Source organism: Rhodamnia argentea, chromosome 1 (genome assembly GCF_020921035.1).
Source record: "Rhodamnia argentea isolate NSW1041297 chromosome 1, ASM2092103v1, whole genome shotgun sequence".
NCBI classification, from domain to species: Eukaryota; Viridiplantae; Streptophyta; class Magnoliopsida; order Myrtales; family Myrtaceae; genus Rhodamnia; species Rhodamnia argentea.
The window spans coordinates 16,570,815-17,147,530 of record NC_063150.1 but is presented as its reverse complement, the minus strand read 5'-3'; the positions used below and the strand labels follow the sequence as shown (position 1 = coordinate 17,147,530).

Below are 576,716 nucleotides of genomic sequence, written 5' to 3'. Positions count from 1 at the left end.
TTTCTGGGCTTCTCAGGGCCCTGGATAATGAATTGATTAAGAGAGGGAAGCTCTTTCCTTGGCAGGGCAAGGCGAAGCCATATTCGACACTTCTGGGCTCTAGAGACGTAAGCAAGTTGGGCAATCCGCCGGACTGCAAAAAGAAAGCATCGGTAGAAAAGAAGAACAGTGTTGATAAAACCGTCTTCGAGCAGTTCAAGCTTACTTATAAAGAAAATGGAGAAGATCATCATGTTGCAACCGTGGCCACTAAGGTCGGAGGCTTGGGGGAAGATGAAAGGAGAGAGTCCAGAAAGAGAAGGAACCCTTTCGAAGGTTGGTGCTTTAATATCATTTCTCACCCTTTCACTTGGTACTGTCAATCGTTCTCTCTATGTTTTTGGGTGATTAAATGCAACAAATGAAGCAAAAATTGGTCCATTATCCCAAGATTTGGCTCTTCAAGTAGGAGTCTAGTCTAGCATTAAGGGACTCAAAAGTGTAACTATAGGATTAGCAACTTATAAAATCACCATTTGTAGTTTTTACTATCCATCAGCAGCAATGTAAAATAAGCTCTGCTAATTGAAGGAGGAAGTTTTCTTATCTTCTATTATACTGGCTACACAGACTAGATTGATGGCCACCGACGGGCTTCCTTCCTTGAAGGAAAGTTCCGCTCCGGAATTGACAAGTTACATGCTTCATATGAAGTAACCTATCTTCCCGGGAAAGAGGAAAACATTGCTTACTTTCACTTCCTTTTCGGCTGTCTATTCGATTGTTGTAAGATATGATAGAGCCAATCTCTAAGTAGGGTATGCTTTTTGGAATGCTTACGGATTTCGGAATCTAGCTAGATAAAATGTTCAGAGGGCATTGAAAGATAGTGAATAAGCCAGTCTACGACTGATTAGACAAGAGTAACCTACCTATGTGGCTTTGCAGTAAAACCAAGACTCTTTCTGAGCCCATGTGCTGAAAATGATGGGCGTTTAAGCCCCCATGTTTCCTCAGCTGTTGACAGATGAGCTTCTCTAAACTGGGAAAAGATGCAAACCTTGAATAGTGCATGAAAGCTGCATAATCAGCTTACACAACACATCTTTGTCATGGGGATAGCTAGATCATTCCTGGAAGAGCAACACTGGAACTCCATCCACGATCCCCAATTGTTAGTGGCTTGATTGATCCTATGCTTGCACACGCAAGTGAAATCTGAATTTATGGCAACGAATGTTAGCTCGTTTGGCTAGACATAAGCATCATGCCAATCTACTAAGCTTTTGAAATCTAAAACCTTGCCGATATGGCCACTAAATTTTTCAACCTAACACGGTAAACTTCGCACTTTTTTTCCCTTTCGTTGCCAGGTGTTATTTCTTAAAAAGAAGACATTGCTTGGTGAATGACCCAGATGAATCCTCAAAAGCATGATGCAATGAACTTTGCCAGCAAGCCTTACCTTAGTAGACACGATGGCATCTTAGAATGCCCTGATCCTATTTGTGTATGCTTCCTACTGTTCGAACAATATGCATAACTTGCTCCATGTATTATTTGCAAGGTGGAATTTTCGCTCCTCTGAAGCGTGTCCTAGTTCTGGGACAAGCTCCAAGTCCGGAGCAGGGAAGGAATGCAGAGAGTATTGGCCGGAACGAGAAAAGAAGGCCTCTCTATAACCACTGTAAGTCTTGAAAACTCTTCACATTCAAAGGAAAACTTCATCTCAGATGTTCTAATTTAACTTTTTGGAATTGAATTTTTTTTTCCTGTTGAAACCGGGAAGTTTGGCAATGACTTAACTTGTTCAAGCAAATTTATGCTTCGTTAACTCTGCTGCCAGATGCAAATGGTGGAGGCTTTTGGGACAGTGGCATGGAGGGCTTTGAGAGCGAGGAGGTGGGGCAGAGCGAAGTGTGGGAAGGGGTGGGATCGACCATAATAGGTGGCGTAGATTGGCACTGAACTGAAAACTGTGGATTATGTGTTGATCTCCTTGATCTGCAATGCCTTCAATTCTCTCTCTTTTTTCAGTTTTCGTATTATTATGTATCCTTCTTTGGCATATCAAGCATGGTTGTTAAAGTCCTTGTTTGGTTAAGTTCTTCAGAGGAAATTTTGCTTGTCATTTAATGTTGTCCGTGAATTTTTCTATTTAATTTTAGTTTCTGAACTTTTCGAATTGAATATAATGTCATTCCCCAGTTAAGGTGCAGCATCAAGTCCTGTGCTTTTGGTTTTTCCCTGAGAGATGACTTGACTATAGAGTAGCATCGTGACGTTTCGATTTTTTCTTCTTCCTTTTTTTTGTCCCTCTTTTCTTGGGCATCCATGTCCTCCACCACCCACTCCCCATCGCAAGCCGCAATCTTCCACCACCATCCCCACCATCGTCCCGGCCCACTGTTCACCACCACCACAACCACCACCGCCGCCACCACCATGGAATCGCTCATCCATCCCTCGTTCGCACCCTTTCCTTCTCTGTTGGGATGGCTAGAATCTTTAGCTCTGTCAATTAAGTGCAGTGTTGGGGAGCTTGTGCTTGCCATGCCTTTTGGCGGCAGGGCCTGGTGGCGGCTATGGGTTTGAGCGTTGAGCCAGGTGGGTGCGGCAACGGGCGGTGGTGCTAAAGATGTTGAGGTTTGAATATGGACATCGGGAAGCATTTAGACTGTTTGATTGGACATTGCCAGCTTGAACACCTAGAAGCAGACTATTGAACAAAATTCGAAAAATTTAAGGACTAAATTGAATAAAAAGATTTATAGAATATATTGGACATCAAACATCACGATGATATGACACTAATAACATTTCATGATAGACTTAGTGGGACAGCTTACATCTTCAATTACAGTTTATAGATGGAATCTTTGCTCTTGCTACGATGATATGACATTAATGACATTCCATGATAGACTTACTGGGACAGCTTACATCTTCAATTACAGTTTATAAATGGAATCTTTGCTCTTGCTCCTTCAATTTTTATTTTTTAGGTTTTTCGTTTAAAGACTCAGCGGACTGCGGTGGGGATGATAAGTGCAGAGTAAAAGTGAAATTAGTAAAGAATTCTTGAAATCTTATGATTACTTAACGTCAAGTAGGAGCGATTAGTTTCAAAGTGGGTAGGTTCCAGTACCTTGTTATAATCGGTTCTCAATTTTTCAATCCTAGGACCTATCTTGTTTTTCTAGAATCAGTTCTACGAACTACCATGTTTTTCCAATCCGGTTTTAGGGGCTACTCAAGAATACCTTTTTTTTTTTTTTCTTCTTTTGGTTTCATTTTTAGAGCAAAATAATATGAGAAACAAAACGGTTCAAAGTAAAAGATGATCAATATAAAACCCTTATTTGCCAAACAAATGGTCACGTGCAACTATAAACGATGAAAAGTTCAAACAAGTAGCCACGTACATTATATATAATAAAAAGTTCAAACACGTAACATAGTACATAAATTATAAAACTCCATTCTCCATTCAACAAAACAAATTTTTAAACTCCATTCTCCATTCATCTATACAAATATCGTTCCAAACAATAGAGAAAGACAACAAACAATGGAGAAGAAACAAATTAGATGGTTAGAGCTAGACTCAACTTAGAGAAATTATGTTGTTTTTATTTTAGCTAAGAATCGATTCCAAAATCGATCATGTTCCTATGTGAGTTTTCACTTGGAATCGGGAACCGGACCTGTTCACATGAAACTTGGAACCCGACCGATTTTTTTGGGTAGTATTGTCTGATTCCCGATTCTATCTAATCCGATTGCATACCCCTAATGTCAATTTTCAAGTTCAATAGTTTGTGAAACAGGTTTTTAGTTTGGTCTTAAGTTGAGCAATGAGACTCGGAGAAGGGTAGTCACTTGGTCTCAAAGTTAGCATTCTTAAGACTAAAGAGTAGGGCAAAAAAGGAAGAGAATTCTTTGTTCTCGATTCTTCAATAGTTGTCATTCATGTCATAATAATCTCCCAAGGCATTGCATGACCACCATCTCACCACCAACACGAACTCTCTTCACAATCTCGATTGTCATCATCAATAGCCCCATTGGAACCAAGAACCCAACCACTCTTGCCCGCTACCACCGATAGCACTAGTAGCATGGAGACCACCACCAAATTGGCTCGCCACCACCGTTGCGGCCGCCGCCGCAAGAGTTGACCCCCTTGATGCCTTCTCTCTATAATAAAAATGGTGTGCTTATGGCGGGATGTCTTCATACTATAAGAATTTCAAAAACTTCACTGAACAATGAGTCCAAGTGTAAGGATCAAGCATCCCTTCCTAAGCTCGTGCGAAGCCATTGTAGTGGCGACTGTGGCTTTGATGGCATTCCCTTCCATATGCACAATGCAAGAACGAACTAACACGAATAAAAATGAATGACAATTTCTTGATCGAAACAAAAAAAGGAAAATTTCAAAAAAAGATTTGAAGTGTCTTCATTTTCTTAAATAAGGATATGAAGTTGACATTATATTAATAAGAACCCAAAGTACCCTTATTGTGTCAAAAAAAAGTCTAAAGTGACCATTATTTCAAATAAAGGCATAAAATGACCTTGTTAGTATCAAAGAAAGGGCATGACTCACTTGTTCATAAGGGCATTTTGGTCACTTGGTGTTTTTTATTATTTATTATTTTTTTTTTTTTCAGTTTTTCAAAAATTTTAAAAAATAAAAGTGAAAAAAAATGAAACATTGGATGGAGTAGGCTGCTCTTCCGCTTGTGGCCACCACCCCAACGTCGATGGGGCTGCGACTAAGGCCAATAGGTTCGCTAGCTCTTTGGCGACCATCACCCAGATCTATGAGAGAGCTAGGGCCCTCTCTCGGCTTTGGCAAGGGCCAAGAAGCCCTCACCTACGGTCGGCGAGGTCACTAGCTACCCTGTCGGCCCTAGTAGCAGCTCTACTAGCGTTGGAAAGGTGGCCATAGGTAGGAGGGCAACCCCCACCCGCCCATGTTTTCGCTTTTTTTCCTTTTATTTTTTAATTTTTATTTAATTTAACTAAAAATTAGGTTAAAGTTGTATTTTGACAAAAATACTTCTGATCGACTAGAATATTTGGTCGATCGATCGATCGACCATATCATGCCCTTATTTGAATAATCATGGCCACTTCATGCTCTATTTGAGATAATAATGGCACTCCATGCCATTATTTGAAATAAAGACCACTTCAAATTTTTATTTGAAAAAATGAAAGCACTTAGGCCTTTAATTGAAATTTTTAAGGAAAAAAAAATGAGCTCTAAGGGTGGTGGTAGTGTAATTGAGGAGGCTTGGGTGAGCCATACTCAACCATGTATTGCCACCGTCCACCGTCTTCGCCAAGTTGTCCCACCGTAGGGTCACCATTAAGATATCTCTAATAGAGAGAGTCTTTTTTCTTCTTCCTTTTAGAAGAAGGCCTGTCTTCTTCATCTTCTTGCCTTTAATATGAAGGACAAGAACAATTAATATCCCAAAAACAATGTCCTGTGGGATCTTTGTAATAGTGGATCGGGCATCCTTCCGCATCAAAGGACTAGACGAATTCCTTAGGATCAAGACACTCCATACCGAGAAGGTCAGTTGGATAAGGTGTAAAACACAAGATAGTAGGAAAGGAAGGAAAGACAGAGGAAGTGTGTTTTTTTTCCTTAGTGAATCTAATGGTAATTGTACCATCTTTCTTTTGGAGAACTCGGGGTTTAGAAGACTGAACTAGCCTGGTGTTTTGATGGAGTTTCTCATAGTTGGTTACCCAATTGTCGGGAAGAAGCTTAACAAGTTGGTCTCTAGGAATCTGCCTTGGTACATGAGCACAAGAGGTCCGGTCATGATCAATAGAGATGAATAGGGTATCTTTAGAGCTAGGAAGATTAAGATCTATAGCATGATTTTGAACCCTATAAATCATTTGGTAGTGGAGAGTAGCAGCTATAGTATTAGGAGTTTGTGGTACTCCCGTGATTTGTAGTTGTACTTTAAGAGCCGAAAGGAGACTGGGATCAACAAGGGCTATGTTGAAATTTGGGAAAAAGGTCACGAAGATAGTTCTAGTGTTTAGAGTGGTATGGATAGTGCCAATGCAAGCATTCTGGTAATCAAGGAAACGGGTATCATGCAAAGCAATTCTTGCCGCAACAAGCAAACCTTTACATTCATGAAACGAAAGAGCAAGGCGGATGGCTCCAAAGTGGAGATAGGTATAACCTGGTTGAGCTCATTGAAGAGGGAGCTCTTGAGGGATCTAGAGGGTGATAAACTATTCTTGCTGGGTAGCTAGAATTGGATGCTGATCAAACTTAGAAGACTGGACATATTCCTTGATAGTGCGAGAAGTATGCCTTATGAGATGCTTGATGGACCAAATGGGAGAGAAAGATGTTGGTTTTGAGAAAGCAAAATAAGGATTCATGATAGTAAGATGGGTTTCAGAAATCTTACTCTCTTCTGAATAGGATACCTCATAAAAGTAATCCATCTTAGAAGCAGTAAACTTCCAAAGCTCGGGAGGTGGAGCTAAGGATATCGGAGATTCATGTAGAACATGAACGGACAAAGTTTTCGAGGAGGCTTCCATAAGTTTAAATTTCTTCTCACCATGTACGTCCTAGACAAGAATCATAATCTTAACTTGGTTTTGATGATGAATGGCTCTAATACCAATGAAGGAAGTAGAGACAAACATGAATCTAAAGTAGGTATAATATCCTCAATACTAGGCTCTCTTGGCTAACATTCAGGGGAATGCCTTTTAGCTTCCAGACTCAATTTTGAAGCTCAATCCTCAAGGTGCTAGAAATTTCTATTTCACAAGTTCCACCAAGGTAGCAAGTGAAGAGCATACTAAATCACATCGTACTATCAAATTAACAAAACAACTTTAAGATCTTGGGACCTTGCTTGGATGAAAAGAGAAGAGGAAAATTTAGAAACTCATGGTAGATAAACTTCACACTTCTACTCAAAGGAGGCTCAATCTACCCATTTACACGACTCAAGGGGCCTTATATAGGCGGAGGGAAAACACTACTGGACAAAAATACAATAATTGGAGAGATAGATCCACCAACACAACTGGACAACAACAATGCACAATACATAATAATGACTCGACAAATTTTTTTACCACTAAGGGGTCAATTATTACACACGCACATGTGGCCGATAGGATAAAGTTATGTTGTCGATAGGACTATTTGAGGATTCCACCAAACCCTTCTTCGATGTTGTCTTTCGAGCTTTTAGAGCTTTCTAGACCATATTTTTCTCTTTTATAGGCACGTAAAAGACGTTCTTGTTCATGTTGATTGATTTTATCTTCTAGATCCGGCTGGATATGCCAATAATTGGAAGAAGATGGAATTTCTTGAGAACCGAACGGAATATCCTTGGAGCTTGATGGAATATTTTGGGAGCTCTATACATATAGATCTTTAGAAAGTGGTCCTCCCCAAGGGTTTGGATAGGTATCCATGGAAGATTGACTTGACCGGTTCTGCTAAAAGATTTCTAAGGCTTCTCGAGTCTTGTCATGCATACAAACTTGGTTCCATGAAGCATATGTGACATCGAATGGTCATATCTCTAGAGGGATAGTGCAATTTTCTTGGCATAGGATTCTCTCAAGCTCTTTGTATTCAAAAAGAAGAAATGAGATAGAACTTAGCAAGGTCTTGTACACACGAGCAACTTGTTGATGAACTTGCGATTTGTATATGGTTGTTCCAAGCTTAGCTGCATTTGTTCTCACATATCCAGTAAGGCTGATGAATGTCCATGGTCCCGTGGAAAAGCATGATAGTGTGTCTCTCAAGTTCGGGTCTTCCTACCCGTCTTTGCATATTGAACAATTCTTTCTAAACACTACGTAGGCTGAAACCATAGCAACATATCAATCATGTGTTTTTGGTTGGAGTATCCACCCGCAAGTGCTCTAGATAGCATTCGAACAATTTTGCCAGTGGTGAACTCAATGGATACAATGTACAAGTTGAACATGTACCAAAACATCCATTTTAACTGTTCACGGAATTCAAGATCTAGAGACGACTACAAAAGGTGAAGGAATAGGTATTGAAAATGAAGACCATTGGGTTTCAACATTAAGCTACCATAATCACTAAAAATATGATAATGGTAATGCCAAAGTTGGAACTTCATATTTGGGGTGAGCATATTGACACGAATCATGTCCGGAACTTCAAGAGGGTATTTATGATTGTTCAACTAGTTTTCTCTCATATCAACAGTATGGAATGTATTACACATTAGTTCCTTGCATATATACATGTTGATAGAGGAAACTTGCTGTTTTGACCTAGAGAAGAAATTTGCAAGAACATTCTTATTTCCTACAAGATGTTTAGTATTAAAAGAATATTTAGAGAACCATTATGCCCATCGCAACAATTGTGGATGAGGAATTTGTTTTTACTTGAATTTCAACATCTGGAGGAAAGAGGACATGTCCATTTCTACCAAGAAATGATGTCTAATGAGATGGAACTCAAATTTCTTGATTCCATATTTGATCGCGAGGATCTTCTTGAAAGTGGAATGATAGTGAATTTCTACAGAAGTGAATCGTTCACTTTTGTAAGCACAAGTAGAACACTTACTATTGATTTCTTCAAGAAGAATAGCTATCCAATATTTGTCACTAGCATCGTTTGCAGTATTCTCTTGCTTGTGGATGAGATTTGCAACGGAGGAAGGTATTGCAATGTTTTTTTAAAATAGGCAATTGCTTTAGTTTGCTTTGGCCCCTATGAAGGTGCATTCTTTTTCAACATTTGTTTGAGTAGATGGAGTGCTTTAGAGATTTTTGGGAAAAATCCTCGGAGGTAGTTGATAATCCCAAGAAAGGTTTGCACCTTGTTGACCGTCAGGCTCTTTGAGGGGAATTTCTGCAATTCTTCTACAATATGGGGCCTGGACAATAAGTTCCTTCCTTCAAATGCATTCCAAAGAACTCGATTTTCTACCGAGTGAGGAGTTTATAGTGGGATTCTTCATCAGGGCTATAAAGAATAATATCATCAATATAGATTTGGGCATTTGCCAAAATTAGCTAAAAGATTTTGCACATAGCTTTTTGAAACACAGAAGGAGCAGCTTTGAGTCCAAAAGAAACAACTATCCATTGGAAGTGTTGGTTTGAGATATATAATCTAGTTTTTGGGCGGTCTTTAGAATGAATGCCTAATTGTCAAAATCCCGCTTGAAGATCAAACTTGGAATAAATCTTAGCTCGAGCAAGACTAAGGAAAAGGAAATTTTTCTAGGGCAATGGAAATTTGTCATCCTAGAGAAACCGGTTCAAAGGCTGATAATTAATTACCAACCAAAGCTTGCCACAGTTTTGTTCTACTCGATTATTAACGTAAAAGGCTTCACATGCCCATTAAGAACCAGAGGGGTCAATGAGACCCTGTGGGAGCAACTTAGTACATTTTTGTTGAGCAAGGGCAAGATGTTCTGGATTTATGCCAAAATAACTAGCCTTGGTAGGATTGATGTCTTAATTTTTCTTGAACGGGAGTTTCACAAAAAAGTTTGAATTTTTTTCAAAGGGGTTAAGAACAGACTTGAGAGAATTGAGAATGAGATTATAAGCAACATAATAGAAGGCTTTTAAGTAATGGGATCAAGGATTTCTAGTTGGATGATGAAAAGTCTATGAATGTCCATGAACTCTTGGAATTGGTCTTTAAATTGTAAACCAAGAGGCACAATTGTGAGTTATGGAAGTTAAGCTAAAATATCCCAACCAATGATAAAATCCTTGTCATAGGAATTGCACCCAAGGATTTTCGTAGTGATAGAGCATTAGGGAAAGATCTGGTGTGTTAATGATTTGCTTCGGAATTTGGTTGTAAATGTATCACCAGAAGCTAAGTTAAAATACCTTGTGTAAGGTGTCCAAAGTTCTTCCGGGAACACTTTGACATCCATGAGAGAAGCCACTACTCCAACATCTATATGGGCTATCATTTGGATGGGCTTATCATGCTCAAAGATGAATATTTGAATAGGAACATAGGAAGGTGGAATATTGAAGGTCGGATACGGAAGAGATCAGAAAGTGTGTTTGGGGAAAAAGTGAAAATGACACATGAGCACTAGTCTTCTAAATCAGAAGAATAGGCTTGAATGGCACAAAGGGTTTCTAGTGATGATTCATCATCAATGGAGAATATAGATTCAATATCATCATCATCATTAAGGGAAATCCCTATGCTTTTTGCTATCTTCTAGATCATGTAACTGCCTTGACGCTTTATTGAGGACAAGCTTTAGCAACATGTCCTTTCTTGTTACAAATATAACATCTATCAGATTTGGCTTTCCTTTGAGAAGAATGGGAAGAATGCTTTCTTTTGCGAAGGAATTTTCATTTGTCTTTGCCACGTCGTTTCTTGCCAAATGAGAATTTCTTGAAGTGTCTCTTCTTCTTATGACCCGAACAGGAGGGATCATTACAATCCTTAGAACACTTGCTCTTTAGGTCAGGCCTAGCACAAATTCTATCTAGATTTCGATTCTCTCGAAGATAGATCATGAAAAGTTTTCTTTTGTGGCACACTTCTTCGAGGGGCAACATGAATTGCGTGTTGGAATTCTCCAATCGTGGCATCTGCTAAAGGTCTTCATCTTGATTGCAAAATCTTTTCAATAACTTGATCGATTTCATTTGGGATAAAGACAGAAACACGGACTTGAGGTTTGAATCTGCACTTAGAAGGTAGAAGAGCTTGATCATCTCCTTGAAATGCCAATTAAAGAACTCTTTTTGTATGAGTTCTTTGATGTCATTAAGTTGGCCAACAAATAACATATGAATAAGCTGGTTGGCTTCACCAAAACTCATTGTAATAAACATGATTTGGTTTCGTTCTGGTGCGGTCGTCCACCAAGCTATCCACAAATCTTTTAGAGATCTAATGAGTCTGCTGGCAAACTCAAGAAGGACTTCATAAGTGTTGTATTATGTAAGATGCCTAGTAATCAACCAGGCATGAAACTCTTGAAGTCTCTTAGGCCACTTATGATATGGTAGATCATCAAAAGTGAAGTATGCCTTTGATGATGAGGAAGTAGATATTGCAGTTGGATGAGTTTTTGGCATGTGCATATGAGGGATTTTTGGTTCCGAGGCTGATGCCATCTATTCTTCTTTAACAATGGGACTTGCCATCATTATTTCAAGAGCAAGTTGGGAAGAATCTTCAAACGAGTCAAATGCAGATTCTTCAAAATGAGAAAATTCATCTTGTGTTGGTTTAGTAGGATTGATAGCAGAAATAGAAGGAATTTGGTGCCTAAGGAAACTTTCCAAAGGATTAGACACCATGAATAATTGGGCGGGAGAAGGATGAAGAGGAGATGGAGGTGGTTCAAGAGGAGCTGAAGGAGTTGAAGTTGGGGGAGCTGAAGATGTAGGAGATTTTGCTTTACCACGAGATTTCTTATTTTGTTCCCATTTTCTCAATCGTTCTCCAAGGGCCAAAATATTTGTCTAAGGGGGTGGCATAGCAGTACTAAGAATAGCTACAAAGGAAGAAGTTAAAGTTCCTGGAGAAGGTTTTGTAGGGGGAATTTAGACTAAGAAGGAAATAGAAGAGATTTAGTAGAAAAAAAGAGTCCTTTCATTCTAGAGGATCCGAATCTGACGTTTGAGCTTTTCAATTTCAGGGGTTTGATCTTCCATATAATGGCTAGGAGAAATTTGCGTTGTCTCAAGCAAGTAGAGTCTCTTTTGAAAATCTTCTAACATCTTTTTGGATAATGTTGTGGTCCGATCCACTCACTCTAGGCGGTTAGTAACTTTACTTAGTGCCACATTCTAAGCAAGTGCATTTTCTAATTGCCAATTTAAAATAATCTCGGCAGGGGTGGGTCCTTTACGCCTTCCTTATATATCAATATCGTTGGGAGCAAGAACCTTTGGCAAATGGTAATACCTCTATTGTGGATCAGAAAAATTTTCCAGTGGAGAGAACTGGACAATAGTAGGGCTTGATTCTTGGCTTAAAGATCGTAGCGGAGGAAAGTTTTCAAGTTGGAACATACTTATATTGGGCAAAACCGGAGGTGGTTCTAGCTTTAGGGCACATGCATATGGTTTTTGGAGTTCAATGGGATAGGAGTTCTTCTTAACCTATTTTTGGATAGGCTTGTAAAAAGGAGAAGTGACTAGCTTCTTTGATGACTGGGAAGAAGGAGGTGTATACTTAGGTTCATCTGGATAAGAGGGTGGTAGTAGTGTAATTTGAGGAGGCTAGTTCTTGTGGGAGAACTTTAACATCTATGAGAGAAATGTTGCTCTAGTATCTATGAGGGCTATCACTTAAATAGGCTTATCATGCTTAGAGATAAATATTTGAATAGGAACATAGGAAAGTAGAATACTAAAGGTCGGATACGGAAGAGATCAAAAGGAGTGCTTGGGAAAAAAAGGAAAATGTCACTTGAGGGTTGGTCGTATGAATCGGAAGAATAGGCTTGAATGGTACAAAGGGTTTGTGGTGATAGTTCATCATCAATGGAGAATATTGATTCAATATCATCACTACTAAGGGAAATCCCTGTGCTTTTTGCTATCTTCTAGATCATGTAATCGCCTTGACGCTTTGCTTAAGAATAGATTTTAGTAAAGTGTCCTTTCTTGTTGCAAATATAACATATATCAAATTTGGCTTTCCTTCGGAAAAAATGGGAAGAATGCTTTCTTTTGCGAAGGAATTTGCATTTGCCTTTGCCATGTCATTTCTTGCCAAATGAGAATTTCTTGAAGTGTCTCTTCTTCTTATGACCCAAACAGGAGGGATCATTACAATCCTTAGAACACTTGCTCTTTAGGTCGAGTCTAGCACAAATTCCGTCAAGATCTTGGTTTTCTCGGAAATAGATCTTGAAAAGTTCTCTGTTGTGGCACATTTCTATTGTGGCACATTTCTTGCCAAATGAGAATTTCTTGAAGTGTCTCTTCTTCTTATGACCCGAACATGAGGGATCATTACAATCCTTAGAACACTTGCTCTTTAGGTCAGGTCTAGCACAAATTCTATCAAGATCTTGGTTCTCTCGAAGATAGATCTTGAAAAGTTCTCTGTTATGGCACATTTCTTCGAGGGCAACATGAACTGCTTGTTGGAGTTCCCCAATCGTGGCATCGCTAAAAGGTCCTCATCTTGATTGCAAAATCTTTTCAATAGATTGACTGATTTCATTCAAGATAGAAGACAGAAAGACGGACTTGAGGTTTGAATAAGCACCCAAAAGGTAGAAGAGCTTGATCATCTCCTTGAAATACCGATCAAGGTCTTTCCCGGCCATGGAACAACATCTTCGCTCAAAAAACTCTTTTCATCCGAGTTCTTTTATGTCATTGGGTTGGCCAACAAAGAATAGATGAATAAGCTGGATGGCTTCATCAAAACTCATTGTAAAAAACATAATCTAGTCTCGTTTTGGTGCATCCTTCTACCAATCTTTTAGAGATCCGAGTGAATTTCTGGCAAACTCAAGAAGGACTTCATAAGTGTCGTGTTTCGTAAGATGCCTAGTAATCAACCAGGCATGAAACTCTTGAAGTCTCTCGAGCCACTTATGATATGGAAGGTCATCAAAAGTGAAGTATGCCTTTGATGATGAGGAAGTAGATGTTGCGATTGGATGAGTGTTTGGCACTTGCATACGAGGGATTTCTGGTTCTAAGGCTGTGGCCATCTCTTCTTCTTTAACAATGGAACCTATCATCATTATTTCAAAAGCAGGCTGGGAAGAATCTTCGGACGAGTCAAATGCATATTCTTCAAAATGGGAATATTCATCTTGTGCTCGTTCAAAGGATTTAACAATAGAAATAGAAGGAATTTGGTGCCTAAAGAAACTTTCCAAAGGATTAGACACAATAAATGATTGGCTGGAGGAAGGATGAGGATGAGATGGAGGTGGTTTAGGAGAAGCTGAAGGAGGAGGAGCTTTTGCTTTACCCCAAGATTTCTTATCTTATTCCCATTTTCTCAATTGTTTTCAAAGAGCCAAAATATTTATCCGAGGGGGTCGTGCCGCAGTATTAAGAGCAACTACAAAGGAAGAAGTTGAAGTTCCTAAAGAAGGTTATGTAGGGGGAATTTCGACTAAAGACGGCAATAGAAGAGATTCAATAGAAAAAAGAGGCATTTCATTATGGAGGATCTAAATATGGCGTTTGAGCTTTTCAATTTTAGGGGTTTAGTCTTCTAGATAATGGTTAGGATGAATTTGCATTGCCTCAAGCAAGTAGAGTCTCTTCCGAAAATCTTCTAACATCTTTTTGGACACACTCTAGGCGGGTAGCAACTTTACTCAATGCCACATTCTAAGCAAGCGCATTTTCTATTTGCTAGTTTAAAATAGTCTCAAAAGGGGTAGGTCCTTTACGCCTTCCTTGCATATCAACATCGTTGGGAGCAGGAATCTTTGGCGAATGGTAATACCTCTATCTGGATCAAAAAACTTTTTCGAATGGAGGAACTGGACAATGGTAGGGCTTGATTCTTGGCTTGGAAACCGTAGCGAAGAAAAGTCTTCAAGTTGGAACATGCAGATATTAGGCAAACCGGAGGTGGTTCTAGCTTTGGGGCACATGCATATGATTTTGGGAGCTCAATGGGATAGGAGTTCTTCTTAACCCATTTTTGGATAGGCTTGTTAAAAGGAGAAGTGATTGGCTTCTTTGGTGGTGGGGGAGAAGGAGGTGTAGGCTTATGCTCATTTGGATAAGAGGGTGGTAGCAGTGTAATTTGAGGAGGCCTGGGTGAGCCATACTCAACAATGTATTGCCATCATCCGCCATCTTCGCCAAATGGTCCCACTATAAGGTCAACACTAAGATATCTTTGATAGAGAGAGTCTTTCTTCTTCTTCATTTTGGAAGAAGGCATGTCTTCTTCATGTTCTCGCCTTGAACATGAACGGCAGGAATAATCAATATCCCAAAAATAATGTCCTATGTGATCCTTGTAGTAGTGGACTGGGCATCCTTCTACATCAATGTACCGGACGAATTCCTTAAGATCGGGATACTCCATACTGACAGGGTCGGTTAGACAAGGTGTAAAACGCAGGATAGTGGGGAAGGAAAGAAAGACAAAGGAAGTGTCTTCCTTTTTCCTTAGTGAATTTAATGGTAACTATACCATCTTTCTTTTTAGAGAACTGGGGTTCAGAAGACTGAATTAGCCTGGTGTTCCGATGGAGTTTCTCATAATTGGTTACTCAACTATTAGGAAGAAGCTTAACAAGCTGGTCTCTAGGAATCTGCCTTGGTACATGAGCACACAAGGTCTGGTCATGATCAATAGAAATGAATAGGACATCTTCAGAGCTAGGAAGATTAAGATTTATAGCATGATTTTGAATCTCATAAATCATCCGGTAGTTGAGAGTAGCAGCTATAGTATTAGGAGTCTATGGTACTCTTGTGATCTATAGCTGTACTATAAGGATCGAAAGGAGACTAGGGTCGATAAAGGCTATGTTGAAAATTGGGAAAAAGGTCACAAAGACAGTTCCAGCGTTGCCAATGCAAGCATGCTGGTAATCAAGGAAACGGGTATAAAGCAAAGCAATTCTTACCACAACAGGCAAGCCTTTACGTCTATGAAGCGAAATAGCAAGGTGGATGGCTCCAAAGTAGATATAAGTATAACCCTATTGAGCTTACTAAAGAGGGAACTCTTGAGGGATCCGGAGGGTGATAAATTGCTTTTACCGGGTAGCTAGAATTGGATGCTGATCAAACTTAGAAGACAGGACATATTCCTTGACAGTGCGAGTGAGATGCTTGATGGATCGAATGGGCAAGAAAGAGTTTGGCTTCGAGAAAGCATAATAAGGATTCATGAGAGTAAGATGGGTTTCAGAAATCTTACTCTCTTCCGAACAGGATACCTCATAAAAGTATCCATCTCAGAAGTAGTAGACTTTCGAAACTCAGGAGATAGAGCTAAGGATATTGGAGATTCATGTAGAACAGGAGCAAACAAAGTTTCCGAGAAGGCTTCCATAAGTGTAAATTTCTTCTCACCATGCAAGTCTTAGACAAGAATCATAATCTTAACTTGATTTTGACGATAAATGACTACGATACCAATGAAAAAGGCAGAGATAAGCCACAATATGAAGTAGATATACTATTCCCAATACCGAGTTCTCTTGGGCAACATTCAAGAGGTCGCTTTTTAGGATCCGTATGGTAACACTCCAGAAAAAGTGTTTCTATTCCCAAAGTATTCCCAAAACACTTTGAAAACACTTATGGTAAAAAATTGTTCCAAAAGTGTTTCGAGAACACTTTTGAGAAACAAAAACACTTTTAGAGCAAAAATAAGAAACAAAAAAAAACTTGTTTATAAGTTTTGGAACACTTTTTAGAAACAACTTGAGGGTGAGCTTATGCAAGCCACCAACGCTCACTATCATCGAGGAGTTGAGAGCGCCGCGGCCGGCTTGCCACCGCCGGTCTAGCTTCTTCATTTTGCGCGACTTGGTCATGTAGATCCTTCCTTTTGATGAAAAAAGTGTGTTTTTTTTGTATTTGCACAAACGCATTTCGTTCCAGAAAATTGTAGCTAGGAACAAAAACACAAAAAAATATTTCTATTCCAAATATGTTCCTGAAAATAGAAACGTTACTATAGAGACCCTTAGCTTCCGGTACCGTGCATTTCAACTTTATTGCTAGAATTCGACCAAAACAAAAACTTTTAGTGCCAGAAGTTTGTAGAGCGGCTAAACGATGTCGTTTCGCTTGTTAGGCAAAACCAGAATTGTCTTCCCCAGTCTCCACCTCGCTGCTTCCGTGGACTCGAGCAAAACGAGCTGATCTCCGGCTTCTTGACCTCCTCGTCGCCACCACCATGTGGAGGAGCTCCCTGAGTTTCTCTTCCACGAGAAAACTCCTTTCATCATCATCGTCCTCTTCTTCAGCCCATCGCTCATTCTACAGTGTCGCTGCTCGACCGCTGCAGTCTCTCTCCGAATCATCCTCATCCCGCTCCGTCGCGGCGCCACCGTCGCATCCAAATCCGTCGGTTTCGGCAACATCAGGGGTAGGTCTTATAGGCAGAGCCAATGGAGTCAGGCGTTTTGCCTCCTCTTCTCCCGCTGCTGTCACTGCCATTGCTACTGCCTTTGACGTCTCTTCGCTCGCTTCCTCGAGGGCGAGGGACGCGGTGGACTTGGCTCGTCACTACGGGCGGTGCTATTGGGAGCTGTCGAAGGCTCGCCTTAGGTGAAGCGTCTATTAGCTCTTTTTGGTTTTTTAATTGGGGATTTTGGGATCTGGATTTGCTTTTCTGAGTAATTGTGTAAAGATGTTCTTGGTTTGCTATTTCGATTGTTGGTTTTCAAAATTTTTATGGACGAAAACTGTCGCCCTCATGCTTTCATTTGATGTTTTGAAATTTGTGATCTGTTATGTGGTGAGCCTATGTTACAAGCTACTGCCTCAGAACATTTAAGGATGTATGTAGGCTTGAGTATGCACTGAATTTGATTTACCAATTGTTCTTGGGTGTTGGCTATATCCCAAAAAATAATGAGAAAAGCAGTGAATACTTATCCATACAAGTGAAGTCAACAAAATCATGTCCATTGTTTGCTAGTAATGATAATTCTTGCCTCCAATTTGGTTATGGAGGCCTAAGGAATTTTATTAACGAGGAGGTTGCTAAAATTATGGTGCAATCTATACCAGTTGACATTTCAATCTGCTTCCACAGTTAGTACTCTATCATCTCATAGTCTTCCCATCATTCATTTGGACCTCTTTATTTAAGCTGCAATGCTTGCCTTTAAATTATATACAGATATGATCCTTCGTGATGGCTGGGCTGGTGACCTGACCATTTGCCGTTTGTGGAGTTTTCAGTTTTACCCAGCTACATATCTTGATCTTGTCATTCTATTTGGAGTGCTTCACCAGATATATTTGTGTTTATCCAAGCTACTTAACAAAGCATACGATGTTCATTGAGAAGTGGTTTCACTTAAGTTGTATCAATATCATATCAAACTTTTGTGTTTGCTAATCAACTCATAAAGTAGTGCTTGGATGCTTACTCCCTCTGCACGGTTATCAAAGCATTTGGTTCACACTGATAGAGCAGAACCATTTGCTGCAATTACTCCGGAATCCCTGGTGTTACTGAAAGAACCTTTTTAGTAGTTACATTTGATCGATACCTCCTGGACTAAATGCGGATCATTATTTTAGGGAATAGACAATTGTCATGATAGTCATAGACTTTTCTCATTCATTCAGATATGTTTCTCGATGTATTTGCACAATGTAGAACTGAGAGAGACTTTTCTCATTCAGACATGCTCCTGGATTTATTTTTGCATAGTAGAACTAAAATATAGATCTCTCTCTCTCTCCTAGTTTGTTGGTAGTTGCTACCTCTGGAACTGGTTTCGTTCTTGGGAGTGGAAGTGTGGTCGACATTCCAGGGCTTTGTTGGACATGTGGTGGCACCATGATGGTTGCAGCTGCTGCAAACTCCTTGAATCAGGTAGGTATTTCCGTGTAGTTCTTATTGCCTTGATGATTTGCTGTCTGCTATTTTAGAGAACTTTTGAGTGGAGACTTATTCTGGTTAACTGATGATTTAGTATAGGGCTTTTATCTCACATCTCCTCTTAAACAAGAGCATGTTTGTGAAAGTGAACATTTAGCTTTTCATCAAACCTTCATTCTGTTATAAATACTGAGGTTATATGTGTAGTGTCTGGAGTTAATGAGAGATTCCTGTTCTATTCCACGATTTTTTACGTATAGGTAAACCAAAAGTTATTGGAAAAGGCACAACAAGACTAAAAACCTGTTTAGAAGATAATTCGATCAAACTCCAAAAGCCCTATCAAAGAACCAAGCATGTTGCAGGTATCATCTGACCTATAATTACCCACCACAAGACTTTCCCTTCATTGCTAGTCTGTTCATGCATCACCGTTTGTTGTAGCCGAGTCATTCATGAATGTAGACATTACCCAATTTATTCGGTTCGATCATTAGCAAACAAAGTCCCCTCTCTGTCATTTTTCCAGAAAGACAAACTTCGTAGAAATAAAACCCTCCCTGAGGTAATATATTTAAACCAAAGTTCCCTTGCTGATAAGATCTCTCTAAACCTCAAATAAAATCCTGAACTGACTAACAAATCACTCCTAGCAATGATTTCACAAAGGGCCCCTGGAACCTTATTGTTCTTCCACACCTGTAGCAACATCTTTGAATGATACTTTAAATTTTTTAATTAGGGTCTATTTGGGCTGATTTTTTACTTTTAACTTTTTTATTTAAATTTTTTACTTAGGGTCTATTTGGGCTGCTTTTTTACTTTTAACTTTCTATTGGTTTAAAACTTACGGTTTTAACAATTTTACTTTCAGTTCACTCCGAACACCTAAAATCTTTCAAAACGTTCAAATTGACATGCTGGATCATCAATCAGTTTTTCATACTTTGTAAAAATTTAACCTTTTTTTTTTTTTCAAGTTTTCACTGATTAAAAATTTATCCTTTAGTCAGTGCAAAGTCTTGTCTATGCTTTGGCATTCAGGTCCTTGAATAGGAACACAAGAGCAGTGGGTTTGTACTACGATTGGGAGTTAACTTGGGGATTATAGGGGAACTCACGAGTTTGCACGCATTGGCTTTCTTTGGGCTTTGTTTGAGCTGAATGAACTTTTCAACTGATATGAAGAACTTTAAAAATTGATTCATGAGAGACGCCTGCAGCTTTACTGAGAGTCTAAAGTTTACAAAGGCCGCAAGGTTGCCCATTTAACTTTTTAGATAAGAAGGAAAAAGAAGAAACAGAACTGCATCATGAGGACTATTTGCATCCTTTTGAGTTTCATGGAAGATAGTCTCTCAGAGACAAATCCAGGGGCCTGGAGTATTGCAGGCAAAGATACGTGAATTGTAACTACTAGGCTTTAAAAGTGTAGACTCTAATGAATTGATTTTATGTTCAACACTAATCTTGTCATACCGTACTTCATCCCTTGTCACTTTGCTCTTGATTGGTTGGGACAAATGTTTTTAAAGGGAGATGGGCAAAATGTTTGGATGGTTATGTGAGTATCCTGTCATTTTTAAACATTTGTCACACTCAATTCCAATTTTTTAGCTAATCAACTGAATTGGTTAATCTTGATCGAATTGACTGGTAACCCAATTCAGCATTTCTTTTCCTGATTTCTATTCACATCCTTAGTTAGAATTGCTTCATATTGAACTTAATTGATTTGCTATTTGATTCACACAGTTGGAATCGTGGATTGTATGATTCCAACAACATTGCTTGTAATATCTAGTGATCTTTATTGCCAACCAAGGAGGAAAGTAGTTGTCTTTAAAGAGAAGATGATGCTCAGTTGTCTGTCCCTGATTAATTTCAGTTTATTGGCTACTTTTCACTATAGTTAGTATTAGGTTTTGAATTGTTATGAGCTCAACAAGAGGATGAAGTCAAGGTATAAAATTGAGATAAATAGTTTGGTACTGTTGAGAGCCAGTCCTTTCTTTTAATATGATGTGTAAAATTTCATAAAGCGTCAAAAGAAAGTTTCTAAATCTATATGCCTTGTTAATCAGGTGTTTGAGATAAACAATGATGCTAAAATGAAGAGAACAAGGCAAAGACCTCTACCTTCGGGGAGAATATCTGTACCTCATGCAGTTGCTTGGGCATCTTCTGTTGGCGTGGTTGGGACTACATTATTGGCATATAAGGTGACCAAATTAATTACCTAGTACGTCTGGAATTGTTAGGTTGGACTCAGAATATTATGCTTCTCTTTCACTTTGACATTTCAATATGCTTGGAGGACTAATTTGACTGTCCTGTTGACAAGGTTGTTTCAGACTAATGCATTGGCTGCGGGATTTGCTGCTTCCAATCTTATTCTTTATGCTTTTGTATACACTCCACTGAAGCAGATTCACCCTGTAAATACTTGGGTTGGAGCTATTGTTGGTGCCATTCCACCCCTTCTTGGGTAATCTTATCTTCTCTCTTGTTTTCTCTATGCAATTGAGTTGCTCTGCTTACAGTGTTTCTATTAATAAGTTTAATGTTGATTCTTAATCTTGACATATGAAATACAAAAGATTCTTACCTAAAAGATCTTCATACTGTATGGACCATCGTCATAGTGATGGGAAACTCCTATATGTGATCAGAGCTTGAATCTTGATCTCAGTTGGACTTACACCTGAATCATGACTTTTGGTTGTAATCAATGTTTTTGAGAATCTGATTGGATCCGTCCATCCAACAAGGGCTGGTCTGGATGCATGAACTGTTAGTATTAGAAACCCGGATCAAACTGGGGTTGATCGGACGAAACAGCTTTGGAGGTGTTTCTACCAAGAATGTCACTGTTTAAGCTGCTATGGATGCATTCTTCTGCCATTTGTTTCTTTAACTATGAAAGAAAATAGTTTTAGTTTAATTAATTCTGAACAAAAATAAAGAAGTTCCAAAAAGGGGTCAGAGTGATTTAACTGGTGGAAGTGACCCTCTTTAAGGTGAGGTCATATCCTCTGTCTTTCAGCTTCCACCTCGTTTGGATTTAGTGATCGAGATAAGATATGATAAGAGCATCCATTTCATAAAAACATACAGACTGGTCCACACTGCTGCTTCCGCACCTTGGGATCTTTGAGAAGATCATTATGAGCCCTCTTTTTTTGACTTTGACCTCTATGGGACTGTTTGTCGCAACTTGTGAACTTGTAAAGACGGGTGGTATGGAAAGGACAATAGAAAGGGTGACGGTATAAAAGGTTTTCAAAAAAGATGAAGTCTCTTTGCTAATGAAGGGTGCGAGGGCAGAAGAGAAAAAGGGGAGGGGGAGGGGGATGCTGAGACAGGGCTATTTTACCAACTTTTAGGGCGGTTTGATTAAGATTTAAGTATGTAAGTTGTGCTCCGGATGGTGGTAACTATTAGGCCATTTGACTATCTTGGCTGTGTAGCCGCACTTTTTATTATCTTGGTTGTGTAGCCAAATTGAAACTGTGATTATGATATTAGCCATCAACAGGTTTTGGAGCCTAATTTGACCCATACTAATCTAAGCTTCAAAATTTTTGGTTTTAGATGTTTGGACTTTGGACTGTCCATCATAAGAAGAAAAACTAAACCGTGTTGTTTTTACCAGTACTATTCTAAGCTTCAAAATTTTTGGTTTTAGATGTTTGGACTTTGGACTTCTCAGTGTCCATTTATATGAGAAGAAGAAACCCTAAAACCTGTGTTGTTTTTTACCAGTACTATTCTAAGCTTCAAAATTTTTGGTTTTAGATGTTTGGACTTTGGACTTCTCAGTGTCCATTCATATGAGAAGAAGAAACCCTAAAACCTGTGTTGTTAACTACATAGGGGCATGAAGTTGCAGCTAGATTTATCTCGTGTCTGAAGGAATGGATTATCCATATATATTTGGGCAAAGGGACAAGGGGCAGACTTGAGCCTGAGATGAGTTGGAAGAATCTGGAATGCTGGAATTTCTGGATCGTGCGAGGGCTATATTATATTTGACCCATAATAGTTTACTTTGGCATGAGCAAGTCTGATTATCTGGTCGAGAATCCTTGGTGATTTTTGCTTTGGAGGACAGCGCAACAATTATGGGATGGATTTGATGGTGAGAAAAAAAAAACGTGCTGCTATTGGTGATTGGTTATTGGTTTGACTAATAATAGTTTCCATTCTCGGGTTTTGGTTAGTAAGATGACAAATACCTTTAAACCAACAAATGTTGGTCAGATATTATTGCTGTAATCACCTAATCCATCACCTTCTTATTGAACTCTCCTCTGAAACAAAAATCACGAAGGACTTCATGATCAAGAATTAAACTACTTAAGGTGGATCGTCAGTGTTTCCCCTTAAGTTATTGAGCGTTGGTTAAAGTGAATGCTTAGTGGCCCCTCTTTGGTTGTTTCAATATGATGGAAGTTTTTAATTATCTAAGCATTATCTGCAGCTGTTGTGTATATTGTTATGTTTTTGCATGATATCAAATTATGCAATAAAGCTTTTGATTTTTTTGCATTTCAGTTGGGTTGCAGCTTCTGGTGAAATTTCTCTTAACTCGATGATTCTCCCAGCTGCTCTCTATTTCTGGCAAATACCCCATTTCATGGCTCTGGCACACTTGTGTCGGAATGATTATGCTGCTGGAGGGTATGTCCATGGTATTGATAAATATTTGGGTAAAAATTTTCTGAGTCATTCAACAATCGACATAAATTTTCTCGTCGGCATGATCTTTTCAGTGCTTTAAGATTGTTGGGGTCACATGAACTTGTTTCAAAACTTGTGTTTCTGGCCTTCATAGAAGATACAAGAAAACACCTATCACTTCTGGTCTTCATGGAATTTTCTGCTTCACTGCTAAGTTTTTGGTCTAGGTACCCGGTAATAAAAAGCTAATTTATCTTTGCTGGCTTACTATCTCCTTTTTCCCCTCACATGTTAGGTTCAAAATGCTGTCCCTTGGTGATGCTTTCGGCCAGAGAACTTCTTTAGTAGCTTTACGGAACTGCCTCTATCTGGTTCCTTTGGGATATTTAGCCTATGACTGTAAGTCCCTGAAATCCTAAACCTTTATACTTCTGTATGGACTTTTGCACTCCTCTTAGTTAAATTCTGTCAGTTTGACTAATGTATACACCTTTCTCAAGTAGGCCTTTCCTGCAATTTTTTTTACTTTTTATTGGACCCTTCTTTTCAAAGGAAACAAGTTTTCTCATATCAGTAGGTGGTAAATGGGAGCGGATTTTCTTTTTACACTTGTCCAGCTCAAGCTTATACATATGTGAAAAATAAAGGAAAATCCTGAATGGAATGTGCTCCTATCCCCCTTGCCGCTCCAAAAAGAAGTGGAAAACTTCCTCAGCTTTGTTTTTTTCCGATGCTATTGCTCTCTTGTTGGCAATCTCTGGTTAGGTTTCATGGAACTTTCTTATTACTATTTGCTAGACTAAAGTCATTGTTCTACCTCTTCGTTTAACAGTGATTATGAACTCTGTAGATTGGCTGGACTAAATTACTTTTAAATAGGTACACAACTGTCAGGTATATTTATCGGATGTGTCAATTATAATCTAGATAATATCTCTCTCTTCAATCTCTTTGAAGGTGGTTGTTTTCTTCTTTTTTTTAAGTTTTTTCAGTTTCCTTTTGACACTTGTGTAAGTACCTGGAAGGAAATTTACTAGTCTTACAGCTCTGAGAGCTGGCAACTTAAATTCTTGCTGCAGGGGGTTTGGCATCCGAATGGTTCTGTCTAGAATCGACGCTCCTTACGCTCGCTATAAGTGCTACAGCATTTTCGTTTTATCGGGACCGTACCATGCAGAAGGCAAGAAGAATGTTCCATGCAAGCCTCCTGTATCTTCCTGTATTTATGTCTGGGCTTCTGTTTCACCGTGTCTCGGATGATCATCAAGATCTCTCAGAGAGCAACTCACTGGAATATAACGAGCTCTCATCTTCTCTGGAAACTCCACTAGAAGAAGACAGTTTTTCCAGTAGAAAGGAGATTGCTTCAAGGACACAAGCACGACCGCCGGTTGCATATGCATCTTATGCACCCTTTCCTTTTCTGCCTGCTCCTTCTTATGCTGGCCCTCATTGAATCCGAGTCCTCCATTTTCCATATTTTTGCAGAAATCCTTGCTGCAATTTGTGCAGATTTTTTTTCATGGAAATCCCGAATAGATATGAATAATGTCGGGTTTGGAAGAAGTTCAATTATACATAGATACTGATTATTTTTGTGGTGGGGGGTGCACTTTCTGTTGCCTTTTTGTGGTGAGGGGTGCACTTTCTGTATTATGGACTTGTGACTTCGATTACCAACTGGTTTTCATTTGACGAAGAGGAATGTACATGTCTCACCCTGGAATTTCGGGGAGAGGAGGAGTCCTTTTGGCGTCTTCTGTTAAGTTTGTTTATGCCGTTCATACTTTTTGGGATTTTCCATTGGTATCTTATCTTATGGTTCATTCAAGAAAAAAAGCTGTAGTGAAAGCATTAAAAATGTTAAGAAGACGAGAAAACTTCAGAGGAAAGCAAGAAAAGAAAACAAGAGAAGATGTGATTGACTACGATGGCCCCCAATAGACCATTGATCTTAACCATGCCAATGATCTTGCCCTCCCCATGTGCTGAAGAAGTACCTTTTATATCGGTCGATCAAAACCAGATGCGCTTGTGCGTGTGTCCATGTGCCTCAGACATATTCCCACAGCTGAAACTGGTAAAGCTATTGGATTACCAATTATGGGAAGAGACGCGAACACTCAACCTGTTCGACCTTCGGAGCCGATGTTTACTTGAAAAAGAAAGACGATACAGTTACTACTAAGCTGCTCCCATGTACAAGAAGAAGCTCGTTCTGTTTTTTTGACAATCACGACGATGTAGCCAATTCCTAATCCTGAATAGGATATGTGCTTGATGGAGAAAATCATTCACTCATTTGATCAACAAGCCTCAAGACGCCCTATTATTTCAAGAATCCAGAAACTGAAAATTATTTTTGGGATCCAGATTGCTACTGGGACGACTGTTTTTCATTTCTACAGGATCGTGAAGGTGATTTCTCCTTTAAAAGGAAGCAAAAGAAGAAGTGCTTGTCTGAACATAAGTTTTTCAGATGATATGAAGATGGTCATCCATGAATTGGTGCTCTTAAAGAAGATAGCGGTAAATACCAATGTTTAGCTTCTTATTCTGCTCTAGAGTGGTAGAAGGCACTTAAGTCTTCGGTTTTTCTAATAATCATGACGATGTAGCCAATTCCTAATCCTGAAAAGGATGCGTGCTGAATAGAAAAGATCATTCACTCATTTGATTAACAAGGCTCACGATGCATTATTATTTCAAGAATCCAAAAACTGGAAATTATTTTTGGGATCCATATTGCCAGTGTGACAACAGTTTTCCATTTCTGCACGATCGTGAAGATGATTCCTCCTTCAAAAGGAGGCAAAAGAAGAAGTGCTTGTATGAACATACATTTTTCAGAAGATATGATGATGGACATCCATGAATTGGTGCTCTCAAAGAAGATGACGACAAACACCAATGTTTAGTTTCTTATTCTCCTCCGGAATGGTAGAAGGCACTTACATCTTCGGTTTTTCTTACAATCATCACAATGTAGCCAATTCCTAATCTTGAAGAGGATAGTGCTGAACAGAGAAGATCATTCACTCATTTGATCAACAAGGCTCGCGATGCGCTATTATTTGAATAATCTAGAATTTGGAAACTGTTTCCGGGATCCAGATTGCCACAGTTTTCCTTTTCTAGATGATCCTGAAAATGATTCCTCCTTTAAAAGGAAGAAAGAGAAGAGGTACTTGTGTGAACATGACTTTTTAAAAGATATGAAAATGGTCATCCATGAATTGGTGCTCTCCAAGAAGATGACAGTAAGCATCAATGTTTAGTTTCTTGCTCTCCTCTAGAATGGTAGAAGGCACTTACACGATTGATTTTTCCGACAATCATAATGATGTAGGCAATTCCTAATCCTGAAGATGATATATATTGAATAGAGAAGATCATTCACTCATTAGATTAACAAGGCTCGTGACGCACTATTAATTCAAGTATCCATAAACTAGAAATTATTTTTGGGATCCAAATTACCAGGGTGACGACAATTTTCCATTTATTTGCATCTTCATGAAGATGATTCCTCCTTTAAAAAGAAGTGCTTATCTGAACATTAGTTTTTCAGAAGATGTGAATATGGTCATCCATAAATTAGTGCTCTTAAATAAGATGATGGTAAATATCAATGTTTAGTTTCTTATTCTCCTTTGAAATGGTAGAAGACACTTATATTTTCAGTTTTTCTGACAATCATGACGATGTTGCCAATTCCTAATCCCAAAGAGGATACGTGCTGAACAGAGAAGAACATTCCCTCAATTGCTCAATAAGGCTCACGACGCACTATTATTTCTCGGATGATGGTCCGTATGGGCCAAATCGGATGGCGGCAATTTTATGATTAGATTATCTAGCCGGATTTTCTTATCTAATCATTTATATTTCGCTTGTCACTTTTGATTTGAGTTTTATTTTATATGAAGTATCTCAAAAAGAATTTCGAAACAGGAAAATGTTTTTCGGATCTGAATTGCTAATGGGATGACAGTCTCCATTTCTGTACTATCGTGAAGATGATTCCTCCTTTAAAAGGAAGAAAAAGAAGATGTTTTTTTTCCTAATCATAGGTTTTTCAGAAGATATCTTCCATAAATTGGAGCTCTTAAAGAAGGCGATGGTAAATACCAATGTTTAATTTCTTATTCTCCTTGAGGATGGTAGAAGGCACTCACATCTTCTATTTTTCTGACAATCATAGCAATATAGTGAATTCCTAATCCAAAGAGGATACGCACTGAACAGAGAAGATCATTCACTCATTATATCAACAAGGCTCGCGATGCACTATTATTTCAAGAATCCATGAACTGAAAATTGTGTTTGGGATCCAGTGTGACGACAATTTTCCATTTATATGCATCATTCGTGAAGATGATTCCTCCTTTAAAGGAAGCAAAAGGATAAAGTACATCGGAAGTGCCATAATATGTGTATGGCATTCACTTGAGTGTCGTAACTATTTATTCGCTCACTTGAGTGCCGCAAATTTGAAAAAACGATCACTTAAATGTCATCGCCAATTTGCCTAGCCGAAAATCCCATATGGATGACGGAAAATCTTATGAGGCATTATTGGAGCACTTTTTTTGAATTTTTTTAATATACATGTGAATTTTTATTTTATTTTTTAGTTATTTTGAAAATTTTCTTTTTGTTTTTTTTTTTTTTCTATTTTCCTCTTGCTCAAATTTGGTGAGGGCCTTTGCACCCTCACCCTTGGTCGCAACGGCAAGGCTGCAACGGCTGTCTCCCCCTCGAGGGCTAGGAGGCCCTCGCCCCTAGGCTAGCTGGCAAAGGTCGCAGGTGACCCTCGTCGGCCAAGAGGGAAATTCAATCGCTTTCTTTTCTGTTTTTCCAAAAAATATTAAAAAATTAAAATAAAAATAAAATATCAAAATAAAAAAGGGTAAACAAAACCCCAAACTAGAACATAGACAAATTTCCCAAATTATTTTTTTATCACAAAAAACTCCAAATTGGTATATCGGTGACAAATTTATCCTAAACCGGTACACCTGTGATAAATTTACCCTCTGTTAAATTTCGTTAAATTTAACTATCAAATTATTGATTTGATACACGCGAGATTGTATCAAATGGGGTTTTGACTCTTTCACAAGTTTATCAATTTGGGATTTTTCGTAATATTAAATCAATTTAACATGGGGTAAATTTATCACATGTGTACCATTTTGGGGTATTTCATGGTCAAAAGAATTAGTTTAGGGTAAATTTGTTACAGATATACCAGTTTAGGATTTTTGGTGATCAAAAAAATAGTTTGGGGTAAATTTGTCACAAGTATACCAGGTTGGGGTTTTTCGCGGTCAAAAAAATAGTTTTGGTTAAATTTGTCACATGTATACCATTTTAGGGTTTTTATGGTATTAACCCAAAATAAAAAATAAAAAAAAATCCACGTGGCACTAAAAAATATATTAAAAAATATTAAAAAGTCCATGTAAGATAATTTGTCGAAAATGACACTCAAGTGAACGATTTTACTTTGATATGACACTCAAGTGAACGAAAAAAAAAAGTTATGACACTCAAGTGAACGCCGTACAAAAGTTACAATACTCCTGGTGTACTTATCCCCGAAGCAAAAAAAGAAGTGCTTGTCATAAGTTTTTCAAAAGATATCAAGATAGTCATTCATGAATTGGTGCTCTTAAAGAAGATTACGGTGTACCAACGTTTAGTTTCTTATTCTCCTCCAGCATGATAGAAAGCACTTACATCTTTAAGTTTTCTAACAATCATGACGATGTAGCCAATTAGTAATCCTGAAGAAGATATGTGTTGAACATAGAAGATCATTCACTCATTTGGTCAACAAGGCTCGCGACGCACTATTATTTCTCAATCGATGGTGTGAACGAGCCACATCAGACGGCCATATTGCGTGATTAGATTATCCGGCTGGATTTTCTTATATATTCAGTTACAATTCGGTTGTCAATCTTGATTTGAATTTTATTTGATATGAAGCATCTCAAAAAGAATTCGTAATCCTGAAGAAGATATGTATTGGACATCGAAGATCATTCACTCATTCAATCAACAAGGCAGCGGCGCACTATTAATTGAAGATTTCAAAGCCTGCAAATTGTTTTTGGGATCCAGATCGATATGTGAAGATAGTTTTTCATTACTGCACGATCGTGAAGATAATTCCTCCTTTTGAAGGAAGCAAAAGAAAAAGTATTTGTTTGAACATAAGATGGTCATCCATGAATTGGTTCTGGTAATGAATTTGACGGAAAATACCACTGTTTAGTTTGTTGTTCTCCTCCAGAATATGGTAAAAGGCACTTTTACATCTTCGATTTCTTTGACAATCGTGATCATGTAGCCAATACCTAATCTAGATGTGTATGGGCCCGTGACGCGCTATTATTGTTCAACAAGGCTCAAGACGCACTATTATTTCTCAAACTATAGGTATGTACGGGCCACATAAGATGGCGGCAATTGCGTGATTAGATTATATAGCTGGATTTTCTTATATATTCATTTACAATCCTATTGCGACTTTTGATTTGATTTTTATTTGATATAAAAATCTCAAAAAAGAATTCGAAATTGGAAAAAGTTTTTGGGATCCAGATTGCCAGTGGGATGGCAGTTTTCCATATTTGCTCGATCGTAAAGATGATTCCTCCTTTAAAAGGAAGCAAAAAAAGTCTTGTGTGAACATAGGTTTTTCAGGAGATATGAACGTGGTCATCTACGAATTGGTTCTCTTAAAGAAAATAGATGAAAAATACCAATGTTTAGTTTCTTATTCTCCTCCGGAATGATAGAAGACACTTACATTTCCGCCTTCAGCCTCCCTCCCCGCCCTCACCATCTCTGTCAAGACCAAAGTTTCCTCCGTCTAAGCCGAATCTGCTGTGGGATTCTGTGGAACCATTTTCAGTTTTTAAAAACTCAAGCTGTTAGATGAAAATGCAGTATAATATTTGAATATTCTAGCACTCTCCTACACATTTAATCTAGTAATTCTGTCTAATACTGAGCATGGAAATGTTTTGTTAGGAAGCCATATTGGGACTTGGAAAATTTTGAACTCGGGATCTTCATGCTCTGACACCACGTGAAATTTTGTGAGAGTAATTGCCAACTGTTTAAAAAAGTTAAAGTTGTCGGATGAAAGCGTGGTATAATACTAAATATTCTATTGTTTTCTAACATGTTATTAAAGTTAGTGTTATCCCTTTTGCGATATGTAGTTCCACCTCGCTTAATCAAATTCCACGTGCCGTTCGTAATTCGAGTTGCACGGGAGATGAGGTGCCTTAAAAATATGTCATAAATACCCTTTATGTTCATGTAATCTCCATCTTATCTAATAACCTAAGTTTTCGGATTTGACTTTTTAATCATAAACCCATCCAATGGGTCAACAAAAAATTGGCCCTCTTGAGTTAGTTTCGGCTCAATCCTCTCCAAAAAAGATTGTTCCACCCTCGCCCCATTGCTTTCACCAACTTATATGTTCCACCCAGAAGAGTTCCCACCTCTCAACAATGCGTTCCCTGATGAAAACTAACAAACACAAGCATGTCCCAGTGATCTCCAGTCCCACAGACTTGGATGAATCTGGCAGTCCCAAGAGCGTAACTTCTGCCGAAGCTTTTCCTCAATTTGGCAAACTAAGAGGATGACCCAAAACGGGCATCCGAAGACATTTGACCCAAAAGTTTTGGACAGTTCAAATTCGTCTGGATAACGTTCACTTGAAAATTGACTAGACAAGCAAAGCAACAGAAGGAACGATCCAGATTCTGCAGAAAAAGACTCAAAGAAGTTGAGTCAGGGACAAGGACAATCATGTAATTTACCATGAACTTCGGGAGATCCCCAGGGCTTAAAGAGTCGAGATCTCTAGAGCGTATCGCTATCTCAAGACGTCCCGTCGGTTGAGATTTTCTCAAAGTTGTAATGACGTTACGATTTCATCGGCCTTATTATATAAAATTGTGAGAAACTACCCAAGCTTCGAGGCTTGTGTAGAGATCACACATTGGAACATGGGAACGAAATTGAACATGGGCAAATCATTTTTGCAGTCTTATGAATCAGAAACTTATTAAAATATTTCCGATTTCGTGATCCTCAATTTTCCTAAGTAGAATATTCTTGTCACTTAATTATTCTCCACTTGAGTCTCTTCACCACCCGGCAACGATTCGCGTAACATCTGTCCCACCCAACCGCTCCCCTCAGGTGCTGACGGGCGATCCCCTGCTGGCGATACCACCGTAGCGCCTCCGTGAAGCCTCCCTCCGATTCCCATTTTCCGAGTTCCAGAGCAGCAATCGGCGTCGCTCTCTTCCTTCTTGATTCGCTCAAATTCAGAACCTTTTCCTCATGGGTTTCGTTCCCAGGACAGTGGCTTGGAGTGGGGGACACATGTAGGAGTTGATTTCGGTTCAAGATCTTCCAGACCACGACTTGTCTGTGCGCGTGCGAGGGTGTGTGTGTGTTTTTTTTCCCGTCTTGTTCATGTGGAGTGGACGCCTCCGGTCGCTTCGCTTTCGCTGTACACTAGCTTTAGGAGACGAAGATGTTGTATGTGACGAGATTTGAGGCTCTGGGCTCTTCTCCAGCTTCGTTGATTCGAGGGTGGGTCGCGGAGAGGAGTGTTCAGTGGTTTGTTTTGCTTTGATTGTTGTGCGAGGTCGCCATAGAAGTAACATAGTTAGTCGACATGGTGAGTAGCAATTTGTTCCACCGGAGGAAGCATTCATGGCCACCTGAAGAGTATGTCAGCAGGGCTACTTTGCAGCTGGTGGGTTTCGTATTTTATCTTGCAGTTTTAGTAACATAGGATGTTTTGTTGTTATGATTCCTCGGTTGGAGCCGAATTCTTCCTGCTGTGCTTCATTATATATGCAATTCTTGCTCTCTAGTTTAAGATCGATTTATATGTCGAAGATCTGTTTACTTATATTTTTAAAGTGAAAAATTTGAAACTTTTCTCATCACCAGCTATTGTTGCTAACAAAGTTGTCATTCAGTGGCTTATTTCTTCAAAATATAGCATTGCTAAACTAATGGGCCAGAGAGTGTTGTTTAGGGGTATTGTAATCTTTAAGATAATCATGACCTATATAATATGTAACATGTTTGTAGCTTTGAGTTGGTGTCCTCATTGAAGTAGCTCGTTGGATTGTCAATGTTCATCTTAGACTGATTACCCTGACTTTTATGCAGTTTGATTTTGATAGTGCAGCGCCACCAGAACATGCATGGAGAAGAAGACTAGACAGTCATGCAAATATTCTTAAGGAATTCAGTGTAACATTTAGTGAGGCAATAAAAATGGTATGACTTTTGTTGTGTTCATATGTACCTTCAAGTAAACTTTAAGGGAAAGCCATGCTCATCCTCAACAATTCCTTTTGTCTTCTATTCTTTTGGTGACTATTCTTGTTCTTACAATTTAAAGTTTCAATTTCTAGGTTCGACTTGGTGTTCGCCTCTGGTCTTACATCAGGGAGGAGGCAGCTTATGGGAGGGTATATCTCTCTCTCTCTCTCTCTCTCACACACACACACACACACACACACACACACACGCTAACTTCCCTTAGCATACTACGGGCTGCCTAGACCTTCAAAGCTCAAAAGAACGAAAATATAGATTTTTCTGGATACTTTTAACGTCAAAAGCTTCTGCAACTTTCACAGTATACTTCTGTTGTATATGTAGAAAGCACCAATCGATCCTTTTACTCGAGAAAGTTGCAAACCATCAGCATCTCAAGGTGTTCCTCTTGGAGGGATGGGGTAAGTTTGGGTCAATGGACCTGTTCCCCCTAAAGATTAATGATATGATGCACCTTTTTATGCAAAATGGAGTAAAATCTTGTAAATGCCACAGAAGCGGCAGTATATCAAGAGGATTCAGAGGGGAGTTCAGGCAATGGCAAATTATTCCCGGTATACGCGAAGCCTCACCTGTCATGGCTAATCAATTCTCTGTAAAGCTCTTCCCTCAAAGTTATGGTGTAATTGCTACAGGATTTTGATTTATTACTTGACAGTAGCAAATTTACCCTGTTTATAGTGTTCTTCTAATTGTCAGATTGTTGTCATCTAGACATATCTTTAAATGATACTTCTAGGAACATAGTAAAGGTTGATTGAAAGAGCCTTAGATTGAATGAGATTCATTTGTGTAGAACTTGCAATTTGAATTTTCCAGTATTCTGATGAGTATTTGATCGTACAGATTTTTATATCTCGGGATGGGGGAAACAAAAAATATGCATCAGTTTTGGCTCCAGGCCAACATGAAGGATTAGGGTAAGACCTTAGATTGCCTTCTAATTGTATTTGTGCTGGAAATCATACTTTAGTTTTGTAATTCAGCTGAAAAGTTGGAATAGTGCATTGAGATGGTGAGGCATACTGTAAACAGCTGTGGTTTATGGTTACTTCATCTTGTTAATGATCTTCATATCATAGAAAGTACGGGAGATAAGGAAGTAGTATCTTTGAGGAATTATGAGCATGACTCGTGGGTGGTCTTTGGTTACCTGTTTATGGATTTATATCAAAGTGGTTCTAATAATTGAATGTTATTTGACGCTGGTTGACCAACAGTTATCGGGGTTTTAAATCCATGTAGAGAATAAGACAGATTGGCTGGACAGTCTAGGTAGAATAGGATAAAAGGGGAAGGGGAAAAGACAAGGGCAAAGAGAAGGGGTGGTGGGAAGAATATAATGGTAGATCAATGAGTGAGAAGTCAAAGAGGGAGAAAGGAGCCGTTATAATGAGAGATGTTAGTATTTTTAATTGATATTGGCCATCATCATTACTCGTCAGTGATGTTCACCAACCCTCCCCCCTCCCTCCCTCCCTCTCGGCCTATGACCTATGGCCACCTGTTAGTCGCTAACTAACCACTTGTCAAGTACCAGCGCATAATGACCCTAGGTTTCCTTAAAAGATCTATCATAGTTGTCTATTAGATTCTTCATTTTCTTATTCTTTTTTTCATTTCCCACTTTTGCAACTTGCAAGGGGAGTTGTTTTCCATAACTATACTCCCGCAGTCCTAAAGGTTGCGTAGGCATTTTGGAACTGGCGTCTAGGTTTTATTAATGAGCTTCAATATATTTTCTGCTGTTGTATCTTAGCAAGAACTAGGGAAAAAAAACTTCCTGTCTTTCCAAATAAAAAGCCAAAGCATGCTAGTATATATATATTCAATGGTAGATTCAATTGTTGTGCAAACAGGATGAATGATGTAGGAGTAGCTCCATATTTATTGTAGAACTGAAATTTATCTTGGCTGATTTTATGCAAGCAACCCAAAGATCTGTTAATTTTTGGATCTTCTTGGGAATTTGAACATACATGGGCTTAAGATGTCGTTGATTAAACTATGGTATAGCCTTTCAGTGCTTCCAAGTTTGGAATCGTAATTGGAGGTACTCAAATTGTTATTTTTTCTTTTGTTTTGATCTCGCAGGAAACAAGACGACTATGGAACATCATCTTGGGGTTGGAAACTCAGTGGCCAAAATTCTACATATCATGCTTTATTTCCAAGGGCATGGACAATTTATGATGGTACTTAAGTTTTAGAATCTTCATTTGAATTTCCATAACTTGTTACACTGACAACAGTCAATTGTCAGGCGAACCGGATCCAGATCTGAAGGTGTCTTGTCGTCAGATATCACCTTTCATACCACATAATTACAAAGATAGCAGTCTCCCTACAGCAGTTTTTGTTTACACGGTATTTCTTTTGTGAACTATTACTATCACACATCGGATTTTCTAACAATGTAGTTTTTAGGATATCTAAATCCAACAGCTTAAAGAATTGGGTGGAGAAACACTACACACATGCAATGTCCAGTCAAACTTTATAGACAAGTGATGTGGGATTATCCTTTAACACCTCTTCTCACGTGCAAATTGGACTAAGCACTGGACATGAAATTGATGGATGGGGATTTGGGACAAACAAGGAACTACACGCAAAATAACATATTTAATACAGGTGTGAAGAATGATTCTGATGTAATGATGGCATATCGAACCCAAAAGCTTAAGTAATTGGGTGTAGGGAGACTATTTTTATATTGAATTTCATAGACAAGGCATAGGAGATATTTTAACATCTCTTTGGGTGTGTAAACTAGATTGAGAACAACATGTGAAATTGACGAAGGGTAGCTGCAAAACTTGGGGTTGAACTTGGGTATAGTGTCATTAAGTCCAATTTAAAAGCTTAAGCTATGAGGTAGGGGATGACTACACATAGAAGGGCCAAACAAACTTCATAGAAGAGCGATGTGGGATAACACTTTCACAGTAGACATCCTGCATATATACTCCCTTTAAGCATCTAAGGGTGAGATCATCGATTGCTTGAGTGGACTAGATTGGTGTGCATTTTGAGAATAGCTTCTTTATAGCAGCTCCTAGGTTCGTAGCCACCTCTAAAATGACACTGATTTTGATTTTTGTTGATTAAACAAATGTGTTGTTAGAGGAAGACAAGACTATATCCATATTTTTTGTGACTCATTGTTGCAATTGATTCTCATTTCATCAATAGGAAGTGCTTAGATTGCTTGCAGAGGATCACAAATCTATAGCATCTCTTTGCTTGAACTCTCAAAAGCTGTTAGCCTGTTACCCATACTGCTGTCTCCAAATTGAGAGTTCTTAGTTATACTGCAAATACTGTTATGTAACTTCCACGAGGGAGCTTTTTTCCCTTTTTCTTTTTGGTTGGGCAGAGAATTATTTGGTTCACTTACATTTTCTGTCTACCCTGTTCTATTATATTGTAACAAATTAATCATCCAATCCTATTATGGGAGTTTTTCTATTCTAATTTTCAAACATTTCTCAATTTTAGATTCATTTAGACTTTAATTGGCGCTCTAACCTGTGTCAGTGGGATGAACTTATCTTTGAAATTGGTGGTTCTGTGAACATACTTTTAGTGAATTTGATTCTCAGTCACGATTTTGTTGGTTAGAAAGAGATTTGGTTTTGACAGCTATAGGGAATAATTGCTGCTCGTAGGAAGATTCAAGATATGCTTTACTCATGGTTTGAGTGTGTGCTGGTTCTGCTAACTGTCTGAGCTATTTAAATGTCACTTGGAATTACTGTTTCATTACATTAGCTATTACTTTCATTGTCTGTAGTTGGTGAACACTGGAAAGGAAAGAGCAAAAGTGAGTCTTCTCTTTACATGGGCGGTATGATCATTTTCCTCTATCTCCATCAATTTAACATGTACATGGTGAGTATTCAGAAATTCAGTTAGATCATGATTATTTGCTCATGCAGAATTCAATTGGTGGCATCTCACACTTGTCAGGGGACCATGTAAATGAACCATTCATGTGAGTGAATGTGGCATACTTCTTTCAGTTTTTTACCTGTAAATGGATTTTGAAGTATGTCTGACCTTTTCCTTTGATCTTTTCACATGATAGTGGTGAAGATGGAGTCTCTGGTGTACTACTGCATCACAAGCAAGTGATCAAACCCTGTAGCTTTATGTGACGGTTGGTTTGCAGATTTCTCTTGTTCATTTCATTGTCTTTGAGAGGTCGAACTTGAGGTCTTGAGGTGACTCTTCCGTCATTCCTTCCCTCTTCACCCTCCCTGCACCGACCAAGCATATGCCCACCCACAGTCGAACCCCCAAAAGAAAAATGTAAATTGGCTAATATAAGGAGAAATTTAAAGTGAATTCAGTAAGTATTACTTGCTTAATATTTGAATGAAGTTTGCAAGACATGGATCCATAGGATGCAGTGTGGAGTATGTCAATATGCTACTCCTCTGAGGAGGAAATGCAGACTCACCTCATGTATGAAAAATTTGATGAAGTATAAAAAGATGTTTGACAATTAGTAACATTGCTTCTTGATAACTAATGCTTTTAAAGACTCATGAATACATAACTAACCCCCATGGACCAAGTAAGATGCAAGCCAAAAGCCATGGTGTCTCAAATCTGGGTTGTCTGCACCTGGTGGTGTGGAGAATTGAACCCATGCTGTGTGTTTCATTCACACATGCATTAATTCTTTCGCTGCTAAGTTCTTTCTTTGCTGGTTTAGCTCATTTGTTAAGGAGAGGCCAACAAATTTGACTATTCACTGTCGAATCCCAGTATTAGCTTGCTAATTTGCAGAAACTTCTAATTTAATGCTTCCCCTCATCCATTTCGCAGCTTGGGTTCTTTTTCCTAGGATTTTGCCTTGTCTTCATTTCCAGCTCATCTAATATCTATGAATGGAAAAGTTTGACTGTTTATTTTCAAATCCGCACTAACTCTAATAATCAAACCATTAAACATTTCAAAGCCTTTTGTATCATGCTGTTATAGCTCAGAGTAATCCCCTTTTGCATACAAAGTGTAGCTCTTCTGACCCCCCAAAAAAAAAAAAAAAGAAAAGAAAATTTCCGTTCTCAGCTCCATGGGTTATGTTCCAGTGTAAAATATGCAGCCGACTGAAACTTTAGCCCTCACTGGCAATTTCCTGCCATTGGCTTTCCATGAAATGAAAAGAATATAAATACTTAAAAATCACACGAAATGGTGAAGAGCTTAATTTGGCTAAATTACATGGGAGAGCTTGGGATTTCTGTGACTTTTTCTCTCTGCCCCCATATCTGTTCACGTCCCTCTCTCTCTCTCTCTCTCTCTCTCTCTCTCTAAGATGATGGCAAGAATTCTTGAAAGGGGGAGCACATAAAAGCACAAGTTGTCAGTGCATTGAGCGAAATGAAATATACTCCCTGAAAGCTACTTGAAAGGAAAATGAGCAAAGGCTACTGTCCAAAAATGATCAGAAGCTCATTAAAACTAGGGTGAAGATATCACAATTTGGGATCCTTATGAATCTTGCTGCTTTTAAGACACTTTAGCTGATTTGATGTTTTCCTATGGTAAGATAATTTTTTCTTCTTTTTTACAATCTTCCGTAGCAGCAGTTAATATTGTTGCATATCATCTAGATACTTTTTGTTTTATGTAGCCTATTATTTGTGTCGCGTAATGCATTCGAATATCCAAATGTATATTGTAGAATATGTCTTGAGTCATAGATGCCTTGCTATTGGTCTGTTGTGGGTAGGATATGTGTTTCAGTGCTTCTCCTTGTCTTTGTCAGCCAGATCCACTATTCAAGAAGCATTCTTTTACTCTTCATTACTCATCTTATCCCTAAATTTCCAATGTGCATATGATCCTTTGAAACGTGCAATGATGAAATTTGGGTGCCAGCTGCAAGCATGGTTGTTTTTCAGTTTGCTTCACTAGTCAGTAACAGCAAATTCTAGTGTTTCTGAGATATACTGCATGGGTGCAGGACTGCAAAAGGGAATCCTCCTGTTAATTTTGCAATAGCTGCTTGTGAAACTCAGAATGTAAATGTCACTGTCTTGCCTTCTTTTGGGCTTTCTCAAGGGAGCTGCGTTACGGCAAAGGACATGTGGGGCACCATGGTTCGGGTAATTTGTTTTCCAAAATCTGTAGGATGGTCAAGCTTTGTTTCTCTACTGCATAAGAATCTAATATGGAGGAAGAATAACTCAATATGACTGCTATCACACAATCTAGCTATATGTCAAATTTGAAGATTCCATTGAACGATGTCAGGCACTCTCATGACTTTGTTAATTATTTTCCACGACCTAGGATGGTCAGTTTGATCAGGGGAATTTCAGTAGTGGGCCTACTATGCCTTCCTCGGTAGGAGAAACGCTCTGCGCTGCAGTATCAGCTTCTGCATGGGTGGAACCACATGGGAAATGCACTGTTGCATTTGCTCTTGCATGGTCCTCTCCAAAAGTGAAATTTCTGAAGGGAAGCTTGTACTATAGGTAACCTTGTTACCTTGAAACCTTTCTTGAGATATCTGCACAGATATATTTGTGGGGTCAGTTTGTGCCCAGATTATGTTATAATAGTGAAAGATTTGATGGGACCACAGCCAACTACTCTAAAAGTTTAAGCTATTAGATGAAAGCGTGGTTTAATATTTAATTACTCTAACACTTCCTCTCACGCTTAGTCTGGTCTTTTTGCCTAGTACTAAGCATGGAAATATTTTATTGGGGAGGCAAATAGGGGCCTAGAAAGATTTGAATTCAGGACCTCCTGTTTTGATACCATGAAAGATTTGATGGGACCATAGCCAACTACTCTAAAAGTTTAAGCTATTAGATGAAAGCATGGTTTAATAGTTAATTACTCTAACAAATAGAATGCATGCTTATTTGTTTATCATGTGCAGCTGAGATAAAACTTTTCAACCATATTTATGTTTTCTCTTGCTGTCCGAGGAGAATGGAAAGGAAGCTCTTTAAATTGCACCAATGCTAGGCATCATGGATTTTATTTGAATTGACTAGAACATGCTCTCAGAATGCTTAGCTTGAGATGAACTATTTGAAAATTCATTTATCCTTTGGCCTCCCTACGTGCTGATAATGAAGAATGATGTATTCTGATTTGAGGTTCTTTTTTGTCACTTGCAGGAGGTACACTAAATATTATGGCACTTCTGAAAGAGCAGCTCGTCAGTTGGTTCATGATGCATTGAAAAGTATGATATATTTCACTGTATTTTTTTCAATTCCCTTTTATTATTTGGATTTTCTCATAATACTCCACTTAATTTCTGTTCCATTGGATCTTACCATGAATTTGTCTGATAGGACTTTACTAAAACTGTTTCACTGGTGTGGAAATGACATAACATTGTCCTTTCTAGATCATGACATCGTTACTGGTTCAATACCATACCTGATGTCATTTCATTTTTTGTTAGATTACAAGCAATGGGAAGAGGAAATTGAGAAATGGCAAAATCCTATCCTCCATGATGAAAGGCTTCCAGAGTGGTAATTTTCATTCTGTTCCCCATAATGTTTATGCTTGTCTTTTTTCGGATGTTCTTCATGTCACCTTATTTTGGCTGGCTTGAGTACCTTCCAGAGCATAAGTGATTGTTTAAAGCTCTCGATTTAGAGATTATTGGGCTGGGGCCCTGCACTCTTGTCTTATTTACAGATGAATTTGCCTTACAAATTATGGAAATTCATATTGATCTACTTTTAATTTAAATGGCTAGAGCAAATGCGGGTTTGACAAGCTTGTTGCTAGTATTGTTTGTTCTTCAGCTCTAGAGCAGTTGTTGCGTTAAGAGGAAAAGGTTTTATTGTTGGAATCTCAATTTAAATTTTTTGCAGTATTATATATTGACTTGATCCTACCCATGACAGATGTATGTTTAATGCGGATTCAAGGTTTTTGTAGTTTTGGGTTTCTTCATTTATATATGTATGTGTATAATCTATTCTACTATATGTTTCCTTTTATGTTTCCTCTTTGATCTCTTATTATGTTGGACCTTTGCAGGTATAAGTTCACACTGTTCAATGAGCTCTATTTTTTAGTTGCTGGTGGAACTGTTTGGATAGGTAGTAAACCATGTCTTCGTACTATATATCATATCATATCTCGTTAAAGGGATCCATCACCCTGAATTTTTTTTTTCTTTTCTCACTTGGCATTTGCGTCTTCGTCCGAAGTATATGAATGGATGGATTTATTACACATGCAGACTCTCAGTCACCAGATGATTGCACAGTAAGTCTTCCACATACAACGAGAAAGCTAAAGGAGAAAAATGCGAGAGTAAAAGGAACAAAAGTGGAATACACAGATCGCGTGGAGCATCTTGCTAGTGTTGGATCAAATCAAAGAGATAGAGCAGTACCTGCTAGTTTACCCTGCAAAGACAAGTCATCGACCACTGAAGATGAAGATTCTATGGATTTTTCTCATTCCTTATCATTTTTAGACCGGAAAAACGATGAAGATGATGTTGGCAGATTCTTATATTTGGAAGGAGTAGAATACATTATGTGGTGCACATATGATGTTCACTTTTATGCATCTTTTGCACTTCTTGAGCTTTTTCCCAAAATTGAACTCAGTATTCAGCGTGATTTTGCAAAAGCTGTCTTATCTGAAGATGGAAGGAAAGTAAGATTTCTTGCAGAAGGAAACTGGGGAATTCGTAAGGTTAGAGGAGCTGTGCCTCACGATCTGGGAACACATGACCCATGGAATGAAATGAATGCATATAACATTCATGATACGAGTAAGTGGAAGGATTTGAACCCAAAGTTTGTGCTGCAGGTTTATAGAGATTTCTCTGCCACTGGGGATTTGGCTTTTGGAGTTGATGTTTGGCCATCAGTTCGTGCTGCCATGGAGTATATGGAACAATTTGATAGGGACGATGATGGTCTTATAGAAAATGACGGATTTCCGAGACCAAACATATGATGCTTGGACAGTTCACGGCATCAGCGCCTACTGTGGGTGCTTGTGGCTTGCTGCACTTCAAGCTGCAGCTGCAATGGCCCTTCAGATAGGTGACAGAGATTTTGCTGAATGGTGCAAAGCCACTTTTTTGAAGGCAAAGCCAGTATTTGAAGCGAAATTGTGGAATGGTTCTTATTTCAACTATGATAGTGGTGCAAGTAGTAACAGTAAGTCTATACAAGCAGATCAGCTTGCTGGGCAATGGTATACTGCATCATCAGGCTTGCCTCCTCTTTTTGATGATGGTAAAATAAGAAGTTCCCTTCAGAAGATCTATGATTTCAATGTAATGAAAGTAAGGGGTGGCAGGATGGGTGCCGTAAATGGGATGTATCCTAATGGGAAGGTTGATGAGACCTGCATGCAATCACGTGAAATATGGACAGGGGTGACTTATGCAGTAGCAGCAAATATGATTCTTGCTGGGATGGAAGAACAGGCATTTACCACTGCTGAAGGCATTTTTATTGCTGGGTGGTCAGAAGAAGGATATGGGTAAGTTTCAGAGTGTTTTCATCGTTGAAAGATAAGTTTTTTCTATGTGACCATTTGTTTTATGATTATTTCCATTTTCATTGCCAAAAAGGTAGAATAAGGGGTGAAGTTCCTCCTTTTGTTATTCTTTCTTGCAGTAAACCTGTAGCTAATCCTGTTTGTGCAGATGCATGTTGCTTAGAGTTGTCTCAGCAGTGATTTTTGATGTGATGATGTCTTTCTAGTCTCTGTGAGCAGTAGTAGTTGTCAGAAACACCTGCTTCAATTTGTTTTGCTTCTGAAACTTCCAGTGGCTTCTTCTGATGAAAATGTGGAATATGACTGGCTCTTCTCTTTATGATATGCAGTGCAAGATTAGACTGCTGCTGCTGCTGATGATAATACTCATGACTTAGGGCTTCTTCCATTCTTTCGTTTGGTTTTAGCTTTTGGTTGTCTTTGGTTCATACGAAAATACTTATTAATTTGGTGCATGAAAAATAAGTTTTGGCCTCTCCAAATATATAAGAAGTAAAACAGGCAAAAAGAAAAACAAAGAGGCTGAGTATTATTGTCTTTACGATTTTGAAGTTGCCTGAGTTAAAACTTTGGAATGAGGTATTGTGATTCACAATTCGTTGATTAGAATTCATATCTATCAAGCATGAATTTAAAATTGAAGGCCACTCAAAGGCCACCAAGAATGCTTCCAAAGTCTGTAGAATGGCAGCAATGTGGCTTTGTTAATTTCGTCAATTGTTCCTGACCATTGAAAAGTTTTTATATTTGGCTTTATCGTAATTCTCATGCTAGCTAGGCATTGGCTGGTTCTGTGCTGAAGCATGGATAATGTACCATTGAGATGTGATAAACGCTGCATCCAACTGTTCTGCCTTACATGCAAATTGAGCTTCTCAAATCGTATGATTTTGGAAACTCCTGGGCTTTATTGCATCATTTGGGAAACTCCCAAACTTTATTTCGCTATTTCCCTTTCTTTCCCATGAGAGAACAATAGGATCTATTCTTCGATGTAGATCATCTTAACCTTGGATAACACTTTATGGTATTTCTTTTTTCTGCGTGCAGTTACTGGTTCCAGACACCTGAGGCTTGGACCATTGATGGACACTTTCGCTCTTTAATATACATGAGACCACTCTCAATTTGGGGCATGCAGTGGGCACTGTCCCTACCTAAGGCAATTATGGAGGCCCCTAAGATCAGCATTATGGACAGGATTCGCTTATCACCTATGATTTCCCGGTCCTCTGGCAACGAATCTGCCGTCCGGATAGTTGCTCATAGAGCAGGGTGCTTCGGTAATTCTTCATTCCACTGTACATGTTAATCTGTAAAGAAACGTCATTCTACTTCCTTTGATACTTATTTTGGTGGGAGATAAATGCCGGGGGAGATTTCTAGGGAAAAAAGTCCTGGGGAGGTTTGAAGGAGACTTATTCCTTGTTACCCCAGGAATGAAAGAGTAGGGAATGTGGCACAGCATCTGAACTGAGTAATGAATGCTTGTCCTCACCATCCACTGTATATTCCATCTTTACTTTGGCAAAAACTGACCCTACTCGGTGCTAACAGTCTACTGGGATGTTCAGTATGTATACTTGACAAGATGCTGGAGGCCAGACGTGATGCTGTTAACCTCGCCATTCCAGGATTTACAGGGATGCAAAAAACTTCTCCTATTTTCAGTGGTTGATTGTTGGAAGCAGAACATATATATGCCTCGGAAGAATCTTGTTTTGTCTTCCAACCATTTCTTTGTTGCCTTGGATGGTATTCGGCTTAGTTGCCTGATAACAGTACAAAGCAGCTGATTAGTATAAACATGGAAGTTCACAAGCAAATTATGAATATATTACAGGTCCGTTGTGTATTTTCAGTTCATTCATTTTTCGCAAACCGGATGGTGTGAGTTGAGTTGAGTTTAGCCTTTTTGTGGAAAAAGAAAGGAGAGAAGTAAAATGTTGTTTGGTGGCCGACCCCCCAAAAGAAACAAAGGGCATAAGAAGCGATACGGTCGCTTTCCTGATTTTCCGCAGATTCGATGATCCGTTTCTTGTCCAAGTCCCCAAAGTGGAAGTCAAACATAGCTGGCGTCTTAAGCCGTAAGTCAAGCGTGGCCCCAGGAAAAGGTCACCATCGCATGTAAATCACAGGATTCTCTTGGGATCGTTACGAATAGGCCCGGCAAATGAGTACTGTTCTTTTAGACCAAGAAAAAAAAATTGAGTATGTTCCAAATAGGCCTGTCAAATGAAATATATCGGATAAAATAGCCCGATTCAAATTAATTCATTAATCCGTATTGATCTATTTATATATAGTGCAAATTCATCGGCTCATACTCGATTTTTACCCGACCTGATCAAGATCCTTGATAGTTTTTCTCATTAAATTGTCGCCTTTGAAGAATGTGGAGCTTGTGGCTCCATAGATTGGCTCAATATTTAATTTGGGTTGAGAATAGACTACTGACTGACCCACTGGAATAAATCTCTCCTGGGTTTTAGTTTTTGAAAACTCACTTTTGATCCATATATGACCCATCTAAATTAATGCGGGTTAAGAACTTAAGATATGGGTTTGTGACCCAATTTGACAATTCTAGGTCCAAATAAGATTCTATTTATTTCGTAAAAAATGAATAATTTAAAAAAACATGAATAATGAAGACAATTTCCATTAACTAATTATTTCGAATGATCCTAGTCATTATTTTTAAGAAAATATTTTTTAAATTTTTATTTTTCACTAAATAAATGAAACACAAAATTAAGGAGATTTCACATTCATCAAGTCTCACTGAAATATGCGGTTACTGAATGTCCATGAGTGTCAACATGAATTCTGTCACCTCTTACTGAATTTTCATTAGTGTCAGCATGAATTATGTCTCCTCTTTCTCAATCCAACACCATCAACGCCTTGGTCGCGGTGCGTGCAGTGATCCAGGTCAGAAAATCTTCTTTGGTAGTCTCATTCTTGCAGATTCGTCGCGGCAAACCCTTCTAGATTGATGCTAGCTGCCCAAGCAAAAAAGTCAAATGCATGAAGTCCGCCACGACTAGACAGCGCGGCACAAGCCCTTCGAAGTTGTGTTCCCAACGTGAATCGAAATCGTGATCGGCAACCGACGTTCCACCACTAAGCCAATCACTTCGGTGGTATTTTAGTATGTCGCGACCAACAGGAAAAAATCGGCTAATGGATCGCTAAACCTAAGATGTGGGTTTAGCTCGGGTCCTTCTAGACTCATACCAAATCATGACTAGGGGGAGGGATTTTTAATGTCGGGATCGATCTTTAATATAATCGGGTGACATGTGCAAAGTGTACATGCAAATGAAATTACCACCGATTTTTTTGGAAAGTAGACTAGAAATATCATTGAGCGGTTGGGAGAATCCGTTCAGCTATACGGAACTAGAGATTTGAGTTCGGAGACTTGGTTATGTTGGTATTTCTACCAATGCCCTATCAGTACCTATGTCGAGTGATTTCGAACCTATTTTCATGCATATTCAATTTTAAATTAGGAAAGTCCTAAAATCTAGGATTTCATGTAGATGGGAGTATATAATCCTAACAATCATAATTAATAAGGAAGGTGCACAAATCAAGGAGTCAAGGACGTGCGAATAAAACACATCAAATCATGTTATGGCATCCTAGTGAAGTCCTAAAGGCTTAGAGAAATTGTGAATAAAGTTTGGGAGAGATTTGGAACAAATTATCAAGGACAAAACAACAAAAAAGGGCAAAAGCCGAATGCGGTCATTTCCTATTTTTGAGATTTTTTGAATTTTTTAGATTTTTGTGATTTTCAAAATCAACAAAAATAGGTTGCACAAGCTAAATGTGGTACAATTTTGTTTTTGTGTTCTTCAAAAAAAAAAAAATCATTTTTGATAACCAATAATTTTGATTATGAATTCTTTAGAATTTTTGAAAAAAAATGACCATTTTTGCTAAAAAAAAAGTTTAAAAAATACTTTTGCAAAACAAAAAAACCTTTTCTTTCCTTTCTTTCATTACTATTTTATATTTACATTTTTCAAATTAAAATTTGATCTTATTTATTAACTTAAAAAATTTTAAAGTAATTACAAAATTAATTGATTTAAATAAATAAAGTATTTTTGGGAACATAAATTTTGTACGTTATCAAACGTGTTTCTCTTCATGAACCCGTTATCAAACATTATTCTCTAAAACCATTATAACCATAATCAGAAAAAATTATAACCATAATCCCGAAAACTTGCCTCCTTAAGTTAAGGTCATTTTGGATTTATTGTTTAATATTATCATAATAGGTTGTAGATGTGCATATTGCCTGGCAATAAGTTATAAAGTGTAATTGACGATGAATGAGATGTCTGTGACGCCATTGATAGAGATAGTAAATTAAGGATAGAGTCTCACTCCGGAAAACTTTGAGGAATTCGACCGGCTGGAAATTGTGCGACCATGTAACGGAATGCCTGGTGAAGGCCGACGTATATGGCTACTCCTGTGTACCATGTTTGGGATTCATGTAATGATAAGTGCACGAATGATGTCTTGAAGGAGTCCTTATATGCACTGGCATGAAGATGACAAATGAAAGAGAGGAATGTGGATAGAAATAATGAAATCAAGGTGGATGAGCGTACGGAGCAGAAAGCGAACGATTATTTGACGATACTATATGCCCGACGAGGACTTATATTATCTTGCACGGGCTCGAAATTATCGGTTGGACGAGACGTATCGAGAATTAAGGCGAACGAACGCCGGGTGTGAGATGAGTTAGCAAGCATGGACTTGCAAGCATGTGGCTACATATAAGCTAGATTGAGAACATGAACTAATTGAGTTAAAGGTGCCCTTTCGTACGTGGAAGAGGTCGCATAATAGGAACGGCAAAGATAGAATTAGCGAGCGACGCTAGAATGTGTGCGACGCAACAAATTGTTTGACGACATGGATGATCAATTTTATTGGAATTCCGCTTACGTTGAAATTCAAGACTCACGGATTTAAGGCCCCAAACGTGTGCAATGTCAATAAAAATTTTAGAAGAGGTAAATTCACATTCAAATTAGCTAGGAGGAAGCGGTGGATGAAAGATCAACAGGGGATTACATGGAGAAATCGTCTCTGCCGTGCATGGGGTCTTCTAATGATGATTAAACTCTTACCAAGGCTGGTTACGAACAATGATGAGGAAGAGGAGTCTCTTTCCCTTCCAGCCTTGCTGAATCCGCCTGGAATAAGAAGAGGAGTTCTGGATTTTCTCGGGGGAGCTCTCAACTAGTTTCCTCGTCGCCGCCATTGACCGCCTACCTTCACCGGAGATCAAGCCGCTGTTCCTTTTCACCACCGACAGTCCAGGCGAGCGAATTCTGCCCCTCTCACTCTCATTCGCTTCGTTATATGTTTATCCATGATGGGTTGCTTGAATCGGCCAGAAATGAGATTCACGTCCTTGAGTTCGGATTGACAAAATTTCGGGATGGACCGTTGGGTGTAGACGGCGAAGAGTGGTTGGCTATGCTCGGTGTTCAGTACCTGCGGCTTGAACAAGAAATGGAGTCTTTGAATTGATTTGCATGTCCTATTCTTGAGTTAAATAGTCGCCTTTGAATGATGAGTAGACTGAAAGTGAATTTAATTAGACAAGATCGGCTACGTATAGGGGTGAGTAAATTGGACCACTCGAACCGGGACCACCCGGACCAAACCAGGACCGGTGATCCGGTTCCCGATTCTAGAGTCCGGCAGGATTGGATCGCCCAGACTAGACCGATCGAATTTTTTTTTTTATTTATTAAGAAAACTCCATGCGCATGGAGTTTTCTCGATCTTGCCTTTTTGGTCCCCAAACAAAATCCACATCTCGATCTTGCCTCAGCCCGTTCCTAGGCCGTTTTTGACCCGAAGGGAGATCGTTTTTGCTTGAATCCCATATGCATTTTGGAAACAATCTTGCAAAAAGTACTCAACTTTGCCTTGAAAGATTCGTTTCAAGAAATGAACTTGAAATTTTTTAATGTCCAGCCTCTATATTTTCTGGACCGGAACCGTTCAGGAATGATGCATTTTTTTTTTTTTTTGGCATGTGTCCAATTCAATGGAATTTCCTAGTTCCTTGGACCGGACCGGTGGTCCGGTTCCCAGTTCCGAAAAATTGAGAACCGGGACTACCGGTCCGGTTCTTGGTTCTTGAGGGGAACTGGATCGGATCGAGAACCGATCACTCCTAGCTACGAATCATGCGTGGGTTTGTAATCTAGATTTGGGAAGGGCCTTGCACGGGTGTGATACTAGTTTCGATGGCCTGTATGTCTTTGATGCGGCGTGGATGGTGTTCGTTTAACTCTGGAATTGCTGAATTAGTGGTATAATATACAGAATGTCAACTTATGGACTGGTGACAAGGAAGTGGGTGGCCAAGAGTCCTAGGAGTAAACGTGGGGCTGCTTATGAGAGTAATTAGCTTCGATAGACTCCATGTGAGCCGTACGTCAGTTGGTTGGAAGGAGATTGCTTGGTGTCTAGCTAACGATCGACTATTGGCCATATTCTAATAAGATTTGACGTTGAAGTGAATGCATTGACCAAACAAAATCTCCCAATTGAGAGCACAAGAAATTGTGTGTAATTCTCCGAAAAATTAAGCATAGCTAAGGAGCATATACATATATGCTGGTTGTGTATCTGACACTAAGGAATAAATGCTAGATATGTGTTTTATAATTGAATTGTTGTACTTCCCCAAGCGTGCTTAATACGAGTTCTGGTGTATTAGAAATTGATTGAATTTTTGCACGTTGGCACACTCCGAGAGGCCTATCATTGTATTTACTTGCTTCCTCATGACATAGAGCGAAGGGGGCTACAGAAATAAACGTGATTATTCCCGAGAGAGAGCGGGATGCCCTGGCGGGTGGCACCGGGTTGCTGCGTGAGCGTAACGTGATGCCTTGAAGGGAGATGCCTTTGGCAAGGAGTTGCCATGGGAGCCCGGTGATTTGATTAGGGAAATAATCTTATGAACTTAGTGTGGACTTGCGGGTGGATGCTGCAAGCTATTCACATGGGAGGACCTCAATCATTTCATTTGCATTTTGCATGATTTGTGAGGTGCACCCTTCAAGTGGAATTTGATTGTAATGCTTGACCTATGGCTTGATTATTATGCTAATTCATGTAACTCATGTGACGGATTAGAATGGTATGATGGACTAAGCGGGCGTTAGAACGGTTGAATTTACTCGTTAGGGCTACGCATGATAACTATTGTGTTCCGGGAAACTAATTCTGATTAAAATGACTTTTTTTGATTTTATTCTTGGATGAGTTTTAGAGAATCAGAACACGTTTGATAACTGCACAAAATTTCTGTTTCAAAAAACTGTTTCTCTTCCTAATTTTTTTATTTAAGTCAAATAACTATGTAGTTACTTTGTAAAATTTCATCCTAAATTGAATACTAATTTCCAATGCACACTAAAATAATTTAAAATACATTATTTTTTTTGCATGTCCTAAATGAAACACAAATTTTAATACATTACGTTTGGAGTTCGATTGAAGCACGGGACAACTCCCATATTAAGAATTTGTTTTTTTCTTTAAATGTTGCGTTGTCCAAAATACATACAAACATAGCAGCCGAATAATCAAATTATCCACTAACAAAAAAATATATATATCCTCTTTGATACGAAGTACAAGTCCTTCACTATCATTTTGCAGCTTATATCCTAAATTCAAGTGGGTGTTTAGGTTTAGCTCCACATGCAGATGTTTACATTTTGTGATGCACGGCTACGAGTATATATGTTATCATCCACATATTGGATGCCATCATCTTTTGTGACATTTTTTGCAAAAGAGTAAAATATATGAAATCCAGGAAATTTAGGCCCAAATTTATGAAAATGAGGTCAAACTAGCCTAATATAAGCTTTTCTATTTTTAGGGATTTTCTAAATTTTTTGTGATTTTTTAAAAATTTTCTCTTTTTTTTTTTTAATTTTTTTTAATTTTTTTTATTTTTATTAGGTTGAGGGAAAAGTGACGAGAGAACCGAAAGGGAAAAGTAAGAGATATGAGACTTCATTTTATTTTGTGATTATCAAAAATGATTTTTTTTTCGTAACTAACTTTTTTTTTTTTGAATTTTGCTCTAAAACCGATTCTGGAAACGTAATCAAAATCAAATTTATTTGCATTACCAAACGCGACTCCCATCCTTTTTTGTTCCCAGAATTATAATAAGAGAATGAGAATGGTTACCATGCAGGTCCTTAAGGCCCAATTGAATTGGTCGTTGAAGTTTACTTACTTTTGTAGTGTTCATTTTTTTTAGATTGATAACATGGGTTTGATTCCTATTCCCCCGGGTTCTCGCTACGGTCTCCCTATCGAATTGGTCACTGAAGTTCAAGATTTTGAACTCCCCAGCCATCTTGGGATCATCTTATCTCGAGTGACAACGGTCATCACTGTCACTGTTTAATGTCGGAGTCGGAGAGGCTCACGTGCTCTATCATTTCGTGGCAATCTTTCTCATGATAGATGGGCAATGTGAGGGCCCAATTCCCTACGACATCATGGGTGAGGAGGGCGGGAACGACGTGAATGATTCAGAACGGCGGAACTGCAGATGGGGCGGCCGCGGGGACAATCTAGGTGGATGACAGGATGACAACCAAGACATCTTTTGGAATACCGCAGACTTGGAGATGGTGGCAGCGGCATTTTGCTTAAGGGTGGCTAGGAGATGTATTTTGCTAGTGTTGCGTCGGTTTGTATATAGATGAGGCTAGGTAACGTCTATGAACCCCAGGAAAACATCTTCACCCCGATACAAATCAGAATAGCTAATGTAATCCATGTGAGAACATATGAATGTAAATACTAGTAATGGCGTGGTTGCTTATGTTTTGTGTTGTTTGCTTGTCAATCCAACTTGTTTCGTGAAAGTAATCTTCCGTTGCATGAAAATAAGTACTAGAATAATCATAATCGTTAGACGTGGCGGCCTGGGATGCCACAGCTCTATTAATAGTACCCGAAACGGGGTGCTACAGAAAGGGTCTAGGTCGATCTAAGTTAAACGACATGGTTTTAGGTTTTTAAAAGGGCTACAAAAAACTTCTCCAAAACAACTTAGTTTTAGGATACCTAAGAGTAATTTCAGATTTTCCCCCAAATTTTCAAATTTTAAACCAACGCCTAAGATTGTGCCATATGGCCTATTGCCAACCATCAGATCAAAAACAAATTTTTTTTATTTCAGAAAATGAATTTTGATATTAGAAAATCTATTTTTATTCGAAAATTCTAGGATCCCGATACATGGCCAAACCTAGGCCACATGATCAGATTTTTTATTTTTTAATCACTAAATTTTTTTTTATTTGTGAAAATGATTTTTAATAAAAAAATTCCAGATCGTGACACGCGACACAATATCCACCAGCAAGATCTAGAATTTATTTATATTTTAGAAAAATGATTTTTGTATCAAAAATCTATTTAATTTTCCAAAAATCCCAAATTGTGACACGTGACCAAATCGTGTCTGTCCGATCTAGGTTTTTATTTTTTTTATTTTCAAAAAAATAAATAATAATCGACGGTGCTAACGTGGCTCCGACATGGTACGCCACATAAGCACGTTGACCAGTCAACGGTTGGCGGGGGAAGATGACAGGAGAGGTCGAATTCCGACCAACTCGCCGGAAAACCCGCCGGCGATGCTAAAACATGACCAAAACGTGCCAGAAACACTCCGATTTCAAACCTAATTGCATCTACAACTCAATACGTGTGACATATGTCAGATCTAGAGCCCGAATCCACCTAAAAGTCATCAATATGAGACTTACCTGGTGGTCACATGAGCTTGGTTTTGTGCGGATTGAGCTGATGAACTTGTGACATGTTCGAGAGTTCTCGGTGTTCGTTCATGGTGTTTTAGGCCAAGTCAATGCAAAACAAAAGTATACTCGACCTTAGGGATGGCTCTAGACAAGATTCAACTCATTAAGTCGAAGAAGTATGGCCGGACAAGCAAAACATCATCAAACCCGAGCTCGAGATCCGTTCATGGTGTTTGTCTGTTTTGATAATGCAAACTCGAATGGCTGAGTTCCACGGACTCCTTAGGTCGCCAGGAAACTTGAACTTGTAGGATCGACGGGAAGGTTCGATTTTACGCCGTTCGGTCTGACAAAGTCTCTGATTTTTCGACGAAACTCTTCTTCAATGATAGCTCCAGAAAGCTATCGACCTCTCCTTTCCCTTCAATCTTTCTCTAACTTCTCTCTCTATTCAGTTGAGAGAGATTCCGATAGAAAATGGGACCTCTCCTTGATCGAATGCGCTTGGGTGCGACCCTACTGACGCCACTTGCTTCAATTTCTTCAAATTGGGCCTCAATTTGGCTAAAATTTTTCGAAGTTAATGTCAAAATTGAATTCTAGAACATACAAATCATCTAAAAATGACAAGTTTGAGTCAAACTGGTTTAGTCTTATATAAAACCCCCAACTTCGAAGTTTAACCCGAATAGCAAATCTGACTAATCGAGGCCCTTAATGAACAGTTCGAGCCAAATCGATTATACCAATGAATTTAAAATGTCAAAAAACCTTTGGGTGAGGGTTTAGATTAAAATGAAAATGGCCTAAGAATGACCAATTGCACTTAGTTTGAAAATCAGTGACTAAATTGAAAATTCATTTAGGTCCATTTCCCAATCTGCACAATTTGTGAAAGTAAGTGGACAGAAATGCAATTAATGGTGTAAGAACCACAAAGTGAAAAGAACACTAGAAAAGACTCAATTCTAGATTTTTGCTCGACGAGGGACCAAAATGAAAAACTTTTGGAACTTAGGGTTCTTGGTCGAATTTTCAAGATTTAAAGTGACCAAAATGCAATTGGAATTGAAACAACACTAATGACTATTTTTCCGTATTTTCCATTTCTTTTTTGAGGGTACTTTTATTTAAAAGAAATATAAAAAAATGTCAAGCAATGGCATCAAAAAAACACGATTTATGATGTAACATGCAATAGAAACAGCTTCTACCCGAAAATGAAAAAGGAGTTTTGCTTTCTATTAAAAGTGTTCGGGCCATTTCTTGTAAATAATGATTTTTCCTTTCAACTACTCATTTTTGTTGTGGAGTATAAGGGGATGAAAAATTATGTTGAAAACCATTTTGATCACAAAAGTCTACAAAGATTTGATTTTCAAATTCTCCCTCATTATCAGTTTTGATGCTGAAAATTGAATAACCTTTTTCGTTTTGAGCTTTCTTTGAGAAACTTTCAAAATATGAAAATGCATTATTCTTATGTGCAAGAAAGAAAACCCAAGTAAATCTAATGTAATTGTCTACTATTACCAGACAATACTTTTTTCCTCAAATGCTCTAAGTTCATATAGGTCCGAACACATCTATATGTAAGAGTTGCAAAGCACGGTTAGTGGAAACTTGATTTAATAATTTGTAAGAGTTTCTTACTTGTTTCCCAAGTGTGAAAGTGTCACAAACCTTTGCTTTCTATAATTTAACATATGCAAGTCCTCTCACAAGGCTTTTTGAGGAAAGCTTTAAGGTTTGTTTGAAGTTTATATGTCCCAACTTCTTGTGCTAAAGTTCTGAGTCGTCTTTGACGGATATCAAATATTTCACATCCTCGGATGATGTATACAGAAGATACATATTGCCATCTCTATGTCCTGTGAATGAGCACTTATTGTCTCGGTTGACACCTGAGCATTTATTCTTCACAAAAGATATTTTGTATCCAATATAACATAATTGGCTTATACTTATGAAATTGAAATTCAAACTTTTAACCAAAGAGACATCATTGATGAAGAGATTGCCAATCTTCATAGTTCCTTTGCCAATAATTGTTCATTTATTATTGCCATCAAAGGAAACACTTCATCCATAAAACTTAATGAGATTGATAAATATTTTGGAGTCTCTAGCCATGTGTCTAGAACATCCGCTATCAAAGTACCATTTATTTCTTATTTTCATTGGTACCTAGTGGTACCTGCAAGTATCGAAGGAATTCAAGTTTTCTTTTACATCCAAATTCGTTTGGGTCCCTTTGGATTAGAGAAGTTTTCAAATCTCAAGACATCTAGAGTAGGTCTCTAGATCTTAGGACAGAAACTTCTGGAGTGTTTTGTTTCACCACATTTTGTGGATTTAGAAAAATTTTGTCCCTCGGATCTTATGTATTTTTTATGAAAATAGTTTTTATATGCATGTTTGGAGGGCCTTTTTTTAAGCCTTTGTTTAACTTTAGGAAAATTATTTTTTCAAATCACTTTCCTTTTGAGAGCGAAGTCCAGATTTATTATAGTAAGGAACTTGTATAGAAAGAATGTATTGTAACGTTTTTGAACTAAAGGAAAATTATTTGTTGATATCCGAAGTTTCCTTTTTCAAAGAGACATTTTCCTTTTTCAAAGAAACATTTTTCTTTTTCAAAGATTCATTCCTAATTTTCAAATCCGCATTTTCCTTATAAATCAAATCAAAATTTTCTTTTATCCTTTTGAGAGAGTATCTTTTTGTCTCAAATTAGCTACTTCTTGTTTTGATTCAGAAAGCCTTTTAAGAATAATTTTATAGTCCGAACACACTTAATCTATATATTCAGATACCTTAGGAGGGATTTTAAGATGAGTTACCTCATATTCATCCTTAGAGTCCGAGTTGGCCTTTAAACAAATATTAGCGTATTCCTCATCACTTTCGCATTTTGTGTTACTCTAGGTTCTGCCTTTAAAGCTTTCTTAGATTTTTCATCCCTTCCTTTTTTCTTTAAGAGAGGGCAGTTATGCTTGATGTGGCATCTCTTTTTGCATTCATAACAACTAATGTCTTTGTTTTCGTCTCTTGCCGTCGGATGATCTTCTTTGATCATATTGTTTGAAATCTCTTTTATCTTTGTAGTTTCTACCCTTCTTGGCCATTCTTTTGAATGTCTTGATCATGAGTGCTAGTTCCTCATCATCTTCATCTTCATTTTCAAAATCTAAAGCATCAGAATTATAATTAGATTTCAAAACAATAGATTTCTTACTTTTTGAATGAGTTTTCTCATTGATTCTTTCATGTTCATAGGATTGAAGGGTTCCAATGAGTTCATCCATGCATAAGGGTAATAACCTCTGAGTTTCTCAAATGGAAGTTTTGATATTACCCCATTCCTTTGTGAGTGCCCTCAAAAGTTTGTTTACTCGCATCGGTTTAGACACATGTTGCTCATGATATGTGATGTCATTCACTATTTTAATGAATCTATCAAACATTTCCTTCGCCGTTTCGTTAGGCATCATCTTGCAAGCTTTGTATTGGCCAAGAAGCATGTTAACTTTGGCCTCCTTGACTCTATTTGTCCCTTCATAGGTTACGTAGAACTTGTCTCATATCTCTTTTAAAGAGGAACAATCTACAATACGTTTATATTCAATGTGAAATAATGCACTATAAAAAGAATAAATGATTTTAGGATCCAAAGTATCTTTCTTTGCTAATTCGGTGGCGGTTAGAGCATTTGTGGGAGTAGTATTGTTGTTGTCCCTCGCATTTGAGCCGCTTGAAGTACTTGCGGTTGGATTAATGCCTTTTTGGATAACATCCCAGATTTGCGGGTCTTGACATCCGATATATGTCTTGAATTTATTCTACCAATTACTATACTCCTTTCGTTCGAGGTAAGGTGGTTTGTTGTTGCTTCCACCTTCAATCCATGTGTGAGAAAAGTTACTAGCCATAAAGATTGTTAGTTTAGAAGTAATAACACTTCAATAAAAATATGAGCACCAGGCTACGATACTAATTATTGAGATTAGCCTTATCATCTAAAGGGGGTGAATAAGTGATCTTAGGGAGTTTTACAAAAAAATGAGGAATGTAAACGAGAATGCTTAGAACTTTGATCGGATGATGGTGGTTAGTTCGTACAACGATATTTTGAGATGCAGTGTTTTGCACAATTAAACTATAATAGTAAGCAATCAAACAGAGTTAGAGTAAGAGAATATGCATAGAAGATTTATAGTGGTTCAACTTTATTCAAGCTTACGTCCACTTCTTTACGTTGGTAGCCGATTGACTAGATTCCAATAGTGAATAGTTCAGAGATTACAATACGGTGAGTAGACTTCTCCTCTAACACTTTTACACTTGTATGTTCTCCCCTAAGTATTACAGTGTAGGATCAAAAGTACGTAAAGGATGTGAAGCTCCATTTATCTTGAAATTTTGAACTCTTTTTCCTCGTTCGTTCGTTCTTCAGCCTTGAAGTGTCTTTTTATACTCCTTCATCTCCAACTGACCATCGCAGGATCTCCAAAGGATCGCTTTCCAAAACTTCCCCGTTTGGACGACACTATATACAAACGATTTATTAGCGTTGAGGTCGACAAAGGAAAGAGTACTTCTTTGGATCAAATCGCCCATACATTCGTGCTCTTGAGTTTCCATAGATAGATTAATTCATTAAGTGAGTCATTTTTGTCTCCCTTAATCTGCGTCCTTGATTGATTTTCATGATTGAGAATCTTCAAGTACAAGTTTAGCTTGATCTGCTATCAGTTATGATGATGTAATATGTCAATTAAATCATCTTGAATATGTCTCTTTATAATTTGATCGTTGCTTGTGAAATACTTCTTTCGGAGCTTGAGCATCATTCCAACGTCTGAGCTCCCCGCTCAATGTCTAAGCTCGGTACAACATCCGAGTCCCTTAGAGCAACGTTTGAGCATCTTTTGTCAGATTCAATCATGTGTAATCCACACCTATAGATAATTTGCAAAACAAGTATTTCATTGCATTAAGTCAGATTAAGAGATCATGCATTGTTTTGTCAACGTAAAAATCGGTTAGGGTTTTTTGCAAAAACTTTGCCGGCCCTCGCCTTTGGTCGGTCATCGGGCTGGAGGAAAAAGGTAGGGAAAGAAAAAAAAAGAGAAAGAAGGGAAAAAGTTTGAAAAAATATATTAAATTACTATTAACAATTATCCACGTCGGCCGCGGTAAACGGCCGGTATATAACCAACATCTACATCAGCAATTTCCGATTAAAGTTGGCTGGATATATTGAATTGGCACAAATGCGAATGTTTAATAGTGAATTGACAGAAAAAAGATTTAGGGTTGAATTGCTAGAATTGCAACATATTTATGACTTTTTTAATAAGTTTCCTCATTACTTACCGACGATTATAGAACAGACGGCATGTTGCAGCCCATCCCCATCCCCAGAGGCCCGAATATCAAATAGACTAGCTTGGGCAACATCCTTACGTGGGATAAAAACAAAGCTTTCACTATTTCGACTTGGGGTTCGACCCGAATAGTTTTATGAAAAATTTGAAGATTGGCTCGAGCAGGAAGAATGTCTAGCCAGTCGTGCAAAATTAGAGATGTTGGCTGCTAAGGGTAAGACACCCGCGAGACTTGTCCGCAGTCCCATGCGACCCGACCTTCACGAAAAGAGTTAGCACTCAGATCGAGAGATCACAACTTGTCGAGTGAGTACATTTTGAAATTAAGGGAGGAGTCAAAATAAACTGGTCATTCTCAAAGAGCCAAAAAAAAAAAAAAAAAAAACTTTTGGTTGCGAGAATCGGTAACAAACTGTTTTAGAATTGGATTTGAGTATCGTTCAACGGCTCAAAACACATGCGATTCAAATTGAGCGGTTTATAAATCAAAATAAAGGTGTGCTTAGTTGTGTCCGTAAATTCAACACCTCATTATGGGAGCATGATTTTGTTAAATCGTTTAGTTCTCGAGTTTAATGACGATTCAATCCAAGATCGATATTGCAAATGAGTTCTACGTCTATAATATAAACAACGTAAGTTGATTCTTTTCTTATCGCACTTCGCTTTGCCGCAGGATTAGATCCCATTGCCTCTATTTAAGTACAGTCAACGCACCACAAAAGAGAGGGAGAGAAAAAGAAAAAGATCCTCACGACACCTATATATAAATGTCAAAATGTGTAAACCTGGCTTAATTTCCCGCACACCACCATGTGAAAACGAGAATGGAAACGACCGAAACGACGTCGTATGCTCACATCCACCTTTCAAAGAAGAACCAAAATCAATCTCTCTCTCTCTCCCTCTCTCTCTCTCTCTCATATTCGCTCGGTACAAAAGCCACCTTGGCTTTGAGTCCCCGCCGGTTCATCAACACCACGCCGACGCCATCGTCAGTCGGTCATTTTCTACGCCGCTTCGTGGCCTTTTCCTCAGCATCTTCTCTCTCTCGATCGCAAAACCCTAACGCTTTCTCTCTGCAACAAGCTGCTTCCCCGAGGTAATCCTTCGCGAACTCCATTTCGCGTCTCTTTTTCAGTAAGAAGCGGCTTGACTTTGGGCTCTTTCTTTTCTGGGCGCGCCACTTCATCGTTCGTTCGTTTTTTTTTTTTTTTTGCGGATTTTGAGGTTGCCCATTTCGTTTCTATCGGTTGCTGCTGCTGGTAGTGTGGTTTTTGGCCGCGGACGTAGTGATCTAGACGAGTTTAATGTGACCATTTGTTTTTAGGAGGTTTGGAAATCTTGCTCGAGCTTTTTGCTATTTCAGTCTGTATGCTTCTCTAAAAGATTTTTGTTGGCTTCGTGCCGGTGGTCAGTTTGTGATTATACAGTAAGATATGGCAAGGAAGATGCTTGTTGATGGGGAGCTAGGCAAACCAGATGGAGCCGACGCGCATTACGATTTTGATCTCTTTGTGATCGGTGCGGGGAGTGGCGGTGTCCGTGCTGCCCGGTTTTCTGCTAATTATGGAGCTAAGGTAAGGCTTTGGACTGCCAACGAAAACGAGTTGGTAACAGGGATCTTGAGTTCCTCCATGATGATTTTTATGTGTTCCCAGTTCTGTCTTTGCTTTTGCTTGAGCAGTTGTGTGTGTGTGTGTTTTGTTTTTTTTTTTTTTTATGTGGCATATATAGTGCTATAATCAGGGACTGATGCAGAACCTTTTCCTAGTGGGGAAAACTTAATAAGTCATTAGATGTTCATAAAATTTCAATCGACATAGCTAGTTGACATAATGATTTTTTGATTTAATAATCAGATAGGAAAAAATCGAAGTTTTCTTAATAAAATTTTATTGGAATAGCAATTATACATGGAAACATTGCAATTGACTATTATGGTTCTTTAATGTGGGGGCAAGGTGAAAGGAACAATTGGTAACTTTACTAATTACTCTTATAAGCTAACTCCATCCCTGGATATAATACTTTGAAACTAGTTTCAGTAGTTGTATGCATTCATTCATTCATTCATTCAGTTGTTTTCCCAAATGAGGAGCTCATCCTCTAGTGTCATTCATATAGTTGCTTCTCATTGGGTAATGGACTAATAGATCTGTGTCTTTTGATGGTGAGATGACTGGATACAACCTGTCGCACTTCTTTTTGTCCTTATACACACTTTGTATTTGGAAAATTGATTACCCTGCAGTTTTTTTCCGTGTTGTAATGATTTATTGGTTCTGTGATTCCAGGTTGGAATCTGTGAACTTCCCTTTCATCCAATAAGCTCGGAAGTAATTGGAGGAGTTGGTGGAACGTAAGTCTGCCAAAGTTTGGTTAAACTGGCTTCTTAGAACTTCTTGCATTGACATTTGCTCTCTTCACTAGTTGTATTGTTCCTGGATTGATTTGTGGTTGATGTTATATCTGAGAGTCTTTTAGACTAATTGGTCATATTTCTTTAAGACACATCATTAGTTGTTAGCTCAGTAATTTTTTTTTTCATATTGTAAGTAATCAAAGATGTGGAACCAATAAATGTCAATTAGTGTTGGTAACTCTGAGTCTGAATCAGAAAGATCTCTCTCTGCTTCTTGGCTGATTTGGGAAAAGTAGAGGAAAAAAGCCTTTGAATTAGGAGTCATCTTTTTCTTTAATTATTGACAACCGGTAAAAATATAGCAATTTTGGTATAGTGGAAAATTATGTATGGATGTAAATGCATTGATCGGCATTGTAGACGCTTTGTCTTATAATGAGCTCTTTTGGTGTATGGGTTTCCACCCCTGGGTGCCCTATGTCTCTTTATTTTTAATGAGAAAAAGCCTCCAAATTGAGAAGGGTCTTTTTCATGTTGAAACTGAGACGGCTGATGAACAACTTCTTGATGTTCATTTTTCTTAGAAGAACCAAGTTTTTGAGGTAGTTGTTGTGAGTAGATATGAATCCTTGATGCTGAATTAAAACTGTGGAACTTGCAGAATGGGTGGTCCTTCTGAGTTTTGTAATAACAGTAGCAAGTGGTTGATGGATATACATAATGGCAACATAATGGTTGAATTTTGTGATTCAAATGTTAGACGGGGGCGTGAGGACTATTTTGCTATCGACTTTTTGGTTGCATGTGTACGACTTATTTTTTGATTGATAGAGATCAGACTATGCTTTCAATCTATTTGCTGCCAAGAAAATCTTATGTGTCTCCTCTTTGAATGTGGACCATCTGGTCTGGATGAATATCAGTTCTAAAAGTTTTGGTTTGCAGCTGTGTGATTCGTGGTTGTGTTCCCAAGAAGATATTGGTATATGGAGCAGCTTTTGGGGGTGAATTGGAGGTGAGTTCGTCTTAATCAGATGAGAGATAGTACTCTTACAACTTATTAACATACTTTTTGGCTTAAAAGTTAAAAAATAGGTTAGCTTGCTTAGGATATTCCCTCGAAAGTGTAATAGACTTTGTTGTTAATGAAAAGAAGGTTTAAGGGAAATGCTTATGAAGTTGTACATGTTGCCATCCAAGGTTGTCAGGATCTAGATCCCAAGTGGGATCGTCTGGAGGTCTTTGAGGATCAAATCGAGGATCGTAAGTTCCTAGAAATTTACAAAATTGAGACTTAAAATGTAAAAATTTGATGTTGTTTCATCCAATTAAATGCCTATGTACATTAAAAAGAGAGAATAAAGCTCAAGCAAGGTCAAGTTCTGAGTTTTGCATTCTGTAATCTCCATATTCATGATAGTGTGAAATATGCAATTATATATGTCAAACATTGCATGTCGTTTAGAAAACCAAATAAATTAAGAATGTCATTTAGGAAACCAAATAAATTAAGGCAAGATATTCAAGAAATATCTAATGGCAACTATTACCTTTCTATTCAGCCAGAAGAAAGGGAAAAAAATATCAAAATTGACTCGCCCCTAAATTTCCTCATCTTTGGGCTTATCTCTTCTCATCACATTATACTCTTCTTTACTGAACTCACACCCTCACACCAATTGGACATTATTTAAACACTTGATCAAGCAACAACAAGTAGACTAATTCAGCAAAAAATCACCAGAAAAGGTTTAACAAAAGAAAGCAGAGAAAAAAAAACTTAAGAAAGATTAGGTCCATGCAGCAAATAGAAAAATAAACAACTAAAAATTGAAAGAATGAAGAACGCAGCTTCCACCAGCATGCAAAGGAGAGTTGAAGGTTCAAAATCTGAACGCTTCGACCGGCATGCAAGGGATAAGTTTGAAGGTTCAGAGCAGTCAACTTTTTTATGAGGAAAAAGAATAGAGAGATAACATCAGACAAATGGATTGATTGAAATGCATGTTTAAGTTTGAAGCTTGATGAGCGTGTCAGGAAGGAGAAGAAGACGGTTGGCAGGAATCTTCGTTCCATACAGTGTCTTCACTTCAGACTAGTCCTAGGTTTATTGGCCCTATTTTGCTAATGAGCCAGGTAATATGTTCCCAAGAAAGAGCAGGGCTTGGACTCTTCGGCTAGTACCCAAAATTCTGTTTCCTTCAGCTGAAAGAATGAATTTTCCGTCTTGGCAAGGATCGTGAAAGATCATGGATAGGATTAGGATCCCATGATCCTCGATCGCGATCCAACTGATACCACCTGTATACCATTTTTACTGCGATCCGGATCTATTTCCCAGCGATCGTATGATCTGGATTGTGATCCAAACAACCATGTTGCCAATTTGTTGTATTTGACTTTACAGAATGCTTAAAAAGCTTTTGGCTTTAACCCATTCTAGTAGTTAGTGACTTTCGGTTTATCCAATGGAAATAAAACTCAAAGTGCAAAACTTCATATTTGACGTCAAATGTCAGATAGTTAGTATCTCTTGAACGGAAGCCTGGAAGTTACTGCATTCAACCAGACATTGACTTTTACAGCGTCATTCTTAAAGTACTTTGCATTCCCATGCTTATTGGCTGCATCCTTATCGGTCCTTAGTTGGTGCCTATTTTGTGTAAACTGCTGCATCTTTTTGGGAATGATATCTAATTCCGTTCTCATTGTTAAGATTTGAGACTAATGTTTATGATTGCTTCTGTAGGATGCAAGGAATTATGGATGGGAGTTGAATGAGAAAGTTGACTTTAACTGGAAAAAACTTCTGCACAAGAAGGTAACAATTTATGTCTCCTCTTAAATTATCAATTGTCGCACTTGGACATCGACTTTTTTATAGCAGTTTACTGAGAAGAGATCCGTAGTGATTACGGCAACCAATGATTTGTTCTCTATTAATAGTTTTGTGAGACTAGTGGTACAGGATTACTTACATTAAAAAATGGATTAATTACTTAAAAATTGTGCATCTTAAGGGGTGTTAATTTTGATTCCATCTATATAATTTTTTAGATTGTACTTGTATTCTTTTTTCAAAACTATCCAATTATAAGTTCACCTACAAGCACATAACTATACTTCACATACATGGATGTTTAATTAGATCTGACATCAATGAAGTTGAACAAATATGGGTGATCTTAATTGCTAGTAACCCGATCATGATTTTCCCACCTCCATAGGGAAAGGTCCTTCCTCTGTCCGATTCCACTTGATATTTTTGAATTACTAGAAATGACCTCCAAATAATAGGGGTCAAGGTCGACCACATAAGCATGACCACCACCCCATAGCATGTTGCCACTAGACTCAGGAGAGTCTCTAAGTCCTTGGCATGTAATAATCTCTAAGTTGAACACAGATGCAGCTCATGTCTTTTTAGATGTGGTGTCTCTCAAGCCACACCTTGTCTTTCCTTTTCGTTTATCCCCTTGATTGCCCTCTAAGTTGAACTCAGATGCAGCTCGGGTCTTTTTGAATGTAGTATATCTCTAGCCACACCTCCTCCTTCCTTTTCGTTTATCCCCTTGATTATTGTTGTGGCGTTTCCTTTACCATTTTGATTAGATAATTAAGGTCTCTTCTCTTGAAGAAGTCTGTGTCACATTAGTGTCTCGGTGAACCTTGTTAGTTGTCACATCAGCTGTCATTGTTTTGTGTTTTGTAAATGTGTGAAGGGACTTCATCTAAATAGAATTTCATAAGAAGGCTTAGATAAAATTTCATAAGAAGGCTTAGATATAATTCCATAGGAAGGCTTAACTTCCCGAAAAACTCCTTTCTTGAAGCCTTTTCAATTCTACCTGATCTTTAAGGACTTTCTCCTGAACTTCCATGCTTAAATCTACCTGATAGTTAACACATGCAAGCACCTATATCAAGTTTCCTGTATCTGAACATGTTACTGGTCATTTGGCATTGATGAGCAATCTGGCAGATATTGATGGCTAGTGACCCATAACAAGCCAGTGCTCGTGTCTTTACTGATTTTTTTCCCCTTGATGATGTGCTATTTCTTGCCAATTTGACATTTTACGGTTAAAATTCAATTGATTTGAAAAGTTTCGGGTCACGCTAATGCCTCAATGAACCTTGTGAGTTCCGCATCTGCCAATAGCGGCAAACTTCTGAGCACTTATAGTGGGCAAAAACTGAAATTGACAATGAAGCTAATGGTGGAAAGGAAAGCCTTTAAAGATAGAATTATATAATCCATGAAGCACAGTGGTTTCTTTGTGTAGTTAGACATTAGAATAACTTTTAAGATCAAGCAGTCTGACAGGACCATGTGTGATTGGTGGAAAGTCGTTGACTTTTAAAATCAGTTTTTGCAGTGCAATTGTTTTAGGGTTTATGAGTATTGTCATGGTGTTTCTCAAGAGAGGGCAGATTGAAATAGCTTTTCTCTATCTGCAAGATTAATCCGTGATATTGTAAATTTGACTGCTTGAAGCATGGATTTTTGGTGGAGGAATCTTTTGAATTATGCTTATAATGAAGCCTTTTAGGCTCAATAATTACAAGTATATTATCTTTTTTTTGGGGTCGAAAACAAGTATATTATCTTGTTCACCTCAATATCATATAATATTAGTGATTATTGGTATTTTTGTGGCTGTTACCATGACACTGCAATGGTTTTTTGTTGCTTTTCTTTCTCTATTACTGTTTTTAATTCAAGTTGAATATTCATGTAGAAAAGCTGTGTCCAAACATATTAATCATGCAGTGCCCGATCCGAACACTCTTGAGCTTTATGCATCTAACAATATGATTGATCTAGTTACTAGTTGTTCTTCTTCTCTTTCCATTCCGTAGATCTTCAATGACGCAAGCGAAGAATTTTGTATGTTTTAGGGCCCAATGTGACATGGATTTGTTCTTTGAGATATACAGACAGAGGAAATCACCAGATTAAATGGAATTTACAAGCGATTGTTGTCAAATGCTGGTGTCAAATTATTTGAAGGAGAAGGAAAGCTAGTTGGTCCCAATGAAGTTGAGGTGACACAGCTAGATGGAACGAAGTTGTGCTACTCTGCTAGGCACATACTTATTGCGACTGGAAGCAGAGCTCAACGTCCTAATATCCCAGGGCAGGTAGAAGTTTTGTCTTTCTTCATGTATCTTGTGGTACATATGTCAAACAACTGGTCTTCTGAAGCACTCTGCAAGAAATGGATTATTTGTGCTGAAGAAAATGTCTAGTCTGATACTGAAGGATGATCATGTCATCCACTGCATTTGGCCCAAGCTTGTACATTCATTTGCATACTTTTAGGCTTTTAGAGCTTTTTGTTAGTTGGCAAGGAATGGATAGGAGTATATAGGCTCATCGGCCATAGGAAAGTGATCCAAGCTGGGGCGACCCACTGGATAATCACATTTTATTCATAAATGGGATAGAACGAATGAAACTAACCTTGTTAGACAACAAAAATTCGAATTTGCATGTAGAAATTGTGGTTGTCAGTGTCTATGCCATTGTCGGTTATGTACTCAAACTGAGTCCAAGTATTAGCTGGTGTTCATCACGAATGTATGAATCATACATTTGTATTTATGCTGTTTTCCTGGGTTATATCCTTTTGGCATTTCATGAATCCTGCATGTGTACTATAAGTTGGAAATGACCGAATTGGTTATTCAATGCTGTGAATATACATATATCTGTATGATTGTCTTCACCATTATCATGGAACATTTCTCTTGCATCAATTTTCTTTTTCCAGGAGTTTGGTATAACCTCTGATGAAGCATTGAGTTTGGAGGACTTACCGAAGCGTGCTGTGGTGCTTGGAGGAGGGTCTGTCCTAATATCTCAGATTTCCTGTTACATGATGTTCGATCAATAGTATAAAAATTGTTCAGAGCTGTTCTTTCTCTGGTTATTCAGGTACATTGCAGTAGAATTTGCTTCAATATGGCGTGGGTTTGGTGCCAATGTGGATCTGTTTTTCAGAAAGGAGCTCCCACTGAGGTTCAAATGCTGAGTTTGCTTCTAATAAATTGCAGGCTTTTTTCTTTTCTTATTTTCTGCTGTTTAGCTTTGTCATGGATATGAGGGATTGCACTTTGCAAACCAAATTTGCAGTACTGTTTACTTGGACACCATGAAAAACTCATACTACCAAACTGCCATTTTAGTTATTGTGCCTGCTACATTTTCTAAACATGATGAAAAGGATATTTATCCTTTGCTTGATAGCTACTGTCTTAGGCTAATACTCTCACTTGGCAAATTTTTAGGGGTTTTGACAACGAAATGAGAGCAGTTGTTGCAAGAAATCTTGAAGGCAGGGGAATTAATTTGCATCCGAGGACAAACTTGACAGAGGTACTTCATCCTGCTTGTTAGGTTATGAGGTTGCAGATTGCTTATTTCTCTAGTTGTTGTCCTACTGTAGGTTTTAGTCCTCCCGCCATTGGCGTCTTTGCCTTTCATTAACTGAAATGTTGTACTAATTATGAATCTTCAATTGCAGTTGATTAAAACGGAGGATGGCATAAAAGTAGTCACAGACCACGGGGAAGAGTTGCATGCCGATCTTGTACTCTTTGCCACCGGTAATTAAGATTTAAGATATACTTGACGTTTGATTGTGCTTATTCAAATTGTATTATCGGCTAAAACTATTATCAGCATTTTTTTTCTCACGAGTACAATGATAAACAACTCATTAGAGAGGTAACAATGTTTTTATTTTTATTTTTGAGGATTCTGTTATTTGAAGCATTAAATGCGATTGTCGTTGTATTAGGTGCGTGGGGCTATTAGTCTGAACCACTACTTTTTCTTCCCCATTTCTTTGTACTAGTTTCAAGTGTTGGATATACCAACTTATAATATAGTGGTTAGATGGGCCAACTGTTGTGACCTGTGTCCTTATTATTTCCATTTCTCATATGGGAAGTTCCAGTATTTGTGGTTATTACACTAAATTGCTACATTGATACAACTGCTCATTGCCAAATTAGAACTGGCCAATATACTTAGATTAAATTTCAAAGAGGAGGAAAAATCCCTTCCATTCTAATTCAAACATGATCTGCATCATCATGGTGACTATGTTTCCCAAAATTTAATGTGAAAATTGATTCTCTTCTGTGGCATATAGGTGTCTCCTGCATGTAGGATGTGTTTACATTTTTCGGTTTTTACATCCTGGACTAATCACCAGAGCCTAAGCTGCTGTAAGATAACCCGGATTCCATGTATTGGATAAGCGATGTGCCAAGCATTTTATTGGTGACATAGGTACTAATTCAGGGTTACTTCTTGGTACTGAAATCAGCAAAAGAAGTCAGTTTAGAAATTCGTTAAGATTTGCTCCAGTTGATTAATTACATGCTAATTTAATGATTGTTACCTAGTTACTGGCAATATCCTAATATTTTACTTTCCGTAGTAGTGCAGTCAGCAAAAGTAGTCAGTTTCAAAATTTGTTAGGATTTACTCCAGTTGATTAATTGCATATAGTTTAACTGGTTGGTGACATAGCCACTGATTCAAGGTCTTCACTGTTTTACTTCCTTGGTAGTGAAATCAGCAAAATAAATCAGTTTAGAAATTTTAAGATTTGCCCAGTTGATCAGATACATGCAATTTAACTGGTGGGGTGTGTCGAAGGTAAACTACTTTTGTAGACATCTCACTTCGGTCATAGTTTCATGTTAGCCATTGATCAAGCCAGTTAACTTTGATTTCACTTTTAGATTGTAATTAGGTCTCTTTGTTGGATTTCAGCCAAAGAACCACTTAACTAGTCACTTTACCCTGTCATTTCCTAATGGTTTGTGCCAGAAGTGACTTGATCGGAAGTGAGATTAAATTGAGCTTGAAATATAAAAATTAGAATGTCTTAGGAATTGGTAGTTCTGCCGGAAAGTTGTTCATGGCGGAGAACAATTAATGGCTGTCTTCATTTGGTTATTGCAGGTCGAATTCCCAATACAAAGAGGTTGAATTTGACTTCTGTGGGCGTTGAAACTGATACAGTGGGTGCTGTGAAGGTTGTTAGATATTTTAATGCTTCTTTTCTGCTGTTTTGTTTTCCTATCAAGGTTAAACTTGTTTTGATGAGTATGAACACTGGGCCTATTATAAATATCTAGTTGTTAAATTTCAATGAGCAGGAACACATGAGTTCTCCTCATTCACATCTATCCATGTTCTTAGATAAGCCGTTACTTTGTTAAGTAGGCTTTTGATGTCTTCTCTTTTTGCATACCATTTTATCTTTTTAATACATCAATTCTAGTTTGGTTTCATGCTGTCTTTTGGATTATTAAGGACTTGGGTTGCATGATTAATTACATTGGTATATGCTGGTACTACTCAATGAGTAGTGAAATAGCATATTGGCCTGACCTATCAACTTGTACGACATTTACCATTCGGTAGGGATTTTCTTCTACTTCTAACTTCTAAATGTGACTTTTTCTTCAAAATTTGAAAATCGAAGATGTTTTGGTCTTGAAGTATTGTATACGATTCTACGTGTATTTGTGTCTTTAAAGTTCTAAAATCTCTCATGTTGAATAAAATTCAAATAATAATTGTCGCAACATTTGCAAAGTAGTTGAAAGTTGTACTCAGACAGACTGACTTTCATGCTTATCATAATATTGAGCTTGACCTTATCAGTTGTTGAGTAAAAATCACGTGCTTTAGTTTCTTCTTCCAGGTGGATGAGTACTCACGCACAAATGTTCCTAGCATATGGGCCGTTGGTGATGTTACCAATCGGATTAATCTCACCCCTGTTGCTCTGATGGAGGGAACGTGCTTCGCTGTAAGTTGTAGAACTTCTTGTCCTTTTTTGTACTGTATCTGCATCATATTTGCCAGCTTTATATTGCCCCGTTTTACAGAATCTTTTTCATTTCTACAATCCACTCCTGTTTTCACTTTTGCGTGCTCATTTATTCCCCCATTCTTTCCAGAAAACTGTTTTTGGTGGGGAGCCTACCAAACCAGACTACAGCAATGTACCTTGCGCAGTGTTCAGGTGATAACCTCTTTGGTTTTGGAGCAATGAGATCGACATAGTTCATTGTATCTGAAGTTGTGTTAGTTACTTGTGATAGCTAATTCCAGAAAAAACTGAACAAAATCTCTAAATCGATGATTTTTGCGGCTGTCACCCTTCTAGATACACTGTCTTTGAAGTAGACTTCATGTTGACCTTGCAGTTGGGTTGGGAAGATTGCTAACCAAAAGAATAAAAGAACAGAGACGATACACTGTCTTTATTTCATACAGTTAGATTTAGCAATTATGAGTGGAATTATTACTGGTAGTTCAACCGAACCGAACAGCTATTCTGATGTAGTAGTAGAATTGAAAGACAAAAGATGCAATATCCATAGAGTAGGCTCTCAAGTGATAAGTCATGGTAGCAAGTGAATTGAAAAAAAAAAATTCAATATTGTGGGCAGTTAAATGCGAAACATAAATCCATTGAGAATAAGGCAGTAATTAGCACTAGGTTTCAAATTATTAGATGGAGGGAGACTACATGTATATAAAGACCTATTGAAGTCAGATAAGTAAGGGATGTGGAATGGGAAACAATGTTGTTGAAGCATGTGAAATAGAATGATGAGGGATTATTATTGACATGCGAGATGAGTCATCGGAAGGGTCCCAAGAAATTGGATCAGGCAACAGGATAGACATCCAACCAAAACCTTAAACTATTAGAGGGTGGAAAGTATATATGAGATCCTTTTGAATCCTACAAATCCCAGGATGTGGGACGCTTAACAATTATATCATGTTGGCTCCGATGAGTTAAAGGTATACTGTTAATTGACCTCAAGGTTGGATGTCATTAAAATTACCTAACAAAAATCCTCTGCTTTATTTGTACCAGGGATATACCTGCACTACACTGTGCAGAAAAAGGAATCGATTACTAAATTGAATTGCTATCTATAAAAAATATCTCCTCAGTTGTCATATAGACCATCCAACTGATAATGCCAAGAAAATGTAGCCAAAGATCGAATTTTATGGCTGTCAATTAATGGGACTTTCGGCAAGTTCATTCGCATGTATGTATAAATGAAATTACCAAGTTAAAGTTCTCTAGATAATAAAGATGAAAAAGGTATGTTATTTCTTTTTTTGCTCCCAATAGGAAAAGAGGGTGATTGAGTAGGCAAAGATGTAAACTGTTCAATGTCATGCACACAAGTCACCATATGCTTCCATTTAGCCCTCGGTTTATATTATTGAAAGATTTCACCTCTGCACTAATTTTCCTTCTCTATATTACTATAAGTACCAGATAAAGGATGATATTCTTTTGCTTTGTACGCACCACGAAATTAATACCCCATGGTAGAACTTGGGCTGTAGAATAATTTCTTGGTGTATGCAGAATGACTTCTTCTTGTCAGAATTTAATATCATCAGGAGTCTAAGACTGCAAATTTGATTAGAATGTCCAGTGAAGGTGTTATGGGAATCTAGAAGATGCCACCTAAAATCTCTATCCATAGTATTGCTAATGTGTTAGCTGAACTTTGATGTTAAGCAGTATCGTAAGATAACAGGAAAGGAATAGATTTCTTACTAGGTTTTTATTAAGCGATGAAGCGTGCTTTACTGGTGAAGTACTAACAACCTTTGTCCAATTGTCAGGCACTGTGATTGATAGATAGATTTTGAGCTGTCTCTTTGTTTTTCTTCCTGTTGTAGAGCATAATCTTAGTTTTAGTCGATCCATCTCTCCTCATTGGAGGACTGATACTAATTGTAACCACCCTGGTGGTTGACCTAGTGGTGTAGAGATTCCTTGCAAGTGGTTTGGGGCCCCCTTAGTCATGGCTTTGAAACCCCAAGTTGCTCCTTGGCCTAAGGAAACCTTAATTTGTCTGCGGTGTATGATATCCCCGCCTCTGCTCCCAACACATTTATGATAGGGTGGCAGTGATGGGCTTGCTCAAAATAAGCCCAATCACTCTTGGACTCAAGAAGCCATGATTTGTCTGCAATGTAGGTTCGACCGTGTCATGGTGTGAAATATTTACCGGCTCTACTCTGACTTCCTTGTGGTTGGGTGGCGGTGATGGGCTCACTCAAAATGAGTAGTAGCAAATGGCTCTGACCGAACATTTTGTAGCGAGTGTAGAACTTACGTGGTAGCGCACCTAGGGGGTTTGCCGAAGGTGGTCACCCTTTCCCACCCTTTTTGCCAATAAAATAAGTGATTCTTATCTATAGAATTCTACCACAGTATAAATATGGAATTCAGTAGGAGGATATTTCTAGGGGTATTCATCTTGGTACTATGTATGTGAAGTGAAAGCGCTTTCTGTAAAGACTACAATCATGGCATTTCTTTTCCTGATAACTGCTTGGAAAAACATCTTATCTTTATTGCTTTGCTGTTCCATTGCGCACAGCATACCCCCTCTATCTGTGGTTGGACTGAGTGAAGACGAGGCAATAGAGCAAGCTAATGGAGAAGTTTTGGTTTTCACATCTACATTCAACCCCATGAAGAACACAGTCTCTGGGTATGTTTTGGTATGAGATTTGAGTGTTGAAATTAGTTGATAACAAGTCTAAGGTGTGTATTATCATTATTATGTGGGATACTATGTGTACAATGTGTTTGATGTAGGAAAGTAGTTTTTTTATAGAACACTATAAACATGGATTAAGATGAGAACCTAGCATTTTATGAAGCTGTCATTGAAGCGATTATGTAGTATGAAGCTACCTTACAATGGTGTCTTTATTTGGACATTAACGTTTTATTCTGGATTTTTCTGGTAGAAGTTTATTGGTAATTGAGATATAGCTTTAGCAAGATTGACTGAGGTTCAAGTTTCAATTATGTTAAGCACTGATGGTAAAAGAAAAAACCTTTTTCTATGTTTCAAGATCACAATGTGAATGGGTGTTGCAAAGTTCAACTCAAAAAGCTGGACAAATTACATGACACATGTTATTGCAAAATGGATAATTGCACCATTACTATAGACGAGGCTTTCTTGTTTTTCTTCCAATTTTTGTGTTCTGACATGTGCATAACTTGAACTGTTGGCTCCAGGCGGCAAGAAAAATCAGTCATGAAACTGATTGTTGATGCAGAGACAGATAAAGTTCTTGGCGCTTCCATGAGTGGGCCAGATGCACCTGAAATTATGCAGGTATGTATCTGATTTTGTTCTTTATTAGTTGAGACCTCAATCCTTTGTTTTCATATGTTCATCCCGTATTTTCTATACCAGTGAACTTTTGACTTCTCAGCATTTTGCTTGTCAAAATGACAATGCTTATGGATGAACTGAACATTGTGAAAATCTTTTCTTCCTTTAGCAATGCCTCTTACTGATTCATATAACGAAAAGCTACGTTGTTGGGATTTTTTGTGCTTCCAAGTTTGTGCATGTGAACTAGCTGTTTATGCATGTAATTTCATGCCTCATCTACTTTAGAATATGAGAAATTTGTCAGAGTGGAGAATAAGACTTGAGACAATAAAATTTGATATGATAGAGGGAATCATATAGCCTAGGCCACTTGATAGAGGGAATCATATAGCCTAGGCCACTTATGTAGGTCACCCAACTTAATTGAATAGGGTTTATTTGGTGGTCGTGCAGTCATTTGTCAAAATGAGCTGTACCAAGTAATCTCTGGTTGAATTTTATGAAAGAAATTGGAGTTGCTGGGATGTCAACTGGACTTAGCAATCTTGCTGCTGCGAAACCCAAAGGGGAAAGAAAGTATATACATATATATCTGCGCATGCGCATTTGCTTCTATATCTACACACACACACATATTGCCGTAGATGATCTTTTTGGGATTTTGGGGCATTTATCTATGCACATTAAACTTTTTGTGCACTTCAACTGATGTATACAGGAGCTAATTTCTGCCCATATCAGTAGCATGGGACTCGTGTTCATGAATATCCATGTTGGTCCTGGGAAAAGATAAATTGGAGAATATGAACCTTTTCACTTGTACCTTCTTTTCAACAAAACACTGCATGAACATTAGAGGAAGGTGCTTATTATCTAGTGTGTGGGAGGTGCTATGCAGATATAATAAAAGTTGGCAATTGATAGGGAAAGGGATATAACTGTCTCACAGCACTTTAAAATGAAGAGCATTTTTTTCCTGGCAAATGTCTAAATAATCAATTCTTAACTTCACAGAGCGCAGCGTTTTTTGTTTGCAAAATCTAGGGTGATGTAAACTGTTAGAATGCTTTGTACACAGCTAATTTTATTTCAGTGCTGATGAGCAGCAGGAATCTCGGGTATTTTGAGGCTGCCTATGAGTACCCTCAGTTTCACCTTTATCTACATAATTGAAACTTCTCCCTGTTCTGTTCTTTTGTCCATTTGCATGATGTCTACTTTCATTACAGGGCATTGCGGTCGCTCTGAAGTGTGGTGCAACGAAGGCCCAATTCGACAGCACGGTAAGATTTAGTTTCTCTCTACCTACTTTGGAAACCCAAGTTGCTATGCAACTTTTACCTTCGATTTGAACTTCCCCGTGGTATCATCTACTTGTGCATCTAAATGTTCTGCTACAACACACTCAAAAATGAACATTGAAGTTGCCAATGAGAGAGAGAGAGAGAGAGAGAGAGAGGTTTACAAACAATATGCTTGGTAATGGAACCACTAAGATAGCATGCGCGCACCCACAGCGGTCTGTGAACACATCTTTACTGGTACATGGAGACATGCAGATGTTTTACATGTACCTGGTAGTCTGATGTTTTACTGCTCATGTGGCTCACCTTAATTTTCGTTTCAGGTGGGAATCCATCCTTCTGCTGCGGAGGAATTTGTAACCATGAGGACGGTCACGAGACAGCTTAGTGCCAAGCCTAAGACCAATCTGTAAAGGTGCTCTTACAAAGCAATACCGGTTAAAAATAGTTCGTTGGCACACCAGTCATTGTGTGCACGGTGACTTGTGATGTAGGGATGAGCTCTATATTTTTTTCCATCCAATAAAAGCTTCTCTGGATTTCAGTCTTTCTTTAGGGTCATGAATTATTTATGTACCAACAACGTACGTGTTTGCCAAAAGTTAAGACGACATTTTAAAGTCCGAATGACTGCTTTATTCTTATTTGAGGTATTACATAAGCCATTTCATTTGATTGAACTCTGCGGCCATCAGCCTTTTCTCAAGCATCTGGAGGCGGTTTTTGTTGTATCATGAAAAATTGCAGAATGACTTTTAAACTATTCACTCATCGGTATTCTCTGAGTCTGATCTTAATGCTACAATTAGGTAGATGGGACAAGTGGGTAGGTTTAGGTTGGTCATAAACATGCTTAGATCAATTAGTTCTCGTTAACTCGTATTGATCCATTTCATGCAATCAAACTTTTAGAATCCATGCTCGACTCAACATGCACTTTATCATGGCACAACAAAATAACTAATATATTTGCCTCTGATTATGAAGACAAATCAAATGAAAAGACTTGTATCTGAAAATTATTTTTGTGTCGGCCAATGAAAGAGCCTTTTTTCTCTCCGAGAAAGTTGACAAATTAACGAAGCAGCAAATAAAACGAAATAAGATCTTCGCGAAGGAAAGCAAGATTTCAGGAATGATACAGACTTGGATCATTTGCCAGCATTTTCTGTGGGTAAAGGTTTCTTTTGTAGGTACAGACCGTTGAAGGTGATTGTGGCCAGTGGTGGCAAACCACAGCCGACGTCGCCACCACTGGCATTGACACTCTCTCTCTCTCTCTCTCTCGTGATAGATTTGGTTTGTTACGGCCGCTTTTTAATAACTAGCGGCAAACAACTCCCTAGATGAACCACCAACTCACGGCAATATTGCTTAGAGAACGTGGGAGAGAGACCAAATCACTGTGATTGTTCAAGCTTGCGGTCAACACCCTGTGTTGTGTTTTGAGCTCGAGCTCACTGTGTGTGTGAGGTCGTAAGCTTGTTGTCAACGGGCTGCGGGTGGATTAAGAGGGAGAGATCTGGTGTCGGAGGTCACTAGAGATACAACCCGCTGCTTCGAGTGACATCGCCTGCGAGATCTGCCACCGTGGGCAATGTTTCCAGCAACCAAAATTATAGCTAGAGGTAGATCTCCTCTCTCTTTGAGTCTCTCTGATTGACTCTTTCATCCTAGACAATAATCGCTCCAGTTTTCAAAATGGGTTCAAAATCTATGATGTCCCACACCTATTAACACCTAAATGTAGTTGGCCTTTGGTTTTTCTTTACTCATTTCGACTTGGCTTTAACATTTTGTGTAACTAATAAACCACCTAATCCGGTAATTATGAGTTAAAAAAGTGGGTTATGCTCCGCCACCTCTGGTTTTAGATTATTGGTATCATGATGTCCCACAATTTGTACCTTTCAAAAGAATAAATGACTTTAATTCTCAATCAGTCGAATAACAGTCTCCAAATTTCCATACTTGTTGTTCCAAGTGTTGGTAAATGAATACTTGAAACTTTCAAACGATGGATATATGTACAGATACGTGACATGGCTATCTTCTGCTTTATCCTTGTTTTGTAGGTTATTTTGGATAGTCTGTAGTTTAACTCAGTACACACGGTCTACAAAAAAGGGCTCCAGTTTTATTTTAGGGCTATATATTCCTCCTTACAGGAATAGAGAAAACTAGTTGCAACTAGTCTCTATTGATGGTAAAATTTGTGGATATTACTTGCCCTTAGTACTTATTAAATTCGCATCTAGATAATGAATGCAATTTATAACACATGAATCAGAGGGGTAATGAATGAAAATATAACGCTTTAGTTTATCATAGGAGGAAATTTATGCGATTTCCCATTGGCGACTACATACATAAATAAATGAAGGGAAAAAAATGGGGAAAATTGTCCAAAAAAAGTCTCAAACATCTTCTATGGTGATCAATTTAGTATAAAACCTTTTGAAAATTTGTTAACGTAGTCCTTCCAGCCAATTTTGATTGAAAATCACTAACGACGCAGTCAATTGAATACCGGCTTATTCTACGCGGCATGATTAGTGGTTGGCAACTGATTTGGAGGTTTTTGCGATTTTCTTTTTTTAAAATTTTCTGAATTGATCTTTTTTTTCTTTCTTTTTTACTTTAGTCCTCCGCCAATTGCCCGTGTCCGCGTAAACAATTGTTTGCCAAAATTAGTCAAGATGACCACATTGACAAATCATCAAAATGTTAGAACTAAATAGATTGAGTTAAAGAGTTTAGGGTTGAATTTGCCGCCATAAATTAGGTTTAGGACTTTTGGACAACTATCCTAGAAAAGACGAGTTTCAACCACCGATGATGAATAAAAATGCAAATATGAGCAGTAGACAGTTACAAAGGTTACTTGTGAATCAAGAATTGAATTGAATCGAACCGTCAAATCCGATGAAGTACCTAAAATTAGTATTTACTATCAAAGACACTATTGAGTTTTCAAAAATAATAGTATAATCATGTAAGAAAGATTTATCTCTAAGAAAAAGAAATCCTAATTTCGAGTACTTGTCATGATTCCAATCCACGAGAAGATATAATATTGTCATCGTTTTATTGAGACACGGATAAGATTTAAATACAAATCACAAATACTCATGTCATTCCACTTAGTATTGGAGTGCAAAGCGTAAAATTTGCTTCGAACAATTTTGTAACCGTCAAAATCGATTGCATCAAACTAAGACGGAATATATGGTGTGTAATTTTACTAAGGGCAAAAGTTTGATCGACCTCTTGGTAAATATTGGAGATACAAAGTGTCAATGAGTGAAGGTTTTCGATATAATGAATCCATTATACAAAGAGAAAGGGAAATAGATGGAGATCTCGCCCAAAGTGTACCCGCGGCATGGAAGTAGAGAAGTGCATCTAGGGTTTTGTACGATCATAAAAAATTACTCAAGCTTAAGAGAAAATTTGACAAGACGGATATTAGCGAAAAATGTAAATGTGACTCTCTAATTGGGAATAAGATGAGAGAAGGTCGTCGGAGATGATTTGGCCACTTTGAACAAAGGCTTTCGGATGTCCTAGCGAGGCGATGCGAGCAAGGGTTTGACACATTGGTTAAAAGGAGTATAGAGGAAGGGCAGAAGAACTTGAAATGGGATGGTAAGGAACAATATGGAACATCTAGAGCTCAAAGAGAATCTAACAGAGTATCGAGCGCAATGACGTAGTATGATACATATAGCTTATCCCACTTAGTGAAATAAGGCTTGGTTGTCATTTTTGGTGTGTCGAAATACAACATACAACGTAAACAACACATAATTTGATAGATGAACATATAGAAGATTGAATAGATTCAATTGATAGGAACATATCAAATCGGACATTTACTAGCTAATCTATGCGATTTGACAATCGACTGGTTGTGATAAGCATGTCTTATCCTTCTATGAAAAGGATTCATCCCTTGCTACGAAAAAAAACAAAAGGGTTACTTCAAGATTGCACATTAAGTTGACTTAAGAGTTCGGTTCCAATCTCATCACCATGTGGTTTCCAATCAATTAAAAGGGGTCACTTACTTTCGTAAAAACCCTTGTCAATAGTCCAAGAGTAACGTCGTATTGAGTCGGATACAATGAATGACTCGTTTATTCTACATCAAGTTTAATAGATGTGGCCATGCTGTTGCCTTCGTATTGTAACATCGAATAGTGCGATTGAACATCTCTGAAACATGGGTGTGCTCAGTCCAAGATGAGTCAGGATGTTTATCCAGCGAGTCAGGCTGAGCTAGAGGGTCATCCACTCGGTCGACTCAGTCTCAATGTTGCATCATTTCGGGTCAAGCTTCGATTTATCAGAACGAGAGGCAATGGATTCCCACGAAGCGTACGCGAAATCCCTAAACACAACAACAAGGGATTGGCTTGAACACAATGAGGGAGTTTTGCTCGTGTTCCTGTGATCTTCGGTTCAGACTTTGTGGGGATCAGTCCGGGAGTGAAATTTTGAACGTGCTAGGCTGACATGCGGTTCTACATCCTTAAGATCACTCAAGCAAGTAGGCGGAAAATTATCAAAAAATTCCTAAATTTATTGTACTTGTGTTAATTTAGTCATAAACCTTTCAATTATATCAATTTGGTTCTAAATATTTTTACATTTTGCAATTGAGGCCATCCGGCTAATTTTGGAGGAAAATTGATGTCATCATGAACGCCAACCGTCCTACATGACACAATCGATGTTCGTGAGGATTTTTTTTAATTTTTGAAGAGTTTTCGATGAGGAATTTTTCTGTTGCTGAGGGCCCATGGGGTTGCTGGGCCTCGGCCCGTGCCGGCCCTTGAGAATATAAAAAGAAAAAAATAAATTAAAAAGTCAAAGAAATTTAAAAAAAATTATAAAAAAAAAAATCACAATAGCGTTGGCCATGCCATGTTGGACGATTGACATCCATGTTAGTAATTTCTGGCCAAAAATGGCTGGATGGACGCAATTGGAAAAATACGAAAATGTTTACCACTCAATTGACAAAAATGCAACAGGTTTAGAAGTTTTTGGATGATTTTCCTGAAGTAGACCAGTCGAGACATGTGGAAACTGGTTTGGGCATTACCTGACCTCTAAACAGAAAGAAAATCCCGAAACACCCCATTTTGATATTATCCTAATTAATTAGGTTCTATATACGGATGAGGATGGTCATACGTCGGCATCAGACGTTGGTCCAAATTTGAAAATCGTGCTTATCCATCACTTCCGAAGTCGATTTACTCCTTTGTTCTCTGAAATACATTTCAGGAATGGTAGTTTGGAAATCTATGAAAGCATGTCTTCGTTGAATGGGAAAGGCATTTTTTTTTATACCCTTGACCATTTTTCCTTGGACACTACTATTTTTAACAGCTGGAAAAAAAATAAAATAAATAACCAATAGCAAATGCGGGGAGAAAAATTTGTGACAACATCTTTTTTGTTATTTTCCTTTTTTTTTTTTCCTCTGGAGAGTTTAATAACCAATAGCTCTTGGTTCTCTTTTTTTACCTTGGAGAATCTAACGGGCAAGTGATTCCTCCCATGTAAGTTTTGCTATATCAGGCATTCATTTCATGAAGTTGGAGATTAATGATTATGTTAATGACTGCTTCAAGAAAGAAGCATATGGGAGCTGTTATGATTTTAGGTTGCGTTTGGTTGTCTGAACATGGCTTGGGATTGAATAGGATAAGAAGGGATTATCCTCGGGATTGTTTTTCGAATTGTAAAAAATCTCATCATATGTTTGGTGAATATCCTGATATAATCTGGATATGGAGGCATGTCATGACCCGAACCCCGCAAGCTTGAAAACATCCCCTCTGGCCACACTTATGTACAGTTCTCTAGGATTTAAAGGCCGCAAAATTTAAACATGTGCGGAAGCGAAAACAAATCCCTATACATAAACTAACAACACCACGATAACTTGGGATGGTAAAAACAAACTTATGTACATATATACATAGTTGTTATAAACTCTCAAACCTAGGGCTTCAGAGGCTACTGTACAAGCCCGTGACCACCTATAACAAAAAGATTATGTGGTCGAAGCCCACTACACTTCCAAAATAAAACGCTCTACAAAAGTCAAGAGGCCAACTTCCCTAGGCCCCGTCCTCGCTATCGGGCACTATCTGGTCTATAGTTGCCAACTCGTCCTCATCCAACTCTAGTGGTTGCTCTGCATCAGATGGCTCTACAACTTCCTCATCTTCTCCTGGTACCGTAACCTCGGGGTCGGGCGCCAAAACTTCAGGTCCAGCATTGGGATTCACTACCACGCCATGTGGAGGTGTAGCATTCGCAGGATCCCATTCCCCAACACCATCGTAGGGAATATCGAAACCACTCAGCGGTCCCACTATCAAATCCCCGTGACGATAAGTCCAAGCTACGTATGTTTGGGGCTTCCAGTAGAGTTCTTCGGTGTCCACCCAAGCTGTAGTAGCGTGCCTATAATACACTTTGTCCTTCCCGACCGGATACTCGGTCCCCAATGTATTCATGTCACGAGGAACGCCGAATCTCGAGGGCGTAACACTCATGGTTGAGGCGGAAGGTCCGAAAAGAATGAGCCCACGACGGGGTGAGAATAAATCTCGGTAAGAAAGTCCCTAATCCTAGGTTAGGGCTCTAGTGCCTCCAAACACGTCCTAGGTGAACAATTTCCAACAATTATTCCTTCAATAAAAAATTCCACAAATAAATTCCAGAATATTTCATTCTTTCTCCAAAAATTACCAGTCCTTCACAAATATTCCACGTTACTCCCATATCGGCGTTCCACGTTATTAACATTCCACGTTGCTCCAGAGCCCGTGTTTAACGCCTCGAGCTATTAAATAAATATTCCACGTGGATCCAAAGTCAGCATTTAACGCATCAGATTATCATATAAAATTCCACGTTGGTCCAAAGTCCGTGTTTAATGCATCAGACTATCATATAACTGGACAAACCCGCATAATAACGCCTCAGGCCATTATATAGTCCAGACCCGTATAATAACGCCTCAGGTCACTATCCCGTATTTAACGCCTCAAGATAATATAATAAGCACAACCCCGCGTTTAGCGCCTCGGGGTAAAGTAATAATAACAGAGCCTGCGTCATAACGCCTCGGGCAATTTATGGTCTTATAAAATACGAACCCCGCGTCATAACGCTTCAAGGTAAAATTCCACATTTCCTCTCAATTATTTCACATAAAGACCATATAACAACAATAATTCTTCGATCGCTCGTCCGATACCACACGATCACTTAAATCCTTCCGATCGATCGGTCTTCACCACGTGATCTTGCTAAATTTCCTGATTAACGGATCGAGACCATCCGATCTCACCAATTTTTCTCCAAATAAAGATCGGGACCACACGATCTTTCTAATTTTCCTCAACTGCCCAATCGAGACCACTCAATTTAAATATACTGAATAAATACTCGATCGGGACTACGTGATTCGCTCACGTTGAATAAATAATAAATCGGGACCACCCGATTAGATCACACTCAAGCCGTCGGTCAATCGGGCCACACGATTAATTTATGCTACCACAAAAATTAATCTATATCACACGATATTAATTATGCTAACGTAGCAATTAATAATTCCCGTCCGATCGAAATTTCACTAACGTACATTTAATACGTACCATACAAATAAACCATACTAATGTGGTGATTAATCTGGGCCGTACGATTAAAATATCCCCACATGCAATAAATCTCCACCACCCGATTAATCAACACTAAGCAGGAATTAATCTCGGCCGTCCGATCAATCTTCCTAAGCAAGATTCAATATAAGCCATTGGATTAAAGCATGAAAGACAAGATTAAATCCTAGCCATCCATTATCAATCATGCATATTCACTATTCATGCAAGAACACATTTTTTTCTCTCTCCTCCCCCTCTCATTCGACCAAGGCAAGTTCATGCTCAAATTCAACCAATTTTTCACCAAACCTTCTCAACCTAATGTCCATTAGCAACCTAGATACCTAATCTAAGGTTAGGAACCAACTTACTCAAAGTTTAGCAAATTTTTCGGCGAGAAGTAGTGAGAAATTTTGATTCCAACGGGCGGCTCCGACGGCTCCCCTTGATGGGGGTGCTGTTGCCTCATTGTTTCTTCATTTTTCCAGGTTGCCCCTTCCGTTCCATGGTGCTCCCATATCACCTTTACCAGTGGAATTGTCTTGTTCCTCATAACTTGTTCTTTCCCGTCCGCTATTCGTACCGGCCTCTCCACGTAAGATACCCTTTCATCAACTTCCACAACTTCATGATCCAGCACATGAGTTGGGTTTGGCTCGTACTTCCTCAACATGGACACGTGAAAAACGTTATGGACTTGGGATAAGTTCGGTGGCAAGGCAAGTCAATAAGCTAACGTCTCAATCTGTTCTAGGATTTCAAAGAGACCTACGTACCTCGGACTTAATTTTCCTTTCTTCCCAAAGCAAGATAAGCCTCGCATCGGCGACACCTTCAAGAAAACATGGTCTCCCACTTGGAATTCCAAAGGTCTCCATCGTATATCCGCATAACTCTTTTGACGACTTTGAGCAATCTTTAGCCTTTCTCTGATCACTTTCACCGCCTCAACGGATTGTTGAACCAACTCAAGACCCGTTATACTTCTTTTGCCAACTTCATCCCAACATACCGGAGTTCCGCAAGCTCTGCCGTACAACACCTCAAATGGTGTCATTCCGATACTCTGCTGGAAGCTATTGTTATAGGCGAACTCCACTAGATGCAGCTATTCTTCCCAACTCCGTTTAAAATCTATCACGCATGCCCGCAACATATCCTTAAGTGTCTGAATTGTTCTCTCCGATTGTCCGTCTGTTTGGGGATGATACGCGGTGTCAAACCGCACTTGGGTTCCCATTGCATTCTGAAGATTTTTCCAAAAAGTGGTAGTAAACTTGGGGTCTCTATCCGATGTAATTGTTACTGGCACTCCATGCGGTCAAACTATCCGGCACATATACAATTCGTAGTACTTTTCCATTGCGAAATCCTTTCGCACTTGTCGAAAGTGTGCAGACTTCGTCAATCTGTCGATAACTACCCAAATCGAATCGTGCCCTCTCTGGCTCCTCGGTAACCCCATGATAAAATCTATGGTAACGTGTTCCCATTTCCACTCGGGAATTTCTAGCGGTCGAAGTAAACCTCCAGGCTTGCAATGTTGTGCCTTTACTTGTTGGCACGTCAAACACTTAGCCACGTGCTTAGCTACGTCGACTTTCATTCCATTCTACCAATAATGCTGACGTAGATTCCGATACATTTTGGTGCTACCCGGATGTACACTATAACTACTTCGATGAGCTTCTGACAAAATTTTATCCTTAAGCTCCTCATCATTAGGGACACATAGACGTCTACAAAATTTCAAGATTCCGTCCTCAGCCACTTGAAATTCAGGTTTTCTCTTGGTTGCATCCATTTCTAAAATTTTCTGGATGTCGGGATCCACCGATCGCAACGCCTTAATCCTCACCCGAATCTACGGCTCAATTCTCAGAGTTGCCAACAAACTTGGGAGATTGCAAACTTCCAACTTAAACCCCAAATCCCTCAACTCTTCAAGTAATGTCCACTCTTTCACCATCAAATGCGCAATGCTCGATTTCCAACTAAGAGCATCCGCTACTTTATTAGCTTTCCCTGGGTGATATAAAATATCATAGTCATAGTCCTTCAATAATTCCATCCAACGTCGCTGTCTCATATTCAATTCCTTCTGGGAGAACAAATACTTCAGACTTTGGTTATTCGTATAAATTTGAAACCTTTCTCCCCACAAATAATGACTCCAAATCTTCAGCGCAAAAACAATTGCTGCAAGCTCCGGATCATGTGTTGGATAGTTCTGTTCATGAGGCCTTAATCGTCGCGATGCATACGCGACCACTCTGCCATGTTGCATTAATACGCATCCGAGTTCCTTTAGCGAAGCATCGCTATAAATCTCAAATCCTCCCGGGCCCAATGGTATCGTCGAATTGGTGCTTGTTGTCAACCTATGCTTTAGTTCTTAGAAACTTCTCTTACACTTATCTGTCCATTCAAAGTGAGTTTCCTTCTTCGTTAGTTGCGTCAACGGAATAGCTATCAAAGATAATTTTTCTACAAATCATCGATAGTATCCTGCCAAGCCTAGAAAACTTCGAACCTCCATAACGTACGTCGGTCTTGGCCAATTCACAATAGTTTCAATCTTCGCCGGGTCTACCGAGATTCCATTCCCAGAAATGATGTGTCCAAGAAACGCTACACGATAGAGCCAAAATTCACACTTACTAAATTTGGCATAAAGAGCGTGTTCTCTTAAAGTCCGTAGAATGATGTTCGGATGGTGTTCATGTTCCTCCGGGCTCTTTGAGTACATCAAAATATCATCGATGAACACGATGACAAAGCGATCCAAAAATTCTCCGAATACCCGATGCATCATATCTATAAAAGCAGCAGGGGCATTGGTCAATCCAAAAGGCATGACCGTAAATTCATAATGCTTATATTTGGTACGAAAAATAGTCTTTAGTATGTCCTCCTTCTTAATTCTCAATTGGTGGTAGCCCGTCCTCAAATAGATCTTAGAAAATACTGCAGCCCCTTGCAATTGATCGAACAAGTCATCTATCCTTAGCAATGGATACTTGTTATTAATGGTCACTTGATTCAATTACCGATAGTCAATGCATAATCGCAATGACTAGTCCTTTTTCCTCACAAACAAGATCGGCGCTCCCCAAGGCGATGCACTGGGGCGGATAAATCCTTTATCTAGTAACTCTTGCATTTGAACCTTCAATTCCTTCAATTCTGAGAAGGGCATTCTGTAGGGTGCCTTGGAAATCGGTCTCGTCCCCGGGGCTAACTCAATCACGAACTCCACTTCCCTTTCAAGTGGCAATCCCGGTAATTCTTGAGGAAAGACATCGGGATAATCGCGCACCATGACTATATCCTCTAGCCTCGGTCCTTCAATCGACGAATCCACCACGATAGCTAGATACCCTTGGCATCCTTCGTTTAACAACTTAGTCACTTCCAAGTGACAAAATTAGGGAATCGAGATTCCTCCTCGACTTCCCACAAACTCAAATCTAGGATAACCAATCAGATTAAATTGGATCACTCTCCTACCATAGTCAAAGATAGCTCTTTGCTTTCCCGACCAATCCATTCCAATTATAACGTCATAGTCATGCATAGTCAAAATTGCAAGGTCTATTAATTCTTCTCTACCACCAATGACTATCTTACATCCAGTACACCCTAGTGTAGCCAATACTTTATCCTTCAAGGGTGTAGTTACGTGCAACATTACTTCTAGCGCTTTTAACACAATTCCAACTAATTCCACAAACTGTGCAGACACAAAAGAGTACGATGCCCCGTAATCAAATAAAGCATATGCAACATGATCACATAAGGAGATCGTACTCGTGATTACGCCCGGCGTATTTTCTGCCTCATTGTGCACCATTGCATACACTCTCCCTTGAGCCGGCTGTCGGTTCTGATTATTTTGCGGAGTTGCTCTAATCCGAGGTCTTGCCCGGGGTCATTGGGGCTGAAAACGAGGTCCTGGGGCTTGCTCCGGGCAGTTTCTTATCCGATGATCCAACTTGCCACATCTCGAAGCACCCCCGTCCCCGCTCGGGTAAGGCCTGTTCTCGTGCCTCCTTTCACAAAGTCGACAACTTCGGTTGGACTGGTACACCAGCTTCCCATTATTTCTTCTGACCGGAGGGTCGAAGTGCCGGTTTCCTATCATTGGCCTCTTGCCAACCTGGCGCTTGTCCCCGACGGGCACGAATCGCGATCCAGATGTGGCAGCCCTCTCTTTCATGTCTCGCTCCACCATCGGACCCCGCTCATACAGCTCGTCATAGTCCCTCAGATTCAACATGATCAATCGGCTACGAAGTTCCGATCTCAATCCGTCCTATAATCTTCTTGCTTTGTCTAGGGGATTCTCTACCATCCTCGGTGTATACTTCGACAATCTCGAGAATTCGGTCTCATACTGATCAATTGTCATCTGGTTCTGACGTAGCTGCTGAAATTCTAACATTTTCTGCTCCCGAGCAGTTTTCGAGAAATACTTTTCGTTGAAGACTTCAGTGAAGACAGTCCAATTCAGCGTTGTACCATCCGAGAAAACTTTTCCCGTGGTGGCCTTCCACTAATCACCGGCCGTACCCTGCAACCGATACACCGCTAGAGTTACTTTCTCCTCCTCGGTGCAACCCAAAACCTCGAATGCTTTCTCCAGGTCCTCTATCCAATGAGGTGCAGCTTTTGGGTCACCTTTCCCGGTAAACTTCGCCGGTTTCAATTTCAAAAACTGTTCCACCAACTGGTGCATCTGTCTATTCCCATGATCATTCCCCTGGTTGACGTTCACCCCATGAGCAAGCAAGAAGAACAGTAGCCTCGGCGGCTTGGGCAATAGCGACAGCTCGTTCCCGAATCCGCCTACTCATGAGATTTCCAATCTCCTCCCGAGCCCGAAGGACTCCATCCACTCTCGGATCTTCTCTAACTGTGGTTCTTGAACTAAAGGCTCCCCTAGAACCTCCTCTAGAACTCCCTCTAGAACCTCCTCTGGAACCTCTACCTTGATTGTCCATTTCCATTGACTTTCACAACACCCGAACCAAAATAATTCTACCAAGGAATTAGAGACCTAAGCCACCTACTCGAGTCTAGCGGTCTCACACTGCTTAATATAGTAATTAGCTCAAAGCTAATAATCGTTTCTGGTAGAACGATTTAACAAACAACACTAAACACTCAACACAAAAACAGTCAATCAAGAAAATCACAGGCGCACGTTCAAATGTCCCGCATAACGCGTTTAACTCGCATAAATAGCCAAGGTCTCTCTGCCTAATCATCCCAAAGTCATCGCTCCTTATCACTCCATATCTCTTCCAAACTTGGATTGAGTTGACCTTACTCTGATACCACTCCAAACGGGGATATCACGACCCGAATACTGCGAGCTCGAAAACATCCCCTCCGGCCACGCTTATGTACGGTTCTCCAGGATCCAAAGGCCGCAAAATTTAAACATGTGCGGAAACAGAAACAAATCCCCGTACAGAAACTAACAACACCACTATAACTTGGGATGGTAAAAATAACCTTATGTACTTATATACATAGTTGTTACAAACTCTCAAACCTAGGGTCAGAGAGGCCACTGTACAAGCCCGTGACCACTTATAACAAAAAGATTATGTGGTCGAAGCCTAATACACTTCCAAAATAAAACACTCTACAAAAGTCAAGAGGCCAACTACCCTAGGTCTCGTCCTTGCTATCGGGCACTATCTCGTTTATAGCTGCCAGCTCATCTTCGTCCAACTTTGGTGGTTGCTCCGCATCAGATGGCTCTACAACTTCCCCATCTTCTCCTGGTCCCGTAGACTCGGGCTCGGGCGCCAAAACTTCTGGTCCAACATCGGGATTCACTACCACGCCTTGTGGAGGTGTAGCATTCGCGGAATCCCATTCCCCAACACCATTGTAGGGAATATCGAAACCACTCAGCGATCCCACCGTCAAATCCCCATGACGATAAGTCCAAGCCACGTATGTTTGGGGCTTCTAGTAGGGCTCTCCAGTGTCCACCCAAACCGTAGTAGCATGCCTATAATACACTTCGTCCTCGCCGACCGGATACTCGGTCACCAATGTATTCATGTCCTCGGGAATGCCGAACCTCGGGGGTGGAACACTCATAGTTGAGGCGGAAGGTCCGAAAAGAACGAGCCTACAACATGGTGAGAATAAATCTCACTAAGAAAGTCTCTAATCGTATATTAGGGCTCTAGTGCGTCCCGACACGTCCTAGATGAGCAATTTCCAACAATTATTCATTCAATAAAAAATTCCACAAACAAATTCCAGAATATTCCATTCTTTCTCCAAAAATTACCACACCTTCACAAATATTCCACGTTACTCTCATATCGGCATTCCATGCCTCGGATCATCAATAAAATATTTCACGTTGCTCCGCAGCTCGCGTTTAACGCCTCGGGGTATAAAATAAATATTCCACGTGGATCTAAAACCCGCGTTTAATGCATCAGGCTATAATATAAAATTCCACGTTGGTCCAAAGCCCGTGTTTAACGCATCAGGCTATCATATAACCGGACAGACCCGCGTAATAATGCCTTAGGCCATTATATAGTCCGGATCCATGTAATAACGCCTCAGGTCACTATCCCGCGTTTAACGCCTTAGGATAACATAATAAGCACAACCCCGCGTTTAACACCTCATGGTAAAATAATAATAATAGAGCCCGCATCATAATGCCTCGGGCAATTTATGGTCTTATAAAATACGAACCTCGCGTCATAACGCTTCAGGGTAAAATTCCACATTTCCTCTCAATTATTCCACATAAAGATCATATAACAGCAAAAATTCCTCGATCGCTCATCCGATACCACACAATCACTTAAATCCTTCCGATCGATCGGTCTTCGCCACGTGATCTCGCTAAATTTCCTGATTAGCGGATCGAGACCATCCAGTCTTACCAATTTTTCTCCAAATAAAGATTGGAACCGCACGATCATTCTAATTTTCCTCAATCGCCCAATCGAGACCACTCGATTTAAATATACTGAATAAATACTCGATTGGGACAACGTGATTTGCTCACGTTGAATAAATAATAAATCGGGACCACCCAATTAGATCACACTCAAGCCGTCGGCCAATCGGGCCATACGATTAATTTATACTACCACAAAAATTAATCTATGCAGCACAATATTAATTATGCTAAGGTAGCAATTAATAATTCCCTTCTGATCGAAATTTCACTAACGTACATTTAATACGTACCGTACAAATAAACTATACTAACATGGCGATTAATCCGGGCGTACGATTAAATTATCCCCACATGCAATAAATCTCCACCTCCCGATTAATCTACGAGTAGCGGGAATTAATCTCGGCCATCCGATCAATCTTCCTAAGGAAGATTCAATATAAGCCATTGGATTAAAGCATGAAAGATAAGATTAAATCCTAGCCATCCATTATCAATCATGCATATTCACTATTCATGCAAGAACGCATTTTTTCTCTCTCCTCCCCCTCTCATTCGGCCAAGGCAAGTTCATGCTCAAATTCAACCAATTTTTCACCAAATCTTCTCAACCTAATGTCCATTAGCAACCTAGATACCTAATCTAAGGTTAGGAACCAATTTACTCAAAGTTTAGCAAATTTTCCGGCGAGAAGTCAAGAGAAATTTTGATTCCAACCGGCGGCTCCGGCGACTCCCCTTGATTGGCTTCAACCAAAGTTACTCCGGCAGTTCAAGGCGAGACCGGTGATTGCTTGGAAAATTTTCGGCAATGGAGGATGGGGGAGAGGGAATTTTCGGCCAAGGGGGGAGTGAGGTAGAGAGAGAAAGTTGTCTTGAATTTATGAGGAAGAAGGCAACAAAATTTATTAGAAAAAGGTTAGGATAATATTAGGGCTAGATATTTTTGGGGTCTTCAAAGTCAAGAGAGGCAAAAAGGTAATTTCCTCACCAAAACTAGTCCAAAATTTCGGCCAAGAGGGGTATGGACTGAAATTCCCCTGAGCTAAAGTAAAAACTTGGGTATTCTCCAAGGGTAAATGGGTCTTTTCCCATTTCCAATCCAATTTTTATTTTTCTTGAACCCTTTTGGGTAAACCGCGAAGAAATTGTACACTGGATGAGGAAACGTCCAAAATTTCATTATTGAAACCCCTGAAGGTCCGACGTCAAATTATGAAGCTCGATTCGCGATCAATTGAAATTTCAGCGTATCTCAAACTAACGGGTGACTTTTAGGAGTTACGCGTATCGAACCGTGATTAATATCACGTTTAAGAATTTCTCGAGTCATGGCGACTTTGGGTGTCATTCAATTGCGAGGGTCCATCACTAGTCCCGATGGACACGATCGTTAGAAAATAATTTAGGGACATTCGGAACCCATACGAGGTCAAAAGAAATCACCCGTGATCTAAGCGTAGGGTATTACCCAAATCGTTCCTTAATCATTATAGGATCGGCCTATATTGGTTTAAAATATTCCATCAACAATTTTCATGGCCAAAAAGTCAATCCAGGATCAAGTTTTTAGGTCCACGTACTTGATTTTCCTAACTAGCCATTCCCATTTGGTTAGTCTGCTCGAGAAGGATCAATTCCGAGTGAGATTAGACTGAAATACATCAATGAGACTTTTCATTTATTCAAGGCTTCAAAAACGAGTTGGAATACATGATGTCACAAGGCATGTATCCACCAAGCAAGTAACCTCCTATGGACAACGGTAATGCACCCTAGATTCATTTTGAAGCTTAAAACTCTGTGCTTGGTTTTCTGGATTTCGAGCCATGATAGGATTGGATAGAAAATCCAGGGATTTTGCTATATTCTATCCAAAGTTTGGTGAATCGTAATAATAGAGCCGGATATGTTCATATCATATCATGTTTATTGTTTGATATTCACAACATATTAATGTAAATGAATATGAAAATATACAAATAAAAACTATAAGAATATCTCATAATTCACTTCCAAATTTGGTAAGAGAAAGAAAATATAACCATTCATCTTTGTGACTATGAAAAGTTTTGCCTCTCTCGCTATATTCATTAAACTTCAACATGAAACATAAAGTTACGGAGGAGATGGAGGTTTGACTCTTTTTCTTCTTTTCTTAGACTTTTGATGTGTGCTGAAAAGCAAAGAAGGAAAAGAAGTTTCAATTCTCTCGCTGTTTACGTAGAGTTTGATCATGAACTAAAAATTACAAACCAATCATGAAACTTCCACGTGAACTAAAGATATATAGGGGAAGGAAATGGAGATGCTAGTTTTTTTTTTTTTTTTTTTTTAGAAATTTCATTGCCTCTCATTTTTCGAGAATTAGAAAAGTCATTTTCAAGTTTGAATATATTCACTTAAAATTTAGGTATTTCATTTTTACTTATTTTTTAATTGTAAATCTCTTTTTATCATTATTTTGATTCCCTTCCATCATTTCTTAATAAATTTTTTCATTAAATAATAAACTATACTATTACACTTACAATATGTAATTATATATATATAGAGAGAGAGAGAGAGAGAGAGAGAGAGAGAGAGAGAGAGAGAGAGAGAGAGAGAGAGAGAGAGAGAGAGAGAGAGAGAGAGAGAGAGAGAGAGAGAAACTATGTATTACAAAGAAGAAAGAAATTAAATTAAAAATAATATTTATAATAAATAAAAATGAAATTCATTTTTTATTTGAGTTTTCTTTTTAAAATTAGAATTCAAATATAGTTAAATATAATTATTATTTTAATTTATTATATAAGAAGTTTGTTATTCAAAAAATAGTTTTTATATCATGAACAAAAGAAACCATATACACCTTTATCCCACCTCTCTCCATGAGATAATTGTATCTAGGCTATATCTCTTTTATATCCCATTATATCCTATTTCAAGTAGGAACCAAACACAGGATAAAATAAAATTTAGGGAAAATTTCGAAAAAGGGCCCCAAGTCCTCTCTATTTCTCAAAAAAGGGCCTGAAGTGGAATCTGTTTCAAATAAGGGCCCGAAGTGCCCTATTTGTTTCAAAAAAGGGCCTACTCAGGGATATTTTGGTCTTTTGACATTTTCTAATTTTTTTCCCATTTTCCTTTCCTTTTTCTCCTCTCTCTCTACGCTCTCCCCTCCTTCTTCTTCGCCTTCCTCGTCCACCACCAACCTCGCCTCCTCCTCTCTCGGCAAATCTACGTCAACAAGTAGCTCGCTTGCAACAACACCACCAACAACAACTTCACCGAGGACTTCGCCTACAATGGCCTCCGCAACTCCCGCCGCTCTTATGTCACCTTTCGATCCACCCCTTCTACGCCTCCTTCGTCTCCATCTCCTACCTCCTCAACTCCCAGCCGATTACAACCTCCATGACAAGAATAAGATGGCCTCCCGTTCATCGAGGACATCACAGCTGTCGACGAGGTCTAGAGGCGGGTCCTCATCGAGATCCTTTGCCACAATGCTCGCGTCGTGTACGTACACCGCTATGGCCTCGACGGCCGGACCGATTGGGAGTCCTTCAAGAAGACCATGCCCGTAATCACCTACGAGGACCTCTAGCCGACCGTCGCTCGTATCGCCCGGGCGATAAGTCTCTAATCCTCTACTCTCACCCCATTTCAGAGTTCCTCACCAAGTACAGAACATGGCAATTTTCCCGGTTCTTGATTTTTCCGGCGGGTATGGGCCGCTTTTTCGGGTGAAATGGGCAAAAATGGGTGATTCTTGCTTCTTGTCAAGCGTTTGCCGGGTCTTTGGTAAGTTGGGTGGATTCTTGATTTGGTGCGGTTCGGGGACGTCCAGAGGAGAGAGCAAGCTGATGCTCACCATTGAAGAGAAGCTGAGGCCAGCGATGAGTGAGAGAGGGGAGAGGAAAAAGTAAAGGAATAGGAAAAAGAAAAGAAAAGGAAAACAGAAAAATAAAAAAAAATAAATTTGAAAAAGTAAAAGACCAAAACATCCCCGATTAGGCCCTTTTTTGAAACAAATAGGGCACTTCGGGCCCTTATTTGAAATAGATTCCACTTGAGACCCTTTTTTGAGAAATAGAGAGGACTTTGGGCCCTTTTTTGAAAATTTCCCTAAAATTTACCCTATCCCGATCGACAAACGTAGCTGAAAATAAAATAATAAAAGAACTCAACATCTGTATGGCTAAGCATGATTGAGTTCGATACTCCTAATTAGCATTGAGGTTCAATTAAGTCATAATTCACATGGACGTATCAAGTAAAGGAGGATTAGTTTATTTAGACTCATTGCCATTATAGTACTGATATTTACTAATGATCATCACAAATTCATCATTCTATATTTGCAGTGGAATTAATAACATTTAGGAACTAGTTACTATCGAGGATATTTCTACTTAAAATTTCTCACCTACGGTTCATCCAATTGGGAGAGAATCAATAGATTCCTTTTAACAAACCCCATGTTTTTTTTAATGTCAACAACACCCTATGTCAGAAGTACGATGTTAAAAAAATGATATACACCAAGGTTGCGTTTGATTGTCAAGGTGTAAGTTAAGATATTCTATTATGTATTTGGCAGCTCTTCAGGATGGAATAAAGGAGGGATATAGCCAAGATAAAAACATCCTATGGGAGGGTTGGAATAGATCGGGATAGGATTTCTCAAGAGCACAGATATGAGGAGAACTAGCTTTTTCCTACAACCATCAGCACTCTTCCGCATTGGGTTGCCTCTTCGTAGTGCCAGGCCACCTCTCTAACGAGGGCTGCCTCTTCGGCGGCGACGACCATCAAGTGTGGCTACCTTTTTGGTGATGCCAGGCTGAGGTCTCCAACCACAAAACTGGACATTTGCACGACCTTGTTCTTTAATCGATTGTTTGATGTGATATGAGATCATGTTTATCATTTTTTAACCTCTTGAACCTTTCCAACGTTCGAAAGTCTTGACAAGTTATGAAGACCTCGAGTTTGATTATTAACTTTCAAAAGGGTTCTCGACATTTGAAAGAACTCTCTTGGACATTTTAAAAGGCTCTTTTGAATGACCTACATGAGTGCATCATGCATCTTCAACTTGTGAAAAGAGGCTGAATAATTAGATTGTTTAGCATTTGTTTTCTCACTCGACAAGACGGTTGTTCCTTTTAGCGTGGCTAATATGAATTTCTAAGCAACAAATGCCTCGGATGTAGGTTCAGCTTCTAAAGAGCTATGAGCAAGGCAAGTGAATCATTCTCAAAGAAATCGACCCCAAATATTATGGGGTCTACTCCATTGATGTTGTGCCCTAATTCAAATGGCACGGACCTTTGATCAAGAATAACTTACTCATCAAAACTTGTCATTGAATAATTTCTAAATCAACTTGATGTTTCAACAAAATAGGGTTGATCTCACCTGTTTTTTACCTCTACTTATTCGACTTTAAATCTGTAGTTCACCTAACAATAGTAGGATATGACAAAATTCTTGAATTTTTTTATCCCTATGTTACACTGACACGATACGCAGCACAACATGACAAGACACGACACGCCGACACTTGATTTCTCAAAAATAAAAAATTATTTTTTATATATAAAAATATCAATGGTAGTTTTCTTCTTCTTCTTCTATTAAGGATTTACGGTTAGGTATTTTTGGGCTTCGTTAGGTATATTAATTTTGAGGTAGTTGGACATATGACTTCAAGTAAATATATATATATATATATATATATATATATATATTTTATAGATTTATATGTTGACCTCTAATTTTTTTTAGAATGCTTAAAATTGACCTCGTGCGTGTTGAAATGGTGTATCGGGATGTTGGACTTGTGTGTTGCTAGCGTGTCTATAGCGCCGACCACGTGTTAGTCACATGTTGGAGAGTATCGAAGTGTTGGAGAGTGTTCGACATGACATAACTCGACACGACACGACACGGAAGCCTCCAGAGAGTGTCCGTGTAACATAGGTATATTATGTCAACCCCTTGCCCATTCTCTTCGGCATCATCATTCGTTAGTCGTCACTAACTAGCTTGCCTCCATCCGGTTGAACCGGAAACGAGACCGAATCGATTACAACCTTTTACACGCTGCAGAAACTAAGGGTGCGCATGATAACTTCTGGAGGTGGAATTTTGCTCCAAAAACGCTTATGGAGCAGAAATCGGTTTAGTAAAAAATTTTACTTTTGAAAGAAATTTCCACTTTTGAAGTTGATTTTCCTTAATTTGAGAAGTTAAAAAAAAAAAGCTTCTCTAACTCAAGAAGTACTTCCCGTCTCACCCTCTTTTTATTATGCCCTCATCCTCTTTTTGATTATACCCACTTCCGCTAACCTCCACTGTAACAACCCATCGCCGACCTCCACCAAATGTCCCCCACGACCACCGTAATCACCGACCATTTCTCGCTTTCGCCAATCGTAGACCTCCGTCGGCCGCCACCTGCGACCGTCCGGTAGCCAACCACTGCCGACCTCCACCGGTTGCTGCCCATCGCCACTCGTGACCATCGACCGCCATCGTCGGCAATTGCCACTGCCAACCTTCGCCGGCTGCGATCACCGCCAACCACCGATCTTCACCGGCCGCGACCACTAGCAACCGCCGCTCCTGTTGCCAACCATTGACCACCGCCCTGGCCGCCACCATCAAGTCGCCATCTCCAGCTGCCGGGGTAAAAATAAATAATATTTTAATAATAAAAATTATTTTTAAAGAAACTTAAAAAGTTCAAAAATGAAGTGGAAATTTTTCGGCCGCCGATAATAATTTTTCATAGAATATTTTGGGTAGAAGAATACCTGGAGAGCCAATATTTGTGTATGGTTCATTTTAATGTCAATATTGTTTTTTTGGATCACTTAAGTGCCAATTTTTTTGAAAAACGATTATTTTAGTGACAAGTTCGACGTGGCTTGTCGAAAATCATACGTGGCATGCCAAGAATCCCAATTAGCAATAAAAAAAAAGTCAAAACTTAATAAAAAATTCCACCTAATAAGCTAAAAACTGAAAAAAAAAATGAAAATTATTAATAAAATATGTAAAAAAATAGAACTTTAGTATTTGTAATTGCAAAATTGACTAAATAACAAAAAAAAGTAAAAAGAAAAATCAAGATGAGCTGCAGCGACAAGGGCTTGCATGACCCTCACTGTCGCTAGCGATGGGTGGGGGCTGGGGGTCTACGACCCTCGTCCACTGGACGGCGGGGCGGTATTGCCCCCCCGAGGGATGGCGAGGGCCAGCAGCCCTCGCTCAGATTGGGCTAGGGTCGCGATCTTCGCCCGGGTTGGGCGAGGGTTAGCAGCCCTCCCCTAGGCCCGGCCGCAGGCGACCAATGGGTGCCGACCCCACCGGTGGAGGCCTGCTGCCCGGCTTGGGCGAGGGCCATTGACCTCACCTAGATCCGGGTGTGGGCTACTGGCCCTCGCCGGCCCTCGGTGGGGTGACCCCAGCCCCACCGACTAGCCCCGACCCGTCGCCGACCATTGCCCGTGACGACAAGGCAGCGGTGGGAGGGCCGCCCTTACCCAATTTTTTTTTTTTTAGGTTGTAAAGATTTTTTAAAATTTAATTTAGTTTTTTAAAAATATTTTAGCTTATTTTGTAAAATGATGTTTGACATGGCATCCACGTAGACTGAATTTTTTTTAAAAAATTCCACATAATATTAAAAAATTAATTAAAAATGCCATGTATACTGTTTAGTCAGAATTAACACTTCGGTGATCGTTTTTGGCTGAAATTGACACTTAACCGATCGTTTTTCTCCGATTTTGGCACTTAAGTGATTCAAAACAATATATTGGCACTAAAATGAGTGCTATACACAAATATTTGGTACTGTAGGTGTTAATAATGTTTCGGAAGTAGAAATTTTCAACTGTTACTAAATAAATTTCTCCGATCGTAAATAACTTATGGAGTAAAAGTGGAAAAATCACCTTTTGTTTCAGAGGAGAAATAGAAAATCAATTTCTGGGAACAAGTTAATTTCTGAAGTAGAAGTGCTGCCATGCTGTTGACACTCGATTTTTTTTAAATCAATTTTCCTTTAGTTTTATTCTCTAAAAAATTACCAAAAATTCACAAAAAAATAAAAAAATTATAAAATCAACATTGGAAACCTTGGCCAAGCTTAAGGAACCAATTTTGAACAAAAAATAATTTTTCATATTTTTCACATTTTTTTAAATATTTTCGGAAAATAGGAAAATATTAGAAAATTCATAAAAAATACTTTTCGAGGTAAAAAAATTAAAAAAAAATGTCCAATATTTTTATTTTAATTCCATTTTAATATCAACCTCAAGAAAAATTGAAAATTGAGTTCAATTTTAGGTGTTTCTTCACAATACCTAGAGTTGAATTTGCATAAAAAATACCAATTGAGTCTTTTTATTTGCAATTTTTGCACATTTTGTGTCTTGAAATTCAATTGCAGCCCCTTTGAACATCAATTTGATCAATTGCACTCTCAATTGCACGAATTGCATGAATTAGACAAAATTTCTAAAGAATCTTGCAATTTAGTCCCTCAATTTCTCAATTTTTGAAATTACTTTCAATTGAGGGACTATCATGGTAAAATTGGACTGTCCCCCTATGTTTTCATGCATTTCAAATTGATTGGCATAGGTCTCATAGTCCAATTTAATCAAATTGACACTCAATTGAACATTTCCCCAATTTGGGATTTTAGAAAAATTTGGGGCTTTCATAGAAATTGAAGCGAACTTTTGGGTAAAATTGCATTTCTAGATAATATCCAGGCCCCTAAGTCCAATTTTGAAGTTTAATTGCAAAAATTCCCACTCAATTTCAATTAATTTTGAAAATTCTACGAAATTCATTGTTTGAACCGGTTCATACCGGTCTGACCGCCGGCCGGACCGGTCGAACCGGCTCAAATAATGTCATCTTCTTCCTCGGGCTTGTGCCATTTGCAGATTCAACGATGGACTTTGGCGATCAAATTGACGGCCAATTCGAACCTAATTGAGCTAATTAACATGGGGCTTTTGTTTTGCAGGTGAAGACGCGTCGATTGCCATCACCGGCATGGCCAATGGCCGCCGGAGCGTGGCGGAATCGACGGTCAAAGTCGCCGGCGTCCGGAAGTTAACATTTTCAAGTTTAAGTGCAATACATGCTCGTTTTGGCTCGACGGAAGCTCTAACGGACGTGGACGGAATCCTAATGATTCCATCACCGTCCGGCGACCAATTTGCATGTGATAGGCATGTGAAGACAGCTCGGCCAGCTCACACCCGACGCACGCAAATTTGAAAGTTGGTATAAATAGCTGGGAAGCTTCGCGAATCGGGGGAGGCTCATTCGTGCTCACACACCAACGTAATAAAGAGAGAAAGAGAGAGAGAATAGAGTGAGAAGGCACGGGGATCATCGTCGTCGCTCGTCGGAGCTCGAGCTGTTCATCGCTCGTCCGGCCAATCCAGGCTACCTCGAGCTGCGAAACCACTTCCCGGAGTTCGCCCGAAGACCAAGGAAGCGATCGCCACCCGTCGCGCCGTCCGAGACCGCCCGAATCGGTGAGTTGAACTTCGAAGCTCTCTGCGGCACGATCATGGCATCGCATCATCCCGAGCACGATTCTTTCAATTAGTTTGTGCGTTTCACTCCTGGATCACTTCTGACCACGATCGCATTGTTTTTTCGCATTGATGTTTCCCGATTATGTCGAGTCGAACCTCCAACCGGTCGTTGCCTGGTCGGACTTCGGTCGAGCGAATCTAGCAACCTAGGGTTCGATCCGAACCCGAGGTAAGTATTCTAAACTCACTTTGAACATTTCTGAAGCTTGAATTCGATTATTGTGCTCTGTGTGATGAGATTGTGTTCTGAGATGTCGAACATGTGTGAGCTTGATTCTTAGTGATTCAGTGGATGAAACTGCTTGATTTTCAACTATGTTGATCCGGGGAGTGAGTTGAGTCGATCGGCGGTGGTCTCGTGTCGATCCGGCGAGATCTCACCGTTGGATCTCGCCGGAGAAATCACAGCCGTCTATTCTGTGTCGTCGCAACGAGGAAGACGAAGGTGACGTGGCGGTCAACCGGTCAAAATGCTTAGATGGCGAGAGGAGATTGGTCCAGCTCACGTCCGAGTCGGCTCGGCCGTTGGCGCGAGCGAGCGGACTCGGACTCGATCCGACGGCCGGGATTATTAGATGAGTTTGATTTAGGGCCGTCGGATCCGATTTTCGTATTTTCGAATAATGGTTTATATTAAGCAGAAAATAAAAATGGTGAAAACGGTGTCGTTTTGTTTAGGTTAGGCGTCGTCGTTTTAGCATTAGAATAGATAAACGGTCCAGATTAGGCTTAGGATCAATCGCAACCGTTCATCGTTATAAGTGATTCGGCGTCGTTTTTGGCAGAGATGGGTAGACGGCTCAGATTAGATCTAGAATGAATCGTGGTCGTCCGTTTGTTTAAAAGGTACGACGTCGTTTAAGAGTGAGGGCCGAGCGCGTCGTCGTTTTAGACTTGGGAGGAATGAACGGCCGGGATTAGGTCCAGGTTAGATCGTGGCCGTCCATGCTTTTAATGAATGCGGCATCATTTAGGTTAAGGGTAATTCGACGGTCCGGATTGGTTCCAATTTTTAATTGTGGCCGTCCGTTAAATGCTCAATACGTCGTCGTTTCATTTAGTAAAAGGGTTGACGGCCGAGATCAATCCTGCAGTTGATCTTGGCCGTCCGTTCATTTTCAATATATCCGAATATTCGGAAATTAGTTTAGAAATTCAAAAAAATTAGAAATAAATATAATGCGATGTCATTTCTTTGTAGAGAGGTTCGCGAGCCGGTCTGGACCGGGTTGACCGGTTTGACCCGGTCCGAATTACTAATAAAAAAATAAATAAATATTCCCAAAAAAATTCAAAAAAATTGTAAAAATACTTAGAAAATTCACAAAAATTCCCAGATTTTCCCAAAAAATTTCTAAAAAATTTCTAGAACGATTCAGAACTCCTATAGTTTGGATTGAAAATTTTCGAGACTTCGAGGGGTCAATCTATGTCGATCCGAAAAATTCCCAACTTTTTTTAGAAAATAAATAAAAAATCCAAAAAATAGAAAGAATTAGAAAAATCCAAGAAAAATCACAAAAATGGGAAATGGCCACATTCAACTGGCCCGACCCCGATTTTCTGATTTTCGGGTCCCGAACCCCAAAAAATAATCATTCTACCCCTCTAGGCCTTCCACCCCAAATTTTTGCCGAACCACCCCGAAACCCAAATTTGACATTTCTATGGGCCGATAGGGCCATTTTTAGATATATCGAGCCTTGATTGATTGATTTGATTGCTTGCGATTATATTGATTGCACTTTTAATTTTTTGATTGTGATTGATTAGGATAGTAAAATTCCCATCTGCATGAATACCTTAGATCGTTAGGGCCTACCTCACCCGAAATTTCATCTGTATGAATTCGTAGGTTAGAAAATCACTCAACATCGGTAACCGAAAGGGCGTCAATATAAATCTTGGCGTAACCAAGTCCCCAGACCCAAAAATCTCTAGTTTTCACGGAACCGAACGGTTTCTCCCGACCGCTCGGTAGGGTTTTCCGATCATATCCTCCAATAAATCGATCGGTGGCGACTCCAATTGCATGTACACATTGCACATGCCACCCGACCACACTAAGGTCGATATTCAATGAAATTTTCCCGACATCGTGATTCGAGTAATGGGTCTTGGGAGAGACCCGCGATTCCTAAAAAATCCCGCTGACAACCGGGGTTATATAAAAATTAAGGATCGGCTCGTTAACCCTATTCATCCCCGGATATCTAAAAGAAATTTTCCGGAGGGTCGCGACACATGCACGCATTAAAACCCTCGTGGCGTTTACTGTCCTCTTCGGCTCTACTTCTTCACCTCTGAACTCTACTTCAGGCACTTCATTGGAACAATGGGTTACTGTACTCATCTGCCGGTGCTGAAGTATCGAAGTGGAGGCGATTTCGGAAGATGCTGTGGCTATTGAATTGTCTGCTTGAAGAGATGATATCAGCGATATCCTAGGTCCCTAGAGGCGCTTCGAAGGCGGTCCCCGAGGTGGCGGACCCGCCTTCCTAGGAGGAAATTGAAGAGATTTTGGAGAGTGGAGTTCTGGAAAGAAGGTAAAACGAAGTCGCTTTTTTTTTTTTTTTTTTTTTCAGTGTGTTTGGCCATGTGGTCATTCTGTTTCTAGCCACTTGCATGACTTTTAAAGAAATGGTCTCTCTTTGTATGATTTTAGCGAGCTAGTCAGGTCAAATTCATGAATTGTCTGTTTAGCTCTATGATGTCCTTTAAGGTCGCTTGTTTGTAGCGAAATGAAGTTGAATCAGTGACCAAGAAAAGTGCATTGGAATCGGCGTAGTGGGAATTAGCAAGGAGTGCCCAAGAAAGCTGTTTATGTATATTATATTAGTCAATTAAGATAGAATAAGGGTCTGTCTATTTAGTCATGTCAGAACAGTATACGTTTCCAAGAGCATTGAGGGAAAAACCGCTATGATAGAGTTGATGGAGATTGTCTTTGTATTTTCTTTCCTTCTGATTTGATGCTGCTGTACAATGTATTTTGAGAAGCTTATCAAGAGAGAGAGCTTTGTTTTATTTAGTAAAATGGTCGAGAGAGAATTCTATGATTTCACATATCCTGTTGTTATAGCTCGTGCTTGATTTTAGTGCAGTGGAGATAGTGATGGCGAGGAGGATGATGAAGACATGGACGCCGTTGCTTCAGAAAAGGCTGATGAAGTTTCCACTCGGGAGAAGTTCCAAGGTGACAAAAGTTGGATCTGGTTTTGAGGATATAACTGATGGTTTGAGGGAGCTTGATATGGATAATTACGAAGAAGAAGATGAAGGTATGTTCCTTTATGTGGGTCCTCTGATCTTTTTTTCTTGTTATAAGTTTTTAGTCCATCCAAAGGAAGTTGGACGGCTAATTCCTACTTGGATCCCGAAAAAGTAGCATCAGAATGGATTATATGTGAATGCCCCACCTAATACAAAAGGACTCATTTTAATGGCGTGTCAGTCTTCCTCTTAAAATTACGAACCGGAGCCAGCCAAACTTGCAGAACAAGTAATGGACAATTGGACATATCATGAATCTTCCTAGTATGAGAAATTCAAACTTAGTCTAGATGTACTTTCCGAGCCAACTTTAAGAGCAAAGAAGGAGGAGTTTTCCCTGTCAAAGTCCTTTGGAGCCAATTAAACTCAACATTCTACTCCCCGCTTATAATGCTTAATGAAGCCAATGGACGTCCTGCCAAGGAGGATTCGATATACGAGCTGCTACATCTAATTCTGCCTCCGAGTCACGACCAAGTTTTGCTCTTCATGCACATGATAAAGCTGTCAGCACAATTTCATACAATCCTTCGGCACCTAATGTAACAAACCACGACGTCCTTCACCTTTGTTTTTCCTTGCGCATTCTGAAGTTTATTCGTTAAATTAATTAATGACTATTGCTTCTGCATGTACTTCAGCTTCTCGCGACAGGGTCAATATATAAGATGGTATCCTTTAGTTCCTCATGCATTGTTGTTGGCTTGATCTTTCCTGGTGGATGGTACTTATACATGTATGTTCATTGACCAAATGCAGGTAAAACTGTGGGATCTGTCCAATAACCAGCCTTCATGTGTTGTCTCGAGAAATCCAAAAGCTGCAAGTGACCCTGCGTTGTTCCCATATTGATGTTCTGAAGCACTATGCACATGCAAATTAAATGCTGTAGACAATCGGAATACTGAGCTTTGTCATTGTTCTAGGGTGCTGCTGTCTTTTCTGTTTTCTTCTCGGAGGATAGTCCCTTTTTACTTGCTATTGGAGGTTCAAAGGGGAGACTTGAAGGAAGTGGAAATCTTCCTCATTTCTTCATTCAACATTGTACCTCCTTGCAATTTTCCATTCATGCTTTATTAATGATTCCTATGTGGTCGGGAATCTCTAGGTGTGGGATACATTATCTGATGCAGCAGTATCCCGATGATTTAGAAACCACGGCAAGTCGAAAACAGCAGAACCTGGTTCTTGATGTTGCCGAAAGAGAACATGGTAGAAGTGTCTTAGATCTTCTCAATGCCGGCCTTGCTCAGTCTTAGAGCGCATTGAAACACTGGAAGTCGGGGGTAGCTCTGCGAGTCGAGTCATGTTCTTCTAGCAGCATGTTATTGAGCATTTTAAGTGTCGTCTTGATATGGTGCTTGTAAATGAAGAATGTAGTCTTTTCTAGTGGTAATGTTTCAATCTCTGACATGTTTAGTTTGAGCAATGTGACTTATAAACTGATTGAGAAATGTGGCAGGATTTATACCGTTCGCGGGGAGTGTGGTCGGTTCATCCAAGAGCCAGCTTTTTGTTGGGCAGGAACGGGGAAAATTGTCAAAAAAATCTTATACTTATTATATTTTTGCCAATTCAGTCTTAAATCAGTCCTAAAACTTTTAATTTTGTCAATTCAGTCTTAAACATTTTGTATTTGTACCAATTCAGTATTAAATCTTTTTTTTTTGTGTTGATTCAATCCTAAACCTTTTGCAATTATGCCAATTCAGTCCGTCCGATCATCTTTGGTTGGCCGGTGCTGCCATGAATGTTGGTCGGCACTAACGTGGATGCTCAGACTTATGTGAACAAATTTTAAAAATATTTTAATTTTTTCAATTTTTTATTTTTTTTTTCTTTTCTGTTTCTTTCCTTTTGCTTTTGCTTTCTTCTTCCTCCGTTAGCATTTGCAGTAAAACTCGTGTTCTACAGCTAAGAATAAAATCAAGACCGTGAGGAAGAAGAGGACGCTGCCACTACCATTGCCACCTCCGCCACCGCCACTGCTGCACCTACGACCAACCCGACCCCTTCGATGGCTTCACCGAAGAGATCATCCACCTCACCCTTGACCACCTCAGTGACGACAACCCACCTAACCAAAGAGATCGCTTTTGGTCTTCGAGGTCGCGTCCGTAGGCTCCGTTGCTTTCAACATGTCAATGTTGACCAGGCCGGCGCAATTCGTGGCCAGGCTCGACAACCCCAGGTGTCCTGAAGAACCTGGACCGGAACAGATCCACGAACCTGAGGGTGGAGTTCCTGGACCGAGAGCACGACGTCAGCATCTCGTCGTTGACGCAAGGGTAGCACGAGAGATCGAGTGGCGAAATAAAGGGGTAACGGCGAGGGATCAAAGGGAGGAGGTCGGAAGAGAGGGGCCTGAGGGCCTGCGGTGGCGGGACTCCGCGGAGAGGAAGGACTTGTGAGCAAGAGGGTTGTCGGCGCCAAGGAGTCGGGGAGGCCATCGAAGGAGTAGGGTTAGTCGTGGGATGATGCGGCGGCGGCGGTGTGGTCGTCTTCTTCTTCCTCACTTTCTTGAGTTTCTTCGTTAGTTGCAGAGCACAAGTTTACTGTAAATGCATACGGAGGAAGAAGAAAGCAGAAGTAAAAGCAATTGGAAAGAAACAGAAAAGAAAAAAAAAATAAAAAAATTGAAAATGAAAAAATTAACATATTATTAAGAATTTTCCATGTAAGTGCCGGCATCCACATCGGTGGCGATCAGCATCCACGTCGGCGCTGGCAAGCTAAAGTTGGCCGAACGGAATGAGTTGACACAAATACAAAAAATTTAGAATTGAATTGACACAAATGTAAAAAGTTTATGACTGAATTGGTAGATTTAAGACTTTTTTGACAATTTTTTCGGTAGGCACAATATAATAGCGGTGCGAAAAGCCTATGTAGTCTTTCGAGGTAAAAGGAAAAAAAAAGGAAAAAAAAAAAAAAACCGGACCAGAGGTGATCGAAGCCGATTTAGACAAAGCATACGCGAGAAAGATAAGTATGCAACCATTTACAAGCATATGCTCATGCACACCGATGATGTCCTTTCTAGAGTTGGACGGCAACCAAATTGATTGAGTGCATTGGAGAAATTTCTGATGGGATAGTTCTGATCTTTCTGTATGCTCATCAAAGACGCGATGCAAAATTCTAAACCGAAGTTCTTGGTGTCGCTTTAAGCTTGTCCCTCGGAATCCTTTGCATGGCCATTGATCAAAATTTGTATTCGAGAATCAAGACTAGCAGGTAAGAATATACGTACTGCGAGGCGTGTGCAGAGTAGCTAAGAAGGTGGTAGCTGGGGCCCGGGGGTCATGATGTAACTCCAACAAGGCGCTTCCTCCCTGTTCGAAACAATCAAGGAAAAGCTCGATCTTTGAAAAGTCCTAAAATAAGCTCCCAAAAACGTGAAGCCTTTAGATGCACCGTTTTTAAGGCCTAGAAACCTAACGATTTTCCACAAGGTAGTGACGAAAGGTCTAACTTGTAAAAAAATTTCTACTTTGCAGTTCGAACTTAGGCTTTATAAGAGGAATATATATGCTCACTATCTTGGTCGAATCGATAATCCGATGGTCACATTCAGAAACTATCGAGTTTGTTATCGTTCACGGTAGCTAGTGACATAATGAGTCGTTTATAGGCATTCATTAGGTGGACGCGTATTTTGTGCACCGCCTTTCTTGAAACATCGATTTATAACTAACTAAAATTTAAATCTACATGTCATGAGATCGTATGATGTCAAAAGAGTCCGTTCCGCGCTAGCTAGATTCAAAATTACAAACCACAAACACATGATTTACCCAGGTGGACAAGAATGGAGTCAATAATAGATAGAGATTTGATAAAAAGAGATGGGATTGCTCGCAAAAACTGTGGAACGTCCGTTTCAATTTACGTCCATTTTCTCTTCTTGGGAAGGCCATTTCGTGCTTGTCTCCTAGTCATTTCGAGCATTGCATAGCCTTGGATCGCGCGTTGTTCGCGTAGGACACTCCTCCTTTATCCCCCAACATAATGTGCGACCTCCTCCTCTTTGTTCTTTTAAAGGACTAAACGATTCATTTCCTGTCCCCATAGTTGAGATGATTAGTTTCAAATCTTCTCATTATCGTTATGATCACATTGAGTCGGCTTCGCCGTCCAAAAAGCTTTTGCAGCCATGGATTCTCTGTTACATGATGCCTCCAAGTTCAAACCTAACGGTAAAAACTACCTCTCTCTCTCTCTCTCTCTCTCCCTCTCTCAATACATATTTTCATGGATGCATACGTTGTTTCTTTTTCCGGTCGAACATGGATGCATATTTCAGAAGTAAAGAAAAAACAGGGCAGGAACAGAGGGGGAGTGATAGTCTCAAGTGTCCCACTTCCTATGTCAAGGATCAACAGCAAATTTGGAAATTTTGATGCTTCTATTTTGGACCAGTGATATTTGGGGGTTAATCTTGATGTGTGCCCAAGATTGGCCGCACCCCCACACGCGAAATGTCATGATCGACTTCTTTCAATTCTGCCCAAAACCGTAGGAGCGATCGCCCGCCCCTGTGCCCACACCTCCATGGATGTGATCCTCCACCACCCCCCACGAAAGCAACAAATAGTAAATGCTTTGAAAGCGACGCATTTTAACTCAATTTTCGCAATTTTTTTTTTTTTGTTTTGGCCCTGGGAATCTGAGGAATTTTAGACCCAGTTCGTGAATTTCATCACCGCGGATCATGACGGGGTTGATTCGGTTGTGTATTGCTGGGATGGCAAGTTGGGGACGTTGACAGTTTTTTTTCCCCAAAGAATCGTCGTCTATATTAAGCCCACCCACCAAGCTCTCTCCTTTTTTATACACCAAACCCAAGAAAAAGAAAAGTAAAAGTAAAAGGATGAGATCTGAAGCTTGTTCTGTTCTTCTTCTTCGTCTGCTGTTGGTTCAGGGTCTCTTCTTGCCACTGACAAGCTCAAGAACCACCACCGTGCACAGAGACCAGTTCCCTCCCTCCTTCTTGTTTGGCACCGCCACCTCCTCTTTCCAGGTTCACTCTCTCTCTCTCTCTCTCTCTCCAGATGTTCAGTTTCAGAAGCATTTCTTGCTTGCCTGCTTGCTCATGGGAGAGGGATGCAAGGCTCTTTCTTGGGTTGTCCCACAAATTTCTTTCTTTCTTTTTCCTCTGTTTACTGACCCGAAAAGGATCGGCAGTGCTTTATTGGCCGGACTGTTGTGGCTCATGTCCAATCTCCTTTGCGATTCAAAAGGAAAAGAAGGGGGGGGCCGGGGAAGAGGAAAGAGACAGCTTTTTTGAGACAGAAATATAATCTTTTTTTCCTCTTTGTCTGTTGTCTAATTAACCATGGTGGTCCCGACTCCGTTTGTATTGATAGTTCGAATTTCTGGATTAGTAAATGATAAATTCCTTCCTTTTTTTTAAAAAAATTTTTAAATTTTTTTTACATTGAGGTAATTCTTCTTTTCTTTAACTGAACAGTGGGATAACGAAAGAGAGATAGAGACAGTCACCTGCTCGCAAAGAATTTTCAGTCACAAACCTGGTTTCAGACATTTGACTGGATTAAAAAAAAAAAAGTGAATCTTTTTTTTTTCCTCCTATTTTTATTACTTTCGAATTCCGTTAAAAAAAAGGGGTCCATTATACGAGAAAAAGCTCCACTCGAGTTGGAGGGGGCAGGATTTCGTAATCTGCACAAGACACATAGCGCACATAATGTAACTTGTGTAGTTGAATAGGATAGAATAGAATCAGAAAAAAAAAAAAAAGTTGGATGTCATAAAATGCTTTTGCTTACCCCCCACTTTCTCTCTCCAAAAAGTGCACACAAATCTGGCGGTGTGCTTTCTGCTCGTGACTTCTGTTCTCGAACAATTTTGACATGTGTCACGAATATGTTCCTTTTATAGAACATGTTCCTTAATTTAGCAACTTGCCATGACTAGAATTTTGCTCCAACTTGGCCCCCCCTTTTTTTTTCCCTTCTTAGGAATGTAACCTAGCTGATGCATCTCTGAAAATCTCAGTAGATTGGCTACATTCAATCACATTTTTTTTTTGTATATATGGGATAAAGACATCATACTGATTATTAAAAATCGTAAGATTATTTCTTTTATTCTTGCCCATCATATTCGGTCCACAAACATATTTTTGGCCTAACATTTTTCACGGGCCAAATGCATCAGAAAAGCACAATCTTTCGTCATTGTAATAAATTTGACCCGACTTTTCAAGCGTTAAAAAAAAAAGGACATGTTTCTTATTGTGTGATAAAAGTTACATCTAGTGTATCGTCCATTCTCCTCGTCGTCTTGTCCATGGGTCCGCCCACCTGCCTTTCACTGCATTGATAGCTATTAACATCTAACTTTCATCTCTATTTCGATTTCATGTTGTTTCGTCGACAGTACAATGACATTATTTTCGCTAAACAAGCGTCAAAAGATTCGGAACTTCTAGTTTTGGATGCAACTAAACGATGCTTATTTTAATCGCCGGGCAAAATGTTATGTGTTGTTATTATTATTATTATTATTATTTTATATTTTTGGCGAGTCTGAAAAATAGTGTTATTTGTCATGGTGGTAAAAAATAGTGATCTTTTTCAAGAGTCTTGCATTTTTTTTGTGTCATTTTTTACTCATATAACACGGATTGAGAATCCGTTTTCTCACGAAAAATTTCTTTCGTCGGCTTTGATGACCGATTCCTGTAATTGTACTCAACATTATTGATCATCATCTATTTATAGGGTATTAATTTATCACCCAAGTACTTGAAATTCCGCCATGGGGGCGGTTGGCGATAAGTAATTGTGAACCCGATTGATTTGATGATTCGTCTTTTTTTCCGTCCGAGACATGACTTCCTGGAAAGAGTTGGGACTTCCCACCAACCGCCCCTTCTCCTATACCTGGCTGCTCCTCGCTCACCAGGGTACACACGACATTTAAGACGGTTGATTTTATTTAGCATATCCCATTATAGGATGCTAGCAATTGCGTAAGTCCATGATATATGTCTGGTTTTAGGGGGACCATTGTGAATTGTAGATGGGAACATGGGAAAGAGTGTGCATCATGTGCTATACTTCGCTTTCGCAACACCACTAGTGTTTTCTATCCACAAAAAAGCAATAATGTTTATGAGCGCTTTCTTTCCTTTTCTTTTCTAATTCTGGCCCACTAAATTTAGAGAGCGGCTACCAAATAGTCTGACAAGATACTGTCATTATTTATGACTCCACGATTTTTCAATTAATGAACGTTTTATACAAAATACCCTATAATGGTATGTATATTTACGGTCAGAAATAACTGATAATATTGTTAGATCGTCATGGAAGCATTGCCCCTAAATTTTTTAAGGATGAAAAGCGAAACGAATTTAGTGGGCCAACGAAGGCCATTATAAATTAAGTGTGTACTTTAACAAGACTAATGGAGTTTTGTGTTTATTGAAATCGTAACATGTTCCCAATATGTCGATCCTGTCGGTTATTTTACACTAGGACTAGTTGTTGCATGCATCCATCAAGTGTATTGATCGCATGGATTCGTTCACTTATCGAGGTCGGAATGAGATCGGGTGCTTTCAAGTAAAATAAATATCTTGATATTCAATAAGAAGCGTTAGTCTTCGGCAATATTGCTTGAAGTCTGTTGTTGAAACCCTAGTGCCGTTTCAAAAAAAAAAAAATTACTGAAAATCCCCCTCGTGACTTGGCGAAAGGTCGTCCAGCTAAGAATTTTTATTTTTTTGGGGGGAAGATTTGTATTTTTTCTCCTCGTTTGATGAGCTGATCCCACCGTATCTTTTGGCTCCACGTGAAACCGCTGAAAAATTGCACGTTTGTCCTCTCTCCTTCTTCTTTGTTATCTTCATCTTCAACTGTCTTTTATTTTTTTTGTCTCTTCTTCTTCTTATGCGGCCATGGCTGACCTCTGTAGCAAAGCTGTCGTGGCCATGTCCGAGTTCTGCTACAAAGCTCGCCTCGCATGGCTGGTCATGGGAGATCACGTAATTAAGAAACACACATTGAACATCCCGTGTAAGGGAAGCCAGAAGCGACACGCGGCCGGCCAAACACCCGAAAATAAACCGAGGTAGAACGTGACTTAAATACCATGTAAAGCAATCATACAAAGAGTTTATACCGTGGTGGAAGCGTAAATGTACAAAAAAAAGAAGCATATGGAATTTGTAAATATGCGATACAAACAACTTTTATAAGGGCTCGGACAGTTCATGGCTTACCGCTTGGCAAGCTCGCCACGAATAGAGATAGGGGCGCGAGGTGAGAGGCGGCGAGGCATAGATGGCAAGGTCGGGGCCGCCGCGATGAAATCGGCATTAGGGCGAAAGTTAATGATCTACATGGACGGCAAACATAAATTGATGTCTTGAATCAATCCGATAGAGCCGAGAGCAGAAGCCATGGTCCCAAAATAGGCGTTGAAGGGTGGATAAAAATAGAAGCAGGGGTGGGGCTTGGCCGATTCTCTGGCGATTCTGCTAAGAAAAATGTTAACTGCCTTGTTCATCTACAAGACAGCTCTATATAGTTTATGTCCATCACTGTCTGTCACCTTTTTTTGGCTGCTTTGAAAACCAATCGAAAATGCTTTTTGTTCTTTATAGATTGGTATGGGTAAAAGGACACATCAAGTGTCAATATTTGTGTATAGCGCTCACTTTAGTACTAATATTTTTTTGATCACTCAAGAGCCAATTATTTTTAAACGATTATTGAAGTGTCAACCTTGGTGAGGTCGCCGGAATTTCTTGCTGTTGGCACTAAAGTGATCATTTTTCTCCGATTTGGCACCAAAGTGATTGTTTTTTGGATCATTTAAGTGTCAATTTGTTTGAAAACGATTATTTAAGTACCAATTCCGATAAGGTCATCAGAATTTCTCGTCATTGTCACTATAGTAATCGATTTTTCTTCCGATTTGGCACTTAAATGGTCTAAAAAAAAAAAATATTGACACCAAAGTGAACGCTGTACTCAAATATTGACACTTGAAGTGTCTTCTGCCAATTATTATGGTTTTTTGTGAAATTATATGTGAATTACCTTGGCAAGTTTATACTAAATAATTCCCTATTTTATATGTTCTGCCCAGATTGAAGGTGGGTACCTGGAAGGTAACAAAAGCCTCAGCAATTGGGATGTCTTCTCCCACATACCAGGTCCTCACTCCATTTTCTGCTTGTTTCTTGTTTATTTATTTATCTATTTATTTATTATTTTCTGGGCAAAGCAAGTAGGAATAGACGGTCAAGGCTCTAATGAAAGCAACACAAGAGAATAAAATTATATTTCCCTCTCAGATCAAACAAAGACTTGTAATAAAATTCTTTGGTTTTTCTGGGTCAAAATCGATTGAAAACGAGACTTTACTCCGTCCTGTCAAAACCAAGAAGACGGAAAATTGCTTTCTAATCACTCCTGAAACAGTGATGGGTTTTACCTGCCGTTATACTGGAATCATACGAAACTTACATGTATTTGGAAATTAATAAGTAAGTTTTGGTTGTGAAGTTGTACCAGCAAAAAAAGAAAAAATTAATGCAACAGATTAACTTTGATAATATATGTTTAGACAAAAGAAGAGAAATAGAGACGTCCCATCGATAAGCTTCTCGGGAAAATTATAAAAAAAAAATCCTGAACTTATTGCACTTTTACCAATTTAGTCTTAAGCTTTATCATTTTATCAATTCAGTCATAAACCTCTTGCATTTGTGTCAAGTTAGTCCTAAATTTTTTGTTAGTGTCAATTTAACCATAAACCTTTTGTATATGTATCAATTCAGTCCATCCGGCCAATTTTGGCTGGCTGATATTGACGAGATTGTCTGCCGGTGCCGACGTGGTCAATTTTTAATAATATTATAATATTTTATGAATTAGTTTTTGTTTTTATTTTCTTTTATTTTTCTCTTTCCTTGTTTTCCCTATTTTTCCTCCGGTCGGTCACCAAAGGCTAGGGTTAGTGGGGGCAAGCCTTACTAGTGCTAGGCGAGGTTGTGCCTCGCCATGGTCGGGCGAGGGCGAGCTTCGCCTGATGCCGGTGACCGACTAGGGGAAGAAGAAATGGAAAAAAAAAAGGAAAGATAAAGAAAAGAATAAAAATAATTAGAAAAATATTAAAATATTATTGAAAATTTATCCACGTCGTCTTAAACCAACATTCATATTAGTGTCGGCCAGCCAAAGTTACCCGGATGGATTGAATTAGCACAAATACAAAGGTTTGAGACTAAATTAACACAAAAACAAAAGGTTTAGGACTGAATTGATAGAAGTGCAATAAGTTTAGAGCTTTTTTTTGACAATTTTCCCTACGTTTCTACGATGTGATAAAATTGAAGTCCTAGCATATTCGGTAATTTAATCGAACACCGGGTGTATATCTAATGGTCAATTCAGCATCTACAATAGTTAATTTCATCATATTATATGGTTATAGACAAGCTAACAGGCTAGCTGAAAGAAATATCTAAATAGGCGTTATTTTTTGCTATGAATTTTTCTTTTAAAAAAATTGAATAGGCTATGACTGAAAACAATTCAAGATCAATTTACCTTGACAAATAAACTTACAGAAAGATACAAAGAAGAAGATGTTGTATATTTTTCAAGCTGCTTCATTTACAAGATGACAATGACATGCTACCGGTCACCAGTCTTTTAGGCGGATCAGAAACAAGCGGTACAAACGGAGACTATTATATGTGTAACGAATTTTGCATCTTTGTTTTTTACCTTAATAAAGGAAATTAGAGAAAGATACAAGTAAGCATATGTCATATATTTTTCGAGCTCATCTATGTATAGGATGACAATGACTTGCTACTGGTCACCAATCTTTCAGGCGGGTTAGAAACATGCGGTTCAAATTGGGACTATTATATGTGTAATGGATTTGGCTTTTTTTATGTACTCTGTTTATTATATTTCTTTTATGGTTATTGCTAAAGTCCTCTCCTTATAATTGTCATTGAGCAATCATTGCTTGACCAATAGTTTAATACAAAGAGGTCGTCGGTGGCCAGCTAATTTTTGTTTCATTTCGTATTCGGGAAAGATCGTATGATGTCACGAAATCGGAATATCAAAGTCGGTTTATGAAACCTGTCATGATCCAAACACCGCAAGCTCATCGACATCCCACCAGGCCATGCTTAAGTATAGTTCTTCAGGATCCAAAGGCCAACAAGATACGAACTCGACATATATGACATGTACATGCGGAAACAAAAACCAACCCCATACAGAAACAAATAACAATACTACGATAACTTGGGACGGTGAAAGCAAACTTATATACATATCCACACGTCCTCTACACAAGTCAAACCTAAAGCTTCGGAGGCCACAGTATAAGCCTATGACCACTTATAACAAAAAGTTCTAGTGGTCAAAGCCTAACTTTCCTCTAACAGAAAAACATTCAACAAAAGTCAAGAGGCCAACTACCCTAGGTTCCATCCTCACTATCATCAGTCATAGATCCTACAATTTACTCCTCCTCCTCATCAATTGCAGATGGTTGCTCCACATCGATGGCTCTACGATCTCCACGTCCTCTCCTGGCACCACTATCTCCGGATCGGACTCGGAGTCTTCAGGACCAGCATTAGGACTCACTACTATGTCGTCCGGAGGGGCAGCTTCAAGGGAGTCCCATTCCCCAACTCCATCATAGGGGATATCAAACCCCTCAAAGGTCCCACTAGTATGTCCCCATGGTGATACGTCCACGCCAAGTATGTATGTGGTTTCCAAAAATTCTCTCCGACGTCAACCCGGATTGTCATAGTATGTCTATAATAGACTTTATCTACCCCCACCGGATAATCTGTGATCACCGTTTCCATATCCCGGGGAACCCCAAATCACTAGGGTGGATCGTTCATAGTTGAGGCGGAGGGTCCGAAAAAGGATAACCCATGACGAGGTGAGAATAAATCTCGCTAAGAAAGTCCATAATCCCAAATTAAGGCGCTAGTGCCTCCCGACACGTCCTAGGTGAGCAATTCTCAAGAAATTCTTCTTCAGTCAATAGAACCCACAAAATAAATTCCAAAAATAAACGCCAATCTTTTCTCCCAACTTGCTATGCCTTTAAAAAATTTCACGTTACTCCAAAGCCCGCGTTTAACGCATTAGGCTATCATATAAATGGACAGACCCGCGTAATAACACCTCAGGCCATTATATAGTCCAAACCCATGTAATAACGCCTCAAGTCAATATAACCATCGTAATAACTCCTCGGGTTAGTATCCCGCATTTAACGCCTCGGGATAAAATAATAACCCGAACCCTACATTTAACGCCTAAGGGTAAAAATAATAATAGTAGCCCCACGTTATAACACCTCGGGGTAAAAATATGGTCTTATAAATAGAAACCCCGCATTATAATGCCTAAGGGTAAAAATAATACTCTCGCCAATACCTCATAAAGACCATATAATAATAACACTAATCCATTGATCACTCGACCGATATCCCACGATCACATCAAAACCTCTCGATTGATCAATCCAAACCACACGATCTTGCTAAACTTCTCGATTAGCGGATCGAGACCATACGATCTCACAAATTGTTCTCTTATCCAAGATCGGGACCACATGATCTTTCTAATTTTTCTCAACCGCTCAATCGAGACCACTCGATTTAATTATACCGAAGAAATATTCAATGGGTACCACATGATTCACTCACGTTGAATAAATAATTAATCGGGACCACCCGATTAAATCACACTAATGCAATAATTAATTTACACCTCCCAATCAATTTATACTAAAATAATAATCATTCTACACCATAGATTACAATTATGCTCACGTAGCAATTAATATATACCGTATGATTAAATTACGCTAACATAGCAATTAATATACACCGTACGATTAATCTATACTAACGTACAATTATTACATGCCACACGATCAAATCATGCTAACGAAACAATTAATTGGGACCATACGCTTAAATTACACTAATGTACAATTATTCTCCACCACATGATTAAAGCATCAAAAGCAACAATTAATCCTAGTCGTTCGATCATATTGTCATAAAGTAAGATTCAACCATAGCCATACGATTAATCTAAATAAAGCTACTTTCAATCATGGCCATCCAATTTCAATCATAGGCTACTATTCACCTCAAGAACACAAATTTTCTCTCTCCTCTCTCCTCCATTTTCGGCCATGGCAAGCAAGAGAATAATCCATCCAATTTTTTCACCAAAACTACTCAATTCTAAGTCCTTTAGCATCCTAACTACCTAATCAAGGTTTAAGAACTAATTTACCTCAAAATATAGCAATTTCTTTGGTGAAAAGTTGAGAAAATTCTTGACCCAAGCGGCGGCTCCGGCGGTCCCCTCTCGACAGGGGCGATTCCACGATGATCCGGCGGCTCCGGGTAGCTCACGGTGGCAGCCTAGCTTCGATGGCTCAAGGGGGTGGCCAATGGCGGCTTGGTGAAAATCCGGTGGTGGTGGTGGTGGAAATGGAGAATTCGGCCAAGGTGGGTTAGACAGAGAGAAGTGAGAGAAAGTAAGGCTAATAATGAAGAAGATGGTGGAAATATTCAAGATAATAGGTTAGGAAATTTTTTGGTAGATATTTTTGGTCTTGAATTATTGGTCTTCAAAAGTTGAGAGAGAAATTTGTGGGGTCCACCGATAATTCATCTCAATTTTGCTCTTGAATGCAAGAAGGGCAATTTGGTAATTTTTTTACCAAAGACTAGTGAAATTTTTGGCCAAGGGGGGGTGAATGACCAAAATGCCCTTTGGCCAAAGTGAAGAAATGGATATTTTTCAAGGGTAAATGGCTCTTTTCCCATTTCCAATCCTAATTCCATTTTTCCGAACACTTTGGGACAAACCGTGAAGTAATCATACTCTGGATGAGGTAATGTCCAAAATTTAATTATTGGAACCCCTAAAGGTCCGACATCTAATTTTGAAGTCCGATTTGCGATCAATCTCGATCAATTGAAATTTCAGCGTATCTCAAACTAACGAGAGGCTTTTAAGAGTTACGTGTATCGACCCGTGATTAATATCACGTTTAAGAATTTCTCAAGCCATAGCGACTTTGGTTGTCATTTAATTGCGATGGTCAATCACTAGTCCCAATGGACACAATCGTTAGAAAATAATTTAGGGATGTTCGTAACCCATACGAGGTCAAATGGAATCACCCGTGGTCCAAGCGTAGGTTATTACCCAAATCGTTCCTTAACCATTCTAGGATCGGCCTATATTAGTTCAAAATATTCCCTTGACAATTTTCATGGCCAAAGAGTCGGTCTAGGATCAAGTTCTTAGGTCCACATACTTGATTTTCATAGCTAGCCATTCCCATTTGGTTAGTCTGCTCAAGATGGAAAAATTCTAAATGAGATCTAGCTGAAATATATCAATGAGACATTTCATTCATTCAAAGCTTCGAAAGTAAGTCGGAATACAAAATGTTACAATTCTTCCCTCCTTACAAAAATTTCGTCCTCGAAATTTACAATAAACTTAACTATTCAAATAAATGCGGGTGTTGGTGCCTCATAGCTTCTTCATTTTCCCAAGTTGCCCCTTCCGTTCCATGGTGCTCCTAGATCACTTTCACCAGTGGAATTGTCTTGTTCCTTAGAACTTGTTCTTTTCTATCTTCTATTCGCACCGGCCTCTCTACGTAAGATACCCTTTCATCTACTTCCACAACTTCATGATCCAAGACATGGGTTGGGTCCGATTTGTACTTCCTCAACATGGATACATGGAAGACATTATGTACTTGGGACAAGTTTAGCGGCAAGGCGAGTCGGTAAGCTAAAGTCCCGATCCATTCTAGGATTTTAAATGGGCATACGTACCTTGGACTCAATTTTCCTTTCTTTCCAAATCGCGATAAATCTCGCATTGGCGATACCTTCAGGAAAACATGATCTCCCACCTGGAATTCCAAAGGCCTACGTCGTCTATTCGCATGGCTCTTTTGACAACTTTGAGCAGTCTTAAGTCTTTCTCTGATTACTTTCACTGATTCAACAGATTGCTGAACTAGCTCTGGTCCCGTTATACTTCTCTTGCCAACTTCATCCCAACATACCGGAGTTTTGCAAGCTTTGCCGTACAACGCCTCAAAGAGTGCCATTCTGATATTCTGTTGGAAGCTATTGTTGTAAGCAAACTCGACTAAATGTTGTTGTTCTTCCCAACCCCCTTTAAAATCTATCACGCATGCCCGCAACATCTCCTCAAGTGTCTGTATTGTCCTCTCCAACCGTCCATCTGTCTAGGGATGATATGCGGTGCTATACTGCACTTGGGTTCCCATGACATTCTAAAGACTTTTTCAAAAAGTTGCGGTAAACTTAGGATCTCTATCCGATGTAATCGTTATTGGAACTCCATGAAATCGAACTATCTGGCGCATATACAACTTGATGTACTTTTCCATTACGAAATCCTTTCGTATCGCCGAAAAGTGTGTAGACTTTGTCAATCCGTCGATGACTACTCAAATTGAATCGTGCCCTCCGGCTCCTCGGTAATCCCATAATGAAATCCATGGTAACGTGCTCTTATTTCCACTCTAGAATCTCTAGCGGCCGAAGTAATCCTCTAGGTTTGCAATGTTGTGTCTTTACTTGTTCGCATGTCAAACATTTAGCTACATGTTTAGCTATGTCGACTTTCATTCCATTCCACCAAGAATGCTGATGCAGATTCTGATACATCTTGGTGCTATGTGGATGCACATTGTAGCTATTACGATGAGCTTCTAATAAAATCTGCTCCTTAAGCTCCTCATCGTTGGGGACACATAAACGTCCACGAAACTTCAAGATTCCATCTTCAGCCACTTGGAATTCTAGTTTTCTTTTAGTTGCAACCATCTCTAAAATTTTCTGAATGTCGGGATCCTCCGATCGCAATGCCTTAATTTTTATCTGGATCTCCGGTTCGACCCTCAAGGTTGCTAGTAAACTTGAGAGATGTCAAACTTCAAATTTAAACTCTGAATCCCTCAATTCTTCAAGCAAAGTCCACTCTTTCACCATCAAATGCGCAATGCTCGATTTCCGACTAAGGACATCCGCTACTTTATTAGCTTTCCCAGGATGATATAAAATATCACAATCATAGTCCTTCAATAATTTCATCCAGCATCACTGTCTCATATTCGGTTCTTTATGGGAGGACAAATACTTCAAACTCTGATGGTCCATATAAATCTGAAACTTTTCTCCCCACAAATAATGCCTCCAAACCTTCAACGCAAAAACAATTGCTACAAGTTCCAAATCATGCGTTGGGTAGTTCTGTTCATGAGGCATCAACTGCCGCGACGCATATGTGACAATTTTGCCATGCTGCATCGGGACACATCCTAGTCCTTTTAGCGAAGTATCGCTATATATCTCAAATCCTCCAAGACCCGATGGTATCGTCAGAACTGGTGTTGTCGTCAACCTATGCTTCAGTTCTTGGAAACTCCTCTCGCACTTATCTGTCTATTCAAAGTGAGTTTCCTTCTTCATTAGCTGCGTCAACGGAATAGCTATCGAAGAGAACTTCTCCACAAATCATCGATAATATCCCGTCAAGACTAGAAAACTCCAAACCTCCATGACTAATGTCGGTCTTGGTCAATTCACAACAGTTTCAATCTTCGCCGGGTCTATTGAGATTTCATTCCCAAAGACGGTATGTCCAAGAAATGCTACATGATCGAGCCAAAACTCACACTTGCTAAACTTAGCATAGAGAGAGTGCTCTCTTAAGGTCTATAAAACGATGCTCGGATGGTGTTCATGTTCCTCCGAGCTCTTTGAATACACCAAAATATCATCGATGAACACGATAACAAATTCATCTAGAAATTCTCTAAACATCTAATGCATCATATCCATAAAAGCAGCTGGGGCATTTGTCAATCCAAAAGGTATAACCGTAAACTCGTAATGCCCATATCTCGTACGGAAAATAGTCTTCGGTATGTCTTCCTTGTTAATCCTCGGCTGATGGTAGCCCGTTCTCAAGTCGATCTTAGAAAATACCGCAGCCCCTTGCAGTTGATCGAACAAGTCATCTATCCTTGGCAACGGATACTTGTTCTTGATGGTTACTTGATTCAACTACCGATAGTCAATGCATAGCCACAATGATCCGTCCTTTTTCCTCACAAACAGCACCGGCGCTCCCCACGGTGATGCACTGGGGCGGATAAATCCTTTATCCAACAACTCTTGCATTTTAACATTCAATTCCTTCAACTCTGAGAGGGACATTCCGTAGGGCGCCTTGGAGATCGGTTCTGCCCACGGGGCTAATTTAATTACAAACTCCACTTCCCTTTCAAGTGGCAATCTCGGTAGTTCTTGAGGAAAGACATTGGGATAATCGCGCACCACGGCCATGTCCTCTAGCCTCGGTCCTTCAATCAACAAATCCACCACTGCAACTAGATATCCTTGGCATCCTTCATTTAACAGCTTAGTCACTTCCAAGAATGAGATCAAGGGAATCGAGATTCCTCCTTGACTTCCCACAAATTCAAATCTAGGATGACCAATCGGATTAAATTGGATCACCCCGCTACCACAATGAAAGATAGCCCTTTGCTTTCCCAAGCTAATCCATCCTAATTATGACATCATAGTCATACATAGTCAAAACAACCAAGTCTATTAATTCTTCTCTATCACCAATGACTATTTTACATCCCGAATACCCTAAGGTAACCATTACTTTATCCTTTAAGGGTGTAGTTACATGCAATATCACTTCTAGCAGTTTTGACTCAATTCCAACTAATTCCACAAATTGTGCAGATACAAAAGAGTGTGATGCTCCAGGATAAAATAAAGCGTAAGCGGCATGCTCACATAAGGAGACCGTACCCGTGATCACGCCAGGAGCATTCTCTGCCTCATTGCACGCCGCTACATATACTCTCCCTTGCGCTAGCGTTTTGTTTTGATTATTTCACGGAGCGACCCCTATTTGAGGTCTTGCTTGGGGTCTTTGGGGTTGAAATCGAGGTCCCGGGGCTTGCTCCGGGCAATTTCTTATATGATGATCAAATTTGCTACATTTGAAGCACGCTCCAGTTACGTTCGGGCAAGGCCCATTTCCGTGCCTCCTTCCATAGCATCGGCGGTTCCGGTTTGACTAGTACGCCGGTTTCCCATTATTTCTTCGTACTAGAGGGATGAAGCATCGATTTCCCATCATAGGCCTTTTTCCAAAATGGCGGTTGTCCCTAGGCTAACATGAACCGCGATCCAGATGCGGCAGCTTCTCTCCTTCATATCCCATTCCACCGTCTAACCCCTTTCATATAGCTCATCATAATCTCTTACGTTCAGCAGGATCAATCGACTACGAAGTTCCGGTTTCAATCCATCCCGAAACCTTCTCGCTTTGTCTAGAGGATTCTCCACCATCCTTGGTGCATACTTCGACAATCTTGAGAATTCAGCCTCATACTGATCAATAGTCATCTGATTTTAGTCGAGCTATTGAAATTCTAACATCTTCTGCTCCCGAGCAGTCTTAGGGAAATACTTTCCGTTGAAAACTTCAACGAAGACGGTCTAGTTCAGAGCCGAACCCTCGGGGAAAACTCTTCCCTTGGTGGCCTTCTACCAATCACTGACTACGAAGTTCCGGTCTCAATCCATCCAACCTTCCGCTTGTCTAGAGGATTCTCCACCATCCTGTGCATACTTCGACAATCTTGAGAATTACTCATACGATCAATAGTCATCCGATTTTAGCGCTGAAATTCTAACATCTTCGCTCCGAGCAGAAACTTTCCATTGAAAACTTCAACGAAGACGGTCTAGTTCGTAGCCGTACCCTCGGGGAAAACTCTTCCCTTGGTGGCCTTCTACCAATCACCGGCAGTGTCCCACAACCGATACACTGTCAAGGTCACTTTTTCCTCTTCTGTGCACCCTAGCACTTCAAATGCTTTTTCCAGGTCCTCTACCCAACGAGGTTAAACTTCTGGGTCACCTTTCCTAATGAATTTAGCCTGATTTCAACTTCAAGAATTGTTCTACTAACCGATACATCCGTATATTCCCATTGTCATTCCTATGGTTCACGTTTACTCCATGGGCAGCAGCAACAACAACAACAATAGCATCCTCGGCGGCTTGGGCAATAGTGGCAGCTCGTTCTTGAGTCTGCCTAATCATTAGATTTCCAATTTCTTCTAGAGCCCTAAAGACTCCATCCACTCTTGGATCCTCCCTCACTATTGTCATTGAGCTAGAAGCTCCTATGGAACCTCCTCTAGAACCTCCTCTAGAATCTCTACCTCGGTTGTCCATTTTCATTAATTTTCACAACACCTGAATCAATATAATTCCACGAAGGAATTAGAGACCTAAGCCATCTACTCCGAGTCTAGCGGTTCCATACAGCTTAATACGGCAATAAGTATAAAGCTAACAATCGTTCTACCACAAAAACTCCAGGCATAACTAAGCAAAGCAACAAGAAACACTCAGCATGAAATCAATCAATTATGCCAATCACATGCACATATACGAATGCCATGCATAACGCGCTTAACTCACGTAAACACTTAGGGTCTCTCCGTCTAACCATCCCAAAGTTATCACTCCTTATCACTCTATATCTCCTCCAAACTTGGATCGAGCTAACATTTGCTTTGATACTACTCCAAACGGGGATGTCACGACCTCAACCCCGCGAGCTCGTCGACATCCCACCAGGCCACGCTTAAGTATAGTTCTCCAGAATCCAAAGGCCAATAAGATACGAACTCGACATATATGACATGCACATGCGGAAGTAGAAACCAACCCAAAGATGAAACAAATAACAATACTACGATAACCTGGGATGATGAAAGCAAACTTATATACATATCCATACATTGTCTACAAAAATCAAACCTAAGGCTTTAGAGGCCACTGTACAAGCCTATGGCCACCTATAACAAAAAGATCTAGTGGTCGAAGCCTAACTTTCCTCTAACAGAAAAACACTCAACAAAAGTCGAGAGGCCAACTACCCTAGGCCCCATCCTCACTATCATCAGTCATAGATCCTACAGCTTCCTCCTCCTCCTCATCAGCCGCAGATAGTTGCTCCAAATCAGATGGCTCTATGATCTTCACATCCTCTCCCGGCACTATGACCTCCGGATTGGACTCTGAGTCTTTAGGACCAGCATTAGGACTCACTACTACGCCGTCCGGAGGGGTAGCTTCAATGGGGTCCCATTCTCCAACTCCATCATAGGGGATATCAAAACCTCTCAAAGGTCCCACTAGTATGTCCCCATAGCGATACGTCCACGCCGAATATGTATGTGGTTTTAAAAAATTCTCTCCGACGTCAACCCATATTGTCATAGTATGTCTATAATAGACTTTATCTACTCCCCCCGGATACTCTGTGATCATCGTCTCCATATCCAGGGGAATCCCAAATCTCCGGGGTGGATCGTTCATTGTCAAGGCGGAGGGTCTAAAAAATGATAACCCACGACGAGATGAGAATAAATCTTAGTAAGAAAGTCCATAATCCTAGATCGGGGCACTAGTGCCTCCGGACACATCCTAAGTGAGCAATTCTCAAGAAATTCTTCCTCGGTCAATAGAACCCACAAAATAAATTCCAGAAATAAATGCCGATCTTTTCTCCCAACTTGCTATGCCTTTAAAAAATTCCACGTTACTCCAAAACCCGCGTTTAACGCATCGAGTTATCACATAAATGGACAAACCCGCGCAATAACGCATCAGGCCATTATATAGTCCGGACCCACGTAATAACGCATCCGGTCAATATAACCCGCATAACAACGCCTCAGGCCATTATATAGTTCAGACTCGTGTAATAACGCCTCGAGTCAATATAACCCGCGTAATAATGCATCGAGTTAGTATTCCGCGTTTAACGCCTCGGGATAAAATAATAAACAGAACCCCGCATTTAATGCCTCAAGGTAAAAATAATAACAGAGCCCCACGTCATAACGCCTCGGGATAAAATATGGTCTTATAAATACAAACCCGCGTAATAACGCCTCGGGGTAAAATTCCGCACTCCCACTCAATTATTCCTCATAAAGACCATATAATAATAATCCCTTCGATCGTTCGATCGATACCCTACGATCACATCAAAACCTCCCGATCGATCAATCCAAACCACACGATCTTGCTAAACTTCCCGATTAGCGGATCGAGACCATACGATCTCACAAATTTTCTTTAATCAAAGATCGGGACCACACTATCTTTCTAATTTTTCTAAACCGTTCGATTGAGACCACTCGATTTAATTATACCGAAGAAATATTCAATTGGTACCACGTGATTCACTCACGTTGAATAAATAATTAATCAGGACCACTAGATTAAATCACACTAATACAATACTTAATTTACACCTCCCAATCAATTTATACTAAAATAATAATCATTCTACACCATACGATTACAATTATGCTCATGTAGCAATTAATATATACCGTACGATTAAATTACGCTAACGTAGCAATTAATATACACCGTACAATTAATCTATACTAATGTACAATTATTACGTACCACACGATCAAATCATGTTAACGTAGCAATTAATCGGGACCGTATGATTAAATTACACTAACGTACAATTATTCTCCACCACATGATTAAAGCATCAAAAGCAACAATTAATCTTAGCCATTCGATTACATTGTCATAAAGTAAAATTAAATCATAGCCGTACGATTAATCTAAATAAAGCTACTTTAAATCATGGCCATTCAATTTCAATCATAGACTACTATTCACCTCAAGAACACAAATTTTCTCTCTCCTCTCTCCTCCATTTTCGGCCATGGCAAACAAGAGCATAATCCATCCAATTTTTTCACCAAAACTACTCAATTCTAAGTCCTTTAGCATTCTAACTACCTAATCAAGGTTTAAGAACTAATTTACCTCAAAATCTAGCAATTTCTTTGGTGAAAAGTTGAGAAAATTCTTGACCCAAGTGGCGGCTCCGGCGGTCCCTCTTGGCAGGGGCGATTCCACGATGATCCGGCGGCTCCGGGTAGCTCACAATGGCAGCCCAGCTTCGGTAGCTCAAGGGGGTGGCCAATGGTGGCTTGGTGAAAATCCGGCGGTGGTGGTGGTGGAAATGGAGAATTCAGCCAAGGTGGGTTAGACAGAGAGAAGTGAGAGAAAGTAAGGCTAATAATGAAGAAGTTGGTGGAAATATTCAAGATAATAGGTTAGGAAATTTTTTGATAGATATTTTTGGTCTTGAATTATTGGTTTTCAAAAGATGAGAGAGAAATTTGTGGGGTCCACCAATAATTCATCTCAATTTTGCTCTTGAATGCAAGAAGGGCAATTTGGTAATTTTCTTTACCAAAGACTAGTGAAATTTTTGGCCAAGGAGGGGTGAATGAACAAAATTCCCTTTGGCCAAAGTGAATAAATGGATATTTTCCAAGGGTAAATGGGTCTTTTCCCATTTCCAGTCCTAATTTCATTTTTCCGAACACTTTGGGGCGAACCGCGAAGTAATCATACTCCGGATGATGTAACATCCAAAATTTAATTATTGGAACCCTTGAAGGTCCAACATCTAATTTCGAAAACCGATTCGCGATCAATCTCGATTAATTGAAATTTCAGCGTATCTCAAACTAACGGGCGACTTTTAAGAGTTACGTGTATGGACCCGTGATTAATATCACGTTTAAGAATTTCTCAAGTCATGACAACTTTGGTTGTCATTCAATTACGAAGGTCAATCACTAGTCCCGATGGATATGATCATTAGAAAATAATTTAGGGACGTTCGGAATCTATACGAGGTCAAACGGAATCACCCGTGGTCCAAGTGTAGGGTATTACCCAAATCGTTCCTTAACCATTTTAGGATTAGCCTATATTGATCAAAAATATTTCCTCGATAATTTTCATGGCCAAAGAGTCAATCTAGGATCAAGTTCTTAGGTCCACGTACTTGATTTTCCTAGCTAGCCATTCTCATTTGGTTAGTCTGCTCAAGATGGATCAATTTTGAGTGAGATCTAGCTGAAATACATCAATGAGACATTTCATTCAGTCAAAGCTTCGAAAGTGAGTTGGAATATAGGATGTCACAAAACCAATTTTCATTTTAAAAAGAAGGGACCCTCAAGTGGCAATTTAGTTTCAAAGCACACTCCTAGCTCATCGGGAATTTACTTATTCTTTTAGAAAATTACCCACTTCATATCCCTATTTGAAATTTTCTCAAAGAGAGAGCCTCATGTTTCCGTGCCCGAGGGACTTACTTTTTATGATCAGGCAAAATAGAAGATGGAAGCAATGCCGACGTGGCGGATAATCACTATAATCTCTTCATGGTACTTGACCCTCTGTACTCTAATTACAAATGTCATGACAGTATTCTTTATCTTCCAGCTTTAACACTAAATTGGCCTGATGGTGATCCTAAGTTGGCTTTTGGAACTTTTAAGCTAGAAAGCTTTGACAATTAGTGGTGCCCATTTGTTAAATTCAATTTGGGTACTCACAGAAAGATTAATTTCCTCTAACCAAAGCTTGATTATTACTTAGTCTCATGAATATGTCCATGTGCAACAGGAAGATATAGAGTTGATGCATGATCTCGGGGTGGATGCATACAGATTCTCCATATCTTGGTCTAGAGTTCTTCCTAGTATGTAATTTTATCATCTTCATATGTTTTTTTTTTTTGTCGAAGTTATCTTCATATGCTCGGTTCTCTCATTTTCTTGGCTTTTCTATGATTATTCCATTTTGTTCTCTTTGTGATATTATCTTGACTTTGTATAACTCCAGAGGGAAGATTCGGGGAGGTCAATTCAGAAGGCATTGAGTTCTACAACAATCTCATTGATGCCCTTTTGGTCAGAGGTAAAAGCAAAATTCATAAAATGTATTTGACATTCTCATTGCAATAATTCAATGTCCTCCATAATGTTTTCTCAATGTGTCAATTTAATAGTCTCCATTGGATTGTTCTTCTTTCCCTCGCGTCATACAGTCATCACTTCAGGAAGAAGATGAATTACCCCTTCTGAGTATTTGTAATCTGTTCTTTTCGACAAGGTATAAAGCCGTTTGTGACGTTGAACCATTACGACATTCCTCAACTGCTAGAAGACCGGTATGGTGGGTGGTTGAGTTCCGAAATACAGTAAGCACAATTGTCCCTGCCATCCTTTCTAATCTTCATCAATACGACGATCCAGTCAAATCTCGGGGTTTTGCTTTATGCGTTCAGTAATTGTTTGTAGGCTGGATTTCGGCTACTTTGCACAAGTTTGTTTCGAAGCTTTCGGAGATAGAGTGACGTATTGGACCACATTCAATGCGCCTAACGTGTTCATCTATAACGGTTACCTCTTGGGGACTTGCCCTCCTGGCCGGTGCTCCTACCCGTTTGGCAATTGCTCCTACGGCGACTCCGCTCTCGAACCCTACATTGCGACCCACAATCTGGTGTTGTCCCATGCCACAGCCGCTCAAATTTACCGGAAGTATTACCAGGTAAAATTAAGAGGTAGGAATTGATTCTTTTCAATGCAGTAACGGGCTTCATCACCAATTTTACCATCACCATCTTGTATTCATGAGAGCTGGCGTAAAGAACAAGAAAGAACAGGAATGAACCAATTGCCTCGTTGAGATGAGAAAGTGAAATCTTCACCTTGTCTCTTGTATACTTCAAACTTCAAGGTTCATGAGAATGAACTCAACAGAAGTTTATCATCACTTGAGGTTCTCGTACATCTAGGCCAAGAAGCTCAATTGACACTTTCATAGCTCCATTACAAATCTTACTTTTGACACTCTTCTTATACATGTTCTTTCTTTGTTTTCTTCAACGTACACAATCATACATATTATGTAATTATTGAACCTAAACAAAAAATTTTAATCAGGAAAAACAAGGAGGAATGATTGGTATAGTAATTGCTGCTGCGTGGTTCGAGCCGTACGACGACAATCCGGCTGATCGTTTGGCTGTCCAACGAGCTTTAGCTTTCAATTTTGCATGGTACATTGATCCTTTCTTACTCAAATCCTTGTTCTCCGGTTAAAAAAAAAACATGCTCTCTCCATCTTTGTTGCTATTATATTGTTCAAGATTTCTCCATTAATTACAGGTTTGTAGACCCTTTAGCGTATGGAGATTATCCGCCTGAGATGCGTCAAGTCGTGGGTTCGAGATTGCCGACGTTTACGACGGAAGAGCAGAAGAAACTCGACGTGAAGTTGGATTTCATTGGAATAAATCACTACACGACTGAATACGTGAAGGACTGCATGTTCTCTTTTTGCACTTCGGCCCTCTCTATTGGCGAGGCGTCCGTGTATGTCACCGGTGAAAAGGATGGAGTTTACATCGGCGAACCGGTAAGCGATATAAGCGCATGTGCCTAGATATACATTTATAGAGTTTATGTGAGAATTAATGATTTCGTTAAGCTCCTCTATTGTTCCGAGAGATAACGTCGGCTTATTTTGGCGATATGTTCACTCCTAAACATTTTAAGCACATACTATAACCATATTTTAGCTTATTTCAGGTCAAGATTGGCAAGATGAACTTAATTAACAAAATGTGAAAATGTTTAGGACTGAACTAGCAAAAAGGCAATATATTTAAGACTTTTTGGACAATTTTCCTATTACAATTACTATGGCCATTTACACTGAAGCAGCTAATGCTATACAATTCCATGGTTAAGAGCCGCTTGGAAAGATGACCTTGAGTCCATTTAGCAGCGTTCTTAACCATGATTTTGAGTAGATTTCCCTGTCAGGATTATATGTTTTTGACTAACAGTTGATGATCACATTCCAGACCGCGATGTCGGATTTCTTCGTTGTTCCAAGGGGCATCGAAGGGATCGTTATGTATGTCAAAGAAAGATACAACAACACTCCCATGTTCATAACTGAGAATGGTATATTGTGTCGCTTAAATAACTCTAAGCTAGACCACCTTTTGAATATCTAAAGCTTTAGCGGCTTAAGTACACCCCAAGTGCCATAAGTTGTGTACGGCGCTCACTTTAGTGCCAAAACTTTCAAATCGATCACTTTAGTGCTAAGTTTTTGTAACTTCGATCATTTCAGCGCCAAAACTTTCAAAACGATCACTTAAGTGCCAACTTTTTTTAAAAATGATCATTTAAGTGCCAATATTTTTAAAAAAACGATCACTTTAGTGTCAAATTCACCGAGCCACGTCATCTCAAATATTAATAAAAAATACCACGTGTCGAATTTTCGGCAAGCCACGTTAGCTCTGGCACTAAAGTGATCGTTTTTAAAAGAAATTGACACTGAAGTGACCGGAGTTACAAAAACTTAGCACTAAAGTGATCGATTTGAAAGTTTTGGCACTAAAGTGATCGCCGTACACAATTTATGGCACTTGGGGTGTACTTAAGCCAAGCTTTAGCAAACAAGATGATCAATCGGTTCCATCAACAAAATGGAAGATTCATTCTTATTTTGCAGGGTACGCGCAACCTACGGGTCCAATCGATGATTCGCTGAATGACACGAAGAGGATAGAGTTCCACGAGGGTTATCTTGCCGTCTTAAGCGAAGTAGTGAGGTATATCTAGCATTTCTTCTGGTATTGAATGTCTTTCCATTCCTCAATTAACTCCAACATTTCCCAGATTTTTTCGTAGTATGCTTCTCCTTTTTTGTTAGATTAACAAAGCATGTCAATTTTCATAGTATTAAATCCGTCTATGTCCACCACGTTTATTTAATAAGTATATTTTGTTCGCGATTAAATTTTCGAGTTTAATTGTTTCAGAAAAGGAGCAGATGTGAGGGGATATTTCATATGGTCTCTGCTAGACAACTTCGAATGGCTACACGGGTATTTGATAAGATTTGGGCTGCATTATGTGGACTTCCAAACGCTGGAGAGAACACCCAAATGGTCAGCGACGTGGTACAAGGAGTTCCTCTCTCAAGACAATAAAACTCAAACGATTCGGAAAACATCCACCAACAAAATGTAGCATCGGGCGTCGTCCAAACAATTATATAATGTTTGTAATAATGGAACATATGTACGGTATTGTCTTAACTTGATAAGGTTGTGTTTGAGACAGCGAGCAACAAAAGTTTTTTATACACAGTAGGTCTCTTACTTCTTAAATCTGTATTTCTGGTCCTCCTGATTGCTGTGAACATGCATTTTGAATCTTTTTTTGCACGAGCAATTAAGAGGGGTCAACCGATGTAGTGTAAGTGATCGATGCATAACTCGGCTATTCGCAGATGACCATCTCCTAGTGCAGCATGCTTGAGAAGATCATAAAGGCCGACGTTGCATTAGGGTTCTCGATATATATGAGGAAGTGTTCGACCAAAGCGCAGAAAACGAGTTATCAGCTGTCTTGGCCGTGTTTCCTGGGCATATATCGTTTCTATGCCTTTGAAAGAACGTCCCTAGTTAGCTAGGGTGCGCATGGCAACACTTATGCTCTAGAAATTAACTTTTGAATTCTTGAAGTGGCTCCAAAATTACTTCTGGAACTAAAAGAATGCTCCAGAAGTTAAAAAATTATGTTGCACAATCAAATGAATTTCTGCTCCATCAGTTGCATTATCAAATGAATTTATGCTCTAAAAGCAGAGCAAAAATTCTATGTCAGAAGTGTTATCATGCACGGCCTAAACTGCTGCTAAAACGGAAAATTGTATAAATGAGAGTGATTTTGGGGATATTACGATCGGTAAAGCTTTTGTAAGCCTCCTCTTGAGCCAAAGCATTCCTGAATGAAGATTTTTTTGGGGTCTAGACCCTGAAAGTTAAGGTCTGTCTATGGGAATGCAAAGATACTTCGTCTACAATTATATATCCGGAAGTCCTCGGATTCCCTATTTGCTACAATTGTTGTGTGATAGCTCATATGCTTTGGCTGTTAGGCCTCAAATGTGGCATACCCAATAATCATCTAACCGGAATCAAAAACGTTGTACTTGTAAGGGAGTAGAACGTTTGCACCTTTATGAGAATCCGTCGGAAAACCGATGCGGAACGTCGACGAATTGAGACTCGAGCGCTTCCCCTCTATTCCCTCTCGTTAGCGCTGGCCAAATGAGATAATCATCATCAAAACGAAGAGGTATGTTCTCATTTCTGCGAGTTGAGAGCTAGAGGGAGGACTTGAGCCTTTAGATAGAGTTTCGGTGCGGACTCTCTCATCACAAGTCGTGCCTCTTCGGCCTACACTAAGCTAGCCCATATTATAACTAATTAAGAACATGTATCATACTTTAATGGACCAACCTATACTTTAATTTTAATTAATGTAGACTACATTAGGATAATTCTAACATTCTCCCACTTGAGCTATATTAATTGAAACTATACTATATGTACATAACTTTATGTTGGCCTAGTGATTATTCTTAATAGCCAATCCGATCCCATAAAGTTTTAAACACCAAATTATGGCGGTAAGTACATCAACAAACACATAGCCTTCCATGATACAAATATCTTTAACTATATTGATATGGATTCAATATGGTAGCGTAGCAAATGACAACACCTCACATAATAGTGATTCATAATGTGTTATCTCCTTTTGTCAGTTATATTCTTTCTCCTTATGTGTCACGAAACATCACGTACCACCGGAGAATATACTTTATGGTTCCAATAAACCTACATATGTTTAGGAGTGTGCATGGTTCGGGCTGGTCCGTCCCGAGTATGGGATCGGGGATCGGACCAGTAGCCCCGGTCCCCAAATTTTTGGGACCAAGGACTAGACCGAGATCGGACCGGGATAGGCGGTCAATTACGTTCCCGATCCCGGTCCAATTGCTCTCCTCATAATGGGATCGCAAAAATCTAATCCTTGAAATGAACAACCGAAATGCAGGATTACTCTTTGAAATGAACAACCGAAATACATGAATAGTAAGAAATTGCTACCACTATATTAAATGAACCGATTGAATCATTTCTTTCTAGAAAGAACATGCCAGCGTACACTCACCACACAATGCACTGGAAAAGACCATAATAAATAGGATATACCGCATTCATAATATTGAGGGACTGTCCGAGTTTCAAAAATGTGCAGCCTAACAATGGAAATGGCTCGAGAAATGAATATTGAAAACAAACGAAAGCTTCATTTTTTAAATTATATATATCTATATGTAAATAATTATATATATTATGGGTGGTCCAATCCAGGCCGGTCCCATCCACTTGGAACCGAGGACCGAATCGCCCGGTCACCGGTCCCATTTATTAGGACAGGGAACCGGACTACCCCCCTTAAGGACAGGACTAACCCGTCCGGTCCGGTCCAGTTTGCTCACCCCTACATATGTCTTGTCCTTTATAATTAACTTTACTTTATGTGTAATAAGACATATACTCAAGACTAATAACTAAATGTGCCTAGCCTTTACTCAAGGTTTACACATACCTTGAGACTTTCACCCGATATATGTATTTAACATCAACTCATTCATAATCACTTTATTACATGCAAAAGAGTTTGATATATATCAAACATTGTTACTAAATATAACAAACACATATGTAAACAATATTAGAGCAAAATAAAACAACTCCTATTGAATAACGGCATCCCAAAATGCTTCTAAGCCCACCAAATGACATGTCGTAACAACATCCCATGATGCTTCTTAGCCTATGCTTTCCAATGATTTTCATTTGGACTAATTGTAAATCGACTTAGCTTGCTTACTGCACATGCTATGTTTGGTCTAGTATAGTTCATGACATACATAAATTGCCTAGTATACTAGTATACTCATTTTGAGCTTTGCTTTTACTAGTATTCTTTGAAAGATGTAAATTAACATCTATCGGGGTCTTTACTGGTACAATCTCTAGATTCTTGCACTTTTCATGTATCTTTTCTATATAGTGAGACCGTGATAATGCTAATCCTTTAGATGTTTTGAGGATTTTAATTCCTAAAATAACATCTACAACCCCCATGTCTTTCATATCAAATTTGCTTGTGACCATGCGTTTGATCGCCTTGACGACCTCACTATCGCTGCCCATTATAAGCATGTCGTCTACATAGAGACATAAAATGACAAAGCTATTATGAGTGCTATTGACATATACACATTTATCGCACTCATTAATTTTAAAAGCCATTCGACAACATTACTTGATCGAATTTAGCATGCCATTGTTTTGGTGCTTGTTTCAAGCCATAGAGTGACTTGATAAGCCGACATACTTTCTTCTCTTGTCCTGGAACAACGAACCCTTCTAGTTGTTTTAGATATATTTCTTCTTATAGATCCCCATTTAGAAAAGCTTTGTTGACATCCATTTGATGGATTTTAAACCTGTACACAAATGCTATAGCAATTAACATCCGTATAGATGTAATTTTCGTGATAGGTGAATAAGTGTCAAAATAATCAAGGCCTTCTCGTTGCTCATGGCCTTTTACCACAAGCCTAGCCTTATACTTATCAATAGTACCATCTGCTTTCATTTTCCTCTTGAAAATCCACTTGCTTTGTAGTGGTTTATTATTAGGAAAAAGGTCAACCAATTCCCAAGTGTGATTTGATAAGATGGATTTGACTTCACTATTGATAGCTTCTTTTCAGAACGGGGCTTACGGGGATGTCACCGCATGTTTAAATGTCCGAGGCTCATTCTCTAGCAAATATGTTAGAAAATCGGGTCCAAAAGACGTAGAAGTCCTTTGTCTTTTACTACGTCTAGGTTCATCCTCCATAGGATCGCTTCTAGATGCAGTATTTCAAGGCCTCTTATCATTATCAATTGGCTCATATACTATGTTATACGGAAATAGAGATGGCCATATGGAACCGTGGGCCCGGAATTGGTCCATTGATTGGGCCCACGGTTCCATAATTGTGGGAACCGGCCCGGAACCGCCGGTTCCGACCCGTTATTAAAATATATATATGGGCCGGTGGGGCAGCGGCTCTCTGCCCCACCCGCCCCCCCCCCCCCACAACGGCTCTTTGGGCCGTTAAGAGTCGTTGCATGTTGCAACGGCCAATTGGCCGTTGGTTAAAAAAAAAAATTTTGAATTGTTTTTAATTCTTGCCTGTAAATACCTATCCTCTCCCTTTCATTTTTCTCACAAATCCTCTCAACAATTCTCTCAATTCGCTCAATTCTCTCAATCCCGCCTCAATTCTCTCAATTGAATTTCCAAAGAATTCTCTCAAAAATGGCAAGTGGAAGCAAAAATGCTGAAAAGGGCAAGATGATTATGGGAGATTCCGAATATCCCATTCCTAAATGTGATCCTCGTGAGTATGCATGTTGGGAAAACAACGATGATAATATCAACATTGTCTCGATTCCGAATGTCGAGCGCATCCCAATACAAGAAAGTCTTTATCCTCCTATTGGTGTCGAAGAAACGTCAAAGGCAAATGAGCCGAAACGGAAGGGCCGAGATAGTACATCCGACTTGTGGCTACACTTTGACAAGGTACGTGATGAAGGCGAAGGTAAGTATAATATAAAATGTAAATATTGTTCGCAAACATATAAATTTACGAAAGGAGACGGCTATGGAATATTCCGTCGACATCTAACGAAAAAACATCCAACGCAAGCGGGGATGGACAATACGCAACAACAAATTTCCGGGTACGCCAATTCTAATCCTCATCCTTTATTCCGTTACACTGATGCACTTTATAAACAAACATTAGCTGAATATGTTGCCTTTGATCATGTTCCGTTTACTACTTGTGAAAATTTTAATTTGAAATATTTGATAAATACTGCGTTGGTTCCGCAAGCACCAACTATTCCAAAAAGTACTCTTAAACGCGAAGTTTTTCATCTTTATAAAAAAGGAAAAAAATCTTTAGCAAATTTTTTTGCAGAATTCAATGGACGTATGCATATAGGTAACGATATTTGGAGTGATCCTCGACAAATTCATTCTTATATGGGTGTCATGTGTCACTAGATAGGTGACGATTGGACCATTCAAAAAAGACTTATTGCATTTCGAGTTTTTGATGAAAGACATTCGGCTCATAATATTTATAGAATAATTAGACAAGTTTTAAAAGAATATAATTTGATAAATAAAGTAGTTTCAATTGGTTTTGATAATGCCGCTGCGAATACCGCTTCTATTCCCAAATTAGAAAATATTTGCAAACCCACTTTTGGCGGACAATTTCTTCACATTAGATGTGTTTGCCATGTTTTAAATTTATGTGTACAAGATGGTTTACGAACTCTTGACACTTCTCTTGCCCCAATAAATGGTGCAATTAAATTTTTATGGAGTTGTGCCCATTTTATGAAATTATGGGGAAAATTTTGTAAACAACATGGGAGAAAGGTAAAAAGATTTCCAAAAGATATTCCGACTCGTTGGAATTCTACCTACGAGTTGCTTCGGCAAACTTTTGATTACAAAGATTTATTATGTATGTTTATTTCACAAAATATTCTCGAAATTACTTTACTTCCGCAACATTGGGACGTTTGCAAAAAAAATTTTAGATTTTTTGAAAATTTTTAATGATGCTACTAAGACTATATCTGGTATTTATTATTCTACTACGCATTTATTTTTAATAGAGTGTGTTAATATTGGTAGTGTTTTTAGTGAATATGAAAATGATATTGAATTAGCTCGAACTATTTTAGTAATGCGAGAAAAATGGTTACATTATTATTTCCAAATTCCTCTTGTCTATTTAGTTGGTATTGTTTTTGATTCACGTATTAAATTAGACGGTTTACTAGATTATTTGAATGTATGTTATCATGATTGTTTACATTTGGAAGATTCAATAAATATTTCAAATATATAATGAGATGTTAAAGAATCTATAGTAGTATTATATGGAGAATTTTGTAGTAGATATGGTTTAAATGATTCTTAATCTTTACAATCTACTATCTCACGTAGCGAATGTGGTAGTTCACTTAGTAGAGGGTATAATATGCTAAAAAATAGGCAAAAAAAAAAAAAAAAAAAAAAGGGGTAACAGGTAGTATTTCCGAATTAAAAAAATATTTAACCACTCAATTTAAATTTCATGATGCAGAACATAGTACAAATTTCGAAATCCTAAAGTGGTGGAAGAGTTATCAAATCAATTACCCAGTTCTCGCCCTCATCGCTCGCCAAATATTAGCAACCACTTCTTCAACAATTGCGGTTGAACAAGCATTTAGCGCCGAAAGATTAGTTTTGACTTGTTGCCATTCAAGATTAAGCCCGGAGTCTGTGGAAACTCAAGCTTGTGTCGACGATTGGATGATGGCAAAATTTCGACACCAAGAACTGGATCGAGAATACGAATTTTTTAGCAAGGATTGTGAAGATACCATCGCCACGGGTACCGCAACGGGTATCAACAATTGACGATAAGGAAAGTTGGGGTTATCAAAGGTAAAAGAACTACATAGGTTTTGATTCTTCTATCCCCAAGAAGATATGTAGACGCATAATGATAATTCATTAAGTTCAAGCCCATTCCTCCTCTCTCTCTTTTTTCCCCACATTTTATTACAATGTACAATTTGATTATATTTTATAATTTATAATTTATTATGTTTATTTTATTATTTATTATTTTAAAAATTAAAAGTAAAAAACGAAACCGGAATTGGTATTTTCAATGGCCGGTTCCGATTCTAACTTTTCGTGGAACCGGAATAGGCCATGCCTATACGTAAATATATTTTCAAAGAATGACGCATTCCTTGATTCAATGATCATATTAACATGTATATCTGGTACCTTAGATTTATGAACAAGAAATCGATATACACTACAATTAAGAGCATATCTAATAGAGATACGATCAATAGTCTTCGGTCCTATCTTAATCTTTTTAGGCTTAGGAACTGCAACCTTAGCCAAACACCTCTACACTTTAAGATAATTCAAGTTAGGCATTCTGCCTTTCCACTTCTCATAGGGAGTTTGTTGTGTCCTTTTGTGGGTTGACACCTGATTTTTAATCAATTTTCTTTTGGTTTTATTTTCTAAAAATTTCCAAAAATTCACAAAAAATCAAAAAATTAAAAAATCAACATTGGAAGCCTTGGCCAAGCTTAAGGAACCAATTTTGAACAAAAAATAATTTTTCATATTTTTCACATTTTTTAATATTTTCGAAAAATAGGAAAATAGTAGAAAATTCATAAAAAATACTTCTCGAGGTTACAAAAATACAAAAAAATTTCCAATATTTTTCATTTAATTCCCTTTTCATATTGGCCTCATAAAAAATTGAAAATTGAATCCAATTTTAGGTGTTTCTTCATAATACCCAAAGTTGAGTTTACGCAAAAAATACCAATTAATTCTTTTTATTTACAATTTTTGCATATTTTGTGTCTTGACATTCAGTTGCAGTCCCTTTGAACTTCAATTTGATCAATTGCACCCTCAATTGCGCGAATTGCACGGATTGCACAAAATCCCCAAAATATTTGCAATTAAGTCCCTCAACTTGCCAATTTTTGAAAATAATCTTAATTGAGGGACTTTCATGGAAAAATTGGACTGTCCCCCTATGTTTTCATGCATTCCAAATCAATTGGCATGGGTCTCATAGTCCAATTTGGTCGAATTGACATCCAATTGAACTTTTCCCCAAATTGGTAATTTTGGAAAATTTGGGGCTTTTGTGCAAATTGATAAGACATTTTGGGAAAAATTGCATTTCTAGGTAATATCCAGGCCCCCGAGTGCAATTTTGAGGTTTAATTGTGGAAATTTCCCACCGATTTTGATTAATTTTGGAAATACACTTCGGAACCGGTTCGGACCGGTCAGACCACCGGTCGAACCGGCTCAAACAGTGTCATCGTCTTCCTCGTAACGCCCGTGCATATGAACAGTGTTTGGTTGGATTTTAATGATCAAATTAACAGGCTAATCAATCTTAATTGGTTCGATTGATGTGGGCATTTTGTCCTCCAGGTCAAGGGTCGTCGATCGCTACGGTCCTGGAGAACCATCGTCGCCGGAATAGGGCGGGGCGGCCGGTCAAAGGTTCAAAAGCCCGAAAAGTCAACATTCCGAACAAGTAGCCAAATTCGAGCATAATTCGCGTCGTCGGAGTACCAAACGAGACCGGACGGAATCCCATTCCGTTCCAGACGCCGTCCGACTCATTTCGCACGCATGGGTACGTGCGAAGTGAGTCGGCGAGCTCCTCCCCGACACGCCAAAATTTCAAAACCAAGTATAAATAGCCCGAGGAAGATTCTGGATAGGAGGGAGGCTCATTTGCTAGCTCACGCAACGGAATAGAGAGAGAAAGAGAGAGATTAAGAGAGAGAGGCTTTCGTGAGCATTAAGGTCGCTTCGCCGGAGCTCGGACCGTGAGCCACTCGTCCGACCGTCTCGGGCAATCTCGAGCTTCTAAACCAAGTCCAGAAGCTCGCATTCACTCCAAGGAAGCGATCGCACTGTCCGGATCAACCCGCAACATCAAGAACTGGTGAGTCGAACTTTGAGTTTCGTTACTGCGCGTTCATGGCATATCACGTTACGGAACCTTACTAATCATCGTCGCATCTTGCTTGTGCCTTGATTTTGTGCGATTACCTCGAGTCGAACCTTCAACTTGTTTCGGCTTGGTCGGACTTCGGCTAGGTAAATCCAGCGAATGCGGGCTCAATCGGAGTCCGAGGTAAGTACTCTTAACTTGATTTGAATGTGCCTGAAGCTTTGATTTGATTGTTATGCTCTATATGTTGAGATTGAGGTCTGCGATTACTAGACCGTGTAAGCTCGATTTCCGTTGATTTTATGGATGAAATACTTTGATTCCGAGATATGTTAATATAGAGGTTAGATCGAGTCGATCGGCGTTGGTTTGAGGCCATTCCGGCGAGATCTCACCGTTGGATCTCGCCGGAGGGCTCTCGACCATTCATTTGTTGTCATCGAGGGGAAGAAGACGACCGACGTGGCCCGAGTAAAAAAGTCAAAGTCTGACGCGTCGCTCCGCAGTTGGTCCATGTCATCGCCGACTCGGCTAATCGTTGGCGCGAATAAGCCGAGTCAGATCCGATCCGACGGTCATCGTAAATAGATGAGTTTGATTTATGACCGTCGGATCTATTTTTTGCAAATTCGAATATTAGTTTATTTTAGGCAGAAAATAAAAAACGTGAAAACGGCGTCATTCTATATAGGTGTTGCGACGTCGTTTAGAGTAGAAGTTAAATGAACGGTCGGGATCACACTTAGGATTAATCGTAGTCGTTCGTTTGATTAGTTGTGCGGCGTCGTTTTAAGTCCAGGTCTAAATGCGTTGTCGTTTTATATGTAAGAGGAGTGAACGGCTCAGATCAAGCCATAGATCGGATCGCGGCCGTCTATTTGAGGAGTGATGCGGCGTCATTTAGTTTAATAAGAATTGACGGCTGAGATGGAGTCATAGGATTTAATCGTGGCCGTTCTTTTTTTAGTCGGAGCGGCGTCGTTTCTGTGAGGTGGAGTCGACGGCCGAGATTAATTCGTAGATTGATCTCAGCCGTCCATTATTTTCTTTTATATTCAGATATTAGAAAATCAATTTTAGAAAAATCAAAAAAAAAATAAATAAATACATATACGGTGTCATCTTGGAGTTGGGTGAGTCTGCGAGCGGTCTAACCGGGTTGACCCGGTCCAGAAATATTAATAAAAAATAATAAAAAATAGATAAATTTTCCAAAAAAATCCAAAAAAATTGCAAAAATACTTAGAAAATTGGTAAAAATTCCCAGATTTTCACAAAAAATTTCTAAAAATTCCTAGATCGATTCGGGACTCATAAAGTCTAGATCGAAAATTTTCGAGACTTCGAGGGTCGATTTATGTCGATCCGGAAAATTCTCATATTTTTAGAAAATGAATAAAAAATCCAAAAAATTAGAAAAAATTAAAAAATTTAAGAAAATCACAAAAAATGGGAAATAGCCACATTCAACTGGCCCGACCCCGATTTTGTGATTTTGGGGTCCCGAACCCCAAAAATGACCATTCTACCCTTTTAGGCCTTCCGCCCCAAATTTTTTCGAACCATCCCCGGAACCCAATCTCGATATTTTTGTAGGTCAATAGGGCCATTTTTATAGATATCGAGCCTTAATTGATTGATTTGATTGCTTACGATTATATTGATTGCGCTTTTAATTTTTTGACTGTGATTGATAGGAATAATAAAATTCCCATCTGCATGAATACCTAGAACCGTTAGGGCCCACCTCACCCGATATCACATCCGCATGAACTCTTAGGTTAGAAAATCACTCAACATCGGTAACCGAAAAGGCGTCGATGAAAATCTCGGCGTAACCAAGTCCCCCGAATCCAAAATCTCCGGTTTTCGCGGAACCGAACGGTTTCTCCCGACCGCTCGGTAGGGTTTTCCGATCATACCCTCCAATAAATTGATCGGTGGCGACTCCAAAATGCATGTACACATTGCACATGCCACCCGACCACACTAAGGTCGATCTCGATTTTTGATAAAAATTTTCCCGACATCGCACTTCGAGTAATGGGTCTTAGGAGAGACCCGCGATCCCTAAAGATCCCGCTAACAACAGGGGTCATACATATAAAAAGGGGGATCGGCTCGTTAGCCCTATTCATCCCCGGGAAGAATCTTTCGGGAGGGTCGCGACAGACTGGCGACTCCGCTGGGGATTCGAATGGTTGCTAAATCATTAAGAGGACTTAAGCCGATAAAAATGTTGAGTGCTTTCTAACCCCGTTTTCTGCAGATGCTCTTGAAGGTGAGGTACGTCCACTAACGAAAGTGTTAAATGTTGATGCAGATGGGAGTTATAAGGAGTGGCGTCTATGTTAACCTTTTTGATGCGGATATGGTGCTTTGGGTTGTTTGTTTATTTATGCACATATTGAAGAGGTGTTTTGAATATAAATTGCTATGCATGTCTTGCATATTTTGAGGATCACGACATTGCACACACAAGCGCCTAAACCCGAGTCGCGAATCACCCTTATAAGTCGTCATATATAGGGATCGGTATGCGAAGCTCCTATGTTTGATTGCACTTGGGTTGACCATATTTGATCCCGCTCGCTATGCAAGATTGATGATCCTACCCACTTATTGTTTGATTGCGCTTGTGGGCGGCTCATCGATTCGTATAGCGGGAGCCTTTTTAGGTCCATACCCGAGCCTTTTTGATTTCTTTAGAGTTGAACCTCACTTGTCTCATGCGCATGTGAAATGGATGGTTGGTATACCTAAAATCAAAAACAAAAAAAAAGAGAGTAACATCGGTTGGTAAGGCTTTTTACCCTCTTTATTTTGAACTTGTAAATTTAAATTTTGCATATCATGCATTTTCACGACATATCGGTACAATTTGTAAGATCGTTTAAGTGATCGGAGTTGAAGGTCAATTTTCCTTTTTAGGATAGATGGCGCCCCGAAGTCATATTGATGTCTCCGATACATTCGCATGGGAGCGGAGGACCATTCGACGCAAGGACCGAGTGCTCGCCACTTTTCGAGTCTTTGATTTTGTCCATGGACGGGAGCTCAATGGATGGAACCGCACTCGTAGCGAGAATTGTGATTATACACGATGTGCACGCCATTTGGAAGTCAAGCGCGAAAAGAGAGAATTTGGGAGTTGTACATGAAATTGGCAAAGAAGCCTCGTGCGACCAAAACATCCCTAAAGCACTCCCCAATTAAGAAGAAGGAAGTCATCACCATATCCTCCGATGATGAAGAAGATGTTGAGCTTCCCGAGATAGTGGAGATCTCATCGGATGAGGACACCATTTCGACTAGCTAGTTTAGCGTGACTTTGGGGCATTTCTAGGATTTATTACATTTTGAGCCGACTATGTACTTTCATTTACATCTGTTGTCCGAACATCTTTAGATGCTTTCATATCCTATCTCTTTGGGCTTTATTGTATTAGAATTGTAAATTTCATGGGTTGTCAAATTTTGAGTTGTAAAAGTGACTTTCTACCCCGATTACACTTAAACAATCCTAATCAATTACATGCCATCTTTGGGTGAGATTTGGTCCATAATTACCCTATTTGGCTTATTTGGGTCAAATGGGAGTAGTTGACCCTCATGTTACCAAAAGATGACATGGAATTTGGTTAGTGCATTTGCATCACATTTCATGCATATTCATGTTGAATCCGTGGTAATTGACTTTAGGATCATCATTTTGTATTTTTAGATCATGGGGAATGGAGATATCAAAGTCATCCCGGTACCGCGCAAGGAGCTCTCTCTATGGTGGGATCGCCTCGACATAATCAACAAAGCATACGTTGAAGGGCGTTTGGGACGATTGGTCAACTTGATCAAAGTTGAATATCAATCGGCCCTCATTCAAGCATTGGCCAAGGCATGGGACATGTGCACAATGACGTTTAATTTCCAAGGTCTTGAATCGACCCCTACGCTTGAGGAGTATACCGCTATCATTAGTGCCAAGTTTGACGACCATATAGCTCAACCCCCTCTTGACATGGATTCTACTCATTCTCTATCAAGCTTTCTTCATCTCAAAACCTCCGAAATAGAGAAAGTCTATAAGTCCAACTCCGGCAAATTCACATTCTCATTCCTTTTTGACAACTATTCCTCTCTACCCACCAAAACCGGTCATAGATCGGGAAAGGTGTTCATTTTAGCCTTCTTTGCATTCGTTCTATTCCCAACCTCAAGGACCACTTTTGACCCTTCTATAGTCCATATTGCCGACAAAGCATGTTGTCGCTGGAATTATTCATACATGATTTTAGCTGAGACCTTTCTCTCCTTAAACAAATTCAAAACTTCCAAAAAGGTCGTTTTCCAAGCATTTAATGGATTACTCCACATGTGGTTCACATCTCATATAAAAACTTTCCAACTCCGGGTAGGGTGTTATGAGATCAATGAGCACGTTCACCCTCTTAAATCCTTCCTCAAGTGTCAATCCCTCGTACCCAAAAACTCTTTCAAGAAGTGGGTTGAGCTATTGGAAAATTTGAAGCCCGAGCACATTCGATGGCGTTTGACTTGGCCTAAGATCGTCGAGGCTCGCATCATGGGTGTTGAAGATAGCCATATTCCCTTATTGGGATGTACTGGTGCTGTGGCATATTATCCCATTCGAGTGGTGAGACAATTCGGAGTTTTACAAGAAGTGCCACCGGATGTTTGTCTTGGGATTTTCTCATTTGACATGTCACAAGGAAAGCTCACAAAGGAAGCAAAGAAGTCGTATCGAGCTCGGATCAAGCTCATTCTCTATGCTTTGAAGAACTCCCCGCTGCAACAAGTTGAATGGCCGGATTATTTGGATGACGAGATGAACATTCATAGAGCCTCCAAGGAGTATATTCAGAAGTTTAAGGAGTATCGCTAATCTTTGGTTGAGCCGTATGTACCCGAATGCGTATCTCCTCGGATTGAAGAAGTGAAGTCCTACGAACCCGAATACATAGTACCATATGTCCCGGGAGTGGAGCCGTACATTCCTGAAGATCCGGAACAGTGGATGTCTGAAGATGGAGAAGACCTATACCCGTGGGATTCTGATGGGTCAGAAGAGCAAGAAGAGTGGAAGCGTCCTCGACTTGGATAGATTCATTCCCCCATTTAGATTTTACATATTTGTTATCTTTTTGACACTTTTGAACAGTTTGGTCCGTAATAAATACATGTTATTCCTTTTTATGAGCATTTCATGCATACATATGGAAAATTCAATTACCACGGATCAACGTCTCCAAATCCTTTAATGTTCTCAATACTGATTTGATTTTCTGAAAAACAAGTGAGTGATAAACACGAGGACTCGTAGCAAGACGCACAAATTAAGAATGGAATAGGAAGAACTCGCACCTCGGGTGGGCAATCTGGAGAACCAAATGAATATGATCGCCACAATGGTGGCAGAGATGAAGGCGATAATGATTGCAAGTCAGGGGAGATACCTTGTTGATCCGAATCCCCAAGCCCCCACGGGCTCGTCCGATGGAACCAACGCTAATCCGGCACCCGCCGCTAATCCCACTCTGAATACGGAGCGACCGCCTAAGGATCCTCCCGTTGTGATCGATCCGGAGAAGAAGGAGAAGCAAGTCCTCAAAATGGAAGAAGAAATTAAAAGGCTTGCTAAGATCGAAGAATGCCTGGCAAGCCGGGGGTATGAACTCTCCAGGTTTGATAAGGTCGCGCCATTTGAGAAGATAGAAGTTCCCGCTGATTACAAGGAACTGGATTTTGTGAGGAAATATAATTGGACCGGGTGTCCCAAGGCGCACCTGAACTATTATTTGCGCCAAATGTCGCAATTCTCGGACAACATCTCATTACTGGTTAATACATTCCAAGAAAGCCTATCTGGGGCGGCTTTGGCATGGTTCATTGAGTTGGAGCCAGAGAGGCTCGCCGATTGGGACAAGATGGCGGACGAGTTCCTTTGGCAATACAAGTTCAACACTTTGACTACCCTAACTAGGGAAGAGCTTCTGAGAACCGTAAAAGGAAAGAATGAGGTCGTTCGCTCCTACGCTCGTAGATGGAGAGCGTTGGGCGTGCGGGTAAAACCGTCCGTCCCCGAAGAAAAACTAATTGACCTTTTCCTCAAGGCACTCCCCTTTGAGTATTTTGACAAGCTAAACACCTCTGGGTGTCGGACGTTTGCGCACCCGATCAAGGTGGCGGAACGTCATGAGTGGGCACCGAGAGAGAAGAAGATACCCGAAGCACCTTTTAGACGCCAATACCCTTTGAGAAGGAACAATAGGGAGCAAACCGGGGAAGTGGCCTTTGTCCCTAACCCATCTAAATCCAAAAATTTCTCACCTTCCACCCCTACCCAAGGAATGTCTTCCTGGACCGCTTCTAAACCACCCGAACCTAGAAGAAGGAACCAACCTGTTTTCACTCCATTACCCCGACCCTTATCCAAACTACTACCCATGTTGTTGGAGAATCGACTAGTTGCAAAAGAGCCGCCTAGAGCTCATCCTCCAAGATTTCCCGGGTTTGATGAAACCCGGACATGTGTCTACCATATGGGAGAAAGGGGGCACAACGTGGATAATTGTCTCGCTCTCAAGTTTAAGGTACAAGCGTTGATTGATGGAAAAGTCCTAGAGTTTTATAAGGCTGAACCGAATGTGCGACAAAACCCGCTACACGAGCATCGCGAGGTGAACGCGATTTTTGGAGACGAAGAGGAAGAGGTTACGGAATTTATAGTGGATGTATACAAAATGCAGGATATCTTGACATTGGCCTCACAATACCCGGAAGGAGAGATTATTTCCCGGGAGCAAAAGGAGGCTTGCTTGGAAAAGCCGATCAATCTGGGCGTCATAGGAAGAATGGAGGATGTCACTTTTAAAGGAACGTATGTGGCTGTGGACATGGTATTCGAGGAATTCACGATGAAAGCTATGAGGGGAGGTGTCTCGAAAATACCCTCATGATATTTCATGAGCGTCAAAGATGATAAAGAAATTGAGGAACTTGATGAATATGAAATCCGCCTGGACAAGGCCCGCCGAGGCGATAGAAGGTTTTTGCGAAGAGCCCTTGAGAGAGGCGAGATAATGGATAACCTCGGAGAAGATAGTGGTGGTTACAACTTTAAAGTTTTGTATTCGGCACCCCCAAGCTTTTTCGTCGATTCTGGAGAAATAATTCCCGACGGGTGGGGCGGCATGGATGATCCCGAAAGTGAAGAATTTGTGGGAACGGTTGATGAAGCTAAGAATCAAGAGGCTCCTCGGAATGAACAGGTGAATCGGGAGTCCAACGTGCGACTTTCTAATCTGGAAACTCACATACGTCATTTGACGACGATGGTGGTAGAATTATCTCAGTTGGTAACTAAGAATAACGCCACAACTGTAGAAGAGAATATGTAGATTTTAGAGATACGATGAGCCGTGGAGATGCAAAATCGAAAGATCGCTTTACTGCAAGAGCAAGGGGATGATGTGTCAAGGAAGATGGATGAGTTAAAAGAGCTAATTACGCCACTCACTCAAGCTAGAAATATCCCGCCCCAAGGCGTGAATCCAAAAGTAACCTTCCGTACAAAGTATAATGGCACTGGATGTCCTCCCGCGCATATCTCGTATTATCTTCGCTAAATGGTTGGCCATCATGAGGATGATGAAACACCGATCCGGAATTTCGGACATAGTTTGGCGGGCCCCACACCGGTGTGGTTTCAATCAATGGATCCGGGCTGGGTCCCGAGTCGGGAGGAGTTATCAAAACACTTCATACGACACTTTGAAGCTGGGATCAGAGGGTACTTTACTAAAGCCAATTTGTTGAATATCGAAAAATGGGAAGATGAGAGTTTTGAACTCTTCGCTAGAAGGTGGAAGAAACATGCCGCGATGGTGCAACCGCCACTGTCAGAAAGGGAAATGCTGGAGTTCGTATCGAAGTCGCTCCCCGGCAGAATATTTTGATCGCATGTATGCATACACGTATTCTTCATTCCAACATCCGGTGGAGATCGGCATGAGGATTGAGGGAATTATCCTAAGAGTTAGGAGGGAAAGGCAACAGCATCTAAATGAAGAAAACGCCACGCCGGTAAGGCCATGTCCAGAACATAACCCCGATGATGTCCATGAAGATGAAATGATCGGAATGGTAGATACTCCGATTCGCTTTGTCATTGATCCGAATAAGGTGGATAATTGGGAAGCATCCGCTTCGGAAAAATCGTCAACCTCTGAATCACCTCAAGAAGAGATCATACCGGTGAAGATTAAATTGCCGCCTGTGGAAGAGTATAACTCGAAGGCGATTCACTGGGATTATGGAACGAGCGAGATTGACGCCATAATGAGATCGGGAAGATATTATCCACCAAGAGAGGCGGATTCCGAAAAGAAAGTCCCAACTACGGAAGAAGTTGAGAAGTTGCAATCGGTCGTGAGAACTAGTGAATATGAGGTCGTCGACCAACTGCGGAAAATGCCTGCATAGATTTCCTTATTAGATCTCTTCAAGAATTCGAAAAAGCACCAGAATGCCCTCCTCAAGGTATTGGACGAGGTCCATGTTCCGGAAACCATCAACGAGGTTCAGCTCGGAGACTTCGTAGGTGCTATCCTTTTGAAAGACCAGATATCCTTCTCGGATGAAGATTTCCCAAGTGAAGGACGGATGCACAATAAAGCCCTTCATATCGCCGTGAAGTACCACGGAAAGGAAGTTCCTCACGTCCTAATTGGCAATGGTTCAGCCTTTAATCTTTGTCCTCTGAGCATTTTGAGAAGCTTGGGGATAAACGAAGATTTCGTGAAGACATCCAAGGCCACTATCCGGTCATTTGACAGAGTCTCCAAGAATGTAGTGGGAGAAATTGAACTGGACATCTCAATTGGACCGGTGACCTTCTCCGTACCATTTCAAGTGCTGGACATTCCTAGTGCTTTCACCTTGCTTCTTAGGAGACCGTGGATTCACGTGTCTGGAGCGGTACCCTCATCATTGCATCAAAAGGTAAAATTTGTGGTCAAGGGTCACCTGATCACCGTCCATGGCGAAACGGGGCATCGGGCTTCTTTAAAAGGGATGGTCCCATACATTGAACCCTCAAAAGAGGAAGAGCTGAGTTATCACACTTTTGATATAGTGTATGTCATGCATGTATCGCCAGATACAAAGATAGCTACACCGGAGCTTTCAAAGCCCGCGACCATGGCGGGAAGAGTGCTACTTTCGAACGGATTTATTCCGAGTGCCGGATTAGGGAAATACGGTCGGGGAATCCTTAACCCTTTGAATTTGAGCCCTAATGACCATAAGGTAGGTCTGGGCTATAAAGAGACAAAAAAGCACAATACAGGTCGAGCCCGAGGTCGAAACAATTGTTATGGAGACCAAGGAGGCCGTGGACACCGAGGTGGCCGTTTTATAGGTACCAATGCATGGAAAGCTAGAGGGAAGATGTTCCCGAACCCCTTATTTGAAGTGTTCTCTAAAGGAGGAAAATGGCTGGAAGATGAGGACATTTCCGAAGATGTGGAGTCGGATTTGTTCAACCCATTCCTGGATAATCGGGTGCATGTAATCATCGAGTGGCTGGAGGATGATTTCCCCACCCCGGAGTAAAAGGCTCTTTCTAAACTTTACCTTTTAATGCATTTTGATTACTACATTTGTTTTTAAAGCTTTTCACTATTTTAGTACCTCGTGGGTCACATGCTGTAATCCGAGAAGTGTAGTACCGTATTGCTTTTAGTTGCATCTATTAATGAAAATCATCTTAAGTTTTATTACGGACATGTGGAACAACAAATTGGTCCGATAATGACAATTGCTTATACTGTGAAACTTGAGGCCCGATCCGCCATATGATCTTGAGTTTTAAAATAGCTTTTGAGAACAAGGATGTCCGGAAGATTATGGACTAGTTCTCTTTTCTTCAAAAATTGAATTAAAAAAAAAATGTTTGCATGTTAAAAAAGATCATGCATTCTTTAATTTTGTCGTCTTTGATACTAACCTTTCATGATGCATTTCGGGCATGTCATCCCACCCATGCATAACAAGTTAATATGTGACTCAGATCACCTCGACGATTATGCATATGAAATTGATATAGAAGAAGCTGATGTGAGTGATATCAAAAAGGAATGGGATTGTTTTGAAGAGTCCAAGCCTCCCATCTCTGAAGAACCCATCACTATTAATCTTGGAGATTCTACTTGCGTCAAAGAAGTGAAAGTGGGAGGACACCTATCTGCAGCGGATGTCTTAAGAATGACGGTATTGCTCAAAGAATATCAAGATATTTTCGCCTGGTCATACGCCGACATGCCAGGTTTAGACCGTGAAATAGTGGAGCATGCTCTGCCCACCAATCCCACTTGCACACCAGTTAACCAACCATCTAGAAGGATGAACCCTGAATTGGCAGATAAGATCAAAGAGGAGGTGATGAAGCTCCTCAAAGTTAGATTTATCGAGGTCGTCCCATGTGACATCCCGAATTCCGACCCACTTTCGAAGCTTTGAATAAATGAAAAGTCTTATTGATGTATTTCAGTCGAATCTCACTCGGAGTTGATCCCTCTCGAGCAGACTAACCAAATGGGAATGGCTAACTAGGAAAATCAAGTACGTGAACCTAAGAACTTGATCTTGGATTGACTCTTTGGCCATGAAAATTGTCGAGGGAATATTCCGGACCAATAGAGGCCGATCCTAGAATGATTAAGGAACGATTTGGATAATACCCTACGCTTGGATCTCGGGTGATTCCGTTTGACCTCGTAAGAGTTCCAAACGTCCCTAAATTATTTTCGAACGATCGCGACCATCGGGACTAGTGATTGACCCTCACAATTGAATGACAACCAAGGTCGCCATGGCTCGAGTAATTCTTAAACGTGATTTTTAATCACGGGTCGATACGCGTAACTCCTAAAAGCCGCCCGTTAGTTTGAGATACGCTGAAAATTCTATCGATCGAGATTGATCGCGAATCGAGCTTCAGAATTTGACGTCAGACCTTCAGGGGGTTTCAATAAATAAAAATTTTGGACGTTTCCTCATCCTATGTGCAATTCCTTCGCGGTTTACCCCAAAGAGGTTCAGGAAAAGTAGATTTGGACTGGGTATGGGAAAGGACCCATTTGCCCTCGAAAAATACCCCATTTTTCACTTGGAACGAAGGGTATTTTGGTCATTTTTCCCCTTGGCCGAAAATTGACTTTGAAGACCCCAAAATTATCCAACATTTTTATTAATATGTGTTTTTGGCCTTCTTCTTTTTTATTTTTCAAGAGCATTCTCTCTCTCTACCTCACTTTCTCTCTCTACCCCTCACCCTCTCACTTGGCCGAACTCCATAGCTCTCACTCTTCCTCACCGAAAAATTTCCCAAGCCTCGCCGGATTCGCCTTGGATCGTCGGAGCTCGACTACCACCCGAACCACCTTGAACCGCCGGATTTTTGTGGATTTTAGCCGAGCGAGGGAGTGGCCGGAGCCGCCGGTTGGAACCAAGATTCTCCACCCGTTTTCTCGCCGGAAAACTTGCTAAAATAGTGGTAAGTTGCTCCCTAACCTTAGATTAGGTATCTAGGTTGCTAATAGACTATAGATTGAGTGATTTTGGTGAAAAATGGGTTGGTTTTTTGCTAGTTCATGGAGTTGGCCGAAAATGCAAATGAAGGGAGGAGAGAGAAATGTGTTCTTGCATGAATAGTGAAGTCAAGAGGATAATTGTTTGGTCAAAGTTGGACCATGGTTACTTTATGCCTAACTAGAGTTACTTTATGCTATTATTTAATCATGATTAGGTTAGTTATTGACTCTAGTTAATTTTTGACCATGGTTAGATTATACTTTAACTATAGTTACTTTTTATGTGACAAAAAGTTGTTATGCCACGGTGCTAATTAAATGTGACATTATTATAGTATAGTATTATGGTCGTGAATTAATTATATGTTAGAAAATTATTATTGTTCGGCCGTGATAAATTTCCACCTTAGTATAATTTTAGTGGCGCGTGATTTATAAATTACTATGTTAGCGTAATATGGTCGCATGACGAAGATTGGATACTATGGTAGTATTAATTGATCGGGTAGTCTGGATTAGTCCTTGGATTAGTGTGAATTAATCGGGTGATCCCGAATTATTAATTCTCTAACGTGAGTGAATCACGTGGTCCCGAATTATTCTGGGAAAGTATGAAGGTCGTATTCAATCAAGTCGTCCGAGGCCAAAGTGAGCCGTATTTGTCTGATTGTCTGAGACCGAGGAAATGTAATGGTCGTATTCAATCAAGTCGATCGAGGCCAAAGTGAGCCGTATTCGTCTGATTGTCCGAGACCGAGGAAATGTGAGGGTCGTATTCAATCAAGTCGTCCGAGGCCAAAGTGAGCCGTATTCGTCTGATTGTCCGAGACCGAGAAAGTATGAAAGTCGTGTTGAATTAAGTCGTCCGAGACCAAAGTGAGTCGTGTTCGACTAATTGTCCGAGACTTAATCCGGTCGTGCTCCTATGTGTCCGAGACCGAGATTTATGGGTCGTATTCCTTTGTGTCTGAGACCCCGATATCTATATATAGAGCCGTGTTCCATAAAGGTCCGAGGCTCAATGTTATGAACTTATTTGATGGCGATGGAGTAACGTGGAATATTCTGGAGCAACGTAGAATATTTTTGGAGTAACGTGGAATATTCTGGAGTGACATGGAATATTTTTGGAGTAACATGGAATATTCTGGGGTAACGTGGAATATTTTGGAGTGACGTGGAATATTCCGGAGTGACGTAGAATATTTTTGGAGTAACGTGGAATATTCTGTAGTAGCGTGGAATACTTTCGGAGTAACGTGGAATATTTTTGGAATCATGTGGAATTTTTCGGAGTAATGTGGACATTTTTATTATGGCCTGACGCGTTAAACGCGGCCCCTGGAGCACGTAGAATATTTTATTGTCGGGCTGAGGCGTGGAATGCCGAAACGGGAGTAACGTAGAATATTTGAGAAGGTGTGGGAATTTTCGGAGAAAGAACGGAATTTTCTGGAATTTAATTGTGGAATTTTTGGTAAAAAAAAAAAATAGGGACTGTCGGAAATTGTTCAATGAAAATGTGTCTGGAGGCACTAGAGCCCTAATCTAGGATTAGGGGCTAGCTTACTGAGATTTTATCTCACCCCGTCGTGGGCTCGTTGTTTATTTCGGACCCTCCGCCGCAAGCATGAATGATCCGCCCAGGAGATTCGGTATTCCCCGAGGTCATGGTACCGGGAAAAGATGGGGAGGTTGTAGAGCCATCGGATTCGAAACAGCCACTTGAGCTTGACGAGGATGAGTTGGAGGCGAGAGATGATATAGTACCAAATAGCGAGGACGAGGCTTAGGGTAGTTGGCCTCTTGACTTTTGCTGGTTGTGTTATTTTGGATGTATAGTAGGCTTCGACCACGTAATCGTTTTGTTTTAGTGGTCATAGGCTTGTACAAGGGCCTCCGAAGCCGTAGGTTTGGAAAATTGTATAGAACATGTGGATATGTATATAAGTTTGTTTTTTTTACCGTCCCAAGTCATCATGATGTTAATTGTTTATGTACGGGGATTTGTTTTTGCTTCCGCATGAATTTGTTGGCCTTTGGATCCTGGAGAACTGTACATAATCGTGGCCGGGTGGGATGTTAACGAGCTCGCGGGGTTCGGGTCGTGACATCCCCGTTTGGAGTGGTATCAGAGCAAGGTCAGCTCGATCAAATGAGATTGAGACTTGGAGTAATAAGGAGTGATGACTTGGGGACGATTAGATACTGGGACCCTTAGGATAAGGCATTGATTTCTGAATCTTGAGGATTATAGACTTGAACTTGTATTGTATTCTAATGGTTCTAGTATCGTTTTGTTTTAGTGGTAAATTTGGGTGATGATATTATTGAGGTTTATAAGTGAGCAAGCAGGAAATTGAGGAGTCATAAGTATGGATTTTGAGGGTGTACATGTGGTTGAGGCTAATAGACGATTGCTTTTGAGTGAAGGGTCAGTTGGATTATATGACTATGATTATGGTTTGTCAATGACTCAACTTGAAGAATATGCTAGAACATAGGCAATTGATCTATGAGACGTGACGATCATTGGTGGAATTAGAGATCTTTTGTGGATAAGAATTGATCCGGAAGCGATTATGGTACGTCGAGTAACGAGGACAATCATGCGGTGCAGGTGTTTGTAGCATTAAAACGAAAGTCGAGGGATGTACATGCGTGAGCTTATCACTATCGGACCTAATAAACTGTTGCTTGGTATGGGACAAGTTGACGGGATACCTATAAACCGTAATGAAGCATGGTATGGGACATGTGGAACGGGGCTTCCTCCGTAGATGTATGACTTGGGACAACCCGCAACGACCGTGTCCGATGAGGACGGGGAGTGATCGCCGGGACAGAGAGGTCCGGACAAGGAGCGGCTCCCGACGGGCTTCTAAGATATCAAGGAGGCAGGAATGACCCGGGCCATAAATTGAAAGGGAAAGTCTAGGTATCAGGTTAAGTTTGATCTTGATTAAGAGACGTGTTGCACCGAGTTGATCCTCAAGGTGAAATTTCAAAATTTGCTTGGCATTTGTGATGGTGCCTGGGATTGGTATGATTAAAGGCTTCGTGCTAGGCGGTGGATGCCGTTATGTAGTTGGCATCATGTGATTGTTATGGCAAAGGTCTAACCGAGAGATTAGACGGCGTGTGGGGTTCATACCCCGTTGATCCGGTATCTTCCGAAAGTGTGATAGTCTATTGTGTTCGTATTAGAGGAACAGGTGCCTTTATAGTTAAAGTATGAGCGATTGACTCACTTAAGTAACGTCTTGAATGATTGCTTGATGTTGGCCTAGTTGAGGCATGCCTAGTAATTGGTGGTTAATTGAGAAATTGCCTCGTTGAGGCTAACTTGATAGATAGTCACCGGTTAAGGGTGACTTGGAACCCTTGGATAATTGGCCAGTAGTTGAGAGTTACCTAAGAACCACCGGGTGGTTGATTGCTGGTGACAGATAATGAGAGGAGTAGCCTGGAACCGCTAGACTCGAATATATGACTTAAGTCTTCAATTCCTAGAGGGAATTGTAGTGGTTCAAGTGCCATAAGAACCTAATGAGGTCGAACGACCGCAGTATGGTCACTAGAGGAGCATTTTGCTCAAGTATGAAAAATATGAGAAGATTCAAGAACCGAAAGGAATCATGATAAGTGAGTAAATATGAACCACGAGAGTATGAGCGCTAGAAGAACGTTTGGCCGAGCTTGTAAATTGTGCAAGACCCAAGAGTTGAATGGGTCAAGAGAACCTTGAGAGGAATTTGGAATTCGATGGATAGGTAGACTCGAGAAGGAGCTGCCGTTGTTACTAAAGCAGATAAGACTGCTACCGTTGATTGTGTTGTTAGTAAAGTAAATGGTAGAGATTGTGGGAAAGACGAAACAGAATGGAAAAGAAAATTCGTTTGAAAGAAAGCTTGTGGAAGAATGCATAAGAGTGAGATTGATTAAGTTTGATGGAGAGTAAATTTAAAACCGTCTTTCTCCGGATTGGGGATTGTGTAAGGAAACCTCCGAGGTTACGGGTGCACGAATGAAAAGAAAGTGACCCTGGCAGTTACTAACCTTAAGAGGCCGTCGATCATTAGTGAAAGATCACTAAAGGAAGGGTTTTTCCTTGAAGGCATGATATATGCCTAGAATGTCTTCGCCAAGTTGTCCAATGGAAAGTACCTTTCTAAGGTTACTCGAAAACAAGGATTGTCCGAACTTTAATAGCTTTGCAAAGATCTGAAGGCGATCCACCAATACGAGACAAAGTCCTTGAAGCTATCTACGTGTACTAAGGGTGGACAAGGACCCTTTGAATGAAACGTGAAGTCCCTAAGGAGATTGAAATTCGAAAGTCTTATGACTAGTTGTTACTCTAATTCTGAGGAATGATAACGGGTCGTAATGAATGAAGTGGATGATCGGAAGAGGAATAAGCAAGAGAATTTTCGTTCATGGATTGCGAGTAAGGGAATTTTCACTTATGGAGCATAGAATGTGCCGGGAAGGAATGGCTATTACCTTGGCGTAGAGCCTATAATTAAAGATTGACGTTTCTTCTCCGTCATAAGGAAAAAAAAAATTATGGAAAAAGTTATGTCAATTGTCCGACTTTGTTGATTTATATGCGATTGAGTGAGGTTGAATCGGGACCACTAGAAGTGGTATTGCGAGTTATCATCCTAAAGGATAGGGCGTCATTTTTAAAGGGCGATTGGATCATGAGATGATCGTTAATGGAAAGGAAAGGGAATGGCTTGATAATCCCGACTACCCACAGTGTTCATGGATGGAGGAGTAAGCAAAAAGGGGAACTTGGATTGTACCCGCAAGGTGAATTGATTTAATCAATTATGATACCCAAGGTGTGGATGTGCGGAGATTGAGGAAGAACCTTAACTCCTTTGAACCTTGTCGCTAAAGATGACTGGGTTATTAGAAGAGAATGTCAAGTGTGGGGGTATTTGAATCCTGGAGTAAGAACACCGCTATTGGCGTGAACTCCAAAGACGAAGTGGATTCGAAGTAGAACAATGCCACCGTAGTGTATCGTTTCCTTCATAGGGTATGAGACCTCGGTGTGGAAGGAAGAGAAAGTTCTAATTGTCGTGGCATTAAGATTGAACATCTAGACCGAGAAAGAAAACGCAGAACTCAAATGATCTCCTTAAAATTATTCTAAGAACTTGTTTTGTAGACAATGTTGAATTCCTGGAAATGTCGATGTTCGTTGGAATGAATGAAATGGGGATAAGATCGCATTAGCTGGTTGTGGAACCAAGAGATTGAGGGACTAATGCTTCCCGAGGGAAGAGTGATAAAAATGAACAAAGTGTGGCATGGTCTAACTGGAAATCTATAAAGACAGAGAACCAAAGTATAAACTATCAAGTGGATGGTACGAATGACAGTTTAAACGAATCGACACCGGGTAGCAAGAGGCGACAATAGTCGGATTGTGTATCCAAGGAATAATTGAATTAATTGTTACCGTCTTTAGAGACGATGATTGGACTCGTTTAAGGAGTCACGAGAAGCATGATCCCGAGGAAACAATCATAGTATGCTAAGTGTGAAGAGTGCGAGTTTTGGGTCCGATAAGGTGAAATTCATTGGTCGTGTGAAGTCCGAGAGAGAGGATCCCTATGAATCCTTCGGGAGTAAAAAGTGATGATGTATCGGCTAAGGTCGATGTAAGTTATTGAAATTTGAAGTTTCCCGAAATTGATGAACTGTCATAGACGGATCTAGGAAGATTCCCCACAAGAATTATTCCATTGATGAAAAGGACTAAGGACGAGACGTAGAGCGAATGGATGAAATTGTTTACGAAGATGGGAGTGTTGCTTGTGCAAGGAATGACCTCGCAACTATGTGAACTACAAGAGTTAGAAATATTGACTGCACCAAAGGGAACCCAAGGAAAGGTCATGTTTGCGATGCCCTTATCGCTAAGGAAGGGTGAATTAAGTAGCGGATGCATATAATTGAAAATTGAGCATCTTGCATTTGGCAACGAAGGGATAGACCTTACCTCGAGGAATAAGAGATTCAACTCCTAAATTGAAAGTTTACCAATTGACTAGTTTGATGGCTATTTGAAGCATCAAGCCTGAAGGTCAGAAAGGAATTGAGATATGGCGATGAATGGACCCGGACTTCTAAGGGTTGTGGAAACGAATAGAACAAGGAGGAAATTCAGACTTCTGATTATTTGGAAAAGAAACCTCGAAGTTGAGGATAGAAACCTTGAAGTTCATTAGACGAGTGTACGAGTTCAATAGTGGGGAGGAATCTAAAGATATGACCTCATCGGAATGTGACGGGAGAATTACGGTGTCCAATGGAATGGACTGAGTGTTAGATCGATCTTACATGTGGTCAAGGATGAGACATGCCGGCCAGGAAGAGGCATGACCTTGAAAATCGAAAGATTTCTATGATCGTTGAAGGTTTTCAAATGGAATTGAGAGCAAATTACTACAAAAGTAATCTTGAACTTGCTTAAGGAGTCGAGAATGTTACGACTCGATTTGACTAATAGAGGGCAAGTTGATAAAGGCCATGAGTTTTATGCGATGCTTTGGAAAGACCTTCACTCCAGAATTAGAAAAAGCTGGATTGTAGTAAGGTATGCATGTTATTCTTGGACTAATAGTCAATGGAAGAGGTGATTTGAATACTCGAGGACATGCTACCAACAGATTTTGCAAATGTCAAAAGGGAAGAGGAAGGTGAACACAGTTGAGGACCAAAGAAAACGAGTTTCGAAAGATGAAAACCGTTGCTGTTAAGGATGTTATCGAAGTGTCAAATGACGACAAGAACTACTTTGGGAAGCGTGGTAGCGATGAGGCGTCGATACCCCATAAGACGAGATGATTGGAGAATTGCAAATTTCGAGGACGAAATTTTGTAAGGGGGGAAGAATTGTGACATCCCGAATTCCGACCCACTTTCGAAGCTTTGAATAAATGAAAAGTCTCATTGATGTATTTCGGTCGAATCTCACTCGGAGTTGATCCCTCTCGAGCAGACTAACCAAATGGGAATGGCTAACTAGGAAAATCAAGTACGTGAACCTAAGAACTTGATCTTGGATTGACTCTTTGGCCATGAAAATTGTCGAGGGAATATTCCGGACCAATAGAGGCCGATCCTAGAATGATTAAGGAACGATTTGGATAATACCCTACGCTTGGATCTCGGGTGATTCCGTTTGACCTCGTATGAGTTCCAAACGTCCCTAAATTATTTTCGAACGATCGCGACCATCGGGACTAGTGATTGACCCTCACAATTGAATGACAACCAAGGTCGCCATGGCTCGAGTAATTCTTAAACGTGATTTTTAATCACGGGTCGATACGCGTAACTCCTAAAAGCCGCCCGTTAGTTTGAGATACGCTGAAAATTCTATCGATCGAGATTGATCGCGAATCGAGCTTCGTAATTTGACGTCGGACCTTCAGGGGTTTCAATAAATAAAAATTTTGGACGTTTCCTCATCCTATGTGCAATTCCTTCGCGGTTTACCCCAAAGAGGTTCAGGAAAAGTAGATTTGGACTGGGTATGGGAAAGGACCCATTTGCCCTCGAAAAATACCCCATTTTTCACTTGGAACGAAGGGTATTTTGGTCATTTTTCCCCTTGGCCGAAAATTGACTTTGAAGACCCCAAAATTATCCAACATTTTTATTAATATGTGTTTTTGGCCTTCTTCTTTTTTATTTTTCAAGAGCATTCTCTCTCTCTACCTCACTTTCTCTCTCTACCCCTCACCCTCTCACTTGGCCGAACTCCATAGCTCTCACTCTTCCTCACCGAAAAATTTCCCAAGCCTCGCCGGATTCGCCTTGGATCGTCGGAGCTCGACTACCACCCGAACCACCTTGAACCGCCGGATTTTTGTGGATTTTAGCCGAGCGAGGGAGTGGCCGGAGCCGCCGGTTGGAACCAAGATTCTCCACCCGTTTTCTCGCCGGAAAACTTGCTAAAATAGTGGTAAGTTGCTCCCTAACCTTAGATTAGGTATCTAGGTTGCTAATAGACTATAGATTGAGTGATTTTGGTGAAAAATGGGTTGCTTTTGTGCTAGTTCATGGAGTTGGCCGAAAATGCAAATGAAGGGAGGAGAGAGAAATGTGTTCTTGCATGAATAGTGAAGTCAAGAGGATAATTGTTTGGTCAAAGTTGGACCATGGTTACTTTATGCCTAACTAGAGTTACTTTATGCTATTATTTAATCATGATTAGGTTAGTTATTGACTCTAGTTAATTTTTGACCATGGTTAGATTATACTTTAACTATAGTTACTTTTTATGTGACAAAAAGTTGTTATGCCACGGTGTTAATTAAATGTGACATTATTATAGTATAGTATTATGGTCGTGAATTAATTATATGTTAGAAAATTATTATTGTTCGGCCGTGATAAATTTCCACCTTAGTATAATTTTAGTGGCGCGTGATTTATAAATTACTATGTTAGCGTAATATGGTCGCATGACGAAGATTGGATACTATGGTAGTATTAATTGATCGGGTAGTCTGGATTAGTCCTTGGATTAGTGTGAATTAATCGGGTGATCCCGAATTATTAATTCTCTAACGTGAGTGAATCACGTGGTCCCGAATTATTCTGGAAAGTATGAAGGTCGTATTCAATCAAGTCAGATCCGAGGCCAAAGTGAGCCGTATTTGTCCGATTGTCCGAGACCGAGGAAATGTAATGGTCGTATTCAATCAAGTCGTCTGAGGCCAAAGTGAGCCGTATTCGTCCGATTGTCCGAGACCGAGGAAATGTGAGGGTCGTATTCAATCAAGTCGTCCGAGGCCAAAGTGAGCCGTATTCGTCCGATTGTCCGAGACCGAGAAAGTATGAAAGTCGTGTTGAATTAAGTCGTCCGAGACCAAAGTGAGTCGTGTTCGACTAATTGTCCGAGACTTAATCCGGTCGTGCTCCTATGTGTCCGAGACCGAGATTTATGGGTCGTATTCCTTTGTGTCTGAGACCCCGATATCTATATATAGAGCCGTGTTCCATAAAGGTCCGAGGCTCAATGTTATGAACTTATTTGATGGCGATGGAGTAACGTGGAATATTCGGAGCAACGTAGAATATTTTTGGAGTAACGTGGAATATTCTGGAGTGACATGGAATATTTTTGGAGTAACATGGAATATTCCGGGGTAACGTGGAATATTTTGGAGTGACGTGGAATATTCCGGAGTGACGTAGAATATTTTTGGAGTAACGTGGAATATTCTGTAGTAGCGTGGAATACTTTCGGAGTAACGTGGAATATTTTTGGAATCATGTGGAATTTTTCGGAGTAATGTGGACATTTTTATTATGGCCTGGACGCGTTAAACGCGGCCCTGGAGCACGTAGAATATTTTATTGTCGGGCGGGGCGTGGAATGCCGAAACGGGAGTAACGTAGAATATTTGAGAAGGTGTGGGAATTTTCGGAGAAAGAACGGAATTTTCTGGAATTTAATTGTGGAATTTTTGGTAAAAAAAAAAAAAATAGGGACTGTCGGAAATTGTTCAATGAAAATGTGTCTGGAGGCACTAGAGCCCTAATCTAGGATTAGGGGCTAGCTTACCGAGATTTTATCTCACCCCGTCGTGGGCTCGTTGTTTATTTGGACCCTCCGCCGCAAGCATGAATGATCTGCGCCCGGGAGATTCGGTATTCCCGAGGTCATGGTACCGGGAAAAGATGGGGAGGTTGTAGAGCCATCGGATTCGAAACAGCCACTTGAGCTTGACGAGGGATGAGTTGGAGGCGAGAGATGATATAGTACCAAATAGCGAGGACGAGGCTTAGGGTAGTTGGCCTCTTGACTTTTGCTGGTTGTGTTATTTTGGATGTATAGTAGGCTTCGACCACGTAATCGTTTTGTTTTAGTGGTCATAGGCTTGTACAGTGGCCTCCGAAGCCGTAGGTTTGGAAAATTGTATAGAACATGTGGATATGTATATAAGTTTGTTTTTTTTACCGTCCCAAGTCATCATGATGTTAATTGTTTATGTACGGGGATTTGTTTTTGCTTCCGCATGAATTTGTTGGCCTTTGGATCCTGGAGAACTGTACATAATCGTGGCCGGGTGGGATGTTAACGAGCTCGCGGGGTTCGGGTCGTGACATCCCATATGCTGATTGGGTCGCCAATATTGTGCCGGTTAAGAAAAAGGATGGAAGAATTAGAATATGCGTGGATTATCGGGACTTGAACAAAGCTAGTCCGAAAGATGATTTTCCCCTACCGCACATTGATGTGCTTGTCGATAGTAATGCGGGCTTTGAATTATTCTCCTTCATGGATGGATTCTCAGGATACAACCAGATCATGTTGAAAGAAGAAGATAAGATCAAGACCTCATTCACTACACAATGGGGGATCTTACTTTATAAAGTCATGCCCTTCGGATCGAGAAACGCAGGGGCAACATATCAGAGGGCTATGGTGACCCCTTTTCATGACATGATACACAAAGAGATGGAGGTTTATGTGGATGATATGATCGCCAAGTCCAGACCTGGAGAAGATCATGTTCGAGTGCTTAGAAAATTATTTGATCGATTGAGGAAATATAAGCTCAAGCTGAATCCAGCAAAATGCGTATTTGGCGCAAGATCCGGAAAACTGCTTGGATTTGTCGTAAGCGATCGTGGAATCGAAATCGACCCCTCCAAGATCAAAGCCATATGGGAAATAGGGACTCCTTCCACTGTTAAAGAAGTGAGGGGTCTACTTGGAAGATTGAATTATATATCCAGATTCATATCGCAGTTGCCGAGAACGGCGAAACCCTTTTTCAAGTTTCTGAAGAAAGGCGCAAAAGTGAAATGGGATGCGTAATGTCAGCAAGCGTTTGAGAAGATCAATGAATACTTGGTACAACCCCGAGTATTGGTACCTCCTATCCCTAACGTTCCTTTAATTCTATATCTAACAGTTCATGATGAATCCTTGAGAGCTTTATTAGCTCAAACTAACCCCAAGGATCGAAAGGAACGGGCCATCTATTATTTGAGCAAAAAATTCACAGCATCCGAAGCTAAGTATTCATCGGTGGAAAGGACTTGCGTAGCATTGGTTTGGGTCCTCCACAGATTAAGGCAAGATACCCCGCATTATCATATCCAACTGGTCACCGAGAATGACCCCATCAAATATCTTACGGAAAAACCAGCATTGCTGGGAAAGATGGCCAAATGGCAAGTGCTTCTTTCAGAATTTGACATTAGAACTTCTCCTCAAAAATCTGTAAAAGGGAGAGCAATTGCAGACATGCTAGCTGAAAATCCTCCTAAAGACGTTTCAGAGCAAAACAAGGGAGGTCAAATTTTGAACATATCCGAAGATAAATGGACGATGTACTTTGACGGCGCAGTGAATCTCACTGGATCGAGTACAGGCGCAGTTCTGATATCCCCCGAAGATCAACATTATCCAGTCTCAGCCAAATTGGTATTCCTGTGCACCAACAACATTTCTGAATATGAGGCATGCATACCAGGATTACAATTGGCCATCTCATTAAAGGTGAAGAAATTACTGGTATACGGAGATTCCATGCTAATCATCTTACAAACTCAAGGAGAGTGGAAGACAAAGGAACCCAAGCTTATCCCTTATCATAAATTCTTCAAGGAGTTGATCCAATACTTTAAAGAGATCACTTTCAAGTATCCGCCAAGAACTCAAAATCACTTTATCGATGCTCTGGCCACATTATCAGCCATGTTACAAGTACAAGATGGCCTTGAAATAGAGCCCTTAAGGATTGACATCCTTGATCAATCCGCATACTGCATGGTCATTGAAGAAGAACCCGATAAAGAACCATGGTATCATGATATCAAAAATTATTTGTTGAAGGGCGAATTCCCGCAAGGCAATCAACCAGAAGATAAGAAATATATCAGCAAGATGGCATCAAAATTTTTCCTCAGCGGACAGATCTTATACAAGAGGTCCTTTGACTCGGTCTTGCTGAGGTGCGTAAACTCCAAAGAAGCAATTCTCATTATGAAAGAGATCCATGAAGGAGAATGCGGACCGCATATGAATGGTCACCTCCTCGCCAAGAAGATTATGAGATTCGGATATTACTAGATGACTATCGAGTCGGACTGCAATCAACACATCAAATCTTGTCATCAATGCCAAGTGTACGGCGACAAGATAAATGCACCGCCAACTGAGCTACATCATATGTCAGAACCTTGGCCATTCTCTATGTGGGGAATTGATATGATTAGCCCTATTAACCCAAAGGCCTCCAATGGACATCGCTTTATTCTGGTTGCTATTGACTACTTCACCAAATGGATTGAAGCCAGCTCATACGCCAATGTCACCGCAAACAACGTGGCTAGATTCATCAAGAGGGATATCATTTCAAGATATGGAGTTCCAAGAGCCATCATTACTAACAACGGCTCTAATCCGAACAACAAGGTAGTCGACCATTTATTGGAATAATTTAGGGTACGACACCTTAATTCCTCACCTTACCGCCCACAAATGAATGGAGCTGTGGAAGCGGCAAACAAGAATATCAAGAAGATATTGGCCAAAACTACTGAGAAATATCGAGACCGGCATGAGAGATTGCCATATGCTCTCATGGCCTATCGAACTTCGATTCGTACTTCAACCGGGGCAACGCCCTACTCTTTAGTATACGGTATGGAAGCAGTCCTACCAGTAGAGGTGGAAATCCCCTCTTTAAGGATCCTGTCTCGGGTAGAACTCACGGAATATGAGTGGAACCAGCGGAAACACGAACAATTGAATTTGATTGATGAAAAACGGTTGAAGGCTATCTACCATGGTCAAAGCTACCAAAAGAAAGTAGCCGGGGCTTTTAACAAGAAGGTCAAGCCCAGAAATTTTGAAGCGGGGATGCTGATTGTGAAGAAGATGCTCCCAAATGCTCAACATCCAGGAGGCAAGTTCATGCCAAATTATGAAGGCCCCTACGTGATTCAGAAAGTCCTATCCGGGGGAGCTCTTATACTTGTAAACATGGATGGAGAAGAGTTAGCAAGTCCAGTAAATGCAGACACCGTGAAGAGATATTTTCCTTGAAATAAAATCAAGCTTCAAAGTGATTGATGAGCAGATCTGAATCACATAAAATTTTGCATTCGCATGACATTTGCATTCATGCATTTGCATACTTTTGTATTTTACAGGCGAACTAGGAATTATGAAGAATCCTGCAGAGCAATGGATCAAACAAGGAAGTTACTTTTGGGATTTGAAATTTTGAACATCTTTAATTGATTGTTTCATTTTGCTTATGCGGGAAACATGAATCAACATCCGAAGGAGAAAGGAGGAAGTCGCTTCGGGATTTGAAATTTTGAACATCTTTAACTAATCGTTTCCTTTTGTTTATGCAGGAAACAGGAATCGATATCCGAAGAAGATACGAGGAAGTCGCTTCGGGATTTGAAATTTTGAACATCTTTAATCGATTGGTTCCTTTTGTTTATGTAGGAAACAAGAATCAACATCCGAAGGAGATAGGAAGAAGTCGCTTCGGGATTTGAAATTTTGAACATCTTTGAGCTGATTGTTTCCTTTTATTTTTACAGGAGACAGAAGTCAATATTTGAAGAAGACAGGTTTGAGGTTCTCCTCCTTTATGAAGTATCTTCATACACTGTCGTGCTTAAAAAATTGAAAAACTTGGATTTGCAAAGCCACAAGGCCCTTTCAAAGAAACATTCCTTTCAAGTTACAGGAACATCTTTTGAATACACCTTTTAATGAAAACTTTTGAAAATGATGAATTTTGATGAAAACGCCCCGAGTTTCTATAAAAGGGCATGTTTTGAAAGCTTTTCAAGAGAATGATCCTTCAGATGAAGAGATGCAAACTTTATCCTCAAACACGTCCCTAATACACTTGAGCGATGAGTGAGAGTGATAGAGCGAAAGAGCTTAATCTCGGGACATAGGGATCATTCGCGGTAATTATATGGATTGAAATGATGAAAGGCATTTCCATTTCAAAATCATCCATACACATTTATATCCCTTGTTAACCACTCCGAACAAAAAGGGAGAATTTTCCGGACAAAACCCTGTCAAGAACCACCCCACACCGGGGCATATTTGGAGGTTCATTGGGTGATTCCTTGGAGAAAAGATCAAAGTAAGACTTTATTGTGCTAACTTGCATCAATCTTTTTGTGATAACTTCAGGTGATTTACGCCAGAGACTTAGAACACCTCAAAGTGAAGAAAAACACTTCATTTCTATATCCCCAAACACTTACCCCTTGAAGAGCCGATTTGAGCCTTTAAATATTCGTTTCTAAACCCTTGTTGGTGATCACCTCCCTACACTAGAGCAAAGCAAAGGAATAGCCAGCAATGAGTCAAAAAGCATATTTGGAAGAATTCTTGATACTGGTCTCAAAAAAGCCAGTCAATGCAAAAAATAGCAAGAAACAAAAGGGCTAGAAAAGCAAAGCGCCTGGTAAAAGCAAGGCCAAGGCCCATGAAAAAAGGAGCATCCCGAAAAAGGGACAAAATTTGAAAAATTGAGATGAAAAGAGGAAAATCCTCAAAATCAATTGAAGAATGAATGATCATGAATCTTCCGCAAAAGCAAATGAATGCTGATAGAAATGTCTAGGTGATCACCTAAGTTCACCCCCCTTTTTGAAAATATGGCCTTTTCTTAAAGAGCCCACCTTAAGCCAAGATACAACCTGTCACCAAAACTTTTTTGATCTAAGAGGTGTTTCAGGTTGATGCAAGAAATCATACAGGAAGCTACCACTTAAAGAGGTAAGTACAATCCTGTCTTATCATGACTTCGGGGTTCTTGACTTGTAGACCCAAAGAAGCAATTTTTGATCAAGGTTCATTTCTAAGCCTCAAAATGAACATCCTTTGATAAGTCTTTGACCTAGTCTGAATTACGGTCCCCTTTAAAATGCCTTCTCCGATTAGTCGGATTGTATGCATCTCGAATGATCCCGAAACCTCAAGGTTAGGTTTTCTATGAACGGATTTGAATTTCAAGAAAAGCCTTCCCAAAATGGTGAGAAGCCCTCTTGGATGAAGGAAAATCCTTTTGAAAGACTTTCAAAACAACCTTTTTATAAAACACTCGGGATGTGTCATTCAAAATCCATCCCCAGTGAAAAGTTGAACTTGTGATTAGATATGTTTCTTTCACAAATACACTTTGGAAAATTTCCTTGGAATTCTTAAGTTTCTCCCCAGAACTTAAAATTGTCATTCTAATGATGTTTGATTGAACTTTCTGCAGGTTCCTTGGTGATCCCAAATCCTCGGAAAAGTTATATTTTAAAGATTCGATTAACTTGGATTTTCTACGGGTCTTCTGGCATCCCCGTGTCCTCGGGTCCTCTCCTTGGAAAAATTTGAAAATCGGGTTTGAGCTTACGTAGGTACACTAGTAAACCTAGGTCCTCAGATGGCACCCTCCTCCTTTGAAAATTTAAAAATAGGGTCTGAGCTTCTATAGGTTCACTAGTAAACCTAGGTCTTCAGATGGCACCCTCCTCCTTTGAAAAATTTGAAAATAGGGTTTGAGCTTCTATAGGTACACTAGTAAACCTAGGTCCTCGGATGGCACCCTCTCCTTTGAAATTTGAAAATCGGGTTTGAGCTTCTGTAGGTACACTAGTAAACCTAGGTCCTCAGATGGCACCCTCCTCCTTTGAAAAATTTGAAAATAGGGTTTGAGCTTCTGTAGGTACACTAGTAAACCTAGGTCCTCGGATGGCACCATCTCCTTTGAAATTTGAAAATAGGGTTTGAGCTTCTGTAGGTACACTAGTAAACCTAGGTCCTCGGATGGCACCCTCTCCTTTGAAATTTGAAAATAGGGTTTGAGCTTCAGTAGGTACACTAGTAAACCTAGGTCCTCGGATGGCACCCTCCTCTTTTAACAAGTGAATCCCCAGTGGATAGCCAATCTCATTTTAATAGGTGAAACCCTTTTGTTACAAGGGTGAACCTCCCTTCCGGACGGTGAGTCCCTTCCTAGAGGATAACCGATCTGCATTTCAAATGGCAAGTCCCTTCTTAGAGGATAGCCAATCTCATTTTAAATAGGTGAAACCCCTTTGTTACAAGGGTGAACCTCTCTTCCACACGGTGAGTCCCTTCCTAGAGGATAGCCGATCTGCATTTCAAATGGCGAGTCCCTTCCTAGAGGATAGCCAATCTCATTTTTAATAGGTGAAACCCCTTTGTTACAAGGGTGAACCTCCCTTCCGAACGGTGAGTCCCTTCCTAAAGGATCACCGATCCGCTTTTTAAATGGTGAGTCACTTCCTAGAGGATAGCCAATCTCATTTTAATAGGTGAAACTCCTTTGTTACAAGGGTGAACCTCCCTTCTAGACGGTGAGTCCCTTCCTAGAGGATAACCGATCTGCTTTTTAAATGGTGAGTCCCTTCCTAGAGGATAGCCAATCTCATTTTAATAGGTGAAACCCCTTTGTTACAAGGGTGAACCTTTCTTCTAAATCTTTAGACCACCGCTCGACACCGGACGGACCCCGACCATCACAAAATCTCGCGAACCATTCAAAGGTAATCCCATACATTCATTCACTCTACCATAGAACAACAAATCTCGGACCACGTACAGGTGAGCTACAGGTAAGTCTCTCTCTCTTCTCATTTCTCTTTCACATAAAATGAGCATGAGCTGAAATAATGCCCATCGGAGTCGGAGCTTTAACGGCAAAGGTGAGGTAATTGGATGTCAAGACTAGTTTTTTAGATTTCTCCCCAGCGTAGTCGATTAAGGATCCAGGTGTCACCTTGTCTTTGAAAGCAACCTCTAAACCGAGATTACTTTCAAAGAGGGCGAGTTGTTGACACCCGATTTTTAATCAATTTTCTTTTGGTTTTATTTTCTAAAAATTTCCAAAAATTCACAAAAAATAAAAAAAAATTAAAAAAATCAACATTGGAAGCCTTGGCCAAGCTTAAGGAACCAATTTTGAACAAAAAATAATTTTTCATATTTTTCACATTTTTTAATATTTTCGAAAAATAGGAAAATAGTAGAAAATTCATAAAAAGTACTTCTCGAGGTTGTAAAAATACAAAAAAATGTCCAATATTTTTCATTTAATTCCCTTTTCATATTGGCCTCATAAAAAATTGAAAATTGAATCCAATTTTAGGTGTTTCTTCATAATACCCAAAGTTGAATTTACGCAAAAAATACCAACTGAGTCTTTTTATTTGCAATTTTTGTATATTTTGTGTCTTGACATTCAGTTGCAGTCCTTTTGAACTTCAATTTGATCAATTACACCCTCAATTGCGCAAATTGCACGGATTGCACAAAATCCTCAAAATATTTGCAATTAAGTCCCTCAACTTGCCAATTTTTGAAATTAATCTTAATTGAGGGACTTTCGTGGCAAAATTGGACTGTCCCCCTATGTTTTCATGCATTCCAAATCAATTGGCATGGGTCTCATAGTCCAATTTGGTCGAATTGACATCCAATTGAACTTTTCCCCAAATTGGCAATTTTGGAAAATTTGGGGCTTTTGTGCAAATTGATAAGAAATTTTGGGCAAAATTGCATTTCTAGGTAATATCCAGGCCCCTGAGTGCAATTTTGAGGTTTAATTGTGGAAATTTCCCGCCGATTTTGGTTAATTTTGGAAATACACTTTATGAACCGGTTCGGACCGGTCAGACCGCCCGGTCGAACCGGCTCAAACAGTGTCATCGTCTTCCTCAAAACGCTCGTGCATATGAACAGTGTTTGGTTGGATTTTAATGATCAAATTGACAGGCTAATCGATCTTAATTGGTTCGATTGACGTGGGCATTTTGTCCTCCAGGTCAAGGGCCGTCGATCACCACCAGCCTGGAGAACCATCGTCGCCGGAATAGGGCGGGGCGGCCGGTCAAAGGTTCAAAAGCCCAAAAAGTCAACATTCTGAATAAGTAGCCAAATTCGAGCATAATTCGTGTCGTCGTAGTACCAAACGGGGCTGGACGGAATCCCATTCTGTTCCAGACGCCGTCCGACTCATTTCGCACGCATGGGCACGTGCGAAGTGAGTCGGCGAGCTCCTCCCCGACGCGCCAAAATTTCAAAACCAAGTATAAATAGCCCGAGGAAGATTATGGATAGGAGGGAGGCTCATTCGCTCGCTCACGCAATGAAATAGAGAGAGAAAGAGAGAGATTAAGAGAGAGAGGCTCTCGGGAGCATTGAGGTCGCTTGGCCGGAGCTCGGACTGTGAGCCACTCGTCCGACCGTCTCGAGCAATCTCGAGCTTCGAAACCAAGTCCAGAAGCTCGCATTCACTCCAAGGAAGCGATCGCACTGTCTGGATCAACCTGCAACATCAAGAACTGGTGAGTCGAACTTCGAGTTTCGTTACTTCGCGTTCATGGCATATCACCTTCGCGAGTTTAATTTTTGCAATTGAAGTGTGCCTTTTGCTTCTGGAACCTTACTAATCATCATCGCATCTTGCTTGTGCCTTGATTTTGTGTGATTACCTCGAGTCGAACCTTCAACCTGTTTCACCTTGGTCGGACTTCGGCCGGGCAAATCCAAGATCAACGGGCTCAATCGTAGTTCGAGGTAAGTACTCTTAACTTGATTTGAGTGTACCTGAAGCTTTGATTTGATTGTTATGCTCTATATGATGAGATTGAGGTCTGCGATTACTAGACCGTGTAAGCTCGATTTCAGTTGATTTTATGGATGAAATACTTTGATTTTGAGATATGTTAATATAGAGGTTAAATCGAGTCGATCGGCGTTGGTTTGAGGCCATTCCGGCGAGATCTCACCGTTGGATCTCGCAGGAGAGCTCTCGGCCGTTCATTTGTTATCGTCGAGGGGAAGAAGACGACCGACGTGGCTCGAGTCAAAAAGTGAAAGTCTGACGCGTCGCTCCGCGGTTGGTCCATGTCATTGCTGACTCGGCTAATCGTTGGCGCGAATAAGCCAAGTCAGATCCGATCCGATGGTCATCGTAAATAGATGAGTTTGATTTATGACCGTCGGATATGTTTTTCGCAAATTTGAATATTAGTTTATATTAGGTAGAAAATAAAAAACGTGAAAACAGCGTTGTTCTATATAGGTGTTGCGACGTCGTTTAGAGTAGAAGTTAAATGAACGGTCGGGATCACACTTAGGATTAATCGTAGCCGTTCGTTTGATTAGTTGTGCGGCGTCGTTTTAAGTCCAAGTCTAAATGCGTCGTCGTTTTATATGTAAGAGGAGTGAACGGCTCAGATCGAGCCATAGATCAAATTGCGGCCGTCCATTTGAGGAGTGATGCGGCGTCGTTTAGTTTAATAAGAATTGACGGCCGAGATGGAGTCATAGGATTTAATCGTGGCCGTTCTTTTTTTAGTCGGAGCGGCGTCGTTTCTGTGAGGAGAAGTCGATGGCTGAGATTAATTCGCGGATTGATCTCCGCCGTCCATTATTTTCTTTTATATTCGGATATTAGAAAATCAATTTTAGAAAAAAAATAAAATAAATAAATACATATACGGTGTCGTCTTGGAGTCGGGTGAGTCTACGAGCGGTCTGATCGGGTTGACCGGGTTGACCCGGTCCAGAAATATTAATAAAAAAATAATAAAAAATAGATAAAATTTCCAAAAAAATCCAAAAAAATTGCAAAAATACTTAGAAAATTCGTAAAAATTCCCAGATTTTCACAAAAAATTTCTAAAAATTCCTAGATCGATTCGAGACTCATAAAGTCTGGATCGAAAATTTTCGAGACTTCGAGGGTCGATTTATGTCGATCCAAAAAATTCTCATATTTTTAGAAAATAAATAAAAAATCCAAAAAATTAGAAAAAATTAAAAAATTTAAGAAAATCACAAAAAATGGGAAATGGCCACATTCAACTGGCCCGACCCCAATTTTGTGATTTTCGGGTCCCGAGCCCCAAAAATGACCATTCTACCCTTCCGGGCCTTCCGCCCTAAATTTTCCCGAACCATCCCCGGAACCCAATCTCGATATTTTTGTAGGTGAATACGGCCATTTTTATAGATATCGAGCCTTGATTGATTGATTTTATTGCTTGCGATTATATTGATTGCGCTTTTAATTTTTTGATCGTGATTGATAGGAATAGTAAAATTCCCATCTGCATGAATATCTAGAACCGTTAGGGCCCACCTCACCCGATATCACATCTGCATGAACTCTTAGGTTAGAAAATCACTCAACATCGGTAACCGAAAGGGCGTCGATGAAAATCTCGGCGTAACCAAGTCCTCGGACCCAAAAATCTTTGGTTTTCGCGGAAGAGAACGGTTTCTCCCGACCGCTCGATAGGGTTTTCCGATCATACCCTCCAATAAATTGATCGGTGGCGACTCCAAAATGCATGTACACATTGCACATGCCACCCGACCACACTAAGGTCGATCTCGATTTTTGATAAAAATTTTCCCGACATCGCGATTCGAGTAATGGGTCTTGGGAGAGACTCGCGATCCCTAAAGATCCCGCTAACAACCGGGGTCATACATATAAAAAGGGGGATCGGCTCGTTAGCCCTATTCATCCCCGGGAAGAATCTTCCGGGAGGGTCACGACAATACTCTATTTAAAATTAAATTTGCTGTCAAAATAGCTTCCTCCCACAAATTCTGCGATAAACCAAAACTATTCAACAATGCATTCATTGTTTCTTTTAAAGATCGATTTTTTCTTTCCGCCACACCATTCAATTGCGGTGTATAAGGAGGATGAATTTGTAAATGATGCCAAACTCAGAGCATATTTCCTCGAAAGGAAATTCATATTCACCTTGTCACGACCTAAAATTCGTGATTGAATTCCGGGTTGATGGATTACTAAATTAATTAAATAAATTAATTAACCTAGCCCGAGCTCTCCCAAGCTCTACCAATTCGCAACTTAGGTTCACATGATTTCAATCAAAATATTTTCGATCTTTGGAACCGCCACTAATCTTTTTCGGAAGGTAGATTAGATACCTAAATAAAGTATGGGAGAATACTTTATTTTCTGCTAACCAGAGATTTAGGTTCGGGGACTTGATTATGTTAATTTTTCAATTAACACCCTTTCGGTACCATTCTTGTGAAAATTTTCTTGATTGGCAATTCCAATTGATCTCAATGAATGAATTTAGGTGCAATTTATTTTTGGGTTTTCTTGATTAGATGAATGCTATGCAACTATATGAAATGAGTGATGAGTGATATTGAGAAAATGTATTTTGATGCATATAAAGGAAAGGGAATTCTAACTACATGATGTGCAACATGAGAACTAACCTATATGACATGCAAGATGATTTATTTACGTAATGTGGTATATAAAAAAAATGCATGAATGGCTTTTGGAAAAATTGAATTTGATGGAACGTGAACATGAACTTCGAACTACATGGCATGCAATATGGATTATATCGATGACATGAAAATGCATGAATGACATACGATAATGCATGATGAATTAGACTATGTGAAATGCACATGGAAGGTCATAACCCGTTAATGAATTTTCGGTTTTATGATTTTTGGTCCGACAATCAACACAAATTGATTAATCAAAATCCAATTTATATTAAGAGTCATCTTAAGATATAATTTCCGAAAAAATTCATTTAAGGTCAAGATATGATGATTTTTTATGATTTTTTTTAATGAAAAAATGAATCAAATAAGAATATAATAAACCTTGAGCATAATACACTTTATAATCCGAATTTTTCCGATGAATTCGCTTCGTGCCCGGGAGGTGGGGTCAGAAGGTAGTTTATTCACGTCGTACCCCGAGGGTGGGGTCAGATAGTGAATTTATATATTATGAAATTTGTCGATCCGGTCCCAAAGTTATGGGATAGGTTAGACAAATCCATGTGTGAATGACGTCGTACTTCGGGAGTAAAGTCGGATAGTCATCCACAATGCACATATTCCGAGGGACAAGGCACAAGGGAGCATGTATTATACTCAAGGTAGATTATAAAAATATTTGAATTAGGCTAATGTATAAAAAAATAATTTCTCAGCCAACTAGGGGTAGGTGCCGAAATTTTAAAGGAGATAGGCCCCTATCCGCAAAGGATTCACATCTTTTAAGATAGGAAAGATTATCTCTTGAGATTTGAAAATGAATTTTCAGATAATTATCCAAACCTAAACGATATGATCGGGACTCAAATTATATTCAAATTGAACCACGGGATGTATCCAAAGATAAGCAAATATATCCCAAAATCAAATTCAATGATACCCAAGATATTCACAAGATAACTTCCGATTCTGATTTTTTAAAATAGGTAATAATCTCATCACATCTGAAAATTTCGTTCATCTAAACATTCAAATTATGCAATCAACTTTCAGAATATCATGAAATAGAGATTTTACCTAATTCGAACTTGAACCGAAAATTTGGTTATCGAGCAAGCTTCTGGATCCAATGGAGCTTCTTCGAAGTCTACCTTTTCAAGTTGAAATCCCGCGCTAATTCACCCAAAGAAGGCCGCATGAACAGCACGTCTTGAACCGAATGTGAGTTTTGCCAATCGAGCTTGCACCACCAATGAAACACGTCCAAAGCAGAGTTGATTTGGACCTCGAAAAGCGATTAAAAGGCCCATGGACAGCAGCTGATCTTGCGCCTAATCAAATCGGAAACAACAAGTACTTTGCGCCGAATAATATAATTATCAACCTTGGGTAAAAACCAAAAATCTGCATGCGAAAAATTAGCGAAGATACCCCAAAAAACAGCAGTGTTTTTGGGCGGACAGCAAGTGAAAATTTCCCAGGACGGCAGTGAAATTTTCCTTTGAGCAATCACACGAGTTTGCTCAGACAAAGCCTCAAAGACAACCTTAAATAGTGATTGCATTCCACCTAAACAGCAGTGATCGAACAGCCGGATAGCTACCTTGGACCAGAACAAACGCAGCACAAGGGGGCACTTCAACGGCACAAACGGGTCGGTATGTGCATCGGGCAGCTCCACCGTCGATGGTGGCCGTCGAAGCAAGAAGCAAGGACCACCGGAGCTGCAGATGTTAGCCAAAGAAAGCAAAGATGGCACGTGTGGCTGGACTTGACCGAGAGGCTCTCGGTTCCTCTTCTCCTGCCCTTTTTCTCTCACGTGAATTCTCAGTGTTCTTCTCAAAATTTTTTTTGCTCTCCCCCCCTTGTGAACGACCTTGTATTTATAGAACTTGTCTCGACGATCCTAGTAGGAATAGGAGTCAATTTGGATCATTGGATAGAGAGTTCTAGTTAGAACGGGATCGAATGTAAGCCTTAGATTTTAAGAGTCCGTATCCACCAAAAATTTCTGTTATTTGCAGCCAATTAGTGATAAAATCTTAGTTAAGATAAGACTCTTTAAATAAATTTTGAATTTTGACCTTAAAAGAGTCCTAATCTAACTAAACACCTATCAATTTCGGCCAAAGTGATGTTATCATGTGTGGGCAAAATTTCTTCTCATTTTATGGGCTACCTCACGTAATTTCAAAGTCTTTGGGCCTTAATTAATTCAACAAGTAATAAACTAAAGGCTTCAATGACAAAAAATGGGCTAGATTAGATTTGAAATAAAATTCAAGCCACATATATAAAATTTGGCACTTTCTCATTCATGACCCATCCGAACTTTCAATACAAATTATGGACTCATCTTGAATTCTCAAGCTCAAAATAAGGCCTTTCTAAATAACGAACATTTAATCGAAAGCCTTAATGATTAAAACAAGCTTGAACGAAATGGAATTGCGCTCAAGAAGTAGGTCCATTCGGCACATCCTGCAGATTCAGTTAAAAATCCTAGATTGAGTCCGGTCTAGTCGCTTGTCAAGTCGAACCGCAATGATTTATCTACGACCCTAAATGCAGATGATGCGACTGACAAAAAATAAAAAATGCAATGCATGAAGATTATTTTTTGTGAGAATTATGACTAATTCTCATTTTATGCTTAAATAAATGACTTGCTAAAAATCAAAATTTAGGTGTCAACATTTGCCCCTCTTTGAGTGGAAGCTCGCAGAGGTTTCATTCAAAGAAACCTAAATTTTGTAAGTAAATTTTTTTATTTCTCTTTTTTTTTTTTGCGGGAGTTTGAATCCCATTTTCTATGCAAAAGGAAATGACGTGTGATATGCAAGACCAGAAATAACATGCGCCAAAGCTCCCTTCCTCCATAAATGGATTAAAGAAAACTGCACATGGGTCGCATATAAAAATACCCGTTTTACCAAATACCTCATAATGCTAATGATTCCCTCAAGTTCCAAGCTCCTTACGGATGAGAGAATTTTAAGGTACTATGCCTATCTATTACTAGAGACTTTTCCCTAATGCGAGACAGCGCAAGATATGTGTGAAGTTGGACATATGCTTTCCGAGATCACGAGAGCTACGTCGTCGTGAATCGAAAAAAGGACCAAGATCACAAGAGGATCTTAAGGTACTAGGGCCTTATCCGTTACCAGAGGTTTCACCCTCTGACGCGGGACAGCGCGAGATATGTGTATCCTTCGAGATCACAAGAGCTACGTCGTTGTGAGTCGAAAGAAGTGAAATCAAGTTCACAAGAGCTACGTCATTATGAGTTGATAAAATGTCAAAATCGCCAGTGCATATGTCTTCACGATTTGACAAAGGGGAACCAAAATCATAAGAGCTACGTCATTATGTTTTGGTTTGGATCAAAATCATGGGTGCTTATGTCGTCATGATTTGATAAAAGGGTCGAGAATCATAAGAGCTATGTCATTATGAGCCGACTAAAGGTCAAGATCACCAGTGCATATGTCTTCGTGATCTAAGACCGAAATCATAAGAGCTACGTCGTTATGATTTGATAAGGTGTCAAGATTGCCAGTGCATATGTCTACACAACCTGACAAGAGAGGCATATTGCCCGATTTGAACGATATTTGAGAGGAGTACCACCGAATGGAATCGATAAGTACGAAAGGGGCATATTGCCCGAATTAAATCATAACAACTATCATCAGAAGAGTTGTTAATTTGAAAAGGGGTTCAGAAAACTTACCTGGGTTCTCCGAACAAGTAATCACGGAACGAGGTAGATTGCTTGTATCGTACCTGTTTAATCCCTTGAAATGAACATGATCAATTATTAACACAACATGACACGTCCACAAATTCTTGATTTTTTGTTTACGTTACAAAGCTGCATGGGGATTTGTCAATAAGGAAATCAGTCCGATCCTTTTGACGATTTGATCAAATCGAATGAGGAACTGCAGTCAAAAAGGACTTTCGCTCACTCTCATGAAAAAGGTTTAAAACCCCGACCATTGATACGGGTAAGAGAAAACACTCAGAACCGCCATCATCACACTTGACAAGGGTCCGGGTATTCTCGCAATCAGTATGACCAAACCAATCTATGAGGTCTTTTGCAAGGACTGTAATTCAGGTTTGGTCAAAGGGTTTATCAAAGGGGACTCGTATGAGTCATTTTTGGCTTTGAAATGAAATGAGATTCTTGTCAGATGCATCGGGTTTACAAGTCAGGAACCCCGCAAAATGAAGTAAAAATGATCTTGCTCGCACTTCTTCGAGTGATCTTTATAAACAATTCAAAATCCTACATTAACCCAAGTGCCCTAATCTGAAGAGACTTTTGGTAACGGTTGTAATGTAGTTTCTGGGTAGACTTAGAAATGAAGGGCTTATTTTGCAACAAAGGGTGCATAATGATGAGACTGATGACCATCTCTTTGCTTAGAATGGTATTCTTGCAGACTTCCTGGGGAACATTTAAATGCGTCCAACCGAGACCCCCTTCATTCCAAAGATTTTCTCGGGAGTTTTTCCTCTTTTCTTTTACAGGAAATAGCCCCCTTTTTTTAGGTCGCATTTCTCATTTTTTCCTTTTCCCATTTTTTGGGATTTTGGGATGCTCAAAATTTTGCCCGCTATTTTCTCTTTCTTTTTTTGAGTGGTAAGCCTTTGCTTTTCTCTTTTTTTTCAAAAGGAAAGAAGGGGTATCATCTAGGTCTTGCATATTTTGCTGGCAAATCTTTCGAGTTCGAGTTTGCCCCAAGGCATTTTGCTCATTTGCTAGATGATCCGAAATGATTCCTTGCTAGGATGATCACCAATTGGGTTACGAGAAATGAATCCGCCGCTCAAATTGGGTTTGCAAAGGGATAAATGTGTATGATGTAGAGAATGAAATGCTCTTCGTCATGTCTAAGGCACTTGGACTAATACAGAATTCACAAGCAATAAATACACTCAAAGATTGATGCAAGTGAGAGCAAGAAAATTTTACTCATCCTTGATCTGAAAATTGCCCCGATGTGGGGTTGTTCTCGACAGGGATACGAAACAAAACGTCGTTCAAAGGGGTTAAGCAATAGACAACCCGTAGTGTTTGGATAGAGGAAATGAATGCCTCATATCATCTTGGTCGTCATACTTCTCGCGAGATAACTCTTTACCTTGTTAGTGTGGAAATCTCACTTCTCTCACTGGGGATTATGATATGGACGTATATAGGGAATGGCTTGCCTTTCATCGTCCCGATATTCCTCATTCAAAATTATCGATTCAACAGAATCAAAGAAATTTCCTAATCGAAAACCTCCCACATTGAAGATTAACAATGCGAATAGAAACAATTCAAGTACAAGTATAATGCATGAACACTCATTAGCTGAATTGTAACTTGATTAAAATGTCAGAGCAAATCAAGCATAATATTTCTTTACAGATCGAATTGACGGGGTTGGTAAAAACACGACCATCCATCTCAATCAAAATCAAAGCGCCTCTTGGGAGTACCTTCTTCACAATATATGGGCCACCATAGTTTGGAGCGAACTTCCCTTCCGGAAGTGGAACAATGGGCAACAATTTTCTCGGGACAAGGTCACCAACCTGGAAGTATCGAGGCCGAACCTTTTTGTTGAAGGATTTAGCAACCCTTTGCTGATAGCATCGGCCATGACATACGGCCCTAAGCCGTTTTTGATCGATCAAATTTAACTGATCCATCCTCTGTTGGATCCAATCAGCCTCAGCCGACTTAACTTGAGATAGGACCCGCAAAGAAGGAATCTCCACCTCGACCGGTAACACTGCTTCCATTCCGTATACTAGAGAGTACGGGGTTGCCCCGAGAGATGTTCGGATCGAAGTCCGATACGCCATGAGGGCAAACGGCAACCTCTCATGCCGATCACGATAATTCTCAGCTGCCTTAGCTAAGATTTTTTTAATGTTCTTGTTGGCTGCTTCCACTGCCCCGTTCATTTGGGGACGGTATGAAGAAGAGTTCAGATGCTTGATCTTGAATTTCTTGAATAGATCATCGACCTGCTTGTTGTTCGAGTTTGAACCATTGTCGTTGATTATGGCTTCAGGCGAACCGTATCATGCAATAATGTCTCGACGAATAAATTTCACGACATTCCGAGCCGTGATCGCCAAGTACGATGCAGCTTCAATCCATTTGGAAAAATAATCAATGGCCACCAGAATGAAACGATGCCCATTGGAGGCCTTGGGATTAATAGGACCGATCACATCGATGCCCCACATAGAGAATGGCCATGGTTCGGACAATCGATGCAGCTCGTTTGGAGGAACGTTAATCCTATCACCATGAATCTGGCATTTGTGACAGCTCCGGACATGTTGAATACAATCACTCTCTAAGGTGAGCCAAGAATAGCCCAACCTCATGATCTTCTTGGCTAGCATGTGTCCGTTCATGTGCGGACCACAAATTCCTTCATGCACTTCCATCATCAAGCGGATCGCTTCGGTGGAATCTATACACCTTAGAAGGACCGAATCGAATGACCGTTTGTATAAACTCTCTCCGCTCGGGAAAAATTTCGAGGCCATCTTCTTTATGTACCTTTAGTCAGACGTGGTACTTTTCTCGGGAAACTCCCGTTTCTCAAGGTAAGTCTTGATATCGTGGTACCATGGCTTGCCGTCGGGTTCATCGGTCATAGCCATGCAATATGCTGGCTTCCTTAGTACCTCGATCTTCAACGGCTCAACCTCAAATCCATTAGTGACTTGTAACATTGAGGACAAGGTTGCCAATGCATCGGCGAACCGATTGTGGGTTCTAGGCAAATATTCAAATGAAATATCATCAAATTCCTCCACCAACTCATCCAGATACTCATGGTAGGGTAGCAATTTGGCATCTCGTGTTTTCCATTTTCCAACCGTTTGAAGGATAATCAAGGCGGAATCTCCGAATACCTTAAGCCGGGTTATACCCATTTCAATTGCTGCCCGTAAGCCGAGAATGCATGCTTCATATTCTCGCTATGTTATTTGTGCAAGGAAATACCAACTTTGCTGCCACGGGATAGTGCCGGCTACCGGGGGATATTAGAACCGCTCCAAAGTGCTCGATCCGAGACAAATTTACAGCTCCATCAAAATACATGATCCGGATATAATCATCCACCGCCATGATTCGATCCTCGGGATGATAGGTGTCATTATCCCGCCCTGGATTTTCGGCTAGGACATCCGCTATGGCCCGTCCCTTAACCGATTTTTGAGACAAATATTGAACATCAAATTCGGAAATGAGGACTCGCCATTTGGCAAGTCTACCAATCAAGGCGGGTTGATTCAGCAAGTATTTGATAGGATCGCACTCTGTCACCAGAAGCACCCGGTAATTCAAGGTATATTGCCGAAGCCTGTGCAATACCCGGACTAACGCCGCACATGTTTTCTCCGCTTCGGAGTACTTCATTTCCGAAGCTGTGAATTTCTTGCTTAGATAATAAATGGCTCGTTCTTTTCCATCTTCCTGCCTCTCTTGGGCTAACATAGCACCTAAAGACTCACTATGGATTGTGAGGTAGAGGATTAAAGGTTGCCCCGGCGCTGGAGGAACAAGTACCGGTGGATTCATAAGATGCCGCTTCAGCTTCTCAAAAGCTTCCTCACATTCGCTATCCCATTCGACTAGCGCATTCTTCTTTAACAACTTGAGGAACGGCTTAGCGGTTTCTGATAACCGAGAGATGAATCGAGCAATATAGTTTAGTCTACCCATCAAACTTCGCACTTCTTTAACCGTCGTCGGCGGCTTAAGCTCACAAATCGCCTTGACTTTAGAAGGGTCGACTTCAATACCCTTGCTGCTTACCACAAATCCGAGCAGCTTGCCCGAGCTGGTCCCAAAGACACATTTGGCGGGGTTGAGGCGTAACTTGTATTTTCGGAGTCTGTTGAACAATTTCTTCAGCGTTTCGACGTGATCTTCTCCATGCCTTGTTTTTGCTATCATGTCATCGACGTAAACCTCAATCTCATTATGCATCATGTCATGGAAAAGGGCAACCATGGCTCGTTGGTAAGTAGCTCCAGGCGTTTCGAGACCGAACGGCATCACCCGGTAATGAAACATTCCCCATGGTGTGGTGAAAGTGGTTTTCAACTTATCATTGACATTCATCAGGATCCGATTGTACCCGGAGAAACCATCCATGAATGAAAACAATTCAAACCCTGCAGATCTGTCAACGAGTACGTCGATATGCGGGAGGGGAAAATCATCTTTAGGATCGGCTTTGTTCAAATCTCGATAATCGACACGTACCCGAATACGGCCATCTTTCTTCATGACAGGGACTATGTTAGCGACCCAATCGGAATATTCTGTAGTCTCGATGAATCCTACGTCGAGAAGCTTCATGACTTCCTCTTTAATCTTTTGCACCAATTTTGGTCCGGCCCTCCGCGATTTTTGCACCACCGGCTTAGCCGAAGGATCAATCGGCAAACAATGTTCGACAATGGAACGGTCAAGACCGGGCATATCTGCATAGGACCAGGCGAAGATGTCTTGGTAATCCCTCAAGAGGTTAGTCGACGTTCAGCTACGTCCTTAGGGAAGGTTTGCCCCGATCTTAACTTCTTTAGGGTTTTCCCGCATCGCCTAAGTTGATCGAGATAGTTTGTTCACCGGTCAAGGGCTTGATCTCCTCATGTTGTTCGAAATCCCGACGAATTTCCTCATAACTGGACTGGACTCATCTAAGTCGTATACTTCTGAATCCACCGGTTTTCCCTCCTCATATGTGCCCCCGAAACATAAAGTAGCAAAATCGGAAGGACAAACAGGGATTAATCATTCGTTCATTTTTTCAAAAATCGGGTGTTTCCTTTGAAAAATTTTGTTTTCGAAGACCTCGGGGCGAGAATTCTTAACGAAGCCCAACCCTTAGTGCTTACCATAGATAACAGATTGTTCGATCGCTGGTTATCGTCATCGGGTTGGTTTGGGGATACTTCGACAAGATTCAAAGAATTTAATGAAGAACATCTGTAATTTTATTGATAATAAAATCAATGAATTACATCTTATTGGAAAAGAAATTGAAAAGTGCGACATAAAACTGAAACGAGAATCCTAAGAAAGTGATGCAACCTAGACTCCTAAAAACTAGAATATCCCACGTAGGGGATTGCATAAATGTAAAGGTGTTACTCTGAATCTAAACCCTCCAGTGGATCGTCGAATATGGCATTGACGGATGGCCTTAGCGGTCTAGGCAGCATGTAAGGCTCCTCTTCGGGTGTTCCATCAACTTGCATGGGATCCTCAAATACGGTAGCAATGGTTAAATCATCAAACCATCCAGCAAGATCGGGGACTCTATCATCACATTCATCGTCGTCCGGGTCCATCGGTTCAACCACATCATCTTGGTCCTTCACCGAGTCAGGGAAGACAATCCCTAGGTCATCTTCAAATTGAGTTGTCTCATTGTAACCGGCGACTACTCTAGCTGATCGGAAGGTGGTGTACAAAGGTGGTGGCAAAGGACTACATTCCAGCTTACCGCGACCCATCGCACGTCGCTTACCATGTCTAGGACGGCCAAGTCCTTGGAATCCCAAACCAACTGTATGGGATTGGCCTCTAAGTTGAATTGGGTTGCGGATCCCTTGGCCATGCCGACCCAAACCCTTGCCGGGCTCAAAACCATTACCAATCATTACCTTAGCTACCATAAGAGAGGTAGTTGATATTTCAGGAACGGGTAAGGGACTTTCCGGCTACGCATGAATGGTCCGTACTAGCTCAAAAGCATGGTAAGAATCTTCTTCATTATGAGCCGGCTCGATGTAGGGGATAGCCGTTTCGTTGAAGATTCGATAATCTTCCTCACCATGGACAATCACTAACTTCTGCTCGACCACGAACTTGATCTTCCGATGAAGACTTGATGGAACAGCACCCGCATTGTGAATCCACGGACATCCTAGCAAGAGGTTGAATGCAGATGGGATGTCTAACACTTGGAACAAGACATCGAACAGAGATGGTCCAATCTGGATCTCGAGATTAATTTGCCCCATAACGTTCTTTTCCATACCGTCAAAAGATCTGACCGAGGTTTTGGCTGCCCGCATCCTGGCCAAGTCAACTCCCGGGCGGTTCAATGCAGCTAGGGGACAAATATTCAATGCCGACCCATTATCAATGAGCACCCGAGCCACATAAGTCTGTTTGTGCTTGACCGTTATGTGTAAGGCCTTGTTGTGGCCTCGACCTTCGGCGGGGATCTCATCGTCAGCAAATGCAACCCGATCTTTTAGAAGGATGGCCCCAACAAAATTCTCCAACCTATCCCGATCGATGTTTTCGGGCACATGAATTTGGCCCAACACCTTCATCGGGGAATCCCAATGTTTTTCAGACGACCGTAAGAGTTCAAGTAGAGAAACCCGAGCCGGCAACTTTCGTAATCGATCAACAATGTTGTACTCACTTGTCTTGATCACAGCCAAAAACTCTTTTGTGTCCTTTTCAGCCACCCGCTTGTGCGGGCTGATCATCATTATAAGCACGTCCAAACCTTGTTATCGTGGCAAGGTCATAGGACCAAGGAACTGCCTTACCATCCTTATAAGGAAAAGGTTGGGAGGAAGTAATCACCAGAGTCTCGGGTATAACAATTCCGAGTTCATCATCTATTGCGTCCTCCAAGGCGGGCATATCGCCTAACTCCGGATCACTCTTAATTAGACTAGCCACGTCGCCTTCTACCGCTTTAACCTTCGGAGAAGATTCAGATTGAGATAGAGCCAAAGCAGCAAATTCTTGATCCCAGTCAATTACAATCTTAGACACAGTGGCTACTACCTCGGTCCGATTCGCCCATACTATCAACCCGTTCTCCATAAGAGTTGAGATTCTTTCTTCCAGCTGGTCGAACGATACTATTTCTCCAACTTGATAATAGCCTGCTCTAACTAGAGCATTGAAAATGTCAACCACCCGGATCTTAAAAACACCTCTTCGTCCGCCTTCGTAACTAAAGACAGCATTAACCTTGCCTGAGTGATCCGGCAAAGGATTATTCTTGGTATTTGGCTGACTATTGTCTTGAAATGAAAATGCTTTGGAATTGAGCAAGTCTTGAATGCGGTGTTTCAACACATAACAGCCATCTGCATCATGTCCAGGCTCACCACAATGGTAGTCACACTTCTTTGACGGGTCATACCTTGGTGAGTTCGTGTTACCAAATCGTAGAGGTTCGGAAGTCAGAAGCCCTTTCTTACGTAAGACCGCAAGCACCCGTGACGGGGTCCCGTGTAGAGGAGTAAATTGCCGAGGAGGACGTAAATTTCCTTTTTGCCGTTGTGCACTAAAGTTGCCCCGCTGCTGGTTAGGGATCTGCACGACCGGCACCCGGGCCATGGGTTTTCGGGCATAGGTCATGTTAACTTGTGAGATAGGCTCTTTGTCTTTCTTTGCCGTGAATCTCTTGGTACTAGTGGCAACATCTCCGTACCAACCTTTCTTCATACCGCTCTCAATCTCCTCAGCCATCGCGATGAGGTGACTGAACGACGTCGCAGAAGATCCAAGGATTCGTGACCGTATCGTCCGAGGTAAAGTGGAGACAAACAATTTCATGAGCTCTCGCTCGGGAGGTACCGGCTTTAGCCGAGATGCCACATTCCTCCACCTGGTGGCGTATCGCTTAATCGTTTCTCCTTTCTTCATCTCAAGCTGCTCAAGATCTTCTCTGGTGGTGAGCACGTCTAAGTTAAAGCTAAAATGCTTGACAAAAGCATTAGCCGCCTTCTCCCAATCATCCATCCGATAGATCTCGTAGTCCGTATACCATCTCATGGCAGCTTCCTTTAGACTAACCTGGAAAGTCCGAACCATGAGGGGGCCATTGGTCGCATGCTTGTTCATTCTTGCCCGATACATCCGGACGTGCTGGACCGGGTTGGAAGTCCCGTCATACTTCTCGAAATCGGGCATCTTAAACTTCTCCGGCATCGTGACCTTTGAAAAGACAGATAGGTCAATCCGGGGTATGCTGTGCATTCCTTCCATCTCACGGATTCGCTGTTCCATTTGGGCCAATAACTTGGCCATTTCAACGGACGATCCCATAGTCACGGGGCTGGCTTGGGAGATGAGAGCTGGTGATGGGGCGCTCGAGCTAGCGCCAGCAATGACAACATCCTCTAGCGGCATGGTGTAACTAAGGACATGCTCGGAAGCCTTCTCGGGATTGCTTGCGGGAAGGGTCGGAGAGACAGCGTTCTGAGGTGTCGGATCGGTCGGGTGCTTAGCAGAAGCAACAGTAGTAGCCATCATACGTTCCATCATTTGGCTCATCATACCCTCAAACCTCTGGTTCATAGCCTCGAATTGCTCTCGCAGAGCTTCCCGGACCGCGTTGTTGATTTCAGCCTTGTCCGCCATTTTCTTAGCCACCGATCGGGTAATGTGTGGAGGATCCGTGATAAATTACCTACAAAGGAGGGTCATATGATGAGTATAATGCGTGAGAGGCGTCGAGTCGATCCATGGCTATACTAGACTCATGAGCACTTGACTCGTGACCTTGACCTGCAGGTTCCAGCCTTGTCGGGTTTCGGGAATTTATTCATGAAAAATCATCCGATTGTGAAAATGGTGTGAAAATTTACCAGCTTATAGAAAATAGGCTGGTTAACAACTTTTGTGTTGGACGATTGAGCTAGATCTAAGTGGTTCAAATCAGTTTAATGCATCTTTTTGAAAAATTATGTTCAGAAAACTGTTTCGTCCACCTGTTGTTAAAAGAACGAAGGACCCCTTTAAATGGTGAATTTAATTCCGAAATTTTTCAGGCTGTTAATTGAAACATAGATCAACAACTTTCATGTTTGGTAATTTAACAATGCGGCACATTTACTAGTAGTAAATCGCAAAATGATTCTGTAGTCTGAGAACGTGTCAAATTCCAGCCTGCCTGACTCCGGCCATTAATTCCATAAAAAATAGAAAACACAATGGATCATCACGAATTTTTTTGAATAGATGGTTCAAGATCTTACAAAAATTTTTCATTTGAAGCACAGAAATTGAATCCGACTTGAAAGGGGTATAAAAATTCGTGTAACTCAGCAAGGTCAGAATGAGAACAAAACTGTTTTATTAATCTGAGAGTGTAATCACAGGATAATAAGCCTAACATCTGACGAGATTCCCCTAACATAAGACCTAGGAAAATAAAGAACATGACAAAACATCGGAAAGAAAATAATTAGATGCAAGACGAATAATCGAATGACTCGACGACAAGACGATCTCGATCTATGACTTCGGGGAAGCAAGTCTATCCTTCAAACGTTTATTTGCAGTGGTCAACTTTGAGATAGTGCCCTCGGCTTCCTCCAACTTCCGCTTAAGCTCCTCATTCTCGGCCCGACGAGAGGTTGTGACTGATACTATAGGAATCTTCGGTTGGATTGCCTTGGGAATCACGTGCTTCTTGATGTAAAGCGCCGTAGCATGATACGCTTTCTCGTTGCCCGATAAGACTTTCGTCGGTAGCTTGAGCTTGGTCGGTCGGCAAAAGTCCCATAGGGAACGGACGGTGATCACTGCCTGCTCATGTTCCGGGACACTCTGAGTAAAATCGAATTGGACCCGGTCGGCATCAAGAGGTGGTGGCAATGTCTGAACCACTCCATATTGGCGGGCCACACGAATGGGGTGATACTCGGTCGCTCCAAGAAATCCGAGCAAAGGGATGGGCTTTTGGCCCCCGCTCGCCAATCTAGCATTCTCTACTTGGAACCAACTAGCTTGTCATCGGAACCCCCTTGGACGCGGATCCGTTAAAAGCAATACCCAATCCAAAAAATGATAATCCGGAATCTCCTCTTGTTTATTTTTAAAAACAGTAATGGGGTGGGAAAAATTTCTAATTTTCTCAACTGAGACGAGATGCTTGCATGGCCTAATATGTGATAAAAACCAGATAAGCAAGAGATCGGCCGATGCTTGCAAAATGTTCCCTTTTTTTGTTTGAATTTCGTGAGGGAGATAAAAGTCTCAGCCAAGACAGCATGGACTAAGTTTCTCCCATCACATATTTGCTGAACAATAAAAGCAACATGAGGATTGAGGAAGTTCTGAAAATATGGGAAAATGATCATTCCAAAGAAAGCCAACAGAAAAATTCTGCCCTTTTGAACAGGAGATGCCTCATTAAAGCATTTTTCTACGAAAGAAAACGGGCAATTCCCACGACCGCCTTTCAAAATCTTGCGAATTTCTTCTACTTTGATTCTCAGAAAATCGGCTAGTGCTATAGCAGGATCTAGCCCAATAGGCGGACTAATCAACTCCGCATCCACAGGTTTCCGATAAGCATGCTATATTCTTCCAGAGTAGGGGTAAGCTCATGCTTACCGAAGATAAACGTCGAGGTATCGGGACTCCAGAAGTGAGTGAACGCATGAACTATCCCCACACGAATCTTGATATCCAATATCGGCATCAGCCGCCCAACTCTGGATTCAACATATGCACGGGCGGTGCGGTCAAGTCGGGTCGGCCACCCGCTCAAGTCCGACTTCGGTGCATCCAGAATCCGGATATTCTTAGGATTATCCTTGCTTCCCATGATCAAGACAGAGACTCGACAACCCTAATTGCCATGGACCAACCCAAAATAATAAATGAAAAATGAGTAAATTACAAGACGAAACTTAATAATTTGCCACGAGGGACCACAATCACAAACACATGCGCATGGATGCAAGTTAATTGATTAATGGTGTTTTCAAAATGAGATTCCAAAAATGGACCGTACCAATGGGGTTTGGTCAGGTCTAATTTCCAAAATTTCGGCTATGGTCAAGATTCTACCCGTGCCATGGGGGTATAGCCAGGGGAGAAATCTCCAACACGAAAGAAATTGTCGGGATCGGGGACGAGGTCACCCGTACCTCGGCGGTGAGGTTAGGGAGATACCCGCGCGATACCTTCCTAGTTACTAGCAATCCGGGTCCGATCGCGGTGACAATGCAATGCAAATGGAATGCGGACATATGACATATTATACAAATCAAGAATAAAATTAAATTACACTACCCCGCAAAACAAAGGTTAGTAACATTTAAATTTATCCTATAAAACCATATAACACCTAAATAATCAAGGAAATAAAGCCAATCAAAGGAAAATCATCGCAAGAATTCGGCCTAAGTCCTCTTGAAATACAATGAAATTTTTGAAAACTCAAAAGTCAACCATAAGATCAATTTTTTCGAAAAATTTCATGCATTTCCGGTCCCCAGTGGAGTCGCCAAACTGTCACGACCTAAAATTCGTGATTGAATTCCGGGTTAATGGATTACTAAATTAATTAAATGAATTAATTAACCTAGCCCGAGCTCTCCCAAACTCTACCAATTCGCAACTTAGGTTCACATGATTTCAATCAAAATATTTTCGATCTTTGGAGCCGCCACTAATCTTTTTCGGAAGGTAGATTAGATACCTAAATAAAGTATGGGAGAATACTTTATTTTCTGCTAACCAGAGTTTTAGGTTCGGGGACTTGATTATGTTAATTTTTCAATTAACACCCTTTCGGTACCATTCTTGTGAAAATTTTCTTGATTGGCAATTCCAATTGATCTCAATGAATGAATTTAGGTGCAATTTATTTTTGGGTTTTCTTGATTAGATGAATGCTATGCAACTATATGAAATGAGTGATGAGTGATATTGAGAAAATGTATTTTGATGCATATAAAGGAAAGTGAATTCTAACTACATGATGTGCAACATGAGAACTAACCTATATGACATGCAAGATGATTTATTTACATAATGTGGTATATAAAAAAAGTTGCATGAATGGCTTTTGGAAAAATTGAATTTGATGGAACGTGAACATGAACTTCGAACTACATGGCATGCAATATGGATTATATTTATGACATGAAAATGCATGAATGACATACAATAATGCATGATGAATTAGACTATGTGAAATGCACATGGAAGGTCATAACCCTTTAATGAATTTTCGGTTTTATGATTTTTGGTCCGACAATCAACACAAATTGATTAATCAAAATCCAATTTATATTAAGAGTCATCTTAAGATATAATTTCCGAAAAAAATTCATTTAAGGTCAAGATATGATGATTTTTTTATGATTTTTTTGATTTAATGAAAAAATGAATCAAATAAAAATATAATAAACCTTGAGCATAATACACCTTATAATCCGAATTTTTCCGATGAGTTCGCTCGTACCCGGGAGGTGGGGTCGAAGGTAGTTTATTCACGTCGTACCCGAGGGTGGGGTCGATAGTGAATTTATATATTATGAAATTTGTCAGTCCGGTCCCAAAGTTATGGGATAGGTTAGACAAATCCATGTGCGGATGACGTCGTACTTCAGGGGTAAAGTCGGATAGTCATCCACAATGCACATATTCCGAGGGACAAGGCACAAGGGAGCATGTATTATACTCAAGGTAGATTATAAAAATATTTGAATTAGGCTAAGGTATAAAAAAAAAAATTTCTCAACCAACTAGGGGTAGGTGCCGAAATTTTAAAGGGGATAGGCCCCTATCCACAAAGGATTCACATCTTTTAAGATAGGAAAGATTATCTCTTGAGATTTGAAAATGAATTTTCAGATAATTATCCAAACCTAAACGATATGATCGGGACTCAAATTATATTCAAATTGAACCACGGGATGTATCCAAAGATAAGCAAATATATCCCAAAATCAAATTCAATGATACCCAAGATATTCACAAGATAACTTCCGATTCTGATTTTTTAAAATAGGTAATAATCTCATCACATCTGAAAATTTCGTTCATCTAAACATTCAAATTATGCAATCAACTTTCAGAATATCATGAAATAGAGATTTTACCTAATTCGAACTTGAACCAGAAAATTTGGTTATCCATGGCATTCCGGATCAATGGAGCTTCTTCAAAGTCTACCTTTTCAAGTTGAAATCCCGCGCTAATTCACCCAAAGAAGGCCGCATGAACAGCACATCTTGAACCGAATGTGAGTTTTGCCAATCGAGCTTGCACCACCAATGAAACACGTCCAAAGCGGAGTTGATTTGGACCTCGAAAAGAGATTAAAAGGCCCCTGGACAGCAGCTGATCTTGCGCCTAATCAAATCGGAAACAACAAGTACTTTGCGCCGAATAATATAATTATCAACCTTGGGTAAAAACCAAAAATCTGCATGGGAAAAATTAGCGAAGATACCCAAAAAACAGCAGTGTTTTTGGACCAAGTTGGGAAAATTTCCCAGGACGGCAGTGAAATTTTCCTTTGAGCAATCACACGAGTTTGCTCAGACAAAGCCTCAAAGACAACCTTAAATAGTGATTGAATTCCACCTAAACAGCGGCTCGAACAGCACTGGATAGCTACCTTGGACCGGAACAAACGCAGCACAAGGGGGCACTTCAATGGCACAAACGGGTCGGTATGTGCATCGGGCAGCTCCACCGTCGATGGTGGCCGTCGAAGCAAGAAGCAAGGACCACCGGAGCTGCAGATGTTAGCCAAAGAAAGCAAAGATGGCACGTGTGGCTGGACTTGACCGAGAGGCTCTCGGTTCCTCTTCTCCTGCCCTTTTTCTCTCACGTGAATTCTCGATGTTCTTCTCAAAAAAATTTTTGCTCTCCCCCCCTTGTGAACGACCTTGTATTTATAGAACTTGTCTCGACGATCCTAGTAGGAATAGGAGTCAATTTGGATCGTTGGATAGAGAGTTCTAGTTAGAACGGGATCGAATGTAAGCCTTAGATTTTAAGAGTCCGTATCCACCAAAACTTTCTGTTATTTGCAGCCAATTAGTGATAAAATCTTAGTTAAGATAAGACTCTTTAAATAAATTTTGAATTTTGACCTTAAAAGAGTCCTAATCTAACTAAACACCTATCAATTTCGGCCAAAGTGATGTTATCATGTGTGGGCAAAATTTCTTCTCATTTTATGGGCTACCTCACGTAATTTCAAAGTCTTTGGGCCTTAATTAATTCAACAAGTAATAAACTAAAGGCTTCAATGACAAAAAATGGGCTAGATTAGATTTGAAATAAAATTCAAGCCACATATATAAAATTTGGCACTTTCTCATTCATGACCCATCCGAACTTTCAATACAAATTATGGACTCATCTTGAATTCTCAAGCTCAAAATAAGGCCTTTCTAAATAACGAACATTTAATCGAAAGCCTTAATGATTAAAACAAGCTTGAACGAAATGGAATTGCGCTCAAGAAGTAGGTCCATTCGGCACATCCCGTAGTTCGAGTTAAAAATCCTAGATTGAGTCCGGTCTAGTCGCTTGTCAAGTCAGACCGCAATGATTTATCTACGACCCTAAATGCAGATGATGCGACCGACAAAAAATAAAAAATGCAATGCATGAAGATTATTTTTTGTGAGAATTATGACTAATTCTCATTTTATGCTTAAATAAATGACTTGCTAAAAATCAAAATTTAGGTGTCAACACACCTCCTCTATCACTTCTTATCATTTTAATTTTCTTATTTAACTGAGTTTCAACTTCGGATTTATAAGTTCTAAAAGCATTAATTGCCTCATCTTTGCTACTAAGCAAATAAACATAACAATACCTTGAACAATCATCTATAAATGTGATAAAGTACTTATTACCACCCCTTGACAGTATTGATTTCATATCACATATATCCGTGTATTAAATTTAAAGGGTCCGTGATTCTATTATCTACAAATTAAAAGGAAGCTTAGAAAATTTAGATTCAACACACATTTGGCACTTTTCACTGGGACAGTCAAACTTCGGCAATAGTCCCATACTCATTAAATTCTTTATTGATTTATAATTATCATGTCCTAGTCTAGCATGCCAAATATTTGGAGACTCGAGCACATAAGTAGAAGCAACTTTATTCATATCATCTTTGGATACAACAATCATTACATTCAGCTTGAACAAACCATCACTCGGATAACCATTTCCTACATACATCTCATTTTTGGAGAGTACAAACCTATCAGATACAAAAACCAACTTGAAGCCATTTTTGTTAAGGAAAGATCCCGACACTAAATTCTTACGAGAATCTAGCACATGCAAAACATAATTTAGTGTCACAATTTTTTCATATGTCTTTTTCAGAGCAATCTTTCCGACACCTTCAACCTTAGAGGTTAATGAATTACCCGTATAGAGTTTTTCATCACACCCCACAGTAGTGTAGGACGAGAACATTGATTTATTTGTACAGATATAACGAGTTGCTCCAGTATTAATCCACCACTCCTTGAGGTTTCCCACCATGTTGCATTCGGATATCATATGAGTAAGATTGACATCATCAATGTCATTGGAAATCTGTTCCACCACATTCGCTTGAGTTTTCTGTCCTTTTTTGGCTATGCAATCTTTGGCTTGATGTCCGGACTTTCCACGGTTGAAGCACTTGCCAACGAACTTCTTCAGGCCTTTGGTGAATCCCTCTCCAAACTTGTTAGGCATTTTTCTCTTCTTGTTGGGTTTTGATCCTTCTTCAATAACATCGGCCCTTGAAACCTCCAAATTCTTACCAACTTTCTTCTCAGAGAACCTATTGTCTTCCTCAATCGAACAATCAAGTCTTCAAGTGACAATTCCTTTCTCTTGTATTTGAGATAATTTTTGAAATCTCTCCAAGACGGTGATAGTTCTTCAATGAAAGCAGCCACTTGAAATGTCTCACTTAGAGTCATTCCTTCAACATGAATATCATGCATTATCACTTGAAGTTCTTGAACTTGACTTAAGACAATTTTAGAATCAACCATCTTAAAATCTAGAAATTTGCCAACAATGAATTTTTTCAAACCAACATCTTCTGTTTTGTATTTCTTGTCCAGACTTTCCCATAACTCCTTAGCCGTTTTTAACGGACTATAGACGTTATAAAGTATATTATCCAGACCGTTGAGGACATAGTTGCGACATAGGAAGTTAGAATGCTTCCATGCATCCACAGCAGCAACCTTTTCGTTGTTTGTCTCTACTTCATCCAACTTAGGAGCATCCTTATTGGGGAACCTTGCTAAGTTCAATGTCGTGAGATAGAACAACATCTTTTGTTGCCATCTCTTAAAATCGGAACCATTGAACTTTTCCGGGCTTTTTCCATGATTCGGAATAGGAGTCACCGAAGTCGAAGTTGAAGCCATTTCTATCACAAAGTCTATAAAACATAATGTATATACTATGAAATAATTATATGAATGAAGTCATAGAATTTCGACTATGGAATATACGAAATTTCTGAACGGTGCAATAAATATTTGATTGAAAACTCAATGAACAATGCATAAGAATGCACACAATGTCCAGGTCATCATACGAACAAAACCGAACATAATTGAAAACAGAATACCATTTCAAGAATAATTTTGTCTTAAAATTGTTATTGGCTAAGTTCGTATACAAGAAATTGCAATCGAACGACGAACAACGAACAACTAAGCTAAAACCAATGCAAAGGAGTATGTAGAAAGTTGATCCAAGCCCAACGTACTATTGTTGTGTCCTTAAGATAAAATTCACCCCCTCAATCGGTACTCGAGGATATTAAACGATTGTCTCCCAAGATAAAACGGATCTCGTTCCTTTGAAGTGGTACGTGTTCGGAGGATTCCACCGAACGTAATTTTGTAGAAATAATTGCAGGAAATGAATGTGTTGGAAAAAAAATGAAAAATGGCGAAGAAGTATGTTTTCGAAAAAACCGACAACTATATATGTAGTCACAAACAATTGAAGAGTCATGAGAAAATCAAATAGACAAAGAATCACGAAACCGTACGGTTTCGTCTATGAAGGATTACGAACCGAAACACCTCCTTTTGAACAAACATGTTCGTTCAAAGAAAAATTTTCGAACAAACACATCTGTTTGGAAGAAGGAAGTGTTCAGAAATTTCAATAGTGTATGTTCAAATTGTGTCCATTCTGTTTAAAAAGAGTAGAACAAAAAAATAATAATAATGGAACCTGTGGACCCGGGCTCGGCCCGAACCGAGTTGGCGGGCGGGCGGCGGCTACGGCGCGCACGCGTGTGGGCCGACCTAGCTTTGTGTAGGTCCTCTCCCTTCCACAAAAGTGGGGTGCCCCTTGAGGCCCAAATCCATTTGTGAGGTTCAAATATTTAAACCCATCTTCCATTTACTCTTTTTCTCATGTGGGACTCTTCATCCTTCATTTCTCATTCAACTTCTTATGGGATTTCTTGCAACAAAATCCCAACAGGGGTTTCGGGGTGGATTTGCCGCAAGTATGCAAGAGCATCACGAGGAAAAGGTGCGGGGAGAAGTGTCACACATGATATATGAAGCTAATGAAATAGTGTTGTTTTGACTCAGAATACTATTCAACTAGTTGCTACCAGTAACTAAACGAAGCATAAGATCCGATGATATCAATGATTTGCTTCTCAAGTGATTTGGGTTTCCAAGAACGGTGATTCACTTGGTCCGACTGTTGTTCGGAAACTAATCTAATCATGGAACGCCTTGATACGGTGCTTGTAAATGAAGTATGTAGTTTCTTCTAGTGGTAATGTTTCAATCTTTGACATGTTTAGTTTGAGCAATGTGACTTATAAACCGATCGAGGAATGTGGTAGGACTTATACTGTTCGCGGGGAGTGTGGTCGGCTCATCCAAGAGCCGGCTTTTTGATGGGTAAGAATGGGAAAAATTGTCAAAAAAGTCTTATACTTATTATATTTTTGCCAATTCGGTCTTAAATCAGTCCTAAAACTTTTAATTTTGTCAATTCGGTCTTAAACTTTTTGTATTTGTGCTAATTCAGTCTTAATTTTTTTTTTTGTGCTAATTCAATCCTAAACCTTTTGTATTTATGTCAATTCAATCCGTCCGATCATCTTTGGCTGACTAGTGCTGACATGAATGTTGGTCGGCAATGACGTGGATGCTCGGACTTATGTGAACAAATTTTAAAAATATTTTAATTTTTTCAATTGTTTTTTTTTTTTCTTTTCTGTTTCTTTCCTTTTGCTTTTGCTTTCTTTTTCCTCCGTTAGCATTTGCTGTAAAACTCATGTTTTACAGCAAAGAATAAAATGAAGAACGTGAGGAAGAAGAGGACGCCGCCACTGCCATTGCCGCCGCCGCACCTATGACCAACCCGACCCCTTCGATGTCTTCACCAAAGAGATCATCCACCTCATCCTTGACCACCTCAGCGACGACAACCCACTTAACCAAAGAGATCTCTTTTGGTCTTTGAGGTCGCGTCCGTCGGCTCCATTGCTTTCAACATGTCAATGTTGACTAGGCCGGCGCAATTCATCGTCAAGCTCGACAACCCCAGGTGTCTTGAAGAACATGGACCGGAACAGATCCACAAATCTGAGGGTGGAGTTCCTGGACCGAGAGCACGAGGTCAGCATCTCGTCATTGACACGAGGGTAGCGCAAGATATCGAATCGCGAAATAAAGGGGTAACGGCGAGGGATCAAAGGGAGGAGGTCGAAAGAGAGGGGCCTGAGGACCTGCGGTGGCGGGACTCCGCGGAGAGGAAGGAATTGTGAGCAAGACGGGTTGTCGGTGCCAAAGAGTCGGTGAGGCCATCAAAGGAGTCGGGTTAGTCGTGGGATGATGCGGCGGCGGCGTGGTCGTCTTCTTCTTCCTTACTTTCTTGAGTTTCTTCGTTAGTTGCAGAACACAAGTTTACTATTAATGCAAACGGAGGAAGAAGAAAGTAGAAGTAAAAGCAACTGGAAAGAAATAGAAAAGGAAAAAAAATTAAAAATTAAAAATTAAAAATGACAAAATTAACATATTATTAAGAATTTTCCATGTAAGTGCTAACATCCACATCAACGTTGATCCGCATCCACGTCAACACTGGCAGGCTAAAATTGGCCGGACGACTTAGTTGACACAAATACAAAAAATTTAGGATTGAATCGGCACAAAAAAAAAATTAGGACGTAATTGACACAAATGCAAAAGGTTTATGACTGAATTGGTAGATTTAAGGCTTTTTTTGACAATTTTCTCGGTAGGCACAATAGAATAGCAGTGCGAAAAGCCTATGTAGTCTTTCCAGGTAAAAGGAATAGAAAACCGGACTCGAGGTGATCGAAGCCGATTTAGACAAAGCATACGCGAGAAAGATAAGTATGTAGCCATTTACAAGCACATGCTCATGCACACCGATGATGTCCTTTCTAGAGTTGGACGGCAACCAAATTGATCGAGTGCATTGGAGAAATTTCTGCTGGGATAGTTCTGATCTTTCTATATGCTCATAAAAGACGCGATGCAAAATTCTAAACCGAAGTTCTTGGTGTCGCTCTAAGCTTGTCCCTCGGAATCCTTTGCATGGCCGTTGATCAAAATTTTTATTCGAGAATCAAGACTAGCAGGTAAGATACGTACTATGAGGCGTGTGCAGAGTAGTTAAGAAGGTGGTAGCTGGGGGGCATGATGTAGCTCCAACAAGGCGCTTCCTCCCTGTTCGAAACAATCAAGGAAAAGCTCGAACTTTGAGAAGTCCTAAAATAGGCTCCCAAAAAGGGGTAAAACAAGAAAAGCTCACCGTCCTAAAAGCTTTTGCAGCCATAGATTCTCTGTTACATGATGCCTCCAAGTTCAAACCTAACGGCAAAAACTACCAGTCTCTCTCTCTCTCTCAATACATATTTTCATGGATGCATATGTTGTTTCTTTTTCTGGTCGAACATGGATGCATATTTCAGAAGTAAAGAAAAAACAGGGCAGGACCAGAGGGGGAGTGATAGTCTCATGTGTCCCACTTCCTATGTCAAGGATCAACAGCAAATTTGGAAATTGGAATGCTTCTATTTTGGACCAGTGGTCTTTCGGGTTAATCTTGATGTGTGACCCAAGATTGGCCACACCCCCACACGCGAAATGCCATGATCGACTTCTTTCAATTCTGCCCAAAACCGTAGGAGGGATCGCCCGCCCCTGTGCCCACACCTCCATGGATGTGATCCACGACCACCTCGCACAAAAGCAACAAATAGTAAATGCTTTGAAAGCGACGCATTTTAACTCAATTTTCACAATTTTCTTTTTCTTTTGCCTTGGGAATCTGAGGAATTTTAGACCCAGTTCGTGAATTTCATCCCCGCGGATCGTGACCGAGTTGATTCTGTTGTGCATTGCTGGGAAGGCAAGTTGGGGACGTTGACAGTTTTTCTTTTTCCCCAAGGGATCGTCGTCTGTATAAAGCGCACCCACCAAGTCCTCTCCTTTTTTATACACCAAACCCAAGAAAAAGAAAAGAAAAGTAAAAGGATGAGATCTGGAGCTTGTTCTGTTCTTCTTCTTCTTCTTCATCTGCTGTTGGTTCAGGGTCTCTTCTTGCCAGTGACAAGCACAAGAACCACCACCGTGCACAGAGGCCAGTTCCCTCCCTCCTTCTTGTTTGGCACTGCCACCTCCTCTTTCCAGGTTCACTCTCACTCTCTCTCTCTCTCTCTCTCTAGATGTTCAGTTTCGGAAGCATTTCTTGCTTGCCTGCTTGCTCGTCGGAGAGGGATGAAAGGTTCTTTCTCGGGTTGTCCCACAATTATTTTTTTTTTCCCCCTGTTTACTGACCCGAAAACGATCGGCAGTGCTGTGTTGGCCGGACTGTTGTGGCTCATGTCCAATCTCCTTTGCGATTCACAAGGGAAAAGTTGGGGGGAAGAGGAAAGAGACAGCTTTTCTGAGACAGAAATATAATCTTCTTTTCCCTCTTTCTCTGTTGTCTAAATGAACCAGGGTGGTGCCGACTCCCTTTGTATTGATAATTCGAATTTCTGGATTATTAAATGACAAATTCCTTCCTTCTTTTTTAAAATTTTTTTGACATTGAGGTAATTCTTCTTTTCTTTAACTGAACAGTGGGATAACAAAAGGGAGAGAGAGAGACAGTCACCTGCTCGCATAGAATTTTCAGTCACAAACCTGGTTTCAGACATTTGACTATATTAAAAAAAAAAAAGAATCTTTTCTGCTTTTTTTTCCCCTCCTATTTTTAGTACTTTCGAATTCCGTTAAAAAAAAGGGTCCATTTTACAAGGAAAACTTCACTCGAGTTGGAAGGAGCAGGATTTCATAATTTATACACAGTATATATCTCACATAATGTGATTTATGTAATTAAATAGGATGAGATAGAATTCGATAAAAAAAAAAAAAGTTGGATGTCATAAAATGCTTTTGCTTACCCCCTACTTTCTATCTCCGAAAAGTGCACACAAATCTGGCGGTGTGCTTTCTGCTCGTAACTTCTATTCTCGAACAATTTTGACATGTGTCATGAATATGTTCCTTTAATAGAAAATGTTCCTTAATTTAACAACTTGCCAGGACTAGAGTTTTGCTCCAACTTGGCCCCCCCTTTTTTTCCCCTTCTTTGGAATGTAACCTAGCTGATGCATCTCTGAAAATCTCACTAGATTGGCTACATTCAATCACACTTTTTTTTTTGTTGTATATACGGGAGAAGACAACATACTGATTGTACCTTACCAAAAAAGAAAAAAAAAAAAAAAGAGAGACAACATACTGATTGTTAAAAATCGTAAGATTAATTCTTTTATTCTTTCGCATCATATCTCTATCACATTCGGTCCACGAACATATTTTTAGCCTAACATTTTTTTCACGGGCCAAATGGACCAAAAAAGCACAATCTTCCGTCATTGTAATAGATTTGACCCGACTTTTCAAACGTAAAAAAAAAAAAAATGGGACATTTTTCTTATTGTGTGATAAAAGTTACATCTAGTACATCGTCCATTCTCCTCGTCATCTTGTCCATGGGTCTGCCCACCTGCCTTTCACTGCATTAACAATTATTAACATCTAACTTTCATCTCTATATCGATTTCATGTTGTTTCGTCGACAGTGCAATGACATTATTTTTGCTAAACAAGCGCTAGAAGATTCAGAAATTCTGGTTTCGGATGCAACTAAACGATGCTTATTTTATCACCGGGCAAAATGTTGTGTGTCATTATTATTATTACTGTTATTTTGGCAAGTCTGAAAAATAGTGTTATTTGTCATGGTGGTAAAAAATAGCGATCTTTTTCAAGAGTCTTGCATTTTTTTTTGTGTTTCACTTTTTACGCATATAACATGGATTGAGAATCCGTTTTGTCTAAAAAAATGTCTTTCGTCGGCTTTGATGACCGATTCCCGTAATTGTACTCAACATTATTCATCATCATCTATTTATAGGGTATTAATTGATCACCCAAGTACTTGAAATTTCGCCATGGGGGCGGTTGGCGATAAGTAACTATGAACCTGGTTGATTTGATGATTCGTCTTTTTTTCGTCCGAGACATGACTTCCTGGAAAGAGTTCGGACTTCCCATCAACCGCCCCTTTTCGTATACCTGGCTGCTCCTCGCTCACCAGGGTACACATAACATTTAAGACGATTGATTTTATTTAGCATATCCCATTATAGGATGCTAGCAATTGCGTAAGTCGATAGAATATGTCTAGTTTTAGGGGGACCATCGTGAATTGTAGATGGGAATATGGGAAAGTGTGCGCATCATGTGCTGTACTTTGCTTTCGAAACGCCACTAGTGTTTTCTACCCACAAAAAAACAATAATGTTTATGAGCGCTTTCTTTCCTTTTCTTTTCTAATTCTGGCCCACTAAATTTAGAGAGCGGCTACCAAATAGTCTGGCAGTACTGTCATTGTTCCAGACCTACGATTTTTCAATTAATTAGTGCTTTATGCAAAACATCCGATAATAGTGTGTAAATCTACATTCAGAAATAACTAATAATACCATTAAAGTGTTATGAAAGCATTGCCCCCAAATTTTTTTAGGATGAGAAGCGAAACGAATTTAGTGGGCCAACGAAGGCCATTATAAATCAAGTGTGTACTTTAACAAGACTAATGGAGTTTCATGTTTATTGAAATCGTAATATGTTCTCAATATGTCGATCCCCGTCGGTTATTTTACACCGGGACATCGTTGTTGCATGCATCCATCAAGTATATTGATTCTATGGATTTGTTCACTTATCGAGGTCGGAATGAGATCGGGTGTTTTCAAGTAAAATAAATATCTTGACATTCAATAAGAAGAGTTAGTCTTCCGCAATATTTCTTGAAGTATGTTGCTGAAAACCTAGTGCCGTTTCAAAAAAAAAAAAAAAAAACTGAAAACCCCTTCGTGACTTGGCGAAAGGTCGTCCAGCTCAGATTTTTGTTTTTTGGGGTGGTTTTGTTTGGGGTGGGGGGGAAGATTTATTTATTGAAGTGCAATATATATTTTTTCTTTCACGTGATTTGATCGGACAAAGTAGTTTGAACTAATCACATAAATATAGTTTTGTATTAAACCCTTACCTTATCTTCTCCTCGTTTGATGAGCTGATCCCACCGTATCTTTTGGCTCCACGTGAAAACGCTGAAAAATTGCGGGTTTTTTTCCAAATTAAATCTTTTTAAAAAAATATTTACAAAAATATTTTTTAAAAATAAATATTTATAAATTTGGGCCTTGCTCGGTAGTTGAGATGCCAGGCGAGGCCCGTTTGGCAGCCCAATCGCCCAACAAAGCCCATACCGGGCCTTTTTTAAATTTTTTTTTTTTTTTAATTATTGATACTTATAATATTATAATTTTTTTCTTGTGAAGCTTATCTTTATAACATAATTAGCAATAATTAATGTAAAAATTTATTAAGATCTATAATTAATAAATAATGTTGTAGTTATGTAATTAATTTAAAATATTCATAAAATAAAATTGGTAAGATGTATGACAAATATGAGATTTTCATGATATATTCATCTATTGGAGAGATAGAAATCCAACCGGAAAGCAAAACGGTGATGTGTCAAAAACCGGTGGATCGGGGTCGACGACATCGGATCGGGCTCAAATTCGATCAATTGAAGCGAAACGATATCCTAATCAATATTCACTACTATTGGCGGTGACGAACGATGGATTTTTGCGATTCGGGATCGTCTAGATGGGTTTTTCTATTTTTTTAGTATTTCGGGATTTATTAAAGAGAAATGTTTGTAATTTTGGATTTTGATATTTAAAATCCTACTAGGGCTAGATTTAGGGTTAACACCCTATAAAAAATGTTATTATAACATTTTTGAGGACGATGATTATTATTGAATTTTGAGATTTTTCTCTTTAATAAATCCCTAAAATACTAAAAAAATAGGAAAATCCATCTAGACGATCTCGAATCGTAAAAATCCATCCTTCATCACTGCTAATAGCAGTGAATATTGATTAGGACGCCGTTTCGCTTCAACCAACCGAATTTTAGCCCGATCTGATGTTGCCAACCCGATCCGCCAGTTCTTAACACATCACTATTTCGCCTTCCGGTTGGATTTCTGCCTCTCCAATAGATGAATATATCATGAAAATCTCATTTTTTTCATATATCTTACCAATTTTATTTTGTGAATATTTTAAATTAATTACATAATTACAACATTATTTATTAATTATAGATCTTAATAAATTTTTACATTAATTATTGCTAATTATGTTATAAACATAAGCTTCACAAGAAAAAAAAATTATAATATTATTAGTATCAATAATTAAAAAAAATACGAAATTAAAAAAAAGGGCCCGATATGGGCCTTGCTCGGCGATGGGGCTGCCGAGCGAGGGGCCGGGCCCACCCCAACCCCTCGCTCGACACCCCAACCGCTGACCGAGGCCCAAATTTGTAAATATTTATTTTTAAAAAATATTTTTGTAAATATTTTTTTAAAAAATTAATTTGGAAAAAAACCCAAAAATTGCACGTTTGTCCTCTCTCCTTCTTCTTTGTTATCTTCATCTTCAACTCTCTTTTATTTTTTATTTCTTCTTCTTCTTATGCGGCCATTGCTGACCTCTGTAGCAAAGCTGTCGTGGCCATGGCCGAGTTCTACTACAAAGCTCGCCTCGCATGGCTGGTCATGGGAGGTCACATAATTAAGAAACACACAATGAACACCCCGTGTAAGGGGAGCCAGAAGCGACATGTGGCTGGCCAAACACCCGAAAATAAACCGAGGTAGAACGTGACTTAAATACCATGTAAAACAATCATACAAAAAAGTTTATACCGTGGTGGAAGCATGCATGTACAATAAAAGAAGCATATGAAATTTGTTAATGTGCGATACAAACAACTTTTATAAGGCCTCGGATAGCTCGCGGCTTACCGCTTAGTAAGCTCGCCACGAATAGAGATAGGGGCGCGAGGTGAGAGGCGGCGAGGCGTAGATGGCAAGGTCAGGGCTGCCGCGATGAAAATGAGCATTAGGGCGAAAGTTCATGATCTACATGGACGTCAAGCATAAATTGATGTCTTGAATCAATCCATTAGAGCCGACAGCAGAAGCCATGGTCCCAAAATAGGCGTTGAAGGGTGGATGAAAATAGAAGCAGGGGTGGGGCTTGGCCGATTCTCTGGTGATTCTGCTAACAAAAATGTTAATGGCCTTGTTCGTCTACAAGACAGCTATGTATACTTTATGTCCATCACTGTCTGGCACCTTGTTTTGGCTGCTTTGAAAACCAATCGAAAATGCTTTTTTGTTCTTTATAGATTATTATGGGTAAAATGACATCTCCAGTGTCAATATTTGTGTATGATGCTCACTTTGGTACTAATATTTTTTTGATGACTCAAGAGCCATTTTTTTAAAATGATTATTTAAGTGCCAATCCTGGTGAGGTCGCCGGAATTTCTTACCTTTGGTACTAAATTGATCATTTTTTTCTCTGATTTGACACTAAAGTGATCATTTTTTGGATCACTTAAGTGTAAATTTTTTTAAATGATTATTTAAGTGCCAACTCCGGTCAGGTCGCTAGAATTTCTCGCTATTGGCACTAAAGTAATTGATTTTTCCTCCGATTTGGCACTTAAGTGATAAAAAAAAATATTGACACCAAAGTGAACGTCGTACTCAAATATTGGCACTTGAGGTGTCTTCCGCCAATTATTATGGTTTTTCGTGAAATTATATGTGAATTACCTCGGCAAGTTTATACTAAATAATTCCCTATTTTATATGTTCTGCCCAGATTGAAGGGGGTTACCTGGAAGGTAACAAAAGCCTCAGCAATTGGGATGTCTTCTCCCACATACCAGGTCCTCACTCCATTTTCTGCTTGTTTCTTGTTTATTTATTTATCTATTTATTTATTATTTTCTGGGCAAAGTAAGTAGGAATAAAAAGGGTCAAGGCTCTAATGAAAGCAACACGAGAATAAAATTATATGTCCCTCTCAGATCAAACAAAGACTTGTAATAAAATTATTTGGTTTTTCTGGGTCAAAATCGATTGAAAACGAGACTTTACTCCGTCCAGTCAAAACCAAGAAGACGGAAAATTGCTTTCTAATCACTCCTGAAACAGAGATGGGTTTTGCCTGCCGTTATACTGGAATCATACGAATCTTACATGTATTTGGAAATTAATAAGTAAGTTTTGGTTGTGAAGTTGTACCTGCAAAAAAAAGAAAAATGAATGCAACAGATTAACCTTGATAATATATGTTTAGAAAAAAGAAGAGAAATAGAGACGTCCCATCGATAAGCTTCTCGGGAAAATTATAAAAAAAAAAATCCTAAACTTATTGCACTTTTGCCAATTTAGTCTTAAACTTTCTTATTTTATCAATTCAGTCATAAACCTCTTGCATTTGTTCCAAGTTAGTCCTAAATTTTTTGTTTGTGTCAATTCAGCCATAAACCTTTTGTATATGTATCAATTCAGTCCATCCGGCCAATTTTGGTCGGCCGATATTGATGAGATTGTTTGCCGGTGCCAACGTGATCAATTTTTTAATAATATTATAATATTTTTGAATTAATTTTTGTTTTTATTTTCTTTTATTTTTCTCTTTCCTTGTTTTCCCTTATTTTTCCTCCGGCCGGTTGCCAAAGGCTAGGGTCGGTGGGGGTAAGCCTCACTAGTGCTAGGCGAGGTCGTGCCTCGCCATGGTCGGGTAGGGGCGAGCTTCGCCTAATGCCGGTGATCGACTAGAGGAAGAAGAAATGGAAAAAACAAAAAGGAAACACAAAGAAAAGAATAAAAATAATTAGAAAAATATTAAAATACTATTGAAAATTTATCCACGTCAACGCCGGCCGACATTCACATCGGTGTCGACCAGCCAAAGTTAGCCGAACGGATTGAATTAGCACAAATACAAAGGTTTGTGACTAAATTAACACAAAAACAAAAGGTTTAGGACTGAATTGATAGAAGTGCAATAAGTTTAGAGCTTTTTTTTGACAATTTTCCCTACGTTCCTCCGATGTGATAAAATTGAAGTCCTAGCATATTCGGTAATTTAATCGAACATCGGGTGTATATCTAACGGTCAATTCAGCATCTACAATAGTTAATTTCATCATATTGTATGGTTATAGACTAGCTAACAGGCTAGCTAAAAGAAATATCTAAATAGGTGTTATTTTTTGCTATGAATTTTTCTTTTAAAAAAATTGAATAGGCTATGACCGAAAACAATTCAAGATCAATTTAACTTGACAAATCAACTTCTGATCAGAAGTTGATTTCTCTACTTCTCCTCAAAAGTAGAAGTTGATTTTTCTACTTTTGCTCCAGATTGACTCTGATCAGAAAAATTCGTTTGATAAAGGTTGAAAATTTCTACTTTTGAAATATTATTAACAAAATCTTTGGCGGCAATGGTTGATGGTGGCGGTGGTCGGCGGCGGATGGCGGCGGTGGCGGCGGCAGCCATGGTGGTTGGCAGCGGTGGTAGCTATGATTGGCGGCCAACAGTCACAGCAACGGTGGTTGGCGGAGGCGGGTGTGGTCCAAGAAGTGATTCGGGAGCCGAGAAGTTAAAATTTTTTACTTTTCAAAATAGGCCAAAAATCCTATCAGAAGTGAAAAATTTTGCCAGAAGTAAAAAATCATACCGTAAGTTAATTTTTTTACCAAACGGATTTCTATTTCAATCGGGATTTTATCAAACACATTTCTCTGTCGGATGGGCTTCTAGCAGAGAAATGCAATTTCTGAAGTGTTTTCATGTACACCCTAAAATTACAGAAAGATACAAAGAAGAAGATTTTGTATATTTTTTTAGCTGCTTCATTTACAAGATGACAATGACTTGCTACCCGGTCACTAGTCTTTTAGGCGGATCAGAAACAAGCGGTACAAACTAAGACTATTATATGTGTAACGAATTTTGCATCTATGTTTTTTACCTTAATAAAGGAAATTAGAGAAAGATACAAGTAAGCAGATGTCGTATATTTTTCGAGCTCATCTATGTATAGGATGACAATGACTTGCTACCGGTCACCAGTCTTTCAAGCGGGTCAGAAACACGCGGTTCAAGCTGAGACTATTATATGTGTAATGGATTTGACATTTTTTTATGTAGTCTGTTTATTATATTTCTTTTATGGTTGTTGCTAAAGTCCTCTCCTTATAATTGTCATTGAGCAATCATTGCTTGACCAATAGTTTAATACAAAGAGGTCGTCGGTGGCCAGCTAATTTTTGTTTCATTTCGTCTTCGGGAAAGATCATATGATGTCACGAAATCGGAATATCAAAGTCGGTTTACGAAACCCATTTTCATTTTAAAAAGAAGGGACCCTCAAGTGGCAATTTAGTTTCAAAGCACACTCCTAGCTCATCAGGAATTTATTTATTTATTTAGAAAATTATCTCGCTTCATATCCCTATTTGAAATTTTCTCAAAGAGAGAGCCTCGTGTTTCCGTGCATGAGGGACTCATTTTTTATGATCAGGCAAAATAGAAGATGGAAGCAATGCTGATGTGGCGGATAATCACTATAATCTCTTCATGGTACTTGACCCTCTGTACTCTAATTACAAATGTCATGACAGTATTCTTTATCTTCCAGCTTTAACACTAAATTGGCCTGATGGTAATCCTAAGTTGGCTTTTGGAACTTTTAAGCTAGAAAGCTTTGACAATTAGAGGTGCCCATTTGTTAAATTCAATTTGGGTACTCACAGAAAGATTAATTTCCTCTAACCAAAGCTTGATTATTACTTAGTCTCATGAATATGTCCATGTGCAACAGGAAGATATAGAGTTGATGCATGATCTCGGGGTGGATGCATACAGATTCTCCATATCTTGGCCTAGAGTTCTTCCTAGTATGTAATTTTATCATCTTCATATTTTTATTTTTATTTTTTGGTCGAAGTTATCTTCATATGCTCGGTTCTATCATTTTCATGGCTTTTCTATGATTATTCCATTTTGTTCTCTTTGTGATATTATCTTGGCTTTGTATGACTCCAGAGGGAAGATTCGGGGAGGTCAATTCAGAAGGCATTGAGTTCTACAACAATCTCATTGATGCCCTTTTGGTCAGAGGTAAAAACAAAATTCATAAAATGTATTTGATATTCTCATTGCAATAATTCAATGTCCTCCATAATGTTTTCTCAATGTATCAATTTAATAGTCTCCATTGGATTGTTCTTCTTTCCCTCGCGTCATACAGTCATCACTTCAGGAAGAAGATGAATTACCCCTTCTGAGTATTTGTAGTCTCTTCTTTTCGACAAGGTATAAAGCCGTTTGTGACGTTGAACCATTTCGACATTCCTCAACGGCTAGAAGACCGGTATGGTGGGTGGTTGAGTTCCGAAATACAGTAAGCACAATTGTCCCCGCTATCCTTTCTAATCTTCATCAATACGACGATCCAGTCAAGTCTCGGGGTTTTGTTTTATGCGTTCAGTAATTGTTTGTAGGCTGGATTTCGGCTACTTTGCACAAGTTTGTTTCGAAGCTTTCGGAGATAGAGTGACGTATTGGACCACATTCAATGAGCCTAACATGTTCATCTATGATGGTTACCTCTCGGGGATTTGCCCACCTGGCCGGTGCTCCTACCCGTTTGGCAATTGCTCCTACGGCGACTCCGCTCTCGAGCCCTACATTGCGACCCACAATCTGGTGTTGTCCCATGCCACGGCCGCTCAAATTTACCGGAAGTATTACCAGGTAAAATTAAGAGCTAGGAATTGATTCCTTTCAATGCAGTAACTGGCTTCATTACCAATTTTACCATCATCATCTTGTGTTCGTGAGAGTTGGCGTAAAAGAACAAGAAAGAACAGGAATGAACCAATTGCCTTGTTGAGATGTGAAAGTGAAATCTTCACCTTGTCTCTTGTATACTTCAAAGTTCAAGGTTCATGAGGATGAACTCAATCGAAGTTTGTCATCACTTGAGGTTCTCATACTTCTAGGCCAAGAAGCTCAATTCACACTTTCATAGCTCCATTACAGATCTTACTTTTGACACTCTTCTTATACATGTTCTTTCTTTGTTTTCTTCAACGTACACAATCATACATATTATGTAATTATTGAACCTAAACAAAAAATTTTAATCAGGAAAAACAAGGAGGAATGATTGGTATAGTAATTTCTGCTGCGTGGTACGAGCCGTACGACGACAATCCGGCTGATCGTTTGGCTGTCCAACGAGCTTTAGCTTTCACTTTTGCATGGTACATAGATCCTTTCTTACTCAAATCCATGTTCTCCGGTTAAAAGAAAAAAAAAAAAACATGTTCTCTCCGTCTTTGTTGCTACTATATTGTTCATAGTTTCTCCATCAATTACAGGTTTGTAGACCCTTTAGTGTATGGAGATTATCCGCCTGAGATGCGTCAAGTCGTGGGTTCGAGATTGCCGACGTTTACGACGGAAGAGCAGAAGAAACTCGACGTGAAGTTGGATTTCATTGGAATAAATCACTACACGACTGAATACGTGAAGGACTGCATGTTCTCTTTTTGCACTTCGGCCCTCTCTATTGGGGAGGCGTCCGTGTATGTCACCGGTGAAAAGGATGGAGTTTACATCGGCGAACCGGTAAGCGATATAAGCGCATGTGCCTAGATATACATTTATAGAGTTTATGTGAAAATTAATAATTTCGTTAAGCTCCTCTATTGTTCCGAGAGATAATGTTGGCTTATTTTGGCGAAACGTTCAGTCCTAAACATTTGAAGCACATACTATAACCATATTTTGGCTTATTTCATGCTAAGCTTAGCCAGATGAACTCAATTAACAAAATGTGAAAATGTTTAGGACTGAACTAGCAAAAAGGCAATATGTTTAAGACTTTTTGGACAATTTTCCCATTACAATTACTATGGCCATTTACACTGAAGCAGCTAATGCTATACAATTCCATCGTTAAGAGCCGCTTGGAAAGATGACCTTGAGTCCATTTAGCAGCGTTCTTAACCGTGATTTTGAGTAGATTTCCTAGTTAGGATTATATGTTTTTGACTAACAGTTGATGATCACATTCCAGACCGCAATGTCGGATTTCTTTGTCGTTCCGAGGGGCATCGAAGGGATCGTTACGTATGTCAAAGAAAGATACAACAACACTCCCATGTTCATCACTGAGAATGGTATATTGAGTCGCTTAAATAACTCTAAACTAGACCACCTTTTGAATATCTAAAGTTTTAGCAAACAAGATGATCAATCGGTTCCATCAACAAAATAGAAGATTCATTCTTATTTTGCAGGGTACGCGCAACCTACAGGTTCAATCGATGATTCGCTGAACGACACGAAGAGGATAGAGTTCCACGAGGGCTATCTTGCTGTCTTAAGCGAAGTAGTGAGGTATATCTAGCATTTCTTCCGGTATTGAATGTCTTTCCATTCCTCAATTAACTGCAACATTTCCCAGATTTTTTCGTAGTATGCTTCTCCTTTCTTTGTTGGATTAACAAAGCATGTCAATTTTCATAGTATTAAATCCGTCTATGTCCATCACGTCTATGTAATAAGTATATTTTGTTCGCGAATAAATTTTCGAGTTTAATTGTTTCAGAAAAGGAGCAGATGTGAGGGGATATTTCATATGGTCTCTGCTAGACAACTTCGAATGGCTACACGGGTATTTGATAAGATTTGGGCTGCATTATGTGGACTTCCAAACGCTGGAGAGAACACCCAAATGGTCAGCGACGTGGTACAAGGAGTTCCTCTCTCAAGACAATAAAACTCAAACGATTCGGAAAACATCCACCTACAAAATGTAGCATCGGGCGTCTTCCAAACAATTATATAGTGTTTGTTATAATGGAACATATGTACGATATTGTCTTAACTTGATAAGGTGGTAAGTCAAGTTGGGCTCCTTTTTTTTTTTTTCTGAGTGCCCCAGGTTGTATTTGAGACAGTGAGCTGCAAAAGCTTATTATACACAGTAGGTCTCTTACTTCTTGAATCTGTATTTCTGGTCCTCCTGGTTGCTGTGAACATACATTTTGAATCTTTTTTTGCATGAGCAATTAAGAGGGGTCAACCGATGTAGTGTAAGTGATCGATGCATAACTCGGCTATTCGCAGATGACCATCTCCTAGTCCAGCATGCTTGAGAAGATCATAAAGGCCGACGTTGCATTAGGGTTCTCGATATATATGAGGAAGTGTTCGACCAAAGCGTAGAAAACGAGTTATCAGCTGTCTTGGCCGTGTTTCCTGGGCATATATCGTTTCTACGCCTTTGAAAGAACTTCCCTAGTTAGCTAGGGTGCGCATGGCAATGCTTATGCTCTAGAAATTAACTTTTGAATTCTTGAAGTGGCTCCAAAATTATTTCTGGAACTAAAAGAATGCTCCAGAAGTTAAAAAATTATGTTACATAATCAAATGAATTTCTGCTCCAACAGTTGCATCATCAAATGAATTTCTGCTCTAAAAGCAGAGCAAAAATTCTATGTCAGAATTGTTATCATGCACGGCCTAAAGTGCTGCTAAAACGGAAAATTGTATAAATGAGAGTGATTTTTGGGATCCTACGATCGGTATAGCTTTTTGTAAGCCTCCTCTTGAGCCAATGCATTCCTGAATGATGATTTTTCTGGGTCTAGACGCTGAAAGTTAAGGTCTGTATATGAGAATGCGAAGATGCTTCGTCTTCAATTATATATCCGGAAGTCCTCGGATTCCCTATTTGTTACAATTGTTGTGTGATGGTTCATATGCTTTGGCTGTTAGGCCTCAAATGTGGCATGCCCAATAATCGTCTAACCGGAATCAGAAACGCCCGTACGTATAAGGGAGTAGAACGTTTGCACCTTTATGAGAATCTGTCGGAAAACTGATGCGGAACGTCAACGAATTGAGACTCGAGCGCTTCCCCTCTATTCCCTCTCGTTAACGCTGGCCAAATGAGATAATCATCATCGAAACGAAGAGGTATGTTTTGATTTCTGCGAGTTGAGGGCTAGAGGGAGGACTTGAGCCTTTAGATAGAGTTTCGGCGCAGACTCTCTTATCACGAGTCGTGCCTCTTCGGCCTACACTAAGCTAGCCCATATTATAACTAATTAAGAACATGTATCATACTTTAATGGACCTACCTATATTTTAATTTCAATTAATGTAGACTACATTAGGATAATTCTAATATTCTCCCACTTGAGCTATATTAATTGAAACTGTACTATATGTACATAACTTTATGTTGGTCTTGTGATTATTCTTAATAGTCAATCCGATCCCATTGTCGTGATCTAAAAATTAATTTAGATTAATGGATTATTATGTTAAGTAGGTGAATTAACTAACCTAATACGGACTCTCCCAAGCCCTACCAATTTGCAACATAGGTTTGATTTTTTTTTTTTTTTAAGGAGCGGCCACTAATCTTTTTTTGGTAGGTAGATTAGATACCTAAATAAAGTACGGGAGAATATTTTATTTTCTGCCAACCAGCCAACCAGAGGAATTGAGTTCGGGGACTTAGTTACGTTAATTAAAAATTAACGCCTTTTCGGTACCAATTTCATGAAAATGTCTTTTTGACTGGTTTATATGAATTAGATGTTTTTTTTTTGTTTCCCTTTTCCTTTTTTTTTATCTTAGAATTTTTTTTTATGAATTTGAACAAAATTAAACAAAAATGCCCATAATATACCTTTAATTCCGAATTTTCCAATAAATCTTCTCATTCTCGAAGATCCGGACCGTAGCAAGATTTTATCCGCTACATCCTCGAGGATTCGAACCAGTACATGAATAAATATATAGAAATACAACGTCCCTTCTCGCCAAAGGGCAGAATACAAATTTCTATATTTAAATCACCATCCCATCCCATAAGATCATGAGCGTGGCGTGTGATTTAATTTTCCGACGGGACTACGCACCGGGGGAGCATACATTATAGGCATTTTTGTTTAAAGATGTGCAAATATTTATTGAATTTCCAAAAAATCCTTAGAGGATTCCGAAATTTTCAAGGAGATAAGCTCCTATCCACAAAGGATTTCATATCTTTTAAAATAGGAAAGATTATCTCTTGAGATTTGAGAGGAATTTTCAGATAATTTCCCTGATTTTTAAAGATATATTTGAAATTTTCAATCGGGATGCGATCTTATCCAAAATATTCAGATTTTCGAAAAAATTCATATTCAACCTTGAGATAATTAGAATATTTCGAACAATATGCATAATATCTTCAAGATTAAATTAAATCACCTAATATATCAAAATGCGCAAAAGATGTGCCCATTACTTTCAAGGTAGATCAAGATTCCAACCATTCAATGATTATCCATAAGATATGCCGAATATTTTATGCCTAAAGAATCTGAAAACATGCTCAAGATATACAATATATATTATATCGAATAGGTATGTGAATATATCAAATTTTAGAAATTTTACCTTGATTGCCCAAAATTTATTTTTCCTTATTTGAGATCTACCCCGAAAATTGCAGATCAAGCTTTGCACTCCACGAACCAAATCAGCTAAGAAATTCTCCTCAGCAGCTTCGGTAAGGCAGCAGCTATTTTCTTGGGATGATGTTCGACCAAGGATGACAACAACAGCAATAAAGTGCTTGAATTGAGCTCGAAAATCTGCACTTCAAAAGCTATGAATTGGCTGACCTCGGGCTGGGCGGTGGAACAGACCGACGTTGGGATGCAGCGGCTGGATGGGCTGAGCAGAGGAGTGTTCCAACCCGAACAGCAAGCAAAACAAAGCTGAGCCGCAGCAATAACCGAAAAAACCGCAAGGAAAAGTGCCAAAACTGCAGCTATAGATGAAAAAACCGCAGCCAAAAGGGAAAAACTGCAGCGAAAAGCAATAAAACCGCAGCAATAGAGGAGAAAAACCACAGCGAAAAGTACCAAAACCGCAGTAGCGGAGGTCCCTAGCAGCAACCAAACCAAGCAGACTATGCAAGACTTCGCCGGGAGGAATTCTCGATCAATGGTAGCTTAGCTCCCTTTTTTTTCTTTGCATGAATTCTGAATCCCCCAAACCCTCGAGAAAGAGCTCTATTTATAGAGAAAAGCCTTGCAAGCTTGGGGCTTGAGTTTTGTTAATCTTGCCAAACAGACCCGGGATCAAAATATGTGATCAATTAAGTCCCAAAGGGTCCAATTGCATTAATTTGACTGAAATTTTTGGCACATAATAATTGACATTTTTAATTAAGGCCTTTTTCTCAATTAAGCTCAGAATAACCCCAAATTCTTCTTTGAATTGCCAATTTTTTTTTTTTCAATTCAAGTCCATATCACCCGACAAATTAAGCTCAAATCTTCTGCCGTCGGTGGTCCAATGCAAAATGCAATGCACGAATACTAAAATTAAATGAAAATGATGAGCTATTATTTTTGGTAGGAATTAAAATTTAACTCCACATTTTTATGCAAGATAAATGATTAAAGAGAAATCAAAATTTAGGTGTCAACAATCGCCCCTCTTTGAGTGGAAGCTCGTAGAGGTTTCGCTCAAAGACTAAAGATTACAACTTAAATTTTGGTAATGCGAGTGAGAGTAATTTTTTGTGGGATTGAATCCCTTTTTTTTTGTGAAATAAATGATGCTTGAAATGCGAGATTGTAAATAACATGTGAAATCTGCACATGGATCACATATGAGAATACCTGTTGTATCAAATACCTCATAATGCTGATGATTCCCTTAATTTCCAAGTTTCTAATGCGAGGATCTTAAGGTATTGGGCCCATCCGTTACCAGAGATTTCCCCACGATGCGAGATGATGCAAGATATGTGTGTCCTTCGAGATCACAAGAGCTACGTCGTTGTGAGTCGAAAGAAGTGAAATCAAGTTCACAAGAGCTACGTCGTTGTGAGTTGATAAAATGTCAAAATCGCCAGTGCATATGTCTTCACGATTTGACAAAGGGGAACCAAAATCACAAGAGCTACATCGTTATGATTTGGTTTGGATCAAATTCGTGGGTTCTTATGTCGTCATGATTTGATAAAAGGGCCGAGAATCATAAGAGCTATGTCATTATGAGCCGACTAAAAGTCAAGATCACCGGTGCATATGTCTTCATGATCCGAGACCGAAATCATAAGAGCTACGTTGTTATGATTTGATAAGATGTCAAGATCGCTAGTGCATATGTCTACATGACTTGACAGGAGAGGCATATTGCCCGATTTGAACAATATTTGAGAGGAGTATCATCGAATGGAATCAATAAGTACAAAATGGGCATATACGCCTGAATTGAATCATAACAACTATCATCGGAAGAGTTGTAAATTTGCAAAGTGGTTCAGAAAACTTACCCGGGTTCTCCGAACGAATAATCAAGGAATGAGGTAGATTGCTTGTATCTACCTGTTTAATCACTTGAGATGAACATGATCAATTGTTAACACAACATGACACGTCCAAAATTTTTTGTTTACATTGCAAAGCTCCATTGGGGAATTTGCCGATAAGGAAATAAGTTTGATCCTTTTGACGAGTTTGATCAAATCGAATGAGGAACTGCAAGTAAAAAGGACTTTTCACTCACTCTCATGAAAAAGGTTTTGAAACCCGACCATTGATGCGGGTAAAAGAAAACACTCGAAATTGTCATCATCACACTTGACAAGGGTCCGAGTATTCTCCCAATCATTATAACCAGACCAATCTATGAGGTCTTTTGCAAGGACTCTAATTCAGGTTTGGTCAAAGGGTTTATCATAGGGGACTCGTATGAGTCAATTTTGGCTTTGAAATGAAATGAGATTCTTGTGAGCTGCATTGGGTTTACAAGTTAGGAACCTTGCAAAATAAAGTAAAAATGATTTTGCTCGCACTTCTTCGAGCGATATTTATAAGCAATTCAAAATCCTACATTATCCCAAGTGCCCTAATCTGAAGAGACTTTTGGTAACGGTTGTAATGTAGGTTTTGAGTAGGCCTAGAAATGAAAGGCTTATTTGCAACAAAGGGTGCATAATGATGAGACTAGTAACCATCTCTTTGCTTAGAATGGTATTCTTGCAGACTTCCCGGGGAACATTGAAATGCGTCCAACAAAGACAGTCCTTCATTTCAAAGATATTCCCGGGAGTTTTTTCCTCTTTTCTTTTACAGGAAATGGCCTCCTTCTTCTCGTTCTCTTTTTTTTTAGGCCGCACTTCTCATTTTTTCTTTTTTCCATTTTTTTGGGATTTTGGGATGCTCAAAATTTTGCCCACTGTTTTCTCTTTCTTTCTTTTTTTTTGAGTGGTAAACCTTTGCTTTTCTTACTCCCTTCTCTCGCCTCTTTTGTTTTCAAAAGGAAAGAAGGGGTCTCGTCCAGGTCCTGCATATTTTGCTAGCAAATCTTTTGAGCTCGAGTTTGCCCCAAGGCATTTTGCTCATTTACCAGATGATTTGAAATGATTCCTTGCTAGGATGATCACCAATTGGGTTACGAGAAATGAATCCGCCGCTCAAATTGGGTTTGCAAAGGGATAAATGTGTATGATGCGGGGAATGAAATGTTCTTCATCATGTCTAAGGCACTTGGACTAATACAAAATTCGCATGCAATAAATACACTTAAAGATTGATGCAAGTGAGTGCAAGAAAATTTTACTCATTCATTGATCCGAGAATTGCCCGTGGTGGGGTTGTTCCCGACAGGGGCATGAAATGAAGCGCCATTCAAAGGGGTTAAGCAAAGGGCAACCTTTAATGTTTGGATGGACGAAATGAATGTCTCGTATCATTTTGGTCGTCATACTTCTAGCAAGATAACCCTTTACCTTATTAGTATGGAAACTCTTTCTTTTCACTCGGGGTTATGATATAGATGTTTATAGGAAATAGCTTTTCTTTCATCGTTCTGATATTCCTCATTCAAAATGATCATTTCAGCAAAATCAAAGAAATTTCCTGATCGAAAACTTCCCACATTGAAGATTAATAATGTGAACAGGAACAATTCAAGTACAAGTATAATGCATGAACACTCATTAGATGAATTGTAACTTGATTAAAATGTCAGAGCAAATCAAGCATAATATTTTTTTACAGCATCAAAATTGACAAGGTTGGTAAAAACACGACCATCCATCTCGGTCAAAATCAAAGCGCCTCTTGGGAGTACCTTCTTCACAACATATGGGCCACCATAGTTTGGAGCGAACTTCCTTTATGGAAGTGGAACAATGGGCAACAATTTTCGCAGGACAAGGTCACCAACCTCGAAGTGTCGAGGCCGAACCTTTTTGTTGAAGGATTTAGCAACCCTTTCCCGATAGCACTGGGCCGTGACATACGGCCCCAAGCCGCTTTTCATTGATCAAATTTAATTGGTCCATCCTCTATTAGATCCAATCAACCTTAGTCAACTTGACTTGAGATAGGACCCGCAAGGAAGGAATCTCCACCTCGATTGGTAACACCGCCTCCATCCCGTATACAAGAGAGTATGGGGTTGCCCCGATAAATGTTCGGATTGAAGTCCGATACGCCATGAGGGCAAACGGCAACCTCTCATGCCGGTCGCGATAATTCTCAATTGTTTTAGCTAAGATCTTCTTAATATTCTTGTTGTATAAACTCTCTCCGCTCAGAAAAAATTTCAAGGCCATCTTCTTTATGTACCTTTGGTCAGACGCGGTACTTTTCTCCGGAAACTCCCGCTTCTAAATGTAAGTCTTGATATCGTGGTACCATGGCTTGCCGTCGGGTTCATCGGTCATAGCCATACAATATGCTGGCTTCCTTAGTACCTCGATCTTCGGTGGCTCAAACTCAAGTCCATTAGTGACTTGTAACATTGAGGACAGGGTAGCCAAAGTATCGAGGAACCGATTGTGAGTTCTAGGCAAATACTCGAATGAGATATCATGAAACTCCTCCACTAATTCATCCGGATACTCGTGGTAGGGCAGCAGTTTGGCGTCTCGGGATTTCCATTTTTCAACTGTTTGGAGGATAATCAATGCCGAATCCCCAAATACGTTGAGTCGAGTAACTCCCATTTCGACCGCGGCTTGCAAGCCGAGGATGCACGCCTCATATTCTGCTATGTTATTTGTGCAAGGGAATGCCAATTTTATCGCCACAGGATAATGTTGACCACCTAGAGATATCATAACCGCGCCCGTGCACGATCCCGATAAATTGACAGCTCCGTTAAAATACATAGTCTATATGCAAACGTCCATCAACATGACTCGATCCTTAGAATGATAGGCATTATCATCTCGCCCTGGATTTTCGGCTAGGACATCCGCTATGGCCCGTCCCTTGATTGACGTTTGGGACAAATATTAAACATCAAACTCGAAGAGATGAGGATTTGCTATTTAGCAAGTCTACCAATCAAGGCGGGTTGATTCAACAAGTATTTGATAGGATTGCACTCTGTCACCAGAAGCACCTGGTAATGCAAGGTATATTGCCGAAGTCCATGCAGTACCCGGACTACTACCGCACATGTTTTCTCTGATTCAGAGTACTTCATTTTCGAAGCTGTAAATTTCTTGCTCGGATAATAAATGGCTTGTTCTTTTCCATTCTCCTACCTTTCTTGGGCTAACATAGCGCCCAAAGACTCACTATAGATTGTGAGGTAGAGGATTAAAGGTTGCCCGGCAATTGGAGGAACAAGCACGGGTGGATTCATGACATGCTACTTCAGCTTCTCAAAAGCTTTCTCACATTCGCTATCCCATTCGACTAGCGCATTCTTCTTTAACAGCTTGAGGAATGGTTTAGCGATTTCTGATAACTAAGAGATGAATCGAGCAATATAGTTTAGCCTACCCATCAAATTTCGAACTTCTTTAACCGTCGTCGGCGGCTTAAGCTCACGAATAGCCTTAACTTTAGAAGGGTCGACTTCAATACCCTTGCTGCTTACCACAAATCCGAGTCGCTTGCCCGAGCTGGTCCCAAAGACACACTTGGCGGGGTTAAGGCATAACTTGAACTTTCGAAGTTTGTCGAACAATTTCTTTAGCGTTTCGACGTGATCTTCTCCATGCCTTATCTTTGCTATCATGTCATCGACGTAAACCTCAATCTCATTATGCATCATGTCGTGGAAAAGGGCAACCATGGCCCGTTGGTAAGTAGCTCCAGCATTTCTAAGACCAAATGGCATCACCTGGTAATGAAACATCCCCCATGGTATGGTGAAAGTGGTTTTCAACTTGTTATTGACATTTATCGGGATCCGATTGCACCCGGAAAAACCATCCATGAATGAAAACAATTCAAACCCTGCGGTGCTGTCAATGAGTACATCGATATGCGGGAGGGGAAAATCATCTTTAGGCCTGGCCTTGTTCAAATCTCCATAATCGACACAGACCCGAATACGCCCATCTTTCTTCATGACTAGGACTATATTGGTGACCCAATCAGAATATTCTATAATCTCAATAAATCTGACGTCAAGCGACTTCATGACCCCCTCTTTAATCTTCTGCACCAATTCTGTGCTGGCCCTCTACGATTTTTGCACCACCGGCTTAGTCAAAGGATCGATCGATAAACAATGCTCAACAATGGAACGTCAAGACCGGGCATATCCGCATAGGACCAGGCGAAAATGTCTTGGTAATCCTTCAAGAGCTCAATCAAGCGCTCAGACATCTTTTTGGAAAGGTTTGCCCCTATCTTAACCTCTTTAAGGTTTTCCTCATCGCCCAAGTTGATTGATAAAGTCTCATCGCCAGTTAGAGGTTTAAACGTCTCGTGTTACTCGAAGTCTTAGCGTATCTCCTCGCACTCGGGAGTGAATTCATCCCCGACGTATACTCCGAAATCCACTGGATTTTCCTCTTCCCATTTACCCTCTGAAACCAATCCCTCCAACGGATTGTCGAATGTGGCGTTGACGGATAGCTTCGGGAGTTCATGTGCTATATTAGGCTCCTCTTTAAATGCGCCATCAACCTCTATGGTCTCTTCCAATACAGCAGCAATAGTCGGATTATCGAACCAGCCCGGAAGGTCAAGGTTTTCATCCTCTTGGTCTAGCATCATCAGATCAGCATCTTGGCATTCTAGGAACACTATTCCCTAATCGTCTTCAAATTGGTTCAACTCATCGTAACCGCTGGTCACTTCGGTCAATCGAAAGGTCGTATACAGGGGCGGTGGCAAAGGGCTACGTTCTTTCCTAATTCCGACCAGTTGTATATCGCTTGTTGCGCCTAGGGCTGTTATACCCTGGATATCCCAAACCACCTATGTGGGACTGCTCTTTAAGTTTGATCGGGGCATGAATCCCTTGGCTATGCCGACCTAAACCCATGCCAGGCTCGAAACCACAACCGACCATTACTTTTGCCACTATAAGGGAAGCGGATGACACTTTCGGAATGGGTAAAGGACTCTCCGGAGATGCATAGATGGTGTATACTATCTCAAAAACATGGTAAGAATCTTCTTCATCATGAATTGGCTCGATGTAAGGGATAGCCGTTTCATTGAAAATCCGGTGATCTTCCTCTCTGTGGACAATCACCAACTTCTGCTCGACCACGAACTTAATTTTATGATGAAGGCTCAATGGGATAGCCCCGGCGTTATGAATCCAAGGATGGCCTAGGAGAAGGTTAAAGGCCGAAGGAATATCTAGTACCCGGAAGAGAACGTCAAACAAAGAAGGCCCGATCTGAATCTCCAAGTTGATATGCCCCAGCATATCCTTCTTCACGCCATCGAATGACCGGACATAAGTCTTGGTAGTCCGCAACCTAGCCAGGTCGATTCCAAGACGATTCAATGTGGCTAATGGGCAAATATTCGATGACGACCCTTTGTTAATAAGTACCCGAGCCACATGAGTTTGCTTGTGTTTAACTGTTATGTGCAAGGCTTTGTTATGACCCCGCCCCTCAAGCGGAATCTCATCGTTAGCGAATGCGACCTTATCCTTTAGAAAGATCGTCCCTACAAAATTCTCCAGTTTGTCTTGCTCAATATTCTCGGGTATGTGAATTTGACCGAGTACCTTCATTAAGGACTCACGATACTTCTCGGATGATTGCAGAAGTTCAAGTAGGGACACTTGAGCCGGTGACTTCCTCAACTGGTCGACAATGCTATACTCACTCGCCTTGATTACGGTAAAAAATTCCTTAGCATCTTTCTTAGCGACTTGCTTAGTCGGTTGGTCATCATTATAAGCACGTCCCGATCTTGTTATCGGGGCAAGATCATAGGACCAAGGAACCGCCTTATCACTAACGTACGGAAAAGGTCGGGGCGAGGCAATGACGATTTCGAGTTCATCGTCCATTGCATCTTCCAAAGTGGGCATGCCTGCCAACTCTGGATCATTCTTGATCAAATCGGTCACATCGGCATCTTCTACCTCGGACTCTTGAAAGGTCCCGGGTTGGGTTAAAGCTACAAGCTTTTGATCCCGATCAATGACAATCAGGAATATAATGGCCATTGTCCCAGCTTGACTTGCCCGGACTATGAATCCATTCTTCATGAGACCGAAGACCTTTTCCTTCAACTGATCGAGTGATATCAATTCACCGACCTTATAATATCCCGCCTTGATCGGAGCGTTGAGAATATTGGCTACTTCAACCTTAACAGCACCAACCTATCTAATTCCTAGCCTGAATACAGCATTAACTTTACCTAAATGATTTTGTAAAGGATTATTCTGGACATTCAACTATTTGTTGCCCTGGAACGAGAATGCCTTAGAATCGAGTAGATCTTGAATAAGATGCTTCAATACGAAATAGCCGTCGGTATCATGTCCAGGCTCCCCACGGTAGTAATCACATTTCTTCAATAGATCATATCTCGGCGAGCTCGTGTTCTTGGGTCGCAGAGGCTCGGAAGTCGATAAGCCTCTCTTACGTAAAACCGCGAGTAATTGCGACGGGGTTCTTGGTAAAGAGGTAAACTACCGAGGGGACCGTAGATTCCCTCTTTATCGTTGCACGCCGAAATTAGCTTGCTGCTAATTAGGAATCTGCCTAACCGGCATTTGGGTCATGGGTTTTTGGCTGTAGGTCATGTTGACCTATGGGACCGGTTCCTTGTCTTTCCTTACCGCAAACCTCTTGGTTGTCGTGGCGGTATCACCGTACCAACCTTTCTTCATGTCATTCTCGACTACTTCAGCCATTGCGATGAGATGGCTGAATGGCATGGCAGCGGATCCCAAAATTCGAGTTCTCATAACTTGTAGCGGGGTGGAAACAAACAATTTCATGAGCTCCCTCTCGGGAGGGACCGGTTTCAGCTGAGATGCTATGTTCCTCCACCTTGTAGCATACTGCTTGATCGTTTCTCCTTTCTTCATCTCAAGATGCTCAAGATCTTCTCCGGTGGTGAGCACGTCCAAGTTAAAGCTAAAATGTTTGACGAAAGCATTAGCTGCCTTCTCCCAATCATCCATCTATTAGATCTCGTAGTCTGTATACCATCTCATGGCAGCTCTTTTAGACTAGCCAGGAAAGTTTGAACCATTAGGGGGCCGTTGGTTACACGCTTGTTCATTTTTGCCTGGTACATCTAAACGTGCTGGACCAGATTGGAAGTCCCATCATACTTCTCGAAGTCGGGCATCTTGAACTTCTCTGGCACCGTGACCTTTGAAAAGACAGATAGGTCAATCTGGGGTATGCTGTGCGTTCCTTCTACCTCACGGATCCGTTGCTCCATTTGGGCCAATAACTTGGCCATTTCATCGGACGATCCCAAAGCCACGGGGCTGGCTTGGGAGACGAGAGCTGGTGATGGGGCGTTTGAGCTAGCGCCAATAATGACAACATCCTCTAGCGGTATGGTGTAACCGGGGACGTGCTCGGAAGCCTTCTCGGGATTGCTTGCGGGAGGGGTCGGAGAGGTGATGTTATGAGGTGTTGGACCAGTCGGGTGCTTAGTACAAGCAACAGTAGTAGCCATCATACGTTCCATCATCTAGCTCATCATACCCTCAAACCTCCGGTTCAAAGCCTCGAATTGCTCCCGCAGAGCTTTCCGGACCGCGTTGTTGATTTTAGCATTGTCTGTCATTTTCTTAGCCAGAGATCGGGTAACTCGTAGGGAACTCGTGATAGATTACCTGCAAAGGAGGGTCATATGATGAGTATAATGCATGAGAGACGTCGAGTCGATCCATGGCTATATTAGACTTATGAGCACTTAACTCGTGACCCTGACCTGCAGGTTCCAGCCTCGTCGGGTTTCGTGAAATTATTCATGAAAAATCATCCGATAGTGAAAATGTATGAAAATTTACCAGCTTATAGCCAAGATACTGATAAACAACTTTTGTGTTAGACAATCGAGCTAGATCTGAGCGGATCAAATCAATTTAATGTGTCTTTGCGAAAAATTACATTCAGGAAACTGTTTTGTCCACCTGCTGTTAAAAGAACGAAGGGGTCCCTTAAACTAAGAATTTAATTCCAAAATTTTGTAGGCTATTATTCGAGACATCAACCTACAACTTTCATGTTTGGTGGTTTAACAGAGGAAGCCGTTCATTGAGGGTAAATCGCAAAATGGTTATGGAGTCTGAAAACGTGTGAAATTCCAGCCTGCTCCATCCCGACCATTAATTCGATATTAAATAGGAAATGCATTGGATCACCACGAAATTTTCCGATGTGATAGATCAGAATCCTGTGAACATCTTTCATTTGAGACTCAGAGACTAAATCCATCTTGAAACGGGTGTAAAAATTCGAAAACCTCCCGCAGGTCAGACTAAAACAGAACTGCATAACTGGACGAAAGTATGATCAAACCCAAAATCTGACAAAAATTCATAACATGAGACCTAGGAAAGAAAGAAATAACATAATGACACGACTCGACAAAAGCCTATCACTTCGAGGGCCTGGCTCCATTCTTTGATAGCTTTGGTTGGGAATCGGCTTGAGCCTTCGGACACGCTTGATTGTCTTTTGTGCCATGGCAATCTCTTCATGGGCCTCGGCCAACGAACGCCTCAGCTCATTATTTGTGTAACCGGTTGGGGTGACATCAGGAAGCTTCGAACGCTAATCTTTGGGAATGGAATGTTGCAACTAATATTCTCTAGTGGATCGATAAGATTCTTCAACGGGCTCCAAAGGCTTCCTCGGAAAACTAAGCTTGATTGGTTGACTCGCAGCCCACAGGTAACGGGTGGTGACGATTGTTTGCTCATGATCCATCGTAAAGTCTTCAAGGTTCAGTTGGGTCTAGACGGACGGTAAAGGCGAAGGCATCTTTTAAAAGCATCCGAATTGGCGAACAACTCGGGGTGGATAATACTCGACTATCCCCGTAAAGCCCAGGGAGGGGACCAGCCCGACGCGACTAGAGGCAAGACGAGCCTCCTTACATTGGAACCAGTTAGCATGCCATTGGAGAGACTTAGCGGATAGAGCCCTCACGAGTTTTATTCATTCAGAAAAATGATAGTCATAGGTATTAGATTGCTTTTCTTTGTAAAAAACCAACGGAGGTATGAAGTTTCTCAAGACATCAGTTGACACAAGCTCCTTACATTCCTTAATATGCAATAGAAACCATACTTGCAAAAGCTCAGCGGGGGCCCTAAGGACTTTAGACTTGCCCCGCCTAAAATTATTCGGAGAAATGACGGTTTCAGCTAGGATGGTATTCACAAAATTCCTTTCGTCACAAACCTGTTGGATAAAGTGTGCTAGACGAGGAATGACAGAATTTTTATAATGAGGAAAAAATGAGCAAACCAAAGAAAGCCAGTGAAAATATCTTGCCCATTTGTAGTGATTGGGCTTTATTAAAGCAGTCTGTGAGGAAAGTGAAAGAGCAATATCCATAATTTGCTTTTAAAATTTTTTGTACGACAGATAGATCGACCATTAAAAATTTAGCTAGAACTTGTGAGGCATCCGCTTTTAGGTACATGCTAATGAGTTCGGCGTCGAGAGACTTACCAATGAGCATGCTATACTCTTCCAATGTAGGGGTGAGCTCATGCTTACCGAGCAAGAAAGTAGCCGTCTAAGGGACCCAAAAGTGAGCAAGAGCCTGGATCATACCGACACAAACATGAATATCAAGAAGATGAATGAGCTTCCCAAGTCGTCTCTCCACGTAATGGTGTGTAACCTCGTCAAGTTGTGGGAGCCAGTCAACCAAATCCCTCTCCGCCACCGTGACAAGTCGAATATTGTCGTGCCCCATGAAGTGATAGACTAACAAGACGACACACATAATAAGATAAGACGCCTAATAGCCATGGATCGACTCACAATAAAAAAACGCATAGACGAAAATATGTTCATGATATCAAAGACAAGCAAGATGGCATATGCATGCTTTATTAGCCAAATTTTTAGAGCCTTCAAAAGCAAGCCTGACTTGATGATTTAAGCCGTGTTTCCGTCCTTTTAAGCTTAGGGAATGTTAAGAAAAGCCCCTCGTGCCCGTAGATTCAGGTCCGAACGGGGATTTTTAACATAGTCGGGGTCAAAGATAAGAACGTCCATTCCTCCATCCCGAGGCCAAGGCGATTCTTACCCCGACACCATCCTAGGTTTGTCGAACATTTTAAGGTCGGATGCAATGTCATAAATCATGCATGACGAGTATAATCCATCAAATCAAACATGTTATAAAGAGCATAAAAATAATGACAAAAAATAACTAAAAATAACTAAAAAATACAAAGAAATGCCCAGAAACCCATCAAGACGATCCCGAATCGCCAAAATCCATCGTACATCATTGCTAAAGACAATGACTTATGTTCAGAACGCCGTTATCGTGCGACCCACAAAATTTGACCTTATTCTGAGCTCGCCAACTACTAATCCAGTGTTGCCTGGCATAACCGTACGGAGGGCAAAATGGCCCAAAAAAATTGATCCAATCACCACAAACGATCACAAACGACCAACTAAGACATATAGCATGAAATCCATAGATTAAATCCACAAATTTTTAAATTCATTCGAAAATTAATTAATGGTGAATTAATGAATCCCGAAAATTGAAGATTAATTTCCGATCATTGATTTCCAAGTTATGTTCACCAATTAAATTTTCAAGCAAATTAATACAGTCCCTAGCGGAGTCGCCAAGCTGTCGAAACCTAAAAATTAATTTAGATTAATGGATCATTAGGTTAATTAGGTAAATTAACTAACCTAATATGGACTCTCCCAAGCCCTACCAATTCGCAACTTAGGTTTGATTTTTATTTTAGTAGCCGCCACTAATCTTTTTTTGGTAGATAGATTAGATACCTAAATAAAGTCCGGGAGAATACTTTATTTTCCGCCAACCGGAGGAATTGAGTTCGGGGACTTAGTTACGTAAATTAAAAATTAACGCCCTTTCGGTACCAATTTCATGAAAATGTCTTTTTGACTGGTTTATATGAATTAGATTTTTTTTTGTTCCCCTTTTCCTTTTTTTTTTATCTTCAAATTTTTTTTAATGAATTTGAACAAAATTGAATAAAAATGCCCATAATATACCTTTAATTCCGAATATTCCGAATTTTCCAATAAATCTTATCATTCTCGAAGATCCAGGCCGGAGCGAGATTTTATCCACTACATCCTCGAGGATTCGAGCCAGTACACAAATAAATATATAGAAATACAACGTCCCTTCTCGCCAAAGGACAGAATACGAATTTCTATATTTAAATCGCCATCCCATCCCATAAGATCATGGGCGTGGCGTGTGATTTAATTTTCCGACGGGACTAAGTGGACATCCAACCCAGGCGACCTTCGGAAAAAAAAAAAAATTTTGGACGTTTCCCATCCGGGCAATTCCTTCGCGGTTCGCCCCAAAGAGGTAGAAAAAAGATTGGCGATAGGAAAGGACCCATTACCCTCGAAAAATACCCCATTTTAACTTGGAACGAAGGGTATTTTGGTCATTTACCCCTGGCCGAATTTGACTATTTTGGTGGAAAAATCACCAATTTGTCCCTCTGACTTCAAACACCAAAATATCTCACCCAATAATTATTTTAACCTATATTAATTATTTTGGCTTCTTCTTCTCATTTTCAAGAACCCTTCCCCAGGTCACTCCCTCTCTGGCGAACCACCCTTGCTCATTCTCTCCCTCATCGAAAATTCTCAAACAACCACCGGTGCGCCAACCCGAGCCGACTACCGCCGGAGCTACGGAGTCGCCGATTTCCGTGGGTTAAAGCCGGTCAAGAGGAGTTCGAGCCGCGGATTAGGGTCAAAATTTTCTTGGTTTCTCGGGAAAACTCTAAAATAGTGGTAAGTTGGTCCCTAACCTATATTAGGTATCTAGGATGCTAATGGACTGAGATTTGGAGATTTGGGTGAAAAATGGTGTTTTTGGCCATTTTATGCCTTGCCGAGAATGAATATTTGGAGGAGAGAGAGCTTTCTTGCAATGAATAGTAAAGCAAGAGGATATTTGTTTGGTCAAAGATTGACCATGGTTACCCCACCAACCCTAGTTACTTTATGCCCTAACTAGAGTTACTTTATGCTATAGTTTAATCATGGTTAGGTTAGTATTTAACTCTAGTTAATTTTGAACCATGGTTAGTTAATATATTAACTAGGTTACTTTTATGTGACATAAAGCGTTATGCCACGGTGCTTATTAAATGGACATTATTATAGTATAGTACTATGGTTGTAAATTAATTATATGTTAGAAAATTATTAGTTTGGCCGGATAAGTTTCCACGTTAGTATAATTTTAATGGCACGTGATTTATAAATTGCCACGTTAGCATAATATGGTCGCATGGCGTGGATTGGATACTATGGTAGCATAAATTGATCGGGTGATCCCGAATTATTAATTCTCTAACGTGAGTGAATCACGTGATCCCGAACGATCCGAGGAAATGTATGGTCGATTCAATCAAGTCGCCCGAGGCCAAAGTGAGCCGTATTCGCCCGATTGTCCGAGACCGGGAAATGTATGGCCGTATTCAACAAGCCGTCCGAGGCCAAAGTGAGCCGATCGTCGATTGTCCGAGACCGAGGAAATGTAGGGTCGTATTCAATCAAGTCGCCAGGCCAAAGTGAGCCGTATTCGTTCCGAGACCGAGAAAGTAAGAAAGTCGTGTTCAATTAAGTCGTCCGAGACCAAAGTGAGTCGTGTTCGACTAATTGTCCGAGACTTGATCCGGTCGTGTTCCTATGTGTCCGAGACCGAGATCGTGGGTCGTATTCCTATGTGTCCAGACCCCGGTATATATATAGAGCCGTGTTCCATAAAGGTCCGAGGCTCAATGTTATGAACTTACTTGATGGCGGTGGAGTAATGTGGAATATTTCCAGAGTAACGTGGAATATTCCGGTGTAACGGGAATATTTCCGGAGTAACGTGGAATATTCCGAGCAATGTGAAATACTTCCGAGTAACGTGGAATATTTTCGGAGTGCCGTGGAATATTTTCAGGGTAACGTGGAAATTTTTGGAGTAAGGTGGACATTTATATTATGGCCTGTTGTGCTAAAAAGGGGCCCCGGGAGCACGTAGAATATTTTATTGTTAGACCGAGGCGTGGAACGCCGAAACGGGAGTAACGTAGAATATTGGAGAAGGTGGAGAATTTTCGGAGAAAGAATGGAATTTTCTAGAATTAAATTGTGGAATTTTTGGGAAGAAAGAAGAATTATTGGAAATTGTTCACCGAAAAAGTGTCCGGAGGCACTAGAGCCCTAATCTAGGATTAGGGCTAGCTCATCGAGATTTTATCTCACCCCGTCGTGGGTTCGTTGTTTTTCGGACCACCCGCCTCAGCCATGAGTGTTCCGCCCAGGAGATTCGGTATTCCCTAATGTCATGGTACCGGGAGAAGATGGGAGGTTGTAAAGCCATCGGATGCGGAACAGCCACCGAGCTTGACGAGGATGAGCCGGAGCGAGAGATGATATAGTACCGGATAGCGAGAACGAGGCCCAGGTAGTTGGCCTCTTGACTTTTGCTGGCTGTTTTATTTGGGATGTATAGCAGGCTTCGACCACGTAATCTTTTTGTTTTAGTGGTCATAGGCTTGCACAGTGGCCTCCGAAGCCGTAGATTTGGAAAATTGTATAGAACGTGTGGATATGTATATAAGTTTGTTTTTACCGTCCCAAGTCATCGTGATGTTAATTGTTTCTGTACGGGGCTTTGTTTTTGCTTCCGCATGAATTTGTTGGCCTTTGGATCCCGGAGAACTTTACATAAGTGTGGCCAGGTGGGATGTCGATGAGCTCGCAGGGTTCGGGTCGTGACACTAAGCACCGGGGGAGCATACATTATAGGCAGTTTTGTTTAAAGATGTGCAAATATTTATTGAATTTCCGAAAAATCCTTAGAGGATTCCGAAATTTTCAAGGAGATAAGCTCATATCCACAAAGGATTTCATATCTTTTAAAATAGGAAAGATTATCTCTTGAGATTTGAGAGGAATTTTCAGATAATTTCCCAAATTTTTAAAGATATGTTTGAAATTTTCAATCGGGATGTGATCTTATCCAAAATATTCAGATTTTCGAAAAAATTCAGATTCAACCTTGAGATAATTAGAATATTTCGAACAATATGCATAATATCTTCAAAATAAGATTAAATCACACAATATATCAAAATGCGCAAAAGATGTGCCCATTACTTTCAAGGTAGATCAAGATTCCAACCATTCAAAGTTTATCCATAAGATATGCCGAATATTTTATGCCTAAAGAATCCGAAAACATGCTCAAGATATACAATATATATTATATCGAATAGGTATGTGAATATATCAAAGTTTAGAAATTTTACCTTGATTGCCCAAAAATTATTTTTCCTTATTTGAGATCTACCCCGAAAATTGCAGATCAAGCTTTACACTCCACGAACCAAATCGGCTGAGAAATTCTCCTCGGCAGCTTTGATAAGGCAGCAGCTATTTTCTTGGGATGATGTTCGACCAAGGATGACAACAACAGCAACAAAGTGCTTGAATTGAGCCAGAAAATCTGCACTTCAAAAGCTGTGAATTGGCTGACCTCGGGCTGGGTGGTGGAACAGACCGACGTCGGGATGCAGCGGCTGGATGGGATGAGCAGAGGATTGTTCCAACCCGAACAGCAAGCAAAACAAAGCTGAGCCGCAGCAATAACCGAAAAAACCGCAGGGAAAAGTGCCAAAACCGCAGCTATAGATGAAAAATACCGCAGCCAAAAGCGAAAAACTGCAGCGAAAAGCAATAAAACCGCAGCTGTAGATGAAAAACAGCAGCATTAGAGGAGAAAAACCACAGCAAAAAGCACCAGAACCGCAGTAGTGGAGGTCCCAAGCAGCAACCGAACCAAGCAGAATATGCAGGACTTCGCCGGGAGGAATTCTCATCAATGGTAGCTTAGCTCCTTTTTTTTCTTTACATGAATTCTGAATCCCCCCAAACCCTAGAGAAAGAGCTCTATTTATAGAGAAAAGCCTTGCAAGCTTGGGGCTTCAATTTTGTTAATCTTGCCAAACAGACCCGGGATCAAAATATGTGATGAATTAAGTCCCAAAGGGTCCAATTGCATTAATTTGACTGAAATTTTTGGCACATAATAATTGACATTTTTAATTAAGGCCTTTTCTCAATTAAGCTCAGAATAACCCCAAATTCTTCTTTGAATTGCCGATTTTTTTTCAATTCAAGTCCATATCACTTGACAAATTAAGCTCAAATCTTCTGCCGTCGGTGGTCCAATGCAAAATGCAATGCACGAATACTAAAATTAAATGAAAATGATGAGCTATTATTTTTGGTAGGAATTAAAATTTAACTCCACATTTTTATGCAAGATAACCGATTAAGGAGAAATCAAAATTTAGGTGTTAACACCCATAAAGTTTTAAACACCAATTATGGCGATAACTAAATCAACAGACACGTAGCCTTCCATGATTACAAATATCTTTAACTATATTGATATGGATTCAATATGATAGTGTAGCAAATGACAACACCTCACATAATAGTGATTCATAATGTGTCATCTCCTTTTGTCGATTATATTCTCTCTCCTTATGTGTCGTGAAACATCACGTACCACCAGAAAATATCCTTTATGGTTCCAATAAACCTACATATGTTTAGGGGTGTGCATGGTCAGGGCTGGTCCGGTCCCGATATGAAACCGGAGACCGGACCAATAGCCCTAATCCCCAAATTTTCGGGACCAAGGACCGGACCAAGACCAGGCCGGGATCGGCGGTCCAGTCCGGTCCCAATCCGATCCAAAGGGATCGCTAAAATCTAATCCTTAAAATACAATATGCTTTGATTGCATGTTAATTTACAATCTATACCCCTGGTTGAATAAAAAAATAGCCTGGTCCAATTTGCTCTCCTTCTTAATGAAGGTGTGTTTTCACATAATGGTAGGTTTAACAATGACATTGGTCTAACCGCCGACACAATATAGATATACAAAGGACAGTGATGTTGTTCACTAAATGAATTCCATATCAAAGCAGTGTATAGAAACAAAATACAGGATTACTCATTGAAATGAATAATCGAAATGCATGAACAGTAAGAAATTGCTACCATTATATTAAATGAACCGATTGAATCATTTCTTTCTAGAAAGAATATGCCAGCGTACACTCACCACACAATGCACTAGAAAAGACCAATAAATAGGATGTACTGCATTCACAATATTGAGGGGTTGTCCGAGTTTCAAGAATGTGTAGCCTTAACAATGGAAATGGCTCGAGAAATGAATATTGAAAACAAACGAAAGCTTCATTTTTTTAATTATATATATCTATATGTAAATATTATATATATTATGGGTAGTCCGATCCAGGCTGGTCCCATCCACTTGGAACAGATGATCGGATCGTCCGATCACCGGTCCCATTTATTAAGATAGGGGACCGGGCCAACCCCCTCAAGGACGGGACTAACTAGTCCGGTCCGGTCTAGTTTGCTTACCCCTACATATGTCTTGTCCTTATAATTAACTTAACTTTATGTGTATTAAGACACATACTCAAGACTAATAATTAAATGCCCCTAGCATTTACTCAAGGTTTACACATACCTTGAGACTTTCACCTGATATATGTATTTAACATCAACTCATTCATAATCACTTTGTTGCATGCAAAAGAGTTGATACATATCAAACATTGTTACTAAATATAACAAACACAGATGTAAATAATATTAGAGAAAAATAAAACAACTTCCACTGAATAACAACATCCCATAATGCTTCTAAGCCCATCAAATGACGTGTCGTAACAGCATCCCATGATGCTTCTTAGCCCATGCTTTCCAATGATTTTCATTTAGACTAATTGTAAATTGACTTGGCTTGCTTACTGCACATGCTATATCCGGTCTAGTACAGTTCATGACATATATTAAATCGGCTAGTATACTAGCATGCTCATTTTGAGCTTTGCTTTTACTAGTATTTTTTGAAAGATGTAAATTAACATCTATCGGGGTCTTTATTGGTACAATTTCTAGATTCTTGCACTTTTCAAGTATCTTTTCTATATAGTGAGGCTGTGATAGTGCTAATCCTTTAGATGTTTTGAGGATTTTAATTCCTAAAATAACATCTACAACCCCCATGTCTTTCATATCAAATTTGCTTGTGAGCATGTGTTTGGTCACCTTGACGACCTCACTATTGCTGCCCATTATGAGCATGTCATCTACATAGAGACATAAAATGACAAAGCTATTATGAGTGCTCTTGACATATACACATTTATCGCACTCATTAATTTTAAAAACCATTCGACAATATTACTTGATCGAATTTAGCATGCCATTGTTTTGGCGCTTGTTTCAAGCCATAAAGTGACTTGATAAGCCGAAATATTTTCTTCTCTTGTCCTAGAACAATGAACCCTTCTCGTCGTTCTAGATCCCCATTTAGAAAAGTTGTTTGACATCCATTTGATGGATTTCAAGCCTGTACACAGCTGCTATAGCAATTAACATTTGTATAGATGTAATTTTCGTGACAGGTGAATAAGTGTCAAAATAATCAAGGCCTTCTCGTTGCTCGTAGCTTTTTACCACAAGCCTAGCCTTACACTTATCAATAGTACCATCTATTTTTATTTTCCTCTTGAAAATCCATTTGCTTTGTAGTGATTTATTATTAGGAGAAAGGTCAACCAATTCCCAAGTATGATTTGATAAGATGGATTCGAATTCACTATTGATAGCTTCTTTCCGGAATGGGGTTTCTGGGGATGTCACCGCCTCTTTAAATGTCCAAGGCTCATTCTCTAACAAATATGTTAGAAAATCAGGTTCAAAAGACGTAGAAGTCCTTTGTCTTTTACTACGTCTAGGTTCATCCTCCACGGGATCGCTTCTATATGCAGTATTTCGAGGCCTCTTATAATTATCAATTGGCTCATCTATTATGTTATACGAAAATACATTTTCAAAGAATGACGCATCCCTTGATTCAATGATCATATTAACATGTATATCCGGTACCTCATATTTATGAACAAGAAATCGATATGCACTACTATTAAGAGCATATCCAATAAAGATACAATCAACAGTTTTCGGTCCTATCTTAACCTTTTTAGACTTAGGAACCGCAACCTTAACCAAACGTCCCCACATTTTGAGATAATTCAAGTTAGGCATTTTGCCTTTCCACTTCTCATAGGGATTTTGTTGTGTCCTTTTGTAGGGTACTCTATTTAAAATAAAATTTGCTATCAAAATAGCTTCCCCCCACAAATTCTGCGGTAAACCAGAACTATTCAACAATGCATTCATTGTTTCTTTTAAAGATCGACTTTTTCTCTTTGCCACACCATTCAATTGCGGGGTATAAGGAGCGGTGAATTGGTGAATGATGCCAAACTCAAAGCATATTTTCTTAAAAGGAAATTCATATTCACCTCCTCTATCACTTCTTATCATTTTAATTTTCTTATTTAACTGAGTTTCAACTTCAAATTTATAAGTTCTAAAAGCATTAATCGCCTCATCTTTGCTACTAAGCAAATAAACATAACAATACCTTGAACAGTCATCTATAAATGTGATAAAGTACTTATTACCACCCCTTGATGGTATTGATTTCATATAACATATATCTGTGTGTATTAAATCTAAAGGTTCTGTGATTCTATTGTCTCGAGAATGAAAAAGAAGCTTAAAAAATTTAGATTCAATATACACTTGGTACTTTTCACTTGGACACTCAAACTTCGGCAATAATTCCATACTCATTAAATTCTTTATTGATTTATAATTAATATGTCCTAGTCTAGCATGCCAAATATTAGAAGACTCAAGCACATAAGTAGAAACAACTTTATTCATATCATCCTTGGATACAATAGTCATTACATTCAGCTTGAACAAACCATCACTCGAATAACCCTTGCCTACATACATCTCATTTTTGGAGAGTAAAAACTTATCAAATACAAAAACCAACTTGAAGCCATTTTTGCTAAGAAGAGATCCCGACACTAAATTCTTACAAACATCTAGCGCATGCAAAACATTATTTAGTTGCACAATTTTTCAGATGTCATTTTCAGAGTAATCTTTCCAACACCTTCAACCTTGAAGGTTAATGAATTACCCATATAGAGTTTTTCATCACACCCCACGGTTGTGTAGGATGAGAACATTGATCTGTTTGCACAGATATAATGAGTTGCTCCAGTATCAATCCACCACTCCTTGGGGTTTCCCACCATGTTGCATTCGAATATCATAGGAGTAAGATTGATATCATCAATGCCATTGGAAATCTGTTCCACCACATTCCCCTGAGTTTTTGTTTTTTCTTGACTCTACTGTTTTTGGCTCGATGTCCGGACTTTCCATAGTTGAAGCACTTGCCAACGAACTTCTTTAGGCCATGGGTGAATCCCTCTCTAGACTTGTTAGGCATTTTTCTCTTCATGTTGGGTTTTGATCCTTCTTCAATAACATTGGCCCTTGAAACCTCCAGATTCTTGCCAACTTTCTTCTCAAAGAGCCTATTGTCTTCCTCAATCCTCAATCAAACAATCAAGTCTTCAAGTGATAATTCCTTTCTCTTGTGTTTGAGATAATTTTTGAAATCTCTTCAAGACGGTGGCAGTTTTTCAATAAAAGCAGCCGGTTGAAATGACTCACTTAGAGTCATTCATTCAACATGAATATCATGCATTATCACTTGAAGTTCTTGAACTTGACTTAGGACGATTTTAGAATCAACCATCTTAAAATCCAGAAATTTGCCAACAATGAATTTTTTCAAACTAGCATCTTCTGTTTTGTATTTCTTGTCCAAACTTTCCCATAACTCCTTAGCCGTTTTTAGCGGACTATAGACGTTATAAAGAGTAGGGAAAAATACACTAGAAGTGCCATAACTTTCGTACGTCGTTCATTTGAGTGCCATAACTTTCAAAACGTTCACTTAAGTGTCATGCATTTCAAAAATCGTTCACTTGAGTGCCATATTGACGTTGACACCGGAAAAGCCGACGTGGCGATCGGAAAGATGATGTGGCATGCCGGAAAGTTGACGTGGCTCGTCGGAAAAATGATGTTGCATGCCGAAAAGCTAACGTGGCAGGCCGGAAAAGTTACTGTAGCACTCAAGTGAACGATTTTGCTCCAACGTAGTACTCAAGTGAACGATTTTTGAAAGTTATGGCACTTAAATGAACGGTTTGAAAGTTGTGGCACTCAAGTGAATGTCGTATCCAAGTTATGACACTTCCAGTGTACTTTTCCCTAAAGAGTATTATCCAGACCGTTGAGGACATAGTTGCGACACGGGAAGTCAGAATGCTTCCATGCATTCATAGTAGTAACCTTTTCCTTGTTTGTCTCTCCTTGATCCAACTTAGGAGCATCCTTATTGAGGAACCTTGCCAAGTTCAATGTCATGAGATAGAACAACATCTTTTGTTGCCATCTCTTAAAATCGAACCATTGACCTTTTCCTGGCTTTTCTCCATGATTTGGAATAGGAGTCACCGAAGTCGAAGTCGAAGCCATTTCTATCACAAAGTCTATAAAACATAATGTATATAATATGAAATAACTATATGAACAAAGTCATAGAATTTTGACTATGGAATATACGAAATTTCCGAACGGTGTAATAAATATTTGATAGAAAACTCAATGAACAATGCATAAGAATACGCACAATATCCAAGTCATTATACAAATAGAACCGAACATAATTGAAAATAGAATACTATTTCAAGAATAATTTTGTCTTAAGATTGTTATTGGCTAAGTTTGTGTACAAGAAATTGCAATCGAACGACGAACAACTAACCTGAAGCCAATGCAAACAAGTATGTAGAAAGTTGATCCGAGCCCAACGTCTTGTCGTTGTGTCCTTAAGATAAAATTCGCCCCCTCAATCAGTACACGAGGATATTATACGATTGTCTCCCAGGATAAAACGGATCTCGTTCCTCCGAAGTGGTACATGTTCAGAGAATTCCACCGAACGCAATTTTGCAGAAATAATCGGAGAAAATGAATATGTTGGAAAAAAAATGAAAAATGGCGAAGAAGTATGTTTTCGAAAAAACCGACAGCTATATATGTAGTCACAAACAATTGAAGAGTCACGAGAAAATCAAATTGACAAAGAGTCACGAAACCGTACAGTTTCATCTATGAAGGATTACGAACTGAAACACCTCCTTTCGAACAAACATGTTCATTCAAAGAAAAAATTCCCGAACAAACACATCTATTGGGACGAAGGAAGTGTTCAGAAATTTCAATAGTATCTGTTCGAATTATGTCCATTCGGTTTAAAAAGAGTAGAATAAAAAGAAATAATAACGAAACGCGGAACCCGAGCCGGCCGATGGGCGGCGTCGCCCGCGCGTATGGGCCAACCTAGCTTTGCATAGGTCCTCTCCCTTCTACAAAAGTGGGGTGCCCCTTAGGACCCAAACCCATTTATGAGGTTCAAATATTTAAACCCATCTTCCATGTACTATTTTTCCCATGTGGAACTCTCCATCATTCATTTCTCATTCAACTTCTTATCGGATTTCTTGCAACAAAATCCCAACAGGGGTTTCGGGGTGGAGTTGCCGCAAGTATGCAAGAGCATCACGAGGAAAAGGTGCGGGGAGAAGAGTCACACATGATATATGAAGCTAATGCAATAGTGTCGTTTTGACTCGAAATACTATTCAACCAGTTGCTACCAGTAACTAACCGAAGCATAAGATTTGATGATATCAATGATTTGCTTCTCAAGTGATTTGGGTTTCCAAGAATAGTGATTCACTTGGTCCGGCTATTGTTCGGGAACTAATCTAATCATGGAGCGCCTTGATACAGTGCTTGTAAATGAAGAATGTAGTCTCTTCTAGTGGTAATGTTTCAATCTCTGACATGTTTAGTTTGAGCAATGTGACTTATAAACTGATCGAGGAATGTGGCGGGACTTATACCGTTTGCGGGGAGTGTGGTCGGTTCATCCAAGAGCCAACTTTTTGCTAGGTAGGAATGGGGAAAATTGCCAAAAAAAGTCTTATACTTATTAGATTTTTTCCAATTTAGTCTTAAATCAGTCCTAAAACTTTTAATTTTGTCAATTCAGTCTTAAACCTTTTGTATTTGTGCCAATTTAGTCTTAAATCTTTTTTTTTTGTGCTGATTCAATCATAAACCTTTTGCATTTGTGCCAATTCAATCCGTCCGATCATCTTTGGCTGACCGATGCTGGCATGAATGTTGGTCGGCACTGACGTGGACGCCCGAACTTATGTGAACAAATTTTAAAAATATTTTAATTTTTTCAATATTTTAAATTTTTTTCTTTTCTCTTTCTTTCCTTTTGCTTTTGCTTTCTTCTTCCACAGTTAGCATTTGCAATAAAACTCATGTTCTACAGCTAAGAATAAAATCAAGAACGTGAGGAAGAAGAGGATGCCGCCACTGCCATTACCGCTGCCACACCTATGACCAACCCGACCCCTTTGATGGCTTCACCGAAGAGATCATCCACCTCATCCTTGACCACCTCAGCAATGACAACCCACTTAACCAAAGAGATCTCTTTTGGCCTTCGAGGTCGCGTCCATCGGCTCCGTTGCTTTGAACATGTCAATGTTGACCAGGCCGGCGCAATTCGTCGTCAGGCTCGACAACCCCAGGTGTCTTGAAGAACATGGACCGGAACAGATCCACGAATCTGAGGGTGGAGTTCCTGGACCGAGAGCACGAGGTTAGCATCTCGTCATTGACGCGAGGGTAGCGCGAGAGATCCAATCGCGAAATAAAGGGGTAACGGTGAGGGATCAAAGGGAGGAGGTCGGAAGAGAGGGGCCTGAGGACCTGCGGTGGCGGGAATCCGCGGAGAGGAAGGACTTGTGAGCAGGGGGGTTGTCGGTGCCGAGGAGTCAGTGAGGCCATCGAAGGAGTCGGGTTAGTCATGGGATGATGCGGCAGCGGCATGGTCGTCTTCTTCTTCCTCACTTTCTTGAGTTTCTTCATTAGTTGCAGAACACAAGTTTACTGTTAATGCAAACGGAGGAAGAAGAAAGTAGAAGTAAAAGCAACTGGAAAGAAACAAAAAAGGAAAAAAAATTAAAAATTTTCCATGTAAGTGCCCGGCATCCACATCAGCGCCGATCGGCATCCACGTCGGCGCTGGCAGACTAAAGTTGGTCGGACGGACTGAGTTGACACAAATACAAAAAATTTAGGATTGAATCGGGACAAAAAAAGAATTTAGGACTGAATTGGCACAAATGCAAAAGGTTTAGGACTAAATTGGTAGATTTAAGACTTTTTTGACAATTTTCTCGATAGGCACAATAGAATAGCAGTGCGAAAAGCCTATGTAGTCTTTCCAGGTAAAAGGAATAGAAAACCGGACTCGTGGTGATCGAAGCCGATTTAGACAAAGCATATGCAAGAAAGATAAGTATGCAACCATTTACAAGCATATGCTCATGCACACCGACGATGTCCTTTTTAGAGTTGGACGGCAACCAAATTGATCGAGTCCATTGGAGAAATTTCTGCTGGGATAGTTCTGATCTTTCTATATGCTCATAAAAGACGCGATGCAAAATTCTAAACCAAAGCTCTTGGTGTCGCTCTAAACTTGTCCCACGGAATCCTTTGCATGGCCGTTGATCAAAATTTTTATTGGAGAATCAAGACTAGCAGGTAAGAATATACGTACTATGAGGCGTGTGCGGAGTAGCTAAGAAGGTGGTAGCTGGGGGTCACGATGTAACTCCAACAAGGCGCTTCCTCCTTGTTCGAAAGAATCAAGGAAAAGCTCGAACTTTGAAAAGTCCTAAAATAGGCTCCCAAAAATGGGTAAAACAATAAAAGCTCCCCGTCCAAAAAGTTTTTGCAGCCATAGATTCCCTGTTAGATGAAGCCTCCAAGTTCAAACCTAACGGTAGAAACTACCAGTCTCTCTCTCTCTCTCTCTCTCTCTCTCTCTCTCTCTCTCTCTCTCTCTCTCTCTCTCAATACATATTTTCATGGATGCATATGTTGCTTCTTTTTCTGGTCGAACATGGATGCATATTTCAGAAGTCAAGAAAAAACAGGGCAGGAACAGAGGGGGAATGATAGTCTCATGTAGGGGTGTGCAACCGGGACCGAGTTTACCCGAACCCGGATCAGCCCACCCAAAAAATAGGGTCGGGAATCGGTTCCCGCTTAAATCGGTTCGAGAATCGGTTCAAATTTTTGGGAACCAGTTGAAACCGGTTCGGTTTTTGGTTCTAGGTGAAGACCCACCCAAACCAATTTTAGAATCGGTTTTCATTTACTTTAAAAAAAAAAAAAAACCTAGTGTCCAATCCATAGTCGATTGCCCTTTGGTTCCCTCGCCTTCTCTCGCTCCTCTGTTTCTTCCCATTTTGTCGTATTATGTATTATTATATTTTGGACTGTTGCTTTTGGTAGACTGTAATTTTTATTACTCATTTCATCGATACTCATATTATTTTAATAAAAAAAAGGAAAACTGGTTCTTGGATAGACCTTGAAACCGGATCAAAAAATTGGGTTCCAAAACCGGGTCGGTTCCAAAATAGGTTCCAAGACAAACATGATCGGTTTCGGTTCTAAAAACTAGGAACCGGTTATAACACGATTCTAAAAACTAGGAACCGGTTATAACACGGTCGGTTTCGGGATCTAGGTCTGGATCCAATCCACCCGGCCCATGCTTACCCCTAGTCTCATGTGTCCCACTTCCTTAAGTCAAGGATCAACTGCAAATTTGGAAATTTTGATGCTTCTATTTTGGACCAGTGATATTTCGGGGTTAATCTTGACGTGTGCCCAAGATTGGCCGCACCCTCACACGCGAAATGTCATGATCGACTTCTTTCAATTCTGCCCAAAACCGTAGGAGCGATCGCCCGCCCCTGTGCCCACACCTCCATCGACCTGATCCACCACCACCCGCCACAAAAGCAACAAATAGTCAATGCTTCGAAAGCGACGCATTTTAACTTCTTTCAATTTTCGCAATCTTTTTTTCCTTTTTATTGGCCTTGGGAATCTGAGGAATTTTAGACCCAGTTGGTGAATTTCATCACCGCGGATCGTGACGGGGTTGATCCGGTTGGGTATTGCTGGGACGGCAAGTTGGGGACGTTGACAGTTTTTTTCCCCGAGAATCGTCGGCTATATAAAGCCCACCCACCAAGCCCTCTCCTTTTTACACACCAAACCCAAGAAAAAGAAAAGAAAGGTAAAAGGATGAGATCTGGAGCTTGTTCTGTTCTTCTCGTTCTTCTTCTTCGTCTGCTGTTGGTTCAGGGTCTCTTCTTGCCAGTGACAAGCTCAAGAACAACCACCGTGCACAGAGGCCAGTTCCCTCCCTCCTTCTTGTTTGGTACCGCCACCTCCTCTTTCCAGGTTCTCTCTCTCTCTCCCTCTCTCTCTCCCTCTCTCTATCTCTCTCTCTCTCTCTAGATGGTCAGTTTCAGAAGCATTTCTTGCTTGCCTGCTTGCTCATGGGAGAGGGATGAAAGGTTCTTTCTCGGGTTGTCCCACAAATTTTTACTTTTTTCCTCTGTTTACTCACCCGAAAACGATCGGCAGTGCTGTGTTGGCCGGACTGTTGCGGCTCATGTCCAATCTCCTTTGCGATTCAAAAGGAAAAGTCGGGGGGAAGAAGAAAGAGACAGCTTCTCTGAGACAGAAATATAATCGTGTTTTCGTCTTTGTCTGTTGTCTAATTAACCATGGTGGACCCGACTCCCTTTGTATTGATAATTCGCATTTCTGGATTAGTAAACGATAAATCCCTTCCTTTTAAAAAAAATAATAATTTTTTTACATTGCGGTAATTCTTCTCTTCTTTAACTGAGCACTGGGATAACGAAACGGAGAGAGAGAGCACTCACCTGCTCGCATAGAATTTTCGGTCACAAACCTGGTTTTAGACATTTGACTATATTAAAAAAAAAAAAAGTGAATCTTTTCTGCTTTTTTTTTCCCTCCTTTTTTTTATTGCTTTCGAATTCCGTTAAAAAAAAGGGTCCATTTTACGAGGAAAGCTTCACTTGAGTTGGAAGGAGCAGGATTTAGTAATTTATACAAAGCATATAGTGTACATAATGTGACTTATGTAATTAAATAGGATGAGATATAATTCCATAAAAAAAAAGTTGGACGTGATAAAATGCTTTTGCTTACCCCCAACTTTCTCTCTCCAAAAAGTGCACACAAATTTGGCGGTGTGCTTTCTGCTCGTAACTTCTATTCTCGAACAATTTTGACATGTGTCACGAATATGTTCCTTTAACAGAACATGTTCCTTAATTTAACAACTTGCCATGACTAGAATTTTGCTCCAACTTGGTCCCCCCCTTTCTTAAAAGCAATAGATTATTTAAAAAAAAAAAATTTTTTTTTTTTTTTAGAAAGGAAGGAAAAAAAAAACATATTAATCATAAAACAAAAAAAAAAAAAAAGACAACATACTGATTATTAAAAATCGTAAGATTATTTCTTTTATTCTTGAGCATCATATTTCTATCATATTCGGTCCACGAACATATTTTTAGCCTAACATTTTTTCACAGGCCAAATGGACCAAAAAAGCACAATCTTCCGTCATTGTAATAGATTTGACCTGACTTTTCAAACATTAAAAAATAAAAAGGGACATGTTTCTTATTGTGTGATAAAAGTTACATCTAGTATATTGTCCATTCTCCTCGTCATCTTGTCCGTGGGTTCACCCACTTGCCTTTTCACTGCATTGACAGCTATTAACATCTAACTTTCATCTCTATATTGATTTCATGTTGTTTTGTCGACAATACAATGACATTATTTTCGCTAAACAAGCGTCAACAGATTCGAAACTTCTAGTTTCGGATGCAACTAAACGATTCTATTTTTATCACCGGGCAAAATGTTGTGTGTCATTATTATTATTATTATTATTATTATTATTATTATTATTATTTTAGCAAGTGTGAAAAACAATGTTATTTCTCATGGTGGTAAAAAATAGTGATCTTTTTCAAAAGTCTTGCGTTTTTTTTTATCATTTTTTATGCATATAACACGGTTTGAGAATCCGTTTTCTCTCTAAAAATGCCTTTCGTCGGCTTTGATGACCAATTCCCGTAATTGTACTCAACATTATTGATCATCATCTATTTATAGGGTATTAATTTATCACCTGAGTACTTGAAATTTCACCATGGGCCGGTTGGCTATAAGTAATTATGAACCTGATTGATTTGATGATTCGTCTTTTTTTTCGTATGAGACGTGACTTCTTGGGAAGAATTCGAACTTCCCACCGACCGCCCCTTCTCCTATACCTGGTTGCTCCTCGCTCACCAGGGTACACATAACATTTAAAACGGTTGATTTTATTTAGCATATCCCATTATAGGATGGTTCCATTTGCGCAAATCCATGGAATATGTCTGGTTTAGGGGGACCACCGGGAATTTTAGATGGGAACATGAGACAATGTGTGAATCATGTTCTACACTTCGCTTTCGAAACACTACTATTGTTTTCTACCCACAAAAAAACAATAATGTTTATGAGCGCTTTCCGTCCTTTTCTTTTCTAATTTTGGCCCACTAAATTTAGGGAGCGGCTACCTAGACAGTTTGACAATACTATCATTAGTTCTGACCTTGTGATTTTTCAATTAATGAGCTCTTTATGCAAAATACGCGATGATGGAGTGTGGACCGTGGTCAAAAATAGCTGACAGTACTGTCAGATTGTCATGGAAGCATTCTCCCTAAATTTTTTTAGGCGAAAAGCGAAACGAATTTAGTGGGCCAACGAAGGCCATTAAAAATCAAATGTGTACTTTTAACAAGATTAATGGAGTTTTGTCTTTATTGAAATCGTAACATGTTCCAATATATCGATTCCATCGGTTATTTTACAGTGGAACGTAGTTGTTGCATGCATCCAGCGAGTATATTGATTGTATGGATTCGTTCACTTATCGAGGTCGGAATGAGAGCCGGTGCTGTCAAGTAAAACAAATATCGTGATATTCAATAAGAAGAGTTAGTCTTCCGCAATATTGCTTGAAGTATGTTGCTGAAACCCTAGTGCCGTTCCAAAAATGTTTTTTAATGAAAATCCCCTTCGTGACTTGACGAACGGTCGTCCAGCTAACATTTTTTTTGTTTTTTTGGGGGAAGATTTATTTATTGAAGTGCAATAATTTCTTTTTGTTTCACGTGATTTGATCGGACATAGTACTTTGAACTAATCACATAAATATAGTTTTGTATTGAACCCTTACTTTATCTTCTCCTTGTTTGATGAGCTGATCCCACCGTATCTTTTGTCTCCACGTGAAAACGCTGAAAAATTTGCATGTTTGTCGTCTCTCCTTCTTCTTTGTAATCTTCATCTTCAACTCCCTTTTATTTTATTTTTATTTTTTATTTCTTCTTCTTCTCATGCGGCCATGGCTGACCTCTGTAGCAAAGCTGTCGTGGCCATGTCCGAGTTCTGCTACAAAGCTTGCCTCGCATGGCAGGTCATGGCCCTCCTAAACAAAATATTTCATCGAAAAATTTAAGCTTATAGATAAAAGAAGATCACATAATTAAGAAACACATGTTGAACACCCACCGTGTAAGGAGTGATAGCCCCGATTAATACCCTTATGCAGCAACCCAATTAATCATATTTAGATACACGAATCACAAATTCATAAAGTTGAAGAATTGACGCAACTTGTTTCGAATCCATCATTCTTGATGCGGAATTTGCAATGATCCGTTACTTGAGAGCTTCTCCTCTATGAACCCCCTTTATCACTAGTTTCAATGAGACAGCCCTTCACGTATCGCTTCTAACGACTCTTGATGTGAGGTTATGTGGACATTAGGGTTTAGAGAAGGGACTTGAGCTCTATCTATAAAGATTGAAACATTGTCCTTTCATTATAGATAAAGCTTATCTCAGCTCATACTATCCAGTTCCATATCCAATTAGAATTAGGAAATCTTCTATTTATCTTTATTAGACTAATTTATATTTACAATAACAATTAATAAAGTCCATATTGAATATTAAAAATATATTCTAACATTCTCCCACTTGGGCTAGATAAATTGAAATTGTACTGTATATGTGCATCTTTATATTGGTCTAGAGATAATTTCCAATAGCCAATCCAATCCCATAAAGTTTTAAACACCGAATCACAGCGAGAATCGCATCAAAAGACACAGAGCCATCCATGATCACCGTCGGGACCCGAACCCTACGAACCGTCGACATCCCACCTGGCCTCGCTCGCGTACGGTTCTCCAGGATCCTCGAGCCAACAAAATTAAACAACACATGCGGAAGCAACAACAATCCCCGTACAGAAAACCAACAAAACTACGATAACTTGAGATGGTAAAAACACACATATATACATATATACATAGTTGTTACAAACTGTCAAACCTAAGGCTTCGGGGGCCACTGTACAAGCCCGTGACCACCTATAACAAAAGACACGTGGTCGAAGCCCGCTACACTACCAAAATACAACACTCCACAAAAACTGAGAGGCCGACTATCCTAAGCCCCATCCTACTCGGGAGGCTGCTCCGCATCGGAAGGCTCCACAACGTCCCCATCCTCTTCGGGAGCCACGACCTCCGGGCTAGGCTCCACGTTATCGGGACCAGCGTCTAGGTGAACCACTACACCGTCCGGAGGGGGAGTACTAGTAGGGTCCCACTCCCCAACATCGTCATAGGGGATGTCGAAGCCTGTCAATGGTCCCACTAGCAAATCCCCGTGGCGGTACGCCCACGCCATGTACGTATGAGTCTTCCAAAAAGGCTCTCCGGTATCCACCAATATCGTAGTCACGTGCCTATAATACACCTTGTCCTCTCCTACTGGGTACTCTGTCACCACGGTTTCCATGTCCCGCGGGGATCCCGAACCTTTGAGGCGGGATATTCATAGCTAAGGCAGATGGTCCGAAAAACAACGAACCCATGACGGGGTGAGATAAAATCTCGATAGGAAAATCTCTAACCCTAGATCGGGTCGCTAGTGCCTCCAGACACAATTTAGGCAAGCAACAATTTCCAACAACTCTTTCTTTCTTACCCAAAAATTCCCCAATTAAATTTCAGAAAATTCCACTCTTTCTCCGAAAATTCTCACACCTTCTCAAATATTCTACGTTACTCCCCTCTCGGCGTTCCACGCCTCGCCCTGATAATAAAATATTCTACGTGCTCCAGGGCACGTTTTTAACATATCAGGCCATAATATAAATATCCACATTACTCCGAAAATTTCTACGTTACTCCCAAAATATTCCACGTCACTCCAGAATATTCCACATTACTCGAGAAATATTCCACGTCACTCCAGAATATTCCACGTTCCTCCGGAATATTCCACGTTACTCCACCGCCATCAAATAAGTTCATAACATTGAGCCTCGGACCTTTATGGAACACGGCTCTATACATATACCCGGGTCTCAGACACATAGGAATATGACCCACGGATCTCGGTCTCGGACACATAGGAACACGACCGGATCAAGTCTCGGACAATTAGTCGAACACGACTCACTTTGGTCTCGGACGACTTAATTGAACACGACTTTCTTACTTTCTCGGTCTCGGACAATCAGACGAATACGGCTCACTTTGGCCTCAGTCGACTTGATTGAATACGACCCTCACATTTCCTCGGTTTCGGACAATCGGACGAATACGGCTCACTTTGGCCTCGGACGACTTGATTGAATACGACCTTCTCGTTTCCTCGGTCTCGGACAATCAGGCGAATACGGCTCACTTTGGCCTCGGGCGACTTGATTGAATACGACCTTCTCATTTTCTTAGAATAGTTCGGGACCACGTGATTCACTCACGTTAGAGAATTAATAGTTGGGGATCACCCGATTAATTCACACTAATTCAAATAATAATTCAGACTACCCGATCAATTAATACTACCATAGTATCCAATCCACGTCATGCGACCATATTACGCTAATGTAGCAATTTATAAATCACGCGCCACTAAAATTATACTAACGTGGAAATTTATCACGTCCGAACAATAATAATTTTCTAACATATAATTAATCTACGACTATAGGACTAAACTATAGTAATCATGCCACATTTAAATGGGCACCATGGCATAACAACTTTATGTCACATAAAAGTAACCCTAGTTAATATATTAACTAACCATGGTTCAAAAATTAACTAGAGTCAAATACTAACCTAACCATGATTAAACAATAGCATAAAGCAACCATAGTTGAACAAAAAGTAACTAGGGTTGGTAGAGTAACCATGGTCAAACTTTGACCAAACTAATATCCTCTTGCATTTACTATTCATTGCAAGAACAAGCCTTCTTTCTCCTCAAATCTGCAATTTTCGTCTAGCCCCTCCTCAAGCTCAAATCCAACAATTTTCTTCATAAAAAATTCACAATTTCATGGTCTTTTAGCAGCCTAGTCACCTAATTTAGGTTTAGAAACAATCCTACCTCAAAAACTCGCAAAACGTCCGTTGAACGGTTGAGGAAAAGATCGAACCAAGCGGCGGTTCCGGCGATCTTTGCACGGCCGGCGATTTGTCGACGATCTAGGAACCTCAAGCTATCCAAAGCGACTCCGGGGAGAGCTCGAAGAATTTTCGACAATGGAGGGTGAGAGAGAGGGTGTTCGGCCAAGTGAGGGAGAGGGACAGAGAGAGTGAGGTAGAGAGAAAGTGAGCTAGAGAGAGAGAGGGTTCTTGGATAATGAAGAAGAAGAGGGCCAATATAATAATTAATATAGGTTAATAATAATTAATTATGCCCACAAAATCAAGAGAAAAATAATTATCTCCCCTCATTGACTAGTCAATCTCGGCCAAAAGGGGAAATGACCAAAATACCCTTCGTTCCAAGTGAAAAATGGGGTATTTTTCGAGGGCAAATGGGTTCTTTCCCATATCCAATCCAAATATACTTTTCCCGAACCTCTTTGGGGTGAACCGCGAATGAATTTCACACGGGATGAGGAAACGTCCAAAATTTTTATTTATTGAAACCCCCGAAGGTCCGATGTCAAATTCCGAAGCTCGATTCGCGATCAATCTCGATCAATAGAATTTTCAGCGTATCTCAAACTAACGGGCGGCTTTTAGGAGTTACGCGTATCGACCCGTGATTAAAATCACGTTTAAGAATTACTCGAGCCCCGGCGACCTTGGTTGTCATTCAATTGCGAGGGTCAATCACTAGTCCCAATGGACACGATCGTTAGAAAATAATTCGGGGACGTTTGAAACCTATACGAGGTCGAACGGAATCACCCGTTATCCAAGTGTAGGGTATTACCCAAATCGTTCCTTAATTATTCTATGATCGGCCTATATTGGTCCAAAATATTCCCTCGACAATTTTCATGGCCAAAGAGTCGACCCAGGATCAAGTTCTTAGGTCCACGTACTTGATTTTTCCTAGTTAGCCATTCCCATTTGGTTAGTCCGCTCGAGAGAAATCAATTCTGAGTGAGATTCGACTGAAATTCATCGATAAGACTTTTCATTTATTCAAGACTTCAAAACGAGCTGGATTACAAGATGTCACAATCACTAATGTTTTTAACTTTACTTATATGGATTTGATATGGTAGTATAACAAACGGATAACATCTCAAAAATAGAGACATCTTATATATTATCATCTTTGTCGGTCACCATTCTCTTACTTTATGTGTCACGAAACTTGATGTGTCACAAGAGAACATCCTTATGGTTCCAACGAACCCACATATATCTTACCTTTATAATTAACTATACTTTATGTGTAATAAGACATATGCACACGGCCAAAAATAAATGCCCCATCCATTACTCAAGGTTTACACAATATCTTGTGATTTTAATAGATATGCATTCAATAACACATACATAAATACTCAATTGAATGTAAAGAATAAATACATATCAAAACCATTACTAAAAGTAACATAATACAAATGCAAACTTTATTAGAGCAAAAATAGAAAGCTCCCACTAAACAATGACATCCCACGATGCTTCTAAGCCCATGCTAATAACATGTCGTTCAAATACGCAAGGGCGTAGACTTTTAGTCAGTGGATCAGCAATCATAGCATCTGTAGTAATATGCTCTACCGTAACGTCACTATTTTGTATAGATTCCTTTAGAGTAAAAAACTTGACCTTCATATGCTTAAACCCCTTGAGACCTTTGTTGTTGTTAATGAACAACACCGCAGAGTTATTATCACAATATAACTTTATGGGTCTATCAACAAAATCAAACATGATCAACTCCCTAATGAGATTCCGGAGCCAAATAGCCCGAGTAGTAGCTGAAAAACACGCTATAAACTCTGTTTGCATAGTATAAGATGATATCGTTTTCTGTTTCTCACTTTTCCATGACACCGCACCACCTGCTAGTATAAAGATGTACTCCATTGTCAACTTCTTGTCATCCTAATAACCAGCATAATCTGAATCTGAATACCCTATTAGCTGCAAGTTTTGAACATGTCTATAAATTAGCATATAGTCTCCGGTCCTCTTTAAGTAGCAACCCGGTGATCGTGTCCTGGATTTAACTAATATCCGCCTAGAAGCCCTATTGCAAAAGTAATGTATGGTCTAGTACAAACCTGTGCATACATGATACTACCAAGTGCACTAGCATAAGGTACATTCTTCATCTGTTCAATATCTGAATAAGGACATTGTGAAAGGCTCAATTTATCACTTTTGCAGACAGGAGCAATTCCTGGTTTGCACTTTTGCATATTGAATCTCTCCAAAATACGATCAATTTATGCCCTCCGAGATAAGCCTAATATGCGACGAGAACAATCCCTATGGATCTCAATTCCAAGGACAAAAGATGCTTCTCCAAGATCCTTCATATCAAAGTTCTATGACAACATTCTCTTTGTCTCATGCGGTAATTCAATGTCGCTGCTAGCAAGCAAGATGTCATCAACATAAAGAATGAGAAAAATAAATTTCCTCCAATTGACCTTGTAGTAAATATGCTGATCTAACTTGTTCTCAATGAACCTAAAAGAAGTAACAACACTATGAAACTTTAAGTACCACTGTCTAGAAGCTTGCTTCAAACCATGGATAGACTTTTTCAATCTACAAACCAAATTACCAGTATCATCTACTGTAAAACCTTCAGGTTGTGCCATATAAACCTGTTCATCAAGATCTCCATTCGGAAAAGCAGTTTTAACATCTATCTAGTGAAGCTCCACATCAAAATGCGTTACTAAAGCCATGATTACTCTAAAAGAGTCTTTAGAAGAGACTGGAGAAAAAAGTTGCTTCATATTCTACTCCTTCTACTCATTCTCTCCGAGTGAATCCTTTAACTACTAATGTGGCTTTAAATTTTTCAATCTTTCCTGTGGAGTCTTTCTTAGTCTTAAACACCCATTTACAACCGATGAGTTATCCTTCGGGTAATTCAACAAGCTCCCAAACACCATTGTATTTCATAGACAATATCTCATCTTTCATCGCATCTAACCATAAATCAAACGGAGGATAAGAAATAGCTTCTGCATAAGTCACCGGATCAACAACACAACCAATATCATAATCCTGCTCACCTATATAAACTATGTAGTCCGGTAGTATAACTTATTGTCTTTGTCTAACACATCTCCTTAGAGGAACATCTTCAACGTCATTCTATTCTTGAGAGGCTTGAGTAATTTTATCGAGAACCGCTTCGATAATGGGTTCTTGAGCCTCAACAGGTTTAGTCCGTGGAGTAAGAACTTCTACATTTGTCCGGATAGGTATAGAAAACGACATAGAAGTACTCACCGTATCATTATCTTCAATAATATGCAAACAATCACATTTTTCTGCCACATCAAGCTCTAGAAACTTCGCTGTCTGTGAATCCATAATTCTCGTTCCTCCATTGCGATTATAAAATCGATATCCCTTTGAATGATCTAGATAAGACATGAAATAACATCGAGTGGTCTTGGAGTCCAACTTGCTCAAAGTTGGATTATACAATTTTACTTCTACAAGGCATCCCCAAACTTTCGGGTGATTCAAGCTAGGTTTCCGTCCAGTCCACAACTTGAAAGGAGTAAGAGACATCGATTTCGTAGGAACGTGATTTAAAATATAAAGCGCCGTTTTCAAAGCTTCACAAAAAAAAAAAAAGGTAAATTAGTTTTGCTAATCATACATCTCACCATATCCATAAGTGTACAATTACACCTTTACGCTACACTGTTCTATTAAGGACTACCGGGCATACTAAACTAAGTCACAAATCCAGAATCCTCTAAGTACTTGGCGAATGGCCCTTTAAGCTGTCCAACATCGCCATGTCGTCATAATACTCACCACCGCGATCGAGTCTAACAATTTTTATGACTTTTCCCAGCTGTTTCTCAACTTCGGTTCGGAAAATCTTGAACTTGTCAAGAAATTCAGACTTTTCCTCGATCAAGTACAGATAACTATATTGAGAATAATTATCTATAAATGTGATGAAATAAAAATTTCTACACAATGTTGCTATATAGGGTCCACTTATATATGTATAGATGATCTCTAATAAATAAGAACTACGGACTGCAGTTTTCTTCTTTATTTTAGTCATGTTACCTCTACAGCAGTCTATGCATGCATTTAGATCACTTTTGAGAGTGGACAGAATGTCTGCCGTTATTAGTCTTTCCACTCTTTTCTTAGAGATGTGACCAAGACGTTTATGCCATAATGAGTAACATTTTCGGTTGTATAAGCAACGTATATTTCGTTGGGAGACAAACATAATATGTACAATCCATTGGACATAGTGCAATACCCAACTTTATTTGAATTAATAGAAATAGAAATTGCATTGCTTGAAATATCAAAAGAGCAATCACACATGTCCAAACTTGATATGGAAATTAAATTCCGTCTAAAGGAAGCTACATAAAATGTTTTCCTTAACATCAAATTAAAACCATAATCTAGAATTAAAATGACATCTTCCACGAACTCGACGTCGCCTTTATTGTTGTTTCCTACAGTGAGCTTTGATTCTTCCTTATTTGGCTTCCTCCGGTTTATGAATCCCTGTATGGTAATCGTAACATGATTAGTTGCACCGCTATCTAGCCACCATGACCAAGATAGGGCTTCTGAAGGATTAGATTCACAAACCAGTGTCAAAGAATCATTACCTTTAGGCTCACGCTTAGACAACCAATGTTTATACTTAGCGGAGTCTTTCTTTACGTGTCCTCCCTTCTTACGGAAGAAATAGAGACCATTCTTACCAGCTTTACCGTCCCTTTTGAAGGTCGGTTTCTTTGAACCCAAGTTGTTAGATGTACCAGCAGATGAATGAGTTTCTTTGTGAGCACGATTTTTGTGCCCCTTACTCTTCTTAACACCAGAACTAGAAGCAGCGTACATAGCAACATATGCCTTACTTTTCTTCAGCTTAGTCTCTTCTGACACTACCCTTGCAATCAAGTCATTGATTGTCCATGGTTGATCGGCGGTATTATACTGTGTTTGGATAATACCAAATTCAGGTGGAAGAGAGTTGAGTGCAAGATGCACAATACAAGCATCATGGATAGGAACATTAAGGGCCTTAAGCTTTGATTGCGGATCAACCATCCTTAGGACATAATCTCTAACACCAACAGAACCATCATACTTCAAACCGAATAACCTTGACATATATATCCTAACTTCAACATTAGGAGAGTCACGATTTCTAGCTACCAAGGCCTCCATTATTTGCCTAGCAGTGATGTTAGCATCAAAATCACTTCTAAAATGGTCCCGTATGGATCGCTTCATCGATAGTAAGCAAATCCTATTGTTCTTTTCCCAAGCAACAAATTGTGCTTTACGGGCATCTATACTAGCATTAGTGGGAGCTATCGGTTTATCCTCATTGAGAGTAACATGAATATCTACTAGTTCCATACCAAACAGAAAATCCTATATCCACTTCCTAAAATTAGAACCGGTAAGAATCTTGATAGCTATGGAGTTGCCGTTCACGTAAAAGGTGACTGAAAAAATCAATATTTATAATTAGTATAATGTGAAAATTTATCTTGAGAGTTACATACATCATCATATAATTACCTTTAGGCAGAAGACATGATATGCGGTTATATACTCTCTACATTATAGCGGCCATGAGAATTTATTTTAATTTTTGTCAATCACCACCTTTGGGTGCATAAAATCACTTAGACCAACCAATTCTCAACCATATGCTGTACATGCAACCCTCCATGCAACAACACATAATTACCTCCTTTGGGAGTATAACTATGCATTAAAGCGGGAGACATCCCAATACTTTATAAACCGTTATTTATTAAATCCAATCAAGTGTGCCACTTTGGTAGTCACAACCCAATTAGATTTTTCTGAAATTGGGATATACACTTTATATTTCACATTAACCGTATGCATGTAATTTCAGAAACTAGGGTCAATTATCCATAAAATTACATATCGTGCTAATTCACTCAACAACACATGTTAAACTATATACATGTAATTGATAAATTGTGCTCCACATATTTGTATGTGGTACTTACAAGTGAGATTGTACATGTATTTCATGAAACCATATAGAAATACATTGAAACACGCCAAAAATACCCCAAACAATACACTTATTTGGGATCTATAGGTATTTTTCATCCATAAAAGCATCAAACATGTAAAATAAATATACCAAATTGTAAAGCATGAGAATACGAGCACGTCGGTGCCTGGAACACCTCGATCGGACCTCTCACGCTCCCTCACGTGTCACTTAAAGCTTTGGCGCGTGAGGCCCACGTGTTGAGCCATGCGAGGCACATGTTTTGCTTCTCTGCCGGTTACGAAACCGGTCCAACCGATTTGTCCGGTCCGATTGCTCGCCTAACCGAACCGGCGAACCCGGTCGATCTTAACCTGGTCTAACCGGTCAACGATCGGTTCGACCGGGAAGTTTGAGTCAACATTCAACCGGAGCGGGGTCGAGTTACGGGTCGGGTGCGGTTGGATCTGCACCCGGCCAAGGTGACGTCAACCTTGCACGTGCCGAGCACGTGAGGGCTCGAGTAAGCGCGTGGCGCATTCGTGCAGCGCGTGGCCGAGCATCCGGCGATCGCCAACGATGATCTTTATATGGTTTTGCTCGTCTCATTGTGTAGGTTCTGAATATATAATTTTATTTCAATTTTGACAAAAAAAAATTTGAAAATACACTAGAACGTAATTCAAGATCTAGAACGCATTGGCTATGATACCACATGATAGCCACGATTAATACCCTTATGCAGCAACCCAATTAATCATGTTTAGATACACGAATCACAGATTCATAAAGTTGAAGAATTGACGCACCTTGTTTCGGATCCATCGTTCTTGATACGGAATTTGCAACGATCCGTTGCTCAAGAGCTTCTCCTCTATAAACCCCATTTATCACCGGCTTCAATGGGACGGCCCCTCGTGTATCGCTTCTAACGACTCTTGATGTGAGGTTATGTGAACATTAGGGTTCGGAGGAGGGACTTGAGCTCTATTTATAGATATTGAAATCTTATCCTTTCATTATAGATAAAGCTTATCTCGGCCCACACTATCTAGTCCCATATCCAATTAGAATTAGGAAATCTTTTATCTATCTTTATTGGACCAATTTATATTTACAATAACAATTAATAAAGCCCACATTGAATATTAAAAATATATTCTAACAAGGAGAACCAGAAGCGACATGCGGCTGGTCGAACACTCGAAAATAAACTGAGGCAGAATGTGACTTAAATTCCATGTAAAACAATCATACAAAAAAGTTAACTCCGTGGTGGAAGGGTGCATGTACAAAAAAAGAAGCATATGGAATTTGTAAATACGTGATACAAACAACTTTTATAAGGCCTCGGACAGCTCATGGCTTACCGCTTAGCAAGCGCACCACGAATAGAGATAGGGGCGCGAGGTGAGAGGCGGCGAGGCATAGATGGCAAGGTCAGAGCCGCCGCGATGAAATCGGCATTAGGGTGAAAGTTAATGATCTACATGGACGGCAAACATAAATTGATGTCCTGAATCAATCCATTAGAGCCGAGAGCAGAAGCCAAGGGGCGGACGAAAATAGAAGAAGTGGTGGGGCTTGGCCGATTCTCTGGCGATTCTGCTAAGAAAAAAGTTAACTGCCTCGTTCATCTACAAGATAGCTGCATATATTTTATGTCCATCACTGTCTGACACCTTTTTTTGGCTTCTTTGAAAACCAATCGAAAATGATTTTTTTTTCTTTATAGATTATTAGGGGTAGAAGTACACTTCAACTGTCAATATTTATGTACGGCACTCACTTTAATGCTAATATTTTTCAAATCACTTAAGAGCCAATTTTTTTTAAACGAATATTTAAGTGACAACCCCGGTGAGATTGCCAAAATTTCTTACCGTTGGCACTAAAGTGATCATTTTTTTCTCTAATTTGACACTAAAGTGATCGTTTTTTTGGATCACTTAAGTGTCGATTTTTTTTAAAAATGATTATTTAAGTGCTAACTCCGGTCAAGTAGCCAGAATTTCTCGCCATTGGCACTAAAATAATCGATTTTTCCTCCGATTTGGCACTTAAGTGGTCTAAAAAATATATATATTGACACCAAAGTGAATGTTGTACTCAAATATTGGCACTTGAGGTGTCTTCTACCAATTATTATGGTTTTTCGCGAAATTATATGTGAATTACCTCGGCAAGTTTATACTAAATAATTCCCTATTTTATATGTTCTGCCCAGATTGAAGGGGCTTACCTGGAAGGTAACAAAAGCCTCAGCAATTGGGATGTCTTCTCCCATATACCAGGTCCTCACTCCATTTTCTGTTTGTTTCTTGTTTATTTATTTATCTATTTATTTATTATTTTCTGGGCAAAGTAAGTAGGAATAAAGGGTTAAGGCTCTAATGAAAGCAACACAAGAGAATAAAATTATATTTCCCTCTCAGATCAAACAAAGACTTGCAATAAAATTATTTAGTTTTTCTGGGTCAAAATCGATTGAAAACGAGACTTTACTCCGTCCAATCAAAACCAAGAAGACGGAAAATTGCTTTCTAATCACTCCTGAAACAGCGATGGGTTTTACCTGCCGTTATACTGGAATCATACGAGACTTACATGTATTTGGAAATTAATAAGTAAGTTTTGGTTGTGAAGTTGTACCTGCAAAAAAAAGAAAAATGTATGCAACAGATTAACTTTGATAATATATGTTTAGACAAAACAAGAGAAATAGAGACGTCCCATCCATAAGCTTCTCAGGAAAATTGTAAAAAAAAAAAATCCTAAACTTATTGCACTTTTGCCAATTTAATCTTAAACTTTCTCATTTTATCAATTCAGTCTTAAACCTTTTACATTTGTGCCAAGTTACTCCTAAATTTTTTGTTTGTGTCAATTCAATCATAAACCTTTTGTATATATGTCAATTCAGTCCATCCGATTAATTTTGGCCGGCCGATCTCGATGTGGATGTCCGCCGGTGCGGACGTGGTCAATTTTTTAATAATATTATAATATTTTTTGAATTAATTTTTGTTTTTATTTTCTTTTATTTTTCTCTTTCCCTGTTTTCGCTTATTTTTCCTCCGGTTGGTCGCCAAAGGCTAGGGTCAATGGGGGTAAGCCTCACTAGTGCTAGGCGAGGTCGTGCCTCGCCATGGTCGGGCAGGGGCGAGCTTTGCTTGATGCCGGTGATCGACTAGAGGAAGAAGAAATGGAAAAAAAAAAAAAAAAAGGAAAGACAAAGAAAAGAATAAAAATAATTAGAAAAATATTAAAATTTTATTAAAATTTTATCCACGTTAGCGCCGGTCGACATTCACATCGTTGTCGGCTAGCTAAAGTTAGCCGGACCGATTGAATTAGCACAAATACAAAGGTTTGGAACTAAATTAACACAAAAATAAAAGGTTTAGGATTGAATTGATAGAAGTGCAATAAGTTTAGAGCTTTTTTTTTGACAATTTTCCCTACGTTTCTACGATGTGATAAAATTGAAGTCCTAGCATATTCGATAATTTAATCGAACACCGGGTGTATATCTAACGGTCAATTCAGCATCTACAATAGTTAATTTCATCATATTGTATGGTTATAGACAAGCTAACAGGCTAGCTAGAAGAAATATCTAAATAGGCGTTATTTTTTGCTATGAAGTTTTCTTTTAAAAAAATTGAATAGGCTATGACTGAAAACAATTCAAGATCAATTTACCTTGACAAATCAACTTCTGATCAGAAGTTGATTTCTCTACTTCTCCTCAAAAGTAGAAGTTGATGTTTCTACTTCTGCTCTAGATTGACTTCTAATCAGAAAAATTCATTTGATAACGGTTGAAAATTTCTACTTAAATCTTCGGCGGCGATGGTCGACGGCAGCGGTGGTCGCCGGTTGCGGCGGCGGTGATCGTAGTGGTTGGCGGCTAGTGGCGGCGGTGGAGGCGGCGGTCGGCGGCGGCGGCTATGGTCGGCGGCCGACAATCATAGCAACGGTGGTTGGTGGAGGCGAGTGTGGTCCAAGAAGTGATTCGGGAGCCGAGAAGTTAAAATTTTTTACTTCTCAAAATTGGCCAAAAATCCTATCATAAATGAAAAATCTTAATAGAAGTGAAAAATCATACCATAAGTTAATTTTTTTACTAAACAGATTTCTACTTCGATCGGGATTTTATCAAACACATTTCTCTACCAGATGGGCTTTTAGCAGAGAAATGCAATTTCTGAAGTGTTTTCATACACACCCTAAAATTACAGAAAGATACAAAGAAGAAGATGTTGTATATTTTTCGAGCTGCTTCATTTACAAGATGACAATGACTTGCTACCGGTCACCAGGCTTTTAGGCAGATCAGAAACAAGCGGTACAAACCGAGACTATTATATGTGTAACGAATTTTGCATCTATGTTTTTTACCTTAATAAAGGAAATTAGAGAAAGATACAAGTAAGCAGATGTCATATATTTTTCGAGCTCGTCTATGTATAGGATGGCAATGACTTGCTACTGGTCACCAGTCTTTCGGGCGGATCAGAAACATGCGGTTCAAACTGAGACTATTATATGTGTAATGGATTTGGCATTTTTTTATGTAGTCTGTTTATTATATTTCTTTTATGGTTGTTGCTAAAGTCCTCTCCTTATAATTGTCATCGCGCAATCTTTGCCTGACCAATAGTTTAATACAAAGAGGTCGTCGGTGGCCAGCTAATTTTTGTTTCATTTCGTATCCGGGAAAGATCGTATGATGTCACGAAATCAGAATATCAAATTCCGTTTACGAAACCAATTTTCATTTTAAAAAGAAGGGACCCTCAAGTGGCAATTTAGTTTCAAAGCACACTCCTAGCTCATTGGGAATTTATTTATTTTTTTAGAAAATTACCTCACTTCATATCCCTATTTGAAATTTTCTCAAAGAGAGAGCCTCGCGTTTCCGTGCCTGAGGGACTTACTTTTTATGATCAGGCAAAATAGAAGATGGAAGCAATGCCGATGTGGCAGATAATCACTATAATCTCTTCATGGTACTTGACCTTCTGTACTCTAATTACAAATGTCATGACAGTATTCTTTATCTTCCGGCTTTAACACTAAATTGGCCTGATGGTAATCCTAAGTTGGCTTTTGGAACTTTTAAGCTAGAAAGCTTTGACAATTAGTGGTGCCCATTTGTTAAATTCAATTTGGGTACTCACAGAAAGATTAATTTCCTCTAACCAAAGCTTGATTATTATTTAGTCTCATGAATATGTCCATGTGCAACAGGAAGATATAGAGTTGATGCATGATCTCGGGGTGGATGCATACAGATTCTCCATATCTTGGTCTAGAGTTCTTCCTAGTATGTAATTTTATCATCTTCATATGTTTTTTTTTTTTTTTTTGGTCGAAGTTATCTTCATATGCTCGGTTCTATCATTTTCTTGGCTTTTCTATGATTATTCCATTTTATTCTCTTTGTGATATTATCTTGGCTTTGTATAACTCCAGAGGGAAGATTCGGGGAGGTCAATTCTGAAGGCATTGAGTTCTACAACAATCTCATTGATGCCCTTTTGGTCAGAGGTAAAAGCAAAATTCATAAAATGTATTTGACATTCTCATTGCAATAATTCAATGTCCTCCATAATGTTTTCTCAATGTATCAATTTAATAGTCTCCATTGGATTGTTCTTCTTTCCCCGCGTCATAGAGTCATCACTTCAGGAAGAAGATGAATTACCCCTTCTGAGTATTTGTAATCTGTTCTTTTCGACAAGGTATAAAGCCGTTTGTGACGTTGAACCATTTCGACATTCCTCAACGGCTAGAAGACCGGTATGGTGGGTGGTTGAGTTCCGAAATACAGTAAGCACAATTGTCCCCGCCATCGTTTCTAATCTTCATCAATACGACGATCCAGTCAAATCTCGGGGTTTTGCTTTATGCGTTCAGTAATTGTTTGTAGGCTGGATTTCGGCTACTTTGCACAAGTTTGTTTCGAAGCTTTCGGAGATAGAGTGACTTATTGGACCACATTCAATGAGCCTAACAGGTTCCTCTATAATGGTTACCTCTCGGGGACTGGCCCACCTGGCCAGTGCTCCTACCCATTCGGCAATTGCTCCTACGGCGACTCCGCTCTCGAACCCTACATTGCGACCCACAATCTGGTGTTGTCCCATGCCATGGCCGCTCAAATTTACCGGAAGTATTACCAGGTAAAATTAAGAGCTAGGAATTGATTCTTTTCAATGCAGTAACTGGCTTCATTACCAATTTTACCATCATCATCTTGTGTTCGTGAGAGTTGGCGTAAAAGAACAAGAAAGAACAGGAATGAACCAATTGCCTTGTTGAGATGTGAAAGTGAAATCTTCACCTTGTCTCTTGTATACTTCAAACTTCAAGGCTCATGAGAATGAACTCAATCGAAGTTTGTCATCACTTGAGGTTCTCATACTTCTAGGCCAAGAAGCTCAATTCACACTTTCATAGCTCCATTACAGATCTTACTTTTGACACTCTTCTTATACATGTTCTTTCTTTGTTTTCTTCAACGTACACAATCATACATATTATGTAATTATTGAACCTAAACAAAAAAATTTAATCAGGAAAAACAAGGAGGAATGATTGGTATAGTAATTTCTGCTGCATGGTACGAGCCGTACGACGACAATCCGGCTGATCGTTTGGCTGTCCAACGAGCTTTAGCTTTCACTTTTGCATGGTACATAGATCCTTTCTTACTCAAATCCATGTTCTCCGGTTAAAAGAAAAAAAAAACATGTTCTCTCCATCTTTGTTGCTACTATATTGTTCATAATTTCTCCATCAATTACAGGTTTGTAGACCCTTTAGTGTATGGAGATTATCCGCCTGAGATGCGTCAAGTCGTGGGTTCGAGATTGCCGACGTTTACGACGGAAGAGCAGAAGAAACTCGACGTGAAGTTGGATTTCATTGGTATAAATCACTACACGACTGAATACGTGAAGGACTGCATGTTCTCTTTTTGCCCTTCGGCCCTCTCTATTGGGGAGGCGTCCGTGTATGTCACCGGTGAAAAGGATGGAGTTTACATCGGCGAACGGGTAAGCGATATAAGCGCATGTGCCTAGATATACATTTATAGAGTTTATGTGAAAATTAATGATTTCGTTAAGCTCCTCTATTGTTCCGAGAGATAACGTCGGCTTATTTTGGCGAAACGTTCTGTCCTAAACATTTTAAGCACATACTATAACCATATTTTGGCTTATTTCAGGCTAAGATTGACCAAATGTACTCAATTAATAAAATGTGAAAATGTTTAGGACTGAACTAGCAAAAAGACAATATGTTTAAGACTTTTTGGACAATTTTCCCATTACAATTACTATGGCCATTTACACTGAAGCAGCTAATGCTATACAATTCCATCGTTAAGAGCCGCTTGGAAAGATGACCTTGAGTCCATTTAGCAGCGTTCTTAACCGTGATTTTGAGTAGATTTCCCTGTCAGGATTATATGTTTTTGACTAACAGTTGATGATCACATTCCAGACCGCGATGTCGGATTTCTTTGTTGTTCCGAGGGGCATCGAAGGGATCGTTACGTATGTCAAAGAAAGATACAACAACACTCCCATGTTCATCACTGAGAATGGTATATTGAGTCGCTTAAATAACTCTAAACTAGACCACCTTTTGAATATCTAAAGTTTTAGCAAACAAGATGATCAATCGGTTCCATCGACAAAATAGAAGATTCATTCTTATTTTGCAGGGTACGCGCAACCTACAGGTTCAATCGATGATTTGCTGAACGACACAAAGAGGATAGAGTTCCACGAGGGCTATCTTGCCGTCTTAAGTGAAGTAGTGAGGTATATCTAGCATTTCTTCCGGTATTGAATGTCTTTCCATTCCTCAATTAACTCCAACATTTCCCAGATTTTTTCGTAGTATGCCTCTCCTTTCTTTGTTGGATTAACAAAGCATGTCAATTTTCATAGTATTAAATCCGTCTATGTCCATCACGTCTATGTAATAAGTATTTTTTGTTCGCGAATAAATTTTCGAGTTTAATTGTTTCAGAAAAGGAGCAGATGTGAGGGGATATTTCATATGGTCTCTGCTAGACAACTTCGAATGGCTACACGGGTATTTGATAAGATTTGGGCTGCATTATGTGGACTTCCAAACGCTGGAGAGAACACCCAAATGGTCAGCGACGTGGTACAAGGAGTTCCTCTCTCAAGACAATAAAACTCAAACGATTCGGAAAACATCCAACTACAAAATGTAGCATCGGGCGTCTTCCAAACAATTATATAATGTTTGTTATAATGGAACATATGTACGATATTGTCTTAACTTGATAAGGTGGTAAGTCAAGTTGGGCTCCTTTTTTTTTTCTGAGTGCCCCAGGTTGTATTTGAGACAGTGAGCTGCAAAAGCTTTTTATACACAGTAGGTCTCTTACTTCTTGAATCTGTATTTCTGGTCCTCCTGGTTGCTGTGAACATACATTTTAAATCTTTTTTTGCATGAGCAATTAAGAGGGGTCAACCGATGTAGTGTAAGTGATCGATGCATAACTCGGCTATTCGCAGATGACCATCTCCTAGTCCAGCATGCTTGAGAAGATCATAAAGGCCGACGTTGCATTAGGGTTCTCGATATATATGAGGAAGTGTTCGACCAAAGCGTAGAAAACGAGTTATCAGCTGTCTTGGCCGTGTTTCCTGGGCATATATTGTTTCTATGCCTTCGAAAGAACTTCCCTAGTTAGCTAGGGTGCGCATGGCAATGCTTATGCTCTAGAAATTAACTTTTGAATTCTTGAAGTGGCTCCAAAATTATTTCTGGAACTAAAAGAATGCTCCAAAAGTTAAAAAATTATGTTGCATAATCAAATGAATTTCTGCTCCAACAGTTGCATTATCAAATGAATTTCTGCTCTAAAAGCAGAGCAAAGATTCTATGTCAGAAGTGTTATCAAGCACGGCCTAAAGTGTCACGACCCGAACCCTACGAACCGTCGACATCCCACCTGGCCTCACTTGCGTACGGTTCTCCCGGATCCTCGGGCCAACAAAATTAAACAACACATGCGGAAGCAACAACATCTTCGTACAGAAAACCAACAAAACTACGATAACTTGGGATGGTAAAAACACACATATGTACATATATACATAGTTGTTACAAACTGTCAAATCTAGGGCTTCGGGGGCCACCGTACAAGCCCGTGACCACCTATAACAAAAAGGCACGTGGTCGAAGCCCGCTGCACAACCAAAATACAACACTCTACAACTACCGAGAGGCCGACTATCCTAAGCCTCATCCTACTTTGGAGGCTGCTCCGCATTGGAAGGCTCCACAACGTCCCCATCCTCTTCGGGGTCCACGACCTCCGGGCTAGGCTCCACGTCATTAGGACCAGCATCCGGGTGAACCACTACACCATCCGGAGGGGGAGTACTAGTAGGGTCCCACTCCCCAACACCGTCATAGGGGATGTCAAAGCCTATCAATGGTCCCACTAGCAAATCCCCGTGGTGGTATGTCCACGCCACGTACGTATGAGTCTTCCAAAAGGCTCTCCGGTATCCACCAATATCGTAGTCACGTGCCTAAAATACACCTTGTCCTCTCCTACTAGGTACTCCGTCACCACGGTTTCCATGTCCCGCGGGATCCCGAACCTTTGAGGCGGGTCATTCATGGCCGAGGCGGAGGGTCCGAAAAACAACGAACCCACGACGGGGGTGAGATAAAATCTCGATAGGAAAATCTCTAACCCTAGATCGGGTCACTAGTGCCTCCAGACACAACTTAGGTGAACAACAATTTCCAACAACTCTTCCTTTCTACCAAAAATTCCACAATTAAATTCCACAAAATTCCATTCTTTCTCCGAAAATTCTCACACCTTCTCGAATATTCTACATTACTCTCATATCGGCGCTCCACGCCTCGGTTTGACAAATAAATATTCTACGTGCTCCATGGCCCGTGTTTAACGCATCAGGCCATAATATAACTATCCACATTACTCCAAAAATTTCCACGCTACTCCAGAATATTCCACGTTACTCCGCAAATATTCCACGTTACTCCAGATTATTTCACGTCACTCCAAAAATATTCCACGCTACTCCAGAATATTCCACGTTACTCCGTAATATTCCACGTTACTCCACCGCCATCAAATAAGTTCATAACACCGAGCCTCGGACCTTTATGGAACACGGCTCTATATATACACCGGGGTCTCGGACACAGAGGAATACGACCCACAAATCTCGGTCTCGGACTCATAGAAACACGACTGGATCAAGTCTCGGACAATTAGTCGAACACGACTCACTTTGGTCTTGGATGACTTAATTGAACACGACTTTCATACTTTCTCGATCTCAGACAATCAAACGAATACGGCTCACTTTGGCCTCGGACGACTTGATTGAATACGACCCTCATACTTTCTCGATCTCGCACAATCGGACGAATACGGCTCACTTTGGCCTCAGACGACTTGATTGAATACGACCTTCATACTTTCTCAGAATAGTTCGGGACCATGTGATTCACTCACGTTAGAGAATTAATAATTCGGGATCACCCGATTAATTCACACTAATCCAAAGATTGATCCGGACTACCCGATCAATTAATACTATCATAGTATCCAATCCACACCATGCGACCATATTATGCTAACATAGCAATATATGAATAACGTGCAATTAAAATTATACTAACGTGGGAATTTATCGGGGCCAAACAATAATAATTTTCTAACGTGCAAATAATTCTACTATAGTACTAAACTATAGTACTAATGCCACATTTAATTAGTACCATGGCATAACAACTTTATGTCACATAAAAGTAACCCTAGTTAATATATAAACTAACCATGGTTCAAAAATTAACTAGAGTCAATATCTAACCTAACCATGATTAAACAATAGCATAAAGTAACTATAGTTGGACATAAAGTAACTAGAGTTAGTAAAGTGACCATGGTCAAACTTTGACCAAACAATTATCCTCTTGCAATTACTATTCATCTCAAGAACAAGCTTCTCTCTCCTCCATTTCTGCAAATTGTGGCCAGCACCATTTCCACCTCAAATCCACCACTTTCTTCATCAAAATTTCACAAATCCTTGGTCTTTTAGCAACCTAATCACCTAATTTAGGTTTAGAAATAATCCTACTTCAAAAACTCGCAAAAACCTCCATTGAACGATTGAGGAAAAGCTTGAATCAAGCGGCGATTCCGGTGGTCCTTGCACGGCCGGTGACTCGTCGACGATCTAGCAACTCCAAGCGACCCAAAGCGACTCCGGTGAAAGCTTGAAGAATTTTCGGCAATGGAGGGTGAGAGAGAGTGAATTCGGCCAAGTGAGGGAGAGAGAGAGAAAAATGAGCTAGAGAGAGAGTGTGTGTTCTTGGATAAAGAAGAAGGAGAGGGCCAAAATAATTAATAATATAGGTTAAGAATAATTAATTGGGTCCACCAAGTCAAGAGGGAAAAAAATAATTTTCTCCCCACAATGACTAGTCAAACTCGGCCAAAGGGGAAAATGACCAAAATACCCTTCGTTCCTAGTGAAAAATGGGGTATTTTTCGAGGGCAAATGGGTCCTTTCCCATATCCAGTCCAAATCTACTTTTCCCGAACCTCTTTGGGGCGAACCGCGAAAGGAATTGCACACAGGATGAGGAAACATCCAAAATTTTTATTTATTGAAACCCCCGAAGGTCCGACGTCAAGTTCTAAAGCTCAATTCGCAATCAATCTCGATCAATAGAATTTTCAGCGTATCTCAAACTAACGGGCGGCTTTTAGGAGTTACGCGTATCGACCCATGATTAAAATCACGTTTAAGAATTATTTGAGCCATGGCGACCTTGGTTATCATTCAATTGCGAGGGTCAATCACTAGTGCCGATGGACACGATCGTTAGAAAATAATTCGGGGATGTTCGGAACCCATACGAGGTCAAACGGAATCACCCGTGATCCAAGCGTAGGGTATTATCCAAACCGTTCCTTAATTATTCTAGGATCGGCCTATATTGATCCAAAATATTCCCTCGACAATTTTCATGGCCAAAAAGTCAGTCCATGACCAAGTTCTTAGGTCCACGTACTTGATTTTTCCTAATTAGTCATTCACATTTGGTTAGTCTGCTCAAGATGGACCATTCCCGAGTGAGATTAAACTGAAATACATCAATGAGACTTTTCATTTATTCAAGGTTTCAAAACGAGCTAGATTACAGGATGTCACATAAAGTTCTGCTAAAATGGAAAATTGTATAAATGAGAGTGATTTTTGGGATACTACGATCGGTATAGCTTTTGTAAGCCTCCTCTTGCACCAAAGCATTCCCGAATGAAGATTTTTCTGGGGTCTAGACGCTGAAAGTTAAGGCCTGTATATGGGAATGCGAAGATGCTTCGTCTTCAATTATATATCCGGAAGTCCTCGGATTCCCTATTTGTTACAATTGTTGTGTGATGGTTCATATGCTTTGGCTGTTAGGCCTCAAATGTCGCATGCCCAATAATCGTCTAACCGGTATCAGAAACGTTGTACGTATAGGGGAGTAGAACGTTAGCACCTTTATGAGAATCCGTCGGAAAACTAATACGAAACATCAACGAATCGAGACTCGAGCGCTTCCCCTCTATTCTCTCTCATTAACGCTGGCCAAATGAGATGATCATCATCGAAACGAAGAGGTATGTTCTGATTTCCGTGAGTTGAGGGCTAGAGGGAGGACTTGAGCCTTTAGATAGAGTTTCGACGCGGACTCTCTCATCACGAGTCGTGCCTCTTCGGCTTGCACTAAGCTAGCCCATATTATAACTAATTAAGAACATGTATCATACTTTAATGGACCAACCTATACTTTAATTTCAATTAATGTAGACTACATTAGGATTATTCTAACATTCTCCCACTTGAGCTATATTAATTGAAACTGTACTATATGTACATAACTTTATGTTGGTCTTGTGATTATTCTTAATAGTCAATCCGATCCCATAAAGTTTTAAACACCAAATTATAGCGGTAACTAAATCAACAGACACGTAGCCTTCCATGATTACAAATATCTTTAACTACATTGATATGGATTCAATATGGTAGTGTAGCAAATGACAACACCTCACATAATAGTGATTCATAATGTGTCATCTCCTTTTGTCAATTATATTCTCTCTCCTTATGTGTCACGAAACATCACGTACCACTAGAGAATATCATTTATGGTTCCAATAAACCTACATATGTTTAGGGGTGTGGATGGTCCGAGCTGGTCCGGTCCCGGTATGGAACCCGAGACCGGACCCGGAGCCCCGGTCCCCAAATTTTCGGGATCAAGGACCGGACCAAGACCGGACAGGGATCGGCGGTCCGGTCCGGTCCGGTCTCGATCCCTATCCAAAGGGATCGCTAAAATCTAATCCTTGAAATACAATATGTTTCAATTGCATGTTAATTTACAATATATACCCCTAGTTGAATAAAAAAAAAGGTTGGTCCAATTTGCTCTCCTTCTTAATGAAGGCGTGTTTTCACATAATGGTAGGTTTAACAATGACATTGGTCTAACTGCCGACACAATATAGATATATAAAGGATAGTCATGTTGTTCACTGAACGGATTCCATATCCAAGCAGTGTACAGAAACAAAATACGGGATTACTCATTGAAATGAACAATTGAAATGCATGAACAAGAAGAAATTGCTACCACTATATTAAATAAACCGATTGAATCATTTCTTTCTAGAAAGAACATGCTAGCGTACACTCACCACACAATGCACTAGAAAAGACCATAATAAATAGGATATACCGCACTCATAATATTGAGGGGTTGTCCGAGTTTCAAGAATGTACAACCTAATAATAGAAATGGCTCGAGAAATGAATATTGAAAACAAACAAAAGCCTCATTTTTTTAATTATATATATATGTATGTAAATATTATATATATTATGGGTGGTCCAATCCTGGCCGATCCCATCCACTTGGGCCTGGGGACCGAATCGCTCGGTCACCTATCCCATTTATTAGGATAGGGGACTGGACCCCCCCTCAAGGACAAGACTAACCCGTCCGGTCCGATCTAGTTTGCTCACCCCTACATATGTCTTGTCCTTATAATTAACTTAACTTTATGTGTAATAAGACATATACTCAAGACTAATAACTAAATGCCCCTAACCTTTACTCAAGGTTTACACATACCTTGAGACTTTCACCTGATATATGTATTTAACATCAACTCATTCATAATCACTTTATTGCATGCAAAAGAGTTGATACATGTCAAACATTGTTACTAAATATAACAAACACAGATGTAAACAATATTAGAGCAAAAAATAAAACAACTCCCACCGAACAATAGCATCCCATAATGCTTCTAAGCCCACCAAATGACATGTCGTAACATCATCCCATGATGCTTCTTAGCTCATGCTTTCCAATGATTTTCATTTAGACTAATTGTAAATCGACTTAGCTTGCTTACCGCACATGCTATGTCCGGTCTAGTATAGTTCATGACATACATTAAACTGCCTAGTATACTAGCATACTCATTTTGAGCTTTGCTTTTACTAGTATTCTTTGAAAGATGCAAATTAACATCTATCGGGGTTTTTACCGGTACAATCTCAAGATTTTTGCACTTTTCAAGTATCTTTTCTATATAGCGAAACTATGATAGTGCTAATCCTTTAGATGTTTTGAGGATTTTAATTCCTAAAATAACATCTGCAACCCTCATGTCTTTCATATCAAATTTGCTTGTGAGTATGCGTTTGTTCGCCTTGACGACCTCACTATCGATGTCCATTATAAGCATGTCGTCTACATAGAGACATAAAATGACAAAGCTATTATGAGTGCTCTTTGCATATACACATTTATCGCACTCATTAATTTTAAAAACCATTCGACAACATTACTTGATCGAATTTAGCATGCCGTTATTTTGGCGCTTGTTTCAAGCCATAGAGTGACTTGATAAGCGGAATACTTTCTTCTCTTGTCCTGGAACAACGAATCCTTCCGGTTGTTCTAGATCCCCATTTAGAAAAGCTGTTTTGACATCTATTTGATGGATTTCAAGCTCGTGCATAGTCATTATAGCAATTAACATCTGTATAGATGTAATTTTCATGACAGGTGAATAAGTGTCAAAATAATCAAGGCTTTCTTGTTGCTCGTAACCTTTTACCAAAAGCCTAGCCTTATACTTATCAATAGTATCATCTGCTTTTATTTTCCTCTTGAAAATCCACTTGCTTTGTAGTGGTTTATTATTAGGAGAAAGGTCAACCAATTCTCAAGTATGATTTGATAAGATGGATTCGACTTCACTATTGATAGCTTCTTTCTAGAACGGGGCTTACGGGGATGTCACCGCCTCTTTAAATGTCCGAGGCTCATTCTCTAACAAATATGTTAGAAAATCAGATCCAAAAGACGTAGAAGTCTTTTGTCTTTTACTACGTCTAGGTTCATCCTCCATGGGATCGCTTCTAAATGCAGTATTTCAAGGCCTCTTATTATTATCAATTGGCTCATATATTATGTTATACGGAAATACATTTTTAAAGAATGACGCATCCCTTGATTCAATGATCATATTAATATGTATATCCGGTACCTCGGATGTATGAACAAGAAATCGATATGCACTATTATTAAGAGCATATCCAATAAAGATACAATCAACACTCTTTGGTCCTATATCTTAACCTTTTTAGGCTTAGGAACTACAACCTTAGCCAAACACCCCCACACTTTGAGATAATTCAAGTTAGGCATTCCGTCTTTCCACTTCTCATAGGGAGTTTGTTGTGTCCTTTTGTGGGGTACTCTATTTAAAATAAAATTTGCTGTCAAAATAGCTTCCTCCCACAAATTCTGCGGTAAACCTGAACTATGCAACAATGCATTCATTGTTTCTTTTAAATATCGATTTTTTCTCTCCGCCACACCATTCGATTGCGGTGTATAAGGAGTGGTGAATTGGTGAATGATGCCAAACGCAGAGCATATTTCCTCAAAAGGAAATTCATATTCACCTCCTCTATCACTTCTTATCATTTTAATTTTCTTATTTAACCGAGTTGCAACTTCAAATTTATAAGTTCTAAAAGCATTAATCGCCTCATCTTTGCTACTTAGCAAATAAACATAACAATACCTTGAACAATCATCTATAAATGTGATAAAGTACTTATTACCACCCCTTGACGGTATTGATTTCATATCACATATATCCGGGTGTATTAAATCTAAAGGTTCCGTGATTCTATTGTCTACAGAATCAAAAAGAAGCTTAAAAAATTTAGATTCAACACACAATTGGCACTTTTCACTTGGACAATCAAACTTCGGCAATAGTTCCATAATCATTAAATTCTTTATTGATTTATAATTAACATGTCCTAGTCTAGCATGCCAAATATTAAGAGACTCAAGCACATAAGTAGAAGCAACTTTATTCGTATCATCCTTGGATACAACAATCATTACATTCAGCTTGAACAAAGCATCACTCAGATAACCTTGTCCTACATACATCTCATTTTTGGAGAGTACAAACTTATCAGATACAAAAACCAACTTGAAGCCATTTTTGCTAAGGAGAGATCCCGATACTAAATTCTTACGAACATCCGGCACATGCAGAACATTATTTACTGTCACAATTTTTTTAGATGTCATTTTCAGAGCAATCTTTCTAACACCTTCAACCTTGGAGGTTAATGAATTACCCATATAGAGTTTTTCATCACACCCCATAGTAGTGTAGGACGAGAACATCAATCTGTTTGCACAAATATGACGAGTTGCTTCAGTGTCACTCCACCACTCCTTGAGGTTTCCCGCCATGTTGCATTCGGATATCATAGGAGCAAGATTGATATCATCAACACCATTGAAAATATGTTCCACCACATTCGCCCGAGTTTTCTGTCTTTTCTTGGCTCTGCAGTCTTTGGCTCGATGTCCAGATTTTCTACGGTTGAAGCACTTGCCAACAAACTTCTTCGGGCCTTGGGTGAATCCCTCTCCAGACTTTTTAGGCATTTTTCTCTTCTTGTTGAGTTTTGATCCTTCTTCAATAACATTGGCCCTTGAAACCTCTAGATTCTTGCCAACTTTCTTCTCAAAGAGCCTATTGTCTTCCTCAATCCTCAATCTAACAATCAAGTCTTCAAGTGATAATTCCTTTCTCTTGTGTTTGAGATAATTTTTGAAATCTCTCCAAGATAGTGGCAGTTTTTCAATGAAAGCAACCACTTAAAATGACTCACTTAGAGTCATTCCTTTAGCATGAATATCATGCATTATCACTTGAACTTCTTGAACTTGACTTAAGATAGTTTTAGAATCAACCATCTTAAAATCCAGAAATTTGCCAACAATGAATTTTTCAAACCAGCATCTTTTGTTTTGTATTTCTTGTCCAGACTTTCCCATAACTCATTAGCTGTTTTTAGTGAACTATAGATGTTATAAAGAGTAGGGAAAAATACACCAGAAGTACCATAAATTTTGTACGGCATTCATTTGAGTGCCATAACTTTCACAACATTCACTTAAGTGCCATAACTTTCAAAAATCGTTCACTTGAGTGCTATGTTGACGTGGACGTCGGAAAAGCCGACGTGATAGCTTGAAAACCGACGTCGCAAGCCGGAAAACCGACGTAGCATGCTGGAAAAGTTACTGTAACACTCAAGTGAACGATTTTGCTCCAACATAGTACTCAAGTGAACGATTTTTGAAAGTTATGGTACTTAAGTGAATGGTTTGAAAGTTATGGTACTCAAGTGAACGCCGTACACAAGTTATGGCACTTCTAGTATACGTTTCCCTAAAAAGCATTATCCGGGATGTTGAGCACATAGTTACGACACAAGAAGTCAGAATGCTTCCATACATCCACAAGAAACAACCTTTTCCTTGTTTGTCTCTCCTTCGTCCAACTTAGGAGCATCATTATTGAGGAACCTTACCAAGTTCAACGTCGTGAGATAGAACAGCATCTTTTGTTGCCATCTCTTAAAATCAAAACCATTGAACTTTTCCGGCTTTTCTCCATGATTCGGAATAGGAGTCACCGAAGTCGAAGTCGAAGCCATTTCTATCACAAAGTTTATAAAACAGAATGTATATACTATGAAATAACTATATGAATGAAGTCATAGAATTTCGACTATGGAATATACGAAATTTCCGAACGGTGTAATAAATATTTGATAGAAAACTCAATGAACAATGCATAAGAATACGCACAATGTCCAAGTTATTATACGAATAGAACCGAACAGAATTGAAAATAGAATACCATTTCAAGAATAATTTTGTCTAAAGATTTTTATTGGCTAAGTTCGTATACAAGAAATTGCAATCGAACGACGAACAACTAACCCGAAGCCAATGCAAATGAGTATGTAGAAAGTTGATCCGAGCCCAACGTACTATCGTTGTGTCCTCAAGATAAAATTCGCCCCTTCAATCAGCACTCGAGAATATTAGACGATTGTCTCCCAAGATAAAACGGATCTCGTTCCTCCGAAGTGATACGTGTTCGGAGAATTCCACCGAATGCGATTTTATAGAAATAATCGCAGGAAATGAATGTGTTGGAAAAAAAAAAAAAAAAATGGCGAAGAAGTATGTTTTCGAAAAAACCACCAGCTATATATGTAGTCACAAACAATTGAAGAGTCACGAGAAAATCAAATAGACGAAGAGTCATGAAACCGTACGATTTCGTCTACGAAGGATTACGAACCGAAACACCTCCTTTCGAACAAACATGTTCGTTCAAAGAAAAATTTCCCGAACAAACACATTTGTTCGAACAAAGGAAGTGTTCAGAAATTTCAAAAGTGTCTGTTCGAATTGTGTCCATTCGGTTTAAAAAGAGTAGAACAAAAAAAAATAACGAAATGCGCGAACCCGGCCTCGGCTCGAACCGAGCCGGCCGGCGGGCGGCGGCGGCGACGCGCGTGTGTGTGGGCCGACCTAGCTTTGTGTAGGTCCTCTCCCTTCCACAAAAGTGGGGTACCCCTTGGGGCCCAAACCCATTTGTGAGGTTCAAATATTTAAACCCATCTTCCATCTACTATTTTTTCCATGTGAGACTCTTCATCTTTCATTTCCCATTCAACTTCTTATCGGATTTCTTGCAACAAAATCTCAACAGGCGTTTCGGGGTGGATTTGCCGCAAGTATGCAAGAGCATCACGGGGAAAAGGTGCGGGGAGAAGCGTCACACATGATATATGAAGCTAATGCAATAGTGTCGTTTTGACTCGTAATCATGTTCAACCAGTTGCTACCGGTAACTAATCGAAGCATAAGATCCGATGATATCAATGATTTGCTTCTTAAGTGATTTGGGTTTCCAAGAACGGTGATTCACTTGGTCCGGCTGTTGTTCGGGAACTAATCTAATCATGGAGCACCTTGATACAGTGCTTGCAAATGAAGAATGTAGTCTCTTCTAGTGGTAATGTTTCAATCTCCGACATGTTTAGTTTGAGCAATGTGACTTATAAACCGATTGAGAAATGTGGCAGGACTTATACCGTTCGCGGGGAGTGTGGTCGGTTCATCCAAGAGCTAGCTTTTTTCCGGGCAAGAACGGGGAAAATTGTCAAAAAAATCTTATACTTATTATATTTTTGCCAATTCGCTCTTAAATCAGTCCTAAAACTTTTAATTTTGTCAATTCAGTCTTAAACCTTTTGTATTTGTGCCAATTCGGTATTAAATCTTTTTTTTTATGCCGATTCAATCCTAAACCTTTTGTATTTATGCCAATTCGGTCCGTCCGGTCATCTTTGGTTGGCTGGTACTACCATGAATGTTGGTTGGCACCGACGTGGACGCCCGGACTTATGTGAACAAATTTTAAAAATATTTTAATTTTTTCAATTTTTAATTTTTCTTTTCTTTTCTCTTTCTTTCCTTTTGCTTTTGCTTTCTTCTTCCTCCGTTAGCATTTGCAGTAAAACTCATGTTCTACAGCTAAGAATAAAATCAAGAACGTGAGGAAGAAGAGGACGCCGCCACTGCCATTGCCGCCGCCGCACCTATGACCAACCCGACCCCTTCAATGGCTTCACCGAAGATATCATCCACCGAATCCTTGACCACCTCAGCGACAACAACCCACTTAACCAAAGAGATCTCTTTTGGTCTTCGAGGTCATGTCCGTCGGCTCCGTTGCTTTCAACATGTCAATGTTAACCAGGCCGGTGCAATTCGTCGTCAGGCTCAACAACCCCTAGTGTCTTGAAGAACATGGACCGGAACAGATCCACGAATCTGAGGGTGGAGTTCCCGGACCGAGAGCATGAGATCAGCATCTCGTCATTGACGCGAGGGTAGCGCAAGAGATTGAGTCGCAAAATAAAGGGGTAACAGCGAGGGAACAAAGGGAGGAGGTCGGAAGAGAGGGGCCTGAGGACCTACGGTGGCGGGACTCCGCGGAGAGGAAGGACTTGTGAGCAAGAGGGTTGTCGGTGCCGAGGAGTCGGTGAGGCCATCGAAGGAGTCGGGTTAGTCGTGGGATTCTTGAGTTTCTTCGTTAGTTGCAGAACACAAGTTTACTGTTAATGCAAACGGAGGAAGAAGAAATTTCTGCTGGGATAGTTCTGATCTTTCTATGTGCTCATAAAAGACGCGATGCAAAATTCTAAACCGAAGTTCTTGGTGTCGCTCTAAACTTGTCCCTCGGAATCCTTTGCATGGCCGTTGATCAAAATTTTTATTTGAGAATCAAGACTAGTAGGTAAGATACGTACTATGAGGCGTGTGCCGAGTAGCTAAGAAGGTGGTAGCTGGGGGTCATGATGTAACTCCAACAAGGCGCTTCCTCCCGGTTCGAAACGATTAAGGAAAAGCTCGAACTTTGAAAAGTCCTAAAATAAGCTCCCAGATACGGGTAAAACAAGAAAAGCTCGCCGTCCAAAAAGCTTTTGCAGCCATAGATTCTCTGTTACATGATGCCTCCAATTTCAAACCTAATGGCAAAAACTGCCAGTCTCTCTCTCTCTCTCTCTCCAATACATATTTTCATGGATGCATATGTTGTTTCTTTTTCTGGTCGAACATGGATGCATATTTCAGAAGTAAAGAACAAACAGGGCAGGAACAGAGGGGGAGTGATAGTCTCATGTGTCCCACTTCCTATGTCAAGGATCAACAGCAAATTTGGAAATTTTAATGCTTCTTTTTTGGACCAGTGGTCTTTCCGGTTAATCTTGATGTGTGCCCAAGATTGGCCGCACCCCCACACGCGAAATGTCATGATCGACTTATTTCAATTCTGCCCAAAACCGTAGGAGGGATCGCCCGCCCCTGTGCCCACACCTCCATGGATGTGATCCTCCACCAACCCCCCACAAATCGTAAATGATTCGAAAGCGACGCATTTTAACTCAATTTTCACAATTTTCTTTTTCTTTAGCCTTGGGAATCTGTGGAATTTTAGACCCAGTTCGTGAATTTCATCCCCGCGGATCGTGACGGGGTTGATTCGGTTGTGTATTGCTCGGAAGGCAAGTAGGGGACGTTGACAATTTTTTTTTCCCAAGGGATCGTCGTCTATATAAAGCCCACCCACCAAGCCCTCTCCTTTTTCATACACCAAACCCAAGAAAAAGAAAAGTAAAAGTAAAAGTAAAAGGATGAGATCTGGAGCTTGTTCTGTTCTTCTCCTTCTTCTTCTGCGTCTGCTGTTGGTTCAGGGTCTCTTCTTGCCAGTGACAAGCTCAAGAACAACCACCGTGCACAGAGGCCATTTCCCTCCCTCCTTCTTGTTTGGCACCGCCACCTCCTCTTTCCAGGTTCTCCCTCTCTCTCTCTCTCTCTCTCTCTCTCTCTCTAGATGTTCAGTTTCAGAAGCATTTCTTGCTTGCCTGCTTGCTCATGGGAGAGGGATGAAAGGTTCTTTCTCGGGTTGTCCCACAAATTTTTATTTTTCCCCAAGTTTACTGACCCGAAAACGATCGGCAGTGCTGTGTTGGCCGGACCGTTGTGGCTCATGTCCAATCTCCTTTGCGATTCAAAAGGGAAAAGTTGGGGGGTAGAGGAAAGAGACAGCTTTTCTGAGACAGAAATATAATCTTTTTTTCCCTCTTTCTCTGTTGTCTAAATTAACCAGGGTGGTCCCCACTCCCTTTGTATTGATAATTCGAATTTCTGGATTAGTAAATGATAAACTCCTTCCTTCTTTTTTTAAAATTTTTTTACATTGAGGTAATTCTTCTTTTCTTTAACTGAACAGTGGGATAACGAAAGAGAGAGAGAGAGAAGACAGTAACCTGCTCGCATAGAATTTTCAGTCACAAACCTGGTTTCAGACATTTGACTTTATTAAAAAAAAAAAAAGTGAATCTTTTCTGCCTTTTTTTCCCTCCTATTTTTATTACTCTCGAATTCCGTTAAAAAAAAAGGGTCCATTTTACGAGAAAAGCTTCACTCGAGTTGGAAGGAGCAGGATTTCGTAATTTATACACAGTATATAATACACATAATGTGACTTATATAATTAAATAGGATGAGATAGAATTCGGTAAAAAAAAAAGTTGGACGCCATAAAATGCTTTTGCTTACCCCCCACTTTCTCTCTCCAAAAAGTGCAGGCAAATCTGGCGGTGTGCTTTCTGCTCGTAACTTCTATTCTCGAACAAGTTTGGCAAGTGTCACGAATATGTTCCTTTTATAGAACATGTTCCTTAATTTAACAACTTGTCATGACTAGAATTTTGCTCCAACTTGGCCCCCCACTTTTTTTCCCCTTCTTTGGAATGTAACCTAGCTGATGCATCTCTGAAAATCTCACTAGATTGGCCACATTCAATCATATAATATATATTTTTTTGTATATACGGGAGAAGACAGCATACTGATTATTAAAAATCGTAAGATTATTTCTTTTATTCTTTTGCATCATATCTCTATCACATTCAGTGCATGAACATATTTTTAGCGTAACATTTTTTCACGGGCCAAATGGACCAAAAAAGCACAATCTTCCGTCATTGTAATAGATTTGACCCGACTTTTCAAACGTTAAAAAATAAAAAAGGACATGTTTCTTATTGTGTGATAAAAGTTACATCTAGTATATCGTCCATTCTCCTCGTCATCTTGTCCATGCGTCCGCCCACCTGCCTTTTATTGCATTGACAGCTATTAACATCTAACTTTCATCTCTATATCGATTTCATGTTGTTTCGTCGACAGTACAATGACATTATTTTCGCTAAACAAGCGTCAAAAGTTTCGGAACTTCCGGTTTCGGATGCAACTAAACGATGCTTACTTTATCACCGGGAAAAATGTTGTGTGTTATTATTAATATTATTGTTATTTTGGCGAGTCTGAAAAATAGTGTTATTTGTCATGGTGGTAAAAAAATAGCGATCTTTTTCAAGAGTCTTGAATTTCTTTTTGTGTCATTTTTTACGCATATAACACGGATGCTAGCAATTGCGTAAGTCCATAGATGACATTTATTTAGCATATCCCATTATAGGATGCTAGCAATTGCGTAAGTCCATGGAATATGTCTGGTTTTTGGGGGACCATCGTGAATTGTAGATGGGAACATGGGAAAGTGCGTGCATCATGTGCTACACTTCGCTTTCGAAACACCACTAGTGTTTTCTACCCACAAAAAAAGCAATAATGTTTATGAGCGCTTTCTTTCCTTTCCTTTTCTAATTCTGGCCCACTAAATTTAGAAAGCGGCTACCTAAACAGCTTGACAAGATCGTTATTATTTTAGACCCACGATTTTTCAATTAATCGTAACATGTTCCCAATATGTTGATCCCGTCAGTTATTCTACACTAGGACATAGTTGTTGCATGCATCCATCGAGTATATTGATTGTATGGATTCGTTCACTTATCGAGGTCGGAATGAGATCGGGTGCTTTCAAGTAAAATAAATGTCTTGATATTCAATAAGAAGAGTTAGTCTTCTGCAATATTGCTTGAAATATGTTGCTGAAACCCTAGTGCCGTTTCAAAAAAAAATTTACTGAAAATCCCCTTCGTGACTTGGCGAAAGGTCGTCCAGCTAAGATTTTTTTTTTTTTTTTGGGAAGATTTATTTATTGAAGTGCAATATATTTTTTTTCCTTTCACGTGATTTGATCGGACATAGTAGTTTGAACTAATCACATACATGTAGTTTTGTATTAAACCCTTACTTCATCTTCTCCTCGTTTGATGAGCTGAAAACGCTCAAAAATTGCACGTTTGTCCTCTCTCCTTCTTATTTGTTATCTTCATCTTCAACTCTCTTTTATTTTATTTTTTTGTCTCTTCTTCTTCTTATGCGGCCATGGCTGACCTCTGTAGCAAAGCTGTCGTGGCCATGTCCGAGTTCTGCTACAAAGCTCGCCTCGCATTGCTGGTCATGGGAGATCACGTAATTAAGAAACACACATTGAACACCCCGTGTAAGGGGAGCCAGAAGCGACACGCGGCTGGCCAAACAGCCGAAAATAAACCAAGGTAGAACGTGACTTAAATACCATGTAAAACAATCATACAAAAAAGTTCATACCGTGGTGGAAGCGTGCATGTACCAAAAAAAGAAGCATATGAAATTTGTAAATGTGCGATACAAACAACTTTTATAAGGCCTTGGACAGCTCGCGGCTTACCGCTTAGCAAGCTCGCCACGAATAGAGATAGGGGCGCGAGGTGAGAGGCCGCGAGGCATAGATGGCAAGGCCAGGGATGCCGCAATGAAATTGGCATTAGGGCGAAATTAAATGATCTACATGGACGGCAAACATAAATTGATGTCTTGAATCAATCCATTAGAGCCGAAAGCAGAAGCCATGGTCCCAAAATAGGCGTTGAAGGGTGGATGAAAATAGAAGCAGTGGTGGGGCTTGGCCGATTCTCTGGCGATTCTGCTAAGAAAAATATTAATTGTCTTGTTCATCTACAAGACAGCTCTATATATTTTATGTCCATCACTGTCTGGCACCTTTTTTTGGCTGCTTTGAAAACCAATCTAAAATGCTTTTTTGTTCTTTATAGATTATTATGGGTAGAAGGATACCTCAAGTGTCAATATTTGTGTACGGCGCTCACTTTAGCGCTAATATTTTTTTGATCACTCAAGAGCCAATTTTTTTTTAAACGATTATTTAAGTGCAAACCCTAGTGAGGTCGCTAGAATTTCTTGCTGTTGGCATTAAAGTGATCATTTTTCTCCAATTTAGCACTAAAGTGATTATTTTTTAGATCACTTGTGACATTCCGAATTCCGACCCACTTTCGAAGCTTTGAATAAATGAAAGGTCTCATTGATGTATTTCAGTCTAATCTCACTCGGAGTTGATCCCTCTCGAGCGGACTAACCAAATGGGAATGGCTAGCTAGGAAAATCAAGTACGTGGACCTAAGAACTTGATCCTGGATTGACTCTTTGGCCATGAAAATTGTCGAGGGAATATTCTGGACCAATATAGGCCGATCCTAGAATGATTAGGGAACGATTTGGATAATACCCTACGCTTGGAGCACGGGTGATTCCGTCCGACCTCGTATGGGTTCCGAACGTCCCCGAATTATTTTCTAACGATCGCGTCCATCGGGACTAGTGATTGACCCTCGCAATTGAATGACAACCAAGGTCGCCATGGCTCGAGTAATTCTTAAACGTGATTTTAATCACGGGTCGATACGCGTAACTCCTAAAAGCCGCCCGTTAGTTTGAGATATGCTGAAAATTCTATTGATCGAGATTGATCGCGAATCGAGCTTCGAATTTGACGTCGGACCTTCGGGGTTTCAATAGATAAAAATTTTGGACGTTTCCTCATCCCGAGTGAAATTCCTTCGCGGTTCACCCCAAAGAGGTTCGGGAAAAGTAGATTTGGACTGGATATGGGAAAGGACCCATTTGCCCTTGAAAAATACCCCATTTTTAACTTGGAACGAAGGGTATTTTGGCCATTTTACCCCTTGGCCGAATTTTGACTATTTTTGGGGGAGAAAATCACCAATTTGTACCTCTTGACTTTCAAGACACCAAAATATCCCACCCAATAATTATTTTAACCTATATTAATTATTTTGGCCTTCTTCTTCTTCATTTTTCAAGAACCCTTTCTCTCTCTAGCTCACTCCCTCTCTTGGCCAAACTCACCCTTGCTTATTCTCTCCCTCATTGAAAATTCTTCAAACAACCGCCGGTGTCGCCTTGAACCGCCGGAGCTCGACTATCGCCGTGAACCGCTTCTGAGTCGCCGGATTTCCGTGGGTTAAGGCCGACCAAAGAGGAGTTGCCGGAGCCGCCGGATTAGGGTCAAAATTTTTCTCGGTTTCTCGCCGGAAAACTTGCTAAAATAGTGGTAAGTTGGTCCCTAACCTTATATTAGGTATCTAGGATGCTAATGGACTTGAGATTTGGTAGATTTGGGTGAAAAATTGGTTGTTTTTGGCCATTTTTATGCCTTGGCCGAGAATGAATATTTGGAGGAGAGAGAAAGCTTGTTCTTGCATGAATAGTAAAGTCAAGAAGATAATTGTTGGTCAAAGTTTAACTATGGTTACTTTATGCCTAACTATAGTTACTTTATGCTAGTATTTAATCATGGTTAGGTTAGTATTTGACTCTAGTTAATTTTTGAACCATGGTTAGTTTATATATTAACTAGAGTTACTTTTATGTGACATAAAGTCGTTATGCCACGGTGCTTATTAAATGTGACATTATTATAGTATAGTACTATGGTTGTAAATTAATTATATGTTAGAAAATTATTATTGTTTGGCCGTGATAAATTTCCACGTTAGTATAATTTTAATGGCACGTGATTTATAAATTGCTACGTTAGCATAATATGGTCGCATGGCGTGGATTGGATACTATGGTAGCATAAATTGATCGGGTGATCCCGAATTATTAATTCTCTAACGTGAGTGAATCACGTGATCTCGAACGATTCCGAGGAAATGTGATGGTCGTATTCAATCAAGTCGTGGGCCAAAGTGAGCCGTACTCGATTGTCCGAGACCGAGGAAATGTGATGGTCGTATTCAATCAAGTCGTCCGAGGCCAAAGTGAGCCGTATTCGTCCGATTGTCCGAGACCGAGGAAATGTGATGGTCGTATTCAATCAAGTCGTCTGAGGCCAAAGTGAGCCGTATTCGTCTGATTGTCCGAGACCGAGGAAATGTGATGGTCGTATTCAATCAAGTCGTCCGAGGCCAAAGTGAGCCGTATTCGTCCGATTGTCTGAGACCGAGGAAATGTGATGGTCGTATTCAATCAAGTCGTCCGAGGCCAACGTGAGCCGTATTCGTCTGATTGTCCGAGACCGAGAAAGTATGAAAGTCGTGTTCAATTAAGTCGTCCGAGACCAAAGTGAGTCGTGTTCGACTAATTGTCCGAGACTTAATCCGGTCGTGTTCCTATGTGTCCGAGACCGAGATTTGTGGGTCGTATTCCTTTGTGTCCGAGACCCTAGTATATATATAGAGCCGTGTTCCATAAAGGTCCGAGGCTCAACGTTATGAATATATGATGGCGGTGGAATAACGTGGAATATTCTGGAGTGACGTGGAATATTTTTGGAGTAACGTGGAATATTCCGGAGTAACGTGGAATATTTTGGAGTAGTGTGGAATATTTCCGGAATAACGTGGAATATTTTGGAGTAACGTGGAATATTCTCGGAGTAGCGTGGAAATTTTCGGAGTAATGTGGATATTTATATTATGGCCTGGTGGGTTAAACACGAGCCCCGGAGCACGTAGAATATTTTATTGTCGGGACCGAGGCGTGGAACGCCGAAACAGGAGTAACGTAGAATATTTGAGAAGGTGTGGGAATTTTCGGAGAAAGAATGGAATTTTCTGGAATTAAATTGTGGAATTTTTAGTAAGAAAGAAGAGTTGTTGGAAATTGTTCATTGAAAATGTGTCTCGGAGGCACTAGAGCCCTAATATAGGATTAGGGGCTAGCTTATCGAGATTTTATCTCACCCCGTCGTGGGTTCGTTGTTTTTCGGACCCTCCGCCACAAGTATGAATGACCCACCTCAAAGGTTCGGGATTCCCGACAGGTCATGGTGCCAGGAGAAGATGGAGAAGTTGTGGAGCCTACGGATGCTTAGAGTAGCCGCTTGAAATAGCGAGGACGAGGCATAGGATAGTTGGCCTCTTAGTTTTGTAGAGTGTTGTATTTTGGTTGTGTAGCGGGCTTTGACCACATACCTTTTTTTATAGGTGGTCACGGGTTTGTACAAGTGGCCCCCAAGCCCTAGGTTTGGAAAATTGTGTAGAACATGTGGATATGCATATAAGTTTGTTTTTATCGTCCCAAGTCATCGTGATGTTAATTGTTTCGTACGGGGATTTGTTTTTGCTTCCGCATGAATTTGTTGGCCTTTGGATCCTGGAGAACTGTACATAAGTGTGGCCGGGTGGGATGTCGACAAGCTCGCAGGGTTCGGGTCGTGACATCCCCGTTTGGAGTGGTATCAGAGCAAGGTCAGCTCGATCAAATGAGATTGAGACTTGGAGTAATAAGGAGTGATGACTTGGGGACGATTAGATATTTGGGACCCTTAGGATAAGGCATTGATTTCCGAATCTTGAGGATTATAGGCTTGAACTTGTATTGTATTCTAATGGTTCTAGTATCGTTTTGTTTTATTGGTAAACTTGGGTGATGATATTATTGAGGTTTATAAGTGAGCAAGCAGAAATTGAGGAGCCATAAATATGGATTTTGAGGTTGTACATGTGGTTGAGGCTAATAGAGGATTGCTTTTGAGTGAAGGGTCGGTTGGATTATATGACTATGATTATGGTTTGTCAACGACTCAACTTGAAGAATATGCTAGAACATAGGCAATGGATCTTTGAGACGTGACAATCATTGGTGGAATTAGAGATCTTTTGTGGATAAGAATTGATCCGGAAGCGACTATGGTATGTCGAGTAACGAGGACAATCATGCAATACATGTGTTTGTGGCATTAAAACGAAAGTTGATGAATGTGCATGCATGAGCTTATCACGATTGGACTTAATAAACTCTCGCTTGGTATGGGACAAGTGACGGGATACCTATAAACCGTAATGAAGCATGATATGGGTCGTGTGGAACGGGACTCTCTCCATAGAAATATGGCTTAGGACAACCCGCAACGACCGGGTCCGATGAGGGCGGGGAGTGATCGCCGAGACAAAAAGGTCCGGACAAAGAGCGGCTCCCGGGCGTGCTTCTAAGATAGCAAGGAGGCAGGAATGACCCAAGTCATAATTTGAAAGTGAGAGTCTAGGTATCGGAGTTGAGTTTGATTTTGGTTAAGAGATGTAGTGTACGGAGTTGATCCTCACATTGAATTTTGTAGTGGCTTTGACATTTGTAAAAAGGGTGCCTTTGAAAGGAAAAGTGATGTTTGCGTGATTATGAGATATTTTGTAATTGGTATCGGTGATGGTTAGGTTAAGGTCTAATAGAGATTAGAAAATTGATGCTCCAATGATCGATCTGGCATTGAGCTAAGCTAAGTGCTTATGCTAATGGTAGATACCTCTAGATTTGTAGCATGAACGATTGAAACTGGCACCTTGAGTATTTGAGGTGCTGCTTGTTATGTGGTTAATGTTTGAGGATGATTTGGGATCGTTGAGACAATGGGCAATTAGTTGAGAGTTGCCTTGAGAACCACCTGGATGGTTGATTGCTAGTGATAGATAATGAGATGAGCAGCTCGAAACTTGCTAGACTTGAGTAGATGACTTAAGTCTTTAATTCCTAGAGGGAATCGTAGTGGTTCAAGTGACATGAGAACCTAATGAGGTTGATCGACCAAAGTACGGTCGCTAGAGGAGCACTTGGCTCGTTTATGTGAGATATGAAAAGATCCAAGAACCGAGATGGATTATGAGAATTGAGTAAAGATAAGCGACTGGAGTATAAGTACTATAAGTGAGTATGGCTCGATTTGTTAATTATGTGAGACCCAAGTGTAATAAGGGGTCGTGAGAATTTTAAATGGAAATGAGAAAAATTGATGGGTAGGCAAGCTCGAGGAGGAGCTGCCATTGTGCCTAAGTCACTATGGTGACAAATATTAGTGCTGATGAGTTAAGTGATGGAAGTCACGAGACAGGTGACTATGAGTTACTCATTTCTGAATTGAAGGTGTGGGAAGAACCACGAGGGCTTTGAATAGCTTGTGAGGTGGATCACGAGGCTGAGGTCAACTAAGGTTCGATAGAGAAAGTGAATTTGAAACCGCTCTCCCTCCGGATTGAGGGTTTCGTGAGAAAACCTTAGAAGTTTTGGGTGCACTAAAGAAAGAAAGTGACCCTAGCAGATTATTAGCCTTAAGAGGTCGTCGATGATTGGCTGAAAGAGTCGCTTAATGGAAGGATTTTCCTTGAAAGCATGAGATATGCAAAGATTGTGTTCGCAAGTCGTCCAATAGAAAGTATCTTTCTAAGGTTACTCGAGAACAAGGATGATCGAACTTAATAGCTTTGCAAAGATCGAAGATCCACCAAGTAACAAAGTTCTCGAAGCTATCACTGTACTAAAGGTGGTCAAGGACCCTTTGAATAAAACATGAAGTCCGTGAGTAGATTTGAATTTCGAAAGTCTTATGACTAGTTGTTACCCTTGAGTCTAAGGAATGATAATGGGTTTTAATGAAGGAAGTGGATGATTAGAAGAGGATATGAATCAAGAGAACCCTTGCTCATGGATTTCGAGTAAAGAAATGTTCACTTATGGAACATGGACCGTGCTTGGGAGAAATAGCTATTACCTTGGCGTAAGGCTTGTAATGAGAGATTGATGTTTTGTTTCTTCCGTCGTGGAGAAAATTATGGAAAAAGTTATGTCAATTGTTTGATCTTGTTGATTTAAATAGGATTGAGTGAGGATTGAATCGGGACCACTAGAAGTGGCATTGTGTGTTATTACCCCTAAAGAGATAGGGCGTCATTTTTAAAGGGCGATTGGATCATAAAATGGTCGTTAAGGGAAAGGAAATGGAATGGACTTGATAGTCCTCGGTTGTTTGTAATTCTATTGAATGGTTGAGTAAGCGAAAAGAGTGTACTTGGAGTGTAATTATAAAGTGAATTGGGTTAAGTCAATTAAGATATACAAGGTGTGGATGTATGGTGATTAAGGAGAAACCTCGATTCCTTTGAAACCATGTCACTAAAGATGACCGAGTTACTAGAAGAAGAATGTCGAAGTATGGGGGCATTTAAATCCTGAGATCCTAGAGTACATAAACTCTAAGATTGATGTCCTATGGAATGGGAAAATGAGGGGGATTTGAAGTAGAAGAATGCCACTAAAGTGTATAGTTTCCTTCATGGGGTAAGAGACCTAATGTGGAAGGAAGAGAAAATTCTAATTGTCTTAGTATTAAGATTGAGCATCTAGACCGAGAAAGAAGACACAAAACTTGGAATGATCTCCGTAAAATTGAATTCTAAGGAACTGTCTGTGGATGGCAATGTTGAATCTCAGGACATGTCGATGTCTAGTTGAATGAATGAAATCAGGATAAGGTCGCATTAGTTGGTTGTGGAACCAAGAGATTGAGGCACCGATGTTTCCCGAGGAAAGAGTGACAAAAAATGAATAAAATGCGGCATGGTCTAACTGGAAATCTATAAAGAAAGAGAGCCAAAGTATAAGCTATCAAGTGGATGGTACGAATGACAATTTAAACGAATCGACACCTGGTCGCAAGAGCTAACAATAGTCGGATTGTGTATCCAAAGAATAATTGAATTAATTGTTACCGTCTTTAGAGACGATGGTCGGACTCGTTTAAGGAGTCACGAGAAGCATGACCCCGAGGAAACAATCATTGTATGCTAAGTGTGAAGAGTACGAGTTTTGGGTCCGATGAGGTGAAATTCATTGGTCGTGTGAAGTCCAAGAGAGGGGATCCCTATGAATCCTTCATGGGTAAAAAGTGATGATGGATCGACTAAGGTCGATGTGAGTTATTGAAATTTGAAGTTTCCTAGAATTGATGGATTGTCATAGATGGATCGTAGGAAGATTCCCCACAAGAATTATTCCATTGATGAAAAGGACTAAGGACGAGACATAGAGCGAATGGATGAAATTGTTTATGAAGATGGGAGTGTTGCTTGTGCAAGGAATGACCTCGCAACTATGTGAACTACAAGAGTTAGAAATATTGACTGCACCAAAGGGAACCGAAGGAAAGGTCATGATTACGATGCCCTTATCGCTAAGGAATGGTGAATTAGGTAGCAGAGGCATACAATTGAAAATTGAGCGTCTTGCATTTGGCAACGAAGGGACAAACCTCACCTCGAGGAATAAGAGATTCAACTTCTAAATTGGAAGTTTACCAATTGACTAGTTTGATGGCTACTTGAAGCATCAAGCCCGAAGGTAAGAAAGGAATTAAGATGTGGCGATGAATGGACCCGGACTTCTAAGGGTCGTGGAAACAAGTAGAATAAGGAGGAAATCCAGACTTCGAGTACTTGGAAAAGAAACCTCGAAGTTGAGGATAGAAACCTTGAAGTTCAATAGACGAGTGTACGAGTTCAATAGTGGAGAGGAATTTAAAGATATGACCTCATCGAAATTTGAGGGGAGAATTACGGTGTCTAATGGAATGGACTGAATGTTGGATCGAGTCTTACATGTGGTCAAGGATGAGACATGCCGGCCCGGGAAGAGGCATGACCTTGAAAATCGAAAGATTACTATGATCGTTGAAGGTTTTCAAATGGAATTAAGAGCAGATTACTATGAAAGTAATCTTGAACTTGCTTAAGGAGTCAAGAAGGTTACGACTCGATTTGGATAATAGAGGGCAAGTTGATAAAGGCCATGAGTCTTATGCAATGCTTTGGAAAGACCTTTAGTCCAGAATTAGAAAAGATGGATTGTAGTAAGGTATGCATGTTATTCTTGGACCAATAGACAATTGAAGAGGTGATTTGAATACTTGAGGGCATGCTACCAACAGATTTTGCGAATGTCAAAAGGGAAGAGGAAGGTGAACACAGTGGAGGACCAAAGAAAACAAGTTTTGAAGGATGAAAACCATTGCTGTTAAGGACGTTATCGAAGTGTCAAGTGACGACAAGAACTACTTTGGGAAGCATGGTAGTGATGAGGCGTCGCACCCCATAAGACGAGATGATTGGAGGATTGCAAATTTCGAGGACGAAATTTTTGTAAGGGGGAAAGAATTGTGACATCCTGAATTCCGACCCACTTTCGAAGCTTTGAATAAATGAAAGGTCTCATTGATGTATTTCAGTCTAATCTCACTCGGAGTTGATCCCTCTCGAGCAGACTAACCAAATGGGAATGGCTAGCTAGGAAAATCAAGTACGTGGACCTAAGAACTTGATCCTGGATTGACTCTTTGGCCATGAAAATTGTCGAGGGAATATTCGGGACCAATATAGGCCGATCCTAGAATGATTAAGGAACGATTTGGATAATACCCTACGCTTGGATCACGGGTGATTCCGTTTGACCTCGTATGGGTTCCGAACGTCCTTGAATTATTTTCTAACGATCGTGTCCATCGGGACTAGTGATTGACCCTCGCAATTGAATGACAACCAAGGTCGCCATGGCTCGAGTAATTCTTAAACGTGATTTTAATCACGGGTCGATACGCGTAACTCCTAAAAGCCGCCCGTTAGTTTGAGATATGCTGAAAATTCTATTGATCGAGATTGATCACGAATCGAGCTTCGAATTTGACGTCGGACCTTCGGGGGTTTCAATAAATAAAAATTTTGGACGTTTCCTCATCTTGTGTGAAATTCCTTCGCGGTTCGCCCCAAAGAGGTTCGGGAAAAGTAGATTTGGACTGGGTATGGGAAAGGACCCATTTGCCCTCGAAAAATACCCCATTTTTCACTTGGAACGAAGGGTATTTTGGCCATTTTACCCTTTTGGCCGAGATTTGACTAGTCAATGTGGGGAGAAAATTACAATTTGTACCTCTTGACTTTGTGGACATAATTAATTATTCTTAACCCATATTAATTATTATTTAGCCTATCTTCTTCTTTTTTTCAAGAACCTCTTCTTCTCTCTTTCTAGCTCACTTTCTCTCTCTCTTGCTCACTCCCTCTCTTGGCCAAACTCACCCTTGCTTGTCTCTCTCCCTCATTGAAAATTCTTCAAACAACCGCCGGTGTCGCCTTGAACCGCCGGAGCTCTATTCTCGCCGTGAACCGCCTAGAATCACCGGAGTTCCGCTTGAGCTTTGGCCGTACCAAGAGGAGTCGCCGGAGCCGCCGGATTAGGGTCAAAATTTTTTTCTCGGTTTCTCGCCGGAAAACTTGCTAAAATAGTGGTAAGTTGGTCCCTAACCTTAGATTAGGTATCTAGGTTGCTAATAGACTATGAGATTGAGTGATTTTGGTGAAAAATTGGTTGGTTTTGTACATTTTTATGGAGTTGGCCGAAAATGAAAATTTGGAGGAGAGAGAAAGCTGTGTTCTTGCATGAATAGTAAAGTCAAGAAGATAATTGTTGGTCAAAGTTTAACTATGGTTACTTTATGCCCTAACTAGAGTTACTTTATGCTAGTATTTAATCATGGTTAGGTTAGTATTTGACTCTAGTTAGTTTTTGAACCATGGTTAGTTTAATATATTAACTAGGGTTACTTTTATGTGACATAAAGTCGTTATGCCACGGTGCTAATTAAATGTGACATTATTATAGTATAGTACTTTGGTCGTGAATTAATTATATGTTAGAAAATTATTATTGTTTGGCCCCGATAAATTTCCACGTTAGTATAATTTTAATGGCACGTGATTTATAAATTGCTACGTTAGCATAATATGGTCGCATGGCGTGGATTGGATACTATGGTAGCATAAATTGATCGGGTAGTATGAATTAATTTTGGTTTAGTGTGGATTAATCGGGTGATCCCGAATTATTAATTCTCTAACGTGAGTGAATCACGTGATCCCGAACTATTCTAAGAAAATGATGATGGTCGTATTCAATCAAGTCGTCCGAGGCCAAAGTGAGCCGTATTCGTCCGATTGTCCGAGACCGAGGAAATGTGATGGTCGTATTCAATCAAGTCGTCTCGAGGCCAAAGTGAGCCGTATTCGTCCGATTGTCCGAGACCGAGGAAATGTGATGGTCGTATTCAATCAAGTCGTCTCGAGGCCAAAGTGAGCCGTATTCGTCCGGATTGTCCGAGACCGAGGAAATGTGATGGTCGTATTCAATCAAGTCGTCCGAGGCCAACGTGAGCCGTATTCGTCCGATTGTCCGAGACCGAGAAAGTAAGAAAGTCGTGTTCAATTAAGTCGTCCGAGACCAAAGTGAGTCGTGTTCGACTAATTGTCCGAGACTTGATCCGGTCGTGTTCCTATGTGTCCGAGACCGAGATTTGTGGGTCGTATTCCTTTGTGTCCGAGACCCTAGTATATATATAGAGCCGTGTTCCATAAAGGTCCGAGGCTCAATGTTATGAACTTATTTGATGGCGGTGGAATAACGTGGAATGTTTTTGGAGTAACGTGGAATATTCTGGAGTAACGTGGAATATTTTGGAGTAGTGTGGAATATTTCGAAAACGTGGAATATTTTGGAGTAATTCAATATTATGGCATGATGTGGTTATTTATATTATGGCCTGGTGCCAAACACGAGCCATGTGTAGAATATTTTATTGTCGATTGAGGCGTGGAACGCCGACACAGGAGTAACGTAGAATATTTGAGAAGGTGTGGGAATTTTCGGAGAAAGAATGGAATTTTCTAGAATTAAATTGTGGAATTTTTTAGTAAGAAAGAAAAGTTGTTGGAAATTGTTCATTGAAAATGTGTCTGGAGGCACTAGAGCCCTAATCTAGGATTAGGGGCTAGCTTACTCGAGATTTTATCTCACCCCGTCGTGGGTTCGTTGTTTTTCGGACCCTCCGCCACAAGTATGAATGACCCACCTCAAAGGTTCGGGATCCCGAGGACATGGAAACCGTGGAGAAGATGGAGAAGTTGGATGAGGACTACGGATGCTGAGCTTAGACAAGATTGTGCCGAAATAGCGAGGACGAGGCCTAGGATAGTTGGCCTCTCAGTTTTTGTAGAGTGTTGTATTTTGGTTGTGTAGCGGGCTTTGACCACGTCTCTTTTTGTTATAGGTGGTCACGGGCTTGTACAAAGTGGCCCCTCAAGCCCTAGGTTTGGAAAAGTTTGTAGAACATGTATATATGTACATAAGTTTGTTTTTACCGTCCCAAGTCATCGAGATGTTAATTGTTTCGTATGGGGATTTGTTTTTGCTTCCGCATGAATTTGTTGGCCTTTGGATCCTGGGAGAACCGTACATAAGCGTGGCCGGGTGGGATGTCGACAAGCTCGTAGGGTTCGGGTCGTGACATCCCCGTTTGGAGTGGTATCAGAGCAAGGTCAGCTCGATCAAATGAGATTGAGACTTGGAGTAATAAGGAGTGATGACTTGGGGGACGATTAGATATTGGGACCCTTAGGATAAGGCATTGATTTCTGAATCTTGAGGATTATAGGCTTGAACTTGTATTGTATTCTAATGGTTCTAGTATCGTTTTGTTTTATTGGTAAACTTGGGTGATGATATTATTGAGGTTTATAAGTGAGCAAGCAGGAAATTGAGGAGCCATAAGTATGGATTTTGAGGTTGTACATGTGGTTGAGGCTAATAGAGGATTGCTTTTGAGTGAAGGGTCGGTTGGATTATATGACTATGATTATGGTTTGTCAATGACTCAACTTGAAGAATATGCTAGAACATAGGCAATGGATCTATGAGACGTGACAATCATTGGTGGAATTAGAGATCTTTTGTGGATAAGAATTGATCCGGAAGCGACTATGGTACGTCGAGTAACGAGGACAATCATGCAATACATGTGTTTGTGGCATTAAAACGAAAGTTGATGAATGTGCATGCATGAGCTTATCACGATTGGACTTAATAAACTCTCGCTTGGTATGGGACAAGTGACGGGATACCTATAAACCGTAATGAAGCATGATATGGGTCGTGTGGAACGGGACTCTCTCCATAGAAATATGGCTTAGGACAACCTGCAACAACCAGGTCCGATGAGGGCGGGGAGTGATCGCCGAGACAAAAAGGTCCGGACAAAGAGCGGCTCCCGGCGGAGCTTCTAAGATAGCAAGGAGGCGGGAATGACCCAAGTCATAATTTGAAAGTGAGAGTCTAGGTATCGGAGTTGAGTTTGATTTTGGTTAAGAGATGTAGTGTACGGAGTTGATCCTCATATTGAATTTTGCGGTGGCATGACATTTGTAATGACGCTGTGACATGGTTGAAAGCTTCATGCTTAGCGGGGATGCCGTTTGAAAGGAAAAGTGATGTTTGCGATTGGGGCATATTTTGTAATTGGTATCGTGTGATGGTTATGGTTAAGGTCTAACTGGAGAGATTAGAAAGATGAGTTTATACTCCAATGATCGATGCTTTGAGATTGAGATAGCATTGGTGATTATGCTAGAGTGGTAGATACCTCTAGATTTGTAGCATGAACGATTGAAATGGCACTTTGAGTATTTGCTTAGTGCTGACCTAGTTGCGTTTTGGCCTAGTTAAGGTTTGCCTAGTAATGGGCTTTAATTGGGAAGTTTCATCGTTGAGGCTTTACTTAATGTGTGATTGTTGCTTAAGGATGATTTGGAATCCTTGGATAATGGACAACTAGCCGAGAGTTGTTTGAGAACCACTGGATGGTTGCTTGCTGGTGATGAATGATGAGATGAGCCGACTGAAACTGCTAGGCTTGAGTAGATGACTCAAGTTTTTGATTCCTGAAGGGAATCACAGTGGTTCAAGTGATATGAGAACCTAATAAGGTTGATCGACCAAAGTACGGTCGCTAGAGGAGCACTTGGCTCGTTTATGTGAGATATGAAAAGATCCAAGAACCGAGATGGATTACGAGAATTGAGTAAAGATAAGCGACTGGAGTATAAGTACTAGAAGTGAATATGGCTCGATTTGTTAATTATGTGAGACCCAAGTGTAATAAGGGGTTGTGAGAATTTTAAATGGAAATGAGAAAAATTGATGGGTAGGCAAGCTCGAGGAGGAGCTGCCATTGTGCCTAAGTCACTATGGTGACAAATATTAGTGCTGATGAGTTAAGTGATGGAAGTCACGAGAAAGGTGACTATGAGTTACTCATTTCTGAATTGAAGGTGTGGGAAGAACCACGAGGGCTTTGAATAGCTTGTGAGGTGGATCACGAGGCTGAGGTCAACTAAGGTTCGATAGAGAAAGTGAATTTGAAACTGCCTCCCTCCGGATTGAGGGTTTCGTGAGAAAACCTTAGAAGTTTTGGGTGCACTAAAGAAAGAAAGTGACCCTAGCGAGTTACTAGCCTTAAGAGGCCGTCGATGATTGGTGAAAGATCGCTAAAGGAAGGGTTTTCCTCTGAAAGCATGATATATGCTATTGTCTTCGCCAAGTTGTCCAATAGGAAGTATCTTTCTAAGGTTACATCGAGAACAAGGATTGTGTACGAATCTTAATAGCTTTGCAAAGATCCGAAGGCGATCCACCAATATGAGACAAAGTTCTCAAAGCTATCTACGAATGTACTAAAGGTGGTCAAGGACCCTTTGAATGAAACATGAAGTCCGTGAGGAGATTTGAATTTGAAAGTCTTATGACTAGTTGTTACCCTAATTCTAAGGAATGATAATGGGTCTTAATGAATGAAGTGGATGATCGGAAGAGGAATAAGAATAAGAGAACCTTTGTTCATGGATTTCGAGTAAAGAAATTTTCACTTATGGAACATGGAATGTGCTTGGGAGGAATAGCTATTACCTTGGCGTAAGGCTTGTAATGAAAGATTGATGTTTCGTTCCTTCCGTTACGGGGAAAAAATTATGGAAAAAGTTATGTCAATAGTCTGACCTTGTTGATTTAATATGCGATTGAGTGAGGTTGAATCGGGACCACTAGAAGTGGTATTGTGAGTTATCATCCCTAAAGGATAGGGTGTCATTTTTAAGGGGCGATTGGATCATGAGATGGTCGTTAATGGAAAGGAAATGGAATAGGACTTGATAATCCTGATTACCCACAATTCTATATGGATGGAGGAGTAAGCAAAAAGGGGTACTTGGATTGTAATTATAAAGTGAATTGATTTAATCAATTAAGATATACAAGGTGTGGATGTATGGTGATTAAGGAGGAAAAACCTCGACTCCTTTGAAACCATGTCACTAAAGATGACCGAGTTACTAGAAAAAGAATGTCAAGTATGGGGGCATTTAAATCCTAGAGTAAAAACACCGCTTTTGGCGTGGACTCCAAGAGACAAAGTGGATTTGGAAGATAGAAAAGAATGCCACTAAAGTGTATAGTTTCCTTCATAGGGTAAGAGACCTAATGTGGAAGGAAGAGAAAGTTCTAATTGTCTTGGCATTAAGATTGAACATCTAGACCGAGAAAGAAGACACAAAACTCAAATGATCTCCGTAAAAGTGAATTCTAAGGAGCTGTCTTGTAGACAATGTTGAATTCCGGGAAATGTCGATGTCTAGTTAAATGAATGAAATGGGGATAAGGTCGCATTAGTTGGTTGTGGAACCAAGAGATTGAGGCACCGATGTTTCCCGAGGAAAGAGTGACAAAAATGAATAAAGTGTGCGGCATGGTCTAACTGGAAATCTATAAAGAAAGAGAGCCAAAGTATAAGCTATCAAGTGGATGGTACGAATGACAATTTAAACGAATCGACACCTGGTCGCAAGAGCTAACAATAGTCGGATTGTGTATCCAAAGAATAATTGAATTAATTGTTACCGTCTTTAGAGACGATGGTCGGACTCGTTTAAGGAGTCACGAGAAGCATGACCCCGAGGAAACAATCATTGTATGCTAAGTGTGAAGAGTACGAGTTTTGGGTCCGATGAGGTGAAATTCATTGGTCGTGTGAAGTCCAAGAGAGGGGATCCCTATGAATCCTTTATGGAGTAAAAAGTGATGATGGATCGACTAAGGTCGATGTGAGTTATTGGAATTGATGGATTGTCATAGACGGATCGTAGGAAGATTCCCCACAAGAATTATTCCATTGATGAAAAGGACTAAGGACGAGACGTAGAGCGAATGGATGAAATTGTTTATGAAAATGGGAGCGTTGCTTGTGCAAGGGATGACCTCGCAACTATGTGAACTACAAGAGTTAGAAATATTGACTGCACCAAAGGGAACCGAAGGAAAGGTCATGATTACGATGCCCTTATCGCTAAGGAATGGTGAATTAGGTAGCAGAGGCATACAATTGAAAATTGAGCGTCTTGCATTTGGCAACGAAGGGACAAACCTCACCTCGAGGAATAAGAGATTCAACTTCTAAATTGGAAGTTTACCAATTGACTAGTTTGATGGCTACTTGAAGCATCAAGCCTGAAGGTAAGAAAGGAATTGAGATGTGGCGATGAATGGACCCGGACTTCTAAGGGTCGTGGAAACGAATAGAATAAGGAGGAAATCCAGACTTCTGAGTACTTGGAAAAGAAACCTCGAAGTTGAGGATAGAAACCTTGAAGTTCAATAGACGAGTGTACGAGTTCAATAGTGGAGAGGAATTTAAAGATATGACCTCATCGAAATTTGAGGGGAGAATTACGGTGTCCAATGGAATGGACTGAATGTTGGATCGCTCTTACATGTGGTCAAGGATGAGACATGCCGGCCAGGAAGAGGCATGACCTTGAAAATCGAAAGATTACTATGATCGTTGAAGGTTTTCAAATGGAATTAAGAGCAGATTACTATGAAAGTAATCTTGAACTTGCTTAAGGAGTCGAGAAGGTTACGACTCGATTTGGATAATAGATGGCAAGTTGATAAAGGCCATGAGTCTTATGCAATGCTTTGGAAAGACCTTTAGTCCGAATTAGAAAAGATGGATTGTAGTAAGGTATGCATGTTATTCTTGGACCAATAGACAATTGAAGAGGTGATTTGAATACTTGAGGGCATGCTACCAACAGATTTTGCGAATGTCAAAAGGGAAGAGGAAGGTGAACACAAGTGGAGGACCAAAGAAAACAAGTTTTGAAGGATGAAAACCATTGCTGTTAAGGACGTTATCGAAGTGTCAAGTGACGACAAGAACTACTTTGGGAAGCGTGGTAGTGATGAGGCGTCGCACCCCATAAGACGAGATGATTGGAGGATTGCAAATTTCGAGGACGAAATTTTTGTAAGGGGGAAGAATTGTGACATCCTCGAATTCCGACCCACTTTCGAAGCTTTGAATAAATGAAAGGTCTCATTGATGTATTTCAGTCTAATCTCACTCGGAGTTGATCCCTCTCGAGCGGACTAACCAAATGGGAATGGCTAGCTAGGAAAATCAAGTACGTGGACCTAAGAACTTGATCCTGGATTGACTCTTTGGCCATGAAAATTGTCGAGGGAATATTCCGGACCAATATAGGCCGATCCTAGAATGATTAAGGAACGATTTGGATAATACCCTACGCTTGGATCACGGGTGATTCCGTTTGACCTCGTATGGGTTCCGAACGTCCCTGAATTATTTTCTAACGATCGTGTCCATCGGGACTAGTGATTGACCCTCGCAATTGAATGACAACCAAGGTCGCCATGGCTCGAGTAATTCTTAAACGTGATTTTAATCACGGGTCGATACGCGTAACTCCTAAAAGCCGCCCGTTAGTTTGAGATATGCTGAAAATTCTATTGATCGAGATTGATCGCGAATCGAGCTTCGAATTTGACGTCGGACCTTCGGGAGTTTCAATAAATAAAAATTTTGGACGTTTCCTCATCTTGTGTGAAATTCCTTCGCGGTTCACCCCAAAGAGGTTCGGGAAAAGTAGATTTGGACTGGATATGGGAAAGGACCCATTTGCCCTCGAAAAATACCCCATTTTTCACTTGGAACGAAGGGTATTTTGGCCATTTTACCCCTTTGGCCGAGATTTGACTAGTCAATGTGGGGAGAAAATTACCAATTTGTCCCTCTTGACTTTGTGGACATAAAATCCAATAATTATTATTAACCTATATTAATTATTATTTGGCCTTCTTCTTCTTTATTTTTCAAGAACCCACTCTCTCTCTAGCTCACTTTCTCTCTCTTGCTCACTCCCTCTCTTGGCCAAACTCACCCTTGCTTATCTCTCTCCCTCATTGAAAATTCTTCTAAGCAACCGCCGGTGTCGCCTTGAACCGCCGGAGCTCTATCTATCGCCGTGAACCGCCTAGAATCGCCGGAGTTGCTTGAGCTTTGGCCGTACCAAGAGGAGTCGCCGGAGCCGCCGGATTAGGGTCAAAATTTTTCTCGGTTTCTCGCCGGAAAACTTGCTAAAATAGTGGTAAGTTGGTCCCTAACCTTAGATTAGGTATCTAGGTTGCTAATAGACTATGAGATTTGAGTAGATTTTGGTGAAAAATTGGGTTGGTTTTGGACATTTTCATGGCGTTGGCCGAAAATGCAAATATTTGGAGGAGAGAGAAATGCTTGTTCTTGCATGAATAGTAAAGTCAAGAAGATAATTGTTGGTCAAAGTTTAACTATGGTTACTTTATGCCCTAACTATAGTTACTTTATGCTATTATTTAATCATGGTTAGGTTAGTATTTGACTCTAGTTAGTTTTTGAACCATGGTTAGTTTATATATTAACTAGGGTTACTTTTATGTGACATAAAGTCGTTATGCCACGGTGCTAATTAAATGTGACATTATTATAGTATAGTACTATGGTCATGAATTAATTATATGTTAGAAAATTATTATTGTTTGGCCGTGATAAATTTCCACGTTAGTATAATTTTTAATGGCACGTGATTTATAAATTGCTACGTTAGCATAATATGGTCGCATGGCGTGGATTGGATACTATGGTAGCATAAATTGATGGGTAGTATGAATTAATATTTGGTTTAGTGTGGATTAATCGGGTGATCCCGAATTATTAATTCTCTAACGTGAGTGAATCACGTGATCCCGAACTATTCTAAGAAATGTGATGGTCGTATTCAATCAAGTCGTTCGAGGCCAAAGTGAGCCGTATTCGTCTCGATTGTCCGAGACCGAGGAAATGTGATGGTCGTATTCAATCAAGTCGTCCGAGGCCAAAGTGAGCCGTATTCGTCCGATTGTCCGAGACCGAGGAAATGTGATGGTCGTATTCAATCAAGTCGCCCGAGGCCAAAGTGAGCCGTATTCGTCCGATTGTCCGAGACCGAGAAAGTGTAAGAAAGTCGTGTTCAATTAAGTCGTCCGAGACCAAAGTGAGTCGTGTTCGACTAATTGTCCGAGACTTGATCCGGTCGTGTTCCTATGTGTCCGAGACCGAGATTTGTGGGTCGTATTCCTATGTGTCCGAGACCCTAGTATATATATAGAGCCGTGTTCCATAAAGGTCCGAGGCTCAATGTTATGAACTTATATGATGGCGGTGGAATAACGTGGAATATTGGGTGACGTGGAATATTTTGGAGTAACGTGGAATATTCGAGTAACGTGGAATATTTTGGAGTAGTGTGGAATATTTGAATAACGTGGAATATTTTGGAGTAACGTGGAATATTTTCGGAGTAACGTGGAATTTTCGGAGTAATGTGGATATTTATATTATGGCATGATGGGTTAAACACGGGCCCCGGAGCACGTAGAATATTTTATTGTCAGATTGAGGCGTGGAACGCCGAAACAGGAGTAACGTAGAATATTTGAGAAGGTGTGGGAATTTTCGGAGAAAGAATGGAATTTTCTAGAATTAAATTGTGGAATTTTTAGTAAGAAAGAAAAGTTGTTGGAAATTGTTCATTGAAAATGTGTCTCGGAGGCACTAGAGCCCTAATCTAGGATTAGGGGCTAGCTTATCGAGATTTTATCTCACCCCGTCGTGGGTTCGTTGTTTTTCAGACCCTCCGTCACAACAATGAATGACCCACCTCAAAGGTTCGGGATCCCGCGGGACATGGAAACCGTGGTGCCAGGAGAAGATGGAGAAGTTGGTGGAGCCTACGGATGCTTGAGTACAAGATTGTGCCGGAAATAGCGAGGACGAGGCCTAGGATAGTTGGCCTCTCAGCTTTTGTAGAGTGTTGTATTTTGGTTGTGTAGCGGGCTTTGACCACGTCTCTTTTTGTTATAGGTGGTCACGGGTTTGTACAAAGGCCCCTCAAGCCCTAGGTTTGAAAAGTTGTGTAGAACATGTATATATGTACATAAGTTTGTTTTACCGTCCCAAGTCATCGAGATGTTAATTGTTTCTGTACGGGGATTCGTTTTTGCTTCCGCATGAATTTGTTGGCCTTTGGATCCTGGAGAACTGTACATAAGCGTGGCCGGGTGGGATGTCGACAAGCTCGTAGGGTTCGGGTCGTGACATCCCCGTTTGGAGTGGTATCAGAGCAAGGTCAGCTCGATCAAATGAGATTGAGACTTGGAGTAATAAGGAGTGATGACTTGGGGACGATTAGATATTGGGACCCTTAGGATAAGGCATTGATTTCTGAATCTTGAGGATTATAGGCTTGAACTTGTATTGTATTCTAATGGTTCTAGTATCGTTTTGTTTTATTGGTAAACTTGGGTGATGATATTATTGAGGTTTATAAGTGAGCAAGCAGAAAATTGAGGAGCCATAAATATGGATTTTGAGGTTGTACATGTGGTTGAGGCTAATAGAGGATTGCTTTTGAGTGAAGGGTCGGTTGGATTATATGACTATGATTATGGTTTGTCAATGACTCAACTTGAAGAATATGCTAGAACATAGGCAATGGATCTTTGAGACGTGACAATCATTGGTGGAATTAGAGATCTTTTGTGGATAAGAATTGATCCGGAAGCGACTATGGTACGTCGAGTAACGAGGACAATCATGCAATACATGTGTTTGTGGCATTAAAACGAAAGTTGATGAATGTGCATGCATGAGCTTATCACGATTGGACTTAATAAACTCTCGCTTGGTATGGGACAAGTGACGGGATACCTATAAACCGTAATGAAGCATGATATGGGTCGTGTGGAACGGGACTCTCTCCATAGAAATATGGCTTAGGACAACCCGCAACGACCGGGTCCGATGAGGGCGGGGAGTGATCGCCGAGACAAAAAGGTCCGGACAAAGAGCGGCTCCCGGCGGTGCTTCTAAGATAGCAAGGAGGCGGGAATGACCCAAGTCATAATTTGAAAGTGAGAGTCTAGGTATCGAGGTTGAGTTTGATTTTGGTTAAGAGATGTAGTGTACGGAGTTGATCCTCATATTGAATTTTGCGGTGGCATTGAATTTTGTGAGTGGCATGGTTGACAGCTTCATGCTAAGGGATGCCGTTTGAAAGAAAAGTGATGTTTGCGATTGGCCTGGGGCATATTTTGTAATTGGTATCGTTATTGTTATGGTTAAGGTCTAACCAAGAGATTAGACGTTTGAGAGTTTATACTCCAAATCGATGCCCTTGTGATTGAGATAGTCATTGGATTATGCTAGAGTGGTAGATACCTCTAGATTTGTGCATGAACGATTGAAATGGCACTTTGAGAAATTCTGACCTAGTTGAGGCTTTGGCCTAGTTAAGTTTCTAGTAATGGGCTGGTAAAGAAGTTTCATCGTTGCTGAATGGATTGATTTTGAAGGATGATTGAATCCTTAGATAATGGGCAATTAGTTGAGAGTTGCTTAAGAACCACTGGATGGTTGATTGCTAGTGATAAATGATGAGATGAGCAGCCGAAAATTGCTAGAGCTTGAGTAGATGACTCAAGTCTTTGATTCCTAGAGGGAATCATAGTGGTTCAAGTGACATGAGAACCTAATGAGGTTGATCGACCAAAGTACGGTCGCTAGAGGAGCACTTGGCTCGTTTATGTGAGATATGAAAAGATCCAAGAACCGAGATGGATTATGAGAATTGAGTAAAGATAAGCGACTGGAGTATAAGTACTATAAGTGAATATGGCTCGATTTGTTAATTATGTGAGACCCAAGTGTAATAAGGGGTCGTGAGAATTTTAAATGGAAATGAGAAAAATTGATGGGTAGGCAAGCTCGAGGAGGAGCTGCCATTGTGCCTAAGTCACTATGGTGACAAATATTAGTGCTGATGAGCTAAGTGATGGAAGTCACGAGACAGGTGACTATGAGTTACTCATTTCTGAATTGAAGGTGTGGGAAGAACCACGAGGGCTTTGAATAGCTTGTGAGGTGGATCACGAGGCTGAGGTCAACTAAGGTTCGATAGAGAAAGTGAATTTGAAACTGCCTCCCTCCGGATTGAGGGTTTCGTGAGAAAACCTTAGAAGTTTTGGGTGCACTAAAGAAAGAAAGTGACCCTAGCAGTTATTAGCCTTAAGAGGTCGTCGATGATTGGCTGAAAGAGTCGCTTAATGGAAGGTACTTTCCTTGAAAGCATGAGATATGCAAAGATTGTGTTCGCAAGTTGTCCTAATAGAAAGATCTTTCTAAGGTTACTCGAGAAAAGGATGCCGAACTTTAATAGCTTTGCAAAGATCCGAAGGCGATCCACCAATATGAGACAAAGTTCTCAAAGTCGTTTAAGCATATACTAAAGGTGGTCAAGGACCCTTTGAATAAAACATGAAGTCCCCGTGAGGGATTTGAATTTGGAAGCCTTATGACTAGTTGTTATCCTAGAGTCTAAGGAATGATAAAGGGTCTTAATGAAGGAAGTGGATGATCAGAAGACATATGAATAAGAGAACCTTTGCTCATGGATTTCGAGCAAAGAAATGTTCACTTATGGAACATGGACTGTGCTTGAGGAGGAATAGCTATTACCTTGGCGTATGACTTGTAATGAGAGATTGATGTTTTGTTTCTTCCGTCGTGAGGAAAATTATGGAAAAAGTTATGTCAATTGTTTGATCTTGTTGATATAATAGCGATTGATTGAGGATGAATCGGGACCACTAGAAGTGGCATTGTGTGTTATCACCCCTAAAGAGATAGGGTGTCATTTTTAAAGGGCGATCGGACCATAAAATGGTCGTTGAGGGAAAGGAAATGGAATGGACTTGATAGTCCTGGTTGTTTGTAATTCTATTGAATGGTGGAGTAAGCAAAAAGAGGTACTAGGAGTGTAATTATAAAGTGACTTGGGGATTTAGTCAAATTGCAAGATATACAAGTGTGTGGATTTATGGTGATTAAGGAGGAACCTCGATTCCTTTGAAACCATGTCACTAAAGATGACCGAGTTACTAGAAGAAGAATGTCGAATATGGTGGCATTTAAATCCTGGAGTAAAATTGACATAAACTCTAAGATTGATGTCGTATGGAATGCAAGGAAAAAGTGAGGGGATTCGAAGTAAGAGAATGCCACTAAAGTGTATAGTTTCCTTCATGGGGAAAGAGACCCTAATGTGGAAGGAAGAGAAAATTCTAATTGTCTTAGTATTAAGATTGAACATCTAGGCGAGAAAGAGGACACAAAACTTGGAATGATCTCCGTAAAAGTGAAGTCTAAGGAGCTGTCTTGTGGATGGCATTTGAATCTCGGGACATGTCGATGTCTAGTTGAATGAATGAAATCAAGATAGGGTTGCATTAGTTGGTTGTGGAACCAAGAGATTGAGGCACCGATGCTTCCCGAGGAAAGAGTGACAAAAAATGAACAAAGTGCGGCATGGTCTAACTGGAAATCTATAAAGAAAGAGAGCCAAAGTATAAGCTATCAAGTGGATGGTACGAATGACAATTTTAAACGAATCGACACCTGGTCGCAAGAGCTAACAATAGTCGGATTGTGTATCCAAAGAATAATTGAATTAATTGTTACCGTCTTTAGAGACGATGGTCGGACTCGTTTAAGGAGTCACGAGAAGCATGACCCCGAGGAAACAATCATTGTATGCTAAGTGTGAAGAGTACGAGTTTTGGGTCCGATGAGGTGAAATTCATTGGTCGTGTGAAGTCCAAGAGAGGGGATCCCTATAAATCCTTTATGGAGTAGAAAGTGATGATGGATCGACTAAGGTCGATGCGAGTTATTGAAATTTGAAGTTTCCTAGAATTGATGGATTATTATAGATGGATCGTAGGAAGATTCCCCACAAGAATTATTCCATTGATGAAAAGGACTAAGGACGAGACATAGAGCGAATGGATGAAATTGTTTATGGAGATGGGAGCGTTGCTTGTGCAAGGAATGACCTCGCAATTATGTAAACTACAAGAGTTAGAAATATTGACTGCACGCAAAGGGAACCGAAGGAAAGGTCATGATTACGATGCCCTTATCGCTAAGGAATGGTGAATTAGGTAGCGAGAGGCATACAATTGAAAATTTAGCGTCTTGCATTTGGCAACGAAGGGACAAACCTCACCTCGAGGAATAAGAGATTCAACTTCTAAATTGGAAGTTTACTAGTTGACTAGTTTGATGGCTACTTGAAGCATCAAGCCCGAAGGTCAGAAAGGAATTGAGATGTGGCGATGAATGGACCCGGACTTCTAAGGGTCGTGGAAACAAGTAGAACAAGGAGGAAATCTAGACTTCCGAGTACTTGGAAAAGAAACCTCGAAGTTGAGGATAGAAACCTTGAAGTTCAATAGACGAGTGTACGAGTTCAATAGTGGAGAGGAATTTAAAGATATGACCTCATCGGAATTTGAGGGGAGAATTACGGTGTCTAATGGAATGGACTGAATGTTGGATCAGTCTTACATGTGGTCAAGGATGAGACATGCCGGCCAGGAAGAGGCATGACCTTGAAAATCGAAAGATTACTATGATCGTTGAAGGTTTTCAAATGGAATTAAGAGCAGATTACTATGAAAGTAATCTTGAACTTGCTTAAGGAGTCAAGAAGGTTACGACTCGATTTGGATAATAGAGGGCAAGTTGATAAAGGCCATGAGTCTTATGCAATGCTTTGGAAAGACCTTTAGTCCAGAATTAGAAAAGATGGATTGTAGTAAGGTATGCATGTTATTCTTGGACCAATAGACAATTGAAGAGGTGATTTGAATACTCGAGGGCATGCTACCAACAGATTTTGCGAATGTCAAAAGGGAAGAGGAAGGTGAACACAGTGGAGGACCAAAGAAAACGAGTTTTGAAGGATGAAAGCCATTGCTGTTAAGGACGTTATCGAAGTGTCAAGTGACGACAAGAACTACTTTGGGAAGCATGGTAGCGATGAGGCGTCGCACCCCATAAGACGAGATGATTGGAGGATTGCAAATTTCGAGGACGAAATTTTTGTAAGGGGGGAAGAATTGTGACATTCTGAATTCCGACCCACTTTCGAAGCTTTGAATAAATGAAAGGTCTCATTGATGTATTTCAGTCTAATCTCACTCGGAGTTGATCCCTCTCGAGCAGACTAACCAAATGGGAATGGCTAGCTAGGAAAATCAAGTACGTGGACCTAAGAACTTGATCCTGGATTGACTCTTTGGCCATGAAAATTGTCGAGGGAATATTCTGGACCAATATAGGCCGATCCTAGAATGATTAAGGAACGATTTGGATAATACCCTACGCTTGGATCACGGGTGATTCCGTTTGACCTCGTATGGGTTCCGAACGTCCCTTGAATTATTTTCTAACGATCGTGTCCATCGGGACTAGTGATTGACCCTCACAATTGAATGACAACCAAGGTCGCCATGGCTCGAGTAATTCTTAAACGTGATTTTAATCACGGGTCGATACGCGTAACTCCTAAAAGCCGCCCGTTAGTTTGAGATATGCTGAAAATTCTATTGATCGAGATTGATCGCGAATCGAGCTTCAGAATTTGACGTCGGACCTTCGGGGGTTTCAATAAATAAAAATTTTGGACGTTTCCTCATCTCGTGTGAAATTCCTTCGCGGTTCGCCCCAAAGAGGTTCAGGAAAAGTAGATTTGGACTGGATATGGGAAAGGACCCATTTGCCCTTGAAAAATACCCCATTTTTAACTTGGAACGAAGGGTATTTTGGCCATTTTACCCCTTTGGCCGAGATTTTGACTATTTTTGGTGGAGAAAATCACCAATTTGTACCTCTTGACTTTCAAGACATCAAAATATCCCACCCAATAATTATTTTAACCTATATTAATTATTTTGGCCTTCTTCTTCTTCATTTTTCAAGAACCCTTTCTCTCTACTCAGCTCACTCCCTCTCTTGGCCAAACTCACCCTTGCTTATTCTCTCCCTCATTGAAAATTCTTCAAACAACCGCCGGTGTCGCCTTGAACCGCCGGAGCTCGACTATCGCCGTAAGCTTCTCGGAGTCGCCGGATTTCCGTGGGCTTTGGCCGACCAAGAGGAGTTGCCGGAGCCGCCGGATTAGGGTCAAAATTTTTCTCGGTTTCTCGCCGGAAAACTTGCTAAAATAGTGGTAAGTTGGTCCCTAACCTTATATTAGGTATCTAGGATGCTAATGGACTTGAGATTTGGTAGATTTGGGTGAAAAATTGGTTGTTTTTGGCCATTTTTATGCCTTGGCCGAGAATGAATATTTGGAGGAGAGAGAAAGCTTGTTCTTGCATGAATAGTAAAGTCAAGAAGATAATTGTTGGTCAAAGTTTAACTATGGTTACTTTATGCCTAACTATAGTTACTTTATGCTAGTATTTAATCATGGTTAGGTTAGTATTTGACTCTAGTTAATTTTTGAACCATGGTTAGTTTATATATTAACTAGAGTTACTTTTATGTGACATAAAGTCGTTATGCCACGGTGCTTATTAAATGTGACATTATTATAGTATAGTACTATGGTTGTAAATTAATTATATGTTAGAAAATTATTATTGTTTGGCCGTGATAAATTTCCACGTTAGTATAATTTTAATGGCACGTGATTTATAAATTGCTACGTTAGCATAATATGGTCGCATGGCGTGGATTGGATACTATGGTAGCATAAATTGATCAGGTGAGGTGATCCCGAATTATTAATTCTCTAACGTGAGTGAATCACGTGATCTCGAACGATTCTGAGGAAATGTGATGGTCGTATTCAATCAAGTCGTCCGAGGCCAAAGTGAGCCGTATTCGTCCGATTGTCCGAGACCGAGGAAATGTGATGGTCGTATTCAATCAAGTCGTCCGAGGCCAAAGTGAGCCGTATTCGTCCGATTGTCCGAGACCGAGGAAATGTGATGGTCGTATTCAATCAAGTCGTCTGAGGCCAACGTGAGCCGTATTCGTCCGATTGTCCGAGACCGAGAAAGTATGAAAGTCGTGTTCAATTAAGTCGTCCGAGACCAAAGTGAGTCGTGTTCGACTAATTGTCCGAGACTTAATCCGGTCGTGTTCCTATGTGTCCGAGACCGAGATTTGTGGGTCGTATTCCTTTGTGTCCGAGACCCTAGTATATATATAGAGCCGTGTTCCATAAAGGTCCGAGGCTCAACGTTATGAATATATGATGGCGGTGGAATAACGTGGAATATTCTGGAGTGACGTGGAATATTTTTGGAGTAACGTGGAATATTCCGGAGTAACGTGGAATATTTTGGAGTAGTGTGGAATATTTCCGGAATAACGTGGAATATTTTGGAGTAACGTGGAATATTTTGGAGTAGCGTGGAAATTTTCGGAGTAATGTGGATATTTATATTATGGCATGATGGGTTAAACACGAGCCCCGGAGCACGTAGAATATTTTATTGTCAGATTGAGGCGTGGAACGCCGAAACAGGAGTAACGTAGAATATTTGAGAAGGTGTGGGAATTTTCGGAGAAAGAATGGAATTTTCTGGAATTAAATTGTGGAATTTTTAGTAAGAAAGAAGAGTTGTTGGAAATTGTTCATTGAAAATGTGTCTGGAGGCACTAGAGCCCTAATATAGGATTAGGGGCTAGCTTACTGAGATTTTATCTCACCCCGTCGTGGGTTCGTTGTTTTTCGGACCCTCCGCCACAAGTATGAATGACCCACCTCAAAGGTTCGGGATTCCCCGAGGTCATGGTGCCAGGAGAAGATGGAGAAGTTGTGGAGCCTACGGATGCTGAGTAGCCGCTTGAAATAGCGAGGACGATGCATAGGATAGTTGGCCTCTTAGTTTTGTAGAGTGTTGTATTTTGGTTGTGTAGCGGGCTTCGACCACATACCTTTTTTCTATAGGTGGTCACGGGTTTGTACAATGGCCCCTCAAGCCCTAGGTTTGGAAAATTGTGTAGAACATGTGGATATGCATATAAGTTTGTTTTTATCGTCCCAAGTCATCGTGATGTTAATTGTTTCTGTACGGGGATTTGTTTTTGCTTCCGCATGAATTTGTTGGCCTTTGGATCCTGGAGAACTGTACATAAGTGTGGCCAGGTGGGATGTCGACAAGCTCGCAGGGTTCGGGTCGTGACATCACTTAAGAGTCAATTTTTTTTAAAACAATTATTTAAATGTCAACTTCAATGAGGCCACCGGAATTTCTTGCCGTTTGTCACTAAAGTAATCGTTTTTTGCTCCAATTTGGCACTTAAATCATCCAAAAAAAAAATGTTAGCACTAAAGTGAGCGACATACTCAAATATTGGCATTTGAGGTGTATTCTGCCAATTATTATGGTTTTTTGTGAAATTATATGTGAATTACGTTGGCAATTTTATACTGTTAATTCCCTATTTTATATGTTTTGCCCAGATTGAAGGTGGGTACCTGGAAGGTAACAAAAGCCTCAGCAATTGGGATGTCTTCTCCCACATACCAGGTCCTCTCTCTATTTTCTGCTTGTTTCTTGTTTATTTATTTATCTATTTATTGATTATTTTCTGGGCAAAGCAAGTAGGAATAGACGGTCAAGGCTCTAATGAAAGCAACACAAGAGAATAAAATTATATGTCCCTCTCAGATCAAACAAAGGCTTGTAATAAAATTATTTAGTTTTTTCGGGTCAAAATCAATTGAAAACGAGACTTTACTCCGTCCAGTCAAAACCAAGAAAACGGAAAATTGCTTTCTAATCACTCCTGAAACAGTGATGGGTTTTGCCTGCCGTTGTACTGGAATCATACGAAACTTACATGTATTTGGAAATTAGTAAGTAAGTTTTGGTTGTGAAGCTGTACCGGCAAAAAAAGAAAAAAAGAAAAATGAATGCAACAGATTAACTTTGATAATATATGTTTAGACAAAAGAAAAGAAATAGAGACGTCCCATCGATAAGCTTCTCAGGAAAATTGTAAAAAAAAAAATCATAAACATATTGCACTTTTACCAATTTAGTCTTAAAATTTCTTATTTTATCAATTCAGTCCTAAACTTTTTGTATTTGTGCCAAGTTAGTCCTAAATTTTTTGTTTATAAACATTTTGTATATATGTCAATTCAGTCCATCCGGCCAACTTTGGCCGGCCGATCTCGACGTGGATGTTGGCCGATGCCGACGTGGTCAATTTTTAATAATATTATAATATTTTTCAAATTAGTTTTTGTTCTTATTTTCTTTTATTTTTCTCTTTCCTTTTTTTTCCCTTATATTTCCTTCGGCCGGTCGCCAAAGGCTAGGGTCAATGGGGGCGGGCCTCGCTAGTGCTAGGCGAAGTCGTGCCTCGCCATGGTCGAGCAAGGGCGAGCTTCACTTGATGCTGGTGACCGACTAGATGAAGAAGAAATGGAAAAAAAAAAGGAAAGATAAAGAAAAGAATAAAAATAAATAGAAAAATATTAAAATATTATTGAAAATTTGTCCACGTCAGCATAGGCCGACATTCACATCGGTGCCGTCCAGCCAAAGTTGGCTGGACAGATTGAATTAGCACAAATATAAAGGTTTAGGACTAAATTGGCACAAATACAAAGGTTTAGAACTGAATTGGCACAAAAATAAAAGGTTTAGGACTGAATTGATAAAAGTCCAATAGATTTAGAACTTTTTTGACAATTTTCCCTACGTTTCTCCGATGTGATAAAATTGAAGTCCTAGCATAGTCAGTAATTTAATCAAACACCATGCGTGTATCTAACAGTCAATTCAGCATCTACAATAGTTAATTTCATCCTATTATATGGTTATAGAAAAGCTAACAAGCTAGGTAAAAAAATATCTAAATAGGCGTAATTTTTTGCTGTGAAGTTTTCTTTAAAAAAAATTGAATAGGCTATGACTGAAAACAATTAAAGATCAATTTCCCTTAACAAATAAAATTACAGAAAAATACAAAGAAGAAGATCTTGCATATTTTTCGAGCTGCTTCATTTACTACATGACAATGACTTGCTACCGGTCACTAGTCTTTTAGGCAGATCAGAAGCAAGCGGTACAAACTGAGACTATTATATGTGTAACAAATTTTGCATCTATGTTTTTTACCTTAATAAAGGAAATTAGGGAAAGATACAAGTAAGCACATGTCGTCTATTTTTCGAGCTCATCTATGTATAGGATGACAATGACTTGCTACCGGTCACCAGCCTTTCGGGCGGGTCAGAAACACGTGGTTCAAACAGTGACTATTATCTGTGTAATGGATTTCGCATTTTTTTATGTAGTTTTTTTATTATATTTCTTTTATGGTTGTTGCTAAAGTCCTCTCCTTATATTTGTCATTGAGCAATCATTGCTTGATCAATAGTTTAATACAAAGAGGTCATCGGTGGCCAGCTAATTTTTGTTTCATTTCATATTCGGGAAAGATCGTATGATGTCACGAAATCGGACTATCAAAGTTGGTTTACGAAACCAATTTTCATTCTAAAAAGAAGGGACCCTCAAGTGGCAATTTAGTTTCAAAGCACATTCCTAGCTCATCGGGAATTTATTTATTTTTTTAGAAAATTACCTCACTTCATATCTCTATTTGAAATTTTCTCAAAGAGAGAGCCTCATGTTTCTGTGCCTGAGGGACTTACTTTTTATGGTCAGGCAAAATAGAAGATGGAAGCAATGCCGATGTGGCGGATAATCACTATAATCTCTTCATGGTACTTGACCCTCTGTACTCTAATTACAAATGTCATGACAATATTCTTTATCTTCCAGCTTTAACACTAAATTGGCCTGATGGTAATCCTAAGTTGGCTTTTGGAACTTTGATGGTAGAAAGCTTTGACAATTAGAGGTGCCCATTTGTTAAATTCAATTTGTTAATCTCATGGATATATCAATGTGCAACAGGAAGATATAGAGTTGATGCATGATCTCGGGGTGGATGCATACAGATTCTCCATATCTTGGTCTAGAGTTCTTCCTAGTATGTAATTTTATCATCTTCATATGTTTTCCTTTTTTTTTGGGGGTCGAAGTTATCTTCATATGTTCAGTTCTATCATTTTCATGGCTTTTCTATGATTATTCCATTTTATTCTCTTTGTGGTATTATCTTGGCTTTGAATGACTCCAGAGGGAAGATTCGGGGACGTCAATTCAGAAGGCATTGAGTTCTACAACAATCTCATTGATGCCCTTTTGGTCAGAGGTAAAAGCAAAATTCATAAAATGTATTTGACATTCTCATTGCAATAATTCAATATCCTCCATAATGTTTTCTCAATGTATCAATTTGATAGCCTTCATTGGATTGTTCTTCTTTCCCCCGCGTCATACAGTCATCACTTCAGGAAAAAGATGAATTACCCCTTCTGAGTATTTGTAATCTGTTCTTTTCGACAAGGTATAAAGCCGTTTGTGACGTTGAACCATTACGACATTCCTCAACTGCTAGAAGACCGGTATGGTGGGTGGTTGAGTTCCGAAATACAGTAAGCACAATTGTCCCTGCCATCCTTTCTAATCTTCATCAATACGACGATCCAGTCAAATCTCGGGGTTTTGCTTTATGCGTTCAGTAATTGTTTGTAGGCTGGATTTCGGTTACTTTGCACAAGTTTGTTTCGAAGCTTTCGGAGATAGAGTGACGTATTGGACCACATTCAATGAGCCTAACGTGTTCATCTATGATGGTTACCTCTCGGGGACTTACCCACCTGGCCGGTGCTCCTACCCGTTTGGCAATTGCTCCTACGGCGACTCCGCTCTCGAACCCTACATTGCGACCCACAATCTGGTGTTGTCCCATGCCACGGCTGCTCAAATTTACCGGAAGTATTACCAGGTAAAATTAAGAGCTAGGAATTGATTCTTTTCAATGCAGTAACTGGCTTCATTACCAATTTTACCGTCACCATCTTGTGTTCATGAGAGTTGAAGTAAAAGAACAAGAAAGAACAGGAATGAACCAATTGCCTCGCTGAGATGTGAAAGTGAAATCTTCACCTTGTCTCTTGTATACTTCAAACTTCAAGGTTCATGAGAATGAACTCAATCGAAGTTTGTCATCACTTGAGATTCTCATACATCTAGGCCAAGAAGCTCAATTCACACTTTCATAGCTCCATTACAAATCTTACTTTTGACCCTCTTCTTATACATGTTCTTTCTTTGTTTTCTTCAACGTACACAATCATACATATTATGTAATTATTGAACCTAAGCAAAAAATTATAATCAGGAAAAACAAGGAGGAATGATTGGGATAGTAATTTCTGCTGCGTGGTACGAGCCGTACGACGACAATCCGGCTGATCGTTTGGCTGTCCAACGAGCTTTAGCTTTCAATTTTGCATGGTACATAGATCCTTTCTTACTCAAATCCATGTTCTCCGGTTAAAAGAAAAAAAAAACAACATGTTCTCTCCATCTTTGTTGCTACTATATTGTTCATAATTTCTCCATCAATTACAGGTTTGTAGACCCTTTAGTGTATGGAGATTATCCGCCTGAGATGCGTCAAGTCGTGGGTTCGAGATTGCCGACGTTTACGACGGAAGAGCAGAAGAAACTCGACGTGAAGTTGGATTTCATTGGAATAAATCACTACACGACTGAATACGTGAAGGACTGCATGTTCTCTTTTTGCACTTCGGCCCTCTCTATGGGGGAGGCGTCTGTGTATGTCACCGGTGAAAAGGATGGAGTTTACATCGGCGAACGGGTAAGCGATATAAGCGCATGTGCCTAGATATACATTTATAGAATTTATGTGAAAATTAATGATTTCGTTAAGCTCCTCTATGTTCCGAGAGATAATGTTGGCTTATTTTGGCGAAACATTCAGTCCTAAACATTTTAAGCATATATTATAACCATATTTTGGCTTATTTCAGGCCACGATTGGCCAGATGAACTCAATTAGCAAAATATGAAAATGTTTAAGACTGAACTAGCAAAAAAGCAATATGTTTAAGACTTTTTGGTCAATTTTCCCATTACAATTACTGTGGCCATTTACACTGAAGCAGCTAATGCTATACAATTCCATCGTTAAGAGCCGCTTGGAAAGATGACCTTGAGTCCATTTAGCAGCTTTCTTAACCGTGATTTTGAGTCAATTTCCCTGTTAGGATTATGTATTTTGGACTAATAGTTGATGATCACATTCCAGACCGCGATGTCGACTTTCTTCGTCGTTCCAAGGGGCATCGAAGGGATCGTTACGTATGTCAAAGAAAGATACAACAACACTCCCATGTTCATCACTGAGAATGGTATATTGTGTCGCTTAAACAACTCTAAACTAGACCATCTTTTGAATATCTAAAGCTTTAGCAAACAAGGTGATCAATTGGTTCTGTCGATAAAATGGAAGATTCATTCTTATTTTGCAGGGTACGCGCAACCTACAGGTTCAATCGATGATTCGCTGAACGACACGAAGAGGATAGAGTTCCACGAGGCCTATCTTGCCGTCTTAAGCGAAGTAGTGAGGTATATCTAGCATTTCTTCCAGTATTGAATGTCTTTCGATTCCTCAATTACTCCAACATTTCCCAGATTTTTTGGTGGTATTCTTCTCCTTTCTTTGTTGGATTAACAAAGCATGTCAATTTTCATAGTATTAAATCCGTCTATGTCCATCTCGTCTATGCAATAAGTATGTTTTGTTCGCGAATAAATTTTCGAGTTTAATTGTTTCAGAAAAGGAGCAGATGTGAGGGGATATTTCATATGGTCTCTGCTAGACAACTTCGAATGGCTACACGGGTATTTGATACGATTTGGGCTGCATTATGTGGACTTCCAAACACTGGAGAGAACACCCAAATGGTCAGCGACGTGGTACAAGGAGTTCCTCTCTCAAGACAATAAAACTCAAACGATTCGGAAAACATCCACCTACAAAATGTAGCATCGGGCGTCTTCCAAACAATTATATAATGTTTGTAATAATGGAACATATGTACGACATTGTCTTAACTTGATAAGGTGGTAAGTCAAGTTGGGCTCCTATTTTTTTCTGAGTGCCCCAGGTTGTATTTGAGACAGTGAGTTGCAAAAGCTTTTTACACACAGTAGGTCTCTTACTTCTAAAACTGTATTTCTAGTCCTCCTGATTGCTGTGAACATACATTTTGAATCTTTTGTTGCATGAGAAATTAAGAGGGGTCCACCGATGTCGTGTGAGTGACCGATGCATAACTCGGCTATTCACATATGATCATCTCTTAGTCCAGCATGCTTGAGAAGATAATAAAGGCCGACGTTGCATTAGGATTGTGACATCCTGTATTCCGACTCGTTTTGAAGCCTTGAATAAATGAAAAGTCTCATTGATGTATTTCAGTCTAATCTCACTCGGAATTGATCCATCTCGAGCAAACTAACCAAATGGGAATGGCTAGCTAGGAAAATCAAATACGTGGACCTAAGAACTTGACCCTGGGCTGACTCTTTGGCCATGAAAATTGTCGAGGGAATATTTTGGACCAATATAGGCCGATCCTAGAATGAATAAGGAACAATTTGGATAATACCCTACGCTTGGATCACGGGTGATTTCGTTTGACCTCGTGTGGGTTCCGAACGTCCCTAAATTATTTTCTAACGATCGTGTCCATCGGGACTAGTGATTGACCCTCGCAATTGAATGACAACCAAAGTCGTCATGGCTCGAGAAATTCTTAAATGTGATATTAATCACGGGACGATATGCGTAACTCCTAAAAGCCGCCCATTAGTTTGAAATACCCCGAAATTTCAATTGATTGAGATTGATCGCGAATTGAGCTTCGGAATTTGGCGTCGGACCTTCGAGGGTTTCATCCAGTGTACAATTTCTTCGCGGTTCGCCCAAAGGGTTCAGGAAAAATAAAATTTGGACTGGAAATGGGAAAAGACCCATTTACCCTTGGAGAATACCCAATTTTTCACTTTGGCTCAAGGGTATTTTGGTCAATACCCCTCTTGGCCGAAATTTTGGACTATTCCTTGGTGAGGAATTCCCATTTTTTCCCCTCTTGCATTTAAGACACCAAAAATATCTAGCCCTAATATTATCCTACCCTTTTATTATTAAGTCTTGGTCTTCTTCCCCAAAATATTTCAAGAACACACTCTCTCTCACCTCACTCTCCCCTTGGCCGAACTCCATTGCTCTCTCTCTCCCCCACCCTCCATTGCCGAAATTTTCTAAGCTGCCGCCGGTGTCGCCTTAAACCGTCGGAGCTCGACTACCGCCGTGAACTACCGGAAACTGCTGGATCTAGTGGGTTTTTAGCCGAGCAAAGGGAGTTGCCGGAGCCACCGGATTGGAATCAAAACTTCTCCCTATTTCTTGTTGGAAAACTTGCTAGAATTGTGGTAAGTTGGTTCCTAACTCTAGATTAGGTACCTAGGTTGCTAATAGACTTTAGATTGAGTGATTTTGATGGAGAAATTGTTGGATTTGTGTTTGGATTGTGCTTTGGCCGAAAATTGGATGAAGGAGGAGAGAGAAATAGAGATGTTCTTGCATGAATAGTGGAAATGTATAATTACTAATGGATGGCTAGGATTTAATCTATTTGATCTTGCTTTAATTGAACAATCCACATTGAATCTTGCTTAGGAAGATTGATCCGACAGCCGAGCTTAATTCCCGCTTAGTGGAGATCGATCGAGCGGTGGAGATTTATTTCATGTGAGAATATTTTAATCGTACGGTCACGATTAATTGCCACGGTAGTATGGTTAATGGTATGGTACTTATTAAATGTACGTTAGTGGAATTCTGATCGTACGATAATTATTGATTGCTACGTGGGTATAATTTCGATCGTGTGTCGTAGATTAATTTTTGTAGTAGCTTAAATTAATCGTGTGGCCCGATTGGCCATCAGCTTGAGTGTGATCTAATCGGGTAGTCCCGATTTATTATTTATTCAACGTGAGTGAATCACGTGGTCCCGATCGAGTATTTATTCGGTATATTTAAATCGAGTGGTCTCGATTGGGCGGTTGAGGAAGATTAGAAAGATCGTGTGGTCCCGATCTTTATTTGGAGAATTGGTGAGACCGAATGGTCTCGATCTACTTATCAAGAAATTTACCAAGATCACGTGGCGAAGATTGATCGATCGGAAGGATTTTAAGAGATCATGTGGTATCGGGCGAGCGATCGGGGAATTATTGTTGTTAGATGGTCTTGATGAGGATTATTTGAGAGGAAATATGGAATTTTTACCCCGAGGCGTGGAACGCGGGCATTGGAGCAATGTGGAATATTTTTATTCCAGTCTAAGACGGGAAATATCGATATGGGGGTAACGTGGAATATTTGTGAAGGTATGGCAATTTTGGAGGAAGAATGAAATATATTGGAATTTATTGGTTGAATTTTTTAGTAAAGGAGGATTTGTGGAGAATTGCACACCTAGGACATGTTTGGAGGCATTAGCTCCCTAACCTAGGATTAGGGACTATCTTACTGAGATTTTTTCAGACCCTCCGCCGCAACAATGAATGACCCGCCTCAAAGATTCGGTATCCCCCGAGACATGGATACTTTAGTAACGGATTATCCGGTGGGGAAGGACAAAGTTTATTATAGGCACACGATAACGATTTGGGTGTTTACGGGGGAGCTCTACTGGAAGCCCCATATGTATGTGGCATAGACGTACCGCCACGGTGATATGACCGTGGGACCGCTGAGTGGATTTGATGTTCCCTTCGATGGAGTCGAGCAGTTTGACCCTGTTAATGCTGCTCCTCCGGATGGCGTGGTAGTGCATCCACATGCTGGACCTCAAGTCCTGGAGCCCGAGCCAGAAGCGGTGGTACCAGGAGAAGATGAAGAAGTTGAGCCATCGGATGCGGAACAGCCACTGGAGTTGGATGAAGATGAGCTAGCAGCTATAAACGAGATAGTGCCTAATAGTAAGGACGAGGCCTAGGGTAGTTGGCCTCCTAACTTTTGTAGAACGGTTTATTATGGAAGTATAGTGGGCTTCGACCACGTAATCTTTTTGTTATAGGTGGTCATAGGCTTGTACAATGGCCTCTGAAGCCCTAGGTTTGAGAGCGGTAACAATTATGTGTATGTATACATAAGTGTGTTTTTACCATTCCAAGTTGTCGTAGTGTTATTGGTTTTCTGTACGGAGATTGTTGTTGCTTCCGCATGTTTTAATTTTTGTTGGCCTTTGGATCATGGAGAACCGTACGCAGTCGTGGCCAGAGGGGATGTTTACAAGCGCGTAGGGTTCGGGTCGTGACAAGGGTTCTCGATATATATGAGGAAGTGTCCGACCAAAGCGCAGAAAATGAGTTATCAGCTGTCTTGGCCGTGTTTCTTGGGCATATATCATTTCTATGCCTTCGAAAGAACTTCCCTAGTTAGCTAAGATGCACACGGCAACACTTCTGCTCTGAAAATTAACTTTTGAATTCTTGAAGTGGCTCCAAAACTACCTCTGGAACTAAAAGAATACTCCAAGAGTAGAAAAATAAAGTTGTATAACCAAACGGATTTCTGCTCCAGCAGTTGCATCATCAAATGAATTTCTGCTCTAAAAGCAGAGCAAAAATTCTATGTCATAAGTGTTATCATGCACGGCCTGAAGTGCTGCTCAAACGGAAAATTGTATAAATGAGAGTGATTTTTGGGATACTACGATCGGTATAGCTTTTGTAAGCCTCCTCTTGAGCCAAAGCATTCCTGAATGAAGATTTTTCTGGGGTTTAGAAGCTGAAAGTTAAGGTCTGTATAGGGGAATGTGAAGATGCTTCATCTTCAATTATATATCCGCAAGTCCTCGGATTCCCTATTTGCTACAATTGTTGAGTGATGGTTCATATGCCTTGGCATCACATGCGGTTGTGATCTGAATGTCCCTGTCAAAGTGTGTTAGTTATGAGGTGTCTTCGCTTGAACACGACCATGTGTTTTGGCCCCAAATTCGCACCACTTTGTGGGTAGGTTTCAGATCTAGAACTTGGAACCTCTTATATTAGAATCGATTCTTAATTTTTGGAACCTAGAGCCTACCCTTTGTCCCGAAATTGAACCTACCATGTTTGTCCAGTCTAGTTCCAAGGTCACCGATTTCTTTTTCTTTTTCTTTTTCCTTTTTTTAAGAAAAATTAGATAAGCAGCGGTTAGAGCAAAGTAGTATGAGCAACAAAACAGGTCATACTATTTTGTCTTTGTTCAATTTTGTGGAAAACCAAGACAATTAGCAGTTGCATGTAAATCTAATTGCATGACGTTGTGGATAGGTTTCAGACCCGAAACCTCGAATCTATCATCTTAAAGTTGGTTCATAATTTTTAGAACTTGAAACCTACCATGTGTCCTGAAACCCACCATAGAACTTTTCGTTTGTCCAGTCCGGTTCCAACGCCAAGGTCTACTCTAAAACCATTCGTTTCTTTCTTCTTCTTTTTTGCTTTTTTTTTTTTTTTTTTTGGAAAACCAAGACAAATAGCAGTTATAGAAAAATATTATGATCAACAAAATGACTCAAAGTAAAATATCAATACAAAACAAACAGAAATTAAGGCAATAGGGAAGTAAAGATTATTTAAGAAAGATAAGTCAATTTCTTATAACTTCATAAAACAGGTTCTGATTGGTTCCCGAATGGGTAAAACCCTACCAGTTGTATAGTCCTAATATTAAATTTGTGAATTCTTCTTTTGCTGGGCAGAGTGTGTGTGTCCATATATAGATCCGCAAGGGCACTATTGCATGCTTTGAAAGATTAAGCTCTTGCTCAACTAAAAGTCAACTTGTGTTAGCTATAAAATCGGAAAAGACAATTTTGAAAATAGTAAAGTCACACCAAACAAACAAGCTTTTCATTTACCACACGTTCAATTCGTAAAATTCCTCAATACATATAGGATATTGCTAAGGAGTGTCTCGAGGCAATTATTAAGTAATCAATTAAGGAAATTTTTATTGTTTTCAAAGCATCGATTGTTCTCATGTTATGCATAATTAATCCCTTATTGGATTATTCTAAGTAAAGTATACTCAAGAGGTGATTTGAACACACTCGTTGACCGTACAGAAGACATGCCCCAAAAATAATTAAAACAGAGATTTTGGGTACCACTTATTCGGTTCCTACGTCTACTTTGGAACAAGACCAATGTCATCAAACAGAATCACCCCTCCAAATGGTCTCCTTTCCTCTCGATCACCGATGCAAACGTCCACGCCAACACGATGCCAACGGCCAAAACCTCCCGTAGATCGACTGTCTCCAGCCACGTGTCGGTTTTCCCCCACTTGAAAACCCGGTCACTTAGCCTCTTGTTCCGACATAAACGAAGTTTGATGCGCCTATGCCTAACAGAGTTATGAGCTTCGCATTTTGCAATATTAGTCTCCACAAGCAATTGAACTGCACTTTTAATGACTCCAAGCAATTAGTTATTGTAAAGACTAATTTTATAAATGGCCTAACGAACTTTGACCCAATATGTTGTTGGTGCTAGCATTATCACCTAGAGAAGAGTGAATATGTGATTTCAAAGAACTATAGAAATCAATGGGAAATTTAAATAGATAAGCTCAGAGCTTAGTTCAGATTATGATCGCTAACAAGATCCGATGTGTTTTTAGAATCAGCGTTGTGCACAATTCAACTATCACAATATAAAAAACATAAAGTTTTAGGGATAGAGAATTTTGCATAGAGAATTTATAGTGATTTGGCTTAGTTCAAGACTACGTCCACTTCTTCATGCTAGCAGCCAATCGGCTAAAATTTATTAGTGAATATCTCGGAGGTTACAACTGATCGGTGAAAACTTTTGAGTCAATAGACTTTCCATCTAATACTCACACACTCGAATGAACTCATTTATGTATTACGGTGTTTGGATCAAAAGTGTATGAAGGATGCGAAGCTCTCTTGATCTTGAAATTTAAGAGTATACTCTCTCGTGTGTTCACTTTTTGGCCTTGAGGTCTCCTTTTATACTTCTCCATCTCCAACTATCTGTTACAAGATCTCTAGAGAATCACTCTCCAAACTTCTCATTTGAACAAGATTGTATACAAAAGATCTCATAGCCATTGAGGTTAACCAAAAAAAAAAAAAGAATCTCCCGTTAGATCAAATCGCCCATACAATTATAATCTTGGGTTTCCATAGATAGAGCTCTTCATAAGGTAAGTTATCCTCGTCTCCCTTAATCCTCGTCCCCGATTGATCTTCATGATTGAAAATCTCCAAGAATGAATCCAGCTTGATTTGCTACCCGTTATGCAGATAAATTATTTCAATTAAATCATCTCGAAGATATCGTCATTGCACATGAAATACTTCCTCAGAGCTTGAGCTTCGTCACTACGTTTGAGCTTCCCGCTCAACTCTGAGTTCTTCAAAAAACATTTGAGCCTTTCCTGCCCGATTCAATTCTATGTAACCATTCTTTAACACTCAAATATACATTAGGACAATTTGCAAAATAAGTATTTCATTGCATTAACTCACATATTAGAGAATATGGATTGTTTTGTAAACTTCAAAATCAATTAGGGGTTTCTCCCAACATGTGCAATGCCATTCCCGAACTTTTAATTTATTCAGTGTGGTCCATGAATTATAGCCCGATGTGCAATGTCGGCCTTGAACGTTTATTAAATATGGTCTCCAAAGTTCTGTTAAATGTTCAATCTATTCCTAGACTATAAGAAATATACCCAATATTATTCTTTCATTAATTCAAGTTAACGGAATTTGCTAATTTAGCTTTCAATCTAGTAAGTTTGAATGGTGGGCCAAACAATGACGTTACACTTGGATTATCCATGTAAAATGTTCAACTCGAATCATAATATGATAATCCAAGTCATCGAATAACATGGATAATCATTTCTTCAAATTGAACAAATTAATACCAAAGATTACTATATATAATTTTGAGTTGAATATCTTACATAAATAATCCACATGTAACATTGTTTTTTGTTCACTATTCAAATTTACCAAATTTAAAGCCAAATGAGCAAATTTCGTTAACTTTGAAGGATAATATCAAACATTTTCATGTAGTCTAGGGCCTAAATTAAACATTTACCCAAATTTTGGAGACCAAATTGAACAAATTGAAAGCTCAAGGAAGACATTGCATATTGAGTTAAAGTTCAGAAATCATTTCATGTCATTTTCCCTTTTCTTGAACATGCTTCCGTTACTCTCTTGGGAAAAAAATGTTATTATTCCCTTCAGCCTACTTATGGGTGTCTTAAGATCATTAATCAACAAAAATCCAAAGAAAAGTTACTCTCGAAATATGAAGGACAAAAGATATGACAGTCTGATGAATTAGAAACACGACTACAATGTGATGCGTGCGTGGGCGAGTGATATGTAAAGTGTTGCAAATGGTTTTGATGGACTAAATTTTATGAATGGTGTATGGGGGACTTTTGGGATTAAGTGTATGGATAGTGTAAGATAACAGCAAAGAATCAATAGGAATCGAACTATATCATGGCGTAAAAATATCACCAGCCAACAATACTGAATGAAGGATAGAACGATCACCACCAAGGCCTAAAGATAACACCAGCTGAGGGTAAAGATCGGGATTGGATAGAAGCTCACCATCATGGTATAAAGGCTACACCACTAATAGAGCATAAAGGACTTTTGGCTCACCACCAAAGAGTATCCACTCTCCAAGGATAAAGATGCCGAAATGTTTAACATTCAACTCTCAAAGAGGAATTATCATTCAAGAACAATAGTCTGCTCTTACAACGGAGGAGACTCCTCAATTAATGGAAGGACTAAGACAAATCACAAAAGGAAATAAAAGACACAATTTTCATTCACCAGCCTTGTAAAGCTAATAACAATATTAAAAGATCTACTAATTGCAAAAGAAATAACTTCAATTAGCCTTCCATTGATCTATCTTTGATTTGGCATCAAATCAGCAACTAATTTAGGCATCCGACAATGGTATATCCCATGAAATCAGCAATCAATCTGATGAATCGCCATGAAATTAGCAATCAATCCGGTGAATCGATTATCTTATTCATAAGGAAAGAATCAATACTTCTTAGTTAGCATATTGATCATCGACAAATCAGATGCTCTTGCATCATTAGCTGGATAAATCAACAAGGACAGATTGAGCTTGCGAGTTAATTGATAGAGTTTGATGCCCTCACATCAATCTCTCCTTGTTTGGAAAGATTTGTCCTCACATCCGAGGGTAAAGTGTTGCAAACGATTTCGATGGACTAAAGTGTATGCGGGAATTTCGGGATTAAATGTATGGATAGTGTAAGATAACAGCAAAGAACTAATATGAATCGAATGATATCATGGCATAAAGATATCACCAGCCAACACTATTGAATGAAAGATAGAACGATCACCACCAAAACCTAAAGATAACACCGGCCAAGGATAAAGATCAAGATTAGATAGAGGCTCATCACCACGGTATAAAGGCTACGCCACCAACCGAGAATAAAGGGCTTTTGGCTCACCACCAAGGAGTATCCACTCCCTAAGGATAAAGATACCGAAGTGTTTAACATTCAACTCACAAAGAGAAATTCTCATTCATGAACAATAGTCCGCCCTTACAATGGAGGAGACTCCTTAATTAATACAATGACTAAGAAAAATCACAAAAGGAAATAAAAGACACAATTTTTGTTCACCATCCTTGCAAAGCTAATAACAATATTAAAAGATATACTAATTGCAAAAAAAAAAAAATAACTCCAACTAGCCTCCCATTGATCTATCTTTGAGTTGGCATCAAATCAGCAACTAATTTGGCATTGGACAAGAGTATATCCCATGAAATCAATAATTAATTTGCTAACCAATCAATCCGGTGAATTGCTATGAAACCAATAATCAATCGCTAAGCAATCAATCTAGTGAATCGCCATGAAATCAGCAATCAATCTGGTGAACCGATAATCTTATTGGCAAGGAAAGAATCAATACTTCTTAGTCAAGATCTTAATCATCGACAAATAAGATGTCTTGTATCATTAGCTGGATGAATCGGGGAGGACAGATTGAGCTTGTGAGTTAATCAATAGAGCTTAATGCCCTCGCATCACAATATGCCAATGCATAAAATAAACGAGGTTGTATTTTCTCCCCATCCCTAATTTAGCATTTTGCGGACGTGATTCGATTTTCAGTTTAAAAATTGGAGGTTATATATTTAATTCCCCCAACTTTTTGCAAACTTGTTATCAATGAGGGTCACTTGGCTCATTAGATTTGCAGATTGCGTCATAGACTTCTAGATAGACAAGTCTTCCCCTCATGCCCCCGAATTATCGAAAAATGTGAATATTGTTAAGATGCACGTGTGAGTTGTGTCAAAGAAGTCTCCACTGGAGAATTGATATAGTGTTGAGCAGTTAATATATCTAAGTTGGCCCATAATTCATTGGGAAGCTTTTGAGTGAAAGTGAATCTAACTGGATATGTTAACGGGTTCGGACTTTGGCTCGCTCTTATCGATCTCCCCAAGTGAAAGTATCAGACTTCTACTGCGCGTTTCCAATAAATGGTATCAGAGCCTGTGGTTGATTGGTGGCCCACTCCCAACATATATCGATGTTTGGTGAATATCTCAATGAAGGAATCTAGTGGCCAACGCGGTTTTCGGCCTAGTGGGCATGTTGATGGAGATTCAAATTGAGATATGTTGGTGCAAAATAACACTTGAATTAAGGAAGAGCAGACCTAACACCGTAGCTTACACGCGACGTGGAGATTATTAAGATGCATATGTGAGTTGTGTTAGAAATGTCCCACATCGGAGAATTGATATTTTGTTGAGAAATTAATATATCCAAGTTGGTCCATAACTCATTAGTTTAAGATTTTAAGTGAAGGTGGATCCAACTGAATATATTGACGAGTTCGGACTTGGGCTCCCTCTTGGCGATCTCCCCGGATGAAAGTACCGAGTTTCTGCTGCGCACTCCCATCAGACATCATCCGCATGCAAGAGCTTAATGAGAGATATGAATCTAATATAACAAAAAATTGGTCTTTCATTTCGGGACGGAGGAAAATATAAAAAGAGCAAAAGAAAAATTAAATAAAAAAATCTCTGAGCCTTCATAAGTTGGATCGAAAAGCCTCGTACAACGTCTGCATCCTCTCCACACTTTGGGGCCCCGTATTCATTCGTCACCTTCTCTTTCAGATACGCTCTTACCTTCTCAATCAGCACGCCTCTCTCCCCCTCCCTGATACGAGAGCGCAGCCACCGTAATGCTCCGCCGCTGAAAATGCGTTCACTCTGAGATGTGCCGTCGGCCGGGGGCGAGGACGCGCAAATGTGACCGTGGCGTTACAAGCCCTAATTTATAAATCCTCATATACTAATTTCTATGCGCATGTGACCGTTTTTGGTTGTGCTCGCGTTCTTCTCTCTTCTATTCGTTCTTCCTCGCACGACGGTCTCTGCGAAATCCTCTCCAGAGAGGGAGACGATCTTGCATCTTCCTAGCTCCCCGAAGTTCCCAGTTGGGTTAAAGTGTCATCGATAGTCTCATTATTAAAAGAGTTTAACTAACTCTTGAGCAAGAATTATCAAAAAAGTCATAAATCTAGTAAAATTGCGTCAATTTAGCCCTAAACTTTTTGCATTTGTGCGAATTCAATCCATCTAGGTAATTTTGGCCAGAAACCGCTGATGTGACACTTTTTAATAATATTTTTGTATTTTTTCTTTTTCTTTTAATTACCCTTTTTATTCCTCCAGAAGCTCGCTCTCCCCGGCCACTGGCGAGGTGCAACCTCCCTCAGCCATGGCAAGGCTCGACCTCGTCATCTTTGGGCAAGGCCGCCCTCACTCAGATTTGGCGAGACAACCTCGCCCAGCGACATCGAGGTTGCGTCTTGCCAGAGGCGGGTGAACTTCGCCTGAGGCCAACGATTCACTTGCACTTGACGATCGGCTAGGCGAAGAAGAAGATAGGGAAAAAGAAAAAAAAAGAAAAAATTAAAAATTGCCATGTCAATGCTAACAGCACCACGCCATTTATTTCCTCTGAAAATTGATCGAATTGACTGAATTAGCACCAATACAAAATGTTTACTATTGAATTGACACTAATACAAAAGGTGTAGGGCTAAACTTCCTTTGCTTCCTTCGCTTTTAATCTGCTAATTTCACGTGGTTTCATTAAAGTTTTTTGTTCAAGTTTCGACCGAATTGTGAAATGTTTCAAGCTCTTGACGCTAGTTCTTCATTGAAACTTCCGACGTTCACCATGTCTTTTGAGGATTGAGAAGTCTTAATTGGTAAATTATATGGAACTTGGATTGTGTTCGGATGATGGTTGCACGTAAATTGTTGATGGAACTGTTTGATTTTTCATGGGCTAGAGTTCAGTTTGATTAGAGAATGGGGGTTGTGTCAACCTATCGAACGGTACAATAAGTTGCTTGCTAATATGTCCCAAAAAATCAGGTGACTTTTCATCTGGGTTACATAACTTAAATTTGGTGGATATCATCAGAGATTTGACTGCTCTGCTTCAGTTGAAACTTGGAATATAATTCCTTTGGAAGTCTCTGAAGTAGCGTGGTTGAAGCTAACTTGGATAAAATTTAATAAAATTTTAATATTTTTAGATTTTTTATTTATTTCTTTTTCTTTTTCTTTTTCTTCTTTTCTTTCTCTTTGTTTTTTTTTTTCACTTCCCTTCCTTCTTCCTCCAGCTAGTTACTAGGCTAGAGGCGAGGGCCAGCAAGGTCGATCTCACCAACCGTGAGCGCATCTCGTGTGCCCCAAGTGTGGCCAACCTCGCCAAAATCAATACGGAGATGATGAAGTCAAGCCTCGCCCGCATCTAGCCGATAGGGGGACCTTGGTGACCGGCAACTGGATAAAGAATGAAGGGAAGAAAAAAAAAACGAAAAAAATTATAAATAAATAATTCGAAACGATATTAAAGTATTATTAAAAATTATATACGTCAGCGTCGGCTATGCCACGTCATTGATTTACGGCCAAAATTGGCCGGATAGACTGAATCGGCGCAAATGCAAAAAATTTAGGACTCAATTAATGAAAAAAAAAAAACGATTAAGACTGAATTAACGCGATTGTAAAAGCTTTGTTGAATACATGGACTCGATTACAGCCACGATTGATTTACAGCCAAAATTGGCCAGGTGGACTCGAATAGGCTCGAGATTTTTTGAAAATTTTCCCTGCTACTATGCTATAACTTGATAATAGATCTCCGAGTTACTTATTTGCCGTTGCCATTATCTTGCTGTAAATGCTTTGTTGAATGTATGGACTCTCATGGAATGGTGTAAGGGGGAATTTTGGGATTAAGTGTATGGATAGTGTAAGATAACAGCAAAGAATCAATAGCAATCGATCTATATCGTGGTGTAAAAATATCACCAACCAACAATACTGAATGAAGGATAGAACGATCACCACCAAGGCCTAAAGATAACACCAGCTGAGAGTAAAGATCGGGATTGGATAAAAGCTCACCACGGGAAAAGTACACTAGAAGTGCCATAACTTTTGTACGGCGTTCACTTGAGTGCCATAACTTTCAAAACGTTCACTTAAATGCCATAACTTTTAAAAATCGTTCACTTGAGTGCCATGTTGACGTGGCAATCGGAAAATCTGACGTGGCAGCCGGAAAAGTTACTGTAGCATGCCAGAAATGTTACTATAGATGCCGGAAAGATGACGTGGCACACCGGAAAGGCGACGTGGCACGCTGGAAAAGTTACTGTAGGACTCAAGTGAACGATTTTTGAAAGTTATGGCACTTAAGTGAACGTTTTGAAAGTTATGGCACTTAAGTGAACGTTTTGAAAGTTATGGCACTTAAGTAAACGCCGTACACAAGTTATGGCACTTCTAGTGTACTTTTCCCAACTCACCACCATGGTATAAAGGCTACACCACTAATAGAGGATAAAGGACTTTTGGCTCGCCACCAAAGAGTATCCACTCTCCAAGGATAAAGATGCCGAAATGTTTAACATTCAACTCACAAAGAGGAATTATCATTCCGGAACAATAGTCTGCTCTTACAATGGAGGAGACTCCACAATTAATGGAAGGACTAAGACAAATCACAAAAGGAAATAAAAGACACAATTTTCATTCACTAGCCTTGCAAAGCTAATAACAATTTTAAAAGATCTACTAATTGCAAAAGAAATAACTCCAATTAGCCTTCCATTGATCTATCTTTGATTTGGCATCAAATCAGCAACTACTTTAGGCATCCGACAATAGTATATCCCATGAAATCAGCAATCAATCTGCTAAGCAATCAATCTGATGAATCGCCATGAAATCAGTAATCAATCTGGTGAATCGATTATCTTATTCATAACGAAAGAATCAATACTTCTTAGTTAGCATCTTGATCATCGACAAATCAGATGCTCTTGCATCATTAGATGGATGAATCAACAAGGAGAGATTGGGCTTGCGAGTTAGTTGATAGAGTTTGATGCCCTCGCATCAATCTCTCCTTCTTTGGAAAGATTTGTCCTCACGTCTGAGGGTAAAGTGTTGCAAACGATTTCGATGGACTAAAGTGTATGCGGGAATTTCGGGATTAAATGTATGGATAGTGTAAGATAACAGCAAAGAACCAATATGAATCGAATGATATCGTGGCATAAAGATATCACCAGCCAACACTATTGAATGAAAGATAGAACGATCATCACCAAAACCTAAAGATAACACCGGCCAAGGATAAAGATCAAGAATAGACAGAGGCTCATCACCACGGTATAAAGGCTACGCCACCAACCGAGAATAAAGGGCTTTTGGCTCACCACCAAGGAGTATCCACTCCCTAAGGATAAAAATACCGAAGTGTTTAACATTCAACTCACAAAGAGGAATTCTCATTCATGAACAATAGTCGATCCTTACAATAAAGGAGACTCCTTAATTAATACAATGACTAAGAAAAATCACAAAAGGAAATAAAGACACAATTTTTGTTCACTAGCCTTGCAAAGCTAATAACAATATTAAAAGATCTACTAATTGCAAAAAAAAAATCCAATTAGCCTCCCATTGATCTATCTTTGAGTTGGCATCAAATCAGCAACTAATTTGGCATTGGACAAGAGTATATCCCATGAAATCAATAATTAATTTGCTAACCAATCAATCTGGTGAATTGCTATGAAACCAATAATCAATCGCTAAGCAATCAAACTAGTGAATCGCCATGAAATCAGCAATCAATCCGGTGAACCGATAATCTTATTGGCAAGGAAAGAATCAATACTTCTTAGTCAACATCTTAATCATCGACAAATAAGATGTCTTGTATCATTAGCTGGATGAATCGGGGAGGACAGATTGAGCTTGTGAGTTAATCAATAGAGCTTAATGCCCTCGCATCACAATATGCCAATGCATAAAATAAACGAGGTTGTATTTTCTCCCCATCCCTAATTTAGCATTTTGCGGACGTGATTCGATTTTCAGTTTAAAAATTGGAGGTTATATATTTAATTCCCCCAACTTTTTGCAAACTTGTTATCAATGAGGGTCACTTGGCTCATTAGATTTGCAGATTGCGTCATAGACTTCTAGATAGACAAGTCTTCCCCTCATGCCCCCGAATTATCGAAAAATGTGAATATTGTTAAGATGCACGTGTGAGTTGTGTCAAAGAAGTCTCCATCGGAGAATTGATATAGTGTTGAGCAGTTAATATATCTAAGTTGGCCCATAATTCATTGGGAAGCTTTTGAGTGAAAGTGAATCTAACTGGATATGTTAACGGGTTCGGACTTTGGCTCGCTCTTATCGATCTCCCCAAGTGAAAGTATCAGACTTCTACTGCGCGTTTCCAATAAATGGTATCAGAGCCTGTGGTTGATTGGTGGCCCACTCCCAACATATATCGATGTTTGGTGAATATCTCAATGAAGGAATCTAGTGGCCAACGCGGTTTTCGGCCTAGTGGGCATGTTGATGGAGATTCAAATTGAGATATGTTGGTGCAAAATAATACTTGAATTAAGGAAGAGCAGACCTAACACTGGAGCTTACACGCGACGTGGAGATTATTAAGATGCATATGTGAGTTGTGTTAGAAATGTCCCACATCGGAGAATTGATATTTTGTTGAGAAATTAATATATCCAAGTTGGTCCATAACTCATTAGTTTAAGATTTTAAGTGAAGGTGGATCCAACTGAATATATTGACGAGTTCGGACTTGGGCTCCCTCTTGGCGATCTCCCCATATGAAAGTACCGAGTTTCTGCTGCGCACTCCCATCAGACATCATCCGCATGCAAGAGCTTAATGAGAGATATGAATCTAATATAACAAAAAATTGGTCTTTCATTTCGGGACGGAGGAAAATATAAAAAGAGCAAAAGAAAAATTAAATAAAAAAAATCTCTGAGCCTTCATAAGTTGGATCGAAAAGCCTCGTACAACGTCTGCATCCTCTCCACACTTTGGGGCCCCGTATTCATTCGTCACCTTCTCTTTCAGATACGCTCTTACCTTCTCAATCAGCACGCCTCTCTCTCCCCCTCCCTGATACGAGAGCGCAGCCACCGTAATGCTCCGCCGCTGAAAATGCGTTCACTCTGAGATGTGCCGTCGGCCGGGGGCGAGGACGCGCAAATGTGACCGTGGCGTTACAAGCCCTAATTTATAAATCCTCATATACTAATTTCTATGCGCATGTGACCGTTTTTGGTTGTGCTCGCGTTCTTCTCTCTTCTATTCGTTCTTCCTCGCACGACGGTCTCTGCGAAATCCTCTCCAGAGAGGGAGACGATCTTGCATCTTCCTAGCTCCCCGAAGTTCCTAGTTGGGTTAAAGTGTCATCGATAGTCTCATTATTAAAAGAGTTTAACTAACTCTTGAGCAAGAATTATCAAAAAAGTCATAAATCTAGTAAAATTGCGTCAATTTAGCCCTAAACTTTTTGCATTTGTGCGAATTCAGTCCATCTAGGTAATTTTGGCCAGAAACCATTGATGTGACACTTTTTAATAATATTTTTGTATTTTTTTCTTTTTCTTTTAATTACCCTTCTTATTCCTCTAGAAGCTCGCCCTCTCTAGCCACCGGCGAGGTGCAACCTCCCTCAGCCATGGCAAGGCTCCACCTCGCCGTCTTTGGGCAAGGCCGCCCTCACTCAGATTTGGCGAGACAACCTCGCCTAGCGACATCAAGGTTGCGCCTTGCCAAAGGCGGGCGAACTTCGCCTGAGGCCAACGATTCACTTGCAATTGACGATCGGCTAGACGAAGAAGAAGATAGGGAAAAAGAAAAAAAAGAAAAAAATTAAAAATTGCCACATCAATGCTGACAGAACCACGCCATTGATTTCCTCTGAAAATTGATCGAATTGACTGAATTAGCACCAATACAAAATGTTTACTATTGAATTGACACTAATACAAAAGGTGTAGGGCTAAACTTCCTTTGCTTCCTTCGCTTTTAATCTGCTAATTTCACGTGGTTTCATTAAAGTTTTTTGTTCAAGTTTCGACCGAATTGTGAAATGTTTCAAGCTCTTGACGCTGGTTCTTCATTGAAACTTCCGACGTTCACCATGTCTTTTGAGGATTGAGAAGTCTTAATTGGTAAATTATATGGAACTTGGATTGTGTTCGGATGATGGTTGCACGTAAATTGTTGATGGAACTGTTTGATTTTTCATGGGCTAGAGTTCAGTTTGATTAGAGAATGGGGGTTGTGTCAACCTATCGAACGGTACAAGAAGTTGCTTGCTAATATGTCCCAAAAAATCAGGTGACTTTTCATCTGGGTTACATAACTTAAATTTGGTGGATATCATCAGAGATTTGACTGCTCTGCTTCAGTTGAAACTTGGAATATAATTCCTTTGGAAGTCTCTGAAGTAGCGTGGTTGATGCTAACTTGGATAAAATTTAATAAAATTTTAATATTTTTAGATTTTTTATTTATTTCTTTTTCTTTTTCTTCTTTTCTTTCTCTTTCTTTTTTTTTCACTTCCCTTCCTTCTTCCTCCAGCTAGTTACTAGGCTAGAGGCGAAGGCCAGCAAGGTCAATCTCACCAGCCTTGAGCGCATCTCGTGCGCCCCAAGTGTGGCCAACCTCGCCAAAATCAATATAGGGATGATGAAGTCAAGCCTCGCCCAGATCTAGCCGATAGGGGGACCTTGGTGACTGGCAACTGGATAAAGAATGAAGGGAAGAAAAAAAAAAGAAAACAAAAAAATTTATAAATAAATAATTTGAAACGATATTAAAGTATTATTAAAATTATATACGTCAGCGCCGGCTATGCCACGTCATTGATTTACGGCCAAAATTGGCCGGATAGACTGAATCGGCGCAAATGCAAAAAATTTAGGACTCGATTAATGAAAAAAAAACGATTTAAGACTGAATTAACGCGATTGTAAAAGCTTTGTTGAATACATGGACTCGATTACAGCCACGATTGATTTATAGCCAAAATTGGCCGGGTGGACTGAATAGGCTTGAGACTTTTTTGAAAATTTTCCCTGCTACTATGCTATAACTTGATAATAGATCTCCGAGTTTCTTATTTGCCGTTGCCATTATCTTGCTGTAAATGCTTTGTTGAATGTATGGACTCTCAGGGAATGATAAGTATTAGAAATGAGAACATTTGGAAAACCCTTGGATGGCGTCAATTGAGGATAAGATGGAGAAACCGGTTTAATAAGGTTTGGTTATGTGAAAAGATGGACTTAGAGGCCAGAATACGAATAATTGATGTCACGATGGAGATAGATAGCCAAGGGCCAGGGGAAGGCTGAAAACGCATGGGCATATCTTGGTTACCGGGATGTTACAAATGCTATAATACAATACAAGAGAGAGTATGATGGTGTAGGAAATCCATGCAATCCACTACACTTAGTAGGAAAAGGCTTGGTGTTTGTTGATTGGCATTGTTGAAGGTACTTTCTTCGAAGTCTAGTGAATTCGTAGGGTGCCTCCAAAAAAAACATTGCCCAAATTTATATGAGCTTCGATTATAAACATTCCGGCATGTTCTTTCGATTATGTCCTGTTATTATCAGATTATGCATGAGTGGACTCTTTGCTTGTGTTATTTTTTGTGAAATCGGTGTGCATAGTCGTTGCATCCCATACATCGAGTGTATTGATTTTGGTATTAAATTCATGCCCGTTTAATTAAATGCTATTCTATTTGGGGACGTTGACAGTTAGATCCAAGAATCGAGGCCTAGATAAACCCCGCCATGCCCCTCCCATTTCCATCCGCAGAGCCCAACAAAAAGAAAATGATGAAATCACGAGCTTGCTCTGCTCTTCTTCTTGTTCTTCGGCTTCTAATGATACATGGTCTCTTCTTGCCGCTCACAAGCTCCCAGACCACCGTCCACAGAGGCCAATTCCCTCCCTCATTCTTGTTTGGCACGGCCACCTCCTCTTTCCAGGTTCTCTCTCTCTCTCTAGAAGCATTGGCATTGGCTTTAGAAGGATTGTTTGCTTGCTTGCTTGCTCATGGGAAGGGGTGACAAGTCCTTGCAAGGCAAGCATCATTCTCGAGTTGAATCAAACCGAACAGGCCGGTTCTAAGTGGTTCCCGCGGCAATCATCCGGTTCCAAACTTTTCGTACCAAAAAAGTTCTAAACCAATTCCTTTGTGTCAATTCAGTCCTAATTTTTTTTTTTGACAGTTAAATCCTAAACCTTTGCAATTGTGCCGATTTAGTATACTTTATCAATCGGCACTGACGTGGATAATTTTTAATAAATTTTTTAATATTTAAAAATTTTTAATTATTTCTTCTTTTTTTTCAAAACCTACTTACAATGGCCAGCAAGCTCCGGCAAGGGCCACCGGAGCTTGCCAGCCATTGAGCAAGGGCCATGAAGCCCCGCCCAAAGCTAGGCAAGGGTAGCCTCGCCCGCGATCGGAGAGGCCATTAATGCGGGCAAGGCCGATCGGGGACTCCCGAGCCCTCGCCGACGGCCCTTGCCCAATGGCTAGCAAGCTCCAGCGACCCTCGCCGGCCACAGTAGCAATAGGTTTGAAAAATATATATATAATTAAAATATTATTAAAAAAAAATCCACAATAGCGCATGCTAGTAAAGTGAACTAAATTAAAATAATTGTAAAAGGATTAGGACTTAACTGGCAAAAAAAAAATCATGATTGAATTTACACAATTCCAATAATTTCAAGAATTTTTTGATAATTTTTCCGCTATTTTATTGAGATTGGATTCGTCCTCAATTCGAGTGTTTTCACGTAAATAGTTAGTCTAACGTAGTATTACACGAAGTACGCTGCGGAAAATCTAGTGTTGTTTCAATTTTCCGCTGAAGTGAGCAAAAGGTTGTCGAGCTGAAGAATCTTTTTTTTTTGGGGGGGCGGGGGGGGGGGGGGGATTAATTTCAGTGTTCTTTTTCTTTGACGTGATTTGATAGGACATAGCACCGCCAACAATAACTATAATTGAACTGTCAAAATTCAAGAAGAGTAGTTGAAATAGGGCAAATTATATTATTGTACGGGAGACGAATCATGTTTCTCGTGTCTTATTCCAAATTAAAGCTATACCATATCTATAATAAATTTTGTTTCCGACCAAAAAAATTATATATGTCTATAATAAATTTTCTCATTTCCAAGCTATAATCAAAATATGGCCAATATTAAAATTCACTCTATGAGAAAGGGTAGATCTCACATGCTTCTTGTATAGTTATTGGAAGTACTCTAGTATAAAATTCTAAATTCACCATACTAATGTGGAAGGGTGTGCCCTTAAAATTGGCCAAAAAAGTGAAAGTTAGCCAAGATACTAACGTGCGAATTGTACTAAGATGGAGATTTAATCTTCCTATTTAAGAGAGAGAAGTCTTTTGGGAGAGGCTGCTCTATACCCTTGTTGCGGTAGATTAGGGGATAATATAAATGAGGGAGAGGAGACCCCATTTATGCGAGCCCTTGCAACCATAACTTTTCCCTCGAACTAAGGTGGAGATTTAATCTTCCAATGTAGCAACTACTTTCATTATTTTATGTCCACGACTTTCTGGCACGTTCTTTGGTTGCATTGTGTTAACACCAAAATAATAACAAGTACCGAATGGGTGTCATCGTCAATATGTCCTGAAGTCGGTAAATCAAGAGCGACGAATGACTTTCTGAAATTTGGTAAGTTGGCCATAATATGCCAAAAGTTGCAAGAACCCGATATTCGGGAAGTGGGCAACAAGGTCATTAAGTCCAAGATTCGATAAGTGGTCATGATTCGGGAACTTCCCGAAAATCGCAGAAGGTCAACGATGGAGGGTTGCAAGCATAAAGAGGGCCATGGAATAGCTAAGTTAGCCACGTCAATGGGAAGTTACAATCAGGAAACGAAAGTAATGGGCACGAACATATCATGGGAGGTTATTCAAATAGATTCAAATTCAAAGTCATTATGGCAGTTGAAGATCAAATTTTGGCGGACAAAAGCAATGAAAAATATGGGCAAAAAGGGGTAGTTATTGAAGGCACCAAGATTAAAGATTTGAAAACACAAAGATAACTGACTGAGCGATTACAGAGCGAAAGGAAATACAAATATCCAAAAGAAAGAAGAGATCAACAAGATGAACACACATCTAAAAACACTCAATTTCCTCTGCAGTTTAACTTTTATCACACTTCAAGTTTTTTGCACTTTCAATTCTAGTAGCCAAGTTTATTTCCTAGCCATGTACTCTTTCTTGTATCGTAACTTAACTCAAACATTTGTTGATCTCAAGTCCACATTCAATCCATCTATTTCAAACCTATTTCCACACCTTCTCTTTGTGATCTATTCTTCATCAGATACCTCCTCGAGTATTGAACCACAAAACCTTCTTAATAAAAACTGAAGAACGAATCTCGGTGAAAGATTTTCCTTGTTGCAAAATGAGCGAACATCTTTTTGGCATTCCCGGTGGGACTCTCGTGGTGAGATTTGGAGAAATTGTGAGAACCAGGAATCAACCAAAAGGAGCACAAGTTGACAATGTCAACAATCCAGACGATGGTGCATATTCAAAGCACCCAACGACTAATCAGGCTAAAGAGGTACCCCATCGCAATGCCGATATCCCACAACGATTAACCGAAGAACAGACTCTTACCTTAGCACCTGATGCTACATTGGTGGCTACAATGAAGAGGATGTTTGAAGAACAACAAGATGAACTCACTAATCATATGGTGCTACATGTCACTAACGTGATAAGGCCTATGGTGGTCAATGCCATAAACAAGGTAATATCACATCCTAGTTCGTCTTCTCAAGTTCCCACCTTTTTATGTGAATTCTCTGGGTACTATGCCATTCCCTCCAGCATCGGGACCTCCCAATGTTAGATATAATGGTAGTGGAAGACAGAATCTACAACCCTTTGTGAGAATTATACCAAGACCGGAGAATCCAACACCAACAAACCTAGTGAATGGTGTGAGCGGTTATAATTTCCCTCAAACTGACCCTATTGAAGTTAATGTAGTTAACCCCACTATTCCAAATCCATAGCCAGTACTAAATGTACCAAATGTGGAGCCTATGTGACTTCCTACACCCAACCATATCCACCGATGATAGGGAATCTACTGTATAGGCCACCGCTACCAATTAACTTCAATGTGGAACATCAAGGGACAGATAGACCCCAATCGATCGACCCTAGAGGGCATGATCCCTGGATGGGCCAACAAAACTTGAAGCCATGGAATCCAAACCAGGTGGCCAAGTTGGTAATGCAACAATTGGGGGCAGAAAGAGGTGCTCCAAGACCTATGTATAGGAAGCTACATCCCCGATTGGGTTAACAATATCCCATACTCGAGGGGTTTCAAGACACCAGACTTTGCTATGTTCATAGGAGAAGAAGATCAATCAATAGTGGAACATGTAAGCCATTTTCTAGCACAATGTGGGAGGCTAGAACCAATTAATATCTAAGGTTGAGGCCGTTCCCATTGTTCTTATGAAAAATAGCATTCACTTAGTATACCAATTTGCCTGCAAAATCTATTCAAACATGGACTAAGATGGAAAGACAATTCCATTCTCAATTTTATCGATCAGTACTAGAGGTAACGATGGCCGATTTGGCAAGGATGTATCAGTACAACACCGAGACAGCTAATCGGTTCATTGCTCGTTTCAAGAAATCCAAGAACATGTGTTTGACTACTCTTACCGAGAGAGCATTCACCGACTTAGCCTTCAATGGGTTAAAGTTTAATATGAGGGAAAGGTTTGAGGGACAAGCCTTTGATGATTTTTTTCAATTAATTGCTCAAGTTTCCAAGTATGAGCATTTGTTGAAAGAAAGACACAAGAAGTCGATGAAGGACAATCGGTAGATAGTGGCTCTTGCGGAAAGTACCGAGTTCAATGATTTTGCTGAAGAAGAGAATGAGATAGCAGTTGCAACTATGGTATTGAAAAACCTTATGTCTATCCAACTCTCAAACCAGTAAGAATCAGAGACGTCTCAAAGTTTAAAGCCAAGGAGACAAACAACTACTCTTTTGACATCTTTAAATTGGATGAGATATTTAACTTGTTGCTGAAAGATGGCCCGATCAAATTGGCTGAAGGTCAAGTAATCCCATCTAAAGAGGAGTTGGTTAACAAGAGGTACTGCAAGTGGCGTCATTTTATGACCCATGATACTGTGAATTGCATTGTCTTTAGAAAGACAATCCAAGAGGCAATTCGACAAGGCAAGATTAAGTTTGCTGAAGATAAAGGCAAGACTCCAATGGAGGTAGACGCATATACGTTCCCGAAGATGACAGGCATGGTTAATATCCATGAGCCATCTAGATATGAGGAGAGGAGACTTTGTACTTGTTGTCACCAAGAGCCGACAAATAGGAATCGAGATCTTCCAAGGTTTCAGTTTATGAGAGGAATAAGAGGAAGATACGGATCGGGATCGTTTGTTCGTAGAGAGGGTAGACCACGGATAAAGTATGAGATAGTGTCAACTAAGCATTCTTCTATTCAATCGAGAAAGGAAGAAGCCCAACCAAGACAGCCGATGCCGGTGCCGCTTCTTGAAGGAAAAGATATCGATGATCAAACCGATAGAAAGGAGGTTTACCCCAAGCTACCAAGACAAGCTCCTCCAACCTAAGAAACCGAAAGGTGAGCTCACAAAGAAGAGGAAACCCCACGAAAGCTTGAGAAGAAGAAGAAGAAGAGTTTATGGCAACGTTATCAAGAAGGAGATCCCAGAGTAGGCCTGTTGAGAGAGCCTAGTAGAAGGTTTGATTATGTTGTGTACTATGGAGATACATCTAATTATCCACCTTCGTCACTGCCAATTGAACCAACTGGTTGGGGAGATGAGTTTGATGATCCACCACCAAATCCAGTTCCATAGAACATACAGAAGAAGAGGACAATTAATATTCCACACAACCCTCCTAAAGAGAAATGGTCGGTAGCTAGGCCACCTCGTCAAGTATCTTACCAAACCATTAAGAGACACATTCAGCAAATTAAAGGCAGATAGAGGAATTTCAGGAACAACCGAATAGGAGGCATGTCATTACAAGCTTCAACATCTAGGCCTTATAGTAGAAATGATAATTGGGTTTGGAGAAGTAGTGCTATTGAGAAGGAACCCACTAAGGCGGAGAGAGTTACCTCCATATATAATTCGGGAAGTTCCTCTCATCCCAAATTTAGAAAAGGAAAAAAGATTCAAGACACACCTCGAACGATCAACTTTGGGCGGTTCATTGTAGCACTTAGCCCAAAGCATCAAGGAAAGTCAGAACAAAGGAATCATAAGTTATCGTGGGAGGATAACAAAATTTGCCGAGCAAGCCGGTCAAGATCTTTGAAAGAGTCTCGCTTTTCAATAAGGATCAATATGCTTCATGCAAAGCTCCCACCCGAGTATGGGGCATGTTCAATAGTGGAAGAAGATCTTGAGTACATATTGGAGAAAGAGAGAGTGCGATGGCAAAATTTTAGTTCTTTGATGATGAGGTGTCGCAACCTAAAATCAGGCTAATGGATTATCGGGTTAATTAAATCAACTAACTTAATTCAAACCCTCCCAAGTCCTACCAAATCGCAACTTAGATTTATTCAAAAAAAAATAGTCAATCGAAGCCACCACTAATCATTTATGGAAGGTTGATTAGAAACCTTAATAAAATAGCAGGAGAACTATTTTATTTCTGCGAACCAGAGAAAGTGAGTCCGGAGACTTGGTTACATTAATTTGAAAAATTAATGCCCTTTCGATACCAATTTCATGAAAAATCCTTTTTCGATTGATTGATGTCAATTGATTGATTCAAAAAATGGAATGGGCCTTATGGTACTCGAAAAATGAGAATTTTTGTGATTTTTGGATTTAATTACGGTTATGGTGAAAACGTGTCATAAAATGTGATAACATCCAATTTTAATTAAGAAAATGATCTCTCAATGTCTCAACTTACGTTAGATGTTATTTTTGATATAAAAACAAGGTTTTGACATGTTTGACCATATGATATTCGGAAAATTATTTTCTTTTCATATTTTTCGGCAAAATAAAAAAAACAAATCAAAAAGAAATCAAAAGCTTGAAAAAAATAAACAAAAATGCTCATAATATACCATAATATTCTGAATTTTCTGAAAATCCTCTCATTCCCAAAGATCTAGGATATAGCGAGATTTTATCCTCTACATCCTCAAGGATTCGAGCTAGTATGCAGATATGTGTATAGAAAAACAACATCCATTTAGCCAAAGGGTAAAACATGAATTTCTGTACTAAATTGCCATCCCATTCCATAAGATTATAGCTAAGGCGTGCAATTTATTTTTCAACGGGGCAAGGCACATGGGAGCATATATTATGAGCATGTTTGTTTATGAATGTGCAAACTTTGTAACAATGAAGCAATCAAACAAACATGGCAAAATAAAAGCAAAAGTGAGCAATTAATTTAAATTTTAAAAAATAATGTGAGGGGTGGCCGAAATATCCATGTGGGGTCCACCTTTCCTCATCCAAACTTCAATTTAAAGTTCAAGAAATTATCTTTAAGGATTGGAAAAATTATTTCGGATAATTCTCAAAATTAAATAACCATCTAATTAAGTCCAAATCTTATCTCTAATTGAAATGCCATCATAAAGCCACGACAAAGAAGATAACTCAACAACCAGATAAGCTTGAGATAACTATCCAAAGCCAAAGATTATCCAAGAAAAATCGGATATTATCTAATTCAGTTATTCTCAAAAGTTAGATAAAGTTCGATTAAAACTAAACCTTATCTATAACAATCGGGTAACTAGATAATCAAGGATAAAAATCAATCAACCAATCATGACTAAAATTCAAACCAAAGCTCATCCAATGGTACATCCAATTCGGCCAAAGGGAGATAGTGCTTAAAATTCAAGTCCAATCCACCAAAATGTTTTATCTTTTCCAATTCATCATAATCCACATCTTTCAAATTAGAAAATTATCCTTTAATACTTTGAAGATATATTCAGATAATTTCAATTCAAGAAAGATATCTTCAATTCAAAAGCAATCTTACCCACAATGCATCAAGATAATGCTAGGATAATGTCCAATCCGAGAAAGATATATTCGATTAATGCAAGGATTTATCCATAGCATCTTAAGATAAACAAAATAGTCACATAGATATGCAATCGAAACCAATTCGGGAAAGCAAGATAATTTAGATCAATCAAACTTTGGAATTTATACCTTATCTCGGAGATTTCCTTCATGATCTGAACTTCAAACAAACCTTGTGGATTGGGTTCAACTACCAAAGACCGAACAGGGGCTTACTCGCATGCGGTCGAGGGCTCAGCAAGGTGAGTTTTATGGCTCCGATGAGGCTCACTTCGCAGTAGCAAATTCAAGCATAAATTCATCTAAAAAGAAGCACCAAACGACAAGAAATTTACACCAAAATAATGTTTGTAAACAGTCCTCAATTGCAAGCGAGAAACTTGTATTGGTTAGTAAAAAAAGCACGTCCAAAAATACAGTTGTTTTGGACTGCAAACAACAATATAAACTCCCCTAGATGGGGAAGCGGATCCCATGCCATGGAGGGTTAATGGTAGGGGTGACATAGAATGAAACCTGGTTGTCCCTTCGCATCCAACGCCCCATATTACGCCACGTCATCCGAGTGAGGGCAGCTCAAATTTTGGGCGGGAAACCTGCGTTTCATAAAAAAATATATATATATATATATATTTTCTCTCTACTTAAATTTGAGAGATCGACCCTCTCCCTCCTCCGTCCGCTTTTATCTCTTTCTCTGAAATTTCCTCTATCCTCCTCCTCCTCCGTCTCAAATTTCATCCCTCCTCCTCCTCCTTTCGCTCCGGTAACGATCCCCTTCAACGCTAGCCTCCGCGGAACCACCGTCGACCTTCCCGACACCAAATCCAAAGGCGCATCGGTGGCTCAGAGCCCGAGCAGATATCCAGAGCTTGGCAAGACCAAGGCAAGTTGTTCTCTCTAACACATCTACTAATTTTTCCAATGTATGCCGGGTATGTGTGAGCTGCTTCGGATTTACTAGTGGGGTTGTTCGATTGAGGCGATTCAAAGTCCGAGTAGAGTTGTTTTATTTGGCGACCGAATCGGTGTTGGCAAAGATTGGGGCTTATGAATCTGTGATCATGTACAAGAACTACGAATCCGTGAATCGATGTTGGCAAAGAAGCAGAACTATGAACACCCTTGCAATGAAATCTTAGAGTCCACTAGTAGCCTCTCTTCTCCTTTCGGGGCCTAAGTGAAAAGGAATACATTGCTTCCTGTTTATGAATGTTGGAATATTAGGGAACACTCTTGTGATATGCTTGTTTTCAAACAAAATATTTAGAATAACGCTTGGAAAATTGGAATGTGTATTATCCCTATAGGAAATCTTCAATGCGATCGATCCTTTAACTTGGAACAAATAGAAAATTTTGTCTGTTTTGTTCAGTTATTTTGTTAAACTTATGATGCAAGTTGTTGGTGCATAAAGATTAGGGAGGTCGAAAGTGGGTCATTAAAGGTTTATTTGGTTACTCCGAATTATTTATCCGATGTGTTTGGTAATGAAAAGGTTCTTAGGAATTGCGGTATTGATCAAGTTTCTACTTCTTTGTTGTTGATATTATTGACATGGGGATTTCCCCCTAGTTTTTAGTACTCAACCAAAATAATTTCATTCCCATTCGTTTTAGGTTTTTGTTGGTGAATCCTTTTTCCTCACATTACCTTTTATCAACTATTAACACAGAATCTCTTGCCTAATTTCTGTCGTGCTTTGTTATGCATATTGGTCTGTCGTGATGATCCTTTTACTGGTCTACTCTAAGTGCTTGTGTCATTGCACCAATCGACAGAGACATTTTTTCCATTTTGGGCAGGCTGAAGTGAAACGTGAGATGTAGAAATACTATAGAATCCGAAAGGACTTGATCCGTAGTTCTTGTGCATGATCACGGGACTCTCCAGCTCCTTGCTAGTGGATTTCATTGCAAGGGTATTTATAGTTCTGCTTCTTTTTTGGCATAAAAACCTTTTTTGTACTGTTTATACCAAAGGTCTATAAAGCTTAGAGTTCTTGTAGTTGACTTGAGATGAAAATAATGGAGCTAGCGGTCTTTGCTTTTCTTTGGTCGGTTTTGGCAAAGAGTGGGGCTTACGAATCTGCGAATCGGTGTTGGCAAAGATTGGGGCTTACGGTTGTGGTCTCCAAAATGCTTAGAAAGTAGACAGAATCTAGTTATCATTATGTCCTCTTTCGCCTTTGCTTTTAGGTTTTCCTAATAATACTTTTCTCCTATTTTCTTCCCAGTTCAATTACGACGAAAGTGTGTACGGATTCAGAGAATATTTCAAGCGCCATGGAATAAAGTCATCAGATCCTGTTTAAAAATGGCGACGAGTATGGTTTGCAACTTAGATAATCAAGGTAGCAAGTTCTCTTGTAGACAATGATTAAAATTTCTGTACATTTTGAGTGCTCCCTTTGTGTTGTTGAGTTAGCCATATCTAAAGCACGATGGATCTATTCATAGATCTTCAAAATCCTCTGGTTATACTGTTTAGCCCTAGTCAATAGGATATTAGGCTTAGATATTTAAATGACTTGCCCGAACAATGGACTCTAGCATTGGATATTATTATCGGGGGACGTGGAAGGGAGATGCTTATGCTTTTTGTTGGATTATTCAATAGATATTAGGACTTCTGAATGAGGCACGGTTTTTTTTCCTACCTCATATATTCCCCTATTTAAGTGACATGCTTATACTTTTGCAACATTCATGCTTATCTTAGTAAGCAATTTAAGTGCAAACTTCGGGAAGCAATACCACTATCAACTCCATTCCATGACATGACTCTATTACAGGTGATAGCAAGTGGTGGTGCAGTTGAGGATGCATTATCTATCTGCTTGGAGTATCTAGCAACGACACTAGGATCCCGTGAACAGTTGGCTATTGCAGAATTTGCCGAGTCATTATTAATTATACCAAAGGTATGGATTAACATGCATTGACGTTTTTCAAACTTTAATTTGATTTTTGCCTAGGTTTAATGGAGCACTACATCCTATTTGCCAGTACTTTGAAAATTATAATCCCTATTTTATTAAATTCTTTTTTTCTAAAGGTGCTTGCCATCAATGTTGTAAAGGATGGAACTGAGTTAGGTGATGCCCCCTTGAAATCTTAATTTGTTGATTATAATACATAGACTTTCATATGCTTAAACAAGAAATGAAGTGACATTATACAAACTAATGGTTAGGCAAATAGATAGCTTCAATACCAACACCTTAATATTTGTTGGATGTCCGAAAAGCCTGTAGAACACACTTTATAAGGTGACGTGAATTGTTTTGCTACGTTAAAGAGTCTTGTCATGCAATTTTTTTGAAGGAGCATCTAGAATAATTAGAACCTAGCAATTGTGTGATTTCCAGGAAAAGAAAATCTGATCAGCAAAATTACGTGATGCCCCCTTGAAATCTTAATTTGTTGATTATAATGCATAGACTTTCAGATGCTTAAACAAGAAATGAAGTGACATTATACGAACTAATGGTTAGGTAAATAGATAGCTTCAATACCAACACCTTAATATTTGTTGGATGTCCAAAAAACCTGTAGAACACACTTTATAAGGTGACGTGAATTGTTTTGCTACATCAAAGAGTCATGTCATGGAATGGAGTTGATGGTGGAGGAGAGCCTTATCCATATATATTCTCTTTGTTGCACTTTGATACTTTTAGGAATGCAGATGCTCCGATTTAGAAGTTCAAAGCTTGGTCGATTGCCAATCATTAGAAAATTTGCTGCTTCATCTATTGGTTGTCGCATTTTTTTGGTTCCGTAACTTTTCATGCGCTTCAAGGAACTTGCTAATCTCACTTGATTTTGTTCGGTGGATAATTTTTTAGGTTTCTCATCAAGGTGGTTACTTTGATCTTCACAAGAATGCTTTGTAAATTGAACACACACACACACACACACACACACACACACACACACACACACACACACACACACACACACACACACACACACACACACACACACACACACACACACACACACACACACACACACACACACGGGGTAAAGTGAATGCTTTGTAAATTGAATGCTAATGCCCCTTGGTGTTGTATGTCACTTCTCCATGCTATTTTAGGTCCGTTGAAATGCCGAAAGAATACTATGTTGTTTTCAATGGCTGTAATATCAGCATATACGATAGTTTGCCTCAAACCGAAGTCCAAGTAAGTGGTTTTAGTAATGCTAATTACAAAGGATATAACAATTGGGAAGCCGCAAAACAGGTGTACTTGGAATTTTTGAATATGAAAGAGTTGCCAATGACAATTCATTTGCCTACACGATTTCGTCCCAATAATGAACATGTAAAGCGGGTAGGTTAGTTACTTACTCTTATAATAAGACACTTTCATTTTTCAATGGTTTAGGGATGTAACAATTATATGGTTTCTTGTTATGTCTAATCAGGACAATGCTTGTCCCAATGGATGTAGCCGTATAATTAGAGATCTAGAAATGGAGTTGGCACAAACTTGATTTGAGCTGGAACAAACCCGAAGAGAGCTGGAACATAGCCAATGTTCGCATCGATTGATTATACAAGAATTAGAACATATCCTAAGTTCACTTCAATTGATTGTACAAGAGCTACAAAATGTAAGGGAGGTGAATGAAAAATTTTGAGATATGATTAGTGGCTTCGGGAATGTCAACATCGATTAGAAATGCTCCTTACATTTATGGGAAACTCGGCTTTGACGATAGTGTAGCAGAAATTGCTTATAGATATGCTCGGATGCTCAACGAAATCGAGGAAATGCTCCTAGGTGAAACCATGCCACAGCTATTAGGTGGCCTTTTTTGAAGATGGAACCAAGGCGGTTTTGTTGCGTTTGTCCCGGGCACTTCTCAACTGAACCTTCCTAGACAAGTCGTCGACACATTGTACCTCATTGAAACTGCTAAATCTTATGGGATATTCTCTCGGTTATTGACCACTTAATGATTATTTACTACCTATTTGTCATCACCATCATTGTTGCAGAGTCTATTTGTCTGTGGAGAGAAGTGCTTGTTTTTTCTAGGTTTATATGATCAATCTAGCAACAATATTTTGGTAATGTCACCCCTTATTCATGGGTCCTTTTATTTTATGCAAAGTACAATTAACTACGAAGAACAAAATTTCTACGTATCATGTAGCCATAATATCTCCAATTCGGATTGTCCTTTTACCCTTGTGGACAATAATTTAGGAATGCCCCCATAATCTTGATTTATGATAATAAAAAACTAACATCCATGATAAAACGAGAAAAGTCAATACATACGAAAATTATTAATCTATGTTATTTAATTGCTTAGTAGATACTTGTTAACGGTACAATGGTCTTGATAAATCCAAAGCACAAGGAACTTATGAGCAACAAAAGCATAAGAGAAAAAAATAATAATAATAATAAGGGATCAAATGGTAGTGAATGGAAAACAAAGAACGCAACCGGGTCCCCCATAAATAAAACATTGACTAACAATAAAACATTGAGTATTTTGTCAAGCATAAAACATTAAGAAGTAACAGTACGCAACTTAAAGCATTAGAAGAGTTGAAAAGCTTCGGATCAACGGGAGGAAGGTTGTGGTTGGGGGAAGACTACCACAGAACCAAGCTTCAGCTCAACGTTTCCCATTTTGACAGCCTCTCTACATCCATCAATCAAAGAGTTGAAAAGCTCAATGCGTGCTTCGGGAGGAGCTGCAGCAAATAATCCACGAACCTCCGAAGCAATAAAATTGATTTGATTCTCATTTCCAAATTTCATAACCTACATAATCGGAGAAACAAGATGATGAACATACTTCCCAAATTTCATAACCTACCATAGGTACAATGTAGAGTTGCTCAATATATAGATTAACAACAGAAGCAAACAGGAGAAAGAACAAGTTGAATGACTAAAATATGGGACACCAAATAAGCCCTATATAGCACATAATCACCAACTCATTCACATGATAATATGATGAACATACCTCCAAAAGAAACTTCAGTGATAGATTAAGCTGCAAAAAACAGAATATGCATGTTTAAATTGACATAACAACCCACTAACATTTCCTAGCCATCTATCCAATGGAAAAGGGAAGCAGGAAAAGGAGATCAAGAGATGGAATTTATGCCCACTCAAATCATCTAGCAACATAGAAAATAGCATTTTCAAGAATTAACAATTTATTTGCACAGCCAATGGCAAGAGCACCGCCAAAGCCACCTTCTCCAATAACATTGTTTCATTTAGGTTGTGTACTACTAGTAGAAATTACTAGTGAAAGTAACTAGAAATTGTATTGAGTAACAATAAAACATTAGGAAGTAACAGCCAAGTTACTCTGAACCGATGAAGATTTCTTAGTTTCGTTTCCCTCAAAAATTTAGGAAGAAATGCCTCCAGTAGAGGATGATAATATGACATCAAACATTCCTTAGAATATATGAAGTAGATGAACTCTCTATAGTATAAACAATAATACCAAAAATCACAGCATCTTTCCGAAATAGATGAACTTGAGGTGGGGCTGCATCTTTTAAGTTCGGGGGGAGCTGGTGGGGTTGCATAGCCAGGCTCATAAGCCTAAACATCCACAATGAAATGTCCCGAGTGTCAGTAAATATGAAAAACTCTACCTCTCATAAAGTGAAAACCATTAATCCGGACAACAAATCCACAACTTCTGCAAATAGACATAACAAATCAGAAATTAGCATGCATGATAAAATTAACATAATAAGATGAACATAACTTAGTGCAAATAGAATAGTGTATTACCCGTCACCAAGCGATGCTATCATGGAAGGCATATTGAAGTCTCGTGGTGCCTCAAACCTACTGAGTAGATTACTATAAAAACCCAGAGGGTTATTGTAACTTTCAAGAATTTAACATGCACAAGAAGCTTGCAAAGAAGCTTGAGGTGCGTCTCCTTGCTTCTTTCTTTTTGTTTTATTCTTCTCTAGACAGCTCTTATGTCGCTTTCCTCCTTTGCATCCATCTTTCTTCTTGAAGCCCATACATTTTGCAACAAGACTTGTATCTTCACTTAAGCCTATCAAATTTCTTTGAGACTCACCTCCAAGTGGCATTTCATCGAGAGATTTGTTTATGGTCAAGATCATCTTCTTGATAAATTCATATCTCCGAATAGTTTGTGAGCCCTTAACTGCTATCTTCACAAACTCGAGACACACCTCTCTATATCTATCAATAACATCCATGTCACCATTCCCCTAAACGAATATATAGAATTTATTAGAAGTTACCAATAACTTAGAACACTTAACTGAGTAAAAAAGAATATAACGACAATTTATACATGAGTATCTAAACCATGCTTCTCGAGTATTTCATCTCTTGCTTCACGTGTCCATCTCTTCAAAATGTAAGCACTAGGAATTAACTTTATGTCCAAGTGATCAAGCACCTTCAACGCATGGCAACATAATATCCCAACGGTCTCAAAATGATTACAAGTACAATTCACCACTTCATTGCTTGGGCCACCCATGACCTTGTACTCTGGACCATTTGTACCAAATAAACCAACAACATATTCCCGCAAGAGACCCATCTCATTACATTCCTTGATAACCAGGGATAAAGTTTTCACCCATTTTATCTAAAAATTTTCATACATCAAAGGTGTATAGACCTTACTTGCTTGCTGCAACAAAGGTGATGTCCGACACAAAATCGTTGGCAAATTCTCTCTAGCATTAAACTCAGCCTATAACTCTTTGTTCCGCTTATCGTTGACCACCTTATCAAATCTCTTGAAAAATCCATTTAGATTTATATTACATGCAAGATAATCCTTCAAATTCCATTCAAACTCTCACTCACATGTGTACTACACATCCCCAAGGCCACTATAGATTTTATATAACATCTAGCCCACTTCTCTTTCAACCTATATAGATTTTGGAGCCAAGAATTATCGGTAGCTTCATATGTTGAAAGTGATGAATCCCAAGCCTCTTTAAATTTTTTCACTTCTACATATTCATACACAAGCTTCTTCAAATCAGTCAAAAGATTAGATCCATTCTTCATTAAATGACCAACATTTTTCATGGAATTTTGCATTAGATGCCATGTACACAATCCATATCTTGTCTCGGGACTCACCTCTTCTAATGCCTTCGACATTGCTGCATCTTGATTAGTAAAAATTATTGCAGGCCTCCTATATTTGTGTGCCCCCAAGAATGTTTCGAAAAGCCATTTGAATGAATGTGTAGTTTCATCATATAAAAGTGCAACTCCAAAAATCACAAGCTCTCTATGGTGATTGAATCCAATAAATACACCGAGTGGCATGTACTCTTTGTTGGTGGAAAATGTGGTGTCAAAGGTCACAACATTACTAAAAAGGGCATAATCAATAACCATCCTAGAATTTGCCCAAAATATGTTTGTTATTTGCTCATTACTATTAAGCTGAACAACATAGAAGAAAGATGTGTCTAAGATTCAAAAAGGAAAAAAAAAAGAAAGATGGGTCCGAGATCCGTTGTTTTTCGAAGTACCTCAATAAACATCTTGCGTCTCCAAACTCCTTGTCTCTCCCTCGTTTAGTGCAAAAATAGTTTTTCACATCAACCCTCGTATAACCAACATTTTCTCTTCCCCTAGAGCGTATACTAGACAAGTCATGTTGCTGTCTCTATGCGAGGCCTGCATTGTCGCCCAACACAATTTGTTGAGCTTGGACATCACTTATTTGCTTATGTGACCAAATCAAGTGAGTACACTCTACAAAGTGGAGTGGATGGGAATGCATTGGCTCAAAATCATACACAAAATATTTACCGCTCCCTCGAACTAATTTGATTCCCATTCGGGCATGGCAGTCCATCCTCGTTTCAAGCCTAGGTTTTTTTACTAATTCTAGCCCTTTTTCTTTTTGTCGATGTCCCTCTTTTGCACAACAAAAGCGTGTAGAAGTTATGGAACCATCCTTCCCTTTGTTAGTAACTCTCCTACGTACACCAAAACCAATTTTCAATGCATACATCTTCCAAAACTCCCATGCCTCATCTACATAATTAAATTCCATACCCATTTGTGGAGTCCGGTCATTACTACAGATAAAATCACACAAAAAATAGTGGATAAAGTGGCATCATTTGACGATAAACTTGAACAACAAACAATAAAACAAAAGAAAAACTAACATACTTTCATGAAGACATTACTTACCTTGTGCCATCATCATCCATTTGAGGGGGAGTGTAATGACCCAGAAACTATATCCCGTTATTCTTCCTTTTATCTAATTCATTTATTATTTTATTTTATTTTATTTTATTTTCTGCCAACCTTTATTCTTAACGGTGGGCATGTTGAGATAGCGTACATAGCAACTTCCATACATAAACACATATAATCTTATATATGCATCAATATTTCTTACATCAGCACTTAACCTCCCATTTACTATTGTATAAACAAAATACAAAGGAGGTTACCTTTCCACTCTCGTATTCTCTTTCTACTTCCCACATCACAAGACTACGGTCCCATTTTCAGTACTAGACATACTTTTTTTTTTCAAGGTGACCTTCCTCCTTTGAACCCCGGTGGTCCATCATAGTTCCTTAATGGACCCAAAAGAGTTTTGTCTATATCCCGGTACCATGATACGAACTCGAGGGTCATAGGCACGGACAATCCTACTTCAATGAAGATGAACACCTTGATTCTAATATATACAATACCGGACTCCATATCGATAACATCACGCTGGTACTTAAGCATATAGGTAGGCTGGCCGAATAGAGGAGCTCGTGGTAGGTCCATCAATTCCCTAAAAAATAAAGAGGTGAGCAAACAGCCTAGTAAATGAAATTACTAGGCCTAAAGTAGGAATGTCGGTTTTATACTCAACAAAGCTATCATGTGATCCATTGTGAGTATGAGTATGAATCTTCATTTTGAATCATTAAACGCGTGGAGTCCACCACATAACTTTTATTCATATTACATGAACGCATCAATTCATGCAAATCACATCAAACGGCCATTTCTAGCTCGTCAACTTGTGCCTATCCGGGCCATAAATATTTGCATGTACAAGCCATAATTAGTAAGATGTATCCCGAAAAAGCTCACTCATGGGTTCAACGTAACCAAAAGGTGAACATCCCGCATAATCACCTTCACGGGAACAACGGCTCAATATACCCACGATACGAATCCTTGAGACTTTAAGGGAACATTTTGTCTATCCGAGCCATACGTTATTCCTCAAATGATCGACACAAACACATTGTTGCAAGCGCATGCATCAAATCATTTTAATGCAAGAAAATATCATCATGGCTTGATGCAATAACACTCGTATCGCACATGAAATGTACACAATTCATGTCAATCTAATGCAATACTTCATTTAAGTAGTAAATGGACATTACCACGTCAAATATAGTAATCCTATTTACCTGTATCCTGGATTATTTCATTCTACGATGAATAAAATAAGACGGGAGGTGATGCAACGGTGACGAGATGAGGTAGCGGCAGCAATAGGTGGCAATTCGGTGGGGTGGCCGAGAGGGGGATGGGGGAAAAGAGAGAGAAAACACGTAAGGGCGAAGAGAGAATGATCAGTGGATGTTGGAAATGAAGGAACCATTCCTCTATTTGTAGTAGTTTCTAGCTTCTCTTACAAGTTACTTCATTAATATTGTTGCTTTGTTGTATTAATCCAATTGGTCCACCAAAAAGCCTATCTCTCTTAGGTTCATAGATTAGATGCTTATCGTCGTCCTATTGGTCCAAGTGTCTAGTAGATATGCATCCTTATCTTATGCATTAAATTTGATAATGACTTGATGCTTATCTCTTATCATTAATGCTTAAAAGCGACATTGATCTTATCTAGATCTTAACTTTCTAATATGAATGCATTTATTACATGAAAAAAACATGGTTCTTATCCTTTCATTAATTGCATGAAAATGGCATTATTCTTATCTCTTCATTAATTGCATGAAAATGACATTGTTCTTATCTCTTCATTTATTGCATGAAAATGAAATTGTTCTTATCTTATCAATTAGTGCTTGAAAATGACATTTTTCTTATCCTTTAAAAAAACTTAGTTGACTTAGCATTGACTCTTCAAGAGCTATTTCTTAATTTTCTATGTTCTAACGCCAATTTTCAAAAATTTTCCCAAATAAATTAAGAATTAATTCTCTTTAGAAATTTCAAAATAACTTTCTAAAAATTAGGAGTAGAAATTTAAAAATTCCTTAAAGAATTTAACCATAAGATTTATTTTACTTTCTAATTATTTCTAATGTATGCAAATTTGGGATGTCATAGGGAGTTTCCATTTGAGGGACAATTTGATTGCTAGTACTAAGCATGGCGCTTAGTGTTCCCTCCCTATCCATTTGAGAGGGAGTCTCTCAATGCCTCTTCTAAAGATCTAAGTGTCTGAAGGTAGTTTATCTTCAAACTAATAAAAGCATCAATTATCATTAGAAGTCAATTTATGAAAGATGCTGGAATGAGAGAGAAAAGACAAGAGACAAATTCTAAACCAATAAAGTGTCCGAGAAAAGCATCACTTCTCATTAGAAGTCAATTTACTTGGTGACTTTGGGTAGCCCACAATTAAGTTTTCATTGCAATTGTATACACTTTTCCTGTTTTATTATGGGTTTCAACAACTTGGTTTCAAGACAAAGGCAACCAAATAATTAATGAGGATGGGTTGCGGGAGTAATTAATTGACCTGCTATAGGTATCTTGATCTAATCTCGGGAAAAGGCTGTAATGCTTAGAAAGGAAAAAAAACTATATTATTTGTTATCATGCTAAGCTTCCCTTTACAATTGTCATTTATATATATCAAAAGAAATGAAGGCCTACCCCTACTACCAGTACATTGTCCGAGGTAGGGAGTTCTAATTTTTTACATTTAACGAACAACTACTGAGAGGATTCTTAAAATGCTTCTCTCAAACAAACTAAAATAAAACAAAACAAAGAAAAAGATGAAACGTCTTCTTTTCACCAAAAGAAAATTTGTTTTAAGAGGACCAGATAAGTAAGAAATATTAATCACTAAACATTATATTACCTGTCCCAATTGTAGTCACCCCAACTTTTAATCTACCAACAGCGAGAGACTACGCATCGGGAAAAAGAAAAGAAAACTATGAGGATATAGCCTACAATGATGATGTAGACCTACAATTCCAAGTAAATAACCCACATGTATATTGAACATCAAAAAATACACTGCCTTAAAGACATCCCAATGGAATATCTTAGGATCAAATGAGAACCCGACATTATAGGCGTAACAACCCCATCAGCAATAACCATAGAAGTACTAGCAAGCACTAGAATAAGAAGCAGCTTTTTCAAAGTGAGTGAACTTTCTAGCCTTTCCTTTATCCTTAAGGATCTCTCAAGTTCTAGGGATGGCACTTTTTGTCTAAAGGATGATATTTGGGCATCGGATGAAAGCTGGTTTGGGAGAAGACCGACTTTGGCATGTCTACAAATCAATGAGTATAAGGCGAAGGTGCCACCTATAGAAAGTTAGAGCAATTAAGAGAACTTCAAAGTCACCAACAAATTCAAATAGAAAAATAGTAGCAAAGAAGTAAAAAGAACAGAACACAACATGCAAAAGAAAAGAACGGGATTCACACACACACACACTAGGTACTCAATAGATTATATCAAACAACATCAACATTGTCCTTATCTAAACCAATAAGGTGTCCGAGAAAAGAGATATGTTCCACAAAACATGTAATAGAATTATATATATTGAGATGCACTTCATGTGTCCTTGCGGGGCCTTGGAGTCTCAAAGTTGTTCCAGTGATTAGATATAGAGTATGAAAGCCCTGGCCAAGACCAAGAAATGCTTTCTTTCGACCAATTTTAGTCCAAACAATTCATTTGACATTCCCAAATTCCTTTTATAGCAAATTTTCCTCATCTAAGACAAGCTTCCATGTCCTTGAAATAAATTTAAAAAAAACTAGAAATTGGAGGGAGGCGTCGCTCCGGACCAATTTTGGACGGCATGTATTAACATTCGAAACGCTTGAGAGATGAAAACAAAAGGTACTCAGCAATTCATAGGCATTGCTAATCTTGACGATTTCAATTTGGACACAACACGGATAATGAATACAGAATGTGAATGCGGCAAATGCAATCTGCCATTTCATTTGTGACAATATTACTTCACTTTTTCACAAAAACCCGACCGAGGAAGCGCTCTTAAATTAACCGGCTGTTAGGAAACAATCATATGCACCGCAATTTTTCTATCCTTTATGGGCTGTCAAAACAAACTTTTTCAATGGCAAACAAGCTGAAGAGGCAGATTGAAAAGGAAGATTCTATCCTTAAGCACCCAACTCACGTAAAACTAACTCCCACTAAGTATGTTAACACATAGCAGATGTTTTCTTACGATCGACTCAAGTCTTTGAGCATTCTTAACACAGTATTGATCTACTTAAGAGCTGCTCAAGGCAAGCCAATCAGTGCATTTAGATGCAGAGCAAAGTCCCAAACTCGCCAACATGAGTTAAACCAAAAAATCCTAAAAACTCCTCAAGAATGCTGAATCATAGAAACCAAATCCCAAGAAGAGAAGCAAAGATCGAACACCAACCTGTAACCGAGGAGATCACACGGAGTAGTAATCGGTAGAAAGAGAGACGGATATGTGTTCGGGCTCGAAGCCACCGACGCACCTCGGGATTTGGTGTTGGGGAAGGTTGACGGGGTTCCGTGGATGCAGGCGTCGAAGGAGACCATCACCAGAGCATCACCGGAGCGAAAGGAAGAGGAGGATGGAGGAAATTTGAGAGAAAGAGGTAAAAACAGACAGAGGAGGGAGAGGGTTGATCTCTCAAATTTAAGGAGAGAAAAATATTTTTTTTTTTCTTCTTTTTTAGGAAACGCGAGTTTCCCACCCAAAATTTGAGCTACCCTCACTTGAATGACGTGGCATAATATGGGGTGTCGGATGCGAAGGGACGGCCAGATTTCATTCTATGTCACTCCCGCCATTAACCCTCTATGGTAGGGGATCCGCATCCCTCGGATAGCAGCAAATCGGTGAAGAAACAGCTCCCAGAATAGCAGGGGATTGGGTGATCGTAATAGCAACCAATGGGGTCCCGAACAGGAGGAAAAATGGTACGAAACAGCGGTGCGTTTGTCCTTGAAACGGCAGCAGAAGATTGGACCAAACCGCAGCTGAATCGAGCACCGATTTGTAGCAAAACCTTCCCCGAATAGCATAGATTCGAGCACCGAACATATGCTATCTTAAGTACCAAACAGTGACGTAACGAACCTCGAGCAATGAGAGATTCAGCCTTGAAAAGCAAGGGCTTCGGGGCTTAACGACTGCGGGGGTGGCGAGCGACAGATGGGCGGATTGGGTAAGGTTCGGTGATTCACGAACTAGGATCAACGACCGGGAATCCTGCCAAAAAGTAAAAATTCAAAAGCGCGCCGGTTTTGATGAAGACCTTGCTGGACTCCATGTTGACACCTAAATTTTGACTTTTCCTTTTAATCGTTTATTTTGCATAAAAATCAAGAATTAAACTTCAGTTCCTACCAAAAATAATTAACTTAGTTTTCATATTTATTTTAGCATACATTGCATTCACATTTTCATTGATCTAGTGATGGATAGACATAATTCCAAGGTTTTGAATTTAATTGAATTATCCGAATTGAGCTTGTGCCGAAATTTTTAAGGAATATGGGCTGATTTGAACTTGATTAGGTCTAATTAAGTCCTTTGGGGTTTAATTAGAAAAGGTCTTGCGATTTGGGGTCTATTTCATAAAGTGTCATAAGTTAGAGCCCCTAACATGACCTAATTTTTTTCTATATAAGCATGCTTATGCTTCACAAACGAGGAGGCCACTTCATTGTAATACACGGCCATAGGGGGCGACTCAATTCAATAGGCGACATTGAGGTCACAAAGAAGAGAAGCACACGGCCAAAGGGAGGTGGAGAGGATTCTGATAGAGAAAGACATCTCGTTTTCTTTTGGCAGATTATTCCAAGTCTCGAGAATAGAGAAGAGCATGACACATGCTAAGAAGGATTCGGACGCCAAAGGAGCAATCACCGATATTGTTCTCAATTCTCTCTCGCATCCTAGCGTTCCCTCGATTCTAACGAGACCATCTCGGTGAAGGCAAATTTCCATCTACGCAGCCACAAGTTTCCGCGAGGCCATCAGATTAAGGCGAATCATCATCACGATCCGTTTCGTTGTTAAACACTTGAGCCCGAGCTTTTCTAGGCTTAATCTCCACGCAAAGACCAAGGCGATCATCGAACTAAACCAAAAGGGGTTCCGAGTTCTTCAGCTTCTTTTATATTGGCATGCTTTTATTATGCTTTTCCTTTTTGAGGAATCATGTATAAGGGACATCACTTATGCCCAGCAGTTTTAAGCCAAAGCTCGTAATATTATAAATGTTAATCTGATTCCCTTCCAAATTTTTCAGATAAATTTCAGATTTGCCCGTAGTCCAAGCACTTAGTGAGTTCCTTTTGGATTCCAAGATAACGCATGAGTTCGTGGTTTCTCCATCCTCTGTCAAGTTGCGCACAACTTTGAAGTCCTCATCATCAGCGAGCCAACCGTGATCGTGTGCCCTACCAAGTCCTCAGCTGAGTATTACCGCTGTTGCGAGAAGTCTAGCCATGAACCTCCATGTGTCGAGACGAGGCCGATGTTCCGAGTTTCACACACCAAAAGCAATTTGTTCCCACGCTTCGAGCCTTGCAAGGATGATGTTCTTGGCCATTCATGGAATCTCAAAGATTCGTTGAATTAAGCCCCACGACGACGCCGCTTGGCATGCTGAGTCGATCACCAAATTGAGCATTCACCTTGTTCAGTCCGAGCGATACTTCCGCAGTTGTTTGCATGCTTGATGAAAGGGTTGGTTTGGTCTAGTTTCTTCCGGAAGTTTTCTTGATACGGTGGTACCTCCCAAGTTTTTTTTTCCTTTTTTTTTCTTTAAATTCTTTACATGTACTCACGTTTCCTTGGTCACTTGTCAATCACCCATAATGCGGCATGCTCGAAACTCATGCAATAACCCTCTCGGACATTATGGGATGAATGAAAGATCACATTTGGTCAACACCGCAGAAGAGGAGGATATGCACAGAACCCGGGTTTCCGCAAAAGTCGTCCTCCACCATATCCGCAAGCTTCTCGAGGATCCAAGTTCGAATTTTGGAAAGCCAATCTCAAGATAAGTTAAAGTTCTAATTTTTTATATCAAGGTTATCTTGCTTTTCATAATCCGAACTTGTTTGAATTGCTTGATTATCTACAAGGATTCCTCTTGTCTAAACTTGAGTTATCTAAAATTTTGAGCAAATCTTGTGGATAAAGTACATATCTTTGAATGCGACTTTTAGATATATTTGTTGGATTTTAGATATATCTCATGACTTGGTTTTCGGGTAAATCTAAATCCCGAACGTTATCTTGAAAAGATTGCACATGTCTTTTGGAATATTTGGATTATCTTATATCCGAATTTGAAATCTTTTGGGAAATCCTAAGCATGTCATAACTCTTGCGGATAAGATTGCCTTGAACTGGAGTTATCTCTTTCTAACTTGGGAATTATCCGAAATACTTTCAAAATCTCAAAAGATAATTTCTCGAATTTTTAAAGATGCAAATCCTTTTCGGATAAAGCAAGATTACCTACCAAACTCAACATCCGCATGTGATTTTCGAAATTCATAGGTGATTTGGTGTTTATTTTATTTTGTATTGTAATATCTAATTATTTGATTGTTTGCTTTTGGTTGTTATAAAATTTGCACATCTTTAAACAAACATGGCCATAATATATGCTCCCCTATGTGCCTAGACCCGTCGGAAAAATAAATCACACGCCTTAACCACGATCTCGTGGAATGGGAAGGTGATTTAGTATAGAAATTCGTATTCGCCCCTTCGGTAAAAGGGATGATGTTTTTCTATACACGTATCCGCATATCGGTTCGAATCCTCGAGGATATAGCGGATAAAATCTCGCTTTAGCCCAAATATTTGGGAATGAGAGGATTTTCAAAAAAATCAAAAATTAAAGGTATATTATGGGCATTTTTTTTTATTTTTGTTCAGATTTTTGATTGCTTTTGAGTGTTTTCTTTTATTACCGAAAATACCAAAAAATCATCCTCTGGGCACATAATATATGGTCTCATATTACACTTTTTTTCAAAAAAAATCAAAATCATTCAAATCACATCGATCAATCAAAAAGGGATTTTTCATGAAATTGGTACCGAAAGGGCATTAATTTTTCCAATTAATGTAATCAAGTCCCCGAACCCATTTTTCTCAAGTGCACAGAAATAAAATAGTTCTCCCTCTATTTTATTAAGATTTCTAATCAACCTTCCATAAATGATTAGTGGCGGCTCCAATTGAATATCTTTTCATGAATAAACCTAAGTTGTGATTCAGTAGGACTTTGAGAGGGTCCAAATTAGGTTAGTTGATTCAATTGACCCGATAATCCGTTAGCCTAAATTTTAGGTCGCGACACTCCATCATTACATCACTTGGACTGGATTCATCACAATGATCGGCAAGGATCGGAATAGTAATTATGTGCTTGAGTCAACGACAAAAAAAAGCCTCTTTCTCTCGCGGTATGCGTTGTATACTTGTGGTCCCCTCCTCTTGTTTTTCTTTGCTTGTCCAGTGAGAAGACCACGAAGGCTTCACCCTTTTCTTGACCCTTTTTGGTCTCTGTTGAAGTGGATACCCACTTTTTGCTCTCTTTCATGGATGTGTCAGAAGTTCCAAGAAAGAAGAAGTTCTTCCCTTCTCACTTCTTCTCCGAACAATCTCTCTCTCTCTCTCTCTCTCTCTCTCTCTCTCTCTCTCTCTCTCTCTCTCTCTCTCTCTCTCTCTCTCTCTCGAGAAGTGTGGCCATATGTTATGAATCAATTCTGTGTCCCTTAAACCCTAGGCATAACACTTGTATTTATAGATAAAACTGTTCCAAATCAAGGGCCTAAAGTTTCTTAATTTTTACAAAATAAACCCGGGCTCAAAATATAACTTGAATTAAGTCCCGAAGGATGTAATTGCACAAATTGATCCTTGAATGAGCTGAAAATTTTGGCCTAGCCATATAGATGGGCTAGTCAAATTTTTCATGTCCATTGTGAGCTTAATTAGGCTTTTTCCAAATAATTGGCATTTAAATAAAGCCTTTTTTCTAAAAATATAAGCTCCAAAATAGTTTTAAATTTTCAGCACATATATCCATGAATAGCCAAAAAATTTGCCCATCGGTATAAGTCCAAATCGCCCGACAAATTAAGCTCAATCTCGCACCGCCGATCTAGATAAATGCTAATGCAATGCATCAATGAAAAATGACTTAATTATTTTTGTCTAGAACTAAAAGATTAGATGTAATTTCCATGTAAAAATGATTGAAAAGGTTAGTCAAAATTTAGGTGTCAACATGAGGCTATCAAGTTTGAGAATGTACCATTGGATAAAGCCAAACACATGAAATCCTAGGTTATCTCAAGCAGAGTCAATGGTCGTCCTATCGGTAAGATCTTTGTAGATGTAGGAGCAACATTGAATCTTATATCTTACTAGTATTTCAAGTGGTTGGGGAAAGACGATGAGGACATCATCCCATCGAACGTTCGGTTGTCTGACTTTCTTGGAGAAGTTACCGAAGTCAAGGGGGCGGTTGTGCTTGATCTAACCATAGGGTCCGGGACGTCGACGACCACCTTTTTTGTAATAGAATCAGATGGTTCATATAACTTACTACTTGGAAGGGATTGGATACATTCCAATCAATGTGTACCTTCAACTTTCTATCAAGTGTTAGCATTTTGGAACGGTGAGAAAGTGGAATACATCGAGGCCAACTCAAGACTTGCTCCAATAGGTTGGACAGAGATCCATCAAAGGTGTTAGGATCATTAATGTGGAAATTATGTTGTTGAACTACCGAGGACGGACTTATAGTCCTTTGCTTATTTCCACTTTGAGGATAGAAAGACTAAATGGATCCCTAAGTCAAGCTTGGCATTAGATGAATTACATACTCTATATGGAAGATGGGTCCTTATTACAAGAAGTTTGTAAGAGGTACTTTGCATATTTGGCAGAAATAGCTTAGCAAAGTGTTGAAGCTTTAGATCGCATTGAAGAGTGGGAAAATCACCAACCAAGAAAGAAAATAAACCGATAGAGGCTCAAGATCCATTGCCGGAAGTTGATATTGGAGAATCTCGGTGTCACCAACCGGTATAAGTAAGTAGTTTCTTGCAAGGGGCATGAAAGAAAACTTGATCAACTTGATCGGAAGGTACAAAGATTGCTTCGCATGGGATTATCATGAGATGTATGGTCTGTCAAGAGATATTGTCAAATATCACCTTCCAATTAAGAATAGATTTCTCCCACACAAATAGCTAGTAAGGAGATTCGCCCTGGATGTGGTTGATAAAGTCAAGGAAGAGATAAAAGGCTGCTCAAGGCAAGATTCATCGAGACAACTAGGTATGTAGAGTGGATCTCAAATATTGTTCCCGTGAAAAAGAAGAATGGAAAGTTGCGAGTTTATATTGATTTTTGAGATCTCAATAATGCCACTCCGAAGGATGAATATCAAATGCCTATGGCAAACATGTTAGTAGATTCGGCATCGGGAATTGAGATGTTGTCTCTGATGGATGGCCATTAGGGTTATAATCAGATTTTCATTGCTAATGAAGATGTCTTGAAAACAGCATTCGGATGTCCCGGAGTAGTTGGGACTTTCCAATGGGTAGTCATGCCTTTTGGACTGAATAACGCAGGAGCAACTTACCAGCGAGCAATGAATTTTATCTTTCATGATATGATTGGTAAGTTCTTGGAAGTTTATATTGATGACATCATGGAAAAATCAACTCAAAAGGATCATCTGGACTACCTTGAGCAAGCTTTTATTAGGATGAGGAAGTATAAGTTGAAGATGAATCCAGCCAAGTATGCTTTTGAAGTTCAAGCAGGAAATTTCTTGGGTTTCCTAACCAATCAAAGGCGGATTGAGATTCACAAAAACAAGGCAAAAGTTATAATGGAACTTTCTCATCCTACATCAAATAAACAACTCCAAATGGTGCTCGGAAAATTAATTTTCTCATAAGGTTTATCACAAACTTATTTGGGAGAATGGAACAAATGACACAACTCTTGCGACTTAAGAATCAAGATGAATTCATTTAGGGTGAAAAACAACAAGTGACGTTTGATGCAATCAAGATGTATCTAACCAATCCACTTGTTCTTGTGCCGCCAAAAGTTGGTAGGCCATTGAAATTGTATTTATCTACTACCGATACAACTATCATGAGTATGTTGGCACAAGAAAATGAAGATGGCAAAGAACAAGCGTTATATTACTTAAGTAGGACACAAACTGATGTTGAAAAAAGATATACCGCAATAGAAAAATTATGTCTATCTTTGTCTTTTCTTGTATGAAGTTAAGATATTATTTGTTGCCAACTACTGTACATGTGCTCAGTAAAACTGATGTAATAAAATATATGTTGTTATGACCTGTTATAAAAGGACGTATAGCCAAATGGGCATTTCTCTTATCCGAATTCGATTTGGTGTACGTGCTCAAAAAATTAATTTTCTCAGAAGGTTTATCACAAACTTATTTGGGAGAATGGAACAAATGACACAACTCTTGCGACTTAAGAATCAAGATGAATTCATTTAGGAAGAAAAACAACAAGTGACATTGATGCAATCAAGACGCACCTGACCAATCCACTTGTTCTTGTGCCGCCAAAAGTTGCCAGGCCATTGAAATTGTATTTATCTGCTACCGATACAACTATCATGAATATGTTGGCACAAGAAAATGAAGATGGCAAAGAACAAGCGGTATATTACTTAAGTAGGACACAAACTCGATGTTGAAAAAGATATACCGCGATAGAAAAATTATGTCTATCTTTGTACTTTTCTTGTATGAAGTTAAGATATTATTTGTAGCCAACTATCGTACATGTGCTCAGCAAAACCGATGTAATAAAATATATGTTGTCACGACTCGTTATAAAAGGACGTATAGCCAAATGGGCATTTCTCTTATCTAAATTTGATTTGGTGTACGTGCCAATGAAAGCAATCAAAGGTCAGGCTGTTACCAACTTTCTTATCGAATACCCATGTTTACAAATTGAAGAAAATGAATAGAATCTTAGTCGGGTTGTTCCATGGACAATATATTTTGAAGGGTCTTGTACCAACAGTTTAGGCGGAGCAAGTTTGGTGTTGATCTCTCCTACGGGAGAACAAACAAAGTGTGTTTGTAAGTTAGATTTTGAATGCTCTAACAATCAAGCTGAATATGAGGCACTAATCATAGGTTTAGGAATATTGATTGACTTGAGAGCACGGTTCGTTAAGATATTTGGCGATTCACGGTTGGTGGCTAAGCGGGTAAAAGGAGAATGTTAATGCTCGAATGAAAATTTGAGTGGCTATTATTATTTAGCCAAGAAGCAATTAGATCGGTTTAAAGATTATGACATAGTTCATGTCAAAAGAAAAAAAAATCATGAAGCCAACGAGTTAGCACAGATGGCCTCAAGTTATAAATTATAAAAATAGTTGGCGAGCGTAGCAACCACCATTATACTCTCTATTCCTTCCATTGAGAAAAGAGAGATACCAATAGCGATCAATGAAGTGGTCTGAGAAAAAGATTGGAGACAACCTATCATGGAATTCTTGAAGAATCCCGATTCAAGAGACCAAAAGCTAAGGAGATAAACTTAGAAGTACATGATAGTAGGAGAAGAACTATACCGAAAGTCTTCAAATGGATTGCTGTTGCAATGCTCATGTGAAGATGATGTAAAGTTGGCCATGGCAAAAGCGCACGAAGGCATATATGGAGCGCATCAAGCTGGAATTAAGATGAGATGGTTATTGAAGAGATATGGATATTTTTTGCCAACGATGATGCAGGATTGTATTGATTACGCTAAGGCATGTCACTCATGTCAAAAACATGGACCACCGCAACATGTACTAGCTGCTAAACTCCATTCTATTATAAAACCATGGCCGTTCGGAGGATGGGCGATGGACATAATAGGCAAGATTTATCCACCTTCGTCTCATAAACATAGTTTTATCCTTCTGGCTACGGATTACTTTACAAAATGGGTAGAGGCGGTTCCATATAAGAACATTAGTCAGAAGACAATAATTAAGTTCATTGAGGAGAACATTATCCACCGTCTTGGCTTACCCGAGTCAATCATTGCATATCAAGGAGCAGTTTTCACTAGAAGTGAGGTTATGGAGCTTGCTCGGTCAAGAGGAATTAAGATGATGCATTCCACGCCATATTATCCGCAAGCAAATAGACAAGCTAAAGCTACCAACAAAGTAATGATAGGTTTGATCTAGAAGCACTTGGAGTAGAATCCAAGAGAATGGGATGTCTTACTGTCAACAGTATTATGGGCATATTGAACCTCACGAAGATCAAGCATTGGTGTCGGTTCTTTTATGCTCACGTATGGACAAGAAGCAGTATTACTAATGGAGATCACCGAGCAATCCTTAAGGGTACAATTGCAGAGTGAAATATTGCCCGAGGATTACGGGGATTGGATGTACACCAATTTGGACGACGTTGATGAAGTTCGTGTAGATGCTTTGGACCAATTAATTGTGCAAAAGAAGATGGTAGCTCGAGCCTTTAACAAGAAGGTCAAAACCAAGTAATTTGCTATCGGTGACTTAGTATGGAAAACAATCCTACCATTCAATCACCAAGATAGGGAATTTGGTAAGTGGTCCTCAAATTGGGAAGAACCTTATTTAGTTACCGAAGCATTTAGTGGAAATGCATACATGCTGATGGATATTAATGGAAAGGAGCTATCACGTTCTATCAATGGAAGATTCTTGAAGAAATATCATCCATCGGTCTAGAAAACACAAGGAAATTGAATTAAAGGAAGTGGAAATACATTCCAATCTTGATTACAAAAGTTCTCAAGTCTTTAACGAGCTTAGAGTTCTTTGTTACAAGACTAGAATGTAGCTGCAGATTATCCTGAAGCTCAATTCGACACTCCTTAAGATAGGCAAGACGGCGTAAATGGACTTGAAGGACTTCAGATATTTCCTTGGCATCCCGAACTATCTGACGGTGTCGACTTGATAAATGTTCGACCAAGATTTCGACACAATTTATGTCTTCTTCTAGCAACCTTGCTTGGCTTCCTCCCAAGATAAGATTGGAAAGGAAATTGAGAAGGCTAAATGCCATGTCAGCTTCATACTTTGATTGAAATATAAGCATCCTCAGCCCAAGCATATTTTTCCCTCAAGGAGCATAATAGTGAAGATTCCTCTATAATCTAGGATTCAAGGATTTTAGTCTCGACAAGTGAAAGTTCAAGATCCCAGATTTCCCCCACGTTGTGCCTAAATTCATCTAGGCTAGAAGGAAAGAGAGAACACAACTCCCATACCAAATCCAAAAAATAAGAATCAGCAGATAGAAATAGTTTGGATTTGAGGATGTATGTCGAGTCGATCACTTCTAGCTCGTATTCAAGATTTAGCAGCAAGGAGTAGTACCCATGTGAGAGTAGCTCATACAATCGTTTCCACAAAGAGCGATTACCATTGGGAGTTCGACTAAATGAAGATAACTCTGCAAGAGGAAAAAGAGGTCAATCGCTGAACAAATAGAGAATCCCTAAAATGGTGATAATGATCTAGGGCGTCGAAAGCGGAAAAGGAACAAGCTTGAGCCTTCGGAGCCATGGAGTAGTTTGGATAGGTGCAAAGCAAAATCGTCGGGAGTTGAGAAAGCAGAAAAGTAGAGAAGCAATGAAGAAGATGATGAGTTTCGAAAAAGCAAGTCCAGGGGCGAGATGTCCGATTGTATGGGGACAGCTGTATTTATATCGGGACGATATGAAAAGAGTTGAAAAGGCAAGCTTGCGAAACGAGGCAACCAAACGGCTGCTAAAATGAAAAGTAAGTGACTCTTCATCATTGGCATTTAAAAGAATTAAAACTCTTTTAATTCTTTTAAAAGGGGGCATTTGTTAACACCAAAATAATAACAAGTATCGAATGGGTGTCATCATCAATATGTCCTAAAGTCGGTAAATAAGGAGCGACGAATGACTTTCCGAAATTTAGTAAGTTGGCCGTAATATGCCGAAAGTTGCAAGAACTTGATATTCGGGAAGTGGGTAGCAAGGTCATTGAGTCCAAGATTCGATAAGTGGTCATGATTCGGGAACTTTCCGAAAATCGCAGAAGGTCAATGATGGAGGGTTGCGGGCGTAAAGAGGGCCATGGAACAGCTAAGTTAGCCACATCAATGGGAAGTTACAAGCAGGAAACGAAAGTAATAGGCATGAACGGATCATGGGAGGTTTTTCAAAAAGATTTAAATTCAAAGTCATTATGGCAGTTGAAGATTAAATTTTGGCAGACAAAAGCAATAAAGAACATGGGCAAAAAGGGGTAGTTATTGAAGGCGCCAAGATTAAAGATTTGAAGACACAAAGATAACCGACTAAGCAATTATAGGGCGATAGGAGATACAAATATCCAGAAGAAAGAAGAGATCAACAAGATGAACACACATCCAAAAACACTCAATTTCCTCTGCAATTTAACTTGTGTCGCACTTTAAGTTTCTTGCACTTTCAATTCTAGTAGCTAAGTTTATTTTCTAGTCATGTACTGCTTTCTTAGGAGTATTAAACTTAACTCGAACCTTTGTTGATCTCAAGTCCACTTTCAATCCATCTATTTCAAACCCATTTCCACACCTTCTCTTTGTGATCTGTTCTTCATTAGATACCTCCTCGAGAATTGAACCACATAACCTTATTAATAAAAACCGAAGAACGAATTTCAGTGAAAGATTTTCCTTGTAAAAAAACAAGCGAAGACATTGTAAAGCAATTGAAAATGCTATTTCTTCTTTTTCTTTTGGAAATTTTTATGGTGGTTTTTTGGTGGAAGTATATGTTATGTTGTTCTTCGACAAGTTCATACCAAATAATTTTCAATTTCTGTTTTCTGCCCAGATTCAAGGGGGGTACATGCAAGGTAACAAAAGCCCCAGCAACTGGGATGTCTTCTCACACATACCAGGTTCTGTCTCAATTTTCTGTTTCTTCTCTATTTGTTTATTTTCCAGGAAAACAGTAGGACTATAGGGTCACGGCTCCTATGAAACCAACACAAGAAAATGACTTCAGAGAAAATTATTTATTTTTTAGGAGTTTGAAAAGCAGAATATTCCGGCCTGTCAAAATCAAGAAAGCCGAAAATCACTTTCCATTCGGTTTTGTATGAAGCCTACATGTAATTGGAAAACATTAGGTAAGTTTCTTTTTGTGAATTAGGACTAATGTATGTGTAATGAATTTTGCATTTTTAAGGTAGTCTGTCTATTTATTTATTTTTTATGGGAGTTGGTAAAGTCCTCTTTTTTTATAATTGTCATTGAGCAATCATTTGATTAAGCAATAGTTTGACACGAGATCGTCAGTGGCCAGCTAATAAAATTTGCTTATACTGTGTGGCAGGAAAGATTGTATGACGAAACAATATCGAGCTATGAAACTGATTTTATTTTTTAACAATGATAATGTGGCAAAGTCTTATTATTTATTTGACAATATTCCAGGGCTTAAGTACACCCCAAATGCCATAAGTTGTATATGGCGCTCATTTTAATGCCAAAACTTTCAAATCGATCACTTTAGTGCTAAGTTTTTGTAACTTCGATCACTTCAGTGCCAAAACTTTCAAAACGATCACTTTAGTGCTAAGTTTTTATAACTTCGATCACTTAAGTGTCAACTTCTTTTAAAAACGATCACTTTAGTGTCAAATTCATCGAGCCATGTCATCTCAAATATTAATAAAAAATACCACGTGTCGAATTTTCGGCAAGCCATGTTAGCTCCGGCACTAAAGTAATCGTTTTTAAAAGAAGTTGGCACTTAAGTGATCGAAGTTACAAAAACTTAGCACTAAAGTGATCGATTTGAAAGTTTTGGCACTAAAGTGAGCGCCGTATACAACTTATGGCACTTGGGATGTACTTAAGCCCAATATTCCGCTTAAAATTCGTAATGCAATCTCACAATATCTTTGACATATATAATTGAATAATAAAAAATTGCCTAATCGATCCTGAGTCTATTGACATGTGATAGACTTGCCTTTCGATGATTAGGCAAAATAGAACATGGAAGCGACGCTGACGTGACGGATGATCATTATAATCTCTTTTTGGTACTTGACTTCCTCTATGCTCTCATTAAATCCTCATTTAACAGCCCAAAATGTCATAAAACTAGTTGATGTTTAAGATATTGCTCTGATTATGGGTGCACATGATTTTAAGGTATGCAAAGTAGGTTTCGGGTTTCAAAAATTGGAGAACCCGTCCTGACGGGTAAGTTTTAGATTTTAGGTAGAACCTAGAACTTATAACTCTTAAAAAAATTTCCTTTTTCTTGATGTATGTATTTGAGCAATCCTACAATACTCTATGGCATCCGATGATAAGTGTGTAATTCAAAACCACTAGTCCGAGCTTCCATTTCATGCGATATTATTACTGAGATTTTACTTTGTTAACGTTTCATATTTATTCGTGTATCTAAATATGAGTTACGATCATTAGATTGTAGTAACAAATAATAATCATTAAAGGTGATGATTCGCGACAATCTTTCAATTAAAAATACACGTGGAACATGAATAGACCTTAGAACCAACTCTAAAACTTGTGACAAGGTAAGTTCCAAGTTCCAAAGTATCAAGGGTAGGCTTTAGGTTCCAAAAAGTAAGGAACATGTTCTGACGGGTAAGTTCCGGATTTCAGGCGGAACCAATGCAAAATTTGGACTAGAAGCTATCCTTAGCCCTTATTGTAATTGTAAATTGAACCTAGAAAGCTTTGGGTACTCATAGAAAGATTAATTTCCTCTAACCAAAGCTTGATTATTTCTTAATCTCATGGATATATATCAATGTGCAACAGGAAGCTATCGAGTTGATGCATAATCTCGAGGTGGATGCATACAGATTCTCCATATCTTGGTTTAGAGTTCTTCCTAGTATGTAATTTCATTTTCATTTTAAAATGATTATCTTTTCTTATCAGTTTAACACCATATGGTTGCTCAAATTTTGTGTCACTTTCAACTCCAGAAGGACGATTTGGGGATTTCAATTCAGAAGGCATCGAGTTCTACAGCAATATCATTTGATACCCACACTGTAATTTTCGCATTTCCTTTAAGTAATATCATTCATTAATTCAAAAGTAACATTTTCTTAGTACCCTCTTGGAGTGCATTTTTGGCATAATGTTCAATTTTACCGTTCATACACAGTCGTTGCTCTGAAAAAAGATGAATTACCCATTCTAAGTATTTGTAATCTGTTCTTTCGAATAAGGTATAAAGACGTTCGTGACGTTGAACCATTACGACATTCCACAGCTGCTAGAAGATCGGTATGGTTCGTGGTTGAGTTTCGAAATACAGTAAGTAAACCATTCGCCTCCGTCCTTTCTAATCTTCATCAATACGACGATCCAATCAATTCCCACAGTTTTACATTATGTGTTCCAAAATTATTTGTAGGCTGGACTTCGGCTACTTTGCACAAGTCTGCTTCGAAGCTTTCGGAGATAGAGTGACGTATTGGACCACATTCAACGAGCCTAACGTGTTCATCTATCATGGTTACCTCTCGGGAGCTTACCCGCCGGGCCGGTGCTCCTACCCGTTTGGCAATTGCTCCTACGGCGACTCCACTCTCGAACCCTACATTGCGACCCACAATCTGGTGTTGTCCCACGCCACGGCCGCTGAAATTTACCGGAAGTATTACCAGGTAAGTTAAGAGTTACGAATTGATTCTTTTTTATGCAGTAAATGGCTCTATTACCAAATTTACCGTCACCGTCGTGCGTTCAAGAGATTTAGCGTAAATGAACAAGAAAGAACAGAATTAGACTAATTGCCTCTTTAAGCTGTGAAAGCGAAATCATCACTTCATTTCTTACATACTTCAAAATGAAAACAATTGAAGTTGTCGTCACTTGATGTTCTCATACATCCAGGCTCTATTCATAATCTCATAGCTTCATCACAAATCTTACTTTTTTTTGGGGGAGAAACTTACATACATGTCCTTTTGTTTTCCGTGACGAGCTCTAAGATATACTATGTAATTATTGGACCTAAACCGAAAAAAAAAGGTTCATAATCAGGAAAAGCAAGGCGGAATGATTGGGATAGTGATTTCGGCTCCATGGTTCGAGCCGTAAGATGACACTCCGGCCGTTCGTGTTGAGATATTAACGCGGAAACACTAACGGATCTTGCAAATAAGTCAATACGAAATCACCAGAAAAATTACGATGAACAATAAATGACACCAGAGATTACGTGGTTCGGTCCGAATGTCGGTACCTACGTCCACGGGAAGAGCCAGCAATATAATCCACTATAATCGCAGAATCAAAGTTACAATCGCTCATGCACTCGAGTGTTTCCCGCACCTAGCTTAAGCCCAAAACAAATCCACAAGCCATATCTCACAATCTCTCACAGAACTCTCACTCAGAAAGACTCACAGAGAGAAATAGATACTCGTCTTGTTTGCTCTCCAAAACGGCTGAACAAAGAACATCAATGACGTTCTTTTCTTCGTTTTCGTGCGGCTTCAAGAAGCGCCCTTTCTCTGCTTCTTTTTCCCTTCGTGCGGCTTTTTTTTTAAGATACGAAGCCATTGTGCGGTTGTCCCTTTCTTATATGACTATTCTGCAAGAGAGGGATAAAGCAAACCCCTCTTTCTTTCTCTGACAAAGACCTTTTTTTTTTTTTTGTCCTCATAAACTAATATAAATTCTAGGATATGTGAGTCAATTCTTTGTCCTCTAGTGACTTTCTTTGATCTGTACATATCCAAAGAAAGTGTCTCCCTCCTGCACGCAACATACAGAAAGCTCAAGAAAAGTCAAACGGTTAGAGATAAATATCAATCCCCTTCGCCCGAATAATCCAGATTTGCGCGAGATACTCAAAAGATGCGCAACAGATTTTGGACAAATCAAAATCTTCCAATGAGTCTCTATATACGATTCAAACTCGAGACACTAACTTAACAATCTCCACCTTAGCTCGACGTTTGAAGCCAAGTCATAGTACCTCATCATCCATGACGGCTCTCCCAACGCCCCCGCGCGCGTTCACTCACTACAAACGTCCATCAAGCTCAAGTAGAACTTGAACTTATTTAGAGAAATGAAATCGGTCCACATGTCCACAAGATTATCCACCGCTTGAAACTTATTCACAGCTACATCCTCTCTTGATATGCTATATCTGATGCAGAAATTTCGGTTACCAATGAACTCGATTCTCCAGCGATATCTCCGACTTTTACCGAACACCACATCAACCGAATGTCCTATGTCAACATCACTAATCAAGTCATTAGATCACACCGCCTCTTCAACTTTTTCTGTTGTTACCATGTTTCCAGCCTCGGTCGTCAATGAGACTATAGTGTCTCCCAACGACGCTTTCCAACTCATAGTATAACTAACAAAAGTAAAGGCATAACGCCTTCGAAATCGACTATCTTTCGGGTTCCCTACATGACCCAGGTTCACAAACCTAGTTACCGCCACACTACCCGAACTACATTCTCCAAAATATACCCCAACGTCCGTCATCCCTAATAAAATCAGGAGGATCCACTTCACATCATCACAATGTATATCCGGATTAATCATATACATTTTTCTAATTGCATGTAATAGATCAAGCTCGGTACTATCCATGGCATAACTCGGATAACCAACAAGACTAACAAGTGAAGCATGGGACAATTGCTCCACCTCCATCCAAGTACACTGTGACAGACTAGACAATTTATAATATGCACCAAGCAGGGTACTTACAAAATTTTTTTCAATAGTCTCTCTCCGTTTCTCCATACCCAAAGCTGTCTCTACTGCACCCAAACCGTATATTTTAATATCCGTATACAATTGTCGCTCTATCTCATCCACTTCTGCCGACCACCTCGAAGCTTCATCAACTATGACCTCGGAACAACCTCAACTTGTGGAAGCTAGCGACTGGCCTGTCACATCGTTGTACTCGAACATCTCTAGGCTCTACCGAAGCTCCACTTTTCGAACACCGTCCAAATCTTTCTCCTCAATCGATCCCTTACTCCTCTTCTGAAACAGAGCAGATTCATCAAAGTAACATCACTGCTGAACATAAACCTGGGTGAATCTTTCTCAATGCACCACACGTATCCCTTCACCCCATGTGCATAGCCTAGGAATATGCACTTCTTTGCCCCCGACTCAAGCGTGCCATCACTCACACGAGCATAAGCAGGACAACCAAACACTCTCGGTTCGATGTAATCAATAGGCTTACCTGACCACATTTCCTCGGGAATTTTCCAATCAACTTCTGGTGATGGTGATCTGTTGACTAACCAACAAGCAGTATTAATTGCTTCAGCCCAGAAATCTTCATCTAATCCAGCATTGGAGAGTAAAGAGCAAGCTCTCTACAATAAATTTCTGTTCATTAGTTCAGCAACTCCAAACAGCTGTGGTGTATTAGCAATAGTGTGATGTCTCACCATGCCTTCCTCTACGCAAACCTGACTAAGCTGATCCGAACAGAATTCTAGCCCTTTATCAGCTCTCGGGCACATGATCTTTCTTCCTATCCGCTTTTCGATCATCGCCTTCCATGACTTGAATCGACCAAGCACCTCACTCTTGTGCTTAAGAAGACAAATCCAGACTTTTCTTGAAACATCATCAACTAAGGACAATATATATCTGGCACCTCCCTTAGACAAAACTGGAGAGGGTCCCCATAAGTCCGAGTGTATGCAACTTACAATCTCTAAGGTCCGGTGAAGCCACCGAACTTCACTCTCCGCTGACTACCGATGTCACAATGATCACAGAAATCCAGCTTCTCAATTTGATAACCTCCTAGTAGGCCCCTCTAACTCGTAACAACCATCTCCTTCTCACTCATGTGTCCAAGTCTCATATGCCATAACTGTGTTGTATCCTCACATGAAGTATCGGAGAATCTATTAGATGAGCCAATCACCGTCTTTCCCTGGAGTAGATATAACCCGCACTCTGTCTTTCCTTGCATCATAATAAGAACACCTCGAGAGACCTTTATAACTCCACCTTCAGAAGAAATCCGATATCCGAACCTATCAAGAGCACTCAACGAGATAAGGTTCTTTCTCGGTTCCGGTACATGCCTCACATCTGTTAACGCTCGCACCACTCCATTGTGCATTTTAATCTGAACTGTTCCGATCCCCACTACTTCACAAGCAACGCCGTTCCCCATAAGCACCTTACCACCCTCCGTTCACCGATAGGTAGTAAACCAATGTCTATGAGAAGTCACATGATAAGAACATCCAGAATCAAGCACCCATTCATCCCCCGATGAACTCGTGGCAACCGTTAACACAACATCGGCATCACTAGAACTACTATCAGCTGTGGTAACAATATTACCATCACCCGCGGGCTCCACCTTAACTCCTTTACCCTTATACTTCGGACAAGCTCTCCTATAGTGCCCTATCTCTTACAGTGATAACATTGACGGTTCGGAACATTGGACCTCGATTTAGAATGGCTCTTCCATCCGTTATTTCTAGACTCTCTATGTTCATCTCTACCACGAATGAACAAACCTTGCGCACTACCTTGCATCAAGTTATCTTCTCGTAACTTCTTTTGCCACTCCTTAGATAATAGAGCAGACTTTACCTCTTCCAAGGTAATCGTAGTACGCCCCTGCAGTAATGAATCCATAAAATGCTCAAAAGAATCTGGTAGAGATGCTAACAACATCATACCTTGTTTCTCATCGGGCAAGGCCTCGTTGACGTTCTTCAAGTCCATCATGAGTTTGTTAAACTCATCTAAGTGGCCTCTGGTAGATGTGCCTTCAGCCATTCGAAACCGAAACATCCTCTTCAGCATATACAAGCGATTGTTCAAACCCTTCATAACATAGAGTGCCCGGGTTTAGCCCACAATGCTGCGGCATCCTTCTCATCGCTATCTCTATCAACACCTCATCCGATAGGTGCAACATGATTATACTTCTCGCCTTCTTCATTAACATGTCCTTGTCGAAATCATTCATAGTTTCGGGCAACTCATCCTTGCCCTCTAATGCCTTAGCCAAACCTTGAGTCGTTAATAACGCCTCCATCTTGAGACTCCATAACCCAAAGTTGTTCCTCCCATTAAACTTCTCAATCTCAAATTTCGCTCCAAACATAATTGCAATAACAGAATTTCCCGACAATGATCAGACAAGCAAAAGCCCCAAATCAACTATAGAAACTCTAACCTGGCTCTGATACCAATTGTTGAGATATTAACACGGAAACCTAACGGATCTTGCAAATAAGTCAATACGAAATCACCAGAAAAATTACGATGAACGATAAATGACACCAGAGATTACGTGATTCGGTCAGAATGTCGGTACCTACGTCCACGGGAAGAGCCAGCAATATAATCCACTATAATCGCAGAATCAAAGTTACAATCGCTCATGCACTCGAGTGTTTCCCGCACCTAGCTTAAGCCCAAAACAAATCCACAAGCCATATCTCACAATCTCTCACAGAACTCTCACTCAGAAAGACTCACAGAGAGAAATAGATACTCGTCTTGTTTGCTCTCCAAAACGGCTGAACAAAGAACATCAATGACGTTCTTTTCTTCGTTTTCGTGCGGCTTCAAGAAGCGCCCTTTCTCTGCTTCTTTTTCCCTTCGTGCGGCTTTTTTTTTTATAGATACGAAGCCACTGTGCGGTTGTCCCTTTCTTATATGACTATTCTGCAAGAGAGGGATAAAGCAAACCCCTCTTTCTTTCTCTGACAAAGACCTTTTTTTGTCCTCATAAACTAATATAAATTCTAGGATATGTGAGTTAATTCTTTGTCCTCTAGTGACTTTCTTTGATCTGTACATATCCAAAGAAAGTGTCTCCCTCCTGCACGCATCATAAAGAAAGCTCAAGAAAAGTCAAACGGTTAGAGATAAATATCAATCCCCTTCGCCCGAATAATCCAGATTTGCGCGAGATACTCAAAAGATGCGCAACAGATTTTGGACAAATCAAAATCTTCCAATGAGTCTCTATATACGATTCAAACTCGAGACACTAACTTAATAGTTCGTCTGGCTGTCCAACCATCTTTAGCGTTCTTTTTTGCATGGTACATAATTTATCAAGAACTCTCCCCTCTCCATCTTTGTTTCTGCCGAAACTTGCTCATTATTCTCTATCAATTACAGGTTTGTAGACCCCTTAGAATATGGAGATTACCCACCTGAGATGCGTCAAGTCATAGGATTGAGATTGCCGACTTTTTCGGCGGAAGAGCGGAAGAAACTCCTCGAGGTGAAGTTGGATTTCATCGGAGTAAATCACTACAAGACTCTTTATGTGAAGGACTGCATGTTCTCTTCATGCACTTCGCCTTGCTCTCTAGGGGACGTGTCCGTGTATCTCACTGGAGAAAAAGGTGGAGTTTACATCGGCAAACAGGTAAGAAACATAAGCACATTTGCCTGGACATACATATATACGATTTTTGCGAAACTTAACAGATATATATTAAGTTCAGCGTATTGTCTCGAGAGATAATGTCGGCTTAATTTGAAGTAACTAGTCAAGCAACTTACAGTTACTATAGCCATATATGGTGAACAAGCTTCGGATGCAATCAGCTAATGATAGACAATTCCATTTTTAAGACTTTTGAGTCCATTTAGCAGCGTTCTTAGGCGTGATTTTGAGTAGATTTCCCTGTCAGGATTATATGTTTTTGACTAACAGTTGATCACATTGCAGACCGTGATGCCAGATTTCTTCGTCGTTCCAAGGGGCATGGAAGGGATCGTTACGTTTGTCAAAGAAAGATACAACAACACGCGCATGTTCATTACTGAGAATGGTATTGTGTCAACACAAACAATTCTAAACCGAACCCTTTTTCATCATCCAAGTTTTCCAAACAAGATCATCAATTGATTCCACCTATATAAAGAAAGATTCATCGTCATTTTGCAGGGTATGCGCAACCTACGGGTGCGATCCACGATTCGCTAAAGGACAGAGAAAGAATAGAGTACCATGAGAGCTACCTCGCCGTCTTAAGTGAAGTCATGAGGTATACCTAGCGTTTCATCCGGTATTGAATGCCTTCAGTATTCCTGAATTAACATCAAAATTTTCTGATGATTGAAAAAGTACACCAATTTTTGTCAGATTTGCTCAGAGTCATCTTCTTCTTTCTTTGTTTGATTAATTCAGAAAAGGAGCAGATGTGAGGGGATATTTCATGTGGTCTCTGCTAGACAACTTCGAATGGCTACACGGGTATTCGATACGATTTGGGCTGCATTATGTGGACTTCCAACACTGCGGAGAACACCCAAATGGTCAGCGACGTGGTACAAGGAGTTCCTCTCTAGAGACAATAAAATTCAAACGACTCGGAAAACATCCACCTACAAAATGTAGCATCGGGTTTATTTGACAGAATTATATTACGTTTGCAATAATCGAATACATGTGCGATATAGTCTTAACATGATCGTGTGGTAAGTCTCGCAGTCCTAATTTTTTGGGGAAAATTATTTGGAAAGCCCTAAATTTATTGTGCAGCAGTTAATTCACTCCTAAACATTTAAATTGTGTTAATTTAGTCCTAAATATTTTGACGATTAGACAATATAGTCATAAACTTTTCAGAAATGCTTGCCAGACTCCCTATTTGCTAAAATTGTTTGAGTGATGGTTCATATGCTTTGGTATCATATGAACCAGCGGCTGTGATCTGTATGTTCCTGGCGAAGTGTGTTGTTCTGAGGTGTCTTCGCTTTGACACGGCCTTGTGTTTCGGCACCAAATTCGCGCAACCACCGTTGCATGTCCTTCGATGCCTGCAGGGAAGTTCAGTGGAATAATAGCTCCAAATTGAGCGCCGTCACTGAGCGAGGGTCTCAAGGTTGATGGGACTGTTCATACAAGAGCATCATAGGTTTTCTCCGAGCAAACATACTATATAGGACGAGACTGGTACAACGCATGATTCGTTGGATCTCATGGCTAGTCCCTAGCCAATATTATACTCCCACATGCACGTAATGTCTAATGGCCAACGGTTAGTTGCATCTTTTGTGTCCAGTTGCAAGCATAATAGACTGCGCATTGCTGCCCGTTAAATTAGATTGTGTTCCACATAGGAGCAGAACTATTTTTACCAATGGCGGAGATGTAGTATCAGAGAAAAATCAGAGAGGTACGACGAAAAGAGAGATTACGGAATGGCCAAGCCAAAATTATTTTAGTCAGCATCACATTCATATAATGGCCATAGAAGAGCACAGCAATGTCGAAAGACGATCATATACAACGCAAACAATGAAGACATGAACAATAATAGTATTTCTCATGACTTCAAGGTAATCTCTAAACCTCCTGTGTCCAAAAAAAAAAGCCCATTAGCTACAGAATGTCCGCTCGGGACCAGGAGAAATAAGGAACCCCCATTCAATATGGTATATGTCAACGTACGATGAGCAAGGGGTCACGATACATCATCATCATCGGACAGAGATCGCACGGCACATATAAACAGGCCTAGCTTTGGCAGATCAAATAAGCTAATCTTCTCGAAGATGGTTGTCTCTACTGCTTATTTTCTTAGTCAAGCTTGACATTCGAATACAGCAGGGTGTCCTTTGTTAGAGGCATATTCAGAAGGAGATAGATCTGCACATAAGCAGGAAGGAGTGTTAAAACAGGCCTCCGTAGAAAGAAAAGGTGGCTTTCGGGCAATGAAAAGTACTTGGCAGCGTAGCTAGAAAACAAAGTAAGGGGCACTTCAAAGTGATGAATCTTACCCCCAAGAGAGTGGAAATAAGAAGAATAATCCCGGTTACCCAAGCAAGAGTCCGTCTAACTAACACCACTCCAGCTTCAGTTGCATTTGCCGAGCCTTCAGCTTCTGCCAACCATCGCACTGACGGCCGAGAAGTAAAAGTCACATCTAACAAAGAGTCCGACTGGGAAGAGGCCGCATTGCCCAAAAGTATTACTCCAACAATTTGACCTGTCCATTGCAGTATGCGTTGCGTGTTATGAACCAAAATTTTAAGACATTTATATAACATCGGCTACTCAACCCATCATCCATGTGCATGGGTAAACACATTCATGGTTGTCAGAATCACTAATGCCAATATGGAATGTGGAGCTGCAATATCTTCTTTTGGAAATTCCCTAATTACCCACTTGTTTCCACTTTTTCTAACCAAAAATAACTTACTTTCTGTCAGAACATAAAATCTCATTCAAACTTTATAATATAGTGAAAACATTATATATAAGGGATAATAACACGAAAAACCCCAAACTAGTACACTTGTAACAAATTTACCCCAAACTATTTTTTTTATTACCAAAAACCTCAAACTAATACACCTATGACGAATTTACTCCAAATTAGTACACTTGTGACAAATTTATCCTTCGTTAGTTTTCGTTAAATTGGGTTAACACTATGAAAAATCTCAAATCGATATACATGTGACAAAAAGAGTAAAAACTCTAAATTGGTACACCCGTCAACTTTTACATGTCATCCAATTTAATAATTTGACGGTAAAATTTAACGAAAACTAGAGGGTAAATTTATCACAGGTATACCAATTTGGGGTAAATTTGTCACACGTATACCAATTTGGAGTTTTTGGTTGTCAAAAAGATAGTTTGAGGTAAATTTGTCGCATATGTACCAGCTTTGGGGTTTTTCGTGATATTAACCCTAGATACAAATCTACATATCTATATAGATATTTTTTGAAAGGTTTGAAGTGTTCCTCATTAAATAAAAGTAGAAGTGTGCGAGCCGCAAGATTTTTTTTCTTAAGAAAAAGGGCTCAAAACTATAAGTCACTCCGGATGGAAAAAGTACAGATGAGAATGAATGAGTGCCTACTTCAAGATTAATAACAAGTTTGAAATATCACTTCATTATTGTCATTATTCAGAAAAGGAAACTAACTAGATCATGTATGCTGGGGTTCACAGCAAAGGAATTGAATGCACCACTTGTGATGAAAGTGGTACATTAGGGAAAGCTTAGTTAGTTCACTAATTCAGGTGATGGCACACTTTCAAGCATTTGTTAAAATCTCATAAAAGACTATGATAGTCCATTTAAGCTTTTTTTTGTTCAAAAACTGCAAAATTGACTACTTTTAATCAAATCAACTAATAACAATAGCAATTCAACTTGTCTTCAATGATTCCGAAAGCCTAAATTAAGTTTGAGATGCAGAAGGTTTTCTTTTAGACAAGCCTAGACTATATTTGTGTTGGTATTTTTGAAAACAAGAATACCTTGTGGGCTTGGTCCATTCCTCAATTTTGGTGATCTATGTACCCAAAATCGGAATGATGATCTAGGATTGAGGTTTTCGCAGTCGTATAGAGATGCCATTAACATTTTCTAGCATCTGAGTCGATTGCTTGCTTACATTAAGTTTCTCATTACTTGACTTGTTACCAAGAAGTAAATTTTATAGGTAAGAAAAACTGACCTTTATATGCTTCCTGCAAAAGATTATATGATTTGGACAAGGTAGCAAGCAATACAAGTAATCCTTGTTCAGCAACACCTTCAGTTCCATGCTCCTCTTTTAAGACCTGAACCAATAAGGGCAAATAACCTGTGAGGACGCTAATTACAAGCACACACGTCAGCTAAAGCATTACTGCATGATGGACGGCTTCATTTCCCTTTCTTCGGTCTTGGGGCGTGTGTGTGTGGTTGAATCAGTCACTCCATTATTCCTCGAGAGCTTAGTCCCAAAGATAGTAAGTACAGAAAATACACAAGCAGCATACTTCAGTATGAAGTTACATTGCTACATCACAAGCCTGACAATAGAACAGCACAAATGTTTAACACACCTTTCTCCGTACATACTCTAAAGCATACTCGTTGCACACCCAAATCAGACCACGGTGACAGAAAATCAATCTTTTTTTAATCCCGGTCAAAGCACCATCTTAAACCAAAAGGAAACATTCTTCCATTATTATGATACCCAACATATCAATAGGGAACTCCCAGTAAAAGTATCTAAAGAAATCACACTTCCTCATGATTATAAATGGAGGAATAGCATCTTATGCCATACTCTAAAACAGCAGCCTGTCTCACGAGAAAACTGAAAACTGCCAAAGCAGAAGCAGAACTGCAGGTTCTTAAAAAAGTTTTGTGCTTCATTGCATCAATAAGAGTGCAGTTCAAGAATGGTATTGCAATCGTAAAACAAGTTACCTTCTTCTTTAGTGTTTGGGCATTATACATGTTACAAAACATCAGTTCATAAGTCCCTTAAAAAAAACATATATCTAGGAATGAGGACCTTCCCCTAAAAAATGAGTTTTAACAAGGCCAAGATAAGTTCTCCACTGAGATCCACTTTCAGCATATCTAAGTGCATCACTAACTCCAATTTTGACATAATACCACAAAAATTCACGTCAAGTAAGAACTAGCTTCCACTACGAAGCAATGCACCCTCATTATTAGCAGGCCTCTTGGCTTTTACAAACACCGTCTCACAGATAATCTCAAAGAGAAAAGACATATCGAAAGTAAATTATTACCTTAATACCATCGAAACAGCCTTTGATCAACTCGGAAGGTCTTCTTGTGCCTTGTGAAAAATCTTCATGCATATCAATAGCCCTTCTTACACCATTAACAAGAGACATAAGACTAGCTATGTATTTCCTAGCTGCTTCCTGCAGAAAAGTAAGAATGTACCCTTTGCGGATTAGAGAGCAAAACAAAAAAAAAAAGTGATTTAATACTATAACTGAGAGGTATCATAACTTAAGATAAGGAATGCGAGTAATTTTTTGGATTCTGTAAAAAGACCTTTGACATATGGAGACTCATCTTTGCGCCATTTCCTAGAGGGAAAGTCAACTCCCCTTCTAACGATTCCGACATATCAGTGACATAAGATCCACCCATCCAGGAAGCCTAAACAGATGCAGAGTTTAACTCATTCATTAACATAATAGTGCAGAACAAAAAAGAAAGAAACGAAAAAATAAAGCCAATACAGGGATTCTCAACTCCTAACTTACAAATTTTCCAATTTCATCATCACTGAGAGATGCAAAATCAGATGCTGAGGACTCATCAAGGGAAACTAACAATGCTTCTTCCTCTGCAGTAAAATAAATAAATGACAATCCAAAAAAAAAAAAAAAAAACCAAGAGTATTTAGTAGGATGGCCTTATTCTTTTTTGTTTTCCCTTTTTGCTTGGAAAAAAGTACCCTTATCCATTCTAACAAAGAAATGGGTACCTGGGAGTCGAATTTCAGCTTTATCTGACCCAGAAATAACCTTGTCCATGAAGGCATTTGTAAATAGATTGGATTTGAACAAGGGAAGAAGATCTACAAAGGAAATGGGCATGTTATAGCCAAATAAAACACTCAAGACTACAGATTATGTGGAAAACAAACAGCCAACCAGACCTTCAACTCCTGTCACCTCCAAAACAAAAGCAGCACGAGGTCTATCGAACGGATTCGGCATGAGAACCTCATTCAACTATGAAGGTGTCAAAAATTTGTCAAAGACATCTTCACTAACAAAATTGACATCAAGAAAGAAGCTAGAATCGTCATATTTTATGAAGGAGCAGAGATTAAACCTTGGAAGAACCAGTGGCTGAAAGTGAAACAGGGGGTGCCAAGCCAAGTAGTACTGACACTGCAGCACCAACTTCAGATGGCGACACTGATTTGAACTGCCAAAGGAGTATGATATTTAGAGTCAAAGAAATGTATGCCAACATGTACATATTACCAAAGCTAATAAATCCATAAAAAAAAAAAAAGCTAGATAATTGTCAATTTTAGTACAATTATGGATGGATAACTGAACAGCAACTGAATTATCGCAGACTTGCTAATTACTAGTAAATCACAACTCCCGACTATCCAGATCAATGGCACGAGGGAGGGTTCCAGGAAACTTACCATTCCAAAATCATTCCGCCAATAAAGCTCAAAAGAAACAATATGGTCGGATCACTTTTGACTTAACAAGACTCATCTCGAAGTTCAGAGTCGACAATCCCTTTGACCTACACGCTATCAATTTCGCTTACCTGTTCTTCCAACCTCTAGTAGAGACTTATGTACAATAACTACAATCAAGCAGATATTGATTATTTATCAATTCGACGGAAGGCTAAAAGTTCTATTCCACTTCCCCCTTTCTCCCAGCAACCAAACAAAGCTTAACACCATCGAATTTCTCAGCATAACCAAGCTACAAGGTCAACAGCGCTGAAATCCGGTGGCAAATAGACCTTCGGGCGAGCAATTATCCATATAAAATGAAAGGCGGAGTTAGCCATCACTCTAGGATTGAATTACCTCAGAAGCATCGTCAGGGGATCGATGCCGCAGATACTGGTGATTCGAGCTATCCACGAAGAAAACAGAACCGCCAAGTTCAGCCTGGCGAAATCAACAATTCATTCAACAAGCACAAGCACGCAGATCGATACGGTGGCAGGCAAATCGAGAACAAAGCACAAGATCACCCGAATTGCGAACTCGGGAATCAGCGACGACGGAACGAATGCTAAACCGCGACGCACCTTGGTGATAAGGGAGAGAGAGGAGGAGATGAGGAGAAGCAGAAGACCGCTGCGAATTCGCATTTCCATCCTCGATTGTCACAGAGAGAAAGAGACAGAGAGATTATGGTGAGGCGATCTTGTTTTGCTGGGTTGGAGAAGAAGGAGGAGGGGGAAGCGACGCCGTTTGGGAGGAATTCAGTTGGGCCGAATCTTTCATAGGCCCGATTGCAGAATTGACTTCGGCTTTGGACTTGGACATCTATTTTTAACGCAAAAGGACATCAAAAGTGTCAATATTTATATGCGATGTTTACTTTAATGTCAATATTTTTTTTAGATCACTTAAGTGCAGATCGGAGAAAAAGTGATTACTTAAGTGCCAATTTTGGCCAAACAGTACACGTGACATTTTTTCATAATTTTTTTATATTACGTGGCAATTATTTAAAAAAAAATAAATAAACCACATGGCGTCTATTTGTAGTCCACATGCCTTCCACGTGGACTGTTCACCTTAAAAATAGTTAATTTTTTTAAAAAATAAAATTAAATAGAAAATTAACTTAAAAAAACAAAAAAAAAAAAAAAAAGGATGCAGAAGTTGCGGCGGCGAGGGCTCACAACCCTAGCCGCTACAACCGCTTCCCCTCTTTTTTCAATTTAATTTTAATTTTTTTAATATTATGTAGATTCTTTATTGATTTTTAATTTTTTTTTTTTTTGCTAACTTGGAAACTCCGACAAGCCACGTACGTGCCACTTGAGATTTCCAGATAGGCTCATCGAGTTGGCACTAAAATAATCATTTTTCAAAAAAATTGACACTTAAGTAATCCAAAAAAAATATTAGCATTAAAATGAGTGTCGTACACAAATATTGGCACTCCTAGTACCATTTTCCCTATTTTTAACTATTGTAATACTTGGATTTTGAGTTTTTTTTTTTTGTTCAAAATGTTTTGAATTTTGTTTAACATGAAATACTTTTAAGGGTTAATGCCATAAAAATCCCAAACTAGTACATCTATGATAAATTTACCCCAAATTATTTTTCTAACCTCAACAAACCCCAAATCGATATAGTTGTCATAAATTTATCACAAACTATTTTATTTATCACCAAAAACCCTAAATTGATATACCTATAATAAATTTACCTTAAACTGATTTTTTTTACCACAAAAAATCCCAAACTGGTACAACTGTGACAAATTTATCCTCCGTTAAATTGAGTTAAAACCATGAAAAGTTCCAAACCGATACATCCGTGACAAACATAGGGTAAAAACTCCAAGTTACTACATCCATCAATTGCAACATGCATACAATTTAGCATTTTAACGGTTAGATTGAACGAAAACTAACGGCGGGTAAATTTATCACAAATATACCAATTTGGGATAAATTTATCACAAGTGTATCAGTTTGAATTTTTTTGTGGTTAAAAAATTAATTTTAGAAAAAATTTGTTACACAGTACTAGTTCAAGATTTTCCGTAGTGTTTACTCTACTTTAAAACCTCTCAAAATATCCGCATTGACATGTGGATTTATGTGTACACACATTGAATCAATCTATTTTTCAGAGTTGTTGAAGTAATTGCTATTTTTCTTTCCATTTCACATTAATAATTGGTTCGGTGAAAACCCTAATTTGGCACTAACAACAAACGTTGTGTCACCACGTCATGACTAAAACTAACCCAATCACACGTGTCATTTATCTAGCAGAGAATTTGTAAGTTCTTTTGTTTACATTGACAATGCACCTTAGCCAAGATTCGTATTACTAAGAAGAAAAGAAGCCCCACTTCGAGGAACAATAAGAAGAGTAACGTCTTTTCCATCGGGTTCTTCTTCCCGTTCGGCTTCCGATTGTTCCTTGAAGCGGAGCTTGTTCTTTTTCTTATGATGTATTTATTTCACAGAAAATTCAAGATTTAAAAAAAGATTCAAAAAATAATTGGTTATATCATCTAAAAAAATTACTCATTCTCTTGCCTCAGTGAGTTTTTCTTCTTTATAATTCTTGTCTTTTTCTTGCTCCTACTTTTTTTTTTTCAATTAAAATTTCTTGGCTTTTTTGTTTTATTTTTATTTTTATGTCTAGTCTATTTTTGATGTGGCACCACGTTGTTGCAACATACGACATGCCACGTTAGCCAAATCGACCACCCGATCGTCAAAAGATGTTGATTGCACCGGATTTAGAATGTTGAGGACTCCATCGTACTTTTTTCAAAATTTTATCTGGATTACAAGTTAAAAGGAACCTTTATTTTGTAAGAGTACACAAAAAAGTTTCTATAAGTTGAGATTTGAGGAATTCAAGACTTTTGGCCCCTCGCCAAAATGGGATTGAGCAAGCATATTGTCAAGAGAAGAGCAATCTCTCACATCTTGAATTAAATCAAGAAAACCCTAGTTACTTGTAATCCAGATAGCTAAATCGCAAATAAGACAATTATCGTAATAAGTATTTTTAAAATATTTTTTTCATTTCCAAGGAAAGCTCATAAGTCAATTTTATCATGTGTATGTGAATTGAGTGATGGTCATAATGAAAAATAAGAGAATTGACGTAATAAATAATTTTCAAAGCATTTTCATTTTCAAGGAAAGCTCATAAATCGATTTTATCATGTGTATGTGAATTGAGTGGTGATCACCATGAAATTTGTAATGCCTGATTTGATTAGATAATGGCTGTACATAAAATGGGTAACGACATATAAAGTGCACATTTTTTTTTATACTTAATGGGTGGCTCAATCAATGGATGGATTTGCATCACGAGGCTTCTCCTGGCATGTTACATTTTTAGTTGCACATTTTATTCGCCTATTAGTTTGCAAAACATTAATAAAAACAACGTGCTTTCGTACTTCGAAGAAATCTACTTTACTACAGCAATGAGCATAGTGAGGAAATTTCATAATGACTTTTAGAATTCTTCAATGCATTTATTTCAAAAACTTTAACAAGTAGTCAAAAAAGAGAAAAATAGAAAGAAAAATAAAATAAAATTATTATTCGTTGGACCCATGCAAAAATAACCTCAAATAAAAAACTACAAATTATTTTTGAGAAACGGTAATCGAAGACAATGAAATCATGCATTTGAAATAATACCAAAAAAGCAAGACCAACCAACCACATGCCGACTCTCTCATCTGCACTGTCATGGCTACCATCGAGCTTGGCTGTCGTGAGAAATATTGGAGGAGCGGGGCGAAAGTAATAGTGAGTGCTTCCTCTCGATGGCGTGTCATTGCATTCCTCGACCAAGTGCCGTTAGCAAGTTGTTCATCGTCCAACTTCTCATGTTGTAATGCGATGGTCAGAGACTTCATCGTAATCCATCCAGTAGGAGCTCAACACGTGGAAAGGTTGTCCTTGTGTTCATGTCATGTATACCCAATTTCTCGATTAGTTGTCCGATGATACGAAGCATTGATACAGAACAGCCGTGATCCCTACCATTCTGGAATGGGACCAGATCGGAGGCAACACATCGGACACATGAGGAAGGGAATGGAACAGTCATGATCCCGCCATTCTTGAGTGGGACTAGATCATAGGCGGCACATCAGACATCGAAGGAAGGGGATGGGATGAAAGGAAAGAGGGTTCAGCTCCATTGGAACACCAATGCATTAATCAAAGTTTTCAAAATAAGTCCGAGATCTGGACCTAAAGAGAAGACTTACTGACATCCACATTCAATCGGTAAATCATTTACTTAAACTTTCTATGCTATACAAACAAAAATCAATCTCGAAAATGGCGCTTCCACTTTAGCACATGTAATGTTGGTCAATCTCAAATTCAAGGTGAACTTCATAGCTGACTATTATAAAACTATGTGATGCTAATTTCTCTCCTCAACATCTAGACCTTGATTCAGGTAAGCAAACTGGCTAGGAATATTCTTCATGAAATCTAAGTAATATCAGTCTATTGTGACTATTATAAAACCATGGGATGCTAATTGCAAACTGGTCAGGAATATTTTTCATGAAATCTAAGTAATATCAGTCTATTCAAGTGCACCATGTCTTGAGAGAAAGCAACTAGCCCGCTGATTGGTTGGCTAATTTTGGTCTTAGAACATTCTCAGAAATATGAAATCTCTCTAATCCGTCTTTGAGTTTGCCACTTATTCACAGATAAGACAAAATTGGAATTGCTGAATGTAGATCTCTTAAGCCACCGGTGCTAGCATCTTGTATTCACCAACAGATAAAATAAAATAAAAACAACAATATATCTATATCGGTCGTTATGCAAACAACTAATTTGAATTTTCTTTTTTATTTTGCTTGTCCATATGTTTTGAGTTCCGCAAAATTACGTATTCCTCTTTGACAGGATGAAGTAGTGTTTCTTCGACCTCGAACCAACGGGTTCCAGGTGTAATTGGTTCGATTCCTAGTTATAATTTTTAATGGGGACCCATATCATAGGGTCCGAGATTTGGTCTTGGAACTGATCATCTCTAGCATCGTAGGACCACTTTATTTTTATCTTATTTTATTTTATTTTATTATTGCTCAGAGTATGACCACTTTATTAAGTGTCCATGTTTGTGTCGAAAATTTGACATGTTCTATAAAACATATCATGTTTGGGTTATAGCCACATTCGTGTTGCACACTCTTTTGGCACAACGCAATTAACACACGCAACATGCCAACCTACGTATATACGTGGATTTGCTTAATGCAGCAATGATTTCCATGTTTGTTGCAGAAGACAAGCCACTTCAGATTACAAATTAACATGCTGCTGCACACTAAACTTGAAGTGCCGGGGGACAACCAAAAAATGTCATAGTATACGGGAGAAAGAACAGACATTGTTCAAACAAGAAATCAATGCACAAAATGGAAAATCTCCCAAATAAATCTGTCAACCAAAAGGTTCTATTGAAAAGACTATAGAAAAATAGATGTACAAAGAGTAAGTATTGTAGTCAATTCTTCTTTTTTTTCTTAGAATTTTGTAGTCAACTTTCACATTTGACGTTATTCAATCCTCTATACGCTACCACCAAAAGAAGTAGCCATTAAAACAGAGCTCGAGAGCTCGAGAGAGAGAGAGAGAGAGAGAGGCAGTACCTCCGGCCTTCCATCCTCTTAAATGGCATACACACTGCGTTGATGAGACATCTATGACTTGAGAAGTTTGCAGACTACTATTGCAGCCCAAATATAAGTAATCTTCCTCAACATATAAAGTGATACGCCTCGCACAACACAATCCACAGCCAATGAGAATTGTCTCCCAAGACCCATCATCCCGAGTGGGGAGAACAACATAGATACCAACTCAATGAAGTCATCAGCTCTTTGCATTTAATTTTTTGAGAAGAATCTTGTTTAGGAGTCCTGGGTTCGCTTTGCCCTTTGACGCTTTCATCACCTGCACATGGGAAGCTTGTCAGAATTTCTTCCCATCCATTGAAAACGAGAACTTCAACTGAAGTAGCAAATTGGACAAAACACGACAGCCAAGCTACTTTTCCTGGGTAGCGAACGTTCTTATACCTGGCCAGCAAAATAGCCTTGAAGCTTAGTTTTGCCTCCACGATACTGTTCCAATTGCTTGGGGTTATCTAAAAGCACTTTGTCCACCATCTTCTCAATCTCAGCTGGATCAGCGATCTGATACTTTACACTATGAGTAAAACATCCGAGGGGATAATGACACCAACTCCAACACAAAATATTTGGAGATGAGCAGTTCTGGTAATAGATTCATGAAGAACTCTATCCGACGACAATCATCTCAATATGGCAACGGATGGGTTGTGATGAACCTCCTAGTGAACAGGACTATTGCTTAGCAGAAAAAGTTAAATATTACGTGTGATACACGATACACCAGAAAGAAGTTTCAGAAACTAGTAAATTTTTATATGAAAAATAAAAAACCCAGGTAGAACTCGCAAATTTTGTATGATGAAATCGGGGGGGTGTGTGGTGGCTAGGGTTGTTTCCCGGGGTTTTCCCCGGCGCCGGCCTGAAGTTTAAAAAAAAAAAAAGAAAAAAAAAGCAGCCCAGCCCATTCTTGGACAATTGAGAAGGCTCCAATGCAACAACACAATGTTGTCCCTCAGGGAGCACTAAATACTTTTAAAAGCCATCGAAGATACATTCTAGGATTTACATTTTACACTGATGCTTAGTTCTTACAGAGAATGAATTTTTTGCAGATTATCAAAGTCCAAAAATGGCCCAAAATAGAAGAGCGGCAGGGTATGAACCACAAATGCTATCAACTGTAAACTAAATTAACTCATCCAAATCATATTGCACAGAGAATTCCAGCTGGAGTAAATGTCACAAATTGTTCAATTCCAAGACATGCAAAACTCTGGATACGGATTCAAGGAAACACAGTGGCAAAACTATTGACAAGACTGGTTGATCTCTCCACCGAATTCACCACATAAACCCATAGAATATACAGCTATATGTGTACTACACACACACACAGTGAAGCACACGCATGTATTGACAACTACACATGCCTGCCTGCACCCCACATCCACCCAAGATCTGAACAGTAGAGAAAAGAACTTGCCTGGACCAGGTCCTTTTCTTCAATCATTCCCTTCACTGTTCCACCTTTAGCCACTAGCTCAAACAATATCTGCAGCAAAATGAATGATAATAGCAACATTGAGATCTTTTGTACAAGAAAAACTTTCTAACAGCCCAACCTTTCCAATAATCAGGAAAGACAAAGAACCTTTAATAGTCAGAAGACTGATTTGTCCAACAAATGCTAACGTAACATTCACAAACAAAAATGTTACTCATAGTCACAGAAAAATAGAAAATTCCCCTCCCACAGATCCCCAAATTTAATATTTAAATATAACAAGACAAATCATGATTGCGTTAGTGTAGAAAGATCCAACCACAATTGTAGCAAGAGCCCCATATATCTGACAAAAGACACCGATCTATTGACGCAACAAGTTGCAGAAGCACAAGTCCCAGAACCCAATAACTATCAACGAAATTAGTCAATAAATGTTACCAAGAATTGGAATGCATATGTTTGAGAACATGTTTCACCTCTTTTCCTATCTTCCCACTAATAGTCCCTCCTTTAATAGATGCTATCAGCTCTGCCAACTCTTGAGGCGTAAGTTTAATCTCGTCAATGGACAACTTTTCGTTTTTCAAATAGGCCACAATATCGCCCATTATCCAGTTGGCTGCCAGCTTCACATCAGCACCCTTTGCAATAGTTTCATCAAAAAACTCAGCTACCTTCACCAGTGAAAAGGCAAAACAAATGTCAGGTGACTCTACCATCCTCTTCATTGTAGGAGCGAGTGTAGACCAGCAAACACTAGTATGCCTCAAGGTCAGTAACCAGTGGTCAAACCTTGAATACGAAATATAAAAGCAAACACAGTGCATGCAGAGACTATGATTCAAGGTTCAGCAACCAATGTGTGCTCTATCCTTAATATGTTTCAGCAAGTATTGGCCTTCAGTATAGAAAAATGAAATACAGGTAAAAGATTTGAACAAAATTTTATTGGGAAGTCACATCCGAGAAATTTTGTTCATTAACGCTAAGTGGAGTCTTAGTAACCAATGATGAATAGAACTTACATCCTCCAATTTGGTTTTTTCCCTTTATTAAGTCAGTTTGATATGCCAAAAACGTTCCTTCCTTGGCCACTGGCTTCCATTTCATTCTTTCTACACTGGTATAATTTTGCCTTAGGCAGCTCCCAGGAGGTGTCCAGCTTTAGGAAAGAATTGCTTTAAAAGATGCCACGATAACTAAAGTCCTTCATGACTGCAGAACTTACATTCACATCGTTCGCAAGGAAAAGAACATCTTGCATGCTGAGTCCCAGTTCTTCATACCTTCTGCGTTTCATTTCTGGTAGTTCGGGCAAAGAATTACGAATGCTATCAACATATTCTTTAGTAAGAGTAACCCCAGGCAAGTCTGGCTCTGGAAAGTATCGGTAATCTGAAAGTCCTTCTTTTTTCCTCATTGTAACTGTTTTCTAGACAAAGCCCAAGAAATAAGTACAGGATATGAAGGATTAAAATGAATAATGTTGAGTGCACATACTGAATTGTCAGCTTGTAAATGAAAGAACGTAATGGTGAACCTGAGAGCCTTCTTCCCAAAGACGAGTTTCCTGCACAATCTGATCATCCTGACCTTCGCTTAGGAGAAGAGCCTGCCTTGCAATCTCAAAGTCAATGGCCCTATTCACTGAAGAAAAGGAATTCAGATTCTTTATCTCGACCTGCCAAAAAAAAAAAAAGAACATCAAAAACCACTTTAGCAATGAATTGTATGCATTTACCTAAGAAAAGGCTACCTCAATCCTGCTATTTAATGCTCTATTCCTGATCACTACATCATAAGCAGATCAAGCATGAGAATAACAAGGGAAAAGATACACGAGCAGGGATAGCAGCTGAACAGATGATGTCTGATAGTATTTTTCTAGCTCATTGATTGCAACAGGTATAATACCAGCCTTTACTTTTTTGGTTCTTTTAACACCTGCATTAGGAATAACAAGAAGAGCTGCTGCCATCAAAATCACCATGGGATTTTGAGTGATCTGGAGCAAGACTTTAACATTCGATTGTCAATTTAGAATGTAAATTGCTCTCTTAGGCTCCAATGTATCCACTTTATAATTACGCCAAACCAACAGCAGGAAAAGAAGAAAAAAGTTGAAAGTGCTCTTAACAGGGAAGTAGCACAACAAAATCACTTCCTTTTCTATTACTTAAGACGCTTCAGAAATATTTATATTATCGGCTCACCCACAGAAAAATAACCTAAGCATACTTCTCATCCACCTATCACATATTATAGGACAGTCACATTGAAAAATCATATCTTGAAAGGGAACATTGCACCAAATGCCAAGGATAGGCTAGTCATATACGCAACTCTGAAAACGTAATAATAATATAAAATGTACGAATTCAGAAGTTTAAATGGGTACAAATAATCTTGTACTCGAATTGACGGATAATGAGTCACAAAATTACAGATACGAAAGAATATTCTTACCTTTGTGCCAAATTTCACTTGCCCAATAGGCCGAATAGAAATGTTAACGTCGCAACGCAGTGAACCTTCTTGCATATTTCCATTACTGACACCAAGATACCGAACCAACCTCTGTACTTCTGCAGCATACTCTGCCGCCTCAATACCATTTCGCATGTCAGGCTCAGAGACGATTTCAAGCAATGGTACTCCTGCTCTGTTCAAATCAACCTGCATGATAGACCAATATCAGTTAGCATAAATACCACCCACTCATCAAACCAAATCCAGAAGAACAAATAGCCCTGGGCAACAAAATAGCTGCATCTGAGTAGAATACTATGCATAATGAGTTACAAAACAATTATCAACATATTGCCAACCAAAGGGGGGTCAAAATGTTCTCCGCTTGAAAATAAACCAAATTTATGAACCATGACTTAAGTAATTGAATCTAACGGGCATGATAAAAACTTGGCTAGACGGATTTTGGGAGAAGAGGTACTCAGAATTACGGAAACTGCAAGGCTTACAGTTAAAAAGTACAAAAAGAGTTAGGTAATTTCCTGAGAATAACTCCCATTTCCAGAGTGAAGTAGCTTTCCTGCATCCTCTTCCATATGAACCCTAGTTATGCCAAACCTCCTATGTCCACCACCAAATTCCACTGGGAGATCCAGATCTATGTGACCACCATAAGCAATCGGGACATCAAACTGGGATATTTGATAACCTTTCGGGAGATCTGGATAGAAGTACTGCTTCCTGTCAAACTTTGATTTTAAGTTCAACTTGCAATTGAGAGCAAGACCCAATTTCACGGCACATTCAATAACCTTTGAGTTCACAACTGGCAATGCACCAGGCAAACCCATGCATACAGGGCAGATATTGGTGTTCGGTTGAGATCCGTAATTGTAAGGGCAACTGCAGAAGGCCTTGGTTAGCGTTGAGAGCTGTACATGAGTCTCTATGCCAATTATTGCTTCATAGTCTTTTAGTACATCATCAAGTCCTTTCTTCTTTCTGTGTGGGGAGATCTTGATTTGGGTCGACTGGCTTCCTTGTGTTGCTGTTTGAGCTTCTGTAGTGCTCATTGTGCAGTAGAATACGTGACTTTTTCTTCTCAAGAGTGCAGCATAATTCAGCAATGGAGGATACGTCAGGATCCCTCTGCATAATAACGAAGCCATACTGACGGATAGATGTCACGCCGTTGAGCTGCCAAAGAGCCACGCCTGCAAGAAAATTGAAGCATGTTTACTACAGTCAGCAAAATCAACAACTTGAATGAGTCCACAACCTAAACAACCCCCCCCCCCCCCAACCCCACCAAAAAAAAAAGAGAGAGAGAGAAAAGAAAACAGAAAACTCGATACTAATGGGTATCAAATACTCCAAAAGCCAACCTCCGACTAATTTGCAAACCCCACACCCCACAAAGTTATATCATGTGGACACAGTTTCAAACTTTCAAACCGGTATATTACGATTGAAGGAATGTCAAATGGGAGAATAGACCAGCAGAATGATAACTGGCGTGATCAAATCAACCAAATGAGATCCCTGAACTGCCATGATGTCAAACAAAGGAGAAGCCAACTTGTCAAAAACAACCGAGCTGCTATAGATGCTCAATAAAGCATGTAGGCAGTAACAAAGTGTAGTTCCATCAAGTCAACAGTAATCCCATTCATCCCAACCCCATGCAAGCAATTGGGTTGTAGATATTTCAGATAGATTACAAGTTAAAAAGCACGCAATCATCGGTCACAAATTAACCAATTATATGGTCCAGAATCCAAACACTACTGCAGTTAATTGCCTTTCGCCACTATCTTTACTTAAGATCTATTCCAAGAGTTAAAAGATTTCCCACATTGAAGAGAATCTGCCAACTAAGCCACAGAGTTCATATTTTTCATTCAAAAAGTCCATGCCATAGCATCAAACCAGAGATTCACCATAAGCTATACACGTGACAGTGCACTGGGACTGTACAATTACCAGTAACAACACCATTGAGGCCATGTTCCATTCATGGTCATGGAATCAAGAAAGGGAATCCAATTCCAAGAAATCAAATTCCTTAAAATAATTTTTCGTTCTATTGTTTGGTTCATCTTTAAGAATCAAGGGAAACTGTTCAATGTTAATTCAAAGAGAAGCTAAAACAAACGGGAAAATGGAGCTTAATAGTTTGATGCTATAGGGTTATAAAAAAAACAAAATAAATCCATTAAACATAAGGTGGTGAAACAAATTTGAAGATCCCTGTGTAATTCCTCTGACTGCCCGCTAAAAAAGCAACATCCAGAGTTCACATAACCATTTAAACAAACACGTCATTTGCATGCCGCAAAATCTCCCCATCCGGAAGAAAGAGCAAGTCTAGCCCTCTGCACTAGCATTCTACCAAATTCACGTCAACAGAATGGCAGTCATTCAGCTCGAGTTCACAGTCTAAACTTCATATCCCGACTTCAGCGTGAATGTTCTTCCAGTCGCAGAAAGGAACAGAGGGTACCTGGAGAAGAGCAAGAGTGAACTCTCTTGGGGGCGGGATCGCTAAAGCCGCGACATTTGGGAGGCTCTGTGCTCGTGACCGTCCCAAAGCCAACAACAGTCCAACGTTGGTGATAAGGCTTGGCAATGACTTGGGAGAGAGCACGCGTTTGAACGAAACCGTCAATCAGATCCTGCGCAAGAGGAAATCTTTTGGGCTTCCAGTTGGGCTTTGTTCTTTGTGGCCTTGTGGGGGCTAGAACAACGCGCCCAAGTGACGAACTTTCCTTGGGCAGGCAATGCAAAGGTTGTTGTCACGGACACTCTTCAATCGGACACGTATCGGTGTCGGACACGCGCCGGACATGGCCGGACACTCGGTCACGGACACTCTTCCAGTTGGGCTTTGTTCTTTGCTCGTCGCGGTTTGAATGAATCTTGCTTTCGATTTAGGGCTAAGAAAAGATGGCATGGTGTTTTTGGCAAAGCTCTGGCCGCGAATGCCAGAGAAGAACTTCTTTCTTTAGTGGACTCCAAAAAAGTTTTATCTTTTCTGCAAACCCACATTGATACTGGGCCGGGCCTTGAAGACTCTACTTTATCTTAAGTTGTTGCATTCATTTATCAAGCCTTAACCCATCTGGCGTGCCGATATCATATAAGTTTTCATGAAATGTTGCTCTTTAGCCTTACATGAATTTTTCTTATTTGTGCTCTTTGTCATGATATTATTGTTATTGAATTCGTAAAAATGATAATTTATCATGTATATATAAAAATATATAATATACAACGTGTCTCAACATGTCGAAATTCTTTATTTTTTGAGAACTCACGTGTTGCTGTATTGTGTCGGTGTAACATTGATTGTCCGTTTTCGGATTGGACCGAACCGGACCGGCCAGTTCAACTGAATATCCATGTTGATCAAAAAACGAGCTTATGCAAAACTCAGATTTTGTGTTCCTCAAAACCAAAAAGGTCAAGAAAATTTACTTGAACAAAGGGATATTGAGGAAAAAACCATTAATGACGAAAAAATGGGAATATTGTAAGTATAACAGGAATATAATTGCTAAAGTGAGGGGTATGAGCTAAGAAGTCTACGCAAGTAAAGTAAAGACCGACCTACATATAACATTTTGAAAAAATCATATAGGACTATGCCATGAACGTCTGATTTGGCATTAGATCTAAAATTTTACTTATTCGCATGACAAATGATATACATATAACATTTTGGTCGGAACATCACTTATTGTATCGAAGTTTACTAATATTTTTTGTATATTTAGAATTATGCTTATTTATTTTTTATTTTTTTGGTCAGAAGAATTGCACTTATTATTATTATTATTATTATTATTTTTATTATTATTAGTTTGGTCGAAATTGCACTTACTTGAATAGCTAGAAAATTGGGATTGTAAGGTCAATGCATTTTCCATAGGGACAAATCCGTAATTTTACTCCCCTCCCTCGTCTCTGTGCGTGATTCGTGGATAAGGAGACCTTTTTGAGGTGAGAAGATACCGTACCGTTAGGGTGGTTGGTCGGGCCCAAAAGCGAATTGACCGTACGCACGTGCGTACCACGTGGTACCCCCCCGACACACGTCTTTTCCATTATTTCCCTTGTCTTTTTTTTTTTTTTTACGATAACGACTGCAAAATTATTTGATTGGAGCTTCATTGCCTTTTTATGTCATAGGTTGAGTGGTATTTCGATTCGACGATGTTACATTGATCGAGCGTTTAGCCAAAAAAAAAAATTTCTCGAGCTAAAAATTATAACATAAAGTATTTTAAATATCGATCGAATCCCATATTAGATGTGATCAACCAATCGAAATCTCGATACGATAACTTATAAATATCGCATCATAATTAACGGTGGTTTTGAACTTTTAAAAATCTTGCATTCGATCATACTTGACTTATTTTGTACCGTTATCATGTGACACAACCGAGACACATCGTATATTAAATTTTTGGAAGTCCTGGCTCGTGTCAAGCTCGGTGCTTCGAGGACGAAAGAAGAAAAATCTTCCATACATGGTAATCGAAAAATCCATTCGAAGATTAACTCGAAAGGCACATTATTTCAAAAGAAAAAAAAATCACGAAACGAAGAATATATTTCTACAATTAGCGAAGTGCATCGTTCAAATTATTTTTCTACCCGCGCTCTTTACATTAGGGGTTAATGCTGATCTTTGCTCTTTTCCTTTCATTGCCAAAGTGCCGGCACAAATGTAATTCCTTCCGTGAACAGTTTGAATCATGTATGGTTACTAAACAATTGATATTGCGTATTGAACATCTTAGGCTTTTACAAAATTTTGTAATCAAATAAAAGGGAGTACTCAATAATCTAAATTTTAAAAGCACCTTGTCGTTTAAAATTTATTACCTTTAAATAAATAAATAAGGATAAGAGCTAAGTAGAACCGACATGCGACACGACAAGATACGCCGACACGTTATTTCTTAAAAAAAAATAGAGAATTATAGCACGTTGAGACACGTCGTGTTTATCATGTACTTAGAAAAGTACAAACTATGAGTTTCTTATTATTATTCTTCTGTTTGGAATTCACGATTAGGTTTTTTCAATTTGGCCGGGTATAGTAATATTGAGGTGCCTGGGTATATGATTTAAGCATGTATGTATGTATATATATATTTATAAATTTACATTTTAAATCTTAATTTAATGAAAATGTTTAAAATTGATCCCGTGAGTGTCAAAATGACGTGTCGAAATGTTGGACTCGTGTGTCGCTAGTATCTCTTGAACGCCGATCCCGTGTTGATCGCATGTCGAAGAATGTCGGACACGATATCGAAACTTCTAGAAAGTGTCGGGGCTTGTTAGGATAAGAGCAGCTCACTGTGTGTGCTCAATATATCTAGTCGTGAGTGTGACGATCTAATTATTGACCGACCAAAATGGGAATCCCAAAAGAGAATGTCCATCAATCACTCCGCGGACATGCATTCTGCTTGAGAAGTATTTTTGCAGAAAACTAAGAAAATAAATAGAATATTAGAAAAAGCAAAAACTAAAATAATTTTTAAAAAAATATATATAAAAAAAAAGGGATGAAAGTGGATGCCAGAAAGAAGAGGAGTTCGAAAAAGCTTTGGTGCGTGTCTGTGCTTCCTTAATGAGCGGTGCGCCGGTGACCAACAAAGCCAGCCAGCCAGCCAGCCAGTGTGCACATCAGACTCTTGATCCGCATGAGCGGTCGGCGATTGCGCTTCTTTGATTGATGATTGGCGGAGACTGGGACCCACTTGCTTAGCTGTCACCAGGCTCCTACCAACCCCACGCCCCCCAAAAAAAAAAAAAAAAAAAAAAATTAGCCATTACCCCCGACCAAAGTCATACTTAAGCAGTAAATTTATTGGGCCTTCATACGAGACGGTTAAGGATCAATCCAAATGGAAATTGCGAACTCTTAATTATAAAGTCATCTTTCAAGGGTACTTTTCACGAAACAGCATCGGATGTCTCGCGACGGCATCACCGCTTGCTCTGCGAGCCTTCCTAGTCTCCAAATAGCACGATCTACACGAACATTGTGTTCTGCTTACCTTTGCCGGAAGAAATGACAAAACCGTCTCGTTTGATCAAAAAGACCCTTTCACCATCCGGAAGAGTACATTAGCAAATCACAATTGCGCTGTATAAGTGCGACTTAAATAAAAGATCTTACTTTGGCATAACCCAAAAATTTTCCAGATTAATGAATTTGCCGAAATTTAAAGTAAAAAATTAGATGAGTCTTCAACTAATTGTCATAATTTCGTTCCTATCGAACGAACATGGGCGCAGCTGGAGTAACTAATGAGTTTTGTCTCCTGAAAAGAGTGGGGGTCCCGTTGTTGCATCAACCTGTTCGTTCCACTTTTGTCTCGTTTTTTTTTTTTTCACCTTTTTCCATAATTAATAGCACTAGTAAATTGGCCGGCTAACTTAACATGGACACATGATGTGCCAAGGTCAACGTTCGATGGAGTCTAATTCTATTTGCCTGCAAACGTCATTTTTCCTAGGCTAGTTATCCTCACATCATTAAATGGGCGTTGACTTTCTCTCTCTCTCTCTCTCTCTCTCTTCTCAAATTTGAGCCACTCTAATTGTTAATTAACTCCAAATGTTATTTAACAATGTTCTCGCCTGTTTAATTAACAAACATAAATCAAGCAGCCGTGACCACAAGCTCGAATTGTCATGGCGTCCACGACTCGAGCTTGAACAAACATTCTCGCCACGATTAATAGAGATTAAGGTTGCAACTGTGGCGGTCGTCGGCTGTGATGGACCCCCCCTCTCTCCTATCAATTTTGAGTCACTCCAGGTGTTAAAAAATTAACTTCAAATGGCATTTATGGATGCTCATGAAACTTGTTTAGTAAACCGATTTTTTTTTAAAAAAAAAAAGGCCATGGAGTCTGTTTTATAAAAAAAATAACTTTCAGGAAGATATTTTTTCAGATTCTTCGACACGTGGTTCATGAAAATAAACTAGTCAAGAAAAATATTTTGCATCAATGGAAAAAATACCTTCAAATATGGTGAAAATGATTTTCTTTTTTTGAAGAGAGAAAGTCATTTTTCCTCATCTTTCTTTTACCCAAACCAAGCACATTCTCCTTTGTCCACTCCTTTTAATTATTTTTATTCCTTTTTTTCTTATTTTTCTTTTTCTTTTATTTCTTTTGGGTTAATATCATGAAAAATTTCAAACAAGTACACTGGTGATAAATCTACCCTAAACTATTTTTTTTACCATAAAAAATCCAAACTGTACATCTCGTGATAAATTTACTCTAAACTATTTTTTTGACCACCAAAAACCCTAAATTGGTACACCTTTGATGAATTTGCCCCAAACTAGTACACTTGTGACAATTTTTCTATCCGTTAGTTTTCATTAAATTTTACCATCAAATTACTGATTTATTATAGTTTGATTGGATGCATAGGAGGAGTGTAATGAGAAATTAAAATCTAGACTTTACTAAATTCAATCGACTTTTTTTTATGAAAAAGAAAAAAAACTCGGGCGGAACTTGCTTATGCGCATGAGTCGAATCACCCTTCGTGAGACCCAACACACGAAGCAAGTACCCCGCAGGAATTTGACGCATGGTGGCTCGATCCAAAGTCATCGACTGTTTAGTGTCATGTCGTGTCTTGTTTATCTTTTTGTATATAAAAACAAAAAAAGGAGCAAAGTCAACCTAGCGTAATGATATATCAATATCCCTAATCGAGTCGGTAATTAAGTCGGTCGATCGACAACGACGACACGAGGGAAAAGCCAGATGAGGCCGCCATATCGGAACCAAAACCTAATCTCCAAGGGCCATTCCAATCGAGGCAGTCTCTACAAAACTAAACCTATAAATGGGAAATTTGGTAGCTACCAAACACTTGCAACTTCCCCCTCACTAGCATGATGATGCTGCTGAACCGGACGAGACCAACCATTCCACCACAACGAGATATCTTTAGGTGGATTCTGTTTGAGTTTACTCAATCGATTGGGGATGAACCTAAAACCCTAAACCCTAAAAATAAAAACTCAGCAAAGATTTCAATCATCGTAAGAGGAGCTCGTAGAGGAATTTTGCCACGAAATATTAGGGTGAGATTTCCGTCACATGTATCATCCTCTCTCTTAAAAGACAAGACCGATCCAAGAGACCATAAATTTTCTTTCCTCAAATAACCATTGGTGAATCAAGTTTAATTTCATTCCAATGCGACCTGCGCAGTAATAACAAATGCAATGTCAATTCCCCAACATGCCAATGTCTTGTGTTCTCGAGGTTTGATTTTTAGCTACATAGATCATTCTAAACAACACAGTTCATTTACACTATATTATCATGTCTACAACTTGATTCTATCTAAACATTACTAATCAACATGTGATTATGTAATACTACTCTAATAAACATTTCAATTGGAGTTTAGACGATTGGAACAAATTCTCGAACCCGAGGGTAAGCGTGTAAAATTTCAAAATGCTTGACAAGATGACGGCCCACTTCGCCACGTTGCATGCGTTCGTTGGTTCAGTGGAATGTAACAGCACCCGCTGTTGCCGAGATGGGGGCGGCCCTCGATTTGTTATGCCACGCGTGTCCACCAAATTCATTCGTCCAATCAAATAATTGTTTGGTGAACGACCTTTTAAGATTGTCTTGTTGTAGTCAACCCCACAATGTAATGTCAATGTTAGAGTGGGTAAAAAAAATGGATGGCATATGGGTCGATCTAGCTTAGGTTTTTGCAGGGAATAGGCCCAAATAATTCACTTTTAACTCATCACATTCAATCATTTTCACGCAAACACAAAATGCATGTCGCTTATAACCCCATGTGAAAATAATCCAGCCTATGCCCACTCAATAATTCACGCAAAATTAGGTTGCGTGATTCCGTGGAAAAGACAGACATGCTCCACTTCATGTGGCCGCGCCGCCAAATCGAAGGAGTTTCTGGAGTCGACATCACATCCCCAATGTGGGAAACCGGGTTCATCCACGTGCGGGCAACAGGGCAAGCAAGGAAACAAAAAAACGCAAAATTAAAAATATAATCATCAACATCAACGTAGTATGTGTCAGCGATTTTCGATCGAAATTAACCAAAAGAATTAAATTAGCAAATCGTCATAATATCAAAGAATAAATTGGTCAGATTCAAGTGTTATGCATCATCATCATGAACTTTCATTTCGTCGCGATTGTCAACACAAGACCTCCGTTATATTTTTCATCAGCAGGATACAATGCATATGACTTTTAAGGGATAAAAGCATACTTTTATGTCTCTTTTCTTTTTATAAAAGGAAATCTCTCTTTTATTTGTGATTTTTGTAAACAAATGAAAAAAAAAAACTTATATGAACAAAATAAATACCGGTAGTGACATTAAGAATTAAGAATTTGATGGATATATTTATTGAACCAATAAAAAGAAACACGATTAAGTAAAAAAGGAAGAAAGGCATTGATAACTAAAAAGGTCTAATTACAAATTGAATATTAATTATATATTTTTAAGTGGATAATTAATCTTTCAAAGTGATTGATCAATAATTTAAAATTATCACCTTAGATTTCGGTTAATTATTTTCTTTCATGTGCTGAGGAATCAACTAGTTCTTACAATAAATAAACCTTTGTATATACATAGCAACCAATTTTTATCATTTGACCTTTTCTTACTGAAGTCTTATATTTGTCTTTGTCCTGTTCCTTAAATTTTTCGTACTTAGTTCTATGAAATTGGCTACATTTATCAAATCATAAGAAAATTATTCTTTAATATTGATAATTAATAACTATCCTTTGGTGGATCTAGTTTCTCTCATCACTTTTCAAATTTTAACAGCAATCAAAGGAAAATAAAAGATGCCCTTGAAAAAATGAAATGAAAAAAATACTTTTACCCCTTAAAAGTCACGTGCTATCAAAGTATAAAATATTGGAGGGTCAATGACCGTAACAAAATAAAAAAAATTGTATGATTGTTATTGTGCAACAATCGACAATCAAAGGGCAAACATGTATTACCCTTAAAATGTGATGGGGCTTCTGTGTGATTTCCCAAAACAATAGCAATAATGATAGCAGCAACAATAATAATAATAATAAGGACAAATGACACAAATGGTCATTAAATTTTGACCCAATGTGTCATGTAATCCATGAACTTTTAATTTGATCAATATGGTTTCTGAACTTTAATCTAATATGCAATATGGCTCATGAACTTTCAATTTGTTCAATATAGTCCCCAAACTTTTGAAATACGTTCAACTTAGTCTTTAAACTATAAAAAAAGTATCAAAATCGTCTTTGAACTTGAATTAGTGGAAGAACTACATTGAACATTATCCTATGATTCAAAAATTAAGTTGAACATGTTTTCAAAGTTCATGGGCCATTTTGATCAAATTAAAAGTTCATGGACCATATTACACGTCGGGCAAAAGATCGGGGATCATTCTTATCAAATTAAAAGTTTAGGAACCATGCCGTATATTGAATCAAAATTTGGGAACCACTTATGTCATTATTCCTAATAATAAAATTCATGACATTCTTTATTAGCAGTCTTAAAAAAAAAAAAAAAAAAGCGCCGGGGGGCAGGCGGTCAAGACGGTCCAAAAAGGCTCCTCAATTCAATTGCGTTTTGCGGGGAATTTGCATGAGATGTGCGTCCGTCACTTTGAGATAAAGCAAATCAGCGCGACCAGACCCGCCAAATTTCCGGTAACCAACCAACCAACCCCCTCTCGACCCTACAAAACCTTCCTCCCCCCCCCCAATTTCCTCTTTATGTGAGGAAAAAAGCTGCAATTGAGTGGGAAAAAAAACCCCAACAACAAAACCTCTCTCCTCTCTCTCTCTCTCTCTCTCCTCTATGTGGCGTGTGTTTGAAGAAAATTTGAGGATTTGTCCATTCTTTGGTGGGTTTCGTGGGGGGACCACCCCCAATGAAAAATTGCGTTATGGTCACTAGCCGAGGCCTTTGCCCCCTAGGCACGAGAGACAAGAGAAATTGTAAGCAATGAGCTTCTTTTGTCCTTTTTCCTTCCCCCCCCTAAATGGGTTTTCGTGATTTGGGGGATATGAAGCTTCTAACATACCCAAGGACAAGGTGGTGGTTAACTCTTATGATTTGTGCGCAATCGAGGATTGTGATCAAGTGATTAATTTCTCCAAAGATGTGCGCAACAAGCTTTTTGGCCTACTGAAAAATTATTAGCGTTTGGGCTGTAGTGTATTGGCGAATAGAGGGTAACTGATGGGACATTTTGTTTCGGGATAGACTTCATTATAAAGAGAAATCATTTTTCAAAAAGAAAAAAATTTCCCCATTGAGTCGGGAAATTCATTAGCCTAACTTTAGACGTGTATATTTCCTTTGAAGATAAATGATTTTTCATAAAGTGATCATTTTCATCAAACCAAAAACACTTGCAAGTCTAGAACACTAATTAGCATGAAATTCATTTACTCAAAAAAACACACCCCGAATGACATCTTGAGTGACAAAATTCTCTTTTTCTCGGAATGGTCAAGTTCGCGTTCTTTGTTCTACCGTGGAACCGCTAGTCCGAGTAAACTTATCGCTAAGGCTAATTTTTTTAATTGGAGGACAACCAATAGTTATGAGATTATTTTTGTTTGTGTAAATACCATTAAAAGCTCCAAACTAGTGCCCCGTCCCAAATGGATTTTCGTCGATATATTTGAGACAAATTTATCCCAAACAAAGTTTTGTCTCATAAGCCAAATCTAACCTTCATTAGCATCTCATCCAATATCACATTTAAATGCAAAAGCGTTAACACACATGGTAGACGATCGCAAGATATATATGACACGAGAGCAACTAATCCGATCCATTGGTGTTAACACGTCCGCATTCTGACAAAGGATATTTGGGTTAGGAGTATCCATTTAGGATGTTTGGTAAGACGAGATATAGTAGTGGTGCATGTGTCATAGGAGGACCGATTTTTCATTTAAGATCTTTTGTAAGACAGAAATTTAGTTTTGAATAAATGTGTCACGGAGGAACCAATTTGCAATTTTTTTGCGTGACCAAAATGTATTTTTGGCAAATGTACCGCGGGATATACTGGTTTGGAATTAAAATAACCTTTAGGTTTTTTTTTTATTTTCAGAATGAGTAAATATTGTAAAAGCCCAACTAAAATCATCACGTGATATTCGTCCAGAATCTGGACCGTCGGATGGCAGGGCCCCGGAATGATCATCTCGCGGTTGAAAAGTCAATGCACGGAAAAAAGCCATAATAACAATAGTAAGCCCGTGCCGAGCTGGTCCACGCAATCAATGGTCCTTATTGATGTACCGCGAGAGTTTTGATCATGATGGATGGCCGAGAGGGGTGCCGAACACCTTTTTGTATGTACGCATGGTGGTGGATCATGGCGATGGCAAAACTGTAATTTGAGCGGGAATCGCGATTTTATTATATATTTTATTTTTAAGTTAAAGGCGTGAAAATGGGGGAAAAAAATAAAAAATAAAAAGAACTGCCATGATGGGAGCCACTTGGGATGTTGCATGGGGATATAATCCTGCCCCCCTCCTCAAAAAAATAAATAAAAGAGATTAAAAAAAAAAAAAGGTTGATGGGCGTTGATCAAGTGAAGGTAAAAAGAGTGCGAACTCGAAGGGATCGAAGAAGTCAAATTGACTGTTCTTTTTCTTTTTTACTTTTACTTTTTTTTTATTGCAACTTTTATTTTTTTATTTTGCCTTTTTTTTTTTTTAAACATATTGGGGTGAAAATCAATGGCACAGTTAATTTGAACACTCCACAGGCGCGTCTTTCACAAGAGGGTAAAGAGTAAAGGCTAAAGACAATGTCTATCTTCTTCTTCTTTTCTAAGACGGACGAGACTCTCTTCGTTTAAAAGATAAATTGACCTTTTCAAGTCATGTAATTTCCCATTTGATGGCGGACATATTAATATGTGTCAAGACCCAGATTGTCACAATTTAATCCGTCTCTACCATAAATTTTAGCTCCTAGGATTAGAAAACGGAAGATAATCATTGATGCATTCAATCCTAGATGCAAAATAGACTGCAGTCGCACAAAATGGAGATTGTTGATCCCGGTCGCATGTGAATCCAATGCATCCGAACCCTCAATACTTACTTTGCCCCACGTGGGACCTGCATGATTATAAAGATTAGGAGGCATCGGAATCGCGCGTTCGATGTAGCCAATATCATATGGGTTCTCCTACGTGGCAAATTAACCACGGCGTACAAATACCTCTGCTATATAGCAAGAAAGCGATTAAAAAAAAGCAATTTTATACCAATTCAAAGATTGAGAAAAAAGCAACGTAAACTCTCTTTCTCTCTTTATCTCTCTTCCTTTTTATTTTTCTTTTTCCATGTATTTTTTGTTATTTGGGATATATTTCCATAATGCCAATAATGCAGGGTTGCTTCTTGGGCATGCAACCAGCCACGTCCGGGCTCGCCACAGGCACGCAAAATCACATGCCCCTTAATCCCCACGAATAAAGCTGATAATAGTTTGACTGGCCTAGCCAAGTTTGACCAAAATTTATACAATAAAAATAAACTGAAAAATATCATCCCCAAGATCTTTGAGGGTCACATGCGACCTCGGACTTGCACGCATATATGACTATGCATATTCAATCATGGCATGCATGCATGTAAATTAAGGGTGCGATTGTTTGAGTGGACGTGTTTTTTTCAAAAATTTAGGGCCTTTATGATAACTATTCTGATCCGAAAAAGTGATTCCGATTAAAATGACTTTTTTTGATTCTGTTCCCTCAACGAGTTTAAGAGAATTAGAATGCATTTGGTAATTGCATAAAATTTTTGTTCTTGGAACAGAAACGCGTTTGATAATCGCACATAATTGATGTTCCCGAGAACAATTGCTCTTCCCAAATTTTGTCATTTAAATCAAATAATTATGTAATTACTCTGTGAAATTTCATCCTACATTTCGAATTAACCGAAGATTAATTCATATTGATTCTCTTATATAACATATTGCATATTGAAATATAAAAATAAATATCAAGAATTATCACGAGTCATTCTCGCCGTTTATTGTGAAGTTTCATCCAACTCTTTTGAGGGAGCGGACAATTGATATGAGCAACACCCTCGTTTACGCAAGGAAAATGCACTATGCTGCCTTGCATTGGTGTGCGTTTTTGGTTCTAAGAAATCAAATATCAGTCTTAATTCATCCAAAAATTAAGAACAAGAGCTTACTAAATGTTCAAGCTGGTTATTTTTGTCTTTTTCCAAAATTTTCTAAAATTAGACTACGTCTAAAGTACATAAACCTAGGCAAATCACAGCCAATAAAATCAAGTGCACAATTGATGAATCATGACATTGATAAATTGCATCATAAAATCCTAATGAAACCCTAAAGGCTTAGAGAAATGTGTTTTGGGTTTAATTTCAAAGATGTTTATGATTTTCCTAAAAAAGAATAAAATCTACGCAATCTAGGCACAAATTTATGAAAATGAGTTCAATCTAGCCTAATCTAAGCTTCTTCTATTTTTAGGATTTTCTAAATTTTTTTTTAGAATTTTTTTATTCTTTATTTTAATTTTATTATCTTGTATCTTTTTTTTTTTTTTTGAAAATGAGACCTCATTGCGTTTTAGGTTGAGGGAAAAGTGAGAAATGTAAGATTTCATTCTGTTTTGTGATTCTCAAAAGTAATTCTTTTTTCCAAAACCAACTTTTTTTTTATTCTTGTTTTTGCTCCAAAAATGTTTTTGGGAACAAAATTAGAATCAGAATCGATTACGTTACCAAACATGATTCTCATCTTTTTTTTATCCCGAAAAACAGAATCGGAGAATCAGAATGGTTACTATATAGGCCCTTATTTTCCAAACCTTCATGCGTTTTGGTTTGTCAAAAATGACTCTAGTCAACGAAAAATTGGTGCATAAATTTACGAAAGTAGATTCCAAATCTAAAGAGGAGAAAATATTTTTTGGCAATCGACTACACGAGGTTGAGCCTTGTCATATTTGAAAGCTCGTGCTCGCCTGAGGAGAGTGAGGCTTGAGCTTGCCGGATCCCGATGAGGCTCGAGCTTGCCGGTCACATATCCGGCGAGAGCTAAGGCCTGGTAATCGGTGGAGAAAGAAGAAAATGAAAAAGAACAAAAAATAAGAAAATATATATTGAAAAAAAAATTTCCTCAAATGAAGTCACTAGATTTGGGATCATTTTTCAAATGAGATCCAAACAATACAAAACTTTTTCAATCACATACCACCAATTAAAGGAAAAAAACCATTTTTGTGGATTTTTTTTATTTTTATGGAATTTTCTCCCAAACAAACGCGTCCTAATTTCCGAAATGGATAGATATTATAGGCTAAGTAATTGTGTTTTTGTCGTTCGGAGATAGCAATTCGAAGCTGTTGCTTATTGTCAAGAGAGTGGTAAAGTTGATTTAACTGGTCGGGGTGACGCGATACATGATTTTGACTTTTCAAATTAATTTTTTTACCATAAAAAATCACAAACTACACATGTGACATGTTTACCCTCCATTAGATTCTCTTAGAATTTACTATCAAATTGCTAAGTTGGAGGGTACATGGTAGTTGATAGGTGTACCGGTTTGGGATATTACCCTCTGCTATCACGGGTGTATAAATTTGAGGCTTTTTGTGATGTTTAACCAATTTAACGGACACTAACGAAAGGTAAATTTGTCACGGATACACTAGTTTGAGGTTTTTGGTGGTTAAAAGATTAGTTTGGGATATATGTATCACGGATGTACCGGTTTGAGATTTTTGATAGTCAAAAAATTAATTTAGGGTGAACTTATCACATGTATACCGATTCGAAATTTTTGTGGTAAAAAATTAGTGTGGGTTAAATTTATCTGCACCGATTTGTAATTTTTTGTGGCATTAACCCTAAATAACATATTACTGATATTCAAATTGAATTCATTATTTTTCTAATGCTAAATCTTTTGGGCTGAGTCGAGCCAATTGTGGCCGGAGTATCTTAGGCCCGGAAAACCGAATCGGCCTGAATGAGAATTCCCAAAATCCACCCCGAAGACTAGCTCGGTTTTACTCATGCCGGAAATTTGAGAAGGTTCGATCCGGTCTGGCCCTAGTTTTTTTGGGCCTTCAAGGTCTTTTTCATTCCCCTATCACTCGCCACCACCGGGAACCGCCCCACAACCTCCGACCACCATCTGCGTTCGTCAAGCGCCCGGTAGGCATGAGACCAGATCCGCACGCTAGCGCAGCCTCTGGGTGGAGCTTATGTGACCCGTGTGAACGAGACCGTTTTGCGGGTTTCCAAGTGAATTAGTCATACCAACTACGCTATTGTCGCAAAAATAATCACTAGGCATATTTCATTGGACATCTAACGAATCAAAGGGTGACAAAACCACCCTTTGATTGCTTCTCTATTTACAAGACAATTAGCTCGGCTTCGTGCCGAAAATAGATAAATGTGTATTTTTCACCATCTAAAATTGCATAACTTTTGACCAACAAAAAAAAAAAATTGCATAGCTACAATATTGAAATTAAGTATTGAAAATCAGTTTTGACTTTTGAATATTCATCTACACAAAGTAGGGAAAGTTACCAAAAAAAAATTCTTAACCCTATTGCACTTTTGCTCATTCAGTTATAATTTTTTTTGAAAAAAATTGGACAACTTAGTCCTAAATTTTTTGATAATTTTTCAATTGAGTCCTATTGACCATAATCACAGATGTAGACGCTAATCGTCCTACGTGGCACGACCAGCACCGACATGAATATTTTTTTTTATTTTAAATTTGAAGGTGTTAGTAATCTTTTGAATGCTTATTATTTATTTTTCTTTTTGTTTATTTTTATTGTGCCATCGAGGGTCTCCAGTAACCCTTGCCAGCCGCAAAGGCCCTAGGCGAGGTCCTTGTGGCCGCTCGCATGGGTACGAAGGCTCTTGCCTACGGCCTTCGCAGCCTCACCGATCACGAGTGACAGCTCTGGGGGAAGGTTGCCTTACCCGTGGCTGTGGGGCCACGAAAGGGCCTTCCCAGCCTTGCCGGACACTAGTGAGGAGGCCTTGTTGGTATAATGAAAAAAAAAGATAAAGAGAAGAGAGAAAAGAGAAACAAAAAAAAAAAATATATAATTTTTCGTAAATTGCCCACTTCGACACATGCCGTGTTACATTAGGATTTCCTACCAAGAGGACACAATTGGCAAATTATTAAAATATTTACAACTAAATTCGCTAAATTGGGAGATTTAAAACTGAACCGGCACGAGTGCAATAGGTTTGCGATTTTTTTTTATAATCTTCCCCACGAAGTAAAAAAAACTAAACAACAAGGATCGATTGAAAACGGCACTGCAACTATTGTTCAAGAATGTGCATCGCGATGGTATAAATTTTACAAATTGGTAGTTTTAAGACAACGATTTAGAATAGCTTGTCATATTTTTAGAAGAATAAAATAAACACTTTCGGTAAAAAAAATGCAACTTAGCGCTATTATATCGAACCTTTTAAGATATTAACTTATCAAAATTTTTTTTTTTTTGTCTAAGTGGTTAACCAAATAACGAAAGTACAAGTCTCAGCTAACCAACATAACATAAGGCTAAAAAAAATCAATAGTTGGAACTCAATAACCAAAAGTAGTTGGACCCGAGTAAATCCTTAAACTATTTCGTCCGAACTTTAAGACGTAAAATTGAGGGATATTCCTTGGGATGAAGAGAGGAAAAATATTTTCTCTCGATTTAGGGCAAGCAAGCTCGAGGCTCTCCTTGCCAAGTTCGACGACGCTTGGGCTCGGACGAGGCGTCGTTAAATTCGGCAACGCTCAACCTTGGGTGAGGCAAAGGCTTGCTTGTGGCCGGTCGCCGACCGTCATCATGGTCGGCGACCAATAGATGAAGAAAAAAGAAACAAATTATAAAAAAAATAAAAAACTAAAATAAAATAAAAAAAGGAAAGTGAAGGATTGGAGGGAGGAAAGACAAGGAGAAATGTTTTTCTCTTTTCAAAAAGAGGAAATCATTTTCCTCACTTTTAAATGTATTTTTCCATGAGAGGAAAATGGGGAAAATTGTTAGAAAAGTCATAAACATTTTGCATTTTTGCCATTTCGGTCATAAACCTTTTATTTTTGTTAATTTAGTTTTAAAACTTTTGCATTTGTGCCAATTCTGTCCTTTTGATAAATTTTAGCTACAAATTAATGACGTGGTGCGACCGGTGGTGACATGGCGCAGAAGGTGCTAACTTGGCCTATATTTTTATATTTTTTTTCCTTTGTTCGGTTTGGCTTTCCGTTTCTCTGTTTTTTGTTTTTCAGCGGTTGATGAGCGTTGTCGAGCCCTCGCTAACCTCCGAAAAACCAGACCAGAGAAAGGCAAAAAAAAGAAAAGAAAAAAAATCAAAAGAAAATAAAAAAATAAAATATTATTTAAAATTGGCCATGTCGGCGCTCGCTGCACCATGTTAGCGCTGGTCCCACCACGTCAACAATTTCCAATCAAAAATTGACTGGAATGATTAAATTAACATAAATGCAAAAATTTTAGGATCGAAATGACAAACTTAAAAGATTTAGAACTGAATTGGCAAAAGTACAAAATGTTTAAGACTTTTTTGAAAAAATTTTGGAGAAAAATATTTCCCTTGCCTTGTTTATTTTTTGAAAAATGAATGTCACAAAATTCAAAAATATTTTCCTGAAATTTTTTTTTCACAAAACGGATGGAGCCTTAATTTAATTTTTCTAAAAGCGTGCGACCGAACAATAGTTTACGGGTCCTAATTTGTGTTGTGGTGAAACTCTCATAGATCCGAAATCATGAAATTAGAACGAAATCTCTAAATTACTCAATAGATAAAATATAACAATTTAGGAATCGATAAAAAAAAAATAGTAGATATATATCGAATTGGTAAATTAAATGATGATAAGTAGAATCATCTCAATATTTTTTAAATTCGTTGATTAGGAATGTTGTATTTCTTTGAACTCTAAATCGGACCAAATCCAACGGCAAAATACGATTCGAGAGCCGACGGCATTGATAATCATACCCGACGCAATGTGCTTAGCACATAATTTCCTCTTAAGGATGATTCAATCCAAAGAGCTCGAGCTTCCTCACCAACCCACATGGCATGCAAAAGAATTTCAAATTACGTGTCCAAATTTGAAAGTTGTTGAGAGTCCAGCGTAATGTGCTTGGCACGTAATTTCCTCTTAAGGATGGTTAAATCCAAAGAGCTCGAGCTTAGCACATAATGGTCATGCCCAGCATAATATGCTTAACACGTAATCTCCTCTTAAGGATGATTCAATCCAAAGAGTTCGAGCTTCCTCACCAACCCACATGGCATGCAAAAGAATTCCAAAATACGTGGCCACCTTTGAAAGCCATTGAGAGTCCGGCATAATGCGCTTTAACACGTAATTTTCTTTTAAGGACAATTCAATCCAAAGAGTTCGAGCTTCCTCGCCAACCCACATGGCATGCAAAAGAATTTCAAATTACGTGCCCAACTTTTGAAGGCTGCCGAGAGTCAACGACACGAAGGCTCGAACGGCCGTGATTGGCGCCCGAGACACCCACCGATTTGATTTCCCTTCCGACATTTTTTATTAATTTATGTCAATAAACATTATTGTTTTTTTTTTGGCAATTATTTTTATTATTATTTACACCCATTAAATTTGCTTTTGCGGACTATTCAATGCGGTGCCGCGACATCAGCACAGGAGCCGTGATCCCTGCCCTCCGTGAATCCCTCCGTACGGAACACTTAAAAACATTCCCTCGACGGCATCCGTCCCTCCCTCCGTAACGGACTTGCGGACGTGGACTCCCGAACCCTACCCCTTTATCTAGTCCGACCGTGATCAACGGACGCCGTCAAGACGGCAAACGGTCATTAAAGTCGGTTGTGCCCCGTGTCACGGACGTTGTGTTTCTCACACAGAGGGAAGCGAGGATCGGCACGTGATCGCCGACGCTGGGCACGTGCGTGGCAGGACAGCGATTGGACTGGAAAGAGAGAGAAAAAGAGTTGTTAGTGGCGGTTAGGGAGGTTATTCGGGGGTGGTTAAAGTAGTGGTTAGTGTCACCTTCCGAGGTTGAAATAAAATGTAGGAATTTTTCATTTTACAACGGACCTAAATTAATTATGAATAAGAAAATTAATTTGATAATCCTTCCTCAATTTTACCTAATCGCTCTTGACTCCGGAGAATCATAACATATCGGGTGTAATGGTTATTTAAATTAATTAGATCATATTCGATTAGTGATGCGTTATTTTTAATCTCTAAATAGATTTGTAAAAGTAATTGCTCTTCCTTACGATGGAATGAAATAATTATACGACGCATTACATGAACCGATGCCACGCATATGAGTTTGTTAACTTTTGCTATTTTTATTAAAAAAAAAATTTGATGCATATTTAAATTGCTTGTATGAAAAAGAGTTCTATTCTTTTCTCTTACATTTTTGTCCATATATATTGCATGGGTCGTTTTCCATTCTTTTTTTCTTTTTCTTTTTTGTAAAGGGTATGGAAAAGATCTTTTCTCTTAAATTTTTGCCCACATATATACAGTACGGGTCTTTTTCCGTTCTTTTTTCTCTTTTTTTTTGTAAAGTGTATGCGAATTTTGAAAAAGGATGGAAGAGTTGAACTTTTTGATCTCACATGAAAATCGAAATGATATCATAATAAGAGTCAAAGTTTTTAATTCATCGAATCCTCATCTCAAATAAGATTGATTATATGGAATAACAAGAGAGAATCGCCTACGCAACTGTCGTTTTGCTAATAATAATTGATAGATAAGATATACACAAAATTCATCATTTTGCAATTGCAATCAGTCACTAAAAAAACCGTGAACATCTATCATAATATTTTCAATCATGAGGTTGTTTTTTTATCCACCAATAAAGGGGGAAAAAGCGAAAAAGAACAAGTTTTCAGTTGGCTAACGGCGTTAGTGGGTGATAACGGCGTCGGGGTGTTTTCCGTTTGGGTGATAACGGCGCTGGCGTAGAAATTCTATAAAAGCGCCCATTTTGCTGCACCTGCTTCTCCGACCCTCCACTTCTCTGATTTTTCTTAGCTTTCCCTTCTTCCTTCTCTCTGCATCTCCGTCTTCTTCACTCAGAGAGAGCGAGAGAGAGCGAGAGAGAAAGAGAAAGAGAGAGGGAGAGTCTGCAACTTTCGACGGCGAATGGCGGCGGCGAAGAGCCTTGTCTGCGTGAGCGCGGTGGTGCTCCTGATGCTGTTCATCGGAGCAACTATCGTGAGAATCTCTCCGCGCTGGTACTCTCTCTCTTTCTCTCTCTATCTCTCTTCCGTGTTCGAGCTCACACGAAATGCAGATTGTCCTGCTGCCGGAGAAAAACGAAATTCAGATTCTCCTCGTGCATTTCCCGCTCTCTAGATGCGTGAAACTGAGAATGCGCTCCGCATGTACTCACTGTTCGAGCTCTGTTACTAGGCATATGCTGCTTCTTCTTCTCCGGCTGCGAAATTTACCCACCTGCATTGCGTTATCGCTGCACGAATCGAGAGATTCTCGAGGTCCGGCGAACGCCGTACCTTGTTCGCTCCCTTTTGAATGAAATGCTTTTGAGCAGCTTCACTCCCTGTCTTTTCTTCTTCTTTTTGCACTTTTTGACCGCAAATTCGCGTCAATGAGCTTTTCCTCTTTCGGTCGCATCGAGAAATAACGCTTCTAATCGCTAATCCTGTGCATAATTCACAAGTTTCCCCATAGCCACCATCTCGGCACATTCATGCTTTAAAGCTCCTCCTGCATAGCGTAGCGACTCCATTATAGCTATGTCGGCGATCTCACGCTCTCTCTCTCACACACATTAAGGACCACCAGCATTTTTGGTACGGAAAGGTGAAAAACAGCGCACAAAGCACTTTTTTCCGAAAGCTTTTCAATGCCTTCTCGTCGAACTCCCTGAAATCGCTCAGGCTACGGACAGTAATTCTAATTCATAATATTCTTCTGATTTCGTGTTTCTCTCCCCGTAGGAATGTGGAAACAGAGAAGATGCGGAGCTCGAACAACTCGTCAATGGCCGCGAGGTAACTCACCGGGACTCACTCGTCATTCGGCCTCGTTAACCTAACAAAACCCCGCCCCGAGGAAGAACCAGATCTGGACCGTCGAACGGGCGATTCGACGCCAATTCGCGGCCGTTGGATTCGCCCGTTACCGGCTCGTAACTGGAAAAACGATCTTAGCCGCTGAGTTCCGGATCCCCGGATCTGGACCGTTTGTTCGGTTATCTTAGGTTTACTTAGGATTCCCGTAGCGGCTAGTAACTAATCCCCTTTGGCCGTCTCACCAGTAACCGTAACTCCTAGTCACCAAAATAATAAAAAAAAAGGAAAAGGAAAAAAGAAAATCTGGTTCTGGTAATTTTGGTGAATGCACGTGGTGTGTCCCCCCCTGGGCATTTTCTCTCTCTAGTTTTTCTTTCGTTTTTCTTCTAGGGTTTCTCTCTCTCTCTCTAGACTAGACTTTCTTCTTTTTTTTTTTTTTTGCACTGAGCTAGCGAGAGTAGTGACTATCTGCGGCCGCCCTCGGCCTCGGCCTTGAGCGGTGCACTCTACGCTGCGCGCCGCTGCGCGCCGCCCGTCCTCCTCATAAAGCGCACTCTTTTTCATAGGCCGTTAGCGTCTAATAATCCCTTCCCAGATAACGACACGTGTCCCGCCGTCGTTGTGCTTGTCTTGCTCTGTCGCTGACCCGTTTTCTGGTTGGCCCATTTTCAGCTCGGCGGGGGAGGAGCAGGCGGGGGACCACTTGAGCCAGCATGCGGTGGAAGATCCGGAGGAAATTGCTTCCATGGTGGAAATGTGAGTGCCTCTTTTTTAAGCTTTTAAAATGCGGCTAGAAATTTTTATGGCGACGATGCTTCAATCTTCTCTTCCAAAGAGAGAGAGAGAGAGAGAGAGAGAGTCCCGACTGCATTGACATGATTTAAGGATGTTCGTAGGGGGTGGGTAGGATGGTTAGGGACGTGGTGGAATTTATTGTTTACCTCTCAAGAGATTTTAAACATACAAGCCGGCCAAACATGCCCGACCCATCTGACCCATTACCGTCAAATTTCTTGAAATTGCTCATTTTCCGTTCGTTTCTTGGAATTCTGAAAGTTGGCTTTGTCTTAATAAAGAGATTTTTCACCGCAGTGAGAGAACTTGAGGATACCAACCTCCTCGTCCCCTCCCATATATGCCCGTTGTTTTGGGGAGAGAGGGAGGGGGGGTTGGTGGGGGTGGGGGATTGTCGCGTTCCGTTTCGCCGGTTCATTAAATTCTAACGTCCCTTTCCTTATCCGTTTTTGATTTCTACTCGCTCTCTTGCAAAAAAGTCGATTCGCCGATGCTTCTGTTTATGGGGTGTCTCTGTTTCCTCTTCCCAGTTGATTGCGACCCACCCCCATCTCTGCTAAAATTACTCCCAGCCACCCATGTTTCACGATCTGCCAAAACTGCCCTTGATTGCTTAGGACGAATTCGATTTGGCCACGTCCAAACCTGTGTAATGGCTTAGCTTTCTACTGTTTTGGCAACGAAGGGGAAATCGATCGATCCGCTCGAGCAATGACTTCCCTGCAGAAAGGTGGGAACAGGGTGAAAAGGAAAGAGACCCCTTTTCGCATTTTATAGCGGACTCTTGAGAGGCATCCGGCACTGATTCCTTCAATTCCACTTGCACGTGAAATGTGTCATCGCACACCGCTGTGAGAATGAGAAATGGCAATAAAAAACGAAAGAAAGAAAGACTTTGTGCCAGTGAAGATATGGGTCCAAGCCAACCCATGTGTGCGCAAGAAGACAAAATGGTTGTATCGGCCTTGGTCTCCGCTTGCCACTTCCGAAATCAAGCCGGGGAAATTCTATCCGTTATACTGAATAATTATAGGTCCAATTGTCTTGGTATACCGACAAGATGCTTACTTTTCTGGGCATTTGTAACATACTGTTACACGCGCCTGTTCGTAGATCTGGTTTTTGGCCGTTGGAGGGGAAAAAGTGGCAAGTCATCTCCACCGACGCACATGGGAGACATTATTGACCGTTCCACTGTCCTAATTTACCTTTTTACAACCCCAGTGTTCTCTACCTGTCTACCTGTCTCTAACCAACAATTTCTTTGCTCTTTTCTCCACAAACCTCATTTCCTGAATTAAGAGTGGGATAGTTTGTTGCCACAATCACAGCACATCGAACTAAATCATGATTATCACATTAACATGTCTGATAAGTTTAGACATTCGGAGAGATCTTGCCCAGTTTCTCTTCCTTCTCTCACTAAGATTTGCCTGAAAGGAAATAGTCTTCAATTGTGTGTGAATAAGAACAGTGGGTTTGTTTTTGTAGGAGCATCCGCAATAGCACTGAGAGGCGCAAGTTAGGCTATTTCTCTTGCGGAACTGGTAATCCAATTGATGACTGTTGGCGGTGTGATCCCAACTGGCACAAGAATCGCAAGCGCCTGGCCGACTGCGGCATCGGCTTTGGTCGCAATGCCGTTGGTGGCCGTGATGGCCGATTCTATGTCGTCACCGACCCGGGTGATGACGACCCTGTCAACCCAAGGCCAGGCACCTTGCGCCATGCTGTGATCCAGGACAAGCCGCTCTGGATTGTCTTCAAGCGGGACATGGTCATAGTGTTGAAGCAAGAGCTGATCATGAACAGCTTCAAGACCATTGACGGCCGCGGTGCCAATGTCCACATTGCAAATGGAGGGTGCATCACCATTCAATACGTCACCAACATTATTATTCACGGTCTTCACATCCATGACTGCAAGCCCACTGGCAATGCCATGGTGAGGAGCTCGCCAAGTCATTTTGGCTGGAGGACTATGGCTGATGGCGACGGCGTATCCATTTTCGGGTCGAGCCACATCTGGGTTGATCATAATTCACTCTCCAAATGTGCCGATGGCCTCGTGGATGCTGTCATGGGCTCAACAGCCATTACCATTTCCAACAACCACCTCACCCACCATAATGAGGTGAATCTGAATTTAATGATTGTTGCTTGATTGTTTGGAGCGACCTGCTTCTTGCTAATCAAATGCTGGGAGCGAAAAGGACGCGTCCTGATTGATGGTGTTACTTTTACTTGTCGAAACAGGTGATGCTGTTGGGCCATAGTGATTCTTACACAACAGACAAGCAAATGCAGGTGACCATCGCTTACAACCATTTCGGGGAGGGTCTCATCCAGAGAATGCCGAGGTAGAATCTGACTTTTGACCCCTCATGATGAATGGTTCACGAGACCTAAACAAGATAACAGCAGCGACAAGCTGCATTGGACTCCTAACGTGATGAATGCTATGTATCCGAAGATAAATAAAAGATAAAATTAGGATTCCCCAAGATTAATATTCTAAACGAGTTAATCTAATTAAAGCACAATTGATTGTCGCTAATGCAGGTGTAGACATGGTTACTTCCATGTGGTGAACAATGACTACACGCACTGGGAAATGTATGCCATTGGTGGAAGTGCCAGCCCTACCATCAACAGCCAGGGCAACAGATATGCAGCTCCGTCCAACGCATTTGCAAAAGAGGTAACAAAATGCAAACTGAGTATACCTTTCAGTAATCTCCCTGTTTAACCACAAAAGAAGCATGAATAAGTGTAAAATCTACAGAAAACAATCGTTTCACTCTCTCTTAATTAACATGTGAACACAGTCAAATTACTGCAATGCAATATTTTAAAATCATCATATCAAGTCCAGTATGATGTCTAGGACAGATCTCACATGGAGTTGGAAACATGATCTGCTACATCGACTAAACTAGATCCGGCAAACGGACGGTAATGGGGAGATGTTGAACGGTTTTTGCAGGTGACCAAAAGGGTGGATACGGCAGCTAGCCAGTGGAAGAGCTGGAATTGGAGGTCAGAGGGAGACCTGTTGCTTAATGGTGCCTACTTCACTCCATCAGGAGCCGGAGCCTCCGCGAGCTATGCTCGTGCTTCAAGCCTTGGAGCCAAGTCCTCCTCCATGGTCGGCTCCATCACTTCCGGTGCCGGCCCACTTCCCTGTCGCCGCAGCCGGCAGTGCTAATCTCTACCTAATTGGCCTCCAAATGGGGTTCAATTTTCCCTATGGATTGATTTCCACAATTCGCCATAAAATACAATATATCCCTTACCACATCCATTGTTTTGAGATACCCTATCTACATGATTTGGCAAGTGTACAAATTCTACACATTGTCATCATATATCGCCCAAATTCTACCCCACTTTCAATTTCCCCTGTTTTCAGATTTTCCATCTGTTTCCAACCTCGGCCGGCTTCGAATTCAACAAAACCAAAGCCATACTTAGAAGCAGGCGCGGAAGCGTTGTTGATTTGTTCTCTTCCTTTTCCCCGCTTCGTGGCATCCCCCAGTTCATTGTCCCCATTCAAATCAGTTCATTTGTGTGTGTCTTGCACTGTCGGTGTCGGTTTCTACTTATCCTCCTGCCTTTCGAGTCTACATAGGTTCGGGACGATTCCCGAGTTTGTTTACCTTCTCTTTCTCTTAGCGATACGGTGATCAATATGAATGTGAAACCTCCTGAGTCCTGGAAAGACTTCTGTTACAGTTGATGCATAGAAATAGCAAGTGTTGTTTCCTTGGCCTTCTTATCTTTTTCAACTTTTTTTTCGCTGCTTTTCTTTTGTGTCCTTTGCTTTTGGCAATTGGAAGCCCTCTTCTTTTTACTGCTTTCCCTTTCTCTTTTCCTTGGTCACGCGGTTGTGTGTGTTGTCGCTGTATGTCACAATTTATTTCAATCTTTCGGTTTGTTCTTTCATTCACCGGCAGCCGTGATTCTTCCATGTGCACACCCCGCATGCACATGCACGTTAATCATTTGCTTTAACGAAACTAGGATTGCTCTCTCACATAAGCAAACCTTTCAAACCCTCCCTACCAATCTTCACGACCCCCCATCAGCATCATCAACTTTTTTTTTGGCCAGCTGGGGGACCTTGATCATTTCGCTTTTTACCCTGCAATTCCCTCCCCGCTATTATTAGCTCCTCCCTGGCATGAGTCGGGACATGCCATCATCATCATCATCATCATCATCAGTGAATTGCTTAATTTCAGGGATCATCTCAACGTTGCCCTAGAATCACATATTACGGATAACGTTGCCCTAGAATCACATATTACGGACAAAAGCTTGCCAGAGAGAGAGAGAGAGAGAGAGAGAGTAATTATTTGAGTTCACGTGGTGGATGAGGCGAAAGCAAAGCAGGAACACTTGCCCGATGCATGTGGCAGATGGGTCCATACGGCATGGGATGTGAAGACGGTCGATCTCCCACCAGACCAACACGCTTCGTATTGCACACCGAACGTGTTACAACTTGGGACATATCTTCATTTCATTTCAATCAATCCGGTCTCTGGGTACCTGTCACTTCATTAGCACCGGCACTCCCCATTCCCAAATCCCAACCAGAAGAATTAATAGTCAAGCTCCTTCAAAAAATAAAAAAATAAAAAACTAAAAAATGAAAAGGGTTCTTTTTCTACCCTTTTTACCGATACAGTTAGGTACGCAATGTGGATGCAATTGCAGGGAAGTGACTCCATTCATTATCACGTACTGATTAGTGTCTCTACAAAGGGCCCCTCTTGAATTCAAGGTCGAAGAATGCTTCGGTAAACAACTGCAAACTCGTTGAAACGGGTTCGGTGACGGGACATGATTTGCTTTAATCAACACATGGCATTCGCTCCCGAGCCGATCAACAGAACAAGAAAAATCACCGGTCTTCCAATTGGGGATACCCAAATTGTGGTCGGATTTTGGCTAATTCGAATCCGGGTTGCCTTCGTCTAACGCCCAAACCCAAGAACTGGGTCCAAGATAGACTTCCGCAATACAGACAGGAGGTCAAAAGTTACATGTTTGGATAGGGGGAAAACAAAAGGGACGACCATTCGACCTTTTTTAATGCAAGGGCCCTTTTAAAAGCCTCTTTCCAACAGCTTTAGATGGGAGGGAAAAAGCGATCTTGCAAAAAGGAACGTGCTTTTCCCTTGTATTCGTTACTGGGTTGGTTGGTGGTGAAGATTTGAAAGAATCAAAAGCAAAAATTGTAGAGCCATTGCTTGCTAATTAGCCGACTGTAGCAACAATGGAGTCAGAAAAAATAAGCAAAATTTGTAAAAAGACAGAAGACGCGGTAGGTTGAATTGACTTGAGAAAGCAAAAGGGCATCACTCGTTTTCCCTTTTCTAATGTTTGGGCATGTCTGATCTTTGCTGTGGATGTGTACCCTACCTGCGAAACTTCTGAGCGAGTCTCGAATGAGGCCCCGCCAGTCACGCCGAGGAACCCCATGGCCCGTTTTCTTTTCCCTTCCTGAAAGGTTGGCTCTAGGTCAAAGAAGTCAACTTCCAGCACTTTGTTCTGTAAATTGGAGCGGGTAAGCCTGCTTCGAAGTCAAAAAGTTCTTTTCTCTCGTACACATTGAGACCATCTGCCAAAGGGCAGCTTCCTTCGAGCATTACTTGTTAGCCTCTACGGCTAAATACCGATCGTAATCTAATCACATCACCTTTTCAAAGCATCCAACACTACTTTGAGGTTTCTTTTGCAGTAACCCCTTGTCTTTTGTCCCCCAAGCGCGCGCTCTAAACCTGACCTAAACGTGAAATTCATGCACGTCGGCCTTGCATACTGCGATTGATATGTACCAGATAGCATTACTTCAAAATACAAGGGCAGCTTCCTTCAAGCAAAGCAAAAAATGTCTTTTGGCCTTTGAGATTTCAGAACGAAAGCCGCTTGCGTTCGCAGTTCTCTTTTTTTTTTTTGTACATCTAAAACGCCCAGAGCTTGTAAATAAAGGAAGGAAGAAGTTTCCCTTTGATGCAGGTGAAAGGTAAAAGACAAATTTGAAAGCAAAGATGGAGACCGGATCAAATCAAATGGACGCGCACGTGTAGATTGGGTTCGGTCTTGAAAATTTTAAAAGAAATTTCAAATATTCACATTTGGAGTCGTATATGGTTTTTGCATAATTTTTTTCAAACATTAAATTGCTTTGCACAAAGGTAGTCTGCACTTCCAAGTCTTTATGCTTTGTATTATTGTTCATATAGTAGTGCAAAGGCATGCATAAAAATTTCTGGAGCTTAGTATAGAAGTCCGTCTCTTGATAAGTTCATCTACCTCTATGAAATAATGCGGAGTACAAAGAGAAACATTTTGCTTTGTTTGATTGAAGTGGTGGTTTGCTTTTGTTGTTTGATTACATTGGGGAGAGGATTGCGAAGCACATGGAAGGATTTTGATTTAATTGGGCGCGGAAGTAGACTCCTTGGATCGTCTTATGGATTCCTAGCAAAAGCACCCGAATGCTGTAGGACATCACTTGACCAGACGATCTCGATCTCAATCCTCTAAAGAGATGAAAATAGAGGTGATCATTGGGTGGATTCGAGTCCGATCAAGTCATTACATAAGGTGCCATAATATAAAGATAACGAATAAATTAGGGGGTCTGACCGAACTAGGCCAGGCTGCTAACTAAATAGATTTGCCCAGGGCCGACTTAAACTGCTCTTGGGGCCCATTTGGCCTGAGCGGGCTTTGACGGGCCTGTGGGAGGAAAGTGAACTTGGCTGGGCCATAATAGAGAGGAGCTCAACACTTGGAAGTAACCATGTAAACGATGGTATCCACTTCCACTACTTCATCATTCGTTTATATAAGTACTCTTCTTGGTTTTATGCTCTAACTCACCAGTCAAAGGGTTCCCACATTCGTTTTTAGTCTTCCACAAGTGGACGAGTCCAAATTGGCAGAGCGAGACAAATCTTGTGAGGGGACATGTCTATCAAAATGGAGAGAGATTGGTGGTTTGCTAACGCGTTGGTGGCGTTGCGGGATGGACTGTCGACTTGGACCTTCGGGTCAATACTAGGATAGTAGTTATGACTCAAATTGAACTTCCATAGTTGGTGGTGTTAGATTCTAGTGGTTGGGGATTAGCACGAGGAGTTGGGGGGACAAGGATTGCATTTCTCGTCTTACGCCTTGTGAGGCGGAGCTTTGCTACGCCATCACCTCGTGTCTCGTGCCCTATGTGGTTACAGCCTCGCGGAGCACACGCTTTGCATGAAACTATGCCTAGTGAGGGAAAAAAAATTTCATTTTAAGTTTAAATATACATACATATATTTATTTAGTATGTAAGAATTTTCATTACAATTATGGATGTGGCTACTTTAACCTAATCTATATTTATAATTATTAAAGTATTGCAATCTTATGAGAGCGAGCCTATTTATCTGTTTGTTTGAGATAAAGTCAAAGCAAAAGGTACTTTTTTCTTTCTCGCCAAAAAAAAAAAAAAAATCCTTATTCAAACTTGAAAGAGCTATGAAAAAATTATAGGTGAATTGACATGTTTTTTTTTTTTTTGGTAAAGGTAAGAAGTATATTGAACTAAAAAGCGTTGTTTACAAAACACCTCCACCGCACTTCACAAAGTGTCGCTAAAAGGGCAAGGGCAGCTCGAGTGACAAAAGCAAAAAAAAAAAAAAAAAAAAAAAGCAAAGGGCCAAACTACCGGCTAGCAACAAATACAAGCGAGGCCGAGAGAATCGGCCGAAGAACATATGAACACCTATATAGGACTATGCAAAAAAACAAGGGCTAACTAGGTAGCCAGTTACCAACAGACGAGTGGCGCTAAAACCTCAGCCATAAGTCAGTCAAAAATTGATGTAGAAATGCCTCATCTGGCTTGCATCCTACGATTTCAAGGAGAGTCCTCAGCTTGAGTGAATGTAACTTGACGACCTTCTGAAGATGTAACTTAAGGGCCGACATGTTAAATTGCTTATTACGGAAGAGAATATGATTCCATTCCGTCCGGATCACGTGGCAGAGAGCACCAAAAGAGAATTTAGCAATACATTGGTAGAAGAGTTGGTCGCGAATGTGCCACATCGCCCATCGAAGATTGTCGTGCCAAGTAGAGTTGCGCCAAGGTAAATTACATTTGGATGCCCAAAATAAAGCAAGGGCATTCGTGTATTGACAACTAAAAAATAGGTGATCAATAGAATCTAGGCGGCACTCACGAAATGCACAGACTCCATCCGCAATTCTATGATAGCTAAGCAGAAGTACTTGGCGCAGCCTGTTGAGGGTGATGAGCCACAAAAGGAAGGAGTGCCGAGGGGCAAAACAATGGTCCCAAATGAATGAGTGCCAAGACACAACCTGTCCTTTGCGTCTAAAGAGGTTCCAAGCCGAAGCAATCGAGAAAACTTCGGAGGAACGACTAAGCCAATGAAAATTATCACTACTTTTAGGGGCCATTGACGGAAATGGTTCAGCCTAGGTACCGATGGTGGTTGTCACACGAGAAGGAAAATAAGTTGTGGATAAGAAATCCCGTATCGTGGCCTTCCGAGAAATTCCGAACGATAGATATCCATGTAAAGAATATCTTGTAGAGAGGCCCCTTCGGGTGCCAGGAGTCAAACCAAAAGGAAATGGTGTTGTTGCCAACCCGCCAATGAAAGAGTGTTGACAATCCAGACGAAGATCCAGGATTTTTTTCCATGCCCATGAACAAAAAGTCGGTTTCTTAGCAACCCAGAAGTTCTTGTTTTTCAAAAATTTTAAATGAATCCATTTGCACCACATGAACTCTTTATCCGTAAATAGGATCCAAATAAGTTTGAGTATAGCCGCCCTAATGCAATTCGAGAGCCTACGAATACCAAGGCCCCCTTCTTCCTTTGGTAGGCACGTATTGTCTCAAGACACCTTAACTCCTCTAGTGCCTAAATCCCAGCCTTTCCAAAGGAATTGCCCGAGTATTTGTTCAATACGAAGTAAGACTAACTGTGGAAATATAAAAATAATAGCCTAGAAAACATGAATAGCATGTAGTATCGTCTTAACCAGTTGTAGACGCCCGGCAAAAGATAGGAAATGTTGAGACCAAGACTGGGCTCTAGTAGTAATAGCATTAACCAACATGTTGCGGTTCACTTTGCTAAGTTTGGTGAAGATTATGGGGACTCCAAGTATCGAACCGGACTCGAAGGTATCGAACTAGCAATGATCCTTCTTGAAACACAAGAGAGGAGAGGAGCTACTAGCGAAGCTCTTCCGAGCCCCCCAAGCGAGAAAACTTGCTCTTGTTCATATTTGATTTAAGCCCGGACCAATTGGAGAATTTATCCAAACCCGCCTTGAGCAAAGCAATAAAGATAGGGTTGGCCTCGGCAAAAATGAGGACATCATTTGCAAAGAAAAGGTGGGAAAGCAGAGTGGCTTTGCATCTCCAATAAAATTTGAAATCCGGTTGGCGAGTTTGGATATTGAAAATACACGTAAAAATCTCCATAACTAGGGTAAACAGATACGCCGACATTGGGTCACCTTGGCGGATGCCTCTTTCACTAGAGAAGAATCCCATGAAGTTCCCCATTGATAGAGATAGAGAACTTCGGGGTTGTAACACATGTGATAATGAGATTGGAAAACCTTTTCGGGAATTCGAAAGCTTGCAAAACCATCCGTAAGAAATTCCAATCCACGATATCGTAAGCCTTTTTAAAGTCAACCTTGATAGCACATTTTAGCAAGTAGAGATCATGATGAAATCCATAGAACAACTCTTAGGCTAGAAGAATATTGTCACTAATGCGACGACTTTTAACAAAGGCATTTTGAGGTGCAACGATAAGAGAAATAAAAACGCAAGAGATTTTATTTGCCATAATCTTTGTAATGCATTTGTAAATTGTATTTCAACAAGCAATAGGTCTGTAATCACTCATAGTAGTGGCATTCGGGACCTTATGCGCCAAAGAGATGATGGTAGCATTGGTTTCCCGTAAAAGCCATTCGATATTGAAGAAATCCCGAATCGCCAAGGTCATCGACCGACCACTATCCCAAGACGCCTTGAAAAATTCAACGTTAAACCCATATGGGCTAGAGGCTTTACTAGTGGCTAGAGAAAATATAGTGTTGTAGATCTCACAAGCGGTGACAGGCCGAGATAAAAATTGGAACCGATCGTGAATAAAAGGGTGCTCGATCATTGACATGATATCTTGGGCTGTTGGCTAAGTGCTTGGACACGAGGAAGCAAGCAAGTCTTCAAAGTATGAGATTGTGTACTATTGGACGGAGGTCGTGTCGGTCAGAATATCACCAAAACTGTCCACTACCAAAAGTATTCTTTTGTGAAGCTACTTTTATTCACATAATGATGAAAGTATTTGGTGTTTAAATCCCCTTTCTTTTAGCTAAAGTACCCAAGACTTTTGCTTATAAAAGGCTTCCTCTTGTAGAAAAGAGTAGATAATTTCAGCTTTGGCCACTGAGATGTGAGCCAAAATATCGGAAAAAGAATCCTTGTTGAGTTGCTTAAGCCGTCCTTTCGGAATCTTGAGTTTTTTACAAACCTGAAATGTGAGAGTACCTAGTATGTTAATATCCCACACCTGACCGACCAAAGGCAAGAAGGACTGATGAGTCATCTAGAAGTTGAAGAATTTGAAAGGCCGCCCGGAGTTGGAAGGGGCCAATATGGGAGTATGATCAGAGACTCCCGGTAGCAAAAAGGAGGCTTCAGAGAAGGAAAAATTAATACTCCATTAGGCATTAATAAGAACCCTATCGATCTTCCTTTGTTTCCGAGAAGTCCCCGTTAAGGATGACCAAGTGAAACGATGGCTAGTATTTGAGGTCTTCCAACCTTGCATGCGCAATGCATTGACCAAAGTCGTCAAGTAAAGGGAGCCATAAGTTAGAACTACCCATTCTATTTGAAGGGTATCTAATCGCATTAAATTCACCGATAAGCTGCTAGGGGTAGCTAGCCAAAGTCTCATTGCAATGTATAATGTTAGCCCAAAGATGACGTACGTTAACAAAAATATGTTCTGCGTAGACAACCAAAAATCGGTAGGTCCCGTTAGGCGACAACAACTGTAAATGTCTATGAATAACTTGGGACGAAGAAGAGGATATAACAAAATTTGTGGTCGGGGGATTCCAACCAATCCAAATTCGGCTACGATCAGAATGATAATAATTTGCGATCCACTTTCAACCAGGAAGTAAAGCAGTAGATATATCATCAAAAAGGGACAAAGGTACCTTTGTCTCGAGAATACTTAAGCAACATAGTTTATTGGATCTAATCGGACTTCTTATTTTAGGTTGTTTAAGAGAATCAACAAGTCCTCTGATGTTTCATACTCCAAAAAACATAACAAAAACAGGGAAGGGACAAGTTACTTTTTTCTATGGCGATTCGGCCTCTTTTTCTTAGAGGTTAGCTTTGGTTTTTGGTCGAGCCATGGCTGCTATCAAAGGTAGTACTACCCTATTGTTGATCTACCAGGGGGGACTAGCAGCTACCTGCTTACCGATAGTGGACTTAACTCCTTGGGAGGCAGCATCTTTCAAACGGGTATTATGAGGAGGTGGAGGGTCCATATCTTCATCACTGCAAATTATCACCCCCAAAATCCACTATAAGGGCCATGACACGACCGTCCTTTTTCAAAAGGACGTAGCCTCCATAAATCCAAAAAAAACTCAACCCGATCTATATACACGCGCACTTGATAAAGAGGTATCTTAGTTACACTACCAGAGCTTTCTATAACCATCAAATAGATTTACACACATATCTAACAAAAGAGCTATCTCAAAAGCTCAACATGGCTTTTTACACTTCATAACAAAAGTCCCACCACCCAAAAATCCTTTAGCTAACGCTATGCTCACGTCCTACTTGTGACTCTCCGAACTTGAAAGATAAGAGAAATGGAAATGGTGAGCTAACACGGGTTAGTGAGTAATACATTTCTTCTAAGTGGATCGAACAATCATTATGCACATTCAATATTCAAAATATAACTCATTTGTATCAAACTCGAAACATATCAAACCTTTATGATTAAAACAAGTTTTACATTACCTTAACATAACATATTCATAGCAAAAGTATCCATATCGAGTCAAAACATCAAAGCACATATCAATGGTCTAATCCATTGATTAATCTCATCAAAAATACATATCAATGATCTATCCATTGATCAATCTCATCGAAGCACATGTAAATGCTCTATCTATTGACCAATTTGATGTTCAAGATTCTAATTATGGTAACATATAACATCCGTGACAACAGACGACCAAGATTCCCCCATTGGCAAGATCTCTACCTATAATGCTCGTGGTTCGGCCCACAAGGATATTCTAACCAATATGCGCATACCCACAAACCCCTCAATCGGGTTCACGGCTATCTTGAGTGTCACAATCAACAACATTCTTCTCCTAATAAACAAAAAGTACATTAGAACCAATTCGAAATCAATAGCACAAATCGTTCGCAAACCGTATCAAATAGACAAAATAGCAGTAAATGTTCGATCATGTTTTATGCAACAAAAATACTATTTTCTCAAGTCATAGCATACTTAGTATTATCATTTTCAAAATATGAGGTTACAAACACAAAGAAGGAATAATATCACTCACCCGGAGAAGTCGAAAACCAACCTACGGTGACTACCCAAATTGACGAACACGTATTCTTATCAAATATATAAAAAATGGTATAAAAAAATCGACTTAATATGCTACCATAAAGCATGACTCATATGAAAAAGGCCTATTTGTTACTAAAGCGACATCTACGCACCTACAAAACGCTCGCTCATAACGGACACGCATGATGTCCGCTACGCACAATTTACGCGATAAACTTAAATGGACCATAACTCCCTCATCCGAGTTTCGATTTAAATGAACTTGTAGTCTAAAGAAAACTCTTTTAATGTACAACAAACCCCTAACACGGCTTGACTAGAATCCATCAGAAAATCGGCAAGAACGGGTGCAACATGTTCCGATTGCGCACTACTCACTGCGCTTGGCAAACTTCCAAATTTTATTTCAAAAAAACCATAAGTCCAAATTGAGTTTCGTAAAGTCCCACAGCTCCACAACATTTTAAATTATCATTCCCCAAAGAATCTCAACTTAATGACTCCAAAATCTGACTTCACGGCTCAATTTTTTCATAAATCCGAATTTGAGTCCTAAATATGGAAACCATTCTTATTAGATAAACGAGGAGTGCAAGCACTTATCTGGTGTCGTGTCACGTAGTGAAACGAGCTCAGCGAAGGCAACGTGGCATGCAGTCCTCTCTTTTCTCCTTCCCTTCTTCCTTTCTCTTCTTCCTTTCTCTCCCTTTTATTTCCTTTTTGTTTTCTCTCGTGAAAAGCTTTCGACCCCTTAAAATGAGAAAATGAGCTGCCCCCTTTCTCTTTTTTTTTCCCCCTTTTTGTTGACTTTTCAATTTTTTATTTTTTTTACTGGTGTATCCCACCACCTTATTTTGACCTGGTCAAAACTCAAATATTACAGTTACTTCCTTCAACTTCTTCCTCATTTGAGTCGGAGGAGTCTACAAATGCAGTCCGAGAGCCCATTATAGGCTCGGGTAAGCGAGTAGTTTGGACATCAATTTTCGGTGAGAAGGGTATAGTTGGAAACTCAAGCATTAGTATCCTTTTGCCCGTTGGAATCGCAACATTAGTATTCTCTTGAGATGCAGCAAAGGAATGTGAGACACCTTGTGTTTTGCCAACAACTCACTATTCATCAGCTGGATGGGAGGGTAACGATTTTTCTGTCCTTCTTGCTGGGACAGTTGGAGGGACAACGGGGGTGACCGTGGCGGTGGAATGGCACTTATGGCCAAAGATGCCACACTTAGCACAAGAAATAGGCTTCCATTCAAATTCAATTTTGATTGAGGGAGTGAAACCTCCAGCAATACCTCAATCGAATTACATAGGAGCTATTTAGCATTGATTTCCACACATATTCAAGCATGCAAGATCATATTCATGTTTTCTATTTGTAAATCTACATATAGAGACTTACCGATAGCACGAGCAACAACACCGATGCCTGGGGCTGACCAAAGGGAGTATGGGATATTCCTCAACCTAATTTGCATTGGAAGTGAGTCATGTTGGTCTCTTTTAAACTCCAAGAGAGGGTGTCACTGTTTGAGAATCGGGAGGATCCGAGAGACAATTATAGGCCTACTATCCAGCACCTTCTTTGGAATTCAGCAACCAGGATGTGGAAAAAATAGAATCCATCATCATTGGCCATTACTTCAACCAAATGTGTTCCCCATAAGTGCTTAGTTACGGATTCAATAAGTTTAAAATGTAACTTTTTTCCAACAAAGTAACCGACAAGGCATTCTTTCCACTTGGGGTCGGTTGCCTCAAGTATTTCATCAGATATATGCACTATCACTTTATCATCAATAGCAATATGAGATATGTAAGTGAGGGCGTATCCTGTCTCCGCCGATTTGGCTACAACAGCCCGGGAGCGCTGAGCATTTGTCGTTGCGGAGGTCGGTTAAGCATGCTATGATGGCTTAGACGAAGCCTTCCTGCAACTTCTCTTGCGTCACCATTGTGGAGGACTTGTAAATTTATAGGCTTGGCATAAGAGGTACTAGTATCACTCGGATTTGCAGCTTTCTTCTCCTATGCAGAGGCGGCTGCTGTGACCATATTTGGGGCATCAACAATAGATCCGAATTCAATATCAGAGGGACGCTTAGATGATGGAAGGAGCTCGGGGAAGTTGGCTATGGCCAAATCGGCACCTAGATGCTGAGAGCTCTTTGCACGATTTAAAGGTCGAGCTGCCATGGGTCGCTTACTTTAGATCTGCCATCGGGGCCGAGTGGAGGCTCGAGCGTAGGATCCCAATGGGGAAAAAGGTCGGCCGGGGAGGGGTGACCAACGGCCAAAAAAATTAGGAGGATCGGATGGGTCGATCAATTGAAAGTACCGAAGAATAGGGGCGCCGAATTATACAATCAAGAGAAGAGGTGGGAGGATTTTGATGAACAGTGAAAAACCCGCTAGAAACCGATTGCGCTTAATAATTGATTTGTTAATACTTGCATTTCTTGAAATTTTCTATTTTTTATATTTAAAAATGCCACTATGCTAGTGCCGTAAAATTTTGATTAAGTATAAAGTGAAAAAAATTATATCCAAAAAGATCTAGTATTAAATTGTTTGCATTATTTACTTAATAGTATACATTATCTTTTTAAATTTGTGAAGTTTTAGATTTAGTGGTTGGTAAAACATAATGAGTTATATAACATAATAACGTAACAAAAATAATTTTTTTAGAGTGTAAGAGCATGACGGATAAACGGGCCAAGGTGTGGTCGCCCCTTGTGATAAGTGAACGAAGTTCCCACTTGGTCTTTTCCGGTCAAAGTACGAGAATTAATCTGACTGAAGAATTACTGTTGACACCGAAATTTTGAGTAATCTTTTTCAGTTATTTGTGCATAAAAATAAACAAAAAATATCTCTCATATTTAATTTTTACATATATTACATTCGCATTTCATTGGGCCGACAGTGTGAGAATAAGCTTAAATTGGCAAACAGACTGATAATGATCATCATCAATCGAAAGAGGAAGCAAAGTCATGTTTCGGTGGACATAATCATGAAAGGGGAAGAGAATTTGAAGGATTTTGTTTGATACTTTTAGTGAAAAAGTGGGATTCGAACTAAAACCCCATTGAGTGGAGAATGAGTACGGGGGACAAAAACGATTTTCGGGTGAGGACCACCACTCAACCACTCTCTCGACACTCCAGAGAGCACGAGAAAATAAGCTGGTCGGTCATAGAAAAAGTGGGGGAGATGATGAGGTTCTTAGGTGGATTCCACTTGCAAAAAGAAAAATGATCCAAGAAAGAGGGATCCAAGGGCGAGAGTATTGTAAGCCACACCATTATATTACACGAGCAGAGTAGCTTAGTGGGGGAGAGGTTTTTTTGGCCCTTGAGCTGCTAAATTCTTGGCTTCTTTTCATCTTTATAGCCCTCAAGCGGACGAATTTTAGTGAAAAGGAGAAGGGAGGAGGGGATCTTAATCTTTCTTCCTAATGGGGGGAGATAAAGAAGGAGTAACGGAGAGGGACGACGAGCCGAGTGCTTCAAGGGTGGATTTCGGTGAGTTTAGGTCATGCTACGCCGCACCACCGGTATCATCGGCTTCGTTTCAATTCTAGGAGCACGTCGAGCCCACTAGTCTTCGCCGACGACCTTGAAATAGGTGAGTTCTATCCCAGTTCAATCGAAACTCCATTAATGGTATTTTCGAATCCAATCACTAGGCGGTATTATTTTCAAACCAATCTGCTCCTATGCTCTTCTTGGTCCCGCCTTTACCTTGTTTACATGTTTTTCACCGCATAAAAAACCCTCGAGTCGACCTTGAACCCCTCCAAAGCTATGATGAGCTCGTAAGCTCGTTTTTGACGTCTTTCAAGCGATTGAACCACAAGATAAGTATCTATGAACTCTAAGGATGCTAGTAGTGGCTTTAGTTTGCATTGATCTCATGAAAAATGAGCACCCGATCAACACAGTGACCGAACTTGTTGTTGCTGTTTTCATATAGTTTTTACCGTTGGATCATGCTCATTTTTGGATATGTGATAGCTGACGTTGAGACGATTCCAAAGATATCTAGATTGGCTAAATCGGAGAAGATCTCACCGTTGATCGTCCCCGGAAAGCCCTCGATCGTCTATTGATTTTTTTCAACTTTAAAAGGTCTTACCGGTCAACGCCTGTTAACTAGCCAATCGCCAGCGTGGCATTGATGTGGCGCTAATGTGATGTCACCTTAGCGGAGGCTGTTTTAAACTTTTTTTTTAAAAGAAAAAATTCGGATAATTAAATATCCAAGAAATGAAAAATTGTGGAAAATTTAAAAAAAAAGAGGGAAAAAATCAAGAAAAATTCCAAAATTTTTTTAGAACATCCCAAAAAGTAGGAAATGGCCACATTCGACCGGCTAACCCTATTTTTGGGATTTTGCATCCCAATCCCTTCTGAAAACGATGATTTTACCCCTTAAGGGTAAATCGTCTCCGAAAATTTCTAGAAAATTATAGAAATTCTCAAAAATTGAAAAATGACCATAGTCAATTGGTTAATCCTATTTTTGAGATTTCTTTTCCCAATCTTTTCAAAATGACATTTTTACCCTTCAGGGGTAATTTGTTTCATAAAATTTTCAACATTTTCGAAAATGTCAAAATTAGGGTTTGGGTCGACTTAGGTAACCAATCCTTTTGTTTGGGTTTTCGAGTCTCGTCTTTTTTAGAAATACGATTTTAACACTCGGGAAAAGTACACTAGAAGTGCTATAACTTTTGTACGGCGTTCACTTGAGTGCCATAACTTTCAAAACGTTCACTTAAGTGCCATAACTTTTAAAAATCGTTCACTTGAGTGCCATGTTGACGTGGCAGCTGGAAAAGTTATTGTAGACGCCGGAAAAGTTATTGTAGCACTTTGGAAAAGTTACCGTAGACGCCGGAAAGATGACGTGGCACGCCGGAAAAGTTACTGTAACACTCAAGTGAACGATTTTGCTCGGACGTAGCACTCAAGTGAACGATTTTTAAAAGTTATGGCACTTAAGTGAACGTTTTGAAAGTTATGGCACTCAAGTGAACGCCGTACACAAGTTATGGCACTTCTAGTGTACTTTTCGCTTAACCCTCAACGGGTAAATCCCCCCCAAAAATTTTAGAAGAATTCCAAAAAATGCCGAAAATTAAGAGATGGGTCAATTTAGGTAGCCAATTCTATTTTTGACGTTGTTCACTCCGGATCTCTTTCGAAATGACGATTTGGCCCTTTTTGGTAAATCGTCCCCAGATTTTGTCAAAATTACGATTTTGCCTCTCATGGGTGAATCATGTCTAAATCACTCATGTTTACTTCCCGAGCCGTGATTGATACTTCTCTAGGCTAATAGGGCTTTACTAGGAATGCCATGCTGATTTGGTGCGATTTATCCGTATGTTCCGATTCTTAGATCTCCGCACTTTTTTCATTGATTGTGATTGACAGGGTAGTCACTCCCATTTGCATGAATTCCTATAATTAAGATTTGTACCCCTACCCGTTTGCATGAAATTTGAAATTAGAAAATTCATTCAACTTAGGTACCGAAAGGGCGTCAATTATGATAATTGTATAATTAAGTCTCTGATCCCACTTCTCTGGTTCTCCCAGAATTGAATAGTAACTCTCGACTATTCGATAGGGTTTTCTAATCATATTCTTCAAGAAATGATCGGTGGCGACTTCGAGGCATGTACATCCAGCACATGTCACTAGACCATACTGAAATATCAACCTCGTTTTGAACTCCTCCTCCGTTGTGATTTTGGTAATGGGCCTTGGGGGGGCCCGCGTCTGAAATCCATAGCCACCTGGACGATGAGGACCTATTAACCCTCAAGAACGTTTTGAGAGGGTCGCGACAACCACTTCGTTGAAACATCTTTGACGTACAAATTTTAACACTTCAAGCACGACTAGGGTTTCAAGCACGACTAGGGTTTCAAGCACGACTACGTTTTGAGAGAGTGGCGTGAAAATATGGTAGGCTCAAGAAAGCTCTTAGCTAATTTATACCCTTTCTTGACTTGTTCTCCAAGCCAGATCCGGCTTACATACTTTCCATGTGGCATCATCTTATCCTAGTCATTTGCCACATAAGCTCCAATGATTGAAGATGTAATGATTATAGGTCCATATGGCTTGTTAATAATTCAGCCACTTAGCTAATCTAATGGGCATAAGATTTTAGATTGGATATTTGTCTAATAAACACTATTGAACCTTCTTCTTATGCCATACGCCCCTATGAGGTGTCATCCTCCGGTGCCACATGCCCCCATGAGTTGTCGCTTTTTAATGACATAATTATTCCAAGATTTTTCCCTAATCATAATTAAGGTCCTCTAACAATTTAAGATCACTTTTAATGGCAATTTGTACATTCTAAGACATGAGTTATGATTAGTGAAAGATCTTGTAATCTTCTTAGAAAACCGTGTTTGACTTAGTCAAAGATTTACTAATCATTACAAAAGATCTTGTTTGACTAGTCAAAAATTTTGTAATGATGGTAGAAGATTATGTTTGGCCTAGTCAAAGATTTGCTACCGATGACGGAAGATTCTCTTTGACTTAGTCAAAGATTTGGTAATGATAACAGAAGGTTTAGTAATCATTCGCTCTCTAACCAATGATTACAATCTTTCTAGAAACTCGTGCTAATAAGGTAACATGGACACATAGGCGCTACTTATTTTCATACCGTTTCGCTCGAGATCGATCCGAGTCTTTAATCGACCATGATGGCCGGTATATAACCTATCCATGATGGATGCGCGGTTAGATTGCCATCGGACACGGCCGGGTGTCCTAAGTGGCGCGGCCGGACACTTGAAAACCCCATTTTTTCAACCTAGTTTTTTGGTTCTAAACAAAAAATATCTCTCATATTTAATTTTTACATATATTGTATTCGTATTTCATTAGGCCGACGGTAGATATGGCCGGTTCCCGGGCCGATTCGTTCCGGTTTCTTTTTTAATTTTAATTTTTAAAATAATAAATAATAAAATAAACATAATAAATTATAAAATATAAAATATAATCAAATTGTACATTGTCATAAAATGTGGAGAAAAAAAAGAGAGAGGAGGAATGGGTTTGAACTTAATGAATTATCATTAAGCGCCTACATATCTTCTTGGGGTAGAAGAATCAAAGCCCATGTAATTCTTTTACCTTTGATAATCCCAACTTACCTCATCGTCAATCCTCACTACCCGTTGTGGTACCCGTGGCGGTGGTATCTTCACAATCCTCGCTAAAAAATTCGTGTTCTCGATTCAGCTCTTGGTGTCGAAATTTTGCCCTCGTCCAATCGTCGATATAAGCTTGAGCTTCCACGGACTCCGGGCTTAATCTTGAATGGCGAGAGTCCAAAACTAATCTTCCAGCGCTAAATGCTTGTTCAATCGCAACTGTTGAAGAATGGGTTGCTCATATCTTGCGAGCGATGAGGGCGAGAACTGGGTAATCGATTTGATGACTCTTCCACCACTTTAGGATTTCGAAATCTGTACTATGTTACGTATCACGAAACTCAAATTGAGTGGTTAAATATTTTTCTAATTCAGAAATAGTACTTGTTGCCCCTTTTTTGTGTTTTTTGCCTACTCTTGAGCATATTATACCCTCCACTAAGTGAACTACCACCTTCGCTACGTGAGGCGGTAGATTATAAAAATCCAGAATCACTTAAACCATATCTACTACAAAATTCTCCATATAATACTACTATAGATTTTTTAATATCTCCGTGTATATTTGAAATATTTATTGAATCTTCCAAATGTAAACAATCATGATAATACACTTTCCTTACCAAAAAAAAAAAAAAAAACAATCATGATAATACACATTCAAATAATCTAGTAAACCGTCTAATTTAATACGTGGATAAAAAATAATACCAACTAAATAGATAAGATGAATTTGCAAATAATAATGCAACCATTTTTCTCGCATTACTAAAATAGTTCAAGCTAATTCAGTATCATTTTCATATTCACTAAAAATACTACCAATATTAACACACTCTATTAAAAATAAATGCGTAGTAGGATAATAAATACTAGATAAAGTCTTAGTAGCATCATTAAAAATTTCCAAAAAATCTAAATTTTTTTTGCAAACGTCCCAATATTGCGGAAGTAAAGTAATTTCAGGAATATTTTGTGAAATAAACATACATAATAAATCTTTGTAATTAAAAGTTTACCGAAGGAACTTGTATGTAGAATTCCAACGAGTTGGAATATTTTTTGAAATCTTCTTGCCATTCTCCCATGTTGTTTAGAAAATTTTCCCCATGATTTTATAAAATGGGGATGACTCCATAAAAATTTAATTGCACCCTTTATTGGGGCGAGAGAAGTGTCAAGAGTTCGTAAACCATCTTGTACACATAAATTTAAAACATGGCAAGCACATCTAATGTGAAAAAATTGTCCGCCAAAAGTGGGTTTGCAAATATTTTCTAATTCGGGAATAGAAGCGGTATTTGCGGCGGCATTATCAAAACCAATTGAAAATACTTTATTTATCAAATTATATTCTTCTAAAACTTGCCTAATTATTCTATAAATATTATGAGCCGAATGTCTTTCATCAAAAACTTGAAATGCAATAAGTTTTTTTTGAATGGTTCAATCGTCACCTATCCAATGACACGTGACACCCATATAAGAATGAATTTGCCAAGGATCACTCCAAATATCGCTATCTATATGCACACGTCCATTGAATTCCGCAAAAAATTTTGCTAAAGATTTTTTTTCCTTTTTTATAAAGTTGAAAAACTTCGCGTTTAAGAGTATTTTTTGGAATAGTTGGTGCTTGTAGAACCAACGCAGTATTTATCAAATATTTCATATTAAAATTTTCACCAGAATTAAACGGAGCATGATCAAGGGCAACATATTCAGCTAATATTTGTTTATAAAGTGCATCGGTGTAACGGAATATAGGATGAGGATTAGAAATGGCGTATCCGGAAATTTGTTGTTGCGTATTGTCGATCCCCGCTTGCGTTGGATGTTTTTTTCGTCGATGTCAACGGAATGTTCCATAGTCGTCTCCTTTCGTAAATTTATATGTTTGCGAACAATATTTACATTTTATATTATACTTACCTTCGCCTTCATCATGTATCTTATTGAAGTGTAGCCACAAGTCGGATGTATTATCTCGGCCCTTCCGGTCCGGCTCATTTGCCGTTGACGTTTCTTCGACACTAGTGGGAGGATGAAGACTTTCTTGAGTTGATATGTGCTCGACGTTCGGAATCGGGACATAGTTGATATTATCGTTGTTGTCTTCCCAACATGCATACTCACGATGATCATATTCAGGAATGAGATTCTCGGAATCTCTCATAGTCATCTTCCCCTTGTCGACAATTCTGCTTCCACTTGTCATTTTTGAGAGAATTGATCGGAAATCCGATTGAGAGAATTGAGGCGGGATTGAGAGAATTGAGCGAATTGAGAGGATTTGAGAGAATTGTTGAGAGGATTTGTGAGAAAAATGAAAGGGAGATGATATGTATTTATAGGCAAGAATTAAAATTTTCATCAATTTTTTTTATAGGCAACGGCCAAATTGGTTTTTGCCCCCATAATATATATATATATATATATATATATATAATACTAACTAACGGGTCAGAACCGGCGGTTCCGGGTCGGTTCCCAAAATTGTGGAACTGTGGGCCCGGTCAACGGGCCGATTCCGGGCCCCCGGTTCCAAATGGCCACCTCTAGCCGACAAGGTGAGAATAAACTTAAATTGGCAAATAGATTGATAATGATCATTATCATTCGAAAGAGGAAGCAGAGTCATGTTTCGGTGGATATAATCATGAAAGGGGAAGAGCATTTGAATGATTTTATTTGATACTTTCAGTGAAAAAGTGGGATTCGAACTAAAAACCCATTGAGTGGAGAATGAGTACGGGGGACAAAAGCGATTTTCGGATGAGGATCACCACTCAACCACTCTCCCGACACTCCAGAGAGCACGAGAAAATAAGCTGGTCGGCCATAGAAAAAGTGGGGGAGATGATGAGGTTCTTGGGTGGATTCCACTTGCAAAAAGAAAAATGATCCAAGAAAGAAGGATCCAAGGGCGAGAGTATTGGCAACCACACCATTATATTACACGAGCGGAGTAGCTTAGTGGGGGAGAGGTTTTTTGGCCCTTGAGCTGCTAAATTCTTGGCTTCTTTTCATCTTTACAGCTCTCAAGCGGACTAATTTTAGTGAAAAGGAGAAGGGAGGAGGGGATCTTAATCTTTCTTCATAATGGGGGGAGATAAGGAAGGAGTAACAGAGAGGGCGACGAGCCGAGAGCTTCAAGGGTGGATTTTGGTGAGTTTAGGTCACGTCATACCGCACCACCGATATCATCGGCTTCGTTTCAATTCTAAGAGCACGTCGAGCCCACTAGTCTTTGCCGAGGACCCCGAAATAGGTGAGTTCTATCCCAGTTCAACCGAAACTCCATTAATGGTGATTTCGAATCCAATCACTAGGCGGTATTATTTTCAAACCAATATGCTCCTATGCTCTTCTTGGTCCCGCCTTTACCTTGTTTACATGTTTTTCACCGCATAAAAAACCCTCAAGTCGACCTCGAACCCCTCCAAAGCTATGATGAGCTCGTAAGCTCGTTTTCAACGTTATTCAAAGCGATTGAACCACAAAGTAAGTACCTATGAACTCTAAGGATGCTAGTCGTGGCTTTAGTTTGGATTGATATCATGAAAAATGCGTACCTAATCGGCACAATGACCGAACTTGTTGTTGCTGTTTTCATATAGTTTTTACCGTTGGATCATGCTCATTTTTGGATATGTGATAGCTGACGTTGAGACGATTCCAACGGTATCTAGATCGGCCAAATCGGAGAAGTTCTTACCGTTGATCGTCCCCCGGAAAGCCCTTAGTCGTTTGTCGATTTTTTTTCAACTTTAAAAGGTCTTACTAGTCAACATCCGTTGACTAGCCCATCGTCAACGTAGCGTTGACGTGGCGCTAATGTGATGTCATGTCAGTGGAGGCTGTTTTAAACTTTTTTTAATAGAAAAAATTCGGATAATTAAATATCCAAGGAATGAAAAATTGTGGAAAATTCCCAAAAAAAAAAAAAAAAAAAAAATCAAGAAAAATTCCAAATTTTTTTTAGAATATCCCAAAAATTAGGAAATGACCACATTCAACTGGCCAACCCTATTTTTTGGATTTTGCATCCCGATCCCTTCTGAAAACGATGATTTTACCCCTTAAAGGTAAATCGTCTCCGAAAATTTCTAGAAAATTATAGAAATTGTCAAAAATTGAGAAATGACCATAGTCAATTGATCAATCCTATTTTTGAGATTTCTTTTCCCAATCTTTTCAAAATGACATTTTTACCCTTCAGGGTTAATTTGTTTCCAAAAATTTTCAAGATTTCTAAAATTGTCGAAATTAGGGTTTTGATCAACTTAGGTAACCAATCCTTTTGTTTGGGTTTTCAAGTCTCGTCTTTTTCAGAAATAACAATTTTAACCCTCAAAGGGTAAATTGCCCCCAAAAATTTTAAAAAAATTCCAAAAAATGTCGGAAATTAGGAGATGGGTCAATTTATGTAGCTAATTCTATTTTTGATGCCGTTCACGCCGGATCTTTTTCGAAATGATGATTTGGCCCTTTTTGGTAAATCGTCCCCAGATTTTGTCAAAATTACGATTTTGCCTCTCATGGGTGAATCATGTCTAAATCACTCTTGTTTACTTCTTGAGCCGTGATTGATACTTCTCTAGGCCAATAGGGCTTTACTAGAAATGCCATGTTGATTTGATGCGATTTATCCGCATGTTCCGATTCTTTGATTTGCGCACTTATTTCATTGATTGTGATTGATGGGATAGTCACTCCCATCTGCATGAATTCCTAGATTTAGGATTTGTGCCCCTATTTGTCCGCATGAAATCCGAAGTTAGAAAATTCATTTAACTTAGGTACCGAAAAGGCGTCAATTACGATAATTGGTATAATTAAGTCCCCGATCCTACTTCTCTTGTTCTCTCGAAATTGAATAGTATCTCTCGACTATTCGATAGGGTTTTCTAATCATATTCTTCAAGAAATGATCGGTGGCAACTTTGAGGCATGTACATGTAGCACATGTCGCTAGACCACACCGAAAGGTCAACCTCGTTTTGAACTCCTCCTCCGTTACGATTTGGGTAATGGGCCTTGGGAGGGGCCCGCGTTTGAAATCCATAGCCAGCTGGACGATGATGACCTATTAACCCTCAAGAGCGTTATGAGAGGGTGGGGACAACCACTTCGTTGAAACCTCTTTGACGTACAAATTTTAATGCTTCAAGCACGACTAGGGTTTCAACCTAGGCCACCGAGCGTGCTTTGACCGATTTTGTGAAGCCTTCCACGAGAGTGCGGGTATGGTCTCGACATACGTAAGCTATCGCGGCGTTCGTCGATCCCTCCCCAAGTGAACCGTCAACATTCAATTTCGGTTTTCCTCTCTCTGGCGCAACCTAGGTACTTGGAGCTTCTGATTCTACCTTTTTTCATGCTATTTTTGTCCGAAGACTCCATCTTTTATAATTATCTTGCATCACCTGCGCCGATTCTATGATTTCTTCTGCATTTGGACTTTGTCCTCTAAAAATCAAGTTGTTTTGGGCTTTCCAAACGTTCCACAGAGTTGTCATAACCATTTCTAGGGAATGTAAGCCATATTGTTTCTTTAAAAACTTCAATAGCTATGTTTCAATACAAGTGATCTCCTGCTCTATAACTAGTAGCCCCAGTCTAGAATTTAACCATACATCTTGAATCTAGGGACAGAGTAATATGGTATGTTCAATCGTCTCCACTTCATTTCCGCAAGGAGAACACACTAGATCGGGTATGATTTTCCTTTTCCACAAGTTTTTTTTTTTTGTAGGAAGAGCATTCTGACATGTACTCCATAGAAAGATCTTTACCTTTGTACACGTCTTTATGTTCCAAATCAAGTTCCAAAGTGCTCTGGGTATTTGAGGCGAGGATGATGGTTGTTCCGCCATTTTTTTCCTTCTTAGCTCTTGCTTGAGTAGAGCATATCCACTTTTCACAAAATAGTTTCCCAATTTGGTTCCCACCCAAACAAGTTCATCTTTTGTTCCACGGGGATCAATAGGGACGGCTAAAATCTCCTACTTTGTTTGTTCATCGAACAGATTATCAAGTTTTTGCTCATTCCACTGCCATTCCGCATCATCTATCCGTTTTGATGTGACACCCCGACTCGACTCCAGCACCACGTGAGAGTCGTGAAGCTCTCGATGGTGCTCTCTCGACTTGATATCGATTAGAGCTGGAATCGGTTGAGGCCGTGGGGCCTTGATGTTGTGGGGGAGGTGCAATGACATACCCAGGCACGTCAATCTCGATTCGTCCCCTTTAATTTTTGTATAATAATTTTACTACATGTGGAAACGTAGATTTTAGTCATTAACTATTAAGTGATCATGGCATGAGAAAGGACATACATAGTGAAACACGGCACTTGATTAGCAGATTATGTATCTCCTTTACATCACTTGTTTACACACATAATATAGGACAACTAGTGTAATATTACTCATACATCACATCGGTTAGGCATGGTTACTCCTAGCTCCTCTAGTGGTGATGGTAGTCCAAAAAGTCGTCATCTAAAAAGTCTCCTTTCCTTCCTCGTCAAAAATTAGTTTTCTTCCTAGTCAGAAACTAGTTTTCTTCTGTCGCTTCACATATTGTGCAGCCACCCACCATTATTGAAGCCCGACGGCCCATTGAAGTCATGAATAGGGCAAGCAAGTCCCTTTTGAGCATGACGTACCATGCCACATAACGATGCGGGACCCAATGATCTAGTCCCTCCTCCACGTATATGGTAGCGAGGTAGCATCGGAATGTGGTGTCATTTTTCGAATCTATGACATCAACATAAGTAACCTCAATTGACATCATGATACCGAAATGTGGAGGTGGAATAGTTGCTATACCTACAAATTTGAAAAGTTAAGGAATGAGATATAATTTCTCGGTAAGCAAATTTCTAAACTTACGTTAAGAAGTTGGTTAATACTAAGCTTATGTAACATGCAGCCACATAAAAATCAACAAGGCATATTATTGAAGAATCGTAGATTAGCATGCAATCCTCATCGTTTCATGTTCGTCCCATGCTTTTCACGAGCCCACTTGTCTACTCTTGACGAGGCATCTCGATGTGCACCTTTCCATATTCCGAGCCATCCCGTAGGGCAACCCATCCGTGGCTTGATAGAATGCTTCCGTTGTTTCGTTGGGTTCGTTCCATATCGAATCTCGCGGTTAGGACACATCGGCTCGCCCATGAATGAGGTATATCATATCATGTACTATAAACTCATCGCCATAGGCGACAAGGTATGAAAGAGAGCATGCAAGATCATCATTTCCTCATGCAAGCACACAAGTTCGGCACTAGCCACACCCATTAACAAAGGTTTAGAAATTCACTTGCATATTTACTTGGCAAGAACTATTAAAAAGAAAACAAGGTCGGAAATCGACAGCGGCAGCTGGCGTTCGTGTTGCGGTGGTCCTAGCGTGTAAAGATGGCAATTGGTTTTGGTGGTGGCGGTGAAGAGATAAGTCGAGAGAGGGAGTAGAGAGAGAGAGAGAGGCACGAAAATAGGGTAGACTCAAGAAAACTCTTAGCTAATTTATACCCCTTCTTGATTTGTTCTCCAAGCCGGATCTGGCTTACATACTTTCCATGTGGCATCATCTTATTCTAGTAATTTGCCACATAAGCTCCAATGATTGAAGATGTAATGATTATAGGTCCATGTGGCTTGTTAATAATTCAACCACTTAGCTAATCTAATGGGCATAAGATTTTAGGTTGGATATTTGTCTAATAAACACTATGTAACCTTCTTCTTATGCCATACGCCCCTATGAGGTGTCACTTTTTAATGACATATAATTATTTCAAGATTTTCCCCTAATCATAATTAAGGTCCTCTAACAATTTAAGATCAATATTAATGGCAATTTGTACATTCTAAGACATGAGTTATAATTAGTGAAAGATCTTGTAATCTTCTTAGAAAATTGTGTTTGACTTAGTCAAAGATTTACTAATCATTATAGAAGATCTTGTTTGACTAGTCAAAAATTCCGTAATGATGGTAGAAGATTACGTTTGATCTAGTCAAAGATTTGCTACTGATGATAGAAGATTCTCTTTGACTCAGTCAAAGATTTGGTAATGGTGATAGAAGGTTTAGTAATCATTGGCTCTTTAATCATTGGTTGCAATCTTTCTAGAAACTCGTGCTAATAAGGTGACATGGACACATAGGCGCTACTTGTTTTCATACGGGGAGGCTAGTATATTCTTGCCATAATCATAGGTACCGTTTCGCTCGAGATCGATCCGAGTCTTTAATCGACCATGATGGTCGGTGTACAACCTATCCATGACGGATGTGAGGTTAGATCGCCATCGGACACGGCCGGACGTCCTAAGTGGCGTGGCCGGGCATGCGGACACGCCATCGAGTTGGCTTGAAAAAAAGGAAGAAATTCTCCATTAATCTTCACGCTAAGAGTTGCTATGGACACACATTGCATGACCCATCCAACCCATTTTCGACAAAACCCTACTTTCAACATGCATGCTTGCAAAATTTCCCATTCCACTCTATCATATGCCTTTTGCACGTCCAATTTAAAGACAGCCTGGAAATCTTTTCTTTACTTTTTGCACCCTTAGTTGATGAAGGACCTCTTGCACAACCATAATATTTCCTTGAATTTGCCTTTCATGCACAAATGCACTCTGTTCCTCATAAATCATCACGGGCAGCAGAGATTTTAACCTATTGGCCAAAACTTTTGGGATGATCTTATACGCAAAATTGCAAAGAGTAGTGGGGCGATAATGCTCTAGTTTTTCTAGACTCGGGTTTTTTGGAACCAAGGTGATGTAACTTTTTTTTAAACCTGGTTCCAATATTCCGGTTTGTTGGAAATTTTTAATTGCTAGAAAAACATCCTTTTTAATGATTTCCAAGTGGCTTTGAAAGAACAATCCATTCGGACTATTTGGACTAGGGGCTTTAGTCGCTCTAAGTTGGAAAACTGCAGTTTTAACCTCCTCCATTGCAACCTCTGCCACGAGAAGTTCATTTGCTGCGGGTTCTACCTTGCAAGGAAACCGATTTAACACGGGATCTATATTCCTCTGACCCATTGCGGTGTAAAGGTCCCAAAAAATAATTCATTGTCAACAACTGGAGTTGATTTTTTGTTCCTATTCCACTCTCCTTCAGAAGACGGCAACATTGAAATTCTGTTTTGAGCCTTCTCCGGATTGTCGTGGCAAGAGAATATTTTGTATTGTTATCCCCCCATTTTAGCCAATTGATTCTCGAGCGCATTTCCCAGTACATTTCCTCCCGTCTCCAATGCATTTCAATCTCTTCTCTCAAGCTTTGGGCTTTGTTTCTATCATTGGAAACAAAATTACTATTTGTTATTTCCAGCAACTCCTTCTTTAGAGATTCTATTTTATCATGGCCATTTGAGAACTTCTTTTTACTCCATGGCATCAACGCACCGGTTACCGCCTCTATATTCTCCTTTAAACCTGCATTTACCATGTTGGGGGATTGCCATGCTTCTTTTATAACCTCTCTGCATTCATCTTCTTCATTCCAAGTATGCTTCAAATCGAAGTTCTCTTTTTCTACGACCAACTTTAGGCGAGTAGTCTAGTGAAAGAGGACTATGGTCAGAACCAATAGCCAAAAGAGCATAAGCCTACGCCTCCGGGAATAGGAGCCCCCATTCTAAATTGCGTAACAACCTATCATGTTTTTCTTTCACATGATTTTCCCCTTCTATCCCTCTTAATCACAAAAAGGACGAGATAGATAGAGAGAGGGAGAGAGACCCACCTGCTCCAATGGTGGACTCCGCTCGTTGTTCCATTTCATTCGAAGAGGCGGCCAGCCACAACAAGCCGGGGGACCTCCGGATCTCCATCCAGGGCAAGATCTACGACGTCTCCGAGTAGGTCAAGGACCACCCCGACGGCTACCTCCTGCGGCGTAGCGTTGCCGGCCGGGACGCCACCGACGCGTTCATCGATTACCATCTTGGGGTCGTGTGGTAGCGGGCCTTTCTAAGTTGCGGGTCACCACCGAGAGGGACGGACAAAGCGGTGGTGGAGGCGGGGAGAGAGAGGGAAGCCGGTGGAGTAGAGAGAGAAGCGCCTTTTTCACAGCTCTAGTGGGCATTTTAAGTGTTGGGCCCGAGCTAGGGTCTAATGGTATCGGCCCATAGTGAAACAAGATCAATCCCCGGCCCGAAAATTCACTAAATTTTCGGATCGGATAGGGTAGGGTCGGTGCGGGCCTTTTTGACATCACTAGAGATAGGATGGAGCACAAACTACCGACGAGGATGGGGTTGGATGGGTTGCTCTTATCATTCTATTGTTAACCACGGGATAGGGATTAGTGTTGCATAGATTTACCACAATTGGAGCGAAGCTAGGGCGGCGGGGTTTACACTTTAAAGGGGGTTAAGGTTTACGGTGATAGATCTATTTATGGAATGGAAATGGTTTAGGGCAAAGGAAAAAACAAAAGAAGCTGGTTGTGCGAATCCATATTGAGTAAGCACGGCTAGACATAGCCGGTTCAAAGGAACCGCCGGTTTCAATTCGAGAACCGGCGATTTTGGTTCCAAGAAAAGGTGGAACCGGAACCGGCCCTTGAAGGGGCCGGTTTTGATTTTGTTTTTTAAATTTAATTTTTAAAATAATAAATAATGAAATAAACATAATAAATTATAAATTATAATCAAATTGTACATTGTAATAAATGAAAGGGGGAGAATAGATATTTATAGAGAAGGGGATGGTTATTTAACTTAAAAAAAAAGTCAATTTTTTTTTAGTCGAAGCAATGGCCAATTTGATGGTTGCAATTGCAATGGCCCAAAGAGCTATTGGGGCCCTTAGGGAGAAAGAGCCCAATGGCTCTTTCCTTCCCCGGCCCCCCTCTTCTTTTTTTTTTTTACACAGATCGGAATCGGCCCGAAACCGTGGGCTAGGTCAACAGGCCGATTACGGGTCTCCGGTTTCATTTGGCCATGTCTAAGCATAGCAACTAGAAAATTGGTGGATTTGAAATTGTTCGGTTGGCCATTTGTGAACAAAAAGAAAAAAAAGAAAAAAAAAAAAAGGAAAGAGGGCACAAAAACTCAACTCAAATTGTGCAATTCATGATTGTAGGATACACAACGACAAAAGCACGTTATGGCTATAGAGAGCGGGGGAGTACTCTCCATCGGGAGAGAGAAAGCTACTACTAAGAGCAGAGAAAGGACGAGTGTTTCGCAGAGAGTGCCCGGACGGGTGGGTGGATGGATGAGGGGCGTGAGACTTGCCCATTGTGTAGGACTACCCTTTTCGAAGGTGAGGAAGAATGTCACGCCCCGTGTCCTTTGAGTGCGCCAACACCCCTTCACTATCGTTAACAGATTTCTCACCGGGATCGAAATGGCAACGAACTTAATATAACATGACATGCACAAGCGAAAGCAATACAAAATTTTTCCCATACAAAGAAATTCACTTGATGACTTGAGAAGATAAAGAGATTTTATAACATAGAAATACGATCATCCTTATAACGCATAGAAACAAAATACATAAGGATCTAGGGAGATACGGTCAGCTTAAGGTAAAAGGGACCTCCCACGAAAAATACTACACCTAAGGGTTCGACTCGTCGATAGAGGACTCGATGGCAAATGAAGCACACTCGGTGGGAACGCTCGCCTCGGGCTTTGACTCCTCAGACTCCACCTCTAGCTCGGACTTAGCGGTGTCCATGGGGTCGTCATCGGCATCCCTCAACTCTACGATCTCTCCTCCCTCACCGGGGTCCTCGAGCTATGGAAGCTCTGACTCAACGGACTCGTCCTCGGGAACGGTGGCCTCCATTTGCCCTGCGGCTCTTAGCACCTCGTCCGGTATGACGCATTCTCTTAGGGGCCCAAAAAGCGTGTCTCCATCCTTATACATCCAAGATACAAAAATATACGGTGTCCGACTATCACCTCCATCATCTACCCATAAGGTGCCGACCTTCCTATGGTATACGCGACTTGGTCCTACCGGGTACGATGTGGTTACGGACTCAAAATCCTTCGGTGATCCAAAAAGTATTGGCATCCTCAAGGTCGAGGGTCCGAAAAGGTTTGGATTACAACTATGAGAATAAATCTCAATAAGTTAACCCCTAAGTCTCGACCAGGATAATGGTACCTCCAAGCAATTTTATTAAGACACAAAACCCAACATACCACTAGTAATAATAATAACCTCGAAATAATCAATTAAAGAGATTTGACACCATACATACTTCAAATCAATATTCCACCAACCCTATAGTAAGAAGCTTCGTACGTAGGCACTTATCAACAATTCAATCACAATGCACGGCAATAAATTCGGGTGGATCAATTCTAGCAATTAGGTCCTCAATTATCGTTTCGGACTATTCAAAATCACATTCCCCGCATCATATAGGCGCCTCAGGATATTCATATCACCTTTCTTGTGTCATATAGGCGCCTCGGGGTGGCAAGCACATTCCCCGCGTCATATAGGCGCCTCGGGGTTTCAAGCACATTTTCATACATAAATCATGCAAATCGCATTACATGCCTACAATTCAATCGATTCACATAAACAAGACTTCATGATCGAGTACAAGCAAAATCAAGTCCAATTCTTAATAATTGACTCGCACCACTTATCACATGGCCCAATGTACCAAGGCACTTCAAGGATTCAATCTCTAATTCATTATCTTATCATGTTGTAGCGAAATAGTAATAGGGTCCAATCCACACCATAATGCAACATAGTACACCCAAATAGTTCTAGCCACATATTTGGGACCCTCAAGGCAACGTCATATCATTAAATTCATTCATGACTAACATTGCACCAAATGACATTTAGTCACGCATTTAAGCCACAAACTAATCACTTGATCCCTACATACAATATAGATCAATCCTAACATCCCAATCAAATCCCTAACCACTTAGGACCTCAAATCAAGTCTCTAAAATCATCCAAACATCTTTCTCACTTTCAATTCTGCCATGAATAGTACCTCGACGCAAATAAACAGTACCCCCGTCGCAATGAACAGTGCACGTCTTCGATGAACAATAACCCGAAGTCTTATTTCCATGCTTATTAACCTCTAATTAGGCCCAAGCATCCATTTCTAGCATAAGAGATTACATACCCAACTCCTAAAACCATCCAAGTACTTCTCTTATTTTCGGATCCCTACTGTGACCAGTAACCCGTCGCCCCAAAAATTACTAAATCCACTCCTAAACATGCTCATTAGTAACCCATTAGCCTACTCAAGGATTAGGGAGTTGCTTACTTGAGTTTGAGCTTGAAACTCCTCCAAATGAGCCCAAAATCACCCCCTCAAGCTCCCGGCAACCTCACGGCCAAACGGCTGATGATCGGCGGCGAGATGCTCGGCAAGACGTGGCTAAACGACGGCAAGGTGGTGGTTGGTCGGTTGGTGGCACGGCAACGGCACAACGGCGGCAAAGGGCGGTCGGTGATGAGCGGTCGAACAAGCAAAAGGAGAGGAAGAGAGGGAGAGAGTGTTTGGGTGGGTGAGAGAGAGAGTGTGAGGACAAGAGTGTTATCACAATATGAAGAAGAAAAGATGGAGGGAAAGATGAAGTGACTAGGTGATGGGTTGACAAGGTTGGTGAGGAAATTATGAGAAGTTTTCTCTTCACTTTTTGACTACACAAGGGAGCCCCTACCCAAGCCTTTATGTCACTTGTCTCATCTCCATTAATCAAGACCACTTGGGCACTTATGCCCTTACTTAAATCCAAAGGGTAGAATGAACACTTGGGGGGGTGAAACGGTAATTTCCGCTATGCGGTTCAAATTTCACATTTCTGATTCACGTGAAGTGATAAACAATTTTTACTGTCCTTGATGAGACGTCATCCAATTTATTAACATTGGGACATTCAAATGTCCGACCTTTAATTTCAAAGTCTACTTTGCTCTCAAAATCAACCGATTGAGAATTCGGTACATCTCGGACCGACGGACGGCTCTTAGGAGTTACACGTATTGACCCGTGATTTGCGTCACGTTTAAGAATTATTCAAATTACGGCGACCCTGGTTGTCATGTAATTGTGAGGGTAATTACCAGTCCCAAAAGGACGCGATCGTCGTACATCGGTTCAGGTTGATTTGCAAATTATGCCATGGTCGGGCGGAATCACTCGCGAACCAATTGCACAATACTAGCAAATCATTTTGACACAATCCTAGATCGGTCCGTGATGGTTCAAAATATATCCTTGACAATCCTTATGGTCGGGGTACTAATCCGCATTCGAGTTCTTTAGTCCACGTACTTAGATCCTATTTAGCCATTCCCTTTTGGTTAGTCGACTCTAAAAAGATCAATTACGAGCGAGATTATCGAAATACATCGATACTCATTTTATTCATTCATAGACTTCGAAATGGGGTCGGAATCCAGAATGTCACAAAGAAAGGTCAAGAAGCGTGGGAGATCTGTGGACCACGGAGGCGAGCACAAACTTCTTTCTTGCGATTATTGGTCCTAATGAATTTGGCATGCGGCCATGAATACATGATGGATTTAGATCGTTCTTTGTCGAGAGAAGCATCTTGTGAATGGGAAAGTGTATGTTGTTGAGTCACGTGGACCATGTTTATTTATCCTATTATTTTATTAGAATGGTCAGTTGTTTAGTGTCCTAGTTTTTAGGAGTTTGTTTTAGTGGTGCTGAACATGACTTTGTGTTTTACCAAGTCAATAGGAGGTTTCTACACATTGCCATTTTTTAGGAGTTAGTGGATGCACTTTCTTTATTAACCGTTGGGTATTAGCTCTTTTAAAGAAGTATATATTGTAAGTATTTTTTTTTTAGTAGTAAGGAATAAACGTACTCCATTGCATATTGTTAGTATCCTTTTTCTAATATTGTAACAGTGGTATCAGAGCCTAGTTGTGAGAAGAGAGCAGCAACAACTTTTCAATGGCCATTGATAATTTCGTTCAGCCAGCTATCTCTCGCTTTGATGGTCACTATGATCATTGGAGCATGCTGATGGAGAATTTCTTGCGGTCCAAAGAGTACCGGCATGTCGTTGATTCCGGAGTAGTAGAACCAGTGGCTGGAGTAGTGTTGACGGATACAAGAGCTGACTTAAATGCATTGAAGCTAAAGGATCTCGAAGCCAAGAACTACCTTTTTCAAGCTATCGATCGATCAACCTTGGAGACAATTCTTTGCAAAGACACCTCCAAGCATATTTGGGATGCAATGAAGAAAAAGTATCAAGGGAATGCAAAGGCGAAGCGCGTACAACTTCAAGGTCTTTGGACGGAATTTGAGAATTTACGCATGAAGACCGGCGAATCCGTTGTTGATTACTTATCAAGAACAATGACGATCACTAACAAGATGCGGATCCATGGCGAGAAGATGGAGGACGTCACCATCATCGAGAAGATTCTTCGATCAATGACACCGAAATTTAATTTCGTTGTTTGTTCTATAGAAGAATCTAAAGATATTGATGAACTTTCAATTGATGAGTTGCAGAGTGCTTTGCTGGTTCATGAGCAAAAAATTGTCCAACAAGATAAAGAGGAACAAGCATTAAAGGTAGTAGCCAATCCAAAAGGTCTTGATCGTGGGAAAGGGAGATGGAAGGACAAAGATTTACACCGGAAATCAAATGAGGATCATGCTATTGATTTCAAATGGAAAGCGAAACGCCGTGACAACAACCATTCAAATGGCAACAAATCGAAGTCCGTAGACAAGTCGAATGTTGAATGTTATAGATGTCACACATATGACCATTACAAGTTTGAATGTAGAACTAATCTCAACAAAAATCGTGGTGCAAAATCAAATTTTGCAGAGAAAGTAGAAGAAGTTTCACTTTTGATGGCTTGTCATCCAAAAGAAGAAGTTCATCAAAATTTGTGGTATTTAGATGCCGGCTGCAGCAATCACGTGTGTGGGGATAAGTCTGTATTTTCGGACTTGGATAAATCATTCCGTAAACTCACTTGAGGTTTGGCGACAAATCTGTAGTTTCTATCATGGGCAAAGGCAACATTAAGATCCACACCAAGGAGAACTCTACTTAGATTATTTCTAACGTTTACTTTGTTCCAGATTTGAAAACCAACTTGCTTAGCATTGGTCAGTTACAAGAGAAGGGATATGAGATCTCTATCAAAGATGGAGTTTGTCGCATTCAAGATGAAAAGTTGGGCTTAATTGCTCAAGTCAACATGACAACAAACCGGATGTTTCCACTATATCTTGATAACACCACCCAATGGTGTTTCTCTCCGAGATTGAAGGACGAAGCCTAGTTGTGGCATTTTCACTATGGACATCCGAATTTTGGTGGTCTAAAAACATTGCAGCAAAAGAATATGGTGACAGGTCTTCCGCAAATTCAAAGCCCTTCTCAAGTTTGTGAAAAGTGTGTTGTTGGCAAACAACATCGAGACCTGTTTCCAAAAGGAAAAACATGTGGAGCGAAGAAGGTGTTGGAACCGATTCATTCGGACTAATGCGGACCCATTAATCCAACATCAAACGGTGGTAAATGTTATTTTATAACGTTCATTGATGATTATAGTCGGAAAACTTGGGTTTATTTTTTGTAGGAGAAGTCTCAAGCCTTTTTATCTTTCAAAAACTTCAAGGTATTAGTCGAAAAAGAAGCAGGCATACTTATAAAGACTCTTCACTGTGATCGTGGTGGAGAATATAACTCACAAGAATTCATAAATTTTTGTGAGACTTATGGAATTCAAAAACAGCTCACAGCAGCTTATACGTCGCAGTAGAATGGCGTTGCAGAGAGGAGGAATCACACGATCGTGAACATGATACGAACCATTTTGGCAAGAAGCGGTGTCCCAAGAAGTTTTTGGCTTGAAGCTGTCAATTGGAGCATTCATGTCTTGAACAGAAGCCCCACACTTGCTGTTCAAAACATGACGCCCGAAGAAGCTTGGAGTGGATGCAAACCAAGTGTCGAGCATTTCGGAATCTTCGGTTGCATAGTATTTGCCCACATTCCAGATCGGAAGAGGAGCAAGCTTGATGACAAAGGTGAAAAATGTATTTTTCTTGGTGTTAGTGAGCAGTCAAAAGCATACAAATTGTACAATCCTATTACCAAGAAAATTGTCATTAGTCGTGACGTGATTTTTGATGAAGAGTGGTTCTGGATTTGGGACGAAAAGAATGTTGAACAACAAATACAAGCTGATTTTGATGGAGAAAATGGAGAAAAAATGCAGCAGCCTTTGGAGAATGCACAACCCGTAGAAAATGAGCATCAACCAGCAATCAATGAACATATTTCAGCCTCTGAAATCGAAGATGAGCAACAACTTTGACGAGTTAGAAAAAGGCCTACATGGATGACTGATTAGGAGGTAACCTGGATTGACCAAACCGAAGACCCCCTTACTCATTTTGCTTTATTTTCGGATTGCGATCCAGTAGCTTTCAAAGATGCCGTTAAAGAACCAAAATGGCGGAAGGCGATGGATGCTGAAATTGCAGCCATTGAAAGAAATAATATTTCGGAGTTGACAGAGCTTCCAAAAGGGCAAAAGACCATTGGCGTGAAGTGGGTGTACAAGACGAAGGCGAAGGAGAACAGTGAAGTTGATAAGTATAAAGCTCGCTTAGTCACAAAAGGCTACAAGCAAGAGTTCGGCATTGACTACACAGAAGTCTTCGCTGCAGTTGCCCGACATGACACAATCAGATTGGTGATCGCACCGGCGGCGCAAAACTCGTGGCCTATCTTCTAGTTGGACGTGAAATCGGCATTTTTACATGGCGACTTGGAAGAGCAGGTATTTATTGATCAACCTCCTGGTTATGTGAAGTTTGGAAGTGAGCACAAGGTGTATAAACTAAACAAGGCTTCATATGGACTAAAACACGCTCCAAGGGCTTGGTATAGTCGTATAGAGGCCTATTTTACGAGGGAAGGTCTTCAAAAGTGTCCATATGAGCATACATTTTTTGTCAAAACTGGAGATGGAGGGAAGATGCTTATTGTTTGCTTATATGTGGATGATTTGATTTATACTTGAAATGATAGAGCCATGTTTGAAAAATTTAAGCAGTTTATGATGCTTGAATTTGATATGTCTGATCTTGGAAAGATGCACTATTTTCTTGGGATAGAAGTTGTTCAATTTGCTAGTGGAATTTTTATTTCACAAAGAAAATATGTGCAAGACATTTTAGATAGGTTCCAAATGAAGAATTGTAATCCTTCTAGTACACCAACCGAGGTGGGTTTGAAGTTAGTGAAAGATTCTGAAGGAAAGAAGGTTGACAACACTATGTACAAGCAAATTGTGGGAAGCTTGATGTATTTAAGCGCAACAAGGCCGGATATAATGTACTCTGTGAGTCTTATAAGCAGGTACATGGAGAATCCTCTTGAGATGCATCTCTTTGCTGCCAAGAGAATTTTTCGATACTTGCAAAGTACGATTGCCTTTGGACCGCTCTACAAGAAGGGAGAAAACTCAAGCTTGATGGGCTTCAATGACGGTGATTATGCTGGAGATCAAGATGATAGAAGGAGTATTTCCGGATATGTATTTATGTTGGGTTCAGGAGCTATTTCATGGTTATCAAAGAAGCAGCCGATTGTCACTTTATCAACTACTGAAGCTGAATTTGTTGCCGCAACCTCATGTGTTTGCCAAGCTATTTGGTTGAGGAAAATTCTTGAAGAACTTCATTTCAAGAGTCAAGGACCTACTGCAATTTATTGTGACAATAGTTCAGCAATAAAGCTCTCCAAAAATCCTGTTTTACATGGAAGAAGCAAACATATAAATGTGAAGTTTCACTTCTTAAGGGATCTCACAAAGGAAGGAGTCATTGATCTCATCTACTGTAGAAGTGAAGATCAAGTTAGCGATATCTTTACCAAATCCCTCAAGTTGGCTGCATTTCAAAAGTCGAGAAACTTGCTTGGTGTTGACAAGTTGTATTAAACTGAATGTTGACAAACTTTCAGTTTAAGGGAGGGAATGTTGAGTCACGTGACCATGTTTATTTATCTTATTATTTTATTAGAATGATAAGTTGTTTAGTGTCCTAGCTTTTAGGAGTTTGTTTTAGTGGTGCTGAACATGGCTTTGTGTTTTATCAAGTCAATAGGAGGTTTCTGCACGTTGCTGTTTTTTAGGAGTTAGTGGATGCACTTTCTTTATTAACCGTTGGATATTAACTCTTTAAAAGAAGCATATGTTGTAAGTATTTCTTTTTTTTTAGTAGTAAGAAATAAACGTACTCCATTGCATATTGTTAGTATCCTTTTTCTAATATTGTAACATATGTGAAGACGAGGAACGCACAATGAATAAAAACTACAGAGCAAGCTCCATGGTCCGAAGGCCTTCCTATCTCTCTCATTCACTCTCCCTCTCTCTTTGATCGACAATCTCCACAAATTGGTTCCCATTCCATCGCCGCTAGTCATCGCTAACATCACCGCCGATCGTCCATCCCCCGGTAACAACGGCTCAGAACCGAAGAAAATCTCTCTCTGTCCGAAAATCTTTCGGAGGAAGCGAACCCTCTCGATTGCCATCGAGCACAATCCACCGCGGCCGATTGTCAGATTGTGGGTGGAACAAACATCTTAAAGCATTGGCGCAAGTATCCCCTGCATGACTTGCATCAAGATCATTCAAAGCAATCATAGTATGTATATTGTAAATAAGATTATTTTACTTTTATCTCTTTTTTTTGTTTAAGCCAAATTCGAGCTGTGCTCATTTTGGCCAACTTTCCATTATCTTTCTTTGGCCGAGTGGCATGTATTTTCATGGTGCTCGTGCCAACTCCAATTAGGAAACTATTGGCGCTTGCGCCTACGCTACTGAACCAGCAGGAAGAAGAAGCGCACCCAAAGTTCCAAACCCTCCACTTCTGACCCATGATCCAAGGGACCCGCAAGCAGCATAATTCTGCTCCGAGGCTGCGTTTCATTCCAGCAACAGTAGTATATGGTTCGAAGCGCCTTGTTCCATCCGGCCGTACTTGCGCTCGGCTCTTACCGATTCTGCTTCGGTTTCCGGCGAAGAAAGCTTGAAGGACTTGGATTTTGGTCGAGGCTTGTCCACTTGTGTAAACCACCAGCGACGGCTTTCCTTGTTGATTGCAAGCTGTCGTAGCCGATTTCCGGCCGACACGCGGTCCACTATTCTCGAACCGTGCAGTTTCGCCCACGTTTTGCTTTGTATACTGATCGGAGACCACGAAGATCCTCATTCTTGCTCGATTTCATTTCGTCGTGGACGATCCTCACCACTGAAGCATCTAAGAACTCTATTCTTCAATCTGCACATCGTTTGAAGCTGAGGCTTAAGGTGTGTTAAACATAAACTCATGTTCAGTCTTCGGATGTTCTTCGTGTTGAACAGTGACCGAGAATTTTAATTTCTGTTTGTAAGAGATTTAACTGCTATTGAAATTCGTTTTGATAGTTGGAATCTGTAATATTGTCGCTGCGTTGGTTTGGTTGTGAATTGCTATATGACTGTTGCATATAGGCTTAGAACTGAGATGCATACCTTCTGCTCGATGAAATGCTCAACTCAGATTAGAGTCATTTAGTTCATTCTCGAGCGACTCTTTTACTTGCTGATTGCCAGATGTAGTCGTGTCATATCTGGAAATGAACCAACATTGAAATAAGTTTGCCAAATTCAAGTAAAGTTGTATGAATCCTCATGTCCATTTGTTTGTTGATTGAATCTGCTCAGTTACATCCTGTTTTGACGAAGAAAAAGAAGACAGGTTCTGGTTTAGGATCAAATCAGTCCTAGTCAAGTTTACGTCAGTTAATTGTAAACTTTTTGAAATGATTTCATTTAGATTTGGTCCTTACCTGAGCTTATTATGCCTTGTTTCATTCCTCAATGAAATGCATGTGATGTGTCGATGAAATGTCTCAAGGACGCGACTGAAAAATGATAATATTTTGGATATGAAAGCATGTCAATATAGATCGCTTGTTTTTAATCTATTTGTTAAAGAATTTAGGCCTGATACCCGTCATATTTCATCATGTTCTAATCTGTATGTCCCTTTCTCTGCTGTCCTCATCTTTCTTTGCATATGACCCATCCATGTCCCTGTGGCGGCTACCAATAATGAAATGACTTTAAAGTTTGAGTTGACTTCTCTGTCGCAGTCCATTTACCATGCTTATACTTTGTATTCTTTGATAAAATCCATGTTCATGGCCATTGGCCGGAGGTGGCAGCTAATAGAGGTAAGTGACTAGAGGCAAGTGACTGTGATGGTTCAGCAACAATGTTTGGTATGATGGTGATTAGAGTTTGGCGACGGTAGCAGGAAATGACATTTGTGGTAATAGATCTTGGGTTTAGTGTCATCTTTGGGGATTGTTGGTGGAGGTTCCAAAAAATGCAAGGACTTAGGCTTGTTCACTTAAGAGAGACGACAAGAATGAAAGAAAAGTCAAGAAAGCAATAGAAAATGCAAAAATAATAACAAAGATTGAAAATAAAAGTAACAAAAAATTAGAAAATGGTTAGAAATTAGTTCTTGATTAGATAGCTTGATCTTAGTGGTAGATTTTGCTTGGTGTCACTTAGTTGATATCCATACATTTTAGAGACTTTTAGGGAGTACCTTGTTTATAGTTTAGTTTTGGCTGATTGGTCTCTTAGACAAGAATTGGATTCGATTTGATTGTAGCTCATTACGGTTGCTGTCCTGAGGCTTAACAACGAGGCATGCCATATTCTTTGCCCGACCTGTATCGGGTTACTTTACCGCACTGTATCGTTTACTCATTCTTCATCATTATTTTTGATGTGTCTGCTGTGATTCCTTTTCTATCATTTTTTTTTTTTGGTGTCGTGATTCATTTTCATAATTGACTAGTTAGGTTTCACACTAGGACATGATAAACACAAAAATATTTGCATGGACACTTAGTCGACAAGAACTTTAGGACTCATAATTGGATAAGAGAACTGTCTGGAAACCTCAGTTAACAAACAATCAAGTTTAGGTACCGAAAGGGCACGGCACTAATTAGGTAACTAGTGTAATCAAGTCCTTGACCCTAGAAATTTGTTTGCGTAGGAAATGAGGCGAATCTCCCACGTCTCGTTTGGCTTCTAGCCGACTCCAAAAAATGGCTAGTGGCGACTCCTAGAAAATTCTTAGGTCGTTAAGAACAGAAAATGAAATACCCAACGTCACGCGAGGTATGTGCCTGGGAGTGCCACACTCTTAATCAATGAACCCCTTGGATTGTCATGTGGTGCATCACCTTCTTGATGAACCATTCGGATTGTCTTTCGAGTACCGCTGAACCCCCTTCTGGAGGGCTGCGACACATCTTTTTCGTATTACAATTTTCCAAGTTTCATTGAGCTGTTCGACCAGTTGAACTTTGTTTATTTCAGGTGTATATCGCAGCAAAGGTTTGAGATATGGACGAGACGATGAAACAATTCCAGCAAAGTCTAGTTGAGCTTGAAACTGAAGCAGAGAGACTGCTTTTAGCTCGAAATCAGGTGGTTAGACTAATTAGCTGCTTGATGTTTTGCGGCCCTTGTGAAATTTTATTGCCATTGCTTTTTCCATGTTGCAGAAACATAGGGATATGGCAATAAAATTGGACCAGCTTGTATTTTGCATCGTTTGCTTATCTTAAGAATGCAATTTAGTATTCTTTACAATTGTCAAAGCTATGGATGGCATGTTACATGCTTTTACTGATGAAAATGCAGCTTGTGGAAAATGACAAAATGCGGAATGGAAATAGGGAAGCACTCACGGCATTAAGAAAGAAGGCTCGCACTACAAAAACTAGTGTTCCATCTCCTTTTGAGTCGCTTATGAAGGATATTGGTGGCTCAGGATCAAGGTCCTTGGTGCATGAGGTGTGTTCAACATGTGGTAATCACGACTCGAATGAGCCCACGTGGATGATGTTCCCTGGAACTGATATTTTTGCAAGCATCCCATTTCACGCAGCACATTCTATTTTGGAAGAAGGTTTTTACCTTGCCTTTTGTCTTTTACATGATTTTCTTCTGGCAAGCCTTCTAATTATTTCATTTCTATCTATTGATCTAGCTCATAAATGAAGGTCTCAAGTCTCTGTATATTCCAAGCTATGTTTGTGGAGTGCTTATTTTAAACTTGTATTTCTAATGTTCTGGCTGTTGAACAGAAATACCGTCCTTGAAAGTTGTAATAGTTGAATTTATGCTTTGCTTGATTCCGTAGTTAGTTCTTTAGTAAAGTGTATTCCAATAACCCGAGGTGACTGGCAACAGGGTAACTTGTGGGGCAAATGTCCTGGATAAGCTGATGTGGGATTTACTTAGTTTGAACTTTTAGAGGATGTTAGCCAAGATGAAGGTGCTTCGATGAATATATGGTTATGTAGAGAGAGGATTACAACCAGTAGCAGGTTTTTGTCTACGATGGCATGCTCCCATCAAGGATAAGAAGGGTTCTGTGTTTTGTATAGAAGATTGGAAGGAAAATCTGAAGGAGAAGCTTGAAGTTTGGGTCTTAAGTATTCCTTGGAGAAATGTATTTACATCGATAAAACTGTTATGTCTGATTTAGGTACATCTTGTTAATCTTTTGAGACTGTTATACGTGTCGTATAGCTGGAAAATGACTTTCTTAGTCAGTAGTCATATTGTTGGTTTTTTTGGAGTAAAATTATTTTTCAGCTGGCACTAGTTAAGGGCAGCTCAATAATTTTATGATACAGCATAGATCCACCATATTTGACCAGTCTACTTTCATTCTTGTGAATCAAGGGAATATCTGCAATCTTTTAACTTCTATATTTGTCAATCTACTGTTGATGTTGTTTGGAACGTGAAAATCTTATCAAGTTATGGAACCTTCATATCCTTACAAGTGAACAAACTGTAGAAGACATGGAGGTGGACTCTATTGATTTGTGTTGGTCAAATTGTCCATGTGACACTAGGAATACATGAAGTGGAATGACTTTTATGGTGGCATTTCTGGTGTTTCCTGTGCGATGATTTTTATGGCTGTGAGTTTGCTTCGGAGGGGTGTTTTGCTCAACAGAACTTGTAGAACACATTAGTTGTAAGAAAATCAAGTTCTTTGCTGCATTCAACTTGGCTATCTTATTTATCGAGATAAATCACATCTATATTTTAAATTTCTCCATCTCACCAAGGGTAACAAAGTTTGTCCAGATTTAACATCGTACTTTTACCAGATGGAAAAAACAGACCACGCCAACCCATCTTTCCCATTGATAATGTTATTGGATGTGCTTTTTATATGGGTAATGATGTTTTTCATCTCTAGGAGTTGAATAACTTTAATGGTGTTATACATTCAGGCACGTGGTGTAGATTTTGGTTTAAATAAGAGTAGTGCTGTTACTTGACTAATAACATACTCAAAAGTGTTGAAAGTATTTTCTTTTTTGTGCTCTCTTTTTTTATTGTAATGGTACCATGATTCCGGCTTCCTTTCTCGTGATGCAGAACAATCCCAGCTGGATTTTGAGGCAAAGAGATTGCAGAGCTATGTAAAGGAGAAGTCCATTGTCATTTCAGATAAAGGTGCACTTGCTGATAAGATCAGTCCTGGTGTGCTTAGATCTCTGGTGACCTTAACAGACAAACAAAAAGTAATTTCCAAATTCTAGATTTTGCTTTCTGTTTGTTGCAATTGCGAACATACACTTCAGTTCCGTCGAAACTGTAAATCACTGCTTGGAATTTTTCTTCGTTTGCACTTCTATCAAAAGGATACAGGTCTATAATGTTTCTACTTGGTGCTGCGTGAAAATCACATAGATTGTAAATGCACTGATTTGGCATTGCAACTTGATCTCATCTCGAGTTGCTGTCCTGACTCCTGACATACTTGCATTACATTTTTAATTAATGAAAATCATGTGCGTCCTTATTGCCTTTTACAGCTGTATGCTTCTTCAAATCATTACGCACCTCTTTGATAAATAGTATCCCAAGAGCTGTTGCTGCCACAAAATCCATATAGCACTATTTGTTCCAATCTGTGGATGGAACACAAGGCTTAAGCTTACTAATTTTTTCTCCCCATTCAGGTAGCGGAACATTCTTAATCATTCTCTTTGTGAAAAGCCTAGCGTAACAGCAAGGAAGCTTTTGATGGAAGACTCTGATCATAAGCATGGAAGCGACTGCTGGGATTGCATTTCCTGAAGATGTTTTTCTGCTTTGGCATTTTCTTTTTGGATGGCTGCTTCCAAATGATGAGTCGGTGGAGCTTATAAAACTGGTTAAGGTATGCCCGTGAAGAACATATTTGAAGACTGAAGGCTAGGATGAGAGTTGAGTAGGCTTAGATCTGAGGGTTTAACATTGTCGACTCTGTTAATTGTCATGTAATCTCAATGACAGGACGAAAACGTGAGAATTTAGATTGCAACGGCTTATCTTTTTAGGAAGAAAGTGCGTATGCTCTTTAAGAGGGATTAATAGGAGTTGGCTCACAGCTGCTTTGTAAAGTTATTCCGACCATGGTTGGAAGTCGAGCGAAGTTGAATAAAGATCGAAAATGCATTAATGCTAACCTCGCGGTAGAATTTAAACGACATGGGTACTCGCGTAAGAGTTCCATATATCTGAACACTCTTCCTCATCCTTAACCTTTTTCCTCATGGACAGCAAACCGAACACAGAGCTCGGTGCTTGCATGAGATCTAGAGTGACCTGTGTGCCCGGTTCCTCCTGGAACCTGTCCCAGCAGCGTGGTTCGGGCAACACTTGGTGCTCGTGGGGGAAAAGTGAAGCGGAGCCGCCGTCTTGAGCCTAGCCGAGGTCCCCTCCAGCATAGTGCAAGTGCCAGTCCCGATCCAAGATGAGCTGCCTTGCCAAGATGGTTGCCCGGTGTTCAGCAATGAGCTCACCCAGTGCAGCGCTGGATCTCGAGGAGAGCTCGGATGGAGAGACCCACGTATCCGTTCTCGACAACATAAGAGAGGGAGCACATCCTGTTTTGAAAGCAGTAACAAAGATGTGAATTCGTTGTCCTTGAAAGAGCAACCTGTGTTCAGAATCCGCGATGAAGCAGTACATTACCTAATCTCAGTCAGTCAACTCCGCTTAGAGCGAAAGCAATCCGAGGAGTTAAAAGAGCATAAGAACGGGTTATGCAATGCAAGATTGGATTACCCCACTTAACATAATAACCAATCCATATTTTGAGCATCACGACCAGTCTAAATTTTGTTTAATGCAAGATCAAATCACCAGTTTAACATCATGACCAGTCTAACCTCGACATGGCAGTGCTACTAACACCAGGTGCCGCTCAACACGATCAAGTCAAACTCTCAGATGCAAAAATGGAAGCAGATGATCAATCTAAAAAGCCTCCTTTTACTATTCTTGTTATGTTTTAATAACACGCTTGAGAAGATTACGAAAGATAAGGCGAGTTTCACTAGATTGACTACAACGCTACAACGTACGATCAAAATTGTCAGCAGTATCCGACTTGCCGACTACTTCCAACTCGATAAATTCACTAGGCTTCCCGCTAAACAATTTACCACAGTCATTACTTCAAATGAGCAAAGAATTTTCACACGACAAGGCAGAGGAGATCAAACCTTCTCTTTACATCAGAATGACATTCTTATATCCTGTATTCTTCCTCTGCAAATAGCAATATTTAACTTGCTTGATTACGGAGATAAAAAAAACCATACATAGACTAATACCCTCTTACTACCCTGCAATTTCTTCGAAGCATCAATCAGTACATTCCCTAGGGCATTTGGCGTTACATCAGGCATTGAGTGGACTTCTGTATGTGCTCACCCATATGGATATTAGAAGGCCTGGAACGACAAGGTCCACCAATGATGATGTGAATCAAGAAATCTGGATGACGAAAAGAGTTGGTAAATTAGGAGCTATGTCTCTGACCCAAAGGCGCTTTTGCAGATTCGGGAACGCTGGAGATTGGCATGGGTTTCTAGGCAAGCGAATGCTTTGGATCGTGCTCTAACAGCTGTGTTCTATTGGAATTCCATTCATTGACAAAGGGTAAGAGATTGGATTGAGTTCCGGAGTCAACCACGCCCATGAGCCGAACGGGAAAGTAGATGTAGCATAAATCACAGATGCAAAGGCAAAATAGAGAGCAAAGAACAGGGGTTGGAACTGAGAAGAATCGAAGCCGAACAATTGGAGTTACTTTCACGCTGAATTCTCTCACATTGTAGACCAGCAAAAAACCATGATAGTCTAAAGCACATTCATTCATGTTAGCCAAGCCAAAATCCGTCTGCCAATGCAATGGCATTTTAGATTGGAATAATTGTTGAGAATATGTCTCGAGTATAAGATCGAAAGGATACTTTCCTAGTTCAAGCAGGTTTTCAATTTCAATGTTTACTTTGGAAAAGGATACTTTCCTAGTTCAAGTAGGTTTTCAATTTCAATGTTTACTTAGTTTATGTAGATTTCATGTTTTGGATCCAACTCTTATCTATATATAAGCGGTGTCTTCATCTAGAAGATGCTTTTCGAGGCACAAGTCACAACAGTTGAACCACGTAAATCTGTTATCCTATTTATTGTCGAATAGCTCGTTTTCCGTAAAGCAATCAACAAAACGAGTAAAGGCGCGCAGACAGTCTAATAGAGACTGGAAGATCGAGAAAGAGAGATGGAGAAGTATGAGATTCAGGAAAGATATACCTTGAGAAGAGTTGGTGGGAACAGAATCGTGAGAGCTCTTTCTCCGGTTCTCGTTGTGCCCGACCAATCTCCTCCGGCAACTCCTCTTGGGGTCGTCAAACTCCGACACTTGGTGTTAACCTATCCCACACCATCCACCCACTGTCAAGTCAATCACCCTGCGTGGCTAACCTCCATCTTCATATTGATTTTGCATTTTAGACCATCAACTATTCAGAATTCAGAACAATCGTATGTTCAGATGCATTCACCGAATGCCCCGAACAAAGTTAAATGTCGAAAAGCGCACTGGCGTGCAATAGAGAGAGAGAGAGAGAGAGAGAGAGAGAGAGAGAGTGGCGTTTGGTTGGTACCGACTGCACTGTTGACAAAAGCGCTGCTCTAGGCCGAGCACCACCACCATGGGAGCTTGGGAGTGCAACTCGCACACCTTGTGCCGCCTGTGGTACTCCTTGGCGTCTCCCAGCACCACATGGCACCCCTCCACCTAGCACCGCCGTCACTCCACCATGGTGGGTCTTGCACCTCCTATCGCCCCTTGCTCCGTCGCTCTCGAAGTAGAGCCTTTTGCCCAATTGTACGCACGTGAGGTGTGTTAGGAATCATGCATCAATTCCAGAATAATAGTCCAAACAAACAATCCACACTAGCAGAATACAATTATAGAAGAACAAAATTAGAAGAACACACCAGAGAATTTATTATCGAAGTTCACTCAAAATTGGGTTACGTCTCCACACAAAGACACTCTGCGAATCCACTAGTCTTCGAGAAAAGTAGGAATACAACCGATGATCTTCTCGGACCGGGGCAAAAAAGAAATCGAGAACACTCAAGAATGCTGTCACGCCCTCTCATTTCTTTTTTCTCTCCATTCACTACTTTGCACTTCTCTGTCCCTTTTTTTTTTTTCCCTTTTTTTGCTCTTATAACGGCTACTACCTTTACATCACTAATATAAGAGGTATAGTTTTTAACCTATGAGCAAAAAAGGACATAAAACAAAAAAAGCCCTTAATGAAATATTTTGGCTTCACACGCTAACAAGGTGCTGGTCGGCCCGCACGTGCGGTGCGCCTAGCTCTCCTCCTCCTCCTCCTCCTCCTCCTCCTGCCCGCCCCGGCGGACAGAGGGAGGAGCATGGGCTGAGGGTGGCGATCAACGGAGCTAAGGTCAGTGGTGTCCCAGTGGGGGAGGTGGGTGGGGAACCGACCGTTTAAGAGATGGAATATTATGTGGGTCTACTTGGAACTAGTCCCAAAGTATCTATTCAATCATTCCTTATTCATACGTGAGGCGGGCGAATGTCTTTGGAGTGATAATGAAAGGAAGTATGAACAAATCAGAGTGTACAGGGGACAAAAGTCGAAGGATCAATGCTAATGTAGGATAGGTACGATCACCACCAAGGCATAAAAGATGCACCACCAGCCAAGGATAAAGATTGGCATTTGATAGAAGCTCACCACCATGATCTAAATGACAACCACCAACCAAGGCTAAAGGGCTTTTGGTTCACGACCAAGGAGTAATCTACTCTCAAAGGATAAAGAAATCAAGAGATTAACAATTTAACTCGTGATGGGAGGAATTCTCATTCTTTCAATCTCATCTTTGCTTTACAATGGAGAACACTCCACTATAAATAGAGCAACTAAGATAAATGAAATAGAAAAAGGAAATAAAAGACAAATTTCGTTCACCAGCCTTATCATGCTAATAACAACCTTAAAAGATCTACTGATATAAAAAAAAATAACTCCAATCAACCTTTCATTGATATGTCTTTAATTTGCCATTAAATCGCCGACTAATCGGGCAAGATATGGCTTGAAATCAGCAGTCAATCACATATTGAATATGCTATATAATCAGCAATCAATCATATATTGAATATGCATTTGAATATTCAATTAAGCTAGTGAATCAAATATCTTATTGGAAAGGAAAGAATCGAAACTTTATTTTCGATAATCCTAGTCGATAGTCTTCATGACAACATGATCCAACGAAGCAAGTTGCGACTAAAATCGGTCCTTTCATGCAGGAATAAGGATAAAGACGGATCAATCGATGAGTTCATAATTGAGCTTGAGAATCAATCGAACAAGGTCCGATGGTCCCGTATCAATTCCTAAGTTGGAACTGTATATGGTTCCCAAAGCTAATTGGCCAGCTTGCCTAATTTTCACATAATTTGCACATGGCCTCAATTTTTCCCTCTTCTTTGTTAAGATTCCATTCTAATTTAATAGTTATTTTTGTGAACCATATATAGTTCCAACTTGAGGATTGCTTGTATCTCTACTTTTGCTTGGGGAAGATGAAAAAACCTTATCTATCACTACAGTTGGTTCAATAAAACACTGTTATCACAAAGAATTCTAATTGTGGACTCCACTATTCGACATAAAAAAAAAAAAACGATGGATGTCATGGTACTTACTTTTTACCGGTGAAGAGTATCGTGGAGATTATTTCATAGCAATGAACAACGGGTCTCTTCTGACAATCTCTAGGCCCAATACATTTCAAATGTTGAAGATGTAGGCCGATTCCCATCATCTTAGAAGGCTGAGAAGATTTCTGGCCCAACTTTAGCCTAATAAATTTCTTCTCTTTTCTTTTGTTTTTAAGGGTAGAAGGACACTTGAAGTAATAATATTTATGTACGGTGCTCACTTTAATATTAACATTTTTTCCGGCTTACTAAAATGTCAAATTGAAAAAAGACAATTACTTCAGTGCCAACGGCCAGAAATTCCAATCAAATAGTCCACGTGGTATTTTTTTATTAATTTTTTTAAATTTTATGTTGATTTTTATTTTAAAAAAGGCAGCCCACTTGCCAATTTTTTTTAAATAAGTCCATGTGGCAAATTTTTTTAGAAAATTCAGTCCACGTGGACCGACTTTTACTTGTTAAGCTAATTTTTTTTTAAAAGTTCAATTAAAATTTAAAAATAAGATGAAAAACTACAAAAAAAAAAAAAAAAAAGAACTTCACACATCAACGACACTCATCGGAGTTAGCACTTAAATAATCATTTTTAAAAAAACTTGGCACTTAAGTGATAAAAAAAATATTGATACTAAAAGTAGCACCATACATAAATATTGGCACTTAAGATATCTTTCTGCCGCTTTGGGTTTAAATGTCAAACAAAGAAAAAGGAGATTCAAATTTTGGAAAGGGTGAGAGAAGTTTCAAGGAAAATAATTCACTTTTAGTAAGAAAAAAATTCGGACCGAGTGTATGCACTCTAAATACATTCGAGGTTAGTCTCGTGTACAAAATAGATGAATCGCTTTGAATGTTCTATTTAGGCGCATATGCCCTCCTCCCTTCACAAATACCCACTCGTGGACAAACAAAGGAAGATTCGAGTCCCCATATAAGATAATTCGCTCATAATCGGAGGCGCGAAAGAGAGAGAGAAAATTCATTTAGCTTGAAAATGTTATCACATAACTTTCCTTATCTTGAGCTAAATCATCGATGATATACAAATGGTAGTACAAGTTTCATAGGCATCAATTCCCAAAATTGCTGAAGAACAAATCAAGAACTGCTATTCCAATTGAGTTCGAACTCATGACATGGTGGGTAAAAATAATGAGGCCCCACAATACGCCGAGGTTAGATTGTTCCCAGTTATCTTTTTAAAGTTGTTTCATTTCAACCTTAAAAGAAAGTAGTTCACTATTGTTTCCCCCATTTAATGCTTCCAATTATTCACCAATACCGTCAGAATAAAAATATGCCCTCTACTAAATAGTTAGTTCAATTTCATTCCCTCTCATTTTTGTTCCCCAATTGCTGTAGGAATGCAGAAGAACGGTCCTAGAATTGCCCTGTTCTAGGTAGCCAACCTGGGAACCTTTCTTCTTTCTGCGACGTGCTTTTTGCATGGAGTGGGTCTTCAGTCTTCAGCGAGATGTCAAAATCACCATTCCTATTGGGTTGACCAGTCAAAGTCCCGAGGTTTTCCAACAGACAAATGGTGGGCCTGAGCATCAGGGTTATTGCAGAGATCAAAGCCCCTGGCGCAGACCCACCTGTAAGGCTGCAAGTGATGGACATCGCTCTGTAGCCATCTTCAGTATACGAACAAAATACGCGTATAGAATACTCAATCCATTGATGATTGATCAGATGAACAGATAAAGAAAACCAAAAAGTGGTCTCTCTCTCTCTCTCTCTCTCTCTTCACACACACACATGACACACTTCATTCAATTTGTCATTCCGCCCCCACGTTGGACTTACTTTCAAACTAAGTTTGGACACACATGTAGCTACTTTTTTCTGCGTCTCATATATAATATTGACAAAGAAGAGGGAAAATTTGTTTATTTTAAATGATATGAGTCTCTTTTTTCAGAAAGGCTCTTGAACACACTCACTCTCTCTCTCTCTCTCTCTCTCTCTCTCTCTCTCTCTCTCTCTCTCTCTCTGCTTGTTTGGTTGGATGGAAATTATTGGATGCAATGGTATAATTTAAAGAATGGGCAATCTAAAATCCCAAAATGAGGTTGATTGGGAAATCAACTAACCATCCTTCCAATGTATCTTTAATTAGAGAAAAAAAAAAGCAAATGATTCAACAAGTTGCGATTTCTAACATGAGAAACAAGACACAAATACACAGGCTCTCTTAAATTCGTTCCATTTTTTCGGGACACTTTAAGTTCCATAGAAATTAAAGGGCATTCTGCTCTCCACAGAGATAATTACATGCATTAAAGTAATAAGTGTGGTAGGATTAGGAGCAACATGTACTTTGAGCCTTTGATTACGGTTTCATTTCATCAATTGTAAAATAGATTTTTTATTTAGCATAACATATGAATATTGCGAAGTGGATAAAAGATATCTTGACTATGAAGTGATGAACCCTTTGAAGATTCTTCTGAAAAATTTGAATGGTATTACTGAAAAATGATATTGTACGCATTTCACATCACGAACAACGAAAGCGAATAAAAGAAGTTTGGACCATAAAGGAGTTGAAGCTTCCCGTCTGCATCAAGAGATTGGCGTGGATTGAAGAAATTTTTGTTTGACATAGAGAGTAAATTGATTTGAATTTGGATAACGAAGAGTAAAATGGCCCTTGATGCATATTTTAGGAGGCAAACTGGTAAATTTCCCATAAAAGATATTCAGAGAATCATTCTTCTTCTTCTTTGAAAGAGACAAAAAAAAAAAGAAGAAGAAAACAAAACGCATTGTTGGGCCTGTGGTGCTCAAAGACACAGACACAAACGTGGATAGATTCCACTCGTGGAGTTTCCCAAGGCCACGACCCTTAAATTAGGGCAGCTGTGAACTGCGCCGTTTAGCTTTTAATATTGCAATTTATCTTACAATTTCCTTCTTGGACTTTTTGGTCCTAAAGTGAATAGTTTAAGGGATCTTTAGGTCCTTATGGAATATTATACAAGACTTTAGGCCCTTAAAATTTAAGATATTGGGGTCTGATATCATAAAATATCAAGAGATTATTAAAATGGGGTTATTGCAAAAGTGGGTTTGGTTTGGACAGGCAATTAGTGGGAGGAAAATTTTTTGGATTCCCATCCTCACGTGATGTGGTTGCCTCAAAATCAGGGATTTTGTTAAAGCTACCACTCCACTCACTCCATACTTTCTTACACATTTTCTTTAATTAATTCATTAGTTAATTTTTTTTTTCTTTTTGAATTATGTTTTTCACTTAGGTTTAGATTAGATTGCTGTAGACTTTGTTTTGATTTTTTTTTCAATGCCAAAAAAACCCCCAAACTATTACACTTGTGATAAATTTATCCCAAACTATTTTTTTCGATCAATAAAAATCTTAAACTGGTACATATTTGACAAATTTACTCTCCGTTAGTTTTCATTAAATTTTATAGTCAAATTGCTGAATTGGATGACACGAGGCAATTATAGGATGCATACATTTGGGATTTTTATCATCTATTTATCACATAAATATCAATTTGAAATTTTTCGTGGCATTAATTCAATTTAACGAAGATTAACACGAGGTAAGTTTATCATATTTGTATCAATTTGGATTTTTGATGGTCAAAGTAATTAGTTCGGTATAAATTTGTCACAAATGTACTGGTTTCGTTTTTTTTGTGATTAAAAAAATAATTTGAAGTAAATTTATCACAAGTGTATCAATTTAAGATTTTTTATGGTAAAAAAAATAGTTTTGGGTAAATTTGTCACAAGTATACCGATTTGAAGTTTTTCGTCATATTAATCCTTTTTTTTCTCTGTCTTACCCCACTCTTTATATGTGCTTATTCTTTGATATTAAAGGAAAAATTACCAAAAAGGTCATAAACTTATTATAATTGTATCAATTCAATCCCGAACCTTTTGATAATCTACCAATTCAGTCTATCTGCCCAACTTTGATAAGAAATTACCGACGTGGACGCTAACCATCCTATGTGGCGCTACTAGTGATTTGTTATTTTTTTCCTTATTATTTTGACGAGGCTTGACCTTGCGACCTCTAGCTAGGGTCGCTCAAGTTGGATATGGCAAAGGCTTGAGCCTTGTCGGATCTAGCAAGGTCGAGCCTCGCCGGCCTAGCTCTAATAAGGCTAACCTCGCTGGCCACAATGAAAAAATAGAAAAAAAAAAAGAAAAAAAAAAAGTGAAATAATAAAAAAAAAAAATAATTTTTTTTATAAAAAAAAAAAGGCTTATGTCATCGTAGGCGACGTCACATAGGCTAGTCGGCATCTACGCCTGCTATTTTACTTCAAAATTGACCGGACATACTGCATTATTAAATTGTCAAAAATGTTTAGAACTAAATTGGGCAAATTAAAAAGTTTATAATTGGATGAACAAAATTGCAGTAGGTTTGGACTTTTTTGGTAATTTTCCTAGCAACTGATCCCTTGAACTTGTGGGTTTGATTGTGGAGAAATCTTTCATGTGACGCATACGTGTCATTATCGCATGATAACCAATCAAAAGTGAAATTAAATGGGATGAGATTGATAATAGCCGAGTATTGATGATTGTTCGGTTATATTACCTCATCATTGTCACATGATATATGTCAATCAATTGAAATGCTTTTTCATGGTTTAAATTTCATTTTGATTGCTTAAAACGCCTTAAAAAAGTAACTACATAATTGTTCGCCAAAATTACGAGATGATACTCTTATATGATTTTGAGACACGTGATTATACGAGTAATAGGAGTAGCTAGATAAAGTTATCATAAGAAATTATCTAGTATCTAGGTATTACGCAGAGGTCAAATCATCAAGTATACATGAAGTTTAGTCATCGAAGGGAGAGTCATCTAACATGATAGTGGACTAGTCGTAGAGTATAATAAATAAAAAGAAAAGAAAAAGATTATAGTCAGGGAACCAAAAGATTTAACATTGTGAGATGTGATGATGTGGATCTTTGAGAGTCATAAAAGGGAGATTCGTTGGCTATGCAGGGAAAAAATCGACATTAAGAGCTGAAAAACTTTTTTGAATAGAAAAGAGTACTTTGACAATATAAATTTCAATGGAAAAATTGTCAAAAAACTTTTAAACCTATTGTTTTTTTGTCAATTCAATTATATTGGCTATAAATCATTGACATGAATGCTAGTAGTCTTACGTGGTATGACCGGCGTTGATGGGGACAAAATGTATTTTTTGAATTTTTCCTTTTTTTCTTTTGGTTTTCTTCTTTAGCGGTATCAAATCCTCATCGATCGCTGGGCGAGGGTCACTTGGCCCTCGCCGGCTGCAAGTGAGGGCCGCGATGCACTCGCCGACCGCTAGCGAGGGCCGCATCGCCTCTCCGATAGTGGGCGAGGGTCGTGGCTAAGGGCGAGGCCAACCTCTAAGTAAGGCTGCCTCTCCCACCGCTAGCGAGGCCGGCCTCACCCGGATTAGGGCAAGGTGTCACGGCCCTTGCTAGTAGCCAGCAAGGGAGTTGCAATACTCACCTGGAGCTGGCCCTCGCCAATCGCTAAAGAAGAAAATTAGAAGAGAAAAAAAAAGGAAAAAAAGAAATAAGAAAAAATTAATAGAAAAATAGAAAAAAATATATCAAAATATCATCAAAAATTGTCTACGTTAACGATAGTCATGCCACATAGGATGACCAACATTCATATCGGTGATTTCCGGCCAATAAGATTGAAAGGAAAAAACCTGAAAAAGTTTACATCTCAATTGGCAAACTTAAAAGGTTTGGACTGAATTAGCAAAAGTGCAATATATTTAACAATTTTTTGAAAATTTTCCAAATTTCAACGCCACATCAATATATGGGAGAATTATGCAAGATATTTCGTTTTTGGATTATGACTAGTTAAACTACTAAAATTAGCAACTAATACCAAAAAAAAACTACTAAAATTAGCAGATTAATACTGCATTTACGTGATTTATGAAACCTTCCAAACTTAACATTACTGCCGTACTAGTGATTACGGTCAAGTTGAAACTTAACGTCACACGACTAAAACTAAGATTCAATGGTGCATGATTTCATACACAGTGGGTGGATGAAAGATAAAACCCTTGAACTGATCACATTTATCCGTTAAAAAAGTTGATAATTTACTCGAAAAATATTAATCTGGAAGCGCAAACATTTAACATGGGATCCATACAGTTTGTGTTCAATGTAAGATCCAATCCTTCGTATTCGATGTGGTTGGTGACTCCGATGCTCCATAATGTTTCTGCCAAGTAGTATTTAACAAATCAAATTAAGGATTATTTTACCATAAACAAAACTGTCTTATTAAGTGAGATGACTTCCGTTCAAATCTCAAATTCTTTATGCCTTTCTCACTCTCTCTCTCTTAATCTCACATACACTACACATAAATATGATAAATTGCTACCCTTTTCAAGAAATTTTTGTACCTTGCTTTGTAATATTAAACGGTCGTACAGGGACAGATGCCATTGGATCCAACGGCAATCTGAGCCCAATCTCCATTTTCGATGGATACTCTCATGTCCTGTCAGATTTCTAATAAATTATTGAAATGCTAAAGCCTCATTCTTACTTCGTTACTTGCTTTAAAAATTGCTCAAGCCCACTTGAAATTTGGATACACGAAGAGGAAAAATCAGTGAAAATGAAAAGAGAACATTGTGACAATGCATAATGTGAGGTCGTACTAACAAAATCATTATATGTACATGCGATTCGAACCTGAAATCGCGCAAAATACCTAAAAGAACTGGATTTTGATTCGAGCCATTGCCATTCTACGTAATTCCCTCTGCTTCATCGTTTTAATTCATAAAAACAATGTCACTCCATTAACCCACAGCCAAAAACTTCATCCCAGAAAAAAATGTAATCCGGTGATCATAAAGATGGTAATTTAATTGAATCCAGACCCTAAGCAAGCTTAAAGTCAAATGCACAATCATCCCACGCACTTCCATTTTCAGAAACTGTTTGTCTTTCCACTGAAGATAAGATGATGCAAGCGAGGTTTCAGGGAACGTCTCAAATCATCCTGTCACGAGGCTTTTTTTCTAGGCAATTGTGAGCCATAATTGGTGAAAGGTGCAATTTTGAGAAAAGTGTTAAAAAAGTATTGGGCATATTACATTGATGTCAATTCAATTCGAAATATTTTAATTTTGCCAATTTAGTCCTATATTTTTTGCATTTTTGAGTCGGTTGGTCAATTGTGACCGAAAATCATTAACGTGTACGCCGATCGTCCTACTCGGCACGACCAAAGACCGAAGTGAATGTTTTTTTATGGTTTTTATTTTTTAATAATTTTTTTGCTTGTTTCTTCTTCTTCTTATTATTCCTTTTCTTTTCTTTACTTTTGTTTTTTTAATTGAGGGTAGGCGACCCTCGTCGGGGCTTAGATCGGGCGACGGCTCGCGGTACTCGCCGGCCACAACAACGGCTCGCGAGCCCTAGCCTAGCAGTGGGCAAGGACGTCACGGCTCTTGCCTAGGGCCAGCAGTGATCGGTCGATGACCTTTGATGCAGGCATGGATGAATGATTCCATCAGTAGGGAATTTAGAGTTGTAATCGGTAACGATGGGTTGAATTGTATGGACGGTATATGGAGGATTTTGGGATTAAGTGTATGAGATGGTGTATGACAACAAAATAGAACCGATAGGAATCAATCTATATCGAGGCGTAAAGGACAAACCACAAGCCAATATACAAAATGAGACAATAGTACAATATAACACTAGCCAAGGATAAAGATCGGGATTTGATAGAAACTCACCACCACGGTATAAAGGCTGTGCCACAAATCAAGGATAAAGGATTTTTGACTTATCACCAAGGAGTAATCCACTCTCCAAGAATAAAGATATCGAAATTTATCATTCAACTCACTTAGATGAATTTTCATTTATTTAATCAAAGTTTGTGTTACGGTGGAGAACTCTCCTCCTTATATAGAGAGACTCGGACATAGGAAATAGCAGAATAATAGAAACTCGAGGACCAATCAATTAGTAAAGACACGGGGACTAGACAACACAAGAAATCCCCGAACACTAAAGACTCGTCATGGTAACCAGATAGTAGTTGAAGACCTAGAAACTAGGAAAGCAATAAATGACAACTAGAAACTAGAAAGTAATAAAGACTTTGAGACTTGCACTTGGACTCTTCAGCAATCTAGTCCACCCGGTTGGACCAACAAATAATCATCATGAGAAGTCTCCAAATGATCGAGGAAATAACATAGATCCCCATCGGTATATTATTGGTCCGCAACAAATTCAGTAGCTAACTTTGAGAAATATAGCTCAATTGGCTAGGACAACATTCAGTAACTCCTTAGTTGGCATATTGGGTCATGTCGGCATCTCTTTTATTTTTCCACCGCAGCAAAGTGTAATCGAAATCGGTTTTGGCCTAAATAAACAACGAAGTTGCAGGACTTGCCGACTGAATCAGTTCGAAACTTAAGGATGGCTATGATGTGTTGGATGCTCCTGCATCAATCCTCTCTCGCCATCAATAAAAAAAGAAAAAGAAAAAGAGAAAAGATATTTTTTTAAAAAAATTATTAAAAAAACCTACGTTAGCTCTGGTCGTGCCATGTAGGACAACCGATGTCCATATTAGCGATTTTCGATCAAAATTGGCTAGCTAGACTTAATTATCATAAATGCAAAATGTTTATGACTAAATTGGCGTAATTGAAATATTTAGAACTGAATTGGTATGGACGCAATAGATTTAGGAATTTTTTGACACTTTTTTTAGTGCAAATGTCTGATGTGCCTGACATGAGTATAATTAGGGAAAAAATGTAGCAGTTCGAGTGAAAAATCTTTGGATTAGCTTAAAATACAACCAAATTCATCTAAGAGCCAGATTTTACCACCTTGGTTTTGCCTCCGTCCCATGCTGCTATCTTCGAACTATATGTTTCACCAAGATTATATCGAATCTTAAGCCTGACTGTAAATTTTCCTTTATTGGCAATCGAAATTGACTTTGATCAGATTGCTAGGTACGAAAGAACATAATGCAGAAGAAATTGTAGGCCCATCTATATTTTTCTGATAAGGGAAGTAGTATATGTCAGAACCATGGAGTTGGTCCAGCTGTGAATAATCGATCGACCGCGACAATTTCGTGCATTTTAAGAGATTAGTATCCTCTAATCGGGATATCTAAACGAACTATCTTGGTGGTCTGATACTTCATCATCCAACTTTCATAGCATTTGAATTACTGCTCATTGCACTATTAGAAGACCATAACTTGATTTTGATAAGTTCCATAGCCTTGGGTCCGCTATCCCGTCATGATTTTCCTACCCCCATAGGAAAATATCCTTCTCCTTTTGGGCCAGTTGTGGGTGAGAAATGATTTTTTCTTTGACAGATGATTAGAACTTCATCTGGGTTCGAATCCTCCCGAGAGGTCCATTAGAGATCAGAAATTGTTGAAGAAAGAACAATATGTTTCTTTTGTCCCTTCCAAGCGATCGGAAAATACAGAAATAGTTAATATGTTTAAGATAATTACGAAATTGAGCATCCGTTTCCCTCCATTTCTTGCTAGAACCCGAGTTTGATCGCGAGAACAAGGCGAAGGATTAAGAAGATCAAGCGAGACAAAGTCGGAGCGATAAAGACAACGTTGGGCGGCCGACGTGAGATGAAGGCGCAATGAAGCAAATCCTAACTCTGATACCGTGATAGATTTAGAGAAGTAAATAATGGAATGATCAATTTACGCACAAGGCCGATATAAATGTACATACAAGGAAATGTATAAATGTAGATACATACACTAAAGGGAAAACCCTAGTCCTAACATATACGATTTACAATATATTTAACAGGATTGGAAATCTTGTATTTTACATATCCATACGATCTATTCGCACAAATACATACAATTAAGGTACGAAAATAATAGTTTTTATTACCATACACATTGAAAAATTCTCTATTTCCTTTTAAAGGGCGAAGGCACTTCCCATTTCTATTGGCTTGGTACGTTGAAAGGTATAATTAGCCTCCTCTCTCTAGACATTGACATATTCATATAAGGGCTGCACTATCAATAGTTATTCAAATCTAGTCCAGACTTTAAAAATGATCATCAAACTATCCAACTTCGTATTAATTTCGATTGTGACCTTGAGATTTCCTCCAAACTTTCATAGGAAACATAACGACCTTACTCTATAAATCAATTCTTGTTCTTGTTAAATACTAAATACAAAGCTTTAGTGCTAACATCACTTTATAAGAAACATAACGAGCATCAAATGTCGATGCAGTGTGACGACGTGCCAAGTTTTATCGTTAAAAACGACAAATCATTACAAATACTTTACTTCTATGAGTTCTTATGAGAGCGAAATATTTACTAATTAGAAGAAGCGATTTTAATTTGTAAAACAATTGATTTATAGAATAATTATGGAAAAGAAATATTGAGGCTACGCCATAGCCAAGCAAGGGCAGGAGGACCTTCGATAGAATAACCAAAATCAATCTCTGGTGGAGATCAGGCAAGAAAAAATTGTCAAGACCACCGTCAAGGTGCTTTGAAAAGGGGCACATTGGAAAAAAAAATTAAGAAGTTGGGGGAAATTTATCACATGTGCTGAAACTTAGGACATAATTCGTTATTTGTTGTTATACAGATTTCCCCTCAATGAAGAGTAAATTAGTCATGTGACAAGCACATGGCCGGAGCTCCAACTTAAAAATGAGGAGAATAAACGACAAGGGGCGTTGCAACTGATTTCAAGAGTTTTGGGGGGGATATATTGCCAAAACTGAAAAGTCAAGGGGCAAAACTTGCAATAAATGTCAAAATCGGGAGTAAAATGTCATTCGCCTGAATTTTGCTTGGTCTATTGCTTTGCACAAAAATAAATGGCAAGATGAAGCACAAATTTTTGCAGTTTCCCAAGGAAGTCCCTTCATTGTTGGCAAAAAAATGTTAAGAAATTCCCTTAATTGTGGGGGCAAGAAAGTCAAGAAAGTCCCAAAACCTCTCAATTGTTGGCAACAAAAGTCCCTTAATTTTGGGGGTGTAGTAGTAAAAACAACCTCAACACCAATGGTTTTTTTTTTTTCGAAAAAGATGTAATTCATTAAACTAACTCAAAGAGTTCGAGTACTAAAGACCTTGATTCAGAAACAAGTAAGACTCATAAGGCTTCAAGTGGACTAGTGAGCCAATTTTGAGGTAGGGATTTATTCCGTCGCGTTTTAGCAATTCAATCGGCTACTTCATTGGACTCTCCGCTGCAATGAGCCAACTTCAGATTCGGAAAGCCCATAATCAGAGTCTTGACCTCGGTGATAAGTAGGTCCGCTTCCCACATGAAGTGATCTGCTCCTCGAAGGGTCTTTTACAAGAGTTAGTTTGTCCGACTCAATCAGAAGACTCTCGCTCGTAAGTGTCTCACTCAAAAATCTTAGGGTTTTCACCAACGCCAGAGCCTCCTTCCGCGCAGCTGAACTCGAGCTCACCTCCATTGCGAAACCATCAATTAATTCTCCATGGCAATTCTGGCCGACACAGCTGATGGCCTCGGCCGTCGATCCCACAACGAGGGAGACATCAACATTGAATTTGAGGGTTCCCTTGCCAGGATTTTTCCAGATTACCTCTACCCCAATGTCGCAAGTCCAAATAATGGACACCCCAAAACAAAGAGTCAGAGATTGCTAAGTGATCTCAGGGGCGATATGACAGAGAAGTTAAATGATATGACACAGTACCAAAATGCAAAACTTGGCCCTTGGATAGAGACAAAAAGCAATAAAAGAGAGTAAACTGAACCCAGAAACCCTTCTCTATCAGCCAAAAGCAAACCGAACCAGAGCCCCGGAAGCCCATGCACGGCTGAAGTAAGTTGGAGTAATTCCTGTCGTCCCTTTGTGTCCGAAAAGAACAATTCGAAAAGGGGCACTTGACGCACGACACTGGATCGATCCACCGCGTCGTCGAATGCGCGAATAATATTTCCACTTCGTTTCAGTTTTTGTGCTTTAACTCCGTATCTTATTTGGTTCGTGAGGTTAATAACGTAGTAATGTGCTAAGTCAAAAAGACTATTATAAACAAATCTCGCACCTCATCCTAGGAGTGAGGTGGTGGTCGCGGATCTCAAGGCCATTGTCCTTCTATACAATTTGTATTCTAATCTCTTTTTCTGTTTCTGCAATGAAAATAATATTTTAGTTCCAGTGTTCCGTCCGTGCATTTTGCAACGCACGCTACATGTAAGCAAAAGAGGAAGGAGAGGCAAGAGAGTGCTGTTGCCGCTGTTCTTGCCCCCCCTTGAGGTTGAGTTCTTACCAAGAAACCCAACCAAGGAGGAGGGGGAAAAAAACAGAGAGCAAGAAAGAGAGAGAGAGAGAGAAGTTGGGAAACCCAAATGGTGCAAACCCAAGAAGAATGGTGAAGAAATTGAGGCAAATGTCTATGCCTATGCCCACTCCAAGAAAATCTCTCTTTTTCTCCATCTTCTTCTTCTTCTCCTCCTCGTTTCCTACCATCTCTGCAACCCAAGAAGCTTCCTTCCTCTTCGCATGGCTCAACTCATCCCCCTCGCCACCTCCTCCAATCCTCTCGTCTTGGAACAGCCACGACGCTTCCCCATGCAAGTGGGCCTCCATCACTTGCTCGCCTCAGGGTTTCGTCACCGAGATCGACATCCAATCCGTGGCTCTTCAGCTCCCCGTGCCCGCCAATGTCTCCTCCCTCAAGTTCTTGAAGAAGCTTGTCATTTCCGAGGCGAATCTCACCGGCACTATCCCTGATGACATTGGCGACTGCACTTCTCTCTCGGTCATTGACCTGAGCTCCAACTCTCTCGTTGGAGCCATTCCTGAGAGGATTGGGAATCTCGGGGACTTGGAGGAGCTGGCCCTGAATTCTAATAGGCTCGCTGGGAAAATTCCAGTTGGGCTGAGCAATTGCAGAGTGTTGAAGAGTCTCTTGCTTTTTGACAACAGGCTTGGCGGGTCTATTCCTCCTGAGTTGGGGAAGCTGTCAAGCCTTGAAGTCTTCAGGGCTGGAGGGAACAAGGACATTGTTGGGAAGATTCCTGACGAGCTTGGAGATTGCACAAATTTGGCAGTCCTGGGCTTGGCCGACACACAGGTCGCAGGCTCTTTGCCTCCTTCATTGGGTAAGCTCAAAAAGCTCCAAACTTTGTCCATATACACCACAATGATCTCTGGTGAGATCCCTCCTGAAATAGGGAATTGTTCCGAGCTTGTGGACTTGTTCCTCTATGAGAACAGCTTGTCTGGTTCGATTCCACCTGAGCTTGGCAAGCTTCAGAAGCTTGAACAGTTGTTGTTGTGGCAGAATAATCTTGAGGGCATTATTCCTGAGGAGATTGGTAATTGTAGCAGTCTCAGGATGATTGATATTTCCTTAAATTTTCTGTCTGGGACTATACCAACGTCTCTAGGAGGACTGTTGGGGCTTGAAGCTTTTATGATTAGCAATAACAATGTGTCCGGTTCGATACCCGCTAATCTTTCCAATGCCACGAGCCTCCTGCAATTGCAGCTCGACACGAATCAGATCTCGGGGCTAATTCCGCCTGAGCTGGGGAAGCTGTCGATGCTCAATGTGTTCTTCGGCTGGCAGAACCAGCTCGAAGGAAGCATTCCTTCGACGTTGGCTTCTTGTCTTAATCTCCAAGCTCTAGATTTGTCGCACAATGCCCTGACCGGTGGGATTCCTCCGGGGCTCTTTCAGCTCAAGAATCTCACCAAGCTGCTGTTGATTTCTAATGATATTTCTGGGATGATACCTCCAGAAATCGGTAATTGCAGTTCTCTGGTGCGTCTTCGGCTTGGGAACAACCATATTGCTGGTGGGATTCCCAAAGAAGTAGGAAACCTTAAGAATCTGAATTTTCTCGATTTTTCTGGGAACCGCCTTTCCGGGAAGGTGCCCAATGAGCTCGGGGAATGCACAGAGCTGCAAATGATAGACCTGAGCAACAACACCCTGGAAGGTCCCCTTGCCGAGTCACTATCGTCCCTCTCGGGCCTCCAAGTCTTGGATGTTTCCGTCAACAGGATCACAGGCCCAATACCTGCGAGCTTTGGACGCCTCATTTCACTAAACAAGCTTGTACTCAACCAGAATTCATTCTCAGGCTCTGTTCCTTCTGCACTTGGGCTGTGTTCAAGTTTGCAGTTGCTGGATCTTAGCAGCAATGAGCTAACAGGAAGCATACCGCTGGAACTGGGCAGAATTGAGGCGCTTGAGATTGCTCTTAACCTCAGCTGGAACGGCCTTACCGGGCCAATTCCAGTACAGATGTCTTCTCTGAGTAAGTTGTCAATCTTGGACCTTTCGCATAACAAGCTTCAGGGTAGTCTCAGTCCACTGGCTTCCCTTGAAAATCTTGTGTCACTCAACATCTCCTATAACAACTTCTCTGGCTATCTTCCCGATACAAAGCTTTTCCGACAACTCTCAACCAATGATCTTGTTGGAAATGAAGGCCTTTGTTCCTCAAGCCATGCCTCTTGCTTCTTGAATGCTAGTGATGGGAAAGAAATAGTGGGTAAAGATGAAGACATCAGCCGTTCACGGAAGCTGAGACTAGCGATCGCCCTGTTGATTACATTGACAGTGGCTATGGTAGTGATGGGTATATTTGCAGTTATCCGAGCCCGAAGAACAATCAAGGACGATGACGAATCGGAGTTAGGAGATTCTTGGCCATGGCAGTTCACCCCTTTCCAAAAGCTAAATTTCTCAGTGGATCAGGTGCTTAAGTGCCTAGTGGATACCAATGTGATCGGAAAAGGGTGCTCTGGGGTCGTCTATCGAGCTGATATGGATAACGGGGAAGTGATTGCCGTGAAGAAGCTGTGGCCAACGACAAAAGCCCCCGCTTGTTCATTTGATGATGAGAAAAGTGGGGTCCGTGATTCGTTCTCAGCAGAGGTGAGAACACTTGGTTCGATCCGTCACAAGAACATCGTGAGATTCTTGGGTTGTTGCTGGAACAGGAACACTAGATTGCTCATGTATGACTATATGCCGAACGGGAGCTTGGGCAGCCTTCTGCATGAGAGGACCAGGAATTCACTGGATTGGGAGCTCCGGTACCAAATACTGATTGGGGCGGCACAAGGGCTGGCTTATTTGCACCACGACTGTGTGCCTCCGATTGTTCACCGTGACATCAAAGCAAATAATATCCTCATAGGCCTTGAGTTTGAGCCGTACATCGCCGATTTTGGCCTGGCTAAGCTTGTGGATGACGGTGATTTTGCTCGGTCCTCGAATACAGTTGCTGGCTCTTATGGATACATTGCTCCAGGTCAGCTTGTCTATTACACATGACTCAGTGTTCTCTTTATTGCTCTGCGTCAAAACTCTTTGTTTCTTTCCAAGCATTTATTCTTTAAGCATCTGATCCGAACTTTATTCGAGTTTAATTTAGTTTTCAAATGGCTGGTACAATATTTTCGATATTGATCTGACCCCGTTGTATCTATGACAGAGTATGGCTACATGATGAAGATAACAGAGAAGAGTGATGTATACAGCTATGGCGTAGTGGTATTGGAAGTCTTGACGGGGAAGCAACCTATAGATCCGACCATTCCGGACGGCCTTCACATTGTGGATTGGGTCAGACGAAAGAGAGGGGGCACCGGATTGCTCGATCAGAACCTGCTGTCCCAGCCTGAATCTGAAGTGGAAGAGATGAGGCAAGTGCTAGGCATCGCATTGCTGTGCGTAAATCCATCCCCCGATGAGAGGCCGACCATGAAGGACGTTGCCGCAATGCTCAAGGAGATCAAACACGAAAGAGAGGAGTTTGCCAAGGTTGACGTTCTCCTTAAGGGGGCTCAAGCGACTGAAAATCAAGGAAACAGAAAGAACAACTGCGTCCCGGCGACCTCGTCCTCGAAGCCGGCGAGCTTGTACCCAAAGAGCAATAACACAAGCTTCTCAGCTTCGTCACTGCTCTACTCGTCTTCGCTATCCAATGCCAGGTTATAACGTGATGGTTGAGACAACAGAGGTTGGGTCATCTTCATCAGTTGCTCTAGAGGTTTCTCTATGTTTGTTTGTGTTTTTCATGTAAAGAAAAGGGAGTGTCATTTGTTGGAAGCAGAAGCATACGAATTGAAGTGCCAAGACTAGGATCGAGTTGGCATTTTGATGTTTCATCAGACGCAGAGCACCGCATTCACTTGACGAGTAACAGACAGGTGAAATTGGTTCCTGCAAAAAAAATTGAATTGCATGATTTCTAGACATTATCTCACAAACAATCTGTTAAATCCCGTCAATTATCAAAGAGTTATAGACCAATCCTTGGTAAATCTTGGGTTTGAAGAACAGTTTCCTAAAAGTCGTCGCTTTTACTGAGAAATTTTTCATTATCGATAATAATTTGTGTAAGTATTTTCGTAGAAAAGTATTTTTCGTCGATTAAGCGATGTGATCATGTTTAGGATGATATTTTTCAAAAAGAAGGCTTTTGGTTGATGCATGCATCAATAGATAAAGCTTTCGAACATGAGGATTTTGGGTTCGATAGAGAAGCCCTTTACAATTTTTCTTAGGAAATATTCGGATACTTAAGTAAATAAAAGGATAAAGAAGCGTGAGAGAATTGAGATGATAACTTTATATATATTCCGAAGAAAACACAATTTTGCTTTTGTAAACGCCTATTGAATCTATTTGGGTCAACCTATCTCGATTTTTTTCAAACCGCCTTAGGTGCTTGAGTCATCCGGGTCGGAGCCAGCCCCATATGGGCTTCATGGTTGGGTTGGTATCCATCGGCTTTCTAGAGTTGGTATATTTGGGCTTATTACCACTTCTCGTCAATTAACATGTCCAAGGCAATTTCATAGTGACGAAAACGCAACAAACCAAGAGAAAGTCTAGTTCCTATTGGGTCAAATGCTAAACTGCCTGGTCTTGGAGCTTCCAAATCATCTAATTCACTTATAATTGTGTCCATTTAGATTCCATTAGCTCTTGAGAAATATTCGAATGCAAGATGAGGACCATAAGTCCATTCTAATGGAAAGAATTTCCCATTCTAAGAAAGTTTGGCTCCTTTTGGGTCAAATGCTAGACCTTCTCATCTTAGGAGCTTCCAAATCATCTAATTCAATTATAGTTGTGTCCATTTAGATGCTATTAGCTCTTGGGAAAGATTATAATGCAAGATGATGACCAAAAGTTCATTTTAATGGGAGAACTTCCCATTCTAAGAAGTTTGGCTCCTTTTGGGCCAAATGCTTGACCATTTGATCTTGGGAGGTTTCGAATTATCTAATTCACTTATAATTGTGTCCATTTAGAAGCTATTAGCTCTTGGGAAAGATTAGAATGCAAGATGAGGGCCTTAAGTCCAGTCCAAATGGAAAAACTTCCCATTCCAAGAAAGTTTGGCTCCTTTTGGAACAAATGCATGACCATCTGGTCTTGAGAGCTTCCAAATCATATAATTCACTTATAATTGTGTCCATTTAGATGCAATTAGCTCTTGGTAAAGATTCGAATGAGAGATGAGGGCCATAACCATAAGTCCATTCTAATGGAAGAACTTCCCATTCTAAGAAAGTTTGGCTCTTTTTGGGTCAAATGCTAGACTGTCTGGTCCTGGGAGCTTCCAAATCGTCTAATTCACTTATAATTAGATGCTATTAGCTCTTGGGAAAGATTAGAACACAAGATGAGGGCCATAAGTCCATTCTAAAGGAAGAACTTTCCATTCAAAGAAAATTTGGCTCCTTTTGGATCAAATGCATGACCATATGGTCTTGGGAGTTTCCCAATCATCTAATCCACTATTGACAATCAAATATGACCATATGATTTCATAATCATCAAAATATCATAAGGATGTTTTCCAACAATCTCCCCTTTTTTAATGATGAAAATAACCAGTCTCCGCGTATGTGAAGTATAACAAGTTTGTTACGAAGTATTTGCAAGTACAGTAAACAATAACAGTTTGCTTGATCAGAAGATATAATCATTTCAGAGCATTTGAACAGTAGATCATAGAGCACAAAGATAATGAAGTATTTCGTACAGCGCATGTATAAGAACCGAGGCAATATCAATGATCGTTCAAAATATGAAGATAGAGCAGATCATTAATAGTCTTAATGGTATGAAGATAAGAGTTAGTTTCTTTAGCCAGTTTCTCCCCCATATAGCATGTTTCTCCATATTAGCAGTCATATTTTTTCATACATATTTCACAGCTAGTTTCTCCCCCTTGTTATCATAATAAAAAAAAGTCTTAACAGAAAATGCAACAGCTTAGAGCATAGTAGGAGCAGAGAAAATGTGCACAAATAGTGAAAATAGCGATGCTTCGTTTAGATCAACAGTCATGCTAACAAACCCAGTCAGTCCAAAAACAAAAAGGATGACATATCATCCTAGTGATCTGGTAGCGCATGAAAAGTCCTAATGACATAAAAAATATATAAGCAAGACAGGGGCTGGTAGGGTTCAGTTCTTGCAGGCTTTCTTCTTTTTCGGTCGGGTTTGGGAAAGGCTCAGGAGATGAGGATTCTTCAGCGGGCTATGATGCTGGACGAACAAGATTGTAACACCGGAGGTTAACAATCGACCGTTCGATGTGTTTAAGGTACTTCCAAAGGATTCGATGGTGCTATGGAGCATGGACAGTTCCTTTAAGCTCGGCAATAACAGTGAAGATCTGAACGTTTGTAGACTCAGCTGATGAAGAGGACACCCCCTGAGTCGATGTCTTCTTGCGCTTGGGGCGAGGTGTTGAAGGTGCTGGAGGTGCTGGGGACAAAGATGAAGTCACTAGTACATGGTCGGGGCCTCTGAGGCGCCTTTCCACACCTTCCTTAAGACAAGCCAGCAGCACTTCTTTTGCCTTTTCATCGTCTCCATGACCAACCCGAACTAACTCATGCTTAGCATTCACCCATTCAAGAGGTGTGACCTTGATTGACATCTTTCTCAAGAGTCTCTTCTCTGATTTCCATGCTTGCACTCTTATTTGGCTTAAGATCATCACTGGTGAGGGCAAAGAAAATTGGAAAGAACTATTTAGACCTGACAAGGCATAATTTAAAAGATTAATCAATGTATAGTACAATTATTTTATTTGAAAAAATAAATTAACTCTATATTGGTTTACCTGATTGTTGATATACATACCTCAAATGCATGGAGAGAAGAAACTTGCATACCCGCATAAGATCGGTGTTGACACCTAATTTTGTCATTTCTTTTTAGAAAATTAATAAAAAAATTCATAAAAATTCATAAAATTGCGAAATCAACTTGAAAGACTTGGCCAAGCCCAAGGAACTATTTTTAAATAAAAAAATAATTTTTGATATTTTTCGCATTTTGTAGTATTTTCTATATTATAAAAATATTCAAAACATAAGAAAAATAGTAGATATGGCCACAAAAATATGAAAAAATATTAAATATTTTTATTTTAATTCCATTATATTTTTTTCCATTTAAAATTTGAAAAATTAAATTTGAGATTATAAGTCTCTTCATTGAGCATAACCCCCAATTGAACCAAAAATTACATTTTGAGTCCTCTTATTTTCTATTTTCATTTTTTTAAAGTCATGACATTTGCCTTTAATGCCTTTATATTGTGTTTTAGTCCAATTGTCTGCATAATTGCACAATTTTGGCGGAAAGGACTTAATTGAACTTTTTATTTTCAATTTAGTCCTTGGATATTACTCTAAGTTTGCAGATGATCTTGCAAATTCAAGACCACTACCCTATATTTTTCATCATTCTAAACCTATTGGTGGGGTCGAACTGGATCGATTTTGTCATTTAGAGTTTGGATTTCTCAAATTTCATTTTCATGTTACACTAGAAAATTGGGGGTTTTGCACAAATCTAAATCAATACTTCCCAATTCTATGTTTTTTAGATGAAATCCATGTCCCTGAATTCAATATTGAAGTTTAATCTGACAAATTTCGAGACTTTATATGTCAATTTGAGGAAAGTTCACAAGGAGTTCGAACCAAAATTTATGCAAATTTTTCATAATTGAATTAGTCAAGATTTAGGTATCAACAAGGATAAAAAGCATGAAAACAGAGAATATGAAAGCCTATTGGACTCACGTGCCCCAAAGGACAAAGGTGCAGAAGACCGAAAATCCAACAGTTTCCAAAGAGTGGTAAACTTTTAAAATTGATTGCGCACACCCACGCAAAATAAACTATCTCAATGCTGGCCCCCCCTTTTATGGAGAAATTATTCGAAATAAAGCTTAGAAAATGAGCGAGACTGACTTAAAGAGTAAAGAGACCAAGGTAACAGAAACATGTGGAAGCTCACACACCAATTACAAGAGAGAAATCGATTTTCAAATAACCAAGTCTCGGAGTTTGTTTTAGAAGGAAATTAAATTAAATTTAGGAGATGAAACTAAGAGTGACTAAGGAATTACATCAATGAGACAGAGATTTCTAACGTTAATAACTAGCAAAACTTTATAGCCAAAAGCTTGATTGAATAAAACAAGTTATCAAGGTTAAATTTGATAGTGTAATGATTGGAGCTCCTTCCCATGCTTCCACTAATATTAGGGCATAGAAATCACGATTCTACTAGTTTTGCGGGTCTGCGAACTTAGTTCCCCTACTTGCTACGAATCTTGCTTATAGCAGTAACTAGGGTATCAAAAGAGTCTTTGCTTAAAACTAGACTCTATTTGTATCGCTAGAAATAATTACTCAGTAAAGAATATTTTCATTATCGGTATTTATGTCTAAATATTTTCATAAATGATGAAAATATTTTTCTTCATTCATTTTTCTAGACGATACAAGTAATTTTTTCTAGGATTATGCTTTTCAAATCATTTATTTTTTGCACAATAAATGTACCATAGATCACACAAATAGTTCTTAAACTTGTTCCCATGATGCAAATCCCTTCACTTGTACAAACCTCTAATGGCCATTTGGAGTAACATGTCTTTGCCTCAACGTTTTCCCTAGCAGCTCTCACTCGAAAAGCTTATACTCCTTTTTCGCTAGCATGGCATTCCCAGACCCTTTGAATTCTCTAGAGATCTCCATTTTCAGAATTTAAAGCACAGAAGGTAGCCATGTCAGCGACTTCAACTGGAACAAGCAGAACTCATCCAATAGTAATGTATTTTACACTGCATGTGCTATCTCAGCCTTTTCGCAAAGACAGCTTATTTTACATTTTGAAATGTAAGTTTCAAGCTATGATTCACAGATGCATGAGAAGATTGATCTGTAGATGCTTGTCATACTGTGCCATGAAAGCTGCACCTCTGTGAGGCTTCAAAATACCCTAGGTAGTCACAGCAAAAAATCTCGAATTCGAACCGGCCTTTTTATTGCATTTGTGAAACCCTGCAGAAAAGGACATCACTAACTCATAAACAGGGAGCTTTAAATCTGGACGGACAACACCAAAACGTAAAACGAAAAAAAACATAACCTCGTATGAAAAGTAGAAAATCCAAATCTTTTGAGTTATTTCAGCTGTTGCAACTGATAAATAGCATATATTTTTCAGATTCTGGTGGGAGTCGAAAATCTCTTTGAGGAGGTGTGTGTTCTTGTAGTTTGCGTTCCAATAATCTATGTCTATCACATGGGATGGGGCAATATTCAATTTGGGATACGATGCTTCAACATCTCATTCACGCTTTCTACTTTGTTACCAGCTTCAATTAAGTGAGGATGGCATCAAATATTTTACCTCATTAAACTTGAAAAGCAAAGGGTACGAGTCTCTCTTTAAGGTGGTCGCCTTTTGTGCGGCATTGTCTGAGGTCTCAGAACCGTCAGCCTTCAATTTTCTAAACCTGTTCCATAGAAGGATAATATTCAGCAGAATCAAGAATAATGCATGCTCTAAGGCACATTAAATGTAGACAATCTTCTTTGGCAAGGAGCAGATCTCCAATTCTATGTGCAACATCAACGGAAAGACAAGACATATATTTGGCATGGAGCCACGAATACACACCAGTTAAAAACCGTTGGGAATAAGGACACTAACAGTGTCAAAACTTTAGTATGGCACTCATTTTGAAGCCATAACTTTTCAAGAGATCAGTCAAATATCATAACTTTTAGGAAAGCATATCATTAAGTTACATAGGCAATCTCTTGCCTGAAAATCCTAGTCGCATTAATTTCCGGCATGCCGTGTCGGATTATTTAATATTCGATAAATGCCACATAGCATTTTCAAGCAAGTGATTGGTTTCTAAAAGTTATGACACTTAAATGGTCGCTTCGAAAGTTATGGCATGAAAGTAAGCACCGTACAAGAATTATGGCACATTTTAGTGTCTTTTCCCAAACCATTGAGATGTCAATGCAGAACCAAAAGTATGCATTGATCACAAGCTACTAAATCGTATCAAGTCTGACAAAAAAAAAAAATCATATCAAGCATTTCAAAACCAAATTATGCTTTAAGAGGCTATTGGTAACATCAAGGGAGGTATATCACAATTTCTGTAAGTTTTAAATATATGAAAAAGAGGCTGCCATGTTTAAATTCTACAGAACCTATGTGGAGAGTGAAGCAAGCTAACAGAGGAAATGAGGGCACTCAATTATGGTAGCATTATTCAAGAAGGATAAGTGGATTTCATGCTAGCATTGAATTAACAAGAGGGGCTGCTGCTTTTAAGAATTCTTCCGACTTAAAACTAAGGCAGATGTTAACTACATACTGAGGAAATGAGAAGGACTATCAGTGAGTTTAGCTACTATCTTCTGTAGGATAGACAGGAAAGGTTCGTGGAACCACATGGCCATATATAAAGACACGAAGAAAAATGTTTTGTAATAAAGGAGCTAAGCATTTTCAAACTTTCGAATTCGATAGGTAGATAACACTTTTCCTGGTCGGGACAACCCTATAGCTGTAGCCATGAGAGGAAGCTTTTAAAACTAATATCGCGGGTTACAGAAAGAAAAGGTGAGTTCCTATGTATTCTGCAATCCAAACCTTTAAACAATGACCACTCAAGTTAAAGTTAGAAGGTTGAAAAGAAAAATTCAATGATCGAAATAAAGCACCTGTCAAAGAAGCCGCGGCCAGCAGAAAGCTTTTTAGAATCATTAGTAGGCTTTAGCTTTGCAACCACAGTGGTAGCTCTGTTGTGAGCAAGGGATGAAAAATTAGTGGAGGCACTTGCATTAAATTGAGTAGAGCCAGATATAATAGCTCCACTGTCAATGTCCTTCATAGCACAAGTGGCCGCATTGAGAGAATTGTATATGGCTCCACCAGTCTTCTCTCCTTCAATATGTTGTGAAACAGATTTCCCAGTGCACCCATGCAAAATCTTTTGTTTCTCGACCTGAGTTTCATTGAATTTAAGGATGTGAGCAACAATTGATAATGTCAATAAAAAAGGGAATGCTTCATAATAGCCTAAACCACAATATTCAAATTGTACAAGGCACCTGTGGATCTGCCCATATCCCTACATGCAGTGCATGCACAGGCACATGCAGTTGGGACTGTGTGCACAAGCACCCAGACACCAGCATGACAAACACAAAAGCACGTGGCATGCCTGCGGCACCCATGCTCAAGAGAGAGAGAGAGAGAGAGAGAGAGAGAGAGTCTGCATGGGCACCCAATTAACATGGCCAGTTCTCTGCTGAAGCGACATGACAGGAACATAAGCTTCAACAGCATTGGCAGTAATTTGTGTGTTAAATTAATTGGCATCAACATACCAATTGAACTTCCATTTTAGTAAAAGGATGGATAGATCTTTACTGCCATAAGACGGTGCGAGCCAAGATAAAACCAGATGCACTAAAAGAGAGGCTAAACATTAAGGTCCCTCAACTTTGAACAACAGTTGTTCCATACGATTTGCACTCAGCTCATGATCAAGCCAATTTCATAAAAGTATCTCTTATTGAAGCTAACAAGTTTTCCAGCTCCAGTTTACGGCTGTGACAACATCTTGAGCAATGTGGTTGAGTTTTTGAGACACTTCTTACTACATGCAGCAGCTCATGCCTCTTGGTACATAATGCAAAGCACCTTGACAAGAATTAGAAAAACTTGCAGTCCTATCCTAACTACATATCTAATGGAAATCATAGGAATTAAAAGTTTGAGTGTCTCAATTTCATGTCATCTCTGGCTGATTGTGGTGATGATAAAGCTAGACAGACAAATTGGCATGAAAATATTCCATTAGGTACTTTATGCACCAAAAGTTACTTCAAATCTTATGCCAATACAACCTTAAACTGGATATTGTCATATCTTTCTCCTCTTTCAACATAGATAGACGCAAAGAAGTTCACTTTTCAAAATGCTCAAAAATCCTATCTCTTTAAAGCCAATTCATGTTATAAAGAAGATGCCTATATTTGAATGCTTCCGTTCTTTTAGGCTGGAATCAGTTGGGAAGAAGAAAATGGTGCCAACTACAAGGTTGTTTGTTGATTGAGCATTATGTCCGAGTAAAGCGAACCACTCAACTTGATTTTCAAAACCCGATCAGTTTGAGAGGAATCATCACATAAAACGCATAGCACTGAGCTAAAGGACTTTATCAACCTACCTCATGGACTAACACCTGCTTCATTGCTGCTGGGAGTATGTGATGACTAGACTTGTAGTCCTGCTTAGCACAGACAAGAACACTTTGAGAACTATATAATCAACAGCCACGAAGCATGCGAATTAGGATATATAGTTCACAACCCTTACCTTGAAGTTGACATAATCATGAATAGGTGGATCAAAACCAAGTGAAGAGGAATCCGAGATAGCTTCCTCTTTCAGGTTACCCGGTGGACAAGAATTTGCGTTCTTATATGTTATAGAATAAGACACCATTGTGCTAACCAACCGATTCAGATCATTCTTCTCCTTCTCTGACAATAAGTGCATTGCCACCTGAGAGAAGCCCAAAGCCCTATTAAAGACCATAGCAGCAAAGCAACAAGGAATAGGTACTTGCATTGAAGTTGTTCTTTGCATGTAGTGTCAGCTGTCACCTTGTTTAAGTACCAGCAGTTGTGGGAATTGTGAGGGGTCATGATATTAGAGTCAGTTATTTGTCATTTTGTGTCATCACCAAAATGTATCAACATGATTACAGAGTGATTTCTATACAAAATAAATGAAAATGTGTAAATTAATGTCATTTTTGTGTTAAAACGTGTCATGTCATGATAAGATTGGGTTTCTCTCACTAAATTCGTTTTGCACAAGGTTTGTTGTACTTAGAATTTCCATCTTTGGGATGCTTGGCCAAGGATTATTTCAGGTGAGAACTACAAAATGACAGCAAACTAGCATCATGCATGTGGGGAAATACAGAAAAGACACTCTTTTCATTCTTATTCTTTTTTTTTTTTTTCAAGTTTTGTTTCCCCCTAATCCCATATGGTCCAATTCCCCTGTTAGGTTACATGGATTTACAGTCAATTTATAAACCGAATGAGGGATACCTTATGCTCTGCTAGGACCAAAAGCTGGTATGGAAAAGTTCTTGCAAAATTGTGCTTTTGCCCAAATTAGAATTTTCAATCAGTTATTTAAAAATCATTTGGTTCTGGAATAAAGAGCACACAGATCTCGTAGTTACGTTTTAAATGAAGCCATAATAATTTCAGCAGGTGGAAATGTAAACAATATCCTCGTGAAATTCTCAGGGGACCGAAAAATGAAGCTGATCTTGTGAGATTAAATCCAACTACCATGATAAGGAAATTTAATGAATTCTTACCTAAGTTATTACATTTCTCCGTTTAACAATTACAATCAACAGTAGACAAAAATAATCGATGTGATATCACCAATTCCCACGCAAAAAGTACGCCAAGCCAACGTGTGAATAATTATTGCGTGGATGGTGGTCTGATTCAGGATTTGATGTAATACACCTCTACTTGCTCTTTGCTAATGACACTATTGTTTCACTCGGAGGCAATGCTGATCATTTACTGATTCTTAAATGTGTTGTTCTTTGCTTTAGATGTTTCTGGCCTTAGGATTGACTAGTGAAGTCTGCCAGTGGGCCATTGTTGAAAGTTTTGAAATACTCATTGATTTACTTGTACAGTTGAAAGCCTTACTATGAAATTTCTTGTTCTCCCTCAGGGCACTATGAGAGTGGAGTGGCAATATCTAAACAATAGAAATTCGTCAGAGTAGTTGAAAGAGGGCCTATCTCATGAAAGGTGGTTGAGTTACTCCATGTTTACAGAGCCTAAGTAGTTTGATATGATGCAAAAAGACGACCTAAATTAGTAGAATAAGGCTTGAGTGGTTGTCATTGTAATGCTCGATTATACCCATAGTTTTCTGTGTTCAAATAAAAGTAAGCTAAGAGAGCTTCCGTTTGACAATTTAAGCAATTCACTCAATTTGTATTCCACTTAATTAAGGGAATGTACTTTGTAGTCTCAGATATCGAAACAACTTCAGATTAAGCAATTCAATGGTTCCGCATTTTCTTACAAATTCATATGACCATTTACCTTTGTGTATCAATTTAATTGGATTATAGGACACTCCAATGCTAACATAGTCCACACTTAGATCTGATATCCTAATATACACTGAACCAACTCAAAAACCTTGGTCCAGGTACATGTCATAGCATTGAGCAGAAGATTTAGGTGACCTTTTTACATCTGAGAAATGCAGTTTAGGGAGGTAAAAGGCAAAATATCCTTGAAAGCTTATGTATCGGTAGACCAAGAAGTTTAATAAACCAATTTTTCTCATCTTTTCTCTCACGTTCAGTAAAACATCTGTTAATGCCAGTACACTAAGATACACAAACAAAATCAGGACATTAACAGCTCTATTATTGAAGTAGACATTTGAAGATATTAACAGGTCTTGATGATTTTGAAGTCTTTTCTACTAGGTAATGCAGTATCCTTATGCATGAAAATAATAAATTCGGTCGTTATGGTCGGACTCTATTATGGACGTCTAGGGCCCTCTTATCTCTTCCTTCTCCGAGCTTAGGTTATGGAAGAAGGAGAAGAAGGAACCGAGAAAAAGGTATCATCAACAACGGGTTTTATTGCGGGACAGCTCATGATGTTCACATCGATCTATTATGTGCCTCTGCATCTAGCATTGGGTAGGTTGTGTTAAATTGCAATCATAAACTATTCTCAAAGAATGCAGCTTCTGGTCTATGTATGGTTTGCATCAAGATATTATTCAAAGCTTCAACATATGGCACATATGACCTACACAAGTTCTTTCCAGATGCCAAAAAGTTTTGTTACCAGGAAAATTTATCAGAATTCAACCAAAGCACGTAAACATGGAACTAGAATAACATACAAGTCAACACATGCGAGAATTTAGAGTATCGAGAAAGAAAAAGGTTTGCTTTCATATTAACACCACGGTCATCATCATAGACAATTGACTATCAAATGATAAGAAAAGTTGGTAGAGTTGAATACTACTGTTCCTCCATGTTTCACAAATTTACGATACAATGATCTGAGAATTTGCCAGGTGGATTGGCAAATTCAAAATGAGTTATTAATATTCAAACACCCAACCAAAACCTTGCCACAACACTTTGCGAAGCAATTTTATAGATAACTTTTTTCACCTAACAAAAAAAAAGCATATCACAAAAGACGATTAAATAAATTGAGTAGCAGCAAATTACCGGCCTCAAATTTGGCGGAGAGAGGATATGCAACAACGGAGAAACTGAGTCTTCAATAACGGACTTAATTGATAAATGCCTCAATAGATGAGGAGGAATCCTACGACACCAGTCCCGCAGAGTGTCTGCCCTCTCTATTAACATTGTTCGACATCTGAATTTCATACATGAAGAGTATAAGACAGGTCAAGGAATAAAAAGTACAAGCATTTTGCATCAGCTTTAATGTCATGCACCTGTGGTAAGACTTCGGCCACTCGATATTTGCTTTCTGAACTTGAGCTACATGGCGATGTACAGCTATTGCAATAGAAGGCTGATAAACTTGATAAAAGAGCAGCAATTAAATGATGTTCTCGAGCATTGGACACATTCAACATGGAAAAGTTGACATTGACAGGTAACACATCTTACCTTGAAGATGCATCTGCTGCGAGCGAAAGATATATTGGTGAATCAGGTCAGAAACACCAATGCTATCGAGGCACGCAACCTTTTGGTTGACACAAGACAATCAGATCTCAGGTCATAGTAATTTATGCAATACTGTCAAAGCTCAATATAGTTTTCTAAACTAATCATCAGAAACGAAAAGGTCGTTGGCCTTACAGTTTTCCACATTACAGGATCATGATAATGAAGGTGCAAAATATTTTCATGAATCCCTTCCAAGACTAAATCATAGTCACCGCTGCATTAAACATATATATCCAATAAGGTTATCCACTGAAGACAAGGACAGGAAATTGCAATTCTCGGAAATCCCCACCTACCGACTAGAAATCAGAGAGTGCAAAGCATCGAATTCGCTGGACAGACTGCTGGCAATACTAGACTTTCTGTCCCTTTTGTTTTTTCTCTTCTGGAAAATCTGCACAAGAGAGAGCCCTCGATTACTAGCTGCAGTGAGAAACTAGAGATAATCAGATAGACTTTACAGATATACTACTTTTTTTTACCTCTTTCCATATATCGAAGATACTTCTTGAGACGTCCTTTCGACCAACCACTTGAGAACTTATGTCCACCTGAAAGACAGCAAAGATATATGAGTATTGGTGAAACTCAACAGAACAGGCAACTGCCACTGGCAACAATATGGAGAAAATTGAAACCAACAATTCATAGAATGCAATTTCCAGTAAAACTACTCAACTCTCACTAGATCATCCTGTAAGTATTAGGGAATGGCTATTTGGTCTTCCGAGAGAAGGGAAGTTCACTTCCCCAGAACCCAAATGTAAAGAGATTGCAGATTCTTTCCTGCTATTGTAGCAGGAAGGATCCATCAATCTACAGCCGCAGGGTCACCTATGCTTACTTCTCACAGTCATGACTTCTATATAGCAGTTCATGAGTCTAGTGTTCAAAGCCTCCCGCTGCAGTTCAAATCTACTGATTCTCCATGTCAATGGAAAATTCAGATTTGTCAGGCTACATTAATAAAAATAGCAAGACTTCAACTGTGAGATCCAAACATTCAATTTTTTGCAGGATTCAAAGCAATTGGAACCTCCAAAAAAAAAAAAAAGCAATTTGAACCAACTTAAAAGAAGTTACCAATTTGCTCAATCTACCCACTGCTTTCATTGAGCTAATCGGTCAAATCAAATCTGGAGTTATGCTTCTCCTATATACCAGAAGCACAGTAGGTGATCCGAGCTCTGGCACATTAAAACTACACAGAACATTAACCCAATGGAAAATGGTTTGGAAGCCATCCTCTATGTAGCATTGTAGTTATAAGAGACTAAAGCTACACAATATAAGTTAAAAGCTAACCATTAGTATAGTAAGCAAAAAATTCCTGCAGATAAAGAAGGTCTTACCACATTGAGAGTTTCCTTCTTTTTGTTGAGAAACTGAAGAGTATTTAAACAAGATCGGATGTCACATTCTGAAATTAAAGACACACAGTCAAGCACTTGAAGGAAATAATTAGACACGAAAAGACGAAGCAAACAATCAGACTGTCGTGACAGCTGCGTGTGATGCATGGCTGGAGCATCTGATGTGTTTTGACCATCAACTCACCAGTGTACTCTGCAAGGGCAGTAAGTGCAATTGAGCTTGCTTTCATTCCCTCCTTGCTACAAATATACTTAAGTCTGTCATTAAATAAAGAGCAAGAGCTTAAAATTTGTTTCATAAATTATAGAGTATTCTAGTACCAAAAGTTTTTTTTTTTTTAGTCAAAAGTACCAAAATTTCAACATGCATAAGTTGAGGGGCCACAAAAACCATGGATTCCATTAAGATATAAATGAAGTGTCAGATAAGTGCTTGAATCACTAAACCAAGAAAAAAAAATACTTTTACATTCAGTAAGCCCCGGCATCAATTACTAAATAATGAATCAGACTGGAAAAGATTTCAAGGTCAAATGTTTTCAATTGCTTAACTTTTAATCATTAAATACTATCCTTTGGGTAAAATTGCTACCAAACATACCACCTGCTACTTTTATTTGCTAAATGGTCTTCTTAGAAAATCTTATAATTATATTTATTAGTTATTCAAAACCATTATGTACAGCTTGTTTGAACGACAGATACTGAGTTCAAAAGCACAGTTACAGGAGTCTCGGATTGAGGGGGAATATTCATGAATGAATTGCATATACTTTGTCAGCTGGTTTTTCTAGTGTGTTACAGCTTCAATGTCTAATCCTCTGGCAATCGCTACCAATTCTCTCTCGTATGATACCACAAACTTATCTCCAAGTAGAGAAAAATGTCTCGGACATACCGCATGTTGTTTGGTGGATATCATGGTTAAAGACCACCAGATATGGCCCATCCTAGCACTATAAAGTTATTAAAGCTTCATAATCAGCGTTGCTGACACATACAAAACTATCATAAGTACATCCATGCACTATAATAATCAATTAAATTTATTTTCTCCTTGATGTATAAACAGTTATAACCACTTCAATTTATAAGCATGTGGTTGCAGGTACTTGACCCATAACTCACAAAGCATCTTTGACAATGATCCCCTATGTCCAAATGGCTGCCAATGAGTAAAAAGAAGACAATCTTTTATTGAAAATTTCAAACAACCTGTTAAATGTGGGACATCACTATCCAGGTTGCTGTATGGTTATTAAGAAAGTACAATGAAAAAAAAAAACAAATATAAAAGTTACGCCCCCTCATATGTGCAGAACTTACAACAAGCAGACATGAAATAGATTTAAAGTAGCCATTCAACACCTGCTCACTATTCGGCTAATGGACGGTTGGACAAATATATGAACCCTGTGTCACAAAGAAGCAAATACTTACTCAAGTTCAAGTACTTCCAAAATAAATTATATTAGTTCTAGTAAAAGTGGTACGTATGATCCAACACCAATTATGCAAAAGCCTGAAGAGATACACTTCCAAAGAAACACGCATTGAAACCACAAAATAGGTTGCTTTTAACTCATAGAAGAAATCACCCATCTTTTAGAACAGAATTAACCAATCTCACTATCACAAGGATTAGCTTAGTTTTTCTATTGATGCAATTATGTTCTAATAAGACAAGGGAAAAGTCCTCCTCTTATAAGCTGATTTAAGCTTAGCTTTGATATGAAAAGATGCAATTTGACTATATCACATAAGCTACAGAGGCCTTCAGTAGATGGTGAACATATACTAGGAGATAGGTTGGTAGCCAAATACAAGACGGACAGGAAGAACAATTTGTTCGTGTGAAACATTAAACAACAAGAGAAAAAATGAGAGTCAGTGGTTAGGGATGTCTGAGCACCCCTTCCTTATTAAAAATATACACTACATGATTATCTACAAGATATGCCTCTGTAGCCACTAACACCACAGACATAATATTCCTCAATAGTTCATGGCATCTACTAGGAGTTTGCATGAGATACCATTGTCAGTTGTCAAGCGACCAGCAACTATGTCTACATGCGAATATCTGTTGCTGCTGTGAAAGCAGTTTGAAGTATTACCGTCTTTCTTGAACTCAGTCAACTCTAGAGGAGAGTGCAAAATGGGCGTCTTTTGTCTTCAATTTTGAGTGGGGGACAGTTCACCTAGAGAACTGAGGCATTCTTTTGGAAGAAAAGATAACAAAAGCGAAAACCAAAAATTACAAGAGGAACAACAAATGAGCTTAGTCAGCACTCTTGAATTGGTGTCCCTAAGTTTATGTTTTCTGCAAATGACATGGGTTTGATAGAATTGAGGGAGTAACTGCAAAGCTCAATGTATGGGACGTACTGGAAGATGAAAGTTTCATCTATATAGTATGAACAAGAAACTGGACTGTAAATCCAGGAGGAAGAGGGTAGCAACAAAGCTTCAGCACAAACTGAGGATCAAGAAATAGCAACAAAAAGCAAATTAGATGCCTTCGCTTTGTTTTGGCAAATAATAGTGTATTGATGGCGATGTCACAATTGACACAAAAGCATGATGGATGCAATGGAAAAAGTGTTTCAAAGTTTGGCATTCTGTATAGGTCGGCAGCAAGGCTGAATAAGTTTATTGTAACAAAGTGTTAAGAAGCTAAATGTCTTGATCTATACGCTGGACATAAACACTGGTCAACCACTTTAAGGATACCTAAGTGGAAGCTTATTCAAATGTAATCACTCCAGGTAGATGACCATTTTCTTCTTCACAAACTTCAGCATCACAAAATATGATATAAAATAGGTTGACATCATAACAAAAGTTCCTTATCAAATATATAGCATACTACATCAATGTACTTGTATTGCATCCACGTGTTCATTGATGCTCAAAGTAAAATTTGGGTCCAGATAACGGGAGTGTTGTTAATACTTTAGGCTACTAATGCAAGCTACACGGTTCAAGCTTTGAGAAATGGAAACCAATGATGATTATTTGCTTTTCCTTTACAAGTAAACGCACACAACTAATGTGGTTCCTAGAGGATGGAAACCATTACAATGCCATCTAAAATACGTGGAAAACAATTTAATAGAAAGCAGAAAACACTTACTTTGCAATCTGACGTAATTGTCTCAAGGCAGGAGCATAAAGGTCATTACATATGCATATTACCTGTAATATGTGGATGATTCACTATGAAATTGAATAAAAGTAATTTACAAGAAATATATGTCTGAGCAACGAACTAACAGGTCTCAATAGTGATGGAGTCTTCTGCCTCTTTTTTGAGATCTTTCCAGATTGTTCTTCTTTTGCAGCATTTTGCTTTCCTTCCTCAAATTTCCTTCCAGCAGAGACCTTAATATATTATGCGATGAAATGAGGAAATTATAAGTTCGAGCAAAATAAAATACTTGATCTGATAAAAACCTAGTTCTGAACAAAATAAAGAAGAGTTGCCGCGATAATCTACTTCAACATAGGGCGGCCTATTCCCTCTTTAATATAGACATAAGAAAAGGAATCACACATGGAGGAGGAATCATGAATCCTCAAGCTTTTAATCATGAGGACTTGATTTTGGGAATACAGTTGTCAGTTTTTAATTTGCTTCTGATATAAGGATTGCATACATGCTCTTAGCAAAGAAACCAAGACCTCACACTTCTTCATTTTTGTCACAGGTAAAAGGATAGACTATAGGGCAACAAGGGGGTGCAACCCATATACAGAAAAGTTCAAATCACTAAAGCCATGTATAAAGCAGCTCTCAGAACCAAAATGGAGTTCAATAATCATCAACTATATTAACCAATCCATTTGCATCCTCAGCAAGTGTCCGCTATACCAAAAGTATCAAACATTAAGCCAATTTTCAATGAAAAAAGAGATGGGAGATTCCTCTCCATCAAAAGCTCTCTTGTTCCACTTCTCCCCAATCAACCAAAAGATAGAAAGAGGAGTTGAGGTGATTCGTTTTTTCTTGTTGCGCTGTAAGTGAATGACCAGCAAAACCCAATTTTTCTTCTCAATAGAACCTCCAATAACACAAGATAACGCAATGCAAGCAGAGGAAGCTGTCGAAAGCCCTTCTCCAAGAACAAAGAAGGAGAAGATGCCCAACGGCCTCTGCCTCCTGTTTGCAGATGAAACAACAATTAACGAATACTTTGCCTCTTTGCTGAAGGTTATCTTCACCAGCAAAAAAAAAAAAAGGGAAACTCTTGTTGGGATTTTCACTTTCCAAATTGCTTTTCAAGGGAAATACAATCTACCTCGAAAACCCTCCCTATCTAGCAGGATTTAGTAAGACTTTATAGAAAAAAAAAATTCGTGTCTCTCACTGTCTCAACCAAAGCATCTTCAGAAGCAGTAGAGATCCTCGAATTACCCAAAGCATCAAAAAAGAAAAAAAACTTCGAACATCCAATCTTGGGCTTGCCTCAAGAAATCACTAATGACCATAGCATCGTCCTAAAAAAAACAATCCGCTACCAAAGCGTCCTTGTTCCTGGTGATGCCAAAGACATCTAGGAACCAATCTTTCAAAGTTGTGTCCCCACACCAACCATGAGAACAAATCTGTGTCCTATTTCCATGAGAAGAAACTCGCTTCAACCTTCTATTATCTTCCTTCATACATTGGTCCATGTGAAGCTCCCCTATCCTCAGTGATCCAACCTGCCTTTTCAAGGCCAAATTTTGCAACTATTACTTTGTCTCCAAAGATGTTAATTTGCAACACTGAACCACCAAAGCCATTTGCTGAGAAGAGCCTTGTTGATTAACAAGAGGGACTTAACGGCTACGCTGCCATTTCAAAAAGGTCATTTGGCTGCTTTCCCATTCACCAAATTGAACTTGTGAGCCTCCGCAGTATCTTTTTTTTTTTTTGGACAGAACCCTCCTCAGTATCACCCCACGAAAATTCGTTCTGAATGGCATCCAACCCCTTAGCCACCAAGCAAGGATTGGGAAAAAGAGAAAGGAAATCAATGGCAAGATTGGGAATAGAACTTTCAATAATACCAAATCTCCCTGCTTTGGAGGGAAGAACTTTTCCAACCACACACTCAATAAAGAAAAACAGGCTCCCAGATATGCTTGTTCTTGGAACTAGAACCAAAAAGGGATACCCAAAACCTATCAGTTACTGATTGGCAAAATTCCAAATCTCTTTCATACAATCATGTCATCTCTCTCTAATGGAAAACTCCAAAAATAAGATCTTATTTGGGAGGGATTGTATTACGAAGACTCGAAGTTTACTTTCCATTAGAATCATATATACAAATGTTTGGATGATTAAGGTATGGAAGTAAGAATTGTGTTGTTTAATCAAAGCCCTTTTTGGCAAATGGCAATGGAGATTTGCACAGCCCGTGGGAAAGAACTATGTTTTTCTTTTTCCTAGATACAGCTAAGGGGAGCAAGGTTTCCATTCCAAGGGAGTTGAAGGTGCGGAGCACATAATTATGGAAATCTGTCCAGAGAAATTGGGATAACTTCTCTTGAGTTTGTCGGCTTCAAGGTCGCCCATGGATGTAAGACAAGATCTTGGATTGTTTTGTGTTGTGGTTAAAGTGTGGTAAACACTTGTATGACAATTAGCCGCACTTCTGTGACATAGCATCACATCAAAAGTTCTACACTTTCTAAGATAAATAATCATTCCATCAACTGGAATTCAAGGCTTCGTTGGAACATTGATTGGCTCACATCTGTTAGTTTGATTTCTGTATTTTGTAACGCTTTCTTTCTTTCTTTGGTTGTTATCTTAAACTTTTTTACCTATTAGAGAAAATGAGAGATGCAAAGAATTTCACAGTTGGTGTGCACTTGAATTCAGCTTCTTTTCTACTCAGAACACAAGTTACATTAAAGAGAAATAGTAGAATTCTTAAAGTAAAATGACAAGTGTAAGTTAAGAAATAAGCAAACTCCTGAGACACGCCAACTAGTTCTATTTAGTGTCACAAGTTCACAACCCTTCATTAAAGAGGCTTGCTTATAAAGAAAACCAAGGAAGAATAATCTTATTATACCTATGGTAGCAAGACCGTTTGTGGATTATAACCTTAGTTTCGACCCAAAAAACAAAATACCTTTTGACTATCAGCTACTAACTGCTGTATCGTTAATCCATGCATACTATATATGATGTAATGTGTGAATTTTAAAATGGCATTGGTAAATATAATCATAATCAGCAATGCACTGTAATGTCATCTTAAGATATTCCAGAAATGACTTACCAACTTTAGTATAACCTCCACCGCCCCCTTCCCATCCCCAAGAGCACCATCAATTTCATCAATTATCTGCACAATCAACATCACACTCATCATCTCCGATAGTACAAAAATCCAGAGCCAGACATTTTTAAAGAACACAGACCAAACACTTGGGCTTTGAGTCAGCCATGACAGAGTCCATCTGAACCACATCAAGAATTTTGGCTTCAACTGTTGCTGAAGACCGATCATCACTAGCATTGATCTACACAGACAGTCTTTCAGTAATTATAGCTGGAACATAACTAGCAAGAGAAGGAACACACTATGAGGCCTAAATGAGAAAAGATGCTAATGGAATGACCCCAAACATGATGGAGGGGACGGGGGTGGAAGTGGGAAATAATCTATTATAAGGACAAAGACAGAAGCTCAAGTCTAAAATAACCACAATACACAGAAGGGATATAATAAAGCATTTTATAACAAATGCACTGTCATTCTTTTTTTCTTTTGTTCAGAAAAACAGCTAACCACCCTGAAAGTCTGGTATAGTGTTCCTGTCTTAATTTAGCGGACGATACATTCTGTAATTGTTATAACGCAGGTCAATCTGATCAGTACAACTCAGGTCCCAGCTAAGGATGTCTTTTATAGGTCCTCAAAAGTTGTTTCCCAATCCATCATCATCAATGTTTACAACTCTTTGATGCCTTTTCAGTTTTTGATGTTACTAGGAAAACCAGCACATAAATGAGAACACCTAAGGATGGTCTAATAAGAACACAAAGCGAAGTATTAAACCTGTTATAGTTATAAATCAGCCAAAACCAAGCGGAAATGTATATACTGCTTTGTCTTGCAAAGAAAAACTATCATGAGACACTTTCTGATGCACCTTACTCACAAATTTAAAGTCACCCAAAACTCACAGAATAATTAACAGACTGGTATATCTATAAATGAATGATAAATCTTGCCAAAGAGAATCAGATAACACCTCCACCACTCGATACCCGCAATGTTTAGCAGCTACATGAGCAAGTGTGGTTTTTCCAAGTCCTGGAGGACCACAGAGTAGAAGGACCTGCACAATTGGAAACAACCATCCAAAGTATTGACAACAGGTCTATAAGATGCACATGGAGATAGTAAAATGTTTCTAAAAACTAGAGATAGAATGTTAAAAGTTAGAAGCAAACAATAATCTAACTGTTTATGTTTCATATATCTTGAAAAGAACAAGATCTGTATAGTTGGTTCTGTAGCAGGGGGCATGAACATCCTGCTTTTGAGCATCCTTCCAACACAAACCCCCCCCCCCACATAAAAAAATAAAAATAAAACAAGAAGAAGAAGCGGAAGATTCAATAATGCAAATGAAACACAAAGAACGAGAAGATTGCTGCAAGTAATGCAATAATGGTACGATTACTCTATATTCTCTTCCATTATAGCAGTACTTTCTCCCAGGGATCTGTCCATAAAATCCAGATAATAATTATGTTTTTGAGATTCACATCCATCCAACAGCATATTGCTTCAGAGCCACCCCATTCTAGCTATTAATACAATGTGAACTGGACGAACAACATTGCTAAATAGATCTTTACATGCATGACCCTCTATTAGGCAACATATGCGATCCAGATGTTAGTTGTGAGATGCTTCTCCCTATGTACTGAAAACTATACACCACATTGAGTCAGCACTTCATCAACAACCCTTCCTTTAGTACACTTAACAGATTCTTTCTAAAAGTACTGACCTTCTGCTCAGGTGGGCCAGTAAGCCTTGAGCTTTTGCTGCATGTATCCGGAGTTCCTTTCGGATCGGCATCTATGTGGTCTGATTTATGAGGATCTTTGAAGCTCTCCTTAGTCCATCTTTGCCATCTACTACTCTTGAGTGTGTTTAGACTACTATATTTTCTATGCTGACGATCAGAAAAATGACGTCTAAGTGCCAACAGAACCTCATCTGTAGTGCTCCTAATTTCAGACCCAAAAACACATGAATCCCACTGTTTTAGCCATAGAAGTACCTGAAAATGCAACAAAACAGAAGGTTGGGAAACTATTGAAAAGTTCAATAAACAGAAGCACTGGTAAGGCTTAGCCAAGCCAAAAAAAAAAAAAAAAAGGAGCTTTCGAAAAAATGTACAATTATTGCGAGACACTTGGAATAAAGTCTTGCCTCACGATTTGTCTGTTCATCACTAAGAAGCTCGCTAAAAGAATTTGGGGCATATTTATCCACCCAAAGTTTCTCCAGTATTATTGGCGTTCCTGGAAGCACTTGATCTCTCTTTCCCTCCAAGCTCACAAGTAGAGCCTTCAAAAACATGATCATTGTAATGAGAAAGCTTGCATGCAGAATGCATGTTTTGCCAAACAAATATTTAATATACAAGACCAACATTTGGTGATGACAGTAACGCCCTTTTATATTGATAATCATATTAACTAAGGTCCATAGTTTCTTAGACAGGAAATAAAGCTTATACGTCTCGCCAAGAAAAATACCAGATGCAAACTGTTGTGAGATATACCAAATATAATACAACAGTGTAAAAGATATTCTGATATTTGATGTGATGCACTTGATACTGAGCTGATTACAAGGAAATACTAGACTGAATTCAGTTTAGAATAGCATGTAGGACCTTAACAATTGTAACAATCAACTCTGCATGATCTGTTAATTAGGTTCTTCAAGGAATTCGGACAGACAAGTAGACTGACTGAAGATGAAGTTTTTGTCTGGGTTTCACAAGGATATTTTATCAGCTGCGCCAACTTGAACTGAAGTTTATCACCTCACCTGGCAGTTCATCTTGCACCTAAAACTGAACTATTCCCGACAAGAAGTTACTTCATGCAATAAGAAATATCACCCTTTTTATTTTCTATAGTCTATGGGATTTATGTGTGCTGAGGTGTTCAGGTCAGTCCAAGATATTACAGAACATAAATCTACAATACCTATATAAAAAATCTCACATAAAACAGGATGATGCTGTGAGACTGATATCGTGCACGCAATTGACCAATCAGAGCAATAAAGGTAGAAAAATCTGACAATACAGGGTAAACTCCATATGGCATCATTGAACTTTAATAAATTTTCAAAACAAGTCATTAAGCTTGATTTCAATCTCAATGTACTAAACTTTTTCTGTTTGTTATTTGATGCACTTTCAGAGTTTTTAGACCAATTTCCTAAAGAAGTTGTGACATTGATCCTAGAGGATCGGCAACTTTCCTCTGGAGGTGAGGGACGTTTGCCAGCCCTTGTCTCCTTTCTTATGTTCTATTGGAACTTTTTAGTAGGGGCTGGATTAGACACCACATCAGCACCCTCTTGTCACAAAGTTAGCATTTTCATTGAAAAGAAGTTGCACTCTGTCAATAATGCATCAGTTGCAATATATGAAAGCACACTACGTCGGTTGATTTGAAAAATTTAATGATCTAACTGCACCAATTCTTCAGTGACCATCAATGAAATTTACCAATCATACATGCAACAATCTTTAAAAATTAATTTGTCATAATAGCAGAATGCGAATGGAAGCACAAAGAGTTCTAAACAGCATGTTTTTCTCTATTATTCTTATTTTTTTACGTCTCAGTGTTGAGCCATTTTGGTCAAGAAGCAACTTGGATCAAAGCCCAAAAACGACCAGAGGTCCAAAATAGGCATTTGTGTAACAGGGGAACTGGGGTCGGGTGCATGGCCACAAGGCCTGGGCTACCGGCCAGAGGCCTGGAACAGCCAACCATTTCTATGGACTGGCCGAGCCCTCAGCCACTAGCCCTGAAAAGCTAGTCCATTCTGTGAACTTGACAGGCACCTTTCCATGCCCAACTGAGTACCCAGTGGCACACGAACTTTCTTTATTTCGTGCTTTTAAGCCTTTTCAACGTTAATTGCTGTATTATACATATCAGCCATCAAAGAGTGTTTTAGGGTTCTTTGTGTGACTTTTGGTGAGCAAAGCACTGAGAGATTGTGTGACTTATAAAGAGAGGCTTTGCATCAAAGGCTGGAATTGAGAGACATGGATTTAAGCTTTAATCTCCATTGTTCAAAGTGTAATTGCGATTGTTACCTCCCATGGACATAGATCACTCTAACAGAACCATTCAACTCCTGGTGTTGATTTCTCTCCTCTTTCTGGTGAACTATTGCAACTTTCCACATTTTTCAGAAGTCCATATGTGTGACATGGCATGCTCTCTGTTAAGATGCATTTTAGCACTTGCGCTAGCAGCAAACCCAAATAGCAGTTTTCAAATTCTAAATCTTGCCCCAACACTTCTACTTGCATAAGTTTATTTGTGACATGGATACCTTGGTGAATGCCTCCTTTTCGCATCTTTGTAGCAGAAGATTGACAGGTTCAGTGGTTAGGCCTGCAAAATGATTCGGTGCTAACGTCATCAAAAATAAACTTGGACAACTCATATAGAAAGAAAACGATTCTGTCATTTATTACCATAGACCCTATATTATTAAGATTTCCTAGAATACAACATGCCTCAAGCTGAACATAAAAGCTTTCATCATGCAGACAATTTGCCTGTTAGAGCACATATTATGAGTGTTACAAACACTAATCACAGTGATGCTAGACAGCCTTGGAATTTTTCTCAATCCCAAGTCTTAAGCCTAACAGTAATCTTGAGAGGAATGGGGACAAGAAAGACTCTAGGATCTTCTTGAGCGAATTAAATTTTCTGTTTATTATTGTTACACCATTGCACCCTATTAGACAGACATGATCAGTCATCTCTCTACTTATCAGCTCCCATGCCTTCTCACGAGAGAACAACATTGCCGAGACTTCAACTCCAAGTAATCAGATCAACCATCCTCCAAGCCCACTTCTGCCATGAGCCAGCATACTGAAGCTTCTGTCCAACATGATTCACGGAACCACCAGCGAAAAATAAATCTCATCAATACTTGAGTTGGTTATGATGCACCACTGTTTAAAGACATACTTAACTGAGGATTGTCCCTATCTTATGTTTAGTTACACTGAGTATCCAACTCCACATCACACAATATTTGCGAGTCAATCCTTTAGACTGACATGGCCCACGATTGAGCACAGCCAAGGGTAAACTGTAACTTTTATAAAGTGCAAAGTGAGCATGTAGTTCCCCCGAAGCATACTAATACCATCTTCAGTTTAATCTTTCACAATGGGTGAGTTTGTTTTGCTGAAATAGAATGATTTAAAAAACATTTTCCTCCAAACAATCACACGGCTTTCAAAATTAAACGAACGAAAAATATTGTCGTTAATCCCAAAAATATTTAGATATAAATTATTGTTGATAATGAAACATTTTTTTATTGACTACTTATTTTAAGTGATACAAACTATCATTTTTAGGAAAACATATTTCAAATTATGAAACAAACAGAGCCAAAATCCATGAATCAATACACACACGGATGCTCTTACATTTCTGGCAATGTTGCATATTTCGCCAGCACTGATTTCTTCTTTTTTAAATAAGCAAAGTACCTTATTGCAAAACCAAGAAAGATCAAGGTGAGCTACATCCCTTACAATCTCAGCCACCGATTCCTTCACTTCAATCTATTTATTCAAGTCACTTTGTGTTGCTTGATTGTATCCGGCATCATACCTCCTGTCGGATTCCGGACTGAGTTTATTTCGATTTCGGTAATCGGTCTTGGAAATAAACCACTAACTGTTGGAGTTAGCGATCCGAGGGTGAGTTTCTCTTACCACTCTATCTGAAGCCAATTGAAATGAAATATGACTACCGAAATTGCACTGTACATCCAGAATAGGCCTAAGAAGACATGATCCCAAGCGGATACTTGACATGTTCCCCCGCTTCCAGGTCCATCACAAGGGAAACAAAAACCAAGATTTGCTTTATCCAGTATCAAACGAGAGCTACGAGCAAATAGAACACCTTGACTCCAAAAAGAAGATAAAAAGGTAGGGGATTTATTGGTTGTCAAACGATACATAGTGTGATACAGTCAAAATAAGGTATTTTTTTCTACTACCAACTTCTTGGTGCAATCTCTTAAGACAAGAATAAATTGACTTGACTAATTTGAAATTGGATACTAACATAATCTCCTCCTCCTACATTATTTTCCTCAGTCACCCATAAACCACAAACACTAAAAATAATTACAAACAGGTAAGGCAAGAGGACAAAAGGAAATTACCATCAGATTGAGCCCTTGTATCCAATTTCTTAGGCCGTGAATCAATGTCAAACCTACAAATCTTCGCATAAACCCTGTCACCTCCGGGCGCCGTCACCGGGACACACTCACCGTCAATCTGAGACGCGTACCGTGAAATGGCGACCTCCTCCGGCTCCAAAATCTCTTCCTCTCGAAGCTCTGTGTGACTAGTCTCCGGTGGAGGAGAATAACGCATCCAATCCTCCTCCCCGTCGTCCTCATGGTCAGCAACTTTCTTCCGCTTCGTCTCAATCGGACTAGCAGCTTCCTCTCGGGAAGGGCGTTTGTGGTTTTCGAGCTGCTCTTCAACGGATGGCGGAGACTTAGGAGGCGGCGAGGCTCGATTGCCCCAAGAATCGCCCTCTTCTCCTTCGTCTTCCTCGTCGACTATGGGAGGGTAAAGGTAGGGATCGGGTGGCTGGAGGTCCAGCGGGTCCTCTTCGTGGAGGCGAGAGTGAGCTTCGAGCCACTCGAGCTCGTCTGGGAGAGGAATGTCCATGTCCATGTCCGTGTCAATCGGGTGGTTCCACAGCGGCGATATGCGGCGGTGCTCGAAGCGACAGAGAGAGAGGCAGCGGCTGAGTGAGGGAAACGCACCTCAGCAAATGAGGGGCTTTTGGCGGGAAAAGAACGGAGGCTTTGAGTGGGACGCGCGTAATGCTATCGGCAGAATTTAATAGCCGATACCTGTGAAATATTGGAGTAAGTCATTGACCTTCGATTTACTTTCGGATTCATACTATCAAAAACTCTAAATTAATATACCATTACAAATTTATTTCAAATTTATTTTTTATCTCAAAAAACTCTAAACTAATATGCTTATGAAAAATTTACCTTGAACTGTTTTTTTTAATCATCAAAAATCTCAAAATGATCAAACTTTACCCCAAATTAATTTTTTTGACCATAAAAAATCCATGCGTTAGTTTTTGTTAAATTGAATTAATATTACAAAAAATCTCAAATTGATACCGATATGAAAAATATAGGATAAAAATCTCAAATATGTACATCCGGCAATCGTCACGTGTTATTTAACTCAGTAATTTCACGATAAAATTTTAATGGAAATTAACATAGGATAAATTCATTACGGATATATTAGTTTGGGCTAAATTTGTAAAGGATGTACCAGTCAAAAAATATTTTATAGTAAATTTATCATAGGTATATCGGTTTTGAATTTCTCGTGGTATTACAGCGAGAGAATGGCTGCTTCCACAGCTAACATTGCTGCGGGCACATCTTTTACATCAAAGAGACGAAATTACCCTCACGTAAAACCGCTGCTGCTTCTACGAACTACGGACACACGGCAAAGAGGAGCGATTTTTGGTGGTGGGGCCCACCATTTAGGGTTTTATGAGGCGCGTGAGAGAGCGAACATGGCGGGAGAGCAGCAGCACTGAAGAGAACTCGCCTGAGAAAAACCGAAAAAGAGGAAAATTGAATGGTTGCTGGAAGTTGTGATGGAGGGCAATTTGGTCTCTTCACAAATAAAGCCATCAATTAGACACATCCCTTTTTTGTTATTAACCTGGATTTACAATAATTTTTTGTTTTCTTTTTCAAGAATTTGAAGAAAAAATAATTACTTCTAAGGTCGGCGTTCGGACAAGCTTTACTTAGGCCGCCGGAGAATCGCTTGTCGCCACTTCTTTATTTTGCACGAGAGAAACGGCCTAATTTCCTTAAAGAATCTCAACTTTTGGCCGGTCCTAAATTTACTTCGAATTTTTTCTATTTTAGAAAAACCTCCAATTTTAGGTGCAGTCCCAAATCTGGCCCGATTTTTTTTTATCTAAAAAAAAACCTCAAACTTTAAATACAATCCTAAATATACCTTGAATTCTATTTTGCCTTAAAAAATCTCGTACTTTTACTATATTCTCAATTCTATCTCGTTAGTCATATGTCCCAAAATGGTTGTTGGTTGTCTCCAATATTCCAATTCTAGAACGGTCTCCTTTTGAGAATTTATTTATTGGGGTGGATTTGTTATCCATGTGAAAATGCCCCGTCCATCCGTACTTATCACCTCATTATTATGAAAAAAAATTATCAACAAAATCATAAACATATTGCAATTGTACTAATTCAATCATAAACTTTTCACACTTGTGCCAATAAGTCATTTCGATCAACTCTTGCCAGAATTTGTTGTCGTGGATACTGACCAACTTTGACGAGGACATCGGCGCCGACATGAAAAATTTTTGTAATTCTTTTATCATTATTTTTTTTTTGGTTTTTATTAGTTTTTAATTTTCTTTTCTTTTCTTTCTTTTTTTGTCTCCCTCTTCCTTTTTGGTCGCCTTCTTCCTCGTCGCCAGTCACCACGATGGCCGCGAGGCTCGCCCTTGCCAGATCGGGCGATGATTGATTGGCCTTTGCCAGCTTTGCCCGAAGATCTATAACAGCCGGGCGAGTCTCAATAGAAGGATATTCCTTCTAAGTATTTCGCTGCTGCTGCTGCTGGGTGTCGTCTTCTGCTTCGAATCGAATCTGACTTTAGTCTCCAACAACAAATGTGATTCTTCATGACCACTGCAAACGTGCCCACTGATGATGAGTCACGAAATGGAAATTAAAAGCAGTACTGGCACAAGGGAATCATTTGACTTTGAGATCTTTGGCTGTGTTGAGAAGGCGTTTTCCCTGCGTTTACTTAGGTGGATGATCTTGTTCAGATATTCTTGAGAATGCAAATATTGTTCCCTTGTTTCCACCATCTTCCTTCTGCCGACCTCACCCAACTGTTCGAGCGAAGCTGGCGAGGCCAACCCTTGCCGGCCTCTATCGAGACTTGACCTAGCCGGATTTGGCAAGGTCGGGCCTAACCGAATCCGGCAAGGGGGAGCCTCCCCGGCTCTTGCTTGTGGCCAGTCGCTGGCTTGCGACCAAGGAGGAAGAAGGCAATCCAGAAGGAAGAGAGAAAAAAAAAAGTATGTAAAAAAATATAAAAATTGTCCACGTTAGCATCGGCCAGTTAAAGTTTGGTTGGATGAATTGAATTGGCATAAATGTAAAAATTTTATGATTGAATTGATAAAAAAAATATATTTATGATTGAATTAGCACAATTGCGATAAATTTACAACTTTTTTGGTAATTATCTCCGTTACTTTGCCAGTGTGAGGTTTTTTTAATAAAAGAATGTGGGTAATTTAACGATGTGAAAATGTTAGTTTAAGTTGGGATCGGATGACGAGACAGATTTGAGAATATATTGAAATTTGTGTTTTTTTCAGACAAAAAAAAAATTCATGGTAGATTTGAGACTGTAGCTAAAGCGGAAATTTTTTTCAAAATAAAAATATTTGAGGTAAATTTGGGATTGGTGATCTTTTTCGAGATAAAAAAAGTCCAAAATAGATTTGGGACTGAATCTAAAATTGTGTCTTTTTCGAAATTAGGCCTGAAAAACATAGGAGATGGTCGGAAAAATAAAGCTGTGACAAAAATGGCGGTTCACTTCACAGCTCGGTGAAATCTTTTCAAGCCTCGGGCTTGCTGGGGCATGACCATAGCCGAAGTCCTCCTCTCTCGTTGTACTGGTTATGGCCTACGGGGATTCGACATAATTTAGCTCTGTAAAGTAGAAAAATAAAAGGCCTGATGTGGAGGACGATGCCTCTCGGACCAACATGGCATTTTGTCGGATGGAAGCACTTGAAGAAGCAATTCTCGACGCACCATCGCGCGATGGCGAGCCGTCCGGACATCGTTGCTGCCAACATCTTGATCACGCAACACGCGAGGAGTGGCCAGCTGGACGTCGCACGACGCCTGTTCGACCAAATGTCTGAAAGGACCGTCGTCTCTTGGAACACCATTATCGCTGGTTATTCCCGGTGGGGAAGGTACGGGGAAGCTCTTAGCCTTGTCTCGAGCATGCATCACCGCGGTGTCAGGCTCAACGAGACCACTCTTTCTACGGTACTGAGCGTCTGCGCGAATTGTTGCTCGTCATATGATGGGAGGCAAATCCATTGCCTTGTTTTGAAATCGGGTTTTGAGGATTTCGAGTATGTATGGAGTGCTTTGATGTATTTCTATGCTAATTGCTTTGAGATTAAAGAGGCGAAGCAGGTTTTCGAGGAATTTCGTGGTAGTAATGACTTGCTATGGAGCGTAATGCTTGCGGGCTATGTGCATTGTGATCATATGGACGAGGCTTGGGCTCTGTTCATGAAGATGCCTGAACGAGGCATTGTTGCATGGACAACGTTGATTTCTGGATTTGCTAAGCGGGACGATGGCTGTGAGAAGGCTCTTGAGTTGTTTCGATGGCTGAGAGAAACTCATGAGGCAGCACCTAATGAGTTTACTTTTGATTGTGTTTTGAGGGCTTGTGGTAGGCTGAGATCTCACAGTGTAGGGAGAGTTGTACATGGTCTTGTGGTAAAATCAGGGTATGAGTGTGATCAATCTATTGGCAGTGCAATTATTGAATTTTACTGTGAAAGTGAAGCGATCGATGAAGCAAGGAAGGTTTATGAAAAGATGTCGCAACCAAGTTTAAACGCTTCAAACTCTCTAATTGGGGGACTGATATTTGCAGGTAGAATTGAAGATGCTGAGCTGATATTCAGTGGGTTAACTACTAACCCAATTTCATGTAACTTAATGATTAAAGGGTATGCTATGAATGATCGAGTTGCGGATTCAAAAAGCTTGTTTGAGAAGATGCCTATGAAGACATTAATATCTATAAATACCATGATTTCAGTGTATTGCAGGACTGGTGAAATTGAGAAGGCATTGGAGCTTTTCGAAGAAGTAAATGGGGAAAGAAACTCAGTCACATGGAACTCAATGATATCTGGTTATATTCAGAATAGTATGCATGAAGAAGCATTCAAATTATATGAGACCATGAGTAGATTAGCCATACATAGAACCAGATCAACTTTCTCTGCTTTGTTGCATGCTTGTTCATCTGTTGGATCTCTTCAACTAGGTCGACAACTTCAAGCACAGTTGCTTAAAGCATCATTTGAGTCGAACATTTATGTAGGAACATCACTTATTGACATGTATTCCAGATGCGGATGCATTGATGATGCTCGAGTATCATTCGCCAGCATTTCCTCACCCAATGTTGCTGCTTGGACTGCTCTTATCAATGGATATGCACATCATAGGCTTGGCTCTGAGGCAATTCTTCTCTTTGAGCAGATGTTGCGGCAAGGGGTGAACCCTAATGCAGCTACTTTTGTTGGAATTTTAGCTGCTTGTGGCCATTCTGGTCTGGTTGACAAGGGAATGAATTTTTTTCACTTGATGAAAGATTATGGATTAAAACCCAACCTGGAGCATTATGCATGTGTTGTGGATCTTCTTGGTCGATCAGGTTATCTGAAGGAAGCTGAAGAGTTTATAAACGAGATGCCAATTGTAGCTGATGGGGTCATTTGGGGAGCTTTGCTTAGTTCATGTTGGTTCTCCGGAGACGTGGAAATGGGTGAGAGGGCAGCTGAGAAGATGTTTAGCATAGATCCTAAAACAGTATCTGCTTATGTTATTCTTTCCAACATTTATGCATTGTCGGGAAGATGGAAGGAGAAGAGGAAGGTGAGGAAGCACTTAAGAGGTTTGGAAGTGAAAAAGGATCCTGGGCGAAGCTGGATTGAACTCAATACCAAAGTTCATGTATTCTCTGTGGAAGATAGAATACACCCACAATGTAACGTGATTTATTCTACATTGGAGCAGATAACAGCAAATGTCAACTTGTTTATGAATCTCGGTTTTGCTTACTGACCAACTCATAAGAGCCACCAGTGGATACTCTCTGCCGTTGCACATTAGCTTTCTGAAATGTTTATACAGTGACGAAGAATGTCACCAGGTGATTGCTGAATCTTATACAAACTGGTTATGCTTAAATTTCGATTGTCAGCTTCTCTCTTCTTAGGCCGCATATCTTATTGCAGCATTTAACCTAGAGCACTCACTGCAGCAGGATAAGCTGGACAGAGTTCTCCTTGAATATAGCAGGATAATCCGTTCAGGAAACACTTGTCAGGAGCATTTTGTAGGATTGTCAACTATTGCTTTTAGTTGGAAAATCTTTAGAAGTGCCATTACAGAGTGAACCTGTTACATTTGCAAAAAGTATTGAAAATAGAAAATGTGCTGCCAGAAGTATGTGACCCATTTGCTATTGCCAATTCCTTACCCCCCCCCAAACCCCAAAAAAAATAAAAAAGAATCCATCCCTTTTCACCAGCCCCTGTGCTCTTCTTTTTGGCTGCTCATTAGTTTTAATTGCTCCTTTCTGTTTTATTTCTTGTCTTTTGGAGTAGTTAGTCTTTTATTATGTCAATTATTGCTCTTAGATGGTTTATGAACTTAATGGCACTTGCTCACATGATGGCAGGAGGCCGACCAGCAGCTTGTAGGGGAAAAGATGCCCATTTTTGCGCCCCACCCTTCTTAATTTCTGTTCCACAAAGGAAGTTAGCTGAGTGCTGCAATAAAAGAGGTATGTTTTCTTCACTTCCTGCATGCCTTTTTGGTGTCAATTGTTCCGAAATCACTTCAATCGGGTGAGATCTACTCCCTCATCAGTTATTTGGGGCAAAATTTCTTCTTTTGTTCTATTTATTATATTCCTTTTCACTGTCTGTTCATCCAGTTGTTTGTGATCAGGAAATTGGCCTGGAAAGATGGTTTTCTTTCCAAGAACTAAAGCAACTTTATACTGTCTGCTGAGATGCTTTCCTCACTATCTGTTTCCTCATAAAAAACCCTGCTCGAAGGTGTGCACAAGCATTACCCTTGCCCCTGCACCTGATATGCCTCCGGATCTATGCAAGATACTGAACACTATTTGGTCAAGGTTCTCCAGAATTAAAAATATAATAATGATAAAAAAAACACTGTATGGGACTTCTATGTTTCTGTTCCAGTCTTCCTCTTGATGGAGTGAGGCATTTTAATAGACTGTAGTGTGCCATGCCCATTCTTTGTCATTATCATGAGTAGCGCTAAATGGAATTTTTCTGCTACGCTATAATAGTTCACATTGGTCTTTCCATCGCCTTTTCATTTTGATTTTTGGTCCTTTGCATAGAACCCTTTTCACATTACTGTCACTACGAATGAATCCTTCATATCTATGAATTGGTCTCCGGGACATGTCTCATATTGTATGCATCGTGAGAAAAAAACATGTAAACTTTTGTATGTTTATAGAAACAAAAAATGAAAGCATCATGTTTCTTCAAAGTGGAGAATCTTGGCTTTGCCACTGTAAGTAGTGTTATCTAAACATGTAGTTTGGTTTCTGTTATTGTTTCCAGTCATGTGTAGTTGGAGTTGATGGAGTGGCTTACATGAAATTTGACGGGACTTCATGTAATGGAGCTTGGCAGCACTGGCATCAGAGGGTCAGTATACTGAGAAATCACCTACATCCTCCCCTGCATGCAAAAAAGTATACACAGAACTTGGGTGAGTTGCTATCTTCCTACCATCCTTTGCATTGTCATATTTCTTGTAGTTATATCTTGCCGGAAGGCTAAGTCCAATTGCTGTGTGGGACACCCTGAAGATCACAAGCTTGCAAAACGTAAATGCTGCGGTCTGACAAGCCAAAGATCCCATGATAGATAGCATTGAATAGATTGTGGGTGCTGGTCTCCTTTGCTGATGCCAGTGCAAAAGGTATCATTGTTAAGCTTATTTTGGCAGTTTTCTCATGCAGGTATTATGAGAAAAGCTCTTTATAGCTGATTTGTCGATATTGTGTAGAACTTATCCTTGCAATTGACAAACACTAATCGTTTGTATCTTTATTTTGTTGCGAAATAATTTAGCTAAGGAAGCGTTTCTTTGATGCAGATTCTTGACTGTGAGAGAAGATTGAGCTGCTGGTACATAAATTCAGAATCTTTGTTCTGAGGTTGGCAAAGTGTATGTAAATTCTGGCAACCATGACTGCTGGGAAACTTTTTTAGACAATTTAGAAACTTTTGTTTCTTGGCCTCAACAGTGAACTTGTACCTGCACTGGTCCATCGATCAATAAAAACTCTGGCGGGAAGTGTCATTAACTTAAACGAACTTTCAAATTCTTCTTTTGTTATCTTGGGTAGCTTTTTTGAAGGCTAAAAGACAGTAGATTACATTGTTTTTGTGGGATTAAGGGCTCCTACGCTTAGATAGCAGCTCTTTCTCTAATAATTGAGAATTGATTTTTTATGGTTGAACCAATTTGGTTGCACGGAGTCAACTATGGCCTGTATGAGAACCATTCTAATCCAAAAAAGTGGTTCTGATTAAAATGATTTTTTCTAATTCATTTACTCGAATGAGTTTTAGAGAATCAGAACGAGTTTGGTAAGCGCCCAAAAATTCTATTCCCGAAACAGAAACGTGTTTGATAACCGCACAAAACTTCTGCTCCCTAGAACAATTGCTCTTTCCAATTTTTGTCATTTAAGTCAAATAATTACGTAGTTACTTTGTGAAATTTCATCTTACATTTCGAATTAATCGAAAATTAATTAATATTGATTCTCTTATATAATATTGCATATTGAAATGTAAAAATAAATATCAATAATCATCGCGAATCATTTTCGCTATTGTGTATGTTTTTGGTTCTAGGAAATCAAGCCTTGATCTTAATTCATCGAAAATTTAAGAACGAGATCTTGCTAAGTGTTCATGATAGTTATTTTTGTCTTTTTTAAAAAAAATTTAAAATTAGACTAAGTTTAAAGTATATAAACCTAGGCAGATCACAATTAATGAAATCAAGTGTGCAATCAAGAAATCATGAAATTGATAAATCACATCATAAAACCCTCCCTAAGAGCTTGGAGAAATGTGGTTCAAGTTTAATTGCAAAAGTGTTTATGATTTTTCAAAAAAAGAGTAAAATCTATGGAATCTAGGCCGAATTTTATGAAAATGAGGTCAAACCAGCATAATCTAAGCTTCTTCTATTTTTAGAGATTTTCCGAAATTTTTCTGAAATTTTAGAATTTTTCCAATTTTTTTCAATTTTTTATGTAAACTTTTATTATTTTATATATTTTTCTTTGAAAATGAGACCTCATTCTAATTTAGGTCGAGAAAAAATTGAGAGAATTGAAAAAGAAAAACTAGAGATGTGGGACTTTATTCTCTTTTGTGATTCTCAAAAGTAATTTTTTTTTTAGAATCATCTTTTTTTTTTTTTTTCTCTACGGAATCAGAATCATTTATATTACTAAATAGGATTCTCGTCTTTTTTCATTCCGAGGAACGCAATTAGAGAACCGGAATGGTTACTATGCAAGCTCCTGGAGTCTTTGAAATTCTCTGAGCATCCGTGGCCTCCAATATTGAGGACAGCATTTCGCATGGAGGCTTGCATTTTCCTTTTCTCGCCGTAATGCTTGTGTTTCAATTGCCATTGTAGTTGTTTGTTTTTTTCATCGAAATTGCCATTTGTAGCTAAGTTTACTATAGTTTGCAAGGAAAAGTTAGTCACTTACAACTATAATTTCGTCCTTTGTCTTTTTTTTTGGCCCCTTACAACAATGATGAGGCGTGCACCAGGGCCAAACCCCAACGCAGGCATGAAACCGAAGTGCCCCTTAAGTACCATGGGCCCATGAATGAACGCTGCATGTTGGCTCCCATAGAAAAAATAGAATTTCTCATGCAATTTTTGCATAGTTGTGTCCCTTTCACCAAACATAGACTAAGTCGCTACAATATTGTTTTCTTATGGCCCATTCTGGACAAAAAGGAATCTCAAAACCGATGTGTGAACCTTCACGATTTTCATTGAGAAAAATACCAAATAAGTCATAAAAATGTTACATTGATGTCAATTTCAACCTAAAATCGCTGATGTTGACATCACTTATTTACTACTTTTTTTTTTATTTTTTTCCTTCCATTTGGGCTGGGAAGCAAAACCTTGCCCAAGCCCTCGCTAGATTTGGGCAAGGGCCACGTCGTAGGCCGCCGATGATAGTGCGAAGGCCCTTGCGAACCATAATGAAAAGTAAAAAAAAAATAATAATAACAATTCAAAATTCACTTTCTTAATTTAAAAAATTGTAAATTTTGTCTGGGTCCGTTGGTCGGCCGTGCGACATTAGACAACCGATTTCCATTTTAATAGTTTCCGACTAAAATTAGTCGAATGAACCCAATTAAATAAATATGAAAATGTTTAAAACTAAATTGACATAATTAAAATGTTTAAAATTGAATTAACAATGCAATAAATCTATGACTTTTTTGATACTTTGCCGCCCTTTACTCTTTCAAGGAAAAGAAAGATCACCTAATGGATTAGCAAGAAGACAGAAAGCATATCTACACTCAAAACTTTCCTAATTTTATTCCCCTATTTCTTTTCAACATATGACAGTATACGCATGCATGGAGTTATTTTACAAGATCTAAAACTCAACAAGCCAACTGATCCCTAAACGGAGAAATCTCTTCAAAAATGGGAAGTCTCTTCGATCTTAGTGGCATCCACTGGTTCATCAAGTGATCAAGTCCTTCAATGAAAGCATCCTCGACCCTCTGGGCCGACCCCATCGACCGTAACGAGGAAGCTTCCCCTGGCACTAATCCTTGCAATAGCTCCTCAGCCCGGGTTCTCGCCTTTGGGTCGTCAGATCCTGGAAATTCACCTTGCAATGCATCTAAAAGAATGGAGCGTGCCTCCATGTTCCTTTCTAGCTTGATCAGGCATAAAGACAAGTTGCATGCCTTGTTTGCATCAGGATCGATCATCTGAGCTTTACGGTAAACCACTTCGGCTGCCATAAAGTTGCCCTGTTGCATGTATGCCCATCCTAGGTTGCCCTGCATCACAAAATAGTAAAACAGGTAAGGTCACTTTGGCACCAAAGAACAGGGAGATGATAGATTTTTTGTTCATGGTGTCACTGAACCCCGCAAATCAATTCATCTCATATCAAAACCTACACAAAAATCAACGAGTTTCCTAGTACTCCCCATAGAATCAGCTCAAGATAAAGAACATCATGCTCACAAGCAGCAAAGGACGTCAGATGGAAACATATGAATGACTGCCAGACTACGAAGCTTTCAACACAGAACTATCTTGGATGGTACGAAGGCAAACTTATCAGAAGTCGATCAGCATGACATGTCGCAAAGCAAAGATGACTCTGTTTAATCGTGGGCGTGTGATCAAATTACCAGTATTCTGGAAGTCTCTTGCTTGACAGTGACCTGAAACTTCTTTCCATGCGAACGTGCTGTCTTTGTGGCCTTCCCATTGAAAACCTCACCATGGCATATCATCCACAGTTTCTGCTTCAATAGTTCAATCTGTTCGTCCAGTCTACCACATTTCTGCCAAGTTCATAAAAACACAAGCCAAATTTAACAGGTAGAATTGGTAAGTTGACATTCCTGAAAAACTGATTCTTTCGCTATCTTTCTATGAACAATCAGAAGTAGAAGGACAATTTATTCGGTTTTTTCTCCTAGAGAAAAATGAAGTTCCTTCAGCTTCAATTTTGGTTTGAAGTGCATCGAATGGGAAGTAATCTAGTCAAGAGGTTTTGCACCTACATTCTCATAATTTTCTGGGCAAGTTAGATGAAAGATTGGCCATTTGGACATCACAAGCAACTTAGACTATCAGCTAGAACGATTAACTAATAAAATTCCGTCTTGAAGGAAGTACTCTCTGCTTACACTGCTATCTAACTCTGCATTTTTTAATACTTCCTCAAACTCAAACTGCTATAATACAGAACTGCAATAATGTAAGAATCAAGCACCTTGTACAAGTCGATGAGTACGTTGTCCAGAGATTCTTGAGCATGTGTGGAGCAGAGATGCCTACAAGATCGAACTGCTTCAATCGCTTCTTCTGCTCTGTCTTGTTGTTTCATGATAATAGCCATGTCTTTGAGTGCACTATCTACTCTATCCCCTGCATTTATCGCCTTCCAAAACAGACCTATTGCCGCGTCCGGATTTTTCTCAACCAGCTGCAGTTCACGCTGAAACCGATTAAGTAACCGGGCACATATTCCAGTAAATTAATTGACAGAAATGAACACTTTGGACTCTACTAAGGTGAGACACATAGAGGAACTATCAGGAAAGTTAATATTGAATCACTTAGCACACTTACTAATTCTGCAATTTGAGCTACAATTCTATCTAGATAAGAATAACTTATTTGAAATTCAGCCGTTATGAGTATTTGGGTGGCCAATGGAAGACGGAAAGATCGCCCCAAAGTCGCGAATTCAAGCAAACCTACTCCCACCCAACATACACATCTCGCAATTCCAGCCCGGACCCAAATGACCATCTGGTTGCTCAAATAAATATGTAAGCAGCAGCACCCAGGACAAGAGTAACAAAACGAAGTCGCGAACGCATACAAACCGGATCGTCATGCCCACACTTCCGTCCTCGAATCCCATTTCTCGAAGGCTCTCTCGGAGTAGCAAATCCACGTCCTTAACCCAAAAATCACCACCCCCAACAAGAATCACCCAAACCGAAACGCGACGACCACACAACCACGAGAAGCGACGACGAACCTGGACGTGCTTGGCTCGGACGTAAGGGCTGTCACCTTGAGGCAGCTTGTGAAGAACGCGATATGGAGGAGGGGTTTCTTGCTTCTGACTCTTCCTCTGGCTCATCTCTCTCTCTCTCTCTCTCTCTCTCTCTCTTCCTTCCTCGCTTCCTCCGATACGCTCACGATCCCGAGATGGCACTACCGTGCGTGGAGGGACCAATGACAATCAGAGATCAGAGAGAACAGCGAACGGAACGGGCTCGACATGTTATGGCGCGGCGATGGAGGAGGAATGAATCGGGACAACATTGCGGCCACGTTCCTCGGCGTCGTCTCGGCCAGTTAGCTTCTTCCGCATCTGGACGCGTGGCGGCCTCCTATTCATCCCGGGTCTTTTCATTCGAGTATTTGTTGTCCGGATCCCCTGGATTGAAATGAACAATACACTGATTAGAAGAAATACAATGGACATTGGATTACATGGGCAGTTTGGTAAATTTAATGTCCACGAGTATTCAAGTGTTAACCTTTCTAGGGAGGGTGAGAAAAGAAAGAACGATAAATTTTTTAATTTTGAAAAGTATCATTTCGCTTGTGTCGACAAACATATCTTACGAACGCGGCAAAATCTCCAAGTCAGTTGCCCCAGCATGGCTAGGGCCGACACGTTCGCGTCAGCTATGAACTTAAGGTTGGGGGACCAATGGGGTGGGAGCGCCACCGCTGCCGCGACCTCAATGAGGCCCCTATCGGAGCAAGGCTCGAGTTTGCGAAGCCGCCGTTGGTGGGTTGCAGCGCGATCGGCAAGGATTGGGGAGAGGGGGCTCGCTGCAGAGTCAAAAAGTTGGGGAGTCGAGGAGGAGGTGGTGGAGAGTGGCGGCAGCGAGGTGAGAGCTAAAATGAGAGTTCTTTAGAAAAGATGTAGCGGGTAGCGCGGATTTAGGAGAACTAATGTTCGGACGTCAAAAATCACGGGCCTCGCAAAAGATATAATGGTCAAAGCGATGCGAATGGGAGTGGATTAGCGATAGAGGGAGCGAAAAAAGCACAACCCGTTGTTGTTTATTAGATCATAGTAGATCATATAGATGATTCAATCAAATAAGCATATACTCACTGAGAAGATAAAAGGAAAATAGTCAGTCATGGGCATGACTATCCCCATCGTATGACAGGTATGACAGGCAGTGTGTTGGCCGGGGAACGAATTGGTGGTTGGCTATGTGGAAGTTTTGTGCACTGCGTCCAGGACCAATTGATGAATTGCTAATATATATATACACGAATCGCTCTAATAGAAATATTTTAGCAAAATGAAGATCTATTTTAATTTTGATTCTTTCTACTCTGATTTTTCAAACGTAAGCAAAAGTAAAAACACAGTTTTACTGTCCCGTTTTAATTTAAAATATTAATTGAAATTAAGATAATTATAACATATTGTATGTGAATTCACGTGTCACCATTTGAGCGTAGTGAATACTTTAGCGGTCTCAGATTTAAGAGAAAAAAAAAAGTAACGCGTTTCGTCATTATGATATAAGCCAGGATATGATATGTTTCATCATTCCCTGGATTTGGTAGCTCTCCATGATAGGATAAAGGGGTATATAGCCCGGATAAAATTATCCCAAATGAGGGGGTGAGATAGACTACGATAGGATTTCTTAAGAGAGCGGACACGTGGAGAACAAGGTTTTTCCCACGACCACCGCTTCTCATCCGCGTTGGGCCACCTCTCTGCCGCGCCAGGCCACATCTCCGGTGGCTATGATTGTCAAGGATGGCCACTTCTGCGGCGGCGCCGGGCGAAGGTCTCTAACTGCAAAGCCAAGTATCTCCACGACCTTTTTCTTTAATCGATTGTTTGGCGTGATATGAGATCACGTCCCTTTTTCTTTAACTGCTTGAACCTTTTTAATTTTCGAAATGGGTCTTGACATGTTACAAAGAACTCGAGATCATTATGAAAGTATTCGATTCCAAATCAAGATCCCCGATTCTGCAGGGTTTGCTTCGTCGATGCTTTGTCAAATTCAAATGGCATAAACTATTTCTTAAAAATAACTCATTCGTTAGAACTCATCGTTTAATAATTTCTAAAGCATCTTGATTTTTCAGCAAAATAGAGTCGATATCAGCCGTCTTATTTGACTTTAAATTCGTAGTTCACCTAATAGTGGATAGGATTTGAATTTCTTATAATATCATATCCAGTCCTAATTTGACTAAAAATCCGGACGACCAAACTCAAAAGTATATAAGTTGAAATTGTTGGTTATATAAAAAGTAAAAGGCATTCCAATTAGATTATCAATTGTTATTGGTTACCTCACAAAAATCACTTTCAAGCCTTTTCCACATCCAAAAGGTGAAAAAAAAAAATAATAATAAAAAGCGAAAGACTAAGGGTAAAAATACATCCGACCTGCCGGATTCGAACCAGCGACCTAAGGATATGCTGAGATACACACTACAGTCCTCCGCTCTACCAACTGAGCTAAGGTCGGATTCCTTGAACTCGTTCGTCTAACATTCCAATATATTATTTTACAAAGAGGAGCTACACAGAGAAAAGCACACGCACTCGCACCCCTCCTTCCGAAAGTGTTTGAAAATGCCTCCAATCTCCAGACTTGTTCTCCTCTCACGACTCCTCATCCTCCTGTACCCCAACCTGGTCGCCAAAGCCGGCCAACCCCTCACGGCTCAGCTGTAGCTGATGGACGAGGGCGGCGAGCTGTTGACCAACTGCTGGCACTCGATGTTTTGGCTCTAGTCCTACACCGGCGAGGCCATCACGTCCTTCCTCAACGGGGAGACTAACTTGGGGTCGAGCTGTTGCTAACCGATCCCAACCATTGAGCACAAGTGATGGCCCGACTTCTTGTCCACTCTTGGCTACACGATGGATTCTCGAGGGCTATTGTGACTCCGCGGAGAAGGCGGAGCAGTTGCCGATTCGCCGGCAGTGGCTGTTGACGAGTCGAACATGAATGGTGTTATTTGGAGGTTGAATTTGATTATTTGTGGTTGGTTGTGGGGTTTACTCAAGATGAAGTGAAGTGTTTAATGAAAAGTTTGACCGGTTCATGCTTCGTTATGATCGTAACTAAACGGAAAGCAGGGCGAAAACGGTCTAACCGGGCTCAAGACAATTTTAATCAAATTATCATTTGTTTATCTCTGCTCTTCCATACAAGATCCGGATAACGCAGAGGCTCTGTTTGTTTTGCGAAAAATATTTTTCTCATTTTTTAGCATTTGGATCCCTTACGAAGCTAAGTCAATAGAAAGTGTATGCTTAAATTCATAAAAATAATCTTCTCTTTAAAAAATCAAAAATCAATTTTCAAAATATAATTGGATATCGGCACTTGGGCTAGGAAGTTTATGCTTGGGCACAAGAATGCTAATGCTTGTTTTCAGGTCCCAGGGGCCCAAGCTTGGGTCAATTGAACCCAAACTCGTGACCCCTGCGCCCATGCTTGAAATTTGAGCACCCAAGCTCGAGTCCACTGAGGCCGTGGGACCCCATTGATAATGCTTGGGTTCCCATAGTTGAGCCAGGGTCCATCGAGGTTAGGCCTGAGGCCGGCATGCTTGTGCCCAATGACTCGGCACCCGAGCTCGGGTCCACAAAGGTTGAGCATGGGACCCAAGTAGTCATGTCTGGATCTCCCACACTCAACCTTTGTGGACTTGGGCCCAGATGTGGAGGATTCGAGCAAGGGCATCGAGGCCTCGGACCTGCGCCAAAGCGTCGGAAAGCCATGCATGGGCACTGGGTTCTCGCTTTTGGCTCATGTGGACCCGGGAGCAATGCCTACGCTCTTGCTCGGTACCCAAGTGCTCTCATGCCTGGACCCCGATGCCCGAGTCGGGGTCCATCAAGGCTGGACACATGATTCTAGTACTCATGCCTGGTTCATCGGTTGTTTGCGCGCAAATCGGTAGCGTCTGAATAGTATACGTGTATTTAGGAAAATCGAGCCATATTTTTCTTTCCAAACTACGAAGAATATTTTCCGGAAGCATTGCCATTTTTCCGAAAAAAATGACTTCCCGAAACTATAACATTGCCTATCTTTCCATGTTGTCATTGAATCAATTGACTCGAACGATTCTGGAGGTCAACCACTATACTCATCAAAGGTTCGTGTTTTGCAACTATAACAATTGGCTTAAGTGGCTAGGAAATGACGTTTTTGTGAATTAGGCGCACGCCGCAGTTTGACTCCTTGCATATGCCGTTGCATGGAAACTATAATCTCATGTACGTGTGACATTCATCCTGGTTTCGGCTCAGAGTTTTCTATGTCAATCAGGTTAGCAGAGAATAAGAATGTCTTAATCAGGTGTCAAACATTACTTGTCATTTGTTTTTGAGACAAGTTGTTTTTGCCAATAGTTTTGAAGGATTTCAAGGAAATTTGATATGTTTTTTTTTTTTTTTTTTTTTTTTTGGAGTCCAATCCTCAGAAATTTATATTAGTGTCGATTCTCACTCTCGCACATCTCTCTTTTCAATAATTTCAATTAAAAAGAGGTTAGGAAAGGGCAACGAGGTTGGCTTAGGTGGTAGGGAATTTGCACTTCGCGTTCATCATGTCTAGGTTCAATTCCAGTTGCCAGCAGCCCCATTGATCGGAAGTCCACGGGAAAATTATCAAATCTGTCGTCAACATACCGTGTGCATGTATGTTCAGTCCTAAACTTTTCCAAAGCAGTTCTTTCGCTAATTGCCTCTGGAAATCTTGTGTCCAGTTATCGCCATACATCTTATATAACGTAACGGGCGGTCCGAAACTCTACTCAAAACTACAACGTTTTCCATTCTTCTTCTTCTTCTTCTTTTCTTGACAATAGGAAATGATGAGAATGTCCTTGATTTCAAGGAGCTCCTAGCTCAGAGCTCATGGATCCCAGCACCCCCAACCAAGGCCCTTTTGCTGCGGCGGGGGCCGATATGCGTGGAGGCGCAAGAGATTGAGTTGAACGTTCATTCCTCCTCCACGGTTGTCAAGCTTGTATCCGTTGAGATCTCGGCTAATTCGATGGCCACGGGTCAACCTTCATATATGGAGATTGAGCGGCTCGGGGTTCAACCTAAATCGGAAGTTCGTACAATCCTGCGAGATCATCGTGATGGTCAATAACCTCATAGCAAGATTGAGCCGCCATAGACAATGAATAGGAGAATCTCTAGGAAAAAAAGTACTTTTGCAGGGGGAAGGAAATTAAAAAAAAAAAAAAGAATGGAGAAAAATTGAGAAATAAGAGAAATGCAAAATCACTTGCTTTCATTATTTGTCAAATCATCAACCATGTCACGTAAGACGATCGAATGGCTGAATCATCACATTAGCAAATTATAATTTTCGCAAAAGCCCACTCTAAGTCTTCAATGTTAGCTAAATGCTCTTACTTTGGAGTGGAGTAACTCCCCGCCTCCTAAACTTTTAGTGTTACATTAAAAAAGAAGGAGTTGAGGAAAGAAAGAAAAAGTTAGGCTACACATGATAACGCTCCAAAAAAAGTGTTTCTGTTCCCAAAGTGTTCTCGGAATACTTTGGAACCAGAAACGTGTACGGTAAAAAAGTGTTTTCAAAGTGTATCGGGAATGCTTTTGAGAAATAGAAACATTTTTGGAGCAGAAATAGAAAACAAAAAAAAAAAACTTGCTTTTGTGTTCCTAGAACACTTTTTGGAAACACATTTGGAACATTTTTTAAAAACAATTGGGAATAATTTTTTTTTTAACACACTCTCTTCTCTTTTGTTCTTGTACGATGTCGACACTTGATTTTTGATAATTTTATTTTTAAAAAGTAATTAAAAATACCAAAATAATTCATAAAATTATGAAATCAACCTTGGAAGCTTTGGCCTAGTCTTAGGAATCAATTTTGAACAAAAAAATATTTTTCGGAATTTTTGGCTTTTTTCGAATGTATTTTAATTATAAAAATAGCCGAAAATCAGGAAAAATAGTATTCGTGGTAAAAAAAAATGCGCAAAAATAGTCCATATTTTTTATTTTAATTCCCTTTTAATTTTTCCCTCTTAAATTTTTTAAAATTCAGTTTGGGACCACATGCCTCTTCATTGAACATAATCCTAAATTGACTAAAAAATTTCATTTTAAATCATTTTAGCCAATTTTTTTTAACTTTTAGAGTCATGACATGAGACTTTAATACCCTCCATCTCACTTCAGTCCTCATGTTTGGAAAAATTGCACAATTGGACTAAAAGGACCTAAATGCACAAATATTTTTCATTTTAGTCTCCGATTTCACTCAAAGTGCAATTAATATTTTTCGAGGGGCCCCGTTTAAAGGTAATCATATTTTTAACTACTTGCGAACATTTATGTGTGACTCATAATTGTAATTTTTCCTATCTATAGAAAACATATTTGATGTTCTCGTTGTCCAATTTCAATTCGTCTTCTCTTTCAGTTTTTTTTTCTTATAGTTGATCTCGTCCTTATTATAATTTGATAAATTGTGCATAAATTACTTATACATATATTGGTTTAATTTGATTTAGTAAATTGAATAAATGAGATTTAATTTGATTTAGTAAGTTAAAAAGATAAAGTCATCTTAATTTTAATACATATAGTCCCCTTAATTAAATGAAAAAATTAGAAACAATTTTTTTACAGTTACCAAACGCGTTACTTTTTTATTTATTTATTTCGGAAACAAAAACTTTATGCAGTTACCAAACGCATTTCGGTTGCCAAAAATCGTTGCCGGGAACAAAAATAGAAACAAGTGTTTATGTTCCAAAAGTTGTTCCAACAGAAACGTTACCATACACAACCTAAATAGTGCATTTGGTAATACATTTATTTCTGGGAATAATTTCTGTTCACAAATAATTTTTTCTAATTGTATTCCATCGACGAGTTGTTGAGGAGTAAAAAATGTTCAATAACTAATCAAAATAGTAATGTGTTTGGTACGAAAAACAAAAAAGTTATATTTCCAATTCTTTCAAGTAATTATAAAAATACATGTGGAGATAGAACAATTCATATTTGGAAAAAACTGAATTTTTGTAAAGACTTCGTTGATCAAGATCTTTAAGATAACCTTAGAAAATCCAAGTTAATAGCTAGCAGGGTGTGTCAAAAATACCATAACCGGTCCTACCCAACCTGGTAAAAGAGTTTCATGATTTTTCCATTCAATTCGGGTCGGGCTAAGTTATGAGTAAATGATTTAAGGTAGTTTGATGGTTTGAGTTGTGTCGGACCAGTTCCCGGCAAGTTTTGGGGTTTTTTTTCCCTTCTCACTTGCATTCCTAATAATTTTAAAAAAGCACTATGGTTAATCAAAATATAATATTTAAGACGCAATTCAAAAATTGATAATCCGTAACCTTGTCCTCCTCGTCAACTCCTGTCACACCGACTTCCGACAAACAAAAAATAGAAATTAATAAAACTCAAGCGTTACCATAATTTTTATATTTAGCTATAAAGCATTCGAATACGAATTTAAATGTTCTTTTGTTGTTGTCAATTTTTCATGTTGCATACGAATTTTTTGGTGCATCTACTGTATGTCATCGTAAAAATTAAAAAGGAATCAAATCAATTATTTTGATTTTATCTTGACATTATTTTGATGATAAGTATACTAATGAAGTCAAATGTATAAATGGTTTTATGCAAATAAACCGATACCGGCCTGGCCCGACCCCGATGACTTAGGTATATGCGGATCGGGTATCGGGTTGGGTTGTGTTTAGCTGAGCTTGTTTTTCCATAATGACCTTGTTTCTCTTTTTATTTTTTAAAAAAAAGTAGATTTTTTTTTTCATTTTTTATTTTTATTTCAAATTTATTTCTTAGCCATTGATTTATTACAGGGGAATAGAAAAATTAACGGACGTATAGATTTCTGTTCTTTTTCTATTTCGGAATACCAAGGAATAGAGAAATAAAAATTTTAGGAAACGGTGCCAGCCACCATGAATGGAAAACCAAAAAAAAAAGTCACATCACAAATCACATTGAAATAGCAAAATAGCGTGGCAAAATTTCAATTAAGGGCCTTAAATGCCCTTATTTTATCAAATAAAGGTCCGAGGTGCACATTGTGTTAAATAAAGGCATAAAGAGCTCTCTTTGTTTCGAAGAAGGCCTGATTGAAGGGTATTTTCATCTTTTGCTCTTAATTTTATTTTCTTTCTGTTTTTTTTTTCTTTCCCACTCCCTTCCCTTTCCCTCCCCAGCCATGGCCACTCTCGCCATTTTAGTCTCGCTTGTCCTGCTCAAGACTGGCAGAGCTTGAAGGAGGAGAAGAGAGCCCTGTCTTTCATCGGGCACCACAGATCTTTCGTGGTCCAGCACGATGGCGGCCCCTGCCCAGCACCCACCGGAGCTTCAGCATCAGCAGCCAGCCGAACACGGTGTGGTTCACCAGCACCACCACCGCGATGACCGCCATCACCACGATCTCGCTCTGCGCCCGCAGGAACTTGGCCATCGGGAAGTTCATCGCGTACATGAACAGCTGCGGGGTACTGCCCTGCTGACTCCGACATGGCCGCCGTCTGCTCGATCAGCCGCAGGAGCTTCCCCGCGAAGTTGTACAGGAAGCACAGCGCGACGGCGGTCGTGTTGAGGATCACCCACGACCGCTGCATGTCGAGCTGCCCCACCCCGAAAGCCTGCCTCGCCCAACGTCGGCGGGGGCGGCCCCAGCCTGACTCCGGCGATGGCTAGGGGACAAACTGGGGAAAAAAAAGGAGGAAGAACTGATAAAGAAAAAAGAAAACAGAAAAAGAAAACAGAAAAAGAAAAATCAAAAGAAAAAAGAACAGAAAAAAGAAAAAATAAAAGGGAAGAAAGAAAAAATTGCAAAATAATAATTGAAGAAAATATCCTCCGTACAGGGCCTTCTTTAAATTAATTAGAACATTTTAAATTTTTATTCAAAATAAAATTATTTAAAAAAAAAAATATTTGGACCCTTGTATGAAATTTTCCAAAAAAGCACGGACGTTGCCTTTTTACCTCCGCTCCAATGAAGCCACGCGTTCGCCCACCCGCCAGGCCTTCGTCCCCGCTGCAAAACAAAGGACGCGCGGCAAAGGCAACAACTTCACCCACTTTGCTCTCTCCATCACCACAAGCACTCACACAATCGCTCTCTCTCTCTCTCTCTCTCTCTCTCTCTCTCTCTCTAGAGTTCCCGCAATGGAGGCGGTGTCGCAGCTCGTGTGCTGCGGCGGGATGGAGCCCCTCCGTTGCAGCTTCCCGGCCCACGCCTCGCCGCCGGTCCGATTCGAGGTTCGGAGAGCCCGGGCCAAGCCGGTTCTCGCTGTGGCCGCGGATCCTAAGCCGGTCCAGACCGGACCGCCTAAGTCTCCGTCGCCGCCGAGCGCCTTGAATGGGTCGTCGGCGTCGTCGTCACGGCCTCTGCAGTCCAAGCCCGTCAACGGCGCTTCCACGGTGAGCTTTTGCTGTTCGGAGTAATGAAATGCTGGTTGCTCTATCTTCCTCTGATTCTCCCGTGTGCTAACCAGGTTCCTGTGGAGTTCGATGAATACACTGTCGTTCTGATCGCTTATTTGCAGATGAAGAGTTGACTGAAGTGGTCATGAACGCAATACTCTCGCGCTCATTTCCTCCGCTTTGTCTAATTTTCCTTTTTCTGCCCGTGGAAGTTTCGTGTGTATAAATTTCGGTTTTGAGGATCACCCTGAGAAATTGGGCAAAATTTATATCTTGTGTATGCGCAGTTTGAGAGAAGTTTAGTTGTTTCATCGATTTCATTGAGTCGATTCGGGTGTCGGTCAATTTACCTTTTCTTCTTTACGTGTGATGGCAGAGAATAGGAGATGTCTCGCAGGAGATTAAGAGAGTGAGGGCTCAGATGGAGGAAAATGAACAACTAGCAATACTCATGCAAGGCTTGAGGGGTCAGAATCTGAGGGACGCACAATTCGCAGATGACAATATTCGACTTCGTTTGGTTGAGGTACGTCATCCTCTCTGCAATTCTGCTGATAAATGATGAGCCTTAGTAAAACACCTGCAAGTTCTGAGTATGCTGTATCTTGATGTGCATTCGTTGTCACTCGCTTGTGTTGCCTGGAACATTGATGCTTCTGTAGTTTGTTTATTTATGTGATGGAATAACTATATTTACTTGTGCATAGCACAGAGTGATGCAAGATTGTTGAGAAAGTCTCAAAGCTCTCTTTATCTCATATCAATGCCAATACTTTACAGGTGGACGAGAGCAGTGAGTTTTTGCCTTTGGCGTATGATCCTGCTACCATCTCTGCTTACTGGGGAAAACGTCCACGAGCTGTTGCTACACGTGTTGTCCAGTTACTATCTGTTGCTGGAGGGTTTCTCTCCCGCCTTGCCTGGGATGTGATAAATAAGAAAGTTAAAGAGGTATTGCTATTCTGTTCTTTCATCGTGTGTAACCTTTGGTATGTATGTTCTGTTGCCGACTTAAGTATTTATTTGAAATAAATCCTTTTTTTTTTAATGTAGAGAATACTGTTTTAGAGATTCAAAGATGAGTAGTCCCTTCTTCTGGCCATAGATGAGTATGAAGCTTCAAAAGGCTAAATATAAGTAGTTAGGGACTCTGGAATAAACTAATGTCTTGTGATTGTCTATCTTTTGATCTTTTCACTAGCTTCTTGTTTCCATTTTGAAAATTATTCTGCATCTCTTTGCCTTAGTTAACCTAATGGTTCAATCTTTGTCAGTCAGTTGTGCTTTTATGTGAAGTTGAGAAATCATTTCTGCGTTCAACTTCCAAAATCAACGTGCAAATCCTTAATTCTTATTGGTGTCTATGTGCTTTGATTCCTATGCTTTATTATCAGAATGAAGTTGCTAGGGCAATAGAGTTGAGAGAAATTGTAACTTCCTTGGGTCCAGCCTATATAAAGCTTGGTCAGGCATTGAGCATTCGGCCAGACATTCTTTCACCTGCTGCAATGACTGAGCTGCAGAAACTGTGTGACAAGGTGAACATCTCCTCCTCTTTTACTTATTTCATGTGTACAATGCTTTTCATTTTTTTTTTCAAAGTTGGCATGTACCCCTCAAATTGATACCTCCACTACTGTTTTTATGATTCTATTGCGGTATTCGAATTTCAAGCGAGTAATTCACTCGTCTGTCTTCGATGATATAGAAGAGAACGGAAAATGTGAGGTTTTCAAATCTTGCAGAAGTCTCATTCGAGGGAAGGGAGATTTAATTCTCACTCATGATTCGGGAGTATGGATTGCAAGGCTTTAACACCATTTTTTTTCCTTTGATTGATGCTAGATTTGTCATGGAATCTTAAGCCATCTTATGTCATTCCATGAACCTATTTTGTCATTTACTTGCATAGGTCTTACTTGCATAGGTCCCCATGCTCTGACAATCTGAGCAGTCTGGTTTGGGTTCTTCTGCATTCACATTGCTCCATTATCTTTATCATTTTTGTACGCCATGGTCAATTTCATGCTCTTTACATTCTTGTTGGTGTCACCTCTGCAAATATGGATTGTTGTTCCGTTGATTGCCATTAGCTGGCATTTCCAATCCACAGTGACATGTGTTGTGATGTTGCATCTTCATAGAATTATATTAGGTGACGGACATTTCCATGGTTGATGACTGCTATTGGCTCGACCTCTGGTGGGCAACAGCACACCATTACCGTGTTATTGTTGTTAACATTCCGCTTCCTGTTTGACCCAATTATTGACACTCAGTTTCTGCTTCCAATTGCAATTTTGGCTGAGTAATATATGATGGTGCTAGAATCTTTTTTTTTACTCGTATCAAGAGCATTTAGTTTTTGTTTGGTTTAAAATTTTGCAGTCTTGTTAAAATGGATCAGGATTGTTTTTCTTTTCTACTACCACGCCCACCACAACCAACACTGCCAAATTCCACATGAACTTTTTCTCTCTAAGAGATCTGCTGCATGGAATCAACCCTTTTCCTCTTGTGGACTGGTTACATAGATCTTCTAATGTTATTTAGCCATGATTGTGAGGACTCATGCCTTGTTCCAGTATATGTGCTGGATTCTAGTTTTTAACAAGTATTGTTGCTTTTGTTAAAATGTTACGGGCAGTCCAGGTGGCTGATGTAGGCTGCCTGTAGAATGGCATGCTCAATTCTTCTGAATTCGTACCACATCGAACTTCCTTGACATGGTCTCCCTTTTCTAATTCCTTTTGTTTTGAGTTTCTCTTCATCTATAAGGGTGTATCTAACTTTTTCTTTTCTGGGGAAAGGTTTTTCGTCCTCCCTTTTTCTTTTTCTTTTTTTTTTTTTGGGGGGGGAGTTGTATACATATTGGGTCATTCTGCACAGCTACATAACTCTGTTATGTGTTAGCGGCTTGCACAATCTCAAGATGAGGGATATTTGACAGGAAAAATGAGCAAAATTGGAACACCTGTCATGTGGCTGCCATCTCTATGTTAAGTTGAAGTGCCTGTCTTTCCTTCACTCAGACTGAATCATCATCTGGAAATATATGACTGCATATGCAATTCTGCAGCTGATTTGTAACTTGAATAGTAGTGAAGTGTAGACATGCAAATATGAAGTCTCTCACTTTCTATATGCATTTGTCTGAAAATATCATCTTGTTTATTCACATTTCTGTCTGCTGAAATGTGAAGGTTCCTTCATTTCCTGATGATGTCGCTATGGCACTTATTGAGGAGGAGCTAGGTCGACCATGGCATGAAACCTACTCTGAACTTACTTCTTCTCCAATTGCCGCAGGTAGTCTTTATGATTTACTTTCTACATTGTTTAGTCAATATTAGCTGTTATTAATAGCATCTCTCTTTATTTTACAAGTGACTTGTATTCATTAGAGGATATTTATTGTTGAGATCTGTGGCAGCATCTCTTGGACAGGTATACAAGGGCAAGTTAAAAGAAAATGGAGATACAGTGGCAGTTAAGGTTCAGAGGCCCTTCGTTCTTGAGACTGTGACCGTTGATTTGTTTGTCATACGGAATTTGGGTTTGGTTCTTCGGAGGTTTCCTCAGGTAGCATTTTATATGTCATTGTTCGGGTGGGTATGATAGCTACAGCAACCAATTAGTAGCCTTCAATCTTTTCGTGATTTTCTTCATTTCCCAGATCTCCGTAGATGTGGTTGGGTTAGTTGATGAATGGGCTGCCCGCTTTTTTGAAGAGTTGGATTATGTCAATGAGGGTGAAAATGGGACACGTTTTGCTGAAATGATGAGGAAAGACCTTCCGCAGGTGAGATTAATTCCTTGATGACTTATTTGATTGCAAGAAGTGGAAGTTGTATAAAATTCTTTCTCATCACTGCATAAACCATAAGGTTAAAAATCTGTGAATTTCAATAATCCAGTATTTTTACTTTCTTTCAGTTAGTTATTCTTATCTAGTGCTTTTGAATCTTATATATTTCATGTTATGCTTTAGGGTGTTTAGATACGTCCTATTAAATGTTAGTGGGGCTAGAATTTACTTCTAGATGATCTGTAAAATTATGTAAGACCACTGCTATCTGTTTTAAAGTTTTTTTTTTTTGGTCGTACTGTTTTTAAGGTTTAAGCGGCTAGATAATGCGCGATTTAATATTTAAATATTAAACTCTCCTTCCCCCTCAGGGGCTTGCTGGACTTTGGCCTAAAGACCACAACATGGAAATATATAATTAAGGAGGCAAATAAGAGGCTTGAAAAGATTTGAACTTAGTTGTTTCTGGTCTGATATAATTTAAAAATTTTTTGGTAGTGCTGCCAATTGTTCTAAAAGTATAAGCTATTAGATGAAAGCATGGTTTAACTTTTAACAAATTTTAAAAGAAATTATTATATTTGGAAGCAAAAATAACACAGGCTAGAGTATAACACAATATGATGGAACGACTATTTGTCTCATCTCTCTTTCTCCCTGTTTCTTTGCTCATCCCATCTTGGGTTGTTATTCTTGGGTGATAATCTTCCCAGGGAGGAGCATCTGTTTTCTCCTGAAATTGTCTGATCTAGACGCATAAATCATGTTTAGGGAGTCCATGGGATATTTAAACTAGCTTGACTGCTGTTTTCTGATTTTTGGGTTGTGTTTTAAATCCATGACAGGGATGGGTTGATTCTTTATTCTGCAAGATATTTCCAAGGCTTGGTTTAAGAGGTCAATGTGGGCTCATGGGCCTACTTATAGAATATCATATTCTTGTGAAGATGATCATCTTGAATTTTGTATCATACTTTGGCTGGTGATTATTAGTTGGCATTTAGTTGAGGAAATAACACCACATTCCGCAGAATGATAGTGGCTACTTTAGTTTTTCACAAAGCAACTAGACAGCCCAGTCGATATAAAGTATGAGTTATTAATGTGACAAACCTCCTTAGGAATAGAAATCCAAAATGCCTGCCTTTTCTTTTCCAAGTTTAATAAACTATTGATAGGACCAATTGATAGGAGCAAGGATTGGATGAATTTATGTTAAGTGCTTGCCTGCAAATCAAGTAAGTACTTTCTGCTGCTATCAAAATCATGTGCAAATCTTCCTGAAGTTATGGAGTTTATTGTTAGTGACTTTGCTTGATCTTTTGATTATTTATCATTAAAGGCTTTTCTCAGGTTGTTGTACCTAAAACATACACTAAGTACACCTCAAGGAAGGTTCTTACTACAGGATGGGTAGAGGGGGAAAAGCTGTCACAGAGTACAGAAAGTGATGTTGGAGAACTGGTTAATGTTGGAGTTATCTGTTATTTAAAGCAGGTAAGCGACCTGATCTAATGGTTACTCATGCTCTTATATAGTAGGACCTTTTGCTGTGAAACTTGGGTTCTTCCTACTGCTTCTGTATATCTTGTCTTTGTGCATGGTTAAATGTTCTACCTAGGTCAATGGGCTTTTCAGTATGTTCATTTTGTACAGTATATTAGACGCCTCACACATATCTATCCTTTAGTGTGTTGAAGCGAGGATGCCTGTATCCTTTTCCACAAATTCGAAGGGAAATTTACCTAAGTTTCCTTGGGGTACCGCCACTACAATCATTCATCGGAAAGAACCTACCGAGATCAAAAAGGATGAAAGACAGATTAAGGGAACCAATACCCTCACAGCTGTGATGGGGGAAATCACAGAACCTGGTTGCCAACTTTGAAGCTACTTTCAATTTGGTTATGGTTATACTTTTCGAATGGATTTGCTTGTCCATTTTGATAGGAAAAAAATAGGTAATTGAAAGCCAATGTGGCACTTCACAAAAGCTACAGGGCATGTTAAACGCATGCCATGTGGTATGTCACGTCATCATTCCCTTAAGTTTTAGTATAGATTGAAGAAGTAACCCCATTGGAAATACTTAACGAGTATAGTGAAATAGTAACATGGACAGACTTCTAAAGGCGCGATAACTTGATTGAATTATTACCTGTAGGTTGAATGACCATAGTAGTCCTTGTGCTTATATCCATCTCCATTCCAATTTTCGAAGATGATCCTAAGCTTTGGAGGCTTTAAGGTTTTTTTTTTTTTTTTTGGTTTGGTCAAATCTCGTGAAAAATATTTGGAGTATAGTAACCTTCCTTTTTTCTTTAATTTTTTCATTGTAACTGGTGTTCATTGTATAGCATCTCAAAGGAACAGTTATTCACACCCCTTGGTGTAGTCATTAGAGCCGACATCTTACTCTCATAATCGATTTGTCGAAATAGGTCACAGCTTGCAGATTATTTCTATTCAGTTGCTGCTTTTCATGGAAAATATTCACAAGAGTTCGTTGGATTTGGAATTGGCGTTTCCATTTTCTAAGAGTCTAGTGACTGTTATCATGCTTTGGCGAAGTCTAGCTCGACTTTTAGTCCAATTTTATAGGATGAATTTGCAATGGCACATTTTTTTTTTTCCTCGAAGAGTTGATGTTGGAGAGCTCAAATGAAAAGTTCAATAAATGAAGGGATTTGATTACTGAAAATTGATAGTTTGTGTGGGGTTGTTTCTCCAATTAATTATATTAGGCTGTGTATCCAGCCAAAGTGTAAGAGTAGCCCTACAAGAAATTAACAAGCAAAACAAGATTAGTAGAGAGAATGAAATTAACAGCTGGTTCGAACTCTTTGTTTTGCAACTTTCGTTTTTAAGGACATCTAGCGCTGGCAATGAGAAGGCAGGGGGAAAAATTTTGTTGAGCATTGTCATGTTATCTCTCATTGATATGAATATGACAGGGTGTAGACTGCCATCTGATACATTTGTGATACGAGGAGAGCAGATTTGGACGCGTCTTGCTGCTTATGCATAACATCGACAGATCATCTCTACTGTTTGTCAATAAACTCCGCATTAGTCTTTTTGTGCTAGTCCTCACGATAATAAACGATGAATCTCTTCTTGTAAACTTGCATGATTGCCATCTTCTAATCTCTGTGAAAGTAAACTTGTTTCGCATCTTTGTACCTCAAATGTGGTGGCTCAATGATACCTTCGTTATAAAATTACAAAGGAATTACTAGTTTATGCTTCCTGTCGCAGTTGCTTGACACTGGATTTTTTCATGCTGATCCACATCCCGGAAACTTGATTCGTACTCCAGATGGGAAGTTAGCCATTCTGGACTTTGGTTAGTTTCTTTTGGGTCTTAAAGTGAATTACTAGTATCATGAATCGCTCAGCTTTGTTTTTTTTTTTTTCTTTTGGCTCCGTTTTTCTTACAACAGTTGCCTGGCATAGGTAAACAATATTTTAAATAAATTCATCTGTATCCAACATGTTGACTGCTCCAGGAAGTATGCTTTTGTTTAGTTAGCTTCCTTGGCATTAATGTGTTTATACTACTTGTACCTTCTCTATTAGATACAGGGAAATACATGCTTACTAAAATGGAAAAGAAGTATACTACATGTACCTTTCTCTATTAGATTCCCAGGAGCACTTGCTTATTGAAAAGGAAAACAAGAGGGAAAGATATAGAGGGATGAAATTTATGCTTGTGCGGAAGTTCCTATTCTTATTTTGTTTCTTCAATGTCTCAGATATGTAAGATGCAGATACATTCAAATATTGCCATCCCTTAGGAATATCGTCAGTTTCTTCATGAGAATTTTGTATATTTCAGGAAAGAATATTGTAGGATATGCACTTGTGCTTCCCAAGATGATGTGTGTTTATTTTTTCTCCCATAGGACTTGTTACAAAATTAACTGATGATCAGAAATATGGAATGATTGAAGCAATTGCTCATCTCATTCATCGAGACTATGATGCAATAGTCAAGGACTTTGTAAAGCTTGATTTCATACCTGATGGGGTCAACTTAGCACCAATTTTGCCAGTTCTTGCAAAGGTTTTTGATCAGGCCCTTGAAGGTGGAGGGGCAAAAAATATCAACTTTCAGGAGCTTGCATCAGATCTGGCTCAAATAACCTTTGATTATCCATTCAGAATACCCCCCTATTTTGCTCTTATCATCAGGGCAATAGGGGTGCTGGAGGGTATAGCTTTGGTTGGAAACCCTGATTTTGCCATAGTGGATGAAGCTTATCCTTATATTGCTCAGGTGAGCGGAATTATCCTCTGTACTGTGGTAGTCTTCTTACCTTTGTCTGTGAACTCATACAGTTGCCTATCTATAATCTATTGCTTAACTAATTGGAAGTTTCCTTTATGCCTGGACTATGTATGTTATTATTGTTTCAATGTGAAGTAATTTTCTGCAAAAGTAAAGTTTCGGTTCGTATCTTACATGGAATTGGTTAGTTTGGTTTTACTTTGTTACTAGAAAACCTGATTGCAGTGATTGTGTTGTTTTGCTTTTTCAATATCCTTTTCTCACTGTTTTGACAATACCTTTTGTCCTTGACAGAGGCTCCTCACAGATGAGTCTCCACGTCTCAGAAATGCCTTAAGATACACGATTTATGGAAAATCTGGGGTATTTGATGCTGAAAGATTTGTTGATGTGATGCAAGCTTTTGAAGATTTTATTACTGCAGCCAAGAGTGGTGGTGGAGAGGATATGAATGGAGATATGGCTGGACTTGGCATTTTAAGAAGTCAAACGAGTAGTATTGTTCCACGGTTCCCATTGAATGCATCTCAAACAGAGGAGCCAATCCAAACAAGGGCTGCCTTATCATTTCTATTATCTGATAAGGGAAATCTCTTCCGGGAGTTCCTTCTGGACGAGGTATGAAAATCCATTAAAGCATGGACTATATTTTATCACCTCTTCCACAAATAAGAGTATTCATGTGTACGACCTGTGACAGTAAACGCTCTCAATGTTCCTCCAGAACAGCCTAAAGGTCTTGGGAGTGAAAAAGAAATTGATGCAACTAAGGATCTTTATTCCTAGATTTATGACACATTCTACGACTGTTCTCGATGTTTAATCTCAGGGGAGACGTCTTTCTGATAGTGTTGAAACTGGATAAAGATTTTTGTATTTTATGGTTACGCTCCAGTACCTGAGTGTCCTTGATGGATTATAAGAATTGCCATATGTAGTGCAGTTAGGCAAATCTATGATGTTTCCAATAGGAAAAATTGTTGCATTGATGTCAAGGGTAAAAGCTCCTTATTTCACAGAGAAATATCAGAAACAAGTTGTCCTGTATGGATGAAGCCAAATTTGCTGTAAAATTTCTCAGTAAACGATTTGAATGCAGCTATGGAGTTGCAATTGGTCTTTCCCTTGTCGTACAGTCCTTTATAATGAACTCTCTGTATCCCGTGATAATAAACCGGTTTATGAGAGTTTAGTGGTGGAATTACCCAGCTTATGATTCACGTGCTCGTCCTTATCAGTATTTCTTTGTGTTTTTGTTGCTTAAAGCACAAGTTCAATTTGTCCAAAGTGTGGTAGCTTTTGAAATAGACTGGTAAGTTGGGTGCCTCTTGACATGGATCGAGTTCAGTAGTTATATAAAAATAGTGGCAGTGGCCTTTGGACCGCTATCACCCAACCCCACCTATGACTGGGGCCAATGTCTAGTTGCCGTTCTCGAGGAGGACTAGTTTATTTGAGAAATTACTTACAATTGATGCTCACATGTTACTCAAGAACATCTCTGAAATACTGGAATATTGTCCTCTCCATGCTTACAGATTGTGAAGGGAATTGATGCCCTCACCAGGGAACAGTTGGTACAAATAATGGCAGCCCTTGGGTTGCCTAATGTGTCTCCTGTTTTCAGTATGGTCCCTTCATTCGGACCCATTAAACCTGCTGCACTTCTCCCAACAGTAACAGAGGAGGACCGAGTCGTATTGAACAATGTTCGAACTGTTGTCGAGTTTCTCACTGCTGGAAGCTCAATCTCACGGACCTCAAATCAGGTAATAGGTGTTATGCTTTTCAACCTTTTCAATTATGAGGATGTGCTGAGTACAGATTTTTAGTGCCTTCAGTTTCCCCCTTTTCACTCAACTTCTTTTTGAAAATGTGATTTCCTCACAAAGTAAGTTAGATAAAAGCTTTCCCCCTCTATCAGTTAGGCAATGAGGCAAGATGAGGATGAACGATATCATCTACCTGCCCATAATATCTTGTTTCTTTTAATGTAGTTCCCTGATCATAGAAATCCTCTTTATTAGCATACTCTGGTTCGTGTAATCGAAGTATTGAGTTTATTGTCCATGATCCTCCCCTCTTTTTTCCATGTTTCGTCGTTGAAGTTGTTCAAGTTGGTCTTGGTCTCTTTTAAATTGAAAGACAATAACTTTACCATTCTATATGCAATGGATAGGGTGCGGATGTCGGTCGGATTGTCCAAGAGCTGCTTCCAGTGTTGCCAGGAATTTCAGCCACAGTCCTTCCAGAGGTGCTCAGTCGGTTATCTTCTCGAGTACTGGCGCGCATAATCCGGGATTCATTTTTGTAAATCGCTGACTCTCACTGATTTCATGTGGTAACTGTGCATAAATATATCGACAATACAATGGCAGATTACGTCAATAGTACATAAATTACGGGGACGGCTAATCTCCTTGTATGCAATCTCCTTGTATATAATGACAAATGTCAATTAGAGAATTGGATAGAAATCTTCATCCTTCATCTGTCGACATCTACAAGCTCGTGCTTTGACCTCGGTGTGAATAATAGGAGGTTTTCTGTTGCACAGAGAGAGGATCTTCTTGTCGCCCTCAAAACCAAGGGATTCATAAAGTATATCTCAGCATAATCTGGATCTTTTCATTGTTAGTGAAGCATAAGATGTTTGGTGAGAGATGAAGGCAGTCGTTATATTGCGATAGATAGAATCAATCATATGATTCGTGATAATGCTAGCACATGCTCTTCTTGGGACCGGACATCAGTTTCATCGTCTCTTGGCGTCTGCCGGTTAAGGTGGAAGAAGCAATTTTCGCGTCATGGCCTAAACTGCAAGACAACATGAACCCTTTGTCCAGATTAGCCTCGTTTTCGCCGGAACATGTTTCATGCCCGATCGATACCCTTAAAAGAAAAGAGGAAAAGGAAGAATGCCTAGATCTCCAATGATGAAAAGGTTGAAAATCACACTAAGCTCGAGAAAGATGGAAAAAAAGATTGGGAGATAAGACTTACTATATTTCACGTGATTACGATACAAAATCCAACGTCAGACAACTCTCTCTCTCTTCATGATTGTTCGCCACTGTGCATTTTGTCACGGCTTTGCCCTCTAGATATTAGCAAAAGAGAAGATTTCAAAGATAACACCACTTCCCTCGTTCCCTCACTCCTGTATATTTGCTTGCTTGCTTCCATCATGATGTTATGATGGTGATCCAGCAGATGACCATTGATGGATCACCCAATACGTCTCCAAAGAAAGTTAAAGATAACCTTTCTCTCTCCCCCTCTCACAAGTTTTCACCTCCCCAATGAGTGCAATGACCAAAAGCAAAAGAGTATCAAGCTTAGTGGGGGGTGGAGGCACGGGGCAAAATCATTAGGCCTCCATCGACGAGCGACATAGCGAACATACGCCAGTCACTGTGCAGAAAAACATTCCAGGTCTATGTTCTCTTTTCTCAACGGGGAAAAACTATCATGCTGGTGCACTGAGAAAAGGTATCATCTTTCTTACATCAACCTTCTTGGAAATGTTGTGTCACTCACTTTACTCGCCGTAGTTCGGTCCACAGCTCTGAGTTCACCTTCACTTGTCAGGTCTGCCGTGTCCATGATAAACGGGAAGGTTGCTGAGAGAGGCCAAATCTGCACTCCTGGCGGCCTCGGCACAAAACAGGTGCACTTCTTTGGTCTGCTCTTGCTATGCCCCGTCGCGGAGTTTCGGTGGTAACGGCGAGGCGAGAAGTAGAGATCATAGTGCAAAGAAGTCGTCTCCCGTAGCGCAGAGAGATGGGGTGGCGGAAGAGCTACGGGGTAACGAAATCGGAGGTCGAGTGAAGCGCCATGGTGGGCCTTGTCATGGTCATGGTGGAGTCCCTATTCATAAGAGCAGCCTCAAGAAAGCCACTGAACCGAATGAACATCGGCGAAGGTCAGAGTGCAGGAAAGTCAATTGGCCCGATGCTCACGGGAAGGACATTGCGGATGTGCATGAATTCGAGCCGAGGTAGGCTTGTCACTCCTGCTTATTTAACTTTCATCGTCAAAGTCGTGTTAAAGGTTATTTTTATGTATTCTTGCGATGTCTAGGGCATTAACAATCGGCAAACATTTGGGTTTTAGTTCACACAAAGATACTTTCCATTGCGAATAAGAATTTGGTACAGCCAAAAGATGCTAATATAATTGCAAATCAAAAGAGATGTAGCTCGATCGCAATCCTTTTATGAGATGAGACATGACAAAGCATAAGATGAATTCCAAAGTTTTGAATAATAAACTTCATTTCCCGGATTCATTAGGACCTCACATTGTTTATACTGATGTAGTGTTTCGGAAGATGGAGAAATTGGAGGGGTTAGGAATTCCTGTGTTTGTTCAGTTCAATGAAACAGCACGTGCCAAGGTACAAATGTCCAGCTTGTGAGTACCTGATTTTCTCAAGTACTTTATGACCCCAAATGCTGTCTTCTACTCAAATTCCCACCGGTCAATGGGGAAATCATCAGTACATGGTAGCATTTGAGATGAAAAGTCACTCTCAAAACATCTCTCCTGATTCAACTCACCAAGATAACTGGAAATTCGAATGAAGAATTAGTGCGGGGTTCTGTCTATCGTTGCATGCACTGATCCAGGCTTAGCGAAGACAATATAACATATGAAACATTCTTGGTGATTGTCTTTGAACTGTTAGCTCAGCTGATATATTTAGCCAATTCTTTCAGTATTTGTATTTAAGTAGATTCTGTCCCTTGTCTGTGTTAGCCGAAATTGAAATGTAACGGGTGAAACCACAAGATCTTGCAGCTTCTAATGTGTTAGACATGACTGTTGCTGAGCAGCATCTGCTGTTCCCTCTTTGCTGGTAAACTCAAACAACAAGTTTGCCCTTATAGACTCGAACACTAGGGTTGGCAACATATAGAAGATAGGACAAAATGATCCTATGGGATACAAACAGAAGAAAGTTTACTGAATCAAATCTGACCACAATACAAACATGACTTAACTCAAAACTGATTCTGGTCAACTTGATGCGTTTTCAATTTTCTTTTTATTTAGATTTCATATTCAGTAGTATTAGGAACCAGTTTTCCGGCTGTGAATAAGGTAATTAGGGTGTCGATGTCGTGAGGGTCTCTCATGTATGTGATATTCCTTTAGGCCTATTGAGTGGAGATGTAGTCAGTTTCTGTTATTCTTTCCTCCTCTCTTCTATGGATCCTAAAAATTAATGGAAGAAAGACCGAAGCCCTAACGGGTAGTCGGAATTCAAAAATTTCAACAATCAAGATGAACGCTGTGACAACCCAAATTTACCCATCTCTACTCGATACCCAAATCAATGTATTATAGATTATCATCATCTGCTTATGACAGTTATAACGACTTCCTTAGTATTACAATTTAGGCCAGTTGTCTCCTGAGATCAACTATATCCTTTCATTTGCTCTTCTGCAGCGTCTCGTCAACGTATTCTTCCCCTGCATAATTGACCATACAGTCGGATTAAATGTTCTCCCTGACCTCCAAAGTAGCGTGGACAAGAAATTTTCCGAAGTGGTATTGGCTGGCATTTGCTGTTTCTCGTTGTTTAGAAGCGGAATCAATCTTCGCTTGGCGCAGGTGCTTTGAATGATTTTCCAAGAAGTTCTTCACACCCGACATTGTGAAAATAATCCCGAAAAGCATGCTTCTCCAAGATATATCAATTAGAAAACAGGAATGGGAGTCATTGAAATTTCCACGTGAATCAATATATGTGAGCAAGACAGGATTTCATGTGCAGTTGCTATGATAGATACCAGCGATAATGGAATTGGCAACTTTTACTGGAAAATTTTCTACATAGAAGAGTTGTATATGGATCAGCTAGAGTTCTAGAGGTCTAGACCATCATCTCCATTGGCAGAAACATCCAATTAAATAAGCACTGTGCGCATCCTATCTAAAGGTCTGCGTTTTAGTGAAGAGCCAATTCTGATCAACTCTTCAACCCGGCATAGCATGCTGGAACCAATCACAGCATGACGACATTAGCAGGTCATTACCACAAAAAGAATGCCCCTCCACGATAGGCCCGAATGCTGCCGGTCGGGGCAGGGATAAGCTTGCTTCAAAGGTCATTAATGAAATGACACCCATACCATGTACTTTTCCTTGCTTTCATGTGGAACCGCATATAGCTGTTGATCTACATAGTCCGTTAAAGAAATGCTATTCTAATGAGAATTGTTTTCCGAAAAGTATACCGGAAAAGGCAAGCACAAAGAACAGACAGGTTCAGCTGATTGAGTTTGGGATGTGCTATCTGATAGGTGTGCTTATTTTTCACATCTTTCTTTTACATGATGCCAGCCATGTCTCTCATATGTGGATTTGGTGCATTGTGTTACAAACTACAGCCGTTTCCTTCTTTGTCGTCATATCACAGTATGCATGTGGATTTCCTCTCGATGATTTGTCCTGAACAACCTACAAAACTGAGCAGATCTTTGGTAGACGGCAACACTCTTGCGGCGCTGTCCCAGCTGAAAGTCCACGCACTGAAAAACTGTCCAAACAGTTTAGCTCTAACCTTTGCAAGTTCCGGCTGCTTTCCTGTTTCTGATGTTATGGAGTTGATGAGAGCTTATAAAATGTCTTGCCTCCACCTGATGAATCGAAACTCCACTTGCAACAATTTATAATTGCTAGTATATAAGAGATTTTTGCCATTGCTTATAGTTTAACCTAGTGATCCATGGCCACCTGCACATCTATATGCCTTTTAATTTCCTACTTGTGAAAAGATGGAACTTCCAGAGGCATAGCTAGGCATGCTACTGAGGAGCTAAGAAATTTTGATTCCATTTTGTATTTCATGGTCTTATAGCCGAGAAACCAAACATCAAGAAATCTTCGACGATCGGAAGCGGAATCTCCAAGCAACCTTCTGCTCTTCATGCACAGAACACAATCCTACTAGTTTGTGGATGCTCTATCAGACAAGGTGCCCAAACCACCCAATCATGAGTGACTTCATGAATCTTGTTATAAAGGTTGTTTGCTTCTGATATCGAGTTGATATGAGCTGTTTTCTCCTCGTGATAATCGGCAGAATACTTCTTTTCCCCCACCAAGAGCCAATATTAAAGGCGTAAATGAACTTGCCCGAAAATGAAAAATTGTTGTAAGAATACCTTCATCACACTACTCAGCAAGTCTGAATGGACAGACATGCATCCGGTATCAAGGAACAGCAGAGCCCTTTCTGCCGAATGACAATAACGACGACCCCCAAAGCCTTCTCCAGCCTTGCTGTTTGGGTTGCATTGATCCGCTCGGAGAAACTATTCGGTTTATGGAACAATCGCAGTTACAATATAACAACATTAACGAACATGAACTAAGTCTCCCCAGATTAGCCATATGAACCCTTTTAACCCGTTTTTGCGCTCGAATAAGTCGCTCGATAACACCCGAAAACAAAGGCCTTTCTTCTCGGTTGGTAGTTTTGCATGAACTGCATGAGGGAACAACTCAAATCAGTTCATGAGCCAAATTGTGAAAAAAGACATATCCAATCAATCCTGCTCTGATTTGTCTGTGGGGACCTCACCGAAAAGTTGAGCTTTTGTTCAAGCACGCCCAAGCGAAAGTTAAAGAGGCATTGGATGCCAAATGCTGATTGAAGTACCGACAGGCTCATGATAATTCTAATGCTGGTGCTGGAACAATAATTACAAAGATTGCATGTGTGACCATCATTCATGCACCGTAAGCTTCTACTGTTACAGGGCGTGATAAAGCCATCATGAACACCCAACAGTGATTTGATTTGATTTGATTATAGGGTTTCAAGAAAGGGAAATGCTTTCTCGACAGTATTGTCGGGAACAGTACAATTTCAACCGTAGATTCACACACCATCACCGCGTGTTCTACATATAACACTCGTTGATTGGAAGGTCATATGATCATAAATAACCGACAGATCTGTCACACTGTCAAGCTAGAAGCTTTATTAAAAAAATCATGATAGGGGGTGAATCTTTTCGGAGGATATTACCTGGTTTCGAAGACCATCTGAGAAAAAAAAAATTGGAGAGTGACCACTTCAAGAGAAGGGCTAAACAAAGTTGAACCACAAATAACAAATAAGTTACCACTTAATTAGGGAAAATGAAAATGAGTTGAAGGAAGGTAGTAATCGTAATCTGGTTATCCGGCTAACAAGATCGCCGGACGACACAACGGTGTGTTGTGAATAAAATTTTTCTAATACAGATGTCAATATTGACTAAATTTTATTCAAATCTCCGACCCTATCTACGATGTCTAGTTTTTCCACACGTCCGCTTGGGCATCCACATGTTTCGCACATCATATTTTGGCATTGATAGACGGTAATGTCAGTTAAATTTGCTTCGGAAAAACTTGATCAAATAGTTTGTAAAAACAGAAGAATTTTACCAAATAAATCAAAAAGTATAGCTACTTAATAGGAAAAAGCGTGAATGTACTTAGCCGAAAGGAGAATTTTCCCTTGGCAAATAGAATATATTGCCATTATATGCACACACGCTTGGATGAAACGTTCATCCAGCTTTGTCCAACAGGTCCAATGAATGTGCAACTGTTATTGTTGTTGTTTTTTCTTTTTTTTTTCTGTCCATTTTAGTAAAGAGTAATTCGACAATAAATATTGCTTATAATTTCAAATGACAATAAAGGAACGTTTAATAATGATTCGAAAAATATTTTTTTAAAAGATGATTGCTTGTATTGCCTGCAAGATGAGTAAACGAAAAATATATATTTCGTCAAATGACAATAAGGGTACGTTTAATTTTCCCTTGGCAAATAGAATATATTGCTCATATCGCCTGCAAGTGTTTTGAATCATTCATTTCTCGCAAAAACAAACGGACCATAAGGTCGAAATACGGAATAGAGGCAGTACCTCGAATAGAACGGTGTTTGCGATCTCCTTATGTTCCTGCTAGAAAAATAAGTTGATTTTGACGAAAACGATTGCGGAAAACTTCAAATTTGGGGACACTGGCAGAAGAAAGAGATCAATGGGCCGACATGAAGTAAAGATTCGCCCAGATAAAATGAAGTTGTAGCAAGAATTACAGATTCTTTTTGTTTCTTTTTGCACCCAATCCCACATGTGTTATACCACAATTGTATGGATCACCCACTTTCTCGAATTTCACGAACTAATAAAAACACTTCTATTTTTGTACCTAACTTAGCTCCTGCTCCCAATCCTAAAACGCGCATCGTCAGCGGTTCTGAGTTTTCCCTTTCTTGGCCCTCTGCTTCTCTTGCATCTTCTTTTTCTTCGCTTCGGCAGTGACCCATGTATAATCCGGCGGGATCAGAAATGGGTCCTGGACATTCTCTATCCTACTGCTAGAACCGCCAAAGGAAGAGCTTGGGCGATGATATGGGGCCTTTATCCACTGAAGCCAAGATGTAGTCGAGGTACTCGTCACGGCCGGGCTTTCTTGACCTGTAGGGCTTGATGGCGGCGTTGCAAACTCGTCCAGGGGCTGTAGTTCTTCGAACTTTGTGAAAGTAACCAGTACTCTGATGGTTGGGACCACAGGTATTGCAACCTGGATAGAACAACAGACTAATTTAAGTTGAGTCCCTGTATGGACTGAGAGAAAACCCTATAAAGTGCTCCACACACTTCATGAGAAGCGAAGAAATAGCAGAAAATTTGCTTCAAAACCATAAAAACCACAGAGCAGATATCTTTCCCTCAAAAACTGAATGTAATCACGGAATCAGCTCATGCATTCACAACTAATGATATTTGGTTTGCAAAAGTGAGTGATCGTCCAGGCTTAATCTCAAAGCTTTCCCATAAAGGATCAAAACACAGTTTCATTTTATATCAGCAAGAACTAAAAATCATTTACTATGGCCCTTTGGAAGGTAATGGAGCATAGGACGTAATACACTTTGAATCTAGTGTAAGAATTTGTGTCGGAATGTTTGTGCCAATGAACTTATTTTAATAGCCGAAGAGACAGTAAAAGAGGGGCCTAGAGCAGAAAACTCTAGGAACCTCTCTCTCACTTCACAGCAGGATTAAACTGAACTAGGTTAATATTTCTGCCCCTGAGAACTGACACTCACAGAAAAGAAACTTCGTCAAGAGGAATTTCAATTCTGCTACTAAACATCATTACTAGAATATTGCATCACTGCATTCTAGTCATTAATCTAAGACTAGAACCCCATATAAAAAATCACAAAAGAAAGCATCTCTCAACTTTAGAGTGCCAAACCTGTAGAATAAGGGTGATTGATCATCTAGCTGGCACATAAGCTTCACATATTAAGAATACTAACTTTAAGAAGCTAGTTAGAAAGTTGAAAACAATACCAATCCATAGAAGGAACTTTCACTGAAATTCAATGTAGAAAGTTCCTTCTATAGATTGGCTTTACCATCTTTCACTAAACTTAATGGATTTACCATCTTTCTCGTTCAATTCCTCTTTAGTCTATTTCCTTTCATTAAGGATTCTTTCAACTTCCACTTAAACATTTGGAGATGCTGAAGAAGTAGGATAACCATTTCTCAATAACTTTATCAATGCCCACCATTAAATTACCAACTCCTCTATACAAGATTAACAAAATGACCAATATAAACACCAGTTTTCACAAACATCCATCTGATTAAAATCGTGCTGTAACTTTGTCCCTAGTGTAAAGGAAGAGATGATCACTGTGCTAGACCCACAATGTTCTCTATTGACTTGAACTTCAAGAAACACACTTGTCTTCCACAGCAACAATTTACCATTCACCTTTGTTTAGCTTCTCAGTTTCAATGGTTTAAACTGAACGTGCAAGCATTTAACTGGTTGTATACTCAAACAGCCATTGGATAACTATTCAAGAACTTGTGTCCCAAGATACAATCAACCATACCGGTTGACAGGTTGATCAGAGTAACAGACAGCAAAAAATTGAAGATTGTCCCTCCTCCAACTCCCTGAACAGAACTACTACATGTTTCTACACTATTTCATTCAAAAGCCCCATCAAAGACTTGAAGTTAATATATTCACCCTACGCAAGTCCCATATGCCAACCTGTATAAAATTGGAGTCAACCATCCTCAATCACATCACACTTCCATTAATATTCTCCTAGCATCCTTAGCATCATGGCAGAGATGGTACTAAATGTGTACACACAAGCACATTAAAAGGGGAAAACACCATGTACAAGAACATTCCCTCATAATTAGTGGAAGCAAGTAGTGGGAATAATTGGAGCATGCATAATGCAATTTAATATTAACAAAGACCCAAGGCCTGTAAGGTTCCCCTATACGGTCCCTGCACTTGAAACATAGCAAAATTTTCAATGAACAAGAGACTGAAATGGGTTTGACCAAAAGAAAAAAACAGAGAGAGAGAAGGAAATGGATAGCTATTGATAGCCAACTAGCAAATAAAAAGGAATTTTGAGTCGAGCAGAGAAGAGATTGACAAATTCTGGCATTTCTCTAATCACATTCCTCTCAAACTGTAAGTCATAGCTCTTGCTTCCCTTATCTTGTTGAGCTATGTAATTAACAAAAGAAATTCCTTTCCTAATCATCAAGTCCACAACATTATTCTCATCAGTAAAGCTATCTGGAGCCTAAAAGTACTCACTCCAAATAGTAGTTCTATGCAAGAGCCTATCAGGCACATGTTCTTGTACAGCACAAGATTCTGTGTGTTTAACGCATATGCTTATCTAACAAAAGCATACATCCCGTGTGACACCAACAGAAAAACCTTGCCAAAATATCATAAAATGCATGAGGTCTTATTCTCAAAATAAGAGATGGAAAGTTTCTACAATTTTATTCCATGCAACCAAACTTGAGAAGGAGCATGCGCCAATTGCTAAGGCAAGTTCCAGCAGTTATGCATGTCCAGTCTAAAAGAATGACTTCATTTCTTAATACTCAGGTGCATTCTCATGTCATTAGCATAGTGATCCAACCTGCATCTGTATCCACGAGCCAGACTACTGTTCACATAGAACCCACAAATTGATGTAATTTGTTACTGTAGAAGAGTCTCCACAAAGAAAAATTACTCCTCAATCAGAGAATGGCAAATACTCCCACTGTAAAGTCCTAATACTTTTGTGTCGAGGATGTTGTATAACTATACCTATAGAGGAATACTCAGTAGTCATTGCAGTTTTTAGGGGGTATAGAAGTTAATATAGCATCAGTATGTAAAAAGCACATGAATGTAACTTGTCAGTGTTGGAAAGCACGTGACCGTTTGTAAATAAGCAGTGGAAATATTCAAAGTAACCAAGAAGAAATGGTAAACCTAAGAAAAAGAAAAATGTGTCAGTACTGTGTAAGCAAAATACCTTGACTGGAAAAGTGCCCATCGGGAGTTTTGTTGTAAGCAATTCTCTTAAACGACGGATGGCCTTGACTTTGTTGGCAAGAATATCAAGCAAAGGAAGGAGTTCTTCTGTCTGCAGAGGGAAGCTAGGAGAAAGCCAAAGAATAGGCCTTAACCCCTTCTTATACTCACTCTCGCGACCTCCATCCTTGCGGCGGTTGTTGCTATCGGAGCTTGCAGATGAAGATGGTCTGCAATCTCTTCCTCTACGCTGATCGTCACCTCTCATAACAATCTCCATAGAATGCCTACCAGGTTTGGTTTGATTCCTCGACGGTGAATCTTCGAGTAAATCACTCACTTTCTCATCTCCACAAAGAGAACTCCTAGGAGGAGCAAGTTTCTTGTTCACTTCATTCTTGGGATCCCGTTTCCTCCATCCAGAAAACCATCCTTTCTTCTCCTGCTTATTGTCGCCACTTCCACAACCATTCACATCTTCAATAGGAATCTCCCTCCTCTCATAGCAACTATGGCGATGTCCAATAACTCCATCACCATGCTCGTCTGATGAATCCAACTTCAGCGCAGCTTCAAGTTGCTTTTTTTCATCTTCTGTCAAAAGGTCATCAATCTCCTCGCTTTCTGTTTCATTTTCATTGCAAGAAGAGAAGAACTCGTCATCTGTCATAGCACCTGGAACCTTTCTAGACTTTATGCTCACCACTACATTGTGCATGTCATATACTTTCGCCTTCCATAGGCCCACCATCTCTGTCTTTTCCTGTCGCCTCCAAGTCAACTGGGGTAAGAGGACTGCTTGTGTGACATCAATCCCTGGCCTGAATATATTTGTCTGAGACATCGCAGCCACTTCTTGACGAACCTCTTCTTCAGTTGCTTGAGATCCGGCACCGTCCAACGCATTCATTACCTCCTTGTCCTTATGTGATACCATACAAAGCGAACCAGGAGGAACTTTCCCGTCCTCCGACCCATCACCAAGAAAGAGAATACTCTGATCTGCACGTTGAATCCGAAAACCGTCGAATCCTGCCAAAGTCATGTCTGCACGCAAATTCGCTCCTCTCTTCCAAATTTTGTAAGTATCCGAAGGGGCAATCCTTGAAATAAATGGAATCACAGAACTCTCGAAATTGAAGGTGATTTCCATGTAGAAGTCCCTCATTCTGTGCATAGTCCCTATCAACCGAGGCAACCTTCTACACCATTTCGCCCATGCCAGTGGCTGGTAATGCCTAACTATCGTCATCGCAATAGCGTCTTCCTTATTGCAAATCGCTTCCTGGAGTGCACTCCACCCCTGCTCGTTCTGCAAGCTCCAGTCCGCGCCAGCAACCATGAGCATCTCTGTGGCGGTCTCGTCTCCCAGCTTGACGGCCAGATGGAGCGGAGTGTCGCGATTTGGGACATCGCGTCGATCTATCACAGTGGAGATGGTATCGGCCTTCTCTTCCTCAGACATAGAAGCCACTTCAGTTCGAATCTCGTTCGGATTACATAGGCGAGGGAGACTAGCGAGGATCTTCCTAAGACTGGCATAATCTCTCATGGCAATAGCTTTATGCACAGGGCTATGAGCATACTTCGAAGCATCCACTCCCGCCATTGGTCGAATACCACACCCAACTAATTCCCAGTTCTCCCCACCAAAATTCTAGGCCAGGAGAACAAAACGAAAGCCTCAAACCGGGAGAGAACCTTCTAAAACTATTGAAGCCACCATGAGTGACCCAATTCGATTATCTTCCACCCAAAATGGAGAAACTGAAGAGGACTTTTTGCCATAAACAAATCTGACCCAGCTCAGATCACAAAACGAGGGTGGCATAAAAATCACGAGCTTTAATGTTTCACTCGGGTTGAGATCAAGGACGCAAAGCAAAGAATCACGTACGGTGGGCCCCAAGTTGGAAAGATCCGACAGGCCAAGCCAAGAAATCTCACCTTCCTTTCCTTTGCACTTCTTCTTCTTCTTCTCCTTCTTCTTGGACGACCCCCAAAAAGACCCAGGTCCTGAAAAGCCCACCTCTCTCCCTCTCTCTCTTCTCTTCTCTTTCTAGGAAGAAGAAAGAAGAAGGAAACAAAGAACAAAGAGATCCTTGCGATCCAATCCCAGATCAGACAAACCCAGCAACATGCATGTGGGGGTGTGAATTCGCAGAAAGGGTACTGGAAAAAAAATATATATATACAAAAAAGAAACCGAAACAAAGAGAATCGGTTAAAAAAGAATTTAACAGAAGGGAAAGGGCAAGAGGGTGGGAATCAAGAAAGGAACCACGAAGCCCCCACCAATCATCCCAAGCTAAAAAATGAGAGAAAAGAATGAAGATTTAGAATCGAAAATGGAAACTGCTCCACGACTTGAAAAGGAATGATAACCCCCCAAAAAGAGAAGGAACCGAAAGTTGGGAACTTTGTTCAAGTTACTCGCTGGAGCGAGCAAAACTTCAACGTAGACCCCCAGCCCTCATTTTCTCAATTTCCCTTTTTTTTATAAATATAATTACTGTTGCTTTTCCATTTTCTTTTCCCGTTTTGCGAGAGAGGAAGATAAGGAAGAAGAGAACGCCAAGATTGAAAATTTATATGAGCGAGTCAGAAAGCCACGGATACCCAAATGGGAAGGCAGCATGTGAGCCAGAAAACAGGGGAACTTGCTTTGCCCTTTCCGCTTTGAAAACATTAGACCACGGTAGACATCATTACCATCATTATCTGAGGATAGGCAGGGAAGTTGGCAAGGTATATGCTTTAATATGGAGTGATATGCTTTTCCTTGGAGCTTGAAGATTATTGCATTTCAAATAGAAAATTATGGCAAAGTATGCTTCGAGGACGATGCCAAACGATGTCGGACTGATCTCGCGAGAGATCGTAAAGCCGCCGGATAAGATGATCGGGATTTGAATTTGTCCAAAAGTAAGATGCCATTTGGTTCGATTTGCATTGACCTTTTTCCTTTTATATTGAGAAAATGTAACTAAAAAAAATAGTGTTTTACGTGAAAATAGTGTTTGGATAACTGTAGTAGAATTGCTCAATTCCAGAATAAAAAAGAACATAATTCATTATTAACACTGAGAAAAATTGTCTCTGTATCGATTTTGGAGGGAAAGCCTCAAGTCCAAATCAATGCACATCCGTTTTAACATTATTACTTGTCTAGTAATGATTACAGTTTTCTTAGTTTTAAGGTTCATATCTTAGTTTCCGATTTTAAAAGGTAAAATGATTGTTTTTCTTATTTTTTTAGCAAATGTTTTTCTTGTTAAAATGACATGAAGGCTCCGTTTGTTTCACGGAAAAAATTTGCCCCAATTTCCGGTGTTTGGGGGGCGGAAAATGAGCGGTCAACGGAAAATATTTTCTGGTCAACAAAAAAAACTTCTAAAACTAAGGAAAATGATTCCCTCATTTTGAGAAGAGGAAAAAATTTTCCACACTTTTCATTCCTCCTCTCTTTCAACTATTTTTTTCTTTTTAATTATTTTTTTGCTTTTTTTTCGTTTTTTATTTATTTTTTCAAAATTCAAAAATTTTATTTTTTATTTTTCGGATAAAATCTATTTTTTAATTACTTTCTTTATTATTATTTTTTGTTTTTGTTTTTTTTATTTTTAGTATTCCTTCTTCTCCCTCGACGGGTTGTCGGCAGCAGCTAGTGGCTTCGGCCTCGAGCGAGGAAAGCTATAGCAAGGAACAAAGTCGTGACGTCCGTCCCGAACTTCTTGTTCTCCACGCTGAGCTCGGCGGCGGACTCGCCGCGCGGGATGATGTCGGCCTTCCCGTCTTGAGACTCACCGCCCTCGACGTAGTTGACGTCGATGAGTGGGTCGACGAGGCATTCAAAGGTCGACTCCGAGTCGCCGCCAAGGGTGGCCTCCGGGAGGCGCCGCAAGACCTCCGCAGCGTAGTTGACGGGGACCACCTTCATTTGTTTCCACAAAAATTAGACACGCATCTCTCTCCCTCCGTTCTCGCGCTTTTACTAACGGTCGGGCGAAGCTCCATTCTCTCTATTTTCACAAGTTTGCCCGATGGTGAACATTCGCCGAGAAAACGATTCATAACAGTCACCCATGAGCTCCCTTACTAAGCGGTGACGACAACCAGGCGACTCTTCCCGCAGATTCCGATCACGGGAGACTTTTGAGGCCACAGAAATTCATTGAAGACTTCATGGCCACAATAGAGAGCACGGTTGCGAGTTCCCTGCGTTGCAAGGTGGCAATTTCTGTGGGCGCAATAAGTTGACATACGGAATTGATTTTGATTTGAGATTGCCGAAGCATCCCCAGAACTCACCATGAACCGTGAGGCTCCTTCGCTTGAGACACCGCCGTTCGCACCATCGCCGACCCTATCTGCAAGTAGGATCGAATCGATTTGATATTGTTTCAAATTCGGAAAGGTAACTTTGAACCAATTCACTTTAATTTTCCTTTATTTTTTAATTTCAAAATATAAAAAAATCATAAAAAGAAAATCCAAAAAATTGCACCTTTGAACTTCAAGTCAGAATTCATCGAAATTGCCAATTGAACTTTTTTCATGAAATTGGTACAAGAAGGGCATTAATTAAAAAATTAATATAATCAAGTCTTCGAACTTAAAATAAGACGAATTTTCCTTACCAAACGGCGGAAAATATTTTCCGGAACTTTTTCAAGTTTTTGCCAAACATTAGAAAAGGAAGTCATTTTCCTAGAAAATGATTTCCTGGAAAACATTTTCCGAAAAGGTCATATTTTCCACGAAACAAATAAAGCAGAAAAATATGTTTCTTTCTTGAAACGTATGTATCGCTTTTTTTGCCAAAAGAATTAGGTATTGCTTTCGTTAATTTAATTAGTCAATATATAATTATATCTGTCATTTACATAATTTTCTTAAAACCTTTTTTCACCGTAGAAATTCATATACTGTGCATTTAAACTACATAATGTTAAATGAAATAACAAAAAAAAATTATTTTTGCTTAAGAAACCTTTAAATAAATCGAAAGCAGGTTAATCAATTTTGTTGATTATAAACAAATACAACGTAAATTAATCTAAACGGCACCTAAGAAAGGTATAATTATCTAAGTCCGTGACTATCAGATGTGATCAGTTATGGGTTCAACATTATTTGAGAAGAGACATAATTGCAATCTAATAAGAATCGACAAATAGCTAAACTTTTCGAGTTTGAGTTTAAATCTTAACATAACGAGATCATAACATGAAAAAAGAAAGTCGTAAGGAGAAACTCCGAGGGTATTTAAAGCGGAGTACGAACAAATGAGAAGCTCCGAGGGCACTTTATTTTAGGAGCCCATATAATAAGACCGAATAAGTCCTCTTTTATGTCGAGGACAACTTAGGATATGATATGTTTTTATCTCATCATATGTTTGGTAGTTGTCTAGGACAGGATAAGGGGATATCGGGAAGAAAAAAATAATCCTAGGGGAGGGGATGAGATAGAGCTAGATAGGATTTTTCTCATCCATCGCTAAAGCCACCCTCTCTCCATCATGTCCCATCTACCTCTCCGCCACGCCCATCCGCCTCTTCGGCAGCGGCGGGCAACTTCTCTGGCAAGTATTTCAAGCCACAGACAAAGGCATTGATCGATGTTATCAGGAGAGCGATGTTGTTGCAGGTTGATTCAGCACAGCCGCAGGCGCAAGTGTCGCCGATTTTCATCAGAGGAGGCAATGCACATTTGTTCAAGCAAATAGCAAGGCAAATGGGCCTCATTTTGCCGACGCAACCGGAAGAACCTTTCTGGTAGCATTTCTGGTCGTACCTCCTCGCTTCTGCCTCAACGGCGGCATGCACAAGAACAAGCACCATTATCAGCATCACTCCCTTCCCCAATTTCGCCACACCAACTCTCTCCATTGCCCCTGTTTTATGTATGATTTTTTTCTATTTACTTTGTAAGATATTAGTACATGTAGCATTACGTTGAATCTAATTGAAGATAAAAGCTGCTTGAGCCTCATTTATGATTCTGTTAGGAGAGGAAAATGAAGCCCCGTTTCGCAATTCACATCGCCCAGCAATTCAAATACATGACGTTCCTCAGCAACTCATCAACCTGTCGCCGCCTCTCATCCCCGCCGCAGTTTTTGGCAATCGTCCCCGTGAGCTCTAACCCGACGAGTGGTCGGAGATCCGCTACGTTGACTTCGGAAAGAGCTTCCGGATGGCATAAGTCAAAAATCATTATATTGATATATAGTTTCTACCCAATAATGGATATGATAGGACATAAAGATATCTAACTTTAAATTCGCAGTTCACCAAACGGAGATAGGATATGGTCAAATTTCTATATTTCTTATCATATTCTATCTAGTCCTATCATAATTAGAAATCCGAACAACCAAACGCAGCTCTAAGAGTATTTTTTTTTTTTTTTGGTCGGGAGCCTTATAGTACGCTTAAATGATTCGCTTGTGCCTTATGATTAGACAACTCATAGGGAGTGCATGACAACCATTCTGTTCTAGAAATAGATTTCTAGCTAGAAATAGATTTTTCTATTTATATTTCTGGATGAGTTTTAAGCAAAAAAATGAGTTTGATAACGATATAAAATTTCTGATCTTAGAACAAAAGTTCGTTCGATAACAGTTGAAAATTTCTACTTCTAAAAGTTATTATTTACTATTTAAAAATAAAAAAATTATTATTTATTTTTTACTCTGGCGGCGGCAATGGTTGCGGCGGCCGACGATGATTGTGGCAACTAGCGGAGGGTAGCGGTGGGCGGTGGGAAGTGGTGGCCATCGGTGAGGCGGGGGGCGACCGGTGGTGGTCGATGATGGTTGACGACAGCGGCCGACGGTGGTCACAAATGTGGGTGGCGGAGGCCAACGAAGGTTGGCGGCAGGTGGCCTCGGTCGGCGGTGAGGCAAGGGGCAACGGTGGGAGGCGGCGGGTGGTGGTCAACGGCGGCCGACGGTGGGAGATCGAGGGCAGTGGTTGGTGGCGGCTCATTGACTTAAATTTTTGAGTAAAAGTGAATATAACTAGATACATTGAAAAAAAAAAAAAAAGAGAACTTGGGTAAAAGCAACGTTACCCATGAATCCCAAACTCAACCGCAACCCCACTCATTAGTAGTGGAATGTTTCAAGATTCGCAATCACTCCATAGCTCGGCTGGATTATAATGGAGCTTCTAAATAATATGGCTCTATCTACATTCTTCCAAAGACGTTTTTGGGCCCGTATGACTTGAAGTAGGAGTGTGCAACTAGATCCGATTTATTTGAAACCCGAATCGGATCGCTCGAAAAACAGGTTTGGAAATCGATTACCATTCAAATCGGTTTGAGAACCGGTTCTAAATTTTGAGAACCAGTTGGATCGGGCCGATTCTCTATTCCAAGTACCTAAGAACCGGACCGATTTTGGAACCGATTTTTAGCTAATGTTAAAAAAATACCATAGCCTTGCTCACCTCACTTTCTCTGTTTTTATTGGATTGTAATTTCTATTGCTTATATTAGGGATTTTTACTTTTGGTGGATAGTGAGTTTTGTTATTCATCTTTTACTTTAAATAGTTTCATTGCTACTCATATTATTTTGCTGAAAAAATGAAATAAAAAAAGAAAAAGAAAAACAAGCTCTCGGGTAGACTATGGAATCGGATTGAAAAAAAAGGTAGGTTCCACAACAGGTTTTAGGACAAACAGGGTAGATTTCAAGTTTCAAAAATTTGGAACCAGTTATAATAGGATCTGTTTCAAGGTCTAGGTCCTGAGCACTCTCACCGGGCTCATGCTCACCCCTAACTTGAAGTGGGCTAGACGGGTCCGTGAATTTTTAAGTTCACGATTGGGTCTCCTTTTAGTGAACATTGCAAGCAACGTAAACCAAGAAAAAACAAAAATCAAAACCAATGAAGAGAAAGGCAACGCTAAGGGCTTGCATAATAGCGATTGTAAATTTGTTCCTTATAACAAAAAAGGATGAGAATTATATTTGGTAACGTAAATGATTCTGATTCTTATTCCCAAGAATAGTTTTGGAGCAAACACAAGAACAAAAAAAAAAAAGTTAGTTATGGAAAAAGAATCACTTTTGAGAATCACAAAACATAATGAAGTTCCATGTCTCTCACTTTTTCCTTTTAGTTTCATCACTTTTCACTTGATCTAAAACATAATGAGGCCTCATTTTCACAAAAAAATATATAAGATAATAAAAAATAAATAAATAATTCTATAAAAATTAGAAAAAATTAAAAAAAAATCCATAAAAATAGAAGAAGGTTAGATTAGGCTAGTTTGACCTCATTTTCATAAATTTGGGCATAGATTCCCTAGTTTTTATAGATTTTATTCTTTTTTTTAGGAAAATCATAAACCCCTTTGAAATTAAATTCAAACCACACTTCTCTAAGCCCTTAGGACTTCATTAGGGTTTTATGATGTAATTTATCAATATCATGATTCTTTGATTGCACACTTGATTTCATTGGTTGTGATTTGCCTAGGTATAAGTGCTTTAGACTTAGTCTAGTTTTAGAAAATTTGAAAAATAAAAATAAAAACAACCCGTGTGAACACTTAGCATTGACTTACCTCATAGGTTTAAACGTGAATTAAAAATTTGCATGAAACACATTTAGAAAACACTCAACTTCGGTGTTGAAAGGGCGTTAGTGGAAACACCGATATAACCAAGTCCTCGGATCATAAATTTCTCTGGTTGCGTAGAATCAAACAGTTTCTCCCGACCGTTTAATAAGGTTCCCGATCTATATTCCTTAAAGACTGGTAGCGACTTCATTTGCATGTACATATACTCATGCCATCAATCACACTAAGATCGAATTTGATATTCCTTCGTTGCAATTTTGTTTAGACCTGCGAGGGCCCGTGGTAATTTGAAATCACACACTAACCCAACATAGACTATCATTTTTTAAGCTTAAAATGACTCGTTATGACATGATAGTTAAACAGAATAGCATGAAAAAAATATTATATGCAATGTGCAATATATTATATAAAAGAATCAATATGAATTAATCTTCATTTAATTCGAAATATAAGATGAAATTTCATAAAGTAACTATGTAATTGTTTGACATAAATGACAAAAATTGAGAAGAGAAATTGTTTTTGGGAACAAAAATTTTGTGTAGTTATCAAACGCGTTTCTATTCCAAGAGCAGAAATTTTGTGAAGTTACTAAACACGTTTTGATTCTCTAAAACTCATCCAGGAAATAAAAAAAATAATAATTACAATCAGAATCATTTTTTCGAATCAGAATCGGTGTCGTAAATGCCTTAAGAAGCTAGTGCATCAATTTGAATAAGTTGTCCTTTCAAGAAAGATGGACCTTAACATTGATGCAGTGAAGGACATAACAATGGTGTGAGCTATTAGACTGTTGCAATTTTTTTTTGGTTTTTTTTTGTCTTTTTATTGCTCAAATTCATATGCAGGGTATGGGCCAACATATCCTTTCGTGGACAGGAAGTGGGATTGATGGCCGAAGTCCTCCTGCAAATCTCCATTGGCGTTGATGATCCGTGCCTTGCTGGTACTTTGGGTGACAGTATGCGTCTGGGGCCCACCTAGAGAGAGAGAGAGAGAGAGAGAGTGTTGATCCAGTTGAACCTCACGGATCTCAAAGAGTCGTCCCAGTTGGATCAAAACCTCGCAGATCTCGAAATGTTGTCGACGGTGTCCGATGTTTTGCCCCGAGACTTGCGATGTCCAATGAGATTTTGGTCTTTTGCATTCACCGTATTCCATGCTTCGTGGGGAGAACATTGCTAGGACTAGGGACTTAGGGGCAGCTTGTGATTCCCAATGGTCGCTAGTTTACTTTACTCTGCACTAACATTTCTTTCTTATTTTCCTTATTTAAAATTTAATAACATAAACTTTAATCTAATAAGCGATACCCTCCTTAAACTTTTATTTTATTTATTGTAATTTATGACCTGTGGTCCAATATGAAATGTCGTACATGAACTTTAATACAGCTTAGCGACTATGTTGAACAATTACCAACAGTTCATGAACCATACTGAACAAGTTAAAAATTAGGAACGTCGTTGCACATTAAGTCAAAATTTAAGGATCACGTTGCGCAAATTAAAAATTCAGGGACGATAATGCACGTTCTACCAAAGTTCAATGACAATTTGTGTTATTCTCCAAGATAAATAATATGTTCAATTTTGGAGAGACCCTAAAAGTTTTATCATTTTGTTTATATGCAAATAAATATGACAAGCCGTAAGTACTTTAAAAAATTTGGCAAAATTTGATGTAGTGTTTGAACAAGCCAATCTCCAAATATATATAGAGACCACTTATTCCACTATCATTCGAAGCTTGTTCCTTCATTTTCTTTTCCATAGATGGGCAATGCCTCCATGTAGTTGCAAGATGGAAATTGATGGCTTATATCAATATCCAAAGAATTACTTATTACTATTTGAGGAGTAGTTAAGTGTCAATCTACGAGAGACTATCAACAAATTAAGAGCGTTCGTGCCGTTAAAATTTATTGATTTTATCAAGTGAACTTATGTAAAATCATCACATATAAGTAGAGCCTAGTTTAAAAAAAGAAAGAATATAGACATTATTCCCTTGATATTACTCCATGGAGGAGGTTTGCACCCAAAACTCTTTTATCTTGCAATATGGTTAAGGTTAAGTCTCAAATCTGTCCGAACAATTTTTATTTTTTTTGTCTTAGAAAAGCCCTAACTTCTAGGTCTAGTTCCAAATCTAACCTGAACTTTTTTGTCTAAGAAAAAATCACCAATTTTTCCTCTACTACCAAATCCACCCCATTAGTCCTCTATCCAAAATTCACCGTTAGCCGTCCCTAATTTTCTTATACTGGAATGGTTTCATTTTGGAAATTTTCTTTATTGGGTTGGATTTAATATCCACGTGGAAATGCCACGTTTGTTTGTATTTATTGGCCCATTGCTTTGTTAATGTGGATTTTTATAGACGTTGAATTGCCACATCAAGTTGGGACTGGACCCCGGGTAGATTTGAGAATACATTAAAAATTTGTGATTTTTTTAGACAAAACAAAATTCGGGCCAGATTTGGAACTGTTCCTAAAGTTTGAAGTATTTTTCGAGACAAAAAAAAAAGTTCGGGATAAATTTGGGACTGGACCTAAAGTTGAGAGTTTTTTTTTAGGGAATTAAGCCCACTAAAAATAGGATAAACCTTTTCTCTTTATTGACCCAACCTGAGAGAGAAACCCTAGCACCCCATGCACACTCAAGATGGCACATGAACGAGTGAAGTGAATGAAGGAGACTCAGACCCTGGAGAACTCCTATCTCAATAGTGAGCCCAGGCCCAAAATCAACTCCTCGGGCTCGAGGCCCAGTTTCACCTCAACCCTATCCAAGATCATGGGCCCACTGGGTAGTCCGCGCCCGGCACGTCTGCGACGCAAAGTGGCGCAAAAGACCAAGTGGGTGATCTTGGCCTTTGATGGCCTTTGTGGCCTCTTCCTTTCCTAGTTTTGGGACTTTGACCACCATGTCTTTGCTTGGCGCGCGCATGACAATACTTACGCTTCGGGAATCAACTTCTGATTAGAAATTAATTTTTCTACTTCTACTTAGAAGTAGAAGTTTATTTCTCTATTTTTACTCTAGAAGTTGATTTCTGATAAGAGAAATTCGTTCGGTAATGGTTGAAAATTTATAATTCCGAACATTATTGAAACAAAATCTTCTATGAAAAATTATTGTTGGCGGTCGAAAAATTTCTACTTTATTTTAAAATTTCTTTAAAACATAATTTTTATTAATAAAAATATTATTTACTTTTTTAAAAATAATAATAATAATAATTTTTTTTACTCTTGCAATTGGATACAAAGACTTGACGGCGGCGGCAAATGAGGTGGTCAATGATTGGTTGCGGCTGGTGGTGGGAGGTTGGAGGTGAGGGGTGGCGGTTGTCGGAGGTTGGCCGTGGGCAATGGTCGGTGGATGGCGGCGAGTGGCGATGGTTGCGGGTGGCGGTCGACGAAGGTTTGCGGTGGGCGACAGTGAGTGATGGTCGGCGGTGGTCGCAGGCGGTGACGAGCGGTGGCCGGTGGAAGTCGGCAATGGTCGGTTGTCGGCTAGGGGGTGGTGGGTGGCGTTGGTCACGGGTGGCGGTAGAGATTGGCGGAGGTGAGCGTGATCGAAAAGAAGGTGATGGCGTAATAAAAAAAAGAAGGGCAAGACGAGAAGTACTTGTTCTTTCGACATCTCCTCACTTGGATACATGTAGCGATTTTTAATCTTGAATTTTCTCCTGAAAATGCGTGAATCCTCGATTCAAGACAAAATTGCTTGACACCATCCATCGATGTATGAAGCAACAGCCACGTTTAAAGAAATAATTTTCCTATTCAAGAAGTCCTCTATAATCAGATGGGTTTTCCTATTAAGGAAGTCTATTGCACAATCTGAGGTTCATTTCCCGTTAAACATACCGAATGTAGCAAGCACATATCGATGGTCACTATTCTTCCTTTTCTTCTCCAGTAGCCTGCTTTGAAACGGGACGGGGACACTATCTGGCGTATCCCGAACACAACAGTCTACCTCATACTTGATTAGTCCATCGAGCTACATGCCGGTAGCCACTCATTATCTGGATAGCTTTTACTATTCTTCCGGGCCAAACTTGGAATTATCTAGGCGTCGACAACAAGGACCTCGCTTTCGTTTTCCTCGTTACATGATGTGATACATGCACCATCCTTTGTCTTTGTAATCTCAAAACCTACGAGAAGGAAAAACGCTTTCTTCTTTGCCTAATTATTTAGGATCTTTATATGATAAATATCCATTTTATTATAATCCTTCGTCGTGGATGAGAGGGGTAAGCGGGTCCATGCTAAACCCTACTTAAGCAACATAGTCATCCCACGTGGTACGCAGCTCGGCGAGATCGCTGTCCTGATGGCCATTGATTGTGGCAGGGCCCTCGGTCCACAGGGCACGGCGGAGTTCCCCAATGGTGGCCATCATTTTGACGGGAAAATTATTCAAAAAGTCATAAATCTATTGTGTAACGACTAATTTAGTCATAAACCTTTCAATTGTACCATTTTTTTTATCGAACAATTGTACCAATTTAGTCCTAAACATTTTGACGATTTGCCAATTTAGTCATAAACATTTTGACAGTTTGTCAATATAATCATTTCGATTAATTTTTTCAATTCAGTCCTAGATCTATTATTAAAAGGTTTAGACTATATTGTCAAAATTTTTAAAAAGTTTAAGACTAAATTGACGATCGTTAAAAGGTTTATGATTTTTTGAACAATTTTTCCTCGTTTTGACTTAACCAAGTGTAGAAGGTCACGGCCGCGGCAGCGGCGGGGCAGCCAGCGGAATGTGCCAAGAGTCGAAGCGGTACTGAAAAAAAGTTGTTGAGGGGCCAAAAGCGGAGCATCAAGCTGGGTCTTTTAACATGCGGGAGAAGAGTTGGAGAGCCTTGGGGTAGCTGGAAGTCACGTGATGGAGAAGCTGCATGGCACGTGGCTTTGGCGTTTGACTATTTGGAGTGTCGTGGCCGTTTGAAGTGGAGGACGTTGAAGTTTCTTTTTGGTTTTGCTACGAGGAATTAAGCCATATCTCAATGAGCTCATACGTTCAATGAGATATTTTAGGTCGCCCCAGTCACGTGACACGATTAGCTGGTCTATTATCGGGAAAATTATTGCATGATCTATAAATCGGGTAAAACCAATACAATTCCAATTATTAATTATGTGAGTTCATCATGCGATTTACGTGATTAAAGATAGAGTTGTGTTTAATTCATATCCTTTATAGGCCATACAATATATATATTCTGTCAAAAGTAGCTTTGCCATCGACGTAGAGAGAGTGATCTTCTAGAGCTAGAATGGTGTGAATAGTTCTCGAGAAACTGAAATGTAATTGTAAATTGTAATTCCAAACGATTGTGTGGCTACGCAAATTGACATTCATTATGTGAAAATTAGGGACCATTATCAAATAAGTACTAAATGTACTGTACGTTTGCCAATGCAGTCTCGAACTTTGAAATTTTATCAATGTGCTATTAAGCGTTTGTGCGGAGTTTCAAAGTAGTCCTTCTCGTCAATCGCTGCCGATTAAAGCTGATGCACCATCCATCCAATAATCGAGCGCTTAGACAAGAATTGAAACTACTAAATGCCGATCTAAACAAGTTAATAAATATTGCATATGAAATATTATTGGGGAAATCATTGGTACACATAATAATCCCCACCACATTTTATTTCAATGTAGCCCAGAAGCACCTTGTCCCCCCCGCTGCAACCCCCTGTTTTTGACACTCAAAATGCGCACATAATGACTTAAAGTAAATTAAAAAAAATAAAAAAAAAACGAAAATGATAAAAAAAAATAAAATCGGGGAAATTGATGACAAACCAAAATAAAATGAAATCGCGGAGAGCGAGTTTTGGCTAAGCCCGGGCGGGGAGACTATGGAGGACCACGGTCTCGACGGTGAGCCCGGGTCCGAACCCGAACAACACGCCCCACTCGAGCCCCTCGCCGGTGGTCTTCAGCCCCTCCTCGGCCGACTTCTTCCTCATCTCGTCCAAGATGAACAGCACGCAGGCGCTCGACATGTTCCCGTACTCGCTCAGCACGTGGCGTGTCGCCCTCAGCTTCTCCGGCTTGAGGGCCAGCTTCTCCTCCACCTGGTCCAGGATGGCCGGCCCGCCCGGGTGCGCGATCCAGAAGAGGGAGTTCCAGTCCGAGATGCCGAGCGGCTGGAAGGCCTCCACCAGGCTCTTCTCGATGTTCTTCGAGATGAGCCCGGGGACGTCCTTGAGGAGGTGGAACGTGAGCCCGACCTCGCGGAGGTGCCCGTCGATGGCCCCGTCGCTGTCCGGGAGTATGGTCTGGGCCGCCGAGACGAGCTCGAACATCGGCTTCTCGACCCCGGGCACCGGGTCAGACCCCACGATGATCGCGGCCGCGCCGTCCCCGAACAGGGCCTGGCCGACGAGGCTGTCGAGGTGGGTGTCGGTGGGGCCTCGGAAAGTGACGGCCGTAATCTCGGAGCACACGACGAGGACGCGGGCCCCCTTGTTGTTCTCGGCCAGGTCCTTGGCGAGGCGGAGGACCGTGCCCCCGGCAAAGCAGCCCTGCTGGTACATCATGTACCGCTTGACGGCAGGGCGGAGGCCCAGCAGCTTGGTGAGCTGGTAGTCGGCGCCGGGCATGTCGACGCCGCTGGTGGTGCAGAAGACCAGGTGGGTGATCTTGGACTTGGGCTGGCCCCACTCCTTGATGGCCTTTGTCGCCGCCTCTTTGCCGAGCTTCGGGACTTCGACCACCACCATGTCTTGCCTCGCGTCCAACGAGGGCGCCATGTACGCGCAGATGTTAGGGTTCTCCTTCAAGATCTCCTCAGTCAGGTGCATGTAGCGTTTCTTGATCATCGACTTGTCGCCTGAAAAATTCCTCAGTCATTAATTACAAGATCTTCAAGAAGGCAAACTTTCATTATTTGCCTCGCTAATAACATATGTTTTACCTTTTTTTTTCCCCCATTTACCTCGTTAATTTCTCTCATTAATTAGCGAGAACTCGCTCGATCCAACTCAAAAAAGAAACATAAAAATCGCATCTCCTATACATAGAAATTGGCGAATTAGAGTGCTCTGTGCTCATGCAAACGCCAGATGATACGAAAATCTTCTTCCCGATACTACTCTTCTTCCTATAGTTGAATTGCAGAATAGCAGCGACTCTTTACCAATCTCACGTAGAAGCAAATCATGATCATGAACCACAAAGGTTGAAAACAAAGAGCATATGTATATGTGCGGTGCTTGCTTACACATGCGCCGGAACTTCTCCTTCAGCTCGGTCTTGTGCTCGCTGTTCGTGATCCGGAAGTAATAGTCCGGGTACGTGCTCTGGTCGACGCAGTTGGGCGGGGTGGCCGTCCCGATGGCCATGACCGTGGCGGGGCCCTCGGCCCGTTGGCTGCGGCGGACTTCCTCCACGGTGACCATGATTTCCTCCTCCTTCTCGCCGGAGGCCGTGAAGCTGTTGCAAGCCTTGCGGTGGTGGTGGGAAGAGGGTTTTGTGGAGAGAAAAAGCAGAGGAGAGGAAGTGCGTGGCTGTGGAATGTCGGAGCATCGAAGCGGGGCAGCTTTTATGCACGACGCGAGAGGCGGATGGAGGAGGAGGAGGAGGGGTAGATGGGGAGTCACGTGCTCGGGGGGCGCACCCAACCGAGACCGAGAGGCTGGACGGCACGTGACTTTGGGTGTTTGGTGCGTCGGCTCGGTTTACTTGTCCATCAAACCCTCCACATGATCTGCCATGCGCCTCGCCCCTACTTACCATACCAAACCCCCCAGGAACGAGGAGCGTGTTGGTCCAATATGGGCCTCATTTTTTTTTTTTATAATGTTTCCCCAAAAAAAATTTAGGTTGCTCAATAATTTTTTAGTTTCCGTATTCGAACGTATAAATGCCACGTGCATGGTCCCCACTTCATAAAAATAGAACACCGCAAAGCGAATTTTCCATCATTTTAACATTTGGTTATGACCCATCTTGTTTAATTTACATTATGTCCATCGAATTTAAGCTTGAATTGTAGGGCCTTGCAAATCACGACGATACAGAGCAGAGCTTATTTCGAATGTTTCTCGAAATAAAGGCTTTGTTTGTTCCGCAAAAAATGAATGATGTCGCAAACATTTTTTTTCGAAAATAATCACATACATCGCTTAAAATAATTAGTCAACGAAAAATATTAGTAATTTCGATTTAAACATCTTCATGAACAATGAAAATAATTTTATTTCATTCATTTTTTTATAATTGATACAAGTTATCTTTTTTAAAAAAATATTTTTTAAAATTATTCATTCTCCGTAAAACAAACGGAGCATCAAATACTTACTAATTTTTTTTTTCCGTTTTTAACTTTTACTGGCCACATGCATGGCTACAACGTATCACGATGAAGAGGGAAGAAAAGGGCAAGAAAGATGATGATTATATTGTGCGGAACAAACGATCGAATAATAAATAGACAAAATAAGAAAATAAATCGGACACTGGATGTACGTGGTTCTACGTCCACGGGAAGAACAACAATGAATTGCACTACTGAACGAGCGATACACAGAGATTACGGACCATATTCGAGTCACTCAAATACTCTCGGTGTTTTCCAAGCCCCAATTACATCCTAGAACGCACCACGTATTTAGCTCCCAATTCTTAACGAAATAATCTCTCAATCTCGCAAAGGAATTAAAACAAATTTTAGACTCACAAGATTTGATTGGTTTTGACACTTGAATACTTGATGTAATTCCGTGGAATAAACTTTACTTGTCGGATGAACGATGTGAAGACCCACGCACAAGCACTCACATAAGCGACGCTTCTTCAAGACTTGAATATCTCAACAATGGCGTCCTGTTTTTTTACTAAGCACACCCACGGCCAAGTTCGGGAATCATATATATAGGAAACGCAAGCTTGACCGAAATATTATTTTCAAGTCCACATGGCACTTTTCAAATCTTGATCGTCACCTCTACAGTAACTAGGAAAGAATATTTTATTCTTTGTCTGGCCCAAGCTTTCCTTTTTCTTGTATTCTGCTCAGTAATTAAACTTCAACAAACGTCCTAGTTGAATTAAAACAAATTTTAGACTCACAAGATTTGATCGGCTTTGACACTTGAATACTTGATATAATTCCGCGGAATAAACTTTACTCGTCGGATGAACGATGCGAAGACCCACACACAAGCACTCACATAAGCGATGCTTCTTCAAGACTTGAATATCTCAACAATGGCGTCCTTTTTTCTTATTAAGCACACCCACGGCCAAGTTCGGGAAGCACATATATAGGAAACCCAAGCTTGACCGAAATATTATCTTCAAGTCCACATGACACTTTTCAAATCTCGATCGTCGCCTCTACAGGAACTAGGAAAGAATATTTTATTCTTTCTCTGGCCCAAGCTTTCCTTTTTCTTGTATTCTGCTCAGTAATTAAACTTCAACAAATGTCCTAGTTGTTAACGATCCAAGATAGACTTCGCAAATTTATGCACATCCGAGTTTATCCAAGAAAGAATATAACTAATCTTTCAAAATCTTATCCTCTTGTCAAAAGATATCCAAAACACGCATAATATATTTTGCTCGATTTCGAACGTCCGTAAAATATTCGATTCGAAATATTTACAGTTTTATTTTGGGCTCAAAGTCGAGACATATTTTAACATATTATGATTCAATTCACCAATTTTAATTTGGTAAAAAAAAATGTAAGTTCGATTTACATGGAGTCGTAAGCATGTGACATTGTGATGTATACTTGTGCTGTTTGGTGGGATTGCTTGAGAGGCCGATTTGAATAATAGTTTAGCAAGCGAGTACGGACGCACGAGGTCCCCCACAAAAGATCGCTATCAAAACGTGGCGACTGAGTTTGGCAGATTGAACGGGGAAAGATGACGGGGTTGCAAATTTTTTTTCTTTGTTTGTCATCAAGATTGTGACCGTGAATTTGCCGTTTAAGACGGTGCGGTGTAAAAGGGACCCTTCGATTTGCACACGATTTTAATTGTAGTAGTTTCTTTTTTTGACCAACTTTTTGGCTCGAATAATTACGTCAATTTATGCATATCGTCTCGTTTATGTGTATTAGATGAGGTTTTACTCCTAAAGAAGGGTCTCTTACGATTATTCCGAATATGGGATGTTATCATTCGGATATGATTTTTCCATAGTCAATCCATCATTTTAATCACGGAATCCAAACCTTGTGGATGACAACCTTTTCTCTATGACATCATGGATGGCAATATTTTCTCTACGATGGGTTTGGTTTAGCTTTCCCAAGAGCCCTTGGGGTCTCAAAGCCCCTTGTGGAATGTGGGGCGTTTAGTTTTACATCTAAAGGCGGGTCTTTTAAGATTATTCGGAATATGGGATGCTATCATTCAGATACGATTTTTCCATAGTCAATCCATCATTTTAATCACAGAATCCAAACCCCGTGGATGACAACCCTTACTCTATGACGTCATGGATCTACTTGAAAAATATTCAAATTGAAAAAAGAGGAAGAAAATATATAATCGAAAGCCTTATAGTCCGTGAAGAAAAATGAAATTTATGTGGGTCCTAATATTGGTTGGAAACTTTATAGCTACCCATTCGCCGTCCTTTTACAATAAGCAATTGATAAATATGGTATACGCGGTGGATTTTATGGAAGAAAACCTCCATATATATATATATATATTGATAATCATTTACGAATTCTGAATTAGTGGATGATGAGCTTTTCTCTATTATTTGATGGGTTTACACAACAAAGTCTTTTCCCAACTAGAAAGTGCATGCTTTGACTTGCTGTCTCTGTAGTCAATAGGCAATTTATGGCCATCTTGATTGATTCTATGCCTTTCCTTCCTTTCGGCTTGGTAACTCCACCCGGTAGATTTCCTATTTAGTTGGTTGGTCTCCGTTTCTCAAACTCTTCGGTTAGTAGGTCAATCAATGTCGGTTTGATGGTTAGTCACTTGACTTTCGCTTGGATAGTGAATGGCTAAACCGATATCTTTCCTTCCGCTTCGATCTCGGTGACTGTGATAAATAAACTTTCCCTCTTGTCTTTCCCGAAAGTCTAGGTGTTAAACGACTCTAAAGAGAATGAGTGCCCAATGAACGGAGAAAAGCTACAATCTATGACACAAATCTTTAGAGACATGTTGCATAAAATTGTAAAATGCTATGTGGATTACCCAGCAATAAAAGCCGTAAAGGAGTTGACCACTTGGGGGATTTACCAAAACTCTTCTTTAGGCTTAAGTGTTGACACCCGATTTTTAATCATTTTATCTTTAGTAAGTTAATTAAAAATACCAAAAAAAAAAATGTAAAATTACAAAATCAACTTTGGAAGCCTTGGCCCAGCCTTAGGAACCAATTTTGAATAAAAAATATTTTTTGTAATTTTTGATATTTTTCGGATTTATTTTTATTATAAAAATATCCAAAAAAAGGAAAATTAGTATTCGTGGTCATAAAAATTCAAAAAAATAGTAAATATTTTTATTTTAATTCCCTTTTCATATATACAATTTAAAAATTAAAAAATTCAGTCTGGGGTCACATGATCCTTCATAAACATAACCACGAATTGAGCCTAAAAATTACGTTTCGAGCCCTTTTAATTTTTATTTTCATATTTTTTGAGTCATGACATTTTCCTATAACAGATCATATTTAATTTTGGTCCAAATAACCACAAAAATTACACTATTGGACTAAAATGACCTAAATGCATAAATATTTTTCAATTTAGTCATTGGTTTCACTCAAAGTGCAATTAATATTTTTCTAGGAGCACCCATGAAAATCTAAGACCATTATTCTTTAGTTTTCATCATTCTACATCCATTGGTGGGGGTGGCTTAGCTCGATTTTTCCGTTTAGGCTTTGGTTTTTACAAAAATCATTTCCGGGTCAAATTTAAAAATTGAGGTTTTTGCACCAAATCGAACTTTTTTATCTCAAGAACGCCTTATTTAGATGGAAAACATGTTGTAGAACCTATTTCTAGCTTCAATTTCATAAAAAAGGTCATTTTGGGGGTCAATTTGACAAATATAAGTGACTTGGTTGGACGGGTTGGGCGGATCCAACCCACGACCCGGTTACTGTTCATCTTCTTCCCCAATGCACCCTTTCACGCCCAGAAGTGCACCCCTTCCAAAATCAACCAAATTGGATACCTTTTCGGACGTAATCGACGACGAAAGTGATTGGGCTTTGTAGTTAACACGTTCCTAGTTCTAATGAACCCAATTTCACGGGGTTTCATTGCCGGATCCGGATTGCTCAGCCCCATCTCAACCATTGCCCGGAACTGGACCCTCGAGCTCATACCAGTCGAATTTTGGCCAAATCAGCAGCCATTTTGCGACATCCATGCCATGTCCTCGCTCCGACCTCATGCCAGAACATTCTCCCCGCATTTGTCGTATTGTGGACTCGGGTGTCACACGAAAACGGTACGGAGCGAGACGGGGCAGCTGGTATTCTGGAGACAAAAAGGACAAAAAAAAAAGTTTAAAGGAATTTCGTGAGCTGCTGTCGAGTACAGAGAGACAGGGCGCGCATAGGGGTAGTATACATTGTCTATAAGAAGAGCGAGTGGCCGGAGGGCTAAAGGTTCCGCAAATTTTGACGAATTTGAGAGAAAAAGAGGCGGCCATGGCTGGTGTTTGAGGGCTCTCAGGCTGGTGAGCAAGGTTTTTTGGAGGAGGACATCTAAACGAACCGAGAGGCCTTGAGCGACAATCACCACTACCGAAGCTTCACTAACACCATAGCTTTCCAACTAAACATTACCGACCACCTATCGTCGCCAGAGTTGCCTGAAAAGGTAGTCCAAATGCCTGTTCAGGACCAGCCCCTTACTAGGTTTAATATAGTTGGCTAGTTTGGTCCCGTTGGACTTTCGGGTCAAATGGGGCCAAACCAACCACTCCTATTCATGCATATATGCTTATTACATGTCCCTTGAATGATTGCATGCTTTGGATGAGCTTATAATGCCTCAGATTAGTGGTTTTTGTGTTGCACATCACATGTTCGATGAAATGCCCATTGTCATTCAAATACCATAGTTTGAGCTCTTTTTTTCAATGCCTTCGCATGATTATTTTTGGTTTGTCTTGAGCTTGTTGCGTTCTATGTGTGTAGTTCTTCATAATGGTACTTTGTTTTGCTCCGGGTGATATGTGGATGTTGAGATATGAGCTTGAGAACATGGCTTGTTGATAAGCGATAAAACCTATTTTAAGCTGAAAACAATTTGACCCCCTTAATTTGGGGTCATTTTTTTCTCTCATTTTACTTGTGTTTTGGATCATTCTTGGCTTAATCTATTCGTCTTGTGTATCTCTTCACGTTGCTATGTCATTTTCCCCATGGTTGTGCTAGAAACGTGAGTTATATCCCTCTAAAGTCGCCTCCATGAACTATGCTTTTTTCAGATCTGAAAATTTTTCTTCAAGCTTTGGTTAGTGCAAACCCCTGACTTTTGGGGTGATTTTCTCTCCGGTCTTACATGATTTTGGGATTATTATTATTATTATTTCATATTACTCCTAGTTTATAGCTATTTGTATTGATATATTGTTTGCCCATTGATTGTAAACGAGGTGGGAGTTATGGCCCTCTAAATTTGCTATCATGAGCTAACCCTGAATTTTGAAAAAAATTTAGGTGTTGGAACAATGGGAACCTGCCACTTTGAGATAATTTTTCTTGATGGTTTCTCAAGCATTTGAGGTGATTCTTTGGTTGGTTGTGCTCCTTGTGTGTAGCACTTCGTGCTGATACCTTGGGTTTGGTTTGATTATCTCTGTGGGTTTGGTTACAATCTTTCAAAGTCACCTTAATTAACTTCAAAGTGAGAGGCTTGAAATTTTTCCCAAGTCTAGAAGTTGTGAATTTGCATGTTTGCGGCCTTGGTATAGTGTGCTCGGGTGGAATTTTTATGAGCCGCTAAGTGCATTAGAATCCTTCTTGTTTCATATGGTATTAATATCTTATGCTAATTGTTTATGTACATTGAGATAATTGCTTTCAAAATTGCCTCGGTGAACTGCAAAGTGAGGGGCTCGATTTTTGGCGGTGTTGGGCTTACGATAAGCCCTCTTCGTGATGCCATTATGACGTCGCTCAGTTGGTCATTTCCCAAGCTATCGGTTGTTTTGGAAACTAGATCATACCTATTTTCATGGGGTGTGATTAGTGTCCTTTGATTTAATTTGAGCATCAAGATATTTGCCTCTAAATATGCCTCGATGAGCTGCAAGGTTGGGGGTCATTTTTTTCCCAAGTGTTGGCCATCAAGTGGGCATATTCGTAACGTCATTACGAAGCGCTCGATCACGTTTTTCTCAAACCGTCAATCATTTTGAAAACCCATTTCTTCTAAGTTTCCTATGATATGATCGGTTTTCATTAATGATTTTCAAGGGTCGAGATATTCCCCCGACAAAGTGTTTCGTGGATTAGGGGGGATTCCAAACAAAAAATATCAAAAAATGTTTTATTTTCTTAAAATGGTGTCGTTTAGGCTGACTTGAAACCCTTAAGGTTTGGGTTGGGCGCCCTTGAGGCATGGGTCAGGTCAGCCTAGTCCTTATAATTTTCGAAATAAAAAATAATAATTTTTTTAAAAAATTTTAAAAAAGAAAATCATTAAAAAATCATTAAAAAAATCCGAAAGTTCAGAAAATTCATAAAAAAATCCCAAAAAATATAGGAAATAGCTACAATCAACTGGCCAAACCTATTTTGAATGTTCTTACACCCCCAAATCCTTCCAAATTGACAATTTTTCCCTTTTCGGCGAATTGTCCTCGATCTTTCCCAAATCAATCCTAATCCTTAATCATATTTTTGAAACCTTTAGGGCTATACTAGGGATGTCTTGACTTATCTTGATGTGCCTTTTGGATCCTTGATTGTGCACTTACTTTATTGATTGTGATTGATAGGATTAGTCTTCCTAATTTGCATGATACCTAGATTTAGACTTACCTCACCCGAAAACCGCGCCCGCATGAAATCATAGTTAGGATAATCACTCGACATTAGGTACCAAAAGAGAGTTGATAGAGATATCGACGTAACCAAATCCCCGAACCCAAAATCTCTAGTTCCATATAATTGAACGATTTCTCCCAATAGTTTGGTGAGGTATCCGACCAATCTTCCAAAAATGATTGGTGGCAACTCCTTTTTGTATGCACAAGTTGCACATGTCACACGACCCCACTAAGGTCGAACTCAATCAATGTAATTTCCTTCGAAAATATTCCCGTTGTGATTTGGTATGAGCTTGGGAGGGCCCACGCCAAGAAAGCCCACTACCTTCCAAAGTGGGCCTCTTGGCAATCCATTAGCCCGACGTATCGATGACTTCTTTTTGAGTGTAGGGGACACGACAGCTGGCGACTTCACTAGGGAGTTGGTTTCAAACCTTAAGTGGACTTAGGTCGTTTTTAAAATGTTGAGTGCTTTTTTTGACATATTTTCTACAAGGCGCTCTTGAAGGTGAGGTAAGTTTGCTAATCATGTATTATATGTTGATGTAGATTGGAGTGATAAGGGGTGGAGTCTTTGTTGACCGTATTTTATGCATATTTGGAGTTTGGGATTATTTGTTTATTTATGCGCATTTAATTTAAAAAAAAAATAACATAAGCATAACTAAAACACACTAGGCATGTGACGGGAAAATAGGCCAAAAGAGCATGTGAAGTTACATTTGCTCGACATGCACTCAAATTTTTAAAGTTATGACACTAAGGAACTTTTGAAAGTTTATTTAAATAGACCCCCTTAAAAAATTTTGGCCTTTTTATTTTCTTTTCCCACTATTTGATATCAAATGTTGTGCATGTTATTGTATATTTGAGGATCATGACACTATGCACACATAAGTGCCCAAACCCAGGTCGTGAATCACCCTTTTAGGTCGCTTTAGATAGGGTATTCGTATGCGAAGCTCTAGCGTTCGATCACGTTGGGGTTGACCATATCCGATCCCTCTCATTATCCAAATCGATGATTCTACCCACTTGTTGTTTGATTGTGCTTGTAGATGAATCTATCGAATTGAATAATGGGAGCCTTTTTAGGTCCATACCTTATCCCATTTTTGATTTCTAGAGTTAAACCCCACTTGTCTCATATTCATGTTTAATGGATGGTTGGTATACCTAAAACAAAAAAAAATATCACCAGCAAGGTGGGTTGGTAAGGCTTTCTCATCCTTAAACTCGCCATAACTCATTGTTACATGTCATAAATTGTGCATATCATTCATATTCTCATTCTTGAGCATATCATGCATCATTCGTGCACAATTCAAATGATTAAGTTAACTTCCATTTAAAAAAAAAAAGGCTAGATGGAGATGATTTCCCCAAGTCCGTCGAAGGCGAAGTTAGCACCATTTTAGCATGAGCGTGAAGTTACTAGGCCAATTTGTACAATCATACCGCTTATCTATCATTGGGGCACGTCCTAGAGTCATTGATATTCCATCCGACAAGGAAGGTTCCGGAGCTATTCCATCATGAGGTCATTGAGGTTTCATCCGATGAAGACAATAGCATGGAGTAGCTGATTTGGTGATACCGAAGTCATTCCGTGAAGACCAAACTTGGGGCATCTGTATAGGTTGTGTGGTCTTACATTCCATTGGTCTATCTTTTTCATTACATAGTCTGTTCTTCATTACATATATAGGATCTCTGCTTGTGGAATCCTTTCTATCATATCTCCCTAGATTTGAGTGTATAGGGATCTATTTGAGTGTGTGAATTTCCTTTAGGGTTTTTACATGTCTTGACATTGGAATGTGGTAATGGGATTTCTCTCAATCGTTTAGATATTCTAATCAATTGCATAGTTCTTTTAGTTGAAATCCGGTTTAGAACTCTTATTTGCCCTTTTTGGGCCAAATAAGCGAGTCTAATCCTTATTTCACCAAAAGGAAGTATAAAATTCAAGGGAAGATTAGATACTCGAATTACTCCCGTTCCTAGTAAACAACTTCAATTTGGATGTTCTATCTCCCATTGAATTTAGGACGCATTGAAATTGTGCTTTAATCTTTTGAGACATTCCACTAGTTTTCCTAGGAATTGCCCAAAAATAATTACCACGAATTACATTCCTTCCGATTGTATGGTTTCTTATGAAAAATATTAATTAAGAACTTCGCACATGAGACTAAGGTTTGTGTAAAAATTCTTATCTTTATTAGTTATGAGAAAGCATAAAATTGAAAGGATTTGTGCTTTTCTTCTTATTCTAACATGGTTCTCTCATTCAAATCAAGTAAACTTTAAAAGCGAAATCCAAAGACTTGTGTGAAGACTCAATCACAAGCTAGGATGGAACGGAAGAGCATGGAGAAACATATGACTAATGTGGAGAATCAAATGACCCAAGTGATCGTAATGATGGCAGAGATGATGAAGACGCTCTTTCTCACTACACAAAAGGCATCCCTAATGGCCTCAAATCCTAATCTGATTGTCCAACCGAGTTCCTCTAATGCTACCGATACCAATCAAGCTCCAAATGCAGAAACCCCTCCTAAAATCAAGCCCGTGATGGTTAATCTTGAAAAAGAGAAGAAAGGGAAATATGGCGCTATTGAAGAGGAAGGAATGACTGAAGAAACTCTATCGGCCCCATGCCCTATTTTGAAGAAAGAATTTAGTTGCTTGATGGAGGAAAAAATGCCCACAAACCCTGTGATACCCCAATTTTAGGGTTCCTCCAAGTAATGACCACGAACGAGCTAAGGTAGAAGCTACGGAAGATTGGGAACAGAGCTAGTTCACAAATCATGGGAAAACTGCCTACGAGCGAGACAAGATCAATTTTAGTGTTCGGATATATATTTGTTTACGAGAGACCATAATTTAGTATCGTCCGATTGAGACGTGAATTTTGCGGTAATCTCAATTGAGTACGAGACTTGATATGGATCGATCTCGTTAAACACGCATTGACTACGAATCAATCTTGACAAGGTCTATACTAGACTAAGGATTGGCTCATCAATCGATCGCGAACGTTTTCCCGATGCAAAAATAAATTGATCCTAAGCTCGCTTAAGGCACTATATCTTTAGAACCTTGTATTTAGACACGTGCCGGTCATGGACCGATCACCCCGGTTGTGCAATATGTCGTGTGGGATTACGAACCGAGACAAGCTAATCTTGTATAAATGGTAAATTGGTCATGAAAGGTTACCTTGGTTGTGTTTCGATTGGGCATTCGGTTAGAAATGAGTGGTTCCAACTCTAAACAGAACCATATGTAAAAATGCTTATTTTCAATGGCAAGGGGACACGCCTAGGATACGCCGGACTACATGTCCGGCTTTGTTCCTCGGGCGATCCTACCATGCCCGGCGGTGTCTCGGCCGCATCTCCATCATGGATCGGTTGAGAACCGGCCATGATCGGAAGTTCGGAAGCTTGATCCAACCCTTGACATGATAAAGCACTTATGAATTACAATGAAACCGTATAGATTTTTCCTTTAACAATAAGTGGCATCCTAATGGTTTTCTACACTTCACTTACACAAACTTCGAAAAAGATCATAGTAATGATTACCAAAATCTTTGATTGGGTCAAACAAAATCTTCTGTCATCATTATTGAATCTTTGAAACTTCGAAAAGGATCATAGTAATGATTACCAAAATCTTTTTTTGGGTAAAAAAATATTTTTGTCATCATTATAGAATCTTTGAAATGTAACATTACGAATCTTTGAAAAGTCAAATGTAATCTTCCATAATGATTACACAATCTTTGAAAAGTCAACAGAAATCTTCTACAATCATTACCTTAATCTTTGACCGAGTCAAACGTAATCTTTGGCAATGATTATTGAATCTTTGAAAAATTAAACTCATCTTTTTAGAAAGATTACACAATCTTTGACCGGGTCAAAGAGAATCCTCTATAATCATTACTCAAATCTTTGAAAAGTCAAACACGAATTCCTAAAAAGATTTTAGGATCTTGGAAAAGTCAAAAGAAATGATTACTTTGATTGAGTCAAACACGTATTCCTAAAAAGATTACAAAATCTTGGAAAAATCAAATAAAATCTATGGCAATGATTACACATTCTTTGAAAGTCAAGGCACATATTCCTAAATAGATCTTTGACTGGTAAAAATTAATACAATATTACGAAAAACTGTAGAATTATTAGCATGTCAATAGAATGTCAAAATTGCCATTAGCAATAAATCAGATCGGTTTAGTAATTCCGAAAAAGAACTAAATAAGAAATTTTATTCGGCAAAATTAACTACAAATTGACATATTAAAGGTAGTCATTTTCACCAACTTTTACATGAGAATGGCCCCAATTTACATAATAGTAGCTACATTTGAATATGTTTCAAGTATAGTTAATTATAATCATTAGAAAACCCTAAGAACCATTTAATATAGAATAATTGAGAAAATTCTAGATAAACACCTCACTTGGGCATGTGACATAAGAAGGTATGCCCATGTTCTTCAACAAACAAGTGTCCATATAACCATAAATAAAGATATGTGGATTAAGATAAGAAGAGACACATGAACCAATCATATAGTGCCTCATTAGCTATTGGATTTTGTGGCAACTAATTAACATAAGATATTGCCACATGTAAAGTGTAAAAATAAAAATAATAAATCAAGAAAATTAAACTATAAATAGCCTAAGATCCATTTAGGCCCTACCTACCCCACGCCATCTTCCTCTCCCTCTTTACTCTCTCATTTGACCATCTCTTTCTCTACTCTCTCTACTCTTCGGCCTCTTCACTCACCGACCTTACCATAGTCGGCTGCCGCCTCCATGCGCGCACGCCCACCGACACCGCCGATCGTCTTCTCGCTTTATACATATTCTTGCCAATAAGATAAGTAAGTAAATTTTCTAAACTTTTGCTAAGGTGAAGGCTAGTGTCGACCTAAATGTCTTGCATGAGAAAACCATGGCTTGCATGCTTTTTGTACCTTACCATGTATGACAGTGAATTTATGGTACAAGATATGATATGCCTCATTTATGGGCCAATATATACATCTCGACTATGAAATTTGGTGTGGAATGAATTGATTAGAATGATGGAAGCATGTGGTCGAGTCATGAACGGGTTGCTCTATGGGATGCCTTGGAATATCGAAAGTGCACACCAAGATGCCTCATCCAAGAATGGATGGGTGGGCCTGCGAAAAACGCGGGACATATATGACATGATGAAAATTGCATACTCGCTTATGGAAGTCTACATGGCCGAATGGCTTGATGACAATTTTATTGATTTTGCACGGCTCTTATGTTTAATATTAGCTAACTTACTAACCTAGGTTTAGAAATTTTTACTTACTAAGATGTGATTCTCATTCCTTAATGTTTTCAGACTAGTAGGTATGGCTATTAATCCGCCACCTCGCTTTGGCCTTGTCATGTCTATTGAAAACTCTATAATTCAAAACGTAACAAAAAGTTATGCATAACTTTCCCGTGTGCCACGCCATCTTTCCGACTTTGGCCTTGCCACGTCTATTGAGATAACTCATACGGATGTTGTAGATGTCGAACATGACACCATCTTTCGATCAACAACCTTTCGTCCTTACCTTACTACTATCTATGTGGAAGAGGGACTCAATCATTGGGTCCCTCATCGATACGTAGCGTAGTACCTAGTGCTTGGGAGGGATCTCATTGGCCCGATAAGGGATTTTGACGGACCACCAGGTTTCCACGGTGGAGGATGGCCACATGACATGTAGGAGGGATCAAAGTGATGCAACTTTTGGGATGAAGGAGGGATGACTCATAAAGGGCAAATTTTTGGATGTATACGCCACTAGAGGAGCTAGGTGTACCTTTGCCATATACCGTAGACTTATGTAATGTAGATAGAAGCATATACTAGCATCGTGATGTAAAAGAAATGGACTCTATGTTAGTGGAATGGTATGCTTGTTTATATGTTTCTATGTGTGTATCTATTTTAGTAATAGACAAGAATCAAGAATTGCTCGAATTAATTGAACATAACGCATGACGAGTTGAGGTCGACGTGCTTGGAACGTCTACGGACCTCACCCACCGTCGACTAAGCCTTGTGGCCGTGACCGTCCTTGGTTCCCAATTGGCGTCAATTTTATGCTAGAGTATCATTTGGGTTGGGAGCGTTACAAACCCAATTGAAGCTGTAACTCATCCATGCATCCTCTACGAGGACGACATGTCGTCTCCTTGTTCTAAAGGGAAGGCACCTAAAGTATTCCAAAGTCTAGAATCCACGAAGAAATATGATGGCATTGGGTGTCCAAAAGCTCACATCATGCATTATCTCGAGGAGATGACTAACTATGATGATTCACTCATTATCCAAAACTTCCAACATAACTTGATTGATTCTGCTTTAACATGATTTATAATGCTTGATGTCAAGGATGTCCAAGAATGGGACGATTTAGCTGACCAATTTCTGCAGCAATATTGCTTCAATATGAAGACTACCCCTACCAGGATGGATCTGACACATATAGAAAAAAGGAGGAATGAAGGTTATAGACCATTCGCACATAGATAGAGAGTGAAAGCTGGCCAAGTCCAACCTCCATTGGATGAGGATGAGTTGATAGGATACTTTCTGAAAACTCTCCCGTATGAGTTCTTTAGTCGGTTGTACACATCTGATTGTCAATCATTTTCACACCTGGTGAACGTTGGTAAAAAGGTAGAATAGGTTAAATAGAATGACAAGATTAGAAACATAGAAGGTTGTGGAGAATGCTCCCAAGCGAGCAATGAACCACTTAGGGAAATGAAGACCACACATCAAGGAATGGAAAAACATGAATCAAGCCCCCAAACATAGCTCAAAATATCAGAGGCAACCTATGCTTAAGGTGGAAAAATCCTAAAAGTTAGACCAGAAGAAGAAATCCCCATTGAAATAGTTCACATCACTTCCGCAACCTTACTCAAAACTTCTGCCAATACTTTTGGAAAGGAGGTTGGTGGCCAAAAAACCGCCGATGGCAAATCCTCTTGTGTTGGCTGGTTTTGACGAGACTTGAAGTTGTGTGTACTATGTGGGAGATAAGGGTCATAATATGGATAATTGCTTGAGGTCCAACCACTCATAGACAGCAAGATTTTAAAATTCGATGGGATGGAACCAAACGTACAACAAGATCATCCGTCTGAGCACCAAAGGGTAAACATGGTGTACGAAGAAGATGAAAGGGATAAACCGAAATTCCTAGTTGATGTTGCCACACTAAAGGGCATTCTAGATTTTGCACCACCCTCCACTATAGAGGAAGACATCTCTAGAGACTAGAAGGAAATGCTAAATATGGAAGGAATTCACGAGATTGAAAAATCAATGGACATGGAAACTCTTATCATCGTTGACCTGTCTTCGGAATGCTTTCTCTTCAAGACTGAGCTTGGGGAGTGATGGGGGATACCATGCGGTTATCTATTAAATAATCCAAAACCTCTAGTGGAATCAGAAGAGGAAAAAGGTGAATGTAAGCTCTATGAAATGAGAGCACGTCAAAGTGATGGGAGATTTATACAGTAGCTCTTGAAAGAGGGGATATCATATCCGATGGTTGGGGAAGAGTGAAGCATTTTGGTGAAGGCCACAACAAATGTCATCTTTACTGAATAGATAGGCGATAACATCAACCCGCATGAACAAGGGAGTCACTTTCTCCTTTCCGTCATCGCTCTTTAATTTACTTGCATTCTAGTTCATGCCCTGTAATTTCAATTATGTTGTCGCCTTTCCCTTTCGTGTTTGTAAGAGAATAAAAAACCCTTGGATCTTGAGTCATTGATCCAAGTGGTTTACCTTGTAATGTGGCCTTATTAGTGAATTTCAATAAAACACGTATGCATGTTTTATTAAGGACATGTGGGAATATTCCAAACCAGCCTGATAATGATACTTAGCTTTGATTCTCGTAGCTTGAGGCCTAGATTTCTGCACGCTTCCTAATTTTGAAATGAGTTTTAAGGGAATGAGGATGTTCGATGATACGAGGACTAGCTCTCCACTTTTTGATTCTTTCATCAAACACTTATTTCAAAAGAAGTTTTCAAAACCTCATGATTTGTGCATAATATCTTGAGGAGTGGTATTTCAAAGAGGTAAATGTGATCATTCTAATGGGAGTGCCTCGTATATGGTCTAACTTGTCGACATATGTTTCTTGGATCAGGTTGAAAATGGTCAATTACTTAAGTTACTGAAATGGATGGTTGGAGATCAATAAAGGGAGTCCATTTGGGGCAAATCCCCCATCCCATCAAGAGATTAATCTAGAGATGAAGCTCTCCCTCACTAGAAGAGCATATTGGGGCAAAGCCGCCAAGTCCATTATGACAAGTAACAAGATATATCCTACTAAAGCAAGATATTTGAAAAGGGACGATTTCTTCAAGTGTCAAAAAGGAAATACCTCAAAGGTAGTATTTTGCCCCTAAAGATTCAAATAAAGTCAAATGTGGGCTAACATTCATTTCTTCACGTACAGGTGAAAAGAGAAGTGAAAACTCAAACAAGGGACTCCTCGAATTGAAAAGGGAGTCACAATAGAATGTAAAAAAGTGCTAAAACATTAACAAGGGAAAAAGTCACCCGATTGGAGCAAGCAGATTGTCAATGTGCAAATATAGAAGAGAAATCCTTCCCTTCCAACAAGTCAATGGACACAAGGAAAATGTTTACAAAATCAAGTTGTCAGCATGGATTCGAGTGAAGGGTGACTATGTATTGTTCCAAATTGGCTCTCGATGGTCTTATTTCTGATATGAGTTTATCATCCAAACATGTAGGGAAACATTGACACTTAAGAAAACTCAAAAGAAGGACCTCGCCTACATGGATCCAATGCGAAAGGAAATGCCAACGAAACATCAAGAATTAGAAGCTCATAAAAGGGGGATTCCCACGAGTTATACATTGGCATCCGATTTGGAATGCATGAGCAAGAGTAACGCGATATTGCTATGAGTTATCTTGAAATTGGGGACAAATACCGACACTTCGTGTTTGATCTTTGTAGGGGTCGCCGTGCGCAAAAGGTAAGTATCCCTTCCTCTTAAAACTCGTAGATGTTCAAGAGTCTACAAATTTCCAAGTCTCGAGTCCGTGGAAAATGTCCGAACTTTCAAAATCACTTCATTTGCATTTGGATTTGAATGGCTTTGAAGTTATCCAAAACATGCACCGAAACATACATCATGCATAAAAAATCCCCGATAGAGGACGATTTTGATAAAAAGAAATGGATTTTCAAAAGGGATTGTTTAAAATCTATCAAAAGGAGTACCCCAAATGACGAGAGGCGATCCATGCCCAAACACATCCCTATACACACTTGAGCAGTGAGTCAGGTAGGAATCTTATTTGAGGATGTAGAAATCATTTGCAGTGATTGCCTAGATTGAAATAACCAAAGGCATTCATTCCACTATCCCAAACACTACAAGTTATCTATTGTTAACCCCTTTGAGCGGCGGTTTCATTTCTTTTCCCTTGTTAAGAATCACCCCACATCGAGGCTAAACAGAGGCAATTCTAGCAGCGACAATAGATAAATGGTTAGAGATCTTCTTGCTCGGATTAACATCAACCTTCGGGTGTTTCTTTGCATTTAAGCTCATACTGTAATTTAGGTACCTTAGAATGACGAAGAGTATTCGTTTCTCTATCCTACACACTTTTATCCTTTGAATAGCCCATTTGAGCCTATCAATCCATTTCTCAAACCCTGTTGGTGACCATTGCCCATCCCAAGATGAGGATGACGTCACCTTAAAGCGGAAGAACTTGGAAGAATCATATCCATAGAGAATTTTCGAATCAACTCTTCAAGTGTGGTAGATTTTTATTGCACGTGTGTCTTGCATAATCTTTGTAAATTTTTTTGTTCTTAAAAAAAGGGCAAAATAAAACAACAAAAGAAGAAAAAAAATTTTAAAAAAAAGAGAAAAAATCCCGGGCATAAAAAAAAGAGGTAAAGTGCCAATCAAAAGCAAAGGCCAATGCCCATTCAAATTGTGGTTCAAGCTTTGGAACTTCATTCCTTGAAAAGTGTCCGCATGTTATCTCTCTTGTAAATCCCCAGTAGGGTCTGGTTGCAAAAAGAAAACCCTTCAAAGGAGTCAAATTGCAATATCTGCTCCTCAACTGAAGTTTGAACCATCCTTGTGCAAAGATGGTGTCCTTTGAAGACTATTCTAGAAGACTAAGATCGGTGATAAATCTGCAATGATCACCAATGTAAAACCTTCTCACATATTTTCTGAGCCAAAACAAGCCCTTTTCTTCATCAGTCCATAATCTGGACCGACGTTACAACCCTTAAAAGTCTCTTCAAATTAGGACATTTGACTTAACGTAGAGTTGAATGATTTTAAGCATCGCTCGAGGAGGTATGTGCAAGATTATTTCTCTCTCATTTTGCAGGTTTCTTGACTTATAAAGCTAGAACATATGATGAAGACTTTTTGCTTGAGGCCGGTGACCTCCGCCAGCCACTAGGCTAGTCGATGGTTGGTGAAGGGAAGAAAAAACAGAAAAAAAAACGATGAAAAAATAAAGGAAAACAGAAAAAATGAAAAAAAATGAAAAAATAAAAAAGTATTCGAAAAATAGTGAATTATTATTAAAAATAGTCAATTTCAGCACCGATCGTGTCATGTAGGATGGTTGGCGTCCATGTTAGGAATTTCCTGCCCAAGATTTTCCAACTAGACTTAATTGAAAAAACATGAAAATAGTTAAGACTGGCAAAATCTAAAGGTTTATGATTGAATTGACAAAATTGCAATAAATTTAGGATTTTCTGGATAGTTTTTCCTCAAATACGAAATCACCATAGTCAATCCGAATATTTTATCCATGAAGTCCACCTCGTGGACGACAAGGTTTTCTTTGTAATCTTGTGAATTCACTAAAAAATATTTGATTGGAAATGGAGGAAGGAAAATCCGCAAAGAAAAAAGAAATTTGTATGGGTCTTAATTCTGGTTAAAAACGTTACCACTGCCCATTCGCGCTCTTTGCGTAATAATTAATCAATTAATATGGTATACACGACGAATACCTCCAGTTATTTATTTTGATAACTATTTTGCCAGTTTTCTCTGCATAAAATATCTTTCACTGTAAATTTGTTCTTTGACTTTTAGATATGATAAAGGGTCTTGTAGCGATTCTAGAGAGGAGAAATCCAGATAGTCAAAAAATCAATGGACAAATTACGCAAAGACTCCAAGACAATTACACAACTTAGACCCAACCGGAGTTTGACCCAATGGGAAGGTTCGGATAGTAAAATTACAAAGAAATTGATACTTAAAAAACTCGGAAGAAACTACATATCAATACATCAAGCCGGAGTTGAACTCAACGGAATGGCTTAGATAGTACAATTCCTACTAAAATAACGAACCAACACACACAAAACTATGCCGGAGTTTGACTCAACGACAAGGCTTGAATACCCTTCAATACTACACTGGAGTTTGACCCAACGTCGCAGGATCTAGGATAAAGATAGACGCCGAAGTTTGACTCGGCAACGAGAATTTGAAAGCTATAGTTAATAAAAGTAAAGTGTAGTGCGAAAAGTAAAAATAAGATGGATTTGTTGATTTGTTTGGGGGGTTCTTCTGTGAATGCTTAGTGGTATTTATAATGGTTGAGTGGGTAACTTCCCTTTGACGGTTGTAACTTTTAGCGTGTCAATAGCTCCTGCATATACCATTTCCCACGAACTCATTTGACTAGGTCTTTAGGTAGTTACCTTGTCTTGAATAGGCTCCATGTAACTTGTGTCATCTCGAATTTTCCTATGTTAGAAATAATTGAAGAGTAAAATAAATGTTTACTATTAAATTCTTTAAGGAATTTTAGAAAGGTTATTCCATAACTTTTAGATAGTTAATTTGGAAATTTGTCAAGGAAAGTTATTTCTTTTAATTATAAGAACTATTTGAAATTTCAATAGGAAAATGGGATATGAAAGATTAGCTCTTAAATTGGGTCAATGCTAAGTTAATTTTCTAAAAGATAAGAATAAAGTCAATAATAAGTCAATTTAGTTTTCTAAAAGATTTGAAATAAGATCATTTTTCAATAAGTCAATGTATAGTAAATGATAATTCTAAGTCAATGAAAAGTCAAGAAGAAAACGACAAAATAGAAATAGCATTCTCAAGCATTAAATGCTAAGATAAAAATTAATGTCACTTTCATTAGTAAAGTCAAAGTACTATAAATGTGTCCATATTGTCTAAAACTTGATGGGCAAGTTTTACTAAAGAAAACTTGGAGAATAAGTAGGGAATTACCATTAAATGGAAATTCATTAGAAAAACTAATAAAGTTAAAATGTTTCTAGACAAATTTATATGGCAAAACTCCATTAGATAAGATGTCATTAACTAGTTAATATAGGATGTTCTTAGAAATTTTAAAGGAAAGACATACAATAATAATAAATACAAAAACAAAAGAGTATGGATTAATGAAAATGATGAATTGTAATGAGAAAGTGCTTAAACTAGTGACAGACGACGACGTTTAGACAACTCATGCCCAGCAAGCACGAGGCCGACTCGGGCGTGTCATCCAAATCGCCGGCTTGAAGCGTTAACAACCACGCCGCCATGGCACGGTGCGGATGGGCGACGTCCATGTAGGTGACCACCGTCGGTCGCCGATCGTCAACGAGGAATGACCGACCTCAAGTTCATCTTGTGTTTGTCTTTAATTAATTAAAAGCTAATTAAAAAGGGTAGATAGAGTAAACTATATAATAAAAGATTTTATATGACTATAATTAAGTATTCCATCTTAGAATCATGAACTAAAAGAAACATTATGAAGTTAGTCTTACATAAATTAATTTGGATTAATAAGGAACAAGAAGACAAATTAGAAATGATAGGAATCTTGGTCTTTTAAAAGAAAATCATTTTGTTGTCTTTGAAAATTTGAAAAGTAGACATAACAAATGAAGATAAAAGAAGATGTCATCTTGATGTTTCATGTGAATGAATATCTCCAATCTTCCTCTTCTTTAAAAAGGTTTCCAAGATGTTATCAAGTATGGTTGAACCTTGAAAAAGTAGCCATTATTAGGGAGTACAAGACAAAAGTTGTCTTTTGAAGATGCTTACATGAACCAAGTTCCATTTTCAAGTAGCTACCCCATTTTTCAAAGAATCATGAGAGTGTTCCACTATCATTCCTTTTTGCCATTTAAGTCAATAATTATTGAAATTGGAGCATGCACAGCAAGAAGGGGGCGGGCCGAACCGCCCACCTCATTGGCGCTTAGCGAATTGCCGCACTCACCATTGCCTCCACTCGAGGTGTTGATCGTTCAACTATAGCCGACGATTCCATCGTTCGTTCCGTGTCGTCATT

The 576,716-nt window shown here is 39.6% G+C and overlaps 21 protein-coding genes, 4 long non-coding RNA genes, 1 other non-coding gene and 2 pseudogenes across 40 annotated transcripts in view; 17 read left to right on the top strand and 11 right to left on the bottom strand.

Moving 5' to 3' along the window:
- Positions 1-2,067, top strand: part of LOC115731081 — a 3,039-nt gene extending 972 nt beyond the window's left edge. For 2 of the 3 annotated variants that reach the window (XM_030661704.2, XM_030661703.2), the window contains 3 exons: positions 66-315; positions 1,547-1,666; positions 1,826-2,067. In XM_030661704.2, the coding sequence (XP_030517564.2) occupies positions 66-315; positions 1,547-1,666; positions 1,826-1,947 (492 nt within the window). In that variant the 3' untranslated portion in view covers positions 1,948-2,067. The remainder of the gene's footprint in view (positions 1-65; positions 316-1,546; positions 1,667-1,825) is intronic. The other variant, XM_030661705.2, reaches the window with a different exon arrangement.
- LOC125315576 lies at positions 326-1,273 on the top strand. The gene is made up of 2 exons (XR_007198750.1): positions 326-576; positions 840-1,273. It is a non-coding gene; the product is annotated as an uncharacterized LOC125315576 (long non-coding RNA).
- Positions 2,068-16,798: 14,731 nt separating the features above from the next.
- Positions 16,799-24,837, top strand: LOC115729801 (protoheme IX farnesyltransferase, mitochondrial). Its single transcript, XM_030660428.2, has 7 exons — positions 16,799-17,274; positions 18,427-18,556; positions 20,647-20,784; positions 20,917-21,050; positions 23,120-23,245; positions 23,541-23,644; positions 24,325-24,837. The coding sequence occupies exons 1-7, from the start codon at positions 16,901-16,903 to the stop codon at positions 24,699-24,701; spliced, it is 1,383 nt and encodes a 460-aa protein (XP_030516288.2). The 5' UTR covers positions 16,799-16,900; the 3' UTR covers positions 24,702-24,837.
- A 6,904-nt stretch (positions 24,838-31,741) lies between these two features.
- Positions 31,742-44,012, top strand: LOC115729802 (non-lysosomal glucosylceramidase). The gene is given in 19 exon segments (XM_030660430.2): positions 31,742-32,048; positions 32,474-32,584; positions 32,722-32,778; positions 32,972-33,048; positions 33,143-33,242; positions 33,494-33,567; positions 34,742-34,842; positions 34,911-35,014; positions 36,444-36,497; positions 36,589-36,644; positions 36,738-36,776; positions 38,625-38,766; positions 38,954-39,138; positions 39,796-39,863; positions 40,089-40,161; positions 40,679-40,740; positions 40,884-41,599; positions 41,601-42,148; positions 43,217-44,012. Coding segments are annotated over 19 exon segments (2,910 nt in total). The 5' UTR covers positions 31,742-31,967; the 3' UTR covers positions 43,479-44,012.
- A 14,346-nt stretch (positions 44,013-58,358) lies between these two features.
- On the top strand, positions 58,359-74,010 carry LOC115729208 (glutathione reductase, chloroplastic). Its single transcript, XM_030659682.2, has 17 exons — positions 58,359-58,518; positions 58,835-58,996; positions 59,714-59,778; positions 60,727-60,796; positions 62,531-62,602; positions 64,723-64,926; positions 65,559-65,632; positions 65,723-65,806; positions 66,076-66,163; positions 66,312-66,393; positions 67,766-67,839; positions 68,514-68,621; positions 68,773-68,837; positions 71,242-71,355; positions 71,895-71,994; positions 73,227-73,280; positions 73,625-74,010. The coding sequence occupies exons 2-17, from the start codon at positions 58,856-58,858 to the stop codon at positions 73,712-73,714; spliced, it is 1,485 nt and encodes a 494-aa protein (XP_030515542.2). The 5' UTR covers positions 58,359-58,518; positions 58,835-58,855; the 3' UTR covers positions 73,715-74,010.
- Positions 74,011-101,269: 27,259 nt separating this feature from the next.
- Positions 101,270-101,660, top strand: LOC125316567. Its single transcript, XR_007199695.1, has 3 exons — positions 101,270-101,388; positions 101,488-101,517; positions 101,606-101,660. It is a non-coding gene; the product is annotated as an uncharacterized LOC125316567 (long non-coding RNA).
- Positions 101,661-105,719: 4,059 nt separating this feature from the next.
- Positions 105,720-128,036, top strand: LOC115727730 (beta-glucosidase 18-like). The gene is made up of 12 exons (XM_030657997.2): positions 105,720-105,869; positions 109,973-110,039; positions 124,227-124,285; positions 124,527-124,602; positions 124,746-124,820; positions 125,016-125,103; positions 125,204-125,456; positions 125,852-125,967; positions 126,077-126,326; positions 126,778-126,880; positions 127,440-127,539; positions 127,750-128,036. The coding sequence occupies exons 1-12, from the start codon at positions 105,720-105,722 to the stop codon at positions 127,958-127,960; spliced, it is 1,548 nt and encodes a 515-aa protein (XP_030513857.1). The 3' UTR covers positions 127,961-128,036.
- Positions 128,037-168,805: 40,769 nt separating this feature from the next.
- LOC115733258 lies at positions 168,806-189,641 on the bottom strand. The gene is made up of 4 exons (XM_048277256.1): positions 189,159-189,641; positions 188,486-189,051; positions 187,944-188,038; positions 168,806-168,888 (listed from the first exon to the last, which is right to left on the bottom strand). The coding sequence occupies exons 1-4, from the start codon at positions 189,639-189,641 to the stop codon at positions 168,806-168,808; spliced, it is 1,227 nt and encodes a 408-aa protein (XP_048133213.1).
- A 4,086-nt stretch (positions 189,642-193,727) lies between these two features.
- LOC125312675 (beta-glucosidase 18-like) lies at positions 193,728-205,690 on the top strand. The gene is made up of 12 exons (XM_048271654.1): positions 193,728-193,919; positions 199,553-199,619; positions 202,272-202,330; positions 202,572-202,647; positions 202,796-202,870; positions 203,066-203,153; positions 203,254-203,506; positions 203,903-204,018; positions 204,136-204,385; positions 204,837-204,939; positions 205,060-205,159; positions 205,371-205,690. The coding sequence occupies exons 1-12, from the start codon at positions 193,764-193,766 to the stop codon at positions 205,579-205,581; spliced, it is 1,554 nt and encodes a 517-aa protein (XP_048127611.1). The 5' UTR covers positions 193,728-193,763; the 3' UTR covers positions 205,582-205,690.
- A 29,763-nt stretch (positions 205,691-235,453) lies between these two features.
- On the top strand, positions 235,454-256,297 carry LOC125312674 (beta-glucosidase 18-like). The gene is made up of 12 exons (XM_048271646.1): positions 235,454-235,652; positions 250,081-250,147; positions 252,810-252,868; positions 253,110-253,185; positions 253,335-253,409; positions 253,604-253,691; positions 253,792-254,044; positions 254,441-254,556; positions 254,671-254,920; positions 255,372-255,474; positions 255,595-255,694; positions 255,906-256,297. Exons 1-12 carry the CDS (start codon positions 235,494-235,496, stop codon positions 256,114-256,116), a joined length of 1,557 nt encoding a protein of 518 aa, XP_048127603.1. The 5' UTR covers positions 235,454-235,493; the 3' UTR covers positions 256,117-256,297.
- A 13,268-nt stretch (positions 256,298-269,565) lies between these two features.
- LOC115727731 (beta-glucosidase 18-like) lies at positions 269,566-306,229 on the top strand. Of its 3 annotated transcripts, XM_048271636.1 has the most exons (12): positions 269,566-269,737; positions 300,563-300,629; positions 302,784-302,842; positions 303,036-303,111; positions 303,262-303,336; positions 303,532-303,619; positions 303,720-303,972; positions 304,369-304,484; positions 304,602-304,851; positions 305,302-305,404; positions 305,525-305,624; positions 305,835-306,229. In XM_048271636.1, exons 1-12 carry the CDS (start codon positions 269,579-269,581, stop codon positions 306,043-306,045), a joined length of 1,557 nt encoding a protein of 518 aa, XP_048127593.1. In that variant the 5' UTR covers positions 269,566-269,578; the 3' UTR covers positions 306,046-306,229. The 3 variants fall into 3 exon arrangements, with proteins under 3 accessions (XP_048127593.1, XP_048127596.1, XP_048127598.1); XM_048271641.1 differs by lacking the exon at positions 302,784-302,842 and having other exon boundaries at positions 269,663-269,737; XM_048271639.1 differs by lacking the exons at positions 302,784-302,842; positions 303,036-303,111.
- An 18,181-nt stretch (positions 306,230-324,410) lies between these two features.
- Positions 324,411-366,567, top strand: LOC115730966 (annotated as a pseudogene).
- LOC115731152 (protein FAR1-RELATED SEQUENCE 1-like) lies at positions 338,311-339,629 on the bottom strand. 3 transcript variants are annotated; one of them, XR_007196767.1, is made up of 4 exons: positions 339,130-339,629; positions 338,887-339,043; positions 338,586-338,823; positions 338,311-338,390 (listed from the first exon to the last, which is right to left on the bottom strand). XR_007196767.1 is itself a non-coding variant. In XM_048271670.1 (4 exons), exons 1-4 carry the CDS (start codon positions 339,382-339,384, stop codon positions 338,421-338,423), a joined length of 693 nt encoding a protein of 230 aa, XP_048127627.1. In that variant the 5' UTR covers positions 339,385-339,629; the 3' UTR covers positions 338,311-338,420. The 3 variants fall into 3 exon arrangements, 1 of the variants encoding a protein (XP_048127627.1); XM_048271670.1 differs by having other exon boundaries at positions 338,311-338,487; positions 338,586-338,657; positions 338,745-339,043; XR_007196765.1 differs by having other exon boundaries at positions 338,586-339,043.
- Positions 366,568-367,359: 792 nt separating the features above from the next.
- On the bottom strand, positions 367,360-372,906 carry LOC115733469. Its single transcript, XM_048271662.1, has 11 exons — positions 372,748-372,906; positions 372,521-372,604; positions 371,791-371,886; positions 371,612-371,687; positions 371,438-371,530; positions 371,214-371,296; positions 370,999-371,106; positions 370,725-370,862; positions 369,647-369,752; positions 367,946-368,154; positions 367,360-367,814 (listed from the first exon to the last, which is right to left on the bottom strand). Exons 1-11 carry the CDS (start codon positions 372,814-372,816, stop codon positions 367,746-367,748), a joined length of 1,131 nt encoding a protein of 376 aa, XP_048127619.1. The 5' UTR covers positions 372,817-372,906; the 3' UTR covers positions 367,360-367,745.
- Positions 372,907-377,737: 4,831 nt separating this feature from the next.
- LOC115731870 (glutamyl-tRNA(Gln) amidotransferase subunit B, chloroplastic/mitochondrial) lies at positions 377,738-384,531 on the bottom strand. 2 transcript variants are annotated; one of them, XM_048271631.1, is made up of 9 exons: positions 384,314-384,531; positions 382,353-383,024; positions 381,808-382,017; positions 380,882-381,022; positions 380,570-380,773; positions 379,818-380,015; positions 379,318-379,386; positions 378,279-378,395; positions 377,738-378,153 (listed from the first exon to the last, which is right to left on the bottom strand). In XM_048271631.1, the coding sequence occupies exons 2-9, from the start codon at positions 382,977-382,979 to the stop codon at positions 378,073-378,075; spliced, it is 1,647 nt and encodes a 548-aa protein (XP_048127588.1). In that variant the 5' UTR covers positions 382,980-383,024; positions 384,314-384,531; the 3' UTR covers positions 377,738-378,072. The 2 variants fall into 2 exon arrangements, with proteins under 2 accessions (XP_048127588.1, XP_048127590.1); XM_048271633.1 differs by lacking the exon at positions 384,314-384,531 and adding an exon at positions 383,196-383,219.
- Positions 384,532-403,001: 18,470 nt separating this feature from the next.
- LOC115729757 (probable pectate lyase 8) lies at positions 403,002-408,691 on the top strand. The gene is made up of 7 exons (XM_030660385.2): positions 403,002-403,241; positions 403,968-404,021; positions 404,715-404,798; positions 406,329-406,971; positions 407,094-407,197; positions 407,400-407,538; positions 407,824-408,691. Exons 1-7 carry the CDS (start codon positions 403,150-403,152, stop codon positions 408,043-408,045), a joined length of 1,338 nt encoding a protein of 445 aa, XP_030516245.2. The 5' UTR covers positions 403,002-403,149; the 3' UTR covers positions 408,046-408,691.
- A 16,466-nt stretch (positions 408,692-425,157) lies between these two features.
- Positions 425,158-430,821, bottom strand: LOC125316069. Its single transcript, XR_007199383.1, has 3 exons — positions 430,660-430,821; positions 425,933-425,935; positions 425,158-425,172 (listed from the first exon to the last, which is right to left on the bottom strand). It is a non-coding gene; the product is annotated as an uncharacterized LOC125316069 (long non-coding RNA).
- Positions 430,822-444,250: 13,429 nt separating this feature from the next.
- On the top strand, positions 444,251-450,263 carry LOC115754659. 3 transcript variants are annotated; one of them, XM_048272644.1, is made up of 7 exons: positions 444,251-444,276; positions 445,059-445,131; positions 447,208-447,318; positions 447,535-447,802; positions 449,296-449,441; positions 449,736-449,809; positions 449,883-450,263. In XM_048272644.1, exons 3-6 carry the CDS (start codon positions 447,235-447,237, stop codon positions 449,769-449,771), a joined length of 534 nt encoding a protein of 177 aa, XP_048128601.1. In that variant the 5' UTR covers positions 444,251-444,276; positions 445,059-445,131; positions 447,208-447,234; the 3' UTR covers positions 449,772-449,809; positions 449,883-450,263. The 3 variants fall into 3 exon arrangements, with proteins under 3 accessions (XP_048128601.1, XP_048128597.1, XP_048128604.1); XM_048272640.1 differs by lacking the exon at positions 444,251-444,276 and having other exon boundaries at positions 445,040-445,131; XM_048272647.1 differs by lacking the exons at positions 444,251-444,276; positions 449,736-449,809 and having other exon boundaries at positions 445,040-445,131.
- A 121-nt stretch (positions 450,264-450,384) lies between these two features.
- LOC125316042 lies at positions 450,385-452,998 on the bottom strand (annotated as a pseudogene).
- Positions 452,999-467,283: 14,285 nt separating this feature from the next.
- LOC115754653 (LRR receptor-like serine/threonine-protein kinase RGI1) lies at positions 467,284-471,198 on the top strand. The gene is made up of 3 exons (XM_030693747.2): positions 467,284-470,336; positions 470,520-471,028; positions 471,093-471,198. Exons 1-2 carry the CDS (start codon positions 467,435-467,437, stop codon positions 471,023-471,025), a joined length of 3,408 nt encoding a protein of 1,135 aa, XP_030549607.1. The 5' UTR covers positions 467,284-467,434; the 3' UTR covers positions 471,026-471,028; positions 471,093-471,198.
- A 5,013-nt stretch (positions 471,199-476,211) lies between these two features.
- Positions 476,212-497,711, bottom strand: LOC115754643 (chromosome transmission fidelity protein 18 homolog). Of its 3 annotated transcripts, none has more exons than XM_030693730.2 (23): positions 497,050-497,711; positions 495,178-495,239; positions 493,018-493,155; positions 492,590-492,865; positions 491,822-491,908; positions 490,985-491,086; positions 490,843-490,908; positions 487,838-487,945; positions 487,698-487,759; positions 485,930-485,974; positions 484,746-484,819; positions 484,541-484,608; positions 483,671-483,739; positions 483,485-483,582; positions 483,321-483,402; positions 483,126-483,204; positions 482,948-483,035; positions 482,712-482,865; positions 479,768-479,956; positions 479,619-479,678; positions 478,105-478,388; positions 476,768-476,873; positions 476,212-476,415 (listed from the first exon to the last, which is right to left on the bottom strand). In XM_030693730.2, the coding sequence occupies exons 1-23, from the start codon at positions 497,573-497,575 to the stop codon at positions 476,362-476,364; spliced, it is 2,877 nt and encodes a 958-aa protein (XP_030549590.1). In that variant the 5' UTR covers positions 497,576-497,711; the 3' UTR covers positions 476,212-476,361. The 3 variants fall into 3 exon arrangements, with proteins under 3 accessions (XP_030549590.1, XP_048129333.1, XP_048129334.1); XM_048273376.1 differs by having other exon boundaries at positions 476,819-476,873; XM_048273377.1 differs by lacking the exon at positions 493,018-493,155.
- A 2,792-nt stretch (positions 497,712-500,503) lies between these two features.
- LOC115754644 (pentatricopeptide repeat-containing protein At2g13600-like) lies at positions 500,504-505,272 on the top strand. Of its 3 annotated transcripts, XM_030693734.2 has the most exons (3): positions 500,505-502,927; positions 504,584-504,747; positions 504,925-505,272. In XM_030693734.2, exon 1 carries the CDS (start codon positions 500,692-500,694, stop codon positions 502,837-502,839), a length of 2,148 nt encoding a protein of 715 aa, XP_030549594.1. In that variant the 5' UTR covers positions 500,505-500,691; the 3' UTR covers positions 502,840-502,927; positions 504,584-504,747; positions 504,925-505,272. The 3 variants fall into 3 exon arrangements, with proteins under 3 accessions (XP_030549595.1, XP_030549594.1, XP_030549593.1); XM_030693735.2 differs by lacking the exons at positions 504,584-504,747; positions 504,925-505,272 and adding an exon at positions 503,013-503,080 and having other exon boundaries at positions 500,504-502,927; XM_030693733.2 differs by lacking the exons at positions 504,584-504,747; positions 504,925-505,272 and adding an exon at positions 503,459-503,563.
- Positions 505,273-507,352: 2,080 nt separating this feature from the next.
- Positions 507,353-509,941, bottom strand: LOC115754645 (protein SULFUR DEFICIENCY-INDUCED 2-like). Of its 2 annotated transcripts, none has more exons than XM_048273378.1 (4): positions 509,630-509,941; positions 508,853-509,077; positions 508,263-508,418; positions 507,353-507,902 (listed from the first exon to the last, which is right to left on the bottom strand). In XM_048273378.1, exons 1-4 carry the CDS (start codon positions 509,732-509,734, stop codon positions 507,495-507,497), a joined length of 894 nt encoding a protein of 297 aa, XP_048129335.1. In that variant the 5' UTR covers positions 509,735-509,941; the 3' UTR covers positions 507,353-507,494. The 2 variants fall into 2 exon arrangements, with proteins under 2 accessions (XP_048129335.1, XP_030549598.1); XM_030693738.2 differs by having other exon boundaries at positions 508,853-509,065; positions 509,630-509,905.
- Positions 509,942-512,032: 2,091 nt separating this feature from the next.
- Positions 512,033-512,120, bottom strand: TRNAY-GUA. The gene is given in 2 exon segments: positions 512,033-512,068; positions 512,084-512,120. It is a non-coding gene; the product is annotated as a tRNA-Tyr (tRNA).
- A 6,530-nt stretch (positions 512,121-518,650) lies between these two features.
- On the top strand, positions 518,651-529,605 carry LOC115754639 (uncharacterized protein sll0005). Its single transcript, XM_030693728.2, has 13 exons — positions 518,651-519,085; positions 519,465-519,614; positions 519,869-520,039; positions 520,483-520,626; positions 522,292-522,397; positions 522,522-522,670; positions 522,765-522,890; positions 524,250-524,393; positions 526,155-526,242; positions 526,805-527,178; positions 527,485-527,808; positions 528,729-528,959; positions 529,370-529,605. The coding sequence occupies exons 1-13, from the start codon at positions 518,831-518,833 to the stop codon at positions 529,502-529,504; spliced, it is 2,397 nt and encodes a 798-aa protein (XP_030549588.1). The 5' UTR covers positions 518,651-518,830; the 3' UTR covers positions 529,505-529,605.
- Positions 529,606-530,277: 672 nt separating this feature from the next.
- LOC115754642 lies at positions 530,278-532,028 on the top strand. The gene is made up of 3 exons (XR_004017016.2): positions 530,278-530,682; positions 530,782-531,190; positions 531,513-532,028. It is a non-coding gene; the product is annotated as an uncharacterized LOC115754642 (long non-coding RNA).
- Positions 532,029-536,234: 4,206 nt separating this feature from the next.
- LOC115754641 (ankyrin repeat domain-containing protein 13C-B) lies at positions 536,235-542,068 on the bottom strand. Its single transcript, XM_030693729.2, has 2 exons — positions 539,584-542,068; positions 536,235-536,795 (listed from the first exon to the last, which is right to left on the bottom strand). The coding sequence occupies exons 1-2, from the start codon at positions 541,189-541,191 to the stop codon at positions 536,460-536,462; spliced, it is 1,944 nt and encodes a 647-aa protein (XP_030549589.1). The 5' UTR covers positions 541,192-542,068; the 3' UTR covers positions 536,235-536,459.
- An 11,736-nt stretch (positions 542,069-553,804) lies between these two features.
- Positions 553,805-555,758, bottom strand: LOC115754646 (chalcone synthase 2). Its single transcript, XM_030693740.2, has 2 exons — positions 555,464-555,758; positions 553,805-555,073 (listed from the first exon to the last, which is right to left on the bottom strand). The coding sequence occupies exons 1-2, from the start codon at positions 555,639-555,641 to the stop codon at positions 554,076-554,078; spliced, it is 1,176 nt and encodes a 391-aa protein (XP_030549600.1). The 5' UTR covers positions 555,642-555,758; the 3' UTR covers positions 553,805-554,075.
- Between the last annotated feature and the right edge of the window lie 20,958 nt (positions 555,759-576,716).

Excerpts from the sequence above, each read along its gene's own strand:
- LOC115754645 (XM_048273378.1), bottom strand. The coding sequence starts at position 509,734 with ATGAGCCAGAGGAAGAGTCAGAAGCAAGAAACCCCTCCTCCATATCGC. Across the intron at positions 508,419-508,852 it reads TACTCATCGACTTGTACAAG|AAATGTGGTAGACTGGACGA; the intron begins GTGCTTGATTCT and ends TGAACTTGGCAG. Across the intron at positions 507,903-508,262 it reads AAGAGACTTCCAGAATACTG|GGCAACCTAGGATGGGCATA; the intron begins GTAATTTGATCA and ends TTTGTGATGCAG.
- LOC115731870 (XM_048271631.1), bottom strand. The coding sequence starts at position 382,979 with ATGGCTTCGTTATTATGCAGAGGGATCCTGACGTATCCTCCATTGCTG. Across the intron at positions 381,023-381,807 it reads AAGTGAAATTTGGCACAAAG|GTCGAGATAAAGAATCTGAA; the intron begins GTAAGAATATTC and ends TTTTTTTGGCAG. Across the intron at positions 378,154-378,278 it reads AAGGCTATTTTGCTGGCCAG|GTGATGAAAGCGTCAAAGGG; the intron begins GTATAAGAACGT and ends TCCCATGTGCAG.
- LOC115733469 (XM_048271662.1), bottom strand. The coding sequence starts at position 372,816 with ATGGAAATGCGAATTCGCAGCGGTCTTCTGCTTCTCCTCATCTCCTCC. Across the intron at positions 371,531-371,611 it reads GGAGGTGACAGGAGTTGAAG|ATCTTCTTCCCTTGTTCAAA; the intron begins GTCTGGTTGGCT and ends TTTCCTTTGTAG. Across the intron at positions 367,815-367,945 it reads TTATTTCCACTCTCTTGGGG|ATCTATCTCCTTCTGAATAT; the intron begins GTAAGATTCATC and ends GCTTATGTGCAG.
- LOC115754653 (XM_030693747.2), top strand. The coding sequence starts at position 467,435 with ATGGTGAAGAAATTGAGGCAAATGTCTATGCCTATGCCCACTCCAAGA. Across the intron at positions 470,337-470,519 it reads TTATGGATACATTGCTCCAG|AGTATGGCTACATGATGAAG; the intron begins GTCAGCTTGTCT and ends TATCTATGACAG.
- LOC115754639 (XM_030693728.2), top strand. The coding sequence starts at position 518,831 with ATGGAGGCGGTGTCGCAGCTCGTGTGCTGCGGCGGGATGGAGCCCCTC. Across the intron at positions 520,627-522,291 it reads TGCAGAAACTGTGTGACAAG|GTTCCTTCATTTCCTGATGA; the intron begins GTGAACATCTCC and ends TGAAATGTGAAG. Across the intron at positions 522,891-524,249 it reads TGAGGAAAGACCTTCCGCAG|GTTGTTGTACCTAAAACATA; the intron begins GTGAGATTAATT and ends GGCTTTTCTCAG.
- LOC115733258 (XM_048277256.1), bottom strand. The coding sequence starts at position 189,641 with ATGGCTTCAACTTCGACTTCGGTGACTCCTATTCCGAATCATGGAAAA. Across the intron at positions 188,039-188,485 it reads CTTAACAAAAATGGCTTCAA|CAAAGATGAGGCAATTAATG; the intron begins GTTGGTTTTTGT and ends TTTGCTTAGTAG. Across the intron at positions 168,889-187,943 it reads GATAAGAAGTGATAGAGGAG|GTGAATATGAATTTCCTTTC; the intron begins GTGTGTTGACAC and ends GGTCGTGACAAG.
- LOC115754644 (XM_030693734.2), top strand. The coding sequence starts at position 500,692 with ATGTGGAGGACGATGCCTCTCGGACCAACATGGCATTTTGTCGGATGG.
- LOC125312675 (XM_048271654.1), top strand. The coding sequence starts at position 193,764 with ATGAGATCTGGAGCTTGTTCTGTTCTTCTTCTTCTTCTTCATCTGCTG. Across the intron at positions 199,620-202,271 it reads TGTCTTCTCCCACATACCAG|GCAAAATAGAAGATGGAAGC; the intron begins GTCCTCACTCCA and ends TTTTATGATCAG. Across the intron at positions 203,154-203,253 it reads TGGTTGAGTTCCGAAATACA|GCTGGATTTCGGCTACTTTG; the intron begins GTAAGCACAATT and ends AATTGTTTGTAG.
- LOC115754641 (XM_030693729.2), bottom strand. The coding sequence starts at position 541,191 with ATGGCGGGAGTGGATGCTTCGAAGTATGCTCATAGCCCTGTGCATAAA. Across the intron at positions 536,796-539,583 it reads TGGGCACTTTTCCAGTCAAG|GTTGCAATACCTGTGGTCCC; the intron begins GTATTTTGCTTA and ends TGTTCTATCCAG.
- LOC115727730 (XM_030657997.2), top strand. The coding sequence starts at position 105,720 with ATGAGATCTGAAGCTTGTTCTGTTCTTCTTCTTCGTCTGCTGTTGGTT. Across the intron at positions 124,603-124,745 it reads TTGGTCTAGAGTTCTTCCTA|AGGGAAGATTCGGGGAGGTC; the intron begins GTATGTAATTTT and ends GTATAACTCCAG. Across the intron at positions 124,821-125,015 it reads TGATGCCCTTTTGGTCAGAG|GTATAAAGCCGTTTGTGACG; the intron begins GTAAAAGCAAAA and ends CTTTTCGACAAG.
- LOC115754659 (XM_048272644.1), top strand. The coding sequence starts at position 447,235 with ATGGACGAGACGATGAAACAATTCCAGCAAAGTCTAGTTGAGCTTGAA. Across the intron at positions 447,803-449,295 it reads ACATTCTATTTTGGAAGAAG|AACAATCCCAGCTGGATTTT; the intron begins GTTTTTACCTTG and ends CTCGTGATGCAG. Across the intron at positions 449,442-449,735 it reads CCTTAACAGACAAACAAAAA|CTGTATGCTTCTTCAAATCA; the intron begins GTAATTTCCAAA and ends TGCCTTTTACAG.
- LOC125312674 (XM_048271646.1), top strand. The coding sequence starts at position 235,494 with ATGAGATCTGGAGCTTGTTCTGTTCTTCTCGTTCTTCTTCTTCGTCTG. Across the intron at positions 254,045-254,440 it reads TTTACCGGAAGTATTACCAG|GAAAAACAAGGAGGAATGAT; the intron begins GTAAAATTAAGA and ends AAATTTAATCAG. Across the intron at positions 255,695-255,905 it reads GTCTTAAGTGAAGTAGTGAG|AAAAGGAGCAGATGTGAGGG; the intron begins GTATATCTAGCA and ends TAATTGTTTCAG.
- LOC115754643 (XM_030693730.2), bottom strand. The coding sequence starts at position 497,575 with ATGGACATGGACATTCCTCTCCCAGACGAGCTCGAGTGGCTCGAAGCT. Across the intron at positions 487,946-490,842 it reads TGGAGGTTATACTAAAGTTG|GTCTCTGCTGGAAGGAAATT; the intron begins GTAAGTCATTTC and ends TAATATATTAAG. Across the intron at positions 484,820-485,929 it reads ATTAGCCGAATAGTGAGCAG|ACTTAAGTATATTTGTAGCA; the intron begins GTGTTGAATGGC and ends ATTTAATGACAG.
- LOC115727731 (XM_048271636.1), top strand. The coding sequence starts at position 269,579 with ATGAGATCTGGAGCTTGTTCTGTTCTTCTCCTTCTTCTTCTGCGTCTG. Across the intron at positions 269,738-300,562 it reads CCGCCACCTCCTCTTTCCAG|ATTGAAGGTGGGTACCTGGA; the intron begins GTTCTCCCTCTC and ends TGTTTTGCCCAG. Across the intron at positions 302,843-303,035 it reads ATCACTATAATCTCTTCATG|GAAGATATAGAGTTGATGCA; the intron begins GTACTTGACCCT and ends AATGTGCAACAG.
- LOC115731152 (XM_048271670.1), bottom strand. The coding sequence starts at position 339,384 with ATGGGTCTCTTGCGGGAATATGTTGTTGGTTTATTTGGTACAAATGGT. Across the intron at positions 339,044-339,129 it reads AGCATGGTTTAGATACTCAT|GGGAATGGTGACATGGATGT; the intron begins GTATAAATTGTC and ends ATATTCGTTTAG. Across the intron at positions 338,488-338,585 it reads ATAGCATCGCTTGGTGACGG|TTGTGGATTTGTTGTCCGGA; the intron begins GTAATACACTAT and ends TATTTGCAGAAG.
- LOC115729208 (XM_030659682.2), top strand. The coding sequence starts at position 58,856 with ATGGCAAGGAAGATGCTTGTTGATGGGGAGCTAGGCAAACCAGATGGA. Across the intron at positions 62,603-64,722 it reads AAAAACTTCTGCACAAGAAG|ACAGAGGAAATCACCAGATT; the intron begins GTAACAATTTAT and ends TGAGATATACAG. Across the intron at positions 65,807-66,075 it reads AGAAAGGAGCTCCCACTGAG|GGGTTTTGACAACGAAATGA; the intron begins GTTCAAATGCTG and ends GCAAATTTTTAG.
- LOC115754646 (XM_030693740.2), bottom strand. The coding sequence starts at position 555,641 with ATGGTCACCGTGGAGGAAGTCCGCCGCAGCCAACGGGCCGAGGGCCCC. Across the intron at positions 555,074-555,463 it reads GGAGAAGTTCCGGCGCATGT|GCGACAAGTCGATGATCAAG; the intron begins GTAAGCAAGCAC and ends GGAATTTTTCAG.
- LOC115729801 (XM_030660428.2), top strand. The coding sequence starts at position 16,901 with ATGTGGAGGAGCTCCCTGAGTTTCTCTTCCACGAGAAAACTCCTTTCA. Across the intron at positions 20,785-20,916 it reads CTACATTATTGGCATATAAG|ACTAATGCATTGGCTGCGGG; the intron begins GTGACCAAATTA and ends AGGTTGTTTCAG. Across the intron at positions 23,645-24,324 it reads GGGATATTTAGCCTATGACT|GGGGTTTGGCATCCGAATGG; the intron begins GTAAGTCCCTGA and ends TTCTTGCTGCAG.
- LOC115729757 (XM_030660385.2), top strand. The coding sequence starts at position 403,150 with ATGGCGGCGGCGAAGAGCCTTGTCTGCGTGAGCGCGGTGGTGCTCCTG. Across the intron at positions 404,022-404,714 it reads AACTCGTCAATGGCCGCGAG|CTCGGCGGGGGAGGAGCAGG; the intron begins GTAACTCACCGG and ends GCCCATTTTCAG. Across the intron at positions 407,539-407,823 it reads CCAACGCATTTGCAAAAGAG|GTGACCAAAAGGGTGGATAC; the intron begins GTAACAAAATGC and ends CGGTTTTTGCAG.